The sequence below is a fragment of the Bos taurus genome, chromosome 24 (assembly GCF_002263795.3).
Source record: "Bos taurus isolate L1 Dominette 01449 registration number 42190680 breed Hereford chromosome 24, ARS-UCD2.0, whole genome shotgun sequence".
In the NCBI taxonomy this organism is placed as follows: Eukaryota; Metazoa; Chordata; class Mammalia; order Artiodactyla; family Bovidae; genus Bos; species Bos taurus.
This window is the reverse complement of record NC_037351.1, coordinates 33,166,478-33,743,193: the sequence shown is the minus strand read 5'-3', so window position 1 is coordinate 33,743,193 and position 576,716 is coordinate 33,166,478. Positions and strand designations below refer to the sequence as shown.

Below are 576,716 nucleotides of genomic sequence, written 5' to 3'. Positions count from 1 at the left end.
GCTGAGACCTTACTGGATCAAAGCCCACTGTTAACACATCTGAGATTCTGCTCTTGTGAGTGACTTTGCCTGAGGACTATTACATTAGACTAAAAAGGAAGAAAAGGTTCTGGTGACTTGCATCTGGCTTTCCACCCGACCTTGTTAACCTGGCTTTTTGATCTGCTCTGAAAAGAGGGGATTGGAGGGGAAAGCCAGAAGAAAATTGAGAGACAGCCCCCGGACTAGGGTAGAGCTATGCCTGGCAGAGAGAAATGGTAAAGGCAACAGCGGAGCACAGTCCAGCTGAGCATAGGAAGTGCCCAAGTCAACTGCCTAGAGCAATGGTACTCGGGCTTTTCTGCACCAGAATTGGGTTTCACAGGAGACAATTTTTCCACGGACCAGGACAGGGGTTTGGGGATAATTCAAGCTCATTACATCTATTATGCACTTTATTTCTATTTTGCGGCAGTCTTGGGATATTCCGCCTGGACTTTAGGGTTAGGGTTCATGATCCTATGAGAATCTGCTGCTGCTGCTGCTGAGTCACTTCAGTTGTGTCCGAGTCTGTGCGACCCCATAGACGGCAGCCCACCAGGATGCCCCATCCCTGGGATTCTCCAGGCAAGAACACTGGAGTGGGTCTAATGCTGCCATTAATCTGACAGGAAGCTGAGCTCAGGTGGGAATGCAAGTGATGGGGAGTGGCTGTAAATACAGATGAAGCTTCACTCACTGGTCTGCCACTCACCTCCCGCTGTGCAGCCCAGTTCCTAGTACTGGTCCTTGACCCAGAGATTGGGGACCCCTGACCTAGAGACCCCCCAGAGGGTGTCATATCCAAAGGCACTGATGCAATCTAGCAAAATACAAGACAGCCCAGGAAACTGCCAGGAATGCCTATGGAAGCCTTGCTGGGCCTAACAGGAGTCAAGTGTAAAATATTTTGAGCAGCAGAATCCAAGTGTTAATGCTATATACCTCATTTGTACTCATAGGCTATGGAACCTGAGGACATTCAGGTTGTGTCCTCAGCAATGTCATGGATAAGCAGCTGCAAGTCAGTCAGCCAACTCTGAAAGCGTTTTTCTGCTCTGGACTGGAAGAAAAGGAATAAGAACTTTGGAGGCATGCATGTGAGTGTGTGTTGAAGGGAGGATGATGAGCTAAGAATACAGAAAAGAAAATGAAAAGAGGAAAGATTTATTTGCTAACCAAGAGGGCATTCACAAATATTTCTCCCACATCTCATCCAGAAAGATTTCAAGGCCAGGAAAATAAAAGCACCTGTCAGATATCAACTGATTAAAGTCCCAGGGAAAACCAGCAAATGTCTTCATTTTCTTATTCAAGGACTCTTTTATAATCAAACATAAGAGGAGAAAGTTTTGAGTAGGTGCCTGAGTTATAAGACATATGAAATGTTTGACATGTGGCTTAGTTCTACAAAGAGAAACTTCCAAATAATTTATAATGTAATTTTTTTTTCAGATTTCCCCTTTGGAGAAGTCTAGAAATCTTATAAACAACTATAAGGACTACATTTTTTTACATGTTAAGAAGAAAAGGTTTCCCCATACACTAATTAATACAATTATGTATCTGTGACTTCAGACTTAAAAAGGCAATGACTTAAATCAACTATTTTTGGATCTTCCAGTCTCATTCCCTGTGAATAATACTTTCGTTGAACCAACACAACTCTCTGAGCTGAAAACAAGTCTTCCGGCTTAGACATGCAGTCCAGCAGTTAACTTCCTTCTGGTTCTTTCTCTCAGAGGGCAAGTCCTAACGTATCCTTTAAAGATGGTATCTCACCAGTACCCTAGAACTTTCCCCTGATGAATCACCTTTCGTTAGATTAAAGGAGCTGTGTGTGGACAGTTTCTCACAAAGAAATGGAAAAAAAAAAAAAGTGAAAGTTTTAGCTACAAAGTCCCTTAAAAGAATGATTTGATGGTCTTTGGAAGGGACCACCATTTTCCATGTTCCCTTCTCATTTAATATATCAAGACTGGAAGCCAACCATGTTAAAAAATAATGTTTCCATCTATCTCAAAATTATGTAGTTCACCAGTTGGTACCAAATGACAAAAAGAAAATAACATGCCTTCAGGGAAAAATATGGGGAAACCATACTTCTGAATATGAATTTCCATCTTTACCCCTCCATCTGTGCGAACAGATTACCTTAACCCAAGGCTGGAAATGGTTTGGTTATCAGTGTGAACAGCTACCTTGAGCTCCTAAAGTGATGGTTGAAATTATGCTTAGAGTTGAATCTTCAAAAGTTGTCAGATAGTGAATGGTTCATATTATGCTCTTCTCATTTATGTGTATATACATATAAATGAGCATATATATATATATATATATATATATATATATGCTGTGTGCTCAAATGCTCAGTTGTGTCTGACTCTTTTGACCCTATGGACTGTAGCCTGCCAGGCTCCTCTGTCCATGGGATTCTCCTGACAAGAATATTGAAATGGGTTGTCATTTCATCCTCCAGGGGATCTTCCTGACCTAGGAATCAAACTTACATCTGTTATATCTCCTGCATTGGCAGATTCTTTACCACTAGCACTGTTATATATATATATATATATATATATATATATATATATATAATCTTTGTAATTCTCTCATGTAAAGTAAGCAGCAAGGTATTATTTTATTTCCGTAAATTCATTAAAATGGCAAAATTAAAGATTAAAAAATACAGATAAAGTCATTGAAATATTTGGTAACACTCTGAACTACCTGAGGCACATTGGCATTTAAGTTTAGATTTCTTCTTACTATACCTGTTGAAGTTAGTCCTCTGCAAGGAAAAAAAAGTATTTATTGTTCTTTGCTAAAGCTATATTCATTTTTGTGTGGGTTTTAATGAGAACTGGGGAAATTCTACTTGACTGAATCATAAATAAAGCTAACAAAGTAGTCATAAGTTTCAAAAGTTAATGTAAAAATTCTGCAAAAAACATTTTGCTTAATACAAGTTTTTTAAAAGCATGTAATACTAACCCTTGCAAAATATATGTTGAATTGAAATAACAATCTGTACAAGATGATGGGATGGAAGTGATTTTTCTTTCCATGATTTCTGTTGGATCATCAACTGATATTTTACAAGCAAAACAAAGGCACACTCATGAATAGGTCCATCCTCTCGGGAGACTGGGATTGACACATCTGCACTATTGATGCTCTGTATAGAATAGATGGCTGATGAGAACTGCAGCCGTGAAATTAAAAAACACTTGCTCCTTGGAAGAAAAGCTAAGACCAACCTAGACAGCATATTAAAAAGCAGAGATATTACTTTGTCAACAAAGGTCCATCTAGTCAAAGCTATGGTTTTCCCAGTAGTCATGTATGGGTGTGAGAGTTGGACTATAAAGAAAGCTGAGTGCTGAAGAATCGATGCTTTTGAACTGTGGTGTTGGAGAAGACTCTTGAGAGTCTCTTGGACTGCAAGGAGATCAAACCAGTCAATTCTAAAGGAGATCAGTCCTGAATGTTCATTGGAAGGACTGATGCTGAAGTTGAAACTCCAATACTGTGGCCACCTGATGAGAAGAACTGACTCATTTGTAAAGACCCTGATGCTGGGAAAGATTGAAGGCGGGAGGAGAAGGGGACGAGAGAGGATGAGATGGTTGGATGGCATCACCAACTCAATGGACATGAGTTTGAGCAAGCTCCGGGGGCTGGTGATGGACAAGGAAGCCTGGTGTGCTGCAGACCATGGGGTTACAAAGAGTTGGACACGAATGAGCGACCGGACTGAATTGAACTGAATGAGAACCTACTGTGTAACACAGGAAACTCTACTCAAAGCTCTGTGGTGACTTCAGTGGGAAGGAAGTCCCAAAAGGAGGGGATATATGTATACGTATGGCTGATTCATTTTGCTGTACTGTAGAAACAAACACAATATTGCAAAGCAACTATACTCCAATGAAAATTAATTTTTTTAGAAAATGGAATAGGGCCATCCTCTTGGGCTCTTGGGACTCAGTTGAGCATCTGCTGTCGGTCACGTGGAGGTCAGTAGCCTCAATAGCTGCCACCTGCTCCCTGTGCTTGACTCCCCTAAGGACACGTCACCTCTTGAATTGGCAACAATTCTGCTCGCGGGTAAAATACTACCAGGCCTCCCATTCTAACGAAGTACCAGCACTCTTCCAGTCCTCTGTTAGTCCTTCGAGGACCACTCCCTCCATCTAAGTCTAGTCCCTCCACTTGCTTTGCCCCCATCTCATGCTCCTCTGCCTGCCTTCCTGAGAATCCCATGTCATCTGTCACTCCCTCACTCTGGGGTTTAAACTTCCCTGTCTTCACCAGTATCTTCTTTTTTAATTAACATTTAAATCGTACTTGAGTCTCTTCCACCTTACAAAATCCCTCTCTTCAACTGCTACACTCTCTTCTACTTCTTTCCAAAGCTGTGGAATAAATAAATGAATGAATCTCCAACCCCGTCACTCCCCAAACCTGCAACTCATCATGTACGTAAATGGCACTCCCATTTACCCAGCTGCACAGTGTACCCAGAATCCCAGGGCTGGCTTGGACTTCACACAATTATTCTCACCTCACATTAAAGCATCACTCAGCCTTCCAGTTATCCCCTGAAAATCATCTTCCTCTCCTACCTCCTGTCACACAATTATTTCCTACTCATCCTTCAGGTTCCAGCCTAAACATCATTTTTACAGGCTATGTCTATTATGTTTCCTTTTAAATTTCCAGCTAGGCCTAATATGTGTCTGGCCCATACTAAGGGTTCATCAGACTTATTTGTTGAATCAATAAATGGCATTTCTCAGAAATGCCACATTAGGTTCCCCTGCTGCCTGTCGTTATGGCACCCCATAAATTCCACATAGCACTCATCTCACTTTTTGATAATTACTTCTTTTAATGTCCTTCTTCACCACTAGATTATAAGCTTCCTGAAAACAGAGACCTGCATAAAGGTGGGAATAAGCAAAGGAAGGTCCTAAAACACAGAGACGACCAGCCTGACTATGGGAGTAGTCGTGCTGGTAAAACAGCAAGTCGGTTGAATGAGTTGGGGGCAGGAACTTAAATACAGATGGATGGATCCAGAGAAGGGGACTTCGACTTCATTCCACTTTTAAATACCAAAGGGAAAGAGAGAATATAATAAAATAAGCTGGGTATATTTGGTCTCATACTTCTATATAGAACATTACCACACCAGTTAATTTCTAGTTGGGCTTGGTTATTAAATCACTAAAATTCAGCAAACACATTACTGACTTTTTAACTTACCAATTTCAAACACTTCTAGTTTCAAGCTTGTATATTCTCATAGATGCCAGATTTCAGTCTAATAGCTCTAATAATCACTTGATTCATTTACACATGGCTTAGTTACTAATTCAGAAAAATATCTACCTAATCTATATAGACAGATAGTCTATATATGCCTAGACAGAAAAACATCTATTTTATAAAAGAAGAAACTGATATAGCAAAATTTTTTACCTCATGATCATATAATTCATGAATGGTGGAGCCAGGATTTGAGGTCTATGTGACTTCAAAATCCATAAAAGATATAAATTCAGAGTGAAAAATATTTGTATGAAGAATTGTGATACAAATGAACACAAATTAAGATTATTTTAGCCCAATAATAAGTACTTATAGTAGCTCATGGCAACAATGGAAATGTCTACCACGATGATCTATCAAATACTCTTTGACCCTTTGCTATACATAAATGACAGCCATTATCTTCAGCTTAAACTCATATCCTCCTTTCATCAACAATAACCCCCACCCAAGCCCAGCCAGCTTTATTATACTCTGAATATTTATCTCTCTAGCTTGAAGATAAACTTAAAAATAAGATTGTGCCTTCATGTTTTTACTGTGACCCACAGCAGTCTTTGGTTGTTGAATGAAGAAATAATGACTCAGGATGGTGGCTCAGAGGGTAAAGCATCTGACTGCAATGCGGGAGACCTGGGTTCGATCCCAGAGTCAGGAAGACCCCCTGGAGAAGGAAATGGCAACCCACTCCAGTACTCTTGCCTGGAAAATCCCATGGACAGAGATGCCTGGTGGGCTACAGTCCATGGGATCACAAAGAGTTGGACACGACTGAGCAACTTCACTTTCTTTTCTTTCTTTCAGGATGAAGAGAAAACAGAAACAATCTCTATCTTTAAAACAGCAATTGTACATCTAGGTAATTAACACTGCAGGAAGACTCGAAGAAGGTACACGATGACAACCTACATAGCAAGATGTAGGAGAAAGAACTATTAATATTAACAAGCTAAATATTTATCCATCAATAATTGATTGGCTACATAAACTACAATGGACTATATGGCTTTGAGAAAAGAATGATGTACTCACATAGGAAAACATTACAAAATGTTGAATGAAAAAAAGTTGTAATAGAAAAAAAAAAATTAAAGAAACAAGCTCTTCTACCCACTTCCATTTCCAGCACTGGCAATCAATAACCAATCATAGCCTTGGATATTCCTGAATTCCAGAAATATATCATCAAAGCAGTATACATACACATTGAGAACCCTGATTCTGCATAGTATTATAATTTTGGTGAATATTAAGTACAAATGTATCGATCAGTTCGATTCAACTCTCAAGTAGATCATAGTAATTAACTATGATGCATAATCACATAAAACTGAGATTATCAACAGCTAGGACCTATCCCAATAAACGAAGAATATCAGATTTCTGCTGTTGCTGCTAAGTCGCTTCAGTCATGTCCGATTCTGTGCGACCCCATCAACTATATCCAACCAGGCTGCTCTGTCCCTGGGATTCTCCAGGCAAGAACACTGGAGTGGGTTGCCATTTCCTTCTTCAATGCATGAAAGGGAAAAGTGAAAGTGAAGTGGCTCAGTAGTGTCCGACTCTTCACGACCCCATGGGCTGTAGCCTACCAGGCTCCTCCATCCATGGGATTTCCCAGGCAAGAGTACTGGAGTGGGGTGCCATTGCCTTCTCCATTGGATTTCTAGGACTACTCAAGGTCCTGATGCTACATCACTGTGGAGACATGACAGTACTATTATCAAATATGATACAAATGCTCAAGTCTGATAAGATATTTGACTTTCTAAGGTGAAAGCTTTGATGGACTCAAAGCAATAAATGGGAGTTTTGATGTTCTAACAAACTGAAATTAAAACAGCAGCCACCATATAAAGAAGATAGAAACTGAAGAATATTAGTAATTATCTTGTACCTACTATTCTCTCAGCCTCCTGCCCTCCCCTTCACTGGACAACTCCTTCTCTATCTAGACTCAGCATAAACAGCCCTTTCTCCTCCCTCTCTGAGTTTCTCCTGAATTAGTCCCCCTGGTTATATGCTCCCTCGACTTTCCCATCATAAGATTCATCATGCTTTGTTGTAATTACATTTTTAAAATCTGACTTTGCTGCTAGCTTAGGACCCTTGAGGACAGGGTTCACGCCTGTCTTGTTTACCACTCTGTACCGAACACCCAGCACAGTGCCTGACCCATGGGAGGCGTGTGATACATGTCTGTTAAATAAAAATGAAGCTGATTTCATTACTACGAATCATCGCATGATCCGTAGTTTGGATCTTAGTGAAACCTGTTAGATTTACTTCCTATTACTTGCAGGAAATTCATGTCTATGGGCAAGGAATCACATACAAAGATTTTTCAGAACAGCAATATCATAGGCAAAAATAAGAAAATAGATAATTAAATTATTATAGGTATACTCATACTAGAGATATTTCAGAGTCTCCATAAGATTATATTTCTGAAGTGTTTCTGAATGACATGGGGAAATCCTCATGATGTTAAATAATAATAAAACTGATATTTATCTAGTGTTATAAGCCAGCCATTCTAATAATTTTATATACATTAACTAATTTAATCCTCACAATAAAACTACAAGACCCCAAGTGATTTATATATTCATGAAAGTTTGAGAAGTCCTGACCATTCTCCTCATTGAAGAAAAAATGAGGATTAGAAGAGTTAACATCCTTTTCACAAGATCACACTGCTGGGAGGGTGGGAGGGTCGGGGAGGAGGGACAAGAACAGAGGAGTTGGATTCAAACCCAAGACGCTTGAAACTCAGACCAGTGTTCTTTCTGTTATAATGACTGTAAAGCTTTGAACTTGATGGATCTTTCTTTTTCCTCCCTTCTCCCACCTCCAAATGGTTTTCACCCCACGGAGTACCTAAAGCTTGATAATGCAGAAACGTTGTGTCATTCCCTAAGGAAATTTAAAGTTGGCAGAGGGAGGCTTAGAAATTAAGTGCCTGAAAGCCAGTAACTGGCCCCAGAGATCTCCAAGGACTGCTGTCCAGTCCAAGATTCCATGACATTTGCACCACAGCCTTGAATGGAAACCAGAATGCTGGGATCCGACGCAGTGAGAATTTATTTCGTAGTTATCAAAGCAAACCAAAGGTTATCAGCGGGTTGGACATTTAAAGATTAAGTACAGCTGATCGCACTCAGCTCTTATGCAGGTAGCTTAACTTCAGTGGGTCTGGTCTCTCTCTGAAGGGAAAATGGAGGTGTTTATGAGCCTGTATCATAATGGGTTCCAGGTGACCCAGGCTAGGCGGCTGAGTCAGGCCCTCTCTTCTTTGATTTACATGGCAGGATCCAGGCCATCCCTAAATTGAAAAGATAGAGTAATGAGCAAATGCAGAAAAAGAAAAGAGGGGGAAAAAAAAAGAGCTGAGGGAAAACGTGGAGTGCTTTTCCAAGTCCAAAGTGAGCTATGGCTGCCCTCTCTGCCTCAGAAGGTATGATCATAAATTACTAGCTAATGTTTAGCACTGGGCTCTTGCTCGTGATATATTACAGAAGACAAGATGCCTCCAAGCAGAAAACACTGTAATTGGGGAGCAATAACATCTGTGTCAGTCATGGGACTGCAGTTAAAGTGAACTGAGAAGTTACAGGCTGGGCTGCACACGCAAAGTAATAATATGCACATTTTTTAGCTAAAAAGATATGTCATCAAGATATGGGCCTCTTTAAATTCCTTGGTGTCATGAGAGCCTGAAGAGTATCAGGAAGACCCTCAAGTTTCTGTTTTAACATTAGCACTATGTTAGCCAACACCTCCAGGGAATTACAGTTTAGAAGGCAAAGGAGCCGAGGAAGTCAGAGTCTGGGCTCCGTTTTCTGGGGAGTGGATTTGAGATGCTTTGCTGCCTTGAGCAGCTCGCCTAATCTCTCTGAGCTGCCTAATATGGCAAGGTCAAAGGATGGAGGTGGGTCTCAAGCTCAGATCTTCTGGCTATAAATTCTGTCATCTTCCCAGTGCATCTCTGTTTGTTATGACATTGATGTCCTCGCATATCAGTTACACATGACATCCACACCACAGCCTTGAATAGAAATCAGAATGCCAGGATCCCACACAGTAAGAATTTTTTTCGTAGTAATCAAATTTATTACATATTATGAAATTACAGTTATCACATTAATTACAGAAATCTGGGGGTCCTACTGAGACTCTTCAGGCTCTCAAGACACCAAGGAATTTAAAGAGGCCCATCTCTTGACCAGGGCTTTCCTGGTGGCTTAGCTGGTAAAGAATCCACCTGCAATGCCAGAGACCTGGGTTCGATCCCTAGATTGGGAAGATCACCTGGAGAAGGGAAAGGCTACCCACTCCAGTATTCTGGCCTGGAGAATTCCACGAACTGTATAGTCCATGGGGTAGCAAAGAGTCGGCCACAACCGAGCAACTTTCACTTTTCATCTCTTGATGACATATCTCTGTAGCTAAAAAATGTGCATATTATTACTTTGTGTGTGCACCCCAGCCCAGTAATTGCACATTGTAATTAAACAATTACGATACCATGAGTAGATGCTTATTTATTCTGGGACCAAAATGTGTGGTTTTATTCCTGGATAGATCAAATAAAAGAGAATTGCTTCCTGTAACCTTCCATTTAAAAATTTTTCCAGTTCCATGATAATTGCTAAAAAGTCAAACCATCCAGAAGGGTTCGGAAAGAGATGGCCAGTTGGGAATAGTCTAGAGAAATCTAAATTGTGTTAAAATTTTTGCCTAGTTGGCCAGACTCTGAGGTCCCCTTAACTCTGATAATGGATGATCCAGGGGCTCACTACTGAGCCCAGTCCCCCTATGACTTCAAAACCCTCTTTCTTCATAAGGTGGCCAGGACTGTCCCAGTTTGACACTTAAATTCCCATATCCTGAGACTGAGTCCCAGGCAAAGGAGAACCACTCTACTTCTGACCACCTTGCTCTGTCTCTCTGGCCCTTGTCCAAACCAGCACAGTGTTCATAACTGCATCTCTCCACCCACAGGAAAGACAATCCACACTGTGAAAAGTCCTTGTCACCTACAGTGAGTCTTGAGTCAACCCCTAGAAGCTTTCATCTCACTTTCATTCCCACCTGAATGCTCAGGTACCTGACAAACACCTGGGTTTGTTTCTCTCTCTGGCCCTCTTAGAGAAATGCCTCAGGTGGACCATCTGCTGGGATTCACCACCAGACATTGCTTTTCAGGTCTACCAGCTCTGCTGTCCTAATCAGGGCCAGTTTTGTTACTGAACAAAAGGGGAAAGTGTCAGTCGCTCAATCGTGTCTGACTCTTTGTGACCCCATGGACTGTAGCCCACCAGGCTCCTCTGTCTATGGATTCTCCAGGCAAGAATACTGGAGCGGGTTGTCATGCCCTCCTTCAAGGGATCTTGCTGACCCAGGGATTGAATCTAGGTCTCCTGCGTTGCAGGCAGAGTCTTTACTGTCTGCGCCACCAGGGAAGCCCATTTATCAAGGTGGGGTGCTGCTGAGTTACGTTTACCTTTGCTGCTGCCTGAAAAGCAAAAGTGTTAGTTGCTCAGTCGTGTCCGCCTCTTTGTGACTCCATGGTCTGTAGCCCACCAGGCCCCTCTGACCATGGCATTCTCCAGGCAAAAATACCAGAATGGGTAGCCATTCCCGTCTCCAGAGGATCTTGTCAACCTGGGGCTTGAACCCAGGTCTCCTGCACTGCAGGCAGATTCTTTACCCTTTGAGCCACCAGAGAAGCCCATTACTGCTGCCTAGTCCCAGCCAATGTATGGCATGATCCAGCATCAAAGCTACAATGTGGATTTCTCACCACCAGATGAGTATATCAGCTTGGTGTCTACACCAGAATTCTTTAAAATCTGGTTGAGGTAGACATGAGCTTTTCAAAGGCTCCATTACACTATGTTTTAAAACTTATTTGTTTTATTATTTGCTGACAAGTGTTGCCTTTGTCCGTATTGAATATCTGCCTCATGTGATATCTAAAAATTCCTTTACTTTTTAACAACAAATAATTTTTATTATGAAAAAAACTTTTAGTATAAATTGACTTATTTCAAGAGCCAAGAGATTATAAAGTACGGTAGATTGGAAAGTCCAATTTTTGTTTCTCATTGGACTGAAGTTTGGTGGTTTAAACTATTCTAAGGTTATGTTTTACACTTTTTATCTAAGGTAATGCTGTAAATGGGTGGATTGATATAGAATGGATGGATCTATACTTAGCACAGAACTCTAAACACTATGTTCAAAATAGGGTTTGTTTTTTTTTTTTCTTTCACTCCCCAAAGTTAGGAACAGTCCTGACAATTCTTAATGTGTTTTTTGTTTTAAAACAAAATTAATTAATTAATTAATTAATTAACTTATATCTTTTCCTATACAAAAAGGACCTGAAGCAGCCTTTTGGAAAGATGGACAACGTCCTCAGGCTCTTTCTTGGAGCATCTAACAATGCTAGCCTTGTAGAGAAGTTGAAGAGAAATATGTTAAGCTGTCCCCAATCAAGAAAGTGTTTAAAATGCTCTGAGGGACTTCCCTGGTGGTCCTGTGGCTAAGACTCCCACTCCCAACACTGGAGGCCTGGGTTTGATCACTGATCACAAAACTAGACCTCACGTACCACAACTAACACCTGGGCAGCCAAATAAATAAATAATTTGTTTTAATAAAATGTTTTGAAATTCTGATACCTACAAGCATAGCCTGCCAAAAGCACTGGAATAAATTTCCAACAATGGCAGAAGCTTTTGGTTCTCTGCTCTAAATGTATTCTCCCCTTCTCCCTTTCTAACAGAATGTCAGCTTTCTTCTAGGCAGTCTTTCATTTTCTCTTGCTATTCAGTTCAGTTCAGTCACTCAATCGTCCGACTCTTTGCAACCCCGTGAATTGCAGCACGCCAGGCCTCCCTGTCCATCACCAACTCCTGGAGTCCACCCAAATTCATGTCCATTGAATCAGTGATGCCATCCAGCCATCTCATCCTCTGTCGTCCCCTTCTCCTCCTGCCCCCAATCCCTCCCAGCATCAGGGTCTTTTCCAATGAGTCAGCTCTTCGCATGAGGTGGCCAAAGTGTTGGAGTTTCAGCCTCAGCATCTCTTGCTGTTTAGGGGTGACCAATGAGATGAAAGAGGAAGTTTATATAAGGAACTTATTCAGCTGAGAGAAACAACCCTGGACCCCTCCCTCCTTTCTCCACACAACAAGGATGAAAGAGAGGAAATGTGAACCAGTGCAGAAGACCAGAAAGAAACCACAGTAACCCCGGACCACCTCTCTCAGAACTTTTCCTAAATGATACAAATAGAGCTTTATCTTGTTTAAGCCATTATTTGGAATTGGTGACAAGTAGCCAAACTCAGTCCTAACTGGGAAGCTATTTCCACCTTCTTTTTCCCCTCCACCCTCTTTTATGCTGCTTTTTGTCTCCCCAGTGCCCATCATTTTAGGTTAATTTTATTCATCTACAAGGATAAGTGAATGGGTAGAGTAAATCCCACACGATTATTTGTACCATTCCTACATCTCACAAAACAGGTTTAACTAAGGAGGAAAATACAGAAATTTGACTCAAAGTCCTTCAGGAAAAAAAAAAATGTCTGAGGGACTCCCTAAAGACCACGGAGCAACAAAGACTTCCTTCTAAGGACCACTGTGAACATGTATTTGGAGAGGTTTATTTCAGGGAAGGTGTGAAATCATGCAGAGATAGGAAACACCAATGAAATTCTAAAGAGAAGGGAATATGCTAGAAAATGTTGAACACTGTTCCAGCTCTGCTTCTATGGCACTGCACATTGCATTCATCATTATTAATATGTGTGTGGGTGCACTCTGTCACATCCGACTCTTTGCTACTCCACGGACTGTAGCCTGCCCAGCTCCTCTGTCCATGGAATTTTCTAGTCAAGACTATTGGAGTGGGTTGCCATTTCCTTCTCCAGGAGATCTTCCCGACCCAGGGATCGAACCCACAGCTCTTGCATCTCCTGCATTGGCAGGTGGATTCTTTACCACTAGCACCGCCTGGGAAGCCCATAATTGTTAATAGTAATTATAGCTAATACTAATTAAACACTTAGAATGACACTAAGCATTTTATTCATGTCCATATATATTAATACCCATGCTGACCCCATGAGGCTGATATTATTAGTAACTTTATTTTCCGTATAAAGAAACCAAGGCTCGGAAAGGAAAAGGAAAATCTTTCAAATCAAAAAGCACGTGAGACGTGCAACAGGAGTTGGAATCCAGGCCTTTCTGGCTCCCAAGCCCAGATTCCACGCTCTTAATCATAATACTGTCCTGTTTCCACTTTATCTGATGATTTGACAAAGATACTTCATTCGGTTCTTTCACGCATGCATACACACAGACAAGCATACACACACCAAATATATATGCATATACATATATCTAACTCCTGAAGTAGGAAAAGAGAGTATCTAACTTCACAGACAAAAAAGATTGAACACATGTTAACTGAATTGGAGCCCCACTTCCCAACATCCTGCACTTAAGCTCTGCAGATGAAAGGATTCTCTGCCTGGATTCAGCTCCCTTATGAAAACTGCTAAAAGCACAATACAAAACACCAGGTTTTTATCAGGCTCGTTGTTACTCTGAGCTCTGCTTTCTGATGTCCAGAAAGCAGGGCATCCTAGGAGAGTGTTAGAAATGATGGGGGGTGAGGGAGAAGAATTCAAGTTTAACCTCGAGCGACCTGAGCATTGCATGTTTAACTTCTCCACCAATTTGCTCTTACCATGAGAACCTTTCTGTTTTTAAGTCTCTTAAAACCACAGATGGATCTGGCAAACCTACCCACACAGGTTCACCTTGCGTCGTCACTTAGCTGTAGCATCTCCTGAGAACATCCACAAAATTTGGATGGCACTTAGCCTCTGTGGACCCGTGGACACGAGCTGCAACGATATAACATGGTGAAGAGCTCCCTCTGAAGATTGCTGAATCACAGGAAAAGCACAATCCAAGCAGGAAAAACATGCCTTGCACTTTTCCACAGAATTCACCTATTGCGACTGGGGGTGGTTAGGTTTCTATGAATAGGGCACCCAAGGAGAATAGCTAATAACAGACTGATCCAGAATTGAGAAAGAATAGCATGGCATCTTGCCCCAGTCATGAATAGATGACATAACAAAGAGGGAGGAAAAAGAAACAAGGAACTCAGGAGTAATGGGGAGACCGGGGCACACCAGCCAGGCGTCTGGTGAGCACAGAGTGTGGGAACTTTTCCTTGCCTCTGAGACACATATTGTTGTCCAACAATGGCACTGTGGCTGACGTTGCAAAGCCTCCATTTCAGAGGAGAAACCAGCAGAGGTGTTCTGCTCCTCCTCTCCCCTTTGGGAAATCCTGGGAATTGCCAGCCAGCTTGCCGTATTGTTAAAGATGTGAAATAACAACATCCAGCAGACTCTGTGTTTATAACGGGCAGAGAATGGGATCAGTAGAGTTCTCAGGGCCTCGTGACAACGTCATGCAGTAAAACTTGCTCTGAACTAGGACACTAGAGGAACGCAAATGGAGCCCCAGCTCAGATACCAACTTCACAAGAGACTTTGGCGAATAACCCCACCTCTCTGACCCAAATGTCCTCACCTGCAAGGCAAGAAGGTTATATTGCCAGATTAATGCATCTTGTCATTCAACAATATTTGTTGAGCTAGAGATGCCTAAGAACTATGAAGGAAAAAAAATCATCATAAAAGGAAAGAGAGCAGTAAAGAAGTTGGCACACTAAAATAAGGTCATCATAAGGCTGCTCTGAGAGGAGAGATTGAGCAGAAAATAGTAAAATGAGAAGGAGTCAGGTGAAGATCCGGGGGAAAAAGGTCCCTGGCAGAAGGAACAGCTGTGTGTAGCCATAAAATAGGACATGCTTTGCATAGATGAGGCACATCAAGGTGACCAAGAGGATGGAGTAGAGAGAAAAAGAGAAAAGGCAGTTGCAGAGGACTTGGGAGATAAGTAGGAGCCAGATGGCATAAGTTTTAGAATCTGATTTTAAGTTTAATGTGTGATACAAAATCCCTGTGTGTGTGCAAAGTCGCTTCAGTTGTGTCTGACTCTTTGCGACCCTATGGACCATAGCCCAACAGGCTCCTCTGTCCATGGGATTCTCCAGGCAAGAATATTGGAGTGGGTGGCCATTTCCTCCTCCAGGGGATCTTCCTGACCCAAGAATCAAACCCACGTCTCTCACGTCTCCTGCACTGGTTTCAGTTTCAGTTCAGTCGCTCAGTCGTGTTTGACTCTTTGCGACCCCATGGACTGCAGCACTCCAGGCCTCCCTGTCCATCACCAACTCCCAGAGTTTACTCAAACTCATGTCCATTGGATCGGTGATACCATCCAACCATCTCATCCTCTCTTGTCCCCTTCTCCTCTTGCCTTCAATCTTTCCCAGCATCAGGGTCTTTTCCAATGAATCAGTTCTTCTCATCAGGTGGCCAAAGTATTGGAGTTTCAGTTTCAGTATTAGTCCTTCCAAATGAATATTCAGGACTGATTTCCTTTAGGATGGACTGGTTAGATCTCCTTGCTGTCCAAGGGACTCTCAAGAGTCTTCTCCAACACCTAGCTCAAAAGCATAAATTCTTTGGTGCTCAGCTTTCTTTATAGTCCAACTTTCACATCCATACATGACTACTGGAAAAACCATAGCTTTGACTAGACAGACCTTTGTTGGCAAAGTAATGCCTCTGCTTTTTAATATGCTGTCTAGGTTGGTCATAGTTTTTCTTCCAACGAGCAAGCGTCTTTTAATTTCATGGCTGCAGTCACCATCTGCAGTGATTTTGGAGCCCCCCAAAAAAGTCTGTCACTGTGTCAACTATTTCCCCATCTATTTCCCATGAAGTGATGGGACCAGATGCCATGATCTTAGTTTTCTGAATGTTGAGTTTTAAGTCAACTTTTTCACTCTCTTCTTTCACTTTCATCGAGAGATTCTTTAGTTCTTCTTTGCTTTCTACCATAATGGTGGTGTCATCTGCATATCTGAGGTTATTGATATTTCTTCCCTGCATTGGTAGGTGGGTTCTTTACCACTAGAGCCACCTGGAAAGCCAAAATCCCTGGAGGGTATTTACTGAGCAGAGAGGTATCCTGAACTTTGCTAAAAGATCACTCTGGCTGATGAAAGTAGGTCAATCACTTATTCATTCAATAATAATTTACTGAGCATCAATATCCACCAGGCTTTGTTGCAAGTGCAGGGGGTACATCAATGAATTTCTTCTGATAGAGATTACATTCCAAGAGAAGACCACTTGGAAAATGATACTGTGGTCTACTGAAAATCGCAGTGACTTGGAAAAAGGCAGTAGTAATGGGAGAAGTAAAGACTAGTCAGGGACTTCTCTGGCAGTCCAGTGGTTAAGACTCTGAGCTTCTACTGAAGGGGGTGCAGGTTTGATTCCTGGTCAGGGAACTAAGATCCCACATATCTCATGGCCAAAAAACAAACAAACAAACAAAAAGGGCTAATCGGATTCCATATTTGTTTTGAAGGCAGGGTCAAAATGATTTGTTGATAAATGGATGTGTAGTCTAAGAAAATAATTAATAGACAGATAATTACCCCTCTGTCTGCCTCTCTTTCCCATTTTTTGTTGTTTTTAATCCAAGCTGACTCCTGATGCCTCCTTCTCATCATTCTAATTTCTGCTCAGATTTCACCTCTTTGGAGAGGCCTTCTGGGACAACTTTAGCTTAAAATGTGAAGTTAACTCCTTGCTCTCTTCCCTTTTACAATTGCTATGCAATTTACTTAAATGAGGAAGGTTTGGGAGGAGTGTAGTTTTATTTGGAGTCCTGATTTGGAGGTGTTAAGATGCCTATTTAATACCCAGGGGAAGGTACATGTTGAGCTGGTTAGACATATAGCTTGGAGGTCAGGGGAAAGGTTGGGAGTGAACATATGAATTTGTGATAACAAAGAAAGACAAGCATATGCTTAAGAGGACACAGTACTTTCTAGAGTATCCCAAAACTAAGATATCAAGAAGCGGAAGAGTAGCTAGTGAGACTGACAAAGAAGGTGAGCATGATGTCCCAGAAACCAGGTGAAGAAAGCGTTCCAGAAAGAGGAAAATATCAGCTGTCTCAGTTGCTTGGGAGTTGAGTAAATATTAGAAAAGAATGTATTGAATTTGACAACATGGAGGCCCCTGTTGATGTCGATTGGTTTCAGTTGATTTATAGGGGATCCTGATCGAAATAGGTTAAAGAGAAAATGGGAGCTAAGGGACTAGAGATAGCTAGGTGGCATAGTGGTAAAGAATCTGCCTGCTAATGCAGAAGACCCAGATTTGATCCCTGGGTCAGGAAGATCCCCAGGAGAAGAAAATGGCAACACACTCCAGTATTCTTGCCTGGGAAATCCCATAGACAGAGGAGGCTGGCAGGCTACAGTCCATGTGGTCACAAAGAGTCAGACACGCCTGAGCACCCATGCACGCACCTGTAAATTTACAGAACTGGATCATAAAGGGGAGTAGAAAAATGGGCAGCAACTAATAAGAGGGAAGTGCATATGTTAGTTTTTATAGTGGAAGCTGAAATTTGAAAAACCAACTGTAAAAAAGATTTTTTGACACAGTCATGAAAATTTGAATGTAGATTGATATAAAATGATACTAAGGAATTGTTATTAATTTTACTAAATGTGATAATGGAATTGAGATTGTGTTTTTTTAATTTCATGTGAAGGATGTATTAATAAAATAATATCTGGGATTTGCTATAAAATATGTAAGCAAGAAAAAGAAAGTCTGAGGAAGATAGATAAAACTAGACTAGCAAAATAAAATTGCTGGATTTGGATGATGGGTATATGGAGTTCATTATACTCTTCTCTGTGGACTTCCCCAGTGGCTCAGCAGTAAAAAATGCACCGGCAGTGTAGGAGACACCGGTTCAATCTTTGAGTTGGGAAGATCCCCTGGAGAAGGTAATGGCAACTCACTCCAGTATTCTCGCCTGGAGAATCCCATGGGCAGAGGAGTCTGGCAGGCTACAGTCCATGGATCACAAAGGTCAGACACAAGTGAAGCAGCTGAGCACACACGCATAATACTCTTCTGTCTACTTTGTGGATGGGTCAAAAGATTTTAAAGTGGAGAAAGATATGAGAACTATATTATGGCAGTCTGCTACTGCCAGAATGGTCCAGGCACCTGCTAGGGTGGTGTCAGAGGCGACTGAGTGGGAAGCCAGGACTTCCAACACCACCAGGGGACTCTCCTTCATGTGTCAGTGGAGAGCATGCATATAGCAGTAACTAGACGCCCTCTCCTTTCCAGCCAGTGTGATGTCAGCAAGATCTTGGGAAGCCCAAGCCCATCTACCTCCAGCTATAACAGAGTGCCACCACATTCTCAAGTGTCAGCAGAGGCTGAGTGGGGAATTGGGCTTCCACCCAACTGGACAGAATCAAGGTACAAGGCCCTTCCCTTCCTATTATGGAGTCAGAAGAGTCTTGCTCAAACAGAAGATTTAAATAAGACCCACAGTCTCATAACATAGTATCCAAAGTGTCCCAGACACAAATGAAAGTACTTCATCATACCAAGAATCAGGGAAATCTCAGGTTGAATGAGAAAAGACAACCAATGGAGTTCAACACCAAGATGACAGAGATGTTGGAATTCTGACAAGAATTTTAAAGCATCCATTATAAAAATGCTTCAGTAAGCAATTATGAGCACAGCTAAAACAAATGAAAAAAATTTAAAGTCTCAAATAGTATATACACACACAGCAGGTTGGAAAAGGAGCTTGCAGAAAATTATTATCTTCCACATTGTTCATACTGAAAAACTGAGTCTTCCAGAGTCAGCAGACTTGAATAAGTTTTTGGTCCACAGCTGGCCCAGTGCATCACCATCCCTGGAGTCCCAGCTGTTTAACACGTCACCTATTTCCCAAAACTCAAGCCACATTTCAGTAACTTCATTGCTGAAATTGCATCACTGAATGTTTTCCCAGCCTACTCCCTGGACAGAGGGTTTAAGATTTCAGAGTGTCACTTCACTAAGAATGTTGTATCCAAAGTAATACTAGGTCCCCAAAATTAAAATCTCAGAGATTTCAAGATTTCTTCTGAAGTTTCATCCTGTTTCCTGGAGTTTTAACTTAAAAACATGTATTAACACATTCCGGAAAGGTCAGTTAGAACACACTCCACGGAGACCATCAGAAACGAATTGTGCTGTTCATGCTCTAATCATCTCAGAAAACGTTTGTATGCTTGCTATCAGCACGACATCCATGAGAAAGGGGGTAGAGAAAAAAGGAATAGAAAGAGCATAACATACAAATCCTCAAAACTTGGTGTTTGTGTTGTTTGGTCTACTTTCTAGCCATGGCTCACAGTTCACAGTGGATATGACATCTTACATTCAAGGTACAAAGAAGCTTATGTCTAAAATAAAGGGACACCAAAGCCTTGACTGTGTGAATCACAACAAACTGTGGGAAATTCTTAAAGACAAGGGAATACCAGACCACCTGACCTGCCTCCTGAGATGTCTGTATGCAGGTCAAGAAGCAACAGTTAGAACTGGACATGGAACAACAGACTGGTTCCAAATTGGGAAAGGAGTACTTCAAGGCTGTATATTGTCACCCTACCTATTTAACTGATATACAGAGTACATCATGAGAAATACTGGGCTGGAGGAAGCACAAGCTGGAATCAAGATTGCTGGGAGAAATATCAATAAACTCAGATACACAAATGACACCACCCTTATGGCAGAAAGTGAAGAGGAGCTAAAAAGCCTCTTGATGAAAGTGAAAGAGGAGAGTGAAAAAGTTGGCTTAAAGCTCAACATTCAGAAAACGAAGATCATGGCATCTGGTCCCATCACTTCATGGTAAATAGATAGGGAAACAATGGAAACAGTGAGAGACTTTATTCTCTTGGGCTCCAAAATCACTACAGATGGTTACTGCAACCAAAAAACTAAAAGACACTTACTCCTTGGAAGAAAAGCTATGACTAACCTAGACAGCATATTAAAAAGCAGAGACATTACTTTGCCAACAAAGGTGCATCTGTCAAAGCTATGGTTTTTCCAGTAGTCATGTATGGATGTGAGAGTTGGACTATAAAGAAAGCTGAGCAGTGAAGAATTGATGCTTTTGAACTGTGGTGTTGGAGAAGACTTGAGAGTCCCTTGGACAGCAAGAAGATCCACCAGTCTATCCTAAAGGAGATCAGCCCTGAATATTCATTGGAAGGACTGATGTCAAAGCTGAAACTCCAATACTTTGGCCACCTGATGAGAAGAACTGCCGCATTTGAAAAGACCCTGATGCTGGGAAAGACTGAAGGTGGGAGGAGAAGGGGATGACAGAGGAAGAGATGATGGGATGGCATCACCAACTAGATGGACTTGAGTTTGAGTAAGCTCTAGGAGTTGGTGATGGACAGGGAAGCCTGGCATTTTGCAGTTCATGGGGTTGCAAAGAGTCAGACACGACTGAGCAACTGAACTGAACTGAACTGAAAATAAAGGGAAAAGGAATTAATATGTATTGAATACTTAGATACTTACTATATGCCAGACTCTATACCATACACCTTACATGTTATCTTTTTATTCCTCAAAATAAAGCCATGAGGTAATATTATTATCACCATGTTAAAAATGAGAAGACTGAAATTCAAATAATCAAATAGCTTAATACTTCACACTGCAAAGTTATCGGAGAAGGCAACGGCACCCCACTGCAGTACTCTTGCCTGGAAAATCCCATGGACGGAGGAGCCTGGTAGGCTTCAGTCCATGGGGTCGCTAGGAGTCGGACACGACTGAGCGACGTCACTTTCCCTTTTCACTTTCATGCATTGAAGAAAGAAATGGCAACCCACTCCAGTGTTCTTGCCTGGAGAATCCCAGAGACAGGGGAGTCCGGTGGGCTGCCATCTCTGGGGTCGCACTGAGTCAGACACGACTGAAGAAACTTAGCAGCAGTAGCAGCAGCAGCAGCAAAGTTATGGAACTGGATTTTGAATGCAGAACTGATGAACCCCTAAGCCACTATGCCTTTACTATATCATGTAGTTTACAAATAGGTATTAGGTTCACAGAAGGACATTCCAACCTTGGGCAACTCCAGGCCTCTCTTCCTCTCTTCCACTTAAGGAAGATTTTTGTTTGGTTTTTTCCTTAAGTATCCATTCAAACCCCAATTTTAATGATTCTATCTGTAGAGAAAATGAGTTTGACTGAATATTCAGTAGGTAGACTATTCTAGGGTGTGTGCGCATGTGTGTGTCCTAAATCACGTCAGTTGTCTCCAGCTCTTTGTGACCTTATGGACCACAACCTTCCAGGCTTCTCTGCCCATGGAATTTTCCAGGTGAGAATACTGGAATCAGGGTGCCATTTCCTACTTCAGGGGATCTTCCCAACCCAGAGATAGAACCTGCGTCTCTTGAGTCTCCTGCATTGGCAGCTGGATTCTTTACCACTTGGGAAGCCCTGAATCTTAATCATAACAAAAGTTCCACTCCTGAATCTTGACAATTCAGTTCCACTATGAGTTCAATGGTCTTATATGGAACAGCCAACATATGGTTATGGCACTGCCTAAGCCACCATGCGTAACATCATTCCTATGGTAGAATGCACTCAAAGGTCTAAACAACCAACCTGCATATCTATAAATGAAGAAGAGGGTGGTCAGGGAGAAGGCTGTCGGTATGGGACTGAGTGTTAAATGAGTCATCTGGGCAAGTGGACTGGTCGGTGACAGCTTCAGAAAAGACTGGATTTTACCTGGGCTCTGGAAGACAGGATTCCCATTGGCAGATGTTGGATAGTTTTTGCAGGTAGGGGTGATTATAAGCAAGGCTTCAAATTTGAGAAAGGGAAAAATCACCTAGGGGCCCATGGAAAGAGTAGATTTTTCTCCTTGGAGCTGAGGGTCTACTTTGGGGAACAGTGGTTTGGTGCCTGTATCAGTGAGGCTTCCATCAGCTGACAGAAACCACACCAGTTATTTCAACAGAGAGAATTTAATACAAAGAACTGTTAACTAAGTACAAAGTTGTTAACTAAGGAACTAAGAGAACTCTAGGGTACCACTGAGGTAGTAACTGTGGGAAACAGCCTAGGCATGGGGGACAAACAGAAGAGAGACAATTAAAATGTAGAAACTTAGAAGAAGGGACCCACATGCCAGGACCCCAGTCTGAAGGGGCTCAAGGAGGCTGATTCTCCAAGTGTGAGGAAAATGCCAAACTGGATTCGGTTGCTTCGATAAGGCACTGTGGCAGCAGAAGTGAAAAATAAGGCTGAAACTACACTCATAGGCGCCATGCACAGACAGGAAGCAAGAAAGGCAGCAGCAAGTCCCTTCTCCCCTCCAGCACTCCAGTCTCCCTCTAGTGCCCCCTACTGGCAGGGCCAACAGGAACCCAACTGGCTAAGCAGAAATGTCGCCCTCAGAGTCTCCCAGCCTCAAAGAGCTGAGTGCAGCAGGGGCACGAGCCGAGAGACAACTTCTTAAAAATCTCCAGGGCTGACCAACAGTGACTTAAAGGTGAGGCTTGGAAATTTTAACTGTCTCCTGTAATAAAAGGGGGTTTCCCAGGTGGCAGTGGTGGTAAAGAATCTGCCTGCCAACGCAAGAGACGCAGGTTCAAACCCTAGGTTGGGTAGATTCCCTGAAAGAGGGCATGCCAATCCATTCCAGTATTCTTGCCTGAAGAATCCCATGGACATAGGAGCCTGGCAAGCTACGGTCTATAGGGTCGCAAAGAGTCAGACATGACTGAAGCAACTTAGCACAGCACAAATGGTATAAATAACCAGTAAAAGTTGTCTTTAGGAAAGAAAAATGCAGGGTTAAGGAATCGAAGTAAGAGAAAGACTTTGCACTGAATATATTTTCTACTTATCTTTTAACTATTCATATATTGCCTAAGTAAATTAATAAGAATTAAAAGGAATTTTTTAAGGAATTAGACTTCCATCAAGAAAATGTTGCCATTTTAATACTAGAATGTACCAAGAGAAATAAGTACCCTGATTCAATTCAATTTTCTTCCATTATACTATGGCCCTGCAGATGCATGCCTCAGGAGAGGGCTGGCTGGCTAACAGTGTATAATTTGTCTGCAGTTGTTTATAGATAAGGCAATACTCAAAAGACCAGATCACTGATGTTGAATTTTTAGGCACCAAAGTGAGTTTGGGGGAGTTATTTGGTGGAGAGGAACCTGTCTATGTCAGGAAAGGAAAACTCTATTCTGCAGCTCTCCCAAACTATTGTAAGAGCTTTAAATTTAACTTAGATTTAAACCATTGCAAAAGCCTTAAATTTAAGCTGAATCTGGTCTCTTCCACCAGGTGGATCTAACCACAGTTAAACTGCCATTGCTCTCAACCTTCCTGAGTACTCAGTTGTAAACACTAGGGGCTTAGCCTCAGCTCCTGCACCTCCTGCATAAAATACTTATCAACACTTCTGGATGTCTCTCCCCAGCTCTATTCCCATCGTCATCACTGAATTATTCCAAGAAATGAAGTGAAAGTCACTCAGTCATGTCCGACTCTTTGCAACCCCATGGACTATACAGCCCATGGAATTCTCCAGGCCAGAATACTGGAGTGGGTAGCCATTCCCTTCTCCACAGGATCTTCCCAACCCAGGGATTGAACCCAGGTCTCCCGCATTGCAGGAGGATTCTTTACCAGCTGAACCACGAGAGAAACCCCAATTATTCTATGGGGGACAGACAAATACCACCCAATCGGTGGTGTAGATGAATAGGACAGGTCAGAAAGATTGCTCACAGGTGATCCCTCCAAAGGTGAGGATTAGACTCAGCTACCTGCCATGAGTTGAACATTCTAATGCTTACCAGCCTGCTGAGAGGGCACATTGAAGACATTGTCAATCTGTGTCCCCTGCTGATGTAGGTCCCACTTGGGGACACTAATAACTATAAACAATACTCTTTCCAGAGCCTCCTGTGTATCCCCAGGACTGTGCCCATGATGACACTAGACATTCATCTGTATGCTCCCCAAGACCACAGCAACATCACCCTAGGCTTGGTCATATGCACCTTCAAGGGTTTGAGGAACAACCAGTAGAACCACCAGATCACGTAGTCTTTAGACATCTGTGAGATTTCTCTGAAACACAGTCACCCTCAGTTACTTGGGGAAAGTCTTCTGAAGGACAACTGACTCATTGTTTATTCTGCGGGTGTTTATCCCTCCATATGGAGTCATTCAATTAGAAAAGTTCTTAAGAAATTTGTTCCTGACTTTAGCTGAAGAGATCTGTGACACCAGGCGTTCAAGTCAGCCTCGTCTCACTGGCCACAGGCCAAGGCAGAGCCGGGGCAATCCGAGTACACCCAGGCTGCTCCTGGATTAACACCTTGGGCCAAGTAGAAAGGTCAGCACAGAGACTTCAGGAGAACACTGCCTGCCTTTCTGAAGTAGACCCTGATGGTTTGTAGAACTTGATCAGTTAAGTCCAGGGCCCTGGGGAGCAGTCTGTTACTGTAGGTTGGCTCCATCCAGCTGCTTGATAGTTAGAAGTCTTAATTAAATGCTGTATGAAATTATTAAGGGCTTCTCAAGTGGCTCAGTGGGTAAAGAATCTGCCTGCAATGCAGAAGACCCGGGTTTGATACCTGGTTCAGAAAGATCCCCTGGAGAAGGAAGTTGCAACCCATTCCAGTATCCTTGCCTGGAGAATCCCACAGACAGGGGAGCCTGGCAGGCTACAGTCCATAGGGTTGCAAAGCATTGGACAAAACTGAGTAACTGAGCACGCATGCACAAAATTATTAAGTGGAATCGGTTTCAGCCTTTGTTGGTCCTATTTATCAAGCCTCAGCCCTGACAATTACCTATTTCCTCCTACACTGTGGCCTCCCTTATGTCACTGAGGGGTAAGACATCAAGGGACTTGATTAATGCCACACACACCTAAGCTATAAAATCAGGGACATTAACACGCCTGGGAGCAAAACTTGACCAATGGGGGATGAGAGCTGGCAGAGAAATTCTTCTCAAATCCTCCTTAAGAAAACTTTAGGACATCTATTCATTATAATATTTATCTATAAAAAAGTAATTAAACTTTACTCATGTTGCCTGTTCAGATTAGCACTGGCTCCCACATATGGCGTGACTGGTCACATGTCACATACATACACCACAGGAGACATCCCAGGGGATGAATGGGAACTTCACAAAGGAAGGAAGCTTTCAGGGGTCTCTCACTTGTTTGTCTTCCCTATGTGGCCACGTCAGCTTTGGGCAGGTCAGATTTGGGCTGTGATTCATGGGGTCGCAAAGAGTAGGACACGACTGAGCGACTGAACTGAACTGAACTGAAGTGGAATAGCATAATGAAAATAGGCTTTGGCTAGAACCAGGTTCAAATCCCAGCTCTTCCACTTACCAGCTGTGTGACTTCAGACAAGAGGGTTAACCTGTGAAGTTCACTGTCCTCACTTACAAAAGGGGGACAATCTTGCCTACCTCAGTGTTGCTTTGAGGGGATAAATAAAATAATGATGTAAAACATTTGGTACAGTGCTTCTCTCCACATGGGTCTTCAGTCACAATGGCTGTGAGTAAAGAAAACAGCAACATTTGAGCTATTTGAGGACCCAGACATGGGCAGTGTTAGATTACATAAAAAATGACTCGTGTTCATCGCTGGGCCCTGATGGAGAACGTATGCATAAAAGAGCACAGAGGGGATCAAATGCGGACTGTTGTAGGTTGGCTATGGTTGTTTTTGTTTTTTTTTAAATGTTTGCTCTGTTTTCAGTTTTTCCCATGGAGAATTCCCTGTGTTAGTCACTTGTGTTTGCCTGTCGCACACACAAAACTGTCACAGATGAAATGGCATCTCCTTTAGCTGGGAAGAGAACCTCACCAAATGCCAAGGCTTCCTGGGGAAGCTGTAATCTCATTGCCCACAGACTGACCAGGAGAGGTAGCAAAGAGTCACTAAGGGTGTCCTAACCTATGTGGGCAGAGGTCTTGTGATGTCACTTTACTTACGCTAAGTCAGTTTTACACCAGTCGCAGGCTGTAAGGAAAAAAAAAGACTTTTCCAAGGCAACACTACCCAGTCATGGGACTAATTTCAAAGGTCTAAAAAAGTTTTTAAAATCTTTCTTGGAATACTAACAGACTCCTACACATTCACCCTTGAGGCCTTTAAAAACTACCAATGAAATGATTTTTCACTGATGAGTGCATTCCAAAGGATGGACTGAGACCTGTTTTGTTTCTCCTTTTTGAAATGATTTTTAAATACATAAACACATCAGTGACCTATGCAAAATGAATTGGTGTCTGGATCTTTCTTGGAAGAGCCTTGGGTTGAAAATCCAAAGCACGTGTGCTCTGAGGCAAAGATCTCAGAGTATTTATACATATGTCCTTGGCTACATTTAGCAGAGGGCAATGACATGGGAAGGGAGAAGGGGTCCCTGTTCCAGGCTTCCTGAGACACCATCTCAAACCAGCCCCACAGTCATGTTCTTGATTCTGAATAAAGGGGACCTCCTCAGGGTTCAAGGAAGAAGCCCTCTCTGTCTGAATCACATGGTGACGAGAGGTGGTGGAAGAGACTACAGAAACAAGCTCTACTGACAACTAGCCCAACAGAGAATTCTCATCCTCAGCAATGGCATCGAGTGGCGTCTAGCCTGGGTCTGATTACATCCAGAAACTGGATGCTCATTGCCACTTAGGATGGACCATTTCCGTATTTAAACAGTGACATGTTCCTGGAACCACTTTTGAAACTTGAGCCAAAGCCAGGCACTGAGCTATAACCCCAGCTTTCTAGGAAGCAAAGTTTTCCTCTACCATGAGGGTGCGGAGAAACACACTATGAAATCAGAGTGACCAGTAATTCTGGTTTGCCTGGGACTGTCCTAGTTGTAGCACTGAAAATCCTATATCCTAGGAAACTCTGGGTGAAATATGACATAGGGCTATAAACCTCAGGCTTTCTAGTCATAAGGGACTTGAGTTAGTCCCAGCTTCACTGTTTAACATGTTGCAGAGCTTTAGGCAAATGAGTTCTTCATTCTAAGCCTTAGTTTCATCACCTATAAAATGGGGATAATAATATCACCTCACAGAGTCTAAGAATTAAACAAGAACTATATAAGAAGTAATATATCAGAAAAGCTTAGTAGAGTGCCTTGCACATGGTGAGGGTTTATAAATGATAGCAAGTGTGGCTACAGTGAGTGTACTTTGACATATGTTGACCAAAATTTTCCTTCCTTCCAATTTCCAATCATATTTCTTTCATCTTGTAAAACATTGCAGAGCAAGTCTATTCCTCGTCCAAATGAAAGCCCTTCAGATATCTGACGGCTGCAGCCTGCTCCATGCCACTCACTCTCTACCCCCAACCCTGTACCATTCCAGTCTCTTCTTTTCCAGACTAAACATCCCCTTCGCCTTTGCCGTTGCTCATGTGACATGATTTCCAGGGCTTTGGCCCTCTTGTTAACCTTCTTCTAGATCTATCTCTTTTAGAGCTCAGGCCAAGAACTGAGCACAGTTCCTTGATGTTGTCCGCCCAGCGTGAGGACGCTTGGACGATCACCTCGTTTCTTCTGGATGCTCTGTTTCCATCACATGGCCTCAGATCACATTAGCTTTTTGGCAGCCTTAACCCAGTTGGCTTATGTTAATCTGACAGTCAGCTAACACCCTTGGGCCTTTCTCTTGTAAGCTCTTAAGTGAGGTCTCCCTTGTTCTGGTTTCAGCTGATTCTTTAAGCACAAAAGCAAGAGGCTAAATTTGTCCCTATTAATTTTATCATGTTGATTTCAGCCTGTCCTTCCCAATTATTAAAATGTTTATGGCTCCTTTGTCTGTCAGCCAACAAACTAGCTGTTTTTGTCAGTTTTGTGTCATCTTTAAATTTGGTAAGAATGCTTCAAATCATTTATTAAAAATGCTGAATTTGAGGCCAAGGACAGAATCATTCAGAAGTTCTGTAAAGGTTAAGTCTGGTTAATATTAAAATTTCTACCATTTGTACAGTAATTGCTATGAGTCAGGTACTGAGTTAGGTGATTATAAACATGATCTCATTTCACAACACACAATTCTTCAAGGTAAATATGAGTGTCCTCTTCTTACAAATGAGAAAACTGAGTCTCAGAAATGTCAAATGCCTTAGTCAGTCAAATAGCTAGTAACTGTTGACACTGCATTCTGCAACTATATTTGTCCAATAACAAAGTTGAAATTCTTTCTATAATGTCATGCTGCCTATGGAATGGAGTTGTTAAGACTATTTAAAAAGTCTTTAAACCAAAGCCCTATTTGCAACCCCCAGGTTAGGTAAAGCCCCATCACCATCCCACCTGCTTCACACTTCCCTGTAGTCTTCATCTCAGTGACCCAGCCACAGCCACGACTTACGCTGTAAACCCCTTCTCCTCACACTACTCTGCTTTTACTAGGTCCCTGTCTTTCCTCACTCCATCCTCACCTTTGCTTCCTTCTTCCCATCCTGCCTTTTAGTATTCCAGTTAGTTTTCAAGAAACCCTAATACATTTTTACTCTTTTTACATGTTTACATTACTTTTTACATTTTTACTGTTTTCCTAGTACATTCCCCCTTAGCAACACCTGATATTAAATGAAAACCTAAGGGCAAGGCTTCCCCCATCGATGTCTCTCTTAGAGATCTACTCATTAAATCAATGGTTCACTTAACAAGAACTTACTGAGAACATGCCCTGTGCTGAGACAGGGCGGGAAAGTGGAAACAGCGGGAAAAAAAGTGGTCCCTGTCCTTCTTGAGCTTATAATCTAGGGGAGGAATAGATATTAAACAACTACACAAGTAAGTAAGTACTTATTTACAAATATGTCTTGCAAAGCAGAGGTTCAGTGTTTTATGAGAATATACAGTACCACCACATTTTCTAGTCAGGGCGATAAGAAAGGCCCCCTCTTTTTCACCCCTGGCTGTGCTACGCAGCTTGTGGGATCTTAATTCCCTGACCAAGGGCTGAACCCAGGCCCCTGACATTGAAATCACAGAGTCCTAACCTCTGGACTGCCAGGGAATTCCTGAAAGTTCTCCTCTTTTAAAAGAAATATTTATTTTATTTGTTGAACATCTATTATGTCTCAGATAGTAGTAGCATGTATTATATATGGCATAATCTATAGGTAAACAGTGTTTAGAAGAGACAGTGGAAGAAAAGTAACCTTTATAATACAGTTTGATACCTGATGTGTAGAAGATAAGCATGAGGGCATTTGAATAAGTGCTAGGAATTGGAGAGAAGTTCTCAGCCTCATTTTGATGCATAAAAATTACTAAGCCAGAAAAAGGGACATTCCAGTCAATGGGAAGATTGTAGGCAAAGCTTTGGAAGCAGTTATATCCTAACACATTTGGAGATCTGCAAGGAGTTCACCGTTGTTAAAGCAGAGAATATGTTTCAGGGTAAGGATGATTTTGACCCATCTCACAGGCAATCCAAGCCTTATAATTAAAAAGCATAGGCCGAGGCTCCGCGCTCCGCGGATCTGGAGCTCCGCCGGCGTGGAAGCTCACTCCGGCGGAGCTCTTTAAGTTAAAAAAAAAAAAAAAAAGCATCTTCAAGGATAGACAGTGCTTCACAAATATAATGTTCAGTTACAGATAAATTATAATTATAATATTTGTGCCAGAAAAAGCTCTTTGTGACTATCTGAAAGAGATAGATGGTGCACACACACAAATGTCTGTGTGTGTGTGTGTGTGTGTGTGTATACATGCAGAGGTAGATTGTAAGTTAAAACACACTAGATTCCAAAATTATTTTATAAGCCACACACAACAATTTGACTAGGAATTTGTTTGCTGTCCAGGTTATAATATCATAAAATATGGCCAAAAATGTAGCTATGACACTGCATAAACAAAAGGAAAATAAAGTACAATGATCCCATTACTGATCACCCATACTGGCATGCATCTCATTAATTAGACTAAGTTAAAGTGTGTTTAAATATTCAACTGATGAAAGGAGTTGTTTTTTTTTTTTTTTAAAGTTGGACTGTCGGGCAGCAATTTGTCCTGCATGTGTTGCCTACAGTCATTAATCAGAAAGGAACTATTACTTCCCTATGGAATTCAGCTTCAGTTATTTTCCTCGTGAACTTATCTGGGAATCTCTGACATGGAGAGTCATGCTACACCCATTTTTAATTGGAAGATTCAGCTCATCCTTCAAATGTATCTCCTGAAGCTGAAATCTTTCTCTTTATTAGTCAGAAAGTACCAACTGAAGTTGAGTTTTCTCCCATCTTTCACATACATCTTTCTGTCACTGTTAAGGACTATGGAAATTAATTTTAGGGGAGGGTTGAAAGCCTGCATGTGGGGCTGTTTAAACAAAACCACATCTTTAGCCACAAATTAACTGAACCAGATGATCTAGAAACTCAACTTTGAAAAGCTTACTCTGCACTAAGGTTTTTGTTTGGTTTTGATTTTATTTCTTAGATAAAATAACAATTGAGGTTTGGAGAAAGTGACCAGAGCCTCAAAGAAAATCTTGGGCTATCTTTTTAAAAGTTTTATATGCCAACAAATTATTTTACTTCTGAAAGACTGCCTTTAATTTCTGATTTCTTTTTTAAATTAAGAAGCCATATCATAAGGAGTATAGGTTACTGAGACATCGATCTTTTCCCCACACCAGATTCACTATGTAATACTACTCTATTGTTTAGATCCATAACTCATTATTAGCAGAGTAAATAGAAAACTTATTTCATTACTGGACTGCAGTTTTAATTTTCACTTGCTCTCTGTCCTTAGCTCTGCTCTGCTAATACCAATGAATAAGGTGCAAATATGGAAGTGATGCTCAACAAATATGCAGATGATAAAAATCCAGAAAGGACAGCAAATATCACTGATAAAAGAATCAAGGCTCAGAAAGAGCATGAGAGACTTAAACAATGGCCCAAATATAACAAATAGAATGAATGAGTAGAAAATCCTACACTTGGGTTCAAAAATCAACTGTGCAAGTGGCTACAAGTCTCTGTGTGGAAGAGATTTGGGAATTTTTTAATAATAAAATCAATATGTGTTGACAGTATGATATGATTCCAAAAGAAATCTAATGGTTCTTTATGGTGCACTCATAAATACAGAATATCAAGAATGAGAAAGTAGATAGCTCAGTACTGAATTCAAGTCTGAGCACTTATTAGAGTATGTTTGGGATATGCTTGGTTTAAAAACAAAAACAAAAAAAGCCTGAATTCACATTCCAAGAGAATGTTTTCAGGGACTAGGTTATTTAACCTAAAGATAGGACTTGGGGAACCAGTAGCAGGTATCATCAAATAGTTAAAAAGGGATTCTATGTGTTGGTGTATGGCAGAAACCAACACAATACTGTAAAGCAATTATCCTTCAATTAAAATAAATAATTTTTAAAAAATGATTCAACTTGTTGTGCATAGACCCATAGAGGAAGAACTAAGATTAATGAGCCTACATTTTAGGAAAACAGATTTCAGTGCAAAGGCAAGGCCTTTTTTGTAGTCAGACCAATAGTAAGGCAAGGATGGAATGGGTTGCCTCTGAGTCCCCTGCTCTTCAGTGGTGGTGCTCAAGTTCAGGCTGGACAACCCCAGCTAGGAATATCAGCAAACATCACAGTGAGGACTCCAGCATTACGTGGATTATTGGACTGGACAGTCTATGATCCAGCCTTTTTGGACAAACTCAGCTATCACAAAGGGACTCTGGGCCCCTGCAAGGCACAAGATTTCTTTCAGCTGTCATAAAATATAGCCTTGAGTGTGGTAAAGCTGACAGAAAGCTAATATTTTAGTTGTTCTGCATGGGATCTTAGCCAAAAGGTCAAGAAGCAATATATTTTAGTAATGTGCAATGGCCTGAGAAAGGGACCATGATTTTATTATGTGGCCCTTCTTCCAACTGGGTGAGATCATACTCATGTTTCCAAGAACATTGCTCAGACCTTGTGGGGACTTCAGGGTAAAGTAATGCCATACTTGAGCCTTTCAGAAAAATGATGGGCTGACAATGAAAACAACTCAGGAGCCCTGAACACAAATCTAAGGACCTTTGAGTCAGAGCAGAGAATACGAAGACCCACAAAGACAGAAGTCTCAGAGACTAAATGGGGAATTTATCTACAAAGTTTTCAGACAAGGTATCTTTAATACTTGGATTTCCATCGGATGCAGTCAATAAAAGCAGCAAACCCACCATGATGTCCTGGTTGACTTTATATAGTATATCCTCTAATGAGAGCTTGGGTCTGGGGTGTGCTGTAAAACCTAGAATCCTCATTTCCTTAGTTTTGCTGGAGATATTTTTCTTATTATGTGAAAATTCTTCACCACCACCCACCTTCTCTCTCTTAGAAAATCCCGGCCCCAGCTACTTGACACTGTGTTCACTCTCAGAACTGCAGAACCAATAGTCAGAAGCATGAAAACTTTATCTCCCTCAAACCACAAGAGGAACAACTAGAAGAAAAGGAGAAGCAAATGGACTCTATACTTTAAAAACCCTAAGCTCTTCTACCAGAAGGTGAGAAGGAAGGGGTTGCTATCTAGCCTAGTTAAGTGAGAGCTTTCTTATAGTCAGCTGTACCCAAGAAAACAGACTCACAGAAACAAAGGGTAGCCTTGTGATAGCCAGGGACCAGAGGAAGGGAGAATGGGGAGTTACTGTATGAAAATTTCTGTCTTGCAATGTCAAAAGTTCTAGAGAGTTGCTCTACAACATTGGGACTATCATAAACAATACAGTGAGTGAGTGAGTGAAAGTTGCTTAGTCGTGTCCAACTCTTTGTGACCTCATGGACAGTAGCCCACCAGGCTCCTCTTTCCATGGGATTCTCCAGGCAAGAATACTGGAGTGGGTTGCCATTCCCTTCTCCAGGAGATCTTCTTGACCCAGGAATCAAACCTGGGTCTCCTGCATTATAGGAAGATTCTTTACTGTCTGAGCCACTGGAGAAGCCCAAACAATACTATACTGTACACTTAACAATTTTGTTAAGAGGGTGGATATCATATTATATGCTTTTTGTCACAATAAGAAAAGATCTTTTAATGTCCAAAAGATAAGTTCAGCCAGGTTGCAGATTATAAGATCAATGCAAAAATTCTTTTTTTGTGTATTTCTTTATAAACCAAAATTAAAAATAGGATGCCATTTTAAATTGTACCAAAGAAAATGAAACAAAACATGTACAGGATCTGTATGCTTTAATTATGTATATAATGAAAGACATCAAAGAAGATCAGTATAATTGGAGAGTTCATAGGTTGGAAAATTCAAAATAATAAGAGTGTCAGTTCTCCCCAAATTGATGTATAAGTTCAGCACAAGTCATATCAAAATCTCAGCAGAGTCTCTTGTAGAGACAGACAAGCTTATTCTAAAATTTATATGGATCTACATTAGCAAAGGACCTAGATTAGCCAAACACCAGGATAAAATCATCAAACATTGTGTAAGTTGCTACTTGCATCTTTTTCACTTTTATAATCACTTTTGTGTGACTACTTTACCTGCATATGAAAGGTCAGGGAACTGATAAAACAAGATGCACTCACAAACCAACCATTGAGCCCAAAAGATGTTATGACCTCGTACTACGTTTTCTTTCCTTACTCTTTAGTGTAAGCTCAAGAATAAGTCTAATTATGAAAAATTCACAACTCTTCACATATTCCAGAGGTCCTCATCTTCCTCTGACTCTACTGAGGATCAAAAATAGAGTAGGTGTTTCCTTGTTCCCTCATAACCTTTGAAAATTTTTCCAGTCATCCAATCCAGTCAACTAACATTTTTATTGCTTTGAAATAAAAGGATTATTTGTGCATAAAAATCAATCTGTAGCTATGAGACTTGTGGATACACAGTATTTGTCTCTTTTCCCAACTACAGTCTTGATTTAGAATTTTTTGTGTCTCTTGGGATTTTTGTTGTTGTTGTTTTGTTGTTTTGTTTTTTGTTTTTTTGTGTTTTTTTTGTGCTTACTACATGACTTGCGGGATCTTAGTTCCCCAACCAAGGATTGAACCTGGGACCACATTAGTGAAAGTGTCCAAGTCTTAACCACTGGACCACGAGGGATGGTCCCAGTTTTGGATTTTTTCACCAAATAGGGGTTAAAAGCATGGAGGCTGAACACACACAGTCTGGATTTGAATTCTCTTTATCCTGGTAACTGCATACCTACCTCTCTTGTGCCTCTGTTTTCTTATCTATAAGATGAAAATTAAATAACAACCTCAAAGGGTTGTTGAGGATTAAACAAATCAATATTTTCAAAGCACTTAGAGTAGTGCCTGGCATATGATAAGTGCTATAAAACTGCTACTAATAGTTTTTACCCAGTCTGTCCCAATTGGTTTTCTCTTTATATTTCTCCTTATCCCTTATAAGTACCTCATTCCCACTCTCAAGCTTAACTTGGAAAGGATGAGATTTTTCTTCATTACATCAAGACAAAGTGTTATTGTTGGATCCCTCTTTAGGTGGAGACCGCATGATTGCTTTAAACCTTGTACTATTGTAACTTTCTGAAATGTGAAGCTGACTGGTGTGATGACTGCGGTCAGAGATAAACAGCACCAGGATTTGAGCCTGACATACCTGCTGGGGAACTAATGAGAGCTGCAAAACCCAGAGCTCACCACGTCCAAGTAGCGAAACCCATTCCCCTCCTTCCCCCCAAAGGAGCCCAGGGATTTCTCCCACTAAGACGCATGCTCCTCAACAAAAGGAGCCACCGTGGTGAGAAGCCCATGTGCCACAACTAGAGTGTAACCCCCTCTTGCCACGAGTAGAGAAAGCCCATGTGCAACAAGAAGACACAGAGCAGCCAAAAATAAAGAAATAATTATTTTTAATGGCACCAGATTCAGGAGGTTTGCAAGTTATTGCTAAATCCAAAGAACAATCATTCCCATGTTATTTTACTTCAGAGAATGGTGGGGGGAGAGGCTACAGAGGTCTTCCTAATTCATTTTATAATTCTATCATAATACTGATGCCAAAACTTGATAAAGCTATTCCAATAAGGAAAACTAGCATGCTTATAATTAACAAAAATTAAAATCTGAAACCAGATATCAACAAGTCAAATCCAGTAATATGTTGAAATAGTTATAAGTGAAGCTTATTCCAGCTAAGTGAAGCTTATTCCAGAGACTCAAGATGTCCCAATTTAAGAAACATATTAGTAAAATAATTATATTTAAAAATTAAAGGAGAAAATACATGGTTACAGAAGTACAAACCAGAAAAATTTTTGAGATATTGGAACAGATATTTCTGATCTTAAAAAACTCTATAAAATAAGAATACTTTCTAAACGTGAAAAAATAAATTAAATAAATCAATAAATATTGGGGGGAAAAGCAAAAATAATTATTTGCAGAGGATTTGGCACATGCCTGGAAAATACAGAAGACTATTGACCCTAATTAGAGAATTTAGTAAATTGGCTAGATAAAAGATATAAATGGTGAAGAACAAAGAAGCCTGGTGTGCTGCAGTCCATAGGCTTGCAAACAGAGGGGCATGACTGAGTGAATGAACAACAGCAACAAGATACAAATATATAAATTTATTAAATTATTTCTATATTAACACTTAAAAAAGAAAATGGTGTATGGGGGTGCTTAATAAGAAACTATGCAAAACAGTGACAAAACCTAGAAATACGTTTAAGAATAAAGGTATAGACCTACTGAAAATACAGAATAAATGAAGAAACACATTATAATTCTAGGACGTGAAGATGGAAAGAATTAACAGCATTAAAAAGTCTTGTCCTCAAGTTAATGCACAAATTTACTGTAATATCAATTATAATCATACAGAATATGATTTTGTTTTTGGTATGAGGGTAGGGTAAGGTTGGAACTACATAAAATAATTCCCAAATTCACCAGGAAAAATAAATGTCTAACAATTTTGTAAGAAAATTCTGAAAAAGAATAGTGACTATAGGACAAACCTGCCAGTTGTTACCCACGGTAAAGTTTGTGTAAACAAACAATTATGGTACAGGAATAGTACAGGAGAGTAGATCAGTGGACCAGACTATAGAACAAATCGAAGTATATTCAGATATCTGCATTTAATTAAAAAACAGCAATTCAGTTTAGTGGGTAAAGAAGTATTCTTTGAAAAAATATTGATGTTGGGACAAGCCAGTATCCATGCAGAAGAAAATGTTGAATCCTAAAATAAATTTCAGGCAAAAGGAAGTAAATGAGGAAAAACAATATAAGTATATTTTAAATGGTGAAACTTTTCTGTAACCCTGAGATGTAGATCTTACTAAACAAGAAACTCAGAAGCCATAAAGAGAAAAAAGCACAGTAAAACCAACCAAATAAAAATCTGAAGTTTCTCTATAAAAAACAAGCCCATAAACAATATAAAAACACAATATAAAGGAGACAAATGGTTAAATTTTCTAATATACCCAGTCCATTTCTGGGGTATGAGATGAATGGAAAGGAAAGCAATTAACCTCTATTTTATATTCTTTTAAGTGTTGGAAATTATGGGTAACTTTAACTTTTTGAGGTTGCTCAGTAGTTTTCAAATAAAACTAAGAATAATTGCATTGGAAGCAGAAGCCAGATTATGATAGATTAAGGAAGCGAAGGGAATTGATAAAATAGAAGAAACTGATGACAGGAAAGCATTAGATAGGGAAAATGAGGGAAGGTATTTTTTAGATTGTCGATATTTTTGCAACTAGGGGAGAAAGAGCTAGTAGAAGAGGGATACGAAAGACAGAAAAGAGGTAGAGAATGAGACCCAGGATAGAGGAGGATTACGTTAAGATAAAGGAGAGACCGCTTCCTATGAGGTGGGATAGGATCTCTCATAGACAAGGTTTAAGGAAGACAGTAATAGAACAGAGATAATGCCTTTCTGCTTATGGTCTCCACTTTCTCTTTGAAGAGGGAAAGACTATGAATATACTGCTGGCTGAGAATGAGACAAATGAAAAGGGATAGAATTTCTAAATAAAATACTACATTTTAAAATAGCTGCTGTTGAAAAGAAAACAAGCTGATCAAGGACAAGAAAGGATTCTGAGCTTTGTGGAAGCTGGAGTCCATATTAATACCAACCTGGTGGGTCATATAGTTTTTTCCCAGCTGTATTCCTACAACAGAGAGCAGAACACAACACTGGAAGAAGGATTCACCTAGAGTGAAAGAGTGACTGAGTAGATGGGATGAGCATGCAAAAGGGTGGAAGGAATTGAGGACATTACAACGGTGATCAGTGAAATCCAAGCCTGGTGGGGAGTGAAATGAAGATAGGGGATAGGGGATAAACCAAGACAGTAGCTTCCAAACTTTATTGTGGACAGGGATTGTCTTCAGAGGAGCCCAAGCATGTACTCTGAAAAATGCTAGTCTAGAAGAATAGAGGTATGTAGAAGAAGAGACTTGAAATCCTAAGGGTCAAAAATACAGAAGAGGGGGTAAGAATGTTCTGAAAGAAGTTTGGATGTGGCTTTGACCTTGGTGCATTTTCAGCAGAGGAAGGGAGTGTGAGTTTTCTGCAAATGCTGCTACCACACATTAGATATTCTTCTCTGCTTTGACTTCTCCATTACAGAAGATAAAGATGCTATTTTTCCCTCCTTGTATTTAGTTAAGGGTTAACTGTCCTACTGAGAAGCTCTAGTTTTTGTTTAAAAAAAAAAAAAACAGAACAAAAAAAATTGCTTACTCCACTTGAGCTTGAGACCTGGTGAGATAATATACCCAGGAGACTTCCCAACCTAACAGTTTTCATCATTGAGAGGCAGGTGAAATACTGTCTGTTGTGGCTTTGCTTCTTTGAAATATGGTTAACAAATTGGAGCCTTGTTGTTTAGTCACTCAGTCTTGTCCAATTATTTTGTGACTCCTTGGACTGTAGCCTGCAAAGCTCCTTTGTTCATGGGATCTTCTGGGAAAGAATACTGGAGGGGGTTTCCAGCTCCTTCTCCAGGGGATCTTCCCAACCCAGGGATCAAACCCAGATCTCCCAATTTGCAGGCAGATTCTTTACCACTGAGCCACCAGGGAAGCCAAATTGGGACCTATAATTTAACGTGTCAATGTAACTGGGCTAAAGGATACCAGATATTAATAGCTAGTAAAATGTTATTTCTGGGTATGTCTGAGAGTGTCTCTGAAAGAAATTAGCATTTGGGTGGGTGTACTGAGTAAAGAAAACATCCTCACCATTTCAGGTGGGCATCGTCTAAGCCACTGAGAGCCTGAATAGAAGAAAAGGAGAAGGCAAGGCAGATTTGTTCTCTGTTTGGGCTGGAGCATCCATCTCCTGCTCTCAGACATCAGTGCTCCAGGTTCTTAGGCCTTTGGACTCAAATTGAGTTAAACCAACTTTCTTGGTTCTTCACCTTACAGATAGCAGATCGTGAGAATTCTCAGCCTCCATACCTTGTAAGCCAATTCCTGTAATAAATCTTCTGTTATACAATCATTCCTTAGTATCTACAGGGGACTGATTCCAGAATGCACCTTGAATACCAAAATCCAAGGACGATCAAGTCCCATAGTTGGCCTTATGTATCTAAAGTTCCAAATCCACAGAATCAACCAGCCATACACCATGTAGTATGTGCGTGTGTGCGTGCTAAGTCACTTCAGTCATGTCCAACTCTTCATGACCCGATGGACTGGAGCCTGTCAGACTCCTCCAGAAGATTGGAGTGGGTTGCCATTTCCTTCTCCAGGGGATCTTCCCAACCCAGGGATCAAACCCATGTCTGCCTGCATTTCCTGCATTGCAGATGGATTCTTTTCCACTGAGCCACCTGGGAAGCCTCACCATGTAGAATGTATTTACGAAAAAAAATTTGCATACAAGTGGACTTGCACAGTTCAAACTCAAGTTGTTCAGGGGTCAACAATATATACTATTGGTTCTGTTTATCTGGAAAACCCTAATACATTAAGTAATAACTCTAATACTAAACTAAGTGTGGTAAGGAACATAAAGAAACAAATGTCATGATACAGTCTTCATGGTACTCAGAGTCAAGTTGCTCCAGCTTGGGAAATAGTCAGTGAAAGCTGCTGAACAGCATTTAATGAATCTTGTTCATTTAGTCGTGTCATTTATTCATTCACTGTAAAACACTTCCTGAATTCCAAATAATAGTGATTATGCTAGTGTCCATTCTTCAGAACCTTACTAATTATACAGAAGCCACCTAATCCACTCTTTATATCTAGATTGGCAGTTTCTTTTTTTCTCTATTTTTTTTTAACATTTCCATTTCCACAGGTTTAAAGGTAGTTGTAGAATATGGCTTTCCATTTTAGAAAATACAGTGCCAGCATTATTTCCTCAGGCCAGCAATTCATGGACTTTAAGATATTTGCCATTGATGGTGGGGGGCGGGTTGTTGTTTTTAATTTATTTGGCTGCACCTAGTCTTAGTTTCAATGGCACCCCACTCCAGTCCTCTTGCCTAGAAAATCCCGTGGACGGAGAAGCCTGGTAGGCTGCAGTCCATGGGGTCGTGAAGAGTCGGACACAACTGAGCGACTTCCCTTTCACTTTTCACTTTCATGCATTGGAGAAGGAAATGGCAACCCACTCCAGTGTTCTTGCCTGGAGAATCCCAGGGATGGGGGAGCCTAGTGGGCTGCCGTCTGTGGGGTCGCACAGAGTCGGACACGACTAAAGCGACTTAGCAGCATCAGCAGCAGTCTTAGTTTCAGCATGCAGGATCTTTGATCTTCATTGAGGCATGTGAATTCTTAGTTGTAGCATGTGGGATCTAGTTCCCCAACCAGGGATTAAACCTGGGCCCTGTGCAATGGAAGCACAAAGTCTTAGCCACTGGACATCCAGAGAACTTTCTCAGATATTAATTTAGTGTGACCATTATATTTGCTTTTATAATGAGAAGTCAGTGTCATTTGGGCACTGGCTCAGGGTTCCATGATGAGAGCATGGACCCTATTCCTGAATCCACTGACAAACTTGAACCATAATTAGTAAGCAGTGTTTGAGCCAGGAGACAAGATGGCGCCAAAGTCACACCATCACCATTCAAAGAACTTGCCAAACCCACTTCAACTTTTTTATTGTTGTTAGCACAAAAGATTATGATTAAATAAAGAGCCAGAATATACTGCACCTAACTGCCCTCCAAACTACAGACAATGTTGTAGTTTGGCAACCCAAAAGCAATAAAGTTGAATCAAGTAACAAGGGGAAATCTTATCTTATTCATGTTAAACCTGCTCTAATGCCTCCGTTATGTGACTCACCACACAGAGAATCACTCTATTTGTCTTCCAGTGGAATTTAGGGACTCTAAAATTTTTATTTTATACATTAACCTTTAAGAACAGAGCTGGTTTTAGAAAAGGCAGAGGAACCAGAGACCAAATTGCCAACATCCGCTGGATCATGGAAAAAGCAAGAGAGTTCCAGAAAAACATCTATTTCTGCTTTATTGACTATGCCAAAGCCTTTGACTGTGTGGATCACAATAAACTGTGGAAAATTCTGAAAGAGATGGGAATACCAGACCACCTGAACTGCCTCTTGAGAAATCTGTATGCAGGTCAGGAAGCAACAGTTAGAACTGGACATGTAACACAGACTGGTTCCAAATAGGAAAGGGAGTATGTCAAGGCTGTATATTGTCCCCCTGCTTATTTAACTTCTATGCAGAGTACATCATGAGAAACTCTGGGCTGGAAGAAGCACAAGCTGGAATCAAGATTGCTGAGAGAAATATCAATAACCTCAGATATGCAGATGACACCACCTTATGGCAGAAAGTGAAGAGGAACTCAAAAGGCTCTTGATGAAGGTGAAAGAGGAGAGTGAAAAAGTTAGCTTAAAGCTCAACATTCAGAAAACGAAGATCATGGCATCCGGTCCCATCACTTCATGGGAAATAGATGGGGAAACAGTGGAAACAGTGTCAGACTTTATTTTGGGGGGCTCCAAAATCACTGCAGATGGTGACTGCAGCCATGAAATTAAAAGACACTTACTCCTTGGAAGGAAAGTTATGACCAACCTAGATAGCATATTGAAAAGCAGAGATATTACTTTGCCAACAAAGGTCCATCTAGTCAAGGCTATGGTTTTTCCAGTGGTCATGTATGGATGTGAGAGTTGGACTGTGAAGAAAGCTGAGCACCGAAGAATTGGTGCTTTTGAACTGTGGTGTTGGAGAAGACTCTTGAGAGTCCCTTGGACTGCAAGGAGATCCAACCAGTCCATTCTGAAGGAGATCAGCCCTGGGATTTCTTTGGAAGGAATGATGCTAAAGCTGAAACTCCAGTACTTTGGCCACCTCATGTGAAGAGTTGACTCATTGGAAAAGACTCTGATGCTGGGAGGGATTGGGGGCAGGAGGAGAAGGGGATGACAGAGGATGAGATGGCTGGATGGCATCACTGACTCGATGGACGTGAGTCTGAGTGAACTCCGGGAGTTGGTGATGGACAGGGAGGCCTGGCGTGCTGCGATTCATGGGGTCACAAATAGTCAGACACGACTGAGCGACTGAACTAAACTGAACTGAACTGAAGAACAGAACTTCACTTAATGAAGCTAGCACAATTTCCAGACCCTCATGTATTTTTGTTTTTGTTGTACAACATAGTGATTCAATATTTTTATACATTATAAAATGATCACATTCATAAATCTAGTTACCATTTGTCATCATGCAAAATTAGAGAAGCCCAAATAAACAGTGGAGACAAAACTAAGGATGAAAGAGAAATCTGAAAGGTCTTCTGGCACCTACAGCTACAGCAAACATTAAACACTACCTAACTTACATCATTGGCTCCTCTGGTTCTCAGATCATTCAGTCTGAACTGGACTACAGTTTTCCAGGCCTCCAGCTTGCAAATGGTTGACCTCTCCATAATTGCACGAGTTAATGCCTCATAAAAAATCTTCTTGTATGTCTATCTGCCTATCTGCATGTGTGCGCAGTCACTTCAGTCATGTCTGACTCTTTGCGACCCCATGGACTATAGCACACCAGACTTCTCTGTCCATGGGATTCTCCAGGCAAGAATAATGAAGTGGGTTGCCATGCCCTCTTCCAGGGGATCTTCCTGATCGAGGGATAGAATCAATGTCTTTTAAGTCTCTGCATTGGCAGGCAGTTTCTTTACCACTAGCGCCACCTGGGAAGCCCATCTACCTATCCATCTATCTTCTACTAGTTCTGTTTCACTGGAGAACCCAGACTAATACAGATCTTCTTATACTTTCAAGCAATGGTCATATTAAGAACAATCTATAGTACAGTATAAACCAGAATGTGCTAGAGTCTCTATATTAGTAGGAGGAAACTAAAATTTTCCCATAGCCTAAGTGAATTGCAAGAACCTTTGAAAGGTCTTCCCTGGTAGCTAAGCTGGTGAATAATCCGCCTGCAATGAAGGAGACCCTGATTCCATTTCTGGGTTGGGAAGATCCACTGGAGAAGGAGTAGGCTACCCACTCCAGTATTCTTGGGCTTCCCTGATGGCTCAGCTGGTAAATAAGCTGCCTACAATGCAGGAGACCTGGGTTCAATCCCTGGACTGGGAAGATCCCTGGGAGAAGGGAATGGCTTACCCACTCCTGTATTCTGGCCTGGAGAATTCCATGGACTATATAATCCATGGGATCACAAAGAGTTGGACACAACTGAGTGATTTTCACTTTCACTTTTTGAAAGGTCTTCTAGTCTAATTCTTGCTTTCACTACCTCTTTTTTTTTTTTAACTTTACATAATTGTATTAGTTTTGCCAAATATCAAAATGAATCCGCCACAGGTATACATGTGTTCCCCATCCTGAACCCTCCTCCCTCCTCCCTCCCCATATCATCCCTCTGGGTCGTCCCAGTGCACTAGCCCCAAGCATCCAGTATCGTGCATCGAACCTGGACTGGCATCTCATTTCATACATGATATTTTACATGTTTCAATGCCATTCTCCCAAATCTTCCCACCCTCTCCCTCTCCCATAGAGTCCATAAGACTGTTCTATACATCAGTGTCTCTTTTGCTGTCTTGTACACAGGGTTATGCATCTAAATATTCATCACTGTTGAATAAAAGGTAAAAACATCAGCCCTCCCCCACAACTTGCTAAGCAGAAATTGAAATTATACCATTCCAAGGCATTATAATTGGAGAAATGACAGCCCAGCTGCCTAAGATAAAGAATTATCATACTTTTGGAAATGAAAAGATAAAAATATTCTCTCTTTTCTTGAAGTATCTCCTCCCTCTAGTCTGCTTGGAGGTGATCGCCTCCAAAGGCTAAAGCATAGGGAGGAGAAGCAAATTAAACTATTGGAATAAAAGCTTTTCCTTCTAAGGAGAGTTGGCCTAATAAAATTATTCTCTCTAAAATGCAAATCAAGAGCAAAATGAGGTATCACCTCACACATTTCACTCAGGATCCACTAAGGAAAACAGAAACCATTCCAGGTTTTTCAATAAAGAAAATTTAAAATAAGGAATTGGTTGCCTAGGTGGCGGAAGCATTGATTAAAACTAGGAGGGGTGGTGAAGCAACCCAGAGATTCCCCAGACCAGGAAACCACTACCACACCAAGCAGATAGAGGAGATGTCAATAGAACCCAGAAACCTCAGAAAAGAGGTAGCCCCTGCTGGAAACTGGAAAAACACTCTCAGAAACAGAGAAAGAGAGAGAGATCCAGTTCTCCTTTCCTCCCTCCAGTCCCTCCTTCCAGAGCCTCCCATAGGACAGACTTAGTTGAAGAAGGTTAGTAAGCGAGCTAGAGAAACTGAGATTGCAAAAGGGTGAGGAATGAGCCTGAGAACGAAGGAAGATATAGCAATGATCCTTGTTGCTGCTGCTAAGTCACTTCAGTCGTGTCCAACTCTGTGTGACACCATAGACGGCAGCCCACCAGGCTCCCCCATCCCTGGGATTCTCCAGGCAAGAACACTGGAGTGGGTTGCCATTTCCTTCTCCAATGCATGAAAGTGAAAAGTGAAGTCACTCAGTCATGTCCGACCCTCAGAGACCCCATGGACTGCAGCCTACCAGGCTCCTCCGTCCATGGGATTTTCCAAGCAAGAGTACTGGAGTGGGGTGCCATTACCTTCTCGGAATGATCCTTGTAGATGAGTCTAATATGCATAATATGCATTTCGTTGTCATACCAAAGCAAGCTTCCGGAAGCCCTACTTTTGCAAGAGAAATCCATAGTCACATGTACCTCTTGGAGCCCAAACTGTTCCTAACCAAATTTGATTGTGCCTCTTCTAGTATCCCACCAGCTTGTATGTACTCAACTTGCACTGTTGACAAATCTTGACACGCATTCATTAGTGATTTTTAGGATGCAAATATTTTGTCTTCATGTATAGTATAAGCCTCTCTCACACCATATATTATTTCATTACAAGATACATCCAAACCCTATACCCTCACTCTGCCCTAGGTCTCTTGGATTTCCATGCAGTCTAAACAACCTAGGTATTTAAAAATAATTTGAGCATACATTTCAAGAGACAAGCTTAAGGCAATTATTCATGAAAAAAAATTATCCATGGCCACGTAAGTTTGGGGAAACTATATACTGTGTTTCATCTTAGAAATTTACAATGAAGTTCAGTTAAAGACTCAGAGAAATTCTCCAGAGTTTCCGAAGTTAATCAAGTTAACACACACAGAACACATTTGTGCTTATAAGGCCTATTAATACCCCATGAATATACTGATAAACACTGTTTCAGATCATGTGGTGGTCACAATGTCAGTCTGAGCATCAGTAGCATTTATTGTTCAGGGCATTGTGTAAGGTACTGCTGCAGACATTGGGTTGTAAGATACAATCTATTCCCACAGATTATTATAATAAAGTTGAGCCAGAACATATAAATAAAGAGATAAATAATAATTTAAGGCACCATGGTATAAGTACCAAAAGGGCAAACCAGCAGTGCAGCTAGAGCACATAGGAGGCTGAATTGTTGTAAGCTAAGTGTTCAGGGAAGGATCTAGAAGAATATGAGACTTGATCCTTGAGAGAAGATACATATACAGAGAGAGGCAAAAATGCAGATGGCATATTTTGGAAAAATAAGACCACTTAAGAGTTCGTACAAGTAGATGGAATCAGTGTAACATACCGTGCTTCAATTTCTATAATAAGGATCTAGATCTTTATTATTCAGGCCAAAAGAGTTGTTGGAATTCTTTGAGTGAAGAGAGCATTTCAGAAAAGTGTGTTTATAGAAAGTTGTGCTCCCCTCAGCAATTAGAACAGAGGAGGCTTTCTTCTTGACCTCTGAGCTTAGGTTCCCCAAAACAGCAGAGCCCAAGACAAGGCCTGGCATACAGGTATTTTTTAGGGGGATGTGATCCTGAGGACCCAGAGCTGGACACTGGAAAGAGTAGAGGAGGGAAGAGGGGAAGTCAATGCCATCAAGCCCCTCACCATCGTGGGCAACTGAGGCTTGATCTGCGAAGACGCTCTAAAAGAACCATGAAGAATGCATCTCAGAATTGTTCACCCAAAAGATTAAAGAGATGGGAATCTATCAGTTCCCATCACCCTTCAAGGGTTGGCCTCACATTGAAAGGTTTATATATGCTTCAGAATGCCCAAATGGGTTTCTGCAAGCATCCTACTTAGTGTAGGTGGAGAAGCCCTGGGCAGAACGTGAGAAATACACAGTGAGGTTAAGGTACAGTGTGGTCCAGTAATACATGCAACTGGTGACCCAGCTACTGCTGAAGTTAAGAAGAGGGGTTCAAGAGGCTGTCTGTGTAAGTGATATCTGGTAAAACCTCCAAAGGAAGGTCAATCCAGTCCAAAACCTTATTTCCACATTACTACCTGATTCCTTTTTCTTCAGTCTTTTTGTACCACGGTCCTTGCACATGTAATCAGCTCCAGGGTTTTTAGCATTGTTCTTTTTTCCTCCTTTCATTTCTCCTATCATTCCAAAAAGAAAAAAGGGGAAAAAAGGAAACAAAAATAGGCAAATATTTCGCTTCAACTTATTTACATAAAAAAAAGTTTTCAGATTTGTTTAATAAGGTACATTTGATGGCCAAAGACTACAGAAGTTCCCAGGCAAGATGTGCATGCTCTGTACATAAAAACTAACTGCCAGGGCTTCCTTGGTAAACCACCTGCCAATGCAGGAGACAGGCATTCGATCCCTGATCCAAGAAGATCCCACATGCTGAAGGGCGGCTACTGAGCCCATATGCCACAACTACTGAGTCTGTGTTCTAGAGCCAGGAGCCACAACTACTCAGCCCATGTGCTGCAACTACTGAAGTCCGCATGCCCTAAAGCCTGTGCTCCACAAGATAAGCCATCACAATGAGAAGACCATGCACCACCGCAACTAGAGAAAAGCCTGTGCAGCAAGGAAGACCCAGCAGAGCCAAAAATAAGTAAATAAATAAAGTTATTTTAAAACACTAACTTCCAAAATAAATCTTTCGATAAACTTTACACTGCTAAGACAGTTCGGCACTTCCAGTCAGAACAAACCAAAGCAGTGAAGTCACTGCCTTGCCCATCACTCCAGGACAAGTCTGCCTCAGCAGAAGCCATACTAGAAGATGTGGTTCTTCAAAACTGCCAAAACCAGCAATATTCATCATCCATTCATTCAACAAATATTTGTTAAAGACCTACTATGATCCAGGTATTGTTCTAAGCTCTGGGAATAAAGTTTAATGAAACAGACTAAGTCTCTGTTCTTATAAAACTTACAATCTGATTGCAAGGGAAATACACAAACAAATATTTAATGAGTTGAGTGATAACATAAAGGATGGGGGAGGGCTTCCCTGGCGGTCCAGTGGTTAACAATCCACCTGCCAATGCAGGGGACATGGTTCGATCCCTTATTTGGGAAGATCTCACATGTCACAGAGCAACCAAGCCCGTGCCCCACAAGCCAAGCCACCGCAGTGAGGAACTCACACACTACAAAGAAGAGTAGCCCCCACTTTCTGCAACTAGAGAAAGTCCTCGAGCAGTAACAAAGACCCTGTGCAGCCAAAAATAAATAAATTAAAGAAAAAAGAAAGAAACTAAGGAGGGAAAACCAGTATAAGAGAATAAAGGATTGCCAGATGAGGAATGAAAGGATGGGTATTATCCTTTTATATTTGTGTGTGTTTAATCATTCAGTCGGGTCCGACTCTTTGCGACCCCATGGACTACAGCCTGCCAGGCTTCTGTGTCCATGGGGATTCTCCAGGCAAGGATACTGGAGTGGGTTGCCATGCCCTCTCCCAGGGGATCTTCCTAACCCAAGTACCAAACCCAGGTCTCCCGCATTGTAGGCAGATTCTTTACTGACTGAGCCACCAAGGAAGCCCATCCTTTTATATACACAGGTTATAAAATGTTATATTTGTGCAGAGGCATGGAGGAAATGAGGGTATAAGCCATGTGGTTATGTGGGGAAGAAGCTACCAGACCCAGGTAAAATACATGCCAAGACCCTGAGGCAAAGTATGCTTGGCCTGCCCAGGGAAGAGCGAGGAGGCCAGTGCAGCCTGAGTAGAGGAAACAGGGGAGAATGCCTATGAGATATGACATATGGGGCCCTGGATATCATTATAAAACGAGTTTTAACACTGATTGAAACAGGAAGTCACAGAAGGATTTTGAGTAGAGGAGGTGCATACCAACTTATGATTTTAAAGGATCATTCTGGTTACAGTGGAGAATAGATGTAGAGCATTGGGGGGACCAGTTAGGGAGGGAGGCTAGAGATGATGTTGGCCCAGAAGAAGATGACAGCAGTGGGGCTCCCGAGAAATGGTCGGATTAGAATTATGATTCGAACATAGTTACGGGACTGGCTGATGGATTGGATGTGCTGTATAAGAGAAAGTGAGGAGTCAAAAATGACTCCAAGGTTTTTGACCCGAAAAACTAGAAGAATGAAGCTGTCATTTGACAAAACAAGGAAGATTGCAGGCTTGGGGTTGGAGAAAATTAAAAGCTCACTTTAAGGCATGCACACATGATATCTGTTGAACAAGTGGGGATGTCAAATAGGTAGCTGAACATAGGTAGTCCTCTCCCTGCATGATTCTGAAACTTTGCACAAATTTCAGTTACCACAGTTCCATTAAATAACAGCAGTCCTCCAATAGTGCAGTGCAAATTCCAATTTGTTGTTGTCGTTTAATCCCTAAGTCGTGTCCGACACTTTTGCGACCCCATGGACTGAAGCCCGACAGGGCTCCTCTCTCCATGGATTTCCCAGGCAAGAACACCAGAGTGGGTTGCCATTTCCTCCTCCAGGGGACCTTTCCGACCCAGAGATCGAACCCATGTCTCCTGCTTGACAGGTGGATTCTTTACCGCTGAGCTACCTGGGAAGCCCTCAAATTCCAGTTGCCAACAGTGTATTAACTACGTGTAACTGCAGAAAGTATAACGGCCCTGCTTCCTTGGCCCACAAATCACCACACGTGTAACAGATGTGCGTTGTGATCAGCGACCAATTGTATCGCTTCTTTCAGAGTCTGTGCTTGGTCACTGCACATCGGTTATTCAGTTCCCACACAGACTGCAAAGTGTGTTGTGCCTCCTTATCTCCCAGTGATAAACCCATATGACATTCCACCAAATGGGTTCTCAACAGAGGAAATTGGTCAACAAAGATGAGAAAAAAGTGGCAACTCTGAAAGTAAAAGGTGAAGCAAGCATGAACAAAGTTATAGAAGAAATCCTAATAGCTGACCTGACAGCATCCCGCTACCATCCAGAGACTCTCCAGCTGCAGCCACAGGTGCCTAGTGAAGGCAAGTTTGCAGACACAAAGGAGGAAAGCAGTGGTAATGAAAAAGATGAAGGTGTGCCAGAGAAGGTGATCCTGGCAAAAACCTTCGCATCAGAGAAACCCTTGGAGATTTTTCACAGCATTGAAAGAACAGAAGCTAAAATGTTGGAAATTGATCCATACTTAGAGAGGACTGTGATAATTTGCCAGGGCATAGGAAAGATGCTAGCTGTGTATCACATTAGACAAGAAGAAGGCAAGCACGGTTCAAACTACTCTTAGTAAGTATTTTACAAAGAAATAAAACATTAATTCTCAATGTTTCTAATATTTTAAATTAGTGTTGTTGTTCACTCAGTCCTGTCTGACCCTTTGTGACCCCATGGACTGCAGCATGCCAGGCTTTCCTATCCTTCACCATCTCCGGGAGCTTGCTCAAACTCATGTCCATTGAGTTGATGATGTCATCCAACCATCTTGTCCTGTCGCCCTTCTCCTCCTGCCTTCAATCTTTCTTGGCATCAGGGTCTTTTCTAATGAGTCAGCTCTTCACATTAGGTGGCCAAAGTTTTTGAACTTCAGCCTCAGCATCAGTCCTTCCAATGAATATTCAGAATTGATTTCCTTTAGGATCGACTGGTTTGATCTCCTTGCTGTCCAAGGGACTCTCAAGAGTCTTCTCCAACACCACAGTTCGGGAGGGAGGGGACGTGGGTGTACCTTTGGCTGATTCTTGTTGATGTATGACAGAAAACCACAAAATTCTGTAAAGCAATTATCCTTCAATTTAAAAAATGAAGTGGCAAAAAAGCATCAATATTTTAAATTAGTGTACTAAACTAAATACTCATTTTTATTTTTAAAATTTATTTGTAATTGGATAGTTGTTTTAAAATGTTGTGTTGGTTTCTGCTGTACAAAGTGAATCAGCCGTAAGTATATATATATATGCCCTCCTTCTTGAGCCTGCCTCCCACCTCCCCCTTCACCCCCTCCAGGTCATCACAGAACATTGGGTTGGGCTCTCTGTGTCATATAGCAGCTTTTCACTAGCTGTTTTACATATGGTAATGTATATGTAAAAACTAGTTTACAGATGCAAGTTTTTATTTTTTCGTTTTCCCATTTGTTTATAACTGACGGTGAGAGCTTTTACTTTTTGACAACATTTTAAAGGTCCCAGAGAAAAAAAAATAATTTTTCTCATTGATTCTTAAGAAACCTTTGCAAAGTCTCAATCTGCACTGTCATTTATATAGTCCCACAGTGTGCAAAGTAAGGACTGCCTGTGTGTGTGTTTGGAGTTCAGAAGAAGAGGCCCAGGCTGGAGACATAAATTTGTGAATTATTACTGGATAGTTGATATTCCAGGATGAGATCACCTTGAGTGTGAGTATAGATAAAGAAAAGGTCTAAGGACTAGACCCAGGGGAACTCCAATGATTAGAGTTTAGGGAAAGGAGGAAGAATCTACAAAGAAAGCCAACAGGGAGTGCTGATATACTACAATGAGAACCGAGAAAGAGGTGTCCCAAAGCCAACACAGGGTTTCGAGGAAAGAGGAATCAACTGTGCTGCTGGCAAGACAAGTGAGACAATACCGAGGAAATGATCACGGCATTTGGTTGCCAATATGAAGATGACTGATGCCTTGACAAGAGCTGTTTTCAGTAAAGTGATGGGATACAAATCTGATTAGAGTGAGTTCAAGAGACAATGGGAGGAGAGGAAATGGAATGGTGACCACAGACATCTCCTCTGAGGACACTGTCTGTGGAGGGAGCTGGCATAGGCTGTGAGTCCAGAGAACTGCCTTCTTAAAGCATTCACTATCACAGAACATTTGTATGCTGATTAACATAGTTAACTAGAGAACTGTTAGCAGGAGAGGTTGATGCCAAGAGAAGGAACAACTATTAAAACAATGCCCTTGAAAGAGGGTAATATCTTATACTCAAATAGAGGACCTCGCCTTACACAGGGACGGGGCCTAGCAAGAGGGCCAGCCTCTGGACTTCAGGACTCAGTTGCCTCACCTATAAACTGAGAATGGACTAGACCAGAGGTTCTCAAACTGCAGTCTCCAGAATAGCCATATCAATATCACCTGACAATTTTATTTAAAATGCAGGTTCCCAAGCCTATCAAAGACCTACTGAATCAGAAATGCCATTTTGGAGTTAGGCCTAGCAATCTGTGCTCTAACAAGCCCTCTTGGGGGTTCTTATGCACCCTGAGGCTTAAAACCGCTGTACTCGATTTTTAAACAACCTTCTGGCTCTGTCTTCTGTCAATCTTATACTTCAATAACCTGTTCTAAAATAGGAATATACTTCAATTACCTTCCAAAATCTATTAATTAAGTTTTCATAATACTGAAGACTGTTTTCAAGTAGAAGTTCAAGAACCCAAGCTGTTTTCTAATTTTTGTCAGCCCCCAAGAGCCAATCAAGCAATAATAACATTTATGCATCTTAAAATCATGGTTATTCCAATTTCCAACCCAACTTTTTCATGGTGGAGTATTCAACTTCACATTGAGGATATCAGTACAGATATCCTCAATATCAGTAAAGTATACTTTTTAATGAAAAATCACTGGGAATTAAAAGCTATTGCTCTCGAGTCATTTGGCGTTGTTCTATATTGCGTGAAACACATTATTCCCTAGGAGCTGAGCAGACAAGGAAAGACAGGTGACATTAATCCCGTCCCACACTGTTGTTCTTTGTGAGCTTGGGTCTCTCCAGTCACACACTTGGAGGAAATTCCATACAAACAGAGGAAGCCAGACTCTTTCTGGGAGAACTGAGTAGCTGACTTACTGCATTAGACATTGATGCCTGCTAAAGATAAAACCTGGGAAAAGACCTCAGGTCCTATTCTCCATTGTTGCTGCCTGGGCCAGTGTGTATGTCTCAACCACACACATTTCCCTGGGTGGTGGGGGGCAGCCATCAGCCTGCAGCTGTGACAGGATTGCTGATGTTTACAGTAGGCAAGTTAACACTGCTTTCTGCCAATCCATGTGGTTTCTTATTTTAAAGATGAGAACAATTCCTTCTCTCCCCCACTCCATTGTTATTTGGTTTACTAGGCTTGCAGAAGAAGGAAGCAGTAAATTACCAAAGCAAAGAAGTGTAAATCTCACCAGGGTGTGCTCCTCAGATTTGGATAAACCTTGGCATATGGATCTGATGTGGGGATGCAGAAGACGGGTCCTCTCTGCTTTGTGGTAAATCGGTTTGGGAAAGTGAAATGAAAGCCACTAGATACTGTGTCCGTGTCGGCACTTTTCTATTTCTGAATCAAACCAGCTATCCTAATGCCTAGTTTGATGGCTCCAGAAAGCCAGCTGGTTAAGGAGCAGTGGGGACTCTGCTGGCCAAGAACTCTCAGTGCCAGCAAGCCCTCTCGGGAAGGTTTCCCAAATCCTTTCCTTATTTAATTCCGTTAATTGATATCACATTCTCCCATCAGTGTTTGTTAGTAACGATGCACTGGGGAGTGGAGGGAGAGGAGAACTACAATTTCCTCAATCACAAAAGAAAAAGAAAAGAAGATTTGCGTGAAAGCACAAACTATTTTCAAACCACATCTATAGGAAGCCAGTATTAAGACGAGGCCAGCAGGTTTATAAATGACTCACCTATCATCTGAATAAGTCATCTACTTCCTCTATTCAGCTCTCCTTTCCTGAATAGTGTCAGTGCCTGCCTGGCTTAGCCCCCGCCCCCTACTTCAGTGGGCCTCAGTCCTGGCTGATCCACTGGAGTCCCCTGAAAGTGAAGGTGTTACTCACTCAGTCACGTCTGACTCTTTGCGGTCCCGTGGGCTGTAGCTCTCCAGGCTCCTTTGTCCGTGGAGTTCTTCAGGCAAGAATACTGGAGTGGGCTGTCATGCCCTCCTCCAGGGGATCTTCCCAACTCAGGGATCAAACCCAGGTCTCCCATATTGCAGGTGGATTCTTTACTGTCTGAGACACCAGGCAAGCCCATTTAAAAGCATAATAAACACTGATAAGTTCAGGGTTGGAAAGTACTTAAAAGATGACTATCTTACCATTAATCTGAATCATTACAAACCGCCAAATCAAGCAGCCATCCAGTTTAGAAATGAATACTCCTTAGTGACAGGTAACTCATTACCTTCCTAGGCAGTCCATTTCTTTCATCTTTGGTCAGCTCTAACCACCTCCCCAAAAAATTCATACATTGAAAAACTATTTCCCTGTATTTCTTTTATTTAGAAAGTTTTTTGTTTGGGGAAACTTTTGTAGAATGAAGAGATTATGGGACAGTTTACAGCAAGGATGCAATGTCTCTGCATGTTTAACTTATTGCAAATACTAAAAATATTCAGTAGATGGCAGGGAGTCTGCTGGCACTGTTATACACCCTAGAACAGGAAATGCATTCCCTGCCTCAACATACCTGTAGCCTAACGACATACAAAATAAATCAGGAGTTAAACACTGTGTGATAAAATAGAGTAATACAGGACCACAGGAACTTATCAGAGGGTACTTAATCCAGTCTGGAGGATGGGAATCCCTAAGAAGTGACATCAAAGCTGAGGCTGAAACATGTGTGCATGTGTGCTAAGCCCCTTCAGTCACGTCCAACTCTGTGTGATCCCATGGACTACATTCTGCTTGGTTTTTCTGTCCATGGGATTCTCCAGGCAAGAATACTGGAGTGGGTTGCCATGCCCTTCTCCAGGGGATCTTCCTGGTCCAGGGATCGAACCTAGGTCTCCTGCATTACAGGCAGATTTTTTTACTATCTGAGCCACTAAGTGAAAATGAAAGTCGCTCAGTCATGTCCGACTCTGTGCGACCCCATGGACTATACAGTCCATGGAATTCTCCAGGCCAGAATACAGAAGAGGGTAGCCTTTTCCTTCTCCAGGGGATCTTCCCAACCCAGGAATTGAACCCTGGTCTCCTGCATTGCAGGAGGATTCTTTATCAGCTGAGCCACAAGGGAAGCTGTAAATCAGTGTTGCCATTTTTTTGTATAGTAGAAAATTGTTTTTATCTTTTCCCCAATAGTATACTGAATCTCACTTAACCAGAGATAACTTTCTTTTTAGCTCCAGTTTCAAAGCTGAAAATAGGCCAGTGCAAAAATGCAATCTCATATCTGACTTAACAGTTCCTTAGTGTGTTAGGACTGAGAGGAGGAGGAAGGAAAAGGGCAAGCATCTCTTTATCTAACTGAACACAGTAATGGTTTTCTCAGTGTGTCTCTGGTGAACATGGACTTCTCTTGAGGCGGGCTCTCTCATGCACACATGTATGAGTTCCTCAGAGGGCCCTACAAGTCCTCTCCACCACGCAGTTCTCAGACACGCCCATCCATCCGCCGTCACCCAGTGGTACCTCCCACAACCAATGCCCCTTGCCCAAAGGCAGTCCTCTTGGCTAGGGTGTTGGCAAGATGTCTTAACTACTTTTCATTGTGCCCACTCTAGTTTAAGGGACACAAAGTCAATATACAAAAAGCACTCGTGTTTCTAAGTACTAGGAATAAACAATTAAAAGCCAAAATTTAACAATATCACTTAGAATATCCCCCCAAAGAATTGAATACTGAGTTGTAAATCTAACAAGAATGTGCAGGTTCTGCATCCTGAAAACTACAAAATGGTAATGAAATAAGACCTAAATAAATGGAGACACACACCATGTTCACAAATCAGAAGCCTCAATGTACGTAAAATTCTCCCCAAACTGATCTGCAGATTTAACACAATTATAATCAAAATCCCAGCAGAATTTTTTGTAGATAAATAGAAGCTGGATCCATAATTTATAGGAAGAGGTAAAGGAACTATAAAAGCCAAAATAATTTTGAAAAAACAAGAGCAAAGTTGAAGAACTCACACCACTGATTGTAAAATTATGATAAACATGGTAATCAAGACAATATGTTAATGAAGAAAGGTTGCAGCCATAAATCAATGGAGCAAAATAAAGAAGCATGCAAATATAATCAACTGATATTTTTTTAAAGACACAAAGAAGATCAACAGAAAAAGAATAGCTTTTCCTTGGAATCTTGAACACCTTTATGCAAAAAATTAACCCCTGCCTAAACCCTACACTTCATACAACAATTAAATCAAAAGAGATTAAATAAATAGATATAAAACAGAAAACTATAAAATTAAACATTGGAGAAAGTCTTGATAACCTTAGGTGACGTAAAGAGTTCTAAAGCATGACACTGAACACATTATTCATTTATAAAAATTAATAAATTGAACTTTACCAAAATTAAAATCTTTTCCTCTAAAGCTCCTCAAGAAATAAAACATAGAATTATCATATAACCCAACAATTTCACTCTGAAATATATAGCCAAAAGAATTAAAAACAAGCAAATACTTGTACACGAAATACTTGTACAAGAAATACTTGTACATGCATATTCATTGCAGCATTATTCAAAACAGCCAAAAGGTAAAAACAGCCCAAGTGACCATCAAATGAATAGATAAACAAAATGTGGTATATACATCCAATGGAATATTATTCAGCCTTAAAAAATGAAATTCTGATGCATGCTACAACATGGATGAACCTCGAAAACATTATATTTCATGAAATAAGCCAGTCACAAATATTACATGATTCTGCTTATATGAGGTACCTAAAATAGACAACTTCATAGAGACAGAAAGTAGAATAAAAGTTATCAGAGGTTGGGAGTGGGAGGGAATGGGGAACTAGTTTGACAGGTACAGAATTTCTGGTTGGGGAGATGAAAAAGTTTTGGAAATAGGTAGTGGTGATGGTTGCACAACATTGTGACTGTAACAAGTCATGCACTTAATAATGGTTAAAATGACAAATTATACATATACACATATATGAATTTACCTCCACAATTTTTAAAAAGATTCAGGGGGAAAAGCCTTTCTTTTGTGAAAAAACAATTAGGGAAATGAAAAGACCAGCTATAGACTGGAGGAAATACTTGCAAAACACACATCCATGGAAGGACTGGTATCTAAAACACATTAAGAACTCTAAAAATTAAACAGTAAGAAAAAAAACAATTTTTAAAAAGTGGGCAAAAGAGTTCAATAGGTACTTCAGCAAAGAGGATATGAAATGACAAATAAGCACATGAAAAGATTTTCAATATCATTAACCATTCAGTTCAGTTCAGTTCAGCTCAGCTGCTCAGTCGTGTCCGACTCTTTGCGACCCCATGAATCGCAGCACGCCAGGCCTCCCTGTCCATCACCAACTCCTGGAGTTCACTCAGACTCACGTCCATCGAGTCAGTGATGCCATCCAGCCATCTCATCCTCTATTGTCCCCTTCTCCTCCTGCCCCCAATCCCTCCCAGCATCAGTCTTTTCCAATGAGTCAACTCTTCACATGAGGTGGCCAAAGTACTGGAGTTTCAGCTTTAGCATCATTCCTTCCAAAGAAATCCCAGGGCTGATCTCCTTCAGAATGGACTGTGGACTGGTTGGATCTCCTTGCAGTCCAAGGGACTCTCAAGAGTCTTCTCCAACACCACAGTTCAAAAGCATCAATTCTTCGGCCTTCTTCACAGTCCAACTCTCACATCCATACATGACTACTGGAAAAACCATAGCCTTGACTAGACGGATCTTTGTTGGCAAAGTAATGTCTCTGCTTTTGAATATGCTATCTAGGTTGGTCATAACTTTCCTTCCAAAGAGTAAGCATCTTTTAATTTCATGGGTGCAATCACCATATGCAGTGATTTTGGAGCCCCCCAAAATAAAGTCTGACACTCTTTCCACTGTTTCCCCAGCTATTTCCCATGAAGTGATAGGACCAGATGCCATGATCTTCGTTTTCTGAATGTTGAGCTTTAAGCCAACTTTTTCACTCTCCTCTTTCACTTTCATCAAGAGGCTTTTCAGCTCCTCTTCACTTTCTGCCATAAGGGTGGTGTCATCTGCATATCTGAGGTTATTGATATTTCTCCTGGCAATCTTGATTCCAGCTTGTGCTTCATCCAGCCCAGCATTTCTCACAATGTACTCTGCATAGAAGTTAAATAAACAGGGTGACAATATACAGCCTTGATGTACTCTTTTTCCTATTTGGAACCAGTCTGTTGTTCCATGTCCAGTTCTAACTGTTGCTTCCTGACCTGCATATAGGTTTCTCAAGAGGCAGATCAGGTGGTCTGGTATTCCCATCTCTTTCAGAATTTTCCACAGTTTATTGTAATCCACACAGTCAAAGGCTTTGGTGTAGTCAATAAAGCAGATATAGATGTTTTTCTGGAACTCTCTTGCTTTTTCCATGATCCAGCGGATGTTGGCAATTTGATCTCTGGTTCCTCTGCCTTTTCTAAAACCAGCTTGAACATCTGGAAGTTCACAGTTCACGTATTGCTGAAGCTTGGCTTGGAGAATTTTGAGCATTACTTTCCTAGCGTGTGAGATGAGTGCAATTGTGCGGTAGTTTGAGCATTCTTTGGCATTGCCTTTCTTTGGGGTTGGAATGCAAATTAAAACCATAATAAGATACCACTGCACACTTACTAGGATTACTACAATAAAAAAAATCATGACAACATCAAGTACTGGGTGGAAAAACTAGCACTCTCATATGTTACTGGTGGGAATTCAAAATTCTAACAGCCACTCCAGAAAACAGTTTGGCAGTTCCCTGTCAAATTAAACATATAGGTATCATATGACCCATCAACACCACTCATAAAAATTATAAATAAAAATTACAGTCACCCTACTTCCATGCAATGGAGAAGGAAATGGCAACCCACTCCAGTGTTCTTGCCTGGAGAATCCCAGGGATGGAAGAGCCTGGTGGGCTGCCGTCTATGGGGTCACACAGAGTTGGACACGACTGAAGCAACTTAGCAGTAGCAGCAAAACCTGTAAACAAATGTTTGCATGTGTGCATGCTAAGTCACTTCGGTCATGACAGACTATATGCGACCCTATGGACTGTAGCTTGCCAGGCTCCTCTGTCCATGGGATTTCCTAGGCAAGAATACTGGAGTGGATTGCCATTTCCTCCTTCAGGGGATCTTCCGGATCCAGAGACTGAACCTGTGTCTCCTGCACTGACGGGCAGATTCTTTACTGCCAAGCCATTGGGGAAACACTGGAATGGGAATAGAGATGGGTACACTGTTTACTTCTTTCATCTACCGGTGGGGGTGGGGCCGGGGGACCTTTCTTTAGGTGTTTAGTTACAGGAGCAATTAATTGAGACTTTCATAGTGAGTGTAAATTATTTGAACTAAAACAGAAGATTATAGAGGTGAGTATATAAACAAATAAATTTAATTATTACAGAAAATAGTAATGCACAGTAATGGTATCTTAAAATAGCTTTACTATGTACCACACACAGTCTTTGTTTCTGAAACCCATACCTTAATCTGGTAGAGACTCTCATTGTCCACCAGAGGGAGACTCATGACTATGCTTTCCCCTTGGGGCTGCTTCAGGGTTAGTGAGTACTTCGGTCAAAATCTCCACTGCATGTTGGTATAGAGTTAGGCAGTCTGAGATGGAGAAGAGATTTATGGTTCTGGGATAAGATTAAAGGGTTCTGGGCTCCTTAAGTGTCCTGCTTTTCCTCTGGGCCTTAGATTTCTCCTCCTGATCCTCTTGAGGTCTAAAAGCTGAGCTGTTTGTCTTCCTTGGAAAGTAAAGCCTTTCAGATTCCTGGCACTGACCAAGCTGAACGAACTGCATGGTAATACTGCCCACTAATTCACTCCGCAAACAGGAAGTCTTTACCAGGACACAGGTATTATTTCATGCTTTAAAAGGGGGTCTCTAATAACAGGAAATATCTAAGTGAAAGTGTTAGTAGCTCAGTCATGCCCAACTCTATGCGGCCCCCTGGATTGTAGCCCACCAGGCCCCTCTGTCCATGGGGATTCTCCAGGCAAGAATACTGGAGTGGGCTGTCATGCCTTCCTCCAGGGGAATTTCCTTACCCAGGAATCAAACGGGGGTCTCCTGCATTGCAAACACATTCTTTATCAGCTGAGCTGCCAAGGAAACCCTGTCATTAGAAGCACAAAAAGGCTGTTCTAATTCACAACTCTGGATAGAATATGTTGTTTAACATATAATCAGATTCTAGGAAGTGTGTATACATCACCTTTTATCTGCAAAGGGAGATTCAAAACTAGAAAAGACTTCTTAACAAACAGATATTAAGGAATGTACCAGTACAACTCTAAGGTGCTGGTAGGATTTTTTGCTTCATCATTCTTTTAAAATAAATCAGACCCTGTCCGACTTTTGCCACCCCATGGACTCTAGCCTGCCAGACTCCTCTCTCCACGGGATTCTCCAGGCAAGAATACTGGAGTGGGTTGCCATTCCCTTCTCCAGGGGATCTTCCCTAACCAGGGATCGAACCTGGGTCTCCTCCATTGCAGGCGGATTCATTACCATCTGAGCCACCATATGTGGTTGCATCATAGCTTTCCGTTCATGATTACCTAATTTCCCACATTAAACCCCCAAACCAGATCTTGAAAATGAAAAAACTTGAACTTCAGCTCACCCCCATGAGGGAACAAACACTTTTGCATGACTTGGCTATAAACTTGGATTTTTTAATGACTTTAAATCCCATCTTATTTGAATACCCAGGAATTTGGGGTCTTGGGGGTGGGGATGAAAGTCAGGTCATAACAGAGGAATATTTTTCACTTACTACTAGTTAAAGCAGACTGGTATGGGGAAGCAGAGACTGGGGTTAGGAGTGCAGGCACTGGGTTCTGAAGTGGGAAAGAAGCCAGGTTCTTAGCATTCTTCTCCTCGGGCTCTAATTAGCTGAGGGAAGCAGTGAAAGATGACAAACAGGATGGGATTGCTTTAGTGAGATCCTCTTCAGCCATGGTTTATGATGCAAAGTGCTGCGCATGCAAACACGGGGCTGGCTGGAACAGCCAGGGACTGCCACAGACCTCTGCACTGGTACCTGCAGAGCTCCGTCAACAGAGGCCCTGTGAGGTCAGCCAGCAGTCCTATATGAGTGGGAATTCATCTTTGGTTGCAGAGGACATAAAATGACCTGTTCCAGTAAAACCGAAACTTAGGGAGGGAAAACAAACCAACAGGAAATGTAAACTTAGCTCCGTCTGTTTCCGTCCTAGAGGAGCAAAGGAGATCAGAGTGACTGCAGAGACTCTGACGCCTCACCCCCTTTTATTCTGTCCGTGAGCAGACGCAGAATTGCAAGATCTTTGAGAGCCGAAGGCTAATCACAGAAAGGGATTGTTTTCCATCTCTTGGGAACAAAATCTCTATAAGAAATCTGATGACATGTTCCTGGACTGACCGTAAAAAACATTTTCCCAAATAACATCAGTAAACTCTGGATTCTTTCTCTGGGACTAGTCCCAAATTCACTGGGGAAATCACCGTGCTAAATCAGTTCGGTTTTGGGGTATGATACAATTTGCAAGGCTGTGTCATACAACCACATAGTTAGCATGGATGAAAATACTATTAATTAGAGATAAGCATTTGTCCAAGAACTTGCTGAAATCAGATCTTGCAGGGATTTAACTTGGTACTTTGCCAATTAGATTTTTTTTTAAATAGATTTAATTGTGAAAGGGAGGCCCTGTCTTACAGGGGGAGGTTCTTGCGACTTTTTCTTTCTAAGAAAAAATTTGATCATTTTATCACACTTATCTTCCTCTCTTCATTAAAAAATCCAATCTTGTAGGAAATAATAATCAATGAGATTAAATTTTTAGTATCATCTTTTAAAAAGACTTCCTAAAAGTTTCTGTTTAAAAGTAGTTTAGACTTGATCCCTAAAATAATTATATTTAGGTCCTAAAACTAAAATGTTTCATATACAGAATTCTTTTAGAAACTGTTTGACAAAATAATAAAAATATAAAGCTCTCTGTGCATTTCTTTATAAAAAGTGGAAATTAAACATGATAAAATGATCTAGTTCCTTTGATATTAACTTTTTAATGACTTTTTAAATGACAAATGGATTTATTTCAGAGCATATTTGTGCTTCCTAATGGCAAAGTTGTGAGATAAAGTCCCACAAGAATGAATTCTGGAAAACTCAATAACTATACTTTTAATTTATAAGTGCTACCTATACAGTTGTATGTTACAGCTTTAAAATCATATTACACTTTATTGAAATGAATCAGATTTAATACAGTCATTTCCCCAATGTGCCCTGGACAAAACTCAGAGAAACATGTGACCAACCAAAGGAACACAATTAGTAATTCAAGCTCGATCCAGGCCAGGAACACATGACTCATCATTCAGTGCTCTTTCACAGTCATCATGATGATCCCTCCCCCACACCCCCTCAGTCTTGTCCACTGCCAGCCCAGCGTGTGTTCACACCCACCTCTCAGTGCTGAGACTACACCTCCCCGGGCTGGCCTCTGTAATGCAGCTGCCCACACCCCACCTGGCTTCCCTCAGCTCACCCTTCTCTGATTATTTTTCCCCTGAAAGTGAAATTTGCTCAGTCGTGTCCAGCTCTTTTTGACTCCATAGACTGTAGTCCATGGAATTCTCCAGGCCAGAATACTGGAGTGGGTAACCGTTCCCTTCTCCAGGGGATCTTCCCAGCCCAGGGATGGAACCCTGGTCTCCCACATTGCAGGCAGATTCTTTACCAGCTGACCTTGCCCTCTGCTAATAAGGCCATGCCAACATGCGTCTGACCTTTTTCTCCATCAAAAGGCACATCTCCTTCCCTCAACCCCAGAGCTAGATACTCTACCTACCAACAAAACAGTTAACTTGCCTAATAAATGTGTCTGTCTCTATCCTGAGGATGTGAGAGTTGGATGTGAGTAGGCATATGAGAGTTGAACCATAAAGACAGCTGAGTGCTAAAGAATTGATAATTTTGAACTGTGGTGCTGGAGAAGACTCTTGAGAGTCCCTTGGACTGCAAGGAGATCAAACCAGTCAATCCTAAAGGAAATCAACCCTGAAAATATTCATTTGAAAGATAGATATTGAAGCTGAAGCTCAAATAATTTGACTATTTCATAAAAAGAGCCAACTCATTGGAAAAGACCTTGATGCTAGGAAAGATTGAAGGCAGGAGGAGAAGGGGACAAAAGAGGTTGAAATGGTTGGATGGCATCATCGACTCAATGGGCATGAGTTTGAGCAAACTCCGGGAGATGGTGAAGGACAGAGGAGGCTGGTGTGCTGCAGTCCACGGGGTACCAAAGAGCTGGACATGATTGAGTGACTGAACAGCAACAATATCCTGAGGGAAGAAGACAGAGTAGCTGTCTCCCCTCCTCAGGGGACAACTGTCCTGTTTCCAGAGACAGAAAGGAGATTACGATGACATTGAGGCACTTCAAGGTGACTTGAATCTCCCTTAAGTCTATGCCCATGGCCAGTTATGACCACTAACCATAGATCATGCAGTCCCAGCATCCACCTCCCTCCCTACCCAGGATGACCTCAACCTTTGAGAATATGTGTTTCAGAACAGAAGGATTCTGGGATTTCCCTGGCAATCCAGTAGTTACAATTCTGCAGTGCAGGGGATGTGGGTGTGAAACCTAGTCAGAGAACTAAGATCCCACATGCCTCCAGGTGCGGCCAAAAAGAGAAGGGTTAAAAAAAAAAAAGATTCTGGCCTTTGGTTGGACTGAGATGAATGTAAAAATAGGGTTGGCAGTTTACAGACAAAATGAAAAATAAGAATACTTTCTATATAGCGAGTACCTGCTATGGGCCAGACACTATTATTGCTTAATTAATTAGCTAATTAATTATGCATGCATGCTCAGTCGTGTCCAACTCTTTGCGACTCCATGGACTGTAGCTCACCAGGCTCTTCTGTCCATGGGATTTCCTAGGCAAGAACACTGGAGTGGATTGCCATGACTTCCTCCAGGGGATCTTCCTGTCCCAGGGATTAAACCCAGATTAAACTCTGCATTGCAGGGAGATTCTTTCCACTCTGAGCTACCAAGGAAGCCCTCCCCCATCCTAATTCCTTACTGAAGTTCTTATTCTTTCTTTTTAAAAAATCAATGTTAAAAATCCTTCATGTGGCACCAAGACTCCTTTGTTATTTGACCTTCAGCCTCATGAGCCTCATTTCGTTCTGATCCCTTATGGAAACCCAGTAACCTGATCTTATTGACCCATTCTGAAATAGCAAGCTCCCTCTTAACTTCAGATCTCAAAATGTACCTAGCATGTAGTCAGTTACTCTTGAATATATTTTGAATTAACTGGCTTCACAGGTGGTTCAGCAGTAAAGAATCCGCCTGCCAATCCTGGAGACACAGGAGATGCAGGTTCGATCCCTGGGTCAGGAAGATCCCTTGGAGAAGGAAATGGCACCCTCTCTAGTATTCTTGCCTGGAGAATCCCAGGGATGGTGGAGCCTGGTGGGCTGCCGTCCATGGGGTTGCTAAGAGTTGGATATGACTGAAGCGACTTAGCAGCAGCAGCAGCAGCCAGTATTCTTGCCTGGAGAATCCCATGGACAGAGGATCTTGGCAGGCTACCATCCATGGGATCGAAAAGAGTTGAACACTATTGAGTGACTAACACTTCCACTTTCAAGGTATCAAGGCTGAAGATATAGATTTATTGTTCTCATAATCCTCACCAGTTCAGTTCAGTTCAGTCTCTCAGTGTGTCCGACTCCTTGCGACCCCATGAATCGCAGCACGCCAGGAATCCCTGTCCATCACCAACTCCCGGAGTTCACTCAGACTCACGTCCATCGAGTCAGTGATGCCATCCAGCCATCTCATCCTCTATTGTCCCCTTCTCCTCCTGCCCCCAATCCCTCCCAGCATCAGAGTCTTTTCCAATGAGTCAACTCTTCACATGAGGTGGCCAAAGTACTGGAGTTTCAGCTTTAGCATCATTCCTTCCAAAGAAATCCCAGGGCTGATCTCCTTCAGAATGGACTGGTTGGATCTCTTTGCAGTCCAAGGGACTCTCAAGAGTCTTCTCCAACACCACAGTTCAAAAGCATCAATTCTTCGGCCTTCTTCACAGTCCAACTCTCACATCCATACATGACTACTGGAAAAACCATAGCCTTGACTAGATGGACCTTTGTTGGCAAAGTAATGTCTCTGCTTTTGAATATGCTATCTAGGTTGGTCATAACTTTCCTTCCAAGGAGTAAGTGTCTTTTAATTTCATGGGTGCAATCACCATCTGCAGTGCTTTGGAGCCCAGAAAAATAAAGTCTGACACTGTTTCCACTGTTTCCCCATTTATTTCCCATGAAGTGGTGGGACCGGATGCCATGATCTTCGTTTTCTGAATGTTGAGCTTTAAGCCAACTTTTTCACTCTCCTCTTTCACTTTCATCAAGAGGCTTTTGAGTTCCTCTTCACTTTCTGCCATAAGGGTGGTGTCATCTGCATATATGAGGTTACTGATATTTCTCCCGGCAATCTTGATTCCAGCTTGTGTTTCTTCCAGCCCAGTGTTTCTCATGACATACTCTGCATAGAAGTTAAATAAACAGGGTGACAATATACAGCCTTGACGTACTCCTTTTCCTATTTGAAAGCAGTCTGTTGTTCCATGTCCAGTTCTAACTGTTGCTTCCTGACTTGCATACAGATTTCTCAAGAGGCAGATCAGGTGGTCTGGGATTCCCATCTCTTTCAGAATTTTCCACAGTTTATTGTGATCCACACAGTCAAAGGCTTTGGCATAGTCAATAAACCAGAAATAGATGTTTTTCTGGAACTCTCTTGCTTTTTCCATGATCCAGCGGATGTTGGCAATTTGATCTCTGGTTCCTCTTCCTTTTCTAAAACCGGCTTGAACATCAGGAAGTTCACGGTTCATGTATTGCTGAAGCCTGGCTTGGAGAATTTTGAGCATTACTTTACTAGTGTGTGAGATGAGTGTAATTGTGCGGTAGTTTGAGCATTCTTTGGCATTGCCTTTCTTTGGGATTGGAATGAAAACGGACCTTTTCCAGTCCTATGGCCACTGCTGAGTTTTCCAAATTTGCTGGCATATTGAGTGCAGCACTTTCACAGCATCATCTTTCAGGATTTGGAATAGCTCAACTGGAATTTCATCACCTCCACTAGCTTTGTTCATAGTGATACTTTCTAAGGCCCACTTGACTTCACATTCCAGGATGTCTGGCTTTAGGTCAGTGATTACACCATCGTGATTATCTGGGTCGTGAAGATCTTCTTTGTACAGTTCTTCTGTGTATTCTTGCCATCTCTTCTTAATATCTTCTGCTTCTGTTAGGTCCATACCATTTCTGTCCTTTATTGAGCCCATCTTTTCATGAAATGTTCCCTTGGTATCTCTAATCTTCTTGAAAAGATCTCTAGTCTTTCCCATTCTGTTGTTTTTCCTCTGTTTCTTTGCATTGATCACTGAAGAAGGCTTTCATATCTCTTCTTGCTATTCTTTGGAACTCTGCATTCAGATGCTTATATCTTTCCTTTTCTCCTCTGCTTTTCGCTTCTCTTCTTTTCATAGCTATTTGTAAGGCCTCCCCAGACAGCCATTTTGCTTTTTTGCATTTCTTTTCCATGGGGATGGTCTTGATCCCTGTCTCCTGTACAATGTCAGAAACCTCATTCCATAGTTCATCAGGCACTCTATCTATCAGATCTAGGCCCTTAAATCTATTTCTCACTTCCACTGTATAATCATAAGGGATTTGATTTAGGTCATACCTGAATGGTCTAGTGGTTTTCCCCACTTTATTCAATTTAAGTCTGAATTTGGTAATATGGAGTTCATGATCTGAGCCACAGTCAGCTCCTGGTCTTGTTTTTGTTGACTGTATAGAGCTTCTCCATCTTTGGCTGCAAAGAACATAATCAATCAATCAGTGTTGACCATCTGGTGATGTCCATGTGTAGAGTCTTCTCTTGTGTTGTTGGAAGAGGGTGTTTGCTATGACCAGTGCATTTTCTTGGCAAAATTTTATTAGTCTTTGCCCTGCTTCATTCCGTATTCCAAGGCCAAATTTGCCTGTTACTCCAAGTGTTTCTTGACTTCCTACTTTTGCATTCCAGTCCCCTATAATGAAAAGGACATCTTTTTGGGGTGTTAGTTCTAAAAGGTCTTGTAAGTCTTCATAGAACCATTCAACTTCAGCTTCTTCAGCGTTATTGGTTGGAGCATAGACTTGGATTACTGTGATACTGAATGGTTTGCTTTGGAAATGAACAGAGATCATTCTGTTGTTTTTGAGATTGCATCCAAGTACTGCATTACGGACTCTTTTGTTGACCATGATGGCTACTCCTTTTCTTCTGAGGGATTCCTGTCCGCAGTAGTAGATATAATGGTCATCTGAGTTAAATTCACCCATTCCAGTCCATTTGAGTTCACTGATTCCTAGAATGTCGACATTCAGTCTTGCCATCTCTTGTTTGACCACTTCCAATTTGCCTTGATTCATGGACGTGACCTTCCAGGTTCCTATGCAATATTGCTCTTTACAGCATCGGACCTTGCTTCTATCACCAGTCACATCCACAGCTGGGTAATGTTTTTGCTTTGGCTCCATCCCTTCATTCTTTCTGGAGTTATTTCTCCACTGATCGCCAGTAGCATATTGGGCACCTACTGACCTGGGGAATTCTTCTTTCAGTATCCTATCATTTTGCCTTTTCATACTGTTCATGGGGTTCTCAAGGCAAGAATACTGAAGTGGTTTGCCATTCCCTTCTCCAGTGGACCACATCTGACAGAATCCTCACCAAGGATTCTATAAAAGTCAGCATTATCATTCGTACTTGACATTAGAAGCCCATAGTGCACATCTATTGATTTTATCTGCCAGAACCCTTTCCCGCTTCATCTAGTAACCGCCTCCTCCTTCTTTTAGGAAACTGTCCTCCCCACCCCAGGCATGTGATTCAAGTGGAGGCAATATAGAGTCCTATGCTCTCCAAGGCCAGTGACCCAGGCTGGGTCATATTTCTGGCCACTGCCTTAGGGTGACATGACCAGAAGAAGAGAACTTCTACCTCATTTTCTCTTATTAAGTCAGTACATTATTACTGGCATATAGCACAGAGGGACAGAACTACAGTGGGAGGGAAACAAACAGGGGCCACGAGAAGAAGAGAGAGGAGCCTCACCCAGAATAAGAATTTGGTTCCTGTTGTGCTCTACTATACCTCTGCCTTTCCAATTATTTGTTGTTCAGTCATTTCTGACTCTTTGAGACCCCATGGACTGCATGCAGCACGCCAGGCTTCCCTGTTCTTCACTATCTCCCTGAGTTCACTCAAATTCATGTCCATTGAGTCAGTGATGCCATCCAACCATTTCATCCTCTGTCACCCCCTTCTCCTCTGCCCTCAGTCTTTCCCAGCATCAAGGTCTTTTCCAATGAGCTGTCTCTTCACATCAAGTGGCCAAAGTATTGGAGTTGCAGTTTCAGAATCTGTCCTACCAATGAATATTCAGGATTGATTTGTTTAGGATTGACTGGTTTGATTTCCTTGCTGTCCAAGAGACTCTGAAGACTACTTCTAACTATTTCAGTGGTGAAACCCTCCCAGAATCCAAGCTAGTTCTGACTCATATGAAAGCTGAGACTGAGAGAGCTAAAAAACTTGACCAAGGCAGGTGGTAGGCAGAACTCAGAACCAGATCAGGATCTTCTGGCCACTGTACCAGGCTGTAGAGTACAGGCTTCTAAGGTGAGGCCCACTTTCTGGCTAGAGATGAATGTCAGACTTGGTGGTTACATGAATAAAAAATTTTAAATGAGTCAAGAACCAGGTTCAGAATCAGAGAAGCTCAATTACTGCAAAGTTAGGGAAGTCAATTAATCTTTTTGAGCTCCATTATAAAAGGAAGTATATAACAGGACCTCCATTATAAAGGGAAAATTGCACTGCTCAATTCATAGGTGTTTGATTAAGGGGCCTAATACAAGTGAAAGCATTTCGAAAACAAAGAATCTATGCCCAGGTAAGGATTGCCATTCTCTACCAGCAATAGAAATGTATATTAAATCCATTCTCCCTCTGTTGCTTAAACTCACAATCATGGGAGTGGGAAACTGAAATGCAGAATGTTATCTCATCCACGTTAATTTCCATCTGAATAAACAGTCACTTCTGTGTTATTGTTGTTACCTAACATTTATGGAAACCCAGACAGGACCTGGGAGCCCTGGAAAATACAAAATCTAGAGAAGTCTCTGAGAAAGTCAGGAAGCCCAGAGCAAAATTTGGCGTGGTACTTGGGGACAAGAAACCAAGGCGTGGTCTCCAAGTCCCCTGCAGAATTAACATGGCAGTTTGTCCACAGCCTAAGCCTGTGCTGCATTGCCTTGTCCATTCCACTCTCTCTCGTGGGGCACTTTGAGGACTGGGAAGATAATTCAATGCGCATGTCTTGGGGACAGAGCATGCTGTTCTGTAATTAGGCTTGATTCTGTTCATTGCAACACCACTTCATTTTGAAAACAGAACCCTGTCTTTTCCTTTGGGGTATATTTTATGACATCATAAGGATGTCATTGTTTTTCTTTGCTGCACAGGTGTACCATGCTGAGATAATAGGAGATTCTTTGTCCTGGAAATGTACATATACATTGCATTTCGTCAAAATCGAATTACATCCAAAATGTAACAAGATCCCTGTAGACTTCATATGGGAGGTGTCGTTGTGTATAGGAGAGAAGGGTAGGAGTCAGAAAATCAAGAGTCAAGCATTAGTCCAACCATTTCCTACTTGTGTGATTCTCAGCATCCATTTAACATCTTTGCCCGATAGGTTTTACATCTGTAAAATGAAAATAAAATGAGTATTTTACCTACACTATGGATTTTCATGAATGCCCTGTGAAATGTTGTTTTTTTTTTTTTTTAATTTTATTTATTTATTTATTTTTACCACAGAAATAGGCGCTCCGGGCCGGTAGGGTCTGAGGAGGAATAACTGCCCCCCACTTCTCGGGTAGCGCCCACCATGAGCTCGAACTGAGGAAAGAATGAGGAACTTTGTCCTACCTCAGGCCACACCGCGTTTTTCCCTCTTATAGCTCACAAGGTGAAACCTGTGAAATGTTTTTTGAGTAGGATAATGAAGGATTGAACGCGTGTCCTCTGGGATTTCAATCCCTATTCATAAAGATCCAATTTCAAGAATTGGAAACTATGAGGAAAGTAAGGCAATGGATGTGAAAATGAAACCATCTCAAGATGCAGGCATATTGCAGCACAAAGCCAGCACTCAGTAACTACTTCCTGATTAAACAAAAAGAAAATATAACTGCTTCAGATGCCGTTTCCTATCCTGTGCACTGGAAATCACAAGCGGTCCTACACCCAGATGGCACTTACCTATTTTTACAACAAAGGCCATCTGCAACCTATTAAAAAGTAACTCATTCTTATTATGAGAGGCCACAGTCGCAAAAATCCTTGGCATATCTTAAGTCATTCATTCACTACCTGAGGAGTGTCTTATTATATTTATATATACATACACACACACACACATATACATAAACTGTTTTAAGACAGTTCTCAGAATTTGATTCTCAAGATATCAGCATCAGAACCTACCTTAAGGCTACATTTTGAAAATGAACAATCCTGAATCCCAGTCCAGATCCAGTGAATTAGAAACTAGATAATTTGCATTTTAACAAATATACACCCCCCCACACACACACAAACAACGAATTCTACACTGAATTCTAAAGTTTGGGAGTTTAGATTCTAAATTCTAAAGTTTGCGGGTTTTCAAGTTTCTATAAAAAAGAAAAACTTTATCTTTAGAAAAATCTGGCTCAGTAGAAATGCCTTTGGACTTGGCATTGACTTTGACTTTGTGTCTCTATGCATGTGTGATTCACTGTGAAAGTGTCAGTCGCTCATTCGTGTCCGACTCTGTGATCCCATGGACTGTAGCCCGCCAGGCTCCTCTGTCCATGGAATTCTCCAGACAAGAATACTGAAGAGGGTTGCCATTTCCTACTCCAGTGTGATTCACTAGGTGGTGCTAATGATCTGATCCGAGCTGGGACACATTTTCCAGTAGGAAAAAGGCTAACTAACCTCTGACTTTGCATAGCTGTTTTTATACATGTAAATTCAAAGAAGTAAGTCTCAATTATTAAAAACTGTACTTCTTGAAAATATAAAGGGAAACAATGCTTTAGGTTAAGAGTGATCATGGGCTTTTTCCTTTCCAAAATTACTTATGATTACCTACTTTGCCAAAGACAGAATTCAGCTATAATTCTGCAGAAACTGTCATATAACTTTTATCTTCAAGAAAAGCTGAGCTTGAGTGAAATCTTCTAAACTGGAAAGTCACCAGTCCTGGAGGAGTCACAATATGGAGAAACACTTTGTACAGCAAAGTAGAATTTACATTCCAGATCCAGGCATGTTCAGGCAAGAATTTAAGACTACAGCCAGCTGTAGGGGGAAAAACTTCCTCTGATGGTTCAAATCAACAAACGACTAAATCACCAAACTAAAAGGCTCCTTTACCACTCCATCTAATATGGAAACTTTAAGAAAGAGCAAAGTCTGGTCAGAGTTGATTGTTCAAAGACTAGCAGCTCACCAACTAGCATATAATCCAGTGCCAATGTGAAACATAAAGGAACATTTGTGTGAATCATACTTCCTCCAAATTGGATTAAAGGAGAAAATGGTTCTAATTTGTAAATGTTAAAAGCATTTCTCACCCTTAAATAATTTGCTGATTTGCACAACTAAACACACACGTCAGGTTTCACAGTCGTTGTCCTCCGTGGATGCCGGCACCAGGTCAGGCAGCATCCTTGCAATACCACACTGAGGTGCCCCTGCAAATGAGGTCAAATAATCGCTGTTCCAATTCTGAGCCCCACCTCTGCCTGGTGGAATTTCCACACCAGGTCTTTAGATCTCTATTATATAACTCATAAACTCTCTTCATGAATGGCTATACCCGGAACTTTGGCGCCTGGAGGAAAAAAAAAATTTATATAAACTGGATTAAATTTAAGTACAGTAAGTCCCCTACATATGAATGAGTTCCGTTCCAAGTGCGTGTTCATAAGTCCAATTTGTTCTTAAGGTCAACAAAGCTAACCTAACTATCCAACTAACACTATCAGCTATTTGGCACTGTAATGTCCTAGATTTATAATACTTTTCACACCAACAGTACATAAAAAGCAAAACACAAAAAATAAAAGACATTTTTAATCTTATAGTCAAGGAGATCCAACCAGTCCATCCTAAAGGAGACCAGTCCTGGGTGTTCATTGGAAGGACTGATGCTGAGGCTGAAACTCCAATACTTTGGCCACCTCATGAGAAGAATTGACTCATTGGAAAAGATGCTGGGAGGGACTGGGGGCAGGAGGAGAAGGGGATGACAGAGGATGAGATGGCTGGATGGCATCACCGACTCGATGGACATGAGTTTGAGTGAACTCCGGGAGTTGGTGATAGACAGGGAGGCCTGTTGTGCTGCGGTTCACGGGGTCGCAAAGAGTCGGACACGACTGAGCGACTGAACTGAACTGAACAGTACCTCAAAAGTATGGTACAACAGCTGGTGCTTCTTAACAGTGCCAGCTACATCACCATTGCTTTTACACTTGCTTCAGTGCATCCTGGGCTTGAAATAAAGATACTGGACTATTGTTCTGTATACAGTCCTGTACAGTGAAGTACACAAAAGCACAGCCACTTGTAGAGGATGCATGCATGTAACGATGTACACCCGACACGTGAACTGACTTACGTGATTGGACATTGAATTCACATTCGCACCTTTGAAAGTTTACAACTTGAAGGTTTGAATGCAGGGAGCTTACTGTAAAGATACCCACTTCACCTCATAACCAGCAAAGTTCTCATTATTATAAATAAAAGGAGAAATTAAATAAATATAAGCAGAAAATAAATACACAGTTATATAATTTATTGGGAATGTATTATATCTTGAGTGGGTTGTGGATTCACTGTCTGCTATACTATTAAAAGTAACATTAAAATAAATTAAAGAGCCATTTATGAAACAATGACAATAGTATTTTATAAATCAAAGACTATGATCAATTCAATTCTATTCAAACAAATAAAGTCAAAGGCAACATAACTTACTGCACATCCATGTGACTGTGTCTTGCCCTTTGCCCTGCCCAATCTTCTGCTAGGTCTCAAATGATAACCTGGACAAAAATATTTCAGAATCAGGATAAGTGGTTCTTTTACCTTGGTGGGAACATGAGTGGGGAAGAGTCATGCAATGATTTTTACAGTGCTTTGGGTCAGAGAAAGGGGACAGGAGCCTCCTTCCTGAGGAATGAAGAGTGTCTAGTTCAGAAAAAAACAAGATTGTCCTGGGAGAACACAGAAGCCTATTAAGCTTCTAAGGAAGATCAAGGAGTCCCAGCATGGGGTCAGGACAGAAAAGGACAGACACAGGACACCCTCCCTGCCAGAGACCCTCAACAATCAGATCCAAGGGTTGCAATGGAAAAATCTAGGACTAAGTTACAGAGAGATCCAGCTCAGAATATGAAGAATATTTGTGGTTTTTCTCAAAGTTCACAAGCAAACACTGTCTATAAGAATCCTTGATGTTAAAGGTCTTCCTAAAACTAAAGAGCACGTCTTAGTTCTTTCAGTAAGTACAGAATTCTAAGGACAAGTGAAAGCCTTTGATTCATTATCTGAGGCATGCATCTATTTATCTGTTCTTGGGACTCATTAGGCATCAGGGTCACAGTAAGTAAAAGGGAATGGAAGCATAAAAGTTAAACAGCAACAGACAGAATGAGTTCTGAAGGTGACTTTCATATCCCTGGTAATGTTACTGAAAGGAATTTGTGGGTCCCACTGCTTGCTGCTCAAAAACTAATCAACAGGCCAGATTGGGAAAGTTTGCTTTATCTCAGATGCCGGCAACTGGGGAGTGGGGAGGGTGGCAGACATCTGTTCAAAGGCCGACTCTTCACCCGCCCCCCACCCTGTCAAGCAGGGGGTAAGAGCTTTTATAGACAGAGTTGTGGGGGAGGGGATGGTGGGACTTACATGCAGAAACAGCACAGTCATCTTTAACAGTCATCTTCGAATTGGTCATTAGTGGTCTGACCAGCATCATCTTGGTTGTTTTAGGTACAGTTTATCTTCAGTTCCAGGGTCCATTTGTTCTCATTTCTTTGCGGTCAATTCTCAGAACTGTGGCAGCTCAAGTCCTGGGTACAGTCTGGTCATCATGCAGTTAACTTCTCCACCTTGTGTTTTGGTATCTATTAGACAGCTCACAGGATATGGCTCGGAATATTATCTATAGCCCTTGAGAAAGAACTAAAGGTCCTTGATTATGCTTAATGACTATATTATTATTATTTAGTCTCCTTTGACTCTTTTCCTTTGTTTCAGCATGTCTTACTTCTCTGATTAAATTTATTCTTTGACTCAAGTTTTCCACGGGCAAAAGGCAGGCAGAGGACATGGTGAGGTGGGGGAGTGGTGGGGGGAGGGCAAGGACAATATGGTCCTGCTCCATGTCAGTAAGAGCCTTCTCTACTGACATTTTCCTCACCCTCCTTAAATATTTAAGATCATGTGTATCAAAAAGTTTACTCAATTGGATATTCTCATTAAGGTGGGCTCTAGTTCATTTACATTTCCTATACTGTACTGGTCCTAAATGTGAAAGCCTGAAAATACCCATCTTCATTATACTGTGTCCTGGGTCAGCCTAACTGATATCCTCCCCAAGACTCTAGAATGCTACAGATGCTGATGATGCCTCAGAGTCTAAAACAAAGGCATTAGCTTCTGAAAGTGTGTAACAAATGCTGGTAGGGACTTTCCACGCTGTCAACAAAATTCATCATGGAACTTCTTAGCCCAGTCAGTTATCAGGTTAAACATAATTCTGTGATGACTTGTTAAAGGAAAACAAATAAGCTGGAGGCTATTCAAAGGTAGGAACTCTGTTTTCAACTTCTTTGTAATGCCTTACAGTAACCTAACACAATGTGGAGCTGATGATGGTTGTTCCTTGATTAACAATTGGCTTTTGTTGATTTATCCCTCTTATGTACTTTTCAAACAAAGAGTAGGACAGAGTAACAGGAGCTACACGAGCAACAGGATACTCTTCACACACTTTTTTGAACCATCAGATTTACTCAAAGATCTAGAGGCATAAGATATGGCATTTGTATATTTTAAAAAAGTGAAAAAATTGGCATGAATTTTTAAGATAAAATATGGAAATTAAAGACAACACACATTTGCAGCTGGACGTTTGAAGACATACTCTCAGACTCCAAGAGATGCATGTTCACTCTTGCTCTTTGGTTGAAAAGAAGGGGCAACACACTGCTTGATGTATGGTTAGCTACACACACACACACACACACACACACACACACAGACTTTGCTTTTCTGTCCCCCTCCCCAAAAAACTATAGATTTAACCCAGAAATTCTATTTTTAGGAACTTATCTTAATAAATAATGAAATAAATGTGCAAATATGTGTGAGTGCTGCTGTTCACCTAGAATTGCTTTTATAAAAATGAGTCTATCCATCTATCATCTAGATATCTCTACATGCTTAAATGCACATAGGTTAACTAGATAGATAAATGATAGGTAAAGAAGCAGATCAATTAAAGTTCATTAAAACAGAATCACAGTATATATGTTACATTTTCATAAAGAATTAAATATAACCTCCACTGGTTTTAAAAGAAAAAAAAGAAATGGAAGTACACTAAAATAATTGATAAACTTTAGCTAAATGTTTTTACCACAAAATCTATTGTTTCCTAAAATATCTCTAAGATTATAAAAAATTATAAAATACAAGCAGTTTGTCATTACATGATTACACTTTACATCAAATACAGTATAAATTGACTCCTTTCTAAGCAAGAATAGAAAATTAGTAAGTTTCACTTCTTCCCACATCCTCATGACAGTTAGTTATTATTTTCATATTTTCAGAGTTTATAGTGTTTACATTAGCTTCTACAGCTACAATTCCTCTACTTGTTAAACCTTAGATTGATACCTAAATATATCTGACAATCACTGCCTGTTCTTTTATCTTTCCCATTCCTGAGTTCTATATTTTTAATTTATTCTTTGATTATCAAAATTTCATCAGTCTTTTGTTTTTTCAAAGAGGCTTCATGTGTTCTGTTTTTACTGAATTCTTGAATGTTTAGGAATAACTTTTCATTACCTTTGTACATGAATGGCAATTTGAATTCTTGAATATTTAAGAATAACTTCCCATTACTTTTGGACATGAATGGCAATTTGGCTGGGTATTACCTTCTTGGATTGTGTTCTCTTCCTGTCATTGCCTTCTGACGTTGAATCTTACTATATGAAATATACATATTCTGTATATACTCTATGCGAGCTTCCCCGATGGCTCACAGAGAAAGAATCTTCCCTCAATGCAGGACACGCAGATGTGGGTTCAACCCCTGGGTCGGAAAGATCCCCTAGAGGAGGAAATGGCAACCCACTCCTGTATTTCTGCTTGGAGAATCCCATGGATGGAGAAGACTGGTGGGCTACAATCCATAGGGCTGCAAAGAGTCAGACATGACTGAGCAACTGAGCATGCATAAACTGTATGTGTATATTACATATTTTTATATTATATTATGGATACATAATATTGAAATAATATTCTCTGAGCTATTCATTGGCTTGTCTGCTTTAAGGGCTCTGATTATCTTTCTGCTATACCAGTTTTGTCTCCTCTATATTATCTTCTAATTATTTTAATATATTTTTTGCTTTGATTCTGTTAAGCCTTTCCTTCACATCAGTAACTCAGTTTTAAGCCATGTGAGACCTGTCCATTACTCTTACCAGATAAATCAATTCCCTATTGTGTATGTCCTCTGTTTTTTTAGCTCTCTGACTTCCCTTTTCATTTTATTCTGCAGTTTGAAAGTTTATTATATGTATGTCATGTTCTTATTAAATCCTTCTATTTACAAAACACTCATGGAAAACTTTTTTTCTGTTCCTTTTAATTATATATTTTCTGCAGTAGGTTCTTCCTCAGTCTTGTTATCCTATATATCTTACTTATAATTTATTGATTTACTGGCTATGTTATGCTTACATAGCTGCCACTTTGTCTCTTTTCATGTTAATTAACATCAGAACATCTGTTTATATCTTCTGTTTGTATTAATGCAGATGAATTCTCTTTACATCTCATCAAGAACTTGCTTCATTGGTTTTTAAGATGCCCATTCTGTATTTTAGCATCTCTAAAACTTGAGGACATCCTACAATTGGCAGCATTTTTTTTTTCATTATTTTGTTTTCCCCTTCTAGGCTACAATGTAAGAATATCTATTACAAAACTCTACTTTCCTCAAACTTTCAACTTCAAAACCACCTTTCATGGTCAGTATATGACCATTTACCCTACTTCAGAAAGATAGTAACCTATCCTGCTCAAACTCTTCCAGAAAATTGCAGAGGAAGGTAAACTTCCAAACTCATTCTGTGAGGCCACCATCACCCTAATACCAAAACCTGACAAAGATCCCACAAAAAAAGAAAACTACAGGCCAATATCACTGATGAACATAGATGCAAAAATCCTTAACAAAATTCTAGCAATCAGAATCCAACAACACATTAAAAAGATCATACACCAGGACCAAGTGGGCTTTATCCCAGGGATGCAAGGATTCTTCAATATCCACAAATCAATCAATGTAATACACCACATTAACAAATTGAAAAATAAAAACCATATGATTATCTCAATAGATGCAGAGAAAGCCTTTGACAAAATTCAACATCCATTTATGATAAAAACCCTCCAGAAAGCAGGAATAGAAGGAACATACCTCAACATAATAAAAGCTATATATGACAAACCCACAGCAAACATTATCCTCAATGGTGAAAAATTGAAAGCATTTCCTCTAAAGTCAGGAACAAGACAAGGGTGCCCACTTTCACCATTACTATTTAACATAGTTTTGGAAGTTTTGGCCACAGCAATCAGAGCAGAAAAAGAAATAAAAGGAATCCAAATTGGAAAAGAAGAAGTAAAACTCTCACTATTTGCAGATGACATGATCCTCTACATAGAAAACCCTAAAGACTCCACCAGAAAATTACTAGAACTAATCAATGATTATAGTAAAGTTGCAGGATATAAAATCAACACACAGAAATCCCTTGCATGCCTATACACTAATAATGAGAAAACAGAAAGAGAAATTAAGGAAACAATTCCATTCACCATTGCAACGGAAAGAATAAAATACTTAGGAATATATCTACCTAAAGAAACTAAAGACCTATATATAGAAAACTATAAAACACTGGTGAAAGAAATCAAAGAGGACACTAATAGATGGAGAAATATACCATGTTCATGGATTGGAAGAATCAATATAGTGAAAATGAGTATACTACCCAAAGCAATTTATAGATTCAATGCAATCCCTATCAAGCTACCAACGGTATTCTTCACAGAGCTAGAACAAATAATTTCACAATTTGTATGGAAATACAAAAAACCTCGAATAGCCAAAGCTATCTTGAGAAAGAAGAATGGAACTGGAGGAATCAACCTACCTGACTTCAGGCTCTACTACAAAGCCACAGTCATCAAGACAGTATGGTACTGGCACAAAGACAGAAATATAGATCAATGGAACAAAATAGAAAGCCCAGAGATAAATCCACGCACATATGGACACCTTATCTTTGACAAAGGAGGCAAGAATATACAATGGATTAAAGACAATCTCTTTAACAAGTGGTGCTGGGAAATCTGGTCAACCACTTGTAAAAGAATGAAACTAGAACACTTTCTAACACCATACACAAAAATAAACTCAAAATGGATTAAAGATCTCAACGTAAGACCAGAAACTATAAAACTCCTAGAGGAGAACATAGGCAAAACACTCTCCGACATACATCACAGCAGGATCCTCTATGACCCACCTCCAAGAATATTGGAAATAAAAGCAAAAATAAACAAATGGGACCTAATTAAACTTAAAAGCTTCTGCACAACAAAGGAAACTATAAGCAAGGTGAAAAGGCAGCCTTCAGAATGGGAGAAAATAATAGCAAATGAAGCAACGGACAAACAACTAATCTCAAAAATATACAAGCAACTCCTACAGCTCAACTCCAGAAAAATAAATGACCCAATCAAAAAATGGGCCAAAGAACTAAATAGACATTTCTCCAAAGAAGACATACAGATGACTAACAAACACATGAAAAGATGCTCAACATCACTCATTATCAGAGAAACACAAATCAAAACCACTATGAGGTACCATTTCACACCAGTCAGAATGGCTGCGATCCAAAAGTCTACAAGCAATAAATGCTGGAGAGGGTGTGGAGAAAAGGGAACTCTTTTACACTGCTGGTGGGAATGCAAACTAGTACAGCCACTCTGGAGAACAGTGTGGAGATTCCTTAAAAAACTGGAAATAAAACTACCTTATGATCCAGCAATCCCACTGCTGGGCATACACACTGAGGAAACCAGAGGGGAAAGAGACACGTGTACCCCAATGTTCATCGCAGCACTGTTTATAATAGCCAGGACATGGAAGCAACCTAGATGTCCATCAGCAGATGAATGGATAAGAAAGCTGTGGTACATATACACAATGGAGTATTATTCAGCCATTAAAAAGAATACATTTGAATCAGTTTTAATGAGGTGGATGAAACTGGAGCCTATTATACAGAGTGAAGTAAGCCAGAAAGAAAAACACCAATACAGTATACTAACGCATATATATGGAATTTAGAAAGATGGTAACAATAACCCTGTGTACGAGACAGCAAAAGAGACACTGATGTATGGAACAGTCTTATGGACTCTGTGGGAGAGGGAGAGGGTGGGAAGATTTGGGAGAATGGCATTGAAGCATGTATAATATCATGTATGAAACAAGCCGCCAGTCCAGGTTCGATGCACGATACTGGATGCTTGGGGCTGATGCACTGGGACGACCCAGAGGGATGGTATGGGGAGGGAGGAGGGAGGAGGGTTCAGGATGGGGAACACATGTATACCTGTGGCGGATTCATTTCGATATTTGGCAAAACTAACACAATATTGTAAAGTTTAAAAATAAAATAAAATAAAAAAAGAAAGATACTAAAACCCATCAGATGGAAAATCCCTCACCTTTCCAGCACAAAACTCAAAACTGTGGAATTCTTCCCTCTGGCTCTTCCTGTCTAAGGCTATCCCTCCCTCTGTGTTCTGAATTCCACTTCCTCCAGCCTTCTGGGGAATCTCAACATTTCACCCATCTCCTGACACTCATGGTTCTTCAAACTTTTCTTCTACTAATTCCTTCCCATCAAGACTAGATCATCCTTTAAAAATAAATAAATAACCCTCTTCACTGTCACATTCTTTTTTCTCCTTCAAAGCCAAATTACTTTTATCTAGACCCACAATCTCCATTTGCTCAACTCTGACTCACGCCTTAGCCATTTAATTTGTGACTCTATTGTTCCAGTAAAAACTGCTCTCAGCAGGTAACCAAGGTCTTCCTTGTTGCTAAACATCCTGAACTTCAGTCTGACTTGTACTCACAGCAGCATCTGTGGTAGCTGATCACTCCTTCATCTCAACACTCTTCCCTTAGCTTCCATTATGACACATCCTTCCAGTTTTCCTTTTCCCTCTGATTACTTCTCAATACTGTTTGCAGGATCTACTTCCTCTGCCTGTCCCTAAAGTTTTCTGTTCTACAAGGATAGTGCTCAGAAATTTTTTTCACTCTACATCCTCTCAAGTATATGAACCCAGGCACTTCAAGGTTCCTATGGCATCTATAAGTTTCTAAATTAGTAGCCCTACTAACAAATGTCTTTCCTGTATATCTAATTATTTGTTGACTATCTCAATATGTAATTTCCACAACCAACTCAAACTCATCAGGTTCAAAAGTGAACTCATAGTTTTCATTCCAAACCTGCTCCTCCTCTTCAGTTCTCGGATTCTCTTAAATGTCACCAACAAGTTGTTCAAGTCAGATTCTTGGGAATTATCTTTAACTCTGTGTTTTCCTTCTCTCACAGCTAATTAACCAGGCCACCTGACTTTACCTCTTAACAAAGTTCTCTAAGCTAATTCTCTTATCACTACTTACATTGCCTATTTCAAGTTACTATTTTCTATTTCCACTGTTTCTACAATAGTCTCCAACTTTCTTTCCAAAGTAGTTTTACTAAAACTCTGATCACACTACATTCTGTTCCCTATAAAATCTTTCAATAACTGGTCATTGCCACTGGGATAAGCTCCAAACATCTGAACCCAGCATAAATGATCCTTCATGATTATGGTCTCTCCATACTTCTCCAAACTCATATTGTGCTCCTTACACTGTATGCTCAGTCATGTTGAACGATTTACAGTTTACTCAAAATTGGTTCCCTTTCAGCTTTGTATGTTAGTCCATCTACTTCCATCACTCTTGTCCCTCCCCCTGGTCTGGCTAAATCCTAATTACCTTTCCATTCTCAAGTCCCTTCTTCAAATGAAACTTGCTTGCATTTCCAGGTTCAAGTTAGATATCCCCTTCCTAAATCTCTCATAGCATTCTGAACTTCCCTTAACACGTTTACTATCATTTTATGAAAGCTGGTCTGTGAGTACCATGACAGCAAGTATTAAACTAGGTTAAAAGGTAGGTCTTGGTCCTAAATTTTCCTTATGTCATCTCATTATTAACATGGTTGATCTCTTCTCATACAGGTAGCCTGTGTATACTATAAAATAAACTGGAACACTGAGAAAAAAAAAAAAACTAGTAAAATCAGATAATAACCAATCTGGATCATTTATGTTCTAAATGTTGGTTTCCATTCACCAATGTTTTTTCCAGCTGAAATCTTCAGACATAATCCTCCACATAAGTAAGGATTCACAATAAATGGATATAATACCAACACCACTAGTTGGTTTGAATGATTCAATGAAGTAGAACTCAGTCATTTAGGGTGGTTTAATGGAATAACTGATTAAACTGATCACTTTTCAGGGGGTGTGTGTTAACATGAACGCAGCACTGTTATCACATAAGGTCAAGTGCAGAAAGAATTCATTACTTGTAAGGAATGAGCAATTTTCACCCACGAGGATAGATGATTATAAAAACTTTTCCCCTTATAGTCTACCACCAGGCAATTTGAGTCATGGTGCTAAATTAATATACATATTAGTATACAATATTCAATCCAGAATGGTATTCTGTGAAGCAGGACTCTTATCTGTCTTGCTCATTGTTGTTTGTCTAGTGCCTACACTGTAAGAATTCAGAAAATATTTGTTGAATGAGTTAATGAAGAGATTGTCATCAGCTATATATCTAACTAGACAAAGCATTTTGTCTATAAAAGGATCTGAGCAGTCACATTTGATGTCACAAGCTCTCCCATTATAAAGACTCCTGGGTAATTTTAGAACTGAAAAAGTACTGCTGGCCTCAGTACTGATTCGGGTTCAAGACAGCAGGTTCCAAACTTTAGCATGCCTTAGAATCACCTGGAAGACTGATTAAAACACAAATTTCTGGCCCCCAGCCCTTGAGTTTTTGTTTAGTAGGTCTTGGTAAGGCCTGAGTATCTGTATTTCTAACAAGTTTCCAGATGAGGCTGATGCTGGTGGTACAGAGACCACATTTTGAAAATCACAAATTCAGCAAATCAGTTTATTTGGCCTTTTGTTTTGCTGACTGATATATTTTCTACAAAAATCATGTTTATACGGAGAAGGAAATGGCACCCCACTCCAGTACTCTTGCCTGGAAAATCCCATGGACAGAGGAACTTGGTAGGCTGCAGTCCATGGGGTCTCGAAGAGTCGGACCCGACTGAGCAACTTCACTTTCACTTTTCACTTTCATGCATTGAGAAGGAAATGGCAACCCACTCCAGCGTTCTTGCCTGGAGAATCCCAGGGACTGGGGAGCCTGGTGGGCTGCCGTCTATGGGGTCGCACAGCGTCAGACATGACTGAAGCGATTTAGCAGCAGCAGCAGCATGTTTATAAACAATGGATTTCTTGTGCATGTAAAACAAGCTTACCAATTCTCTGCAATTCTCATAGTCTCTATTATTCTGTATGGTATGCAATAGTAAATCTGTTGAGCTCAATTTGTATCTGTCAGTTCAGTGCCAAGAAGAAATTCAGCAAGCATGTCATTCTTTTTGATACTACAGGACTATCCAAACATTCCCACTTTTAATTTGCTTTGCTGGGCATTATTTCTTAGATTGGTTTAATTGCCTTCTGCATAAAAAGACACCATCTAGATAACTTTTGTCAGTAAAAGCGTTAACAAACTATAGTTACTTTTCATCAAACTGAGGTATGGCAGGTGCTTTAATAGCAGATACCTCCAAATGGTAACAAGTCATAAGGACAAAATTTTGGCACAGTGGTAAAATCTACATTTACGGTAATACTGTTAAAGTTTCAAGCTTCATCTTTGAAGCCTTGCCAGAGAGACATATTTCTTTGTTAAGGATTTTTCAGGTGTCTCATAAAGGCTAAATATTACTCATCTTTTAGCAAAATCATAACCTCTTGCAGGTTTTGGAAATGTGAATCCATTCATACTTTTTTAACAAAAGAAGTGTTAAATAGAGGGTAGGATCCTTAGCTGCTCTAGTGGAAAGTTTAACAAGTAATTAAAGAACAAAAACCTAGTAGGTTTGCTAGCCCACGCCTTGCCCTGAAAGGTATCACATTTTTAGCAGCTTTATATATCTCAGTAGATGAATAAAATCGAGAATTGAACATTTAATCTGGTTATTCAATAGAACCTCTAAAATTGCTCACGTTGGAGATGGGAGGAGAGATGGAGAGAATGCTTGAAGGACAGAAATTACTTGCTTTTCTCCTCAAAATATTACCTGTAAGGGCCACAGCTCTGCCTCAGCCATGCCAGCACCTTCTCAGGAGGGTCCTCCCCTCCCACCTGGGGCGAAGGCTCAGCAAGAAAAGATTTACTTCAAAGGCGGCCAAGGCTGAGTATCTACAGACTGGTTTGAGTTGCACATGCAGCAAGGAAGCAGGTTTGGGGCAAGTGCAAGCACCTGAGGATAGCACAGGAAGGCTTTTTGACAGCCTCTAGTTGGGGATTTTCTCAAAAAGATTCGCAAGATGCCAAGTTAATCTTGAGGTTTCTTGCCTCACCTCCTTTTATGTCCCTCCCTGAGCATTCTTGTATAAACTTGTCCTCAGGATGTCTTTCTGACTCCTATAAACTCCCACCTCTGGGCAGACTTGGCACCTCTGCCTTACCCTTAGGCCACTGAATTACTTGCCCATTTCCACATTTCTGTGCTTTAAAACCTTTCTTCCAGGCAGGAATGGAAGATACATTCTCCTTTCTGAGTCAGGCAGAGAAAGCGGTCATTTCCAGGCCACGTATCCTTTCACTCAGGCGACTGCCTCGTTGTCCCAGAGGACTCTCCTCCCCTCTGGAAATGAGAAAATGAACTACCTTGATAATTAATTACCTAGGAAGGACTAAGTGAAGGACTTAAACTTTTGAAGAGCCAGCTCCCAGATCATTTTGATTCAGAGCAAAACCCCAAACTGAATCCGGAGGGAAAAGTGGCTAGCACCCCATGCTGCAGGTTGCAGCTCTCCAGGTGTTCCTGCGTTCATGCTCAATAGCTAAGTTGTGCCCAACTCTTTGCAATCCCATGGACTGTAGTCCACCAGGCTCCTCTGTCCATGGGATTTCCCAGGCAAGAATACTGGAGTGGGTTGCCATTTCCTCCTCCAGGGGGTCTTCCTAATCCAGGGATCGAACCTGCATCTCCTGTGTCTCCCGCATTGGCAGGCAGATTTTTTTTTTTTTTTTTTAACCTCTGAGCCACCTGGGAAGACCCTTCAGGTGCTACTGGCAACCAAAACACCTCAGTTTGCTTGGGAGTCTGTAACAAAATACCATAGACTTGGTGGTTTCAACAATATAAATTTATTTCTCTTTCTCTCTCTCTCTTTTTTCTTTTGTAAAATGAATAGGCTGAGAATTTTCCAAACCTTGAAGTTCTAGTTCTGGAATTGTTTAACAATCTCTTTTTTCATTCATCTCTCTCTTCTGGCCTTTTGCTCTAAGCAGTTAGGAGGATCCAAGCCACTCTTTCCACAATTAGAAATTTCCCCAGCTAAATATTCAGTGTCATTGCTTGCAAGTTCTGCCTTCCACAAAACACTAGACTATGAACATAATTCAGCCAAGTTATTTTCATTTTATAACATAGACTGCCTTTTCAGTAACATGTTACTCAGTTCCATCTGACATCTCATAAGAATGGCCTTTGATTCCTTATTTCTACCAACTGGGAGTTCATGATTAGTTACATATTCTCTAAGAAGATGGAAACGTTCTCTCTAGCTCTCCTTTCTTTATGAGCTCTCACCAGAATTTCCCTTCCAGTTGAGATTCCTCCATGCACCTCACAACTCCTCCAGTCTCCATATCTTACCCATTTCCAAAGCCACTTCCACAGGGTTAGTTTTTTGTTGCAGCAGCACCACCTCTTACCTTCTGCCCCACCTCACCCCCCAGGCAAAGTCCCATTAACTAGATGAGGATTTCACACTTCTCTTTGTTCCTCTTTCCACAGCCCACAAATGAAAAGGCTTCTCATTTACCACAGGAAATCGCACTCACAGGAAATTGCACTTGTTCTTCTTTTATCCAACCTAAAATATGATTTCGCCTTTATCTTAATTCTTTTAGGTTGAATTTTTGCTCATGTTGGCCTTATAGTCCCCCCCACCCACTCCCCGCCTTTTTCCCCCCTCTTAATTAATTCTTCATCTCTTTTTCTGGGTCCTTTTTCTTGCTTGCCTGTTAAATATCTGTATTCCTCAGGTGTCTTTTCTTGGATCTTATGTCTTTTCACTCTAGAGATTAGTGGTTCTTCCTTTGGGGGAGTTAAAAAAAAAAAAAGTAAAAGTTACTGGGTCATGTCTAACTCTTTATAGCCCACCAGCTTGCTCAGTTCCTGGAATTCTCCAAGCAAGAATACTGGAGTAGGAAGCCATTCCCTTCTCCACGGAATCTTTCCAACCCAAGGATCGAAACTCATGTCTCCCCATTGCAGACAGATTCTTTACCATCTGAGCTACCAGGGAAGAGCTTTGGGGAGTTAAGAATAAGGAGGGGAAAAAAAAAAAGGTATGGGAAGCTCTTCAGACATGTATTTATTAAATATTTTTAAAAGCTTATTTGATGCAAAGAGCTGACTCATTGGAAAAGACACTGATGCTGAGAAAGATTGAGAGCAGGAGGAGAAGGGGGTGACAGAGGATAAGATGGTTAGATGGCATCATCGACTCAATGGACATGAGTTGGCACAAACTCCAGGAGATGGTGAAGGACAGGGAAGCCTGGCATGCTGCAGTCCATGGGGTTCCAAAGAATCGGACATGACTGAGTAACTGCACAACAAAAGCTTATTATATGTCAGCCATTGTCCTAGTTGTTGAGGATGTAATAGAGAAAAAAACACACAAGCTTCCTGTTCTCATGGGGAAGACAGACAATAAGTAAATAAGTTTAAATATGTATATGATTTCAATTAGTGATAATTGCCATGAAGAAAAACAAAGCAAAGTAGGGAGAGTCATGGAGAAAAAAGACCTCTCTGAAACAGATAATTGACCACATGTTATTTAAAGCCATGACTGTGGATGAGATCACCTAGGGAGAACAGCAAATAGAGAGGAGAAAGCTAAGGACTCAGCTCTGGGGTATTTCACCTTTTCAATGTCAATAAGAATTAGAAAGACTCTGTGAAGCAGACTGAGAAGGATGCAGTTGCTAACAAAAGAAAAGAAAAGAAAATATGAGGCTCTGGAACCCAAAAACAATAACAACAAAATGTTCCAAGAAAGAGGGAGTAATCAACTGTGTCACATTATGCTGAGATGATGAGTAAGATGAAGATTAAAAATTGTTTATTGAGTTTGGCAAGAAAGAAATCTTTGCCAATCTGAAGATCGGATTAAGTGGAATTGGAGGACAAGATCCTGACTGGAGTATGCTCCAGATAGAATGGGAGGTGACAGAGTGATTGTAAATGACTCTTCCGAAGAGAATCGAAATTTAAAAAGAACAGAGAAATAGAAGGAGGGAGTTATGGGATGGGAATGTAGGGTCACAAGAGACTTTTTTCAAATGGGACGTATTACAGCAATTGGGATGGCTATGATGTGCAACAAGGAGGAAATTGATGATGCATAAGCAGAGTCCTTGAATACAAGAGAGGGGACAAGACCCAGTGCACAACTCTGGTTTGATGAGGACTGGAGCAGTTTACCTATTGCAACAGGAATAACAGCAGCGTGTGTGTACAGATGCAGAGTAACCGGTCGATTGGATGGTGAGAAGGTAGTTCTCTTATGATTGCTTTTGTTCTCAATTAATTAGATGCAAAGTCAATAGCTGAGTGTGAGGAGAGAAGAAGGGTTGTTAGAGGTTTGAGAAATAAGATTGCTGCTCTGCCATGGAAAGACCACTTAAAATAGGGAATCATTTAACATGGGACCGATCAGCACAGCTGGATGTTTTCCTTCAGCTACATTTAGCTAAACTTTTGATTAGGAGGGCTTCACTGGTGACTCAGATGATAAAGAATCTGCTCACAATGCAGAAGACCTGGGTTCAATCCCTGGGTTGGAAAGATCCCCTGGAGAAAGGAATGAATACTCCAGTATTCTTGCCTGGAGAATTCCATGGACTGTAGCCCACCAGGCTCCTCTACATGCAGGCTACAGTCCATGTACAGGTCGGCTATAGTCCATGGGTTGCGAAGAGTTAGACATGACTAAGCGACTAACACTTTTCAGATTAAGAACCTCTGCTCTACACCCTCTCTCTGAGTGACTTCATCCAAATTCATGACTTGGCTAACAATTATGTCTTGTGATTCCCAAATCTGTATCTTCAAGCTAACCCTGTTTTTGGAACTCCAAACTCAACGTCTACTAGAGTTTTCAACTTAAAATCTCCCATGTACCTCTTAAACTCAGCATATCCAAAACGAAAATAGCATGTTTAAAACCACCCCTATGGTCCTTGACGCTGCTAACAACCTACCAACCCTCCATCTAATGCCTAAAGTAAGAAGCAAAAGTCTTCTTTGCACACTCCAGTCAAAGAATCTTGTAGCTCCTACCTTCTTCACATCTTCCCTCTAATTTCACTGCCCTTTGCCTAAGTTCAGGCCTTTGTCACTGTTCACCTAAGTTCCCGCAACAGTCTCCTGTCTTTGATGTCAGTCTATCCCGACTTAACCCACCTTCTGCACAGCTTCCAGTCTTCTCTTTGGTAAATGCAAATCTCATTACCTTGCTCCCGTACTTAAAATATTTCAAAAGTTCTCTTTAGCTCAAAAAGTAAAATTCACTTCAAAGTCTGATGCTGGCTATCCTTTAGCCTAATAGCCTACCAATCCAGCCACTCCAAATTACTTGCTGTTTGCATATTGCATCGTATGTACACCAGAGGGCTTCCCTGGTGGCTCAGATGGTAAAGAATCTGCCTGCAATTCAGGAGACCCAAGTTCAATCACTGGGTTGGGAAGATCCCCTAGAGAAGGAAATGGCAACCCACTATAGTATTCTTGCCTAGAGAAATCCATGGATAGTGGACTCTGGCTGCATATAGTCTATAGGGTCACAAAGAGTCGGACATGACTGAGTGAACAGAAATAGAATAGAAATAGAATATAGAACATACTTTCTTTTGAAAAACCTTTTCTTCACCTGCAGTTGCTTCTAGCTTCCAGACCTTCCTCTGAACACCATCTTGACATTTACTGCAGGTAAACTTCATATGTACTCCCGAAGCACAGTGAGTGTACTATACTTATACTCACTTATCATACTGACCTCACTTACCACTACATCCCCTCCAGCTACTTCCTCATTTTTCTGCTTTCCTTTGAAGCAAACCCCATCAAAAAGTATCATGAATATTTCACTGCCGCCCCTTCCTCTCCTCCCTTTATCTCTGGCACACATTTAAGTTGGTCTTTTCATTTTGACTTTTCTAGCAAAACAACTCCTTACAAAGTCATAAATGTCTTTGACATGGCTATAAACAATGGTCAATCCTTAGTCCTCATCTTACTGACCCATCACAGTTGCAGCATCTGATACAATTAATTATGCCTTCCTTCTTGAAAGACCTTCTTCTCTTGGCCTCCAGGCAGCATTTTCTTTTGCTTCTGCTGTCTCACTGGCAGCTATTACCCCTTCCTCGTTGCCACTTGTCCTGATCATCTTAATCTCTAGAACTTGGATGTTCTTTTCTATCTATTTCCTTTCTAGGTGATATCATCACTTTTATAGCTTTAAACACCCTCTCTAAGGATTACAGTGCTCAAATGTGTATCCTAACCTACACCTCTACCCTGCACTCTAGAATACCCAACTTCACACATGCATTTGAATGTCTAATAGGCAGCTTCCCAAACTCCTTCAGCAACCCTTCCCTTTTTAGTAAATAGCAATTTCATTCTTCCAGTTGCTCAAGCCGAAAACCTTGGAGTCATCCTTGACTTCTCTCTTTCTCCCATACCTCACATTTACACCACCAGTAAATCTTGTACGGTCTGCCTTCAAAATATACTCACAATCCAACCACATCTACTCACCAGCCTGGTCAGCCCATTCTCTCTCACCTGGTTATGTAACAGCCTCCCACCTAGCCTCCCACCTTCCAACCTTCTCTCCATTCACACAAGAGCCAGAGTGGTTCTTCAAAAACAAGTTGTATCATGTCTCTTCTCTGCTCAGAATCCCCAAATTATTGTCATATCAGAGGCAGTTTAATGGTTTACAAGACCCTACATAATTTAGCCCCCCTACTAACTCCCTAAACTCATCTCCAGCAACCCTCCCCAACTCTCTGTTGAAACTCCATTGATCCTGTCTCAGGCCCTGTGCACCTGATGCTTCCTCTGCCTGCTATGTTCTTCCTTGAGGATAGCCACAGGCACACCCTCTCACTTCCTTCACATCTCTGCCATCCTCTCAGAGGGCTTGTAGGACTCATTTTCAATTACACTTACCACTGTCTCTTACATTATTTGTTCATTGGTTTATCTCTGTCTTACTCCACTATTGTTGTTGTTGTTCAGTCACTAAGTTGTGTCTGACTCTTTGCCGCCCCGACACTGCAGTGCAATGAAACAGACATGTGCACCCATAAGTGTGTGTGCACTTGTGTGTGCATTTACACGGTTGTTGTTTTTTAGTCACTAAGTTGTGTCCAACTCTTTGTGACTCCATGGACTGCAGCACGCCAGACCTCACTGTTCTCCACTATCTGCTAGAGCTTGCTCAAACTCATGTCCATCGAGTCAGTGATGCCATCCAACCATCTCATCCTCTGGCACCCTCTTCTCCTTTTACCTCTGGTCTTTCCCAGCATCAGGGTCTTTTCCAGTGAGTTGACTCTTTTCATCAGGTGGCCAAATATTGGAGCTTCAGCTTCAATCTCAATACTTTGGCCACCTGATGAAAAGAGCTGACTCATTGGAAAAAACCCTGATGCTGGGAAAGATTGAAAGCAATGTGCCTCTATCAGGACCTTATTTTATTCACTGCTGTATCCCCTGCACTAGTATAGTGCCAAGCACTTAGCAGATGTTCCATAATAAATCAAATGGAATTAAATACTAGTTTACTTATGCACCTCCTCCCAACTAAAACATACTCTTTTAAAAGAAGGACGATGGGACTTCCCCGGCAGTCCAGTGATTGAGACCTCACCTTCCAGTGCCGAGGGTGCAGGTTTGATCCCTGGTCGGGAGCTAAGATCCTACATGGCCAAAACACCTCATTTTTAGCCTCGTGGCCAAAAAACCAAAACATAAAACTGAAGCAGTATTTCAACAATTTCAATAAAATCTTTAAATGGCCACATCAAAAATAATTAAAAGAAGGACAATATCATATTGAACTTTAAATCCCCTTTGCCTAGCACAGTTCAGTTCAGTCGTTCAGTTGTGTCTGACTCTCTGCGACCCCATGGATTGTAGCACTCCAGACCTCCCTGTCCATCATCAATTCCTGCAGCTTACTCAAACTTATGTCCATTGAGTTGGTGATGCCATCCAACCATCTCATCCTCTGTCATCCCCTTCACCTCCTGCCCTCAATCTTTCCCAGCATCAGGGTCTTTTCCAATGAGTCAGCTCTTCACATCAGGTGGCCAAAGTATTGGCGTTTCAGCTTCAACATCAATCCTTCCAATGAACACTCAGGACTGATCTCCTTTAGGATGGACTGTTTGGATCTCCTTGCAGTCCAAGGGACTCTCAAGAGTTTTCTCCAACACCACAGTTCAAAAGCATCAATTCCTCGGTGCTCAGTTTTCTTCACAGTCCAACTCTCACATCCATACATGACCACTGGAAAAACCATAGCCTTGACTAGATGGTCCTTTGTAGGCAAAGTAATGTCTCTGTTTTTTTTAATATGCTGTCTAGGAGTAAGTGTCTTTTAATTTCATGGCTGCAGGAGTAAGCATCTTTTAATTCCATGGTTGCAGTCACCATCTGCAGTGATTTTGGAGCCCCCAAAAATAAAGTTAGCCACTGTTTCCCCATCTATTTCCCATGAAGTGATGGGACTGGATGCCATAATCTTAGTTTTCTGAATGTTGAGCTTTAAGCCAACTTCTTCACTCTCCTCTTTCACTTTCATCAAGAGGCCCTTTAATTTTTCTTCACTTTCTGCCATAAGTGTGGTGTCATCTGCATATCTGAGGTTATTGATATTTCTCCCAGCAATCTTGATTCCAGATGTGCTTCTTCCAGTCCAGCGCTTCTCATGATGTACTCTGTATATAAGTTTAAAAAGCAGGGTGACAATTTACAGCCTTCACGTACTCCTTTTCTTATTTGGAACCAGTCTGTTTTCCATGTCCAGTTCTAACTGTTGCTTCCTGACCTGCATACAAATTTCTCAAGAAGCAGGTCAGGTGGTCTGGTATTTCCATCTCTTTCAGAATTTGCCACAGTTTATTGTGATCCACACAGTCAAAGGCTTTGGCATAGTCAATAAGGCAGAAATAGATGTTTTCCTGGAACTCTCTTGCTTTTTCCATGATCCAGCGGATGTTGGCAATTTGATCTCTGGTTCCTCTGCCTTTTCTAAATTCAGCTTGAACATCAGGAAGTTCACGGTTCATGTATTGCTGAAGCCTGGCTTGGAGAATTTTGAGCATTACTTTACTAGCATGTGAGATGAGTGCAACTGTGTGGCAGTTTGACCATTCTTTGGCATTACCTTTCTTTAGGATTGGAATGAAAACTGACCTTTTCCAGTCCTGTGGCCACTGCTGAGTTTTCCAAATTTGCTGGCATATTGAGTGCAGCACTTTCACAGCATCATCTTTTAAGATTTGAAATAGCTCAACTGGAATTCCATCACCTCCACTAGCTTTGTTTTGTAGTGATACTTCCTAAGGCCCACTTGACTTCACATTCCAGAATGTCTGGCTCTAGGTGAGTGATCACACCATCATGATTATCTGGGTCATGAAGATCTTTTTGCACAGTTCTTCTGTGTATTCTTGCACCTCTTCTTACTATCTTCTGCTTCAGTTAGGTCCATAAGATTTCTGTCTTTTATTGAGCGCATCTTTGCATGAAATGTTCCCTTGGTGTCTCTCATTTTCTTGAAGAGATCTCCAGTCTTTCCCATTCTATTGTTTTCCTCTATTTCTTTGGACTGATCACTGAGGAAGGCTTTCTTATCTCTCCTTGCTATTCTTTGGAACTCTGCATTCAAATGGGTATATCTTTCCTTTTCTCCTTTGTTTTTCTATTCTCTTCTTTTCACAGCTATTTGTAAGGCCTCCCCAGACAGCCATTTTGCCTTTTTGCATTTCTTTTTCTTGGGGATGATCTTGATCCCTGTCTCCTGTACAATGTCATGGACCTCTGTCCATAGTTCATCAGGCACTCTGTCTATCAGATCTAATCCCTTGAAGCTATTTCTCACTTCCACTGTATAATCGTAAGGGATTTGATTTAGGTCATACCTGAATGGTCTAGTGGTTTTCCTTACTTTCTTCAATTTAAATCTAAATTTGACAATAAAGAGTTCATGATCTGAGCCACAGTTAGCTCCTGGTCTTTTTTTTTTTTTTTTGCTGACTGTATAGAGCTTCTCCATCTTTGGCTGCAAAGAATATAATCAATCTGATTTCAGTGTTGGCCATCTGGTGATGTCCATGTGTAGAGTCCTCTCTTGTGTTGTTGGAAGAGGGTGTTTGCTATGACCAGTGCATTCTTTTGGCAAAACTCTATTTGTCTTTGCCCTGCTTCATTCCGTTTTCCAAGGCCAAATTTGCCTGTTACTCTAGGTGTTTCTTGACTTCCTACTTTTGCATTCCAGTCCCCTATAATGAAAAGGACATCTTTTTGGGGTGTTAGTTCTTAAAGGTCTTGTAGGTCTTCATGGAACCGTTCAACTTCAACTTCTTCAGCATTACTGGTTGGGGCATAGACTTGGATTACCATGATATTGAATGGTTTGCCTTGGAAATGAACAGAGGTCATTCTGTGGTTTTTGAGATTGCATCCAAGTACTGCATTTCGGACACAACGCCTAGCATTGCCTAGCACAATGCCTGCTGTTGCTAAGTCGTTTCAGTCGTATCTGACTCTGTGCGACCCCATAGACGGCAACCCACCAGGCTCCCCCATCCCTGGGATTCTGCAGCAAGAACACTGGAGTGGGTTGCCATTTCCTTCTCCAGTGCATGAAAGTGGAGAGTGAAAAGTGAAAGTGAAGTAGCTCAGTCATGTCTGACTCTTTGAGACCCCATGGACTGCAGCCTACCAGGCTCCTCTGTCCATGGGATTTTCCAGGCTAGAGTACTGGAGTGGGGTGCCATTGCCTTCTCTGAGCACAATGCCTAGTTAAGTTCAATCTTCATGAAAAAATAAGTTAGTCAGTATACAACTCCATTGCAAGCATGAGGATGTCTAACAGCCCTAGGTAAAGATGCTTAGCAAAAAGGTTGACCCTGTCACCTAAGGGTGAAAACATATTCCAAAGAGAGTCTGGGCTCCCGAGGTGGCAGGAGGGTCAAGCTAATAAATGGAGCTCTGCATTTCTTTGGCCATAGTGATGGTCTCAGACATGAAACTCCATCAGAACCAAGACTTCTAGGACAAAGACAAGTGCTCTGTCTACAAAACACAAGCTCAGAGATTGTCAGGTCTGAAGTGTCTGCCACCAGTTGCTGCCACATGAAAATTTAAATTAAAGACAACACCATAGAAGGTAGAACTGAGAAATACAAAAACCAAATCCTGAAGGCATTTCTTGAGCTCTAAATGCATATTGCCTAAATATCTACTCCCTAGACTTTTAAATTCTGTGAGTCAACACATTGTTTTGCTTAAATTGGTTTGAATTAGGTTTTCTGTCACTTGCTACAGAAAAAAAAAAAAAAAAACTTGATTAATTTATAATCTTTAAAAATTAGATTCTCATGCCCTGATACAGAATCTTTATTTTAATAAGGTCCCCAGATGTACCCAACAGATACAGAGTTGCAAGCAGCAAAACCCAGTCTAGAAGATCCAAAGCAAAAAGAATCTCTTAAAGACATTAAATATCTTACAAAATAAGTAGGAGGGCTGGAAAGCCAGGCTTGGGGCTATGTAGTGAGGAATGAGTTCCAAAATTATGCTGGCGAACTCAACCAGGAAAGTAGTCAGCGATGCTGCCAAAGAACACTAAACACTACGTTTGCACAACTGCCCCAGGAACTCAGTCTTAGGGCAACCATAGTCACCTCTAGCACTGCAGCCACTATTATCCTATATATTCAGTCTGATTGCAACTACTACTGCAAACCAATTTACTGCCACTGCTGAGCCAGAAGCTTGGTTTGGTACTACTGCTAATGCTACTAGAAAGCCAGAAATATTTTTCTATAATCTGCTCTCCTTTACATCACAGGATCCTCCACATTGCACTGGAATTTTCAAACCCTAGAAAAGAAAACAGCTCTTGCCTCATAATAATATTCATACATCAGAGAAGACTCCAGTCTTGCATTCCACCCAACTCTGGCCTGAGACTAGATCAACCAAAAGAAATCTGTTACTTTCTTGCCAGTGAACAATACATGAAGAGGCCCATTCTTTGCTTGGGGGTCCAGAGTTTAATTTATGCCCCTGGCATTGTTTCCCTGTTTCTCATACCAAAAGATATTATAAATATTTGTCCTCATACCAAGGATACTATTTTGATCAAACTGTTAGAACAATCCAGGCTTACAAGTAATTTTATTATTTTTTTCACCAAATTCTTCAGTGAATTTATAGGCCATATAACCTACTCATTGAAAGCCTTACATGTCAAGGATTAGAACCACCAGGAAAAAAAATTATTTTAGACACAGGTTCCAGGAATTTGACATAATATTTGTCACACCTGCCAAAAAGCTAGTAAATAGAATTTTCTGTAATCTTAAAATAGAATTAAACATTAAAAATCTTTCGCTATAACTCATGCTGTCTTTTGCATGAGTATGGGAGATTTTCCTCTCTCCACATGGACGTTTGTCCTCAGCGATTCTATTCAAATTGTTCCAGCCAAACCATTGGCCCCATCTCTAATGATCCTTTCCTTTGCTCTGCTATCTGACTATGCTCCTTCATGGTCTCTGACCATGGAAATCTGGGAAAATGAGTTTGACCTCTTCATTAAACTCAGTATGAAGTGTGGCTGGCAAACTCTCTGCTTATTTCAGCAAGCAACCTTTTACCCGCTATAAGTTTTAACCCAGCAACATGATGAAAATTCTCAGGTGTTGGGTCTGATTCCAAATGAGAACTTTTCTAGTCCTCTTGCCGCAGCAAAATCTGATATTTTGGTACCTGAACAGCTGACAAAGTTCCAAAAGAGGAATCATTACCCAGACGTCCCTTCAGGCATGCAGCCCCACGTTGGAATAAATGACCTGCAGGCACTTCCTTAATCACTGATAACACCTTTGACTACGGCTTCTGACTGCACCCTATTACTAGTTTGTGATACTGCCATAATACCATTGGTGGAAGCTGTTGCAATCCACGTTTCCCCTTTGACAGTGTATTTCAGTGGATCCCACACACAGCTAAGGCCCTGAGTCACTATCTGTCTGTTTTTCCATTGCATGACCTCAGGGAAAGGCTTTGTGCATGTTTGATGATGGAGATTTCACCTGCACGTTGGTTGGATCCCTTTGGAACACTGCTGGGAGGTATCCCCCTGAGCACTGAGCTTGTGCCAGCCTTTGTTGTTTTTTTTTCTCATTTTTGCTCCCTGACTCGGGCCTTCCCCCAACAGTCTGTTTGGTTCTGTTTAGGTTATATTACCTCATGCACAATTAGATTTGTACAGTTCTTTGCTGGTAGCAAAAAACAAAATATAGGTCTCTTATATCCAAAGACCTGAATTTCCTTGAAAATCTACAGAAGGCTCTGGGTCATAAGCCTTCAATCTATTCTACAATGACACATTTCATGTCCTGCTTTAATCAAACTGCAGGATACATAAGATTTATCAAATAGTAGAAACAGGACTTCCCTGGTAATGCAGTAGTTAAGAATCTGCCTGCCAGTGCAGGGGAGGGCCGATCGGATCCCTAGTCTGGAAAGATTCCACAGACAGAGCTTGCACACCCTTACAACATGTGCTCTGAAACAAGAGAGGCCACCATAGTGAGAAACCTGTGCACAGCAACGAGGACCCAGCACAGCCAAAAATAAATAATAAATGTTAAAAAAAAATACTGAGAAGTAGAGTGGAAAATTATGAACTTTGGAGCTAGTCTAACTTCAGTACTTTCACACTAGTTTTGTGGCCATGGGCAAATTACTTAAATCCAGCTTCCTTGTGTATGTAATGAGGCTAATAATACTGCACCTATCTCATAATCTACTGTGAGAATTAAATGACTTCCTGTGGTTAGCAGACATTTGGTCCTGTCCAAAACACCCATAAGACATTTGGTCCGTACCAAAAGGTCCCTGGTATTTAGTCCTATCAAAACCATTTGGCATGGATCAAATATGGTCGTGTATATTTTGGATAGAATCAAATTTCAAGGACTTCTTAGCATTCACCAAAAGCCATATGGATGTTTTAGACGGGACCAAATGTCCTGCAAGACTTTCTAGAAGTATAAACATTATAAGAGCTCAAGAAAGTTTCATTCCCAGCCCCTATCTGACATAAGGGGATATGCCCATGACTCAGTGTTTCCTCAGTTACTAAAACTGAGTATCTTCTAATGAACAGCTTTCCTTCTTCTGGACTAAAATGGTTTTATAAGGAAAATTCTATTCCAAGTGCTGATATTTAGGAGGTAATGATTTGCTTTGCTTTATGAGGCCTCCTTTAGGAGAAGGGAATATTCTTTAAACACAGTTGCTTTGATATTTACCGGGTGTGGAGGGAGAGGAGGAAAGAGGAAAAGGAAAATGATAAATGGGTTCATTTAGAGTGATGGAGATCAAAGTAACTCTTAACTCTTTGACTATAAATATAATGTAGCTCTTAAATCAAAGCTCCTCACCCCAAAGCATCTCAGCTCTTTTACTGTCTTAACTCCTGACAGTTGGACCTCTTTTTATATCTACTATCCCCGCTAGGATGTCCCCCTTGTAACAAAAGTGTTATCATGGCTGTTACCATTCCAAAAGCATTAAGCCTCCACAGGGAATTTGCTTTTTATGTTATTGTGATTTCAGGGGCTGAGTTAAGCTGCACTTCTTTGTAGAGGGGTGGGAATAGAAGAAAGAAATTGTAGAAGAGAGATCCTCATGAGACAAAGCTCTCTGAGAGCCAAAACTCTCTTAGAAAGCTAAGATGGTAAATTTTTTTCTTCTTTTTTTAAATTTCTATTTACTTTTGGCTATGTTTGATCTTCATTGCTGCATACAGGCCTTCTTTAGTTGCAGTGAGCAGGGGTTCCTCTTCATTGTGGTGCATGGGTTTCTCATTGTGGCCACTTGTTGCAGAACATGGGCTCTAGGCACACAGGCTTCAGTAGTTGTGGCTCCTGGGCTCTAGAGTATGAGTTCAGTAGTAGTGGCATATGGGCTTAGCTGCTCTGCAACTTGTGGGATCCTCTTAGACCAGGGATTGAACCTGTATCCCCTGCACTGGCAGGCAGATTTTTAAACATTGGTTCACCTGCAAAGTCCCCAAGGTGATAATTCTTAAAGACAGTCTTTATAACCTCTTTTGACTTGGTTTCTCCAATATTCTTCCTTGCTTGAAAGTGAAGTCGCTCAGTCATGTCCAACTCTGCAACCCCATGGACTCAAGCCTATCAGGCTCCTCCGTCCATGGGATTTTCCAGGCAAGAGTGCTGGAGTGGATTGCCATTTCCTTCTCCAGGGGATCTTCCCAACCCAGGAATCAAACCTGGGTCTCCCTCATTGCAGGCAGAAGCTTTACCGTCTGAGCCACCAGGGAAGTCCATTCTTCTTTGCTTACACCATTTAAATTGAGTTATCAAGGAAAAGGAGTATGGCTCTCAACATTGCTCATTATTGAAGTGAAGTGAAGTGAAGTCACTCAGTTGTGTCTGACTCTTTGCAATCCCATGGACTGTACCATACTACGTTCCTCTGTCCATGGGATTTTCCAAGAGTACTGGAGTGGGTTGTCATTTCCTTCTCCAGAGGATCTTCCTGACCCAGCGATAAAACCCAGGTCTCCTGCACTGTAGGCAGATGCTTTACCATCTGAGCCACCAGGGAAGTCTTCATTATTAGAGAAACGCAAGTCAAAACTACAATGAGGTGTCACCTCACACCAGTCAGAATGGTCATCATCCAAAATCTGCAAACATTAAATGCTGGAGAGGGTGTGGAGGAAAGGAAAGCATCTTGCACTGTTGGTGGGAATATAAATTGATACAGCCACTATGGAGAACAGTACAGAGATTCCTTTAAAAGGAGGAATAAAAGTACCATATGACCCAACAATCCCACTACTGGGCATATGCCCTGAGAAAACCATAATTGAAAAGACACATGTGCCCCAGTGTTCATTGCAGCACTATTTACAAGCTAGGACATGGATGCAACCTAGATGTCCATTGACAGATTAATGGATAAAAAAGTTGTGGTACGTATATATAATAGAATATTACTCACTGATAAAAAAGAATGCATTAGAGTAAGTTCTAGTGAGGTTCAGTTCAGTTCAGTTGCTCAGTCATGTCTGACTCTTTGCGACCCCATGGACTGCAGCATTCCAGACCACCCTGTCCATCACCAACTCCCAGAGTTTACTCAAACTCATGTTCATTGAGTCAGTGATGCCATCCAACCATCTCATCCTCTGTCATCCCCTTCTCCTCCCATCTTCAATCTTTCCCAGCATCAAGATCTTTTCAAATAAGTCAGTTATTCGCATCAGGTGGCCAGAGTATTGGAGGTTCAGCTTCAACAACAGTCCTCCCAATGAATATTCAGGACTGATTTCCTTTAGGATAGACTGGTTGGATCTCTTTGCAGTGTAAGAGACTCTCAAGAGTCTTCTCCAACACCACAATTCAAAGCATCAATTCTTTGTGCTCAGCTTTCTTTATGGTCCAGCTTTCACATTCATACATGACTACTGGAAAAACCATAGCCTTAACTAGACAGACCTTTATTGATAAAGTAATGTCTCTACTTTTTAATATGCTGTCTAGATTGGTCAAAACTTTTCTTCCAAGGAGCAAACGTCTTTTCATTTCATGGCTGCAGTCACCATCTGCAGTGATATTGGAGCCAAAAAAAATAAAGTCTCTCACTGTTTCCATTGTTTCCCCATCTACTTGCCATGAAGTGATGGGACCAGATGTCATGATCTTAGTTTTCTGAATGTTGAACTTTAAGCCAACTTTTTCACTCTCCTCTTTTACTTTCATCAAGAGGCTCTTTAGTTCTTCTTCACTTTCTGCCATAAGGGTGGTGGGTGGTGTCATCTGCATATATGAAGTTATTGATATTTCTCCTGGCAATCTTGATTCCAGCTTGTGCTTCATCCAACCCAGCGTTTCTCATGATGTACTCTGCATATAAGTTAAATAAGCAGGGTGACAATTTACAGCCTTGACCTTCTCTTTTTCCTATTTGGGACCAGTCTGTTGTTCCATGTCCAGTTCTAACTGTTGCTTCCTGACCTGCATATACATTTCTCAAGAGGCAGGTCAGGTGGTCTGGTATTTCCATCTCTTTCAGAATTTGCCACAGTTTATTGTGATCCACACAGTCAAAGGCTTTGGCATAGTCAATAAAGCAGAAATAGATGTTTTCCTGGAACTCTCTTGCTTTTTCCATGATCCAGCGGATGTTGGCAATTTGATCTCTGGTTCCTCTGCCTTTTCTAAATTCAGCTTGAACATCAGGAAGTTCATGGTTCATGTATTGCTGAAGCCTGGCTTGGAGAATTTTGAGCATTACTTTACTAGCATGTGAGATGAGTGCAATTGTGCGGTAGTTTGAGCATTCTTTGGCATTGCCTTTCTTTGGGATTGGAATGAAAACTGACTTTTCCAGTCCTGTGGCCACTGCTGAGTTTTCCAAATTTGCTGGCATATTGAGTGCAGCACTTTCACAGCATCATCTTTTAAGATTTGAAATAGCTCCACTGGAATTCCATCACCTCCATTGGCTTTCTTTGTAGTGATACTTCGTAAGGTCCACTTGACTTCGCATTCCAGAATGTCTGGCTCTAGGTGAGTGATCATACCATCATGATTATCTGGGTCATGAAGATCTTTTTTGGACAGTTCTGTGTGTTCTTGCCACGTCTTAATATCTTCTGCTTCACTTAGGTCCATACCATTTCTGTCTTTTATTGAGCCCATCTTTGCAAGAAATATTCCCTTGGTGTCTCTCATTTTCTTGAAGAGATCTCCAGTCTTTCCCATTCTATTGTTTTCCTCTAATTCTTTGCACTGATCAGTGAGGAAGCCTTTCTTATCTCGATCCTTGTTATTCTTTGGAACTCTGCATTCAAATGGGTATATCTTTCCTTTTCTCCTTTGCTTTTCTCTTCTCTTCTTTTCACAGCTATTTGTAAGGCCTCTTCTGACAGCCGTTTTGCTTTTTTGCATTTCTTTTTCTTGGGGATGATCTTGATCCCTGTCTCCTATACAATGTCACAAACCTCTGCCCATAGTTCTTTAAGCACTCTGTCTATCAGATCTAATCCCTTGAAGCTATTTCTCACTTCCACTGTATAATCATAAGGGATTTGATTTAGGTCTAATCTGAATGGTCTAGTGGTTTTCCTTACTTTCTTCAATTTAAGTCTAAATTTGGCAGTAATGTGTTAATGATCTGAGCCACAGTCAGCTCCTGGTCTTGTTTTTGCTGACTGTATTGAGCTTTTCCATCTTTGGCTACAAGGAAATCAATCTGATTTTGGTGTTGGCCATCTGGTGATGTCCATGTGTAGAGTCTTCTCTTGTGTTGTTGGAAGAGGGTGTTTGCTATGATCAGTGTGTCCTCTTGGCAGAACTCTATTAAGCCTTTGCCCTGATGGTCATGATGGTCTTGATCCCTGTCTCCTCTACATGGGTTCTCTAATGAGGTGGTTGAACCAGGAATCTATTATACAGAGTGAAGTAAGTCAGAAAGAGAAAGATATTATATATTAACACATATATATGGAATCTGGAAGAATGGTAGTTTTGACCCTATTTGCAGGGCAGCAGTGGAGACACAGACATGGAGAACAAACTTGTGGACACTCTGGAGGAAAGAGAGGGTGGACGGATTGAGAGAGGAGCATGGAAACATGTACATCACCATATGTAACATAGATAGCCAGTGGAGATTTGCTGTATGATGCAGGGAGCTCAAATGTTGTGCTCTGTGACAACCTAGAGGGGTGGGATGGAGATTCAGGAGGGAGGGGACACCTATGGCTGATTCATGTTGACATATGGTAGAAACCAACACAGTATTATAAAGCAATTATCCTCCAAATAAAAATAATTCTTCTAAAAAGGCATATGAAAGAAAGTAAAAATGTTTTTTGATGCACTGTCAGATCACAGAAAGGGCAGGTAAGTCTTAGTTATATCACACAATAAAGAAGTAAGCTTCAAAAATCACGTATAGTCAGACTTCCTGATGGTCCAGTGGTTAAGAATCCACCTGCCAATACAGGGGACATGAGTTCAATTCCTGGTCCGGGAAGATTCTTCATGCCATGGAACAACTAAGCCTGTGTGCAACCAGAGAAGCCACTGCAATGGAAGTCCAAGCCCTGCAACTAGAGAATAGCCTCCGCTCACCACAACTAGAGAAAGCCTGTGTGCAACAAAAATTAATAACTATTTTTAAATGTATGTTAAAAGATCACATTTAGTCTATCACCCTATCTGTTACAGTTTAAAAATTCAAAACTTAATAGGGCTTATCAGCTTACTTCCATATCCCAACTGCTGACTCTAGCACAAAGTTTCTGTTTTGATCCTAAGATTGCACAGCTGTTTATTCATTAAGATTCATGAAATTTCTACAGCCCTGAACAGGGGTTACTGAAGTTGTAATCTCTCCTTTCTCTGCCTTATCTCCGTTATAAATCCAAGGTGTCTTTGGACATAGATAGGAACCAAGTTATCTGACATAGCTTGGCTCTACAGACATTTGGAGGATTTCTCCTGATGATACAACAAAAACAAAGAAGTCTCAAGAGTACAATGGACGTTTGCAAAGGTATACTTCAACTCTCTTCTTTTTTTCTACCCAAGATTTATCACTATTCCCAAAATACCAAAGGAGAGACAAAACAGAGATACCCACAGAAGGAATGAGCTTGGAGAAATATTCATAACATAGTGATTTGTCGAGATAATAGGGAAGCACATAGTCCAGCACTATTAAAGGCTTTACCTAAGAAGAGGCAGGCTGAAGATAGCCAACATAAGTCGAAGAAATGCTTTGGATTGCCAAGTAACAACATCTTTCTTAGCAATCTCACTGATTATTATCGAACTTTTTTGTGTGGTGTCAGACTGTAATAATGCCACTGAAGAGGAAAAAGAGAGAAAAAAAACATAGGCAATAGAAAGAAAGGGCAAATAGCTACTTAGATGTTAAAATCACTCGTACGATGCAAGAATCACGAAGCACTCTACCTGAAGCAGTTGCACGGTACCACAGACTAGGGAGCAGGGTTTTGATTCAGTAGGTCCAAAATTCCTCAGTGATATTAGTAGTGTGACTATCGAGATGAGCTGAAACACTGTTATACCATGGCACATGTATCTGCAAAAAGGCATTCACACATATCAGGTCCAAAAAGTTGCTGTGGAGCCAGAGAAGATGGAAATTCAGGGTCTGAATTAGCTAATCTAGGCTAGGTTTGTTATTCCACTGAAACATGATGTCAGCTATTTAGATACATTTATTAAGTTTGCCTTCTCCTTTAAAATTAAAAATGGAAAGTGGTCGTCTAAATGATTTAAAATGACTATCTCAGAAGTCCCTACTTAACCTATTTTTTTCTCAGCTGGTTTCAACTATAACACACAGTATGTCTAACCCAATGAAGACGAGAAATCATTTGTAGCTGGGTTATGATGTGCCACACTCCTCACAGACTTCCTGTTGTCGGAGCATAAGGAAATCAACCCTGATTATTCACGGGAAGGACTGATGCTGACGCTGAAGCTCCAGTACTTTTGCACCTGATGTGAAGAGCCAACTCACTGGAAAAGACCTTCATTGGAAAGACTGAGGGCAGGAGAAGAAGGGGGAGGATGAGATGGTTGGATGGCGTTGACTCAGTGGACATGAGTTTGAGCAAACTCTAGTCGATAGTGAAGGACAGGGAAGTCTAGTGTGCTGCAGTCCATAGGGTCATAGAGTCGGACATGACTTTGTGACTGAACTACAACAACAAACTGACAGCCCCTTCTGTTTTTCTGGATAGACCACTGCATTCACCCTGAGGTCACACTTCCCATGGACAACTCCCGGTCAGTAACAACAGCAGAGGTACTCAGCCAGGCCGGATTCCACACTATGCAAGACTCTCAGTGACAGATTTCAGGTCTCCCCACCAACCTGGCCAAGCCGCTCTAGGCACTGCACTGCAGTCTAAGACATCTTCCACCCAATCTTCTGTCCTCTCTTCCCTTCTACACTGACAGTCTGAAGCCTCTTTCTGTCTCCCACTGCTCCTCCCCCAAAATCTCTTTCATATCGAATCCCATCTCGGTATTTGCCTTGGGTGGATTCAAACTAACACAGGTGTTTCAGAGAGTTGTCTAAGAAAACAGCCGGAAGATGGGAATTTGGAACAGGCTCACTCCCCAAAACAGTAGATTAGGAGTGTGTGATAAGGTACAGACAGTCTCTGACACAAGGTGGGGACCCAGTTGCTAAAGATTTCTCCCATGATGACCTGGGGAAATGCCCCAGTGGAAGACAAAGGTTGGTTGATACAGGTCCAATCATTCAGGCTTTTGAAAGACAACCAAGCATCTACAAAGACAACAGAGTTGACTGGTAATTGCTCAATTGTATTGATGCCCTGCAGAGGGGTATTGAGAAATGAGGGCTATTGACAAGCAGTTTAAAAGGCCTTCTTGGTTGCTTTTATAAGGAGGCTCTTGTCTCTTACAGCAGAAAAGAAGAAAGCCATAGACTGCAGATCTGATAGTTAAAGTTGCAGAGCTCTGGTGATGTTTGAATATCATCCAAGACAGTTCTGTTATCCTTAAAGTAAGGTGCTCGTTGGGGAAAACTGGGACCCAAAAAAACTGGGTGGGAACACTTGGGCTTCCCTGGTGGCTCAGTTGGTAAAGAATCCATCTGCAATGCAGGAGACTCACGTTTGATTCCTGGATCAGGAAGATCCCCTGGAGAAATAAATGGCAACTCACTTCAGTGTTCCTACTTGGAAAATCCTATAGACAGAGGAGCCTGGAAGGTTACAGTCCATGGGGTCACAAGAGTCAGACATGACTTGGCGACTAAACCACCCACCACCACACTTGGATGGATGCTCTGAAGGTGTTGACTATGTAGATCCTGCTAAACCGTCAGAGCTTACAGAGATGACCGACCCATGCCTCATCAGAGGAGGAACTTCCAATTGTGTTGAAAAATGCTACAGAAGCCTGTCCTGACAAGGAAACAAATGGTCCCCCTCAGGATTCATCCTCTCCTCCACTCTTGGCAACCCAGCTAAGGACCTACCTGGCCTGATAAAAGAGGTTTTATCTTATTCTACACCAAAGAGGGTGCAAGAATTAGCTAGCACATACAAGCAGCTGCCAAGGGAGTGACCGTGCAACTGGATTTTAAGAGTCCTTGATGAAAAGGCTGGAGTATAAGACTAGATTGGATAAGAAAGAATCCATGGACTTGAAGGCACTTTTTCTTGGACATAAGATTTAAAACCTGGCAAGGATTCCAAAGTAGAGGAAAAACACATAGCTAGGATGGCTTGGAGAAGTTTGATGGCAGCAATGGCCAACATTCAGCAAAGCGGAAATGTCTGAGTTGCTCTGACAGATGCTAGAGGGAAAAGTTAAGAGGCTAAGGGAAGTGTACTTGACCGAGATGAGGGTGAGGCAAGAGAGGTCTACAGGGGCAAAATTTAAGGAGTCACTCACTCTTAGGGTATTGCAGGAGCAGGGTCCCTTGTCTCACCCTTGCCCTGATCCTGAGAGTGGGCCTGCTAGATACACATATGAAGTAAGGCCAGAAGGCCTCCCAGAGGGCTCGTTCCACAGGAGGACCCAGAAGACATATCTTTCCTGCAACCATTAGGAATTCGCTGAGAGGGAAACAGAATCACTAAGAAATTTGGAGGTGGCTTCTCTGTAGACCATGGGGAATGGTAGGAGAGACCGGCACAGAGCTGAGTTCACTAATGTTCATGAGATGGTAACAGTCCCCAAAATACAGAGGCCAAGCGACAGTATCAAACTGCCAGAAGTTAGGAAGCTGCAATTACCATAATGACCTGCAAGACGAGAGCAGCCAAGAGGTCTGACCCCCAGGGAGTTGTAGATTTTGAATATCATCAAACTACTTGAGCACAGTTGCCCTAGGAACAAAATAGAAGGGCAGCCAGCAAGTGTACGACTCAACATCTTAAAAGGAAAAAGGCAAGAACAGGAAAGCAAGAAGCCAGCAGCAACACCTATAAAAAGTCATAGTCCTTTGCTCAGGTCACAGATCTGAGCAAATTTTCAGATCTAGAACTCCTTGACTAAACACTATACAAAGTATATACTGTATTGATTCCTATGAGACCCACTGGAGTAACCCCTACATTGAGCCCTTGGCCTATGGGGTAAGAGCTCTCGTCGTGGGGAAAGGCAAGGGGAAATCTCCAAAACTGTCCTTTCTCACAGCCAAGATGGTGAGACACCAACAACACTGAAGCCTGGAGATGATTTCAGAGGTGAGTTTTGCCATTAATGACCCAAAAGAGACAAAGAACATTGGAACATACATGTGCTTAGTCACTCAGTCGTGTCCGACTCTTTGCGACCCCATGGACTGTAACTTGCCACGCTCCTCTGTCCATGGGATTTTCTAGGCAGAAATACTGGAGTGGGTTGCCATTTACTTCTCCAGGGGATCTTCCTCACCCAGGGATCGAACCCAAGTCTTCTGTGTCTCCTGCATTGGCAGGCAGAGTCTTTACCCACTGAGTCATTGGGGAAGCCCAGCAAAGAACATAGCTCTCATCATATCTTGATATAATTCACAAGTCTAGCCCTTGCAAAAGCCATCTTGGAGAATGACTATACGCCAGACTCAGTCAAAGAGTATCCTTGATCATGGCTATTGTGCCAGATATGGTACCACTAACCCTCTTCTAATTTTCCCCTGAGAAAGAGGTGCCCAAGGGAAGCTGCCCCTCAGACTAATGTGAAGTAGATCTTTGTGGCATTAGGGTTAGACTGTGGCAGTCATGAAAATACTCTCTCAGGACTCTTGCTGTGGGAGCATAATTGACTAACGGCTTAAGATCCTGTCCCTCTGAACCCATCAGTACATTTGCCCCAAGGCCATACTCCCCATGGCCTAATCTCAGCCAGCGCTGGAATACAGCAGAAGTACTGAGACAGGCTTATTCTAGAAATGCGACTGCAATTCCAGGATTCCCCATCGAACTGGCCAAATATTTCTTGGCCAGACTGCACTGCAGTCTCAGATGCCTCATTCGTCCTTTCCTCTCTTCTTCATGATCTGAAGACCTTCCCTCACTTTCTTGTTTTCACACTAAACCTATTTCTCTTGTGTGTATGTGTGTTATTTGCTCAGTTGTGTCTGACTCTGTGACCCTCTGCACCATAGCCTACCAGGCTCCTCTGTCCATGGCAAGAATACTGAGTGGTTTGGCATTCCCTTCTCTAGGGGAATCTTTCCGACTCAGGGATTGAACCCAGGTCTCCTGCATTGCAGGCGGATTCTTTACCATCTGAGCCACCAGGGAAGCCCCTAATCTATTTCTTAGTGGACCCGAACTAGCACACCCTGAAAGTCTGAGCAAAAGGATCTGCATTTCCACTGGTAATGTTTTAAAAGACACAGAATCACAAGGTGATCAGAGACTTATTTCTTTATTTTTACCAACCTGCTAGAAACTGAAGATGATTAAGAAAACAAAGCTGGAACAAAAATGGCTTTGTATCTTAAAATTTGCATACAACATAGCCAGAGCACAAAGAGGAAGACGCAGCCTCAGTGCCAAGGTAAATATGCGCTGTACTGTCAGTGCCAGTCACACAAATGGGATCTGCCCGGAGCTGGTCCTACTTGTGTTCCTAACTTGTCTGAAAATGTTGAGAGATTGTCATTCCTGGATCAGCACTTTTAGTTTGGATCTTGGTGCCAAAAGTACCTTTAATTTTGTGGTTTCCATTCATCTGTTATTGGCGTGGCTCTTGATGCATGCAACCTCACCCAGAAAATAATAAATGGGTTCCTACTTCTGGTGGAGTAAACTTAGATTAGAAGCCATAGTTTGGTGGACTCTGCTCAGATGAGCCAGGTTCTGCCAGGTTTGTGGTTGATTTAATCTAAAATAAAGTGCAATGGTCCATCCACTTTCCAGATAAGTCCAGGATTTTAAGAACAGTCCAAAGTTAATTTGGATCCATGAAAGGTGTGGTTTTTCTGGGAGTCATCCAAAACTAGGGGATCCTAGAGTTATTCTTATTCTTGGTGATTAATGGACAAGTCATTCAGAGTCTCTCTGTCTACATTTCCTAATGGATATAATAACCCTCCCTTTGAGAAGGTTGTGATGTCTTACATATTTGTATGGAAGGCCTTGAAATCTTCAATTGGTATAAGGGGAAAAAATATGCAAAGCTGTATATTGTCACCTTGCTTATTTAACTTATATGCAGAATACATCTTGCAAAATGCTGAGTTGGAGAAATCACAAGCTAGAATCAAGATTGCCAGGAGAAATATCAACAACCTCAGATATGTGGATGATACCACTCTAACAGCAGAAAATGAGAGTAACTAAAGAGTCTTTTGATGAGGGTGAAAGACGAGAGTGAAAAAGCTGACTTGAAACTCAACATTGAAGAAACTACGATTCTGGCATCCAGCCCCACCACTTCATGGCAAGTAGAAGGGGGGAAAGTGGAAGCAGTGACAGATTTTATACTCTTGGACTCCGAAGTCACTGTGGATGGTGACTGCAGCCACGAAATTGAAAGATACTTGCTCATCGGATGGAAAACTATGACTAACTTAGACAGTATATTAAAAAGCAGAGACACTACTTTGCCGACAAAGCTCTGTGCAGTCAAAGCTATGGTTTTTCCAGTAGTTATGTATGGATGTGAGAGCTGGACGATAAAAAAGGCCGAGCACCAAAGAATTGATGCTTTTGTCTTGTGGTGCTGAAGAAGACTCTTGAGAGTCCCTTGGACTGCAAAGAGCTCAGACAAGTCAATTCTAAAGGAAATCAATCCTGAATATTCACTGGAAGGACTGATGCTGAAGCTGAAGCTCCAGTACTCTGGCCACCTGATGCAAAGAGCCAACTCACTGGGGAAAAACCCTGATGCTGGGAAAGATTGAAGGCAGGAGAAGGGAGCGGCAGAGGATGAGACGGTTAGATAGCATCACCACCTAAATGGACATGGGTTGAGCAAACTCTGGGAGACAGTGAAGGACAGAGGAGCCTGGTGTGCTACAGTCCATGGGGTTACAAAGAGTCAGACATGACTCAGCATCTGAGCAAAAACAACAACAACAAAAAAGTTCTCATACGCATAATTTTTAATTTAAAGACAAAGAATTTGATCAAACTTTGAGGTTTAGTTCATTAGGCTTTCTCAACTTAATTGATCTTGTCTATGCTGAAGTCTCTATAATGAACACTTTATTGGCACATTTTATTTTATTTTTCAAGGGTGTGGACTGCACCTAGCACGTCTTTGGCAGCTGTACCGAGCACCATGATGGATGTTTAATAAATGCACATCAACTTGTAGGAGACAATGTGGCAAAGAAGGACCGACTAAGAATTCCAAGACCAGGGTTGAAGTTTCAGCTCTACTACTAATGCACTGTAGAATCTTCCACAAATCACTTGACTTTAATTTTCTCTTCTGAAAATGAGAACATTGGTGTTAATCATCTCTAAAGTAACTTTCAGGATTTTTGAAAATAACCTATTACAATTGGTAAAGTTGTTACACCTTTATATTATCTAATGAAGAGCCACTTTTTAAAAAAGAAGAAATATGGAGACATTTATAAGTAAATACTCTCATATTTTATCTTTCTAAAAATTTGTACTGCTTTTTAGAAGACAATGTAGTATAATTCAAAGAGTACTAGACCTGTGTTCTAAAACTGGATTTGCTACTAAATGTGTTGGGGAGTTTTGGTAGCTCATTTACATTTATAGGATTCAGTTTATTATATGTAAAATTAGGGTATTCAATTAGATTAATTCTAAAGACTCTATCTATTAAGGTCTCTCCCAGTCCTAACAATCTATAATTCTTCTGGGTGACATTTTAAAATGCCTTTTTTCTTTTATGATTACAATAGTAGTTTTAAAATATTGATTTTAAAATATTCAAAGGTTACAAAAATACATTAAGTAAAAAGTTGAGTCCATTGTAATGATGTTACTTAGAGATTAAGTGTTAAAAGCTTGGTGTATAATCTCTCAAATTTTTCACTGATATATTTACATTGATGTATTATTATATAACCTATTATTTTACAAAATGACAGCATGTCATACATACTTTTGTGATACTTGCTTTTTTTTTTTTACTTAATAATATATAATAAACATCTTTCAACCAGACATGCAGCTCTATCTCATTCTTTTTCATGATTCTTTTCCACTGAATGAATGTATCCAAGTTATTCTCCTATCTCCTATTGATGAACATTTAACTTGTTTTAAGATTTTTGTAATGGGCATCTCAGATCATCTATAGACATCTGTTTTCATCTATCTTTGTACAACTTTGGAATTATTTACAAAAACGTGGAATTTCAGGGCAAAATGGTACAATTTTATACAAAGAGCCAAATTGCTCTCCAAGCCAAGTGTGAACAATTTACATCCCCATAGACAATGTAAGAGATAAGAACACTAGGTGGTGCTAAGCATGCTAATTCCAGCTGCTGCTGCTGCTACTAAGTCGCTTCAGTCGTGTCCGACTCTGTGTGACACCACAGACGGCAGCCCACCAGGCTCCTCTGTCCCTGGGATTTTCCAGGCAAGAATACTGGAGTGGGTTGCCATTTCCTTCTCCCCTCAAGAGGTTACAGCTGCTGCTGCTAAGTCGCTTCAGTCGTGTCCGACTCTGTGCGACCCCATAGACGGCAGCCCACCAGGCTACTGCAAGAACACTGGAGTGGGTTGCCATTTCCTAATTCCAGCTACCACGTATTAATAGTAAGAACTGGGGAGGCTTATTATCTAGTTTGGGCTTTTGCCTCAAAATACTGTAAATCTAGGCTAGTGCTGACACAAAGTATATACCCTTAATTCAAGTCTCATTGATCCACCATCAGGTATATCACATGTGGTTCCACAAAGCAGAACTAGGGCCAATGTATGGAAATCATAGATAGAAAAGTTCTGATACAAAAAAAAAGAAAGAAAAAGCTTCCTAGCATCAGAATTTTCCCATAAAAAGATGCTCTGTTTCTTAACTCGTGAGTACCCAGTCACTATAGTATAACTGGTCATCAACTGAAGGCTAGATGACCTTTTATGAAATAAGTTATTAGCTCTGGCAACTTCTAGAGTTTCCTTCAGATTCTAAGACTCAAGGACACACAGATTTTGAAGAATAAGAATTGGGGTTCAGTCCTCCCACACATATTTGCCTTCCTGGACTCTGTTTCATGTCTGAATAACAATTTTTATATTTTCTCTAATCTCTATATTTGAATATTTCATTAGGTTAACTTCTGTAAGTTTAGATAACTATGTCTTTCAGAGATCAGGTTAAATATCTTCATTTCCATTCAATTATACAACAGATATGTATATTGAGCCTGGCAGAGTACTAGCTGGGGATCTGACAGCTAACAAAACAGACAATTCCTGCTATCATAGAATTTAAAGATTGTGCAAATACAGATACATAAACATAAGGCTATATTTGCAAATACAGATATATTTTACTATATTATAAAACTTTTATTTGAACTGTCTATGAAATTAACTGGATAGCTATCCAGTAAATCTAAATATGTTCATTAAGAAAATCAGAAACACGTAACCAATATTTTTAAACCATTTCTCACTGATTTTTTTTTTCCAGCAGACATAAAGCAAAACAGAAAGCAGAGATAATTACCTGAACATTTGAGGTAAAGGTAAGAGCCGAAATAATTATCTAATCTAAAAGTAAAGCGAACACAACACATTTACTTTAGTTGTCTAGGAAACCGCATCCACATTCCCTTTTCACCTACAGATCTTCACAGGCCCAAATGCTAAGATTAGAAATCTCTGAATACTCGAAGCACATCAACAGCCTCTCTGGCCCCAAGCCCAGCGTCACATTTCCTCTAACAGAAAGGCTACAGAAACAACAGAAAAGGAGAGAGCAGTTCAGAGAATGGCTTGGGTTGAACTGTATGTGTTTATGAAGGAAAGTGCCAACGAAATCACCTATGTCGAGGGAAAAAAAAAAACACCATAAAGAAATTTCCCAAAGACATCTCTGAGCCAAACCTCACTCTTAGGTAAAAATATCATTATCTCAGGGCACATTCCTCTCCTCTCATGCATGCATGAGCACAATGCTTCCTGTTGAAAGCTCACTCTGAAAATAAAATGCAGTCCCATGGTAAGCCTAGCTTCCCATGAAGGCAGGACAGAGTCAACAAAATAATCCTCACTTTCTTTCAAAGGGCCAAAATTTCTCAAAGGATTTCTATTCCCTGAACAGTCTAGATCTTACCTAAAATAAAGAAATATAACTTACAGCCCCACCAGTTAAACTTGGTCAAAAGTTTTTAAGTCTCATTTTTAAAACACTCAGCAAGGAAATTTGTATAGCTCGGTAGTTAAAAAAAAAAAATCAGTCAATTATTTCTTAATAAGATTTCCAACCTGACATTCAGGGCAAGCCATTACCTTTTACCATATAATCCCAATGTGTTTTTGATCATGTGTAACTAACTTGGGGCAAAGATAATTTCTCTTCTACAGCTTGGAGGTTAACCCACTTGATGTTTCATTTTCACTTAATACCCTCACTTCTTATCACCCTCAAAGAAAGTTCTGTCCACTGACACCAAATGTACACTGACTTTTTAGGTTACAACAATTGAAATTGTCCATTTTGGACCTACTAAAATAGCAATTTCACGTGGTTCAACTCAAGTATTAGTTCATTTTTCCAGACCCCCATTTCTTCATCTACAACCTAAGGTTGTTTGACAAATTGAGCTCAAAGATCCTAGGTCTAATAATCTATGATTCTAAGAGCTACAGGATCAAGTTCACACACATATACACAGGGGAACATATGCATAGGTGTCATTTGCTACAGTAATTTTGCTACAGAAAGAAGAAAATAATTCATTAACAAGTATTTATTGAACACCTAGTTTGGGCAAAGCTCTAATATAGGCACTATTATAATATGCTTCCCTGGTGGTGCTATTGGTAAACAACCCACCTGCCAATGCAGAAGACCTGGGTTCGATCCCTGGGTTGGGAAAATCCCCTGGAGAATGGAATGGCAGCCCACTCCAGTATTCTTGCCTAGAAAATCCCATGGACAGAGGAGCCTGGCAGTCTCCAGTCCATAGGGTCGAAAAGAGTTGGACATGACTGAAGTGACTTGGCATGCATGATATGCAAATGATAGAGTTTATTGGGCTATTTATGAGAAGAAAACTCTAAAATATTTTGAGGGCTTGAATTCCTTGAGCTTTAAACCAAATTTAACTTTGTGTATGTCAAACACTTGGTCATGCTTATCAATTATAAGTAGAATACTTAACAATCACAGTCATAATTTCCTTCCAATGCCCTCTGGAGGCTCTGGACTGAGTCTGTGAATGAGAAGGAACAAGCTGAGCCACAAGAGTTTCATAACTTTTTTCAGGCACTCACTTCATTATAACAGATGATTTATGAAATTATAAATGTACCAGATTCTCCAGGGTAGGTGCCCACTCCTATGAATAAGCGATAAACCACTAAAGTGCATTAACTCTCTTAGGCAATCAATCCTTCATCCTGCAAATGCTGCCCGAGTGTTTATTATGTCAGGCCCTGGGCTTGGCTTTGAGATACGGAAATGAACAGTCCCTCTCTTCAAGGAGTTCACATTCTATTGGGTAAAACAGACCAGTAAACAAATATGGGGTTGGTCAGAAAGTTCATTCAAGTTTTTGCATAAGATCATATGGAAAACCCAAACAAACTTTTGTCCAACCCAAATACTTCCACTAACTTTTGAAAAATACTTGTGCAAAGTACTATAATGATATATAACATGGCAGGAGAGGGGCATTGGTGCACTTAATTCATGAAGAAGGCAACATCTGAATTGGAATTTGAAGATATAAATTCCATACAGTATGGATGTGGGGAGTGGGGTAGGGAATGGATACTAGAGGCTAATAGAACAAGATGTGCAAAATATGAAGACCTGGAAGAATGTTCTTTATTCAGAGAAAGGTGGAAACACCTATGGGGTACAGAGTGTGAGCAAAGATGTTAAAGGAAGTCAGATGGGCAAGGTAGACAGGGACTAGCTTTTGAAGTCGTAAGGCCAGCTTAAGAATATGAACTGTTCTGTATGTAGTAGAAAACCACTGAGGAGCCTTTAAGTGGGAGAGTAGCATAATCAAATTAGAAAAATTTGAGAGATTCTTGAATGGCAGTGTGGATGATAGTTTGAATGGAGTAAGTTGGAGTCATCAAGATCAGCTAAAAGGCCATTTGAACAGTAAGGGAAAGAGAAAAAGGACTAAATTTAATAGAGTCAAATACTCTCTGAACTACCACTGACAGCACCCAGAAACATAAAATCAATCATTCCTGCATTTCATCTATTCATAAATTGATCAATCTAAAATGTCAAAACATCTGGCTTAACTGCTTTGTTTTTTCAACAAATGGGCCAGCTGCGCCCATGCGCCACAGCTACTGAGACTGCACAGACTAGAGCCCACATGCCACGGCTACTGAGCCCATGCGCTGCATCTGCTAAACCTGTGAACCTGGAGCCTGTGCTCCACCACAGAGAGTAGGCCCCGATCACCTGCTGCGGCTACAGAAAGCCCACACGCAGCAACCCCATGCAATCAGAAATCAATAAATAATTTTTAAAAACCAATGTTTTTTTTTTTTAAAATAGATCTACCATATGATCCAGCAGTCTCACTTCTGGATACTTATTCCACACAAACTAGAATCCAAATCTCAGAAAGTTATTAGTCCTCCCATGTTTCCTGCAGCATTTTTCGTAGTTGTCAAGTAGTGGAAACAACCCAAATATGCATCAACACACGAACAGTAAAGAAAACATGGTTATACAGACAATGGAACACTAGTCAATCTTCAAAAAGAAGGAGATTTTGCAATGCGTAACATGAGTGAACCCTGAGGACATTGTGCTAAGTGAAGTAAGCCAGGCAGAGAAATACAAATGCTGCTGCAGTCCATGGGGTCGCTGGGTGTCGGACACGACTGAGCGACTTCCCTTTCACTTTTCACTTTCATGCATTGGAGAAGGAAATGGCAACCCACTCCAGTGTTCTTGCCTGGAGAATCCCAGGGACGGGGGAGCCTGGTGGGCTGCAGTCTATGGGGTCACACAGAGTCGGACACGACTGAAGCGACTTAGCAGCAGCAGCAGCAGGATTCCACTTATTTGAACGTATAGAAATTCACAAATTCATAGAGTCAAAGAATGGAATGCCAGTTTCCAGGGGCTGACTTCAGGAAGTAATGAGGAGTTATTCAGCAGACATAAAGATGTCTGTTAAGCAAGACAAAATCTAACGGTTTGCAGTACACCACTGTACCCATGAGGTCCCCCCGGAGGCGCTAGTGGTAAAGAACCCGTCTACCAATACAGGAGACCTAAGAGACACAAGTACCATCCCTGGGTCGGGAAGATCCCCTGGAGGAGGAAATGGCAACCCATTCCAGTGTTCTTGCCTAGAGAATCCCATGGACAGAGGAGCCTGGTGGGCTACAGTCCATGGGGTCACAAAGAGTCAGACACAACTGAAGTGACTTAGCACGCACACACAGTACTTGTAGTCAATAATCATGTATTATACACTAAAACTTTCTGAACAGGGTAGATCTCATGTTAAGTGTTTTTACCACAACAAAATTTTTAAAAAATTTTAACAAGCGTATATTCTGACTTCTTTCAGCACATGTGAAAAAAGCTGAGTTTGAGATTTTCTTGGTGTTCAGTTCTGGTCTATCCAATTACTAATAATTGACTTGGACTGTGTTCTGTCTCAGAGTTCTGTTCTTAAAGTCTTTCAAAGGATTAAAACTGCAGTACTGCTTCCAGTAAACTCATAATTGTTTTCTCCATTTGCCTACCTATAAATAATCTAGTTTAATCACATGTGAAGTTTGTTGCCACTGACCCACTAGAGGTACTATTTTGCTTTCAGACATCAGAAGCATTCTTACTAATAATTTTTTTTTAATTTTCTTTTGCCAATGTTGTCTGCACTACCTCCTGCTGTTTTCTATTTTACCAGGCTGAAAGACTACAATACATGCATGCTGAGCTGCTTCAGCTGTGTCTGACTCTTTGCAACCCTATGGACTATCGCCCACCAGGCTCCTCTGCCCATGGGATTCTCCAGACAAGAATACTGAAGTGGATTGACACGCCCTCCCCAGGGGATCTTCCCAACCCAGGGATCGAACCCACATCTCTTATGTTTCCTGCACTGGCAGGCGGGTTCTTTACCACTAGTGTCACCTGGGAACTCTGAAACACTACAGCACATTCATTCAATTATATAAAGACAAAATTAGTATTTGGGAGAATAAAATAATAGAGTATTTTTTTGCTTGACTTGACAGCAACTTGAATCCCTCCCTGCATGGCTGGACCGTGTAAGTGTGCCATTTAAAGCACTAGCAACAATATAAAAAGTCCAAAATTACTACAGACCACCCAATTAAATGGCCAGAGACACAAAGAGCTATATTTTAAAGAATTTTGTGCCACCACCTAATATTTTTAATCATTCCGTGATGCTGAATCATTTAAAGATATTTCTCTTTTTATGTGCCTAGTTTTTTGATGCAACTTAATGCTCATTAAGGGCTTCTCTGGTGGCTCAGATAGTAAATCTACCTGCAATGCAGGAGACCCAGGTTCAATCCTTGGGTCAGGAAGATCCCTGGAGAAGGGAATGGCTACCCACAGAGAATACCATGAACAGAGGAGCCTGGCAGGGCTACAGTTCATGGGGTCACAAAGAGTTGGACAAGACTGAGTGACTTTCACACATGCATACAATGCTTATTAAATTTTAATACCTCTATAGTCTTTCAAAAAGAAATGATAATTCCATGGAAGAAGCATAGGCAGGAGCTACTTTTCCTGAAACACACATGTCTTATATATAGAGTGCTAACTATCTGAGAGCAGAAACCACATCTTTGTTGATATATGCTATAGGGATAGGCATAATGCCTGGCAGATAGAGTTGCCAAGGATAGAAAGGAATATGGGTTATAAGCCTGGTCATTAAAGACACATGAAGATAGACCATGCAGAGAGAGCTGGTAGAAGTAGATTTCGTATCTCTCAAGGGACAACGCAATTGGCTGGAAGTGAGGAGAAGTTGAATGTTTACCTACTGTCTTCAGAATACATGGTAAGGGGACTGCCCTAGTGGTCCAGTGACTAAGTTTCTTCACTCCCAATGTACGGGACACGAGTTCAACCTCTGGCCAGAGAACTAGACCTCACAGGCCACAACTAAAGAACCCACATACTGCAATGAAGATCTAAGATCCTACATGCCACAGTTAAGACCCAGTACAGCCAAATAAATTTTTGAAAAGAAAGAATATACAGTAGCAAAAGAGTGACTGCAAATGAATATAACCAGATTTCCAGGTAACAAAGAGAACAAAATTTATGATTCCATCTTAGCATATTAACCTGATGATGATAGTTTAATAAAAACCTCTGTTTCTATAATTTTAGAAATTAGAAATGCAGCACATTTTTACTTAGTATGGCATTCCTTATTCAATTAAACTTTGATGGATAGCACAAATTTTAAAAAGAATCTGTACAAACTTTTCCCAAAGCTCCTTCTCACTCCACATGTGAAAAATAAATATACTTTGAAATGGAGACACTAAATACATGCTGCTTTTTCCAGTAGATATTTACAGAACTATAATCTTTTTAAAATGCTGAAAGGGGGAAGATAGACTTCCACCAGTCACTCAAATTGAAAGTAGGAAAGTGATCACAGCAAAAATGAACATGGAAAGCCCACAAATAGCTATGAAGGTTGAGATCACAATTACCAATTTAGAGTTTTTAGAATGACCTAGACACCTGATACACAGGTAGGAGGTAAGAGTTAAAGGGGCCATCTGTTTATAAGCAGAGTGATTCTCAAGAAAAAGAAAAATACACAGATTTCTCTTTGTGGAGCTAGTGAAGACATCTGCTCCTCTACCAGCTCTACTTATTAGAGTCCAGTCATTTTATTTTTAGGATTTCCCCAGAACCTAGAATGGCGTTCTACCTTATAAATCCTCAATATAATGAATCAAGTTCATTACTGTATAATCATATTATGTATATCTGTTGACTGATTCATTTTAAAGTATTCCAGTGGATTTTCTCTGAATTGCAGAAAGAATAGAATATAAAGTTTATAATTTACTGCCAGTTCTAAATACACCATGTCATTAATCTAAATATACTGTGTGCATTAATCACCAACACCTTTGAATATAATGGGCACTCAACAAACATCTGAAGGATAAAGGTATAAAAGAATAAGATTAGCTGAACTGTAACCCCTGATGAAGGAGAGGAATTGGCCCATTCTTTCTTGTGGATCCCTGAACCAAACTTTCAGAGCCAGCACGCCCACAGTGAAGGAACACCATCTGAACGAAGCCTCACAATTGCTCTCTTATTACCACTGGGCTTCTGGCACCCAGCACGTCTTAGAGTTCTAGTGTTAAGGAATGCATTCTGAGCCTCTGCCCGCACAGGCATGTCACAGTGATGCTTCTAAACCAAACCGGAGCTCAGATTTGTTTCAAGTCTTCACTTGCTTTTGATGGAAGGTGTGCTGGCAGTTGTTGTCATCATTAGCCTTGTGGCAATACTTTTTCCCTTAAGTGTCTCATGTCTCATATGAAAGCTTAAAGCTTGTTAAACAGGGAGGGACTTTGGAATATGTGCCAATGTCAAACAGTAAAGTTTTTATTTTCTTCTGTTTTAACAACTTTAAAGGTCTGAATTTCCAAACCCCATTCCCTAACACCACTCAGGATTTTAAGTTAGATGATGGAGCGAGAACAGGAAGGTCCCAATTCCTTTTCCTCCTTTTATGATCTTTATCTTAGAACTAGTAAATGAAAGATTTAGAGCCTGCTAGGCACTTGGGCGTGGAATTCGCCTGTAATCTTGGTGTTTATGGGATAAGTGAGCTGTCCACCCACGGTTCTGTTACCTAGAGAGTCAAGATATCTGAATTTATATGAACGACCCAATACTTCAATAGCAATAACATTTCCATGGGGCTTCTCTGGTGGCTCAGATGAAAAAGAATCTGCCTGCAAAGCAGGAGACCCAGGTTCAAACCCTGGGGTTTCCCAAGTGGTGCTAATGGTAAGGAATCTGCCTGTCAGTGCTAGAAGACACATGAGATGCCGGTTTGATCTCTGAGTTGGGAAGATCCCCAGGAAAAGGAAACGGCAAACTCCAATATTCTTGCCTGGAGAATTCCATGGACAGAGGAGCCTGGTGGGCTCTACTAGAGTGTATATTCCTTGAAGGCAAGAACTATTATCTACTTCACCTTTGAATCTCCAACAATATCTAGAACAATGCCTCGCACATACAAACTTCCTTTAATAAAAGTTTACTGAGCAAATGAAAGGCTTCATGGTTCTGGAATGGCTATGTTTCTCTCCCTGGAAGTCTTCAATTTTTTTATTATTAGATGATAAATTTAACTTCTAAAACCATTACAGTCCTTCATCCTTTCAGACACACATACTTGTTTACCGAGTTTACCAGCATCTTTTCTTCTAATCCCAAAAGGTACAAGTCTCTGAGGCCAAAAGCAGTAGCTACTTAATAGGTGAACTTCAATACCAAGCAACAAGTTGGGACAGGTAATTACGGATACAGGATCCATTTGCAATTGCAGGGGAAATTTCGGGAAGTAGAATGTATTTATCAGAGTTGGAATTTGGCCAGGATTCTAAGGAAAACACCAATTACTCTTTGATAATATAAAGTGGCATATAAACACTATTTAACTGAATTTCTGTCTAAGGTAAGAATTTCAGAGACCCACAGAAGGGACACATCATCCCCGAATTCTTCCATTGAGAAAAGTTCTTTGTACTTTAATAGTAACCTCTTGAATCTAACAAAGAAAATTTGTCAGGTTAGTAGCGAAATTGAGTCTTAGTTAAAGGAGTTGAAGGATATAAGAGGTCTTTCCAGCTGTTTAATCTATCATGCACATTAAATTCATTTAAATTAGCTCCTTTCTGCAACGTCTCCATAGCCTCAGATATTTCAAAATAGAAAGACCCTAAGAGAGCTGATTTTTTCAGAATGGAAACTTTCCCAGACAACAAGTCACTAGGATTGTTAGGTGTGATCTTGCTTGGTGTAAAAGTGAGGGAATATATTAAGTACAAGGCTTGCCTGACTATAGTCAGAATATCTTTACAAAGGACTTTTATTCCACCCTGAGAAGAAGAATATTTCAGATTTAGGAAGGTTTTTAGGAGGACACAATAATACCACAATAGAGTCCCTTAGACTGCAAGGAGATCCAACCAGTCCATTCTGAAGGAGATCAGCCCTGGGATTTCTTTGGAAGGAATGATGCTAAAGCTGAAACTCCAGTACTTTGGCCACCTCATGCGAAGAGTTGACTCATTGGAAAAGACTCTGATGCTGGGAGGGATTGGGGGCAGGAGGAGAAGGGGACGACAGAGGATGAGATGGCTGGATGGCATCACTGACTCGACGGACGTGAGTCTGGGTGAACTCCGGGAGTTGGTGATGGACAGGGAGGCCTGGCATGCTGCGATTCATGGGGTCGCAAAGAGTTGGACATGACTGAGCGACTGATCTGATCTGATCTGATCTGATATCTGAGTTAGATAGGAAAGTAGACAGTGTATCCATTAATCAGTTCTATCTGTTTTTGCTTCATGTGTTTCTAAGTCTGTTGTTAGGCATATGAACATTTAGAATTGTTATGTTCCCTTGATAATTTCCCCTCTTACCTTTTTAAATGACCCTCTTTATCCCTGGTAATTTTCTTTTCTCTGAGATCTACTTTTTGGGATACTATTATAGCTACTATATGTCACTTTTAAGTAGTGTTATTAAAGTATAGTATAGCTTTTTCATTCTCTTATTTTTAACCTTTTTTATGTCTTTATATCTAAAGTAGACTTCTTATGGACCATTCACATTTAATATCACTACTAAATTGATTGCATTTAACTTTACTGTCTTGTTTTATTTTTACTTGGCCTACCTGCTCTTTGTACTCTTACTCATCTTTTTCTGCCTTTTATAATTTTGGGGATGAGTTTTATGATTACATTTTATCTCCTTGATGTCGCATTAGATATAATTCTTTGTTCGTGTTTGTGTGTGTGTGTGTGTGTGTGTGTGTGTGTAGATGGTTATTTTAGGATTTACTTATCACAGTCTATTGTTGTTGTTGTTTAATCACCAAGTCATGAACGACTCTGCAACCCCATGGACTGCAGCATGCCAGATTTCCCTGCCCTTGACTATCTTCCGGAGTTTGCTCAAATTCATGTCCATTGAGTTGGTGAAGCTATCCAACCATCTCATCCTCTACTGCCCCATTCTCCTTTTGCCTTCAATCTTTCCCAGCATCAGAATCTTTTCCAATGAGTTGGTTCTTCGCATTAGGTAGCCAAAGTATTGGAACTTCAGCTTCAGCATCAGTCCTTTCAATGGGTATACAGGGTTGATTTCCTTTAGGAAAAGTCTACCATCAAGTAATATTATATCACTTCATATTAGTATGCAACTAATACAACAATATACTTCTATTTCTCTCCTCCTGGTTTTTGTGCTTTGTTTTCATACATTTTATTTCTGCATATGTTATATGTTATATATATATGTTATGCCCACAATATGTTCTTATTATGTCTGCTTTAAATAACATTAAATTTAATGACATATTTGGACTGCAAGGAGATTAAACCAGTCAATGCTAAAGGAAATCAGTCCTGAATATTCATTGGTAGGACTGATGCTGAAGCTAAAGCTCCAATACTTTGGCCACCTGATGCAAAGAACTGACTCATTAGAAAAGACCCTGATGCTGGGAAAGATTGAAGGCAGGAGGAGAAGGGGACGGCAGAGGATGAGATGGTTGGATGGCATCACCGACTTGATGGACATAAGTTTGAGCAAGCTCTAGGAGTTGGTGATGAACTTGTTAGCCTGGTGTGCTGAAGTCCGTGGGGTCGAAAAGAGTCAGACACAACTGAGCGACTGAACTGAACTGAACTGATGTCCGCTTTAAACAGTTATTTCTTAAAGAGATTTTCTAATAATAAAAAAATGTCTTCTATGTTTACTCAAATATCTACCATTTCCAGTGTTCCTCATTCCTTTGTGTAAATTCAGATTTCCAGTCAATATCATTTTCTCTTTAACATTTCCTAAAATATAGGTCTGTTAGTGATTAATTATTTCAACTTTTATTTACCTGAAATATATTTTGCTTTCATTTCGGGAAAATATTTTCACTTGATATAGAATTATAAGTTGATAGTTTCTTTTTTTCTGCTGCTCCACTATGTTCTGGCTTGCATTGTTCCAATTAGAAATCTTTTTTTTTTTCCAATTAGAAATCTTATGTCATTGTCATAAGGACATAAAATGTCACTGACATTCGTTATGTCAATTGTGTTTGCTTAGTTGCTCAGTTGTGTCTGAGTCTTTGCAACCCCATGGACTGTAGCCCATCAGGCTCCTCTGTCTGTGGAATTCTCCAGGCAAGCATAGTGGAGCGGGTTGACATTCCCTTCTCCAGGGGATCTTCCTGACCCAGGGATCCAATCTGAGTCTTTATGTCAATAAAGAATTCCTTTTTTCTTCTGGACATATGTGTCTTTTTCTTACTGGATGACTTTAGGATTTTTATCACTGGTTTAATATTTTCTTGTGCTTATAATCTGTTGATCTTCTTGAATCTCTACGTTTATTATTCTCAGTTATTATTTTTTTATTCCTTCCTCTCATTCCTCTTCTTTAGAGATTCCAAGCACATAATATATTAAACTGCTTAAATTTTCCCTGTTTGCTGAATCACTGCTGATTTTTTTTCAGGCTTTTTTTCTACCTGTGTGTATGTTTCCTAAGACTACATTCCCGCAAACTGGGACTTAAAACAACAAAAATCTGTTCTCTTATAGTTCAGGAGGCCAGAAGTCCAAAATCAAGATGTTGGCATAGTTTATTTCCTCTGGGGAGTCTGATGGAGAAACAGTCCTTTGCTTCTCTCCTCCCTCCTGGTAATTTCAGCAAATTTTGGCATCTCTTAGCTCATAGATAGATGCATCACTGTGATCTCCGCCTCGATCTTGATGTGGTCTTCTTGCCTTCTCAGGGCTTTCTTCATTTGTTTCCTTCTCTCAGTGATCACTATGCTTCACTACCTGATGTTCATTGTCTGAAAACTATATTCTCAGAGATTTTATTGTTTCTTAGTTGTTTCATCCAGGAGAGTGACTAGAAAGAGAGTGTGTTCTGTTCTTCATCTTGAGCAGAGGAAGGTGTCTTCTGCTAATCTTAGAAAGAGTTGGCCTCTGTATCCTTGGATTCATCATCTGAGGATATGGAGAACCAACTGTACTGGCCATTTTATATAAGGGGCTTGAGATCCATGGATTTGGCTAGAACCAATCTCCCTCAGATACCGAGGGAGAACTATAGTATATAACTGATGTAAATAAATACTCTCTCCATGAAATCTGGTATTTCTCCTGAAAATTACACATATGTCTCACAAATTCAGTATCTCTTATATAATTAGATTGCTAAAGAAAAAGTCAGCACTGTTTATAATGATAAATAATTTGGATGATTATAGACTTATTCCTCTTCTGGACAATCTAACTGCAAATCATTGAGTTGTTAGAATGCACACCAACAATTTTATTCTAGGGACTTTACTGTATGGAATCAAATATACATAACTTCTCAATCCCTTTAAAAAAGAGGGGTGGGGGGAGCAGAAGTTGGGTCCAAACAGTTATGTGTATTTTATCTTTAAACTCTCCATTTTGCAAAATTTTCATTGGTGGTTTGTTTAGTTTCTCAAAGGCCCATGTGTCAGGACAACATGAAATTTGATACTAATAAATTCTGTGAGGTAGATATGAATTTCTGCTAAGGCACACTGGTAGCTGCCAACAGCAAGACCTTTTAAAGTCTAGTAAATGACAGAAAATCTTCTCTTAGGGCATGCCCTAAGCCCATCTCATCACAGTCTCTGTACTCTCCAAAGCCCCACCCCCCTAAAGTATCCACTGAAGTGATTTATAAGAAAGGATTGGTATCATTTACTCTGATTTTCTTTTTCCTTCACAACATTTGTTGTGTGGTTTACCCAATGAGAAAACTAGATGCTAAGTTTGAATACTACAGATTTCCTATTGGGGCATTCAGTCAAGGAATTCAAGGAGCAAGATTCTAGGTGTAAGAAAGCTCTGAAAGATGAATAATTCAGCATTTAATTCTAAATGATGTAACCAGGCACCAGCAGGAGAGTCCTTACAACTCTACCCACACATGGTAAGCCTCCAGAGTATCTGTCCCTGCAAGCCCGAACATGCCTTCAGCTTCCAGCTGCTTCAGGTAGTGAGACTGCTTGACTTGCCATGTCAGGGTTCTGTGTATTTGAATGGACACGGAGAAGGCAATGGCAACCCACTCCAGTACTCTTGCCTGGAAAATCCCATGGATGGAGGAGCCTGGTAGGCTTCAGTCCATGGGGTCGCTGAGTTGGATAAGACTGAGCAACTTCACTTTCACTTTTCACTTTCATGCATTGGAGAAGGCAACCCACTCCAGTGTTCTTGCCTGGAGAATCCCAGGGACAGGGGAGCCTGGTAGGCTGCTGTCTATAGGGTCGCACAGAGTCAGACACAACTGACGTGACTTAGCAGAAGCAGTAGCAGAAGCAGAACCATATATTATGCCCTGTCCACTAGGACTGGTCAGAGTAAAGACAGCGACAGAGCTTGTGGTGCAAACCATCACTGAATACCCTGCTTCTTCACCATGTTGGGAAAAGACTGTCAACTGGCACACGCAGCCTTTGCTAAGATTTGTGCAGTGAATGCTGAAAATGGAAATAGTGATATTCTGAGTCACCCTTATGTCAGGTACTAGACATTTAATCCTTCAGGAAATAAATTTTTCACTAGAAATTACGTCTAATTCCAAAGCCAAGGCTCAACCCTGTAGAAAAGTTTTCCCTCAAACCCAAGATATTTATACTTCCAGCAACACTTCCAGGTTATTCAGGGAAGACAGTCTCTGACTTTTGTTATTATTTACATATTTGGGCTTCCCTGGTAGCTCAGTGGTAAAGAAACCACCTGCAGTGCAGGAGGTACAGGAGACCTGAGTTCAATCCCTGGGTCAGGAAGATCCCCTGGAGGTGGGCATGGCAACCCGCTTCCAGTATTCTTGCCTGGGGAATCCCATGGACAGCGAGCCTGGCGGGCTATAGTCCGTAGGGTCACAAAGAACTGGACACAACTGAAGCAACTTAGCATGCATGCATGAGATGATATTTACCTGCTGATGTGCTACAAAGGACATCTCCTGTTTATTTTGTTCTCAAAGAAAAACATTTTTCACCTTAGGTCTCTATTTTGAGTCAGTCTTTAGAGTTTAGTTGCCTGATAAAATTAGAAAAGCAATTCCTATTAGCACCTGAAGTTAGCCTCTCAACGTTTCCAATACAATTTTGAAGGTTTTGCATACTGGATCTCATTTGTTTCCTTATCTATTACATTTGATTAGAAATGGTGATACAGGTGATACTATATTTCAGTCTTTGAGAGGGACATATTTGTTTAATACCGTAAGACCTGGGGCTTAGCGCCTTTCATCTAGAAAACAATATGAATAAAGCAATTATTAATAGCTATAATAACACTGACAGTCAGATCCCATTTTTGATAGTGTTCATATTTACTTTGTCGTTTTGAACAAATATGAATATGCTGGGCAAGTGCCAGCTTTATAATTTATCAAATCTATTGCAAAATGAAAATGTGGATCCATTGTTCAAAAATTCTTTAAATTTCACAACAGAGCATTAAGCCAAGCACAAGACCTTTTGAGGGCTTCCCAGGTGGCTCAGTGGTAAAGAATCCACCTGCCAATGCAGGAGACAGCTTTGATCCCTAGGTCAGGAAGATCCTCTGGAGAAGGAAATGGCAACCCACTCCAGTATTCTTGCCTGGGAAATCCCACAGACAGAGGAACTTGGGAGGCTACAGTCCCCAGGGTCTCAAGAGTCAGACACAACTTAGCAACTGAACAATGACCCCAAAGACCTTTTGAGTGCAGGACCCTCTGTGACTGCACACTTCACACACACACTGAGCCAAAATCACTGCGAAGACCCCCTCACATTCTTTTGCTAAATTTTTCATCAATTCAGGTGATTGCATGAATCATTTTATGATGTTTTAATAGCAATGCAAAGTTCACAGTCATTCTATTAAGGAAGAGGCAAAATAGATGTTTGTGATAAGGAAATTAAAACATTTCTACATATTTTACAAATTAGATAATAATCATTATTTGATCATTGAGTTTAATGGTATTTTGGATCAGACTATTCAAAATGGGTTTTAATGTTTAATCCATGGTCCCCAACTGTTAAACTGTTTTATGAGTCTCAGAATTCCTCCATCTGAAATCAGTTAATCAACACTGAAACCAGCTTAAATAATGGGAAGCAAAGGAGCTGAGGTGGAACAGGTGAGAGAAGGCAATGAACTGAGGACATTAGCATTTTGATTTCTTATGACTGCAGACAGCAAAGACACTGTAACACCTCTTGTCTCAGTTTGGATGGCTACAGCAAAATACCATGGGCTGGGTAGCTTATCAAAACCAAAAATTTATTTCTCACAGTTCTGGAAGCTGAAAGTCCAAAATCAAGGTGCCGGCAGATTGGGTGTCCAGTGAGGAGGGACTGGTTCACAGAGGGCTGTCTTCTCACTGTGTCCTCACAATGGCAGAAAGAACCAGAGGGCTCCTGGGGTCACATTTATGACAGCACTAATTCCATTCTGGGGACTTCACCATCATGACCTAATCACCCCCCAAAGGGCCCACCTCCAGTACTGAAACTGCTGTTCCTCAGGCCACACTTAGAAAACCATTGATTTCATCTAAACAAGTCAACCTCTTTGGACAGAAAGCAGCATAGAGAAGGGTGGAGAGTGCAGTTGGACAATATCCAGTACAGGAACAATGGAAGCAGGTTTGAAGACAACAGACTTGTTTGCTGTCAAGAAAACAACTGCCTCTGATGGTAGTTGTCCTGTTTGCTATCTCGTTTGTTTGTTTTGTTTTGCATGAACGCTAAAAGGTTTATTTTGTTGCCTTGGTGCAAGCAAACAGAAGCTTGAAATGTTTTCAGTATACCTCCCAAACAGCCCCTTTAAAGTCTTCAAACTTCAGACAATGACTAGTCTAGACTACCTCTCGTCAATCATAATTGGTGCCTGCAAAGAGGGTGTTGATGGGCAGAGCAGTAAAGATCCTTGTTTTTTAGTTCGTACCTGTGTTCAAGAGCCTAGGGTGCTCTCTGGAAAGGAAAATCTAGAAATTGACAGCTTCGATGCTAAATCTGTGACACATGCTTACAAATTTCCTGACTATAAGAGATCATTATTAGGTTTTTGGTGAGTCAATCAAGACATGTAACAAAATATGGGCTGAAGTGCATGATCAGTTGTATATCAGTTGTAACTCAGGCTTGGCCATTACAGGTCTTTACTGTGTTTTCATTAAGAGTCAACAAAGAGATTGTGCTAAAGACAATGGGACAGAAACCTGAAAAAACTAAATAAAGACTATGGACTCCTTCCTATCAAAGCAGAAATAGGATATAAAACTCAAATCTTACCCTGTAATAAGTAAACAAAGAAGAGTATGTCAGAGCAATGAATGACCTACTTGGAAATACTTTAATGGTTTAATCTGTTTGATAGTAGAAAGCTTGCATCTATTTCCAACAGAGATCTCAAAACACCTATTTCATATGAAAAATGAAAAGCTCTCAAAAACATGACAAGTCATTTATCCCCTCGGAGGCTTAACATTAGTTTTAGTTATCTACTCAATATGCACAGCATTTCTTTGTTTATTTTGTGTGGGATTCTAAAAATCTGGAAGATGTGCACAGTTTTCTTTCAACTTGATCTGGGGAGAAGCTGATGAGATGTCAGAGACAGATTAGGTTTAGCTCAGTTATTTAGGTCAAAACCCTAGTTGCTGGACCACATCCCCTTTGGGGGATCCTGGAGTCTTTTAGCAGGGAGCTCCATAGGGCATCCTATACCGTGGCCCTCTGCTACGGTGCACACACTTGAATTTTAGGAGAATAGATAGTTTTTGTAGCTTTTTTTTTTTTTTTTTTGGCAAGTAGCTGTTAAAGAAGATGGCTACCAGTACCCTGAAAAAGGGAATCTAACGCTGAAACTGTAAAATGATTTACTCCAAGATAAAGAACAGCACTTCTCACCCTTCCTCCCCGCAAAAATCCTACATGTGCTACACTGCTGGGGAGAAAGGATGTAGTAACTATTAACCCGCATATTCTCTTTTTGTTTACTTATTTTATAGGCAAATTTCTAAGGTTACAACCACCTTAGCACTTTAATTTCAAATACCAGTTTAAGAATCAAACCAAAGAGTTATTCCAATCAGAAAGTTATCAAGTTCTATCAGTTTTTTTTTTTTTTTTTTTGGCTTGTTTGTTTTTTTACTGTTCACCGAGTTCATCTATGAAATTAGGCTTCCTTAACATTGTGTTCTCTAAAAGTTGGATAATAATCAAAATGATGCTCTGTTAAATGGAAAAAGAACATGTGCTGTGCTAAGTCGCTTCAATCGTGTCTGACTCTGCTCTCCAGGCTACTCCGTCCATGGGATTCTCCAGCCAAGAATACTAGAGTGGGTTGCCATTTCCACCTCCAGGGGATCTTACCAACTCAGAGATCCAACCTGCATCTCTTATGTCTCCTGCATTGGCAGGTGGGATGGATGCACCCATACCCTCTAAAGAACACACGGAGTTGTATTATTTGGCCAAGTAACAGACATTAAGTTGATCCAAAGATGAGCAATTGTAAGCGATTCTATCCACAATGTTAGTTACCTCTTTCTCTGAAAACAGCTGCTTTGCTCTCATTGCACAGAAGCAGCACAGCCCGAACCACTGTCTTGGCCACTGTGAACCCGAGACATACTGGGGCCTCCACAGTGGGGTGGAATCTCAGACAGAATTGAGGCAAAGTGGGTGCTGTGAATCTGGTCGACAGTCTCAATACCAGTGCCTGGGATCAGGGGGCTAACTCTGGGCTGTTGTCTTCTTCTAAGAGGGTTGAATAAGTAGATGTGGCACAAAATGAGAGTTTCCAAACATCTGGAGAAAAATGGTCATCGGTTGGTCGAATAGCAGTATCATTTTTAGAAACAAATAAAGTTAATTCTACTTGCCATAAAAATGTCAAACAGTAATGAAGGGTATAAAGTGAAAAGTAAAAGTACCCTTATCCTTTATACTAGATAATTTTATGTAGCAACTGGCTTGGGTCACAGGGTGCCCTGATATTTGCTTAAACACTATGGGTGGGATTTCCCTAGTGGTCCAGTGGCTAAGACTCCATGCTCCTAATGCAGGGGGCCTAAGTTCAATCCCTGGTCAGGGAACTAGATCCCATATGCAAGCAACTAAGAGTTCCCATGCCACAGCTAAGATCCTGCATGCTGCAGTGAAGATTCAAGATTCTGTGTGCCACAATCAAGATCCAGCACAGCCAAATAAATAAATAAAAATAAACATTAAAAAAAAACTATAGGTGTATCTGTGAAGGTGTTGCCAGATGAGACTGGCATTTTAATTAGAAGACTGAGTGAAGCAAAATGCCCTCCCTAATATGGGTGGGTATCATTCAATCAGTTGAGAGCCTGACTAATACAGAAATGTGGAAAAAGGGAGAAATTCCCCTTTCTGCCTGAGAACTTCAGCTGGGATATTAGTCTTCTCCCGCCCTTAGACTGGGATTTACACCAATGGTGCCCCTGGTGCACAGGTCTTCAAACTCAGATGAAAAACTTCACTGACTTTCCAGGACCAATTTGCAGATAGCAGATTTGGGGACTTCTATCCCTGGTTGGGCTTCCCCGATGGCTCATCCAGTACAGAATTCACCTGCAGTGCAGGAGACACAGGAGATGTGGGTTCAATCCCTGGGTCAGGAAGATCCCCTGGAGGAGGAAATGGCAACCCACTCCAGTATTCTTGCCTGGAAAATCCCATGGACAGAGGAGACTGGTGGGCTACAGTCTAATGGGTCACAAAGAGTTGGATGCAACTGAGCGTGAGGATGGCTAAAAAAAAACAGCCTCCATAGTCACCCAGGTAAATTCCTTATACCAAACATATATATTTATTCTCCTATTGGTTCTGTTTGGATAACCCTGATTAATATACCTGCTTCAGTGCCTAATCACATTTCCCAGAATGTTTTTCTTTTGTAGCCTTCCAGGCATTTTTCTACAAAAATTCAAAAATATAAATATAAATATTCTTTGTATATAAATGAAACCAAACTCTATACATTGATTTGCAAATTGTTTTTTCATTTAATGTATCTTAGAGATTTTGTGTAGTAGTACATATAGATCTAGCCTCTGGGTCTACATAAATGGCCTAGTCCTTTCAGTGAAAAGCTAGCCTTCTATCCCACCACCCTTGCTTGGAGATAAGGCATGCCCTCCCAACCTCTTCTCTCAAGATCAAACTCCTCTTTTCCTCATAACCATCACCAATAACTAAGGTCAAGCCTCAGTATAACCCAGAAAAGGAAGTGCCAGGCCTGCAAAAGAGGTGAGGCACTATAAGCTGAAGGAGCCAGAAGACCTAGCCAACACGTATCAGTAGGAGCTAGGAAATCATGTGTAGGATTGAATTCTGAAGGAATGGATCAGTGGAAACGGACTGCCCCATGTCCATTTGTCCTAGGAGCACTCTCCCAGGACTTAGCAACTTGGCAAAAACTCAGGAGACAATGCTACTATGCTGACAGGATAACTCTTAGAGGCAGAAAAATCAATGGCCTACATTAAAGTGGAAATGTCAGAACTTGGAGTATGTTGTAAGAGGTGCCTGAAATACTCAAAGGCCAGAATGAATATATCATGCAAAACCAGAAACTCAGAGCTAAATATGTTCCATGTGAGAGCCCAGAGGGGAACTTCTTTTCCAAAGTTGATGGATGAACTACCAGATGACTATCCTCTACAGGCTAAAGCTGAGAGTAGGAGAGACAGTGTTACAGAACTAGTCCTAATGATGGCAACAGGGATGCTCAGTTCAGCTCAGTTCAGTCACTCAGTCATGTCCAACTTTGTGACCCCATGGACTGCAGGATACCAGGCTTCTCTATCCATCACCAACTCCCAGAGCTTGCTCAGTCTCATGTCCATCGAGTCAGTGATGCCATCCAACCATCTCATCCTCTGTCATCCCCTTCTCCTGCCTTCAATCTTTCCCAGCATTAGAGCCTTTCCAGTGAGTCAGTTCTTCATATCAGGTGGCCAAAGTACTGGAGCTTCAGCTTCAGCATCAGTCCTACCAATGAACATTCAGGACTTATTCCCTTTACAATTGACTGGTTTGATCTTGTGGTCCAAGGGACTCTCAAGAGTCTTCTCCAACACCACAGTTCAAAGGCATCGCTTCTTCAGCACTCAGCTCTCTTTATGGTCCAACTCATATACATACATGACTACTGGAAAAACCATAGCTTTGACTAGACAGACCTTTGTCAGCAAAGTAATGTCTCTGCTTTTTAATACGCTGTTTAGGTTGGTCATAGCTTTTCTTCCAAGGAGCAAGCATCTTTTAATTTCATGGCTGCAGTCACCATCTCAGTGATTTCGGAGCCCCCCAAAATAAAGTCTGTCACTGTTTCCCCATCTATTTACCATGAAGTGATGGGACTGGATGCCATGATCTTAGTTTTTTGAATATTGAGTTTTAAGCCAGGCCCCCAAATTACAGAGGCCAACTGATGAAGCTAAGCTAGTAGAAGCAAGATGGACACAGTTATCATAAGGAACAGCAAGTTCATTGTGGAAGTTGGCAGGTGGGGGGAGGTCTGAACCACAGAAATATATAATTTTTTAATAGGGCACAGTACACGTGGGGCTAGATAAATGGGCAGGCAAAAAAAGTATTGTTTAATCTCAATGATGAAAAGAAATCAAAGATGGATGAAACAAGAGACTGAGAGTAACTACACCATTAAAAAGATACAACCCCTTGGTTGGTTCTAATATCTGAGCCGGTTCTCAGAACCAGAACTCTCTGATAAAAGGAGAAGCTAGGGTCCTGAGGATCCTAAAGCACCACAGCAAGTATACACAGGATACTTGTATACAAGTATACACATGATTCTCTTGTTCTTTCCCAAAGACTAGAAACAACGTATTGCTTCTCTTATAGCTCAGTCAGTAAAGAATCCACGTGCAATGCAGGAGACCCTGCTTCAACTCCTGGGTTGGGAAGATCCGCTGGAGAAGGGATAGGTAACCCACTCCAGTATTCTTGGGTTTCCCTTGTGGCTCAGCTGGTAAAGAATCCGCCTGCAATTCGAGATACCTGGGTTCGATCCCTGGATTGGGAAGATCCCCTGGAGAAGGGAAAGGCTACCCACTCAAGTATTCTGGCCTGGAGAATTTCATGGACTGTATAGTCTATGGGTCATAAAGAGTTGGACACAACTGAGCAAATTTCACTTTCACTTTCAGAAGCAAAATAAATATTACTCAATATGGAACTAGCTGTGAAAAAGAATGAGGCATCTCTCTTTATATTTTTTTGTAGAGATCTCCAGAAAATATCAGTAAATTAAAAACAAGGTGCAAATCATTGTATATAGTATGTTAATTTTTGTGTAAAAGGAAAGAATACTAAAATATACACACACTTGCTTTCATTTTCAACATGAATTAATGAAACCCTAAACTAAGGAGGAAAGTGTTATACTGCTCAGTCATGTCCTGACTCTTCCTGACTCAGGAATCAAACCCGGGTCTCCCAAAATTGCAGGTAGATTCTTTATCATCTGAGGTGGCTCAGGCTGTAAAGAATAGGAGACCTGAGTTCAATCACTGGGTAGGGAAGATCCCCTGGAGGGAATGGTTACCCACTCCAGCATTTTTGCCTGGAGAATCCCATGGACAGAGGAGCCTGGTGGGCTACAGTCCATGGGGTCACAAAGAGTAGGACACGACTGAGTGACTAACACAAACCATGAACAAACATAAAAGATATTCTGGGAATGGACAGGTTTTTTTGGGTTTTTTTGCAACACAAGTCAAGCTTTATTGAAAGCTGCAGTATTAAAACAAATTCCTATTATAATAAACATACTTTAAAATTTCTTAAATCTGAGCTCATCCACTCCTCAGATTGCACAAAAAATTAAAATAGCATGAATTTGTGCATATTGAAATTGGCTCAGGATACATGTCCATTCTTTTCTAATGAAAAGGCGTGGGAACAGAATTTCTCTGTACTTTATTTCACAGCATCAAAAGGAAAAGGAGTCACTCTGAAGAGTTTTCACTGGACAAAGGACATTTTGAGCATGAAAAAATAATATTGTCTCCAACCAGTTAAAGTCCAACAAATATATATAAATCCATCATTTCATAATTAAACTAATTTTAAAAACAAAATTTGTTACCATTAGAGGTTTGCTAAGGCACACAAACGTATTATTTGAAAAAAAAAATCATGAATAAAAGGAAAGAACCAAGCACTTACCCTGCTTCCATACATAAATTCTATTTTAGAGAACCAAAAAATTGATAAGGGAAAGCTTTTCTTTATAGAATTCCAGCTAATCCATCACCATTTTGGAACCCTAGTGAAATAATGGATGTAAGCAACAACCAACAATGGGTGCTAACCTAAACCCTAGGTTAAAAGCTAATAGAAGTTTTCTAGTGGGTGGATCAGGCAAGCAGCACTAACAATAGGACTATTGTTAGTCATCTCCTGATGTGACTTAATAGGAAGCTAAAGACACCATCCAAGAAACATCCTCAGTTCAGTTCAGTTTAGTTGCTCAGTCGTGTCCAACTCTTTGTGACCCCATGAATCGCAGCATGCCAGGCCTCCCTGTCCACCACCATCTCCCAGAGTTTACACAAACTCATGTCCACTGAGTCGGTGATGCCATCCAGCCATTTCATCCTCTGTCGTCCCCTTCTCCTCCTGCCCTCAATCCCTCCCAGCATCAGGGTCTTTTCCAATGAGTCAACTCTTCGCATGAGGTGGCCAAAGTACTGGAGTTTCAGCCTCAGCATCAGTCCTTCCAATGAACACCCAGGACTGATCTCCTTTAGGATGGACTGGTTGGATCTCCTTGCAGTCCAAGGAACTCTCAAGAGTCTTCTCCAACGCCACAGTTCAAACCATCAATTCTTCGGCACTCAGCTTTCTTCACAGTCCAACTCTCACATCCATACATGACCACTGGAAAAACCATAGCCTTGACTAGATGGACCTTTGTTGGCAAAGTAATGTCTCTGCTTTCCAATATGCTATCTAGGTTGGTCATAACTTTCCTTCCAAGGAGTAAGCGTCTTTTAATTTCATGGCTGCAATCACCATCTGCAGTGATTTTGGAGCCCAAAAAAATAAAGTCTGACACTGTTTCCACTGTTTCTCTATCTATTTCCCACGAAGTGATGGGACCTGATGCCATGATCTTCGTTTTCTGAATGTTGAGCTTTAAGCCAACTTTTTCAGTCTCTTCTTTCACCTTCATCAAAGGCTTTTGAGTTCCTCTTCCCTTTCTGCCATAAGGGTGGTGTCATCTGCATATCTGAGGTTATTGATATTTCTCCCGGCAATCTTGATTCCAGCTTGTGCTTCTTCCAGCCCAGCGTTTGTCATGATGTACTCTGCATAGAAATTAAATAAGCAGGGTGACAATATACAGCCTTGACATACTCCTTTTCCTATTTGGAACCAGTCTGTTGTTCCATGTCCAGTTCTAACTGTTACTTCCTGACCTGCATATAGATTTCTCAGAAGGCAGGTCAGGTGGTCTGGTATTCCCATCTCTTTCAGAATTTTCCACAGTTTATTGTGATCCACACAGTCAAAGGCTTTGGGATAGTCAATAAAGCAGAAATAGATGTTTTTCTGGAACTCTCTTGCTTTTTTGATGATCCAGTGGATGTTGGCAATTAAACCTGATTGTAAACAAGTCTCTATAACTTAATACCAGTGTTCAGGAAGTGCAGGATATAGAAGAACAAGTTAAATGACACCAGGAGGTAAAAATGTGCTGAATGCAGAAGATTCCATGGAGGAATGAACCGGTTTGTCCAACTAATCAGAAAAGACAAAGAAGTAGGACGATTACAGATTAAAAGAAACTTGGGAAATATAACCACCTGACACAATACATAGACTTTGGATCCTGTTTTCCTATTGCTGCTGTAACAAATTAACTGAAATTTAGTGGTTTTAAAACAACACAAACTGATTAGATTGGGCTTCCCAGGTGACTCAGTGGTAAAGAATCTGCCTGCCAATGCAGGAGATGCAGTTTCAATCCCTGGGTCAGGAAGATCCCCTGGAGAAGGAAATGGCAACTCACTCAAGTATTCTTGCTTGGGAAATCCCATGGACAGAGGAGTCTAGCAGGCTACAGTCCATAGTGTCACAAAAGAGTTGGACCTGACTTAGCGACTGAACAATAACAACAACCAATTATCTTATAAATTTATTATCTTCTGAAGGTCAGAAGGCCAAACATGGGCCTCTCATGGTAAAAAATCAAAGTGTTGGGACTGTGTTCCTTCTGGAGACTTTAGTGGAGAACCAGTCCCTTGCCTTTTCTAGCTTCTGAGGGCTGTCTACATTCTCTGCCCACTGGTACCCTTCCAGCAATGACATCACCCCAACATTTACTTCTGCCATCATCTCCTTCCGTGACTCCGACCTCTTACCTCTCTCAATAAGGACCCTGTGATTACACTGAGCACCCAGATAATCCAGGATAATGTTCTCATCTCAAGATCCTTAAGTTAATCATATCTGCAAAGCCCCTAGTGCCATGTAACACAGGCTCCGGGGTTTAGGATGTGGACATTTGATGGGGTGGGCGGGGGGGTGGGTGATAAAAGGGCACTGTTCTGTCTACCACAGATTCTGATTCAAACAAAGAAACTGTTTAAAAAGGCACTTTTCACAGAATTGGAAAATATGACCATAGGTTGAATACCATATATAGGAACTGTTAATTTTTAGGTATGATCATGGCATTTTGGTTATGTTTTTAGTGTAAGCAATCTGTTGGAGATGCTTACTGAATTATTTATAAATGAGATAACATGATATCTGATATTTGCAATAAAATGCATTCTAAAAGAATAAGAAATAAATGAAAACAGCAAAATGCAAAAAATTGTTAGAGTTGAACTTTAATGACATAGGATTCAGAATATTTTTCTCTCTACTATTGTATATATTTGAAAATGTCCACAATTTAAAAGGTTTTTCTTTTAATCAAAGATAATTTAATGCAGTCTAAAAGAAAAGGAATAGACAGAAAAAGGGAGAATTAAATGCTCCAATGAAGAGTTTTTGTCTATATATCTTTGCATACCAGTGTGAATATATGGCAGGATAAATTCTTAGGCACAGAACCGCATTTAAGATGCTGATAGTAACCTCTTTACATGTATACTGAAGTTGAACAATTAAGCCAACAGAATGTGGATGAGCCAGGTTTCTCACTGTCAGAGATGAAAGAGGCAGATAAACAAGAAGGGAAGGATGGAATGAACCCTGTGGTGCTGGATCAGAGTCTGAGACATCAGTAGGAACTCATGTTTCAATTAATTTATGTACAGAGAGATAGATACAGACCAATTATAAGTGTATGTGCATACATGGGTTAGTATGCATACGTATTAATATATTACCCAGCTCAGTCTACTAAGAGGTCCGGGAAACAATCACACCTCCGCAGCAAAGAGCAAATGCAGAACCCACTTCTTGGTTTCCAAATACCATTTTCCAATAAAAGGAACTAGGGATCCTTGGGGAAATGGTTAATTCTAGAGTGGGGGCAGGAAAAGAAAATAAAAGAGAAATCTGGAGTACCTTGTAATAACAGAAAGTAAGGAAGCTGACAAAAAACAAGACTGGGGCATGTCAAAGCAACACAGGAGCCAACCTGAAAGAGGTCCCATTGGCCAAAGCTGGAACTATTTGAGCACCAAAATAAATAACCCAGTGTTGGATTGTAATCCCAAACTATAAAATAAATATACATTAGTCACTACTAACATACATAAATGGTTAAATAAACACAGTGAATGGAGACACAAGACAAATTGTACTTATTGTGCATAAATTTTTCCTCAATGAAGTTGAAAAGGAAAACGTAATTGCTAAGTCAATTTACCAGTAGTGTTTACAGCTTAAGTAAAACTCTTTAGACAGTTTGTATAAATTATATATTCAAATATTAACCCCAGGGTATTGGAAAAATAGAGTTTTTACCTTTTTCTGTCTCAAGGAGTTCAGAGTGCTATTCTCCACATATCTAGTGTGTGGACCTTTACTTAGCAGACATTAAATAGGAGTTTTGAAATCAGCCGGCTCAAGCAGAAATCAGGAACTTTGCTCAAGCACAACTATAAAAAGAGAAACTGTCTTGCGTGTAGGTTCCATTCTATAGTCCATGTCAGCACTGTGGCCATGTTACAGAGGACTGCTAGTAGTAACATGAATACCAAACTCTGGTCTAAAAGCTACAGGATTATCAATCCTAAAATATCAAGTAAAAGTGATTTTGAAATTGTTAATTCCTCCAAAAACAGCTTTTTCACACAACTGAAGATATGTGCACTTATTTTTTAAAATGAAGTTGCAACATTATAGAGCAAGTCTACAGACACAACAGAATAATGTGTTTCACAATTAAGCTCAGATCAGTTACATTTGGTAAATTGAACAAAGAGGCAATAACACACATCCCCCAGTGTGTTACAGTCCTCTTTTTAACCAACAAAGAATTGAGCACTTTGTATTAAGCAAAACACTGGAATTCGAGTAAAGAGGCTAGCTGATTATTCACTATTTTTATATAGAGTTTCTAACATTTACAATGGAAGATGAAATTTTTATACCTTTAGACATGAAAGGAATAGGAATAATGAAATCATAAAATATGCCCTGTATTTACTGAAGTACACCTTGGTAAATGACAGAAAAGGGGGATTATGCAAAAAAAAAAAAATCTAGAGATATGAGTGACAGTAAGAAACGGCTTGAAACTTCAAATTACACACTAGAAAATAGAAACTTTGATTAGTAATATCAATTGCTGTCTTTTGCATTGAAGAGATGAAGTCTTTAAGTAGTCCCGTCCTCCTTTTTGCCTTCTCAGCTATAGCTTGCTCAGTGATCTGATATGCACCCATCCTCATTCTCCAAGGAATAACATGAAAGTGATTGTTTGAAAATAAAATGAGGGTTTGAAACCTTATACTTCAGAAGACAGAATCAGTTACCTGACATTTAATCCCAGTCCTCACTGTGTTAAGAATGTCAGTGTTTCACATGCCCTGCTCAGGAAAAAGAGTTGTTTCAGTACACGCTTCTGTGGTTTCATTCAGTTTGGTTACACCTCAGGGAGTTTAATTTCATGCAAAGCTTTCAGATAGTGCTTTCCAGTGATAGGAGCAAACACAGTATTATTAGGCAGCAGTTGGAAGTTTAGAAAAAAGCGAAAGCAACCCAGACTGCTAATGCTTGATGAGAACTTTGGCCTTGTCCTGGAATTAGCCTTCAAGAACTGAGAAAGACGCGGAGCGTCGGCAATTTCAGAGATAATAAAAAATGTAAACATAATGGAAAGAAAGACAACCTGGTTGTATGTGGGGCTTATCTTACGGCCATAACGAGAAATGGCAGTGAGAAGTGGATGTCAGAGACTTAACTTCACTGATTTCACGAGAGGCTTAAGAATCAGCCTGACTGGAAAAAGAGCCGTAAAACACCTGCGCTACTAGTCCACACACGAACAATGCGTTTATTTTCAAACAAAGAGCAGATAATGCTCAAGCTTTCGAAGGGGAGATCCATTCTTCAGAGAAAGTGTGGACACCTGAAAGGAACACAAGGAGCATTGTGTTTAGGAATGAAACATGTGATCTAGGGAAATGCCAGTTTATCCAAGCTTTGGCTGGGTTACTGCTTTGTTAAGAGAAGGGACATATTTTTGAAACAACGGTGATTAACTGAGGTTTAATGTGCCTTCTTGTAATTACCTATAATTTTCAAAGATTACATTGCAGCTTGTAAGCCTGGTTAAAGAACAAATCAGGTGATGTTTTCTTAAAAATACTTCATATGTGTTTATTGTCTAGAATTTATCCCCAAATACAGAGGAACTCTTATGTTTTGCCATTACTAATTTTATTAATACAGTAATTTTGTTGATTCAATCTGGTTTCTCTCTCTGCCTTTGGTTTCTTAATATGGTCATATTGCCATCAGTTATTCCATATTTCTCCAAGTTTATTAATCATGCTACTGTTGCTGCTGCTAAGTCATTTCAGTTGTGTCCGACTCTGTGCGACCCCATAGATGGCAGCCCACCAGGCTCCCCTGTCCCTGGGATTCTCCAGGCAAGAACACTGGAGTGGGTTACCATTTCCTTCTCCAATTACTAAAAAAATCATTCTGCATGATTGTGATTTCAAGTAAGATAAGCTTTCACAATGTATCTTGAGTGGGTCTTTTTTAAATTTATTATTATTTTTTCCTGGCTGTGCTGGGTCTTCGTTGCTGCTTGTAGACTTTCATTGCGGTGAGTGGCAGCTTCTCATTGTGGTGGCTTTCCTTGTTGCAAAGCACAGGCTACAGGGCATGTGGGCCTCAGTAGCTGTGGCACACAGCTCAGTAGTTGTAGTGCACAGAGTTTAATTGCCCCGAAGCATAAGGAATCTTCCCAGACCAGGGATCGAACCTGTGTCCCCTACAATGGCAGGCAGATTCTTAACCAATGGGTGACCGGGGAAGTCCTAGTGGGTCTTCTTGCTCCATGTTCTCCTTAATTCAAAGGATAATACCTGAGTGAATTTTTCTTCTACATTCTAGAGCTCATAGACACAAGAACCCTCTGAGTCACAACTTAACTCAAAGACTGAACATAGACTGCTAGCACTGCTTTTTAGATCTCACGCTATTTCTGAACAAGGGAGTGCTCTTTTGGCTCTAGTCTTCTGCAGCTGTGAGACTTCATGCAAGTGTGATACTTCACCTCTCCTCCCCTCCTTTCTCCAGCTGTAAAAATGGAGGGCCAACTATCATACAGGAGTATTCTTAGTATTATATTTTTACAGTTAGCACTTATAAAAATTTCCCAATACATTTCACTCTTTTCTTCTGCATTCAGTTGTCTTCTGACTGAAGTACATCGCTCAGTGTTCTGTCACCGATGCATATCCCATGGGACTGAAAGATCTCTGCTTTAACCTAGTCCTATTCTTGTTCCAAACCACCTGATATTTGTCAAAGATGTGTTTCAATTACAACTCTAAAGGAAACACAGTCAACTGCCCTGAACCAGTTCTAGCCTAACTTGCAAGAGCAGCCCCAGTGCAAAGGAATCCTAAAAATGTCCAAGAGTTGCCTTTGCTTCACTACCCTGCTAATATCTCTGCCCAAGGCCTTGTATCTTGATAGGCATGATATCTTCCTTGCACATTAGTGCCATATGCAAGGGAGCCTGAGGGACTGCACGTGGCCCAGCTATTTCTGGAAATCTCTACTCTCTCCCTCAATTTCTTATGACACATCTGCCTTTTACCCCATAAAATTCCCCACTTTTCTCCCTTCTGGGAGAAAGGGTCTTTAGAGCATTAGCTCTCCCTTCTCCATTCCTTGATCAATGAATAAAGCTTCTGCTCTGCTTTGCCAAACCTGGTCTTGTTCAATTGGCTCAACTGGCACCAGGCAAGAGAAGGACCAGTTGGGGTCCACCTGGTCTGAGACAGTTGATAACACTTTCAAAAATGATCTGTAACTATATATGATGATGGATGTTAACCAGACATATGGCAATCATTTTGCGATATATATAAATATCAAATCACTATATTGTATACCTGAAGGTCATATAATGTTATATCTCAATTATACTCCAACTGGAAAAAAAAAAGCAGTACATGGTTCACAAAAGATGCTCAATAAACTATCTGCTGAATGAAAAAACTTAAATCTAATCAACAAACCTCTGCCAAGTTCTCATCAAGTATAGAATTGCTAATACTATGAGAAAAAGAACATACAAGACTAACTTGCAGAGTTAACCTCACTCACTGAATAATACTTGCAGAGGACTGTCTACAAAGAAATGTGATGGATGTCTAAGTTTCAACTTGATGTCAAAAAATTTTTTAATAAAAACGAGAGAGATCTCTAATCAACAACCTGTTTACAACTTACTGAACTAGAAAAAGAACAAACTAAATCCAAAGCTAGAAGAATGAACAAAATAATAAAGATTAGAGCAAATATAAATAAAATAGAGACTAGAAGCACAATACAGAAAATCAATGAAACCTGAAGTTGGTTCTTCAGAACAATCAACATGACTGACAATCTTTTAGCTAGATAGACTAAAATTCAATTAATAAAATGAGAAATGAAAATGAGGATATTATTACCAATTCCACAGAAACAAAAAAGATTATAAGACAGTACTGTGAACAAGTTTATAGCAGTATTATTCATGCTGAGACTCAGAAGCAATCCAAATGTCCATTGACAGACGAAGAGATAAGCAAAAGTGGATAAGTGTACAATGGAATGTTATTCAACCTAAAAGAGGAAGGAAATTCTGCAATATGCAGAACATGGATGAACTTTGGAGGCATTACACCAACAAGCATTTGAAAAGATGCTCAACAGCGTTAGCCATCAGGCAAATGGAAATCAAAACCACAATGAGATATCACTCCACATCCACTAGCATGACTTGAAAAGTCAAATAATTACTACAAGTGTTGGTGCGAATGTGGAGAAATCTGAACCCTCCTGTGCTACTGGTGGGAATATGAAATAATGTACCTGCCTTGGAAAACATACTTCCTCAAAAGGGTAAACATAGAGTTAGCATATGACCTAGTAATTCCACTCCTAGGTTTCTACCCAATAGAAATGAAAATATATATTCACCCAAAAACTTGTCCACAAATGTTTTAGCAATATATTCTTAATAGCCAAAAGGTAGAAACAATTCAAATGTCCATCAGCAAACAAACGAGAACACAAAATGGGGTATATTTATATACTGGAATATTATTTGGCAATATAGAGGAATGAAGTTCTGATAAACACTGCACCATGGTCGGACCTTAAAAAAAGAAACAAAAAACCTTTTTGTGTTTCAATTTGTGAAATGTCCAGAATAGGCAAATCCATAGAGACAGAAAGTAACTTAATGGTCTAGGCTTTAGGGGGGTGGGGTGCTGGGGGTGATAGTTAAAGGACACAGGACTTCTTTTTGAGGTTTCAAAAATGATTGTGGTGATTAATGCACATAGTTTTGGTGTCATATCTAAAATCCATTGAGAGACTTCCCTGGTGCACAATGGATAAGAATCTGCCTGGCAATGTCGGGGACACAGGTTTGATTCCTGGTCCTGGAAGATTCCACATGCCTCGGAGCAACTAAGCCCGGGGCCGCAACTACTGAAGCCCACGCACCTAGAGCCTATTTTCTGTGACCAGAGAAGCCGTCCCAGTGAGAAGCCTGTGCACCACTTTGAAGAGTAGCCCACTCTAGCTGCAACTAGGAAAAGCCTGTGCAAAGCAGCAAAGGCCCAGCGCAGTCAAATATAAATAAATAAAAAAATTAAAATCCACTGAATTGTACACTTTAAATGAGTGAGTTGCATTTTGTGAATTATTTCTCAATAAAGCTATTGGTTTTTAATGGATTAAATAAAAAGTTCACAAAATGAGCATAACAGCACACTGGATAGGACAACTGAAAGAGTCAGTGAACATAAAGACAAATCAGCAGCAATTATACACCGAGAAGGACAAATATAAAAATGATGTGAATACACAAAGTGGTTGAAAGTGAAAGAAGAGAAAATATATGTTATGCAAATAGGAAATGTAAGAAAGCTGGTATGGCTATATTAATGTTAGACAAATTAAGATTCAAAGAATATTACAAGGGATAAAGTGGGAAATTTCCTGATGATAAAAGGACAGTTCAGGGGGACTTCCCTGGCTGTCCAGTGGTTAGGACTCTGCTCTCACTGCTAAGGGCCCAGGTTCAACCACGGGTCAAGGAACTAAGATCTCACAAGTCATGTGCTGCAGCCAAAATAAAAGGACAGTTCATTAGGAAGACCTATCAATCTAAAAAAGTACATACCTACTGAGAGCTTCAAAATTCATTAAACAAAAATTAACAGAAATTTTAAAAAAATCTGTTAAAGAAATAGACAAATCCACAAACAGTATTAGACATTTTTAATAACAGTCTCTCAGTAACTGATTAGCCAAGTAAACAAAAAACTCAAAAGGAAGTAACTGGTAAATCATATTAACCTAATCAATGTTGATAAAACACTCTAGTCAATAACTACAGAATGCATATTTTACTCAAGTGTACATGGAAAGTACACTAAGGTAAGATATGTAGTAGGCTATAAATAAATCCTCAACATTTTCCAAAAGTTTAAAATCTTACACAATTAAATTAGAAATTAACTATAATAAGATATCTAGGAGACCCACAAACATTTTTAAATTAAATAACACAATTTTATGTAATACTAAAGTCAAAGAAAAAACTCACAGGGTAAATTTAAAACATTTTTGGTGTGCTCTGTGACACCCTTCTGCTGCCTTTTCCAGGGGCAAGGAAACAGTGGAGACAGGCTGACGAGGGTCTAATCTAAATTATCTTCTGCATTCTTTTACCCTTTCTTTTTAAATAATCACAGATTCACAAAAAAGTTGCAAAGGTAGTACTGCTGCTGCTGCTGCTGCTAAGTCGCTTCAGTCGTGTCCAACTCTGTGCAATCCCCATAGACGGCAGCCCACCAGGCTCCCCTGTCCCTGGGATTCTCCAGGCAAGAACACTGGAGTGGGTTGCCATTTCCTTCTCCAATGCTTGAAAGTGAAAAGTGAAGATGCTCAGTCGTGTCCGACTCTTAGCAATCCCGTGGACTGCAGCCTACCAGGCTCCTCCGTCCATGAGATTTTCCAGGCAAGAGTACTGGAGTGGGATGCCATTGTCTTCTCCTCCCTGAACCCTGGCAATCACTAATTTGTTATCTCTATCTCACAATTTTGTCATTTCCAGAATTTTATATAGCTGAAATTCTATAGTATGTGGCCTTTTAAGACTGATGCTTTTTCACTCAGCATAATGCACTTGAAATCCATCCAAGCTATTGTATGTGTCAATAACTCATTCTTTTTTATTGCTAGCTAGTATTCCCTGGTATGGATACACCACCATTCGCTTAACTCATCACCTATTGTAGGACATTTTGATTGTTTGGAGCTCTTACAAATAGAGAGCACTGTGAACATTTATGTAAAGTTTTTTGTGTGAAGATAAGTTTTCATTTCTCTGGGATAAATGCCAGGAGTGTGACTGCTGGGTTACATGTTAAATATATGTTTAGCTGGGTAAACACAAGGTGGATATTGAGCCGGGCAGGATTTGGATAGGCAAGTAGCAAGGAAAAGCATTTTGAGCATATAGTGTTCTATGTACTCTATTATTAACAAACTTTAAGGAGAAAAAGGAAAAAAAAGAAATTTTAAGGAACGCAGCTTCTTACTTAGTCAAAAATGTATAACCAAAATAAAAGATAAGGAGATATGAAGGACAGGCCACACAAATTTCACATAGAAAACCCCCTGAAAAGGTCCTTTATTAATCTATTTCTCCCAAAACTCACTCCCTCTAATAATTGCCATATCTTTTCAAGCTCTACTCCTTCTCTTCTTCTCTACAGCCCTTACACATCAATCTGTCTCTCTTCTCCTTTATAAAAAGGAGAGTGTTACTTCCCTAACTCCTCCCAAACTCTTCTAACATCAGTTCACAAAAAGCAAAAGGATTATATCATAACTTTCACCCTTGAATGTTAGGAGAGGAAACAAGTTCTGTATGATATGCGAGGTAACCTGAGGGAGGAACAGAAGTTTTACACACAGAAACAGATTTTTTTTTTTTTTTTTACTAGATTTCAGTATGCTGCTGCTGCTGCTAAGTCACTTCAGTCGCCATAGACAGCAGCCCACCAGGCTCCTCTGTCCCTGGGATTCTCCAGGCAAGAGTACTGGAGTGTGGGTTGCCATTGCCTTCTCCAAAGCATGAAAGTGAAAAGTGAAAGTGAAGTCGCTCACTTGTGTCTGACTCTTTGAGACCCCATGGACTGTAGCCTACCAGGCTCCTCCATCCATGGGATGTTCCAGGCAAGAGTACTGGAGTGGGTTGCCATTGCCTTCATATTTCCGTCTATACATGCCTAATTGAGTGCATTTATGGATTACTAAACATAACCCTCAAATGATGGCTTTTAAAGGCAAAGGAAAGGCAAAATGAAGTAACACTAACAAAGCAAACATAAAACCAAACAAGGAAGCAGATAAGTCTCTTCTTCATCAGCCTCAGTTCAGTTCAGTTCAGTCGCTCAGTCGTGTCCGACTCTCTGTGACGCCATGAATCGCAGCACACCAGGCCTCCCTGTCCATTACCAACTCCCAGAGTTCACCCAGACTCATGTCCATCGAGTCAGTGATGCCATCCAGCTATCTCATCCTCTGTTGTCCCCTTCTCCTCCCGCCCCCAATCCCTCCCAGCATCAGAGTCTTTTCCAATGAGTCAACTCTTCGCACGAGGTGGCCAAAGTACTGGAGTTTCAGCTTTAGCATCATTCCTTCCAAAGAAATCCCAGGGCTGATCTCCTTCAGAATGGACTGGTTGGATTTCCTTGCAGTCCAAGGGACTCTCAAGAGTCTTCTCCAACACCACAGTTTAAAAGCATCAATTCTTTGGCGCTCAGCCTTCTTCACAGTCCAACTCTCACATCCATCCATGACCACTGGAAAAACCATAGCCTTGACTAGACGAACCTTTGTTGGCAAAGTAATGTCTCTGCTTTTGAATATGCTATCTAGGTTGGTCATAACTTTGCTTCTAAGGAGTAAGCGTCTTTTAATTTCATGGCTGCAGTCACCATCTGCAGTGGTTTTGGAGCCCCCCAAAATAAAGTCTGACACTGTTTCCACTGTTTCCCCATCTATTTCCCGTGAAGTGATGGGACCGGATGCCATGATCTTCGTCTTCTGAATGTTGAGCTTTAAGCCAACTTTTTCACTCTCCTCTTTCACTTTCATCAAGAGGCTTTTGAGTTCCTCTTCACTTTCTGCCATAAGGGTGGTGTCATCTGCATATCTGAGGTTATTGATATTTCTCCCAGCAATCTTGATTCCAGCTTGTGCTTCTTCCAGTCCAGCATTTCTCATGATGTACTCTGCATAGAAGTTAAATAAACAGGGTGACAATATTCAGCCTTGACGAACTCCTTTTCCTATTTGGAACCAGTCTGTTGTTCCCTGTCCAGTTCTAACTGTTGCTTCCTGACCTGCATACAAATTTCTCAAGAGGCAGATCAGGTGGTCTGGGATTCCCAACTCTTTCAGAATTTTCCACAGTTTATTGTGATCCACATAGTCAAAGGCTTTGGGATAGTCAATAAAGCAGAAATAGATGTTTTTCTGGAACTCTCTTGCTTTTTCCATGATCCAGCGGATGTTGGCAATTTGATCTCTGGTTCCTCTGCCTTTTCTAAAACCAGCTTGAACATCAGGAAGTTCACGGTTCACATATTGCTGAAGCCTGGTTTGGAGAATTTTGAGCATTACTTTACTAGTGTGTGAGATGAGTGCAATTGTGCGGTAGTTTGAGCATTCTTTGGCATTGCCTTTCTTTGGGATTGGAATGAAAACTGACCTTTTCCAGTCCTACCTTCATTTAAAAACAGAAACAATATAATCAAATCTGGCAAGAAGCCAGCCAAAATAATTTTTAAATTACTTTTTAAATTATTTAAATAATTCCAATTATCATTAACAATGAATTTTATTATGCACTGAGATTTTACTAGTAATACAGCTACATGTATATAGTTTATGAATAAATAAAGACTCTGATGGTGGAAAAAATTGAAGGCAAGAGGAGAAGGGGGCAACAGAGGATGAGATGGTTGGATGGCATCACCAACTCGATGGCCATGAACTTGAGCAGACTCTGGGAGATGGTAAAGGACAGGGAAGTCTGGCATGCTGCAATCCATGCAGTCACAAAGAGTCAGGCACAACTCAGTGGCTGAACAGCAACAACAAAGATCAACAATCAGAAAGGTTTAGAGACCACTGTGCTAGCACCATTCTCTCCAGCTCTCTTACCCTACCCTACTCCCACATTTGATTCATTAGAAGCCTTCAAAGATCCTTTGTTGTTGTTCAGTTGCTCAGTCACGTCCGACTCTTTGTGACTGCAGCACACCCTGTGCTTCACCACCTCCCAGAGCTTGCTCAAACTCATGTCCATTGAGTCGGTGATGCCATCCAACCATCTCATCCTTTGTCGTCCCCCTGCCTTCAGTCTTTCCCAGAATCAGGGTCCTCTCCAATGAGTCAGCTCTTCACCTCAGGTGGCAGAAGTATTGGAGCTTCAGTCTCAGAAAGATCCATTGATTTCCTAAGTTTCTCTATTCCCTCTTCCCACAAGGTGCCTGGAGGAAGTCTGGTGTTGGGTACCAACTGAACAGTCTGACACCTGTTTGTCTTTGCCTCAATTCTAGATAGGTTGCCTGAGTTTCCTTCTCACATTCTAGCTCAACTTCCAAAGCCGGGACCAGAGCCAATCTTTTAAGTTTATATGGTTCATTATTTTGATACCCACCTGGCCATCTTCTCCCTGGTACCTAGGAAAGAGCCTGGCAGCCTGTGCAGCTGGGACAGATCTCAGAACAGGGCAAAGAAGGACAACACCTATAGTTCTAATGAGTCATTTACAATAATTTGCTCTTGGGATAAAGTTCTTAAAATCTAAAGATAAGAATAAACTTTACAGGTGCTTTTAAAAATAATCATGTAGCCTTAATGGGAAAACTAAGAACCAACTGTCAAGTACCAAACGCCTTCCTATATAAAGATACATTTACACTGATACTTTCAGAGTCTCCAACTCTGTTGGTCTGTGTTCCTTCAAGATGGGGACTGTGCTTCATGCATCTTTGTTTCCCCAGGCTTAGCATTGAAAATAATAATTAGTATTATTTGTAACTCTTGCTACTACTTTTAAAACATTGACCTCATGCCAGACTCTTGCTAAACACATTGCAAATATCCCATTTAAGCCTTTTAATAATCTTATTATCCCTCTTCATGGGTGATGTAACTAATCTCAGAAGCCCAATAATTTACCTAAGAATTCAACAACTAACACAGGGTTCAACAGGGATTTGAACCCAAGCCTTTCTCATTTTGAAGCCCAGATTCCTAACAACTGCACAAGACCAAGGAGGAAGGACCTGAAGTGGTAGGAAGAGAGAAGTTTGCCACTGCCTTCTAAGCCAGAAATAAAAGCATGGTGCTGCTTAGAAAATGTTACCTCCAGCCATGTTTCCAAACTAATTATAACTTCTCTGGCAGTAAAGACACTTGGTCAATACACTCTCAGACGTTGGAAATCTCTTTCTAATATGTGTCACAGCAAAAAATACACAGGCATAAAGTAAAAAAATATATATGATATATGAACTTTTATAAAGGTGGCTGAGGTTACCTTTCCTTGGTGAGTCTAGTAATTACTGCTGGCACGTAAAGTGAAGCTATTTGCAAATTCATATCTCTTAATTTGGCACAAGGTAGCAATTTAAAGGAAAAAACTATGGGTGGAAAAAAAAAATCACTGCTTACAGCAGCATTTAGAACCACAGTGATGCAATTTTCATTGCATGTCTCCTCAAGTTGGAGAATTCATTAGCACCTATGTAGTACTTAGGTAATTTTGTACAAACCAAGTTGCAATATTTAGCCATAAGTTCATTTTGCTTTGTAGTTTCATGACTTCACATTAGAAGTTTAAGTACACCAATTACATCAACATTAAATACAGATATAAAATACCCAGTTCACATTCTTTCTCTTTTAAGTCTTGATCAATCATAAAATGTTCTCACTAATAAATTCTCAAGGGTTTGTTCTATTATTTAAGTTAGTTTTAGTCATAAAAATTGGAACATATACAACATTGCCCTTTTCAATTCTAAGTACATTTTAATTTACACTATTTATGCTGGTTTTTAATGGTTTTGTTGTTGTTCAGTCTCTAAATCATGTCTGACTCTTTGCAACCCTGTGGACAGAAGCACACCAGGTTCCTCTCTCCTCCACTGTCTCCTGGAATTTGCTCAAATTCACGTCCATTAAGTCCATGATGCTATCTAACCACTTTATCCTCTGCCACCTCCTTCTCCTTTTGCCTTCAGTCTTTGCCACAAACCACAGTCATTCAGGTAGGCAAAGTTTTCACATCTCTTATATCTTGTGTTTTTTAAATTTTTAAGACTTTATTGAATGTGTTACAATATTGCTTCTGTTCTGTGTTTTGGTTTTTTGGCTGCAAGGCATGTGAAATCTTAGCTTCCCAACCAGAGATAGAACCCACACCCCCTGCATTGGAAGGCAGATTTTGGACCACCAGGGAAGTCCCCCTTGCCTTCAATCTTCCCCAGCATCATAGTCTTTTCCAATGAGTCAGCTCTTCACATCAGGTGGCTAAAGTATTGGAGCTTCAGCTTCAGTGTCAGTCCTTCCAATGAATATCCAGGGTTGATTTCTTTTAGGATTGACTTGTTTAATGGTAGATAATGTTTAAGGAGACTGTCTGCTGCTGCTGCTGCTGCTAAGTCGCTTCAGTCATGTCCGACTCTGTGCGACCCCATAGACAGCAGCCCACCAGGCTTCCCCGTCCCTGGGATTCTCCAGGCAAGAACACTGGAGTGGGTTGCCATTTCCTTCTCCAACGCATGAAAGTGAAAAGTGAAAGTGAAGTCGCTCAGTTGTGTCCGACTCTTAGCGACTCCATGGACTGAAGCCTACCAGGCTCCTCTGGCTCCTAACTATTCTCACTTTGCTGGTCTCATTGGTCTCTGGTCAACCACAATGGGCCCCATCAGCCTGATTTGTACTAAATAATCTCATGCTGGTCAATGCTGACTGATCATGGATGGATATGTTCATAATCTCAATTCTGTCAATCTGATCCTAAGGATTTAGAATTGGAACCCAATTCCAATCAGATAAAGCTGTTGCTTAAACTGACTTCCTATAGGCAGGACTTTTCCCCCCCAATAAACACTAAGAAGCAAAAGTAACAAAGGTAGAAATTATACTATTTTAGAGACAAATACCAGTGCTATGAGCTGATTTGAGTCCCCTACCCCACGAGCTCAAACTCGTGTGTTGAAATCATAATTCTCTGTACCTCAGAATGTAACTGTATTTGGAGACAGATCTTTAAAAAAGCAGTTAAGTTAAAATGAAGTCATTAGGGTGGGCCCTAATCCAATATGATGGGTGTCCTCATAAAACCACGAAATATGGAAAGAGATACGTACAAAAGGAAGGTGTGGGGAGAAGATATCCATCTACTAGCAAAGGAGAGAGTCCTGGAACAGATTCTTCCCTCATGGCCCTCAGAAGAAACCAAGCCTGCCTACAGACTGAGAATAGAAATGTCTGTTTTTTAACTCACCTAGTCTGTGCTATCTATTACGGCAGCCCTTGTTGTTCAGTCGCTAAGCTGTATCCAACTCTTTGTGACCCCATGGACTGTAGCCCACCAGGCTCCCCTGTCCTTCACTGTCTCCTGGAGCTTGCTCAGATTCATGCCTGTTGAGTCGGTGATGTTCTCTCACCATCTCATCCTAGCAAACTAATAAAACCATAAAGGAATGTGTCTTTGTTTGAGTTGCTTAGGACAGAGCATAAAACCCCGGAACTTCCCTGGTGGTCCATTGGTTAAGAATCCACCTTGCAGTGTAGGGGATCCCTAGTTGGGGCACTAAGATGCTATGTGCCCCAGAGCAACTAAGCCCACACACCACAACTACTGAACCCACACGCCACAACTAGACAGTCCACAACCAAAGATCCTGCAAGATGGAATGTGTCGGCTGCAACTGGGACCCGACACAGCCAAACAAATAAATGTTTTTTAAGAACCCTGAGGGAGTAAGTATCAGAAGAGACAGAAACAAAGGAAATAGTAAAGCTACTAGGCCTGACATAAGAAAAAATTACTCCCTCCTGAAAAGAGACGGAGAAAGAATTCAGCAGGGGAAGTTTGAAGTGGAAGGACTATGGTGAGTGAAGGGCCAAAGGAAATTTCTGCAGGAGTGGTTCAAGGTAGGTATTCTGAGCAAACAGTACTGATGATATTGCTGTGATGTAAACCGCCCCCCAGTCTTCAACAGAGTCTATGACATGTGGAAACAGGGGCTGAGAGCCAGGGGTGACCAGGAGAGCATCAGTCTGACATTCCCCAGCCCCTTATCTCACTGCCCCTCACTCAGAAATCGGTAGAAGTCACATGGAGGCCTCCAGAGTCTCCACTGGTGCGGAATGTGGTTCATGCCAACAGTATCTAAATCTCAGATCCTGGGATACTCTAGCTGACATTTGGATCTGCGAAGAAAGAAAAATGAAGCAGATAAGTGAAGAAATGAAAGATCATGTGCTCCAAAAAGGGAGAAAATGAGAGTCATGAGGCTTTCTATTTCCTGGTTCAAATTCCTCATTTGACCAGACTGACTCCCTGCTTTTGAAATACCTACGTTTCTTTATTCTTCTTAGGATACCTTTATAACCTCAAAATAAATCTCTGCTTTTCTTTTTTTTTTTTTGGCTTAAAGTATCTCTAGTTAGTTTCACTTATAACAAAAGAATTTTAACTAAGATCTGTAAAATCTTAGGGCCATGAAAAATAAACAGCAAAACCAGGTAGGTAATCATGGGAGGTTTAAATCATGCCTGCTGCTATTCCAGGGAGAATATTTGATATTACAGCAATACAATGAGTAATGGTGCTGTCTAATTTTTCCAAACTAGTGTCCCACAGACTACTTCACACAGTGGTGGGTAGGAGGTTAACAAGTATGACGGTATGCTATAAAAAAAAGTATTCTGAGGTCAAATATGTTTGGGAAATACTAACACAGAATAAATAGCATGTAAGCAGTAGAAGAGACTTTTTTTTTTGAAGGGGGTGAATATAAAACCTTTCCTTCCTACTAATTGAGTGGCAGAAAAAAAGAAGGTATGTTATTGAAAGGAACTTTAAAAGTAATTATCTCCTTAAAAATAACAAATATAAATAAAAGTAGCTAAATAATAGAAAAATCAATTTGAGGACCAAAATCTAGTTCACCTCTAAGGCAGTAAAGTGTAATGATTAAACACATGCGTTCTGGCGATAAGCTGCCAAATTTCTCTATTTCCTCACTCTAAGTAACATGCTTTCGTGCTAAGTCGGTTCAGTTGTGTCCGACTCTTTGTGACCCTGTGGACTGTAGCCTGCCAGGTTCCTCTGTCCATGGGATTTCCCGGGGAAGAATACTGGAGTTGGTTGCCATTCCCTTCTCCTGGGGATCTTCCCAATCCAGGGATCAAACCCGGGTCTCCTGCATTGCAGGCAGATTCTTTACGATCTGAGCCACCAGTGAGGCACTCCAAATAATGACTAATTTAAAATGTTTTACGTTAATTACTGAGTTACTATATAAAAATTGCTTAGAAATGGCAAACATGCTAAAATATTAGTTGTGATTATGAAAAATTTATCATCCCAATACAACATCAAGGGAGTTGGAAGACTGACACTGTTGTCGTTGTTGCCCAGTTGCTAAGTTGTGGTTGACTCTGCGACCCAGTGGATCGCAGCAGGCCACGCTCCTCTGTCCATGGGATTCTAAAGGCAACAATACTGGGGTGGGTTGCCATTTCCTTCTCCAGGGAATGTGGGATCTTCCCGGACCAGGGATCAAACCTGTGTACCCTGAATTGCAAGGTGGATTCTTAACCACTGGACCATCAGGGAAGTCCCATTGTAGTTTCTTAATGATTCTTAGGATTTGTTAATGTTTCCTTTTTCACTTCTGATTTTGAGTGGTCTCTTCTTTTCTTAGTCTAGCTAAGGGTCAGTCAATTTTTTTTTAATCTTAAGAAAAAATAGCTCTTAGTTTCATTGATATTTTATATTGCCCTTTTAGTTTCTATTTGCTTTATTCCTGCTTTGATATTTATTATTTTTTTCCTTTTGTTAACTTTGGGCTTTTTATAGTTCCTTAATATGTAAAGTTAGGTTGTTTTATTTGAGCTTTTTCTTTTTCCTTAATATAAGTGTTTGTCCCTATAAACTTCCCCCGTAGAACTCCTTTTGCTATGTCCTGTAAATTTTGGTGTTCTGTGTTTCCATTTTCATTTGCTTTATGATTTTATAAGTTCCCTTTTGAGTTATTCTTTGAGCTGGAGTGATTGTGGGACTCATTTGTTTACTCTCTAGAGATAGCTGTTCTCTGTTGACTGATGTACAATGTCTTGAAAACCATTGTTTTATACATTTTACTTCTTTTTTTTTTTAGATGGTAAGGGTAAATCTGATTCCTATAACTCCATCTTTGTTGGAAGGAGAAATCTTAATCCTTCACTTTTAATGTTATAGCACCTACAACCTTCTTCAAAGGCATATTCTCAGGTTACTAGAACCACTTCTAGTGGAGAAATGAAAGTGCCTGGAAGTCTACAAATTTCTGGAGCACCCAGGACCCAGTGACTGGTTCAGGGGTATGAAAACCTGTTCCTTTGCCTCTAGATAGGATAAACTCTTTCTTTACAATTTATGCTACAGAATTCCCTGGGCCCAGGCTGATGCTGAAATCATACGCTTGCTTTTCTTATTCTCCTTTCTGGTCCTGCCTTCCTGTCTCCCTAACTAGCTTCATATCAGAGCACATTTCTAATAAATCACTTGTACTTGAGTACATGCTTAAGTGTCAACGTTTGGAGAAAACATCCTAAAATTAAATTGCATTTTTAAATTGCTCTTCTGTAAAATGTCTCCTTGATCGGTCTATCTTGCTTTTGCTCTCACACTTTTTGGATTGTTCCCTTGCCCCAAAGAACTTTAGAATAAAAGTGTTGAGTTGAATAGATACCTAGAATATATCCAATCGAACTCGCTTTTTTAATAAACAAAGCAATTGAGGCTCAGGATGTGAAATAAATAACTAACCCATGTTTCCATACTCTAAGGACAATTGAGGCAAGTTTCAAAATCGGGTTTCCTGATTTGGCCTTATACAAGTAAAACATGCTCTTAATTTCACTGTGATCAGGTTTTACTAGCTGTTGGATAGTATGTTGCAAACCTTTACTTATGAACATTGGCAGATATGAATGTTTGTGCAAACTTTTTCTGCAGGTGCAGGTTTGTACTTGTACCAGTTGGTCTGCTTTCCTCATTTTACGATCTGTGGATATTAACCCTTCGTAAAATGTAAAGTGACTACTTGCATTTAAAGAAACCTTTTACATTTAAATCTATAACCGAACACTAATCCTCAGATCTCTTTCTCTTCTCTTCTCCCTCCCTCTCTCTCTCTCTCTCCCTCTGGCCCCCTTCCCTTTTCTTCCCTCAATCATAGACAATGTGAATTTGAAGTAAAAGTCATGGAATCTTCACACTTCAAACTTACTAGTGTGCTGTGGTCTTAGAACTGGTAGTTGGCCATGTTGAACTTTAAGCAAAGAGAAGAAATGGAGCTACTTCCAGATTCCATATTTTCACTTTTTCCAATTTATTCTTATTTTGTGACACATCTTTCAGTACCTTCTTAATTTTACTTTCTGGTAGATTTCCTTAACTGTATCTTCCAACTCGTGTGGACTTAATTTCTGCCATCATATTTTTACTTTCCAATATCTCTTTTTTAGCAGTCTATTATTTTTTTTAATTTGATCATAATTGCTTTACAATGTTGTGTTAGTTTCTGTTGTACAACAATGTGAACCAGCTGTATGTTTATATACCCCCTCCTTTGTGAGCCTCCCTCCCACCCCCATCAACTGACTCCTCTAGGTCATCCAATATCTCTTTTTTATCCTCCAGAAGTTCTACTTTTAGATAAGATTCTCTTCTTATTTCATGTAATCAATATCTCCTCTTATTTCCTTGAAGAAATTAATATAGTAGATATTTAAAATTATTACTATTCTATTCCCTACATTGACTATTTTCTGTAAGTTCTTTTTATCTACAGGTTTCTTTTTGTCTCCTTCCTGTTAGATACTCTCTATATCTTAGAATGAGGCACAAAAATGCTGATTTGCAAATTTGTGTGCCAAGGCGGGACTTATTTATATTAGGGTGGTGTTGACTGGTAGGCTTAACATTAGAGTTTCTCACCTTTGGCACCACTGACATTTTGGATCAGATAATCACATGAGGAGGTAGTGAGGGAGGTGGAGGATATGCTGTCCTGTGCACTGTAAGATGTTTAGTAGCATCCCTGACCCCCATCTGATAGATGCCAGTACCATACACCTCCCCTACTTCCCCTGTTGTTGACAATAACAAATTTTTCCAGATATTGCCAAATGGCACTTGGGGGCAAGATCATCCCGGGTTAATAACCCCTGCCTTAGGGTGATGAATTCTTAGGCAAGAATACACAGAAGAACTGTAGAAAAAAGATCTTCACAACCCAGATAATCACGATGGTGTGATCACTGACCTAGAGCCAGACATCCTGGAATGTGAAGTCAAGTGGGCCTTAGAAAGCATCACTATGAACAAAGCTAGTGGAAGTGATAGAATTCCAGTTCAGCTACTCCAAATCCTGAAAGATGATGCTGTGAAAGCGCTGCACTCAATATGCCAGCAAATTTGGAAAACTCAGCAGTGGCCACAGGACTGGAAAAGGTCAGTTTTCATCCCAATCCCAAAGAAAGGCAATGCCAAAGAATGCTCAAACTACAGCACAATTGCACTCATCTCACACACTAGTAAAGTAATGCTCAAAATTCTCCAAGCCAGGCTTCAGCAATATGTGAACCATGAACTTCCAGATGTTCAAGCTGGTTTTAGAAAAGGAAGAGGAACCAGAGATCAAATTGCCAACATCCGCTGGATCATGGAAAAAGCAAGAGAGTTCTAGAAAAACATCTATTTCTGCTTTATTGACTATCCCAAAGCCTTTGACTGTATGGATCACAATAAACTGTGGAAAATTCTGAAAGAGATGGGATCCCAGACCACCTGATCTGCCTCTTGAGAAATCTGTATCCAGGTCAGGAAGCAACAGTTAGAATTGGACAGGGAACAACAGACTGGTTCCAAATAGGAAAAGGAGTTCGTCAAGGCTGTATACTGTCACCCTGTTTATTTAACTTCTATGCAGAGTACATCATGAGAAATGCTGGGCTGGAAGAAACACAAGCTGGAATCAAGATTGCCAGGAGAAATATCAGTAACCTCATATATGCAGATGACACCACCCTTATGGCAGAAAGTGAAGAGGAACTCAAAAGCCTCTTGATGAAAGTGAAAGTGGAGAGTGAAAAAGTTGGCTTAAAGCTCAACATTCAGAAGACGAAGATCATGGCATCCGGTCCCATCACTTCACGGGAAATAGATGGGGAAACAGTGGAAACAGTGTCAGACTTTATTTTTCTGGACTCCAAAATCACTGCAGATGGTGACTGCAGCCATGAAATTAAAAGACGCTTACTCCTTGGAAGGAAAGTTATGACCAACCTAGATAGCATATTGAAAAGCAGAGACATTACTTTGCCAACAAAGGTTCATCTAGTCAAAGCTATGGTTTTTCCTGTGGTCATGTATGGATGTGAGAGTTGGACTGTGAAGAAGGCTGAGGGCCGAAGAATTGATGCTTTTGAACTGTGGTGTTGGAGAAGACTCTTGAGAGTCCCTTGGACTGCAAGGAGATCCAACCAGTCCATTCTGAAGGAGATCAGCCCTGGGATTTCTTTGGAAGGAATGATGCTAAAGCTGAAACTCCAGTACTTTGGCCACCTCATGTGAAGAGTTGACTCATTGGAAAAGACTCTGATGCTGGGAGGGATTGGGGGCAAGAGGAGAAGGGGACGACAGAGGATGAGATGGCTGGATGGCATCACTGATTCGATGGACGTGAGTCTGAGTGAACTCCGGGAGTTGTTGATGGACAGGGAGGCCTGGCGTGCTGCGATTCATGGGGTCGCAAAGAGTCGGACACGACTGAGCGACTGATCTGATCTGATCTGATCTAGGGTAATGAGAGTTTTGATTTTTGGAGGGAAATTCTCCTGTTTTCTGCTTTTGGAGTGAGGAACATGAACCTGGTCATCAGCATTGAGAAGCCAAGCAGAGGAATGGATCTGGGCATCTCACCACTCAATAGAGAAACTTTGACCTAATCTCTAAAGGAGGCAGAAAAATGGTCTCTCAAAGATGTCCACATCCTCATCTTGGAACCTGTGAATATGTTCTATCACACAGTAGAGGAGAATTAAGATTGCAGATGAAATTAAGATTGATAATCAGTTTACCTTAAAATGGGGAGAATACACCAGAATATACGATTGGATTTAAATATGAAAGAGGAAGGCAGCAGAACAAATGTCAGAATGATGCAATGTAAGAAAGACTGGACTGGCCATTGCTAACTTTGAAGATAGAAAAAGGCCATGAACCAAAAGCACAGGCAGCCTTTAGAAGTTGGAGAAGACAAGAAAACAGATTCTCCCCTGGAGCCTCCAGAAGAGAACTCAACCTCGCTGACTCACTATACCTTAGAATGTCAACCCTGCTGACTTCAACCCAGTGAGACCCATTGTGGACTTCCAACCCCCAGCATTGTAAGATAATAAATTTGGGTCCGTTTAAACCACTAAATTTCTGGCAATTTGTTACAGCAGCCATAGGAAACAGATACAATTTCATTACCATTCACCCTCAGCTCTGTCTGCTATTCTTAAGTCCAAAACCAACCTGAGACAATCTCTTCCAGCATGATTCAACAAATGCCACCTATTGTTCATCAAGATTGAAGAGGGGCAGTCTCCAGGCTTCTGGACTGGGAAGGGATCTAGGGAGCAAACTGTTCTTTAAGTATATTTTCAACTAATCCTCCATTTTGAGTGTGCCCCCCCCCCACCCACCTATACCCCAAACTGTTTAGAAGTACCTGTACCTCCAATTCCTGAAGGTTTCCAAGATTTTGCAGAGGAGATGGACTTGCTTTTATTACTGCAAGTAGACTTCCTCTTTCTCTATCCTGTTATATCAATGACCACTCATCTTCATTCCTTCTTTCAAAATTTATGGACACTTCTTGCCTGTTACTTCTCTCATTCTTCTTGAGCCTTAAGAGTTTATGCTGCTTTTCTATGTGTGGTGTTTTTTTTCTACTGCACTGGGTCTGTCTTTGTTGGGATATTTGCACAGGCTTTCTCTAGTTGAGGCAAGCAGGGGCTACTCTTCATTGCAGCGTGCGGGCTTCTCGTTGCGGTGGCTTCTCTTGTGGAGCACAGGTTCTAGGCGCGAGGGCTTCAGTAGTTGCAGTATGAGGGCTCAGTAGTTGCGGTGCATAGGCTTAGTTTCTCTGTGGCATGTGGAATCTTCCCAGACCAGGGCTCAAACCTGTATCCCCTGCATTGGCTGGAAGATACTTATCCACTGCACCACCAGGGAAGTCTGAGTTCATGCTGTTTTGATTCTTTACTATCGTTTTATCAAATTTTATGAAATAATGGAAATAAACATCCATGTTCAACTACCATGTTTAACTGGTCTTATTTTTAGCTGACTTTTATTGGACCCTCACTGTATACTAAGCAAAGAGTCAGATGTGACTGAGCACGCACAAGTGCACTCACACACTGTATACTAAATTTTTGGATAAAGCCTCACATGAATTATATTATTTGAACTTAACAGTAACCCTAAGGGCTAGTTACTGACACTTTCATTCACATATTATAAATAAAAGGGTTTCCTGGTTTAGGTGACAAAGCTAATATGGAAAAGAATTGGGATGGAATCCAAGTCTTTTTGACTTACAAGCCTATTTTCCTAACCAATTATGCAATCTTGCTAATTTTCACAAGTTACACTCTAGAGCAGGGGTCAGATCCAGCCTGCTTTGTTTATAAAATTTTATTGGAACACAGCCATCCTCATTCATTGACTACCCTTTATATCTGCTTTTGAGCTACGATGTTAGATTTGAATAGCTAAAACAGACACAATCTGTCCCACAAACCCCAAAATATCTCATCTCTAATCCTTTATGGAAAAATTTGCTGACCCCTGCAACAGAAAATAACCTTATTACTAAGTTTTGAGGTCATGGTGTACTCAGGTATCTACAACTTTTGTTGCTATATCAAAGGCATTCTTTTTATTGTTCCTTCAACCTTTGGTTATCCTGCAGATAGCAATCTTTGGTCATGATTAAAAAGGAAAGTCTCTAAACCAATCTCCTTTGTGAAGTCTTTCCCATACTCAGTCACACTGGCTCCCTTTTCTTTGTTCCTATCTTAATTATTCTAATTATTCTACTTAATGCAGTTTGATTCACATAACACTAATTGTGATTCCCCCTAGGATCTAGCAATGTTGCCCCTGAGTACATATTTACTGAACAAGCATTTATTAAACACTTTCTAAGCATCTGTGCTAGACACCAGAAATATAAAGATGAGTATGGCAACTTGTTATTAATATCTAATCTATTTAATTAGGTACAACAATATAAAGAAGCTGAGCAATGGAGGCTGAGCCTATGTGCCTACAACAACTGCAGCAGGATCACTATAACTACTTTGGTAAATCTCTACTTATCAGAATCCCTGGAAGTGTAAGTAAGTATTAGTTGCTCAGTCGTGTCCTGTTCTTTGCAGCCCCATGGGCTGTAGCCTGCCAGGATCCTTTGTCCATGGGATTCTCCAGGCAAGAATACTAGAGTAGGTTGCCATTCCCTTCTCCAGGGGATCTTCCCAACCTAGGAATCAAACCCAGGTCTCCTGCATCACAAGCAGATTCTTTACTGTCTGCGCCACCAGAGAAGACGTAAGTAAGTAAGTGGTGGTACGGTCCAGTATAAACTTCAGATTATACTTTAGCAGGAATGTTGTAGAATCACTCCATCAGTAGATAGGAAAAACTATTTCTAAATGTGCAAGTATTATGAAAGAGTAAGAACAAATCTCACATGATCTCCCTTAATACAAACCAATTTCTATCAAAAGGTGATCTCGTGTACAAATGAACTTAATTACAAAATAGAAACAGACTCAGAACAAACTTAGAGTTACTAGGGTGGAAGAGTGAAGGGATGGGATAGCTAGGGAGTTTGGGATGGACATGTACCCACTGCTGTATTTAAAATGGATAACTAACAAAGACCTACTGTATAGCGCAGGGAATTCTGCTCAACATTCTGTGGCAGCTTGGATGGGAGGGGAGTTTGGAGGAGAATGGATACATGTATATGTATGGCTGAGTCACACTTCTGTCCACCTGAAACTATCACATTGTTTATTGGTTATGTTGTTATTGTTTAGTCACTAAGTTGTGTCTGATTCTTTGTGACCCCATGGACTGTAGCCCACCAGGCTCCTCTGTCCGTGAAATTTTCCTGGCAAGAATGTTAGAGTTGATTGCCATTTCCTTTTCTAGGGGCTCTTCCTGACCCAGGGATTGAACCCGCATCTCCTGCACTGCAAGCAGATTTACCACTGAGCCACTGGGGAAGCCCATGAAAAGTTAAAAATAACATGTGATCTTGTGATCTTGGAAGTGAGTGTTGCTCACTTCCTCCATCCAAAAGACTAACAGACAAGCTTCACTAGGAACCTGGACATTTTCCCCATCTCTTACCAAATTTGTCCTTTTTCGCCGTTGTAACCCTGTACCTGGCACAGTCTGGCACATAGTAGTTATCAAGAATTTGCATTCAACTGTTGACTATCCAAAGTAAAACCTCTCTAAGTTGTCCTAGTATGTAGAATAGGAGTTTTTCCAATTTTAGACTGGAATGGTATGAGGATCTTTGAGTACAAGGAAGATAAAACCCCAAGCAAATGTTTGGTCCACCCATATCTTGTTTTCCTCCCTCTAGAAATGCTTCCTTCAAACTCTCAGGGCCACTGCCCTCCTGGGGAATATAAACACCCCCTCAAGGCTGAGCTAGACCAAGTGGACTAGGTGGAAAGGTCAGGCATTATGGATTCTTCTTCATTGTAATCTCTTTCTAGAGGCTTTAGTCCGAAGAGCCTTGAAGTGAATTTTTAAAAAGGATTACCTACCTCTGAGGATGAGATATACTCAAGTTATCTACAATGAGAGGTTTGTAACAATGGACTGTTGCTGTACCTGACACAGATCTTCCCCTCCCACTGGAACTCTGAATTATTTTGCTGCAGGCTACAACATTCTGAGCAGTATGTTGGGAGTTGACGGGAGGTGGGGATAACTCACCTGTACGAGCTTAGCAGAGCTGAGCCGCTGCAGCTTGTTGGGCTAGCCTTTGATGCAGACTGGTTGGACGGGTTCTGGATCTACAGAAGAACCGGTCTGACTGGCCTGTTGTGCCAACATATTCTGGTTTGATTCCATGTTCCACAGACGGCAGAAACCTGCCCAGCCAGTTAAATGAAAGGCATATTAGGTTATCCATTGCACACCTTATATAGCTTAGATGCGGCAGAACTCTTCCACACAGCAGTGGTGTCTAGCAAACTCTAGCATGGTCCAGAGAGGTGTCTCCCACTGATTACTGTGGAAGTTCATAGCTTCAGGGAAAGTCCGCAGTGAAACACCTTCTGCTTTTGACCAAGAGCAGAAGCTTTCTAAATAAATTGAAGGGTAAGTTAATATATTTTTTTTTCTTTCTCAATTTTCTATGCACTTTTAGAAGGTTAAGAAATTAAGTTTAAGATGATATCTTTTTAACATGGTAATACCTGCATTGTATCTTTTATATAAATTTGCTTAAATATTGTTTTATAGTACTTGCATACATATATTTTCATTGATTTGTTTGAATAAAGATTACTTGCCATATAATATACTTTTCTATACTTTTTTGGTAAGTCATGCATGGCTATGGTCATTAAGAAAGCTCGGTTGAATAATTTTGCTAAATATATTTTGCCTATTAATGTAATGATTCATCTTAAGCCATCTACTCCTTTGATAATATACTATTATGTTTTACAGGCTGTTGCTATATGGTAACATTTTATATGGCAAATCTAATTGTGGATAAAATAATAACTGCCTTTTTAAGGCATTAAAAAAAAACAAAACAGTGCTATTCTTCTTGGTGATCCTCAGCACATTAAAAGAACAATTCACAGCAAGTGAGGAGTGCGAAAAACAAAGATTGTGGAATCTGGTAACTGATTAACTATTGGAGCTCAAAAGCACTTGCTGAGCTGAATAGAAAGGAATGAAGACAGGTTTTGTCATGCCTATTAGGTCTGAAAACCTTTTTAGGTTAAAGAATATTTGGATCTTCTTTTAGTATATATTTTAAAATAATTCTTTTACCTCTCTTTTTCACTGATCCAATTAATTTATTTTAGTAATTTGTGTCATTTAAAATGAAAGTTACCAATCCCTTTAGATTTATGTTGGCATACCAACCTACTCTTTAGTTATTAGTATTAGATTGAACTGAATGCACACATCTTCTGGGCAATTTAATATAACAGCTGATATATGAACTTTATCGTGGAATTAAAAATTACTTTAAAAAATAGATTTATACTACTTTCCTCTCAAAGACTATCTGCAGATCATCATATGACTCACCTTCAACTGAGCAAGACTGATGCATTCTTTTCATTGTCCCTTTAGAGTCTTCACTTTGTCATTATTTTCAAATTCAAAGGCTATAAGAGTTTCTTCAGGATGATACTAAAGAATTTTTTTTTTAAGTGTTTAAATGTTCAGATGAGATTCAGTTTTTGCAGGGAAACCTTTTAGATGCTTGCCTACTCCAAGGCAATTCTGCATAAAGCTTCTGATATTCAGCTGAATTTATAAAAAGCTATGTAATGTTGAATCTGCAAAAGGAATGTGCTGATTCAGCAAAGCAAAAAATTAATGTTATTCAGCATAAACTGTAGTATGACAATTTTTGAAGACTATGGATCAAAAATTTCAGTTGATTGAATTTTTCTCTTTTAAATTAGTTTTCAGGCTAAATATAGATATATGTCAATAGTGTATACTTACACTGTTTCTGGTAAATATATTATACCTAGTAACTTAAAATTTTTAAATCTCACTATATTTATAATACAGAGCTTATTCTTTAAAGATAAACTTAATTTGGGATTCCAGCTTATTTACTAGGCATTTTTTATGTTTATGGTTTTGAGGAAAGCTATTTAGGAAGTAGATATATATTTCATATAAAATTTGTGGGTAAAATTTCAAATCTAATGCTACATGTTGGAGAGGGATCTGCAGTTTTCACTTAATGGAATTTTTAGTTTCAAATATATGATTTCCTATTAAATATGACTTTTATATATTTTCCATAAATTGATTACTTTAAAATATTGATACATTGTGATATTTTGATTAAAATTAAGAATATACAGATTTATCAATCAAATTAGGAATCTGTGTATGCATATATATTTTATATAGCCCTACATTATCTGAGGGCCTAGGTCAAAAACTGTTCTAGTCATTTAATAACCTTTTTACTCTCTAAGTCTAGCTGGGGATGCATTCTTTTATCTTTATTGCTGGCCATACAGTTTCACACAATGACTCTTGTTGTCAACCATGCTAGCTTTCTTAACACCTATAACCTCCTTCTTTCCTGAATGTATTCATGGGTTTCCTATCAAAAGCCCTTAGAATCATGACATTTCTGAGCTAGAAGGACTCTTTAAGAATGACTGATGAATTCACTTTTTAGTTGAATGAAAAGCCCCAAAATGTAGCTGAATAACATAGTCTAAGGGTAGAGGTGGTACTAGACCATCCCAGCTTCCTGATACCAGCTCAGACTAATATTTTTTCACCACTCTACATTGATTCTTCTGAATACTACATAAAATCTACTCTGTGTTCTAAAAGATTCGTAAAAAGGTAAAAGTGTATAAGTTATGTTAAGGAGTTTCTGCTGAACCAAGAAACTCTTTGCTTTTGTATTTTAATCTATTTAATTATTGCCCCTGAACTTTTTTTGGTATAGTGGCCAAATTTATGGGATTGCCATTGGTAAGGAAGATGACTGCCTCTTCAAACCCTAATCTCATAAGGCCATCACAAAATGTTGTATCAAACTGATGAGTATCTCACATTACTCCATCTTTATCCAGATTATTTGTGGATACTGCTGTCATTTTTAACTTATTATTACTTTATACTGTCTCAACTGTTTATTTTCTTAGTATGTGTATAAGTATATATGTATTTTTTTATTGTTTTAGTCACTCTTACATGGATACAGTTTAGGATTTGCCTAAGAAGGTTGTACTTCTAAAATATGGTTAAAACTGACAAAAACATTTCAAAAAGTAGATGAAGCCCAGGATTACAGGACTCAAAACCCATCTTAGAGATGATAGAACCTGTTATATAAAGGGTGATATCTTAATACAGCGCTTTGTACACAAGCGCTCAAAAATGCTCTAAGTGTTTTTAACTTGAGGAATTCCAAGGTAATAGGACCACAGAAAGCTCGAGAAAAAAAGGCTGAAATTTATCAATTCTGATTCTTCAAGCTAAAAGTTAATTCTTCTAAGCTCTTTATCTTTTCACAGGTAAAATCTTACCAGGGGGATGTTTCTAAATTTGGTAAATTTAGTTCAGTCCAAGTGGACTCTGGAAAAAAATTTGTTTCTTATCTTTATACTCAAGAGAAAAGGTAGTATATTGAAAAACATATGGGTTTTTGGCCCAAACTGAGATGGATTTGAATATTCACTCTACTACAAACTAGTTTACCCTTGGGAATTATTTAATGCTGAGTTCTCTTTTCTCCATCTGTAAATGAAGAAAATGGAAATCATTCTCTAAGAGTAGTTGGAAGACTCAAATGAGATATTGTATGTAAATACCTAGGAGAGTTTCTAGAACATAGTAGGTATAGCAGTCAATATTCTTCCCACTTTTTAAATAGAATATATAATAAATTTCAACAAATAGCTTAAGTAAGAGAAGTCAAAGCTTTAACTTAGAATATACATTTTTGTCAGAGATAAAATTTAATCAGCAATCTTGGAAAATATTAAGATTTAATATTTTAATCTTGTTAAATCTAAAAAATTAAAAACCCATATAATTGAACCCAATTAAAGAATCATTTCAAAGACACCTTTGTTAAATGTATTTTGAGAGCAATATACCAATGTGATTAAAGGCTTGGATAATTTTAAAAAATTCAGTCATCCTTACCAAGCTCCTCTGTCCATGGGATTTGCCAGGCAAGAGTACTGGAGTGGGTTGCCATTGCCTTCTCCGTCTACCAAAGGAAGGATGTGACAAAGATAGTGCAAATTATGCCTTACTAGTACCTAGTATCTGTTCTTCAAAGGCATTTTACATCTATTTATATATATCATTTAACACGACATCAGATTAGTTGGCCAAGGATTTCTATGTGTTCTAAGGATTGTGCTTTCTATTACTGATTGAATTATTTCTTCAGGGCTATAGAGTATGTTTTTTCCTCCAAAAGATTCTCTGATGAATTAATTTACTGTAATGTATATTGCATTCCCTTGATAGTAGATAATGATAGGAAGAGTGTGTCCAAAACTGGATGTAAGAAGTAAGATACAATAGGATTCAACAGGTTCTAAAAATAATATTAAATTAGCCACAGATTGATAAACTGATTAGGAAATGGAGCCAATGAACAAAGTTCACTAATGAGATATCTCATCTCATCAGTCAGAAAGGAGTTCAGAATAGTATGATAAAACATTTTAAAAGCTTATCTAATGGAAGTTGGGTCAACTGACACATCTTCCAATGTGTGAAGAAGGAACAGGAAAGAGATTATGACTTGATATTAAAATCAACAAATAGATCCACTGTATAACACAAACTGATCTTACTGGGCCTTTGCAATCAACTTTAACTTCCTGAAAGATGTTTAACTGCTATACAAATAAGCTTTATGGGAACAATATAATTCAAATTTATATCCATGGTAAATGCATTAAACTGAAAAGCTCATGTGTATACCTAAAAACAAAAAAACCACTTCACCAATTTAGCCCACTAACTATACATTCTTACTAAAACTATTACATCCATAAGCAATTTAACCTTATATGACTATTCATTAAATTAGCATTTAATTTCCATTTAGTTTTCATACATTCAAAGTGGATATTACTCTAAACAATTGAAAAGCACACATGTAATTTTTAAATGTTTCTCTATAAATAGTTAATTGGAATAATACAGGACTAACAACCAAACTTGCTATGCATCAAAAACTAACTGGGAATTAGAGAATGGTATAGCTCATTATGTTAAAGACATATGGTTTTAAAAATAATCAGAAAACTATTAACTTAGAAATTATGTATTATTGACAAAGTGGAAATACAACTTACATGGAAAATTTTTTTTCAAAGTTCTGTCTCCTAAGTCTATTCCCTTGAAGGTTCTGCATCTGTCTCTACAATGATTTAAATTAGGAATGAGAAACACTTCCAATGTGAAAATAGTTTAAACTGAATGAATTTCTTGAAATGAATAAATGAATCTTGAAACATTAAGAAATAAGGTTTTGATAACTTTAATAACGTTAAGAAATAATGATTGATAACTTTCTGTAGCTTGCAGTATAATATACATGGACATAGAGCAATATTACAGAGTTCTGTGATGAGGAAAAAATTTACATTTAACATATATAGATTTTCCTCAACTTATGATGATTCGTCAACTTAAGTCTCCATGAATCCACTGTAAACTGAAAATATCACAAGTCAAAAATGCGTTTAGGGACTTCCCTGGTAGTCCAGTGGTTGAGACTCTGCTTCCACTACACAAGTTCAATTCCTGGTTGGGGAACAAAGATCCCTTATGCTACGTGGTGTGGCCAGAAGATAATTTAAAAAAAAAATTTTTTTTAATGCATTTAATACACCTAACCTACTACACATCATTGCTTAGCCTAGGCTACCTTGAATATGCTCAAAATACTTAAAATAGCCTACAGGTGTGCAAAATCATCTAACACAAAGCCTATTTTATAATAGTGTTGAATATCTTAAATAATTTATTGAATACTGTACTGAAAGAGAAAAACAGAATGTTGGTCTGGGTATGGAATGGTTTAAGTCCACCAACTGTTTACCCTCATGATTACATGGTTGAATAGGAGCTGCGGCTCAAGGCAGCTGCCCAGCATCATAAAGACAACATCATGCTGCATATTGCTAACTCGGGAAAAGATCAAAATTCAGAACTAAAATTATGGCTTATACTGAATGCATATGGTTTTCACAACATTGTAAAGTCAAAAAATCATTAAGGTCAAATCATCTTAAGTCAAGGACCATCCATACAGGTCTACATTTGGAGGTCTTCTAACTGAAAGTAGCTGAAATGCACTCTGAGATAAAAGGATTATTTGCATTTTTGAAAATATTAATATTATGATCAATTTTCAATCATATATTATAATAAGTGTGCACGTGTGCTCAGTCCTCAACTGTGTCCAACTCTTTGAGACCCCACAGACTGTAGCCCATCAGGCTCCTCTGTTCATGGGATTTCCCAGGCAAGAGTAACCGAGTGGGTTCCCATTTCTTTCTTCAGAGGATCTTCCCCACCTAAGGATCGAACTTCCATCTCTTATATCTCCTGCAATGGCCGGTGGATTCTTTACCACTGCACCACCGGGAAGCCCCCCAAATAAGTACTGAATGGTAAATACACATCTACATAGAAGTTCAGTGAGCCCTTATCTTCTGCTCTAGTCACTGTCCAAGAACTCGTTTGACGAAAGTTAAAAGAGATAAATGTTGCTCAGGAACAAGTATGTCTTTTAACTATAATATAGAACCAACCACTGGAACTGACTATTGGCCAGGAACCTGAACCCTGGACCTGGAAACTGGCAATAGGCCATTCAGCATGAAAAGCTGTTCAGTCCATTTCAGCACAACAATACCAACCTCTTTTCCCACAGTTTTACTTGTTAAGATGAATGACATGTCATTCTAGTTCCACCAGTAGGTGTAAATTAAACACATTAGTATAAATTAAATTCTCAGCAGTTCCTTTGGTACCACAACAAACCACATGTTAATACTAAATGTTAAAACCAGAAGTCAGATGAGGGCTGTCAGGTTTGACCTGACAGGAAACTGCTGGCACTGCCATGACTGGAGCGACCTGGGCCCAAGAGCAGTCCAGATCCATTACAGAATAAATACGGTAAAACTATTTTTTCGTTAGTTTAACAATATATGTTTAACTAATACACTCTACAACTAAAATGGATTGTTTGAGAAATGAGTATAGCAATTTCAAATGGAAAGTGAGGAACTTTAGCCTATTTTTGTCTGATGTATTTGATCCATTCCCACAAAACCTGAGCTGCATGGAAACCTGATCTTTTGTGAGAAAGGTATTTTCTAATAAACTACATTTCATTTCCTGAATTTGGCTGCCAGTTTTTAAAGAGCCAAACAGTCACAGAATGAACAATTAGTATGTACTCTATAAATACTTTTATGTCCAGCATTGATCTGAAGACTGTTGTTTAAGTCTACATTGGTAAAACTGTAAACCTTGCATCCTCAAATAACACTTACTACTATAGTAAAACACAGAATTTTGAATACTACAAGTTTGTCTTGGACTATTTTCAATAGGGTCTGGTTACAAGAACTAATTCATTATAACATTTAATGTGATCCTGGAGCATGGCTCTGAAAAATATGTTAGATGAAGGCTCTAATCAAGTTCATTAAAAATAGAAAACTGAATAGCTAGTTATATGCTCTAATTGAGTAAATACCATATTTGTCTGCATAATGATAGAAACTTAGCTTAGAGAAAATGAGGAAGAAATAGGTACAATTGAAAAAGAAATCTGATTAAAATCATATCCTCTTTTCATTTAATTTGAACTATGTCAGAATAGAATAATTATCTGAATTTTTTAAAAACAACTCTTTCTTAGAAAGTGGTTAAATTAGCTAGTGAACTGAAAAAGGGAAACTAGACTGAAGAAGGCATTGAAACAAGAAAAAGTGGGAACATAAACTGCTGAACAAAGTCCAAAAATAGCAGATACTATTTTCAAAAGGAGTTATCAAATGTACTCAGATCTTCACTAAATTAGCTCAGATCACAATCAACTTGATCCCAATGTTCCCTTTCCCAAGAAGCTGAATGGATCATAAATCTCTGTTAAATAAATGATTCCTTACAACAATCAATTTCTGAAATAAATGAATAAATTAGTTTCCCCTTTCCTTACAATTCTGCAGTTGGGCAGTTGTTAAAAACCCCCTAGAGAAGAGAATGGCTATTCACTTCAGTATTCTTGCCTGGAGGATTTCATGGACAGAGGAGTCTGGTGGGCTACAGTCCATGTGGTCTCAAAGAGTCGGTCACGATCGAGTGACTAACACTTTAACACTTAGAATATAACAGAAATAATAATATAATAACTACCTGACTATTTAACTACCTGACTTATTTAAACTTAATCATTTGAATCAAGTAAGATATGTAATACCACTTAATAAATTATTATTTAATCCCTTCTATAGTTATAAATCTCTCACAATTTGCATACCAATTCAACAATTTCACTACAATTACATAACATTAGCAATTGGAAACATCTTTTTGATTAGCTACAGCTCTTAAATTTATCTATTATTAACAGTTTCTTCTAGTATCTAAATACATACATATAACCAGTCAGGCTTCCCTGATGGCTCAGTCAGTAAAGAGTCTGCCTGCAATGTGGCAGACCTGGGTTTGATCCCTGGATTGGGAAAATCCCTTGGAGAAGGGCATGGCAACCCACTCCAGTATTCTTGCCTGGAGAATCCCCATGGACAGAGGAGCCTGGCAGGCTATAGTCCATGGGGTCTTCAAGAGCTGGACAAGACTGAAGCACAGCACAACACGTATAACCATTCAGTCCTTAACAATCCTGTGAAATATCCAAGGTATATATTATGATCGTCATATCACTGATAAACAACTGAGGCACAGATAGGTTAAATTACTTGCTTTAAAGAGGATTATAGTTAAAAATTATAATTCATTCAAAAAACTAGGTGGAGCTGCTGCTGATTTCCCACTATCAACCTATACAAATACATTGCACGTGTGCATGCTAAGTTGCTTCAGTTGTGTCCGACTCTTTGTGACCCTGTGGACTTAGCCCACCAGGCTCCTCTGTCACGGGGATTCTCCAGGCAAGAATACTGGAATGGGTTGCCATGCCTTCCTCCAGAGTATCTTCCCAACCTGTGTCCCTCATATATCTGGCATTGGCAGGCAAATTCTTTACCACTTGCGTCACCTGGGAAGCCCACATTAATACATTATGGTACACTTACAGTTTCCACAACTCAGCGATTTTCCATAGCAGAACATTTGCACATGCCTTCTGCCTAGAAAGCCTTCTACCACTCTGTTCCTGATAGGCAAGCTGCTTCAAACTTCTGTGATGTGTTCTCTAAGACGTTTCACAAATAATGTCTCATTTTTACAACAACCCTTTTGGACACAGTAAGAATGAGTATTCTCATTTTCCAGTTGAGGAAGTAAGACTTGACTAGGAATTATACAAATAACCTGAGGCAGGGCCAGAGCATAAATCCTGGTCACCTCTCAGCTCAGGACTCACACAGTAACACAGGCTGGGAATATGGCCATATGCTATCAATGACTGTAGAACAAGGCTACAGCTTTTTGGAGCACTTCCTACTCTGGTCCCTTCTGAGGTTACAACATAATTCAAGGCCCTTCAATCTATTTAGTTTTCAAATAGATTGAAAAATCTTACTACATGAAAAATCTAGCTAGGAAAGCTAGAATAAACACTTTAACTAATTCCATTAGAAATCAATTTATATTCCTCTTTCAAATGTCCATGTCTACTGTAAGCCAAGTGAAAGAACACATGTGCCAAGAAATAAAATTGTTTTTGCAAAACAGTCTTTAAAAACTGAGATAAAAGTGCTTCACTCCTACCCTGACCAAGAGAACCCTGTTTATTTTCCTTTTTCTCAATGAGACTTAAATTGCTATCAAATTTAAAAGTCCTTTTAGTAAACTCATATAATGTAAATCTTTCTGAAGTAAATAGAAAAATGCACTGGAACTGTAAATTAGCATTTAGGTAATAATAATTTCTGAATAATTTTTCAGAAACTTTATTTGGTTATTTTCTCAAAACTATTTTCTAAATTAAAAACAGAAAAGCACAGAGTAAGTTTCATATAGAGTCTATTATTCAAAAATAGCAGAGTGTACTGAAAAGATCATAGATACAGGACTCATGTCCAGAAAACTTGGTTTGGAATCTTGGGTAAACTTATCTACCAGTTTGTACATATAGTACTAGTCACGCCACCTAATTTATCAACTTCTCTGAAAAGATGAAAACTGCACCTGTTCTACCTTTATGACATAATTATTTTTAGGTTCAAAAGAGAAGATAAGTAGGAACAGTACTTTGTATTTTTATCATCATAAACTTTTCTTAAATCCATTTTCTAACAGAATTAAATAAACCACTTCTCAACTAATGGGAATTTCAAAGTACTATCAATAAATCAAAAAGTGTAATTCTTTTATGGCTTATATTATCTATATCACAATATTCTTTAAAACAAGTTTAGATAGATCTGTATATAGTTGAGAAGGAAATATTCCTGCCAACAAAGGGTCATTTGAATCTTCCCTTTTTTATTATGCTATATTTCAAATTCCCTAAACCTTCTGACCATTTGACTTATCACTCAAACCAGGATATTTTTTATAGTAAATGGGAGCCCTGTTAATAGCTAAGCCAGAAGAATAGACATTAACCAGAACTGTTGATGGTAAGCCAGGCATACGAGCATTGTATATAAGAAGTGTACTAGATTTGGGAAGAGGAATTCTATCTATTCTAAATAGCCTGCAAAAACAAATTGTCCTAAAGGGTGAGAAGTGAATTAAAACATAATTTAATTTCACTTTTCATTTATAATAGTTCAGATTATAACTTATAAAATTTAAAAGTATTGGCTAAAACTGAAGGTCTCTAAGAGCTGAATTTTGAACATAAAACATTTTTGGAATGGTAACAATCAAAGCTTCCTTAACCTATGACTAACACATGGATTAGGAAAAGGAAAAAGACATTATTTTTTTAAAAGTCTATTTTTCTCAAACATAGTTAGAATAGGGAAAATATGTGGGGGGGAGTCAGCCAGTGTGTTTGAAGACATATCTGTAATTTGTGAGGCACGAACACATTAAAGGTCAAAACTATTTGCCATCAGTGAATAAATTCACCAGTTTACTGATGGAAAAACCATTATTTAAGATGTGAATCATTGTATTTTTAGTGGACAAAGCAATGACTATTAAATGTGCTTGCTCTTGTGAACCTATCAAGGAATGCTTTAATTAATAGACTCCAAGTGTCAGTGATTTGTTCCTACAGTTCATATTATTTTCTACTTACATTACTGTAAATAAATATTGTTCCCACAGCTGCCATCATGGTAGCATTACACACACACACACACACACACACACATATATATATACACATTATATACATATATATATATTTGTATTTTTATCATCATAAACTTTTCATAAATATATGTATATATATATGTGTGTATAAATTATACATAAATATGTGTGTGTATATATATATCCATACACAGGACAATGTTGTATAGAACAACATCTGCTGAATTAAAATACTAGTTTTTCAAGATTCCGAAAATACAATTCATTTGTATTTTGATCTCTATAGATCACCCTACAGTCTTAGTGATCACTCAAATTCTTTTATCATCTCTGTAGCAGTTGAGCTCTGAGGTTCTTACAAATGTCAGTGTTAAAAAAAGGGTCTAAGGCCTATCCAACAAAATTTCTGGGCTTTATAAATCCATATGCAGAGATATAAAATATTGCCCAAGCAGCCACTATATAGAAACAGATGATCTGGAAGAAAAAGACGCCCCTTTCCTTTGACAATAAATCACTTTGCAGTACCAGATCATAAACATTCTTGATCAGCCCACCATCATTTAAACCTATGCCAATAGGCAAGCACATGGTGTACTGTATAAGACTATCAAGTATAAAGAGATAGTTCTGAAATTGGGAAAATTATGTATCTAATAAAACTTTGCCCATTGCTGATGTGAAATGAAGTAGCTAAGTACTTAAAAACACAAACAACTTTAATAGCTTATCATGGGAAATGAAGATGCTCTATGTAGCCATAGTGATAATCAAAATAAATAAAGCTTCTTTACCAAAATAAAGTTGGAAGTTGGCTAGACTAATGAAGCTAATTTTTCTAATTAGAAAGCAATGTATAATCTTTAATGTCTGTTATAAGCACTTTAATGACCACCTAAGACTATCAAAATAAAAACTATGATACTGACATCCTCCATGAATGTTAAATATATCTTTAAAACAATTACAAAACTGTTCAACCTAACTGGAATCTTGGCACCATCCACTCAAATCATTAAACATTTTGGCACTTGGGGCAAGATCACTAATTGATGTATACCCCTACCCCCAAACAACAGTTAATAATTACTGTAAACAACTTTTTAAAAATTAAATCAAGTGTTCATTTAGGTTGACATAAATTTTGACAGTTAACATAATTTTCTATTATGTTAATACTTCTCTCCCCTCTTATCTCTCTTATTATACTTAACCTCATTATTTTTATCTCTGTCTTATTATCTCCTTTGTTTTGCTCTTAAAATAGTTCTGACTCTAGGGATACAGCTCACCCCTAGTATTGTGTGTTCATGTTAGAAGTGCTGGACTTTATTTTAAACAATCATAATGAGTTTAATCACTAAATTTTTTGCCTGGGGATACAGGCCTCAGTGCTGGGAGGGGAGGAGAAGATGAAGTATAGAGAGGGAGAAGAGATGGGAAATGGCCAGCACAAATAGCAGAAATAGACTGTGAATCAGCTCCATCCTGATTCATCAGGTAAACCATAGGACCTCATTTATTCATTATATATGATAGTCTTGGGCTATCCAATATGGTAGCCACTAGCCACATGTGGCTTTGAGCACTTGGAATGTGGCTAACCCAAATTAAATGTCCTATAACAGTAAAAGACACATCAGGTTTTGAAGACTCAAATTAATGAAGAAAATTAATGTAAAAGGTCTCATTCATAATTTGTACATGGATTACATGCTGAAATAATATTTTAGACAAACTAGGTTAAACAAAATATATTAAGTTAATCTCACCTGCTGTATTTTACCTTTTTAAATGTGGCTACTAGAAAATTTTAAATCATATATGTGGCTTTATTAGATAGTACTGTGCTAAGACTGGAGAAGGGATAGGCTACCCACTCCAGTATTCATGGGCTTCTCTGGTGGCTCACTGTGTAAAGAATCCAACTGCAAATCCAACTGCTCACTGTGTAAAGAATCCAACTGCAATGTGGAAGACATGGATTTGATCCTTGGGTTGGGAAGTCTCCCTGGAAGAGGTCATGGCAACCAACTCCTGTATTCTTGCCTGGAGAATCCCCGTGGACAGAGGAGCCTGGCGGGCTATATAAAGAGTCACAAAGAGTCGGACACAACTGAGCAACTAAGCACACACACACACACACACACACACACACAAGACTTTCTGGTAAGAACTAGGAATACTGAGAAGAATAAAGAAAGCACAGTCTCTGCTATCAAAGAACCCCTTGCAGTCTACTTGGGTAAAAGCTGTAAAAATAATTACAATATAACGGCATTAAATGCAGTGATAAAATACATACAAAGAGGAGTATGGGAGAATGAGGAGGGCTATTAAAGGAAGAGGGTAGGAAGGAGCAGTGATGAGAGACCTTAAGGTGGTCTCCTGGAGCTGCACTGCCTGAGCTAAGTCTTAAAGGCTACGTAGAGATATAAAGTATCTGGGTGGAAGTCATTTCAAGAGAAGAGGGTTATATGAGCCAAGACAAAGAAATAGCAAGGAGCTGGAAGGAGGAATATAAGCAGTCTCCCTAGTTGGAAGGCATCACCGACTCAATGGACGTGAATTTGAGCAAACACCGGGAGATAGTGAAGGACAAGGAAGCCTGGCGAGCTGCAGTCCATGGGGTCATACAAAGTCAGACACAACTTAGCCACTGAACAACAACAACAACAACCTGTTTTAGAGGGAAAGGATGATGTGGTGGTTAGAGGCGCAAGGTTAAGAGGGACTTCTTTGACATTTTTTTAAATTGTCAATTTTTTAATATATTTATTATTTATTTATTTGGTTATGTTGGGTCTTAGTTGCGGCACTTAAGATCTTCAATTCTTGTTGAAGCATGTGGGATCTATTTCCCTGACCAGGGTTTGAACCCAGGCCCCCTGCACTACAAGCATGGAGTCTTAGCCACTGGACCACCAGGGAAGTCCCTGGGATTGATTTTAATCTTTAGGTAATAGGGAGTTTCTGAAGGGTTTTAAGCAAGGGAGTGCCAAGATCAGAAACAATAGTTGGGTTCTCTGGCAGCTGTGTGGAAACTACATTTAGGAGCAAGACTGGAAGCATGGTCTAGGTAAGAAATATCAGAGCCCAAGCTAGGGCTATAAGAGTGAGGAGGAAAGGAAAGCACTAGTTCAGGACTCTATTTAGAAGATAACATCAGTAGAATACAGTAATCGACCTGTCCTGATTCCATAGAAAGGGAGTTGCTATTATTCTAAAGTGATGGAAAGACCTTGGAATGTCTTAAGCAGGGGAGTGTCAGTTCTGACTTAGGTTTTAAAGAATCATTCTGACTGCTATTGCTGAATACACTGTAAAGGGAAAACAGTGTAAGTAGAAAGATAGTTGTTTTTTTTAAAGGAAGGCTATTGCTGCACAAATGGCTCAGTCGTTAAGAATCCACTTGCAATACAGGTAGGTTCAATCCCTGGGTCAGGAAGATCCCCTGGAGAAGGGCATGGCAACCCACTCCAGTATTCTTGCCTGAGATATCCCATGGACAGAGGTACCTGGCAGGTTATAGTCCTTGGGGTTGCAGAGTCAGACATGAGTTAGCAACTGAGTATGTACTGCTTCAGAAAATGCTTGAGATGATGGTGGAGAGGCCCAGATTGGATACAGACAAGGTGATGAGAAGCAATTGGATTAGGGTTGCAATTTCACTGCAAAATGGTATTGCCTAATTCAGAGTTGAGAAAGGAAAAAGAAAGTTCAGGAAGATCACACTTATAGAGACTAACTGTCTTGTTTAACCAGGAGGTGAAGGTGTTAGCTGAGAATGAGTACTCTGTAGAGGCTTGAGGAAAACAGTGAAGGTTTGGAAGATGGCAAAGGAAACAGAAGGAACTGAATAAAGGCTACATGAGAGATTAACTGGTGCCCTATATGAGGTCTGAAACCATGTAATTTTAGTGATGTCAGTCTAATCTGTTATGTGATTTTTCCTTCACAACCCTCAACCACCCAGCTATAGGAGTTAAGCAGATTGTAGAATGAATCAACAAAGAGTTTCAGTTGTAAAACGGCTTGAGTTAGATGACTCCAGGGCTTCCCTGATGGCTCAGTGGTAAAGAATCCACCTGTAATGCAGGAAATACAGGTTGCATCCCTGGAAGATCCCCTGGAGGAGGAAATGGCAACCTGCTCCAGTATTCTTGCCTGAGAAATCCCATGGACAGAGGAGCCTGGCAGGCTACAGTCCTTCAGGTTGCAGAGTCAGACATGACTTAGCAACTGAGCATGCATGCAGATGACTTCAAAATCTACAGTTTCAAAAGTGTACACGTCTAAGAATCCTAGAGTTTTTAGTGCATGATTTTTCTTATTTCGATTAAATGTACATATATGATTTAACCACGTTCAGTTCAGTTCAGTCGCTCAGTCGTGTCCGACTCTTTGCGACCCCTTTACACACTTTAAAAATCAAGCATCCTAAGGGCCTCTAATAGATTATACATATGCTAAGTCACTTCAGTCGTGTCCGACTCTGTGTGACCCCATAGACGGCAGCCCACCAGGTTCCCCTGTCCCTGGAATTCTCCAGGCAAGAACACTGGAGTGGGTTGCCATTTCCTTCTCCAATGCATGAAAGTGAAAAGTGAAAGTGAAGTCGCTCAGTCGTATCCGACTCTTAGCGACCCATGGACTGCAGCCCACCAGGGTCCTCCATCCATGGGATTTTCCAGGCAAGAGTAGGACGTTAAACTCCCAGACCTCAAGAGGGCAGTGCTGGGCGTGAGGTCGCTAGAATCCTAATTTCTGTTGCTCTGGGTAGAAGCAGTCTGATCGGTTTTACAACAGGTAATACAAGTGTTCATTTCCCAGGTACCCAATAAGCTTGGAAAACATTGTTCTAAGCCATAAAGTTTGTGAAACGCAAATACTACAAAGAGTTCAAGTATGTGCTTCCCTGTTAAAGAAGTTTTCTCAGAGATCTTCAGGATTTAGTAATTTATTCCACCATGCGGGTCTTAAAGCTCCTTATTGGAGGCAAAGATCTAGAGTATGCCCACTGTTTCCACCGGTAAAGTGATTATCCTAAAATTCCATAATGAGAATCTAAGGATTTTGAATGGATTCAAAGATACTCTCTGCTTAAATAAAAAGAGGAATCCCTCAACGGATGCCCAATTCATCCATATTTACACGGAGGTTGCCTCTCTGGCAGGTACTGAGTTAGTTTCTGGTGATTAAAAAAAAAGTGAACAGGATGTGGTTTTGATCTTAGGAAGCTTAAGAGTCTGGTGGAGAGACAGAATTAAATAATGAAAACTGTAATAAGTGTCAGTAGTACAGGGTGCTGTAAGAGGATCTAATCAAAAAGATTAAAACAAGATAAAATTTGGAAATGAATGAGAATTGCTTTAACAGGGTAATGAATGTTCAGCAGCCCCAACAGCATTTGCTAGCATGGTACAGAAACGTCCTGTTATGCTCACTTGCAAGGAGTAAACTGCGATATTCATCCCTTATGACTGGGAAAGAATGGGAAAATTACCTTTACATTTTATACCTATGATTTCCTAAATACAACTTTTTTTTTTTTTAACAACTTAACTTTTTTAAGTTTATTATGTTATCCTCTGTGTTCCTCCCAGGTCTTTTAAGTATTGAAGTATTTAACTAGTTTAAAAGATATTGTGATTCTTGTCTATTCTGCTTATTTTCTTCATCTTTATTTTTAGAATTTCTGATACTAAAAACGCTTCTTTTGGAAACCAAAATAAATAGGAAAACATACTAACAATTTCAATGTTTACAAACAAGCACCGACAGAAAACGTCGACTTAAAAAGATTATCTAACAGCATGTTCATGTTGTTCCAATAAACAATGAGGAACTTCCGATTCCGTCTCATTCCAGGTTCGTCAGAAACCGTTTTGAACCTGAGCATAATATACACAGCGTTTATTTTGCTACACGGCCTCGCCACCCAGTCCTGTCACGTCGCATCACTAGACTGTAGGTAAGAGCTACGTGGCGGAGAGCGACGTTAGACTGATACGTGTCCCTTAACGCAATTATCTTTAACTTTCCATTTGGTACAGACCACTCAAACATGCTTTCCCAGAAACGGACTTAATTCCGACATATCTGAATCTGCCTCAGGAGAACTCGAAGCTCCGCAGTCAGAACAGCGTGAGCTGTCTCCGGGGAATCTCAAAACCGCTGTGGCGGCCACCAGCTCTCGGAGCCCCTTCCGACCGCTCGGAGGCGGCACCCCACCTCGCCAGTCACCGCCCACCGTGGTGGAACTGCTCGCCGACCTGCTCCCAACCTGGGAGCTACGCCTAACACCGCCAAGAGAGGAGGAGGAAGGGGCGTGACGTCGCGGGAACTCCCACGCGACGTTGCGTGACGTCACGCGAGGCCCGGGCGGGGCGAGCGGGGTTGGCAGCCCTCGGGCCCTCCCCCAGCCCGGGAAAGCGCGGGCTGCCCCGAGGGGGCGGCTTGGCCGCCGCCAGTTTGGTAGGTTAGTCAGGGAACGAGGAGAAAAGCAAACGGCCGTCTCAGACTTTCCAGTCTCAGAGCGTGTCTGCTTCCCAGCTGGGGGCTTCGGAGAATCTCGAGACCGTCTTGTAAGCTGTGAGTAGAAGGAATCCCTTTCCCCCGACCCAGAGCGCTGGGTCCTAGCGACTACTTCCGGTCCGCAGTTGCGGTCTGACCGAAGGCGTTTGGCCCCGGGGTGAGGATGGTTGTTTGGTCATCGGTCTGAGTCGAGGAGCGGGCTGGGGCAGGCCTAAACTCAGGGGAGGTGGACCTGAGCGCTGACGGGATACCGCTCGGTGCAGTTCTGGGTCTCCTCACCAGCTGAGAGCTTGGCTGCCGGCGCCGAGCCCGCCCGCGCATGCGTGGACCTGCGCCCGGGGTGGCCTCGCGCGGTCTCGGCGCCAGTCCTGTGGATCGCTTAAGTGAGGGCGGCCCACCAGCCCTTCGAGCCGCGGGAGAAGCGGCTGATGGCAAAGGGTGCTGGGATGGGAGACTCTGGATCTCTGCTCTGCCCGCGAGAGGACGACTCAGAGTCCCTGTTCAATGTGTTCAGAACCCTTGTGTGACCCGAGGTGCCGCTCTTAGGTCACCTGTGTAAGCATATGCGTGGTGTGACAGGAAAGAAATCTCTTGAGCACGTTCAGTGTTGTGATTTATGATTTACACTGCAGCAGGATGCATAGAAATGTGTTAAATGATTGCCGACCATTCAGCCCAGAATGCAACTTGAGAGGAAAGATGCACATTTCTGAGAAATTGAAGGGCAACGTCGTGCCAATAAATAACGGTTCAATATCAAAAGAGATGCCAGCAATAAGTGCTACGCTTGCAAACTAGAGTGGAGAGGGTTTTGTGATCCAGACTTTGCAAGTTTAGTATTGATACATTGTTATGTGCGGGGCAAAAAAAAAAAAACCAACCTTTTTACTATCTCTGAAGATAGATATATTTATTAAAGGAAGTTTTATTTTACACTATTGGCTTTAAACCATTTAATACTAAAACATACAATTTTAAACTGTTCATTAAAGTAACAGATATTGATTTGAACTTTTTGATTAATATAGGTAATTAACTTACTTTTTTTTTTTGGCTTCTTAAAAGTATTTTGGAGTTCACTGACATCACAAGTTGAGTTCCAGCCTTGATGTAGCCTCGTAGTGTGACCTTGGGCAAGTCATTTAATCTCTTAAGCCTGTTTTCTTCAGCTCTAAAATGAAATTAGTAATAGTGGCTGTTTCATGCAGTTGCTCTGACGATTAAATTAAAAGAGAATAGAAAATGGCACACTCCATGGTATATGCTGCTGCTGCTGCTGCTAAGTCGCTTCAGTCGTGTCCGACTCTGTGCGACCCCATAGACGGCAGCCCACCAGGCTCCCCCGTCCCCGGGATTCTCCAGGCAAGAACACTGGAGTGGGTTGCCATTTCCTTCTCCAATGGTATATAGTGAACACTTAATAAATGGTGGCTTATATTGATGATAGAAGAGACCCATTGCTTTATCTTTTAGAACAGGCCTCTTTGAAGATAAAGCTGTATTAATTCAATGGACCCACTTTTAAAAACTTTATTGTATAAATAATATAGTAATGCATTACTATATTATATACTTAATATGATGTATATTATGTAAATATACATAATATTATTATCATATACTTAATATGATGTATATTATGTAAATAATAATACACACTAGAAAAACACTAGAATTATGAAACCTTCATATACCTATCTGGTTGCCCAGCTTCAATAATTGTGATAGTTCAGCCCTTCTTGATTTATCTGTCCACCCAACATTTACTTATTTTCGCTGGAGTATTTTAATGCAAGTCCCAGTGAATCTTCAGTTTACCTATAGAGACTACATTATTTATCACTTTAATAGATAAAGAAAGGGCTTTCTTTTTATCATATACAAGAAAATTAAAAAATTCTTAACATTATCTAAAATCTAGTACTTGTTCAGTTTTCACTATTTTTAAAAAGTGTAGTCACGATTTTGGAAAGCCTTAATGTATTTTTATTTCTTTAGTGCTTTATAGTTTACCAAGTGACTCTGCACATATATTGCTCCCTTTGGAAATGGCCATTGCTTATCTTAGCCTCTTCATCAGAGACCTCAAGAAATAGCAAGAGACACTTAAATCTATTTGGGCACTTGTTAGCAATGGTAAGGCATTGGCTAAGGAGCGAGATGTGAGGTTTAGTAGACTTGTTAATCATTTAATTTTTTTTTAGTAGTAACTAGTTAATGGTTTCAGTTTAAGAACACATATTAAAATATTTATTAATTCACTTGAACTTCCTAATAATAGCCTTTTGCTTCCTTCAGGGGTTACACAAGTAATGATCATTCACCTTTACTCTGAGAGGCACAAAATAACTTTTCCCTAGTTGCTTTATTATTGTTTCTGTCTCCATAGATCTTTGCTGTGTTTCTTGCTCACGGATTTCTCTTATGAAAAAGCTGTTCAGATACTTGTGTTATGTCAATCATCTTTCTTGCTCTTTTACAGTGTGCGTGTATGTCTAGATGTGAATGCCTAAGTCAAGAATACTTCAGAATGCTTTCCAGTTTTTGGTTCAAAATGTTGTATTCCATATCAGCTCAGAAGTTTAAAAAGCAATAAATTCTTTAAGAATGGTGAATTGGTTCTGACCATGAATGATTATAAACCTCTCTATGTAAGAGTCCTTTCAATATAAAACAATGTAGGTAATCACTTCCTTTTTGACAGAATAAGAAAAAATTCACCTGAAAAAAATTTGCGTGATTTAAGGCCAGATAACTGAAATTGGGACTTTTCTTTCCATAATCATCTTTTTTTCCTAACTTCTGCACCTCAAATTCTAAAGTGATTGATCATAGGTTAAGAAGGAAAACTTGAGTATAGCTGGCTGGGCTTGAAGTCATCCTGGTTTCAAATTACATAAAGATAAATGTAGAATTCATTTACTTTGTAATCTGTTGTTTCAGGTATTTCAACTGGCCAAAGGCAACTTCAGACGTATATAATGTAACAGAAAAGTTCAGGAAACATTAACCAATAGAAGCGTGGAACGTATTAAGCAAGATGAACCTCTCAGGAAGCAGTTGTGGAAGCCCTAGTTCTGCAGATGTATCTAATGATTTCAAGGATCTTTGGACAAAATTGAAGGAGTATCATGATAAGGAAGTACAAGGTAATTTTTTTCTTAAATACGTATAGCATTATTCTGCTGAGACATAGTAGTAATAACTAGTCTGTGCGACAGTTCAAAGATCTCCTTCTTAAGGGACCTTTACTGTTCTAATTTTGGGGGATTCGTATTTATGGTTGAGTTGTTGCTTTTTGACTACAGACAACTACCATAGGATGTAGCTCTTGCACAACTTGTAGTTACTTGTGTTAATGTGTATGGTGTGGTGGAAGGGGCATAGAAATGGTTGATTGAAGATCTGGATTTGAATTCTGATTTCACTTATCTACATGCTCTGTGATCTCAGCCAAGTTATATAACCGCTACAGTTAATTTTCTTCTGTGAATTTATTTACAGGATTTTTTTATACACTTCTTAAGTTCAACAAACCTTGAGAATTTGTTTCTCAGTGCTTGGGTTTGCCACCAAGCCCTGTGATCCAAAAATAAATAGCAGTTTGCCTTCAGAGAGTCTGCATTTTGGTAGAGATAAAGTCATGTTAACAGATAATTACAGTGTAATAAGAACTAAAATATTTATATGAAATGTAGTGAGCATACAGACGATTGAGCTGTTGTGGTTGGATAAGTATATAAATATTACATGTGATTGTGAAAATGTACTATGAAAGCTGATCTCAAGTTGGATATTAAACCTTAGTATACCTATCTAATTCTCTGACTTTAATGTAATACATTTGTCCCATGTGTGGAAATGCTTTGTTTTACATGTATTTCTTGATTATGTGTTGCCACCATAGGTTTGCTAATACAGTGCTTTGTAAGTCACATAGCTTTTTCTTTTTTTAATTGAAGTATATTTAATTTACAATTGTGTTGGTTTTAAGTGTACAGCATAGTGATTCAGTTATACGTAAATATGTATTCTAGGTTTATAGTTTATTATAAAATGTTAGTCACCTGTGCTACACAGTAGGTCCTTGTTGTTTACCTGTTTATAGTATATAATGTGTATATGTTAATCCCGAACTGTTAATTTATCTCACCCCATCCATCCCCTTTGGTAACCATAAGGTTGGTATTTGTGTCTTTGACTCTATTTCTGTTTTGTATTTGTATCATTTTTTTAGATTCCACGTATAAGTGATATATTTGTCTTTCTCTGATTTATTTCACTTAATATGGTACTCTCTAGGTCCATCCACGTTGCTGCATGGCACTGTTTCATTCCTTTTTTATTACTGAGTAATATTCCATTGTATATCTGTACCACATCTTCTTTAACCATTCATCTGTCAGTGAACACTAGATGCTTCCGTATCTTGAGTATTGTAAATAGTGCTGCTGTGAACATTGGGATGTATGTATCTTTTCAAATTAGTTTTCTCCTGATGTGTGCCCAGGAGTTGGATTGCAGGATCATATGGTAACTCTTTTTTTAGCTTTTTAAGAAAACTCCATATTCTTTTTATTTCCCCAATGATTAGTAATGTTGTTTTTTCATGCTTATTGGCTATATTATCTTTTCCTGTTTATTGGCTATTTGTGTACATTTGAAGAAATGTCTGTTCAAATTCTTTGCCTATTTTTAATCAGATTGGTTTTTGTGGCAGTTGAGTTGTAGAAGTTCTTTGTATATTTTGGATATTAATCTCTTATCCGATACATGCTTGCAAGTATTTCCTGCCATTCTGTGAGTTGCTTCTTCACTCTGTCAATTGTGTCCTTTGATGCATAGAAGTTTTAAATTTTGGTAGAGTCTAAATTATCTACTTTTTTCATTTGTTGCCTATACTTCTCTTTTGTTCCAAGAAATCATTGCCAAATTCATTGCCATTAAGCTTTTCCCTTGTGTTTTCTTTTAAGAGTTTTACAGTTTTAGCTTTTATGTCTAGGTCCGTGATCCATTTGAGTTAAAGTTTGTATTTAGTGTAATGTAAGAGTCTAACTTCCTTCTTTTGCTTGTGAATATTTCACTTGCCCAGCACCATGTGTTGAAAAGACTGTCCTTTCCTCTTTGAATGGTCTTGGAACCCTTCTCAAAAACCATTTCATCATATCTGCAAGAGTTTATTTCTGGGCTCTATTCTAATTGGTCTATATGTCTGTCCTTATGCCAGTACCACATTGTTCTGATTATTGTAGCTTTTTATTTTGTTTTGAAGTCAAGAAATATGTGGTGTCCAGTGTTGTTCTTTTTCAAGATTGTTGTGGTTATTTGGAGTCCCTTGAGATTTCATACGAATTTTAGGACAGATTTTTCTAGTTCTGCAAAAAATATCATTGGGATTTCAATACAGATTACATTGTATCTATAGATCACATTGAGTAGTGTTGACATCTAAACAGTGTTGTCTTCTGTTCCATGAACATAAGATGTCTTAACTTTTAAAAATTTCTTCCAGCAATGTTTTGTAGTTTTCATCATACAAGTCTCATCTCCTTAGTTAAGCCTATTCCTTAATTTTGTATTGGATGCTTTTGGATGCTACCATAAATGGAATTTTCTTGATTCCCTTTTCAGATTGCTCATTGTTAATATAAAGAAACACCACTGATTTTTGTGTGTTGACTTTGTATCATACAACTTTACTGAAACTATTTCTTAATTGTAGTTTTTAAATTCGTGGCTGAGATAAACATTAAAAACTCTTTAATTTTATTATGAAAGGTTGGAGTTTCAATACATCTCCCAGTTCACTTGCATACTTTACTGCTCTGTTATGCTCATTCTTTGATAAATTATTCTGATCTGTTTCCTTTAAAGCTCTCTTTCAGCATATTAGGATTACCGATGTAGTCTAGGTACATTAGTGTTCATTTAGAAATCTGGGTATCAGTGGAGTTATTCTTGTTTTACTGTGTTTTTTAATTATTATTAAACTTTTTTTCTAAAATTGTCAAAGTACAAAATAAACAGTAAAAATTTATCCCTCTCCTCCCCACACACTAAAGGTAACCACTTTTTATTACCTTTTGTGTTGTTTTCTATTTTTTTTTATTTGAATTTTAAGACTAATTTTAGGAAATATTACTCACTTACAGAAGTAAAGAAAATTGTATAAAGAACTCCTACTTACCCATCACTCAGCTTCAGCCAACATGGCCAGTCTTTACCCATATTCCATTTGCATCTTTATCCCTCTTCCACTCAATTATTTTGAAGTTTCTGACATAATTTCATATATAAACATTTTAGTATATTCCAGGAGTCTTTTTTAACCAGAAAATGCCATTATCACATTAAATAAATTCTTTAATGTCATCTCATACCTATTAGGTGGTCATGTTCAACTTTACTCAGGTACCTAAAATGTCTGTTTATAGTTAGTTTGTTCTAATCTGTATCTAAAACATGTCTCCATGTTGTATTTTATTAACATATCTACTGAAAAGTGTAGTTTTAATTTATATTTCCCTTATGAGTGAAATTAAGCATCTTTGCTTATGTTTGAGGGTGGTTTGCATTTCTTTTTAAGAACTGTTTATATACCTGATTATTGGCTTGTTGGCCTCTTGCCTATCAATTGATAGGAGCTGTTTATATCTGAGGCATGGTATTGACTTCAAATATTTAAAAATTTAGAAATTCAAATTTGTTGTTAATGATAAAGATATGATTTTAAAGTGATTATGCTTGTGGTCATATGTCCAGGGACAAATATGAGTATTTTACATTAATTCTACTCTTCACTTGACTACACTATTTCCCCCCAGAAAATATAGTGTGAAACATTGAGGAAGGATTCTGAATTTTAGTACTGACTTGCTGTTCATTCAGTGAGTAGTTACTGAATTATATACTGGGAATCATAGCAGTTGCTGACAATATAGCCATGAAGAAGATACAGTGGGTTTGGAGAGCATTGTATTCATCTCTCCTTAGGAAAATACTAATACAGTATAATTATATAACAAAGTGATAACAAAAATAAGCCAAATATAAGACAGTCTGTCTTGGTTACAGATAATAACAATATAATCAGCTGCATGAGCTTTTAAATCTACAAAGGAATAATAACATCTCCCAACTTCTGTTGAAGACCAGCCTTATCTTCCTCTTGGTTTATTATACTGTGACCCCACCATGCAAGTTTACCTGTAGGAACAACTTGAAGTTTAAGCTATTATGGGAGCAATACACTATATAAAAGCTTATTCTTTGTGACCTGGAGGTAAAACAAACATAGTATCTCCAAATGATTTAAATAGGACCAGATGTACTTGAGTTTTTATTAAACATTTGATAGAGAATTAGCATTATGCCATCTTCAAGCATAAGGCTAAATTCTTTATCCTTCAAATAATTACTTTCTGTTGTATAACTGCTTTTTAAGATCATTAAAATTTTATCGTACAGAGTCCAGATCTTACTCATCTTTCTACTTGCATTTCCATAGGTAAAAGTGCTTGGCACGTGGTAAGAAATTAGTAACTGGTATCTGAATGAATTGCATAGTTTATATCTGCATCAGTGGAGCATTTTCTTGAACATAAGTTTTCAAAATCCCATAAGAGAATTCCTTGGCAGTCCAGTGGTTGGGACTCAGAGCTTTCACTGCCGTGGCCTGGGTTTAGTCCCTGGTCAGGGAACTAAGATTCCACAAGCCTGTGGCATGGCCAAAAAAAATTTCCATAAGATATGAAAATATCAAAATTTTTTGTCTCTGAAACCCTAAATACTACTCATTTACTTTAAATTTTTTATTTTTTGGTGATACTGTAAAAGCATCATTTTATAAGAATGACAGTTGTCTATTCTTTTCTAGTTTTAAGAGAAATGCATGTAGCTTATTGTATTGTTGTCATCCATGTACATACTGTTTTATGTGTGACTTATTTTTGTTGTTATTATTAACCAAACTGCTTGTTTTTCATGTGGCACATAATCATCATCATTTTAGAATTTTTATGCATACCCATTTAAAACTGGGACAGTTTTATTTTTTAGGCTCATAACAGGGATAAAATATTTGTTAGATTTCTTCATGTTTCTTGGTGTTTCAGATTCTTCAGGAAACTCTATTAATATCTGTGCTTTATGAATTTGATATACATGATATATCAAACATATCTAACATTGGATATATGTTTGAGTTGAGAGAAGATAAATTCTGGCATATTTTAATATATTGATTAGGCAACTTTTACCAATTTCGAGATTACTTACGGATTCTTAAAGATTTTAAATGATCGAGCACTATTTTTAAAAAATTAGTATTTGGGCTTCCCTGGTGGCTCAGATGGCAAAGAATACACCTGCAATGTGGGAGACCTGGGTTCGATCCCTGGGTTGGGAAGATCCCCTGGAAAAGGGCATGGCAACCCATTCCAGTATTCTTGTCTGGAGAATCCCATGGACAGAGGACCCTGGCAGGCTGCTGTCCATGGGGTCACAAAGAGTCAGACATGACTGAGTGACTAAGCACACATATGTTATTTAAAAATATTTTGGTGGGGCCTGGCAAATTTGCTGAAAGGAAGACTCTTGACAGTCCCTTGTCAATGTGTTCCACATCATTCTGTGTAAAATCAGTTCCTGTGACTCTTACTATAAGATCAAAGACATGCCTGAAGGATACTTTATTTTTTTGTTTGAAAGTAGAGGATCCATTTGGAGAAACCCAGTGTAAGAGGCCACTTGAAAGACATCAAACATGGACTTGTCCAGACTTCGCAGGTTTTAAAGTATATACAGGAATCAAAATTGACTCATTACTTCTAAAACTTCATGTCCAGGTTAAAAAAAATGGAAAAGTTATTAATGTAATACTTGAGTTACATAATTTTTGTTAGATATGCATACAAACTTAAATACATTTGAATTCATTTGAATGCAGGGGTTTTGGGGTTTTTTTTCATGTTTTAAAATCCCTGTCAGTATCTGGTTTATTATTTTAAAAGCACAAGTTATAAGATGAAATTTAGAATATTTTTCAGAGTGCTACCATTTTAATAAATAGTTTTTTGTCCATGCTACATTCTGTCATCAACATCTCATAATATTTTCTGTATCTGGTAAATATGGTAATCAGTTTCATAGAAAGTGAGGCAGATTTGTGAGGACAGAATTGGACCCCTTTGAAGAAACGGAAAGTGCGGAGGCTCTAATATGACAGGATAAATATGTCTTGATTCACTTTTGGATTGCTCCATTTATTTTCCCATGTTTCATCAAAAATTCCAAAAAGATAAAATTCATGTTAAGACTATACAAATTAGCAATGAAAGGAATGACAAGTGATTTTGGTCCATAACATCAGTGTCCTGTTCATTATTATGACAAGCTAGTCATCAGGAAAGTACAAATCAAAAGGGCAATGAGACATCACCACATACATGTCAGAATGACTTATAAAGAACACAAATAACAAATGTTGGTGAGGACGTAGAGAAAAGGGAGCTGTCATACACTGTTCGTGGGAATATAAATCAGTGCAGCTACTGTGGAAAACAGTATGAAGGTGTCTCAAAAATCTGAAAGTAGAACTACCCTATGACCCAGCCATTTCACTCCTGGGTATATATTTGAAAATAAAAACACTAATTTGAAATGGTAAATGCACACCAGTGTTCATAGCAGTGTTATTTACCATCGCCAAGATACGGAAACAATGTAAGTATCCATCAGCAGATGAATGGATAAAGATGTGTGTAAATACACACACACACACACTGAAATATTGCTCAGCCATGAAAAGAATGAAACGTTGCCATTTGCAGTAACATGGATGTGCTTAGAGGGTATTATGCCAAGTGAGAGAAGTCAGACAGAGGAAGGCAAATACTATATGGTATCACTTCTATGTGGAATCTAAAAAATTAAACAAATGAGTGAATATGACAAAAAGAAGATGCAGATCCACAGATAAAAAGAACAAATCAGTGGTTACCAGTGGGGAGAGGTAAGTGGGGGTCAATATAAGATAAGGGATTAAGAGGTATAAACTATTAGGTGTAAAATAAGCTACAAGTATGTATTGTACAACACGTGAAATACAGCCAATATTTTATAGTAACTATAAATGGAGTATAATCTTTAAAAATTGGGAATCACTAATTATACACCTGTAACAACAACAAAGAACATAATATTGTACATCAACTATAATTCAGTTTAAAAAAGAATACTGTCATTAACTGTCACATGTATTATTTTCCATTTGTATTAACATAAATTCAATAAAATCTGCAAAAAATTAATTTACCCATTTTGATATAATTAAATCTTAAAAGTAAACTAAACACACACTAAAAGTAGCTGCATTTTATAAAGACAAATGTCTTTACTTTGGAGTTGAAATTGATTAGGCAGTTACCGAAATAGTAATGTTTTTGGTAGAAGTTTAATTATTTAAGCCATATGTAAAGCCACTATTTGTCAAGAAAAATATTATTAGACTTACAATTTATCATTCAAAACCGTAAATAATTTTTTTTACAGTGACAGTATATACATAAATGGTTTGTTCTCAGCAAACAAAAATTAGTATAAACATAGCAATGATTTTGTTTATGACAAGTTGAATTCTTGCCTTATTTCCGAATTCTTAAATTTGTTTCTTCTGGTATGTGAGTACACATGTGGGCCCTTAATTGTTTCATTTTGTCCAAAATTCATATATGCGTGGGTGTTGGGTGTACAGTGCTTTTGGTCTTTTGAGCACTGTTTTCTCATTAGGTGTCTCAAGTTTCCAGTGTTAACAATCCCAAATACTTTTTTGAACAGACTGCCTGTTCATACAGGAGCTGCCTTGTCGTATAGCCTCATTCCTTCCGATGGGTGTGGAGCAGGATTAAAGCACACTTTATAGGGGTTCTAATTGTGGATGCCTAATTGACTTGATGAATAGCAAATGCTAAAATTTAAACACACATACATACACATACAAACATAAACCTGCTTCAGGGCTGGTCTGCATGACAGAACAAATGCCTCGCAGGTGTTGAACGCTTATAAGATAAAAGAGTAGTCTTTCCATGTTTCCCAAGAATTTTCTTTTGAAGTTTTTAAGGATTTTCTATCTCATTGTTCCTTTTCATAAAATGGTTCATAGCAATAATCCATTTCATCTTGGGTGCTACTTTTCACTTTTAAAGGCAGACCTGAGTTTTAGAAGTCAGCCAAAATTAAATTTTCACACACTTTGGGGAGGGTAGAAGAAAGTAGAAAACTGCTGACTCTAGTCTTTGGCCTAGTCGGGTCACAAGTTCTTTTCTTAATTCTTCAAAAATGAGTTAATGCTTTACTAAGTACTTTAAAGGTCTTCTGAGTAGTCATCATCACCTGAAAAAGAAGAAATCTTCCCCAGCTAGGGAACTAACTTGACAGATGGAAAAGACTTTTTGAAAATCAAAAGATCATACCAGTTTTTATTTTTAACATTAAAAATTTTTTCCTTTTATTATAATGCTTTACATTTTCACAGTGTTCCAACCCTCTCAATACTTTTCCGTAAATTTTCTTTATTTTGAACTTACTGTAGACTCACACTGTATGTATCCCCTTTACCTAGTTTACCCCAGTGGTAATAACATCTTGTATGGCTTCCTGTGTGGCTCAGTGGTAAAGAATCCACCTGCAGTGCAGGAGACGCAAGAGACGTGGTTCCATCCCTGGGTCAGGAAGATCCCCTGGAGTAGGAAATGGCAACCCGCTCCAGTCTCTTGCCTGGAAAGTCCCATGGACAGAGGAGCCTGGCAGGCTACAGTCCATGAGATGGCAAAGAGTCAGACACGACTGAGCACAGCACAGTAGCATAGGGAGTAGTTTTATATTTTGTTATCTGACTCAAAATTAAAAATACATATAACACGTGTAATACATATCTTGAACTAGATACAGTAGTGCCTTTTGTTAAGTACCTTGTCAGCAGTTGTGTTCCTAGTCCAGGACTTCCTGACCCAATCTGTTTTAATCCCAGAAGATTTGAGTCTATATAAGCAGTATTGCTGTTAGCAAAATACATAGGCTATGCCAGAACATAAACCTTCATTCATAATGAACATCTAATTATATGCTTGCTCATGCTATTAGGAAGTAACTTTAGGTGGAGAAAATTTCATTCTATTTGGCTGTCATACAATAGACTCGGAGCAACAATGTTGCAGATATTTTGTGACTTCAGGGTGCGAATAAGGGAAGTATATTCTTCAAACTAATGGGACTTGGCTCATTGTTCAGAGGCCAGACTCAAGTGATTTAATAGTGTTATTAGAGTCATAAAGAAACTTAGATTAACTGCTTTAGAAATGATAAAATGTATAAATAAAATACTGTGGGTTTTTTTTTTTCTTTTTCAGGTTTACAAGTGAAAGTAACCAAACTGAAAAAGGAACGAATTTTGTAAGTATCAGTATATATAATACTGGTGTCTTATTTATAAGGTAACTGATATTGATGTCCTATTTGACCTACTTAGTGTGAACCTTGTATGCTGCTGCTGCTGCTGCTAAGTCGCTTCAGTTGTGTCCGACTCTGTGCGACCCCATAGACGGCAGCCCACCAGGCTCCCCCGTCCCTGGGATTCTCCAGGCAAGAACACTGGAGTGGGTTGCCATTTCCTTCTCCAATGCATGAAAGTGAAAAGTGAAAGTGAAGTCGCTCAGTCGTGTCCGACTCTTCGCGACCCCATGGATTGCAGCCTACCAGGCTCCTCCGTCCATGGGATTTTCCAGGCAAGAGTACTGGAGTGGGTTGCCACTGCCTTCTCCCAAAATTCTAAAGGAAAAGTAATAATAATTTATCAATAATTATAAGTAATAAGAGTATAGCCTTAGGTATTATTTTAATATATTTATATTTTAATATAATTTTAATATATAATCTTTTTCCTTATACTTATTAAGATGGAAACTGATCTATATATCATTTTGATCTGTTAATGGCATTTTTTTCCTCACCTATGAATTTAAGATACTACAAAATGGGGAGCAGAATAATTGTGGGATTTCTAACTCATAAGAAATGGAAACTAAATGGATATTCTGAGACCCCTTTTAACTAGTTTGAAATTCCCAGCAGTTCCCCTGAATTGTTTTGATTATTAACCCCAGAATCAGATCTGATTTTCTAAGTCAGGAGCAGATTTTACTCCTGGTTTTTTAGAACGTCTACATTCAGAAATCTGAAACAGATGGCGTAGTGGAATATTATTATTCATGACAAAATTTAACATCATTGTGACTAATAATATTGTACTTGCTTTATAATATATATACCAGTAGGTCTCATTTCTTTCATATTCCTGAATCTTCCAAGGCCTTAACCAGAAGCTGGAGTTACCAACCGCTCATCAAAACATGCCTCACTATTTTTTCTATTATAATCTGAAATTGGAAATTGTGAAGTTTTCCATTACAACTAGAAAGTGATGTTTGGAAGATGACTTAGATACAGAAATATGAAATCATAAATTTTTAAAAGTTTTTTTTAAGAATAATTTTATGATTCTTCTTGATTAATGGCACTTTTAAATACTTTGCATGTTGAAAGTCAACATGTTCCTACCTTAAAGATGTCATTTTAAACATTTAAATTTCAGGATGTGTATCTTATTAGTTAGGATATATTTTTTATACAAGAGGTATTTCTCCACATGTCTAACCAAACAACCACATAAGAAACCTTAAATTTGTAAATGACTGTTGAATATTACTTTCTTAAAAGTCACCTATAACATTTCTAAATCTATGCTTTACTTCACTATATGGTTCAGTCATTTGATCTTCTTAGCAGCCTTTTAATATATAGTGTGATTACTCTGTGCCTTGCCTACCTTAGGTAACTTGGGGTTACACATTTTGGAAGCATGGGTAAGTAAGTAAATCCTTCTGAGTTATCAGAGAAGTAAAAGGATGCTTCATTTTTCAGAAGGCTAGGTCATTTCTTTGTGGGACCAGGAACTTGGATTTGCCTGTGTTACCATAACCCCCCTTTCTAAGTATATTTTACAGTAGACCTCCATGGTACAGTAACAAGATCTCTGGTCTCCATATTGTTAGAACAGCTTTATTTGTAAAATATCTCAGTCCGTAGAAATTCCCACCTAGAAGAAGCAGTTAGCAAAGAAATCAATAACTATAGTATATTTATCTATCATGTAATTGCTTTAGGCCTGTGTTCTGATGTTGTCTCTGTACATAGCTAATGCTTCTCTTTTACACAAATTCATTTACAAAATGATACATGTAGAAATGTTGACTGTTGAATTTTTGTTGAAGGCTTCCAAAATAGGATCATTGAAAACCTAGTGCTGCTTCTGAATTAAATATATTTTCAAGAAGTATTGGAAGTTTTTTGATTACTAGTTTCAGCTATCTGTTACTTCCAAAATTTAGTATCTATACATATGCTACCAGAACAATATTTGTTGTATAGCAGGAGACCACTCTCAGATGTATTGGTTTGTCATTCAATATCAAATGTTCAACCAATATTTAAGACATACCCTCATTGGTATCTGACATTTTGACTTAGTTGTTCAGCTCATCTGTTTTTTGCTCATACTACATTCATTAGCAATTTTGATACCATCATATGGACATCTCCTTTTTCGTCACCTTTATTTGATTTGATATTTTTGACCCTTGAGAGATCTTGGGGAAGGTGTTTGAACCACTCCATTATCTTGTATTTTCAGCTTCCACATCACACAGAGAATCCCAATTCAGTTTCTAATGGGTTTTCATAAAATAAATGCATATTTTATATATGTGGTTTTTTATTTTCTGAAATGTAATGACAGAGGGGTAAAATATGGCACAGCCTTGGGAAATAACTAGATAGTCTACTAGAAGAAAATTTTAGATGTCTTTGTTTTTTCTTGACCATAATCAAAATGGTAAATACTTAAATAGAGTTTACTATTTGCCAGCACTGTTCTACATGCTTTATATTCATTAGTACTTACTTCGTCCTTGCAAATGCCTTATGAGGTAGATACTAATGTATCCACATTTTTTGGGGTACAGAGAGTTTAGGTTACTTGCACCAGGTCACACAGTTGGTACCTGGCAGCTGAGATTCAAACGTAGGAGGCATCAGAATAGGATTGGTTTGCATCTACTTCACAGTAGACCCTGGCTTAAAAGTGATACCAGGTAAAAGTTTAAGCAACACAAAACTTTGTAAAAACACAAAGTATCGATCCCTCATAGTTGGAATAGAAACAATGTGAGTAGAGTTACCTGCTATTTATATTGGCAAATGTATATGAAATAATAAAAATAACCAATAAGTGTACAGTTTAATAGCAGTTTTGACTATGTTGAGTCAGTGGTGGCATCAGAATTCACTCTGTGTTCTAGCATTGTGTAATGAATATCTGGTGCTTAGGAAGATACTTCTATAGAACATAAAAATACTGCAGAGCAAATTCTAGTATAATTTGATCTCTGATTAACCAAATATTCAAATCTCACCTTTTGTGTTTTGATACAACAGATTCATAATATGTAAGTGGTGAGATCATGCTTTGGAGTTCTTAATGACAGAATAGTCTTGTTAAGAGTGTTTTTCCCTTAAAAAGGAAAAAAACAACTTACTGCTTGACTTTCAGAGATGCACAAAGACTAGAAGAATTCTTCACCAAAAATCAACAGCTGAGAGAGCAACAGAAAGTCCTTCATGAAACCATTAAAGTGTTAGAAGATCGGTGAGTCTGGTTCTTTGGGTCCTCTTGAGTAAGAGGTGATTTCCCTCTTAATAGAGAATATACATTGGTGTTCATTTGTAATCAGTTCTGAGGCTTAATTAAAGTGATCTTTTTTCCAACTTTAGGTCAACTTTGGATAAATAGCTTATGAAATTAAGGATATTCTCTTACAGGTTTGTTTTTTCATTAATTACAGCAACCACATCTGTTTATCCTTTAAATGATGTTTCTTTATCTGGTGTTTGATGTAGGACAAGCTCAAGGGTAGCAGTGTTCTAATGCATTTGATGCTTTAATTCCATTTTTACTTCTGAATAAGTGGCAACTGCTTCACAGTTCATTCCTATCTAACTCCTGTCCTGCCATTCGCTTTTCTTCCTTGCATATTTCTCCACTTTCAGGCGTTCTAGGGATTCTTTTTACTGAGAATTCCCAAGATAATGCTATTCACCTCCACCTATCAACTTTCTTTTTTCCCACTTCTATGAAGTTAACACTACATTAGAAAAGACTTTGAGATTTTGCTGTTTTCCCTTGTCTGAACTGTAAGTGCTATTTAGGACCTTGAACTATGTACAAAAAACCATGTCTCTTCTTGCTTTATTTATAGTTAATGTTTTTCCTTTATTATCATTTCTGTGTATGTTACAAGAGGGCTGGTGGTTTGATTTTGCTGCTGTGCCTTTACTGGAGGAATAATCTAATATTTCGTATGCATGCAAACTGAAGTTGAGTACTCTGTCATCCACGACTACTATTTCTGTGGATGTACACTTACTGGAATAAGCAGCCTGTTCTGGAATATATAAAACTCCATATGCTTTAGAATCAGAGATATGAATTTGAATTCTAATTTCACACTGTAGCCTTAATTAAATTTAACAATAAATAGTTGAGCCCTGTACCACATTCTAGGTTTTGCTCTAGGGACTTGGAATAATACCATCCCTCTAGGTATACCAGATCAGATCAGATCAGTCGCTCAGTCGTGTCCGACTCTTTGCGACCCCATGAATCGCAGCACGCCAGGCCTCCCTGTCCATCACCAACTCCCAGAGTTCACTCAGATTCACGTCCATCAAGTCAGTGATGCCATCCAACTATCTCATCCTCTTTCCCCTTCTCCTCCTGCCCCCAGTCCCGCCCAGCATCAGAGTCTTTTCCAGTGAGTCAACTCTTCGCATGAAGTAGTCAAAGTACTGGAGTTTCAGCTTTAGTATCATTCCTTCCAAAGAAATCCCAGGGCTGATCTCCTTCAGGATGGACTGGTTGGATCTCCTTGCAGTCCAAGGGACTCTCAAGAGTCTTCTCCAACACCACAGTTCAAAAGCATCAATTCTTCGGCCCTCAGCCTTCTTCACAGTCCAACTCTCACATCCATACATGACCACAGGAAAAACCATAGCCTTGACTAGACGAACTTTTGTTGGCAAAGTAATGTCTCTGCTTTTCAATATGCTATCTAGGTTGGTCATAACTTTCCTTCCAAGGAGTAAGCGTCTTTTAATTTCATGGCTGCAGTCACCATCTGTAGTGATTTTGGAGCCCAGAAAAATAAAGTCTGACACTGTTTCCACTGTTTCCCCATCTATTTCCCATGAAGTGGTGGGACTGGATGCCATGATCTTTGTTTTCTGAATGTTGAGCTTTAAGCCAACTTTTTCCCTCTCCACTTTCACCTTCATCAAGAGGCATTTTAATTCCTCTTCACTTTCTGCCATAGGGTGGTGTCATCTGCATACCTGAGGTTATTGATATTTCTCCCAGCAGTCTTGAGTCCAGCTTGTGTTTCTTCCAGTCCAGCGTTTCTCATGATGTACTCTGCATATAAGTTAAATAAGCAGAGTGACAACATACAGCCTTGACGAACTCCTTTTCCTATTTGGAACCAGTCTGTTGTTCCATGTCCAGTTCTAACTGTTGCTTCCTGACCTGCATACAAATTTCTCAAGAGGCAGATCAGGTGGTCTAGGATTCCCACCTCTTTCAGAATTTTCCACAGTTTGTTGTGATCCACACAGTCAAAGGCTTTGGCATAGTCAGTAAAGCAGAAATAGATGTTTTTCTGGAACTCTCTTGCTTTTTCCATGATCCAGTGGATGTAGGCAATTTGATCTCTGGTTCCTCTGCCTTTTTTAAAACCAGCTTGAACATCTGGAAGTTCATGGTTCACGTATTGCTGAAGCCTGGCTTGGAGAATTTTGAGCATTACTTTCCTAGCGTGTGAGATGAGTGCAATTGTGCAGTAGTTTGAGCACTCTTTGGCATTGCCTTTCTTTGGGATTGGAATGAAAACTGATCTCTTCCAGTCTTGTGGCCACTGCTGAGTTTTCCAAATTTGCTGGCATATTGAGTGCAGCACTTTCACAGCATCATCTTTCAGGATTTGAAATAGCTCAACTGGAATTCCATCACCTCCACTAGCTTTGTTCGTAGTGATGCTTTCTAAGGCCCACTTGACTTCACATTCCAGAATGTCTGGCTCTAGGTCAGTGATCACACCATCGTGATTATCTGGGTCGTGAAGATCTTTTTTGTACAGTTCTTCTGTGTATTCTTGCCATCTCTTCTTAATGTCTTCTGCTTCTGTTAGGTCCATACCATTTCTGTCCTTTATCGAGCTCATCTTTGCATGAAATGTTCCTTTGGTATCTCTGATTTTCTTGAAGAGATCCCTAGTCTTTCCCATTCTGTTGTTTTCCTCTATTTCTTTGCATTGATCACTGAAGAAGGCTTTCTCATCTCTTCTTGCTATTCTTTGGAACTCTGAATTCAGATGTTTGTATCTTTCCTTTTCTCCTTTGCTTTTCACTTTCTTCTTTTCACAGCTATTTGTAAGGCCTCCCCAGACAGCCATTTTGCTTTTTTGCATTTCTTTTCTATAGGAATGGTCTTGATCCCTGTCTCCTGTACAGTGTCACAAACCTCATTCCATAGTTCATCAGGCACTCTATCTATCAGATCTAGGCCCTTAAATCTATTTCTCACTTCCACTGTATAATCATAAGGAATTTGATTTAGGTCATATCTGAATGGTCTAGTGGTTATCCCTACTTTCTTCAATTTAAATCTGAATTTGGCAATAAGGAGTTCATGGTCTGAGCCACAGTCAGCTCCTGGTCTTGTTTTTGCTGACTGTATAGAACTTCTCCATCTTTGGCTGCAAAGAATATAATCAATCTGATTTTGGTGTTGACCATCTGGTGATGTCCATGTGTAGAGTCTTCTCTTGTGTTGTTGGAAGAGGGTGTTTGTTATGACCAGTGCATTTTCTTGGCAAAACTCTATTAGTCTTTGCCCTGCTTCATTCTGTATTCCAAGGCCAAATTTGCCTGTTCCAGGTGTTTCTTGACTTCCTACTTTTGCATTCCAGTCCCCTATAATGAAAAGGACATCTTTTTTGGGTGTTAGTTCTAAAAGGTCTTGTAGGTCTTCATATACCTGTTCAACTTCAGCTTTTCAGCGTTACTGGTTGGAGCATAGACTTGGATTACTGTGATATTGAATGGTTTGCCTTGGAAACGAACAGAGATAATTCTGTCGTTTTTGAGATTGCATCCAAGTACTGCAATTCAGACTCTTTTGTTGACCATGATGGCCAGTCCATTTCTTCTGAGGGATTCCTGCCCGCAGTAGTAGATACAATGGTCATCTGAGTTAAATTCACCCATTCCAGTCCATTTCAGTTCGCTGATTCCTAGAATGTCGACATTCACTCTTGCCGTCTCTTGTTTGACCACTTCCAATTTGCCTTGATTCATGGACATGACATTCCAGGTTCCTATGCAATATTGCTCTTTACAGCATCAGACCTTGCTTCTATCACCAGTCACATCCACAGCTGGGTATTGTTTTTGCTTTGGCTCCATGCCTTCGTTCTTTCTGGAGTTTTTCTCCACTGATCTCCAGTAGCATATTGGACCTGTCAAATATCCATATATCTAACCCTTTTGAAAAAAAAGCGAAAAAGGAAGGTCTTAGGCTGCATTGTATTTTAGGAAAGGTTTGACAAGGCCAGTGGGTGGTTCTGCTCTGCTCATTCATTGGCTGGCTTCTGACTGAGATGCTTGGTGTGCTCACCCGTCTGAACAGGTGAAGGATTTCAGAGCACAACAGTTGGAGCCAGTGATTTTACTTCCTATAATAGGAGATATGTTTTCGTGGTTGCCACACTCAAAGACTGATTGTATTTATTTCCAGCACTCTTTCTGTTTAGTTGATCATTCACAAATTGCTTAGGACTCAAGATTAATACACTGAAGAAAAAACCACAAGACAAAGTTTTCATTATGTTTTGCATGAATTGGCTTAATACAGTTGGCTCTCCATTTCATCCCCAAGCTATAGTCGTCTTTCATTTTAGGTTTTGAAGATATTCCTTTGTAACATATTCAGAACATTTCTTCACTTTGTGGTTTAAAGTTTTCGCTTCTCTGTTATTCTTTGCATCTTGTGCTTCTTTTCTTAAGTGAGTTGTTCTTCTCTGGGCTCATTCTGAGAAGAAATGACAGTGGATGAGTGCCCCTTTCCCAGAGAAGTATTTTCTACATTACTCTCCTTTATTTGTTGAATACATTTAATTGTTAAAATTACCATTTTTATTCTGCAGTTTTTAAAAATGATTCTTTTCTGTTTATGGGCTATGGTAACTGATTTCATTTGGGTGTTACACTTCTCCAGTGTTTCTTATTCCTAAATGTTCTTGTTGCCTTTCATTCTGATCACCGTTACATTTTTAGGCAGGTGAACCTATAGTTCACTACATGGTGTTAATTTGGGGGTGGGACAAGGAGGGTAGCTCATGCCTTTATTCACATGCTTTTTCTCTTCTTTCTTCAACTCTAAAATTTCCTTCTGGGATTATTTTAAGGTTTGTCCCTCATTTTATGAAGCTTCATTTAATGAAACTGAGAATGATGTAGATCTGACCATTATTTTTTTAATGTAGGATCTGATAGGTTTGAGGGCTCACGTTATACCCAGGTATCCAGCACTTGATCTTCACCTTCACCCTGTGAGGTAGATGATAAATCAGTTTTACAAATGAGGAAACAATACTGAAGAAGAGTTAAACTTTCCCAAGATCACGTAGCTAATGAGTAATTAGGTTAAATTTGATCCCCAAACTTCCCGATTTCTACTGTTTGATATGTGTTGTCTTAATTTTATCAATGTTGTATAAATAAATTACAACTTAACTGATTATCTCAGAGTATTTATGTTTGATATCAAGTTACTAAAACAAGTACTCTGAAATATTAAGTCTTCAACATTGCCTGTTATCATAGTCTTGTTTTGTTGGAAGGTTGGTTTGTTATTGGTTATTTTCCTTTTAAATTGCTACTAACTAAATGCTACTTTTAAATGTCAAAGTAGGTACCATTTAGTAAAGTTCTACTTACTTAAAATTTTACTTTAATTTTATGTCATATGTAAGAATGAATGATAGTCTAGAGCAAGTTTTTCTGAGACCTTTAAAAAATAACATGTATTTCATTAAAATTTCTTAATGGTAATTCTGCAACTTGCTGTTTACTTTTCATAAGATGAAGTGATTCTTCTTAGCCTAATATTGTGAAAACAGCAAGAGATGTTTAGATGAAAGGAATTAATACAATAAAGATAAATTAGATAATAAAATGTTCTAATTTAATGTGGCTTGCTTGTTTGTGTTTTACTACTACTGTTATTATATTATATTTATAGACTTTCCTTCAAGGAAGCAAAGTATTTCCCTTAATCTAACGAACAGTCACTGTGCTAAAGAAGTAGATAGAAGATATTTTTTTAAAAATCTGAACTAAGCAGTTAAACCATGGTTGTCTGATAGATTTTAATATCTTTAAAAGCTCTTTTGGCAGTCATAGGAAACGCATGTTTCAACTGTTGTTAAAAGGGAAAATCGGTACTCATAATCAGAGGATTTGTGGTTCTCTAGTTTTCAAATACTGAACCAAATGTCTTCTTTTGTCTTGCTAAGTCTTCTTACTCATAGAATTGAATTTAAATGTATTCCTTAGGAGACCTTCCCTGACTTCCTAGACTAGGTTTAGTTCTGCTATGTGCTTTCACGGCAGCCCACTCCAGGACTCTTGCCTGGAAAATCCCATGGACAGAGGAGCCTGGTAGGCTGCAGTACGTGGGGTCGCACAGAGCTGGACACGACTGAAGCGACTTAGCAGCAGTAGCAGTAGCAGTGCTTTCATAGTATCCTGTATTTCCACTTTAATGTGAATCCTATGTATGCGTGTGTGTGCTCAGTCGTGTCCAATTCAGTGTGACACCATGAGCTGTAGCCCACCAGGCTCCTGTGGTTTTCTAGGCAAGAATACTGGAGTATGTGGCCATTTCCTGCGCCAGGGGGTCATCCTGACCTAGGAATCGAACCCACATCTCTTGCATCTCTTGCATTGACAGGTGGATTCTTTACCTCTGTGCCACCTAGTCATGCTTTATTTTAAATACTTATTATTGTCTGTCTGTTTCTAGTGGACTGTAAGCCCTTCTTTAAAAGAAGTGACACTATCTTGGTTACTGTTGTATTTTAGCACGGACAGTACTCATTATAGGTGTTTAGTGAAACCCTTTTGAATGAAATGAATAAATCTGAGGAAGTCTTTTTAGGGTATAGCAAACAATTGAACATACTTGTTTATGTGGTAAGTTTTACTGCAAAGTGAACGCTTTTATTTCTTCATCTCTATGAACAAGCTGGAATATAACTCAGAATGCCTAATGCTTTTCAGCCGTTAAAAGTAGGAATTACTCTTCTTTCCCTTTTCACCTGCTTATAGCTACTGAAATTGCATTCTCCTGTGAAATTGAGGCTGTTTTTTCTTTCTCTGAAGCAGCAGTAAAAGGTAGGCAAAAGGAAAGAAGTGGAATCCTACTGATGGAAATAGGAACTATCCTATTTTCTCACATCCATTTAAATTTAAGCTAGGATCAGTGAACGATCAGGAGTTGACTCTTTACAGATACTTTAATATTAAAAGTGGCAGTACACTGGAGAAAACTAGAAGTAATAAACAAGCTGGGGAATATTGCTTCATTTTATAACTGCCTTTACCAGTGACATTTTTAAGCTTGGAAACTAAGGGTTTCAAGAGGTTGTGTTCCATGATATATCAGAGTTGAATTCTTGGAAATAATAAGGAAAATGGTAGGGTAATGTTTAAAAAATACTTTGTTAGAATTGATTAATGCCACTTAGCTCCTTCAGTGTTTTTCAGTGACCTTTCAATGCCAGTGCTCTTTTTGGCCTCTAGATTTAATAGTTCTAGAGTTTAATAGAGTGAATAAATTATTTACCTGTAATCAGAACTATTTGAATGTTATTGCATGAAGCCCAAGCTATTAATTTGAATAGATGTTGAAAGAGAAATATGAAATGTGAAGTATTTTTTTTAGTTTCTTTTTGTCTACCAGCTCATTGCTTTCAATTTGTTTGTTTGCTTTCTTTCCCATTTTCCGTCTTCATTGTCTTGTGTCTTTAAAAATATATATGTTTGTGTGTGTGTGTGTGTGTGTGTGTGTCTGTGTGTGTAGTGGGATTTGGGGAAAGAGCCATAATAGATGCAGATGTTCACTTTGTCATCTTTTCGTAGATCTTAATTGTCCTAATTCCTGTTTATAGAATCTACTCCAATTAAACTATGACGCTCAGTTCTTTATTTTTTTTTTAAGTTTCCCTTCTTTTTTTTTTTTTTAATTTTATTTTATTTTTAAACTTTACAATATTGTATTAGATTTGCCAAATATCGAAATGAATCCACCACAGGTATACCTGTGTTCCCCATCCTGAACCCTCCTCCCTCCTCCCTCCCCATAGCCTCCCTCTGGGTCGTCCCAGTGCACCAGCCCCAAGCATCCAGTATCATGCATCGAACCTGGACTGGTGACTCGTTTCATACATGATATTATACATGTTTCATTGCCATTCTCCCAAATCTCCCCACCCTCTCCCTCTCCCACAGAGTCCATAAGACTGATCTATACATCAGTGTCTCTTTTGCTGTCTCGTACACAGGGTTATTGTTACCATCTTTCTAAATTCCATATATATGCATTAGTATACTGTATTGGTGTTTTTCTTTCTGGCTTACTTCACTCTGTGTAATAGGTTCCAGTTTCATCCATCTCATTAGAACTGATTCAAATGTATTCTTTTTAATGGCTGAGTAATACTCCATTGTGTATATGTACCACAGGTTTCTTATCCATTCATCTGCTGATGGGCATCTAGGTTGCTTCCATGTCCTGGCTATTATAAACAGTGCTGCGATGAACATTGGGGTACATGTGTCTCTTTCCCTTCTGGTTTTGACACTCAGTTCTTTATCCTTTGTTCTAGACATTTTAGTCCTATTAATGCAACCTATGATCTCTAATCTTTATTTTTTATATCCATATCAATACTTGTTGATATGAGTTTTACTTTTACATAAAAATCTCTAGGTTCTTTTTGTTTCAGTTGTCTAGTTTTCATGTTTTTATCTCCTTGTTTTAAAATTCATGGCATGTCCTACAATGCTATTACTTCCATAGACATTTATGTATATTTAGTATCTTATTAAGTTATTGAGTTAAAATTATTATGTAGAAAAAAAAATGAAAAAAAAATTATGTAGAATTTATATTTGCTAAATTCCTAAAGTGGAATGTGTGTCTTTTTTTTCAACCGTATTTTTTCCTGGTTATATAAATAATAAAATTAGAGAAATTTTGAAAAATAAGCAAAATACTAAGAAGAAAATCTTCTATATTTTTGGTACTTACAAGATAACTATTAGTAACATTTTGGAAAATACCTTTCTTTTCATCACCCACCCCTTTCATGTATGTATTCCCTCTTCCCTTCAGCCCTCAAAATAATTACTAAAATCTATTTCGTAATCTAACATTGGAGTCTTTCATTATTTATTTAATTGGAGGCTAATTACTTTACAATATTGTATTGGTTTTGCCATACATTGACATGAATCCGCCCCGGGGTACATGTGTTCCCTATCCTGAATCCCCCTCCCACCTCCCTCCCCACCGCATCCCTCTGGGTCATCCAAGTGCACCAGCCCCGAGCATCCCCTGTATCATGCATCGAACCTGGACTGGTGATTTGCTTCACATATGATAATATACATGTTTCAATGCCATTCTCCCAAATCATCCCACCCTCGTCCTCTCCACAGAGTCCAAAAGACTGTTCTATACATCTGTGTCTCTTCTGCTGTCTCGCATACAGGGTTATCGTTACCATCTTTCTAAATTCCATATATATGTGTTAGTATAGTGTATTGGTGTTTTTCTTTCTGGCTTACTTCACTCTGTATAATAGGCTCCAGTTTCATCCACCTCATTAGAACTTATTCAGATGTATTCTTTTTAATGGCTGAGTAATACTCCATTGTGTATATGTACCACAGGTTTCTTATCCATTCGTCTGCTAATGGAAATCTAGGTTGTTTCCTGGAATCTTTTTAAAACTGAAAGAACATAACTTTTTTTTAAACTTTGTATTCTTTGACCTTTAGTATTCATTCAACTAAAAAAGTTGTTGAACACTCATTATATGTGATATGCTGTGCTAGGCAAAGCAGATGCAAGTTTGCATCCAGTCCATTGGTACTGGACTGCGTGCAATTTTTGGGTCTAATAAATTAAAAAACAAGGAATAAATAAGTTCCCCTCGAATAGAGTTTAAAATTAGCAGATTTTTATAGAATTGCACTCAGAATTGCAGCCTGTAGAAAATGATATAGCATGATTTCAGCCTATATGGGAATATGTGAAAGGCATTATAACTAATTAATTTTCTCTGTATTTTCCAAGTCAATTCTTTAATTATTCCTAAAGTATAAAAATCCTGAAATTAATATATGGAACAGTATCTTTTAGTAGTTGAAGAATGTTTTTTATTTCAGTTTAATTGAGGCATAATTGATAAATAAATTGTTTTTAAATGTTTATCATGGTGATTTGATAAATGTATATATTGTGAAAGGATCCCTGCTGCTGCTGCTGCTAAGTCGCTTCAGTCATGTCTGACTCTGTGCGACCCCATAGACGGCAGCCCACCAGGCTCCGCCATCCCTGGGATTCTCCAGGCAAGAACACTGGAGTGGGTTGCCATTTCCTTCTCCAGTGCGTGAAAGTGAAGTCGCTCAGTTGTGTCTGACTCCCAGCGACCCCATGGACCGCAGCCTACCAGGCTCCTCCGTCCATGGGATTTTCCAGGCAAGAGTACTGGAGTAGGGTGCCATTGCCTTCAGTAAATTAATACATCCATCACCTCACATATTTTTTATGTTTATTTTTTGATAAGAACATTTTAGTTCTATTGTAAAAATACTTTGTTTTTGTTTCATAGATTAAGAGCAGGATTATGTGATCGCTGTGCAGTAACTGAAGAACATATGCGGAAGAAGCAACAAGAGTTTGAAAATATTCGGCAGCAGAATCTTAAACTTATCACAGAGCTTAGTGAGTTTCCTTTCTTCACTTGCTAAGTATTTAAAACATAGTATGCTACTGTTAAACACCTATTATTAAATTGGTTACAACCGGATGGGTTGTTTACATGTTTTCTTCATTTAGACACAAGGTCAGATGTCATTTTTTTCCCTTTTTGTAGATTTAATCTCATGCTTATTTTAGTAAGAAATAGGGTATAGATTGTTTGTTGTTTTGTGATCCCATGGGCTGTAGCTCCACTGGACAGACTCCTCTGTCCATGGAATTTTTGAGGGTGTAGAAAGGTTGTACAAATACTGTCCATGTTGGCCTTAAAGTCTTACCAGCTGTAAGACAAGAAGCACATTTTCTTTGTATATATCCATATTTGCTTCTTTGGTTTTATTTCATGTAATTTGATTATTTATATTTAGTAAGTATAGACACAAAGCAGACAATGTAGAATTCTACAAAGATGTATACTTTCCTGATTTTCACTATTTTTTTACACACTGTTACAAGTATATCATTTTCGTATTAGTCTACTTACCCATTTCATGTAGGATTTCCTTACATTTATCTTCCTTTCCAAATTAATTCCATATATTGACTTTATTTTTTTTCTATTAATTATAGTGCTGTCCTCTGGTTACTCAAGCAGAATATATGAATATATGCTCATTATTATAAAATGAGATAGAAAAAACACAGTTTTGTTTTGCTCCCAGAGATAACTACTATTAAGAACATAATAAATATCTTTCCAGGTCCAAGTTTATCTATCTTTTGTTTACCTCTGTCCCTCACTTTATCCCCTCCTCTCTCTTCTTTTTTAAATTTTAATAGGATCATCTCCAAAATATTCTTCTTGTTCTGACATATGTTGTTTTGGACTGTAAGAAATCTTTATATAGTTCAGTTCAGTCACTCAGTCGTGTCCGACTCTGCAACCCCATGAACTGCAGCATGCCAGGCTTCCCTGTCCATCACCAGCTCCCGGAGTTTACCTAAACATGTCCATTGAGTCAGTGATGCCATCCAACCATTTCATCCTCTGTCATCCCCTTCTCCTCCTGCCCTCAGTCTTTCCCAGCATCAGGGTCTTTTCAAATGAGTCAGCTCTTCACATCAGGTAGCCAAACTATTGGAGTTTCCGCTTCAACATCATTCCTTCCAATGAACACCCAGGACTGATCTCCTTTAGGATGGACTGGTTGGATCTCCTTGCAGTCCAAGGCACTCTCAAGAGTCTTCTCCAGCATCACAGTTCAAAAGCGTCAATTCTTCGGCACTCAGCTTTCTTTATAGTCCAACTCTCCCATCCATGCATGACTACTGGAAAAACCATAGCCTTGACTAGACGGACCTTTGTTAGCAAAGTAATGTCTCTGCTTTTTAATATGCTATCTAGGTTGGTCATAACTGTCTTTCCACGGAGTAAGCATCTTTTAATTTCATGGCTGCAATCACCATCTGCAGTGATTTTGGAGCTCAAAAAAATAAAGTCAGCCACTGTTTCCCCATCTATTTCCCATAAAGTGATGGGACCATATGCCATGATCTTAGTTTTCTGAATGTTGAACTTTAAGCCAACTTTTTCACTCTACTCTTTCACTTTCATCAAGAGCCTCTTTAGTTCTTCTTCACTTTCTGCCATAAGGGTGGTGTCATCTGCACATCTGAGATTATTGATATTTCTCCCGGCAATCTTGATTCCAGCTTGTGCTTCCTCCAGCCCAGCGTTTCTCATGATGTACTCTGCATATAAGTTAAATAAGCAGGGTGACAATATACAGCCTTGATGTACTCCTTTTCCTATTTGGAACCAGTCTATTGTTCCATGTCCAGTTCGAACTGTTGCTTCCTGACCTGTATACAGGTTTCTCAAGAGCCAGGTTTAGACCCATAGATTTTGTGGTGTGTATGAATACTTGTATGCATGCATTTATTTAGGAATATAAGGTTATCAGTGAGTAGAAAAGTATTACATTTTCATTTATGACATTGAATTCTTGAAGAAGTAGGACTGTTTTCTAAAATTATGCCACCCTCTGAATAATCCTCATCATTTTCTTTACCTTGTTTATTTCCTATAAAATAGAAATTGGATCTGAAAGTTTGATAGGTCCAGATTAAACCTTTTTGACAACCGTACTTCATGGGTAAAATTGTCTACTTTATATTGCATCCTATCAGGATATAGGTATTGTCAGGTTCTTCCACTCTTTGGGGGTTGATTGTTAGATTTCTCCATTATACAGTTGAATCTTCCCCTGGTACCAAGTAGTCTGAGTTGAAAGGATGGATGTGTGATATTTTGAAATCTTGCAAAAATACAGTTCTCCCTCAATCTTTAATAATTTTAGTATCCATTGGTGATTCTGGCCTGAATCAATTATTTAATTACAGATTACAAAATGATAATTTTCCATTTCTGTTATTCTTCTTACATTCATCAGCTGACATTTTTCTGTAAACAAGAATTTCTCCCTCATCAGTTAGGGCTACTGGTTACCGTAGGATGTAGTTCCTACTAGAAAGGTATGATACATCTTAATATTTTCCCTTTAATTTCCAGTTTTCAGAATTCGATCTTATATATTAGTTACCTACAATGGTGACAAATGAGGTGTTGTGTGTTGCATATGTTATGTTTTGTTTTGCTTTGGAGGTGAGTGGGGCTTTCTCTGTTTTGAGCATAATAGACACTTGGAATTTTATGTATTTAGTGTGTCAGTTATGTTAATTATTATATCGATACTGATTACCTCAGTCTTGTCTGCCTGCTCTCTTTTGGTAATCGCTTCTATCATGTTAGTTCGAGGCCCTCCGTCTTTTAATTATTATGTAAAGTAATGCTGTTATCTGAAATACTTGGGAATCTATATATGAGTCATTTTCTACTGACTCTAGTGGTCATTGAATTAGGATCACTCTGGCTCCATTCCAGAAGTTCAGGCTTGAACTGGAAATTTCAAGTTCAGTTCCTCCATCAATGCTGATACCAACAACTGCTTGCTGACTCTGCTTGGATTTCACTCACAGTTTGTTTTTGTTGTTGATTGTGGCAGTGCTGTGGGAGTCTCTTGGATGTCTCTTTCTGTGTCTGGCTCAGGTGTCCTCTCGGATCCTTTCCTGATTTTCTTAACAGGACAAAGTAAACCTTTTTTTCCTTGGAATTTCATTTAGTATTTTATCTGTGCTTCTCTTAACACCTTTGTTACTTTCAGCAGTTTAAAAAAAAAGTTTATATAATATCTTGTGTCTTATTAGACTATACTTTCCTTTAGGTCACTGTCATAGCTTAAGGTTTTTGTAGAGTTTTTTCCCCGATCCTCCAAAGGAGGCAGTTTAGTAGCCCTCACATATTGTATATAGTCAACAAATTTTTATTTACTCAATGTAAGAAAATATGTTGAGATTTTTAAACCACTAAATTATTAACAGATTTTTGGAGTGTGATTAACTTTCTTTATTAGAGGTTAATTGTACTTATTCTGACTTGATCTCTTTGATATATTCCTCCAAGTAAAACACATGCTTAACCAGTGACATAATATCAAGGATTAATAAAAATTTTGTTCTGGCAGCCATAGAAATTATAGCTCCAAACTGAGTTTTTGCTTTATAAATAAGGATGGATAGGAAAATTTAGTCAAGGTAGAGTCAAACAAGGAGATGCTACTTCAGTGGTATATTAAGTTATTGATACCATAATTATTCATGCAACATACAGTATGACTAAGGAAGAAAATCTACTTAAGTGTGCTTCTGTTATAAAAAATTATACTGATATTCACTGTTATATTTTATGATTAGATTTATTTTGAGATAAATGACTCACTAAAATGGTATTTTAAATTAGTAGGACTGAGTAACCGGGTGGAATGCTTTCTTGTCCTCAGTATGAATAATTAAACTCTACTGCCCAGGACATGAGGTCCTCTTTCTTTTTTGCCCACAAGCATTACATAAAATTATCAGTTAATCATTTATGTGCAACTGGCACAGTGTGAGGTGTAGTAATCACTACCTAGTAACAAATTAGTTTTGAATAGTAGCATTAACCCTAACATACGACATAGAATTTGAAATCCTAATTTCTCCATGACTGTTGAAATTATTGAAAGAGCCTGACATGCATCCTAATATAGCTATAATTTATGCTTTCTTTTCACATTATATTTAAGTGAATGAAAAGAACACTCTACAGGAAGAAAATAAAAAGCTTTCTGAACAGCTGCAGCAGAAAATTGAGTAAGTATTTTTTCTTAACTGTGGCAGAAAATTGAGTATTTTCCCCTACCTTCTCTTTCTTCATTTTACTTAGCTATGCAAACTGTAAAGGTATAGTAAGAATCAAAGATTTCTTTTTTAAAAATTATAAAGTATTCTGCAGTTGAAAATACAAGGAAAATCACTGTATTTTTGTTTCAGAAGTATATATGAAGACTTTGTATGCATCTCTTATCTTATACTCTTAGAAGAGTATAAAGTATATACTTTAAAGAGTATATACTATAAAGAGTATAAAGTATGAGTATACTCACAAGAGTATACATGTGAATGTATAAATTATCAAAACATTTTAATTTAAAGCATTTTCATTTTTATAACTATTATAAATAAATTATTCAAATAAATTATTTGAAATACTTCTATTTTAAATAAATACTTGAGTTTTGTTACCACCTTTCCAGCTCTGTCCTAGAAACTTAGTAAAAGTAATATGAATGATTATTTCCTCTTACATGTTTCTCAGGCCTGGAGAACTTCCTCCTTTCCCTCTCCCCCTCTCCCCCAGTTTTTGTTAATAAAAATAATAACTTTTATCCTGTATACCAGTTACTCTTCTTTGTATTCTGCGTTTATTATTTCTAATCCTCACTGTGATTCTTCAAGGTAGTTTTATTGTCTCTACTTTATGGACAAGGAATCCACGTCTTACAGAAGTCAAATAACTTGCCATGGCCTCACAACTAGTAGATAACGAGACATCACTCAGAACCCCATCTTCTGACTTAGAAGACTCTGTTCTCTCCATTATTTGACAGTGTCTCAAAAAAAGAATCTGTTTTTCTGGGTCTAGTCTGATACAGAGCAAGAGATATGGCCAGTTCTTAGTTCCCATTTATGTCAAGTTTATGTAATATCTTTTTAAGAGTTACAATTCAGGATAGTCTTAATGGTTTCCAAGGTTTTTAAAGACTGTTGAATTTAAGTGGACATCTGCAAAAACTTTGCTAAACTATGTAGACATAACATGATTTTGCCTTAGTTATTGTCTTACGTATAAACACATCTCACAAGTGGAATTAGCATCTTTAATCATATCAGTGCCTTTTTTAAGTAGTTGGTGTCCAAAAAGATTTTGATATTTTTGCCATGTTAGCAGTCCACTGAATATTGGTAGCCAAGGAGAATTTTGAGGGGGGATAACAAATGAGGAAAGAAGGATTTGGGGCCAGACTGAGGTTATTAAACAAGTGTGTATGAAGATCAGCACTTACTGATTTTACTTGTGCTGAATATTGAAATGAGGCTAGAACACAAATTCACAATCATTTCTATATGATTCCAAAGCCTCAAATGGTTTTTTTGAAATGTTACAACATACCCTCACCTCAACTGACAAGATACTTTTTATTATTGTTGTTCAGTTGCTAAGACACATCTGACTCCTTGTGACCCATGAAATGTAGCCCACCAGGCTTCTCTATCCTTGGGATTTAGCAGGGAAGAATACTGGAGTGGGTTGCCATTTCCTTCTCCAGGGGATCTTCCTGACCCAGGGATCAAACCCACATCTCCTGCATTGGCAGGCAGATTCTTTACCACTGAGCCGCCAGGGAAAGCCCAGTTTTTATTACAGTCTTCCTTGTTTGTCCCACTTCCTGTGAGCATTCCTGTGCTTTACTGTGATTGTATCAGTGTGCTTGACTGCAGGGTGATACCTCAGGCTCCACTGAAAGTGTTTTGTAACAAACTATATATTCTCTGTATTACCCTTCATTTAAAAAAAAAACTTGAGTTCCGAATTGCATCTGGTTCAAAGATTTCAGATGAGTGGTGGTTGACCTACATTAATTTATGTTCTGTGATGTAAAGGTCACCCCAATCATATCAATGAGTTTAGGGCATGTATCTTTTATTTAGTACATGCCTCCCTCAGGACCGTATAGGGGATAATCTGTTGTGTCTTTAAGTTCTCTCCTGAAATTTAAGACAGTTATTCACATAAACCAGCTTATTCTCCTCAAACATACTCTCTTTTGCTTTCAATTGGAAAAAAAGCAAGTATTATCTTGTCTGAAGTTTCTCTGAACTTTAAAAAAAAGTATTATTTTATTTATGTTTTTTCTTGCTAAATGCGGTAATTCTGATTCACCTAATCTGGGTTAGATGTTACAGATACCTTTTAAGGTAGGACAGTTGTTCAGTGACAGTATAGTGAATTATTCAGAAAGAGGTTTGCTGTTAGGAAATTTAAAATATATATTCAACTGTACCAGTCACAGAAAGAAAATAATTAAGTTTTGAGGACATGACTCACTTTGTTTTGGGAAATAAATGTCCTGGGTGAGTGAAAGTCAAAGGAGTCTTTTTTTTTTTAAACCCTCACCCTTGGCATTGAAAGTGCAGAGTCCTGATCACTGGGCCAGGGAAATTCCCTCAGTGTTCTCTTTTAAACTGAATCCCTTGTATAACTTAAAGCGCCATTATTTAAATACCTTTTGTATAGGTTCGCTGTCTCCCAAGTGTATTTAATTTTAGTGAGATGATACTGTTAGTAAGTTCTAAGTCTGGGTAGAGATCACTTTACGGAGTGATACTTGCTGATTCTGATTTTAACTTCTGGGACCATCTGGAACAAGTTTACCCCTCCTTCTACTTGATGGCCCTTTGTGTGCTTTAAAGATAGGTATGGGGCCTTCCTGAGTCTTCATCATAAGTAGGTAAATATGCAGAGTAAATATTTTCTGTTCATTAACTATTCCTCATGAGACATTACTTGAAGACTCTTCAAATTATTTCTCTTTTAATGTTTCAGTTTGTCAATATTTTAATTAAGTCAATCCTCTAGGTATAGTCTGACCAGTAGAGTAGTACTGCCCACTCCATTTTTCTGTATCTTTTTACTTACATTGTGTGTGCTGCATGCTCAGTTGTTCAGTCATGTCCAACTCTTTGCAATCCCATGGACTGTAGCCTACCAGGCTCCTCTGCCCATGGGATTCTCCAGGCAAGAATACTGGAGTGGGTTGCTATTTCCTCCTCCAGGGGATCTCCCTGATGTGGAGCTCAAACACACATCTCCTACATTTCCTGCATTGAAAGGCAGATGCTTCACCATTGACCCACCTGGGAAGCCCTAATATTAATGTGGTCAAGATAGGTATATTTTGACCTTACTGGGTTTACTGCTAACTAGAACCTTCAAGTCAAAGTCTTCCCCTATCCTCTACTTGTAGACTTTTTGTGGTGGTATAAAAGTACAGGACTTTAGAGTCATGACTTTGTAGTAGTTGTTTGTGAAAACCTTACATCAAAGGAGTCTTCATTGTAAAATAAGTGCAGTATTGATTAAATACTATTTTCTGGGCATTGCATTACGTTTTTACATATATCATTTCTTTCAACCTTTCCAGAAAAATGAAGTAGGAAAGTACAGTACTGTATCTGCTTTAATAGATGAGGTAACTGAGACTCAGAAAGGTTAACTTACACAACATGACTAGTAAGTGTGGCTCAGATGGTAAAGAATTCTACAGTGCAGGAGACCTGTGTTCAATCCCTAATTAACCAAAAGGTGTGGCATAAACTTTTAACTTTTCTCAGAAAATCAGAATGAGATGAAATGCTTTAAAGAAGAAATTTAATGACGATACGGAAAGCTGTATTTTTCCTTTTTCTTTTATGACAAAGGACAAAGGAGGACAAAGCCAGCACTTGTTTACTTAGTTTAGACACCTCTAGTTAGAGCTGGTTTTTTTGGGGGGGTTCCCTTTTGTGATCCCAGCTACTTCTAGATTGACTGCCAGGAAATCAGTTTCTTCTCGTGACTCATTCATGTTTCAGGTTGAATTTTTATGACTAATAGACAGGTAGCCTGTGACGTGATTAGTTAAAGCAAGGTCAGATAGATTTCACACTCCATTAATTTGTAAGACTTTCTCATATGACTTTAGCTTGCTTTGTTTTTTCCAGAATAAAATGGTAATTGTAGGTAGATATTAGCTATAAAGATTTTCCTTGGAATGGAGCATAGGATTATAGACCACAATAATACTGATATTATCTAGAAAATTAAGATATAAATCTGTTAGGAAAAATTAATCTCAATTAAAAAGACTTGGTCATAGTTTATAAAAATCTCATTCTTTGGAAATACATAGTCATACAAATTGATAGGACTATATTAGAAAAAACTGGTTTTGTCATGTAAAACTTAAATGTCTGACAGACTGATAAAAATTATTGGCAAATAAGGTCAAAATGGTTTGACATGGGAAAGTCAGTTGAGTTAAAATGAATTTATTTTACTCAATACCCACAATTCAGTCATAACCCAATCTTTGTGTACCTTCAGTCTTGAATTGAATTGGGCAAGAACATATGCCTGGATCAGCATGAATTTATTTTTCTAGTGGAATCAGGAATCTTCCATATTCATTCATTCAACAAATACTTATTGAGCATGTACCAGGTACCCACTGTTGCATATACTCGTGATGTATCAGTGAGCCAAAAAGAGCCTTAGCCTTTTGGAGCTCACAATTCTGGCCAATGAGCAGTAGACAAATCAATTATGTACTAAGTTAGAAAGCAGTAAGTGCTATGGTTAAAGTAACAGTGGAATAATAATAAGGAATGGGAGTACTAGGGTGTGGGAAGGGGCTTGCAGTTTTAAATAGCATGTTTAAGGCAGGCAATGATGAGAAGGTAAAACTCCAGCAAACACTTGGAAAAGATGAGATAATTAGCCTTGTAATATCTGGGTGTGAGCATTCCAAGCAGATGGGACAGCTGGAGCAAAGAACATAAAGTAGGAATGTGCCTGGTGTGGAGCCTTGGGGAAGCGAGGGTGGCTGGAGTAGAATATAATTTGAAAGGGATCAGATAGGTAATAAGGGGAGGGAGATAAATCAATCATTGTAAAGACTTTGGCTTGTGTTTTCAGTTGAGTGGGAAGACATGGCAGGTTTTAATCAGAAGAGTGACATAGTATGACTTGTTTTAATGGAACTGTTTGAGTCCTACTTGTAGTCAGTCATTAGTCCCATGGTCTATACCAAGGATAACAGTATTGTCTTTGGGAGTCTGGCTGCCAGGGTTTAGATCTTGTTTCTGTTACTTACTTTTATTTTAGTAAGTCACTTAATCTCTATATCTTCATTTTTCCTTTTGTAAAGTGAGAGTAATACCTTATGCTTAAATTGATACATGTAGCACTTTGAAGAGTGCCTGCCATTGCAAGCCTGCAACTAACATCGGTGCTATCAGTGTTGGTATTACTTCAGTTCAGTTCAGTCACTCAGTCGTGTCCGGCTCTTTGCGACCCCATGGACCGCAGCACGCCAGGCCTCCCTGTCCATGATCAAATCCCGGAGCTTATTCAGACTTACGTCCATTGAGTCGGTGATGCCATCCCACCATCTCATCCTCTGTCATCCTGTTCTCCCGCCTTCAATCTTTCCAGGCATCAGAGTCTTTTCAAATGAGTCACTTCTTCTCATCAGATGGCCAAAATATTGGAGTTGGAGCTTTCAGTGAATATTCAGTACTGTTTCCCTTTAGGATGGACTGGTTGGATCTCCTTTCAGTCCAAGGGACTCTGAAGAGTCTTCTCCAACACCACAGTTCAAAAGCATCAGTTCTTTGGTGCTCAGCTTGTTTTGTAGTCCAATTCTCACATCCATACATGACTGGAAAAATCACAGCTTTAACTAGATGGACCTTTGTTGGCAAAGTAATGTCTCTGCTCTTTAATATGCTGTCTAGGTTGGTCATAACTTTTCTTCCAAGGAGCAAATGTCTTTTAATTTCATGGCTGCAGTCATCATCTGCAGTGATTTTGGAGTCCAAAAAAAAAAAGTCTGTCACTATTTCCATTGTTTCCCCATCTATTTCCCATGAAGTGATGGGACCGGATGCCATGATCTTAGTTGTTTGAATGTTGAGTTGCCAACTTTTTCACTCTCCTCTTTCACTTTCGTCAAGAGGCTCTTTAGTTCTCCTTTGCTTTCTGCCATAGTGTGGTGTCATCTGCATATCTGAGGTTATTGATATTTCTCCTGGCAATCTTGATTCCAGCTTGTGCTTCATCCAGCCCAACATTTCTCATGATGTACTCTGCATATTCATTAAATAAGCAGAGTGACAGTATACAGCCTTGTATTATTTAAGACGCTTAATCTGTCATTTGCCAATCTTATTGATGTATGCAGGTCAGGAAGCAACAGTTAGAACTGGACATGGAACAACAACTGGTTCCAAATAGGAAAAGGAGTATGTCAAGGCTGTATGTTGTCACCCTGCTTATTTAACTTATATGCAGAGTACATCATGAGAAACACTGGGCTGGAAGAAGCACAAGCTAGAATCAAGATTGCCAGGAGAAAAATCAATAACCTCAGGTATGCAGATGACACCACCCTTATGGCAGAAAGTGAAGAAGACCTAAAGAGCCTCTTGATGAAAGTGAAAGAAGAGAATGAAAAAGTTGGCTTAAAGTTCAACATTCAGAAAACTAAGATTATGGCATCTGGTCCTATCACTTCATGAGAAATAGATGGGGAAACAGTGGCTGACTTTATTTTTTTGAGCTCCAAAATCACTGCAGATGGTGACTGCAGCTATGAAATTAAAAAGCGTTTACTCCTTAGAAAGAAAGTTAATGACCTAGACAACCTAGACAGCATATTAAAAAGCAGAGACATTACTTTGCCAACAAAGGTCCATCTAGTCAAAGCTATGGTTTTTCTAGTAGTCATGTACGGATGTGAGAGTTGGACTATAAAGAAAGCTGAGTGCCAAAGAATTAATGCTTTTGAACTGTGGTGTTGGAGAAGACTCTTGAGAGTGTCTTGGACTGCAAGGAGATCCAACCAGTCCATCCTAAAGGAGATCAGTCCTAGGTGTTCATTGGAAGGACTGATGTTGAAGCTGAAAGTCCGATACTTTGGCCACCTGATGTGAAGAGCTGACTCATTCGAAAAGACCCTGATGCTGGGAAAGATTGAGAGCAGGCAGAGAAGGGGAGGACAGAGGATGAGATGATTGGGTGGCATCACCGACTCAATGGATGTGAGTTAGGGTAGACTCCAGGAGTTAGTGATGGACAGGGAGGCCTGGCGTGCTGCAGTCCATGGGGTCGCAAAGAGTCGGAGATGACTGAGCGACTAAACTGAACTGAAATGAAAACTTACTGATTCTCTTGTCAGTGTTTAACACTGGTCCCTTCCTTTCCATACCTATTTTCAGAATTCCAGCTCAAACCTGCAGATGCTCCTGCCTAGACTATTACAGCCACTGCCCCCTTTCTTTCTGTCCCAGCCAATCTTGCACAGTCCTGCTGCTAGACTGTCACATTACTGCCATCTCTAAAACCTTAATTCCTTTCCTCTTGCTTTTTAAATGATGTGCATACTTAACTCGAGGCTCTCCTTCATGTAGTTCCAGCATGTCCCTCTCTAACACAAGTACACGGTACTACTGCCTGCCTTTCTCAAACTTGCAGGATCCTCTATGGATTTTCTCTGCCGTTTAAAATTCTTTTAATTTTCGCCTGAAGTACCACCAACTACACTTTCTACTTCACCTCTCACAATAATATTTTCCACCTGGTATTCTAGTCATTTGAGTATATCTCTGATCCTTGTATTTAGGAATGTTAGATGCAAGGAATTATTTCTCTTCCAACTTCATACCTGTGTTTGGCTGCTGTTGTTTATTCACTCAGTCTTCATGTCCTACTCTTTTGCAGTCCCATGGACTGCAGCCCACCAGGCTCCTCTGTCCGTGGGAGTTTCCAGGCAAGGATACTGGAGTGGGGTGCCATTTCCTCCTTCAGAGGATCTTCCTGAGAGTGTTCTGCTATAGCTCATACTATGTGGTAGATGTTTTAATAAATATTTATTGAACTGATTTTCTTTTAATTATCCTTATTTTCCACTAGGAATGATCAACCACATAAAGCAACTGATCTTGAATCTGAGGAAGATGTTATTCCAGATTCACCAATAACAACCTTTTCATTTTCTGGCACTAATCGGCTACGAAGAAAGGAGAACCTCCGCGTCCGATATATAGAGCAAACACATGCTAAACTGGAGCACTCTGGCTGCGCACATGGTGAGGATTAGAGTTGTAGCTTAGTTACCCAGTTCTGTTAAAAAAAAAAAAAAAAAAGTTTTCATCTATTGTTAGGAAGATAGTCACTGTTCAGGGTAACGTACATTACAACTATAACCTTAACTTCCGTCAGTGAAGTGACTGGGGAGGTATCTTCTGCCTGTGTTATGTATAGACATGATTTGCTCATCTGAATATATAAACACTCAGCATTTTACAAATGTAGGGAATAGTTTTTTCCTTTTTGTTTAAAAAATATCCCTATGTGTATATCTGAGTGGGATACAATGAAAGAGGAAGGTAGGCTAACATTGAGTTCCACCTCCTGTATGGTGGTTATTATGCTGAGTGATTTGAATACATTATTACTGTATTTTAACTCTCACAACAGGATTGTGGGGTAGCTTCTAGCATCTTCGTTTTATAGATGAGGAAAGATTTGTTCCTAAAAGGACTTAAATAGACTGTCAAGTGGATGCGTCAAAATTCAAATATAGATCTTCCTGCCTCTAAATTTTTGTACTTTGGAAGTATTATCCATAGCTACTCCCATCAAAGCTTTAACTACCTATTTTTAATTTTTCTAATGTGTAGTACTTGGTGGTAAATCAGGAAATGGTTTTATAATGTTTCTAGTTTGTGGCTTATCAGTGGCATATTTCTTAATTCTAGGCGCCATTTCTGGTAAATGCTTTGAAACTACATTTTCATGTAGTCCTGAAATTTATCCTGTGGTGTGTCACAGTGCTCATTCCTTTTAATATTTATTCTAATATTATTTCTAATTATTTCTAATATTTCTTCTAATTTAATATTTATTTAATATTTAAGTAAATCAGTAATTAGAACTTCCATCTTTAACCTAAACTCTTTGTAACAAGGAAAGCATTTAAGAAGAAGGAGTATATCTAGTCTTAGAGATATTTTTATAATGCAGATAAATTGTTGACAGTAGCTCTGCCTTTAAAAGAAAATAGTAGTCTTAATTTTTGATATTGGAAAATTGACACAGTTTTTCCCCATTTTATATGAGCTTGCATCACCATCTAGTGGAAAACAAAAGCATTGTTAAAAATCTTACACGTAATTAGGAGCTAAAGTAAAATGTAACATTTTGGATCTAGAATGAACATTTGTGGGCCTTTTAGTCTGGTATCATATAGGACATGAATAACCACAGATAAGCATCAGCATAGTTTAGATCATGTTTAAATCTATCTGAAAGAATATCCAGAAAAACAAATCACAGCAATTTTCTTTTTCAGGAAAGTCATCTTGTACAAATGCTCTTGGTTTATCTCTTTGTTATATGAGAATAACTTGTAACTGTTTAAAACCATGTCAGTTTTAATCTTGTTCTGATCATTTTTACTTGGACTATGAAATTTTGGTTTTAAAATATCACTTTTGAGCCATGCAAATTATTTTAAAACTAATTTAATGACTAGTTACTCCTTTTCTTTGTCTAATACCCATGCTTGTTTATTTTAAAATGTGTGTTTGTGTGTTAACCACTCAGTCATGTCCGACTCTTTATGGCTCCATGGACTATAGCCCACCAGGCTCCTCTGGCCATGGAATTCTCTGGGCAAGAATATTGGAGTAGGTTGCCATTTAGTGCTTTTTAAGGATAAGTTCTAGTTATAATTAGTAAAAATCTATTCCCCTTTACTTTGTCCTTCTTTTGGTTTTCTTTGAATTAAATCCTTAAATAGTGGAATGATTTCTGATAAAGCATGTTTCAGATTTCCTTCCAGAAAATGAAAACTCTGAAATAAAGACGAAAAGCGATATGATGCAGTATTCATTGCAAATGAACCCACTGATTTCCACAAGGAAAGGTCACCTTAAAATATTACAACACTAGAAGGCTTAGGTCAGAAGAAGTTTATCTGTTCCAGTCCTCTTCTCCCCCACTGTCTTAACTTCCACTTTTTTTCTTAGTGAAACTAAAGGAATAACCTCTTTATTAGACTGTTAAAGTTATGTCAATAAAATAAACTTCCAGTGCATTTAAAGATAGATTTGTATTGGCATGTTAATTTTATCATGATTGTTTGTTTATTTATAATCTCTCCTGTTTTTTTCCCTTAGAATTGAGAACAGTACCAAAGTCTTCAGCTCATCCACAACATAAACCTAAGGAAAGTGAAATTCTAGTGGCTGACACTTGTGATCAGAGTCAAGCTCCAGTGGCTAGTAAGCAAGATATAAAGATTATAATTTATAAGGTTATAAATTGGTGGGCAAGAGTGGCCAACCATGTAAATTTAGACAATATTTTAAAATATTTTCCATATAATTTTGTTTGTATTACTTGTTTAGTAGTCTTTTTCACATTGGAAAGTAATGTATCCTGTTATTAGTTCATATTAATATCCGTGGGCTTCCCTGGTGGCTTAGATGGTAAAGAATCTGCTGGCAGTGCAGGAGACCCAGATTCGATCCCTGGGTCAGGAAGATCTCCTGGAGAAGGGAATGGCTACCCACTCCAGTATTCTTGCCTGGAAAATTCAATGGACTGAGAAGCCTTATCCATTTTAATACAAATTGTTAGTAATTTTAAGTAAATAAGGCTTTACTATGGTTTACTCATTCATTCAACAAGTATTTGAGTACCTACTGTATACCGGGCACTAAACAAAATGTTTAACCTCATAGAGCTTACAATCTCATTGGGGGAGAATGAAAGTAAATATATGTTAGAGGAAACAGGACTCTAAAGAAAAATAAAGCAGGGTAAGAAGAGATTTTAGAAAGTTTCACCTTAAAAAAAGTAACATTTGAGCAGAGACTGAGGGAAGAAGGTGAGTCATGTGGATTTCAGGGCAAAGGGCATCCCAGGTAGAGACATCAGTGAGCACAGAGGCCTTGATGTGAGGGTGCTCTTTGGTTTGTTTGAAGAACATTAAGGAGCTCTTTGTGGGCAGGGCAGAGTGAGTGAACGGGAGATTGTTTTGGGCAACTCAAGAGGAAAGAGACTGGTAGCTGGAGGTTTGCAGGATGGAGCTGAGGGTTGCAGGATGGAGCTGAGGGTTGGTTAGAAATCAGGAGTTTGTTTTTGAAAATATATTGTTTCAGATACTGAGTAGACATTCAGGTAAATATTTTGATGGGTAGGTGAATGTGAATATAGATGAGTCTAGGATAGAGGTTGTTAGCATGTAGGGGAGATCTGAAGCCATGAGACTGGGTGAGATTGCCAAGCAAGTGAATGATGATGGGAGAAGTAGTTCCAATACTTAGACACAAGGCTTTCCATCATGGAAAGGAGTGGTTCTCAACTGTATTGTATTGTCACTCCCAGTCTAAAAGCCGTTTTAGACTTTTTTTCCCCCTCCAATTACTTCCTCCATGGAATTTTAATATAGCTCAAGAAATCCATTTAATTATATATTTTTAATGATAATTTTTTCAGTGGCAATAAGCCTGCAACATACTGCAATTTATAGTATTTCTGGCTTTATAAAACAAAATTTTTAAAATTGTTCAATGCCATTTTGTAAAGTGGTCCTTTGAGCTTTTTATTTGCTTTTTTGTACGTTTTCATATGGCTAGTTTCTACAATTGTATAATTGTGTTTTTTTTCTTAAACTTAGAACCACATGGAAAAAGCAGTTATACTCCTGATAATTTAGCTACAGTAGTTGCTGAAACACTTGGACTTTGTGTTCAAGAAGAATCTGTAAGTAATTGTTTAGTTTGGTAATACATATGAATTAGTGTCCTTTGAAGTCAGTTTTTAGAGAATTAAGCAAGAGAAAAAATTTTTTATCCAAAGATTATTAGATAAATAGAACAAAATTGATGTCACTAGAAAAGGCCCATTTATATTATTCAATCCAGGCAGTTGCAGAAAACTCTACAAGTCTTTAGAATTCTTGGGATATAGGTTATGGGTTGAGTCAGAATTTATAGAGAACTCTGCTCAGTGTTATATGGCAACCTGGATGGGAGGGGAGTTTGGGGGAGAATGGATACATGTGTATATATATGGCTAAGTCCCTTTGCTGTCCACCTGAAACTATCATAACATTGTTAATTGTCTATACTCCAATAAAAAGTTAAATAATGAAAAAAAACTTAGCTTAGAGGATTTAGCTAAACCTCTTCCCTGTCCTCTGTCCTCCCTACCCTGTTCCAACTTAAAGAGAAGATTTAAACCTTTAGATTGAGTTCAGAATTTATTGGGTCTTTTTGACATCCTTTAAACTGGGCTTTGATTTGGAAAACAGACTAAATTCTTAGGTCTACTACAAATGTTTTAATTCATCTTTGTCCTTACAAATGCCAGTCCAGTTAGACCACATCCTTAGGGATTGAGTCAGAAATTAACCCCATGATTTTCTTTTCATTATTTAGTGCTTCCTTATATCAGATACATTCACTATTTTTCTTAACCAATCTCTAAAAAATAGAAGCCTTGAATTCATCAATCTTAAGGAAGCTTCATTTTGATACAGCTTTGAAACATATCCCTTTGCTTTAGTCAGTAAAGGTATATAGGCTCTTAATAAAGTTTTCTTGCTGTTGAATTTCCAAAATTGAATTGACTTTTGACTACATTTGAATTTTTTTTTGTGGGGGCAGGGTGGGATGGGGTTCTTTCTAGTTTTAAAATTGACTTCAAGCGATGGTGGTTAGTTTTTACCTTTTGAACTCTAAACATGTTTTAACTTTTTAAAATCCCCTCCTACCAGTAAACTTGGCATGTCAGTAGTTTAGATACCAAATCTATTGAGGGAACTGATCTCTAAAGATTTGCTGCTCAGTGTGATCCACAGGCCAACAGCATCTTCATCCCTGGAAATTTGTGAGAGAGAGAAAATCTTAAACCCAGCCCAGACCTACTGAAAGAGAACTTATGTTTTCATAGGACCCTCAGTTGATCTGTGTGTATGCAAAAGTTTGGGAAGCACTGCTCTTTAAATATCCTTTTAAATTTGTCTCCTATAAGTATAAATAATCATCTCTGTTCCGTTCCTTTCATCTAACTAATCTGGTTTTTTAGAATTAGCAATTATCAGTCTGCTTTCTGTCCTTAAGAATTTACATATTCTGGATAACTTACTTAAACGGAATTATATGTGTCTTTTGGGTCTGGCGTCTTTCACTTAGCCTATTTTCCAGTTCATCTGCATCACAATATGTATCAGTATTTCATTCCTTTTTAAGAATAATCGTCCATTGTATTTATGTACTTTATATTTTATTACTGAAGGAATCTCGAGGCCCTCAGAGCCCTCTTGGTGATGAGCTCTACCATTGTCTGGAAGGAGATCACAAAAAACAAGCTTTTGAGGAATGTAGAAGAAATAGTGAAGATAATTTAAGGTAATTTGGGGCACTTTGGTAAAAACTTATAAACTGTTAATGAAATTCCATTGCAGCGAGTTCCACAGATTTAAACTATTTCTCTCCCTCAGCTTGTCATTCTGGTTGTATTTTTATTTAAAAAAAATATTTCCTCCAGTTTATGACCTGTTGAGGGCTTTTTGCGTTACTATAGAGATCGGGATGTTACTATTAGGTTCTTTCTGTACTTCTGTCAAGCAGTGCTTCAGAGGTCCCAGCCTCATCTCTTTTTAGGATCCAGTCATCCCTCCTGGATTTGTATTTTCTAAAACTGAATGTTGTATGAAATCCATCATTAGCTCTGATGAGCATTCAAGATTGGGATACACTGTTGCTTTTACTGATTTTAGAACATCCATTAACTAACAATACTATATTTATGTAGCATTTTGCTTCTTTTTTAAATACATACATCACATTTAATTGTCATTATACTAAGTCATTAAAGTAGGTTTTATTACCCCCATATTTTACAGTCAACATAAATGCAGCCGCACAGAAGTTAAATGTCTTTAAGGCCACACAACTATTAATTGGGCTTCCCGGGTGGTGCTAATGGTAAAGAACCTGCCTGCTATTGCAGGAGATGTAAGAGATGTGGGTTCAATCCCTAGGTTGGGAAGATTTTCCCTGGAGAAGGGCATGGCAACCCACTCCAGTATTCAGTATTCTTGTCTGGAGAATGCCATGGACAGAGGAACCTGGTGGGCTACAGTCCGTAGGGTCACAAAGAGCCAGACATGACTGAAGCGACTTAGCCTGCACGCACAACTATTAAGTAAGAAAGTTGGGGCTCTTAGCCATTCCACTTCTTCAGACTTAACCCTAATGATCTTTCTACTACCCCAGATGTCTCCTCTGCTACAGGCAGGCTGGGTCATGAGTTATGTTCTGTAGTATAAGAATTTTGTTTCTTTGAGTTAACTCTTGATAAGATTTCATAACAACAAAAGAATTTGAGATTTGTTCAAATATTTTCTTATATAGTGAATTTATTTAAGTTACTTAGGAAAAATATTTATGGATAGGAATATCATGGTTACTGAGATAGGTTTGCTGTATCATTTCCCTCTGCTTTCTGTCAGCCAAATAAAGAGAAGCCAGCAACTGTATTGTATCTTAAATTTTGGTCAATGATCTGCTTCTAATATGTGGATAAAACCTTACTGTTAATAATTCTGTATTAGCAAAAGTTTTCTCATTATGCTTATCTTTTAATTTTTACCCTGTTTCTTTAATAGAAAAAAAGTTTTACCACTCTTTATTTTTTTAGGTTTTCAGATTCAAAGACTCCTTTTCAAGAAGAATTGACTACTCGGGTATCATCTCCTGTATTTGGAGCTCCCTCTAACGTGAAAAGTAGTTTAGGTTTGAATACAAGTTTGTCCCCTTCTCTTTTAGAGACTGGGAAAAAAACCCATCTGAAAACAGTGCCCCTCAGCAATACTTCTGCTCCTGGACCAGAGAAACCTAGATCAAAATCTGAAGATGGAACCCTCATCACACATCATCATCTTGGGACTGAAGTGAACAAGATCCCTAGTCAGTCATCTTCTAATAAGCAGATGCTTATAAATAAAAATACAAGTGAACCCATAAGTGAGCAGGGTAATATTGGTCACAGTAAAGATACTGATAGAGATAAACATGTGGTACCCCTGAAGTCACTGGGAGGCAGGACCAAAAGGAAGAAAATTGAGGAAGAAAGTGAAGATGAAGTAATCTGTCCCCAAGCCTCCTTTGATAAAGAAAATGCTTTTCCTTTTCCACTGGATAGTCATTCTTCCATGAATGGAGACTATGTGATGGATAAACCTCTGGATCTGTCTGATCGCTTTTCAGCTATCCAACGTCAAGAGAAAAGCCAAGGATGTGAGAACTCTAAAATCAGATTTAGGCAAGTGACTCTCTATGAGGCTCTGAAGCCCATTCCAAGGGACTCTTCCTCAAGCCGCAAGGCCTTGAGCGGAAGCTGTGGGCTAACCAAAGACTCCCCAGAAGAGCCCTGTTTACAGGAGTCCCTTTTCCAGTCCTTGAGTAAATCTCCAGATAATAAAACACTGTTACAAATAAAGGAAGAAAACCCAGTATTTAAAATCCCTCTTCGTCCACGTGAAAGTTTTGAGACAGAGAATCTTTTTGATGACACAAAGGTATGTGTTCAATATTCAAAGATTTTGATTAAAATGGTAGTTTGTGATTTTTCCTAGATGCTAATAATTTTTTCTGTTTTAGGGTGCTGGTTCTCATGAGCCTATAAAGATAAAAACCAGATCAGTCCGTGGAGCATGTGAAGTTGCATCAGTTCTTCAGTTAAATCCATGTAGAATCGCTAAAACAAAATCTCTACAAAACAACCAAGGTGTGTAAACTATAAATAGCATTTCCACTCTCTTTTTAATGAATTTATATTGAGTATTGTAATTTATTATCTACATTCTTTGGATAGATTTCATTGTTTCTGGAAAAAATAGTTTATCTCTGTGTGTTTCTGTGTTTATAGCACAGTTCTTACTGGTTTCACCTTAAAATTCTCCTGCTCTTCTACTTTTTGAAAAAATAAATTGATTTTAATAAATTGATTAAATAAATTGATTAAATCTTTAATAACCTACTTTTATAGGTGATTTTATAGATTTAATTCTTTTATGTAGTTGTTTCTTGTTTTCTTTACAAAAAGAAAGCTTTAAAAATTTAAACTATACAGATTTTTAAAATATAAAAAGTAGAAATTTATCATCCAAACCTTGTTCCTCACCATATAGATAGCCAGTCCTTTTTTTGTATTTACATATATATATATATCTCTTAACTAGTTGTATATACAAATTTACACGGGTTTTTAAACTTGTTGTTTGAAAACATTGTTTGCCCTTTCATAATTTTGCTGTGTTTTGAAGTCTTTTTGGTTTTTTTAGCTCCCAAATATTTCTGTACTTCATATGCAGTATTTATTCCGTATTGGAAACATTCCTTCATCTGCGTTTATTTTCCTTTTTTCCTGAAGCTCATTCTTTAGTAATTCTTACAGTGAGGGTTTCAGTCTCTATATGAAACATTTATCCCTGATTTTTTTTTTAATCTTTTTGTTTTTATTTTTATTTTTTCCGTGATTGCTTTAGGGATTGTGGTATACTTACTTAACCTTTCACAATCTACTTTTGAGTTTATACTGTACCACTTTATGCTCTATAACTGTACCTTATGTAGTTGTCATGTATATTAATGTACATTGAAACCTCCTCCAGTGTTACAGTTTTAACTTAAATTTTTTTTATTGAAATAAAAATCAGTCATTAAAGTGTACAATTCGGTGGTTTTATGTAGTCACAATTGTGTCACCATCACTGTACTCTTAGGTTTAGAACATTTTCATCACCATACAAAGAACAGTACCTGCTTGCTAGCAGTCACCCTCCATTTCTCTCTCGTCTTCCTCAGTCCTAAGCAGCCACTTAATCTACTTTCTGTCACTATAGATTTGCATATTCTGAAATATTCATATAAATGGAATTGTACAATATATGATATTTCATGACTTCTTTCACTATTTCAGTTTTTTCACTGTTACAAGTAATGCTGGTTTGAACATTGATATATAATTTTGTGTGGATGCAAGTTTCATTTTTCTTGAGTTATAGCCAGAAGTAGAATTGGTGGGCCACATGCTAACTCTGGGGTTTCCCTGGTGGGTTAGACGGTAAAGAATCTGCCTACAATGCAGGAGACCTGAGTTAGGAAGATCCCCTGGAGGAGGGCATGGCAACCCACTCCAGTATTTTTGCCTGGAGAATCCCCATGGACAGAGGAGCCTGGTGGACTACAGTTCACAGGGTTGCAAAGAGTCAGACAGGACTGAGCGACTAAGCACAGCACATGCATGCTAATTTCTTTTTCCAAAGGAGGTACATCAGTTTATTTCCCACCAGCAGCATGTGAGAGTTCCCGTTTCTCCATATTCTCACCAACACTTGTTTTCATTGTCCGTCTTTTTGATTCTTGGCATCCTGTGGGTGTGAAGTTATTAATATGTCTCAACTGTGCTTTTGGTTTGCCTTTTCTTTGATGGCTAATGATGTTGAGCTTCTTTTCATGTGCTTACTGGCCATTTTCATTTTCTTTAAAGGATTGTCTATTCAGATCCTTTGCTTATTCTCAGTCGGAGTAATTGTCTTATTATTGAGTTGTGAGAGTTCTTTATGTATCCTCAGTGCAAGTCCTTTATTAGACACATGATTTGGAAATATTTTTCTCATTCTGTGAGTCCTATAATGTTTTAAAGTGATGAGAATTTTAAAAATCTGTTTTTAATTGTGTTTTTTTCTCCTTATCTAAGATGTATCCTTTGAAAATATCCAGTGGAGTATAGATCCAGGAGCAGACCTTTCTCAGTATAAAATGGGTGTCACTGTAGATGATACAAAGGTGAGTTAGAAAGTAGAACCAGAGCCCGTGTGGTTATTCCCGTGTGTTGTTAGTCACCCTGCCCCCCGATTCATTCTGTGACCTTGAGACAGTCACACACCTCCTATAATCTTCATATATTTATTCAGAAACGTACAAAATAATAACATTTATTTTCCAATTTATGGTATTTTTGAATGGGTAATAATACTTTCTGACTTTTTAGAGACGTTTGCTGAAAAATATAGTTTTAAAATAATGTCAAATGCTAATTACATATTAAATAACTTTATTTTTTATCAAAGTAATCTATTGTATGCATTGATTAACTTAACATACCTTCAAGAAGTAAATTTCATTTTTCCTAGTTGGCTGTTTCTTTAAATGCTGTGTATTTTCTTTTGAGTTAAAATTCATAGCAGAAATTATTTTTTGGCTTGTATTTAGGTTCTACATAGTTTGAGAAGTTCTCTTGCACATGGTAGCATATTAATAAAATATTTAACAGTTGCTAGAGTAAGAGAAAAGGAAAGATATAAGCATCTGAATGCAGAGTTCCAAAGAGTAGCAAGAAGAGATAAGAAAGCCTTCTTCAGTGATCAATGCAAAGAAATAGAGGAAAACAACAGAATGGGAAAGACTAGAGATCTCTTCAAGAAAATTAGAGATACCAAGGGAACATTTCATGCAAAGATGGGCTCGATAAAGGACAGAAATGGTAGGGACCTAACAGAAGCAGAAGATATTAAGAAGAGATGGCAAGAATACACAGAAGAACTGTACAAAAAAGATCTTTACGACCAGATAATCACGATGGTGTGATCACTGACCTAGAGCCAGACATCCTGGAATGTGAAGTCAAGTGGGCCTTAGAAAGCATCACTATGAACAAAGCTAGTGGAGGTGATGGAATTCCAGGTGAGCTATTCCAAATCCTGAAAGATGATGCTGTGAAAGTGCTGCACTCAATATGCCAGCAAATTTGGAAAACTCAGCAGTGGCCACAGGACTGGAAAAGGTCAGTGTTCATTCCAATCCCAAAGAAAGGCAATGCCAAAGAATGCTCAAACTATACACAATTGCACTCATCTCACACGCTAGTAAAGTAATGCTCAAAATTCTCCAAGCCAGGCTTCAGCAATATGTGAACCGTGAACTTCCTGATGTTCAAGCTGGTTTTAGAAAAGGCAGAGGAACCAGAGATCAAATTGCCAACATCCGCTGGATCATGGAAAAAGCAAGAGAGTTCCAGAAAAACATCTATTTCTGCTTTATTGACTATGCCAAAGCCTTTGACTGTGTGGATCACAATAAACTGGAAAATTCTGAAAGAGATGGGAATACCAGACCACCTGATCTGCCTCTTGTGGAAACAGTGTCAGACTTTATTTTTTTGGACTCAAAATCACTGCAGATGGTGACTGTAGCCATGAAATTAAAAGACGCTTACTCCTTGGAAGGAAAGTTATGACCAACCTAGATAGCATATTGAAAAGCAGAGACGTTACTTTGCCAACAAAGGTCCGTCTAGTCAAGGCTATGGTTTTTTCTGTGGTCATGTATGGATGTGAGAGTTGGACTGTGAAGAAAGCTGAGTGCTGAAGAATTGATGCTTTTGAACTGTGGTGTTGGAGAAGACTCTTGAGAGTCCCTTGGACTGCAAGGAGATCCAACCAGTCCATTCTGAAGGAGATCAGCCCTGGGATTTCTTTGGAAGGAATGATGCTAAAGCTGAAACTCTAGTACTTTGGCCACCTCATGCAAAGAGTTGACTCATTGGAAAAGACTCTGATGCTGGGAGGGATTGAGGGCAAGAGGAGAAGGGGACAACAGAGGATGAGATAGCTGGATGGCATCACTGACTCGATGGACGTGAGTCTGAGTGAACTCCGGGACTTGGTGATGGACAGGGAGGCCTGGTGTGCTGCGATTCATGGGGTCGCAAAGAGCTGGACACGACTGAGCGACTGAACTGAACTGAGACTAATCCATAGCCATCAAGAAGTCAAATTTGACTTACGAACTTTTCAGTGAACATTGATGTTCATTTCTGGGAAGCAGATTAGGGAAGAAAGGAAGCTTCAGGGATTTTGGTAATATACAGTTCTCTCTTCCTTGGCAGCAGTCCTTTTCCTGGACTTGAGAGATGATGCTTGTATATCAAAGATAATACATTAGGTTTAAATGCCTGTAAAATGTAATATATCTATATTCCTTTGAGTAAAAGTAAATATTACTTAATGCTACTAAAGTGTAAGTGTGACACTTAAAAAATGGTTAAAATGGTAACATTTATGTTACGTATATTTTTACCATCCCCCCCAAAATAACTATAAGGTCATAAAGGGATAACAGTTAAAATTTTGAATTTTTAAACATTTATTCAGGATGGCAGTCAGTCAAGATTAGCAGGAGAGACAGTGGACATGGACTGTACGTTGGTTAGTGAAACCATGCTCTTAAAACTGAAGAAGCAAGAGCAGAAGGGAGAAGAGAGTCCAAGTAAGATTTGTGTTTGTTTTTGTTTTTTAATTTTAATACAAAGTGGAAGGAAGTTTATAGTCATACCATTGCACTGAAGAGCATAAATGACCTTTTCACCATAAACCAGTTTTTCCCCTGTTCTACTAATAGTAGACTTCTCTTTAGTAAAGCTTAGTTTCCATATTTCAGCAAAAAAAAAAAACTTTAGTAAAAATAATTTTTATTTTCAAAAGAATTCAAGTTGTGTCCAGGGGTCAGCAAACTTCAACCAGCTGCCAGTTTTGTCAGTAAACTTTTGCTGGAACCCAGCCTCACTCACTTGTTTAATTTATTGCCTACGGCTGCTTGTGTGACAAGGCAGCAGAATTGAGTAGTTTCTGCAGAGACCTTATGGCCCCACAGGCCTAAAATATTTACTGTCTGACCCTTTAAGAAAAAGTTTCCTGATCCCTCGTTAAGATAATTTTTTCATAAAAGTTGTAAAGGGAATCTTGAGAGTCCTGTTTTAGAAATATTATTTTCCAAAGCAATTTGATAAGGAGAAAAAGGGGGGATTCTGCTGAGAAGTATTAGTTGTTCAGTTGCTAAGTTTTGTCCAACTCTTTTGAAAAGTATTAGTACAGATTTGCAAATAAGCAGTAAACTCAGACTAATAGTGTATATGATGAGTGATTCTGCCATTTTCTTTTTCTGTAGAAAAGATTTGGCTAAACTAGGGGTCTACAGCCCTTTGTAGTAAGAAACTGATAATTCTTTATGTAAAGCCTTGATTTTCTGAAAGCGGTGGGAGCGTGGAAGGATTGGGTTGGCACCACCTTAGCAATGTTTCTGACTACAGAGGCATGTGACACGAGACAACTAGACTGAATAGTTGTCACTCATCGCCCTCACGTGATGAACAGTTAGGACCTGCCACATCGGGATGCAAGGCTAAAAGCAGAGGCATTTCCCAATGGTCCTCTGTTAGAAACTGAGGACACTCAGACTGTGTGTGCATTTCCTGTATTCTGCTGCGAATTCTCCAGTCTGCCTGCTCGGGGTCCCAGGTCTTGTTCTTGCTTCTTATAAAATGCCTTATTTCTCACTGCAGTAAATGCAGTAAACGAGAGAAAATTTTAACAGCCTTTTCCTTAATTCTTTGTTCTTTAGTAACGAATAATTATCTATACAATCAAATAGCTGGCTGCCTACAGTGAAAAGGACAATAGTTATTAAAAGGAGAACCTTAACAGTGATTTAGTCCTTTTATAGTGAATGACACATAACTTTTTTCTTAAGAAGATGACTTTGCTTTTAAGATTATTTTGTTCCTGGTACCAGTTCCTGATGTTTTCCTATTTTGTAGAAAAGGGCAAAACTAAAGTATGGCAGCTTTGGCTTCGAATTTATCTAGCTAATCTAAGAAGATGATAGCTTCCCAAATACATTTGAAACAAGTAACTTATGAAGGTGAAATTAGAACTTAAACTAATGAGTGGAGATAATTTTGGCTAAATTAGGCATAATGAATACTGTTGCTGCACAGTAGGTCACTCCAGTAAATCAGAGGATTAGAACAATAACAATTTTTTTTATCTTTCATAGTTTCTGTGCCTGAGGAATTCAGGAAGGGCTGGGCTGGGTGGTTCTATCTCAGGGTCTCATACAGATGGTGGCTGGAGCTGGAACAGCAGAGAACTAGACAGATGGGAGACTCTTGACTGCTCTCTCATCATTCAGTCTCAGGGTTTTGCCATATAGTCTTTACATGTGGGCTAGTTTGAGCTTCCTTACCTCACAGAGACTAGGTTCCCAGAGTAAGCATCCCCAAAGAGCAGTGTAGAAATGCACAGCATTTTGATGATCTGGACTCAGTAGTTGCTCAGTAGGAGTGCCACTGTCACATTTATAAGAACAGCAAGGTGGGATAGGAGATATTGTTGAGCCCGTACTTAGGAAAAAACAGTCTGCACATTTTACCCATAAGGTAGATTTTTTTCATACTTAGAATTGATGAAATATAAACTTAAAGATGAAACATACCATTAAATGATACTGCTAATATTCAATTCAAAAAAAAATTTTTATATCTGTGTTCAACTTATTAGATGCTATGATAGATATATATCCTTATATATCAAAAAAGAATGTAGTCCGTCCTCAAGCATTTTACAGTCAGAAGTCAGCAACAAAAAGAAATCAATAAATCATTAACGTACTATGATTTATTGACAGCATATACAGAATGCTTTGGGAATGCCTAGTGCACAGGAATTATTTTTACTAAATTTGATCCTCAGAATGAAAAATGAACAAATGTTTCATCATTCAGTAATTATGGAGACACAATTCTATATCAGGAACTGGAGCAAATAGTAAACAGAAGTACCTGCCTCTTATGGAATTTACATTGTAATAGGGGAGAAACAAGTATTGTGTGCTAGATGATGGTACGTGCTGGAGAAAGATAAAACAGGGTGAGGTGCCAGAGCGTCTGCACTGGGGGAGGTGGCTGGTAGTGATTATATAGAGTGATCTTGGCAGGTTCCAGTTTTGTCACATTTGTTAGCCAACTGAATTTCTCTATTTTTGGTAAACTGGTGTTTTAAAAAATGTGATTATACAGTGGAAATGTATTAGGTGGGCCCAAAAGTTCGTTCGGGTTTTTCCATACCATCTTACAGAAAAACCCAAACAAATTTTTTGGCCCACCTAACGGTTAGTACTCTGAAGATGAAATTAGCATTTGCATATCAAATATGGAATTGAATTCATTATTTCTATAACACTGAACTACCAAGTGTTCATAATAATGCAAGAAGATACTTTTCTGATACATTAGAAAAATAAAGAACTAAACAAAACTTTATAGAGGTTTTTATGTCAGTTATTTATACACAGTTTATTTAAACTTCATATTTATCACCGTTTATTATGCTGTATTTTCTCTTCCTCACAATTCCTTTGGTAGTTCCTTTTGGTTTACTATGAATTATACATGAGCTGATAGAAAAATATGTTTTAACATTTATAATGACAGTAACAAAAAAACCAGCATTCTCGTCACATAAATAAAGGACAGTTGAAGGCATAACATTAAAAACCTTTGGAAATGTACAGTAATTACCCAGACTTGGGGTTTATTCTTGCCTGATACACATCTAAATTATTTTGCGGCAGTTCTTACAAGTTTCTGTGTATTAGTCTACCTAGAAAGCAAAACGCTTACTTGTGGCCTAAGCCAATGCTCTTTCGCACAGATGGAGAAAGAAAGATGAATGATAGCTTGGAAGATATGTTTGATCGGACGACACATGAAGAATATGAGTCCTGTTTGGCGGAGAGCTTCCCCCAGGTAGCAGATGAAGAGAAGGAATTGTCAACTACTACAAAAAAACCAAACAGTAAGGCAGTTTTCTTTCAAATTGTGTTTTTTTCCCATTACACTGAATTTAGTAAAGTAAGTTGTCAATCTTATTAACAGAGGCCTAATGAGGTATCTTAACAATTAAAACAATGTTTATTGAATAAATCTTTTTTCAGTTTTTTTTAAAGATAATTTCAGATTAATAGAAGAGTTACCAAAAATAGTTCAGAGGGTTATGCTTCAATGAAAAGAAGATACTTGAATGGCCAGTAAGCACATGAAAAGCTGGTGAACACTCTTGAACATCAGGGATGGTGACAATACTTCACATCCACAGAAGTGGTTGGATAACATGTGTCTCTAGCAAGGGTGAAGAGCAGCTGGAACTCTCGCATTGCTGATGGAGTAGAAAATTGGTTATACTTTGGAAACCAGTTCAGCAGGGGGCTTTTTAAACAGCTTTATTGAGGTCAGTCAGTTTTTTGTAAAGTTAAGCATATACCTGTGTTGTGACCTAGCAATTCCACTGCTCAGTATATACCCACAAAAAATGAAAACATGTTCATACTACTTCACAACAAAAACTACTAGACTCAGCAATGTGGATTAGTCTCCAAAATTTGTTGGGCTAGACAAATGCAAAAGATGGAGAAGAATATATGGTATATCATCTCGTTGATATGAAGTTCTAAAACAGACATAACTAAGCTACAGTGATAGAAATTAAATGAGTGACTGTAGGGGAGGGAAGAGACAGAAGAGAGTGTTCTTGTGCATGAGAGACAACAGAATAGGAAACTTGCGTGGACATGTTCACTATCTTGATTTGGGTAGCAGTTACACTGGAATATACACTAGTCAAAATTCATCTCAGTGCACTTAAAATAAGTATATGTAACTTATGCCTCAGTAAAGTAGATGGTTTTAAAGTCTTCAGTGGTTTCCCAGTGCACTTAAAATTCAAACTCCTTCTTTTGGCTCCCAAGGCCCATCATAGTCTGGTACCTGCCCACCCAACATCTAACCCTGCCCCCGTCTTTCCCAACAGTTCCCTTTTTTGGCAGATTAATCACACTGTCCTCCTTTTACATCATATACCAAACTTTTTGCCATTGAGGACCTTTACGTAGAACATTCACCATTCGTATTCTTGTCATGACTGACTTCTCTTTAATCATCAGTTATTACCTGAGATATTCAGGTAGGCTTAGCTGTCTGCTTGCTTAATGTTTGTTTCCCTCAGTTCAGTTCAGTCGCTCAGTTGTATCTGACTCTTTGCGACCCCATGAATCGCAGCACGCCAGGCCTCCCTGTCCATCACCAACTCCTGGAGTTCACTCAGACTCACGTCCATCGAGTCAGTGATGCCATCCAGCCATCTCATCCTCTGTTGTCCCCTTCTCCTCCTGCCCCCAATCCCTCCCAGCATCAGAGTCTTTTCCAATGAGTCAACTCTTTGCGTGAGGTGGCCAAAGTACTGGAGTTTCAGCTTTAGCATCATTCCTTCCAAAGAAATCCCAGGGCTGATCTCCTTCAAAATGGCCTGGTTGGATCTCCTTGCAGTCCAAGGGACTCTCAAGAGTCTTCTCCAACACCACAGTTCAAAAGCATCAATTCTTCAGCGCTCAGCTTTCTTCACAGTCCAACTCTCAATCCATACATGACCACTGGAAAAACCATAGCCTTGATTAGACGAACCTTTGTTGGCAAAGTAATGTCTCTGCTTTTCAATATGCTATCTAGGTTGGTCATAACTTTTCTTCTGAGGAGTAAGCGTCTTTTAATTTCATGGCTGCAGTCACCATCTGCAGTGATTTTGGAGTCCAAAAAAAGAAAGTTTGACATTGTTTCCACTGTTTCCCCATCGATTTCCCATGAAGTGATGGGACCAGATGCCATGATCTTCGTTTTCTGAATGTTGAGCTTTAGGCCAACTTTTTCACTCTCCACTTTCACTTTCATCAAGAGGCTTTTGAGTTCCTCTTCACTTTCTGCCATAAGGGTGGTGTCATCTCCATATCTGAGGTTATTGATATTTCTCCTGGCAATCTTGATTCCAGCTTGTGCTTCTTCCAGCCCAGTGTTTCTCATGATGTACTCTGCATATAAGTTAAATAAGCAGGGTGACAATATACAGCCTTGACACACTCATTTTCCTATTTGGAACCAGTCTGTTGTTCCCTGTCCAGTTCTAACTATTGCTTCCTGATCTGCATATAGGTTTCTCAAGAGGCAGGTCAGGTGGTCTGGTATTCCCATCTCTTTCAGAATTTTCCACAGTTTATTGTGATCCACACAGTCAAAGGCTTTGGCATAGTCAATAAAGCAGAAATAGATGTTTTTCTGGAACTCTCATGCTTTTTCCATGATCCAGCGGATGTTGGCAATTTGATCTCTGGTTCCTCTGCCTTTTCTAAAACCAGCTTGAACATCTGGAAGTTCACGGTTCACGTATTGCTGAAGCTTGGCTTGGAGAATTTTGAGCATTACTTTGCTAGTGTGTGAGATGAGTGCAATTGTGCGGTAGTTTAAGCATTCTTTGGCATTGCCTTTCTTTGGGATTGGAATGAACACTGACCTTTTCCAGTCTTGTGGCCACTGCTGAGTTTTCCAAATTTGCTGGCATATTGAGTGCAGCACTTTCACAGCATCATCTTTCAGGATTTGAAATAGCTCACCTGGAATTCCATCACCTCCACTAGCTTTGTTCGTAGTGATGCTTTCTAAGGCCCACTTGACTTCACATTCCAGGATGTCTGGCTCTAGGTGAGTGATCACACCGTCGTGATTATCTTGGTCGTGAAGATCTTTTCTGTGCAGTTCTTCTGTGTATTCCTGCCACCTGTTTCCCTCATGCAGTGTAAATTCCATGAGGACGGCAGACCTGGCCTCCCTGTTCTACATTGGCACAATGCTCAGTAAATTTTCATAATTTGAACAGATGATAGCAATTAGCTATTTGAGTCTAGACAACTTGAAATTCAGGTCCCTGGGCTTTCATTCTTATTCTGTCACCAGTTTTCTAATAAAATTTTAAAATCATTTTATTTCCTATTTATCAACTACCTTAAAGTCACATTATAAAAATAAACAGTACTAATAAGTGTACAGATTAAAACCTATCTTGTTATTGTCATTTGGAGCCAAATGATAATAGGCATCTGAGTAGTTCTTTTAAAGTCTAAAATACTTTTATGGTTATGATTTTCATCCCTTCAGTAATTCTGAGGTGAGATAATCAGCACTCTCCTTATCAGGCAGATGAAAAAGAAAGGAAAGAATTCATTACAGAGAATTTAAACTAATTGCCTAGGGCCTAGAGTCTGAAATCCAATAAAAACAGATGTTTTGGCATATGTCTTTTCTCCCCCCCGCAAAAAAACCAAATTACTTTTCAGTAAGTTCTACATTAAGTTTGTGGTATGCTTGTTTTGTTTACAGCTCCTGGTGATAAACAAGATAAAGTCAAACAGAAAGCATTTGTGGAGCCATATTTTAAAGGTGGTGAAAGGTATGTCGGCCTTGGTTAATACCAGCAATATGATTGGAAGTACAACAGAACTATCTTTGTCAGAACATCTCTGAACTGTGAAAATTGCTACTTTGGTTAAAATAGAATGCATATTATTTACCTTCCGACCATAACAAAAATGGAACTCAGGTATAAAAAATGACAAATTTTTAAAATAAGGAAGTCTTTTTTTACCATTACATTCTTTTTTGAATGGTGGTGACAGTTATTTTTTCTGCTCTATTATAACATACTTTATTCTTACCCTATTTTATTGTGAACTTTATTTGAACTTCAGGAATTTGTTGAATACTGTAACTTGGGCTTCCTTGGTGGTGACTCAGCTAGTAAAGAATCCTCCTGCAATGTGGGAAACGATTCCTGGGTTCGATTCCTGGTTGGGAAGATCCCCTGGAGAAGGGAATGTCTACCTACTCCAGAATTCTGGCCTGGAGAATTCCATGGACTGTATAGTCCATGGGGTCGCAAAGAGTCGGACACGACTAAGTGATTTTCACTCACTAACTGGGTGGCAGACCTTAGGTTTGTGCTTCAGAGTTATTTTAGGAGAATTTTTAAATCTTAAAAAAAATTTAAACAGAAACAGATGAGATTCTGAGCAAAGGACATGACTAAATTCTGTATAAACTTAAGAGTCCATAAACTTTTTGAAAGAAAATACAGTTGTAGCAATATTGTTTTATCACTTCTTTCTCAGTCTTCCTTTTTAAGTTCACTGTTGATCCATAATTGAGAGTTGTTGGATTTAAGCATAGTAAGGACCTAGAATCTTACACGTTTTGAAATAGAGCACTTAAAGCTTTCCTTTGAAGAACAGCACTGCCAACTATCAAAATACCTTAAAAGAGTAGATGTGATACCCACAAGTCATTTTAAAATATCTGTTTTTTTGATTCAGACTGATTAAATTCACTGGGGTTATTTCTATTATAAACAAATTATGATGTTACATAAGTCTTCGCTTACTTATAAGTTTGGAGTTTTCTATATTGGGCTTCTTAAAGCAGGATACAAGTATATTAATAAAGATTCCTGATTGCTTTTTCTGACCAAAGTACCGCATACCCATTAATCCATAATACCTCAGTAGCTTTGACCCTTCCTAGGTTTCCAGTGGTTCACGGTAGGATCTGATCCATTTAAAGTGAAAGTGTTAGTCACTCAGTCCAACTCTCTGCAACTCCATGGACTGTAGCCCACGAGGCTCCTCTGTCCATGGAATTCTCCATGGCAATAATACTGGAGTGGGTAGCCATTCCCTTCTCTGGGGCATCTTTCAGACCCAGGGATCAAACCCAGGTCCCCTGCACTGCAGGCAGATTTTACCATCTGAGCCACCCAAGCACAAATGATAGTTGTGCCTAACGTTTTGAAGAATTTAAGGTGGACAGAAGCAACAAAAGAAAGTGTTAGAGAAAATAGCAAATTACATGCAGACAAATGAATCTGTTCTTTGGGGAGAAGCAGGTTAGCCCTGATACCTGGTTTCATAGTACTAGAAACTGAGTTACCAGAGGCAGTGGTCTCTCTCAGTTATGTTACTGAATACCAGTTACCGAGTTTAATAATACAGCATTCCTTTTTAATTAGGTTGTTTTATATTTTACCACACAACCTAATAACTAATTTCAGCCAGCCAGAGGCAAAAATAGGAAGTAATAGTTATCTTTTTCAGTTAGAAAAAAGCATCTGTAAAAATACCTGATATGTAGTAGGCACTTAATATTTTAGTGAAGAGAGAATGAAGAAACGCTTTTGTCTCTCACATACTGAGGAAGCATTTCAAATAAAATGAATGAATGGGGATTATTTTTCCTTTGGATGCTCATGTTTGCTAATTTAAAATGTAAGCCAAAGGTCTCTATAGTAACAGATAAATTTATTTTTTCCCCAGAGAGACTGAATTACAAAATTTTCCTCATATTGAGGTGGTTCGGAAAAAAGAAGAGAGAAGAAAATTGCTTGGACACACATGTAAGGAGTGTGAAATTGTAAGTACAAATGTAAACTCTGTCATATGGGGTTTCTTTGAAGTTATGACTTCATATGCATGATTTTAAAATCATAGATATAAACCATATTTGTATCTAGAAACAAGCTTGAGCCAAGAATAACAGAGTAAGTACATAGAGTATACAGACTGGCTGGGACCTGAGAGAGAAATGGAGAGAAAAGCCTCCATTTCTCTTAGAGTCTCTGTAAGCGAATGAGGGGCCTCAGTACTGGTTCTTACTTCCAGCTTAAGACATTTACGCTGTTTGTTTTTTCTCTACTTGTTTGTATTTCTTTTAATTTTTTCCCCTCATGTTATATTATAGTGGAGACTTTAATACATATACTATTGGGGAAATTTTCGATATTTCAGTCAGAAACTTTGCTGTAATATTTTTTACTTAAACACCAGCACTCTCAGGAAATGAGGTATACTCATAATTGTTTTTCTAAATAACCAGTACAACCATAAGCTCTTTTTTTTCTTCCCTAAACATTTTCCTTTCTAAAAATACAATGAACAGATTCCACTCCATCCTTAGAACCCACCTGCATTTCCCTTGTTTACTTTGGGTGTCTTGGACTAGATGTGTATCTTGAAGTAGATTGTACTAATTGTCCTGTTACTGAAAAGTCCTAGGCAGGTTCTGTGTTTTTCCGAAACTTGCAGTTTTTGTTTCTTCTTTTTGTTTCTTCCCTTGCTGTCCTTTAGCTGTTGGATACTTGTTTCCAGCAATGTATTTATTTCCCCCTTAAATTTTATTTTTAAAAACTATAGCTAGAAAATCTCATGCACAGAGGAGCCTGGTGGGCTGCAGTCCGTAGGGTCACACAGAGTCGCGCGTGACTGAAGTGACTTTGTCTGCGTGCACACACACACACACACACACACAAGCACATTAAAGTTATGTGTGAATAGGTTACAGTGCAGGTAAGCATTTGGTGAGACAAATGCTCTCATAAACTCAAGTGAGAGTGTAAATTGAGATCACTAATTTGGAAAGCAGTTTAGAGATAACAAACAAATGTATCGTATCATGAGTTTTCATAATACAAATTGAATATATCATGATTTCTTACTAAGGAATGTGATCTATACTAACTGAACCTCCAGTTTTTATAACTAGAACTAAAATTACCAATTAGAAAAGATTCTTTCACTGGAAACTCTTACTTTCCTTCTCAGAAATCATTTTTTTTTTTTTTTGTGCTGTTATCCAGTGTCTGAAAACATTGTTTCATGCGTTTTATTCTTTTTTTTTTTTAGTTTTTTAATATAGAGGGTAAATCTGTTCCCTGTTATTCCTTCATGACCAGGAGTCAAAGTGCCAGCCACATGTATCTAAATACTGTCTGTCTGCTTACAGTTCTGAAATATTTCCTATTTCATATTCCATGTGAAATATTCAGTGAACATGCAATACACATGTGGCTGTGTAATAGTCACCTCAAATTTCACATCGTAAAGTGAGCATACACTTTCTACCTCCAGTTCTCAGACCTTACCTCTGAGCCTTCTATATGTCCATTCTCCTAGTTGTTTAAACCAGAGATCTTTTAGGTATCTTCTTTCATCTGTCATATCTCAGTAATGGATCTATCAGCAAATCCTATTGATTGTCTGTTCAACACAGCAATAAATGGTCTCTTCTTCCAAATGATCTTCTTAGAATAAAAGTTAAATCATGTCAGTCTTCTGCCCAGAATCCTTAAATGTCATCTCCTCTAAGAAATGAAATCAAAGCCCTTATCAAGGACAACAAGCTCACACCCCATGTCCTCTCTGACTTCATCTTCTGGTGCTCTCCCACCTGCTCGCTGTGTTACAGCCACCCTCGCCTACTGTTGTTTCGTCTGTGTGAAAGAGAAATATGTTAAAAACCCTCACTTAAAAAAAAATTCTGATCCTAGTCTGCCACTTGCAATAGGTGATATCTTTGATAAAATATCACTTGGATTTTCAGTTCCTCAAGTGTAAAACAGAATTAGCTGGATTGTGTGATCCAGTCATCTGTGTTTTATCAAACTTTACACCATTGCTTTGTTTTCTTTGGATCTAGAGCTTGAAGACCTGTATAGTTTTCACATAGAAGTTTTATCTTTCTTTGCACGAAGTTTAGGTTCTTTTTGGTCACAGTTGCAAAAAATAATATGCCTTTGATCCTAATTGATAGATGTAGTTTAAAAGAGCAAAGTCATGAAGCCTACAACCTTCAAAGCTTAACTTTTATTTTAAAAAATAGTGAAAGGAAAATCACTTCAAAACATACGCTATATCCAAATAACAGTTGAGAAATGTGCTGTTCAGAGCACAGGCCTTGGCTTTTTTGTTACTGGTCTGAGAAAAATTAATAGTTTGTATGTATGTAATAGTTTGTATGTAGCTATACCACTGAGCACACTGACTGTAAAGTTCAGCTGGCTTTTTTTTTTTAGTTGTAATACTATTGATGAAGAATACAGTATGTTGCCTTACACTGTGATACAAGCCCTCTTCTTTGTGGAGCAGACATTTCACAGACCACTAATTATTATCAGTAATTTATAGGTAGTAATTTACTGGTAAGTGGTATAACTTACTAATATTATCCATAGAAATTCATTTTCCTTAGCATGCTGAATACTTTAGTAGTTTTTTTAGCTTCTGGTTTTTAATCAGTAAGCATAACACTCCATTTATTATTCCTCAGTGGAAAACCTAACCAGTTTTATTACCAGTATTATGCAGATTTTCCAGCAGAAGAAAGAGAAAAGAAGTTGGCTTCCTGCTCAAGACACCGATTTCGCTACATTCCACCCAACACACCAGAGAATTTCTGGGAAGTTGGTTTTCCTTCTACTCAGACTTGTATGGAAAGAGGTGAGAGTATAGCTTATGACATTTTGGAACTTTTTAAAAAAATACTGTGTATAATATATATACCCAAGTCTAAACATTGAACTTTTTCTTCATGGTTCTCTACCTTCTGCTATAAGTTGAGAGCCAGTTTTGTGGCACAAATACAGTTTCCTAAAGATAAAAGGCTTACGTTTAACTCTTCAAATAACTTCATTGGAATCATTGTTTACAAGCATGTTAATGAACTGTGTATGTGTTACCCTGCTTTTTTTAATCATTCAAATTTAAGAAAGTAATTTCTCTTCTGTCTAGTCATCGAAATGACTTTTAATAAAGTAACTTTACAAAAGTTGCCAAAGTTACATTGTTGAAAAGCATCTTTTTTTTTTTAAGAGGCTGCTGTGAATTTGGATGTTAAAACTTCACTTATCAAGAATGCTAGTTATTTATAAACCATATTTGAGTAAAAAAGACTTTTGTTTGGGAAACTGTTAACATGCAACTCACTCCTTCAAATACAGCACTTACATTTAATAGAATCAAAGAACATATGCAGCTTTAAAGCTCCAGGTTTCTTAGCCGTAAGAAGCTTTTCCAAAAGATGCAAAGTCTATTACAGCTGTTACCATACTTGCACTTTCCCTTTTAGCAGGTCCTCTTCGACGTGATGTCTCTGCTTGCTCATCAGATAGAATTAGTCTGGATAGAGCCTGTGTTTGAGAACCTATCAGGGTATGGCAGACACAGTCCTCCCTGAAAACTACATCATGGAGGAGACACCCTTAGGAGAAACAAATAGTCTGAAGAGTATAGGGACCATGTCATCGCATCTAATAGCTACTGGAAAAAAGTCTTCTTGAAAAGCACCTAAATTTATCCTAATATTTAACACTTGTCCCCATTTGCACCCAATGGGAGGTAGAATAGGAAAGTGCCGAACAGCCCCAGTTCTGGAGTCAGATGTTGGCAGAGTCCCCACTCACTTGCTTCCCAGCTCTAGGAACTTGAGCGAGTTATCGGACTTCCCTGGGTCTCCATAAGCTCAGCTGTAAAATACGCGTAGTGGAAGCTACTGCAGAGGACTATGAGTTATCCCAGACAATGTTGTATACAGCACACTTGATAAATGTCTGCTGTTATTTTTAGTACAAATGAGAAAGCTGATGCTAAGTCATTCATCATCACAAGCGGCTAATAGAAAAATCATGTGAACTTAAAAGGCATGACATGAGACAGATGTTGACTGGATATATGCTAAAATATGTATGTTGCAAATATAGTCTAAATTTGTGATTTATTTTTAAGGTTACATTAAAGAAGACCTTGATCCTTGTCCTCGTCCAAAAAGACGGCAGCCTTACAATGCAATGTTTTCTCCAAAAGGCAAAGAGCAGAAGACATAAATGTTGAAGCAAAAACAGAAGAGAGGACAATTTTCTTTTTAGTTATTTATAGTTAAAGTTGGTGTTAAACATTGATTTTTTTTTGATCTCCTGTAAACTGGTTTATAAATCATTTTTCTATTGAAAGTGTTTTTAAATGGCATTTACTCATCACACAGACAACTATTTAAAAATGTGGATAAGTTTATGTTGTATTTTCTTGCTTTTGCACCTTGAAAACAACAAGGGGCTTTTATTTTGCACTCTAAATTAAGAGTTGTTCATTACTTTATTTGGTAACATGTAATTACAATTTTGAAAATACATTTGTTGTAGTCTGATTTGTTTCCTCTCTTCTTTTTACTCCATCTTCCCTTGCTCTTCACATTCAGCAGTGACTTCATGTTAACATTACAGATTTTTATTCTCCTATGTAGATCATTTTAATCCCCAACTTTCAAGTCTTTTTTAAAATGCTAAATTTTAATATTCCTTTAACTTTTCAACTTGAAGTACTGTTCTGTTGGAGAAGGAAATGGCAACTCACTCCAGTATTCTTGCCTGGAGAACCCCCTGGACAGAAGAGCCTGGTGGGCTGCAGTCTATAGGGTTGCAAAGAGTCAGACACAACTAAAGACGTTTAGCATGCATGCACACACTGTTCTGTAGTGAAGTCCTTTCAAAGTGACCACAGATAACTTTCTTTCCTTTGCCATGTATTATAGATTAACATCCTCTGATCATAATACTCCAGCCTCATCTTCCTCATTGATCAGGGTTTTCATGTAAATTAAATGACATCAGTTTTATGTTTTCACAGGGTTAGAAATCACTGATATATAGTATCTACTTATATGCTAGACCCTCTTTGTACATTGTTTGGCTCTGAATGTGATCTTAGTTCTTTTTATAAACAGCTCTATCATAGCTTCTATTCAGCACTTCTCTTCCCTTCCCTTCCCAGATTGTTTATCCTGTGTTTGATTTTTGTTCTCTGCTGGCAGTCAACTAATCTCTCCCAATAATAGCCACTCACTGGTCACCTACTATATGCCAGGAACGGTGCTGTACTCTTCACATAGTTTTTTTCTTTTAATCTTCAAATAATCTTGTGAATTTATGAATCAATACTAAGCTGTAAAAAAAAAAAATCAACCCCCAAATCAGATTAAATAACAAATGACTAGTTTTTTTTTTCTCATGTTGAAAAGTGTGGAGATCAGTGGTCCAAAGCTGGTCTGTGCCCTCGTGGTGGACCCAGGTTTCTTCTGGCTTTCTGCTGTTTCATACTTTATATGTGGCCTCCATCCTTTTATTAGTTATGCCACCTCTAGCATCATGTCCATGTTCTAGGCAGGTACAACAGAAAAGAAAAAAAGCACACATCATTTGTTTTTGTCCCTCTTTAAAAAGTTTTCCAGAAGGCCCTTTCCAGTGACTCGGCTACCTCTAATAACAGGTGAAGTTCAAGCTCAGGGTTGCCTGATTGAAGAATCAGCTTGTTTAGCACTTCTGACAGGCGGGAGTCAGAAACACCTGAGTGGGAACAGGGCACCACAGGATGAGCAGTTACAGCTGTGTGCGTCTAGTGATTTGGTTTTTTAAAAGGTAACATGAGCAGAGACAATAGGAGATTGTCTACCTGATAGTGGCTTGATAGCATTCCAACCCCTTAAGTAGCATTTTTCATTTCTCCTCACTCTGTGAGATTGGGAAAGCTGAGGTCTCTTTCCACCGTTGATCAGCTCTACCTTGAAATGAAGTAACAGACACTTTTTAAAAACACTTGTCACATACATTTAAATGGAGAAGTGCAGTTTGGTATTTAATATGTATGAAAAGACTGTCTTCATTTGTAAAGCATCATAGATGTTAAACAGTATTTTCATACAGACATGTATCAATCACTGTATGTAGTTACATAGTTTCAAGTTGCCCAGTGAGCTTTTCAAAGTTGAAGACCTGTGATTTAAACCTTTGAAAACATGCAAAACCTCTGTTGGCACTTAAAATTAGATTAACACCTTTCCTGCCTTTGACAGGCATTCTGATTAAACCGTCTGAAACCTAAGGTTGTCAGAGGTAGCAGTCTAAATGAGTTAATCATGGTACCCAGATACATACAGAAGATAATAACATGCTACCTAGAGAAAAGAACGAGTGAAGCAGAAGAATATTCCTAACACCTTTCATGTACTGAAAAATTTCCCCAAATCCAACTGGAAAGGCAGCTATTAGTAGGCTTAACATATTCGTAACTCAATTTAAATTGCATCTAGTTTATGTATTTAAAAAATCGGAGAACATTCTTAGGCCCTCTAAAACAACTCTGAAAGACTGCAAAGATTTTTCCCTAGGTCGTCTTTAATTCATAATGTAATTGCCAAAAAGAAATAGTGTTGCAAAAAGCTATTACATAACACTGGTAGGTTTATGTAGCATCACCGACCCAGTGGACATGAATTTGAGCAAACTCTGGGAGATGGTGGAGGACAGAGGAGGCTGGCAGTTCATGGGTTTGCAAAGAGACACAGTTTAGTGACCGAACAACACGTTTCTTAAGCATTCATCAAAGCACTTTTATCTTTACCAGGTAAAATACATACAAGTATTGCTACTGCTGCTGCTGCTAAGTCGCTTCAGTCGTGTCCGACTCTGTGCGACCCCATAGGCGGCAGCCCACCAGGCTCCCCTGTCCCTGGGATTCTCCAGGCAAGAATACTGGAGTGGGTTGCCATTTCCTTCTCCAGTGCATGAAGGTGAAAAGTGAAAGTGAAGTAGCTCAGTCCTGTCCAACTCTGAGCGACCCCATGGACTGCAGCCTACTGGGCTCCTCCGTCCACAGGATTTTCCAGGCAAGAGTACTGGAGTGGGGTGCCATTGCCTTCTCCGACATACAAGTATTAGAATCAGGCAAATCTTGACAATTTTTTTTTCCAATGGGGCAAGTTTTAAAGAACACACCTGAGAATCAGTTACTCCTGACACCCTAACAAGCATGAGTTTAATTCTGAAAAATGCCACTTCAGAAGAGGCATTTAACTCAAGTTTTACCATTCAGGTGTGTATTCTCAGCAACCCTAGCAGTTTAAAACATCTCAAAATCTTTCTCTTTGCTGAGTTGATGTTGTTAGAATGGTTCCTTAGAAAACTGAAGTGTCCTTGCACTTGGATTCTTCACTATGCACTTAAGGAATTAGTGAAGAAGTTGTCTGCTGTCAAACCAGCAGAGGCCACAAGAGAGCTATTTTTGGAAAATAATGGGACCTACGGGCTGAACACTCATAGAAGAAAATCTATAGGCTAAATAGGATATATAAATTAGAAACCTTTGGTACAGTAATGTGAGCTCACTTAGCAAAAAGCTTTCAGCATAGTTGCTGTTGATTAAACCAATGACAGGCAAATAATTCATGGTCCTGACAAAAAAATAACAAACATGTACTTACTAAGATCATGGCATCTGGTCCCCTCACTTCATGGCAAATAGATGGGAAAACAGTGGAAACAGTGAAAGACTTTATTTTGGGGGGCTCCAAAATCACTGCAGATGGTGACTGCAGCCATGAAATTAAAAGATGCTTGCTCCTTGGAAGAAAAGCTATGACCAACCTAGACAATGTATTAAAAAGCAGAGACATTACTTTACCAACAAAGGTCCATTTAGTCAAAGCTTTGTTTTTGCCAGTAGTCATGTATGGATGTGAGAGTTGGACTATAAAGCAAGCTGAGCTCTGGAGAATTGATGCTTTTGAACTGTGGTGTTGGAAAAGACTCTTGAGAGTCACTTGGATTGCCAGAAGATCCAACCAGTCCATCCTAAAGGAAATCAGTCCTGAATATTCATTGGAAGGACTGATGCTGAAGCTGAAACTCCAGTACTTTGGCCACCTGATGCGAAGAACTGACACTGGAAAAGACCCTGATGCTGGGAAAGATTGAAGGCAGGAGAAAGGGACGTCAGAGGATGAGATGGTTGGATGGTATCACCAACTCAAGGAACATGAGTTTGAGTAAACTCTGGGAGTTGGTGATGGACAGGGAGGCCTGGCGTGCTGCAGTCCATGGGGTCACAAAGAGTCAGACGCGACTGAACTGAACTGAACTTACACACTGTGCATTTATATACAAGAGATACGTGACCTCAGTTATTATCCAGTAGAAGACCAGACATCAACATACAAAGATGCCCAAGAGGTCAAAGAAGCTTGGACTGAGTGCCAAAGAAATATTAAAGATAATTAGAACTTGAACCATGCCTTCGGATGAGTTAACCTCGAGAAGAAGAGACAACACAATCTAAGTTGGGAAATGAACCCAAATGTGGAAATGCTAAAATACTAAGGAGCTCTGGACATAATTTGGTTCTGGCCCCTCACTTTGTAATGAGGAAAGAAAAGCCCAAAGAGTGACTTGCAAGGTCCTAACAGCCTGGAACAAGACTAGTCTGGGGCCTCGGTCTGGTGCTCTTTCACCTTGAAGCATACTGCCCACAGATAAATTAGAGCTTGAGATGAGGGCCATGTGGCATTATTCATGAGACAGGCAATAAACATGTTTTAAAGGCAAGTCTTATATATAGAGTTTGGACTTGAGTCCATAGTCCTGTGGTTTTCAAACTGTTAATAGCAGATCCCATTATTCACATTAAATCAGTTTACATAGAATATCAGTAATCAGTATTTTAAATGCACATATTTATGTTAAGCATTCCAATCTGTCCTCTTATAAATCCAATCGGTGTGTGTGTGCGCATGCGTCCATCATGTCTGACTGTTTACAACCCGATGGACTGTAGCCCACCAGGCTCTTCTGTCCATGGGATTCTCCAGGCAAGAATACTGGAGTGGTTGCCACTTCCTACTCCAGGGGATCTTCCCAACCCAGGGATCGAGCCTGCGTCTCTTGCATCTCCTTGCATTGACAGGCAGATTCCTTACCATTGAGCCACCTGGGAAGCCCCAATCACTGAGGTTAGATAAACACAAAATTCTGAGATGAATTATGGACGGCTGGTTACATCAGCCTCAGCATCCATGAAATCCTAGTCAAATGCTCCTTGTGCCCCAATTCAATTAAATCAGAGTATCTGGGGTATGGTCTAGGCATGAGTTTTCTGGGTCTTTTTTTAAACCTCCTTAGGTGATTCTAGTGTGCAGCCACATCTGAGAACCACTACCCTAAGTCACTGTTGCAGCCTAGTTACACTGTATTTGAACTTTAGTGTACATCAGAATCACATGGAAGATTTATTAAATCAGATTTCTCAACCCCAAAGTGAGAAGGTGCCCCAAATTTACATTTTCATACTGTTCCTGGATGATACTAATGCTGCTAGTATAATAACCACAGGTACCTAATTATGAAAGTCACCCAGATACTTAATAGAGATTCTTGGGCTCGTCTCGTGAGAATTTTGATTCAGGTGTAGCTTGAGCATTTTTTTTAATTCTCAGATTATTATGAGTCAAATCTAAGAAATACTGCTTAAGACAACAGCAAAAACTAAATAGCAACATGCTGAGCTTTCAAGCATTCTCTGACAAAAAGATTGAGTTGGGTAGTAATGTGTTCATTTAGATACAGTCATCGGGCCGCCATATACATAAGCTGAGTTTGGTGAGGGACAAGGAGTGATCACGCGCATTACTGCTACTGGTGTCCGGGTGGAAGGACTGAAACAAGCTCTAATACTTTGGCCACCTGATGCACAGAACTGACTCTAGAAAAGACCCTGATGCTGGGAAAGATTGAAGGCAGGAGAAGGGGACGACAGAGGATGAGATGGGTGGATGGCATCACCAACTCAATGGACATGAGTTTGCGCAAGCTCCAGGAGATGGTGAAGGACAGGGAAGACTGGCGTGCTGCAGTCCATGGGGTCACAAAGAGTCAGACATGACTGGCCAACTGAACAACAACAAATTTAGTAATCTGCCAAGGAATCGGGCTTCCCAGGTGGCACTAGTGGTAAAGAACCCGCCTGCCAATTCAGGAGACATAAGAGATGTGGATTCGATCCCTGGGTTGGGAAGATCCCCTGGAGAAGGCAATGGTAACCCAGTCCAGTATTCTTGCCTGGAGAATCCCATGGACAGGAGCCTGGTGGGCTGCGGTCCACAGGGTCACAAAGAGTCGGACACAACTGAAGAGACTTAGCATGCACACCAAGGATGAAGAATATCTGGGCCAAGAACATGGCAGTAAGAATGGGGAAGAAATTTAAGCCACCACTTACTGATTATTACCAGAACTTGGCAGTTGAGGGAAGATATGAAGATGAAGATGACAGTTGCTCAGTGAGCTGATAACTAACTAAGTGGTAACAAGGGACATAACAGAATCAGTTGGATGGGGTCTACTGGAAATGGGAAGAGACCCTAGCTTTACGTCATTTATATTGTGAAACACTTCAGTCGCTCAGTCGTGTCTGACTCTTTGTGACCCCATGAACCGCAGCACGCCAGGCCTCCCTGTCCATCACCAACTCCCAGACTCCACCCAAACCCATGTCCATCGAGTCAGTGATGCCATCCAACCATCTCATCCTCTGTTGTCCCCTTCTCCTCCTGCCCTCAATCTTTCCCAGCATCAGTCAGCTGTTCGCATGAGGTGGCCAAAGTACTGGAGTTTCAGCTTCAGCATCAGTCCTTCCAATGAACATCCAGGACTGATCTTCTTTAGGATGGACTGGTTGGATCTCCTTGCAGTCCAATCTCAAGAGTCTTCTCCAACACCACGGTTCAAAAGTATCGATTCTTCGGTGCTCAGCTTTCTTTATAGTCCAACTCTGACATCCATGCATGACTACTGGAAAAACCATAGCCTTGACTAGACAGACCTTTGTGGACAAAGTAATGTCTCTGCTTTTTAATATGCTGTCTAGGTTGGTCATAACTTTCCTTCTAAGGAGTAAGCGTCTTTTAATTTCATGGCTGCAATCACTGTCTGCAGTGATTTTGGAGCCCCAAAAAATAAAGTCAGCTACTGTTTCCACTGTTTTCCCATCTATTTGCCATGAAGTGATGGGACCAGATGCCATGATCTTTGTTTTCTGAAGGTTGAGCTTTAAGCCAACTTTTTCACTCTCCTCCTTCACTTTCATCAAGAGGCTCTTTAGTTCTTCTTCACTTTCTGCCATAAGGGTGGTGTCATCTGCATATCTGATGTTATTGATATTTCTCCTGTCAATCTTGATTCCAGCTTGTGCTTCCTCCAGCCCAGCGTTTCTCATGATGTACTCTGCATATAAGTTAAATAAGCAGGGTGACAATATACAGCCTTGATGTACTCCTTTTCCTATTTGGAACCAGTCTGTTGTTCCATGTCCAGTTCTAACTGTTGCTTCCTGAACTGCATACAGGTTTCTTAAGATGCAGGTGAGGTGGTCTGGTATTCCCATCTCTTTCAGAATTTTCCACAGTTTATTGTGATCCCCACAGTCAAAGGCTTTGGCATAGTCAATAAAGAGCTTTTTCCATGATCCAGCAGATGTTGGCAATTTGATCTCTGGTTCCTCTGCCTTTTCTAAAATCAGCTTGAACATCTGGAAGTTCACGGTTCACATATTGCTGAAGCCTGGCTTGGAGAATTTTGAGCATTACTTTACTAGCGTGTGAGATGAGTGCCATCGTGAGGTAGTTTGAACATTCTTTGGCCTTGCCTTTCTTTGGGATTGGAATGAAAACTGATCTTTTCCTGTCCTATGGCCATGGCTGAGTTTTCCAAATTTGCTGGCATATTGAGTGCAGCACTTTCACAGCATCGTCTTTCAGGATTTCAAATAGCTCAACTGGAATTCCATCACCTCCACTAGCTTTGTTCGTAGTGATGCTTTCTAAGGCCCACTTGACTTCACATACCAGGATGTCTGGCTCTAAGTGAGTGATCACACCATCGTGATTATCTGGGTCATGAAGATCTTTTTTGTAGAGTTCTTCTGTGTATTCTTGCCACCTCTTCTTAATATCTTCTGCTTCTGTTAGGTCCCTACCATTTCTGTCCTTTATTGAGCCCATCTTTGCATGAAGTGTTCCCTTGGTATCTCTAATTTTCTTGAAGAGCTCTCTAGTCTTTCCCATTCTATTGTTTTCCTCTATTTCTTTGCATTGATCGCTGCCCTTAGTCCTCACAGTTCATCCACCCTTAGTCCGAAGGCTAGAGAGGTGGTATAACAACCAGCCACAGGCTAATATTGTACAGTGGCGCCTTTCTCCCAAAGTGGACCTAGGTTATTTTAGCAGTCTTACGTGGGGCCGAGGAGAAGACAGGTGAAACCTGTAAGTCCCTTTCTAATCCTCTTCCTCTGGGGCAACAAACACAAAGCACTGGGACTTACCTGCCAATCCCAAGGCCACTTTATAACATGTTCCCCTGGGGGGTAGGCCTACAGCGAGGACAAGGGTAAGATATGGTCCTGACCAACAGTTGGCAACAGTCCTTCAGTGGTCAACGGGTGATCTCGGCTTGTGTTGACAGGTTGCTTCTGGGTTAACGCAGTGGAGGCTGTTGCTCCTGGACTCTTGCTGCTGGGACACGTCTCATGTTGAGAGCCGGGCTCCTGTCTCATCAGTAAGTACTCAGTAAGCAGCCCATCCACTGCCTAGAAGCAGGGGGATAATATCAGCCTATTCCTGAACTTCATGGTCGGTAAAGTGGGCTCCTTGGTCCCTGTCTATGTCCGCAGTGGTGGTGGTGGGTGGAGGGGGGTCCCATATGTCGTGCACAGCTGTTCTAGACCCCACATGGTGGGTTTTCGTGTTGCTCGACAGCTCAAGCAGGTCTTTTGTAACGTCTTTCACCTGTTGTGACACACTGTAGGCAACACATGGCCATTGTCCCATCGCACTCTTGCTGCTCTGCCCCATTTCACAGGAGGGACCAGAAGCCCGAGAGTGCACATTCATTGTTTTGCCACTGCCTCAGGCCCCCACCAGACCCTTCTGGCCACACCCACAAGCCTGGTCCTGGGTTAATATCCCTAAAGCCAGTGTCTAATTGTTTAGAATGGTGGGTCTAATGGAGTATGCTTGTCTCACCTGACCAAGGAACACCCAATTATTTGATAGACAGTCCAGATCCTTGCATTTGGTCTGTATTCGCCAGCCATCCCCCTGCAGTCAGATGAGCCACAAGCCATGGTGCTGCTACTTTTAAACTTCAAAGAGACTCTGAGGTTAACAGGATATCATGAGTATAATGGAAGAGCTTTCTTTTCCATCATCGTGGTCAGCTGCCACAGGGCCCCACATGCTAGTAGACGGCCACCTCAGGATTTTCCCAGCAATGTTCCATTCCCCATCCTTATTTCCCACCATCTCAGGGTTTACACAAGTTTCCTCAGCCTCCCATTTGCTCACCAATTGTTGGGCTGCACCCCCAAAGGTCTGAAAGCCTTATGGTTGTCCAGACTTGAAGCTAGAGAAAAAGCCCAGAGACAATGACTTATCAGACAGGGGGATCTTACACGTCCAAAACAAAGGGTCCTGGAGTGACTCTCCACCCTCTCCGGGCAGGCGGGCCATGGTAGCAACCTTTGCCACCTGGGGGAGGAGGCTACCATTTATTTATAGGGGGGATTGACCTCAGATTGGCTCATCAGTTACCAGGGCAAACTACCAGGGCAGGTCTCTCCCAGCCCCTCAGGTTAACTACCATCACAAGGGTAGATATTTCCCTTTCAAAAACTAGCAGGTGGAGTTGTTCTGGCCTAAAGACCAGAATGATCACTAGCCTGGGCAGAGGGCAATCCCATTCATGTGAGCAGGATGCTAGTCCATACAAAGAACAAGACAACAGCCATCTTGAGTGGCCTGACCATACAGACAATACGATCTACTTCAGTAAGATAGCTGAGAGGAAAAAAGTGGACTCAAAATAAGGGTGAAAGGGGTTTCCAGTAATCCAGGCAATGGTTTAACAAACCTCAGTCAATAATTCTTGGAAAAAGAGAGAAAGACAAGCTAGGGAAATCCTCTACATTTAAATGAGAGAAGGGAATTCAGGTTTCCAAGTGGGACAGATTGGAAAAAATACCATCTCTAAGTGCCCTAGAGCAGCTGAAGAGACAATGGCTGAAGATACTAAGGTTTTAGAGAGATGAGATGCCAACAGGGGAGCTGCATTCTGCTATCTGTGTTTCCCTGGGGAGGAGGCTGAGGCCTCCAGACCTCGCCAACCAGAGGGTCTCTTCCATGAAGAGGGGAGAGCCCAACAGGACCACCGGGGGTCTCCCAAGGCTGCAGTGACAGAACTGGAGACCGAGGAGCCTCCTTCAGCTTTCCCCTCAAGGTGTCAGTCACATGTTGAAGTTACACTAGAAGGAAGCTAAAAGCTGCGCTAAAAATCTTAAGATAATGGCTAAAATGGTAGCTTTTATGTATCACAATAAGAAAAAAAATTTTTTTAAGTTTTCAACAGACTATCTTTGATGCTAATTTGTGGTTATGGTTGTTTTAATTGCAAAGTCGTATCCAGCTCTTTGTGACCCCATGGACTATAGCCCACCAGGCTCTTCTGTCCATGGGACTTCCCAAGCAAGAATACTGGAGCAAGTCACCATTTCCTTCTCTGAGGGATCTTCCTGATCCAGGGATCAAACCTGTGGCTCCTTCACAGGCAGGCAGCTTCTTGACCACTGAGCCACAAGATGCTAAAGAGAACAACAATGTTCAAGACTTCCCATGGCTCTTAGTTGAAACATTATCTAACTTACCAGATTAACTACCATACTCTTAGTTGGAAAGCCTGGTGGGCTATGACATAGGAACAGGGGCTGCGAGGGAAGGCCTTGCTGAGAAGATCAGAAAGAAGAGAGGTGAACGCGGGAATCTCTGGGAGAAGATCTCAAACAGAATAGCGACACGAAGCCCAGGCGGTAGGGGCATGTTGTTGGCGTGTTCAGCTCTTACCTGGAGCAGAGCAAACCAGGGAATCTGGGGGGGAGATGTGGTCAGAAAGAAAGGCAAGGACAAGATGATGTGGTGCCTTGTGCCCAGAAAGGGCTTGGTTTTAGTCTAAGTGATAAATGGAATCATAAGGAAAGAGGATGTCATTTGACCTGGCCTATTTTAAAAGGATTATTCAAGCTGATATGAGAAAGGGCTGAGATAACGGGGCGGTGGGGAACAGTGGGAGCAGAGAGTCACAGATTACTGTAGCTATCCTGAACAAGATGGTGGTTTAAGAGTTGGTTATTTGAAGGCTGAGCATCAGTAGGATTTACTGGTGGTTTAGTCACTAAATCACATCTGGCTCTTAGAGACCCCATGGACTGTAGCCCGCCAGGCTCCTAAGTCCATGGGATATCCCAGGCAAGGGTACTGGAGTGGGTTCCAATCTCCTTCTCCAGGGGTCTTCCTGACCCAGGGAAAAAAACCCAGATCTCCTGTATTGCAGGTGGATTCTTTACCAACTAAGCTACCAGGGAAGCCCTGAATGATTTCAAAAGGTGGCGAGCTGCGGTTCATGGGGTTGCAAAGAGTCGGACACGACTGAGCGACTGAACTGAACTGAAGGTAAATGAAGAGTTAGTTGTTGTTTAGTCGCTAAGCCATGTCCAACTCTATGCAGTCCCAAAGACTGCCACACGCCAGGCTCCATTATCCGGAGTTAGGGGTCACTCCAGAGTTTTTGGCTCCAATGTAGCTGCTGAGTGTGAGACAGGCTGATGACCAGGGTTCCACATTGGGGCATCAGTGGTGCATGGCACTTCTGCACAGAGCCACACTCAGAGGAGGCGGGGGCTTCACTCAATCCCCGTTCTAAGGTAGCTTTGGGTGTGGCTTCATTAAGCTTACAAAAGGAGCCCCCAGAGAGCATGCAGCAGGAAAGACACTCAGGGTTCAACACAGTGCCTTAAATGTGGGAGGATTCAATATGTTTGTTGAATGAATAAATGATGAGCAAGACTGAGAACCAGAAAAACTGTAAAATGAGAAGAGTGGACAATATGACCTTGGCAGTCCCACCTAGCTTCATCGGCTTCTCACAGTAAAACGATTGACACTTTTCAGGAGGGCAGACTGAAGAGGCGTTAAAAGAATGGCCTTCAGAGCCAGACAAACCAGGGCAGGAGTTACAGCTCTGTCACTTAGAGTATGACATGACAAGTGCATGCAAATTCTCCAAGTTTTCTGCACCTTCAAGGTACAAGGTTATTGCAGGAATTGAATAAGATGCTACTGGAACTTACTACAGGGCCTGGTACATTAGTAACTCTTTAAATACTGAGAGCTGTTATCATTCTTGTCAGTATTGCACAGGTGGTGGTGATGAATCAGAAAGCCTCTTGGAGAAGTCAGAATTTGAGCTGAGCCTTAACAACTAGGTAGAATTTAGAGGGGGCTTCCCAGGTGGCGCTAGTGGTAAAAAACCTGCCTACCAAGGCGAGAGATGCAGGCGACGAGGGTTCAATCCCTGGGTTGGGAAGATTCCCTAGAGAAGGGCATGGCAACCCACTCCAGTGTTCCTGCCTGGAAAAATCCCATGAACAGAGGAGCCTGGCCAGCTATAGTTCATGGGGTCACAAAGAGTGGACACAACTCAGCGAGTGAGCACGTGTGCGCGCACACACACACACACGCATGCACACACACACACACACACACACACACACACAGGATTTACAGAGAACCAGGGGAGCAAGGTGGGAGAGAGGGGTCATGCAGGGGAAGGTTCATGGAGGCAGGAGAACAGGAGGGGTATTTCAGGCAGTGGTGGGGGCTCCAAGGAAAAGAGAATTACCAGGTAGGAGAGACCAAGGAAGTCGCAGCCCATAGGCCACATACGGGTGCTTACGCTGCAATCTCTAAGGAAAATTGCACAAAGGAGACTCTGTGACCCCAGTACTCTCTAAGCCACTGGGCCCTCCCCACTTCCTAAATGCTCCAACTCTGGAGGATGGATACAGAGCACATGTCACTTCTAAGCCATAGAGTCATTTCCAATGCTGACATTTTTGAAAAATTAATTTCGTTCTATAAACCTTATTCCACAGATATGAACTGACCATTACTCATTAGCTCATATTAAAGTCAGCAGAGACCAAAGGCAAAAGTGGAATGTCTTCCCAGGCCCAGACGACAAAGACCGAAGTAGCACTTTTAGAAGAAATACACAAAGGGATTTTCCAAAACGTGTACAACCTTGTTTTATAATTCAGGGCTTGAAAGAGAAGCCAGGTGGCCTATCTGCAGAAGCAGCACTCAGGAGGCTGATAACTCAGCTCATGGGTGTGCATTTCAGGTACAAAGTGTCTGCTGGGGTGCCCAGGAAAGTAAGGTGGGGGACACGGGTAGCCAGGTTAACCTGACACAGCTGCTGAATTATCCAGATGCTCCCTGGCACAACCCTTGCCCCCTCTTTCAACATAGAAAACAGGCAAAAACCTTTTTATCAGGAAAACTATAGTGGGAGGCATGTCAAGGAGACTTCCCCCCAAAATACTAAAACATGACCTACGTAAGTAACGTCCAAACACCTCCAAGGGCTTCCCTGGTGGCTCAGATGGTAAAGAATCCACCTGCAATGCAGGAGACGTGGGTTCGATCCCCAGGTTGGGAAGATCCTCTGGAGAAGGGAATGGCCACCCACACCAGTATTCTTGCCTGCAGAATCCCATGGACAGAGGTGCCTCGGTGGGCTATAACCCATGGAGTTGCAAAGAGTTGAACACAACTGAGCAACTAGCAAAAAAAAGAAACACCTTCAAGGGAAAACAGTGTGGAAATGTTAGAAATACGATCACCTGGGAAATCAGCACTGTAAGTGAAGACGCACATCGTGGATCCATGCGTCCTTTGACCATGTAAATACTGCATGTTTTTCATTCATTAGCGGCTGAAATAAAAACCTATGGCCTTTCGTCCACAAGGAGATAACCCACTGCTACGTGGATTTTTTTCTTCCTCCTCCAATCATTTAATCAGTCAATTCCTCTGACTTGCTCTCAGCTGTCAGACCCTTGATGTCACTTCAGGGCTCCAGAATCACCCCCATATGCCTGTGATCCTAGTAAACTGCTCCTCGTCACAGAATTATTTCTTTTTGGTCGATTTCCTACAGAACTCCAGGAGGCTCCTGTTCAGATGTGAGCGTGCCTGCCTCCCACACTGAACACTCTACTGGTCATTCTCACCTGGACAGCAATTCATTTCTCAGGTAACTAGCTGCCACATTGAAAAAGGAGAAAAGTGTCTTGGGGCAGGGTTTTCTGGACAGTGACAGCTGAAGAGAAGAAATCGAGGTCCGGTGTACTCTGTGGAGCAGTGAGATCAGGGAGTTACCCAGAAAATGCAGTGGAGTGGAATCCGGCCCGAGAGCGGCAACTCTTGAGCCCGCATTCCTAGAGCGCGTGCTCCACACCAAGAGAAGCCACTGAAGTGAGAAGCCCTCACACCACCGCGAGAGAGCAGGCCCTGCTTGTCACAGCTACAGACAGACTGCACGCAGCTAGACCCAGCACAGCCAACAATAAACAAACAACAAATTAATTTTTTAAAGAGTCCTTACTGAAGCAGTAAAATATCTATATTAATTGTATTAAATTTTATCATCTTTGTAATATTCTGTATACAGATGGTTGTCCTGAGGTAAAGCACTTGTACAACTGAATTGCAAGCCCAACTGTCACACTTAAGATTTATGCTCTTTTAGTGAAAATTGTAATGATGTAAGTGTGGCTTCACAGGCAGTTGTGAGAAAGAATACACAGAGATCTCATGAACACTTAACTCAGGATCCCATGATGCTACCATCTTGCAAAACTATAGCCCAGTATCACAGCCAGGATACTGCCTTCAATACTAGTCTCCCACCTCCCCGGTTTCATCTGTATACCTGTGTGTGTGTGCAAGTGTGTGTGTGTGTGTGTGTATTTAGTTCTACAGTTTTATCATGTGCTCAGGTATCCACCACAGTCATCTGACAACTGTTTTCCATTTCTAAGCTTCTCTCATTTCAAAGATGTTACGTAAAGTGGAATATATAGCATTTGACACTTTGGGATTGGCTTTTTTCACTCAGCATAATTCATCTAAATTGTTGCACGCATCAGTACTTCATTCCTTCTTATTGCTGACTGCTGTTCCCCAGTGTGGATGTACCGCAGTTTGTTTATCCTGTTGAAGGACATCTGGGCTGTTTCCACTTAGGGGCTATTACAAATAAATCTGCCATGAACATTCACGCACTGATTTTTGTGTGAACACAAACTTTCATTTCTCTGGGAAAATGCCCAAGAGTGTCATTACTGGATCGTATGATAATAGCATGATTTGTTTTGTAAGAAACTGCCAAGCTGTTTTCCAGAATGGTTGTAGCTTTTACATTCTCATCAGCAATGTATGAGTGATCAACTTCTCTTCATCCTTGTCAACAACACCAAACACCAAATTGTTGTCACTATTTCAGGCACTCCAGCGGATATATAGTGATAGCTCATTGTGGTTTTAATTTGCATTTCCTTGAAGGCTAATGATGCTGAACATCTTTTCATGTGCTTATTTGCCATCTGTATATCATCTGTATTCAGAACAGCTTTTGCCCATTTTCCGATTGGACTTTTTTTTTTAACTGTTGAAAATGATTTTTATTGAAGTGGAAATTTGCTTACTTTTCTCAACAGGAAGTCCATCTTGTAAAATTCATTTAACTGGAAGTTAGCTTTACCCTAGAGCAGTTTCAGAGGTGGTGCTGAGGGTTGTTTATGCCCGCTTGGTAAGTACTAGGGTTTTTTTTTAATCTTTTGTTTTCGGCTGTGCTGTATAGCCGCACAAGGGCTTTCTCTGGTTGTGGTCCCTGGGCTTCCCCTCGCGGTGGCTTCTCTTGCTGTAGAGCGTGAGCTCTAGGTTCACGGGTTCAGCAGTTGCATCCCCGGGGTCCAGGACTTGGGCTCCATGGCTGCGGCGCAGGGGCTTAGTTGCTCTGTGGCACGTGGGGTCTTCCCAGAGCAGGGATTGGACCCGTGTCCCCTGTGGTGGCAGGCAGATTCTTTACCACTGGACCATCCGCGAAGTAAACAATAAAGCATGTCGACGCCTTAGATGCTTAGGTTTTCCCACCTTCTAGAGATAAAGATTCACACATACACACACACCCTTCCCACGACTCTGCTGATTTATACCCATTTCTCTGAGCAAAAGGGTGCCAAGCCCAGGTGAAGACAGAGACTGAAGTGGCTTGTTTCCACCCAGAGCACCTGCCCAGTCTGTTCCACAGCAGTGGGCTTGAGGATCACCTGGGCACAGCTGAGCAGGTTCCTCCTGGGTGATCACTAGCTCACTCTGTAGAAACTGGGCCCAGAACAGACTCAGTTTCCAGAGTCACATGGCCAGGGGGTGTGGACAAGAGTTAAGGAATGGACGGCAGATGCCTGTAAACTCAGGGTTTGGAGGCTAGGAATTGGAGAGCAGTCGGTGAGGAGGAAGGTGACTGGTGTGTATTATCCGACCTTAGTCAGCAATCCCAATCCTTCAGTTCTCTGCCACTACCTACCTTATCAAGGCTCTTAACATATCAGCACCAGCCAGCACTCCACAACATAGAAAGCTTTTCTAAGCCTGACAAAAGACCTTAAAAATGTATCTGGAAGTGCCCTTCATTGCAAGCTTTGATTCCACTGTCCGTCCATCCTTTGATGTCACATAAAAAGATTCGTCACGCTGACCTTGTCCTGCTGAACACGATTCTACCACTTGCTCAGAGGAACTGAAGATGTCTGCTTTCTCCTTCAGAAAAAAAGAGGACAAAACTTTTCCCATTTGCACTCTCTTTTCAGTTCCTCTTAGGAGATATGCGGACAGGGAAACACCCTGATTGGTTGTGCTATTTTTAAAAGAATTTCTAATAGCAAATAATTTGTTCCATCTGGGAAAAGGCTGATGGCACGTTCAACAACCAAGCATGAATCAGGATGGGTCATTTCCAGCATTAAAAAAAAAAAAAGTTTATTTAGATCCACATTGCACTGGTCATTCAGTGTCACTGGCATTTCCTGACCCTAAAGAGGGGCCAAGCCCTTGGCTGCTCTTCTCATCCCTTGGGGCTTCCCTGGTGGCTCAGTTGATAAAGAATCTGCCTGCAATGCAGGAGACCCCGGTTTGATTCCTAGGTCAGGAAGAGCCCTTGGAGAAGGGATAGGCTACTCACTCTAGTATTCTGGCCTAGAGAATTCCATGAAGTATATAGTCCATGGGGTTGCAGAGTCAGACATGACTGAGCGGCTTTTAACCCTCAACCCTTGAGGCCATTTGCCTATCATAATAACAAAGACACTTCGTTCACCACCCCTCCACTCCTCCGTGGTTTCTGCCAGCAGTTTCAGGGTGGCCGTGGTGGGGGCCATGGTGGTTCACACTGTGGGGCTAGTGAACTTAACCCAGCCATCAGCAAAGGCATGAGGTGGTGTCACACACCAGTGGCCAGGCTTTTGGCCTCTCTGGGTGCTGTTCCCAAAGCACACAGCCTCTCATTGGAGAAGGGGGAGCAGAAACAGCCAGCAAGAATATAGGGAGAACAGAGATAAAATGGGTCCTGGGGCCTCATTCTGACCCATCCAGCTCTCATCTGCCCTCCAGGGCCTCCAGAATTAAAGGCATTCATAAAAAGGAAGGGAAGAGCAGTCACTTGTACACTCACGTTTATAGCAGCATATTCACAGCAGCCAAAAGGTGGAAACAACCCAACTGTCCCTAAATGAATGAATGGATAAACAAAATCTGTGGTATAACTGTCGGTGGGAATGTGAATTGGTGCAGCCACTATGCAGAACAGTATGTGTGCATGCATGCATGCTAAGTCACTTCAGCTGTGTCCGAATCCATGCAACCCTACTGTACCTCACCAAGCTCCTCTGTCCATGAGATTCGCCAAGCAAGAATACTGGAATGGGTTGCCGTGCCCTCCTCCAGGAGATCTTTGCAACACAGGGATCGAACCTGCATCTCTTATGTCTCCTGCATTGGGAAGTGGGTTCATTACCACTATCGCCACCTGGGAAGCCCAGAGAATAGTGTGGAATTCCCTTAAAAATCATGATCCAGCAATCCTTTTCCTGGGTATATATCCAGAAAAGATGAAACTCTAATTTGAAAAGATACATACACCCCAGTGTTCATAGCAGCACTATTTATAATAGCCAAGACATGCAAACAGTGCCCTTCAACAGAAGACTGAAGATGTGGTATAGATAGAAAATGGAATATTACTCAGCCATGAAAAGAATGAACTATTATCATTTGCAGCAACATGGAAGGACCTAGAGAATATTATACTTAAGTGAAGTAAGTTACAGAAAGACAAATATTATATGACATCACTTACCTGTGGAATTTAAAAATAATACAAATGAATCTATATTCAAAACAGAAATAGTCACAAATTTATGGTTACCAAAGGGGAATGTGGAGGAAGGAAAGGGTGTAACTCAGTGGTAGAGAGCATGGTTAGCACCCAGAGGGCCTGGGTTCAACTGCCAGCACCTCCAGGTTTGATTGATAAAAATAATAACTTTGGGACTTTCCCGGTGGTCCAGTAGTTAAGACTCTGTGCTTCTACTGAAGGGGTCACAGGTTCAATCCCTGATCAAAGGACTAAGATCCTGCATGCCACACGGCACAACCAAGGGGAAAAAAGAAAGGAAAGTGGAAAGCGGGGTGGGCAGGTGAAATAGGGAGTGTGGAATTAACATACAACTTCTATCAGTTCAGTTCAGTTACTCAGTCGTGTCCAACTCTTTGCGACTCTATGGACTGCAGCACGCCAGGCTTTCCTGTCCATCACCAACTCCTGGAGCTTGCTCAAACTCATGTCCATTGAGTCAGTGACGCCATCCAACCATCTCATCCTCTGTCATCCCCTTCTCCTCCCGCCTTCAATCTTTCCCAGCATCAGGGTCTTTTCCAATGAGTCAGTTCTTTGCATCAGGTGGACAAAGCATTGGAGTTTCAGCTTCAGCATCAATCCTTCCAATGAATATTCAGGATTGATTTCCTTTAGGATGGACTGGTTGGATCTCCTTGCAGTCCAAGGGACTCTTAAGAGTCTTCTCCAATACCACAGTTCAAAAGCATCAATTCTTTGGTGCTCAGCTTTCTTTATGGTCCAAATCTCACATCCATACATGACTACTGGAAAAACCATAGCTTTGACCAGATGGACCTTTGTTGGCAAAGTAATATCTCTGCTTTTTAATATGCTGTCTAGGTTGGTCATAGCTCTTCTTCTAAGGAGCAAGCATCTTTTAATTTCATGGCTGTAGTCACCATCTGCAGTGATTTGGGAGCCCAAGAAAATAAAGTCTCTCACTGTTTCCATTATTTCCCCATCTATTTGCCATGAAGTGATGGGACCAGATGCCACGATCTTAATTTTCTGAATGTTGAGTTTTATGCCAACTTTTTCACTCTCCTCTTTCACTTTCATCAAGAGGTTCTTTAGTTCTTCGCTTTCTGCCATAAGTGTGGTGTCATCTGAGTATCTGAGATTATTGATATTTCTCCCAGCAATCTTAATTCCAGCTTGTGCTCCTTCCAGTCCAGCATTTCCCATGATGTACTCTGCATAGAAGTTAAATAAGCAAGGTGACAATATATAGCCTTGACGCACTCCTTTCCCTATTTGGAACCAGTCTGTTGTTCCATGTCCAGTTCTAACTGTTGCCTCTTGACCTGCATACAGATTTCTCAGGAGGCAGGTGGTCTGGTATTCCCATCTCTAGAAGAATTTTCCACAGTTTGCTATGATCTACATAGTCAAAGGCTTTGGCTTAGTCAATAAAGCAGAAATAGATGTTTTTCTGAAACTCTCTTGCTTTTTTGATGATCCAACGGATATTGGCAATTTGATCTCTAGTTCCTCTGCCTTTTTTAAATCCATCTGGAAGTTCACGGTTCACGTACTGTTGAAGCCTGGCTTGGAGAATTTTGAGCATTACTTTGCTAGCATGTGAGATGAGTGCAGTTGTGCAGTAGTTTGAGCATTTTTGGCATTGCCTTTCTTTGGGATTGGAATGAACACTGACCTTTTCCAGTCCTGTGGCCACTGCTGAGTTTTTCAAATTTGCTGGCATATTGAGTGCAGCACTTTCACAGCGTCATCTTTCAGGATTTGAAATAACTCAACTGGAATTCCATCACCTCCACTAGCTTTGCTCATAGTGATGCTTCCTAAGACCCACTTGACTTCACATTCCAGGATGTCTGGCTCTAGTCCACTGATTACACCATCGTGGTTATCTGGGTCCTGAAGATCTTTTTTGTACAGTTCTTCTATGTATTCTTGCCACCTCTTCTTAATATCTCTGCTTCTGTTGGGTCCATACCATTTCTGTCCTTTATCAAGCCCATCTTTGCATGAAATGTTCCATTGGTATCTCTAATTTTCCTGAAGAGATATCTGGTCTTTACCATTCTATTGTTTTCCTCTATTTGTGCTGATCTCTGAGGAAGGCTTTTTTATTATCTCTCTTTGCTATTCTTTGGAACTCTTCATTCAAATAGGATATCTTTCCTTTTCTCCTTTGCCTTTAGCTAAAGGCAAAGGACAACTACCATACATAGAATATATAAGCAATAAGGATTTACTGTATAGCATGGGTAATTATATTCAATATCTTATAAAAATCTATAATGGAAAATAATCTGAAAAATATAAATATATAACTGAATCACCTTGCTGTACACCTGAACACAATATTGTAAATCAGGTATGCTAAGTTGCTTCAGTCATGTCTGGCCCTTTGCAACCCTATAGACTGCATCCCACCAGGGTCCTCTGTCCTTGGGATTCTCCAAGCAAGAATACTGGAGTGGGTTGCCATGCCCTCCTCCAGTGGATCTTCCCAACCTAGGGATCTATAAATCAACTGTACTTCAATTTTTAGAATGCAGTGCGTACATACCATAGAATATTATTCAATCATATAAAAGAAAGGAATTCTGGTATATGTTATAACGTGAATGAATCTTGAAGACATCATGCTAAATGAAATAAGCCAGATACAAAAAGAACAAATATTGTATGATTCCACTTATGTAAGGTACTGAGAGTAATTAAATTTGCAGAAACAAAAAGTTGACTAGGCGTTATCAGGAGCTGGGAAAGTGGAGAATATGCAGTTGTTTAATGAGTAGAGAGTTTCATTTTGGTATGATGAAATGGTCTGAAGATGATAGTGATGGTTGTGCAATAATAATGTGAATGTACTTAATGCCACTGAACTACACACTTAAAACGGTCAGAATGGTGGACCTTAATAGGGATATGCTAAGTGAAATGTCAAAAACAAATACCATGTGATTTCACTTACAAGTGGAATCTAATAAACAAAACAAATGAAAAAGCAAAACAAAATCAAACTGATAGATACAGAGAACAGACTGGTGGTTGTCAGAGGGAAAAGCGGGTTAGGGGTTAGGCAAAATGGATCAAGGAAGTCAAGAGATACAGACTTCCAGTTATATAATAAATAAGTCAAAGGGATGTAATGCATAGCATGGGAATCACTGTCAATAATATTGTTGTGCAAATCTGAAAGTTGCTAAGAAAGTAAATCTCAAAGAAAGTCTTTTTTTCTTGTAATTTTTCTGACCACAAGAAAAAAAAATTGTAACTTTGTCTGATGACAGATGGTAATTAGACTTACTGTGAACATTCTGCAATGTATACAAATGTTGAATTGTTGTACACCTGAAACTAACAATTAAAAAGAAAAATCCAACTTTAGAAACTTGTTATTTAACTTAAAACATGAAAATAAGAAATAACAGTATTCCTCGTTATAGATACCTACACATACCAATTCCCATAAGATAAATATATCAGAGAAAAGAAAAAAATGGGGATTTCTCTGATGGTCCACTGGCTAAGACTCCGTGCTCCCAATGCAGGGGACAGGGTCTGATCCCTGGTCAGGGAACTAGATCCTACATGCCATGATCAAGAGTTTTCATGCCACAAGTAAAGATCTCCACATGCTGCAACTAGCCAAATAAATAAACAGATATTTTTTAAGAAAGAAAATAGACTTTCTTCATTTAAAAGAAAAAGAAAAACATGGTTAAAATGTTAAATTTTATGTTATGTATCTTTGGCCATGATTTTTTAAAAAGGACATTAAATATATTTAAGCTTTTCACTGCCTCCAGGTCCTTTTCTAAAGGAAGGCTTCTGGGTGTCATGGTTGCTAAGTGAAGCAATGATTAGTGACTTAATTACCCAGTGACGCGCTGGTAAATGTTTAACAATGGGCTCTCCAACACGAACAAAAAATACTCACGTGCAAATATTGGTACACAAGTTTAGTATAAATTTTACTGATGTAAAGGATAAGGAGTCACCCAATTTATTACTGCTACTAACAATAAAACATACAACATTCTAAGTTCCACATAGCAATTGATTTTCATGGAATTTCACTGACTTGCAGAACTCCTGGGTCTGCAGCCAACAATGGTGACAATCGATAAACAAGTATAGTTCTGTCGAAAATGTTGACTGATATTTCATGTATTTTAATAAGACACAAGTGAAATGATGTCATGATGTAAGCAATTTTTCGGATGAATCAGATGAAGGTTTTTGAGTACTGGAAAAATATTTCCTCAATTTTTTTGTGTTATTCAGAATGTAACGGCCACACGCACACCATGTTTTTAAGCTGAATCTATATTATTATTGTCTCCACCATACTACTGCATCTAGGCAATCAATAAAACAGTATTTTTAAGCCTCATTGTATAGCCTTTCCTGATTGGCATAGTGTGAATACTTCCACTGTGGCAGATTTCAATCTACCAATGTGAAGTCACTTGAAGGCAGAGTCACGGAGGGGTCACAGAGTCCAACATGACTGAGTGACTAACACTTTCACTTCACTTTCATGCAGTGACAACCACTGCATAGAATGTTCACACAATAGACATACAGTGATAGATGTATAGACAGTAAATATGCTAAAATTATTAGAACATGATGAGTTTTTAGTATTATGTATTTTAAATATAATGTATTGAGTTGTGCGTGTGCGTGCATGCTAAGTTGCTTAAGTTGTGTCCAACTCTTTTTAACCCCATAGGCGGTAGCCTGCCAGGCTCCTCTGTCCATGGGATTCTCCAGGCAAGAACACTGGAGAGGGTTGCCATGCCTTCCTCCAGGAGGATCCCAGGGACGGCTGCCCTTTAAATGGGGTTTCATTATTGTGAGAAGATAGCACAGAAAGAACCAGAGGAAAAAGTTAGTGAGCCTGAGGGAAGGTCCTTGACCCCACTGGCCATGCCCTCCACGTCTCTGAGCTGATCTCGCCCATCCTGGCATCCAAACAGAAGTCTCTGTGAACTGCTCGGCCACAGCGGACTCGAGGGAAGCTTGGGGGATGAGGTGCAGGGAGACCAGCTCGCCCAGCTCTCCCACTGCTGTCGGACCTGCCCTGCTGTCACTTTTCACACAAGCACTCTGCATAGCTGCCACCTTCTCGCAGAGTTGCAGATGGAAAGAGAGATGCAATACCTCGGCCTCCTAGCTCCAGGCCTGTCTGAACATTTTTCTGCAGCCCACCCCCTCCCCTGGATTCAGCCCAGGAAAAGTCTACCCAGAAGTTCATCCACGCTTTCTCTTCCTACTTCTCCTCCTTCAAAAACCTCGACGACAGACCCTCCAGGGGAAAAAAAAAAAATGTGCAGGTTTGTGGTATTTGCCAACTTCTGTGCTAAAGACACTTCTGCCACAGCTGATTTCAAGCTCCTGGACATGAAGTTGAGAAGAGAGGTCTACAGTCAGCTCTCAGGAACAGGTGCAGGCACACCCCTGAATGTTGAGGCCACTGGTTATTGATGGTCAAAGCCGAACTTCCAGAATTTAAAATCCTTCTCTGTCTTAAAAATTCAGCTCTTGACAACAGAAGCCTTTGCTTTCAAGACTTCTGTCCTTGCAGTGCATCTATTTTACCTATTTTAGAATTCAGAGCTAAGACTTTGTCTGTCAACTCTCTCCTGATACTACATTTAAGCTCCTACTCCATGTCCCCAGTGGTAAGAGAAGGTCAGTGGGTACAAGAAAACATGGAGAAAAACAGACCTTGGGACTTCCCTGATGGTCCTATGGCTAAGACTCTGCACTCCCAATGAAGAGGGTTCATCCTTTATCCAGCCTGGGTTCCATCCCTGGTCAGGGAACAAGATCCCACGTGCTGCAACTAAGGGTTTGCATGCCACAGCTAAGATCTGGTGCAGCCAAATAAATAAATAAATACTAAAAAAACCAAATTACTATCTCAAAACATTATCCACTTACAACTTTTTTTTAGGATTTAAAATAGCAACAACACTGCCAGTAGAGGCCACACTAACAAATCTCTAGCGAACTTGGGATGAAATTAAAGGAGAGGCCAGGTACTAGGAATCCTCCATGAATGAAGGAGGGAAAGATGGAGGGAGAGGGTGAGGGAGAAAAGAGAGAGAATGGATACAGAAGAAGGGAGGGGAAGTAGAGGGAAAGAAGAAAATTGCTATGTGCTAAGAGTTACCAAAAATGTGATATATTTTGTTCACATTTAACAAATTAATGGTTTCAGCACAGGCACTTGCTAGGTACAACTGTATGCCTAACCTCATTTGCAGCTGTCATAAGACTAGACTGGAGTTCATGAAGAAGGCGAGGCGCAGGTCACCGAGGGGCCCTCCCTAACCTCCCCCCACCCCCAGGGCCCACGGCCACTGCAGGAACGGGAGCTGAGCTGCCGCCATCAAGTCAAAGCTCAGTTTTTGTTCCCAGTGCCTTCCCTCTTTCCTGTTCCTCTTGAGACTGGAGGGTCAAGTTCCATACCCCACCTCCAGCTTCCAGCCTGGTAGGAGACCCCAGCGGTGAGAGAGTCGGGCTGTGGATACTCTGGTCCTTTGACACCTGGCCCTGAGATGTCTAAGACCCCATCTGGAGAATGAAAAGTAAGAGAATCTTAAATATCAGGACTATCTTCTGATCACTTGCAAACTGGCTTCTTTCCTGCCCCTCTCACTCTGACACACAGAGGGCTGTCTGGGGTACCTCGAAGTGCCTTTGACTTTAAACAGTGAGAAATAATTAAAAGCGAGAAGTGACAAAGACATCAGGTTCCAATTAGCCTAACTGCCAATTCCTTCTGGAACCTGGGGAAAGCATGGGAGCAAGCCCAGGGGCGTCTCTGTCTACTAGGTGTGTGACTTCTCAAAAGTTGCTTGGCCTTTCTTAGCTGTGGTTCCCCCATAGGTAAGTGGAAATGATGCTTACACTATGAGGTCAACATAAGGAGTAAGTGGGGCTTCAACAGTGGTGGTAAAGAATCCACCGGCCAAAACAGGAGACTCGTGTTCCTTCCCTGGGTTGGGAAGATCCCCTGGAGAAGGAAATAGTAACCCACTCCAGTACTCTTGCCTGGAGAATCCTAAGGACAGAGGAGCCTGGAGGGCCACTGTCCATGGGATCGTCACAAAGAGTGGGACAGGACTTAGTGACTAAACAACAACAAAGGAGTAAGTGACAGTTTACATGAAAGAGTGATTTGCAAATCAATGGGTTTTGTTTGGGTTTTTTCTTTTTTATTGTTTCCCCTTTCCAGTGCCTCCTATTCTAGTCCCCTCTCTACATACAGTCACTGTTACCAATATAATGTATACGCCTCCAGGCTTCTCTTTAAGGAGTCGCCCCTAGGAAAGATATCTCTGTGTGTTAACAGAAGTGACCCATCCATTGTTTCATTGAACAATGTAGCTTAGATGACTTTCTATGTCAGTACAATTAGGTCTACCTCATTTTAGAATGTAGCAGCACGGTCTTCTATAAAAGCGGTGTGTTTTTATGACTATTTCTTGTTGTTTTGAATTTTTCCACTGTTATAAATAACACTGCAGTGAAGAAAATACTTGTACTTGCTTCCTTCAGCACATGGTTTAAGTTTCTCCCTGGGGTAGCGATTAATAGTAGAACTTCAGGGTAGTGGGTTATACAAAGTGATCTCTTTTTTGAAGACTAAATATCATTTATTGCTGTTCAATTTCAGAGTGACTTCTTAAGTGGCTGTACTCACACCCACATTCCCTCCAGCTGAGCATGAGTATACTCAATGAATTTGAATTTCCTCCGTTAAAGTGAGGCTGAGCACCAGTGTATATAAATCTTGATCATTTTTATTATTCTGTGAATTACTGGTTTATACCCTTGGCCCATTTTTTCAATTAGATCCTATTTTTCTTTAGATGATGTGTTGATTCTAATCCTTAGTTTTGTGTGGTTGTTGTTGCTTGTCAAAACTAGAGCTCTATACAGACCAATGTTACCCTTATTCAATGCTAATTTCCTTAAAGACAAGAGGTATTTTATCTTTTAACCACAGCACCCGCAGAGAGCCTCCCCCAGAACCACTCTCCATGACTGCTGGTGGACTGAAGTGTCTCTAGAGGTTGGATGCCCATGCCTCCTGAGGACTGTAACTTTTTTCTTTTTCTTTTTTGTATTGATGCATTTATTTACGTACCTGGTCTTAGCTGTGGCACACGGAACTTTGATCTTTGTTGGGGCATGTGGGATCTAGTATCCTGACCAGAGATCAAAAGATCAAACTTGGGCCATCTGGATTCAGAACTCAGTCTTAGCCACTAGACCACCAGGGAATTCCCTGGAACTTTTTAAAAATGACCTATTTTATCACATCATGACTGACTGCTCATTAGAAGGATGGGGCTATGTATGAATTCTAGAACTGGGAAAGCAAGCCAAAGGTAACCACTGGCCCGTCAGTGTCTATCCTGTGCTGTAGATACTATTTGACAGATCACAGGATAAAAGGAAAGTCAATGTTTATAGGACACTTACCATACGTGCTGGGCTTCCCTGGTGGCTCAGACAGTAAAGAATCCACCTGTCATGCGAGAGACCCATGTTCGATCCCTGGGTCAGGAAGACCCCCTGGAGAGGGAATGGCAACCCACTGCAGATTTTTGCCTGGGAAATCCCATAGACAGAGGAACCTGGCAGAATACAGGCCATGGAGTCGCAAAGAGTCGAACACACCTGAGCAACTAACACTTTCTTTCACTTACTGTATGTGTCAGGTCAGAGATAAGTGAGTTTTATACCCACATTCTCATTTAATCCTCACAAGCACATGATGAGGTAGGTTTATCCATCAACCTTCTGTGAGTTTGATTAGTGGGATCGGTCTCCCAAAGCCTGATTTGCCCTTAGGGATCTGATGATGCTGAGCATCTGAACTTGCAAAGCTAAGAGTGGGAAACGTGGTGACTCTGCCAACATACAGTCACCCTGAGGGTGCCAGACTGAAACAGATGGCTGGACTCTCTCTAAAATTTCTTGATTACCAAAGAGATCATCTGTTCCAGCCCTTGGTTGACCCAGGGAACTAATCAAAGTCGTGCTTTCCTTGCAAGATGCGAGGCTCCAAATACGCAAAACCCAAACTGCAGGAAAGAAGTGATAGGTGGAGTTCAAAGGCCAGGCCCTGCAGAAACTCAAACTGTTTCAATCAAAAGTTTTACTTTCAAGCTTGCCTTTCATAAATAGAAACAAAGATGCCTTCCACTAGATACAGTCGACAGGTCTCAAACGTGGGGTGGGGAATGCATTGGCAAGGATCCTAACTTCCCAGGAAAGAAGAGAAACCCCCATTCCCCACCCCACCCCCCATACTATACTCCTACTACAAAATGTAAATCTCCAAAAGAGAATTACAGTCATTCTGACATGATACAGCTTTCAGCCTCATTGCAGACTGAGCTGATGAGTCCTGAGCTGATGGCCTGTGGCATGTGGCTCACCCGTCCGCTGCCCTCACATAATCTAAACCAGCAGGCACAGGAGGGGCTGGTGTGCTGTTACTGCACTAAGATGAAAGTGGCTGGTGAAGTGAGTCTGGCTTGGTAATTAGACACTTTATTGTAGCTCTCAACAGTAAAGTGAGGCCCAACAACTTTCTTTGACATTAAAGTATTCCTTCTTTCTACCAGACATCGATACTGGTCTAAGAGGTCTATGCTTATAGCAATGAAAGCATAACATATGGAGACTGAAGATAAAACTCATCAACAGTACATACTAATGATTTGAAGGACAATGCAACCATCTCCAAATATATTCTTAGGCATGGATTAATGGAGACCCCATTGCATCGACATGGATGTATTTTTAAACTGTTAAATGTATCTATATTTATTATAGTTCATTTATACATATTTAACATATATATTTCCTAAAGGCTCTTTTCCCTTCTAATCCATATCTTCTTGAAATTCATGATGATACAGTATCCTGGTGTCCTCATTCACTCAGCCCTCTCCTTTATCCTCAATCAGATAAGATTGTAAACAATGAGCCTGGTGTTTGTGGGTTTTCAGCTTAAGGATGTGGGGAGGTGTACAAAAGGCCATCTATTTGTAAGACTGTGCCTGCACACACAGGGGCAGAATCCTTCCAACAACCATTCCAACTGTCTCTTTCAATCAAGCCAAGCGTGGTGATCTGTCCGCGCCCCAGTGTGATCGGAACATCTAATCCTTCCAAATCTCCATGGCCGTGTAGACAGAAAACATCGATCAATCTGAGCAAAAGCTACAGCCAGAACAATTCGTGGGATGTCCCTATTGCAATTATTTTAAGAAGTAGTTTCAGAAGGATGGCAATGACAAACTGAATGAAAGTCTGCAGACCAATGAAAATAATTTATAGGAAGAAAATGGTTTTTAATTTTACTTTTTTTTTTTTTGATTGCTAAAGTTTGCTTTCCTGATAGCTTGGATAGGCTTCCCTGGTGGCTCAGATGGTAAAGACTCTGCCTGCAACACAGGAGACCCAGGTTCAATCCCTGGGTCCGGAAGCTCCCCTGGAGAAGGAAAGGGCAACTCACTCTAGTATTCTTGCCTGGAGAATCCCATGGACAGAAGAGCCTGGCAGGCTACAGTCCATGGGGTCACAAAGAGTTAGACACAACTGAGCAACTAACACATACATACAAACAAAGTTATACTGCTCATTGCAGAAAACCCAGCAAAGCACAAAGGAAAAAGAAAAGACTCACAAATAACCTCCTCCTAGCTGGCTGTGAAGAGCTTTTCCACGTAAAGTTAAATAAATCTGGAGCCAAATGAATCTTCTAGGATCAAGAAATATCCGTAAGTGTTCTGGTGTCTGCCCTTCACTTCAAGGATTCCTCATCCACAGTCCCAGAGCCCTTGTTGATCCTTCCTGTGTCAGCCTTAGTCTTGGGCAGAGCTGGGAGCCCCTATACAGTGAATGTCCAGGGTCCCCAAGGAAGCTTGTGTCCAGACATACCTATTTCAATCCACTCCCTACAACCAAAACTCAGGAAATAGCACTTGTCATTTCACAGTGAAATTTGGTTAAGGACAAATGCCCATTGCCTTAAATTCGTTCACACTAAAATGTAAATGAGGTCTGTTTGATGTTTCTGCAAGGGGAAAGTGGGGGAAAGCCCATAACTCCAGGCATCTGAGTTAGGAAGCAGGATGCCATGAAAGACGGTCCTCATTCAGGAACAAGCCATTCCAATATCAGACAGCCCTGCTTGTTGGTGACTTGAAAAGCCTGCCTAGATCCTGTTGTAACCTGAAGCGTGGCTGTTCTGTGAACCAGCCACCTAAGGGGCTTGTTCTCTGTGAATTGGCGCTCTGCTACCTGCATCACGTGGGAAAGCTGGCCTGGCACTCACAAGTCAAATCACAGACATCATTTCTTTTCCACCTTCTTCTCTTTTGGAAAAAAAGGCTTCTTTGTATGTTTCCTAGCTGTTCAAGTGAATTCAAACAGGAGGGAGCCCTATCAGGCCAAGCTGTCCAGTTTCACGTGAGAATTTCTCATCTTTCCATGGACTTCTCAGCTTGTTTTTGTGCTTGAATTAGACATGGCTTAGGGGTCACTGAACCCCAAATGGATTAAGTCCCTTAAATTATCTTTGAGAAAGGGTCATCTTGTGTATTTATTAAATAAAATTATCTAGTGTCTTCTTTCAGATTCTTTTACAATGAACAAACTCCCTTGTTTCTTAGGAATTCTTTGAAGTTCCAAAAGCATCTGGCATATTTTACATGAGACTTTTCTAGGTTCTTCTTCCTTAGAAACAGGAAGTTGACAAAAAGCCCCAAACATTTATTTTAGTTCTCCAGAATGGGAAGGGAGATGGCTAATAGGTTCTAAAAATAGTAAAAGCCCTTCCACATGAATGTGGTCTTTACCCAAAGAGTCACTGGATTTAACTTGTCTGAAACTTGTCCAAAACCCACCTGGAGACCTCTTTGCATTCAATATCCTTAGCCCTGAAAATAGTACACCTGGAAAATGTCTTTATTTCTGTTCCTTGATAGGATAAATAATTATAACAACAAACATGCTTGACAATAAAAACTCTCTCATTGAACCATCCTATTCTCTCTCTTGTAACAGGAATTGGCATATTATTGTCCATGGGCCATATGCACCTTGTTGCCTGGTTTTTTTTTTTTTTTTTTTTAATAATTTGTTCAGGTGAAATTCACGTAACAGAAAATTAACTGTTTTAAAGGGAGCAATGCAGAGGTAGTTAGAACATGCACAGTGTTGTGCAACACCACCTCTTTCTAGTTCCAAAACATTTCCATCGTTCCAGAGTAAAACCCTATACCTATTAAGCAATGTCTCCCCTGCCCCCCCTTCCCCAGCCCTTGGCAACCACCGATCTCTGTTCTGTCTCTATTTATTTACAAGTAATAAATAAATATTATTATTTACTTATAAATAATAAGAGTAAATAAACTTGGAGGTTTCATATAAATGAAGTCACACACATTTAGCATCATGCCTTGGAAGTTCATCCACATTGTGGCACGCATCAGTACTTCATTCCTTTTTATGGCGGGATGATATTCTCTTTTATGATATACTCTTGTATGTGTATACAATGATTTGTTTATCCACGGATGGACATTTGGCTACCTTCCGCCACTTAGCTATTGTAAATAGTGCTGCTACAAATCTGTGTGTATATGTACCTGTCTGCTGCTGCTGCTGCTAAGTCGCTTCAGTCGTGTCCGACTCTGTGTGACCCCATAGACGGCAGCCCACCAGGCTCCTCTGTACCTGAGCTTCTCCAGGCAAGAACACTGGAGTGGGTTGCCATTTCCTTCTCCAATGCATGCATGCATACTAAGTCGCTTCAGTCATGTCAGACTCTCTATGCGACCCTATGGACAACAGCCCACCAGGCTCCGCTGTCCACAGGATTCTTAGGCAAGAATACTGGAGTGGGTTGCCATTTCCTTCTCCAATATATACCTGTCTAGGTCCTTGTTTTCAATTACTTGGGGCATCTACCTAGGAATAGAATTGCAGGGTCATATGGTCATTCTATGTCTAACTTTCAGAGGAACTATCGAGCTGTTTTCCACAGCAGCTACACAATTTTACTATTTTACTTCATTTACACTATTTTATGTACACTTACAGAGTTAAATGCCTGGCGCATACTCATTGGGTGAATTCACCACAGAACACAGATGAGACCCAGGTGTCCTGACTCTGGTCCAGGGAAAGGACAAACCGGGATAGCATCTGCTCAGGAGAGAAAAGCAGATGCTTTGACTCATTCACACGGTTGTAACTTGTCCAGGGGAAATGGCTGGGTGGGGGTGGGGTGGGCGGAATCCCACTGGTTGGACCACAATCCACATCACCTGCCGTGGTCTGGAAAGCCCCACCTGTCCACAGGTAACAGTAACACACACCTGGGCACACCACCTCTGTGGGTCTCTAAGCCAGCTTGAGCATAGTCGCACCATGACCCAAGCATGTTCCTGGCTACTCGTCATCTGGCTGAAGCCCATAGTGAACAAACTACAAACACTCAGGAGAAGGCTCAGGAGGCTCGTGTCCCTGCCTCCTCACAAGGGAGGAATCGGCCAAGCATGGAAGATGCCTCAGCTTGGCTGGGTCTCAGCCAGGGAATCCACGTCTGTCACCAGCAGGTTCAACCTGAGCATCCTCTGAAGTCCCGCCAGTGCCCTTCAGAGTTGGGGTGGGGTGGCTAATACCTGATACGGGGCCACTATTACTATCATGGAACATTCTCAACCTCTTGTCCTGAAATCGTCCAGAATCACCAGGCAAAGCCTCTAGGGGTGGAAGGGTTGTGGCGGGAATGAGACGGAATCTAGGTGATGAGGTCTAACTCTTCCTTTGTGGTTCGTCTCGTTCCACTGGCTCACAGAATGCCCCGTGCATCCAGCCCTTCAGACCAGAGTTCCCCTGCAAACGTCTATCCCCACACTGCAGCATCTGAACTGACTGCCTGAGGGAACCTCTTCCAAACCACTCCACCCTCTACTCTCCTTAGTTGCCCGGGCTCTGGCCCTGGGGACTGTCCAGGCCCCAGAGCCCTGCTCAGTCCTTGCCCACAACCCCACCTCCTCCCCAGGCCCCCTGTGCCATGTGTACCCCAGACTCTCACCATATCCTGGAAGCTCTGGGTCTTTTGTGACTCTGGCCCTTGTATCTGTGGTGGTCTTTATTTTGGGCTTCCCTATGGCTCAGTGGCAAGGAATCTACCTGCCAATGCAGAAGACCCAGGTTCGATCCATGGGTCAGGAAGATCCCCTGGAGAAGGGAATGACAATTCCCACTCCAGTATTCTGACCTGGAGAATCCCATGGACAGAGGAGGCTGGCGGGCTAAGTCCTTGGGGTCACATAGATTTGGACATGACTGAGTGACTGAACAGCTGTCTAGTTTGCCCTTTCTCACACCCCTCCCTGGCTCAAAACGCGCTCTCTCCATGGACTTGCCCCCCACCCCCAGTCTCCCTGCAGCCGAGTCACCCCTCTACCTTCCACCAGTGTCAGCATTCGGCACTCCTCACAAACCTGCAGTGCAGCTGCGTCCCCAGCTACAGGGAAACTCCCGAGTAGGCATCCTGTACTGCTTGCTTCACTCACCTCTGTATCCCTAACAGTGCATAGAGTGATTGGCAAGAGAAAGGCCTTTAATGTGAACATGTAGATCAGCTTGGTCTTTGGCCTTAGGCAGGCATGATGGCTGTCAGAGGTTAAGGGAGCAAAGGGAGAGAAACAAACATGTTGAAAACTTGCCCTGTGCCAGTTGAGGGTCAGCCACATATCTGCCAGTTTTACCCGTGAAACCACCTCATATCGAGCCCACCTGGGCCTGGCATTGGTCATGGAAGCTTGGATGATGGTAGCAGCTGGAAGGGGAGAGAGGGCAGCAACCGTGACAGAGGGGCAGCCAGGCAGCACTTGGTAGAGTGATTGCACTCCAGGCCCTGTCTGCTGTGCAGCAATCACTAACTAGGAGTCCTGGCCCCCTCTGGCAGCGTGAGGAGCACTCTAGTGCCTCCCTCCTGGCTGACTCCTTGTGAGAGGCATCATGGTGTAATGGAAAGGGTGGAAGATTCAGAGCCACAGGTACCTGGGCTCAAATCCCAGCTCAACTGCTGCTGGCTGTGTGATTTCAAACAAATAACTTAACCTCTCTGATCTTCAGATTCCTCCTCCAAAAAATAGAAATTAAAAAAAAAAATTGATCACAGGATTATTCATTCCTAGAACAAATATTGTTTTGAGTCTTCATCTGTATCATATCTGATTTAGTTAGTGGGAATATGTAGCTTCCAGTATAAGACAGGCACATGCAGTGGTATGGAACGGCATGACCTGAAATAATACCAGGCTCCTCTGTCCATGGAGTTCTCCAGGCAAGACTACCAGAGCGGATTGCTATTCCCTTCTCCAGGGAATCTTCCCAACCCAGGATCAAACCTGGGTCTCCTGCATTGCAAGCAAGATTCTTTACCATCTGAGCCACCAGCAACTTAAATATTCGTTTCTTTCCCTTCTGCTATTTATTCCCTAGTCAAAAGCACAGAATCCTTAGAGAAACTCCCTCCATTCTTTCACTCCTCCAGCGCACTTATTTTATCCTCCAAGTAAAGACCATCTCATATAATAGTAATATCTAACACTTTATGGGTGCTTACTGTAAGCTAGGTATTATTGGAAGTATTAATATTTATGCATATATATTTATTAACTTAATGCCCACAACACAGGTTGGCTTTCCAAGTAAGAAAAAAAGGCACAGAGACGCTAAGGAATTTGTCAATGTCACACAGCCAGTGAATGAGGGAGCTGGGCTTTGAACCCGAGCACCCCAGTTCAAGCCCACAGCCTGAGCCCTCACATTAGAAAGTATACATTTTAGCCCCTCCAAATGATACCACGTCTTTAGGGCTGTGTCTCTTCTGCCTCCCTTTTTTCTTTTCTCTTTTCCTCTCTTCTCTTCCTCTCAGCTGAAGAAACCAAAGGTCACTTTGGACAGGGTTAGGGAACACACTCAAAGTTACACAACTCCTGTGGCATTTATCCTGGTTCCAGCTCTCATGCCCTTCTTATGACATCATGCAACACCAGACGATCAGTATGAAGGCAAATGGCTGAAATTAATTACCGTTTTGAGTAAACAACATACACGACTTTATCCTCCCAGTTATAGCAAGCATTTGAAGGTCTCAGATCTGATGGTAAATATTTTATATAAATATATATATATACATATATTCCCATTAGACACCACTATGGTTTTCACTTAACACTGATCTGAAATGTTCTGTTTCTGCTAGTGTTGTTTGAGTTTCTGCCCCCATAAATATTTGCACTGTTGTCTTCATTTTAATTAGTTTCTGGTGTTTTCCTTGGACTGGTTTTATGATGGGATGGGAGTGGAGTATTTACAGTCTGACCTGCCATCTGTGAAGCTTTGCACCCTCAAAGCACGTCGTCACAGCTCAGAGATGCCATCCATGTACAGTCAAAACAAGTCCAGGCGTGTTCGTGGGTAAGGCAGTGCTGTGTCTCAGCTGCCAAGTGACTCCGAAGCACCCAGAGGCCACCACCACGTGGGGGACGCTACAAACAAGCCTCCACCAAATCTTCCAGAACTGTGCCCTTGAACTGACACAAGGTTACAATCCAGAACCTAACGCTAGGGAGAATTTGTTCTCGTGTCAAGAGGGCACTGAACCCAGAGGAGATAAGAGTGAAGAGATGCCGTTGAGAAGTTGGGACATAAGTCTACAGAGGCCGGTGGACCATCAGGGAAGTCCCCTTCCATTGCCTTTTTAAACTCAGGAGAAGAGAGACTGCTTTGCAAGCATAACAAACACACATCAAGGTCGTGTTAGAGACTTTTCCTCTGCACTGGTCCTGCATGTTCCAGACGCATGGAGGAGGGTGAGGCAGGTGAAATGGACAGCCTGGGAAGAGCTGACTCCTCCAAGTGCACGAGGAGAACCAGGCTCAGTCACTGAGCTGCTGCCCTACATATGGGCAGCAGGATGCCAAGGCAATGACAGAGACTGCTATGGGCTGAACTGTGTCCCCCACAACTGTGCTGAAGTCCTAACACCAAGTGTGACAACATTTGGAAATAGGGCCTTTAGGAGGTAACTGAGGTTAAATGAGGGCATAGGGTGGGGCCCTAATCCCATAGGATTGGTTGCTTTGTAAAAAGAAGAGATAGATCTCTCTCTCTCTCTCTCTCTCTCTCTCTCTCTCTCCTCTCTCTCTCTCTCTCTCCCCCCTCCACCCCACTTCTCTCTCAGAGGAAAGGAAACATGAAGACAAAGTGGCCATCTCCAAACCAAGAAGAGAGGTCTCACCAGAAACCAAACCCTGCAGGAACCTTGATCTTTGACTTTGTAGCCTCCAGAACCATGAGAAAATAAAGTTCTTTTGTTTAAGCCACTCAGTCTGTGATATTTTGTTAGGCAGTCCTAGAAGACTAAGACAGACAATATTTTTGTTTTACAATTGAAAAGAAAATCAAGTTTTCTTTGAGATAGATTAAGCTCTGAAACTTTTAACTATATACCCAATGAAAATGAAAATTTTAAAAATCCAATGGAAAAGTCTTATTGGGTACCATTTTGTCCAAAGATGACAGCCTGGAACATGCATGCATGATCAGTTGACCTGGAGAAAAAGTATAATTTCACAGTAAATTCTATCCAACAAATCTTATCAGAATCCATCTGCTCTTTTAAAGAGTTCACAAAATCATTGGATGTCAGGGTTGCAAAAATCTTAAGTATTGCTTGTCTGTGTGTGTGTGAGTCACTCAGTAGTGTTCGACTCTTTGTGATCTCAAGGACTATAGCCCTGCCAGGCTCCTCTGGCCATGGAATTCTCCAGACAAGACTACTGGAGTGGGTAGCCATTCCTTTTTCCAGGGGGTCTTCTTGATGCAGAAATCGAACCCAGGTCTCCTGCGTTGGCAGGAGGCTTCTTTACCGTCTGAGCCACCAGGGAAGCTTCAGTTTCCATTCCTATGGTGGAGAGGCTAAAAACTCACATGCTGGATTTTGATCACCTAAGACCATCTAAGAAACTGAAAACATCTCCAAATCCCAGTTTCCTCAGCTATAAAGTGGAAATGATAATAACAACAGCACGTTGACCTCAGGCTTACCGTGGAGGTGAAATCCTCTACCCCAGCGTAGTGCCTGGCACCTGGTACGTGCCCAGTGCACGCTAACTTCTATCTTAGAAAAGTCAGACGCAAGACACAAAACACTGCAATCAAGTTAAAGCCAGACCCCCCATTTTGGAGTCACCCCTGGTTCTATAGCCACCAAGTAGCCAGCTATTGATTTGTAAAGCCAATTACATACTGATCAGTTAGAGTGCGGGGGAGGAAAAGGTATTAAAGAATGACAGTAAAATCCATTTAAAGAAATCCAGTTCAGTAAATCCTTTCACTCAAGATCAAGACAAGTGGAGTCATTGTGTTCACAGCACAGAAAGGTATTATTATTGCTGCAAATGTACTTACCACCCCTTCAAACATCTTGCTCCTATGGTGTTGGAGGGGGATGTCCACAGAGAGGCACGGGGCAGTGTGTGCACGCTCACTCAGTCGTGTCCGACTCTTTTGTGACCCCTGCAGACTGTAGCCCACCAGCCACCTCTGTCCATGGGATTTTCCAGGCAAGAATACTGGAGTAGGTTGCCATTTCCTATTCCAGGGGATCTTTCTGACTTAAGGATCAAACTCACGTTTCCTGTATCTCCTGCATTGGCAGGTGGATTCTTTACCACTGAGCCACCTGGGAAGTCTCTTGGTGGCAGGGGGCGGAGGAGGGGGCAGGAGGCAGCCCCCTCCCCAAACTGGAGTATGGCTGACCCTGGGGGATGCAGGGGGACACCCAAGGCCACAGGAAACAAATTCGGCCCAGCTTCCTGGAGTCCCAATTGAATGACGTAGAATGCAAACATTTGCATGATTTTTTTAAAGGCAAAATATGGTACTTCAAAGAACTTTCTGGCATGCCGTATTCCAGCCATGCCTCCAGTTGGGCAGGGGCTGTGAACTCTGCTCTGCCAGAGGGCTCCGGGCTAAAAGAAAAGCCCACACCAGAACCAGCCCCCACCCCTCACCCCCATCTCAACAGTCTCCCAGCTGCTTCCTCTCCTCCAGCAGAGTCATCTTTACAAGCCCAGTGGGCATGGCCCATCTTCCCAGAGGAAACACGTTCTCAACAACCCGCTCTGGCCTGTGGAGTGAAGTTGTTTCTTTAACTTGGCACAAGACCCCCTCACAGCTGACTCCCAACAGCCTTGTAAGCCTTTAATATTGACTGCTCCCTACCCACCATGCTCCCTCCACACCTGCGACTCCAGTTCTTCATCCTGCCTTCCCGATGCCACCCCTCCCCTGCCCATTTCCTCTCGATTGCCCTTCCCAGGCTGCGCCCCCACCCTGGCTCAGCTCTGAGATCTCAAACAAAGTCCCCTCCTGTGTGATGCTTTTTCTGCTCCCCGCTACCCCTCTCCACGGTGCTCAGAATGCAGAGCAAGGTTTACGTGCCAAATACTGTCAGTCTTTAACCACCAGTGTTAACTGCCTCCTAAATTACTATTTAACTGGCTGCCTGTCCTGCTGATGACAGTTTTGTCCTCTTTCGCTTTTCTAATCTGCAGAGGAACGTTCCTCACGAAGTTGGACTGCTCTTTTGAAATGAAATCTCAGCAGATTTATTTCCAAACCAAATTAAAACAGGAAGTGAGAATCCAAAGCGTGCTCTACTGTGACAAAAGTCACATTACGAAACCAAAGTGTCCTCAATCTCCCGTCTCCCCAGGGGCAAAATAACAGTCCAGGGCTCTCAGCTGAGATGCCCGTGAAATTCACATCAAGAGGTTCTTGTGGGGCAAAAATATCGCAGGGTTTTGAATGCCAAAGAAAAGTCCCTTTAGACCCTTAGTCAGATCGTGGGAATAGAGGGGCTGCAGAGAGCCAGGCTGGGGGCCAGCTGGAGCTTAGAAGACACGAAAGTGCTTCTTTCATTAAAAAAAAAAAAAAGAAAAAAATCCTTTAGTGGAGGAAATCCTGTGTCCCCAAGCAAGTTCTGACTTCACTAAAACAGCTGAGCTAAGCTCTGCCAGGGCACACTCAATTGACAATGAATTCTGTTCGTCTCTTAAATAAACAACAAACCAAACTCTATTCGCGTTCACCCCAATTTCTTGGTAGAAACCAAAACCTCCCTCCTGACATCACTGGTTCTCAAAGCTGCTCTGTTTGATCTTGCTCATTTATTTTGGTGGCTCTCGTGTATGTTTTTTTTCCCACAGCTAGCAGTGAACGATGATCAATAAATTAATGAGGAGAGAAAAAGAAATCGACAGACTGTCCTGGGAACCCGGGACTGTGCCAAAGCCCACAGAGAAATCGGTGAGACCAAGTCCTTTTCTCCTGTTCTTATAAATATGCAAATACTTTATCCTGTCCCGAAGTCTACAGCAGCTCATTCATTTTTGTTGTTGTTTGCACTTTGTCATTCATCCATTCGTCGAACACTTACTGAGCAGTTACTGTATTGAAAGTCACCCATTAGCACAACTTTAGTGGTTCTTGAACTTCCCTGCCTTAGTCACCCTTGCTAAAATACAGATTGCTGGCCTGGGCCCTTGAGTTTCTAATTGTGTAGCAATGAGGTTGTTGTTGTTTAGTTGCGAAGTTGAATCTGACTCTTTGCGACCCCGTGGACTGCAGCACCCTAGGCTTCCCTGTCCTCCACTACCTGCCTTGCTTAAACTCATGTCCATTGAGTCAATGATGCTATCTAACCATCTCATCCTCTACCGCACGCTTCTCCTCCTGCCCTCAGTCTTTCCCAGCATCAGGGTCTTTTCCAATAAGCTGGCTTTTCTCATCAGGTAGCCAAAGTATTGGAGCTTCAGCTTCAGCATCAGTCCTTCCAATGAATATTCAGGGTTGATTTCCTTTAGGATTGACTGGTTTGATCTCCGTGCTGTTCAAGGGACTCTCAAGAATCTTCTCCAGGATCATAGTTTGAAAGCATCTTTGATGCTCAGCCTTCTTTATGGTCAAACTCTCACATCTGTACATGACTACTGGAAAAAACCATAGCTTTGTTGCATTTCTTGAAAATTTCTGTGTGGTACAGCTGTTGCTCATCCCAGGAGCATACTCTGAAAAGCACTGTGTGAATATATCCACCACCAAATCCTCAGAATACCCAGAACATAGAAGACGTTCAATAAATATTCTTTAAGCTGAACTGAAACCACTTTGAGAAAATCTTGGACTCTGAGATAACAGTTGGGTTTGTACAAATACTTACCCATTTTCCCAGCTGAGACAGAGATACAAGAGAACAACTTTGTATAGCAGAGCAATTTTGTTTATAGATCAGGTGTTGGGTTGAGGACAGACTGTACTGCAGCTGACTTGTTGGTGAGCTGACCTAGGCGTGGACACCTTGAGGATTATTAAGTAAAACAGGAAAATCATTTTATCATCTTTACCACGAGCCCCCACAATCACCTCCTTCTTTTCCTCATCCCTCTTCCTCCTCTTTCCTGTTTCTGGGCCCTTCCCCTCTTCTCCTCCATCTCTACAAGGCTATCAGTTAATATTTGTACACATACTTTGAGTTCTTGGAAGAGAGAAACTGTATTAGTGCCAAGTGAAATAAATAATTTCTCTCTGTTCTGTAAGAAGGTAGACAGCACAACATTGTCATCCAAAAAAAAAAAAATTATCTTCTTTGTAACATCCTGTTTATCATACTTTAGAGTAAACAAAACATCTTATTTTTTTATAAAATGAACCTCAAACTTCATAATCCAAGGTGATTGGCAACATGGGTTCACCAGTTGGCTTTTTTTTTTTTTTCCGTACCATTAGACAGGCAGGATCTTAGTTTCTGGATCCTATAATAGAAGCACAGATTCTTAACCACTGGACCACCAGGGAAGTCCCCAGCTCGCTATTTTAAATAATACTTTTTAAAACTTTATAATGTGGCTTGTTTTCTGGAAATGGCACTATATGAAATGACCTCTTATGTTCTTGGGTCCTCTCACTATTCCCATTTTCTTGCTCTTCATCAAGTAGCAGTCCTGGAGAAATATAAATTATATGGGTTTATAATTCAGCTTCTGTCTCCTCTTGGTTATCTTGCAAAGTGAGAAAAGTAACTTCATAATTCTTATAGCTTAAAAAACATGGATCAGCCATTCTGATCATGGCATTTGTGTCTCTCCATGTGATTCTTGGGCTTCCCTCGTGGCTCAGAGGTTAAAGCGTCTGCCTGCAATGCGGGAGACCTGGGTTCGAACCCTGGGTTGAGAAGATCCCCTGGAGAAGGAAATGGCAACCCACTCCAGTATTCTTGCCTGGAGAATCCCATGGACAGAGGAGCCTGGTGGGCTACAGTCCACAGGGTTGCAAAGAGTCGGACACAACTGAGCTACTTCACTTCATGTGATTCTTATCCCTTCTATTTTATCAATTTCATGGTTGTTTTGTTAGGCGTATCAGTCAAGATTGTAAACTACAAGCAGGGACTTCCCTGGTGGTCCAGTGGGTAAGACTCCGTGCTCCCAACGCAGGGGAACCCAGGTTCAATATCTGGACGAGGAACTAGATGTCACGTGCCACAACAAAGAGTCCGAATGATCAAGACCCGCTATGATACAATGAAGATTCCTAGTGCCACAACTAAGAACCGGCACAGCCAAAAAAAGAAGTAAAAATAAATATTATAAACAAATAAATCGCAAGCAACAGAAACTGACTTTTGCCGGTCCCGTTCTTGGAAGACTTGAAACACTGGGTTCAGTACCACCCAGCTAAGAGCTATAAATCTAGCCACAGAAGAAGCCACGTGAGGAGGCTACCCCATCACTGTAAAGTTAGGGGTGTGTATGCTTGTGTGTGTTGCCCACCATGTCTGAGTCTTTGCAACCCCATGGACTGTAGCCTACCAGGCTCCTCCATAGGAGGACAATCCCATCCCTCCTCAATGGGGTTCTCCAGGCAAGAATACTGGAGTGGGTAGCCATTCCCTTCTCCAGGGCATCTTCCCGATCCAGAGGTCAAACCCAGGTCTCCTGCACTGGCAGGAAGATTCTTTACCATCTGAGCCGCCAGTGCTGCTGCCCAAAGCCTGAGCAACTCAAGGAGACTGCTGCCACTCCCTGCAGAGCCACAGCGCTGCTCCAAGAGTTCAGCCCTGCAGAAAACCAATGACTGGGCTTGAAGGCATGTGCAGCCTTAATTTTACAAGCAAGTTGCTTTAGTGATAGTATCAATTTATGCTCTGACCAGTAGTTTGTTCCTGTAGCTTCATGTAGTCCTCAACATTTGTCATTGTCAGCTGCTTTATTTTTTCCTACAATCTAACAAATGTAAAATGTTATCTCACTATGATTTTAATTTGTATTTCTCTGATTTAATTTGTATTTTTAAATTTGTGAAGTTGAGCATCTTTGCATACATTTCTTTGTCATTCTGAGTTTCCCTTTTTAGAATTGCCGGTTCATATAATTTACCCTTTTTCTACTAGCTGTTTTATGTTTTTTAAGTGATTTGTAGGAATTCTTTACATATTTTGAATACTAATCCTTTGTGAATTATAGTCATTACAATTTAGTTTCTCCCAGTATGTGGCTTTCACTTTTTATAATGTCTTTTGATGGGCAAAATATTTATTTAATGTCAAAAGATGATTGCATGTTCTTAATGGAAAACCATGCATTGTTTAGAGCACATCCTTCTGGGTTAATTGTTTTGAGCTATTTTACAACTTTTAAGTTGCAGATACTGACAGCAATGCAAAATAATTATTATTTCTTGACATGAAAATAAATTATGTCTGATGATGGTTCAGGTGCCTCTTTCTGCCCAAACCTTTTAATCTCCCTCCCCCAACCTGCCTGCAGGAAAAGCCAGCTTCAAATCCATCTGTAAATTTATTTCAATGTTCCTTTATTCCATATAAACTTGTGGTTCTCTGCTTTCTCCTTTTAACAGTCATAATGCCTGTCTGGTTCCTTCATTAATAATGAAGTAAATAAAATCTTTAATATGCATTAATTTTATATCTGTATGAATCATGATTTTACCTTTCTGAAAATTTCCTTTAACAAATATATCAATCTTTTCCTTTACAATCTGTGTTTCTGAGTCGTAAGAAATTATTCTGACCCCCAAGATTATAAAGGTGACTTATACCTATTCTTCTAGGCCTACTGAAGTTTTACTTTAATATTTAAACTGTCTGCAACAGATTTTTGCTTAGATGGTTTAAGATGGTGATGTCATTTAATTTTTTTCCTTGTGGAGACCCAGTTTTCCCAGCACCATTTATTAAACTGTCCACTTTCCCACTGCTACTGCTACTGCTAAGTCACGTGTCCGACTCTGTGCGACCCCATAGACGGCAGCCCACCAGGCTGCCCCGTCCCTGGGATTCTCCAGGCAAGAACACTGGAGTGGGTTGCCATTTCCTTCTCCAATGCATGAAAGTGAAAAGTGAAAGTGAAGTCGCTCAGTCGTGTTGGACCCTCAGCGACCTCATGGACTGCAGCCTTCCAGGCTTCTCCATCCATGGGATTCTCCAGGCAAGAATACTGGAGTGGGTTACCATTTCCTTCTCCAGGGGATCGATCTTCCCGACCCAGGGATCAAACCCGGGCCTCCAGCATTGGAGGCAGACGCTTTAACCTCTGAGCCACCAGGGAAGATATCCATTTGTTTAGATTTCTTCAAATATTTTTTCATAATATTTTATGATTTTGCTGACACAAATCTTGCATATCATATGTTAATCTAATTCTAGGTACTTTTGTGGGGTTTTTTGCTGTTGTAAATGGTATTTTTCAGATGCTTATTACTAATGTATTTGCAATTGATTTTTAATTTTATTTTATTTTTTAACTTTACAATATTGTATTGGTTTTGCCATATACCAAAATGAATCCGCCACAGGTATACATGTGTTCCCCATCCTGAACCCTCCTCCCTCCTCCCTCCCCATACCCTCCCTCTGGGTCATCCCAGTGCACCAGCCCCAAGCATCCAGTATCGTGCATCGAACCTGGACTGGCGACTAGTTTCATATATGATATTATACATGTTTCAATGCCATTCTCCCAAATCATCCCACCCTCTCCCTCTCTCACTGAGTCCAGAAGACTGTTCTATACATCAATGTCACTTTTGCTGTCTCGTATACAGGGTTATTGTTAGCATCTTTCTAAATTCCATATATATGCATTAGTATACTGTATTGATGTTTTTCTTTCTGGCTTCACTCTGTATAATAGGCTCCAATTTCATCCACCTCATTAGAACTGCTTCAAATGTATTTCTTTTTAATGGCTGAGTAATACTCCATTGTGTATATGTACCACAGCTTTCTTATCCATTCATCTGCTGATGGACATCTAGGTTGCTTCCATGTCCTGGCTATTTTAAACAGTGCTGTGATGAACATTGGGGTACACGTGTCTCTTTCCCTTCTGGTTTCCTCAGTGTGTATGCCCAGCAGTGGGATTGCTGGATCATAAGGCAGTTCTATTTCCAGTTTTTTAAGGAATCTCCACACTGTTCTCCATAGTGGCTGTACTAGTTTGCATTCCCACCAACAGTGTAAGAGGGTTCCCTTTTCTCCACACCCTCTCCAGCATTTATTGCTTGTAGACTTTTGGATCGAAGCCATTCTGACTGGCGTGAAATGGTACCTCATAGTGGTTTTGATTTGCATTTCTCTGATAAGGAGTGATGTTGAGCATCTTTTCATGTGTTTGTTAGCCATCTGTATGTCTTCCTTATCTTTGACAAAGGAGGCAAGAATATACAATGGATTAAAGACAATCTCTTTAACAAGTGGTGCTGGGAAAACTGGTCAACCACTTGTAAAAGAATGAAACTAGAACACTTTCTAACACCATACACAAAAATAAACTCAAAATGGATTAAAGATCTAAACGTAAGACCAGAAACTATAAAACTCCTAGAGGAGAACATAGGCAAAACGCTCTCCGACATACATCACAGCAGGATCCTCTATGACCCACCTCCCAGAATATTGGAAATAAAAGCAAAAATAAACAAATGGGACCTAACTAAACTTAAAAGCTTCTGCACATCAAAGAAATTATAAGCAAGGTGAAAAGGCAGCCTTCAGAATGGGAGAAAATAATAGCAAATGAAGCAACTGACAAACAACTAATCTCAAAAATATACAAGCAACTCCTACGGCTCAGTTCCAGAAAAATAAATGACCCAATCAAAAAATAGGCCAAAGAACTAAATAGACATTTCTCCAAAGAAGACATACAGATGCAATTGATTTTTGATATATTCATGTCATATCCAGTTACTCACATATGTTCTTAAAGTTAGAATTTTAATGTGTGGTCCTTCAGTCAATTCTTAGTCCTTCTTGGACCTAAGGGACTCATTTTTGTTTTTAAACTTTCTTGTGGAAGATATTTCAACTCAGTACTGTGCAGAGTATCAGACACAAAGCAGACACATTCATAAACATTTGTTAGATAAGTACTGGTCAAAAGAAGGCATCCTTATTTGAAGAACTGTGCATTTCTCTTATGATCTACAAATTTCATATTCAGCTGTGTAATCCTAAGAACACGACATATACATCCCCTCCCTTCCAATTTCATACAGGTAAAATCTATTTAAAATAAATGCCAAGAACAGCCCTAAAAGGAGGGAGGGAGGAATGGAATGTCACAAACTGATACCCAGCAGGAGTTGAGGAGAGGGCACTGTTGCTGGGCAACCGACTTCATTCCCAGCAGATGCCAACCCAGTTCTGCAAGGGTCTCCTTTCCCTCCCTCCTCTCTATCATCTGTTCCTCTTCTCACTTGACAGAGTCAAGAAAAAAGATTACCCAGAAGAGTGGGAGTAAGGATAGACAGGTTTACTGAGAAAACCTCACCTGTGGAACAAAGATATGATCTGGTTTCTAAAACACACATTGCAGATTGAGATTTATTTTTCCCTCTTGGAGAAGCCACACTGGCATTCACTGGGGTTGTGATATGTTTGTTCTGCAATTACAGACTTGAGATCTGAAAGGATCCCCAGAGAACACTGACCATATTTTTTGAAATAAATTATCCCCGGATGAGAAACTTGTAACAGAATTCAGAATCAGATAGGGTAGGAATAGTGGGTTCTGCTTTGATATTTGAAATGATTGTAGGATATCCACATATTTATATCTGAGAAGTGTGGGACTGGAGGCAGCAGAACTGCCTGAAGCAACAATCTACCTTTATGGGCCGTCAGTGGGATGGAAGTGGAGGTTGACGCCCAGATGGAAGATGAACCACACTCCCCCCACCCCGAGGGTCTGTAGTTTGAGAAGAGACCAGACATGGAGGTCTGGGGAACATCACCTCTTAGAGGAAGGGGAAGCCATGGGAAGAGATGCCGGCCAAGGATGCCAACAAGGAGCAGCTGCAGAAGTAGGAGGTGAAGGAAGGAGACAAGGAGAGGAAATGGGAAACAAGTGAATGATGAAAAGGGGTCAAGGAAGACCAGCAGGGAGTGGGCTTTGCACAAGTTGGCCACAGGTGGCCATGGGGGTCACTGTTTGTGCTTGCGCCCTTGTGCTTGGAGCAATGAGGCCCCGGTCTGGCTGGTTTGGTCAAGTTACTTAACTCGTATGGGTCTCTGATGGCTCATCCATAAATGGGGCATGATGACAAAAACTTCCTTCAGGACTGTTCTATGGATCACTAAAAAGATTCTCAGTGTCTTAATGATGTTTCTGTCTTCCACTGACCCAAACCTCATCCTCAGAGCTCATGTGACAATCTGCTACCTCTCATGTCCTCTGAGCCTCTCTCTCCAAATTCCTTTACGTTTAGATTTACTGTGAAAACCTTATTCTGATGCAAGCATAACAGGAGGGCACTGCACTGATCCCCCATCTTGAATACCCCAACTCTCCTGCAAAAGCACAATCCCACCCACCCCAAACCTCAGTCATCCCTCTGACCTGACTTGTATTTTCTGGAAGTCAAGGAAACAAAAGAGGTCAAAGTCTCCTTTGAGATAAACATGAGTGCTTCTAAGTGCAGATATTAAATGACCCTTTGGTTTTCTCCACCAAAAGGATGCATGGTTGCTAGGAAATCAACAGCAGGTGTGGTTAACACCATACTTCACATGAAAACACTCCCAACCTAAAGCCCTATAATTATATTCAGAATTTTTACCTGTTGTTTCATTGTTGTTTAGTTGCCAAGTTGTGTCCCACTCTTTGTGAACCAATGGACTGTAACCTGCCAGGCTTCTCTGTCCATGGGACTTCCCAGGGAGAAAACTGGAGCGGGTTGCCATTTCCTTCTCCAGGGGATCTTCTCAACCCAGGGATCAAACTCACGTCTCCTGCATTGCAGGCGTATTCTTTGCCACTGAGCCAACAGGGAAGCCATTGCTGTTTCACTATCATCTCTCAAAAATTTAGTTTAACAAATATTTATTGAACTTTTACATGCAAATGTAACAGAGGAGAACAAACCTGAGTCCCTACTGGATAGACTCCTTTAGCTCTAACCCTTGTGCTTTGGGGCCTGTGCTGAGTCATTCTGACTCTGTACCTTTTGTAAAGAATGCTGCCTGTTAAGCCTGAAATATACAGGAAGCCCATTCTCAAGTCTCTGACCTTGGTGTAACACTTTTGCATTCATTTAGAGATAAATAATTGCAGAAAAGACAATAACACTTTTCTTGTTGGAGTTATATAGGAACATTGTGACCAGGCCTATATGTAGAAATGCCAGAGCAAAGGACAGAGCCACCAAGAAGTTCGCAACAGCCAGTCACACCCACTCCCCTTTTAGTATAGAAGATGCCTGAATGGCAACCCAGGTAAGATGGTTCTTTGGACACTAGCTCATCTTCTCAGGCTGCTGGTGTTCCAAATAAAGTCACTCTTCCTTGCCCCGACAGTTCAGCTCTTGATTTACTGGCCAGTCATACAGTGAGAAGGGCTTCCTTCCGGGTGGTGCAGTGGTAAAGAATCTGCCTGCCAATGCAGGAGACTCAGGAAATGCAGGCTTGTTTCCTGGACTGGGAAGATCCCCTGGAGTAGGAAATGGCAACCCACTCCAGTATTCTTGCCTGGAAAATCCCATAGACAGAGGAGCCTGGTGGGCTACAATATAGGCCATGGGGTCACAAAAGAGTCGGACACCACTGAGCGACTGAACGAACACCATGCATTGAGAAGTAGGAGCTTGGACTCCTTAACACAAGGAACTCGCAAAGCACAAATCTGGTCAGGTCATTCCTCAGCTGAAAAGCCTTCGGTGCCCTCCCAGCCACAAAAGGAAGTCCAGATTGCTTAATCTGATCTACAAAGTCAGCCTTGTCCGATAACACTCCCCACTATAGCCTCACCTCACTGCTCGCTCTCTCCACTCTGTCTCTTGGGCCTTCCTGAAGTCCCTGTCTGCTTCCGCCTGCACCGTAATTTCCCATTCTTCAAAATCTCGCGAGACTTCCAGGGTGGTCCAGTGCTCAAGACTCTGAGCTTGCAATGTAGAGTGTGGGTTTGATTCCAGCTTGGGGCATTGGGATCCCACATTCTTTGCAGTGCAGCCAACAAACAAACAAAACACTTGCTTAAAAGATACTATTAAGTCCAAATAGAAAGAATTGCTTGCTCTTATTCATTGATGATTTCAGATGTGCCTAACTTCATGCAGCAAAGATTTTGTCTCTATATACTGAGCACATCGTTTGCCTTCTTCCTTTAGGAGGCACGCTTTGTAATTGTTCCATGCCTGCCTCTATCAGAAGGATTTCCCATTGGTGACACAACTGTAGCAACTGGTAATTCTTTGATTTCACTAATTATGGTCCTGACTTAATAAATATAGAGCTGCGAATTTTAAAATTTAAAAAGGGCCTAGTAATTATCCCAGAGTGGTTTTTAAAAAATTACATACGCTCCATTACCCAATCATGCTTAGCACAGCCATGGGAGATGGCCTCCTATATTCAGACTTTTTTCAAGTTTTATTAAACTTAGGTCTTTCCAGAGGGCTTCTACTAAATAGAATAAGCATTGTTTGAAGCTCCATGGAATCAAAAAGTTTATTCCTAAGGAAATAAATAGCTTCTCACATGATCCATAAACAGATCGCCAGCTATTGGCCATCAGCCCTGAATTATGGAGATAGCCAACTTTTGTTTTTCTTTTGACACGTGCTTAAAATTCTCTCTAAATCTGTGCATAAACAAGCCCCAGTTTATGCTGTCCCTGCATTTTCTCTGCTGCTGTTGCAACAAAATATCTAAGATGCTGTGGATCTTTGAAAAATCTCCACTTTGCTTCCCTTAATATGTTCCCTGAAGTTGGGGTACATTTCTCAGCAGGATCCTAAATTATAACCAGTTGTATTGCCAGAGTCTAGTGAGAAAAGCAGAAACCAATATGAGTATTTTGGAGGGAATTTAATATTGAGAATTTAATATATAAGTGATGAAAGAGTGGAGAAGCCAAACAGATTAGCAACAGCTGGAAGCTACAAAGGCTGGGAGCGCAAAAGGAGTAGAGGGTGTTGATGGAGCCCAGAATTCGGAATCACCTGGCAGAAGCCAGTACAATGAGTCCCCTAAATACGAATGAGTTCCATCCCGAAAGCACATTTGTAAGTCCAATTTGTTTATAAGTCCAAAAAAGTTAACCTAGGTACCCAACTAACACAGTTGGCTATGTTGTATGCCGGTATAGGTTTTGTAATACTTTTCATACAAATAATACATAACAAACACAAAAAATAAACACTTTTAATCTTACAGTACAGCACCTTGAAAAGTACATGGCTCAGATGGTAAAGAATCTGCCCGCAGTGCAGGAGACACAGGTTCAATCCCTGGGTCAGGAAGATCACCAGAGAAAGGAATGGTGACTCACCCCAATATTCGTGCCCGGAGAACCACATGGACAGAGGAGCCTGGCAGGCTACAGTCCATGGGGTCACAAAGAGTCAGACTGAGCGACTAACACTTTCATTTTCACACAATATAACAGCTGGCATACAGGAGCTAGCATGGAGTGAACAGGCAAGAAGAGTTACTGACTAGAGGAGGGAGAGGAAGTGGGAGATGGTAGAGCTGATGGATTGTCAGCAATAGGAGACGGAGGGCGAGCTGCAGTTTCATTCATGCTTGATACTGATGGCACAGGTCTTGAGAAAATGATCCGCTGATATCTAGGGAGTAGCTCTTTTTTTCTCATCATACATGACATGGTAGCACTGGATTGCATTCTGAACACCTGTGTACTGTTCTATGTTGAGGTCCGATGCCTCAAAAATTATCCTCAAATAAAATCTCCTTGCCATTTCCTGTGTCAAGAATCTCTTTGGTTCTTCAGTTACTTCTTCTTCCTCTTGTCTCTCTTTGTCCTTCCTCTGAACATGTTCACATCATTGAAAGTTTGCAACTTGAAGGTTCATATGTAGGGGACTTACAAAGAGGAGAAAAAGCTACAACCAAAGACACTGCTCACGGTACAGAGAGAGAGACAGAGAGAGAGAAAAGTACCACAACTTCTAACCTTCTGCCGCAATCTTCCAGGAGCTTCTATTGGCCAAATGGAAGCTACATCAAGCCAGAGGCCAAGAAACTGAAGTGTGTTCCCTGAAATAGCAGGTAGGAACAGGAAAGAGACAGGGAATGGGTCTGACCACAAACAGGAAAGCAATCTGTGCATTTGAGCCCTGGAGGTGAAGCTCTGTCACACCAAGTGTTGCTTACTTCTAGCCCAGGCTTGCTCACAGACCTCAGAATTCCACAGGCAGCAAGCCCTAGCCACCCAGGTACTGACAAAACATCCCGCTCTTCTCCAGGTGCAGCTGGCCAACTTTTGGCAAATACCGATCTAAGCTTTGTTTTGTTTTTCTCATTTTTAAAAAATTGAAGTATAGTTGATTTACAATGTTGTATTAGTATCTGCTGTACAGCAAAGCCAATCAGTTACATATATACATGTACCCACTCTTTCTTAGATTCTTTTCCCATATAGGCCATCGCTGTTCATTGTTCAATCTCTAAGCCCTGGACAATGATTTGCAACCCCATGGACTGCAGCACACCAAGCTTCCCTGCTTCTGCTTCAGCATCAATCCTTCCAATCAACATTCAAAGTTGATTTATTTTACCACTGACTGGTTTGAACTTCCTGCTGTCCAAAGGACTCTCAAGAGTCTCCTCCAACACCGCAGTTCAAAAGCATCAATTCTTCAGCACTTAGCCCAGCTGGTAAAGAATCTGCCTGCAGTGTGGGAGACCAGGGTTCAATCCCTGTTGGGGAGATCCCATGGAGAAGGGAAAGGCTACCCACTCCAGTACTCTGGCCTGGAGAATTCCATAGACTGTATAGGGGTCGCAAAGAGTTGGATATGACTGAGTGACTTCCACTTCACTAGCCTTCTTTATGGTCCAGCTCTCACATCCACACATGCCTACTGGAAAATCCAGAGCTTTGACTCTACGGACCTTTGTCAGCAAAGTGATATCTCTACTTCTTAATATGCTGTCTAGGTTTGTCATAGTTTTTCTTCCAAGGAGCAAGACCTATAATATACACCATTACAGAGTCTCAAGTAGAGTTCCTCAAGCAGGTCCTTATTAGTTATCTATTTTATATATAGTAGTGTGTATATATCAATCTCAGTCTCCCAATTTTTCCCTCCCTCCCTCACCCCACTGGTAATCACGCTTGTTTCCTGTGTCTGTGATTCTATTTTCGTTTTGTAGAAAAGTTCATTTGTACCTTTTTTTGTTTTTAGATTCCACATACAAGTGGTATCAGATGATATTTCTTCTTCTATCTGACTTACTTCACTCAGTATGACAATCTCTAGCTCCATCCATGTTGCTGCAAATGGCATTATCTCTAATTAAGTTTAAAAATACTTTTCTAAGTTAGAAATCAATACCTCTGGAAAACTGCATGCTGATCCAGTGGTTAGGACTCTGTGTTTCCAGTGAAGGAGGCACGGGTTTGATCTCTGGTCAGGAATATCTCACCAAAAAAAAAAAAAGTTGCAAAAATTAGAAATCACTTAAGTTCAGTCACTCAGTCATGTCCAACTCTTTGTGACTGCATGGACTGCAGCACATCAGGCCTCCCTGTCTATCACCAACACCTGGAGTTTACTCAAACTCATGTCCATTGAGTCAGTGATGCCATCCAAACATCTCATCCCCTGTTGTCCCCTTCTCCTCCTGCCTTCAGTCTTTCCCAGAATTAGAGGCTTTTCAAATGAGTCAGCTCTTTGCATCAGGTGGCCAAAGTGTTGGAGTTTCAGCTTCAGCATCAGTCCTTCCACGAATATTCAGGACTGATTTCCTTTAGGATGGACTGGTTGGATCTCCTTGCAGTCCAAGGGACTCTCAAGAGTCTTCTCCCACACCATAGTTCAAAAGCATCAATTCTTTGGCACTCAGCCTTCTTTATAGTCCAACTATCACATCCATACATGACTGTTGGAAAAACCATAGCCTTGACTAGACAGACCTTTGTTGGCAAAGTAATGTCTCTGCTTTTTAATATGCTATCTAGGTTGGTCATAACTTTTCTTCCAAGAAGCAAGCATCTTTTAATTTTGTGGCTGCAGTCACCACCTGCAGTGATTTTGGAGCCCCCAAAATAAAAAGTCTGACACTGTTTCCCCATCTATTTGCCATGAAGTGAAGGGACCAGATGCCATGATCTTAGCTTTTTGAATGTTGAGTTTCAAGCCAACTTTTTCACTGTCCTCTTTCACTTTCATCAAGAGGCTCTTTAGTTCCTCTTCACTTTCTGCCATAAGAGTGGTGTCATCTGCATATCTGAGGTTATTGATATTTCTCCCAGCAATCTTGATTCCAGCTTGTGCTTCTTCCAGTCCAGCGCTTCTCATGATGTACTCTGCATATAAGTTAAATAAGCAGGGTGACAATATACAGCCTTGACGTACTTTTTTCCTTTTGGAACCAGTTTATTGTTCCATGTCCAGTTCTAACTGTTACCTCTTGACCTGCATACAGATTTCTCAGGAGGCAGGTCAGGTGGTCTGGTATTCCCATATCTTTCAGAATTTTCCACAGTTTATTGTGATCCGCACAGTCAAAGGCTTTGGTGTAGTCAATAAAGCAGAAGTAGATGTTTTTCTGGAACTCTCTTGCTTTTTTGATGATCCAATGGATGTTGGCAATTTGATCTCTGGTTCCTCTGTCTTTTCTAAATCCAGCTTGACCATCTGGAAGTTCATGATTCACATATTGCTGAAGCCTGGCTTGGAGAATTTTGAGCATTACTTTGCTAGCGTGTGAGATGAGTGCAACTGTGCAGTAGTTTGAGCGTTCTTTGGCACTGCCTTTCTTTGGGATTGGAATGAAAACTGATCTTTTCCTGTTCTGTGGCCACTGCTGAGTTTTCCAAATTTGCTGGCATATTGAGTGCAGCACTTTCACAGCATCATCTTTTAGGATTTGAAATAACTCAACTGGAATTCCATCACCTTTACTATCTTTGTTCATAGTGATGCTTCCTAACGCCCACTTGACTTCACATTCCAGGATGTCTGGCTCAAGGTGAGTGATCACACAATTGTGATTATCTGCGTCTTGAAGATCTTTTTTGTATAGTTCTTCCATGTATTCTTGCCACCTCTTCTTAATATCTTCTACTTCTGTTAGGTCCATACCATTTCTGTCCTTTATTGTGCCCATCTTTGCATGAAATGTTCCCTTGGTATCACTAATTTTCTTGAAGAGATCTTTAATCTTTCCTATTCTATTGCTTTCCTCTTATTTCTTTGCATTAATCTCTGAGGAAGGCTTTCTTATCTCTCTTTGCTATTCTTTGGAACTCTACATTCAGAAGGGTATATCTTTCCTTTTCTCCTCTGCCTTTCACTTCTCTTCTTTTCATAGCTGTTTGTAAGGCCTCCTCAGACAACCATTTTGCCTTTTTGCATTTCATTTTCTTGGGGATGGTCTTGATCGCTGCCTCTTGTACAATATCACAAACCTCCATCCATAGTTCTTCAGGCACTCTATCAGATCTAATCCCTTGAATCTATTTGTCACTTATACTGTATAATCGTAAGGGATTTGATTTAGGTCATACTTGAATGGTCTAGTAGTTTTCCCTACTTTCTTCAATTTAAGTCTGAATTTGGCAATAAGGAATTCATGATCTGAGCCACGGTCAGCTTCCAGTCTTGTTTTTGCTGACTATACAGAGCTTCTCCATCTTTGGCTGCAAAGAATATAATCAATCTGATTTCAGTATTGAGCATCTGGTGATGTCCATGTGTAGAGTCTTCTCTTGTGTTGTTGGAAGAGAGTGCTTGCTATGATCAGTGTGTTCTCTTGGCAAAACTCTGTTAGCCTTTGCCCTGCTTCATTCTGTACTCCAAGGCCAAATTTGCCCATTACTTCAGATGTTTCTTGACTTCCTACTTTTGCATTCCAGTCCCCTATGATGAAAAGGACATCTTCTTTGGGTGTTAGTTCTAGAAGGTCTTGTAGGTCTTCATAGAACTGTTCAACTTCAGCTTCTTCAGCATTATTGGACAGGGCATAGACTTGGATTATTGTGATATTGAGTGGTTTGCCTTGGAAACGAACAGAGACCATTCTGTCGTTTTTGAGATTGCATCCAAGTACTGCGTTTCAGACTCTTGTTGACTATGATGGTTACTCCATTTCTTCTAAAGGATTCTTGCCCACAATAGTAGATATAATGATCATTGAGTTAAAGTCACCCATTCCAGTCCATTTTTCAGAAACCAATACCTCTGCTTATATTCATGTCTCATGTTTATATTTCAATTGTTTTCAAGAGTTTATCTCCAATTAATAAATGTCTTTCTTTTCAACACTTGATATTCAAGTATCTGCTCATAAAAATGCATCTTAGTCCTACTCTTGCTGCATTTATTCCCTAGAGCTTTTCCTTGGTTTTGTTCTATGTTTAGCAGAACTTTCAAGTAGCATGTTGAGAGCTTTAGGCAAATTTAAATAATCTCCTTTAAATTAAAAGGAAACTCAGTGCACTGCAGGATTCCTTTGCTAGGCTGAGCCCCAGTCATCTGAAAGTCATTTGCCCAAAACATTTAGCAGGTACCCTGGGAAATTCTGTGCATTCTGAGAGGCTCAGAACCATGTAATATAACAGGAATCTGCTAGAAAGCACCCAGAATAAGGGAAAGCAACATAGACAAATCAGACTTCTATTCATAACTAAGTAAGACTAGTAAAACCACATTAACTTGGAAGCTATAACCTTCTGAAGCTCTCATCTACATTTAAATCACAATATATGGCCTCTTTACTATTTTACATCCATCTCCTTATTATAAAAATAATAAATGTTTTGTTATAGAGTATTTGGAAAATAAGGAAAAGTATCATATTAAAGCTTTTGAAAAACTCATATCTCCAACATCTAAAGATAACCTCTCTTAACATTTTAATCCCTATCTTGTGCCTGTGTGTGTGTGTGTGTGTGTGTGTGTGTAAAGCAGCCTTGGAGATGTACCACACATACAGTTGTATATCCTGATTTTTGTCATTTACTATCTTATTTTGAGGATTTCTCCACACTATAATTTTTCCCATCTAAAAGGATATTTTTAATTGGCTCATAATAGTCTATTGTATGGTTGCACTATAATTTATTAAATTATTTACCTTTTGTTAAACATTTATGAACCACATTGCTACTTATGCCTTGACAAACCAATATGAAGAGACTGCGTTTTCCATCTATAAAAAGGAAGTCACATCATCTTGAAAGAAGCTGGCATTTCCTCTTCTCTGCCTCTAATTATTTCTTAGCTGTCTTTGGTTTTACACTAGCTCTTTAAGGCTTCTCCTTTTGTTGTACTGAAAAGCAGGAGTGAGAAAATAGGTCCCTACATAGAGGAACTTGACCAAAGATGTGGATAATTATTAAATTATTTTATGAATGTATTTTATGAAATGTTTTTATGGAATTATTACTTACTAAATGGATGATTATTAAAGTGATGCTTTGGAAGAAAACAAGCTTTGTTCTTGCTCTTTATAAACTGCAGGTCACTGCTGACATATTTTAGAACATTTGTTTATGTATTAAGAGTATATATAATCTATACATTCATGTGTATATATATATATATATATGTGAGTGTGTGTCTGTCTGTCTGTCTCTGTGTGTGTATACATATATATTTATACACACACATATGTTTAGATGCTTAGAAACCCCTGGAAAGTGAGTGATGAATTATGAATGCTAGAGAAGGCTAGGTTTAAGGGCCTGATTTATTTGGGAGTACCCATTGGGTTTTCTTGTTCCTTTTGTAATTTTTTTTAAGACATTAATGATTTGGAGTGAAATCGGTCCAGAGAAGTCTTTACAGCATTAGAAACTATCTTATTAAGCATATTTATATTTTTGCTATATTATATTATAACATACATATTGATATATAAGTAGAAAAGCAATAATTATGACAAAAGCATTATAAAATTGTTGTGAGGATTAGAGATGCTGCATAAAGAATTCAGCTCAATGACTGGCTAACTGAAAATACCCCAAAGGTGTCATACACTGTTAATATCAACATCCTTAACTTTCTTTGAATAGGGCTTTGTAATTTACAAAGGGCTCCCCTGGTCGCTCAGACCGTAAAGAATCTGCCTATAATGCAGGAGACCTGGGTTTGATCCCTGCGTCAGAAAGATCCCCTGGAAAAGGAAATGGCTACCCACGCCAATATTTTTGCCTGGAGAATTCCATGGGCTGTAGCCCTAAAGTGAGCTACAGTCCATGGGGTTGCAAAGAGTTGGACAGGACTGAAAGCCTAACAGTTTCACTTTTACAGCTTACAAAGAACTTTCACATACATTTGCTCTTTTAGCTGCCGCAACATCTCAGAGAGGTAGGCAAGGATAAGAATCTTTTTACTTTTTGGCGGGAGGGCCCCTGCACCACATGGCATGTGGGGCCCTATTTCCCCGACCAGGGATTGAACCCGTGCCCCTGCATTGGAAGCACAGAGTCTGTGCTTCCTGTGGAAGCACATCTTCCTGTGGAAGAGCATCTCTTTTTGTCTCAAAGCCCTTCCACTCTGCAGCTCAAGGTGGCGACCTACCCGTTTGCTGCCAACCAGGTAAATGGCCACACTAGACTGAATTTATTATAAACTATAACTTTGGCAAAAGCAGATAGAATGAGTGGACAACTTTGGCAAATCACTCTATTCTAGCAGAAACATAGAATTCTAGATTCTGTGCTAATGAACTGCTTGCTTGATTTTAGTTTAAGTTCCTTAAATCACCCTCTGTATTTGACTAAAGTCAATAATAATGATAATAAAAATACCACTGTGCTCTCAAATCTGGGGCTAAATGTTATAAGTACAAAAGAAGATAAATCCGTCAAAATTACGTCTTTTTAGGAGTGGAACTTGAAAAAGTATTCTGACAAGACTCTTCTAAACAACACTGCACTTACTAACTGAATATAACAATCTAAGCATTCCTTTGGAGTGTCTGACATGAGCATTTAACATCCTCTTCCTTTCGCTGGATTTGACTGCAGTGTAGGTGTACAGGAGACCTTCAAGCTGTTTGTAACACAGATCTATCCTCTTCTTAAATGCGCATCTAGAGGCAAGAAGTTGGATGGGGAGTTACATTTGGAGAAAAATATCCAAGGGGATAGCCATCATTCAGTGAGAGGCTGGCAGAAAAGTTGCATTCCAGGTCAAGGTCATTTCTCCCCGAATAAACTGAAGAGCCCAGCGGGCTCAGAGTCAATGGTTTGGCACTTAGGAGTGCTCTGGGTCAAGCTTAGTGCTTACATGGCTCATCAATTTGTTTTCAAAGAGCTGCCCCAAAGTCAGCAGGGTTAATCAATTCTAACCACTGGGCAATGAAATAGTCAGCAAACTCATCCCACGAGGCTGTGAAGGAAGAAGGCAGGACAGACCATTTGATTGTCTTAAATCACTTAAGAACCATTCATGACAAAACCAATCAATCTGATCTCCGTTGCCTATTAGCACTCAACCATTAATTGACTCAACATGTGTTCTCCTCATTTTCAAAATATTCTTAGAGTCACAACTGACAAGCAGGTTCTTTGACTTCATTAAGCACTGGAATGGAATTGTAACTCGAGTACATCAGCAGAAGGACATATCTTTTTCCAAATTATCAGGAGAGACAAAAAAATAAAACAGGAAGGCTGGTTAAAGTACACACTCAGATTCCCAGCCTGGTGGGAAATTTTTCAGGGAATACAAAGGGAGGTAGAAATAAAAATGATATTTGGATAGTGTTAAACTATGTTAGAGAAGATGTGGAGGTCAGCTGCTACTACAAGTCACCAAACCAGCACAGAAAAAACACAGAGGAGCGATAAGATCTGCATGAACCAAACAGCTGCTTCAAGTCTCCCTTCACTAAAAAACAGAGCATCTGATAAATTCTTGACTTGTCTTGGCATTTTCGCCTCAGAATATAGAGGAAGCAAGGAAGTTAGCTGAGTCAGAAGGAATGTGCCTGGGTGTGGAGGGGTGGAGTCCTGGAGTTAACCAAGTGTTTCACCTTAACCCTTGCTGTCTTCAAAAATCAAAACAGACGTCTGAAAGCTTATCTAAATGCTGTGTACAATGAATGATGTCTGTAATTTGCTTCAAAATTATCTAATGGCAGCAGGAAGTGGGTGGAGAGTGGTAGGTGGGGGTGGAGAAAAAAACAGGATCATCTATGAGCTGATCATTGTTGAAACTAGATGATAGATCCATGGGGGTTCATTTTGTTACTTTCTCCATTTGAGTATGTTTGACTATTCCCATAATAATAAGTAAAACAAAATAATACATGACTCATTCCAAAGCAAAAATAAAACCTCTGAAAGGAAGAATAACTTAAAGGTATGACAAGCTTTCAAAAAAGAAACAGTCTATTGGCAGAGGCACAAACAATCCCATTTAGAGAGAAAGTGAGTGTTGTTAGAGTGTGGGGTGAGGAGGCAGCATCAAAAATCATGTGACTCAACAAGGAACCATTGGGAGATTGGTGGGGACATTTTTGCTTGTTGAAATATCTGGGGGCAATGCTGGTCCTCACTGTTAGAAGGCCAGGGATGCTAAAAATCCTTTAGCCCAAGGGCCATATAATTGTCCTCCCAGTGACAGCTGCACCCCCACTGAACTGTTGAAACCAAAGTGCCAAAGTGGACACCAAGGAACTCTTCTATTAACCTGACCTGAAAAGCACATGGCCCATGGATGGGAAGGATAAATAGTAAAGAATAAATAATAAAGACTCACATGAGATTGTGAGAAAAGGTTCAAGAAAGCCAAAAATTGAATGATTAGACACTTGCCAAGTTCAAAAGTCAGCATTATATTGAGGTGCAATAACAATCTAACTTTTGCAGATCACAGAAAGAAGGTAGAATCTCCTTTAACCTAGAAAAGGTAACACAAGTGTGGTTAAAAGAAGCTGGAGAGCAAAATGGTAAGAGGGTAAATCATGAGAAAACACCACCAGAAAATTATACCCAGACCCCAGAGAGGCTGTGCCAGGACTACTCAGCCAGGAAAACGCAACCCTTGCCTCAGACTCTGGGAGCCATCTTATCTCCTTTCAGAAAAATGCAATAAACCACAGGCCAATGGCACCATCAGAGGCTTCCCAGGTGGCTCAGTGGTAAAGAATCTGCCTGCCAATGCAGGATACGCAGGGTCAAGAGGATTCCCCTGGAGGAGGAAATGGCACGTCACTCCAGTATTCTTGCCTGGAAAATCTCATGGATGGAGGGACCTGGTGGGTTAAAGTGCATAGGGTCGCAAAAAGTCAGACACAACTGAGCGACTGAGCATGCATAGCTCTGTCAGTGGGTGAGCAAGCCTGACTTCAAGTCTGTGTCCGGTCTCTCACACTGTGGATCAGGTCCTAACTTCAAGGAACTTCTAGTCTGGTTTGGGGAAACAAGACACATTGAAACAACAATTCTGAAGGTCAGAAGAACACCATCAGGTTAAGTTCTAGTGAGTTGCATAGATGGTTAATAGCAAAAGCCAAGGAGAGAAAGAGTTGTGGCTTGAGTCAGCAAAAGGTGAACCAAAAGGTGATGTAACCCTGATCTTAAGAGAGAGGCAGGGTTTAAGTAACCATTAAAAGGAGAAAACATTTTGTGGAAAATACAGAATTAGGGAGTAGGGGGACTTCCCTGGTGGTCCAGTGGCTAAGAATCCCTGCTCCCAATACAGACAGGGGGCCCAGGTTTGAATCCTGTTAGGAAACTAGATCCTGCATGCCAAAATGCAGATCAAAGATCTCATGTGCCACAAGTAAGACCTGGGGCAGCAAATATATATATATATATATATATATATATGTATATATATATAAATAGCTTCTCTCATAGCTCAGACAGCAACTTGCTCCTTGGAAAAAAAGCTATGACAAACCTAGACAGTGTATTAAAAAGCAGAGACATCACATTGCCAACCAAGGTTCATATAGTCCAAAGTATGGTTTTTCCAACAGTCATGTACCAATGTGAGTTGGTCCATAAAGAAGTCTGAGCACTGAAGAACTGATGCTTTCAATTCTTTCTGGAGAAGACTCATGAGAGTCCCTTGGACAGCAAGGAGATCAAACCAGTCAATCCTAAATGAAATCAACCTTGAATATTCACTGGAAGGACTGGTACTGAAGCTGAAGCTCCAATACTTTGGCCACTTGATGAAAAGAGCCGACTCATTGGAAAAGACCCTGATGTTGGGAAACATTAAGGACAAGAGGAGAAAGGGGCAACAAAGGATGAGATGGTTGGATGGACTGACTCAATGAACAAACATTTGAGCAAACTCCAGAAGATGGTGAAGGACAGGGAAGCCTGGTGTACTGCAGTCAGTGGCGTCGCAAAGAGTTGGATACAACTTAACAACAGAATGACAACTATATGTGTATATATATATATATATACATTTGCTGCTGCTAAGTCACTTCAGTCGTGTCCGACTCTGTGGGACCCCATAGACGGCAGCCCACCAGGCTCCCCCGTCCCTGGGATTCTCCAGGCAAGAACACTGGAGTGGGTTGCCATTTCCTTCTCCAACACATGAAAGTGAAAAGTGAAAGTGAAGTCGCTCAGTCGTGTCTGACTCCTAGCGACCCCATGGACTGCAGCCCACCAGGCTCCCTTGTCCCTGGGATTCTCCAGGCAGGAACACTGGAGTGGGGTGCCATTTCCTTCTCCAATGCATGAAAGTGAAAAGTGAAAGTGAAGTCGCTCAGTCGCTTCTGACTCTTAGTGACCCCATGGACTATATATATATATATATATATACACACACACATATAATTGGGTGGGGGTAAAAAAGAAAACAAAAAAAGCCCTCATCCTTTGACCATGTCTTGACTTAGGCCTTAGACACCCTACCAGCTTTCCTAGCAGGTATGTGCTTAGAGTCTGGCCTTCTTGCCTTGCTCAGCCCCTGGGTATTTCTGGGCTCTGGACTTCTACAGTATACCTGCCTCTCATTACTGCTCAGGCTCTTGGGTCTTCTTGTCCTCTGGCCACAAATCTCTCAGAATCTCTTCTGGCCAATTGCCTCAGTGCCTTGGCCTGATACAAGTGTCACTGGTCACCCTTGGACAAACTGCTCAGACACATTCCCAAGAAAGGGAAGGAGTGCAGCATTTTATCTGGACAGGGAACTGAGATCATAGTCTGTGAGTGCTTTCCTTTTTAAAAATGTTCCATTTATGTATTTACTCATTTTGCTGGCCTAGGTCTTCGCTGCAGCGTGCGTGATTTAGTTGCAGTACACGAACTCTTAGTTGTGGCATGTGGGATCTAGTTCCCTGAGGGATTGAACCAGGAGCCCTGCACTGGGAGCACGGAGTCTTAGTCACTGGCTCACCAGGGGAGTCCCTGGGTGCTTTCATGTAATCAAATCCAAGGGAAAATTTATCCAAAAATGTTCTCTATTTCTCTCCAGGCCTTGATACAGATCTTTGTATCTAGTCATTTTTTATTTTCTAAAAGTTGGCACCAAACCTGATAGAGAAATTCACTTAAATGCATCACGCACAGTAGATTGGAATGTTTTGGAAAAATATTTGCTAAAGTGGTGGTAACTGAACCAATGGCAATGTGGCATCTGGAATCAGCTTATAAAGCATTGATCATGAGTTTTCCAGATCAGGTAGGAAGATCCTGAGCTCACCTCCTCCCACGGATACACTAGACCTACAAGTGCTCACCTCTTCCCACGGACACACCAGACTTACAAATGCATGGAGAACAACTAGCCCTGAGACCCACCTAAAGACCAGCAGAAACGACTTGCTACAACTAAGGATAGGAAGAAAAGGCCATGGTGAGACAGGCTGGAGGGGCAGAGATGAAGTCTAGTCGGAAGTCACACCTCCCTGTGCAGCACCCAAAAAGGCTATCAGAGCTGATGAAGCCCCCTGCAGAAAGGACTACACAGAGAAGATGAATCCTCCGAAACTCTTCTGCTTCCCCACCACCACCCCCTACCCTGCCGCCAACACCTGGCTTTGAAAACCAGAGGATCTATGTGCAAGGGAGCTGGAGGCCTGTGGGAAACTGAGACTCTGATCATTTTTCAGTTGTTTGTTTTTGGTCATGACCCATGGCATGTGGGATCTTAGTTTCCCGACCAGGAATCAAATCCAGGAACCCGGCATTGAAAGCTCAGAGTCGTAACCACTGAGCCACCAGGCAAGTCCCCTGAGACTCTGATCTTGAAGGGCTTGGGCACAGACTTACTTGCTGTGAGTCCCAGGGCAGAGGCAGCAGCTTGGAAAGTTCCTGGGTCATATGAGAAGGTGACTCATTGACTAATTTAGGGCATGTGCTGGAGGGGAAGGGATTGGGTGGGACTTTCTCTAAGACCAGAGTGCTGGCAGGTGCCATTTAAAAAATTCTCTTTCCACCTAGCTGGCCTGGTGCTGGATGGTGCCATGACTGTCATGATTCATCAGACTAGCTAACACCATGCATCTGCCCTGGTGTTCCTCTGACAAGTTACCCTGCCCAACCAGTCTACCCCAGCCAAAGTGGCTCCCTCCCTGCCCCACCCAAGAGGTCGCCCTGGCCAGCAGCAGTGCCTACTCCATGGAGTGGCTTCAGCTTCTGGGGGCAGTCCTGCACACCAGAGTTCCTGCAACAGTCACAGCCAGGCCTTGCAACACTGGGGGCCAGGACTGCACATCTGCACAACGGCAGCAGTTGTGACAGGACCACTCAGCCAGATGGCTAAGAACCAACCCCGCCCACCAGTGCACCTGCAGCAATCATGACCCACACACAGCCACTGGAGATCTGGCTCTGATGACCAGGGAGTATGATGACCCAAGACCCCACAAGACATCTTCTGCATAAGACCACTCTTTCAAGACCTGAAGATGTAGCTGATATACCTAATACATGGAAACAAACTCAAAGACTTAGGTAAAATGAGGAGATAAAGGAACACCTTCCAAATGAAAGAAAGGCAAAAAATCTCAGAAAAATAACTAAATGAAACAGATAGGCAATTTCCCCAGATAAAAAGTTCAAAGAAACAGTCACAAAAATGCTCACTGGGAGAAAAATGGATGAACTCGGTGAGAACTTCAACAAAGAGATAGAAAACAGGAAGAAGAACCAGTCAGAACTGAAGAATACAATAACTGACTAGAGAGAATCAATAGCAGATTAGAGGATGCAGAACACATCAGTGACCTGGAAAACATGGAAGTGGAAATCAGCAAAAAGAAAGAATTTTTAAAAGTCAACATAGTTTAAGGGGCCTCTGGGAGTGCATCCACTGTACTAACATTCATATTACCAGGTCCCAGAAGGAGGAGAGAAAGGGACAGAAAACCTATTTGAAGAAATAATGGCTAAAAGCTTCCCTAACCTGGTGGGCTGCCGTCTACGGGGTTGCACAGAGTCGGACACGATTGAAGGGACTTAGCAGCAGCAGCAGCAGCAGCAGCAACCTAGTAAAGGAAACAGACATCTACATTCAGGAATCACAGAAAGTCCCAAGCAAGAGGAACTCAAAAAGATCAACACCAAGATAAATCGTAATTATTATTAAATATGTTTAAGTAATTAATATTAAATAATTATAATTAAATTGTCAAACGTTAAAGAGACAGTCTTAAAAGCAGCAAGAGAAAAATAACTAGCTACATTCAAGGGAACCCCCCCAATGAGCTATCAGCTGATTTTTCAGCAGAAACTTTACAGGTCAGAAATGATGGCCATCATTTATTAAAAGTCCTGAAAGGAAACTACTCACAGCCAAGAAAACTCTACCTGACAAGGTCATAATTCAGAATTGAAGGAGAGATAGTTCCCCAGACAAGCAAAAGCCAAAGGAATTCATCACCACTAAACTGGCCTTACAAGAAAAGTTACAGGAACTTTAAACAGAAAAGAAAAGGCCATAACTCAAAACAAGAAAATTCTGAGAGAAAAAAATCTCACTGGTAAAGGCAAACACATAGTAGAGGTGGTATGAATGTTAAAAGACAAAAGTAGTAAAACTCTCTACATTTAAAATAATCGGGACCTTCCCTGGTAGTCCAGTGGCTAAGACCCCATGCCTCCAATGCAGGGGGCCTGGGTTCCATCCCTGGGCAGAGACCTAGAGCTCATATGTGGCAACTAAACCTTCTGTATGCTGCAGCTAAGACCTCATACAGCCAAATAAATACAAACAAATATTAAAAATGTTCAAATTAAAATGAGGAGTTAAGTGATACACCAAATTAAAAACTGTAAAATATGATGCCAAAAACAAATGTGGGAGGGGGTGTAAAAATGTAGTGCCTTTAGAAAGTGCTCAAAACTAAGTGACCATCAACTTGAAGCAGACTGCTATACATTAACACATAGGCTGTTTTATATGAACCTCATGGTAATTGCAAACCAAAAATCTATAACAGACACACACAAAAAATAAAGAGACAGGAATACAAACGTAACAGTAAAGAAAGTCATCAAATCACAAGGGAAGAGGACAGGAGAAGAAATAAGCAACAGAGAGGAACTACAAAAACTATCAGAAAACAATTAAAGTGGCAATGCATAACATCCCTAATAATAATTACTTTGTAAATGGACTAAAGCCTTCCAACCAAAAGACACAGGGTGGCTGAATGAATAAACACTAATTTGCACACCTACACCTACATCGATTAACAATAGACAGGATACAGACACAACTTAAGAGTCCATCGACAGACAACTAGATAAGGAAGATGTGATTTATAAGTCACATGGACATAATGCACAGCATAAAGAATGTAGTCAATAATATTGTGATAACCTTCTCTGCTGACAGACCATTACTATACTTATTGTGATGATCAAGTCACACTGTACATAAATGGTGAAACACTAAGATGTACATCTGAAACTAATATAATAATTAGTTTCAGAATATAATATAATATTGCACAGCACCTATACTTCACTTAAAAAAAGAAGCTTACAGTCCAGACAAAAAGTCAATCCACGTACATGGAGAAAATACTATGCATGTTTTTAAGTGGGAGTTGGGGGACTTTAGTCATGGAAAGTGCTGTTTATATACAGTATTTTAGAGATTAAATAAATGTTCAATTTATCTTTTTTTTTTTTAAAGCATTGCTACATCAGCTCCACCAAGAGTTAATAAATCTAAATGGGTCATGACACAAATTGTAACCAAAAAGGCCCTGTTCTGTGATTCACGTATATATTGGGGCTGTAATACTCATGATAGCCTGAAACAAATTACTGTGTTTCTTCTAAACATGATTTTTTATTTATTTTTCTTTTTTGACCTTGCCACGCAGCCTACGGGATCTTAGTTCCCCCACCAATGATCAAACCTGCGCCCTCTGCAATGGAAGCGCAGATTCTTCACTGGACAGTCAGGAGGTCCCTAAACGAGATTTTAAAAAACTACATATCATACACCTTTTTTGCCATAAGTTACTGCCATTCACAGTTCTGCAATTTAAAGAATAGTTTTTTCCTCTAAAAATCAGAACTGTACTTCCTAGTAAGACACCCAAGCAGACATAAATTATGACAGGGTTGGCCACCTAATAAAAATGCATTAAAATATAGTGCCCGTGGAGGCGGATGAGGTGAGGCCAAGCTGAACACTGTGCTTTTGCTTTGTTTACTGGCGCTGCCAACATGATGTTTGGGTTTGTGGGTTGGTATTTATCTGAAATCATGTTGATACAGGCATGAATGTTCTGAGTTTTTGAAGGATAAGGATGTGTGTGTGTGTGTGTGTGTGTGTGTGGATGAGCTGTTATTGTGCCTGCTGGAGCACATTTCTCTTTTTTTTAAAGTAATTTTATTTATTTGTTTATTTTTAGCTGTGCTGGGTCTTTGTTGCTGCACTGGCTTTTCTCTAGTTGCGGTGAGTGGGTGAGTTGCAGTGCATAGGCTTCTCACTGCAGTGGCTTCTCTTGTTGAGGAGCACAGGCTCCAGGCCGCCTAGGCTTCAGAAGTTGTAGCACATGGGCTCAGGAGTTGCCGCTCCTGGGCTCTGGAGCACAGGCTCAATAGCTGGGGCACACAGATTTAGTTGCTCTGCAGTATGTGAAATCTTCCCAGATCTGGGATCGAACCTGTGTCTCCTGCATTGGCAGGAGGATTCTTTACTACTGAGCCATCAGGGAAGCCCTGGAGCACATTTCTCTTAATGAAGAGACTTGGAAAAGCTATAAACATTGCACAACATAGATTCTTGATAACAACAGCATGTTTTCCTTGAGAAAAACAACTGGCAACTCAAAGCAGTTGATGCTCTTTGTGTACTACCATTGAGAGAAAAAAAGAAAAACCACTCTGGGAGGGGGAAACTAGACAGTTTCTATGAAGACAGTTTTGTAGGCAGTTTCTGGGAAGATCACATCTTGGACACATCACTTTAATGTGCTGATGAGTTTTTAGAAAGACCATCCTCAGCTTTTTCAAGTTTATTCTGTTCCATATTTTAGTAGATTCTGAATTGCTAATACTGACTCAAATTGATGAAGGGATTTTTCCTGAACACGAAACTAGAAAGAATACTTTTCCGTAGAGTCCCAACAGGACATGAGGTAATGATTCTAGCCTAGCATTTTCTACATCAAAGTTTCTTCAAGTAGTCACTCAAAAGTCTGTTGATTGATCATTAGGCAAAAAACAGATCAAAGACAAGTATTAAAATGAGTTATGAAGTTCAGGCTCATTCAAACCCCAGGCACATGGAGTTTTGCTCATTGAGAAAGCAAGTGTGCTTCTGTCTAAAATCTTGTCTGGTTTCTTAAACATTCTTCACCTAGGATTAGAGAGTATGTTATGAACTCATCTTTGCATAGTGAACATACTTAGATTCTAAGAAACATAAATTACACATAGAATGTTATTTTTATGTGGCATAAAGGTATGTGAGGAACTTTGAATGTTAGGTACATAGTATGGATTTGTGACAGCAGCCTCTGCTGGACCTGCCTTTTCTGCACAGGATGAAGAAAACAGATGAACAAACCACAGCAGTGCGTAGCCTCCCTTGGCCCTGCTGGGAAAACATTTCTCACGCCTGTGGTCTACAGCCCAGCTATTTGTCCAGCAGCATCAACGTAGCCAGCAGGTCACTTCTGGACCCCAGGCTGCAGAGTGTCTCCCACTGTTGATCAAGCCAGGACAACACAGCCAGCATGACCCCCACAACATGGTGTAGGGGTTAACCGTTATTTTATCTTTAAAAAAATAAAACCACCCCCCTTAAACCTCAAACAAACTTAATAGTCTTATCAAACTGGCTGTTTAAAACCATCTTCCTTTATCTGCTTGTCCAAGAGTGAAAGAACAGAAAGAGCCAAAAGGCTAATAATTGTCCCCACCTGCTTTATTCAAAACCTCAGTGCTTATTGCTTCAAGGTTCCAGAATTTTCAGTTCTCAAAAAAGGACTCCTGTTAAACTTTTTTAAAAAATTGTTGCTGGAATACAGTTGATTTACAATGCTGTGTTAGTTTCAGGTGGATAGCAGAGTGAATCTGTTATACCTATAGTCACTCTTTTTAAGATTCTTTCCCCATAGGCCATTACAGAGTACTGAGTAGAGATCCCTGGGCTACACACTAGGTCCTTATTAGTTATCTATTTTATATACAGTACTATGTATATGTCAGTCCCAATCTCCCAATTTATTCCTCCCCCTCTTACCCCTGTTAACCTTAAGTTTATTTTTTACATCTGTAACTCTATTTCTGTTTTTTAGATAAGGTCATTTGTAGCCTGTTTTTTAGATTCCACATGTAAGCAATATCATATGATATTTGTCAAAAAAAGAGAGAACACTTGTAATGAGGTGTACAGTTTCCATTCATACCACATCTGACACTAAATGAGGTTTTTTCCACTTAACTCTGCACCAACCAATCTTCCAGCTCTTCTCGCACCAACCGGGTGTCCTACAATTCCATTCCATTCAGTTCTGACACTAACCACACTGAATTAGTGCAGACCCCACAGGTTTATAGGGCTTCCCAGGCGGTTCTACTGGTGAGGAACCCGCCTGCCAGGTAAGAGACATAAGAGACCTGGGTTCAACCCCTGGGTCAGGAAGATCCCCTGGAGGAGTGTGTGGCAACCCATGCAAGTATTCTTGCCTGAAGAATCCCATGGACAGAGGAGCCTGGTGTGCTACAGTCCATGGGATCGCAAAGAGTCGGACATGACTGAAGCAACTTACACACACACACACACACACATACACTCACACACTCACACAGGAACAAAACCCATAATTCCCTTCTTCTTGCTTCAATACTTCTAATCTCACTTAGAAAGCTGGCTGGCAGATGAAAGTTGGCCCTGAGAAATGGTTTCTAGAAACCTCCTTCAGCTTCCCTTCCCTCCTGGCTCTTGTGAGTCAGTTGTCTCTTGATCGGTCATCATGTTAAAAAATGGGTACTAAAAATGGTTAGGATGCCCAGGCTTATTCAAACCCCAAGTACAGGGAGTTTTGCTCATTTAAAGCCACCTTTCATCTACAGATCAAGACTGCTTTTTTCACTGACACTGGTCTTCCCATTGGTCACCAACTCCCAAGCTGTTCAACTAGAAAACTCCCATGGCCCTTCAGCCCCAGGAAAGTGGCGTTTAGACTCTCGTGGGCCCAGCAAAGTCAGGAGACCTACCTAAGAGGGACAGAAGGAGAGAAGATGCCCCCTCCCTCAAATTATTTCTACAGAAACTTTGAAGTCTCCTCACTTCCTGCTCTTCCCAGCCCCACTCCCAACATTCACCAAAATTACTCGCAGATTCTCACCTGAAAGTGGTCATTTCTGAATTTTAGGCAACAGTAACCTCTAGACAATCTGGTCATATATTCACACATACACTTTGGGATTTGTTTTTCTCAGAGCCTTTGAAATACTTCCTGCTACAGGAGGGGTTGCCTCTAGGTTCTTAAGACAATGTGAGTTTTAAGTTTAGGTTATTGGTCCCCGTCCAAAGTGTCAGAGAGAACTGGGAAGATCCAGAAGCAAAAGACCCCAGAACGTGGGACTTCTCTGGTAGTCCAGTGGTTAAGACTCCGAGATTCCACTTCAGGGGGCACAGGTTCAATCCCTGGTTGGTGAACAAAGATCCCGCATGCTACACAGTGCTGCCAAAAATTAACAAAAATGTAAAACTTAAAGACCCCAGAAGAGATGTGGGCTTTGAACCTCAGCAGGGCTGAAAACATTCCAAGGGCAGATGTCACAGTCCTCCTCTAAAGATCTCCCAAAAAAGCACCATGAGAAATAAAGTGACCATGGAGACAAGGCTGAGCCCTCACACAACTCTAGGGGGCACCATTCATGGGAAAACAGTGTGAGTGTCCCCCTGGAGCTAGACAGATACAGACTCTGAGAACAAAAGAAAAAATGCTTTTTTCCACAGTGTCTGCGTTGCCTGAGACAAACACCACAGGGAGCTTCCTGGGAGAGAGCTGTTTCCTGTCCAGAGCGCAGAAGCCGCCTGGCAAAGCTGAGAGGATGTGGCTGTCGATAAATATGACTTAGTTCTGTCCCTCACCACCCCCACCCCCTAGAGCCCTCCCTGAAGGCCTCCCCTTGTACCTTGGAAACAATCCAAGCATTGGAATGAGGTTTTTTTTCTTTTTTTAATTTGCACCGGGTCATAGTTTTTCTACGAGAAGAGAAGCTAAAGGCAAAGGAGAAAAGGAAAGACATACCCATTTGAATGCAGAGTTCCAAAGAATAGCAAGGAGAGATAAGAAAGCCTTCCTCAGCGATCAATGCAAAGAAATAGAGGAAAACAATAGAATGGGAAAGACTGGAGATCTCTTCAAGAAAATGACAGATACCAAGGGAACATTTCATGCAAAGACGGGCACAATAAAGAACAGAAATGGTGTGGACCTAACAGAAGCAGAAGATATTAAGAAGAGGTGGCAAGAATACACAGAAGAATTATACATAAAAGATCCTCATGACTCGGATAATCACGATGGTGTGATCACTCACCTAGAGCCAGACATCCTGGAATGCGAAGTCAAGTGGGTCTTAGGAAGCATCACTGAAAACAAAGATAGTAGAGGTGGTGGAATTCCAGTTGAGCTACTTCAAGTCCTAAAAAATGATGCTATGAAAGTGCTGCACTCAATGTGCCAGCAAATTTGGAAAACTCAGCAGTGGCCACAGAACAGGAAAAGATCAGTTTTCATTCCAGTCCCAAAGAAGGGCAATGCCAAAGAATGTTCAAACTACTGCAAAACTGCACTCATTTCACACGCTAGTAAAGTAATGCTCAAAATTCTCCAAGCCAGGCTTCAAAAGTACGTGAACCTTGAACTTCCAGATGTTCAAGTTGGATTTAGAAAAGGCAGAGGAACCAGAGATTAAATTGCCAACATCCACTGGATCATCAAAAAAGCAAGACAGTTCCAGAAAAACATTTACTTCTGCTTTATTGACTATGCCAAAGCCTTTGACTATGTAGATCACAGCAAACTGTGGAAAATTCTGAAAGAGATGGGAATACCAGACCACCTGACCTGCCTCCTGAGAAATCTGTATCCAGGTCAAGAAGCAACAGTTAGAACTGGACATGGAACAACAATCTGGTTCCAAATTGGGAAAGGAGTACATCAAGGTGGTATATTGCCACCCTGCTTATTTAAATTCTATACAGAGTACATCATGCGAAATGCTGGGCTGGATGAAGCACAAGCTGGAATCAAGATTGCCAGGAGAAATATCAATAACCTCATATGCAGATGATGCCACGCTTATGGCAGAAAGTGAAGAGGAACTAAAGAGCCTCTTGATGAAAGTGAAAGAGGAGAGTGAAAAAGCTGGCTTAAAACTCAACATTCAAAAACTAAGATCATGGCATCCGGTCCCATCAGTTCATGGCAAATAAATGGGGAAACAATGGAAACAGTGATAGACTTTATGTTCTTGCACTCCAAAATCGCTGCAGATGGTGACTGCAGCCACGAAATTAAAAGACATTTGCTCCTTGGAAGAAAAGCTATGACCAAACTAGACAACATATTAAAAAGCAGAGACATTACTTTGCCAACAAAGGTCTGTCTAGTCAAAGCTATGGTTTTTCCAGTAGGCATACATGGATGTGAGAGTTGGACTATAAAGAAGGCTGAGCCCTGAAGAATTGATGCTTTTGAACTGTGGTGTTGGAGAAGATTCTTGAGAGTCCCTTGGACTGCAAGGAGATCAAACCATTTGATCCTAAAGGAAATCAGTCCTGAAAATTCACTGGAAGGACTGATGCTGAAGCTAAAGCTCCAATACTTAGGCCACCTTATGCAAAGAACTGACTCATTGGAAAAGACCCTGATGCTGGGAAAGACTGAAGGCAGGAGGAGAAGGGGGTGACAGAGGATGAGATGGTTGGATGGCATCACTGACTCTATGGACATGAGTTTGAGCAAGTTCCAAGAGTTGGTGATAGATAGGGAAGACTGGTGTGCTGCAGTCCATGGGGTCACAAAGAGTTGGCTATGACTGAGTGACTGAACGGAACTGATAGTTTTTCTTTTCTCGCACTGCGTCTTAGTTATGGCAAGCAGGATCATTTGTTGTGACATGTGAACTCTTAGTTGCCACATGTGGGATCTAGTTCCCGGACTAGGGATTGAATTCAGGCCCCTGCATTGGGAACAAAGAGTCTCAGCCACCGGACCGCGAGGCAGTCCTTGGAATGAGGAATTTTGAAGACTGGTTCTGCTGCTTGTGAGCTGTGTGAATTTGGCTAAGTTATCTTCCCTCTCTATCTCCAGGTTTCTCATCTGTCGGGTGAGTTAACCATATCTAATACTTGGAGTTACCACACCCAGTAAGAGAATTTTCTCTTTCCTGGTAGATACTGGGCTTTGTGGGTGGTGTTAGGCTAAAGGAGGAAATTGAGAAAGGCCAAGGTAGTCTGATTTGATTTATAGGGGAAGAGCAGAGAGAAGGAAAAATCCACTGGAAAAGGATGAGAAAAAGGAGAGAGAAGAAAAGAGCCAAGGTAGGCCAGTTTGGGAGGAACTTGGGGAGAGTGTGGAGGAAAGCAGGAGAGAGATTCCTGCCTCATATATGTGAAGTATATTTAGAGAGAGATAGCTGGGGGACTTTGTGTGACCATTAAATCGTCCTTTAGCATTTTTAGAGCTGAGTTGAATAAGCAAATAGTTTTATCACAGAGGTTGTTGAAAACCATTTCCTTCTGCTCACCCAAGAATGAAATAAGAATGGAAACACTCAGAAGCCTATTAAAATGAATGTCCCCTCCCTGGCTCCATCCTCACCCCCAACTATAAACTCCAGCAGGTCAAAGGCTGTAACACACCACATCATGACAGCTTGTGGGTGTGGTTGCTGGCACAGGGAAGACACCAGTCTGATTTGTCACTGAATTTATTGTCTTTCGTGGTGTTTCCAATTTTCAAGCCCAAAGAAAATTGAGAGAAAGCCTCCTTTGATTTTCATTGTCATGAGCCTTGGGTCCCCTGAGGTGTGATGTGGAGCTGACCACTCTCCGGAAACTTCGAAGAAGAGCCATAAACCTTCTAGAAACATCTGTACAGAGTCATTTAAAGCTTCCTGAATCCAAAAGAAATCTCATAAAATGTCAGCAAAGCCACTCGTGCATTTTAAGACATTTCCTGAACTTTTACAGTGTGCTCAGTTGCTCGGTTGTGTCCGACTCTTTGTGGCCCCATGGACTGCTCCTCTGTTCATGGAATTTTGCAGACAAGAATACTGGAGCGGGTTGCCATTTCCTCCTCCAGGGGATCTTCCCAATCCAGGGATCTTTTATACTAGCAATAATAAAATGGAGAAAAGATCCCTTGGAGCAAAGGAAATGCTTTTGTTTGTATCTATACGCAGGTGGTATTCTGCATTGTGAATTGATCACATTTGATGTGAGCATCTAAACACACATATTTTAAAAACATTTTCCTTCTTTCTGTCCTATTATAGTCACTTGTTTCAGTGGTCCCCAAAGCGGAAAGGGATGGTCTTATACAGGAAGGTTTTATATACAGGGATTTACATTTGGAAATATAGTCAGAGGAATTCATGAAGGCTGAACCACTGGTGATGTTGTTTTTAGTTTTACAGACTATTCCCATCAGACTTTTTTGTATCATTTTTTTGTATCCTTGTAAAACTAAGGGCCAGATAAAGGAGAAAACCAGTCAACTTTGCTTCCCTGTGACTGTCTCACTTCTCACACCCATCTCATTTGCTGCAGAATGTTGGAATTCACTGCAGCTCCACCCTCAAGTGCAGTACACACAACTAATTGTATCGATTCTTTATTTCTATCAGGAGCCAAAAAAAAAAAAGCAAATCACTTGCCCATGAAATTGAAAAGCTCCTGATGGGGTTGCAGATGCATTGAGACTAATGAAGCCCTCCATTCACAGATCTTTTCACATGACGGAGACAGACAGAGAAGAAACCTGACTTACATCTGTCAGCTCTACAGAATGCAAAGCACGTATTCCCACAGTCCTAAAGGTTTGCTACAGGTTGAGCTTCGAGCACAAAACATTCACCCAAATTCCTCCCACACCCACTCTATTCTCAGGACAGAATGGGCTCTTATAAATGTGTGCCCGTGGCGCCTTGAGAGATTTTCAAAGGAAGCAATCAGAACTGGCATTTCCACCTTCCCTGCAGGGGCAACCTTCTATACAGCTTAAAAGAAATAATGGTATTTTTTTTTTCTGAATATAAAAGAGCATTAGTGTAGAAAACTTAGAAACACAAAAAAGGTAAGAAAAAATAAAATCACAGAATTCTGAAAATTTTGGTGTAAATCTTTCTAGGCTTCTTCTATGCATCTTTTTGATGATGGAAATATATATATGATGAAAAAAACATGACTCTACATTTGCTTGATACATTGAATCTTTAACTGTATAACATGAATATGTTCCCACTTCACTAAATATTATTTCAGATCAGCACTTGAAATGATTATATAATGTTATATTACAGAGTGGTGTTATGATTTAACCAATTAAATCCCAATGGCTGGACATTAATCCCAATTTTCTGCTATTAAGATCAGTACTTCATGAAGTATCTTGTGTACAGATCTTGGCAAACTTCAGCAACAAATTCTTAGGCATAAATTTGGGGATGTTGAAATGCTGGACATTCAAATGCATGACCATTTGAAAGGTTTTTGACATGCAACTTTAAACATCAATTTTCAGCCTTCCTAATCTTGCCAAACATTACAGATTATCTTAAGGAAAATACTTTGCCAATTTGATAAAAGAAACATGTTATTTTAGTGTGGTTTTACTATGAATTTCTATGGGCTAATGAGATTGAAGGTTTTTCCCCTTTTGTTCACAATTTACATTTTTTGTTTATTTTGAGTGTTTATATTGTTTCCCTAACTGAAAACTATTCATCTTTTTCTTATTGACATAGAATATCTCTTGAAATATTAAAAATATTTTATATCTCTGCTAATACATTGACAAGTTTTTCCTGGCTTTCCATTTGCCTTAAAAACATATTTATGATTTTTTTTTAAATGTGCAGAATGTTTCATTTTTATGCAGTACAAACAGTCTTCTCCTTTATATTTTATGACTTTGGTTATATAGGCTTAGAAAAGCTTTCTCTACATCCCACAAACTTTTGTCAACAAATCATAATCACATACTGCCTTGGGATAGCTCTTTCATTGTTGGGCAAGGCATAAACAGTAACTGAAGGCCAAGACCAGCTCTTATGCTTGCTTCCCCCTTACATGTCCTGCAGTTAGTAGATCATGATCCAGTCACTAAGCACATGTATTAATTGAGCAGCTACTACATTCCAGGGTTATTAAATATAGGTAAAACACACACTGGATACAATTGCTTCTTCATGAATTCCACCAGCACACACAGCGTAATGAACACACATGAATGGTGCAAAGACCAGGGCAGAAAAGCAACAGTGATGAATCAAAGAAAAAGTCCTGTTCCTTGAGAAATTTATAGTCACTGGACTCCACGTATATATAGAGAGAGCTGGGCAACTCCATATATTCTCAAGAATATATATAAATATACTTGAGGGATTAAAGAGAAGTAAGATGTAAAAAGTTCCGGTGGTTAGGACACCATGCTTACACTGCAAGGGGCACAGGTTCAATCTCTGGTCAGAGAACTAGATCCCACATGCTGCAACTAAGACCCAGTGCAGCCAAATAAATACGTATTTTTTTAAAAAAAGAAATGACCCCAAAACATAGCTTAAAAAAATCTATTTCATCTACCCATCAATTTTGAGGTTAGAAATTCAGAGTCAGCATATAGCAGGAAAGTGTAGTTCCTACTTTACAATTTTGGGGTCTGAGCTTGGAAGACTCAAGCGTTGGGAGCAACATGATGGCTGGGGCTGGAACCACCTGGAAATGTCCTCATTTATAAATCTGACCGTTGACTCTGGCTAATCACTGGGACCTCAGCAGAGGCTGTCAACTGGAACACTTAATGTGGCTTCTCCATGTGGCTTGAGCTCCTTATATCATGGCAGTCTTGGGGTAGTTGGACTACTTACATGGCAGCTCAGGGCTTCAAAAGGTGAGACTATCAGTAAACAAGATATTTCCTAACTTAGCCTCAGAAATCATTCCCACTGCATTCTGTGGGCTACCGAAGAGTTAGAGCCTGCCAGGATTCAAGGTGGGATGAGAGGGTGGTTGATATAGATCCCTTCTCTCCATGGAAAGAGTGTGACGACCACATTGTAGATGAGCATAGAGGATGGAGACATCACTGTTGGGGCCAACTCTGGAAAACACAATCTTCCTACAGACAGTATTAATTTAGGGCCTTGTCACTGGATGAGGTCACTTAGGAATTGAGTATAGGCAGAGAAAAGAGGTCCTGGATTGAGCCCTAGGTATCAACATTTAGAAACTGGGAGGAGGAGCCAGTGGGCAGAGGTGAGCCTGGAGCGAATGCCATATCCTGCAGCAGCTGCCACTTTCTGCTGAGACTCCTTAGGGACCAGGGTCACAGCATGTTCTTGCGTCAGCATCAATTGCAAGCTGGGGCCAGGACCAGCCCTCCCCAAATGGACACTGCCTGGGAGCTCTGCTGAGCCCAACTCCTCAGCCCCACCAAGGTGCTCAGAGGGTCCCTACCTGTGAGCATTGACTCAGTACTCCAAGGCAAGTTAGAGAGGTTAGTGGAACTTAGAGCTCCCCTGTAAGGAGGGGAACCCCCAGTCCAAACAAACCCACCCTTTTAGAAAACCTACTTTTGCCTCTTCTTCAAGAGCTAGAATATCCTCCAATTTATTCAAATCCAAAGAAAATTTACTGTCCATACAGTAGCATCTGGATTGAGATTTAACTTGACTTCAATTTTCTCTAAGAACAGTGGGCGGAGATTGACATCTTGGAGAATTACCAAAACTAAGAGTCCACCTCCAGGAAACTAAACTGCCAGGAGTCCCCTAAGTGGCAGGCCCCAGGAGATAATACAAAAGAATGAAGTTCCTCTTCACACGGACCCTGCTATAGCACTTAAAAGAAACAGAGCATGTGTTGGCCATGGAGATTCTGTTACTATATAAATGTCTTGCTGAAATGGGTCTGACCTCTACAGAGATTTATAAAAAACAAGGCACGTGCTGTTCTTTAAACATTATTTTTGCTCATGCAAATGATGCCCTGTTAAACCCAGTAATGCTTAAGTACTAAGTTAAAAAACAACTACAGAGCACTTTGGACCACTCCAGGGTCCCCCTCACCGTTTTGAGGTTTTATGTAATTCGTATATTGTACACAAGAAGACTTGACCTGGAGCAGGCAGCAAGAAATGTGTAATTAGAAACACTTCCCAAGGAAATTACGGTGACAAGTGAAGGCTTGAGGATTTCCGCGGAAGCCTGGAGCTACAGATATTCATTATAGGTACTTGGGAGGCTTCGCTGCCCTGCTGAGAACTGTGTCTAATTGCTGTGTGGCTGGGTTCAGGCGTGGAGGACAGCCCAGAGCCAGGAATGGTGTCTATGGCAACAAAAATGCTCCATTTTTAAACTTTTCATTTCACAAAAAGAAATGGCTTAGGGTTTTTTGTTTTTTGTTTTTTTTCCTCTTTCTTCCTACTAATCTTAGAGTTTGTACCAGCACAGATTACCCTCCAGGTCTAACATTTTTCCTGGTAGCTAATGACTAGCTGGGTTAAGTGCCTTTTGCTTTTACCTCTGGTGTTATCAGCTCCAGCCGATCATTAATTACTGCACCAGGAAGCATTTTTTCCAATCAAATTATTGTTTAACCAAAACAAAAGAAAATGAACACTTGCTGCTGTCAACAACAATTATCAACTCTCCTTGAGAGTCTAAATGGGAATAGTGAAGGTTTTACACTTAAGGAGATGTGTCCTTCTGGGAGGGGGGTTGGATAAGAAGGGCTTTCTCTAGATACAGCGAAGTTACCTAAAACACTTCTGAGGATGGTTCACTGTGGGTGAGAAGGATGCCGATCCCCAGGCAGGAAGACCCAGGAAGCTTCTACTCACACTTCCCTGGGTCTCCAGTCTCCAGTCATTTTTCTTTGTTAATGTCCATCTAACCCTGCGGTTGGGCTGGACACCCCCAAAGGCTTCTATGGGAGTGTCTGAGGGGAAAAGATTGCTTTCAGGAGCAGTAAGTGAAACATGCATGCATAATAACAACCATGTTTCCTGAGTGTAGACAGCCTGCCCCGTGGCTTACACACACACGATCCTGGGTGAATCTGGTAATGCACTCCCACCCCAAGAAGAGTACATTGCTATCCCTGTTTCACAGGTATGGAGGCTAAGACCCAGAGAGGTTAACCTGGCCAAGATCCACAACAACCTGGTCAATGGCAGAGTCCATACTTGCTTCCCAGTTTTTCCATCAGTGCCTTCATTCTTTGGTTTTAAATTTTTATTTGTGCTAAAATACACTTGACATGAAATCTACCATCTTAACCATTCTTAAGTGGCATTAAGTACAGTAGAGTGCAGTACAACGGCATTAAGTACCTTTCACGGTGTTGTGCAGTCATGGCCACCGTCCATCTCTAGCACTCTCTTTATCTTGCAAAACTGAAACTCTGTCCCCATTCAACAATAACTCCCCATTCCCTTCTCCCAGCCTCTGGCAACCACCATTCCACTTCCTGTCTCTGAATTTGACTGCTCTAGAGACCGGAATCTAACAGTATCTGTCTTTTGTGACTGGCTTGTTTCACTTAGCATGATGTCTTCAAGTTTCATTCACACGCTGTAGCATGTGCCAGAATCTCCTTCCTTCCTAAGACTGACTAATATTCCACTGTATGTATGGGCCACATTTGGGGCCCCATTCATCCATGGAAGGACACTCGGTTTGCCTCCACCTTTTGGCTATGGTGAACAGACTGCTGTGTTTAACTCCTCACCCTTAAGATATATTGAGACTTGGAGAGTGAGTTTTACAGGAAGGTGAGCAGCCATGGACTGCTTGACATGCCCCAACCTGGGCAGATCAGCCAAGTACCACATGGCCCATTGGCCCTTGGAGAAGGTGCCACCTCACTGATAGGGGTGGAGGGGGCGGGGGACAGTGATGCCAGAGGCCGAAACCTCCTGCAGTTCAGCCATTAATTGGAGAGCCACAGTGCCACGCTGGCACCCCTGATGAGGAACTTAGGTATTCAGTGCCTATGTGTTTCCTGAGCCTTCGTTTCTGGGAAAATCAAGGTTCTTCAGTTTCAAACTGCTCAGTTCAGACTCGATTGCAAGATTCCTCAGCTGGACTATGCCTGCCTTGGGACTCCATTGCTCATCCACCAAACCTTGCCCTCCACTTGGTGGTTCTGAGGGTGGCTGCAAATGAGCAGTGTTCTCCCTGGAGGTCACCATCCTAAGGGGTTTAGAAATGGGAGGGGCATTTCTAGTTGTCATAATGATCTGAATGGGGAACACTACTGACATTTAACATGTGGGGCCAGGGACGAAAGGCACCTGCCATGTGTAAGGCAGTCGCCCAGGACAAAGACTTGTCCTGCATCCTGAATCTCTTCCTAACCTGTCATTAAAACATATATTGTAAGTACGCAAAAAAACCTCATTATAATCATCTGGGCCTAAAACCTAACTATGTTTTACAAAGGAACAGAAAGTAATTTTGCATGGTTTTTATATACACTAGATTTTCCAGGAATGCAGCTATTGAGTAGATTGAGGGAGACTAATTTTTTTTTGTGTTAGAACTTTACCTACAGTTACTCACCATTTTGGAAAATTATGGCAATGTCACTCCTAGTATTTGAGTTGCAAAAAAGTGTATACAAAAAAAAAAAAAAAAGTGTATACAACTTTATCAGTTTCATTTGAATTGCCACCTTCAAAAGTCTACTTTGGGACTTCTCTGGTGGTCTAGTGGCTCAGACTTTGCACTCCCAGTGCCGGGGGCCTGGGTCAGGGAACTAGATCCCACATGCCTCAATCAAAGAGTCTGCATGCCACAACTAAGACCTGGCATAGCTAAATAAATAAATGGATAAATAATAAAAGCACACAAACAAGTTATTATTTAAAAAAAAAAGAAAAGTCCACTTTAGGGGCCACCCCCACCCCATAGGGAGAGAAGGAAATGGCAACCCACTCCAGTACTCTGGCCTGGAGAATCCCTAGGACAGAGGAGCCTTGTGTGCTGCCATCTATGGGGTCGCACAGAGTCGGACACAACTGAAGCAACTTAGCAGCAGCAGCAGCCACCCCACAGGAGGGGTGTCTACCACTCTCCCCAGTTTGTGTTAAGTCTTCTGGTGTAGTCCTGCCCTAGCATTTATATAATGAAATATGCGTTCTATTTTTATACATTTCTATTCTTTGATTTCTTCTTCTTTTATACCCAGGGCATTATACTATTTTTATTTTAGACATTACCTGTTTTGGTCTTTTAGATCACAAATCCTGGCAAAACTCTTGGGGCTTAATGTGTTTCAGAACTCAGAATTTTCCAAATTTTAGAAAAGCAGCATGGTCACCTAGGATATGTTATAGAACCCCTCAGCAGTGTCTAGCATAGCATCCTGTAATCAATCACGCGTATTGCCACAGCAGAACGTATATACAGATACATGGAGTGAGATCAATTAAGTCTACGAGTAGCTTCAGATCAGCTCAGGGTGGGTTTTGTTGACAAAATTTTAAAAACCAGTTTAGGATTTCGAAAGCAGTTACGGATCGTGGCCCTCCATTATCTGTGGTTCTCAGAGATAATATTCATAATGAAGGGGGGCGGTTTACCAAGGAGGAACTGGATCTGATAGGCTGCGAGCTCGGCTCCGCCCACATCTCACAGTTAGCCTTTGAGGTAGGGATGGGTTCCAAGTGAGGCCCTCCCTTCCTGAAGCCTCCTCTCTGTTCAAGTGAATGCGACCTGGTTGTTCTCTTTCCTGTATGTCAGTTTTGGACCTTTTTGAGCTCATTTTGTCAGACAGCTGCCAACATACGCAATGCCCTCAGAGGTAACTGACCACATGATGGCTGCTCCAAACACGACAGGGGGCTTCCTTGGTGGCTCAGCGCTAAAGAATCTGTCTGCCAGTGCAGGAAACTCGGGTTTGATCCTTGGGTTGGGAAGATCTCCTGGAGAAGGAAATGTCACCCCACTGCAGAGTTCTTGCTTTGGGAAATCCCACGAACAGAGGACGTTGGTGAGCTATAATCTATGGGGTGGCCAAGAGTCGGACAGCGCTGAGCGACTGAGCCCGCTAAGCAGGACAGATAGGTGTTCCATGAGCTCCTCTCCCTCCACTCTTCTGTCCAAAGGTAACTTGTTCTCTCTGCCTAAAATCCCGTTTTATCCCCCTTGTCCGCCGGCTGTTTTGTTTTTAAATTTCTGGTCTACCTTAGTTCCCGGCCAGGGATAGAACTCATGCCCCTTGCATTACAAGCACAAGCCTTAAGCCCTGGACCGCCAGGGAAGTCTGGGGGATTCCTCCTTAAAGCCCCAGGCTAAATGTCATCTATTTATGGGACTTCCCCAAAGCTTTCCAACAGCATTTGACACCACCCTTAGGCAAGATCCCCCGGTAACTCTTGGTACTTTCATTCGCTCCGGAAATGCGAATGCTTTTTTTTTTTTTTTTGAGTGTTTACTGTGTGCAGGGGACTGTGCTAGGCTGAAGAATGCGGACCCTACATGACCTTGAATTTCCTGGTCTCCCAAGGCGCTGCTCCCAGCACCAGCCGTTCATCAGCCTGTTGTCCTTGCCAGGGGAGCGGAGGTTCCCTCCAGCTCCTCTCCCAGAGCATTTCCTTTCCCACAGACAGGAACTCACATTTGTAGGACAGCTTCGTGATGTGCCAAACACCCTGCAAAGTTCTGTTCTCTTCCGAAAGGGGCCACTGCCGTTGTGCCCAGCAGACCAAGTCCTGGGATAAGCGTGCTGCGTCTTCTCCTGAATTTTAATTTCAGAGATTTGGGAGAGGGAGTTCATTAGCATAACCTAAGCCAGTTAAAACCTTTTCACATTAAATCAATTGTGGATATACTTTGGGGCAGAATGCTCAATTAACCCACATTGTTCTTACTTTACTATTTGAAGAGATAATACATGTCCGTGAAGCAAAATTCAAAAGGTATCAAAGAGTTGAGAATGAAAAGTTACCCCTCTGTTCTCCAACCACCTGGCTTCATTCCCAGGAAGCAACCACCTTTCCCATATTCTTGGGAATTCTCCAAGAAATCATCTCTACACAGTACAAGTAAGTATGTATGTGGGTTGTTATTTGTTATTTAGTATAAGGAGCATAAAATACGCATTGCCCCTGCAGCTTTCTTTTTTTTCCGATGACACTACATCTTGGAGACTTTTTCATAAATATTCATAAAGAGTTATTTCATTCTTTCAACAGCTGCACAATTTTTCATTATGTGGATGTGCCAAAATTTGTTAACCAGCCCTGTGATGGTTTTTTCCAATAGTTTCCTATTACAAGGAACATTCCAACAAATATAATCCTGAATATTCTTCTGTACATGTTTTAGTATATCTGTAGGGCAGATTCCTGGAAGTAGGTCACAGGGCAGAGTGCATGGTCCACGTGCTCTCTCAAGAGTGCTCCCAGTCTACACTTCATCAGAGTATCTGTTTCCGATCCCTTAACCAAGTCACAACAATGTGCTTTCAACCTTTCTGACCTTGGCCAATCTGATTGGTGAAACTTGTATCCTGTTAGAGTTTTCTTTTTTTTTTTTTTTTTTAATTATGCAGAAGGAGGAGTATCCTTTTATTTTCTGAATGTGCAAGACCCACTTGTATTTCTTATTCTGAGAGCTATCTCTTCATATCATTTGCCCATGTTTCTCTTGGATTGTTGGCTTTTCTTTAATTGACATTTAAGATTTCTTTAAATATTAAAGAAAGGTGCCTTTTGCAAAGTGAATTTGCAAATATTTTCCTCCAGTATGGTTGTCTTTTGATTAGTCCGGTTCCCTTGCCCCGCCCCCCACCTCATTTGTTTTATACATATGTATATAGTAGCTAAATTTTCCTTTGCTTTTTTTAAAGCAATATTTAGTATCGTTTTGGATGCAGTGTGCCAGTTGCGGAATCTTAGTTTCCAGGCCAGGGACTGATCCCAGGCCACCAAAAGGAGAGCACCAAGTCCTAACCACTGGACCATCAGGGAATTCCCTACCCATTTTGTTTTTATTATTTTAAAAATCTTTTTAAAATAATATTTGCCAAGCCATATGGCAAACTATAATAGTTCCTCTACCAGGGATTGAACCTGTACCCCCTGCATTGGCAGCACAGAGTCTAAATCACTGGACCACCAAGGAAGTCCCAATTTACCTTTGCTTTCATTGCTCTTGGGTTTTATGTCGTATTTACAAAGGCTTCTCCCCTATCTGAGCTGATTTTTAAAATATTCTCTCATTAAATCTTTCCACAAAAAATGTATTAAGTTCTGACTCTGTCCCAAGCACTGCTTCAGGGGCTGGAGTTTCAGTGTTGAACAAGGCAAACATGAGTACAGGTTCTGAGCTCTTTTGCTAAGGTCTTTGGCACTTTTCCTAACTACTTACATGATTTCATTTTTTTGCATTTAAATCTTTTTTCCATTGGGAATTTAACATGGTATAAACTGTGAGGGATCTACTTTTTTTTTTTCCCAACTGGCAACCCAGTAATCTTGGCATCACTGACTAATTTATCTTATCTTTACTAATTTGAGATGTCAGTTATCATATGCTAAATTCCCCTAGCTCACACATTTTTATGCTAAAAAGACGTCAAATAAATGTTCTGCTTTGAGCTTCACCAACAGACCCCTCAAGCTGTCAGTTTTCTCTTTTCTAACTTTTTTATTTATTTTATTTTTTGACATCATGGTGCAGCATGTGTGATCTTAGTACCCCCACCAGGGATTGAACCTGCGTCCTTAAAGGGGAAGCACCAAGTCCTAACCACTGAACCACCAGGGAAGTCCTAGTCTTTTTTTTGCCTGTAGAAGCACTTGGTGGGAAGAGTGAGTACCAGCAACATCTTTTCATCCTCTCTGAAAGTGAAAGTGTTAGTCCCTAAGTTGTGTCCGACTCTTTGCATCCCCATGAATTGTAGTCCACCAGGCTCCTCTGTCCATGGGATATCCCAGGCAAGAATACTGGAGTGAGTAGCCATTCCCTCCTTCTCCAGGGGATCTTCCTGACCCAGGGATCGAACCCGGGTCTCTTGCATTGTGTGTGTGTGTGTGTGTGTGTGTGTGTGTGTGTGTGTGTGTTGGGTGGGGCGGGGCGGGGGGGCGCGGATTCTTTACTATCCAAGCCATCAGGGAAGCCTTTTTATCTTCTTTACTCTTTTTATTTATTTATTTATTTTTTTGCTTTGCTGGGTCTTCCTTGCTGCCCAGGGCTTTCTCTAGTTGTGGTGAGTGGGGACTGCTCTTCTTTGTGGTGCGAGGGCTTCTCATTACGGTGACTTCTCTTGTTGCAAAAAACAGGCTCTAGGTGCACAGGCTCAGTAGTTGTGGGGCATGGGCTTAGTTGCTCCACAGCATGTGGAATCTTCCTGGACTGGGGATCAAACCCATGTCCCCAGCATTGGCAGGCGGATTCTAAACAACTAGACCATCAGGGAAGTCCCATCCTCTTTACTCTTTACAGTAGTAAGCTCCAAGATAAGAGTGTGTATCTCCATTTCCCAAGCAAGAAAATTTGACCTAGAGAAGTTAGAAAAGTGTCCCAGTAGGCTAGACTTTACTGTTTTACCTGCCCCGCACATCTTTCTTCTGGGAATGCCCCTCCCCCTGTGACCATCCATCTGCCTCTGGGAGTGAATGCCTGTTAGCCAAGATGAGAAGTCCAGGGCCTGCTCCACACAAGCTCTGCCAATCAGTCCTCCTTTGTAAATTTGAGAAGGAAACCAGAGGGTCCAGACTCTGTAGGTTATAAAGGTGAGACTCTGTCCAGGGCCCTGTTTCTTGCCCAGTGGACTAAAAGAACAGAATCTGCAGAGAGAGTGTGTGAACCAGGAGCTAGAAAAGGTCAAGGGGGCAAGAAAAGGCAGGCTCCTAAGTGTTCAGATCCACATACTCTCTGTACCCGGGACCCACCTGTATTCCTATTTCTGTGTTCCTTGAGACCTTCATATATCCTTATTTTTTTTAAGACTTTTTTTTATATGAACCATTTTCAAAGTCTTCACTGAATGTTTTACAATATTGTTTCTGTTTTTATGGCCTGTTTATGTGGGAGCTTAGCTCCCCACCAAGGCCTGAACCCACACCCCTTTCCAACTCTCCCTGAGTTGCAAGGTGAAGGCTTAACCACTGGACTGCGAGGGAAGTCCGGAAACCTTCCTATACCTTTAGATATTATAAATATAATAAATTCTCCTTAAGCCACTTTGACTTGGGTTTTGGTCACCTGTGATCAAAGGGATCCTTGAATGTGGCTGAAATGAGCCCAGTTCTAGAATGGCTTGTTTCTAACACCTTCTCTTGGGTACATCACAAAAGGGGGCCGGGATCCTGTTTTGACTCTGAACTGTCTCAAAGGGCAAATGAGTGAGTGATTATGGCCAGTGTAGGGGCTCCAGAGACCTGTGTCCTCTGCCATTCCCCTTGCGAGCCTATCTGTAATCAGATTAGGGGGTTGTGACAATGCAAACACAGAGTCTTCTTCTTATTCCATCTAATTAAGTTACGATTTAGTAAAATGAGACCTTCCTACCTTTCCCTGGGCCCCTGTATGAGAGTGTAGACCAGGAACTCCTGCCAGAATGCAGCCAGCTTCTTCCCCTCTCATCTGGGCTCCCCTTCCCAGGGTATTGTTGCCTGTTTCAGGAATTACAGCTGCCCCCCAGGTTGGAAATCTGGAAGCCAGTTTCTCCTCAATGCCTCATGCCCTTGACCCTTCTTTTCCATTCTCACTGCCAATTCCAAGTGCTACTGCCTCGAGCCCAAATTGTTGTAACAGAGTCCTAACATTATTGTCCTTGTGCTTTTGCGTGGCCTGAAATGCCCCATCTCATATGTACACTACAATCCAAGTTCAAATACCACCTTCCCCGTGGGGCCTCTCTGACCACTAGGATTCAGACACTCCCTGTGACATGGACATGCACCCTAAGACGTTAAGGAAAAAATTATCCAGGGACCAGCTTAATTATCCAGTTAAGCACGACCCCAGAGGCTTAACTTGTCTGAGCCTCTTTTTCTGTGTATATTCGATAGAATCAACAGCAGGACTTTGATGAGAATTCAGTCAAACTGTTAAGTAGAAATGACCGTCTCGAGGCTTGCACCTAAAAGGGAACCCATCCTCGTTCCCTTTGCTCTCTCTCACCAGTTTTTTCACCAGACTTCTAACTCTTCAAAACCTGGAACCTTGCATTACTAGGCCTGGCAGGGAGCATGGCATAAAGCAGGAGCTCAAAGCACGCTGAGTGAATAAATACGTAAATGGAAGATTGAAGGAAAAAACCCTCTCCACTCTTGACTCTCTGTTCAACCCCATGTGCACACTTGCCAAATTAATAGTCCTTCTTCTAGTCCTTCAGTTTGGCTCTCAACACACTTATCACTTCTTATTCAAAAAAATCACCTATGGGTCTCCAGTACCCATAGGTTCAAATTTCTTCCTTTAGATTACGGATCCCTCATGATCTGGCCCTAAATACTGTTATTTGGTGTTATTTCCCATTATTCACTGCTGTAGGTTTTTTTGTTGTTGTTGTTCATGAGGCATGTGGGATCTTAGTTGCCTGACAGGGTCTGAACCTGCCCCCACTGCATTGGAATCACGGTATCTTTACCATTGGATCACCAGAGAAGTCCTTGCTACAGTCCTTTCAATGTCGCTGTTCTGGGAGGTCTGTTCATTGCCAGCCAGTTCCAAAAAGTCCTTTCCTTTCTTATCCCTGGCTCAGCACCTTCATTCATACTTGGTTTCCTTCCTAAAAGAATTTCCTTCTCTCTGGCTAACCACCTCCTACCCATCTGTAGCAAAGAAAGCTAGTTGCTTCCTAATATCCCTAAAGAAATTGAAAAAAGTTCCCCAATACTTCCACCAGTTAACATTTGACCATATTTTCTTTCAAGCTTTATTTCCAGGCATTTAAAAAATATTTTTAAAAGTATTCATTGGAAAGCAGCTTCTATAATGACCACACGCATATTTCTATTTATATAAGCAAAAAGAAGCAAATAAAAATCACCATAATCCTACCAGTCTTAGCCAATTATTTAACCTTTTGGTCACATGTACCCTTTAGGCCCATATTAATATTTAAAACGATTCTATTTTTTCACAAAATTGAGATATTGTGATCTGTTTAGTTTCTATTCTATTCTGTTTGTGTTAGCATTGTTTCAAAAAAACATTTTTCATGTCATTAAGAAAGCTTGGTAAAGATAATTTAAAAAAAAATTAGAAGCACAATATCCCATTGTTTGAGAAAACTATTTTTTACTTAGTTTTTCCATTGCTCCACATTTAGGGTTTCCTTTTTCCAAGTTTTCTTTAAACAATGCTGTGATGAATATTTTTGTGCATACATGTTTGACCTTGTTTCTCAATAGCTCCTGAGAATTATTATAGTAACTACATGTCTTGAGTGGTTACCTTTTCCATGCATTAACTGCACCATTACTGCTCTGAATCCTAGTAACAATGCTATCAACGTACAAAGTAGATATTACCATTCCCATTTCACAGGTGTCAGAACTGAAGCACAAACCATAGCATACTCAATGTTCTCAAAACTGTGATAGTGGGCCCCAAATTTAACCCGGGCAGTGCGACTCCCAAGCCCAAGCTCTCAAGCATGATTTTAAGGCTCATGATACCTTTACCAAATGACTTTCCAGAAAGGTTGTTCCAATAAGAATGTCCATCACTCATTCCTTCTTCTTTCAAATGCTTGGTGGGCATTTGCATTTCAGTTGCTCTGAGCTGTCCCTTCATGTAGTTTGCCCACCTATCAGTGAAGGTTACTGTGGGCCACTAATTAGCCCAGCTGATCTTCCCAGCAGCAAAGAGGTGATGTTTCCCTCAGAATCTGGCCACATTCATCCCACTCTGATGTGAGAGTGACCTGAGCAAACACAAACGCTATAAAATAATGCTTTTATACTGGGAGACACAGAGCCTTCTAGTCCTGTTGTTCTGTGCACAATCTAGGGGAGCCTTCATCTAGAAGCTGGCACCATATGTAATTTGCATGTTCAGGAGTTATAATTACATGAGAAGTGCTTTCTTTGTACATGTGTGCATGCTCAGTTGCTTCAGTCATGTCCAACTCTGCGACCCCGTGGACTGCAGCCCATCAGTCTCCTCTGTCCACGGGATTCTCCAGGCAAGAATACTGCAATGGTTGCCATAGCCATCCTCCAGGGGATCTTCCCCACCAAGGGATCGTCTCCTGCATCTCCTGCATTGCAGGTGGATTCCTTACCGGTGAGCCCCTGGGGAAGCCCCTTCTTTGTACATGACATGCTTATTCATGCATAATCAGTATAATTTTAAAAAAACAGGTTAATTTCAAACAAAATAAAATCAAGAGTTTGTTATAATTCAAGTATTAAAGTAATACAAAGAATTCATTGATTTTTAAATGCCAATATCATAAACATTCTGCAATTGTAGGTAGCATGATGGGCATAAACAATCTCCTTTTGGAAGACTGAGGACACCTCAGCGAAGCATCTGAAATGTATTTTCTTAACATAGTCATCTCAAAGCAAATTTTCAGACTTTTTGGTCTGCTGCATTTTTTTTTAAAGGGTCAGTGATTACTTGTATTAATAGGCTCTTCTTTTTCTTTTTTAATTGACTCCCATATATGTCAATCAAAACAGTTTGTGCACGCAATTACAGTTTTCAGAATGGGTGCTTGGAAGGGGCAACATGAAAGTTAAAAAAAAACAAAAAACAAAAAAAAAACCTTGGTAAACCAGAAAGATTTAGACTTCAAGTTCTAGTTTTTTGTGGTTGCAGTCCACGAGGAATTTGCAGAATTTTCTCTTCCTGAACTGACCTTCTCCTTCCTTCCTCCATTTCCCAGGTCAGCTTAAATCCTGGCTCTTGCCTGAGGCCTCCCCTCAAATAAAAACCACTTCTTCACACTATGATAACATGTATAGACAGTCCAGCCAGATTGCTCAATTGATCACTTAATCAGAGTCCATCTTACTTCAATGTGTCCTGAGCTTTTGGTTTTCATTACTTCCGGTGTCAAGGGCACAAGGGTTAAAAGCTATACTTCTTTTTATCCCTTTTGTAGCAGGATGGTGCTGTGCACATGAAAGTCGCTTAATAATACTTAATCCATGCATAAACAGGTGAAAAATAAGTGAATTTGGAAAAATTCAGGGAGCAAGTAGATGAGTATGGTATAAATAACAGACATTTAAAAAAGTACTTTAAAGTTTATAAAACACTTCTCAAGCCATCTCATTTGTACCTCAAAATAACCCAGAGGAAACTGGCTTGGAGAAGTTAAGAGACTTGCTCTTGACACCCGGATCCCTTCCTCCAAAGCTTGTTTTAGTGCTATTATAGTTGACCTTCAGTAAGTATATGAAATTAAATGTGCAGACAGCACGCCCCTATAAAATGTGGTCACCAGCAGAGGGCGCAAGAATATGCATGGGTCTTGGAATAAAATTTGCATCCTGGCCCAGGCTCTTTAAGAGCTACTGACCTTGGGCTAATCGTTTAATTTTTTTGAGTCTCATTTGTAAACTATTGATGATAACTCCCCTCCCCTCGTTGCAGTGTGGTCATAAACATAAGAATTAGAAATATTCTGTGGCTGCTGCTAAGTCACTTCAGTCGTCCGACTCTGTGCGACCCCATAGACGGCAGCCCATCAGGCTTCCCCGTCCCTGGGATTCTCACAGGCAAGAACACTGGAATGGGTTGCCATCTCCTTCTCCAGTGCATGAAAGTGAAAAGTGAAAGTGAAGTTGCTCAGTCATGTCCGACTCTTCGCGACCCCATGGACTGCAGCCTACCAGGCTCCTCCATCCATGGGATTTTCCCAGGCAAGAGTAGTGGAGTAGGGTGCCATCGCCTGCTGCTGCTGCTGCTAAGTCGCTTCAGTTGTGTCCGACTCTGTGCGACCCCATAGAAGGCAGCCCATCAGGCTCCCCCGTCCCTGGGATTCTCCAGGCAAGAACACTGGAGTGGGTTGCCATTTCCTTCTCCAATGCATGAAAGTGAAGAGTGAAAGTGAAGTCGCCTAGCACATAGTAAAGTAAGTGTTAGTTGCTCAGTCATGTCCGACTCCTTGTGACCCCATGGACTGTAGCCCACCAGGTTTCTCTCTCAGTGGGATTCTTCAGGCAAAAACACTGGAGTGGGTAACCATTCCATTCTCCAGGGGTCCTCCTGACCCAGGGATCAAACCCTGGTCTCTCACATTGCAGGCAGATTCTTAACCATCTGAGCCACCAGGGAAGCCCAGCACATAGTAGGTGAACAATAAATTGTTTCTCTCCTGATTGCCATAAGATCACAGAACCAGTTAATTCTTGTTTGATGCTTACTAAATATTTGATATTAGTTTGCATATTTAACCCTTAAAATAGCCTGAATGGGCAAATAAATGCATATTAATGAAAAAATTTAATATCCAATGCTGGCAAGAGTGAGGAAGCAGATTGTAGCAACTTTTCTGGATAGAAAGCCTTAAAAACATGATCGGGGCCAGATTATCTTGCCCCAGCATCTATTTAACCTAGGAAAATAATACTGGATAAGTAGCAAGCTTTAGAAAAATAGAGGATTTCATCATCTCTCTTTATAACAGCAAAAGGGAAACATCCTAAATGTTCAATGTAGGGCATAGGCTTAATAATTCTAGTTTCTCCATCAAATTGAACACTGTGCAGTCATTAAAATGATGCTATATAAAAATAAATAAATACAATGATCCTATAGAAAAATATTCTTAAAAGGAGCATAATTGAAACACAGCAAGTAAAGATCACAAGAGACAAACAGCCTGCTTTAACCTGTTTAATAAATACAGGACAGAAATCAAAATTGTAATAGTTATTTCCGTACAAGATGAGATTGTTAATGGAGTTTTTTCCCCCTACTTCTCTTTACTTATTCTGTAAATGTTCTGCAATTAATATATATCACTTTTGTGATTTAAAGTCTTTCTTTTACATGTGCAGTGGAGGTGGTTTTTTTAAACACTGCCTGCCAGCACAACCAGAACAGTGGTCAAGTAAATTAAGTTAGTTGTAATAGAGTAACTTGGGAGTTTCAAGAAGTTAAACAGAGTAATTAAAATCGTAATGAAATTACACAGAGCTGGTCACTTAGTTGCAATAAGGCTGCTCTAGACGTTTGGTTCCACTTTTTCAAAAGGCCTAAAAATGGCATAAAATAAAAAATGAACAATTGTTCATGTAAAGGGCCATGTGCCAAGTTTGGCCTAAGCCACTGTAACCTGAACTCACCCATATCTCCTCCTCCAGGCTGGCGGCATGTCTCTGGAAGGGTGTATTTGCCCTGCATTACTCAATTTACTTTCCTGAACTTGAAATGGAGTGGAATTTCAATGTAGAGTTACCCATTAGCTCCAAGGCTAAATTTAAACCTTTAATTAAATTAATCACTTGATCTTAAACACATTGCTTCTCCCTTAGGAAAGAGTAGAGAGGTTTCTTAGATGTCAGAGAACTCAAGTCAGTGTGACAACTGTTACTACTGCCTTTGATAAATCACCCAAACCACAGAGGGAAATCTGCAGGCATTTTCAGATGGTCCACGGTAAAGCCCCCTCTACTCCAGAACAGAAGGTTGTTGGCGGTGGGGCTGGGGTACAGCATACTGCGACCCCTTCCAGATCCGTCGTTGCAGCTCTGGAAGGGTCATTGCATCCTTGGACAGGTACTTAATAGAAGACACTGGTAGGGTTTGGGGTTCTTGTGCACCCCGGGGTGTGTATTTATAACAGGAGCTGCGTCCTCAGCCTGCAAATGAATGAGACACAAACTCAACGGTCAGCGACCGCTTGCTGGTGGGACTGTCCACATAAAGGGGTGTGGCCCTACTCGTGTAACTATTAATAAGGACTTATTTCTCGGGGCCCAACAAGGGCAGAGCAGGATCCAGTTAACAAGTTCGCGGGCCAAATCGCTTCAATTCCAGTGACTCGTCCCGCAGACCCATAACCTTCCCAGGACCACATCCTCACGCGTGACTCGGAGCTCTGCTCACGCTCCGCAATTCCCAGTCCAAGCGCGACGGGGAAGCGTGCTCGCCTCCCGCACCTGGGCGCGCGCCCCGGCAGGGAGCCACCAACTCTCCCCGCAGTCAGCTCGGACTACCTGGACCGCCAGGCCGATCCCCGCCCCGCCACCCGCTCGGTTTTCCCTTCCTCCTCCTCTTCCTCCTCCTCCTGCCCCCCGCCTCCAGCTGCCTGCCTGCGCGGCTGCCGCCTGCGGCTTTGTTTTCCTCCCAGGTTTCACCCCCCACACGTGATACTGTGTTTTTTTTTTTTTTGCACAGAGCGTTTCGCAGAGCGAGCGCGGGGCGCGCGCACCTATAAATACCGACCCGGGGGCCGGAGAGCAGCAGATCGCGGGGTCCCGGAGGGCCCAGCACCGATCCCGCAGGCGGGGCGGGCGGGCAGACGGCCAGCGAGCCAGCCAGCAGCCGCGCGCGTGGGCCAGGGCGGCGGCGCCCCCCGCCCGAGCACCGAGGGGCGAGCATGGCCCGCCCGCTGGGGGGCCGGGCCGCCGCGCACGCCGCCCGCGCCCCGCGCCCTGCCCAGCCCGGGTCACCGGCGCTCGCGCCCGCCGCTTAGCACTCGGGCGCCACTCGCTTCTCCGGGGGCATCGCGGAAATCTCGCCGCAGACGGACACAATGGCGGCGACTGCCGCCACCACGGCCGCCACCGCCGGCACGGCCGTCCGCAGCAGCAGCACCAGCAGCGCCGGCACCGACGCCGCGGGCATCGGCAGATTGCAGCCGCCGCCGCAGCCCCGGCCCGCGGCCGCAGCGCCGGCCCAGCCGCCGCCCGAGCCCCCCAGGAAGCCGCGCATGGACCCGCGGCGGCGCCAAGCTGCCCTCTCCTTCCTCACCAACATCTCGTTGGACGGACGGCCGCCGCTGCAGGACGAGGAGTGGGCCGGCGGCGAGGACAGCAGCGCGGCCAAGCCCGGCAGCGGCTGCGGCTCGAGGACTCGGCTCAGCCTGCCAGCAGCCGCCGAGCGGGGAGGCTGCGGCGCGCTCTCCGCGGCGGGCGCGGCGGCGGCGGCGTTGGCGGCTGGATCCGGCCCCTGCCTCCCGCCGCCCTCGCCGCTTGTCCCCGGCGGCCACGCGACCGTGCTCGGCCCCGGGGCGGCCCGGGGGTTCGCAAGCTCCCTGGGCGCCGGCCGGGCGTCGGGGGAGCTGTGGCAGCAGCTCCGGCCCGCGCCTTTCGCCACTGGCGTTCAGCCGCAGCCGCCAGACGGGCCCGGGGACGCCGGGCCGGAGGAGCTGGAGGAGGACGATGCCTTTACCGGAGTGCACGTGCCGGCGGCCGCCTTCCTGAGCTCCGGGACCCCCGGGGGCGGGAGCGGCAGTCGGGGCCGCCTCAACTCGTTCACTCAGGGAATCCTGCCCATCGCCTTCTCCAGGCAGACCTCGCAGAACTACTGTTCGCTGGAGCAGGCGGGCCCGGGGAGCGGCTCCAGCGCCTTCGAGCAGCTGCAGAGGTCCCGGTGAGTAGCCAGGACGCGGCGCGCGCCTCTCCTAACCCCGCCCGGCCGGCGCTCTGCTGCGGGACACCCGGCGCTCCCACTTCCCGCGCCCTGCCGGATCCCTGGGCTTCTGGCGCGAATTCCAAACCGCGAGGGCACGCGGAAGAAGGAAGGTCTCTGGGGAGTGTGTGTGTGTGTTTTCACACGTGTGTGCACGAGCCCAGCACTCACCGAGAAGCACCGTGCTTATGCAAATGGGGTTGGAGGTACAGGTTGCGGGAGCCCACCAAAAAAAGTGGCATCAAAACCTCTCATTGCAAGGAAAAGAGCATGAGCTTTCAGAAACCCGGGCCGGACCGGAGAAGCACTCTTCTCGCTCCCGGCAAGACTAGGCGGGACGCAGAGTCCAGCAGTGGGTCCGGCAGCCGGCCGAGCGGCGCGTGTGAGTCTTAACTTGCCGCAGACACGCCGCCGCGAATGCCTTCTAAGTTCTGCTTGCGCTCCAAGTATTCCAGTGTCCCAGGAGCACTTGGCATTTTCCTTTTGCTTTCCTAAGAAAAGGAAAGCCCTTCTTATGTGCCCTTGAAGGCCTTGAGGGTGGGGGACAGAGAGGAAATAGGGCTTGAGGATTCTTTTTTGCATCCCAACGTGAATTCGGTGAAATGAGTGAAAAGTTTTTCACCTTTCAAAAGGTTGTGTTTGGTAGCTTAAGTCATCTCCAGGTCTCAACCATCTTAGCAAAACCGTGAAATGCTGGACACTTGCCCATTCAGGAAATGGCTAGAGCTTGTTCCAGGCACCCTGGGCAGTTCTGTCTGCATCAGGCAGGTGGGATAGGGGGAGAACAGGACTGAGCAACCGGGAGGAAGTGCAGGCCTGGTTCCTGGGAGGGAACGTCCAGGCTAGTTAGTTAGGAAGGCCTCCTATGGCTCAGTTATGTCAGCTTCCTGAGGCCTCAGTTTCCCTTTCTGGGATGGGAACTTGCCAGCCTGTTGCAGGCCTGGAGATGAGAAAGGAGAACCTTTTCTGTTACAGCCTCTCTCCTGTGATGCTCTGAACACTTAGGCTTTTTCTGGTCTATTAAGAAGGTGGTCTGTTGGAAAACTTAACTTCCTCTCCCAATGGACAGATGGTGATGAATGGACCAGGCTCCTTCAGAATTTTGTCCGGAGTCTCTTTCCTCCTAAGGGTTGAAATCAGGACCCTGTTTGGTGTGCAGCATCCTAGTTGAGTCCGCATGTCTGTGGACAGGGGTGTGGACCTGTCAGACAGCCTTGTGATTTCCCTGGGTGATTAGCGATGCTGGGCACAGGTGACCATCTGGGCCTGAGTTTCTTGTCAGGGCTCACATCTCCCCCATAGCATAGCAGGCCAGTGGGCGGGAGGGGAGGAGGATCCCTTCCTTTCTGGGTGAGTGGCTCAGACTCAGCAGTTTCCCAGCGGCTTGACATCACACACTGGCTCCTAATGACTCTGTAGTTTGAGCCTGAGCCCAGCTTGTCCAGTGGGTCAGGGCAAGAGTGGTAATAAACATAGGTGTTATTCTAAGCCATGTGCCAGACTGGCCTGTGTCTCATGCTTGACAGATGTGTTCCCCTGCTCGCAACAGCTGGAGATCAAATGACCTCACACTTCGTCTCTAAGAATCACCTTTAGACGATCTTGTGTGTTAATATTTCTGATCCCCCAAATAGCCAGATTTAACCGCTGATCCTATAAAGATGAACCCCGTGGGTGTTTTATTGATCCCCTCCCCCAACACACACATTAAGATGAGTGAGTCAGTGTGATGCTTCCTTACTTGACGGTCGCATTCATCTTATAACTTTGGAATTATCCATATCTGGCAACTTGACAGGCTTTTTAAAAAATTACAGCTGTCAACAGAAACCGTGTCAAATTTAATGTGCAGAGAGGAAATAAATTGGTGAGACTGAGATTGAAGAAAGGCCTTGAAGTGCGAGCATGGCCATTTCTCATGGCCAGAAACTTGGAATCTCCTAGGGCATTTTGTTTCCTACACTGCACTGCTTACAGGAGTTTTGTCAGAAGTGTGTTGTTTTTCTGATCACTAGAGAGAACTTTCACATGCTTAGATGAGTTGTGATGTGGCATATAGACTCATTTGAATCAGGCCCAGGGCCAACTTAAAGAACTCAGGGTAGTTTAAAGAATGTCATTTACTTTCCTGGTGTGCCTCGCTTTAAGAAATACTGCTTGCCTGGGTGGTTCCATATACTATTTCATGGATGTTCTCCTGGGGTGTCATTTTTAAATCATATATTTTCCTTGGATTTGTTTCTTTCAATTTAAAGAATTCCAAACAACCTTGCTGCTCAAAAGTGAGTTCTTGGACCTTCACAAACCCTCAGGTCCTATTCTGGATTACTTGAGTACAAATTTGCATTTTAACAAGATTCCCCAGATGATTCATATACAAGGGAAAGTTTGGAAAAACTGCCATAGTTCATCTGAAATCTGCCTCTTTTTTCCCCATGAACTTGGAATTTCACACATTCAGTTTGTTATGGGTATATAAAAATCAGAATCTCCTGATCCGAAATCTTATTTATTTTGTTACTTTCATCTGGACACTTGCAAGACTGATCACATTTATGACTTGTACTTCCAAATCTTGAAATATGGCAGGAACATGTGTGTGCCCAGACCTTGGCACAGATGTGTTGACGGATTGAGGACACCATCTCTGTGCTGGAGAGTTGATGTTTATCACAGTGAATTCTCACAGCCTCCCTACGTGTAGATTCTTTCTCAGACCCAGTGTTTGCCAAGATAGGACTCCATATCTTTGAGATCCAAACCTGACATTCTTCTTTCTTTCTTCTTGTTTTTTTTTTTTTTTTTTAAATATATATTTATTTATTTGCCTGCACTGGGTCCCAGCTATGGCATGCAGGACCCTCGATCTTTGTTGCGGCATGCAGAATCCTTTTAATTCCGGCATGTGGAATCTGTAGTTATGGCATGTGAACTCAGCTGTGGCAGGTGGGATCTAGTTCCCTGACCAGCGATCAAACCAGGCCCACTGCTTTGGGAGCTCAGTCTCAGCCACTGGGCCACCAGGGAAGTCCGGAACTTGATGCCTTTCCTCTGCCCCTGCATGGATCACCGTGCCGGGCATGCATGGGCCCAAGGAGAATTTGGGAGCTCTGGACCCTACTAGATGTTTGTCCAGGACACGTAGCAGGCCAGTGGTGCTTGTGAGGTTCTGTACACCCTCTCTGAGTCATCCTCCCCACATTTAGCTTTGCTCTGAGGGGTCCCTGGCTTTGCTGCTACTTTCCAGTCTCTACTGACGTGCATAGAGAACCCAGGACCACAGGCCTCATGGATGGGGCTCCAGGGATGGGAAGCCAGTGCACTGGGGTTTATGCTGAGTTTGCTCTGTGGCTAGGTGTCAGAAGCGAGAAGCCAGAAAGATGCCTTCTAGCTTGACACCCTGTTGTGTTCTCTGCCTAAGGAAGGCGTTAATAGGTGAAAGGGAGTGTGTTTCAAGGCTTTCTTTCACTTGAAAAGTTTCCCCTTAGGTAGCAGCTGGCAGCAGTCCTGGGTTCCTCCACTTCCTGGTGCTGCTGAAGTGCGGAATGGGGCCTAGGTGAACACGTGTGTACCATGGGGCCCGATGAAGGGGTGTGTGGGGACCAGGGTATTCATTTCAAACAAGGTGAGGGTTTTGCTTCTTAGAACATCTCTGCTAACGGTGTGCCTTGTGGAGACTCCGGTCTTAAATGGAAAGAGCCCGTGGTGCAGAAGAGCCCCAAGCCTTGGATTCTAATCCCCCCACTTTGTCACCTCTCTGCATTGTGACTTTGTGACACTGTGTTTTAGCTGTAAGCAACCTGACCTATCTGGATTTTAGCAATAAGCGAACCCAAGTTACTGTTGAGCCATCTTTCCAGCAATGTGCATTGTGGACGCCAAGGGTACAGCCCTGGGCTGGTCTAGGCCTTGGTCAGGATGCTCCCCTGTGCCTCCTCCCAGGGCCTGAGACAAGAGCCCAAGGCTCACCCGCCGCCCTCTTCCTTACACTCACCAGGTTGTCAGGTGTGGGTGAACTCGGAAGGGGAAGTGGATTGGAAGCCTGCCCACTGCTGACAAGTGCCCAGGGAGGCAGCACGTTCAAGCGTGATCCTTTGTCCTCTGGGGAGGGTGGGGAAGCCATAGCCTGGCTCTGCATTGTGTCCGCATAGCCACCCCGGGGAGCCCCACCTGCCTGGATTTTTTTCCCCTGGGAAGGAGAGTTGTTAGGTAGGGAGAGGGCAAGGGACAGGCGGCCTTTGAACGCGCTGGGAAGGAGCAGTAGGTGAGGCTGGATGAGGTGACAGCATGTCAATCAGGAATGCCAAGCTGGTACCCTGCCCCCCTGGGCTCAGAGCCAGTCCCTGCCCTGGCTGGCAACCAAGGGCAGGTGGCTTCCCTGCCCCACCTCAGTTTTCTTCTGGGACGAAAGCGCTGGGACAGTGGAGTGGTGTACTTTTCCAGGCTAGTGCCCTGTGACCTGCCTCGGAGGCCGGGCATAATGCCTGGGAACAAGTGGATAACTGAACCTCAGCGTCAGACGGGGAGGTGGAGCTAAGTTTATCCCGGGTGGCTCCCATAGGCAGGACGTGCGCTCATGGATGAAGGAATGGGTTTCCCAGGCTGGCAGGGAGGGTCAGCTGTGCTCCTCTGGCTGCGGAGGTGTCACAGCTGGCCTGCCTGCTCCATCCAGGCTGGAAGCCACAGCCACTGAGGCAGTCCAGCCCTGTCTCTACGAGCCCCGTCACAGAAGTGATCCGTGGTCCCCTCCTCTGGGGAGGATGGACCGAAAGGCCATCAGGTTTACACAGTGCTTTAGTAGATGTTGATTTCAGGTCCCGACAATGTGGAGAAGCAGGAATCCAGGGTCACAGAGTGGGCAGAGGATGACCCTAGGAGCTGTGTTTTATGTCATGGAGGAAATTCTAGTTTGGGGACCTAAAGCCTTGTATGATTTATTCAACAAACATGAATGTGATGAATATCAAGACGTACCAGTTATGGGAGGTACAGGCTTGAACGTAATCCTTGTCTGTTGGGAGGCACACATCAACAGGATGGTTTTTCTGGTGATGGGAGCTTGATTAGAGCTGAGCCTGTTTTCTGAGCCCTACCAGGGCAGAGACACTTCATGTGCCCACTGTGGGACCTGGCTCAGTGCTTTGATGCAGTATTTGTATTTAACTACCACATCCCAGGTGTGGTTCTAAGGGAACAACGCATCAGCTGGTTCACACTTATAACAGCCCTTACACAGCATCACCCTTATTCTGAAGCACAGAGAAGTTAAGTTACTGGCCCAGGGTCACTCTGCCTGCCCCTGGGCAGTCTGGCTCCAGGATATGTGTCCAAACGCGCTTGTCTCTGCTCTGCTGTGGTTTGAGTCAGGCTCCTAAATACTTGTTTGACTGGCTTGAGCTGGTCGGGGGCGAACGTGGCCTCCGTGACCTCTAAGAGCAGTGCTGGCCCTGCAGTTTCCTTATTTAGGCGTCTCTTCTCTGTCGGTGTCTACAGGGATCCAGTCCTGCCCAGTGCCTGCCTGCTCCCTGCCACGCCCGCGTTTCTCTGCCACACCCAAATTCCCGTCACCTTTGTTACCTGTTTAGTCCACCTGGGCTCTGTGCCCTCAGGGAGACAGGAGAATTAGGAGCCTGGCGCCCCCAGGAATTGGGTGTATGGCGGTAGTTCTTCCTTAGTGCTGAGGGTCTCATCCGTGAAATGGGAATGATAATAATACTACCTCCCTCCTGGATGCGTTTCCTTTTTTTGGACCTTTGGTGTCTTTTCAGCATCACCCCTTTTCCCCAGCCCAGGGGTCAGCACATTCAGGCCCAGGAGCTGTTTATAAATAAGATTTTCTGGGAAACAGCCCCTCCTGTTCATCTCTGTACTGTCTTGGGCAGTCCTTGTGCTACAAGCAGAGTAGAGTAGCTGTGGCAGAGACCACATGGCCCGCAGAGCCTAAACTGTTTGTTCTCTGACTCTTATAGAAATGGCCGAGACCTATGCCTCTGCCCAGGGCTCTGTCCCCAGAGATGTGGGCTGGTCCCCTATCCTTGTCTCCTGGAAGCTCCTGGCTTCTGTTTGGACCCGCCATCCCTTCTTTCCAGCTGGCCGAGGGACCTTTCTGAGGCCCACGTCGGATCCCGGCAGTCCTAAACTCCTTTTCTTCCATGTGTGGCCAGCATGCTCTCTGCTCCCCTGCACGCCTGTCTTCTGCGCTGGCTTCACAAAGGGCACCTGGGTTCTGGCACTCACCGGCCTCTCCATGGGATGCTTCCCCACCAGACGCCCCTTCTTCCGTTGCAGACCCATCGCCCTGCAGAGGCCCCAGGTTTGGCGCTGAGCACGCCCTCCTAGGGATGACTTTCTTCCTTCTCTGTGGGTCTGAGTGCACCTGTCCCTGACTCCTTGGTGGTTGGGGACTTGCTGGTGACAGGCCTGGGAGTGTCCCCCCTCCAACTTTCTAGGTCTTTTATTTTTAACCAGAATCACTCTCAACATTTTATTTGGTAAATTAGCCACTCTACCACCTCCTCCCTCAGTCCTGCAGCAACGAACCTCCCTCCTTGAATGTCTCTCCTCTCCCCCTGTATCATTCACTCATCCACCAACCCCACCCCACCCACGCTGGCTTCTCCCCACTCTGCAGGGAGGGGAAGCAGCACCTTCCTGTGTGCTATGGGCTTCATATGTATTCGCTGTTTAGTCCCTAAGTTATGTCCGACTCTTTGAGACCCCATGAATTGTAGCCCACCAGGCTCCTCTGTCCATGGGATTTCCCAGGCAAGAATACTGGAGTGGGTTGCCATTTCTTCCTTCAGGGGATCTTCCCAATCCAGGGATTGTACCCGAGTCCCCCGTATTGGCAGGTGGGTTCTTTACCACTGAGCCACCAGGGAAGCCCCTCATATCCATCTTTTGTTTTATTTGTATGGCAATTCTAAGACATAGGGCTTATACATATATTAGAGCTGTGGACAATGAGGTTTGGAGGGCTTAAGGAAGCTTGCCAGAGGCCTCACAGCTGGAATCTAGAGTTAGAATTTGAGGCCTGGTCTCTCTGGCTTCTGATCTGGGTTTCTGCCAGAGGTGAGAGTATGCTGGACTGACTCTGTAGGGACGGGACGACCAAGGAATCTCAGCTGATGGGTAACTGAAATCAGCCATAGTGGGAGCGTTTACACCACAGGAATCAGCCAGTGGTTATTACAAGCCAGGGTTTTGCTTTTTCCCTTTCAGAGAGCTGGTTTGTCAGCACGTGTGCCAGGGCCTCAACGGTACATCTCTTGGTTCCATTCTCCCCTGGGGGGCTGTGCAAAATGTGGTCATCAGAGGAAGAGGGAAAAACCAAACATTTTTATCAGAATCTGTTACTTGACATGATTCTGTGAATTTCTCAAAGGGTGACCACCATCACCACCCAGTTTACACCTCAAAAAACATCTAACAACCCCCCACCTCAAGCTTCAACCTGCGTGCAATTTAAAAACTAAACTTTGAGACACTAAGTCTCAAACAGATTGCTTAGTATTATCTGTAGGAATCATAAAATCATTACCTGTTACTCTCCTTTACAAACTGTGATGCATTTTTATTTTTGTTTGGTTTTTAAAAGTCTCTGAGATAATACAATCAATCAGGGTTTCCTGTTTTTTTTTTCCCCCCTTTTTGTTTGTGTTAGTATTTTGGATAATTGCACACTAGTTTATGTTTAATGGGATTATTATTAATGTGGTTTGGAGTTTATTGCTGAACATTTGGTCACAAAGACAAAAGCTTATAAAACAGAGCTTGGGAATACTAGACATTTAAGACTTGGAATATTGTAATAATGTGTGTGTTCATGAAAGGATACAATCTTATCCCCAATTTAAAGGGTAGGAGAGTACTTAAATCTAAGTTTAACCCATGACAAATAGACGGCAAGCCATTCAGGAAAAGACTAACAAAATATTGGAGAATGCCAAAGATTTGTGTGTCTAGCACACTGATTTTTATTTTAAAGCATTTTATTCATTGACCCAATGATTTATAGAGCAAAGTGTCTACTTTGATCATCTTAGGAAGGGGATGGGGGGTTGTGAGAGACGGGAAAACAGCCAAAGTCTATAATGTTTTGCTTAAGGACTAAAATTGGCATGTTGGCATGGGGGGTGTGGATGGGCAAAAAGGTGAAAGAATTAAGAGGTGCACGTTTCCATGTTTTTAAATGCCAAACCACTAGGTCATACCCCTGAAACTAGTAGTGTATGTCAACTATATTTCAATCAAAAATAATTTTAAAAATTGGGATGTTAGGGGATAAATGGTTGATCTGACGTGGAAAAGTGGTTCTTGATGAAGTTTTTTATGTTTTATTGAATCAAATAAAGTTTGCTATTAAAGAGGGAGTTATGAGGAAAGAAGATGAGATTACAAATTACAAAGGTGATTGTGTAAGTCCTTGAGGATTCAGTTTATCCACCACAAGACAAACTTCTGATTACTAAATTCTACTTACTTGTTTGGGGCTTTACCATTTACAAAGTGCTTTCGTATATACTAAATAGTTTTCAGAAAGGCAATGTGGTAGCTGTTTTATAGACTAGAAAGTTGAGACCACAAAGAACGAAGTGGTCATGTCCATGGTCACGTACCCCACACATGGCAGAGCTGGAATTTTGAAACCTGGGTTTTCTGGTTCCAAGCCGAGAGTTTTAAAAATAAACCACAAACTCTAATGTAGTTGTTTCACTTAAGAAAAACAAAGAACTCTATTAAATGCTGTAGAATTTTATTCTCCTTCCTGCCCTCAACTTCCACTTGTATATTAGTTAACCTCCAGAGAACAAAAATGCTAGGGCCTCATATTTCAGACCTATGGGCTGGAGTCAACCAAAGTCAGGATGTTCAAGTACAAAGAAATATTGTGCTGTATTTTTGGCCAGCAACACTTTCTCATCAAGCAAGGATTCTGACTTTCATATGATAACCTCGAGGGACAGGCCAACAGAGAATGCTGGTTTGGGGCCCGAGTTGTGGAAAATTTTCCCAATAACAACAGCTTTCTCCAAACAGTAGTTTGGTGTCGGTTCCTCCTTTCCCACACCCCTGCTGCTCTGCCTCCTTCCCAGAAAATTGAGTGCATAGATTCAGGAGTAGATGCACCAACCTTGGAGTCAGACAACTCTGCCACATAGCAACACCTTTTGAGGAAACTCTTCCAACCCCTCTGAGCGTCAGCATCCTCACCTGTAGGATGGGGCTAATAATCCCTACCTGGGGACTTCCAGTGGGTGAAACTCCCCTCTTCCAATGCCGGGCACCCGGGGTTCGATCCCTGGTCAGGGAACTAGATCCCACATGCCACATCTACGAGTTCACATGCTGCAACTAAGACCCAGTGCAGTCAAATAAAGAAATAAATTTTTAACAACTTCCCGCCCATTTGGGGGTGTTGTGAGCATGAACGTGAGAAGCACCTAGCAGAGGTTTGGCCCTTGGTGGTTGGCCGGTAAGACCGTGGCTGTTTTGTGCACAGTTGCCCTGCTCTGCCCTTCACCATCAGTCAAAAAGCAGTTGAGAAACCCAACAGGGTCTGCTTAGATCATCCGGAGTGGAGCTTTTTGCTTCCAGATGATTTACCGCATCGGTTCACTTTCATAAATAGTAGTAAAATAAGACCAGAGCAGCTGAGGACACCACCACCCCCTCCCTTAGCGTTTTTGTCCTTTTGTACGCTGGAAAATAACAGTCTTGAGGACAGGGCAGCAAGGAGGTGAATCACATGTTCGGTGTCATCTGCTTAAAGCAGCACAGCAGTGCGGTCAAGAGCAATAACCAGTCTGGTCCACACCCAGGCATGCAAGACACTGCCTTGCCCATTGGGACTGCAGGAGGGGAGAGCTACCTGCCAAGACAATTCTGGAAGATGTGTCTCTGCTCCCTCCCCTTGCAGAAGCCGTGGCCCTCCTGCTGTGGTCTGCCTGCTGCCTGCTCAGCCGCCTTCTCTAGGCAGGACACCCGTGGAGTGTGAGGGCTCTTGGGACACCCTCAAGGTCCCTGTGGCCATGGCCATGGAGTCGGTTGAATGCTACTTCGGTGATGGACTTGGCATCCCCTCCCTGCTCGCAGGTCTCTCTGCACCTGGCGCTTGCCTTTGACCCCTCTGGGAAGACAGAGGTGGGGCTTGTCCGGGTCCCCGGTGTGACCCATGTGGCGTGGGGTCAGCAGCAACCCACTCCCCTCCACGTGCCAGGTTGTTCACACGCCTGTGTGTGAACCATCAGGTCGCTTGGTGGTTCAGGGATCAGTGGACCAGCACCTACCTTCCAGAAGAGAGGAGAACTACAGGCCGAGGCAGCGGGGCTCCCTGGTCCCCCTCTGGAGCGGGCGGTTGTCCTGGAGGTGGCCTCGGAGCTGAGCCTGCAGGGACTGGCGGCCCAGTGCTCAGAGGGAGGCCTGTGAGCGAGGACAGGTGTGCACAGAGCAGGGCTTATGAAAACGAGGCGGGTTGGCTGGAGGAAGGAGAGCAGTGCCTTTTGTTTTTAACCCTTTTAGCATCTTAGTCGTCACTTCAGAAAGAGGAACTTGTGCCCATGAAAAATTTTCTGTTCTGGGAGTTCATCTATTTTAATACAGAGAGAATTTTAGAAAGAATTTCAGGAGGTTCATGGACACTTGGAAACTTCTCCTGGAGGAAGGGAGACCAGCAAAGAAGCTGGTGTTAGGAGCCCCAGAGAGAAGTGGAGACCGGAGGCCTCTGCCGTCACTAACCCCCAGCACCAACTTGTCACTGTGGTGCTCGGCGACCACGTGGATTTGGGGCGCTGCCTGTGCTCCCTGAAGTCCTTCGGGTCACCCATCTCTGCAGCTCTTGTGGGTATGGGGTTCCCACCTGGAACCTCAGAAACATTCTGACCTTATTTGGAAATATAGGTGCACCTCAGAGATACTGCAGGTTCAATCCAAGACTAGGGTGGAGACAGTGAGGGGATCACTGACTCAAAAACAAGATAGAATGACAGGCTCCAATTCTGGTAAAGAATCTGCCTGCCAACGCAGGAGACATAAGGGACATGAGTTCCTTCCCTGGGTTGGGAAGATCTCCCGGAGGAGGGCATGGCAACCCACTCCAATATTCTTGCCTGGAGAATCCGTGGACAGAGGAGCCTGAGGGGCTACAATCTATGGGGTTGCAAAGAGTCAGACACAACTGAGCATGCACACACATGTGTGACTTGAGTGGTCATTTCCAGCTTGTGTCCAGTTAGACACTTAAATAATCACCCACAGGTGTAGGGCTGCGACTCTCTTGCGTGGACAGAGGGGAGGGCCTTCGTCCCATTGGGGCCTGTGATGAGCGCCATGGTGGGTTTGACCTGCTTGTGGTGGGGAGGGCTGGCTTCTGGAGGTGTCTAAAGGGTGAACACGGGCTGGGAGGAGTGTGTAGACCACAGGACCAGTCTGGGAAGGGTCTCTGGTGGGAAGAAGCAGGAAGATGTGAAGGAAGCAGATGAAGGGCAGGCGGTGTGTTTGGACCACAGGGAGGATTTTGATGTTCATCAGCAGAGCAATGTGATATCACTAGCCAGGTGGAACCAGAGTAAGACCTGTGTTTTGAAATGATTGGGCCGGCGGCAGCATGGAAGGACAGTTAGATGAGAGAAGCCACAGATGGGAGGAAACCACAGTTTGTAGCTACTGTCCTGGCAGAGGATGGTGGCGACTGGGCTGGAGTGGCAGTGATGGGGGTGGGGAGAAGGGGTGGATCCCACAGGGATTTAAGGTGCAGCGGAATGAACTTGGAGATGGACTGGCTGTGGAGGGCGGGGTACAGAGGCATCAAGGGACCCCCCCCACACACACACACACGGGTTCCAGTGTGTGGACTGATGGGATAGCAGAGCCATCTCAGTGACAGGATGGATGTGAGCACAATCCAGTGCTATGCGTTTAATAAATACTCTCTAGAAGAAAAAATTGCAGACCTGAAGATGACCCTGTTTCTTTCTTTCTTTAATATTTATTTATTTGGCTGTGCCGGCTCTTAGCTGCAGCATGCAAGATCTTTACTTGCGGCATGCAAACTCTTTGTTGTGGCATGTGGGATCTAGTTCCCTGACCAGGGATCAAACCCAGGCCCCCTCCATTGGGAGCTCAGAGTCTTAGTCACTGGATCACCAAGAAAGTTCTGACCCTGTTTCTTCTCATTGTCTTGTTTCTCATAACACTGTGCCTTTACTCTCCAGATAGCTCGAGATGAAGTATGTAGGGTCATAAATAATGTATTGGTTGAGGATGTATACATTTTCAGCTTCAAGAGAAACCAAGTTTTATGCTCATTGGTCTTTGGTCTAAAAATTCTAATGTTGCCTTTTAAGGTAAATGCTGAGCATGTCAATTTTAAAAAAAAGTCAGATTTTGTGCATTTCAGTTAAGACATATAATTTCTTTTTATTAAAGAAAAAAGTACCCTTGAGCGAGATCATGAGACTTTTTTTCAAACAATTCCTGGGTTCAGCTTGTGCATGTTTACAGCTAATTACCAGGTGTTGAAGTCTGAGTGATCTCGAGCGTGGAGGATAAAGATATGTTCTCAGGAGAAGGAAAACATGCCTTTGCAAAGCTGCATAATAGTCTGCTGCAGTAACTAAACAAGCACCCAGTGTTGAGTGATTTTGTACTTACTCTGTTATTCAAAGTAAGGCCAGGATGCGGTCTTTTTTTTTTTTTTTAAGTTATTTATTTATTTGGCTGTGCCGGATCTTAGTTGTGGCATGTGGGATCTAGTTCTCTGACCAGAGATCAAACCTGGGTCTGCTGCATTGAGACCACGGAGTCATAGCCACTGGACCACCAGGAAAGTCCGAGGACACAGTCTTAAGATTCCAGCAGCAATCTCATCTTTTTCTTGTTTTACGGGTGGTTTTTCATAATCATGGTTTGCTTATTGCACACTAACGTTATGAGCTGCAGAGCCATGTGGAAATAGCTACACATCTCAGATCTGCCATCTCCCGGGTGTGCCCATAGGCAGATTCCAGAATCTCTGTAAGAGTTGGACATGTTAATAATCACATACCCCATTCCAGTATTCTTGCCTGGGAAGTCCCGTGGACAGAGGAGCCTGGCGGACTACAGTTCATGAGGTCACAGAGTCAGCTACAACTCAGTGACTAAACAACAGCAGATTCATGGCATAACAGCCAGGATTAAATCTGATTTCTCTGAAGTACTTTGCACAATGCTAGGTACATATATTGTTGTTGTTCAGTCTCTTAGTCATCTCTGACTCTTTGCGGCCCCATGGACTACAGCACGCCAGGCTTCCCTGTCCTTCACCATCTCCCAGAGTTTGCTCAAACTCATGTCCATTGAGTTGGTCATGCCATCCAACCATCTCATCCTTTGTTATCCCCTTCTCTTCCTGCCTTCAATCTTTCCCAGCATCAGTCTTTTCCAATGAGTCAGCTCTTTGCATCAGGTGACCAAAGTATTGGAGCTTCAGCTTCAGCATCAGTCCTTCCAGTGAATATTCAGGGTTGATTTCCTTTAGGGTTGACTGGTTTGATCTCCTTGCTGTCCAAGGGACTCTCAGGAGTCTTCTCCAGAACCACTGTTCGAAAGCATCAATTTTTCGGCACTCAGCCTTGTTTGTGGTTCAGTTCCCACATCCGTACATGACTACTGGAAAACCATAGTTCTCAGTAAGTATCCAATGTAACTATTATATCCCAACTCCTCTGCTGACGCTCTTTCATAGAGGCTGACATTACTATGTAAATAAGGGAATTGAACTCCGTGCAGCTTACTTTTCTCTCTAATGCACAATGGAGTTTGCAGAGCTGGGATCCTGTCTAATCCTGAACCATATTCCTGCCACTGAGCTTGATTGCCTTTGTCATGTGTTAAAAGTTCATCCAAACAAGTTTTGTGACCTTCCTGAGCAAAACAGGTTTTGCTTTAGGGTCCGGATGGTTTTCTGGACACTTGAACTGTCCAAGAATATGTGCAGGTCTTTGTCAGGTACATATCCAGCCCATGTTTGACTATGTGTCTGTGGGGAGCTGCCCTGGGTAGCTCAACCAGATTTTTTATCTGACCCTGTTTGTTCTAAACACAGATTGGAGGAGATGCTAAGGGAATATTTCAATCCAGTCACTCATCTAGATACACCCTCCCTCTAAGCTGTATTTCACAGAGCTAGAATGAATTTAGCCAGTAGATCTTTATTAAGAGGTGCAACATTTGTTATCTGTAACTTTAGTTCTCCAGAGCCAGAAAAAAAAAAAAAAGAAGTCAAGACTGAAATATAAGGAAATCGATAAGATACATGCTGGCTGGTGAAATACGGAATTTTTAAAATCTTTATTTATTTTTTTAATTAAATTATTTTAACTGCAGGAAAATTGCTTTACAATGTTGTGTTGGTTTCAGCCATACTACAATGAGAAACAGCCATATATTATATTTAATGCATATATATGAAATCTGAAAAAATGATATTAATGAACCTATTTGCAGGGAAGGAATGGAGACACAGATGTAGAGAAGGGACTTGCGGAATTTTTTTTTTAAGTGTATTTACATAGGAGTTAGGCTTTGATTTTATATTGTCGCAAATTGATACCAGATGCCTGCCTTCCAGACAGACTCCCAAGCTGATCTCAGAGTGTCAGTTGGAAAACAAATCACTTTGCCATTTGGAATGCCAATTGATATTTTAGAAGTTTCCTTTTGTTTTCAAAGGGAAAATAATGCATATTCCAGACCCGGCAAACAGAACTTTTATAAATGGCAATTAACAGAGGATGCCCAAGGGAGGAAGTCTCCAGTTTCTTATTATAACGCTGGCAGACGTAATCGAAGTGACATTTTATTAGTATTGGCATCTCCTGCTTGCCCTGGGAGCTAGTTCAGCCTTGTGTAGCCATGGCCAGAGCCAGGAGCTTCATTCCCATACTACTTCAACCTCAGGTCGGAGGAAGAACACAAGAGCACTGTGTCCAGAGCAGCTGGCATCGTGTCGTCTCCTCAGGACCCCAGGCTCACAGGATGACTCGTTCATTCCCTCCACCCCTCCCCCCAGTGGCTTAAAAAAGTGGCTTTTTGTTTTGAGTCTTACTTGGGTCTCAACAGTGATCCCTTCTCCTCCAGGCAGTTTTTCTCCCTGGCGCTGGCGTGGGAATGACTCATAGAGTCTTGAGTAGCCTGACACCTCTGCTGCATTCCTTGAGTACTTTCTTAAAGGTGCCTCTGTGTAAGGATGTTTGCTGACTTTCCCATTCGAGGTATTGGAGAATCTCCCAGATGACCAGGAAGCCCAAGTCTGATTCTGGGTCCTCAACCTGGATGCCGGCAGACTTGGGTGAGAATCCTTCTCGGCCTGGAAGAGAGGACTGTCAGAGCCCGGTGGCTTGGGGGTTCGCAGGAGTGGAGTGGAGGGGGATTGCCTAGAGCAGAGGGGCTCCACGCCCCCCAGGCCTTGGAGTTTCCTACAGCAGCCGGACTCTAGACTTTCAGATGGACAAGAAGGGACCTTGAAGAGGCCCAGAGTGGTAAGGTTACTGTGGAATGAAAGGATGAGAGCCCTTGACCCTGCTCGCTGAGGCTAATATTGGCCAGAGGCTCCTGGTTTGTGGATGGGTACTCAGGGGAGGGGCTGAGACTGAGCTCCAAGTACATAAGTCTTAACTCTTTAGAACTCAACTTTGTCCTCCTGTGTCAGCTGCCTCTACTCCAAGGGAGTAAATTTGTATTATTTATATTATTAATATAATTTGTATTATTAACATAAAACTTTGAACTGATATGGTGGTACAAAATTATGTTCTGTCAAGTGGCCCTGAACCCCGAATCAGCTGCAAACACTGACCACTGGACCATTGTTCCCAGGGAAATACAGGGTGTGGGGGGGCGCCTGCCAGCCTCTTGTCATATTTTCATCATCCAGTCAATACATAACCTGGTTTTACGTGTGTCTCTGCTTGAAGGTGCCTTGGGTGTGCATTGGATTGCGTGCTCAGTCTGTCCAACTCTTTGTAGCCCACCAGGCACCTCTATCCGTGGAATTTTTCAGCCAAGAATACTGGAGTGGGTTGCCATTTTCTTCTCCAGGGCATCTTCCTGACCCAGGGATCAAGCCCAAGTCTCTTGTGTCTCCTGCCTTAGCAGATGGATTCTTTTATCACCGCACCACCCGGGAAGCCCTGGGAAAGGAAGATACTGTAGTTAATACATAGTGTTAATTCGTTAGCATTGAACTCACAGCCAGCAGTACCTCATTCCTGGACAAAACTCACTCACAAATTTGTCCCGTTGGCCACTTGGCCTGGACGCTGTTTTAAATGGTGAAATCACCGACAGCAAGTGCAAAAGTACAGTAAGTGAGGCGCTCAAGAGTACCTTGAGTTACTCGTGGCAGTCTGAGAGCTGAAAACAGGAAGGCCAGCCCTCCTTTTCACCTCAGCTGTTCAGAATTTTCCCTGCTTTGCACGTGCACATGTCCATGAATGATTGTGAAAGTCCTGTGAGTATTGATTTGGGGTTGCAAATAAATATTAACAGGTATGCAAATAAATGTTAGCAAGGAGATGAATGCACAGCTGCAAAATCTGTGAATAATGAGATTCGCCTGAACTTAATTCAGGTTTAAGACTTCCCTGGTGGCTCGGACGGTTAAGCGTGTGGCTACAATGCGGGAGACCCGGGTTCGATCCCTGGGTCTGGAAGATCCCCTGGAGAAGGAAATGGCAATCCACTCCAGTACTATTGCCTGGAAAATCCTATGGACAGGTATAAGTAGATGCTGTGTGCTGGGGGCTTCCCACAGCTGGTCTGTCTTGGGAGGCTTGGAGTTTTTCTGTTTGCTGTTTTAGAGATGCCTGCCCCATCCATCTCATATTTATTCCCATTAATACCATTGAGTGGGAAAGGACTGAAATTACTGTGTTCCCTTTATTGATGAGGAAACCAAGAACCACAGAGCAGACAGGACTCGGGTGTCCCCCAGAAGTGAAGCCTGACTTTCTGGCCATTTTCTTCCCACTCTGCAGGGCAGGCACAGTACAAGAGTACTTTTTTTTTTCCCTCTTAAAGTTTTTATTATGGAAAATTCTAAAACACATAAAAGTAAAAAGATAAGAGATTAGCACCCATGTTTGTTGTTGTTTAGGCGCTCAGTTGTGTCTGACTCTGCGACCCCATGAACCGTAGTCCGCCAGGCTCGTCTATCCCTGGGATTTTCCAGGCAAGAATACTGGAGTGGCTTGCCATTTCCTTCATCAGGGCAAGAGTGCTTTAAACAACGGAATTGAAATGCTGACATCATAGTTTAATACTGTTGAAAAAGTTATCTTCCTAATGATTTTTCTGTGATTTAAATACATAATGGCAGTATAGCATTGTGGCTAAGAACATAAATTCTGGAGCAAAACCAAAAATAAATTCTGGTTTTGCTCCTCCCTACCTGCGTGACTTTGGGCAATTTCTTAAATAAAGTAAAACCTTTTCTGGCTTTTGGTTTCCTCTTTTGTAAAACGAATATAGTATGAACACCCAGTGTGTGTGGTTAATGTGAGAATTCTGTGAATTCATTCACAGTCAGTGCTTAGAACTACGCCTGCCTTAGACCCTCTGTGCATTAGCCGTGATGATTATCGAGCTGACAGGTGCTCAGGAAATGAGTGTCCGGTCATCAACGATGGCTCTTAAATTAGGCAAATGGTAAAGTCTGCTTGTAATTGCACGGCCCAGAGCCAAGAGGAGATTTTGCAATTTTCCAGTCCTTTTGATCCATTTGGGTTATGTAGTTCGGACCTGGAAAATCTGTTTTAGAGCTTTATTTATCCAGTTTGACTGTCAGCAGTCAGCAGATTAAACAGACTTTTGTCAAGTCCCCACCATTTTTGATGAGTGGACAGCTAATCAGATGAGCAAATATTAGCAGGCACCTGCTAGGTTCCAGGCACCCTGCTGGCTTTGATAGTCCCGGTCTGTGAACATTCAAGTGGCAGAGGACAAGAATACGAGATGTCACATGGGGAGAGCATAATTAAGGCATGTAAACAGCAAATTTCCATGTCACCCCCAAACCTCCATCTTTACAGCTACTCAAATATATTTAAAACCACCAGAGTTTTCTTTCCCTTCCATCTGCAACTCAGCATCTGGTACCGATGTTAGTCAAAAGCAATCCTGTGTCCCACAGGGAGGGGGAGACCAGATCTTATGGGGCCCCCCAACCTGGAGTCATCTCAGGACCCATCACACATGTACCTTTCTAAGCAGACCCCGGGGCAGACCCTGCCTGTTTCCTTGGTAATGCATTTCATGTCACCAGCAGAAAATAAAAACAAAGGATGCCGCTTCATTTCCACATCTGTGGAATCATGATATGGTAGTGATTTGGAAAATCAATTTTTTTCCCTCTCTAGAATCTCAGCTCTTGGGCAGTCAAGTTACTTCCTGCATTTCTTCCCTCCCTCCACAGACCTGGGCTTCACAGCTGAGTGGTACAAAATTAATCTTTTGGAGGGGGGGCTGCGGCACAAGGACAGACAGCAGCTGACTGTGAGAGCAATGAGAGAAACCTATTTGCTTTCTCGAAGCAGAGTTTGGAAGTGTTCAGTCTTAGGGGGTTGGGGTGGGGCTTTCTGTTATTTGCCTATAAAAAATTGCTGCCCTAAATTCATATTTCTATTTGCATGGAATATTAAACTTGGCCCAATAGGAAAAGGAGTACGTCAAGGCTGTATATTGTCACCCTGCTTATTTAACTTATATGCGGAGTACATCATGAGAAACGCTGGGCTGGAAGAAGCACAAGCTGGAATCAAGATTGCTGGGAGAAATATCAATAACCTCAGATATGCAGATGACACCACCCTTACGGCAGAAAGTGAAGAGGAACTCAAAAGCCTCTTGATGAAAGTGAAAGTGGAGAGTGAAAAAGTTGGCTTAAAGCTCAACATTCAGAAAACGAGGATCATGGCATCTGGTCCTATCTCTTCATGGGAAATAGATGGGGAAACAGTGGAAACAGTGTCAGACTTTATTTTTTTGGGCTCCAAAATCACTGCAGATGGTGACTGCAGCCATGAAATTAAAAGACGCTTACTCCTTGGAAGGAAAATTATGACCAACCTAGATAGCATATTAAAAAGCAGAGACATTACTTTGCCAACAAAGGTCCGTCTAGTCAAGGCTATGGTTTTTCCTGTGGTCATGTATGGATGTGAAAGTTGGACTGTGAAGAAAGCTGAGCGCCGAAGAATTGATGCTTTTGAACTGTGGTGTTAGAGAAGACTCTTGAGAGTCCCTTGGACTGCAAGGAGATCCAACCAGTCCATTCTGAAGGAGATCAGTCTTGGGTGTTCTTTGGAAAGAATGATGCTGAAGCTGAAACTCCAGTACTTTGGCCACCTCATGCGAAGAGTTGACTCATTGGAAAAGACTCTGATGCTGGGAGGGATTGGGGGCAGGAGGAGAAGGGGACAACAGAAGATGAGATGGCTGGATGGCATCACTGACTCAATGGACGTGAGTCTGAGTGAACTCCGGGAGTTTGTGATGGACAGGGAGGCCTGGCATGCTGCAATTCATGGGGTCGCAAAGAGTAGGACACGACTGAGCGACTGAACTGAACTGAACTGAACTGAATCTGCTTGCCTTCATAACATGAGCTTGCCAGCCTTCTCTTGTTAGAAAACTCCTATTTTCAGGTTCCTCAAAAAACTAAAAATAGAGTGGCCATGTAATCCAGCAATCCCACTCCTGGGCATATACCCAGACAAAACTGGGACTCAAAAAGATACATGCACCCTTCTGTTCATAGCAGTGCTATTTACAATAGCCAAGATAAAGAAACAACCTCAATGTCCACTGACAGATGATGGATAAAGAAGGTGTGATACACACACACACACACACACACACACACACACACACACACAGAGGAATACTACAGCCGTTAAAAATAATGAAATAATGCTATTTGCAGCTACATAGATGGACCTAGAGATTATCATACTCAACAAAGGATGTCAGAAAGAGAAAGACAAATATCATATGGTATGACTTACACGTGCAATCTAAAATATGACCTCAATGAATGCATATACGAAACTAACCAACTCATAGACATAGAGAACAGGCTTGTGGTTGCCCAGGGAGGGGAAAGGATTGGAAGTTTGGGATTAGCAGATGCAAACTAGTAATATATAGGATGGATAAACAACAGGGTCCTTTTTTATAGCACAGGGAACTCGCTACATTCAGTATCCCGTGATAAACCACGGTGGAAAAGAATATGAAAAAGAAAATGTAAAAACTGACTCACTTTGCTGTACAGCAAAAATTAACAACACTGTAAATCAACTATACTTCAGTAAAAGTTTTTTAAAAAGAAAGAAAACTCCTGTTTCCTTAAGGGGAAAGGACACCTTGCCTATAAGCAAGTATTTCAAGTAGAGCTTTTCCCCTCGATGGTTTTTTTCTACTGTGTACACTTTTATCAGTGAACAGTGATTCTTTCTTCCATGTCAATGTTTATTCAGCCCAAGGCGTCAGTGCGAGATATGCTGCTAAATAGATTCCAGTCAGATGATCCTGGCTGTGTGAGCTTATAAAAGACATCTGTTGAAGTTTAAAAATAAATAATTAAAACACATGCACAGACAAAAAGTTGGTTGCTCCTAGCGAGATTAAAATTAGTCTGCTGTTCCAAAGACTATATTTTTCTCAAGAGAGTTTATGATTTTTTTCCTATTTTTATCTCATCCTAAAAATCTAGGTAGAGAATATGATTGAAGGTTTGACTGTTTTTTAAAAAACTCATTGTCAAAGTACACCATCAAGATAGCCTCACCGGGAGCTAGGTTTCTTTCTTGTCTCCGGAGAATTAATCAAGTAATACTTGTCTGTGGCTACTCTTCTCTTTTTTGTTCAGTCGCCAAGTCGTGTCCAACCCTTTGTAACCCCATGAACTGCAGCACGCCAGGCTCCCCTGTCTTTCATTATCTCCCAGAGTTTGCTCAAATTCATGTCCATTGAGTCAATATGATGCTGTCCAACCATCTCATCCTCTGTCATCTGCTTCTCCTCCAGCCCTCAATCTTTCCCACCATCAGAGTCTTTCCAATGAGTATGCTCTTTGCATCAGGTGGCCAAAGTATTGGAACTTCAGCTTCAGCATCAGTCCTTCCAATGAACACTCAGGACTGATCTCCTTTAGGATGGACTGGTTAGATCTTCTTGCAGTCCAAGGGACTCTAAAGTGTCTTCTTCAGTACCAAGTTCAAAAGCATCAATTCTTCAGCACTCAGTTTTCTTTATGGTCCAACTCTCACATCCATACATGACTACTGGAAAAACCATAGGTTTGACCAGGCAGACCTTTGTCAGCAAAGTTCTGTTATGATTTTTAATATGCTGTCTAGGTTGGTCATAGATTTTTTTCCAAGGAGCAAGCGTCTTTTAATTTCACGGCTGCAGTGACTATCTGCAGTGATTTTGGAGGCTAAAAAAATAAAGTCTGTCACTGTTTCCATTGTTTCCCCATCTATGTGCCATGAAGTGATGGAACCAGATGCCATGATCTTAGTTTTTTGAACGTTGAATTTTAAGCCAGCTTTTCGACGCTTCTCTTTCACTTTCATCAAGAGGCTTTTGAGTTCCTCTTCACTTTCTGCCATAAGGGTGGTGTCATCTGCATCTCTGAGGTGATTGATATTTCTCCCGGCAATCTTGATTCCAGCTTGTGCTTCATCCAGCCCAGCATTTCACATGATGTACTCTGCATATAAGTTAAATAAGCAGGGTGACAATATACAGCCTTGATGTACTCCTTTCCCAATTTGGAACCAGTCCATTGTTCCATGTCTGGTTCTAACTGTTGGTTCTTGACCTGCATACAGATTTCTCAGGAAGCAGGTCAGGTGGTCTGGTATTCCCATCTCTTTAAGAGTTGTCTGCAGTTTGTTGTGATCCACACAAAAGCCTTGGCATAGTCAATAAAGCAGAAGTAGATGTTTTTCTGGAACTCTCTTGCTTTTTCTATGATTCAAATTTTACATAGGACTTTCCAGGAGGCGCTAGTGGTAAAGAACCCACCTGCCAATGCAGGAAACATGAGATTCAGGTTCAATCCCTGGATCAGGAAGGTCCCCTGGAGGAGGGCACGGAGGGCACGGCAACCTATTGCACTATTCTTGCCTGGAGAATCCCCATGGACAGAGAACCCTGGTAGACTACAGTCTGTGGGGTCACAAAGAGTTGGACATGACTGAAGTGACTTAGCACGCACGCACACATTTTTAAATGTACAGTTTAAAATTACTCTTAGCCATTTTTAAATGTACAGTTCAGTAGTGTTCAACATTCACAGTGTTTTGCAGTTGATCTCCAGAACATTCTTCATTGTGCAAAACTGTAAGTCTGTACCCATTAAACAATAAGTTCCTATGCCTCCCTCTCCCAGCTCCTGGACACCAGCATTCTACTTCATGTCTTTATGAACTTGATTGCTCTAGGAGCCGTCAAGGGCTAGAATCCAGCCGATTCTAGGGCTGGAATGTGTCGTGTTTTGTGCTTTTATAACTGGCTTATTTCCCTTAGCAGTTAAGGTTCATCCATGTGGTACCATGTGTCAGAAGTTCCTTCCTTTTTAAGGCCAGATAATATTCTGTTGTGTATATATCACACTTTGTTTACCCGTTCATCCGTTGATGGACACTTGGGTTGTTTACACCTTTTGGCTGTTGTCACTCATACTGCTGTGAACCTGGGTGGACACACAACTAAGGATTTTGCTGTTTTTTCTCAAACTGTCTAGAAGCAAGCTCTCACTTAGAGGTGATTTACAGAAGGAAAAGGAAGGTTGGTTTGAATGCAGTGATTCCTCATCAGACTTGGTGCCTGAAAGTTCACAATTCAGGGGAAATGAGTGATTTCCTGTCTGCTGGAAAGAAGCAATTCTAGGGATTTTTTTGATATGTGTGTGTGAGCCACTGGCCAAGAAATCACTTAATCCAAAGGGTTGTCTTATCAACCTTTAATTTCTTGCCTTTCCACCTATTTTCTTCAATAATGGCACCAGTTGACTCTTCCCTATCACCCAGAATACACTCACAGGGCGTGCACGCACACACACACACACACACACACACACACACACACACACATAATATATATTTATGTCTCTGTGTAATTATACATCTTTTAAAAAACTATATTTTTTTTCCTGATAACAGAAAGGAATACCTGTGTGAAACATTTAGAAAAAAGCCAGAAATTCAAATTACCCGTAAGTCTATTATTACCCAGAAATGACCAGTTACTGTTTTTGGTGTAGGGCATGGGGCTTCCCAGGTGGCTCAAGTGGTAAAGAATCCACCTATAATGCAGGAGACACAAGAGACATAGGTTTGATCCCTGAATCAGAAAGATCCCTTGGTGGAGGAACTGGCAACCCACTCCAGTATTCTTGCCTAGAAAAATCCCATGGACAGAGGAGCCTGGCGTGCTACAAGTCCATGGGGTTGCAGAGAGTCGGACGTGACTGAGCATGCTCGAATGCACAGAGCTGGGTGCTTTACAGTCTATCAATTGGTTATGGTGTGCGTATATATTCTCTCTCTTTTAATAGAGACCAAACTGTACATACGATTTTGCAAGTTTCCTTTCTTCACTAAGTATCACATTATGAATACCTCCTCTTGTTATGAGGTCTCATCCTGCACGTGTCTGTTGGTGGCTGTGTTTGTGGGCGCTTATGGAATTCTTTCTGTGTTGTCAGAAGTCAGGGCATCCTCCAGGTTCTGTGTCGGGCACAATTTCTCTGCTGACAGTCTTAACGGAGGAGGAAGGGCGGCAGTTCCCTCGTTGTAAAGTAGAAAAAGCAAGGAGTAGGAGTTATTTCTGAATGACTGAACCAGGGCGCGGGAAGCTGGGACTAGAAAGCCGATCCCTTGCTCTCTGCCTGGTGCCTGATTCACTCCATAAAACTGACCTCAAGATCACTATCAGCGGAAATTATTTTCCCTGTTCTCCTGGGAGTGTGCTTTCATATTTTCATGTTTGCTTAATGGTAATTTCAATTCTGCGTCTATTTTTTTTTCCACTTAAAAAAACAAAAACTTTCCAGGCTTCTTTGGGAGACTTCCTGGATTTTTCCCCTCATGTGTCAGGAAACAGAGCCTCAGAACAGACAGAGCCTGGGACCCTACCACCACCACCCCCACCGAGAATCTTCCAGCTCCGGATGGTCCAGCTGCAGACTAATTTTTTCAAAAAGTTATTTGGAAATTCAGGGTCCATGTTACTTGCCAGATGCCCCTTTTTTGCAGTTGTGTTGGCTCATTCAAAATACACTTGAAAAGGCTAGCAAGGTGCCATCCTTAGGAAACACGTATTGGGTTGATTCTGTCCATGATAATTTATGTGGTGTTTATTTGGGGTTGTTTGGGGATTTTTGAGGAGCCAGTTATTTCACCTTGTTCCATCATTCAGCATTGCCTGGAGAATTCCGTGGACAGAGGAGCCTGGCGCACTACAGTCCATGGGATTGCAAAGAGTCAGTCACGACTGAGCGACTAACATTTCAACGGATATTAATTGTGGACCTAATGTGCATTAGTGTTCGTTGCTCAGTCGTGTCAGACTCTTTGCCACTGCGTGGACTATAGCCACCAGGCTCCTCTGTCCACGGAATTCTTCAGGCAAGAATACTGGAGTGGGTTGCCATTCCCTTCTTCAGGAGACCTTCCCGACCCAGGGATCAAACCTGGATCACTCGCATTGCAGGCAGATTCTTTACTGTGTGAGCCACCACCTTTGGTAATATGCATTAGTCCTGGACTTCGGAAGCCCTGAGTCACCTAAGAGAGCCAGATGGGAAATCCACCAGGACGGTGCAGGGCTGCCGTGACAGAGCCGTGTCCAGGAATGTCACGGGAGCCAGGAGGGGGCTCTGCCTGCAGAGGGGGCGAGGGGGAAGGAGGGAGGATGGAGATGCTCCACACCAGGGCTCCAGCTGCCCACACGTGCCCTGGGGGGCTCAGTGGGCGGCTTACCTTTCTTGGACAGAAGGGTATGTTTGGGGCAGGGAAGGAGATGGGCACGTAGGGGCTTGTGGCTTTTCGTTCATTCCCACACTTAAAAGCACCAGGCCGGCTCCCATGAATACCGGAACTTCACTGGCAGCTCGCTGGGAGACACCTGTGTCTGTGTGGGCAACCCCCTGGGGACTGCCTCCCTTCCTTTCACCCCTCCGGGCCACCCAGGGGCAACCCTGGGGCATCTGATAGGAGTGATGCCAGTTTGCCCTTTCAGAGTTCAAACAACAAAAAAGCCAGGCACGGAACTTGAACAGGTATTTGCCCACCCATGTTCATAGCAGCGTTATTCACGATACCCAGAAGTCTCGGAAGCAATTCAGGTATCCGTTAATGGATGTGAGTTTGTGTGCTCAGTGGCTCAGTTGTGTCTGACTCTTTGCACCGCTATGGACTATAGACCTCCAGTCTCCTCTGTCCACGGGATACTCCAGGCAAGAATACTGGAGTGGGTAGCCATTGCTTCCTCCAGGGGATCTTCCTGATGCAGGAATCGAACCCTTGTCTCCTGCCTTGCCAGTGGATTTTTTACATGTGCAATCGGGGAAGCCCTATAATGGATGAAAACTCAACAAAATGTGATCTATATTATTCAGCTTTCAAAGGGAGGAGATTCTGGCACATGCGACTTGGATGGATTATGCCAAGTGAAATAGGGCAAATACTGTATGATTCCACTTAGATGAAGGACCTGGAATAGTCAAATCCACAGAGACAGAAAGGAGAATGGTGGTTTCTGGGGTGGGGTTGTGGGGAGGGGAGAGTAATGGTTTTACAACAATGTGAATGTGTTTAATGCCATTAAACTGTATGCTTGCTGCTGCTAAGTCGCTTCAGTCATGTCCGACTCTGTGCGACCCCATAGATGGCAGCCCACCAGGCTCCGCCGTCCCTGGGATTCTCCAGGCAAGAACACTGGAGTGGGTTGCCGTTTCCTTCTCCAATGCATGAAAGTAAAAAGTGAAAGTGAAGTCACTCAGTCCTGTCCGACTCTGAGCGACCCCATGGACTGCAGCCTACCAGGCTCCTCCGTCCATGGGATTTTCCAGGCAGAAGTACTGGAGTGGGTTGCCATTAAAAATAGTTAAAATGCTAAATTTTAGATTGTGTATATACGACTGCATGGACTATACCCACCAGGCTCCTCTGTCCATGGGATTCTCTAGGCAAGAATACTGGAGTAGGTTGCCATTCTCTTCTCCAGGGGATCTTCCTGATCCAGGGATCGAACTCAGGTCTCCTGCATTGCTTCTTTACCATCTGAGCCACCAGGGAAGTCCTGTATATTACCACAATAAAAAAAACTTTTTTAGTGGGGAAAAACCAGGACACAGAGCAAAGCTGAGCCCCAGGGTGGGACTGACAGTTGAGCCTGGAAGAAGAGCCCCCCGCCTCTACACTTGAGAGGCCCCCACCATGATGAGGTCCTCAGTGCAGGAGACAAGTGCTCAGACCTGCACTGGGGGCTCCCCTCCCAGGTGCCCACAGTACAGGATCTCCATTAGACTCCAGCCTCTGAAGTCTAATGATTGATCTATTGATGTGTTGATCTAATGATTCAACACATTAAGCCTGGCCTGTGAGGGACTTTTCTGATGATCCAGTGATTAGGACCCCACGCTTCCACTACAGGGAACCCAGTGTCCATGCCTTGTCAGAAACTAAGATCCCACAACCCAGGCGACCAAAAAAAAAAAAAAATAAGCCTGATCTGTGAGGAAAACTCAGTTATTCCTAATGCGAATCGAGCCTTGGAGCTCTAAGAGTGAAGCTCTTCTATGCCCAATCAAGGTTCAAAAGTGAATTCTTTTTTTTGAAACCACCATTCCTACCTAGTTTGGGAAAGCTGTCTTATTTCTTTGACAACATAGCTTTCATTTGAAATAAACTTTGAAGTAAAAGAGCTTTCTTTCAAACCTAGCAAAAACTGTTAGAACTTCACTTCTTTTGAAACAAGCATCTGGAGAATGCATCAGAATTTGAAAGGACCATGGGGGCAGATGTCCTAATGTTCAGATAAGTACATGAGGGGGTTTAAAGCCGTGTGTGACCTGCAGAGGCTCTCCCAGACTCCTTTGAAACCTGGGGGTTTCCCCAGATTGAAGCCAGCCCCGTGGGATCATGGGAGACCTCAGAGCGGTGGCTCCTTGCAGGGCTTGGCGATGACAGTGATAAGCCGTCAGCCCCGTGGGAGGGGGGACCACTGAGCAGCCCTCCATCCCTCCTGACTCCCCTCTGGAATACAGCCCACTCCTTCCTCCATCAGGCTATGAGCTGCTCCTTCTGGAAGAGATCCAGAGTTCCTTATCTGTCAATACCACCTCCCAGCTCTGGGACCGTGGGCAAGTTACATACCATGTAGGAACCTCAGTTTCTCCATCTGTGAAATGGGAGTCAGAACAGTACCTACCTTATAGAGAAAGTGAGAATTAAATGCAGAGATGTCTTTAAGGGCTTCCCTGGTTGCTCAGATGGTAAAGAATCCACCTGCAATGAGGGAGACCCTGGTTCAATACCTGAGTCGGGAAGATCCCCTGGAGAAAGGAGTGGCTACCCATTCCAGTATTTTTGCCTGGAGAATCCCATGGACAGAGGATGTTTATAAGCCCTTGGAGCGCTTAGGATGTGATATTCCTGTAACAAGGGCCTGCCAGCCTTTTGGTCTGGTCTGACGTCCTTGCTGAGAGCCTGGTTGCTGTTGGAGGGTCTGTCCCAGCCATACAGGAGGAATGCTTTCTTCACACCTTCTCTCTGGCCTCTGGCAGGGTGGGTGGTGGGGGTGTTTCTGGTTTCCAGGACCACATACCCCAAGCTTCTCGGGCTGCCTGTGGCTGGGCCGTGGGTCCCTTTATGCCTCGTGCTTTTTATTAGTCTAAACTCAGAAGCTGGACTGCTGCTGGGTTTATGAACCTGGGAAATTGGGCTCCTGATGATTATGAGGTATTAAACCTTGGCGCCAATTTAATAGGCACAGTCCAGCCTCAGGGTGAGCTTCGCATGTCCTGACGCCTGACAAGCTTCCGTTTTAAAGGACTCAGGTTGAAATCCAAACATAAAATCTCCCAGACTGAGTCGGGGGCAGTTTCAGGGGATGATTTGCATTGCAGAGAAACAGTTAAGATCGCCTTCTTAACCTTCGTATGTGCTGGCTGCAGAGAAGGGCAGAGTTGCTATTCCCTCTGGAGATGACCGGGTGGTGTGGTACATCCTTGGGAGCTCCTCCTGGGGCTTTGCTAACATGTGACTCTTGGAGCCGGACCGTGTGTGGTCTCCTCACCTGGATGAGTGATCTGCAGGGTCTGTCCAAGCACTGACACCCAGGAAGCCTTCCCAGGTCTCCTCCCTGGCCCTGCCCTGGGGTTCCCCCTTCCCCTTGCCCTCACAACACATCCTCTCCTTTTTATAATCTCTCTCTCTTTTTTTTTTTTTCTTTTTGTTCGGCCACATCTCATGTCATGTGAAATTTCCCCAACCAGGGATGGAGCCTGAGCCCCTTGCAATGGAATCTCAGAATTGTAACCACTGGGCCACCAGGGACGTCCCTAAGCATTCTTCAGCTGTCTCCCCATCAGTTTGTCCTTGGAGGTGGGGACTGTGCTCCGTTCATTCTTGATCCCCCAGTTCCTTGTCGTGGGTACTTAGTAAATGCTGGATGGACGTTTGAATGTGTGAATGAATAGTTTATAATTTATAATAGTTTATAATTTAGGTGAGCTTTGTCCCAGAGATGGAGGAGTAGGTTCATGTGTGTGGAAACTCCCCATAGTATATATGCACGCTTCTTGTCTGCTCTGAGTGTCTTGATTCATACCTTCTTTTCTTTTTTTTTTTGGCTGTTGCAACATGCAGGATCTTTAGTTGCGGCATGTGGGATCTAGGTCCTTGATGTCGACTAAAAAAGATGCACCATGTAAGAGTTGGGAGTTAAGTTTTAGCTGGGGCCAAATGAGGACTGCAGCCCAGGAGGCAGCACCTCAGATAGCTCTGAGAGACTGCTCTGAAGAGGCACTGGGGGAAGGTCAATATATAAGATTTTGGTGAAGGAGGAGTTCAGTGCAATTAAGTACTCATTTTATGAAAGGTTTTCTGCTTGTCATGAGGAGCTGACATCATCATGAATGGATTTAATGCTTTTCTAGGTAAGAGGAGATGCAAGGATTGGGATTATGAAATCAATTGCTGAAGATATCTAGCTATCTAAAGACCTGTCCCACCAGATTGCCTGGAGCACAGAGTGCCTTACTCCACCCTGAACTCCCGCAGTGGGTGTTGAAGGTCAACAGCTGGAGCAACATAGGGTTCAATCTGCAGAGGCAGATGGCAAATGCCCTGGTTGTTCAGTCACTGGCAATGCTTTTGGCAAGTACCAGTTTGTAGTTGACATTGATCAGAGATCAAACCCAGACCCCTTCATTGGGAGTGTGGAGTCTTAGCCACTGGACCACCAGGGAAGTCCTGAGCATCCCTTTCTTGGTAACGTTTTACAAAATCCTTCTGTTTTGCTACTCTCCTTTTGCTAGATCAGAGTGTTATTATTTCTTCTGCGATCTTTAGAGTCTACCCAGCTTTCACGCTCTACCCTCATCTCTGCTTTGACCGTCATCCCTCAGCTTTTTCCAAGATTCCTGCCACCTAGTAAAACCCTAGCCACCTGGGCTCCATGCCTCCCTCATCAGGCAGAGCCAAAGGCTCTGCAGAGAGTCCCCCTCTACACGCATCCTCAGTGGAACTCTGGTTCCCCACAAGCCCGTCAGCCTTGCCTCCCTGCCAAGTGGGCATGGCTCAGAGCTCACCTGCATTTCATGCTCTGGCTTGTGAGTACTTGATCAAATTCTCCAAGCTTCAGAGCTGTGTTTGCCCTGTCTCCATAATAGTCACCCAGAACAGGAACCAGGTCTCACATTTCTTTGCTTTTCTCTGTATCTCCACCACCAAGGACTGAATATTTGTGTGTATGTACTGATGACATTGATAATGGTAACAATGATATCTTGCTGCAAGTTACATAATAGGGACAGAACTGGATCTGGGACTCTGCCCTGTCACCCCTGCTGGCATCATTCTTTACCTGATAACAGTGGGTTCTGATCTTTTCTTGGGATCTCATAGATTCTCTTTTAGAAGAGAGAGAGTGTAGACACACATATATGCATGCGTGCCTTACATCTGATTTTAAAGGTGTGCAGGCAGACCCCCTAAGAGATCCCAGAGATCCGGTATAAGGATCCTGCCCTCAACAACACCAGCGAACATCCTTAGGAAGATAAAATGGCAACCGGTTACATTTATTTTAGCCCATTGCTTTTGGAAACATTAGTTGAAAATAATATATCCCTCACCTTGGAGGTTGTTAAGAATATATTATTTGTGATATATCACACACATGGACACAATGGACTACTACTCAGCCGTAAAGAAGAGTGAGATTTTGCCATTTGCAGCAACGTGGATGGACATGGAGGGTGTTATGCTTAGTGAAGTAAGTCAGAGAAAGACAGATACTATATGTGATCACTTATATGCACATCTAAAAAAATAAACAAATGGGTTATACCAAAACAGACTCACAGGTATAGAGAGCAAACAAGTGGTTACCAGTGGGGAGAGGGAAGAGAGGAGAGGCATGATAAGGGTAGGAGAATTAAAGGACACAAACTACTGTGGATAAAATGAGTAAGTTACAAGGATATATTGTGCGTCACAGGGAATATGAGCTTCCCTGGTGGCTCAGATGGTAAAGCGTCTGCCTGCAATGCAGGAGACCCGGGTTCAATCCCTGGGTATTCTTGCCTGGAGAATCCCACAGATGGAGGATCATGGTAGGCTACAGTCCATGGGGTCGCAAAAAGTCGGACACGACTGAGCGAGCTTCACTTTTCACAGGGAATATAGCCAATATTTTAATAATAACTTTAAATGGAGTATAACCCATAAAAGTGTTAAATTACTATGTTGTACACCTAAAACTAATATAATAACTCAACCGTGTGTGTGTGTGTGTACACGTGCTCAGTCCTGTCGGACTCTGTGACCCCATGGACTGTAGCACACCAGGCCCTTCTGTCCATGGAATTTCCCAGGCAAGAATACTGAAGTGCGTTGCCATTTCCTACTCCAGGGGATCTTCCTGACCCAGGGATTGAGCCTGCATCTCTTGCTTCTCCTACACTGGCAGGTGGGTTCTTCACCACTGTGCCACCTGGGAAGCCCGCAATACAAATGTTTAATAAAAATAGGTTATTTCCCATAATAACCATGGAGTCTCACACCGAAGTGCTGGCATAAAGAGCTGCTCAGACCTCTGGGTTGGACTTTTGCCAGAGCATCCAATAAGCAGTTGGATCCACAGGACATTTAAGTGAATGTCCATGTGGTTTTCGGCATAGCTCTCTGACTGCACATTCACTTTGGAAACCTTTCCTGAACAGCCTGGTAATTAGAACTGCAGTTGCTAATTAGCTAGACAGTGAGACCGATGTGCTAATAATGTATTTTCAAAGGGTTCCGAATAAGCTGTTAAAAAATTAAACTACTTCCCCAGACGCTGACAGAAGCACCTCGGAGGGTGTTTTGTCTTTCTTCTTGCTTCTTGAAAGTTGCCCCCAGGCTCTGTCCTTTCTAGAAAACAGTATGAGCCAACTCTTTGGAAAAGACCCTGTGCTGGGAAAGATTAAAGGCAAAAGAAGGGGGCGGCAGAGGAGGAGATGATTGGATGGCATCACTGACTCGATGGACATGAATTTGAGCAAACTTTAAGAGACAGTGAAGGACCAGGAGCCCAGAGGATCCTAGTCCACAGGGTCACAAAGAGTCGAACACAACTTAGTGACCGAACAACAAACCACAAGTCTTGGGTTTTAGTACATTCACAGGCTTGTGCAACCATGCTCTAATTTAGAGCATTTTCATCACCCTAAAAAGAAGGTCTGTGGCCATCAACAGTCATTTCCCATTCCTTCTGCTTCCCACACCCAGCCCTAGACAACCTCTAATCCACTTTCTGCTTCTATGGAGTTTGTTTAATTGGACTCATACACCATGTGGTCTTGTGCAGCGGTCTCCTTTCACTTTGCATAGTGTTTTCAAGGTCCATTTGTTTTGTATCCTCTATCAGTACTTCGGAGAAGGCAACGGCACCCCACTCCAGTACTCTTGCCTGGAAAATCCCATGGACGGAGGAGCCTGGTGGGCTGCAGTCCATGGGGTCGCGAAGAGTCGGACACAACTGAGCGACTTCACTTTCACTTTTCACTTTCATGCATTGGAGAAGGAAATGGGAACCCACTCCAGTGTTCTTGCCTGGAGAATCCCAGGGTTGGGGGAGCCTGGTGGGCTTCCGTTTATGGGGTTGCACAGAATCGGACACGACTGAAGCAACTTAAGCTTAGCATCAGTACTTCATTCCTTTCTATGGCTGAAGAATATTGCATTTTATTCATCCATTCGTCAGTCGGATGGAATTTAGGTTGTTTTCACCTCTTGGCTGTTATAAATATTGCTGCTGTGAACATTCACATACAACTTTTTGTGTGAATATAACTTTCATGTCTCTTGAATTATGTCTAGGAATGGAATCGCCACTTATATGGGGTAATTTTGTGTTTAACATTTTGAGGTATAATGTTATACACTTATAATGTATACATATATATATAAAGTGTTTTTAAAAACTGCTGAAAAATACAAAATCAATAGCTTTCTATAGCAAATCCTATCATGCTGGTGACCGCCTGTACATTAATTTTGCTTTAATTATGCTGCCAGAGTAAGTTGATTTTATGCAACTAAGTTTAACTGGCCACGTCTATTTAATTGAAGTGAGTCTTGAGATGTTTGAAAATGGTTACCATAGGTACCTACTTATGTGTATCAACTGGGATTATCTCCATACTCTACAACCAAGATTAAAAAGACAAACTAGACACTGACATGACCTCAGGTTAGAAATATCATCTGTAACTACTCGTTTGAGATTTGCTTGTGCATCAAAATAGTTTCACTGCTCTAATCGTGATGGAGTTATACATTTGAATGTCAAAAAATTACTTGTAAAACTTATCGTTACTCTAATCTGTTTTATATCTTGGGACTTGATTTAACATTTAGTTTGAAAAAAAAATTCTGCTACTTGGAAGAAGTTTGACCACTGACGATCTCTGCAGTCCCAGCTTTCATTTGGACCTCATTTGTGATATGGTTTGGATCTCCTGGTTTTTTGAGAGGACTCAGAAGAGTCCCCCTGAGCAGTGTTCATCTGACTCCTTGGAGCGTTAAGATCCATCCTTGCTTCTTGTGAGCCTGATGTAGCTGCAGACAGCTGTTATGACAAGGCTTTGTGCTGTCATTAAGGAGGTTTCAAAGAACAGAAGACAGGATCTTCCCTCGTGGTCCAGTGGTCCTTCCAATGCAGAGAACACAGGTTCAATCCTTACTTGGGGAACTAAGATTCCACGTGCTACAGAACAACTAAGCCCACAGGCTGCAATTAGGTAAAGTTTGCACACTGCAATGAACAGCCCATATGCCACAGCAAAGACCCAGCGCAGCCAGAAAAATAGAAAATAGAGAAGGGAAGACATAATTATCTTTTCCAGGTATTTGCAGTCAGATTGGAGAGACGGGGACTTCCCTGATAGCTCAGCAGGTAAAGAATCCACCTGCAATGGAGGAGACACAGGAAACGCAGGTTTGATCCCTATGTTGGGAAGATCCCCTGGAGAAGGAAATGGCAACCCACTCCAGTATTCTTGCCTGGAAAATCCCAAGGACAGAGGAGCCTGGAGGGCTACAGTCCATGGTGTCACAAAGAATCAAACACGACTGAGCAACTAAGCTTGCATGCGTCATGGAGATACAGGGCATAATAAGAATAAAATCAATCATTCTACAAGTATCTAGATATCAATATTTCCATGTAGTATGGTTGTAAGAACTCAGAAATGTTGTAAGAGCTCAGAAAATGTCAGAGACAGCTTGGCAGAGCAGGTAACACTGCACTGTGCCTTAGGAGGATGGTAGGATTTGGATGAAGAGCAGGTGAAACAGATTCTGAGTTTTCTTTTGAATTACGATTTGGTCACCATGGCACATTCCTTACCCCATAAGCCTCTTATGAGCCTAGCGATCCCGTTGTGAAAGTCCCCATCAGCTTTCAATAAAGAGACTAAACTTCGGCAGCCCAGGAAAAACAAGGGATTTTTTTAAAAGGCTCCAGAGACAAATGAGATCATTTGAGTCCCTCAGTGGGCAAAAGGAGGCTGATGCTTGAAGCTGGAAAGACAAGGGCTCATCTGTCTTCGTTTCTGTACGCTGTGACTGAGTGCAGGCCGTGGTTAATCGGGAAAACCAGAAAATAAAGATTGATGAAACCCCATCCATCCTGAATTTGCTATAAATAATTGCCTGCTGTTTCCGAGCTGTCAGAATCCATTTCTACTGAAGGCCCTTTGGAGCAGAGAAAGGTCAAGCTGGAAACCAAAGGAGAAACTCAGGGGAACGATTATGCTGGAAAGGCCTCGAAAGGTTCTGTGAAATACCAGCATGGAAGTCACCTGCCCTGCCTGTCTCTGCTGGTTCTAATTAAATCAGCTTCCACTGACATCTCAGCTCTTCAAACGGAGAGTCAGGGAGCAGACTTCACCTCCCGGGGTAGAGCTCAACTTCCTCCTGTCCGTCGCCAGTCTTTGCGCTACAGACCCCACAGCGCTGGGCATAGAGGGCCCCCATTCTGGCTTCTAATGGCTTAGAAGGTTTTCTTATTTATTTGTTGTTTTGGCTGCACAGCATGCAGGATCCTAGTTCCCTAACCAGGGACAGAACCTCTGCCTCCTGTGTTATAAGTTCAGAGTCGTAACCACTGGACCGTCAGGGAAGTCCCAGAAGGTTTTTAGCATGTAAAGGCATCCTTGCAAAGCAACAGTTAAGTCCTCCTGAGGATTGGGAAAGAAAGGTGAGGTCGCTGATGCTGGAGCTATTGTCAGGGTGAGCTGTTTAAGAGAAGACCCCGTGCTGAGTACTACCAAAAAGAGGATCCAGGATGACACACTTCCTGAAGAGGCCGGAGGGGAGTCCATCTGACACCACTCAGGTGCCTGCGGGCCTTCAGAAGGTTCAGAACAGGTTACAATCAGCCTCAGTCTAAGGGACCACCTCCAACCTACTGCCTCCACATCACTCCCCCACACCTGTCCTGCAGGTGTTCCTGCCCCTTCTTTGTTGCTCTGCTCTAGAAGGATCAGATCAGTTGCTCAGTCGTGTCCAACTCTTTGCGACCCCATGAATCACAGCACGCCAGGCCTCCCTGTCCATCACCAACTCCTGGAGTTCACTCAGACTCATGTCCATCGAGTCAGTGATGCCATCCAGCCATCTCATCCTCTGTTGTCCCCTTCTCCTCCTGCCCCCAATCCCTCCCAGCATCAGAGTCTTTTCCAATGAGTCAACTCTTCGCATAAGGTGGCCAAAGTACTGGAGTTTCAGCTTTAGCATCAGTCCTTCCAAAGAAATCCCAGGGCTGATCTCTTTCAGAATGGACTGGTTAGATCTCCTTGCAGTCCAAGGGACTCTCAAGAGTCTTCTCCAACACCACAGTTCAAAAGCATCAATTCTTCGGCGCTCAGGCTTCTTCACAGTTCAACTCTAACATCAATACATGACCACAGGAAAAACCATAGCCTTGACTAGACGAACCTTTGTTGGCAAAGTAATGTCTCTGCTTTTCAATATGCTATCTAGGTTGGTCATAACCTTCCTTCCAAGGAGTAAGCATCTTTTAATTTCATGGCTGCAGTCACCATCTGTAATGATTTTGGAGCCCAGAAAAATAAAGTCTGACACTGTTTCCACTGTTTCCCCATCTATTTCCCATGAAGTGGTGGGACCGGATGCCATGATCTTCGTTTTCTGAATGTTGAGCTTTAAGCCAACTTTTTCACTCTCCTCTTTCACTTTCATCAAAAGGCTTTTTAATTCCTCTTCACTTTCTGCCATAAGGGTGGTGTCATCTGCATATCTGAGATTATTGATATTTCTCCCGGCAATCTTGATTCCAGCTTGTGCTTCTTCTAGTCCAGCGTTTCTCATGATGTACTCTGCTTATAAGTTAAATAAACAGGGTGACAATATACAGCCTTGACATACTCCGTTTCCTATTTGGAACCAGTCTGTTGTTCCATGTCCAGTTCTAACTGTTGCTTCCTGACCTGCATACAAATTTCTCAAGAGGCAGGTCAGGTGTTCTGGTATTCCCATCTCTTTCAGAATTTTCCACAGTTTATTGTGATCCACACAGTCAAAGGCTTTGGCATAGTCAATAAAGCAGAAATAGATGTTTTTCTGGAACTCTCTTGCTTTTTCCATGATCCAGCGGATGTTGGCAATTTGATCTCTGGTTCCTCTGCCTTTTCTAAAACCAGCTTGAACATCAGGAAGTTCCCGGCTCTAGAAGGAAACACCATATAAATGTTTGATGATTGAAGGCAAAAGGAGAAGAGGGCAACAAAGCATGAGATGGTTGGATGGCTTCACCGACTCAATGGACAAGAGTTTGAGCAAGCTCCAGGAGATAGCAAAGGACAGGGAAGCCTGGCGTGCTGCAGTCCATGCAGTCTCAAAGAGTCGGATGTGACTTAGCAACTGAACAACAACAACCGTGTAAATGCACACACAAGTGCACTCATGCTTCGGGGTGCACATGTCTGTTTCACCGCACTGCGGTGCAGCTCCCAGCCCACCCATCTGCATGTTCACTTGACTTTCGGGGTCTCACCAGCTCCTCCTGGAACCGCCATCTGATTGGGACCTGTCTGGCTCCTGATTTCTGTTGGGCTTCTTCCCTGACGTTGCTTCAAGGAATGCCTCTGTGTCTTGCAAAACCTGGTCTTCTGTCCTATCCAGCTCCCGTGAGGCGTGTGTGTCCATCCTTCCTGAGTTTACCCTCGAACCTCCTGTGCTAGACCGGCTGCTCCTTCTCCAGCAGGTCCTCTCCCAGTTAAATCTTGGCTCTTGTCTGAGCTCACTAGCACCCTCCCCTGCCTCCCACACGCTCCGCATCTGGCTCAGGGCACCCTTTTCACAGAAATACCTGGATTTGATTCTTTAGATTCTGGTTCCTACTCAGAACAAACGTGAGTTGGCCCCAGACTTCTTGAACTGGTTCTTTTCGATCGACAGGCCTCTTTCCTTTCTAGTATGAAGCTGATCTTTTTATTTTGAGTGGTCTTTTTATTGCTCATGTCTCCTTCCCATCCTCACCCTGTCCTGGCTTGGCTCCCTGTTCACCCGCCGTGGGTATCTGGCATCTTCTTTTGAAGGACACTGTTGTTTATCTCATCAGTCACACAAAGCCCAAAACTTTTCTGGGTCCTGATTTTAAAACAAAAACACCTGCTCTTGGTTCCTGTTCTGTACATTTGGCCAACTTGCTCCCTCCAGCTGCAGTGCCAGGCCCTTCCCTCCAGGATGGGGTACAGGGGGAATTAGAATGTGGCACTGTCAGCTCGTGGCCCTGGCTGAGCCCCCCGCCCCAATTCGCTGGGACCCCAGGAATGCCCCCAGGAGACCTGCTTTCAGGATGGCCCCTTGTGCTGTGTCTGCTCTGTCCTCTGACCTCTAGTCAGAGGTCTTAGTCCCTTTTTAAGAGGAGTTTGAACTTGTTCCCAGGGAGAATCATTGTGGATCTTCAAATTAGGGAATGACATGATGGAAAGGGGATTTTGTAAGATCAGCAGGGCCCAGTGGGTAGCGTGGACTTGGAATCTGAGGTGTAAATCACCTGGCCAGTTATTAAACCCTGCCCACAAGTCTGTCTGTGCATAGCCCTCCATGCCAAGATGACCTCACACCTTGGTTTTCCAGGTTTTGGTGAGTCTGATGAGAACCTTGAAACAAAAGTAGACTCGGACAAGCTGAGTGCCTCCGAATTCCCTGTAAACACTTGGAGTTGCTTTGTAGACAGGAGTATAAAAATGTGGCAACAAGAACTGAATACATTTACAGATGACTTAAATGTATCCTGAGAGCGTGTGTGTGCGCTCAGTTGCTCAGTCCCGTCCGACCCTTTGCGACCCTACGGACTGTAGCCCACCAGGCTCCTCTGTCCATGGGATTCTCCAGGCAAGAATACTGGAGTGGGTTGCCATTTCCTACTCCAGGAGATCTTTCCCACCCAGGGACTGAACCTGTGTCTGCTGCAGCTCCTTCTTTGGCGGACGGATTCTTTACCGCTGAGCCACCTGGGAAGTCTGTCTTGCTAGTAGCCCCACAGTATTATTAGACCATTTGCTTTCTTCCCCCTTTGTGTTAATTTCTTTTACAATTAGAATCATTTTACTTGTTTCTTGTCTGTCTTCCTTATCGTAAATGTAAACTCCATGAGGGAGGAGACAGTATTTATATACTGCTGTCTCTCAGTATTCAGCTTGCTGCTTGCTATTTGATATTCCATTAATAAATAAATGTTTGCAAAAACAGGAAATGGCTGAATTTTTTAAACATAGAAACAGATCTTAATTGAACAAGCTGATTGGCATCTCAGTGTATTGATTTCAATGTGATTCTTTGCCCAGCTCATCAGCTAGAGACTCTTAAAATGTAGTCAGATTCGAAATCAGTTTCCTAGCCTTTTTTTTTTTTTTTTTTGGTCTGTTTCTGGATCCACACAGCTCTTCTTTTATTAAAGATTATCTATTTCCTTCCTTTGCAAGGAAACCTGCCATGATCCTCTGGAGGTGTCAACTGTGTCCATCAGTATTCTGAGGGTGGATCTGGCTGTACATGCATTATGCTGCCGCAGGGGAGAGGGTTTTTTCCCCTGCTCAAGCAAACCAGTCATGCGCTCTTTGCCTAATACTCCTGCAGGGCCTGACTGGTCCAGGCCGGGGGTTCTGCAGCCACCCCAGCCTAGTGACCTGGCCCAGCCAGACTGTGATGTCTGGCTGAGAGTCCCCAGCTCTCCTCTGGAGTTTCTTCCACAGTCTGACAAGCAGCCGTTGCCACATGGGCAAGCTAGGGCCTCACTCAGTTCCACCAGCACCTTTGCTGTGAGACAGATTGCTTTAGATCCGTGGAAAGCAGAACTGAACATGCGTCTAACGAACACGTCTTCTGGCTGAAGCCAGGGCCGTTTTGCTGTAAGACTCTGTAACTTCTGTTGAGAGGTGGCAGCTGACTTCTCTTCCTTCATCTGTGAACACATATGTACTGGTGCAAAACAGTTTGCTTCTTCAAGGAGCACAATCTGACAATTTCTGCTACAGAAGCATCTGGGATCTTGGCTGTAAAATTTGCCAAATCACGACCAAAATCATCCCAATTTAGATGCTGAGTGTGGAGCTCGAGCTTCTGGTGCTATGACCCCAACAATCAGAAGCCGTGTGAGAGAATGAAGGAAAGAGCAGTGGAACATTAGCACTTGACCTTGAGAGCCTGGTATTTGAAAGCCAGCATTTTCATAAAAGCTGTATCAGTGAAAGTATGATTCTTGGATTCATAGGGGTTCTTCTCTTTATGGCTTAATGAAGTAATAAGCCCTCTCTTGTAGGTGAGATATGTTGACCAAGGGATGGAATCTTAGGACATTTTGCAAAGGGATTCTCTACCTGCTAAAAAGTCTATCTCTGGGACTTGTCTTGTGGTCCAGTGGTTAAGAATCCTCCTTCTAATGCAGAGGACTTAGATTCGATCCCTGATCAGGGAACTGAGATCCCACGTGCCTCGGGACAACTGATCTCACATGTTGCAATTACTGAGCCCGTGTGCCACAACTAGAGAGAAGCCCGAGCACCAAAGCTAGAGAAGCCCATGTGCTGCAGCTAAGATCCGATGCAGCCAGATAAATAAAAAGTATATGTCTGAAAGGGCTTCCCAGGTGGCTCTAGTGGTAAAGAACCCACTTGCCAATGCAGGTAGACGTAAGAGATATGGGTTCGATTCATGGGTCGGGAAGATCCCCTGGAGGAGAGCATGGCAACACACTCCAGTATTCTTGCCTGGAGAATCCCATGGACAGAGGAGGCTGTGTGTGTGTGTATATATATATATATATATGTACACATTTATGTTTACAAGCATGTGTGAAACTAGGAGCAAGTCTGAAAGGACACACACCAGACTCTTAGAGGGTGCTCTCTGGGCCCTGGGGTTTGCAGGTCATTTCTTCAATTTCTATTTCACACATCTTCGAATTTTTTTTAACAATGAAAACCTATTACTCTTATAGTCAAAAAGCAAGTGGGAAATGAATGTTTAATAAACTCAGAAGAAATCCATTTTAAACAGATCAGGCCTTCTACCTGCACACTGCTGGGCTGTGCTGGGAGCACTGACCCTTCTCCCCATCCCTCCTGCCCGCCCCCCCACCTCCTGCAGGGGTAGGGTCTACTGCTTCTCACTGTCGTGAGGCTATGGGATGCTTTCTGAGGATGATTTCTGGGCTCTGGTGATCAGACTGGGATCTGGTGGATTGAACAGAGAAATCCCAGTAATAACTGTGTATAGGGAAGCCTTGAGTGGAAGGCCACGAAAACGCTGCCTGGGAAGATTCCCCAGACACCCACCTGCTGATGGCGAACTCTATGAGTTTATTCAGCTGGCCTTGATCGAGTCCCTGCTGTTGGCTAAGTACACACCACCCCTGAGCCTGCACAGGTGAGGGGAGCGAGTGCTTTGCTGAGCAGCTCAGTGGCAGGAGGGGCCATTTTTTTTTTTTTTATAGTTAAGTTTATTTATTTTTAACTGAAGGATGAATGCTTTACAATATTGTGTTGGTTTCCGCCATACATCAACATGAATCAGCCATAGGTATACATATGTCCCCTCCCTCCTGAACCTCCCTCCCACCTCCCACCTCCTCCCACCCCTCTACGTTGTCACAGAGCCCCAGTTTGAGTTCCCTGAGTCATATAGCAAATTCCTATTGGCTATCTATTTTACATATGGTAATGTATATGTTTCTGTGTTATTATCTCTGTACTTGTTTTGGTTTTTTAATTTTTATTTTTTGGTCACACTGTCATGTTTGCAGGATCACGATTCCCCAACCAGCGATCAAACCCAGGCACCCCTGCAGTGGGACCATGGAGTCCTAACCACTGGACCACTGGGGAAATCCCCTGGAGTCATCACTTTTTTTCCAACAGGAAGGAGGTGGTCAGTGTGAGAAGGACACAAGTAACAAAGCAAATAAATTACAAGTGTATAGGTGTCTGGTGACTAGAGGAAAAAGTTCTGTGGTTGGAGGTTTTGTTTGGGCTTTTTTGATCATGATAACTGTCTAGATGGATTTGAAGTAATTATGACCTCAGCTGGCACATCCCCTGTATAGCTGAGCAATCCATGGGGCCCTCACGCCCCGTCCAGTGGCCTGTCTTACAGCCGGGAAGGGGGTTCCTTACATGGGGAGAAGCAGAGCCACACAGGATAGCAATTTGTTGGCCCAGGTGGTCAGGGTTTCTTCTTACTCTCAAAGCTTGAGTTTTTCTCCCAGAGATGGTGCGCGTTCCCTGGGTGTAGCCAGGGTGGAGAGCATTGATCCAACCCGACTTACTTGTCGGACCAGGGATCACCTTCCTTATCTCCTCTTGGTCCTACATCAGGGGCCAGAGCTGTCCCCGCTTGTGCCCACTACCTGACACTGGATTTGGGGCCAAGCTGCTGCCCTGGGTCACCCCATAAGGGAATTACCCTGAGCAGAGGGACCCAGGATGACCCTGCCCTGGCCTCACTGGTCAGCAGGGACATCAGTGAGTCCAGTGTCCACTATGATGAGGCTCCACTGCCAGGACTCCCACTGTGACCAGCCCTGGGTCCTAGGTGACTTGCACCACCGTCAACCATTAGCCCAAATGAGAAGTGAATTAGTCGGTCCACGTAGGTATATCTAGATAGACAAACACATCAGGTATTGGCATTTTCTTGCCCCAGCAGAGTCCAGCCTTCAAAGGATAATACTCTAAAATGAGCCTGGGGGCTTTAGGGAGGCTGACTCACCTATGAGTGTTGAATGTGAACCACATCGGCCTCAAAAGTGTTGGTGGCCAGTGTGGAAGGACCCAGATAATAGTTGTCAGATAACAGAGGGGACCCTGAATTCTGAGGACTCAGCCATCCATGTAGTGATGTCGACGCAGAATGCTTGGGCTGTTATTGAATGTCTGCTTGGTTAATAAGGGGGCATGCTGTTTTGGTCCAAGGCTGAGTATTCCTCATCAGTCATTAAAATATGCAAAGACCTCTGCTTGTTAACCGTGCCCAATGGTTAGGAGTCTGCACAGTCATGGACTTGGTTTATGAGGCAGACGGCAGTGTGAAAAGTGTCTGGTGAAGGCTGGCCACCTATTCTTAGCCTTCCCTTTCATTTGGGGCTTTCTGAGAATAGAAGGCAAGGGAAGATGTTCTTACACAGCCTGGAAGGATGTAGCTGGGTGGTAGGGGGCAGAGATGAGCGATCACCACAGGGCAGGCCCTTTGTGGCAGGAAGGGCAGGGATCACATCTTTGTTTTCCTGCTGCCATGTGACAATTTCTTTTTTTTTTTTTTAACTTTTTATTTTATATTGGAGTATAGCTGATTAACACTATGATATGCTGGTGGGACAGCATATCCACCAGCCATACATATATATGTGTGTGTGGGTCTCAGCCATACATATACACGTATCCATTCTCCCCCAAACTCCCTCCCATCCAGGCTTCCACGTAACACTGAGCCGAGTTCCCTGTGCTATTTCGTGGATCCTTGTTGGTTATCCATTTTAAATATAGCAGTGTGTACATGCATATGATGGTTTCTTTATAAGGATCCATGGTAGTTCTTTCCAAGCTCTGTATGTGCATCTTAAAGAGTATATAGCTTGGTTCTGTTCATGAAGACGGGAGGCACGTTTGCTGAATTTAAAGGAACAGTTGGGCATTTGAGTTTTGGATTTTTTTCCGTTTAAGGAATCCAGACCTTAAGAGTGCCTCTGTGTGTGTGAGAGAGAGAAAGAGAGAATTTATAGCTGTTCAACTCATGAAGAGAATATCTGATTTAATAGCTTTTAGAAAACAAATCCTTATAAATACATAGAAAGATGTATCCTAATTTGATTATTTTTCAAAGAGCATGCTGGGAGTGGCTTTTAGATTAGGAAATTGTCAGATTGTGTGTTTGTGGGACTGGACCTAGTTTTCCAAGGTGAACCTCCAGGTCTGAGTGCTGGACAGGAGCCTGTGAGCCTCAGGGTACCCTATAGGGCTTGATGTGTCCTCTGTGGGTTCACTTGGCATTCGCAACTGGAGGACTGGCCTCACCATTTTTGAGGTGGGAGGAGGGGCAGCCCCAAATGCCAGAGGAGCTCGAGGGATTGTTAATGGAATTCCCTGCTGATGGTCCCACGGATTCCTCCTTGAATATGAGCCCTTGAAGACAGGAGTCAAGCCGGGGTCAGCTTTGCGGTCCCAACAGGCCAGGCTCGCTGTTGGTGTGGTTGGGCGGGTGGGCAGAATGCACTTGCCGGGCCTTTGCTGCAACCTTGGTTGTATCTTTGCTGCCCAGGGCTGACCACAGGGCTTCCTGGTTGACCCCTGTCAGGATGATTGAAGGAAGGGAGAGCTTGAAGCTGTACGGTCATTGTAGTCACCCCGGTTGCAGGTCGAGCCAAGTGTGTTTACCTGTCACCTGATGATGCTATTCTAGAAAGGAAGGCTTGGAGTTTGATGGAATTTGTTGGGATTTTCAGGGTCCGAAACCCATACGCTTATTTCTGCCTGTGAATAGGTTGTCTAATGACAATCTAGAGGTGCATACCTAAAATAATATTTCACTTTTGACTTAACAACTCAGAACATTATCCAGAAGTAGACAGAGTAAATTATCATTTTAATCACATGCCCATTGGAGGAGATGTTGGTATTAGGTGAGAAGCAGCACACACAATTTATATATGTTACCGGTGCAGCAGCACATGTGACACCAAGTTAGTTCTGCTTACAAGGAGGGGCAGGAGTGGAGGGAGCACGTGTCACAGGTTGACTCAGGCACAGGGTGTTTGGAGTGACAGTCTAGACGCTGGCTGGGGTTGGAGGAGCTGCCAGAGCTAAGAGAGCCAAGATGACCCCATTAACTGAGTGGGGAGGGTTATGGGTCACGGTACAGCCCCGGTTGCAGGAACTGGAGTGATAATGAAAATCCAGGAGCTCCTAGTCATAAACTGTTCTGTACCATGGACTTTATGTCTCTCTCTTAGTTTTTCTCATCTCCCCATTTCATAGATGAGGAGACTGAGGCTCAAGGATTAAGAAGTTTTCTAAGGTTCCAAAGCTTCCAGACTCCAGGATTGAAATCTCAGTCTGTCTGCCCCAGCACACATGCTCCTTGTAGCATCACACCATCCCTTGGGTGGGGAGCATGGCGATGCCTATCTCTGAGAGCTCTGGTGGATGGGAGTGGGACTAACTAGGCCCCCATCCCAGCCTGCAGCTACATTCCAGCCAGACCTGGCACCCGGAGGAACTGACCTCAGTAGATGAAGTGGCCCCTTCCTTCAACCACAGGGTCACAGGGGTCCTGGTGAGCCAAGTCCCCGGACTCATGGGGCTGCATAGAGAGCTCTTGCTTGCTCAAGAATTGGGTTCCTTTCAAATCCCCACCTATAAAATCAGTTCCCTACCCCTCGGTTAAGACCAGTGTCTCCCCAAGGCCATTGCCTCCAGTCTGGCTAACTGTTGGAAATCTGGCAACATTAGAGAAATGGAAATTCAGTGTAAGTTAACTGCAGAATAAAACTGCATATCTTATAAAAGGTCAGCATGTCATGAAGACACTGAAGGTGATGTCGGAGTGCTTCCAGTTCTCACACGTGGATGGACAAGGGTCACTGGAGAGAAAAGCAGGGAGAACATGCTGAGTGTTTTAGAAAGGACTTGATGTCAAAATATGAAGACGGGACTTGCCTGGTGGTCCAGTGGCTAAGACGCCACATTCCCAATGCAGGGGGCCCGGGTTCAATCCCTTAGTCAGGGAACTAGATCCTGAATGCCACCTTAAAGATCAGAGATCCCATATGCTGCAACTAAGACTCGACATAGCCAAATAAATAAATATTTTTTAAAAAGATGAAGACAGGCTCTGAGAAAATCGATGAAGCCCTCAAATGGTTTGCAAAAATGACCTTTCTTATTAAAAATAAAATGTGAAACAAAAAGGTAGCCACATGGTTGGTCAGAAACAATACACACAGAACAAAGCAAAAAAATTTCATTTTTTTAATGACAAATTAGACCTTGGTTATAATTGCATGTTCTTAACCTAAATGTTGTCAAGTGAATATAAAATAGACATCCTAATTTTAGTCCTTTCCAAGGTAAAGATTGAATCAGATTTTTTTCTGATCACCACCACCCCCCACCATCAGCCAAATCACCTATTGTATTATGAAGTGATGGTCTTTATTCAAATGGATTTATTGTGACATTGCCAACCATCACCCAACCCGGTCCCTGTATCAGATATTCTGAGTTATCTAGGACCCATTCTTATTTCAGTTGGACAAAGGAAGATCAAGGAGGTTTGGGCAGGTGGTTTTCAATTCTTTAGCATCTGGAAAGCATTTGTGTTTTGCCTAGTTATGTCCTGATATATATTCTTAATGGTCACTGAGAAATTCTCCTGGGGAAATGATGTCATCTGTGTTTCTAGTTGCTTTTGAAATCACGGCCAACCAGAGACGGTAAGTTTTGATCTTTTGGCTGTGCCACAAAGCATGTGGGACCTTAGCTTTCCAAACGGGGATGGAACCTGAGTCCCCTGCATTGGCAGCATGGAGTCTTACCTACTCGACCACCAGGGAAGTCCCTGAGACCATAAGTTTTATTTATTGCCTCCTACTGATTTTGATATTTTATTTAGTATGGTTTTAAAATTTAATATTTATCAGCTAAAGCTGGTTCCGACCACTGATATTTCAATATTTAACAGTATTTTAATACTAAAAACATATCTAATGCTCTAGGAAAAGGGCACACAGTACCAATGGGCTTCCCAGGTGGCTCAGTGGTAAAGAATCTGCCTGCCAATGCAGGAGATGCGAGTTTGGTCCCTGGGTCAGGAAGATCCACTGGAGGAGGAAATGGCAATCCATTCCAGTATTCTTGCCTAGAAAATCCCATGGACTGAAGAGCCTGGAGGGCTACAGTCCATGGGGTCTCAAAAGAGTGGGGCACGACTTAGTGACTGAGCACACTCGTGCACACACAGTGCCAAACTTATATGCAGTAAGAGGCACCTTGTCTGGTTTTGTTACTTGGCAGCATACAATGTCTCCATCACGTCTCGTTTCTTCCCAGGGAGAATGTCAGGATTCAGCAAGGCAAGATGGGCTTGGCATTGAGGGTACAGTCTGAGAGTATGACAGCCTTTTAAAGACACCTTTCGTCTGATTTTTTTTTTTACGGACTTTATTTTAGAACAGTTTTAGCTTTACGGAAATTCCTGATCCATTTCATGACGCAGTTTTAACACCTAGATTTTTTTCCCTCTCTCTGCAGACGTCGCCTCATCTCCCAGCGATCATCCTTGGAGACCCTGGAAGACATTGAGGAGAATGCCCCTCTACGGAGGTCAGTTTTCTGGTTGCATTTATGTGTATGTGAATGGCCTGCAATACGAGAAGGAGGCCAAAGTTTGCTTTTCTTTTCCAGGTCTTTATTTACAGAATTAAATTCTAAAAATGACAATCTGATCCCCAGACTCAGTTTGGAAACCCCAACCCTTTGGAATATTAGAAGGAGAATGCTGTGAAATCCCAACCATGTACCAGGATAGCCCGGTGTGCGTGTGAATTCGGGTGCTATGACCCTTTCTTTTTGAAAATTGTTGCTTGATGGAGAAGAATGTGACCCTGCTCTGGCTTTTGCAGAGGGGACACAGGCATTGCAGTCTCTGACTTGGTTAACGGGGGCCCTAAGTTCCTCCACGGTCAGGTGCTGGGGACAAGGGTAATACACCTATGAGTGCTCCCTCAGGGCTGAAAGTGTTCCGTTTCTCCCTCTGGATTAGAAAAGTGCTTTCAAGGCAACTTTTTTTGGGGGGATGGAGGGGGCGGTGGGCGACAGCAGTTGCGGAGCTGTGCCTGGCTTCTGACTGGCAGCTCTCCTTCCTGTCATCGTGCTCGGTTCCTCTAGCCCTCCTGGAGTGCAGGGGGCCCACACCACATCCCCCTCAGTCCTCACTGAAGCTCCTACTGGGCTGGCCGGTGGAGGAGAGGCTGAGGGAAGACGGGGTCAGCACAGGGGGCTGGGGCAGCGGGGTAGGCAGGTAGGATGGTGTGCTGCGGGTTTACGGGGGATGCTGGCAGGCTGAGATGGAGGGAGAGTCTCCCCCTGGAGCCGGCCCCTTCCCTGCACAGAGCCTCACTCCCAGGCCACAGGTCATGTCCATGGACCACCTGGTTATAAAGCGTGGAGCGCAGACAGGCCTGGGATCTGCTCCGACGCGTCCGTGACTGTGAGTCTCATCACCGACATCATTCTAAACAGAAGGTCAGGGCCAGACAGTCTGATTTCCACTTTTGATGGCTTTTTGAAAACATCCAAGGGACTTCCCTCATGGTTCTGTGGCCAAGACTCCATGCTCCCAATGCAGGGGGGCCCAGATTTGATACACAACTAAGCCCTGGCACGGCCAAATAGTAAATAAAATAAATATTGAAAAAAAGAAAATGTTCGTAGCAAGGGACCACGTTAGGCTGATGGCGTGTGGCTGTGATCCACGTGGCCCGGGGCAAGTGTTCTCCTGTCAGTCTCTGTTAAGTGGCCCAAGTTAATTAGTGAATGCGGGGGAGAAACGTCCTCAAGTGGCACCGAGTGGCTTCGGCATTTGAGCACAATTGATGCCCATCAGTGAACAGAACTGCAAAGGCCCTGGAGTTTGGAGAGGCTGCAGGGAGCACGGTCATTCGAGCAAGGTGGTAATGTCACCCCCTTAGGGATTCCTGTGGTAAAGAGGGGGCATAGGAGGAGCCCGGTGCCGTGTTCCTGGTCAGGTGCCCCATCACCCCCTGCACCCTCTCTCAGCATCGCCCAGGCTGGTCCTTTGTCCTCTGGCTCTCAGGCCTATGATGCCACAAACGGTCAGAGTGAAAATGGAATGGCTGATTTGCCTTAACTGTAAATTCATCCAGCTTCTACGTACAGAGTGCTGTTCTTAATTTCCAACAAATCTTGTGTAAATACAAAGTTTAAAAAATAAGTCAGAATCAAGGGAGTTGGGCAGTTTAAGAAGTCTAGATTTTCCCTAGTGGACTTTCTTTAATTAAAAAATTTCTGATGTTTACCATAGAAACAGACATAGAAATCAAACTCATGGTTATTGGAAGAGGTTGTCCTGTTCATGTCCAACTCTTTTGACTATAGCTGCCAGTCTCCTCTGTCCATGGGATTTCCCAGGCAAGAATACTGGAGTGGGTTACCATTTCCAACTCCAGGGGATCTTCCTGACCCAAGGATTGAACCCATTGGCAGGCAGATTCTTTACCACCGAGCCAGCAAGGAAGCCCCAAAGTGGGAGGGGAGGGATAAATTAGGATTTGGGATTAGCAGATACAAACAACTATGTATAAAATCAACAAGATCATACTGTAGAGCACAGGGAACTGTCGTCAGTGTTCTGTAATAAGCCATAATGGAAAAGAATAAATACACACACACAGAGATACATGTGTGAATCACTTCGCCATATACCAGAAACCAACACAAAGTTGTAAATCAGCTATACTTCGATAAAAAATTCTGATATGTACTTAGAAACTTGTTCCTAAGACATAAAAGTCGCAGAAGGGGCAACAGTTTGGGAGTCAGGGGATTTGAATTTTTGGCCCCATTTTTATACTAACTGCTTACATGGCTTTGGAAACTCATTTACTTATGCTGAGGCCTCCGTTTTCCCACCTGTAAAATGGAAGGGACAAATTGACTGATCTCTAAGGTCCTTTCCATTCTGTGAAATGAATGTACCAGTAATGACGCCAAAGTGTTTTGGGAACTGCGGGGGCGGAAGGCTATTCGCCCAACTTGCTTTCAAAGTCAGCACTCAGAACAAACTGCTTCAAGGCATCTATTAAAAACCTTTTGCATAATTAGGTGTATCCTGTAATCAGTGCTAACAAGAAAGAGCTAATCTTTCATTAAATTAGTTTCTAATTTAATTCTATCCTAATTTAATTTTGCGTCACTTATAATGTATGGTTTTAAATGGATATTTACACATTAATGCAGGCAGCTTTGAAATTAGTTTCTTCCTTGCTTAACTTGCTTTAACCTGAGTGCTCAGTCTTCCGGTTTCCTTGGCAATTGTTGCCAATGCCACAGTTCTCTTAAAGTGTTTCTTAGGTCCGGGGTGGTGATAGCTGAACGCTTTAAAACACACACACACACAACACAACATACAGCTTGCAATTCCAAGGGCTAGATCATCAGCATTGTTGTTGTTGTGTAGTCACTCAGTCGTGTCCAGCTCTTTTGTGATCCCATGGGCTACAGTGGGTCAGGCTCCTTCAATGTGTCCACGGAATTTCCCAGGCAAGAATACTGGAGCAGGTTGCCATTTTCTTCTCCAGGGGGATTTTCCTGACCCAGGGATCTAACCCACATCTCCTGCATTGGCAGGCAGATTCTTTATCACTGAGCCACCAGGGAAGTCCCTTTGCAGTTAGAATTGTATGCTAATATAGAAATAAGCACCTCTTCAGTTATCTTTTGGGCCTTTCCCAGATGGAGCTAATGGTAAAGAACCCACCTGCCAATACAGAGACCTAAGAGACACAGTTTCGATCCCTGTGTTGGGAAGATCCCCTGGAGTAGGAAATGGCAACCCACTCCAGTATTCTTGCCTGGAGAATCACATGGACAGAGGAGCCTAGCGGGCTACAGTCCATAGGGTCACAAAGAGTTGGACACAACTGAAGCAACTTGGTGCTCAATTATCTTTTTAAAAGTTTCACTTTTCTCTTGCACATCAGAAGTTAGTTTCTTGTATCCACCTTGAACTCCAAGACTTGAGCATTAACCGTGAGAGCCTTTAGATGGGGGTTTTCCACATTGTCTGGTGGTTACCTGGTCTCCCAGAAATAAGAACCTAGGCTGTCTGTTAGGTGTCCAGAAAAACCTCTGTTTGGCTAACCGCAGGTGTGGCAGCCATCACCACCGGCCCTGGTCTCCAGCCTGTCTGGGTTGAGGGGTGCTGTCTGCTGTACCATTCAGTAATTACCAGTGCCAACACACGCCAGTGCCCTTTTGCCAACTTCTGGTTCCAGCTGAAGACTGAAAGATTTTGTGTCTAAATCCGAGGGTAACAGCACCTCTTTCTGCAGGCATGGAGACTGGGAGCAGCTCAAGGTCATAGGAGGGTGTCATCACAGTTCAGCTTTTAGCCCACTGCCCTCATCTAGACTCGGGAGCCTGGAAACTCTGCATCTGGGTAGGGGCAGTGGAGGAAGGGGCGAGGGCACAGGGTAAGTGTGTAAGGATGCTCCTGAATGCCTGTCCAGAAACCAGTGGAAGCACACATTTATGCCTTCAAGGATCCTCCTCTCTCCAGTGACTACATATTTCTAGAACTTTCTGCCGTGTGTGAGAGAGACAGTGGGGGACCTTGAGTGGCCTGCAGACTCTAACAGTCATTCTGGGGGTAGAACTGAGACCCTTCAAGGTGCTAGGTCTGCTCCCAAGTGCGGCCTTGAGAAGGCAGAGTGAGGCTGTAGCTCTTTGGACCCCAGGAAGGCTGGATCTGTGTTTGGAAGCTCAGAGTGGGGAGTGGGACCAGTGAGTGTCTTTCCTGATTCAAACCCTTCCTGAGGTCCACAGGAAGCATCTATAGAATGCCCTCAGGTGGGGCACTGCCTGTCTTTAAAAGAATCTATTTAAAAACCAAGAAATCAGGACCCTTAATAAAGGCTGCGGGTTTTTTTTTTTTTTTTTTTTTAATATTTTTTTGGCCACATTGCACAGCAAGTAGGATCTTAGTTCCCCAACTGGGGATCAGATCCCCCACACCCCATGCATTGGAAGCTCAGAGCCTTAATCACTAGACCATCAGGGAAGTCCCAGGACTACAGTTTTAAGAATATAGGAAGCAAATAGTAACAAAATATGCACCCTTTGTAGTTAAAAGTTTTAATAATAATCACAACACTTGAAATGTGTATATGAATATTTACGTGTGTGTACATATGGGCCTTCCCTGGTAGCTCAGACAGTAAAGAATCCACCTGCAATGCAGGAGACCTGGGTTCGATCCCTGGGTCAGGAAGATCCCCTGGAGAAGGGAATGGTTACCCACTCCAGTATTCTTGCCTGGAGAAACAGAGGAGCCTGACAGGCTACAGCCCATGGGGTCCCAAAGAGTGGGTTTCCCTGATTGCTCAGAGGGTAAGGAGTTCACCTTCAATGCCAGAGATCCAGGTTCGAGCCCTGGGTTGGGAAGATCCTCTAGAGAAGGGAATGGCTACCCACTCCAGCATTCTTGCCTGGAGAATTCCATGGACAGAGGAGCCTGGTGGGCTACAGTTCATGGGGGGTTCCAAAGAGTCAGACACAGCTGAGCGACTAACACACACACATATGTATGGACATGAACATGTGTATTTGAACGTATCACTTGACAGCGTATGAAGCTCTTATAGAAATCCTCAAGTGTAATTGTCACAAGAGCTCCAGGGGATATTACGAGTGATAGGTCACTAGGGTTGGTAGTGAGCTGGAGTGGATGCTGGCAGGGCCACTCGGGCTGTGGCCATGAGCTGTGGACACTTCACTCTGGTGAAGTGGACATGACTGGCAGGGGATCTTCCTGCCTCTAGACCCAATGCCCAGGGAACCCTCTTTTCCTGATGAAAGTCACCAGGTACAGCTACCATGTCATTGCTTTGACCACTCATTCACTTCACTGTATTTTTTTTTCAAGATAAATTCTATTTTAAGGTGCTGTTTCTATGGGAAAAAAATAATTTTCAGTGCTCCCTAGGAAGCAGCTTCTAGGAAGACTGGCCCTTCCTGGAGGGCAGGAAAGGGGGTTTCAGGGGAATGTACACCCTGAAGTCTAGACCGGGGCTGTCCCCTAATTTCCCTTCAGGCCCCTGCGTAAGTGCGTGCTATGTCGCTTCTGTCGTATCCGACTCTTTGCAACCCCCTGGGCTGTAGCCCACCAGGCTCCATACCAGGGTAGCCATTCCCTTCTCCAGGGGATCTTCCCAACCCAGGGATTGAACCCATGTCTCTTAATGTCTCCTATATTGACAGGTGGATTCTTTACCATTAGTACCACTTGAGAAGCCCCTTTCAGGCCTCTGGGGGAGAGTAAAGATCAGAGCTGAGGGGCAGGTGTGTGACTCTGAACATTCCTTAATCCTTTGCCCCCCAAAGGGCCCCCACACCCCACTGCCCTCAGGTTTACCTCCTCCTTGGGTCGCCTTGCTGTTTTCTTACCTGAAGCCTCCAAGTTCAGAACTGACTGAACTCAGGTGACAGCCCAGCTCAGACCCTCAGTGTGGCTTTGGGAACCTGGGCACCACTTCTTGGGACCCACATCTGATGTGATCCCAGAAACCAGCCCTGGGGGTCTATGGTCAGAAAGGTTTAAGTAAACAAAAAATTTTGGCAGCAAAAACCCAACTAGAGAGGACGTTGCTCCCTTTCTCAAGATAAGACCAAACTTCAGATTCTCATTTGTTGGGATTTTGCTTTTTATCTTAGCTGTTGTTGCAGTTATGTGTCTTAGAATTTTGCCAGGTAACTTTGAAAAAATATACACAAATAAAACCTTTCTGCTCTGTTATTCCTGCAGTGCATGCACATGTCATATATTCTAGGGAAAATTAATTAGAATCCAAGTCAATTTGTTGAACAAATATTTATTTAAAATTTATCTAAAAAAAACAAAAACAAACAGCCACTAGCCAGGTCTCTGCTTCTCATTCAAAGTAAAGCTGTGACTTCCAAACATAGCCAAGGTGAGTGTGGAGGCAATAGTCCAGGGGACTCAAGCCAGAGTCCTGCTATAGAAGAAAAATGATTCAGGGTTGTTTTTAAACTGAATTTGCCAGTGTTTTTCCCTGCCTCTGAATTCGTTGAATTTCCAGTTTTCCGTTCCTGATACCTGTGTCGATGTGGAAGGATTCTTTTTTAAGATGACGGGAACACATAAGGTCTTTGGAATCCATGTAGGTTATGTTATTGGAATTAAGGGCAATAGCTTTCATTAGCTGGCTCTTCAGAGCCATATAAATTATTATCAAGGAAGTATTCTCAAGGAAGTTGTCTGTCTGTTGGATTGTTTTTTTTTTTTTAAGCTTCCTCGCTTCTAGCCACAAGGTCCTCGTTATCCTTGGGGTGACTCAAACCGTTCGTCTGGTCTTTCCTTCCTGTCTTTGTGTGGAGATGTCTCAGCTATCTGAGACCGACTGACTGTGTTTTTGAAATGGCTTTGTTTTTCAGATGTCGAACTCTCTCAGGTTCGCCCAGACCAAAGAACTTTAAGAAGATTCATTTTATCAAGAATATGCGGCAGCACGATACCAGGAATGGCAGGTACTGTGCTGACAGGAGCTTTGGGAGGGGGCTGGTCCTGCAGGGGAGGGAAGCGGGGACCCTTTGCATGGCCATACCTCACGGAGTGAAGCCCACTAATGAACATGATCTCACGTAACCTTCCCAAACAGACCACTCTTTCCACCCCTCTCCCACCAGAATCATGCCAAGAAGTCGGTAGAAAATGGTAACCCAAGGCTTGGGTTTTTTAGACCAAAACTGAATTTTCAATAGTACTGAAATATATTTGTATTAGGAAACTTTGAACAGAAAAACAGTTGAGTTTTTTTGGCGAGGGTTTGTCGTCGTTTCTTTTTCTGCTTTGTTGGGTTTTGTTTTCTGTTTTCACCAGGGCTCTGTGCTCTGGTCAGTAAATATCCTGCTAGATCTTGGGCCTAAAGCCGGGTTTGGCTCTCTCTCTCTGATGATGTTCATTAAGAGAGGAGGATCCTGATTTTGCCAGCAGATTCGTCCCGGGCGCCAGTTCAGACTCCTGGGCCAGCTGACGTCTGTGAGCATGTGTTTCTCCAGCAAAGAGTTGCTCTTCAGGAAAGCGCTGTAACATGAAAATTATGGTTAACATGTATATGTTGCTGTTGTTAAGTCGCTCGGTCGTGTCCGACTCTTTGCGACCCCATGGACTGTAGCACGCTGGGTTTCCCTGTCCTTTAACATTTCCCGGAGGTCCTCAAACTCACATGCATTGCGTCAGTGATGCCATCCAACTATCTTATCCTCTGTCATCCCCTTCTACTCCTGCCTTCAATCTTTCCCAGCATCAGGGCCTTTTCTAATGAGTCAGCTCTTTGCATCAGGTGGCCAGAGTATTGGAGCTTCAATTTCAGCATCAGCACTTCCAATGAATATTCAGGGTTGTTTTCCTTTAGGATTGACTGGTTTGATCTCCTTGCAATCGAAAGAACTTGCAATACGATCTTGGTATTAAAACTGTCCTGGTGACAAGTGGACATGAATCTTTGTTGCCAGCGTAGATTATGATTGAATGGTGAAGCCCATTAATGGTAGCCTCACGGTAGTGCTGAGAATAGGGCGCTAAGACCTCTTAGGATCCCTGAAGCTCTGTTGCCTGGGGGTGGCTCCTCCTCTCTGATCTGTGACCTAGATCGTAGCTAGAGACACGTCCCAGAGTGGACTTCCTAACACAAGACAATTTCGTTTAATCTCCTCCTGATTTTCAGAAGCTCATATGGGCCCCACTAATTTTTTCTAATCTATATCAAATGAAAATTGCTAAAAACTTAGACTCATGGCATGATTAAGGCCCAGCATCACTATAATTTAGTGTAAAATACACTGTACAACCTGAATAACTAACAATTACAGTGTGTAAAGACTTCTTTTCCTGAAGTTTTTAAACCTCTCTTGAATAGAGAACATAATTTTATAGCTAGTCAACAATTTCAGAATGGCACGATTGAATTCTCCCGTCAGATAATTTTTACGAATCAGTATGCATTCCTATTTTAAGTACAAAGCTTTTAGTTAAAATGAACCCAAGAGTCATCTGTGAAATAAAATACACTCTGGGTTTCTTTCTCTCACCCTGATTTCACTGTCACAATTACTGTGCCTTATGCATTTAACCACCATGTTTTTCTTTTCTGTAGTGTCTTTTACTTACTGAATCTGAACCTTACTTGTACCATTTTTAGTATAAATTACTCATCATTTATTTATGTTGGTGTTTTTGTTCATAATCTCTTGAACCATAAACAAACATATAAAACCACGAGTTCCTAAATAAAATCAATGACAAAGCCAAAAAATGGGCCAAATTAATAGTATTCCCCACTTTTCAATGCTGTCGAGGATACAGAGTCAGATAATCACCTGGCATGGTTTGCAGTGAGTGTTGTACTAGTCGCTCAATCATGTCTGACTCTTTGTAGCCCCATGGACTGTAGCCCGCCAGGCTCCTCTGTCCAAGCAAGAATATTGGAGTGGGTAGCCATTCCCTTCTCCAAGAGATCTTCCCAACCCAAGGATCGAACCCGGGTCTGCTGCACTGCAGGCAGATTCTTTACTGTCTGAGCCACCAGGGAAGCAGTGAAGGGATGTAGTTAAAAGATTTGGACTAATGGGATCACCAGTGTCTAGCATATATGGAAGCTGCCTTTCCTGGCACACTTTTGACCCAAAAACAACAGAAATAGCCCAGAAAACATGCAATTGCTGGTAGTCTCGCTGGGGAATTTTCACATGGAACCAGGAAGGACTTCAGATCATCTGAAGATCTAAGAACTGGAATTTCAGGCAGAAAATCGAGCCCTCAGCACTGGCTGTAGGCTGCGATGACAGCCGGTCATACCTGCACAGGTGAGAACTGCTTTTATGTGCCAGCGAGGATGAAAGGGCTGGAGATGCACCCCTTCCTCCCTTCCAGCTGATTCAGTAGCAGGGATAGACCGTTCTTAGATGAAAGGAAGAACTCAGGAGCACACCAGGAAGAGCCTAGAATTTCCGAGGTGACAGAAGGAAATTGTGGTCAAGAGCTGATAAGTGGGAAGAGAAGATCCAGCTTTTTGAGAAGGGCAAGGAGAGGCCCCCACTGCAGCCAGGCAGCAGGCAGAGCACCTCCAGTCCTGCTGGAGGTGGCCAGGGGCAGGGCTGAGCTCAGGGCAGCGGTGCTGGGTACCAGGGGGCCTGGGTGTGCTCTAAGGAGGGAGGGACTGGGAAGATGGCTGGGGTGGCGGGGTGGGGGGGCGCGGGTGGTGGGCCTCTGATACCCGCCCTCAGGCGTGCAGGGCACACACACAGCACCACACCTACTGCTTCTCGCAGCCCAATGTTGGAGCCTCTCGACTCAGGTTCCTGCCACGTTGGGAGGAAAGAGGCTTTGCCGAGATGGAAAGAGGCTTTGCCGAGATGGAAAGAGGCTTTGCCGAGACGGAAAGAGGCTTTGCCGAGACGCCTGGAGAACTCAAAGGGGGACTTCCCTGAGGGTCCAGTGATTAAGGCTCCACGCTTCCAATGCAAAAGACGAGGGTTCGGTCCCTGGCTGGGGAACTAAGATCCCACGTGCTGCACAGCCCGTGCATGCTCAGTTGTGCCCAGCACTGCAGCCCCATGAGCTGTAGCCCACCAGGCTCCTCTGGCCATGGGCCTTTCCTGGCAAGAATTCTGGAGTGGGTTGGCATGTCCTTCTCCAGAAATGATGTGAAGTCTTTAAAACAACTGTTCACACATGTGTGAGCAAACTATATGTCATGGTAGAAAGGAGTCCAGGGCCCCGTGTCCTGGCATCTGGAGGGGACCCTTGAACATTCTGAGGATGGTCAGTGGGGACTGGGAGCTGCCGCTTGGTTAGTAGAGAAGAGCCAGTCAGCATCCACTCTCATCTGCATGAGGATGTTAACTGGAAGTGAAGACAGATCTCGGCCCTCAGGGAGGAGACACCCTTGAAAATGACAAACATTATGAGGCCAAAGCGGGTGCCAACAGGGAGCTGACTGCTGGCCAGGTAGAGCTGGGTCATCAGAATGGAAGGTGAGCATGAAGACTGAAGACCAGCCACTGGCCAAAGACATGTTCATGTCCAGTGACCCTCATGGTCCTGTTAGGACAGGACCTCTCCTCTGGGCACTTCCAGCCTCAGGACTCAAAATGTTTGAGAGCAATGGGAGACAAGAGCCATGGCTTCAAGTGGGCATCACCCTCCCCCAAACATTATTTCACACCCTTTTGAAGTCATGTGGTTTTCGAATGTCTGCCTTGAACACAGTCGATGGCTGCCACGTGCACTGGAAGTGCTCCCTTCCTGGGTTTGCCGTGGGAATCATTGCCTTCTGCAGACAAAGAAATACTTTCTGCAGTGCGTGGACTGGTCTGTCTTGTCCGTTGACAGAAATTTTCAAAGAGACTTAAAAAGATTTGAAATAGTGGACAGAGATGTGTGCCAGAGGGTTCTCTCTCTAAAGTGCAAACTCAGTAGGAAAAACAAAAATATGAAAGATTCCAACACCTTTCATCTGCTTTGTAAAGTAAGATGTTAAAAAAAAAAAAATGCAGTAACTGAAGTCAAGTTGTCACTTCTCATTTTATACTGAAAATTGTGGAGGGAACTAGGCAAATGGGTAATAACTAAATTAAAACCTTGTTTGTCATCTCATCAGTTCCGATCTGTCAGCTTCGTTTAGTTTGAAAGATGTGTTGGAGGAAGTAGCACATTTCAAAAAACAAAACAGCTAGTCACCAGCTCTGAACAGGCCTTCTAGAAAGCAGAAATATGTCATCATCGCCTTTTCTCCCTGAAACAAAGCCTTCTGATTCGATAGATGCATGGCATCTTCTGTGAGACTCCGTGAAATGTCTGCTTCTTCCCCAGCATGCTTTTCTCCTCCCAAAACTTTTGTTTTTTATTAAAAGACTAGACCCTTCCATCCCCCGGCAGCAGTAGGCTGGAAGAGAAGCATCTTTATCAGTGTCATCATCTGTGTTTATAACCAGTTGTCAGCAAAACCTCTGACCTAAAGGACATCGAGTGGATAGACTTGAAGGAAGTGGAAGCAAGGGTTAGTCGCTCAGTCGTGTCTGACTCTTTGCAACCCCATGGACTGTAGCCCGCCAGGCTCCTCTGTCCATGGGATTCTCCAGGCAAGAATACTGGAGTGGGTTGCCATGCCCTCCTCCAGGAGATCTTCCTGACCCAGGGGTCGAACCCAGGTCTCCTGCATTGCAGGCGGATTCTTTCCTGTCTGAGCCACCAGGAAGCCCTGAGGAAGGCTTTAGTAACCTCCAGACCTCTCTGAGACTTCCTGGGCCCAGCCTCTTCTGCCACCAAACTGTCTCCCAGAGATGCTCTCAAACTGATCCATTGATTTTCTTCTGCTTCTTCCCTGGTTCTCTGAGCCACTGGAGGAAGGAGGAGCCAGACCATAGCCACCAGGGACAAACTGGTGCTGGCACTGGCTCAGCACTGCATGCAGGGTTTATAACAGTCTTATTATCCGTATTTCTTGTTTGTTTGTTTCTTTAATTAAGGGTTTTGTTTTGTTTTTTGGCCATGCCTTGAAGCATGTGGGCTCTTAGTTCCCTGACCAGGGATTGAACCTGTGCCCCCTGTATTGGAAGCTCAAGAGTCTTAACCAGTGGACCGCCAGGGAAGTCCCTGTCCATACCTCTTTAAGAAGCACAGCAGGTATGCTGGCTTTTTCTGTGACTTTTCCCGAGACTTTTGAGAAAATGATTTTCAAACATAAGCAACCATGGTTCTCCTGAGCAGATGTATTAATACCTTGCTGTAAAGTGCTCAGCCTGAGAATGCTTGTTGCTTCTTTCTAACCAGTTTGATTTACAGGAAATAAAGTGAGTCACAGAAAAAAACAGTGTAAGGGATTGGAGAGGGCTCCTTCTCTTGGTAATTCTGTCTCAGCACTGCTTGATGAGGGCCTGGGAGCCTGGGAGAGACCAGACCTTGGTCTCCACCAGTGGTACCTGGCCGTGTGAGAGGGAAACCAATCATTAGGGCTGGTGGGAGGCCCAAACCATGCCCAGGACGTGGATGCCAGTGCTGTCCTGGAAGAGCAAGGACGAGAGGGCCCCAGAGGGGACTTCTGTGACACCGCACTCAGCTAGTCTTCCTCCTGTCATTCTCTTGGGCTGGATGATGTCCCTCCCAAATTCTTATGCTGAGTCCCAGCCCTCTGTACCTCAGAATTTGACCTTATTTGGAAATAGAGTTGTGGCAGATGTAATGAGTTAAGAGGAGATTGTGCTGGGGGAAGGTGGGCTCCTCATCTCATGACTGGTGTCCTTATAAAAGGGGGAACCTTGGGGACAGATGTGCACACACAGCCTTGTGCAGGCTCCTGTCCTGCTGCCCTAAGACAAGGAGCTCCCAGAAGCTGGAACAGATCCTGCCCTCAGGGGAGCCTTGGTCTCCATGGCCATGAGATGATTGATTTCTGTTGTGGAAGCCACAGCCAAGGAGCAGGGCACACGGGCTCCTTGTTACAGCAGCCCCAGCGAACTCACACGCTCCCTTAGGCTCTCTCGCTGCAGTCTCATGGGCTTTGTCACTTCCTGTCTCCCATCCCCTCTCCTCACTGCATACCCAGCCCTGGGGGTGCTCACCCAGCCACTGCTCAGTCACCATCTCCATCTTAACTGCCCCAGGCCCCCCGAGCCCCAGGTCCAGCTCTGCTAAATTATTCACAGTAACTGCTTGGTTAAGGGGAAGAGGTCAGTAAACAGTGGGCAAAAATACTCACAAAATGACATAAGTAGTTTTCACTTTTGGCCACACCAGTATGTGAGATCTTAGTTCCCTGATCACGGATCAAACCTACATCCCCTACCTTGGAAGCTCAGAGCCTTAACCACTGGACCACCAGGGAAGTCCTAACTTACGTAGTTTAAATACCTCGGATTTCATTTCAGGCACGTGGCGATCAGCCATTCCTCAGATGTGTGATGCCAGGTCTTTCTGTGCAGTGAGGCTCCTGAGCAGAGTGAGTTGTGACGTTGACCTCACGCTATCACTGTTCACACAGTGTTCTAGAGAGCGCCCTACCAGCCTGAGCTTTGGGCGTGCCGTGGTTGTTGGTTAAAGTGATTTACAGAGGGGAGTGGAGACCATGGTGCGTCAAGCATGGGACGTCAGTGAAGGGAGTTTCACTGCGCACTTTGTTCCTCCACTGGGCCTTCTGCTCCTCCTCTCAGCCTTGTGTGTGCTGGGTCAATCAGTAGTGTCTGACTCTGCAACACCATGGACTGTAGCCCACCAGGCTCCTCTGTCATGGGATTTCTTAGGCAAGAACACAAATGGGTTGCCATTTCCTCCCCCAGGGGATCTTCCCAACCAGGGTTCGAACCCGAATTTCTTGCATCTCCTACATTGGTGGGCGGATTCTTTACCACAGGCATTACCCAAGAAGTGCAATCCAGTATGACCTTATACCAAATGATCACGTCTGCAGAGACCCTTTTTCCAAGTAAAGCCATGTCCGCAGGGATTAAGACCTGAATATGTCTTTTGGGGGAATTCGGTTCAACCCACAACACCAGCATTTTTAAGTGTGTTCTCTCTTGCTTCCTTGGCTGTAGAGAAGGAAGTACAGAATTTGAGAATGTGCTTCTACACGGTGCCCAGTGCCCACCATGGACCCCTGGGCGGTGGGCACCCTGGGCTGTGTTCATATATCACTGTGTTCACCCTCCGCTGCTGCAAATGTGATTTTCTTTGCTTTAGACTTTCAAAGTTGGTTGCCTGTTTTTAATGTCCTTAAGTGAATACCATTGCTATCATGGAATATTCCACGTGGAAGAGATCAAAACTTCTTACAGCCAACAGAGACTCCCCAGGGGGCTGGAAATAGAACAAGAAGCCAGTATTTGGCGTATGAGAGAACACTTAAGGATCTTGGATGGTGTTAGACGTTGCGTGGTCAGATATTTTGAAAGCAGACACAGTGAAAGTGGTCTGCAGTCCTGGATCAGCTGTGGTGACCCTCATGCATCTCCACACTGTTTCTGAGGGCTCCAGCATCTCACAGGCAAAGCGTGCCTTTGGAGGCTTTGTGGTCTGAAGCTGTAAATTCCCTCATACCAGAAACACTTTCCTAAGCCCGGAAATGGAGCTACATAAAGAAGATCAGACGGTGTTCCAGCAGATGAGCACACTCAATGTTTCCTAAGGGCTCAGAAAACATGGTATGTCCAGAGGGAACTCTGCCCACGTGAGCAGCAGCCCTGGGGAACTTTCCCGCTTGCTATTTTTTTCCCCTCCAGCAGATGTTTGTATGGAAATGTGATCTTTAATTCCTTAAAGACCCATCTCCCCGGAGTTAATCCCTCTTTTGAAGTCCTAATCTTTTGTGTAATGCTTTTTGGTCATCTTGACTCCAAGTGTTATATGTTACAGATGGAAAATTCTGTGGGCTTCTTGCATGACATTTGGGCCCAGAGGAAGATAACTGTAGTGCTGGAGGGGAAAACATGGTGAATTTCCAAAGCCCATTGGAAATGGAGTTTGGCTGTCTTAACATCATTCCAGACAACTAGCATGTGATTTAATTCTTTCACAAATGCACTCAAAGGAGGCAAACAAATCTGACTTTCTTTGTGAGCATCTCAGTTATGATGGACATTGCCCTGATGCTTGTAAAGAGCAAAGCTGCAAATTCACGTGAGCCCTCCAGGTTCTTGACACAGCAGTTGGTCACGTGGGATCCATCTTGAGACTCATGCCATTTGAAGTCACTAGAGCAAGAAACTGTCAAGAGCTGGCCACTAGTTGATACTTGTGTGCTCTGGCGAAGACCTCAAGTCCCCCCTTGACTCCAAAGATGTTTCGGGAAACACGTAGGATGTGTTCTTGGGAGCTCTGCCGGCTCCTTTCAGCTCTCCAGAGCGTGAAGAGTTGCAGATCTGTTGCAGGGTGCCGTGCAGATCTCTCCTCTGGATTCCTCCTCTGGTCCCTGCCAAGAGTGGGCATCTAGGGGTAGTTGGACCCAAGAATGGAAAGAAGGTGCCCCAAGATGTTGTCTTCTTTCTTTCCTTCCTTCCTGCCCTCTCCTCCAGCTGCTCAAAAATGGCCAACCAGAGGAGGACCAACCCTCCTGTAATTGATGTGAAGCAATCACCTTGTAGGAGCTAGACTTGACCGGGGCATTAGAATAACAGTTTTTTTTCTGAGTGGGACCCATGCTGCCAGCCTCTCCTGCATCTCGAAGTGAGGATCACACGGCAGTAGCATGCAATTGAATTAATGTACCGTTTAGTAATGGGCACATCCCGGTTGAAACTTTGGAAAGAAGGTTTACATTTATAGTCTCTGATTTTCTTGTTCAGCCTTCCCTGGTTGTTGAGACAGTAAAGAATCTGCAGGAGACTGGATTTGATTCTTGGTTTGAGAAGATCCCCTGGAGGAGGGCATGGCAACCCACTCCAGTATTCTTGCCTAGAGAATCCCATGGACAGAGGAGCCTGGCGGGCTGCAATCCATGGGGTCGCAAAGAGTCAGGCATGACTGAGTGACTAAGCACATCTTCTTGTTCTATTAAAAGTGTCCAAAAATTCTAGAAAAATGGTACTGTTGGACTTATTTGCAGGGCAGGAATAGAGCTGCAGACATAGAGAACAGACCTATGGACACTGCGGGGTAAGGAGAGGATGGGATGAATTGAGAGAGTAGCTACCATGTGTAAAATAACGAGCTAGTGGGAAGCTGCTATATGGTACAGGGAGCTCAGCCTGGTGCTTTGTGATGACCTAGAGGGTTGGGATGCGGTGGGAGGTGGGAGGGAGGTTCAAGGGGGAGGGGACATGTGTATCAGTTCAGTTTAGTCGCTCAGTTGTGTTTGACTCTTTGCAAACCCATGGACTGCAGCCCACCAGGCTTCCCTGTCCATCACCATCTCCCGGAGCTTACTCATGTCCATCCAGTCGGTGATGCCATCCAACCATCTCATCATTCCCTGTTGTCCGCTTCTCCTCCCGCCTTCAATCTTTCTCAGCATCAGGGTCTTTTCAAATGAATCAGTTCTTTGCATCAGGTGGACACATCAGGACATGTGGCTGATTCATGCTGATGTTTGGCAGAAACCAACACAACATGGTAAAGCAGTTATCCTCTAGTTAAAAATGAATTTTCAAAAATGTCTGGTTTCTGTGTGTGGGTAGGAAGGCCACATGAGCAGTGAGTAATGAAGGAAGCTCAGGACCACTAACTAAGCCTGTTGAGTTTGTGCAGCACATGCTTTCCTCTGTATGTGGAAGGATCACGAGGGACTCGGACTTGCCTCCTGCCTGGGTGGGCGCCCCGCTGGCGGGGGCGCTGTGTGTTGGGAATCTCTATCCTTCCATCTAGAAAGGGGCCCAGGCTGAGCAGAGTGGGAGCAGGAGCCACCTGGGTCTCCTGCACCTCCTGTGCGATTGTGATCAGGGCTGTTGTGATCGGTCACCCTCTGGCCCCACCCCACACTCCTCCTGATGACCTGAGGGCCAGTCTGGAAAGCTGCCCTAGAAAAACTTTGACAAAAGCATCCATGGGTGCCTAGTCAAACCTGAAGGAGCAGATTTTTCTACTAAGTCATAGAGAAGAGCAAGGCATTGAGGCCCAGGATGTTAAAGTGCATGGTTCAAATCCCCAGTCACACCAGCTAGTACATCAGTTCTGTTACTGACTCATTCATGCCTCATCAGTTAAAGCATTTACAATCTGATACCTAATTGACTTCCCTCGTAGCTCAGTCGGTAGAGAATCTGCCTGCAATGCAGGAGACCCGGGTTTGAGTGTTGGGTCGGGAAGATCCCCTGGAGAAGGAAATGGCTACCCACTCCAGTGTTATCATCTGGAGAATCCCATGGACAGAGGAGCCTGGTGAGCTACAGTCCATGGGGTCGCAAAGAGTCAGACATGACTGAGTGACTTAGCATGAAGGCACCTAATTGACACTTAATAGGTGTGCATTTGGTCTACCTGAATAAGCTTTCTTGGCTCTGTTCTCGGAGCTGAGGCTAGGGTTTGAGTCTGTGATATCTGATGAGAAACATCTCCCTGGAGACAGGAGAGACGGACCTTGTGTCCCCGTTCACCTCTGTGAGGCTGCGTGTGTCGGCCTTCAGCTGTCCTTTCTCAACCTTTCGCCTTTAGCAGGCCTGTGTATTTTAGGGTCTGAATCCACAGACTGTTGAGAAAACTTACCTCAACCCAAGAGGGCAGCTCCTGGTGAAAATAGTGAGTATTTATTGAGCCCGTGTTATTTGTCTGGCCCTGTTCTGTAGACTTTGCAATATGGGAACTCATTTACTCTTTACAACATTCCAATGAGATGGCTACTGATTTTTGTGCCATGGTTTTGGCTGAGGAAACTGGAGAATGAGTGAGCTGCCTGAGGTCACAGAAAGGTGCCAGAGCTGGTATTGGAGGCTGAGGTTGGAGCTTTGGTCCTGCCTTCCCAGTGACGGGTACTCAGGGCTGCTCTGAAGCACCGCCTTGCCCAGGCTGTTTCTGGAGCAGCTGTCAGGTATGGAGAAGATGCGGGCAGCAAGTGTTTAGCAGCACTTTGTGATCAGGATTTCCTGGAAGTAAAAACAGAGTGGAGGCCGCACCATAGAGGGAAAGAGTAACTCAGTGAAAGGGGAGGAAATTCTTCCTGGGGAGGTTACTTGTGAACTGGGTTCTGAAGACTAAATAGGAGTTCACCCAGCATACTTAGTAAGACACAACAGTCAGAAGAAATAGCATGCAAAGGATGGAGATATGAAACAGCAGGGATTTTTTTTAAAGATGAAGGTGGGACTTCCCTGACAGTCCAGTACTTTCACTGCAGAGGGCACAGGTTCAATCCCTGGTCGGGGAACTAAGATCCCACCCGCATGCATGCTGCTTGACCAAAAAAATAGTCCCCAACAGGGACCTTATGAAAAAAAAAGTGAGTGTACTGCAAGCACTTCTATCATGGACGAGTGATAAAGCGCAGGGGAAAATACTGTGTGTGTTGAGACCAGAGAGGCAGAAAGAGCCAGAAAACAAAGGGCCTGGGAACCTACCATGCCAGGAAAAGTATCAAAGTGTTAGTCGCTCAGTCATGTCTGACTCTTTGCAACCCTGTGGGCTGTAACCCACCAAGCTCCTCTGTCCGTGGGATTCTCCAGACAAGAATACTAGAGTGCGTTGCCATTCCGTTCTCCAGAGGATCTTCTTGACCCAGGGATCGAACCTGGGTCTCCTGCTTTGCAGGCAGGTTCTTTACTGTCGAAGCCACCAGGGAAGCCCCATGCCAGGGAACCTGACTTAATTCTGGGCATGTAGGCAATTGAATATCATAGTTTTAAACCAAGGTCAAAATACCCAAACATACTGCTTTATTCCCTGATAATAATTATTGAAGGAAAAGATAATCAAACTCAGTAAGCTCCATATCTGATGTGTTACCATCATGCTGAAGAATGTTGGCTTTTAATCTCCCCCACTGTTTCTTCATCTTTTCATCAGCAATCCTCTTTGGCAAAAGTTATTCTCAGATGCCAAGATAAGCACTGGGGAGGTTTTTTGGGTTTTTTTTTTTAATGTTTTTTTAAGTGCCTTTGATTGCATAAGAGCGTCATGTAGAACTGTTTCCAGTAGTATCTTTTTAGCAGGAATGGAGGCTAAGACTGATTATGTAATTGTTCCCTCAATTTATTCTCAGAAGCTAACATGCCACCAGCATATGAAAAGCCCTGATGCTCACAATGGCATCTGAGTATCTTTCCTGCTCACGGTTTCTGGCACCGTTGCTTTTGCATCGCTCACTGAAAAGTAGAAATTGATGGTTTAAATGTGGCAGGACTGTTCACCACCCATAGGGCACCCTGGACTCAGAGCTCCATCTGCCCCGTGCTTCCCATAGCCAGCCCCTCCCACCAGAAAATGGATTCATGCTCATGTGTTCCTTAGAGACCCTCTCGGGGTCTCACTGTGTTAACACTGAAATGAGGAGTGGCAGCGAACTTCTGCTGCCCTGAGGTTCCGTTTTTGCAAGCAGAACAGAGTACCATCTGTCGGAGGAGGTGGCGGGAGGGTACAGATACTGCTGTGAATTCCATGAATGCTGAATTGCTATAGAATTTTTTTTTTAACTTATGACGCTTTGCATTTAGTTTGTTTATTTGTGTTTGTGTTTTTTATTTTTATTTTTTAGAATAGTCCTTATCAGTGGCAGAAGATCCTTCTGTAGTATATTTTCAGTGCTGCCGTATCGGGACAGTACCCAAGTTGGGTATGTATATGCATGCTTGCTTTGTAGCCCTCTGGGCGAAAACTTCTGACACCCTGTGTGTGATGTGGCCATGCTTTACATTTCGAAGAGCTTGCCTCGCCAATTCAGTATTTGTAAATTTGAAAGGAAAAAAAAGTTTCACTTTCTTTTCAGCCAAGAAGCTTGCTTGTTGTTGCTATTTGTGTGTGTGTGTGTGTGTGTGTGTGTGTGTCTTAGCACGTTGCCTGCTGTTTCTAAACCTCTTGCAATACTTTAAGGCAAGAGCAATCTGGGGCCCACCCATCCTGCAGGGCCTCATCAACTTTTGGAGAAAGGTAGGTCAAGAAAGGAATCAGACGAATGGGTGGCATTCCTGCATCCTCGCCCTTGAACCGGGGGCCGGACAGTGACCAGTGAGCTGCAGCAAATATTAAAGCAAAGCAGTATCGGAACAGACCTGTGTGATTCAGATGGAGGAATGCACGAGTCTCTCAATCAACAAGCCCCTCCTTTGCTCTAAAAAGAACTAGGTGATGCTCTGACGTGGCAAAGCCCCGCCTCCTCATTCTGCATCCCAGAACTCTGTGTTGTTTCTCCACTCCAACCCCCACCCTGAGTCTGACTCCTTCGCCCCCTCACCTGTTCACTGCATCCACTATTTGTCATCAGGGAGCTGTTGGTATTATTTAGGGCAGGACAGGTCCCTGTGGAGGATGACAGGAGCACTGTGAGATGGCAGGTCTGGTTTCTGCAGACCAAATCTGGTGTTGCCCTTTGGTCACTGTAACAGTGACACCCGACTATTGCCCCTTCCGAGGGCATTATGCCCCTGACCATTCACTCCTCTCCCACCCACTTCCATGGGCTCTGCCTGGTCATTCCCCATTCACCGTGACCTTCCCTTCCCCGCCCCTCCCACAGACCTGTCAGACTTCCAGCCTGTTAAACTCACTCTGATCTTTATTCTTACTCTACACCAAAATCCCCATCATGCATCTTATTCATGGAATACTGACTATTATTAGTGCTAAGTTGCTTTCAGTTATGTCCAACTCTTTGTGACCCTATGGATTGTAGCCCACCAGGTTCCTCTGTCCTTGGAATTCTCCAGGCAAGAATACTGGAATGGGTTTGCTGTGCCCTCCTCCAGAGAAGATAGAACCTGCATCTCTTATGTCTCCTGCATTGGCAGGCGGGTTCTTTACCACTAGTGCCACCTTAAGAACAATAATAATCTTACTGTTTGTTGTAGTTTCTGTTCAGTCGCTCAGTCACGTCCGACTCTTTGTGACGCCATGGACTGCAGCATGCCAGGATTCCGTCTTTCACCATCTCCCAGAATTTGCTCAGACTCATGTCCATTGAGTCGATGATGCCATCCAACAATCTCATCCTCTGTTGTCCCCATTCTCCTCCTGCCCTCAGTCATTCCCAGTATCAGGATCTTTTCCAATGAGTTAGCTCCTCGAAGCAGGTGACCAAAGTATTAGAGCTTGAGCATCAGTCCTGCCAGGGAATATTCAGGACTGATTTCCTTTATAATTGACTGGTTTGATCTCCTTGCTGTCCAAGGGACTCTCAAGAGTCTTCTCCAACACCACAGTTCAAAAGCATCAATTCTTCCTGGACACAAGGGCATTGAGATTTCTCCTCAGGTATCCCCCAGCTAATTCATTAAAGGTCATCTGGTGTGGACAGTGCACCAGCTAACACCAGCTCATGTGAGCTCAGTGACAGGGACTGCTCTTCAGCTCCCAAGATAGACTTTTAGAGCTAGAAGGAACTCGGAGACTGTCTAGTCCTGTGGTTTGCAGGCTTTTTCTTTTTTAGCTGAAGAAGCCATTCTTCCAATGCAAGTTTACACAAAGTACCAATAAATAAAATCCCTAACTGCAGAGTTATTCCAGCAAAGTGGGAGTGAGGATGAGACGCCCACTCATGTCCACTCTGTCCCTCATGGTCCCATTAGGGAAACCATAGTCTTTATCCATCCCTCAAGCCAGGGAGTCATCAGGTACATGGGAGAGAGCTGGCTCAGGCTGGATCCTCAGTCCCAGCAAATTAACCAGCCTTTCTGGGCCCAGGCTTACTTGTCTGTAAAATCAGCTATAATGTCAACCTCAGAGTTTTGAGAACATTAGTGGAAGATTAACATATGAACACTCTGAGTACCATGCCAGGCTACAGTAGATACTCATTAAATGTTAACTTTGGGAACGTGTTTGGTCACAGAGCTACCTCATCACTCTTTCTAGATCTGCCCCTATACGGCAGTTCCCAGTCCTCTTCATGGTGAGTTAGCCGGTGCCTACAAACACAAACCCAAGGGATTCATCTGCTCTTGGAGTTGGTCTTTGTTTTCCTCAGTGATACATCATTATTTTTAAAAATTAGGACTTCCCTGGTGGTCCAGTGGTTTTAGGAATTCACCTTCCAGTGCAGGAGATGCAGGTTCAATCTCTGGTCAGGGAAGATCCCACGTGCCTCAGGGTCACTAAGCCCCAGTGCAGCCAAATTAGTAAAGAATCTGCCAATAATGCAGCAGATCCAGGTTTGATCCTTGGATCAGGAAGGTCCCCTGGAGAAGGGAATGGCGACCCACTCCAGTATTCTTGCCTGGAGAATCCCATGGACAGAGGAGCCTGGCGGGCTACAGTTCATGGGGTCGCAAAGAGTCAGACAGAACTGAGCAAATAACACACTTCAAAAAGAAAAAAAAAAATCTGGAAAGTACATAAAAACAAAAGGAAGATGAAAGTTACTGAGCCTCACCTCAAAGCTGTCATGAATATTTTGGTCTGTTTCCTTCCAGTCTTTTTTTTTTTCCCTCCATTGGAACATGTGCTTGTATGGAATATGACAAGATGATTGTTCTGTTTTGATCTTTCTTGCTGGTGGTAAGAGGCTCTGCCAGATCCCACCTTTCAAAACAAGCTATTGGAAGCTGGTTGCTGAGAAGAGGAACAGATGTTGCCTGTCTTTTTCACTATAACTGAAACATCAAACCTTCCCATAGCTGTAAACACTCTTCTCAGATTAAGCTTGTAAATTATGCCATTTTCTGGGAAGAGTCCCAGCCTTAAACCAGCTCCTCTTCTCTCAACCAGTTGCCAAGGCCCAACTGAGTCTTGTTGCTTTTTATCCACATTACTCATTACCTTCTCTTTCTAGCATGGATTTGTGGTTTGGCTTGGCGACCCTCCACTTATAAAATGAATCGTAAGCAAGATGCCCATCTTTCCTGAGTAGGCAGATCCTACTTGATAAACAGCTTATCCACCGTTCTAAAACCATTGCCCCTCCTCTTGCTTCTCAGCTCACACCCCATCCTCTGGGCTGGTGTGCCATCACCATGGGAGCTGGAGTGGAAAATCTGGGAGCTCTAAAGGAATCTATGAGTTCAGAATTAGAGAGAGAGGAAATTGTGAAACGGAGAAACAGCTTGGGAGAAAGGCTCCTGCAGTCCTGAGAAGAAAAAGCAAATTCAGAGGGGGAGGTGGAAATAATGCAAACTCGACCGCTTTTAAAATATGGAGGGTCAGCCCCAAACCAGGAAACCACAAGAGAAACCCAGCTTCATCTTATGTCTTCACCGTCTTTCACCCTCTGAGCTGTTGCTCCTGCAACCGTAGCTCTTGCTGGTACTGTTGGGCTAGTTGAGTCACGCTGCAGGCCAAAAGGGCCCTGTAAGGGCTAATTGCCATTTATAACATTGCATCAGTAGAGAATGCATTCTGAGTCCAGAGGGCCAACTCGAAAGCTTTTGGATAACAGCCTGCTGGTGAGTGAGAGATGCAGGCGTTGTACTGGGGACCAGTCCGGGGATTGCCCCTGTGCATAAGGGGAGTGATGTGGGTGCCCACATACTCTTACTTCCTGAAACATGTGGACATCCGTAGGTATTCCTGTATGTATGATATGTGTGTCTGTGTGTGCTCCGTTGTGTCTGAGTCTTTATGACCCCATGGACTATAGCCTGCCAGTCTCCTCTGTCCATGGGGTTTCCCAAGCAAGAATATTGGAGTGGGTTGCTATTTCCTTCACCATGGAATCTTCCTGATCCGGGGAGTGAACGGGTGTCTCCTTCATTGGCAGGCAGATTCTTTACCACTGAGCCACCTGGGAAGCTATTATATGTATGGATCCAACGAAAACGAAGTAGGAATGAATCCAATTAACTTGTGATTCAGAGCTATGTAAGAAGATGACCAAACTAGTGATTCCAGCAGAAACCAGTTTCTGAGACGTGTGTGGGTACAGACTCATCCAGATAGCCATACTTGATTGAATGATAGTCACTGGGTTAATTTTATGATAAATGTATCAGAGGGACATCCCTGGTGGTCCAATGGTTAAGACTTTGCCTCCCAATTCAGGTTCCATCCCTGGTCGGGAACTAAGATCCCACATGCCTCTTAGCCAGAAAACCAGAACAAGGAAGCAATATTGTAACAAATTCAATAAAGACTTTTTAAAAAATAACGAGTGTATCAGAGACCATATGATGAAGAAAATGGCTTCCCAGTGGAGCACAAGGTACCTCTGGGGGGCGTGATATAAAATAGCAGCTTCCACATGGTGTGTGTGTGCTTAGCTTTTTGGCACTGGGGCATTTCAGATGAGGTCATCCTCTTGGGTCCATTTCCTGAATTGATCATTTTGTGACACACAGAACAGCTTCTTCTATTCTTAGGGGCTCCAAGCCTAAGTGCTGCCTGCCTTGCTCCCGGCCCATCCCCCCTTCCTCCCCACCCATTTTCGCCAAAAACATCTCTTTTCGTTGTGGAAAATTGCACATTCACAAATTGTGTTTCTTTCCTCACACCAAGCATATTTCCACACAGAGACAGATTCAGGAATGATCTCATGGGTGAATCATGCTATTACCCCGCTGTTTATAGGCACTGCCTTTAGACAAAGATTTTGGTGTAAGCTGTGTTAAGGTCCCTTCATTGTCTGCCCGTTACCCAAGTGGGGAGGAGGGGTGGTTTATCAATGAAGTGCTGAGTGTGGAAGAGGCTGGACTTCTGGACTAAAAGCTGCTTTGATTTCACTTTTTCCCGTCAGTCCTGGGCATTGTTCCATCAACTAAACCGTGATTTTGTATCGCTCTGTTCTGATAGAAGGGAGCAGGCCCAGTCCAAGATGGCGGCTGTACCATATCTGACGAGGTGGCAAATAGGATCTCTCAGACGATGATACATACTGTGTGGTTGAGTTCCAGTGGATGTATGAGCTCTTAATTAAAATGAGCCCACAAGTGGTATTTTCCTTCCTAATCCAGTTTTACAAGCTTTGCTTTCTGCACCACAAAGCTCTCTTGTTTTTGCAGGATCTGGAAATCCTGTTAATATTTAATTGGCTTTTAAATTATTTACACATCAGTGTTCAACCTATTGTGATCCTTTAAAGAGCAAGTGCCCAGTGGAGCTCCAGGCTGGCATTCCAAGGTCTTGAGTTTAGAGCACCATGAGCAGAATGACTAGGGATAAAAGGCCATCCCCACTCTGGAAGCAGAAAGCCATGGAAAACAGTTAATTGACCACAGACACAGTTTTTTCCTCTATTTCCCAGGTATTAAGTAGTTAAATCCTTTTTTATTTTAAAAGTAAGAGGAATATTGGTTCATATGCTCCCTAAGGGAAGGGTCTTCACTTGAATTTCTTGTTATCTAGTAGGGAATCTTGTTTGATCAGTTTCATGAAAGATCATTTTGCCTGTTACATAAGGTAAAATCAGGAGTTGGCCATTGTGTGGTTAATAGCAACCTGGGTAACCCCCTTTGGGCATCAGAATATCTAGATTGGCCATCTGCTCTGGCCGGTTGACTTCACAACTGTGCAATCATGTACATTCACTTTATGCCGTGGGACCCAAAACTAAGACTGAGGGCCAGGGGCTTTCCAAGCGTGGAGCTTTCGGGAGAGCTACACTGAATGACTTCCAGTGCTATCCAGTGAAGGAGGGGTTTATACCCCCCAAAAGAACCAGCCTGTGTTTCTGCTCCTTGTTTAAGGGTCCACCTGCTGATTGGATGCGTCCCCAGATGCATTTTCATCTTCTGTTTTAGCCTCCCCACTTCCCCATTCCCCCTCCTTGAACCGACAGCATCCACTCCCCATCCCCCATTGGCCACACGTTGTATAAAAAAATCTGTGCTGAGTTTTCAAAGCATGTTTCATGCCTACAGCTTCTGCAAAAGTTAACAGACTTGAATAGAATGAGAAATAAGCTCTTGTAGCAAAATAAGTCTGAGCTGTAGAATCCCCCAGGCCTGTGGAGGAGAAGGAATCAGACCTTTGCGTTGTCCGCGGTTTCTTAACTATGGGTTTCTGTCTGCAGATCTGCCCGAATGAGGTTTTCTTCTGTAATCTGATTGGCCCTGTTTGTCTCTGAGTGCATGCAACAGCATTTCAACCTTAATGCATACAATTTTGGACAATATCCACATCTGGTATTCTTGAGTCTGCCTCATTCCGTTTTCAGAAGCAGGTAGAACATAAATAAATTGACATTTGAACTCTCGAGATACCTGGGGGAAAAAATAATCTCCTAGGCTTTTCAGAGAAATAGAAATGTCCAACTTCAGTTTGCTTTTAATTACTTTCCGCTGCAGTTTGGTTATCCAGCTCAGTCTCTTGGTACTGGAGGGTTAATGCTGGCATTTGAGCTAAAAAGATATTTCTATTTTCATATGGCATTTTGATGAGAATTCAGAAGGATGATCTTAGAAAGAAAACATCAAGATTTTATCACTGCTCCTCTGGGACTTCTGCTTAATTCTTTTCCACTGCTGTTTCTAGAGGACTCTCTTTGGGTAAACCAGCAACATCATTCAGAACTCCTTTCTGAGGTCAGCTTCAACCCTTGAATCCCAAAACAGTGGGGCATCAAGGGCCATGGGTCTCTTGCTTGCTTAACACTCACATGTGAGCCCCGAGCAGTTGCTGCGTCTATAAATTAGGAGCCATGATATGAAGTTGCTGTTTATGTGAGTTAGACAGACAACAGCAATTTCATGTGGTTCTTATCCATGGGGGACTGGTTCCAGGATCCCTGGTGGATATTGAAATCCACAGAAGCTTAAGTCCCTTAAATAAAATGGCATAGTATTTTTGTATAACCTACACACATCCTCCTGTGTACTTTGAATCATTTCTGTGAATGTGCGTGCTAAGTCGCTGTAGTCATGTCCGACTCTTCGCAACACTATGGGCTGTAACCCACCAGGTTCTTCTGTCCATAGGGTTCTCCAGGCAAAAATACTGGAATAGGTTTCCATGCCCTTCACTAGGGGATCTTCCTGACCCAGGGATCGAACCCTTGTCTCCAGCATCTCCAGTACTGGCAGGTGGGTTCTTTACCACTGGCACCACCTAGGAAGCCCCTTGAATCATCTCTAGGTTACTTATAATACCTAGTACAATGTAAATGCTACATAAATAGTTGCCAGCACTCAGCAAATTCAAGTTTTGCTTTTTGGAACTTTTTGGACTTTTTTTCCAAATATTTTTGATCCAAGGTTGGTTGAATCCATGGATGCAGAACCTGGCATATGGAGGGTTAACTGTATATGGTTTCGCCAACTCTTATAAGAGCACTTAGCTAAGGCACCTCGAGAAGTTTGTCAGCCTCTTTATAAAAGATGTGTTGTTTAAGATCCCAAGAGTCTCAATATGAACAAATTCAAAAGCTGTTGAAGAGATGACATTATTGACTAAGATGAGATATGTTTGATTTTCCGTGCACACCTGGCTGTGTAAATGGATGTGTATATGTGGGCTCTTTTAATTCAGTCCTACCAAAATGGCAGTCCTGAAGTTAGTGACAACCTCTTCCTGAAAATGAGGCAGAAAAAAATGAACAAGTGTGCCCTCGGCCGCCACCACGAAGCAGTCAGTTTTTCTAGAGCAGTTGTGATATTTATAACCACGTCAGTGAAGTTTCTGAAATGTGAATATAGCCAATATTGGTGCAGCAGCTTCAGTCTGCAAGAAATATCTTTTTAGTTAATAGACATAATATAAACTCCCTTCTACAAAACTGACAGGAAATTCAGACTTTATCACTGGGCACCACCCTTCTCCTCTCCAGGATGCATGAAGGACCTGGAATGCTGTGGACTTGGGGAGCACCATTGCTCATTGTCCTTTGTATGTGCTGGCATCACCAAAACCCTCACTGCCATGCTCCTCTGTCCGCACAGCCCCTCAGGGCAAAAGGATGTGCCACTCTGTGCCTCGTATAGGATGTGAATTTTTATCTCAGCCGGGAGCTCTGTTCCTGGGATGCTGATGGGGTGCGGGGCATGGGTCCCCTGTGACCATGGGCATCCCAGTCCTCATTTCCTCCCCGCTGAGGGTAGACCTGCTGCACTGGCTCCATCCGCAGGGTCCTGCCTCTGCCCCATTCACTCCGGGGCTCCTAACATGGACTCTTCTCTGAGCTGGGGCCTGGGTCAGAGACATCCCCGGAGACAATGGGCAGAAAGTGGCCAGGCCACCTCTGGAAGGCCGACTTACTAATCCCGTACAGTAGCCACACGTGGCTATTTAAATTTTAACCAAAAGTAAGAATTCAGTTCTTCGGTCGACTGGTCACACTGCAAGCGCTCCATCGCCCCATGTGGCTCGTGCCTGCCCTGCGGGACGGCTCAGATGGAGGCGGGACGGCTCAGATGGAGGACCATCCGTCGCTGAGGGAGATCCTGCCGGACTGTAATGAGCAGTGTGTGTTTTCTCAGTAGCTGTCGAGGGTGGACACAGTCTTCTCCTGTCTCACTTTCATTCTCAGCGTGCCGTAGTTATTTAGAAAGTAGAATGATACAGATGAAGTGCCAGGGGTGGAAAGTGGTGGCTGTGGTATGCAGGGGGCACAGCAATTCTCCGGAGACGGGTTCCTGCGGTCAGGGGTGGTGGAGTTTTGCCCATAGAGCTCTCCCTTCCATGTGGTCCAAAGTGTCCATGAGGCACTTGGATAGGCTAAGAACCCCTGTTCCTTTGAATTTTTTAATAATTTTATTCATTTATTTATGGTTGTGCTGGGTCTTTGTTGGTGCTCACTGGCTGTCTCTAGTTGCGGCGAGTGGGGGCCACTCTTCGTTGTAATGCACGGGCTTCTCATTGCGGTGGCTTCTCCTTGTTGCGGAGCGCAGGCTCTAGGGCATATGGGCTTCAGTAGTTGCAGCACGTGGGCTCAATAGTTGTGGCTCATGGGCTCCAGAGCACAGACTCTGAAGTTGTGGCGCACAGCTCAGTTGCCCCACAGCATATGAAATCTTCCCGGACCAGCGGTCGAACCTGTGTCCCCTGCATTGGCAAGTGAATTCTTATCCATTCTACCACCAGGGAAGTCCTCTCTTGTTCCTTTTAAACCGGGCTTGGGGTTTATCTCATGGAGAAGAGTCTTGCATTTCATGTGCACTTAAAGTATAATTTTTGTTATGGCTCCATTTCTCACAAGAGAGAAGTCAAGAAGGGGAGTGTGTGGGAACATGGAGGGACTTTCCTGGCGGTTCAGCGGTTAAGACTTTGCCTTCCAATGCAGGGGACGTGGGTTTGATCCCTGGTCGGGGAGCTAGGATCCCACATACCACTAGGTGCTGCCAACATTTTTTTTAAAAAGAAGAAGGGGAGTGTGGAGTAAAGGTGGCTGGGTTGGTTCTGCGAACTGAAATCTGTGCTTCCAGCATCAAGGGGCCAGTTGGCAGGCAAAGGCAGGGCTGCCCCGGGGAAGCACTGAGCCTGGGAGCAAATTGAGACAGATGGAAAGGGGCACAATGGAAAAACACCCACCATCGGTGCCATCTTTATGAACCGACAAGGAGTCAGTTGACCTCTGCTCAGCAAACACTTCTCTAAGCATCTTTGCACATCAGACCCTAGGTAGACAGGATACAGACATGGATTGGGACTCTGTTGCTGCCTACAGCCAGGTCTCCATGTAGGAGCACTCTTTTTTTTTTTTTTTTTTAACTTAAGACTCTTAAGTCTTTAAGATTTATTTTTAATTGAAGGATGATTGCTTTACAGTATTGTGTTGGTTTCTGCCAAACATCAATATGAATCAGCCGTAGATATGCATATGTCCCCTCCCTCTTGACTCTCCCTCCCATCTCCCTCCCCAACTCAACCCTCTAGGTTGTTACAGAACCCTGGTTTGAGTTCCCTGAGTCATACAGCAAATTCTCATTGGCTGCCTATTTTACATATGGTAATGTATGTTTCCTTGTTACTCTCTCCATCATCCCACCCTCTCCTTTCTCCCCACCCCCACCCCCACCCCTGTGTCCATACGTCTATTCTGTATGTCTGTGTCCTGGAGCACTCTTAATAGGGACCTATTTGAATACGCCTTGTTTCTTTTAATCTTCTCATCCCATAAAGATATTTCCTGCTCTTGTATTAGTTTCAGTCCTAAGTAACATTCTCCATCCGGGTGAAGTGGAAACCAGGAGACAGTTGTCTAGGAGCTGGGAATTTGAGGCACGTGCTTGCTGGGTTAGACTTTGGGAAAGCAGTAAGTCTGCAGAAGCGTGTTGTGGGTCCTTTAACAAGATACAGGTTCTGCTGCTTTGTGCCAGCTCACCTCCTGGTCTTCCACCACTGAGCCACTCCATCCTTTCCCACCACAGCTATTTTTGCCTCTTGTTCTGGTGCTTGCACTGAAGGCATTTCCCTTTTTAGGGCCTTTATGAAGTCATCATCTTCATCCTTAATTGCTTGAGGAAATCTTCTGAGAGTTGCCCCCGGTGGCTCACGTAGGAGGCGAGGCAACTGTACACATGGTCTCCGGGGAACCTGAGGTTCTCGTGGTCTTGCTGAGCCCCGCTCTGCTCCAGCCCACCTGGTCCTTCCAGCTTTGGATCTGAGGTCAATAACTGTGAAGCAGGGCTCTCTGTTGGCGTCGCATGTTCATAAGGTGATGTGACTTAAATCAGCCTGGCCCTCAGAGCCCTCAGGGAGTGTGGTCCCCAGCAGAGGAGGCACCCAAGGTGGACTCAGACACCTCCCCAGAGCACTTCTATGACTCAGAGTATTTGAGGGGCTTTCAATGGGCTTCCCTGGTGGTTCAGACAGTAAAGAATCTGCCTGCAATGCAGGAGACCTGAGTTCCATCCCCGGATTGAGAAGATCCCCTGGAGAAGGGAACGGCTGGCTACCCATTTCAGTATTCTTGCCTGGAGAATTCCATGGACAGAGGAGCCTGGCAGGCTACAGTCCATGGGGTCGCAAAGATTCAGACACGACTAACACTCATTCTCAGTAGCAAGCTAATTGCAATTACTTTGTATGCGATTTATCTGGTGTCTCAGATGGTAAAGAGTCTGCCTGCAATGCAGGAGACCCAGGAAGATCCCCTGGAGAAGGAAATGGCAACCCACTCCAGTATTCCTGCCTGGGAAATCCCATGGACAGAGGAACCTGGTGGGCCAAAGTCCATGGGGTTGCAAACACAACTGAGCAACCAACACTTTCACTTTCAATGGGGTAATATGCACCTTCTAAGTGTTTACAATTCTCCTGTTCTGTACTGTCCTGAAGGGGTGAGTTTGATGTTTGGAAGTACTTGAAGTCATTTACAGTCAAACCTGGTCAATGGGGAGAGAGGTTAGGACACTGATTGAAGTGGTAAGTGTTCAAGATTAAAATTATATACATATAAAAGAATCAGAAAAAGAGTGGATATTTGTATATGTATAACTGATTCGCGTTGCTGTACAGCTGAAACTAATACATTGTAAATCAACTATACTCCAATAAAAATTTTTTTTAAAGAAAAAATTTATATATATATATGGTGGCTCAGATGGTGAAGAATCCGCCTGCAATGCAGGACACCAAGGTTCGATCCCTAGATCGGGAAGATCCCTTGGAGAAGGAAATGGCAACCCACTCCAGTATGCTTGCCTAGAGAATTCCATGGGCAGAGGAGCCTGACGGGCTATACAGTCCATGGGGTCACAGAGTCAGATATCACTGAGCAACTAACACTAACATATATACATATATATATATACACTAATATATATATATGCATGCACACATATATACACATGTACTATATATATAAGTATAAAGTTTGAAGACTGGGATGGGTTGGTTGTTTTTTTCTATCTGCATGATGTTAGTGTTGATTCCAAAAGGGGCTGCAGAGACCTTTTGATCTGGGCAGAACCATGGCCTCCCAAGGAGACTACCGTAGAAAGTGCAGTACTTCCTAGATACAGGTCTTGGGTGTTTCTTTTGAAAACGGTCATCAATCAGATAGGATTAAGGGTGCCAGTCTATGCCTGGAACGCCCATAGACAAGGAAGATTGCTCAATAAAGTGAAAAGATCCTTTTTTTTCCCTCCTAGAAGGTGGGAGGGATGGCCTCTTGTCTTTCTTCCCCACCACACATGGGCTCTCGTTCTCTCTTCCTGTGATTCCGTCACCTTTGGCCTGGAGAGTCTGGCCTTTACATGGTGTTTATTCTTGCTTAGGTTGTAGGAGACGTCTCAGAGTGTAGCGGTTCCCTCCGGGCCACAAGGCCTGAATGCTGCCGGCCTGGGCGGCTTTGACTAACAAGGCTGCGTGTGGAGCCCAGCTGGAAGAGGGAGCTTCCAAACTCAGTTCCAATCCGAATCACCTGGGAGTATTTAAAACTCAAGCCCACCAGGTTACGCCCCATTCAACTGAATCAGAATGAATGTCTGGGGACGGGGGCCAGACACCATACAGGCACACCTTGTTTTATTGTGCTTCACAGACACTGCTTTTTTTTTTCCTTTTACAGATTAAAGGTTTGTGGCAGTCTGCATTGTCAGATGAGGGTTAGCATTTGTTAGCAGTATTTTTTTAATTAAGGCTTGTACATTTTTTTTTTAGACATAATGCTATTGCAAACTTCATAGACTAAAGTGCAAACATAACTTTTATATGCACTGGGAGACTGAACAATTTGTGTGACTCGCTTTGTTGCAATATTTGTGTTGTTGGGGTCATCTGGAACTGAACCTGCAGAATCTCTGAGATGTGCCTGTAGTTTGTCAAAGATCCCAGGCAATTCTAATACACAGTGAAAGTCTGAGAGCTCCTGTAAGGAGAGGGATTGGCCTTGAAAATGTGAACAGTTACCAGCAAGCTGAGCCGCAGCCAGACCCAGGGAAGAACGCGGCACGAAATGCTGCACTGGACAAAAAACCAGTGTCTACAGCCCACTGTCAGCGGGGACCTTGGCGAGCCGGTTACTTGCACTGGGCCTCGTTTTTCTCATCTGTAAAATGGGATAATAATAGAATGCATGTGCAATAGGGTGAGCTTAAAGAATGAAAAGGAGGATGTGTGAAAGTAAGTTAGGAAGTGCTTGTCGCTCAGTCGTGTCTGACTCTTTGCAATCCCAAGGACTGTAGGCTGCCAGGCTCCTCTGTCCTTGGGATTCTCCAGGCAAGAATGCTGGAGTGGACTGCCATTCCCTTCTCCAGAGGATCTTCCTGACCCAGGAATCGAATCTGGGTCTCTTGCTTTGCAGGCAGATTCTTTACCGTTTGAGCGACACAGAAGACCTTGCTGGTAGTACTGGACGTTATTCTTTTATAGAGATGGTCATTGTCTGAGTGGCCCGGTAAGGTACCTGGGGTGGCTGTTGTGGCATTAGTCCCTTTATTACTAGTAATAAAGCTGAGAACTGTTTAGGGTAAGAATTTCTTCCTCCTGTCTAATAAGGGGTGGCAGGGAGAGGTGACCTCCCCTGGCTTCCTGTTAGCTGGCCATTTAAGAGCTGACGGCCTTGCTGAGCAGGAAGGGACTTTGGTAATCCACTGGCTACTGAGCCTGACTCTCATCTTCAGGCTTTCTGTTCAGTTGAATTTCATTATGTCAAAGTGGGTGGAACTATCAAGAAGTCCCGAAAGAGGGACAAAGAGAGAATCCTGTCAGGCACGGCGGGACCTCCTCCATCACTATTGTGAGAGTGACTCTGGTGTTCCGACAGTAAACATCTCCGTGGCTCCTTCGGGTGCACACAGAAGCATCTTTATCCTTGGCTTGTCCCTGCAGGGATTTGAAGCTGGATGGAGGGAGACAATCAGCAGGAGCCGTGAGCCTGAAAGAGATCATCGGCCTGGAAGGCGTGGAGCTGGGTGCCGACGGGAAGGTAAGGCCGCCTGGCTCCCAGACCTCCGGCTTGTGCGACAGACACCAGAGGGGCCAGGAAGCACAGCCTGTGATGGACCACGAACCACCCTTGGGCTGGAAAACCTGACGTGGGGCACAACCTGGGTGCATGAGTGACGCCAGTCCAGAAGGAAGGGTTAGTCGCTCAGTTGTGTCCTACTCTTTGCAACCCCATGGACTGTAGCCCACCAGTCTCCTCTGTTCATGCGATTCTCCAGGCCAGAATACTGAAGTGGATTGCCATGCTCTTCTCCAGGGTATCTTCCTGACTCAGGGATCGAACCCAGGTCTCCCGCATTGCAGGCAGATTCTTTACCGTCTGAGCCACCAGGGAAGCCCCCTATCCAGGTGTGCAGATGGGTTAAATAGCAGCCCAACTGTTTCTCCATGAATGCCCATCCTGACTAGTCCAGTCACCCACTCTTATCCTCGGGGGATATGTTCCAGGAACCCGCAGTGGATGCCTGAAACCTTGGGTAGGGCAGAACCCTACCTGTGCTATGTTTTGCCTTATACATACATACCAGTAATAAAGTTTACTTTTTAAATTAGGCACAGTAAGAGACTATCCGAATTGTACTTTGTCACTGCTTTGTGCTTTGGGGCCATTTGTAAGTAAAATAATGCTTGAGCACGAGCCCTGTGATACCACGATAATTGATCTGATAACCGAGGTGGCTGCTCCATGACTAAAAAAGACGTGGGATGGTTCATGTCCTGGGCTGGACGGTGCTAGATTTCATCATACTGCTCTGACTGACTCACAGTTTAAAGCTGAGGAATTACTTCTAGAATTTTCCATGTAGTTTTTTTGGGCCATGAGTAACAAACCATGAGTGAGGGGAAACTGCTTTATCTTGCATACACACACGCACGTGTGCCTGGATGGGGTGGCGGATGGTTTGAAAAAGTATTAACTGTGGTGAGTAGCAGTCCCACTACTAAACAGTGTTTAGGGGCTTTCCAGGCTTCCTCAGGGACTGAGTGGTAAAGAGTCCGCCTGTAATGAAGGAAACGTGAGTTTGATCCCTGGGTCGGGAAGATCCCCTGGAGGAGGGCATAGGCAACCCACTCCAGTCTTCTTGCCTGGAGAATCCCATGGACAGAGGAGCCTGGCGGGCTACAGTCTATTGGGTCGCAAAGAGTCAGACACGACTGAAACGACTTAACACACACACGCGCGTCGCACCCGACTGGCGTCATGAACCACGTCTCTGCCAAGCAGGTGAAAAGAAAATCACGTGTTCAGCTTCATTCCTGAAGACTGAGTGTTCACAGGGAAAGGAAGGAGGATGAGCACCATAGATACAGCATCTGCCAGGGGAACGGGGGAGGCCAGAGCCTTTACCAGAGACTCTTGGGGCCTGGTCTTCTGGAATTCTACCCGTGGTAGATTAGACAAAGCATTGCGGCATATGCCTTCTGAGTTAGAAAACCTCCCAGCAGCTTCGGAGATGGTCCCTTGCTATCAGACACACGACTGTCTCTGCCCCATAACATGAATATTCACGCTGACTGGGATAAATTAAAACTAGGATGGCCTCAAGTCAGTCTAGTTTAGGTTTTGGCACAAACATTGTGCAAAAACAAATTTCATTTTTCAGATCTTGGATTTTAGAATTGCCCAGCTATGAGACTGTGGACCTAAAACTTGGCATGGTAACGCAGCTTGGTCAGAATGCAAACCTCACATTCAGTTCAGTTCAGTCAGTCGTGTCTGACTCTTTGTGACCCCATGGACTGCCACACACCAGGCTTCTCTGTCCATCACCAACTTCTGGAGCTTGCTGAAACTCATGTCCATCAAGTCAGTGATTGCCATCCATCCAACCATCTTACCCTCTGTCGTCCCCTTCGTTGCCGAGGGTTAATCACTGACCTGTTTTTGTCTTCATCTTTTAGACTGTTTCTTACACCCAGTTTCTGTTGCCCACGAATGCCTTTGGAACACGGAGAAACACCTTAGACTCGACGTCCTCCTTCTCCCAGCTCCGTACCCTGAGCCACCGCAGCCTCTCTATCGGCCGGGCGAGCAGCACCCAGGGGAGCCTTGACACGGGTAAGCTGGGGTCTGGCCGCAGGAGGTGCCTCAGTGGACAGCATGGATTGGGTTTCCTGTGTGCATTGGTGGATGGGCAGGCTCATGACCAGGCCACAGGGCAGGTTCTCTAATAAGAGGCCTCAGTCGCCAGCCCCTAAGCTTCCACGAGGAGACATGCCCAGACCACCTTGCAGAGAGGCCTGGCTCCCTGGCTTCTTTCTGCCTCTCAGCTCCTCATCTCTCCGCTTACCTGCTTCTTACCTACATTCTCCTAGTGCTCGAGTTGGCCCTTTCAGGCCTTTCCTGGTGGCCCAGTGGCTAAGACTCTGCTCTCCCAATGCAGGGGACCCAGGTTTGATCCTTGGTCAGGGAACTAGATCCCACATGCTGCAACTTAAAGATCCTGTAAGTCACAACTAAGACCTGGTGTGGCCAAATAAGTGTGGGGTTTTTTTGGCCTTTTTCAAATAATTGGACCATAAATGAACAGTCAGGTGTGAAAACCCCCTTAGTGACTCTCACAGCAGGTGAGCTTACTCAGCCGCTGACAGAAGACCTCAGCTTCTCCTTTGTGGGAATTGACACGGAGAAAAATGCTTTATGAGGCAGGATTCTTTCCACTCTCAGAGAAATTCCAGGTGGACGTGAAGTTCCTCAGGCCCGTCCAGGTGCTGTTCGGCCTCCTCCAGTCACTGACTGCCGTTTGCACTGGTATCTGCTCTGGTTTGTGTGCATTCAGACCCCCAGAGCCTGCCCAGAATTATTCACACCGAGTGTGCTTCTCACATGCGAAACTTGAGGCTCATTCGATCTGTAGGTTTAAAAATGAGCCTTTGCTGTGCCTTGTCTTACAATCTGTGAGTGTTCACAGCAACATTCATGCTTATGAGGTTTTGTGCTCTGCCAGGTCAGGGAGATTAATATATAATTTTTTTTAATGGAAAAAATGCCAGAATGTGAAGTGTTTGATGAACTCCTTTGCCCAGGGCAGGGAGGGGTGGTGGGCACACGGGTGGGACACACTTCATTGGCATATGGAGACATCTACTGATGGTCAGAGCGAGCGATGTGACTGGGCTCAGAAACCTGAAACCAACCTTTCTACCGTCGAACTTTGTACCAGGCATTCACCCGGCCACTTCTGCTTCGGGGGGTCAGGTTCCTAATTGTCATTTTGCGTTGACCCTCAGGTAGTGACCTGGGAGACTTTATGGACTATGACCCGAATCTCCTGGATGACCCGCAGTGGCCTTGCGGCAAGCACAAGCGAGTTCTCATCTTCCCTTCCTACATGGTGAGTGGTGGTGGAGGGATGGTCAGGGAGCTGGCCCCCTCAGCCTCCTGGGGAACTCGGAGGTGGCATGCTGTTCCTGTGGATGGTGGTTCTTCCTGGGGTTGGGGCTTTCAAACACCGCTCCACGTGGTTCTTCTCGGCGACCCTTCTGCCCCCGCTTGCCCGGGTGGGTCACCCAGGGAAGGACCAGCACGTGCATCATATCCAGGATTCTTCCAGCCACCAGGCCCAGGTCCAGCACTTCAGCAGGTGTGAGACGGCTGAGTGGCCCGTGTGTGTGAACGCTGCCAGCTCAGGGTGGAACTGCACCTCTGAGGTTGTACATCCATGGACCCAGTGGGTAGGGGACGACCAGCCCCGCCCATCACCGGCAGCGCTGAGTTCAAGTTCAGCTCGCTGGGGTTCCTTGGTGACCGTAGGCCGCTGTCCGCGCTCTGAGCAAATGTTTGGCACCAGGCTCCGGATGACAGAGTCATCTCCTGGGAAAGTGAAAGTAGGACAATGTGGGTGTTAAATGCAAAACCTTTCCTTGCTGTTTTTGTTTCACGGGCTCTTCCTGTTTTTCCCTTTGGGTGATTCGCTTTCTGCTCTTGGCTGACCACCGTTTCCCACCACTGCGGCCGCTGGTCTCCAGACACCTGTGGGGCCTGACAGGGTCCCGTGTGCTTTCAGTGGGCAGACTTGCCCTGACTGAGAGGTGGGCAGAGCCCAGGGTATTGCAGGAGGAGGGGAGCCGGGCTTTGTGGGAACCTTCACCCCTACCAGGCCTGCCATGTGCACCTCCGGGTAAAGAGCACAGACCCAGGATACCCCCACCACCCCCTGCCAGGCTCAGATGGGTGGGTACAGCTAAAAACATCGAGCTCTGGTTCCCTTCTCCCCCCGCAGCCCGGCCTGTTGTCAGGAGCCCTGGCCCCAGGAGTGGGCAGAGGATCCTTTCTCTGTTCTAGGCTGTTATGTCTGCAGAGGCCAGAGTCAGACCCCAGCCCATGCACTCACTGTTAAGCTTATTAGCAGCGGAAACCCCCACCCCCAACCCCCACCCCCCAGCCTGTCCATCTGGCCAGCATCTGGCAAGTAGCTGACGTCAGAAAAGCACCAGGCAGAACTCAAGCCCACACTGATACTTTCAACATAGATCCTCTTGTATTAATAATTTGGCAAATAGCTCAGAGATCATTCTAAAATGCTACACTGAGCCAGGATGAATTGCCAAAGGCATCTTGTTTAAAATTGCCCCGGCTACTCTCTCCCATCCTTACTCTCCAACTCTTAACACAAAAGGCAAAACCAGGGCCATGTATGATTATTTTTTTCCTATGACCTATTGGCTCAGACGGTAAAGAAATTGCATGCGAGAGACCCGGGTTCCATGAGTTGGGAAGATCCCTGGAGAAAGAAATGGCAACCCATTCCAGTATTCTGGCTTGGAGAATTCCATGGACTGTATAGTCCATGGGGTCACAAACAGTAGGACACGAATGAGTGACTTTCACTCCTTTTAAAGGAGTCTGGGCTTCCCTGGTGGCTCAGATGGGAAAGAATCTGCCTGCAGTGCAGGATACCCAGGTTTAATTCCTGGGTCAGGAAGATCCCCTGGAGAAGGAAATAGCAGCCCACTCCAGTATTCTTGCCTGGAGATTCCCATGGACAAAGGAGCCTAGTGGGCTACAGTCCATGGGGTCCCAAAGAGTTGGTCACGACTGAGCGAATTTTACTTTTATAGGTCTGGTGTCTGGCCAGTGTGGTTCTGATTTTTTGTTTTTCCTTAAATGATTTAATTGTGAGGTTCTGGGCTGCAGTCTATGCCGGCACACCTGTGCACACAGATCATTTCCCCTCTCCTGGACGGTGTGGTAGACGGCCTGCCAGGTCAGCATATATTAATATGTCCTACCCTCATTTTATGATCCCACGTGGGTCATTTTTCAGTTCACCACATTGAGTCTGTAGCCTGTGCTTCCTGTCACTGTCCATTTTTTTAGGGAATGAAATTGCTCGTGAGCTGCACTTGCCTGGCCAGCTTCATAAGACCTATATGTCTTTCTGATCTGGCCACAGATATTGATAACATCTTTAATAAAATATGGCACATCTACTTTGCAACCCTGACGTGCATGTGGAGGGTTATAAAGAACCTCAGCCTGGCTCAGCCTAGTCTCCTACTAGAGACTTCCTCTCTAGTAGACATGGATTCTAGGTCTGCTAGACCCAGAATTTTTGCATTGAACTTGCAGGAGGAGTGGGGTGGGGGGCGGGGGGTGGGTTTGGGTTTGCTCGCTTTATTTTGTGTGTTGGGTAACAGGTATAGAATGTGTCCATTCGACCAGTACTGTGAGGCCCTACTGTGTCCCAGGCCAGGTGCTACCTTCTACAGCAGAGGAAAAACCAGCCACCGCCTCCATTGTCCTCGACCTTAGAGTGAGTGGAGAAGTCAGACAAGTCACTGTAGTGAGGAGGGCAAGGAGAGAATCATCCTAGAAAAGTGGTGGGAAGTGACTTACAGGACGGGTCAGGACTTGGAAGTAGGCTTCCAGGAAGGCTGCCCTGAGGAAGTGGATCAAAAGTGAACGCTGAGGTGAGAGAAGGCGCCGGCCTGCTGGGGCTCAGGAGGGAGGCCCCACACGCCACAGCCTGAGGTGTGCGAGAGGTTGACCTTGTGTCAAATGGGTATTTTGAGCAGTAACAGTTGCCACCCTTAGCACACACGTGCACACCCACAGGCACACACACGGGAAAGTCCATAAACTGATGATCCTGACAAGTTTAATCCATTAACTTAACCCCTTGCACAGAGAGCTGCACTTGTTAATAGGCGCCAAGCTGGATCCACTAAGGTGGATGGTGGTGCTAGAGGTAAAGAACCCACCTGCCAATGCAGGAGACGTGAGAGATGCAAATTCGATCTCTGAGTCTGGAAGATCCCTGGAGGAGGAGATGGCAACCCACTCCAGTATTCTTGCCCGGAGAATCCCATGGAGAGAGGAGCCTGGCAGGCTACAGTCTATGGGGTTGCAAAGAGTCAGACGTGACTGAAGCAACTGAGCACACCTGCACCGAGGTGGACAGGGTTACCTGATCCAGGCTGCTGAGGGCCCCCTTTGAGGGTGTGGGGCACCTGTCTGTAGGTGGGCAGGAAGAACTGACACAGGTGACCCCTCGTGATTGGCAGGGTGCCCCTGCAGGCAGACGTAAGTCCTGTGAGCCCAACCCCTCTGACCCCATCCCTGGCTCCCAGCTGTGGAGTTTGGGCAAGGGACTAGCAAGTCCCTCACAGGCTGACCGTCTGAGCAGCACCACCCACCTCCCTAAATATCAGCCTCCAAGGCCGCTGAGGTCCTGCCACCCTAGGCCTGACCCTGCTAGGCACCCAGCGCAGTTTAAGTTTAGTCAGCCCAGCAGAGGCCCAGGTTTAGGAACCAGGGATTGTTCCGGGTTTTGGGGTGGTCCTGTACGTGTGGAATTTCAGGGTCTGAGGTGTTGGTGTGGCCTCTACAAAATCAAGCTACCTTCACAGTGACGAGCTAGCCCTTTTACCCCATTAAATCATGCAGCAGTCATTGTTTTTCTCTTTTCATATTAAGATGTAATTTTAATCAAATGTATCCATTGAAAGTGTATAGTTCCATGAATTTTCCATCCTCCACTCTGACCACATCTGTCCATTTAGAAAGTTCCCTCGGGATTTCCCTGGTGGTTCAGTGGTTAAGACTCCGTGCTTCCAATGCAGGGGACATGGGTTCAACCCCCAGTCAGGGAACTAAGATCCAGCTATGCAGTGTGGCCAAAAAATGTTTTAAATTTTAATTAATTTTTTTAAAAAAGGAAGTTCTCCCCTTTCCATCCTGTTCTGCATCATGCCTGCTCCCAGCAAAGACAACTGCCATTCTGACTTCTGTCACCAAAGTTGGTTTTGCCTCTACTGGAATTTCATAGGAACGGAATCGTGTCCTGTCAATATGTGCTTTTTAAAAAAATCTGTCTTCATTCACACAACTTAATATCTGTAAGATTCACTCGTGTTGCATGAATCAGCAGTTTGTTTTTCTTAATTGCTGAGTAGGGTTCCATTGTATGGATAGACCATCACTTATTTGTCCATTCTGCTTTTGGTGGACACTTGCATTATTTACATTTAGGGACATTATGAATCTTGCTGCTATGAACATTCCCATACAAGCCTTTCTGTGGACATAGATTTTCATTCCTCTTGGGTAAATACCTGGGGGGTGGGCTTTCTGAGTCATAGTGGAGGTGATGTCTACCAACCAGGGTGTAGTTGAAGGTTCACGTTTGTTCTCCATAGACGATAAAAGGGCCACTCATCACCAGCAACGGGACATCCCCCAAAGTGGGAGGGTTCCAGAGTTGAGCATTCCCTGAGGCTGAGAAAGAAGGCTGTTATTTACAAAGTTTCAGAGGAACCCTTTGAAGCCAGCCTTGCATTCCTAGTTCCAGTTGTGTTTTTAAACTTTGATCCAAGCAAGTCACTCCCAATACTTGCCACTGTGAAAGGGCAAAGAAGTTTGAACCAAAAAAAAAAAAATTCCTGGGGCAGGATGGAAATCAGATTGCAGCTGTGCCTGGGTTTTGGCCTTAAAGTTTCTAGAAGATGATGCCAGAACATGAAAATCTGTTGAAGGAGAATGGATATGTGTACATGGTGGCTGAGTCCATTTGTCCTCACCTGAAACTATCACAATATTTGTATTTGGCTATACGCCAATATAAAATAAAAGCTTGTTTTTAAAAAAAGATAGCACGCAAGCCTGTCGAGTCTGCTGGCTGCAAGCAGGTTCCTGTAGGGCCTGAGCTTCGTGGTGGTTTCTCAATGAGGAGAGGGAGGGCCAGCACCCTCCACCCCGGCTCCCCAAACCGGTGCTTCCTGCCCTGTGCGCCTCCTGGCCTGTAATTTACGTTTCCCTTGACAGTGGTTATTTATCATTAGAACCTGGCAGCCACGTTGGTAGTGGGCTTTTTTTTTTTTTTTTCCTCTTTATGGGTGTGGAGAGCAATTCAGAGGAGAAAGTGAGTGAAAGAGCTGATTGAGATAAAGCCAAAAAAATTAATGTTCTGTGAATGGATTTCTGGATCCTTCTCCTCTCTCAGGAAGGTAGCTCTCACGAACTGTTTTGACATCAGAAAGGATGCCGACTTGCAACCTTTATGATGTCTGTAGATATTTACATCTCAGGGGCTTCCCAGGTGGCACTAGTAGTAAACAATCTGCCTGCCAATGCAGGAGATGCAAGAGATGCGGGTTTGATTCATGAATTGGGAAGATCTCCTGGAGGAGGAAATGGCAACCCACTCCAGTATTTCTGCCTGGAGAATCCCATGGACAGAGGAGCCTGGCAGGCTACAGTCTATGGGGTCGCAGAGTTGGACACAACTGAGTGACTTAGCATATTTGCATTTCAAGAGGACATCCCTTGGCTTGACCTCTGTGGTAAAGTGCCTGTTCTTTGATTTACTTAATATTACATTCTAAAGACTCCCAGAAAAGCCCCTCCTCCCATCTCAGCATCTCCCCAGGTTTATGGGAATATATCTTAGAACTTAATTTTTCAGGACAGTGTGAGATGCTGAGCAGGAGGGAATAGAAAGCAATAAAAGGCAGATTAACCCAGCCTTCCATGAGATTGGATTCTGCTTTCCCTCCTTATTTCTTTTTCATTGAAAGCTCTCTGGGTGATGTGGGCACTTACTTACCTGTCTGCAGGTGGATTTATTGAGAAGCTAAAGCAGTTTTGAGTCCAAGGGCCCCTCCCTTGCAAGGCTCTTTCCAGGCCCCCTGGTTTCAGAGTGCCTGGAGCTTATTTAATTTGGGAGACCCTCTCTAAGGAAAGTGATTCAGCGTCACCAACATACCATTGCTAGGCCTCTCTGGAGATTGAAAGGGGCCCTGGAACTTCCCCGCCAGTCACCTGCATAGACACTGAGCAGTGGGGCTTTGAGGCCTGCTGACTTTTGGTTAAGTGTTAAAATGCCTTATTGTGTCATGGTGGGTTTTGTTTTCCACTTTGGGTTTGGGTTTTTTCTTTTTTTTGGTAAGAGCTTTGTTTGCTTTTTTTGCTCTTGCTTTGCTCAGCTGCTCAATCATGTTCAACTCTTTGTGACCCCCATGGACCGTAGACCACCAGGCTCCTCTGTCCATGAGATTCTCCAGGCAAGAATTTTGGAGCGGATTATCATTTATCCTCCAGGAGATCTTCCCGACCCAGGAATCAAACTCCAGTCTCCTGTGTCTCCTGCATTGGCAGGCGGATTCATTACCACTGAGTCATCTGGGAAGCCCCAGAGCTTTATTAGTTATATAGTAATTCACGTGTTGTACAACTCACTTCTTTAAAGTGTGCAATTCAGTGGTTTTTAGTATATTCACAAAATTGTGCAACCATGTGGCCGTTTGCCTCTGGCCTCTTTCACTTACATTTTCAAGGGTTATCTATGTGGCAGCATGCATCAGTATTGTGGTTTGGGTTTTTTTTAATCTGTTTTTTCTTGTAAAACTAATGTGAAACATTGTTTTAGGTTTCACCCAAGGTGTTGTAGCATCTGCTCCCTTTCTCTGTATTTGTGTCAGATTTTCGATTATCACACTGAGTTTGACCATGACACTGCACACACGGGCATCAGCTCGTGCTCTGACCACCGTCTTAAGAAGCGAGCGTTTAGAAGTACATCCAAATATAAGCTGGCTGGGTGTGACCTTGGGGGCCACATCTCCACAGTGTCAGTGCATGATTCCATCTTCATGAAATATCTACCATAGGCAAGTCTATGGAGACAGAAAGTACATTAGTGGTTGCCTGAGGCTTACAGGGTGGAGGCAGGACTCTAGAAGTTTCTGTGGTACCACGTGAATGCCTGTCACATATCTGAGACTGTGGACATGCTTTGCACACCTGTCCAGCCCACGTGATGGTGTAATTCTGACAAAGGCAGCTTTCCCTGTGTGGCTTTCCTCGAAGCAATGCATTTCATTTCAGTGAGAGAGCCTAAAGAGCTGCTCCCCTTCAGGGGACAGGACAGAGGTTAGATCCAGGATCCTGTGTTTGGAATCGGTGGGTAGAAATAGCAACAAATGCAGCCCCAGGCCGTGTTGCCTGTGCCCTCATTCCTGAAGTTTCTTTGTGACTTGCTTTCCTCTCCCTTCGTGGCACAGTGGTAGAGAACCTGCCTCCCAATGTAGGAGATATGGGTTCGATCCCTGGGTCAGGGAAGATCCACTGGAGGGGGAAATGGTAACCCCCTCTAGTAGTTCTGCCTGGAGAATCCCATGGGCAAAGGAGCCTGATGGGCTACAGTCCACAGAGTCACAGAGAGTCATACGGGACTGAGCACAGAGCACACAGCACAGGGAAAAGGCGTAAACAGAGAGCAGCTGGAATGCCCGGCTGTGTGTGGTTTCAGAGATGTCATGCAGGGCTGGGGCTCTGCTTTCCTTAGCGAGCACGGCATGTCTGCTTTCCGATGCCCAGTTGGCCTTGGAGCCCCGTGGACAGCGGGTGAGTGCTGTGGAGGCCGTGGCTCTAGGTGTCAAAAGAGTTGCACCCATCACTGCCTGTATCCTCCGAGTCACAGGCCCTGGAAAGTGAGATTCAGGGTGAAGGGGTGGCTGCACAGCTCACCCGTGCCTCCTGGGTGACAGGCAGCCCTGCGGCTGGAACCTGGCTCCTTTGGAATGTTCCTGCCCCCGGGGGCTCCTCCCACCCAAAGGCGAGCACTAGCAGCTTCAACTGCAAGCTCACGTCTGTTCAGAGCTGCCCTGAGAATTCCCAGGGAGGTGTGAGGCCCGGAAGTGGAGGCGGAAGGAAGGGGACCCTACCAGGCCCCGGGTGGAAGCACCTTTTCTGTTGTTTCTCTGGGAATCAGAGCAGCAACCTGTTAGCTCCAAGCCCCTCATTCCAGCACTGTTTCTGGGGCAAGTGCCCCCCTTGACACACTGCCTCGCTTTCCCCGCTGCTTGCCCCCTACCCTCACCCCGAGAGACCTTTACCTTGGGACATCGTGGCAGCTGCTGTGGGCCAGAACTGGGCCCACGTTTAGCTCCTCATGGAGGCTCCCTCCCTTCTCTCAGGATGAGTCAAGCCTTTGTTTCTGAATAAAGCAAGGGTGTCTCGGCGTCTCCGGTAGATGTGGTAGATCCTTCCAACTGGATCACTAGGTTGTGGCCTTACCGCCCTTTCCTGTTATCTCAGAAGGGGTGCGGGCATCAGCCCCAGGCTGGCCTCCCTAACTCTGCCATTGTACCCGGCAGGGCAGGCCCAGCAGGGCTCCTTTCTGAATTGCATACCCCTGGACCTTCTGCGTTTTGGATGGTCTCCTCCTCCCAGCTGACCTCCCTTCTTCTTTCTGCATCTGTGCACACACAGCGTCCCTGCAACCAAGCAGCTGTGAGAAAGCACACGGAAGCCATCTCTCACCCCTCCTCTGCAAATTGTGGGCGCCAAGGATGGCGCTGCCTGTCCCTCACATAGCCTGCCTGGCCCAGCTGTTGGCCATTGCTGGGGCCACAAGGACCCCTGCACTTGGCCAGTCCCCTGGCCGGGAATTTGATGGCACTGAACACAGTGGCCACCTGCTCTGTCCCAGGCCAGGAGGGGCCCACAGCCCATTTACTAGCAGTTTGATTCCTAGGAATGCACGTGCAGTGGCAAAACCCAGACTTGGGTCTGGGTGCGAGTCTTCATAAACTATGCAATTAGAGGGAGAGGCGACTTGGAACAAAGCATGGGCCTCCTGGTTAATTCATTCTCTCTTGAGGCTTGGGCTTCGCAGGTGGCACTAGTGGTCAAGAACTCGCCTACCAATGCAGGAAACAAGAGATAAGGGTTCGATCCCTGGATCGGATTGGGAAGATCTCCTGAAGAAGGCAATGGCAATCCAGTCCAGTATTCTTGCCTGGAAAATTCCATGGACAGAGGAGCCTGGCGGGCTACAGTCCATGGGGTCGCAAAGTTGGACATGACTGAGCGTGCACACGCACACACATACCATACACACACGAGCCAGAACAAGTGAGTGGCTGGGGTCGCACTGCAACTCAGCCTTGAGTACTGCCCCCTCGGCTTACGCCCATCACCGGGAAGAGGACAGCTGTCTCTAGGGAGGGGGAGGGAATGTGGGGAGGTCAGCCTCTAGAGGCTGTCGTAGGCTCCCTCAAGACACACGGGACCATAGCTGCTATGTTCCCAGAAAGTGTTCCCTCGAGGGAACCAGGGCTGAGGACAGCGAGGCCTCTTGTCCTCTGAAATCTGACTGCAGGGTCTTCCTGGGCTCTGAGCAAGTCTTCCTGTACTTGGCGCCTGGGCCAGCCTGGAACTGTGGCCCACAGGCATGCTGTGTGGGCAAGGGCCTGGGAGCAGACTGTCACTTTGGGGGCCGCCCACGCAGCCACCACGATTTCGTGCCCCAAGCACCTGATCGCGAGCAGCCTGCACAGCTGGTGCCCCGCAACCATCAACGTAAAGCATGTGACAGAGAAGCCAGAGGAAGAAGCAGGCACAGGGAGCTGAAACCACCTGCACTGGTGCCCAGATGTCGAGTGGCTGGAAACCTCCCCCAGAAGGCATCAGAGAAGGCCACCTCTGCAACTTCGGGTGGCAGAGCCAGGATTCAGAATTCTGCCACCAAGAAAATGAATTTGAGGGCTTGATCATGTGCAGCCCTCACTGGGGGCCAAGGGTCTCATAGCATCAACTCACTGGCCTTCCCTCTGCCCTCCTCTCAAGTGTCCAGTGTGGAAACAAATATACATATCCACTCATCCTGCCACCAGGAAAAATAAGCCCCTAGCTCTGTACCCCTAAGAGCTAGAATGAGGCTGCGTGTAAAAATAAAGGACCTCTCCTGTGAGGTCCAGACTTGGGATGGCCTGAGCCCTCCTGGCCCCACCTTCAAGGCTGCAAGCTGGGCTGGGTTGTTGCTGTTCACTGGGTTGTTTTAAAGCTAGAGCTGGTCAGGAAGTGGCGTGGGAGGTCCCCAGGGCTGCAGTGAAGAGATGACATTAGTGCCTTTAGGGGAAACAGCTCTGCTGTCATCCCATGTCCCCCCAGAGATGTCGTGTTACAATAGGGGTAAATGCCATCAACGAGGACAGTGTCTGCTGGTTCAGTTATGAAGTGCAGCATCCACTCAAGCTAGTTTAAGAAGAAAGGCATTTTTTACAGGGTACTAAATGGCCTGTCGTCACTGGGGAGGCTGATGAAACAGCCTGAATTGGGATTTCAGGAATGATCCCCAAACTGTACTGCAGAACCAGGTCACCAGGGGAATGTGCACCAGCCATCAGCTCCAGATATGACAGTCCTGCCACCTGCATGGTCAGGACGCTGCCACTGCTGCCAGCTCTGGATCCATGCTGCCCTGCTGTGGTCCACACCCACAGAATGGAAACTGGGACTCCAGGGCTTCTGCCACCACTCCTCTTGGCAGCAGAAAGAACAGAAGCCCAGCCTCTGCTTCCACTCTGCTTTCTAACACCAGTGCGTCACCCCAGAGGAACTGGAATTGTGTGTGGAATCCTAGCTGCGAAGGAATTGGGAAGGACAGCGCGGTGTCTGGAAGGGGATTGGCTATCTAAGCTATAGCGTATAGCGAAGGGGGATGACTAGGATTTAGGCAAGTCCACCTGGGGACATAGGGAAGATGATCCTGCAGAAGTAACATTGCAGGTGAGGCAAAGGAGGATCTGATTTGCATAAAAACCACCTGGGCAAGATCACAGTGCTGAGAGCAAGGCCCCGCCCTTAGACACTGACTCAGTGGAACAGGCAGAGAAGGCAATGGCACCCCACTCCAGTACTCTTGCCTGGAAAATCCCATGGATGGAGGAGTCTGGTAGGCTTTAGTCCATGGGGTCGAGAAGAGTCGGACACGACTGAGCAACTTCACTTTGACTTTTCACTTTCATGCATTGGAGAAGGAAATGGCAACCCACTCCAGTGTTCTTACCTGGAGAGTCCCAGGGACGGCAGAGCCTGGTGGGCTGCGGTCTATGGGGTTGCACAGAGTCGGACACGACTGAAGTGACTTAGCAGCAGTGGAACAGGAGCACAGCCCAGTTGGCTGCCATCTCCCTGTTGTCTTCTTGATAAAATTCTCCACTGTGCTTTAGATACATTGGGTTCTCTTTGTTTGGTCTTTGAGAGAAATCTGTGAAGCAGATTCTTATCTTCTGCAGCAAAGAGGAGGGTGAGGCTCAGGGAGGTTAAGCCACTTTTTGCAAGTTGCCTGACTCGCTGGACATGGAGCCTCCAGCCTCTGCCCCCCAACCCTTTCCACCTTCAGCCGCCTGGAGCTGCTCCTGGCTGCTACTAACCACTACCCTTTCAGTCTGATTCAGAACAGGAAAGCAGTGCGCCCTTCCTCAGTGGGGACAAGCTTGGTCACCTCTCTGACCCTCTGTTTCCTCCTCCATAAGGTTAGGGTGGCTGGAAGGCACTTGAAAACTTTTCTTTCGGCAGTGGGAGGCTTCTTTCAAGAGAAGTGTTGTGCTGAGACTTCCCTGGCAGTTCAAGTGATTAAAACTCCATGCTTCCACTGCAGGGGACCCAATTTCCATCCCTGATCAGGGAACTAGTATCCCATACACCAAAAAAAGGTGGAAAGAAGCATTGCATGTATCTACACGTAAGACAGATGGGTGAGATCCAGTCATCCCCCATCCCACCTCCAGCTCCTGGAATATCCTCACTGGGGACTCACCCGGCTTTGGCACCCAACGAAAGATGGAGTGTCTTTGCTTGAACCTGCTCACATCATCACAAACCTCGTGACTGTCTGCCAGGCACTGGCTCCGGCGGCCAGGGTTTCTAAATGTCGCCGGGTCCTGCTGATGACTGGGCTTTTGTTTCCATCCACCTGCAGCCGTCCTGCCTCAACGGGCTCCTGCATCCGGTGGAGCCCTCGAGATGGCTCTGGCCTGGGTTCCCTGTTGCTGGTGGTGGGGGTGTTAGAAGTTGGCTGTGACTTGCACGTGATTATGACCCATGACCCGTATTTTAAGGAGTGACTCACATGGCCCGATCTGTTTCAGACCACAGTGATTGACTATGTGAAGCCCTCCGATCTCAAGAAGGACATGAACGAGACCTTCAAGGAGAAGTTCCCTCACATTAAGTTAACACTCAGCAAAATTCGGAGGTAGGTGGGGATGGAAAATCCCACGGACAGAGAGCCTGGCCAGCTGCAGTCCAGAGGGTCGTAAAGAGTCGGACACAGCCAAGCACACACGCACACTGGGGCTGGGCCCCCACCTGAACTTCCCCCCAGGCCCTTCCCCCAGCACGTCCTCAGCTCACTCTTTGTATGCCGGCTCTTCTGTTGTTCTGGGGAAGTGAAACAGGTCATGTTCAGCTCTAATTAAAGAGGCTCGTCCGATGCTGGCTGACCAGCGCCCGGAAGTGTGAGAGCCAAGGGAGGCTGGACACGAGCTGACAAGGATCAGGGTGTGGGGGAGGAGGTTGCTCATGAAGGAATCATTTCATACTCTCTGTGGCTCACAGTTCAGTAAGATTTATGTTATGGGAAAGTCAGAATAGGAAACGTTCGGTCCCCTGCTTCCTTAAATGCAGGCAAAACAGAAAAGAGCTGGCATTATAGGGTTTGAGATAACTCTACCCACAGTCGTCCGTCCAGAGGTGACAGCCAAGCCCTATCTGTAAGCCATCAGCAAAACAGCCAAAGCAAAATCAGGCCCCAGTTTCCCCTGCAGAGGATTGGATCGGCCTTGCGGTGACCCACATCTGCCGGTCTTGCTGGGCTGGAGAGAAGCTGACCTGTGTTGTGGTGACTGTGTGCCAAGATTTGAGAGTGTGTGTGTGTGTGTGTGTGTGTGTGGTAGGTAATGGAGGCTAAACTATACACAAATACAGTGTTGGAACATGTGCCAACCTACATGTGAGTACGTATCCCAATACTGATTTGATTCTGGCATGTTCCGAGTCAAGAAGTAAGAAAAATTAACTATTCATACTTGGTCGGCTGGCCAGGCAATTCTCATAGGAATGTTGGTTGCTGCACCCTTTTTTAAAAATGTTATTTATTTTTAATTTTGGCTACCTGATGAGAAGAGCTGACTCATTGGAAAAGACCCTGATGCTGGGAAAGAAGGGAGCAACAGAGGATGAGATGGTTAGATGGCATCACCAACTCAATGGACATGAGTTTGAGCAAGTTCCGGGAGATGGTGAAGGACAGGGAAGCCCGGCATGCTACAATCTATGGGGTCACAAAGAGCTGGACATGACCAAGCAACCGAACAAGAACAAATTAGAGGATAATTGCTTTACAATCTTGTGTTGGTTTCTGCCATACATCAGTATGAATCAGTCATAGGTATACATATGTCCCCTCCCTCGGGGGCCTCCCTCCCCTGGTTGCTGCACTCTTAGTCGAAGGCCTCTTCTGCCATAGTTAGTGGCCATAAGTGATCTTCAGCAGAGCTGATACCAAGTACCTAATTTATCTCAGTGACTATCTCTCTGGAATGACCTTTGTTTCCTCCTGTCACTGTGAACGGCTCTATTCCATTTCCAGACCCTCAGCTGTCCACTTGAGTTCACCATGGTCCTGAACCGACATGGTCTAATACAGGCTAACCAACAGAGAAGGGTTCAAAGTCCCAGTGACTTAAGTCTGTTGTTGTTGTTCAGCCACTAAGTCCGGTCCGACTCCTTGCAACCCCATGGACTGCAGCACATCAGGCTTCCCTGGTCCTTCACTATCTCGGAGTTTGCTCAAACTCATGTTAATTGAGTCAATGATGCCATCCAATCATCCCATTCTCTGTCACCCCCTTCTCCTCTTGCCATTAATCTTTTCCAGCATCAGGGTCTTTTCCAAGGAGTTGGCTCTTTGCATCAAGTGGCCAAAGTATTGGAGCTTCAGCTTCAGCATCAGTCCTTCCAATGAATATTCAGGGTTGATTTCCTTTAGGATTGACTGGTTTGATCTCTTAAGTGTGTTGCCCACATATAACATAAATCTTGCTTATAGAGATCAACTCCCATTCCACATCACCCTTTTGAGATTGAGAAAGAGAAGATGCTTTTAAGACAGGATAGTCTTTTTCTTTGCAGTCCTCTGAAACTCCATATTCTAACAAGACTCTTCCCTCTTTCCCGCTTTTCTGTAGCCTGAAACGAGAGATGCGGAAGCTCGCTCAGGAGGACTGTGGCCTCGAGGAGCCCACGGTGGCTATGGCCTTTGTCTACTTTGAGAAGCTCGCCCTCAAGGGAAAACTGAACAAACAGAACCGGAAGCTTTGTGCCGGTGCCTGCGTGCTCTTAGCGGCCAAAATCGGAAGCGACCTCAAAAAGCATGAAGTCAAGCATTTAATTGACGTAAGTGGCCTGAGTCCTGATTGGCTGGAGTGGGAGCACATGCTCCAGGCCAGCACTGGTCTCTCAGAAAGCCTGACTGGTGACCCTGCCTGGGAGAATTCTGATCTTTAGTACCAGCTGAGGGACCAGGACCATGAGATTGGCCCTTCTGCAGCAAATGTCAGACCCCACATCTTGGGCTGTCTTAGAACAGAGAGATGGGAGATCCCTAGTATTGGGTCTGGCCATAAAAATCCATATTCAGGCACTGAGAGGGGTGAGCTTCTTCTAAAAGCCACAGAAGCCACTGTGATGGCCAGGGGTCTTGTGGGCATTGTGACCAACAGTGTCCATCAGTCACATTGGCTCAACACACCTTGGCCTCCTGTGACCTCGGCCACCTCCTTTTTGGGGAAGGGCATGGGCTTGATTAAGTGGTAATATCTTTCTTTTATTTTTTAAAATTTTTTTATCTGGGTATAGTTGATCTTCAATGTGTTAGTTTCAGGTGTACAGCGAAGTGAATCAGTTATTCACAGTCTGTGCGTGTGTGCACGCTAAGTCACTTTAGTCGTGTCTGACTCTGCAGCCCTGTGGACTGTAGCCCACCAGGCTCCTCTGTCCATGGGATTTTCCAGGCAAGAGTACTGGAGTGGGTTTCCTTTTTGTCCTTTGGGGATCTTCCCGACCCAGGGATCGAACCTGCATCATTTATGTCTTCTGCATTGGCAGGCAGGTTCTTTACCACTAGCACCACCTAAGAAGCCCCCACATATACATAGTATCCACTCTTTTTCCATATAGGCCATTACAGAAGTATTGAGCAGAGTTCCCTGTGCTATACAGCAGGTCCTTGTAATTTATCTGTGTTATATGAAGTAGTGTGTATATGTCAATCAAAATCTCCCACTGCCTTACTCCCTTCCTTTCTCCCCCGGTAATTATAGGTTTGTTTTCACTCTTTCTGTTTTGTACGTAATGTACATTTTGTACAAATGAACCTTAGCATTTTTTTTAGATTCCACGTACAAGCAATATCATGTTACTTGTCTTTCTCTGGCCAACTTCACTCAGTAAGACAATCTCTAGGTCCACCCATTTTGCTGCAAATAGCATTATTTCCTTCTTTTTATGGCTGGGTAATATTCCATTGTATGTGTGTACCACGTCTTCTTTATCCATTCCTCTGCTGATGGACGCTTAGGTTGCTTCCATGTCTTAGCTATTGTAAATAGCACTGCAATGAACACTGGTATGCATGTATCTTTTTGAATTATGATTTCCTCTGGGTATATGCCCGGGAATGGGATTGCTGGGTCTAATGGTAGCTCTGTTTTTAGTTTTTTAAAGAACCTCCGTTCTGTTCACCATAGTGGTTGTACCAGTTTACATTCCCACCAACAATGTAGGAGTGTTCCGTTTTCTCCACACTCTCTCCAGCATTTATTGTTTGTAGACTTTTCGATGTCCTTGCTTTTAAAGTAGAATGTCATCAAAGCAAGGAAACACTGACCTTCTTGGACAGTTATATGCATGCCTGTTTTAAAATTCAGTGTATTCAGGGACTTCTCTGGTGGCCCAGTGGCTAAGACTCCATGCTCCCACAGCAAGGGGCCGTGGTTCGATCCCTGGCCAGGGAACTAGATCCCACATGCTGCAACTACGACCTGGTGAAGCCAGATAAATAAATAAATAATTTGAAAAACCACTGACACCGTAAGATTATTGAGGGATTAAATGAAGTCATGGGATGTATGTCAGGCTCCCGGCAGCCTGTGGATCCTCAGGAGGTATGAGTCCTTCTGCCCTAGGACTGCGAGCAGGAAACACAGCTGACACCTCCCTTTCTTCCTCCACAGTCTTGCCCATAACGGGGTTCTCTGTAAATGCTGGCTGATGGATATAGAGACTACACATGGAGAAAACCTAGGATTTTTATTTCAAGGCTAAAAGCCTTTTGGTTTTCTTACATTTTCTTGCAGAAACTGGAAGAGAAGTTCCGGCTGAATCGACGAGAACTGATTGCCTTTGAGTTCCCAGTGCTGGTGGCCTTGGAGTTTGCCCTTCACCTCCCAGAGCACGAAGTTATGCCCCACTACAGACGCCTGGTCCAGAGCTCCTAGCACAGGCCTCCTGGGAGGGCCGGGGACCATTTCTTCTGAGCCCGGAGTGGTAGCGCCATACTACTGGAAATGCAAAACTAGAGCTCAACATAGCAAACTTTTTTTCCTCTCAACATTTGTTTCTGTACAGAAGCCGTACCAGGAACTTTTCAGGGAGTCTTTCATCTGGCCAGACGAGATGGGCAGTGAGCGGATTACTGCTCAACCAGGAAGGGGAGACCCGTCCAGAAGATGGCTGCCCCCTAGCACGAGTACAAGTCCCTTGCTGGCCCCTCTGGGACTTCCTCGCAGCCACACCCAGACCTTGCAGGCGTGGTCCAGGGCCTTCTCTCTGGACCCGTTCCAAGTCGGAGTGCGAAGTTCTAGAGCAGATCCGGGAAGAGAATTTGTGGAAGTAGGGGGAAAGCTTCTAGAAGATTCCCTCACTGTATCAAAAGAGCGTGCCAACCTATTTTTGTAGCCGCTGTTGGAAGTGCACTTTCCCTCGGAGGAGTGTATGGAGAAGTGTGAGAGTCTGTGTGTTTGAGAGATGCCGAATCAGCCTCCACCTGCAAAGCCAGCCCCACCCGCGGACCCCAGCCTGGAGGCATACTGACCTTCAATAGTTATTTCTAGATAAATCTCTGGATAACCATCACTCTCTCCAAACCACATGGATATCCTAATCACAGAGTTTCTGTTCCTGCTCCCATCACCACTAGCGGGACAGAGGTGACAAGCTGTCACCGTCAGATGGGCCACGTGGAGAGGTGTGGCGCGGCACTCTGCACCTTTCCACTGTCACACCTCGTGTGTGCATTGAACCTTCGCACTTTTCTCCTGTGGACACGCTGGGGTTGGGCTCCGTGGGGTGTATTCCTGTGCTCTATGTTAGAGTGCATCGCAGGCACATTTCTTGTGCTATCTATCTATATCTATATATATATGTATATATATAAAGTGTTTTATAAAATCCAGAATAGGGGTAAGATGCATGATTGGTGTTTCGAGACTTTTTGACCGCTGAGACAAACTGCGTCTTGAGCTGAGGTTAAGTCAATCAAAGAGGCAGCAACTCTTAGCGTCACCATGTCCCCGGGGCTGTTAGTGCAGAGGTTTCATTGCAACTTGTACCGATTAACTGGGGCGACCTGTACGGAGGCCCCTCAACATGTCATCACCTCGTAGCTGCCAGAGAGAGGTGCCTGCTGGGATTCACCTGACACAAGGAAGCCTGTGGCCCTGCAAAAAGAGAATTAAAATATTTTATGATTTCTCTACCCATGTATGTGTAGACATGTAAGTCTCAGCAGTCACCCCTCACCCTGCCTTGCAGATGCCACCAGCTCCACGTCAATCCCACATACAGATTCAGAGCATCTCATCCCAGAGAAGGGATGATGGGGGAACAGAGTGTACCCAGCTTTACTTAGCAGGGTTTGAAAGAATCTGACAGTCACAGGTTGGAGGAATTCAAAGAGTGGTGAGGGAGAGAGCACACAGGACATGCAACCAAGTTTAGTCCTAAATATTTTGCAAACAGATTTCCTTAACTGCGTTCAGTTGTGAGATGATTTTGTCAAGAGGTATGATGAACGTGACCTCTTTGGCCTGATTCGTCAATTACTAGTTGAAAGTGTTAGTCACTCAGTCATGTCTGACTCTACGACCTCATGGATTGCAGCCCACCAGGTTCCTCTGTCCTTGGAGTTCTCCAGCCAAGAATACTAGAGTGGGTAACCATTCTCTTCTCCAGGGGATCTTCCTGACCTAGGGATTGAAGCCAGGTCTCCTGCATTGCAGGTGGATTCTTTACCATCTGAGCCACCAGGGAAGTTCTTCAGGTGCAAGGCCTTACATAGAAGCCAGGTCACTTGCATTAGAAATTGCCTCCAGGTGGCTGCCTGCCGTCCCTCCACCTTGAGTCTCCTGCCAAGCTTGGGGGGACATCCAATGGGTGACACAGGCCACCAGCTCAGATGTGTGTTGGGCTACACCCTGCAGCCTCCCCCTGTCTTAAAGTCAGGCTAACATTCTTCGGTTTGGGGCAGTTTGGATTTGGGTATTTAGAAGGTAGACTTACAAAGTTGTGGGTCTATTTTTTTTAAGACTTAATTTAAAAGTTTATTTTGACCTGTGGGTCTGTTAAGTGAGGCGTTTATTGGTTTTAATTTAGTTGGGCGGGAGGCTTAGAACAAAAGATGTTGTCCAGAGGTCTCTCTATTTCCTGTCCATTTGATGAGCTTTCTGAAGGGAAGGGAGAACCAGGTGGAGACTAGGGGACCAGGGTCACTGCTGGAGCCTCCCTGTGACTTGGCGCCTTCCAGTCACTTCCCATCCTCGCTCGGCCTTTGGTCCAGAGTTGTGGAGGCAGCCTGAGCCTGTGTGGAGAGAAGGCAGACTATTCTAGAAGATCCTGAGGCTCTGCCCCCTTCTACCCTCCACCACAGGAGCAAGTTCAGGCCCCTTGCAGGCCCTGCTCCCTGAAGGGCTCCCTGAAGCCCCTGCTGTTCTCCCAAAGGCCACGTGTGTGGGGAAGCCCACCACAGCCATGTGCCCGTCGGACAGCAGGAAGCCGCTCCACCTGACTTAGCTTTCCCAGCCTGGCCTCGTGGACCAGGGGTGCCTCTCTTCTGATGGCCCGACTGTGAAGTCTTGTTAGAGCCCGAAGCCAGTAAAGCAGCCAGCCTGTCCCGAAGCCATGGGCCCCGCTGTGTGCCCTGCCAGGAAGGGTCAGTCTCCCGCCCCCTAAAAGCCTTGGAACCTCAGCCCAGTGACACTTAGTAGGGTCCCTCCTTTCCCTTCTACCCACACCCTCCCCCTGCTCAGTCAAACCTACCCTCAAGCAAGCAACCCACACACAACACAAAGCTGTTTATTTTCCTTGGCTGTTTTTCCTGATCAGAAACTCCTCTGTTCTTTCTGTGGTCCACCCAGCAGGCCCATTTGGGGCCACCCCTTACCCTACACAAACTGCTCCATAGCACAACCCTGCCTTGCTGATGCAGGCACAGGGGTGGCAGAAGGTGCCAGTCCCCTGCGTATCCCAGCAGCACATAGGTCTGGTTACCGCCCTCACCGCTGAACTGTCTCTCCCAGACATTTCCGGTGCAGTACTGAATGGCCAGCCCTCACCCCCCCACACCCTGGCTGCCTCTATAACTCATTCTCCCTGAAGCCTTCTCGGCTCCCTTGCAGTCTGCACGTGAGGAGGCGGGGTGGGCTGGGACTGAGCAGGTTTGAGCCAAGTAGTTCTGTTACCCATTAATTGAAGTATCTGTCCAGCAATAGAAGGAGTTCTTGAAAGAGAGAGGTTTCTGGGGGTCTCCCCTCCTCCAGAGACAGCCTGAGTTCATCTGGGGGCTGTCAGGACAGTTGCTGGCCAGGTCCCAGCTGAGGGCCCGACAGGGGAGGAAACATCCACACGATAAATCTGGGTCACATATTGTCAACGCGAGTGTAAACGTGGCTTCCAGGACGGCAAGTGCAAGGCAACAGATGAGCCAAAAAGCTCTAAGAGAAGAAAATAATCATTGAAGGGCATGGTCCTCTTACTGCCCAAGCAGGGAGTGCTAGCTCTGACAACCCACACTGCATCAAGACTTCTAGATAGATATTCTAGAAAGTCTGCAAAAACAGGGCTGACTGAACCCTGAAGACACACCTGGCGAGGATGGTGCTATGTATCATCTCCTCCTTCCATCTTGCTGCTCAAAGTGTGGTCTGAGGATCAGGGCGTCAGCATCCCCTGGGGCCTTGTGACACATGCAGAATCTGCATCTCAACAAGGTTCCACGGACATTTGCATGCATGAAAATCTGAGAGGTACAATTCCTCCATATAAGCATGTGAGTGAAAGTCACTGAGTCGTGTCCAACTCTTTGTGGCCCCATGCACTGTAGCTTACCAGGCTCCTCTGTCCATGGACTTCTCCAGGTAAGGATACTGAAGTGGGGAGCCATTCCCATCTCCAGGGGATCTTCCCGACCCAGGGATTGAACCTGGGTCTCCTCCAGTAACATGACCAGGGCCCCGCAAAATTAAAGGGGATTTCCTCAGTGGTCCAATGGTTAAGATGACTTTCCAATGCAGGGAGTACGGGTTCCATCCCCAGTTGGGGAGCTAAGATCCCACGTGCCTTGTGGCCGGTAAGCCAAAACCAAAACCGTAAACAAACTGTAACAAATTCAATAAAGACTTTAAAAATGGCCCACATAAAAAACAAGAAAAGAAAAGAAAAGATCACGGTGAGGGTAACGTGGCCAGGGTGGGTGTCCGCCAGCGTTCAATCTGTCAGCTTCTCATTGTGCACATGTGTGTGGCTTTTCCACAGGCGGTACAATTAACACAAATTCTCTTTGCCCCTCTGCTCCGCATGTTCCTGGCTGCTGTCCCTCCGGTCAGTGTGTGGCTAGGAAATGCACATTTGTTTTGCTCTGAGGCGAAGCCAAGTTCACCTCGGGCAGGCCATCAGCTGGCAGCGAGACCCACTTCACAAGGTAGAGCCAAGGAATGGCTTAGGGGTTACGAGCTGTTGGAGACAATTTGTGCCTCGGCCCCCAGGCGTCATGTACAGCACTTGGGCCCGCATCAGAGGTGCAGAGAGGCCCTTTCACAGTCATTAACTGTTACTCTAGACCACAGGGATCATGAGGGCAGGAATGGTATCAGCTGCCATACCCCTACGCACCCAGCACAGCATCTAGCACATGCAATTGGCCACGTAAATATTGCTTGCATCAAATAAAGCATCACGAAAGAGTCACCCCCCTGGGCAGGCTGTTCTCAGCATGTGATGATGCTTGACACATGCTTGCTCAGTTGTGTCCAACTCATTGCGACCCCATGAACTATAGCCCCCCAAGCTCCTCTGTCCATGGAATTCTCCAGGCCAGAATACTGGAGTGGGTAGCTGTTCCCTTCTCCAGGGGATCTTCCCAACCCAGGGATTGAACCTGGGTGTCCTGCATTGCAGGCAGATTCTTTACTGTCCGAACCACCAGAGAAGCCCATTAGAAGGAGGCAGGAGCAGTTTTCTAGGGGAGACAGCTGGCAAGAGATTTTTTTGGGAAGAGCAACAGCCAGAAACAGGAGGGCCCAGATCAGAAATGATGACTTGCAGCAGCAGCAGCCAGTTGAAAGTCGAGAGGGGGCAACCCTGGGAAAGGAAAGCAGAGAAGCAAAGGAGAAGACTCTGGGGCCAGCAGACCAGGGGACCTCCAGCCAGCCACTGAAGGGTGCTGGCCTGCTGCTGCTGCTGCTGCTAAGTCGCTTCAGAAGTGTCCGACTCTGTGTGACCCCATAGATGGCAGCCCACCAGGCTCCCCAGTCCCTGGGATTCTCTAGGCAAGAACACTGGAGTGGGTTGCCATTGCCTTCTCCAATGCATGAAAGTGAAAAGTGAAAGTGAGGTCACTCCATCGTGTCCAACTCTTCACGACCCCATGGACTGCAGCCTACCAGGCTTTCTCCGCCCATGGGATTTTCCAGGCAAGAATACTGGAGTGGGTTGCCATTGCCTTCTCTGCTGGCCTGCTAGGGGCCTTAATACCTCCCATCAGAGGGGTTCTGGAGGCTCAAATGAGATGCTACAAGAAATACCTGTAGGTGCTCCATAAATGGCCATCATCAATTTTATAACTGAACTTAACTGAGTTAGCAAAAAATTAAAAAGTCCTGCTCTATAGGGGAAGCTATTGGAGCACAGATATGATGTCTAGGACCAGAGAAGGAAGGTACACTGACTCATTTGGGTTCCCAGGGTAGGTGACCCAGCGTCTCCATGTAGGGCACAGCTGTGTGGCTGCACCCTGCCCAGGTGCCCAGTTGAGGAGGTGCTGGGAGGCTGCAATTCAGCCGTAGCTTCACTCACCAAATTGTGTCCAAGGCACAAGTGTGGAGGAAGGGACACCTCTCTGACTGTTGTGCTCAGGCAGCTGGGTAAAGGCAGGTCTGCACCTGACCCTTCAGAGGAGCTGGGTGACGGGAGGGCAGCGGGCAGACGGTAGAGGTGGAGGGATCATCAGAGGCCCTGTGAGTCCAATGAGATGAGTCCTATCCCATGGGGCAGCTGGCTGCTAGAGCCCTGGGGTGCAGCTGGGTTACATGGTCCCTCAGAGGATCGGGAGGCCATGCTATCTATGGTCAGGGGGGTAGAGCGTGAACAAGCTCCCTAGAAATCCAAGGGAAATGGAACAGCTCTGAGCAAGGCGAGGAGGGGTGGGCTGGGGCTGCAGAGCAGAGACACAGCAAGGAGCCACCTGCCTCAGCCACCAGCTGGGGGAGAAGAGGGTGGTGGTGGAGGCCAGAGCAAGGTGGATACGAAGGAGTGCGGCAGGGTGCAGGGACCAGCTCTTGAAGCATCTTTACCTGGTGGAGGCCGGGCAGGAGGTCACCTCTTGGAAGGTGGTCAGTCACCTCTTGGAAGGAGTTTGGAGAAGCCCAGTGACACAGGGAGTCCTGTTTCACCTTGACTTTCAGACGCTCTCCCAGCACCTCCTCCTTCCCACAAAAGGTCACTTTCCTGAAGGCTAAAGAGGGAAAGATAAAGACCTGAAGCCAGCACTTTACCCCCCGAGACTGAGGTGGGGGCACGGTTATTGTCAAGGAAGGGCCTTCTGCTCACTGAACCCCTTAAGCAAAGCCTACCCTTGGCCACTGGGTCAATTTCACCCAGAGTTCCAGGCTCCACTCACCAGCTTGGCCTGAGTCAGACCAGCCAGGCCCTGGGCTGCAGAGCTTGGAGTAAGAGGCAAGGGCTGAGACCGACTGCTTTTGCCCACGACGGACCCTAGGCATGAGTTCAGATCTCAGGAGACTCGGAGACATGACAAGAAAGTGTCTTTCTGCAACAATGCACTGTGTGCTGGTTCCATTTCCTGCTCCCAGCCTGTCTGTTTCGTTTCAGCCGGAAGTGTCCTCCTGATTCCCATAGCATTTCACTCACTGACTCTCCCCGACTCACTCCCAGGGAGTCGCTCCTTTCTTGTCCCCACTGCTGGGCAAACACTGGTGCTGACTGCCCTCTGGGACTCAGGATCTGGGAGAGGCGGCAGATGGGTGCTAGGTGCCTTGCTGCTTCTTTAAACCCAAGTTATCCCCAAGCGCTGACCTCTGGTACTGGACAGGGAGATAATGAGGCCTCTGTGGCATCCAGGCTTGGCTCAGTGAGTCCTGCTTCCCAAGGCAGGTGCAGGAATGAGTAGGAGGGGAGGAAGGGGCATCAGCAGGCAGAGAAGAGCTTTTTTGTTTATTTCTTGTTTTGGGGGGGTTTTTTGAGAAGTAGAGTCATGAACAGGAGGAAGGAGCTAGGGCAGAAGTTTGAGGCTGAGAACCAAACCTTCTACCCGCACTCAGCCTGGACAGAGGGAAGTGAAACTACACCTTACTGCCTGAAGTCACAAGTCACAAGGCAGGGCCCTTCCACTGTCTGTATTGGCGTTTCTTTACTCTTAGGGGACTCCCAAGCAAAGTGTTTCCTACGGAAACCTCCCCCGCAAGACAGCTGTTCTGTGAAAAGCATCACCTGTTTGTCCCTAAAGATTTTTCAGTCCCTTCACCTTGCCATCCCCGCCCAGCCTGGACTGTGGGACTCTGATCCAACATTGTTGTTCAGTCGCTCAGTCTTGTCCGGCTCTTTGAACTGATCCATGATTACCTGATTCTACTCCCCACCTGAGATACCCTCATCAAACCAAACTTGCAATTCTTGGCAAGCTCTGACCTTGTCTTCCTGGTTTTGAATTCCGGATACTGCTGTTCTCTCCTCCCGGCCAGGGCAGCAGCTGGCGCCCTCGGCTTTGTCTCATTAGTGGATGTTTTGGTGATACCTGGGGAGCTTGCTGGTGACTGGGTTAAAGAACGAAGTCCAATTCAGCATTTTTTTTGTTCTCCTTTTTTGTTGTTGTTGTGTTGAAAGACTTGAGGGTGTTTAAAGCCAGTTGTCAGGGAAAGTTTAAATAACCAAGAGAGGGCAGCTCGGCTTCCTGAGGAGGCAGGTGGGGCTGGAATCAAAATGAGCAGCAGGAAGGGACTTCTCCACAGGGAAAAGCAGGGCTGAGGCGAGCTCAGGGGAGCAGGTTTGTCCGGAAGAGACTGGGAAGGTGACAGTTCTCATCTGAGAGCTTCCATTTTCCCTTTACGTAAGAGGTGGGTGTTGGGTTACGTCTCTCAGTCGTGTCCGACTCTTTGTGACCCCATGGGCTGTAGCCCGCCAGGCTCCTCTGTCTGTGGGATTCTCCAGGCAAGAATACTGGATACTGGAGTGGGTGGCCATTTCATTCTTCAGGATATCTTCCCAACCCAGGGATTGAACCCGGGTCTCCTGCATTGCAGGCAGATTCTTTACCATCTGAGCCACCAGGGAAGCCCAAGAGAGTGAAAGTGTTTGCACAAGTTGGGAACATGAACCAGCCTGAGCAACCATGGTTTTCGGTGGTGCAGAGAGCCATCGGAGATTGGCGCTTGTGAACGTGTAGAGAATGGAATCCACTCTGTTCTATGACTTCCTAAAGAAATGAATGAAGGTTTCTAGGTAACCTTCCACACTCACTGGGATATGTGAGTGCAAAGAGATTTTAAAGTCACTTTACCTCATGGTCACACTTCATTTACTTGGATACCCCAAGTCCCCTGCCACAGAAAGCCAACCACTAGGGAAAGTCCCAGGTGATGATAAGATTCAACAGTAACATTTATGGCTTATGATGTGCTGGGTGCCATCTAAGCCCCATACATCCACAGATGGTCTATATGTGGTACGTGTACATAAACATACATACATGTGCAGTGAATGTGTGTTTACACATACTTATACACACACACACATAACTTTTTCCCACTTAAGTATTTCCACAAATCTATGAGGAGACTAGTTTACCCCTCCCGTTTTAAAGAACTGGGGCTCCATGGGGCTCCTCCACTCCTGCCCGGAACCCCCTGTCCAACAGAGGCAGCCGTGACCCCCCTAACCAAGAAAAGGCAGGTAGAGAATTCTCAACATTGAAGAATCAGCTTCACAATGAAAGTGAAGAAAGAAAATAAATTCCACGTCTGAGGACAAAGTGGATTTACTATCTGGTCTCCCACTGGGGGCAAAGTTGATTTGATGGAAGACCACCGAAGAGTCCCCGGGGTGGGGTTGGGAGGGGGGACACGCAACAACAAGCTGCCAGCCCTTCCCCCCACACCCCCTCAGGGAAGCACAGGCCCTCAAGCCTCCCCACCTCAAGGGCCACCGCAGCCCCTGTCCACAGGCCCCCGGGACTGTCCCCAGTGTGCTGAAGGGCCAGAGCAGCGCTGTACCCTCTAGGAAGTTGGGGAAAACTCCCTCTCTCCTTCTCAGTGTTACCTTTGATCCCACTGTTCATGGCCCCCAGGGTCTTCTAGAACACATTTTTGATTAATAGCTGGAGTAAACCTCTCACCTCAGGCTTTAAAAACATAAGTCCCCAAGGCAGGTGTGCATGAGTGTCTGTGAGTGAGCAAGTGTGTATGTTTGCGTGTCTGTGAGGGAGGAGCAGCAGAAGGTGGAAACTTAGCAATATTCTGCGTCTTCCCCAGCATCTCCTTGGCCTCACCAACCTTGGACAGACAAGGTGTCTACAGGCCTCAGGTTCCATCGGGTTGTTCCAGTCCCACAGGGCTGGCCTGATTCCAACTCACCTCAAGTCAGGGCTTCGGCTACTGAAGCTCAACTTACTCGTTGAGTTTTTGACCTCACACTGGGCAGGCCCCTTGGAGCTGCTCAAAGAATGTGGACCCTACTCTCTGGGGATTGCTGAGACAAACCTGAGGCCCATGGTGCCATCCATGCTCTCCATCCACCTGCAGTGGGAGCAGCCAGGGCTGCAGAGGGCATGGGTGAGAACAGCTGGACTCAAAGGCAGAGAAGAAAATGCAGGGTGGGGTGTCCTCCCAGCCCTGCTCAGAGTGACCAGGAAGAGTGACTTGTTTGTTTTGTTTGGGGATTTGATGGGAACAGGGACACCTCAAGGCCAAAGTCATGCAACCCAACTCTTGCAGGCCAAAGGAAGGGGGACGGGTATTAAAGAAAGTGCAAGAACTTGCCTGGTGGTCCAGTGCTAAGACTCCGCAATCGCAAGCTAGGCTCTCATGTCAGGATACCCGGTCAGGGAACTAGATCCCACATGCTGTAACATGTGGCTGATTCATGTTGAGGTATGGCAGAAACCAGCAAATTATTGTAAATCAATTAATCTTTCTATTAAAAATTTTTAAAAAGAATAAAGTGCTGGAGAGACACAAAAGGACAAATATATGACTCCACTCACATGACATACCTAGACTAGGCAAATCCATAGACACAGAAGGTTGAACAGAGGTTCCAAAGGGGGTTGCTGGGAGCTAGGAGATAGGGAAGGAATAGAGGGAATGGAGAGTTATTATATAATGGGTACTGAATTTCTACTTGAGATAATAAAAAAAAAATTCTGGAAATGGACATCAGTGATGATTGTACAATCCCGTTCAGTTCAGTTCAGTTGCTCAGTCATGTCCGACTCTCTGCAACCGCATGGACTACAGTACACCAGGCTTCCCTGTCCATCACCAACTCTGGAGCTTGCTCAAACTCATGTCCATTGAATCGGTGATACCATCCAACCATCTCATCCTCTGTCACCCCCTTCTCCTCCTGCCTTCAATCTTTTCCAGCATCAGGATCTTTTCCAATGAGTCAGCTCTTCACATCAGATAGCCAAAGTATTAAAGCTTCAGCTTCTCCATCAGGCCTTTCAATGAATATTTAGGATTGATTTCCTTTAGGATTGACTGGTTGGATCTCCTTGAAGCCCAAGGGACTCTCAAGAGTCTTCTCCAACACCACAGTTCAAAAGCATCAATTCTTTGGCACTCAGCTTTCTTTATGGTCCAATTCTCACATCCATACATAACTACTGGAAAAACCATAGCTTTGACTAGATGGGCTTTTGTTGGCAAAGTAATGTCTCTGCTTTTTAATATGCTGTCTAGTTTGGTCATAGCTTTTCTTCCAAGGAGCAAGAGTCCTTTAATTTCATGGCTGCAGTCACCATCTGTAGTGATTTTGGAGCCCAAGAAAATAAAGTCTGTTGCTGCTTCCACTGTTTCCCCATCTATTTGCCATGAAATGATGGGACCGGATACCATGATCTTTGTTTTTTGAACACTGTGAATGCACCTAAGTGTACACTTACAAATGGTTTAAAATGATAGATTTTATCTTATGTATCTTTTACCACAATTGGCCAAAATAAAAAAAAGGGCTGAGGAGGTGAGAGAAGCTGTGTGGAGAACAGTAGGTCCAGGCGGGGGGAGGGGCAGACTGGGAGGAGAACATTCAACGGGTGACACCAGCCTGAGGCTCTGCTGCTGATAATGCAGACTTCTTCGCCTGCTATCGACAACTCAGTCCTAATGCCTTCACTTGAAGGGATTTGGAATATAGGACTTGATCGCTTCCCAGCTGACACATCCCAGGAGGGCAGCCCCAGCGCTAGCCGGTCCCTCCCTGCCCAAGGCACCTCTCTCCCTCCCTTCTGTGTTGTTGCCCGATGGCTGCAATACCCACGCAGTCAGCTGCAGCTCTATTCCCTCCTTTCCGGGAACAGCGGCCAAAAACACACATTTGCCCCCTCACTAATGCCCCGGGAGCCATAACACCCTGCAGGATCCATGGTGCTCAGGGCAGAGGCTCTTTTTAAAGGTCCTTCTGCTCTGCTTTTCTTCTCTGTGAAAGTGTTAGTTGCTCAGTCATGTCAGACTCTTTGCAACCCCATGGACTGTAGCCTGCCAGGCTCCTCTTCTGTCCATGGAATTCTTCAAGTAAGAATACTGGAATGGATTGCCATTTCCTTCTCCAGGGGATTTTCCTGATCCCAGGGTTCAAACCTGAGTTTCCTGCATTGCAGGCAGATTCTTTACCATCTGAGCCATATTGCTGCAAATCAATTCACTGTAAATCATTGTGGAGTGAACTACGGGACATTTACTCTTTCTCAAGAGCCTCGGGGTCCATCTGATCTTGACCTGGCTTGTTAACGTGACTGCAGTTATCTGAGGGTAGGTGGTCTAGAATGGCCTCAGCTGGGAGGACTGACTTCTGTTCCACATGGTCTCTCATTCTCCAACAGGTCATCCAGACTAATTCTCACAATGGAAGTGGTCAATGAAAATATGCATCAGAGAGAGTTAAACAGGCAAGAAAAACTTAATTTAAGACTATTGCAATAGGGGTCAAGACAGCTTGAGATAACAGGAGGTAAAGACTGAATGCAACTTGGAATACAACGGAAGCAGCTGGGGATTTACAGCCAATGGGCAGGGCAAGGGAGTCAGTGGATGGAAAAATACCAAGAGGAAACTCGATCAGGTACCAAGTGGAGGGAGGGGGCATTCTTGCTAAACTGGCTTGGCAGGATTAAGTCCAAGAATGCAAGTGGAAGTGTCCAAGACTTCTAATAAGGCATTAATTCAAAATGGGCAGGGTTACTTCCACTGCATTTATCATCCAGAGCAAGTCACAAGGCTGACTCAGATCTGAGCAGTGGGGAATTGGCCCCATCACATTGCAAATGGCCTGGGCTCTTGGAAAAGTGGGACACTGGGGCCATCTTTTCTCCTTTCATAACGGAAGACTCTCTTGATCCCTGTCGTCTGTCACCTGTGGGCGTGAATCTGTTTTGCAGGAACTGAACCCTCAAATGGCCATGTTGGTTCTCTCCTTCTTTCCAGGCGAGAGCACTTTACTAAGGAACATGTGATAAGTAGTCAACACACACAAGTATAATGACGAGTTTGACTCCATTGTACCTTCAAGACCTCCGGAGAGAGGAGGACAGTTTTGGGAGCTGAAAGCTTTTTAAAGTGGAAGCACCAGCTGGACAGTGGTGACCACTCCTCCTCTCCCCTGTCCAGCTTCACCACAAATGGGAGACCCTGGCCCTTTATTCCCCGGAGGACAGCCAATAGCAGGCTGTGATGGGAAACAGACTTTACTGAAGGCTTGAGAATCATAAAGGGCTTTGGCTAAAAAATGAACTTTAGATGTGGCCACTGGGCTCTGCAAGAGTGTGGACCACCTCTCTCCTGCTCCCTCTCTGGAGCTCCCTGGCCTACCTGCAGATGTCTGGGCAGCCTTCTTCCCACCCCCGGCTTTTCTTCATGTTCAGGACACCTGCCCCGCCAGCTCCTCCAGGCAGATGCATAGCTACCAGGGAGGGCAGCTTTGATAGAAGGACATGAACTACTCACAAACCGGATTCTAACACAAAAGGCCACCTACTGCGTAACCCCTGTACATACAGAATCTCCAGAAGAGGTAGATCTGCAGAACTACAAAGAGGATTACCTGGGTCAGCAGGAGTGGGGGAGGGAGGAAGGAGTGATTATGGGTACAAGGTTTCTTTTGGGGCTGATGGAAATGTTCTAAAATCAGATAGTGGTGAGACTTCCCTGGTGGTCCAGTGGCTAAGACACTATGCTCCCAGTGCAGGGGGCTCAGGTAAAATCCCTAGTCAGGGAGCTAGATCCCACATGCTGCAACTAAGACCCACTGCAGCCAAGGAAATAAACCAACTGCTGGTTTTGTTTGTGCTCTCACTCAGTCTTGTCTGTTTGTGGCCCCATGGACTGCAGCCCGCCAAGCTCCTCTGTCCATGGGAGTTTTCCTAGGCAAGAACACTGGAGTGGGTTGCCATTTCCTCCTCCAGGGGATCCAGGAGATTCCTGACCCAGGGATCAAACAAATAAATATTTAAAAAAATAAAATTAGACAGTGGTGATGGTTGCACAATTCTGTACATATACTAAAACCACTGAACTATACACTTTAAAAGAATACATTTTAGGGCATGTCAATTATATCTCAATAAAGCTGTTTTTTTTTTTTTAATTAAATAAATAGAATTTTAAAAATTTTTACATTTTTAAAAATTTAAATTAAAAAAAAAATCTCAGTCTTAGGGTCTTCTTGTAGACTCGGGGCATCCCTAAGAACAGGGAGTGTGTGTCTGCTGTAGTTTATAGTCACACAGAAGGTCACCAGAGCACTTCCCACCAGGACAAGGGAGCTCCTACCTCCAGGACAACTTACAGCTGCCCCCATGGGAGGCTGAGCATCCACGGCCTCACTGTGTGAAGAGCTAGGCCTCACCTGCAGTAACAGAGATGGCAGGTCAGCTCTGCTGGAAGACGCGGAGCATTCTGGAGACACCTGGAGATAGCAGAGACTAGCGGCCAGTGGGTATTCGATGGTATGTGATGAAGAGAAGAGGCGATCAATAAAGAATGATGAACAGTACTTGCCGGGGTGGTGAGAGAACATGGACAGAACCTAGGGGTCTGTCCCCAACTGAGACAGCCCTTTTCAATAATTGGCCATGCAGATCCATGGACCCAGGCAACGGTGCCTGGATTGAATCCCCGTGTCTCCAAGGTCTCCACTGCTCTCCCAGGGGCTCCCTCAGAGTGACGGGTATGAAGACAAAATTGGGCACAGTGGCCTTGCATTGGGGCGCAGTGGCCCCTGCCCACAGCCTCTTCACACAGTCATCAAAATAAATGACTCAAATGCTCCTTTTGGCTCAGGTGGTTGTTTAAACAGGATTCCACCCTCCGCAGCCAAGGGAAGGGGAGCTGCGGGGTGGAGCAGGGCGCCGTTCCTTCAGACCCCAGCCCAGTGTGTCCTGGATGGAACTGGATGAAGGCCTGTATGCCGATGTTTGCTTTGCCAAGGGCAATCCGCTGCTGGTCAGGCCACTGAAAAAACCAGCTCACGGCAGGAGCAAAGGATCCCTCATTTCACCAGGAGCACAGGATGGCCGAGTCTCTGAAAGTCTCCAGAACACAGGGAGCCTCATGCAAGCTCCACTATTTGCTCAGCCTTCCCAGTGGTTCACTGCCCGGGTCAGAGGACCTGGGAGCTGCGGGAAAGACTGCCTGTGTGGGGCCAGGGCAGCTGACGCCCCCGGGGGACAGCACTCCCCTCGGCCCTGCAGAAGGGCTGCCAGTGAGGGGGCTTGGCTCCTCTGGTTTGTTCAGACCCCAGTGGTGTGGAGTGGGGCTGAGGTGGGCAGAACCCACAGATGACCCGTAACATGGGAGGGGCCAGGGCAAAAGGGTCGTGAAAGCCGCCTTGGAATCTCAGCTCAGGAGCGGTGAGCAGGCTGAGTTTTCCTGCCCTGTCAGGCTCTCAGAGGTGTCATCTTTAAGTCCGGAGGTATGAAGAGCAGGCGATATAATGTGGGGGAGCAACTGCACCCCCACTGGAGAATCACGGAGCTCACAAATGTGACTTCCCAGCCAGGCCTTCAAAACAGCCCAGTCTTAGCCCAACCCACAGCCTGCCCTCTTGAGTCTTGATGTGCCAGCGGTCACTCCCTGATTGTGGCCAGACTTCCCAAGTCCATCTCTGCTCCCTCCAGCCCCTTGTCACCCGCACGGGGAGGACAGACACCGTGGATGCTGAAAGGCAGGGCTTCGAGGTCGCACAGGCCCCTCCAATCCCCGCGCCCCCATCCCCCACAGGGAGGCGACTTACCTTCTCCTCTGAGAAACGAGGCCAATGGCAGCTCCTCCACCGGCAGCTCCTTTGAGGGTTAGGTGAGAGGCCGCCGGAGTGAAGGCCTTTGGGCGACACTCTGCGAGGCCCACAGTGAGTCTCGATGCTGGGCCTCACAGCTGGACATCTCCTCCAAGCATCTCCTCAGGCTCCTACGAGGTGCGTCATGTCCTTGAAATTGACCACAAGATCCATCTTCAGGTCTGCACATCTCTCCCACACCAGCTGAGAGCAACTCTGAGGCAGGGCCGAGCCTTCCATGGCACCATTGTCTGCACAAGGCCCATCTGGTACTGTGATCCAGCCTCCACTCAGACCAGTGGGGGACATTCCACTATGGGGACAATCAACTATACCCCATGTCCCCCAAAGAGGTTCTCACTCCTTTGTTCTTAACTGGAGTCCAACAGAGGCTGAACAGATGGACTTCTTGGAGAATAAATCCCCTGACTACATGCTTAATTGTGTGCATGTGTCAGTATATATGTGTGTGCATATATATGTGTGTGCGTGTCTGTGTGTGCATGCAGGTATGAGACTGCACATTTTGGAAGAGATATCCCTTACTTTTCATCAGATTTTCAGAAGACTGTGTTTCCCATCTGGGCAATATTTCTTCAAAGCATTTAAGTCTCTCTGAAAATTCACTATTTACTTGTTTCTTGTCTCTACCACTAGAAAGTAAGCTTCAAGGCACTCGTCTTATTCACAGTCGTATCCACAAGCCCCAGAACAGAGTCTGGCACATAGTGGGTTCTTGGTATCTTTTGAATGAATGAATGTGAGGTTCTTTGACCCAAAGGCATAGATCCTGCTCTGTAATGGGTATCTGGGCAAGCCCCAGACAGTCAGTGGGGCCCCCTCCTCAGGGCAGCTCCAGGGTGGAGGGCACCTGGAGCAGACACTGGTTATTCTGCAGCAAGAGTCCATTCAGGGGAGGGATTGAGAGTGCTCAGATAAGATCCACCTAAGAGAAGGCGAATACAAGGCTCTCTACTGTGTGATGCATATTTGTGTGCATGCTAAGTCGCTTCAGTCATGTCTGACTCTGCGATCCCATGAATGTAGCCCGCCAAGCTCCTCTGTCCATGAGATTCTCCAGGCAAGAATGCTGGAGTGGGTTGCCATGCCCTTCTCCAGGGGATCTTCCCGACCCAGGGATCAAACCCCGTCTCATGTCTCCTGCATTGGCAGGCCGGCTCTTTACCACTAGGGCCACCTGGGAAGCCCCTGTTGTGTGATGTTTCCCCAAAACATAGTGGCTTGAAACAATGCTGCTGTATCTCATGATTTTGTGGTCAGGCATCATGCAGGCTCTGATGTTTCTGCACCACATGGCACTGACTGAGGCCACCTGTTGGCATTCGGCAGCTGGTAGACTGGCTGGGTCCACAGGGTCCAGGGCAGCTTCCCTTATACGTCTGGGCGCCATTAGAAGGCTGGGTGCAGCAGGACCGTCTGTGGGGCTCCTGTCCCTGGTCTCTCCAGCACAGCCGCCTCAGGGGAGTCAGACCTCTACACAGCAGCTCAGGATTCCCAGAGGCTGTTCAAGAAGATGGAGGCTGCTTTCAACTCCACCTTGGAAGGCTGGCAGCTTCTATCACCTCCTACTGGCCGCCAGTATGTCAGAGCCAGCCCAGACTCAAGAGAAAGACAGGAACTGCAAGGTGTGGAAACACCATCACAGTGCTCAGCAACCACAGCTGACCGGTGGTCACCCTACGGGCCAGGGCAGGTCTACAGGAGGAGCTGGGTGGAACTCGCCCGGCAGAGATAAGTGGCCTGGACGCTGGTAGAAGTCTGGGCCTGTGTTTTGGCTTTATTATTATTATTACTGGTGTATTTGGATTTCTTTCTTTCTCTTTCTTTCTTTCTTTTTGACTGTAGGGCATGAGGGATCTTAGTTCCCCAACAAGGGATCAAACCTGTGCCCCCTGCAGTGGCAGCACAGAGTCTTAACCACTGGACCACCAGGGAAGTCCCTAGGCCTGTGTTTAAAATGTAAGAACTCACTCCCCCAGGATAACAATATTTTTTTTGTACTCTACTCTCCTGTCAACATTGAAGAGAAAGGCAAATTATCAAGAAAATAAGTAGTTTATTTTTCTTTACATCCATAGCAGATTTGTAATAATACACCACCAGACAGAACCATGCCTCTCTTGACAGAAATCATATTCATTATTTGGAAAAATTAAAAAAAAACAAAACTAAAAACACCATGGCTTTGACTTGCAGCCACCAAGGACATGCCCCAGATAGGTCTTGACCAAATGGATCATTTCGGGTAAAAGGGAGTGCTGGGGTTATATGTGGATTCCCTGCCTGGGGGCCCAAGGAACCAGAGAGCCACAAAGATTAAGAGCTAAGGAGACAGAAGTCCCTTGATTTACAGAGCTCTAGGTTCATCCTCCTAAAGGAAACCAGTCCTGAATACTCATTGGAAGGACTGATGCTGAAGCTGAAGCTCTAATACTTTGGACACCTGATGGAAAGAGCCGATTCATTAGAAAAGACCCTGATCCTGGGAAAGATTGAAGGCAGGAGAAGAAGGGGACAACAGAGGATGAGATGGTTGGGTGGCATCACCGACTCAATGGACATGAGTCTGAGCAAGCTCTGGGAGATGGTGAAGGACAGGGAAGCCTGGTGTGCTGCAATCCATGGGTCTCAAAGAGTCGGACACAACTTAGCGACTGAATAACAACAGGCTCATCCTCAGATCAGAGCTGAGCATGTGAACTTGGGCATAAAAGATGGTGATTGAAGAAAAAAGCCCATGAAGAAATGGAAGCTAAAGGAAACAGAACAATATATTGAGGTAACCCCTACCCTCTGCCTCTTGCTGGTGTCAAACTAAGAAAAGACTTGAGATTTTAAAAACAATGGAATTCTCGAACGTAGTTTTTAAAAAAATCACACACACAAAAATCCTTGCTAGAGATTCTTTCAAAAGAAAAAAAACTTGCTGCTTTTGCAACTTGCTAACTTTTGTTATTGAAGTCAGTTCTGCTAGAACAGGGGAGGGGGCTTGTTAACTGTGCACAGCTCTTTCCAGCCTCAGGAATCTTATTTGCTCAAATGACACTTGGAAGGACAGACATAAGATGACATTTGGACAGATGTCACTTTCCGCAAACAGGGAACCAGCCTCGATAGTACAGAGAGGGTTTTACGGGAGTAATAGAACAAGGAAAATTGTAAACCCAGATTTTCTATTTGATCCCGAGCAGCAAGTCTGACATCACAGGTTAGGAACAAAAAGCAAAGTGCAACTATATATGTATAAAGGTCACTCTGAACATCTTTACCTTAAATGACAAGCAGAGACCAGGAAAAGACAAGGAAATGAATTTAAGGTACTCAAGGTCTGCATATACTAATCCATTCCTATTTGTTTCATCTTCTGCTTCTTTTTGAAACAGCTTGGAGAAAACGTGTGAGAAGAATGTCCTAACTCAGCTGACCTTAGTCTTCACAAGGCCAAGAATGGACAAGGCTTGTTTCCCAGATGATGGAGATGGTCCTTCGTTACTGACATGCGTGTCCAATCCTGCAATGCCTGGATCCTGCCCGGACAGGACTCTCCGGATTTGACTACCTTTGACATCTCAAAATGACCAAAACTGACACCTAGCAGAGTATACTGTATTCAAAAAACCTCTTATGAGCAGGGATATTTACAGTTAGACATTATTTTCTTAAACCACCATCAAAGTTCAGAATCAAATGACCATTCCATGCAAATTCATTTCTCCAGACTCCCATAAAGGCAAGGTTTAGAGTTTTACATTTTTAATCTGGCCTGAAAAATATATTTCAGGTTCCAATGATTTGAAAACTCTTCTGATCTATCAGGGAATTACATGGGTTATGAATAAAAATATGTGTGTTTGCATACTTACGTTTATTTCATCCGTCAGTGCTTATTCATCAGTGGTAATCATTACCCTTGGGTAATTGATTTAACCTGATGGTGGGCCCAAAAGGGTGTTCAACACAACACACAACCACAGAAAGTCTTCAGTGCTGGAGAGAAACAGTGTCCTTGCTGGCGTCTTACTTGGCCCAGGACTCCCGTTTGCCCCCCAACTCGGCCCCCAGAGGAAGCCCCCTCATGGAAGTCTGTGTGTGCCCCTAAGTGAGTGAGTGTGGGTTCGAGGCAAGCCAACCTGACAGCAAGGAAAGGACATCCTCAGAGAAGACTTCCAGGTTGTGAAATCACAAAACAAAACCAAAAACACGATACAATACCTCCACCACCCGGCAGTGAAAGCTTGCTTGCTGAAGGGTGTTTAATAAGGAGCACGCGCAGCAATCCAGGAAGGCGGAGCCATCCCCATGCAGGTGAAACCCTGCATCTCTCTCTGCATGCCTGGGCGCGGGGCACAGTCAGCTGGACCTGGGGAGCCTCTAGACACAGTCCACTCCCTGAAGCATCCTAGAGACCCCAGAAAGAGAGTTCTCCTTGCCGCAGCGAGCAGTGACGCCTCTCCATCCTTGCTTTCTTCTATCACCTGGAGAACGCGGTGTTCTCCACTACAGCCTGGGAGTCCACTTTTCCCGGGTTTAGGAGCCCTTCCGCTCTGAGAAAACCAGCAAGGCCTCTCCAAATCCGCCGAGCAGGAGGCTGCGAGAAACAGCAAGAGGTCAGTCAGCTTTGCCCTCTCTGGAGCCTAGAGGCTGTGGACATGTGGAGTTGCCTGGTGTCCACCTACCACAGGACAAGTGATGCTCCCTCATCATGCAGCTGAGCATCCTGTCCTCTGCCCACACTGCCTGACTTCAAGTCAGGTCCCGGACTGCCCAGTCGTCCAGGGTAAACCTCAGCTGTCCCTCAGGGGGAAAGGTGACGTGTCCCAACCATCCTGACCAGGTGATGCTGACTGCACTTCCTTACTGCTCTCTGGCTCAAACATAGGAGGAGGGCTTCCCAGTGGTGCATTTTGCTACAGTGATGGATAAGAAACCATGCATGTATCCATAAGCCTATGATTACTGACAGTCTCTGAGTCCTTTTATTTCATTTAGACTAAGAACATTTAAAGACAAAATACAAATGGGGACTCATGAATTTCCCAGCAGAGCAGAAAGATCTATGGTCAGTGAAAATGAAAATGAAAAATAGCAGAACGGAAGACTGTGAGAAAGAGGTGGATTTTACATGCCTAAAATGTAACACATTTGAGGGTTTGCACATTTTCTATTTTAAACTTCTCACTAGACACTCTAGTGTCTGTCTGAAGCCCCCATCATTCTTCCCCCAAAGCACCTCTGAGGCCTGGGCTGGGCCATGAGTAAAGGCTTGTGATGGGGGTCCCTGAGGATAAACTGCTCTTGTTCAGAGGTGCCAACAGCCCTTCTGATGCCACCTCCTTCTTCCTTTTTTCTTTCTCCATTTAACCCCCAGCATCGCATGCTTCCTATATACCCACTCCTCATACATACCCACACACAACACACTCATACTTGGGTAGTGGTACCTCCATGGTCCTAATATATGTCTAAGGCATCAAATGTATGAGATACACTTAGGCCGTGTATATTCTGTTCTCAGTGAAAAAAGTCACCTATGGGGGTGACTATGACCTAAAGATAACATCTACCATGAACCACTTCCAAGTGAACTAAGTGGGAACAGGAAAACAATAAGCTGAGTTCAAAGTGTGCTCAGGTGTTTCTTGGTTTTTTGGGGTTTTTTTTTTTTTTTGACTGTACCACGTGGCATGTGGGATCTTAGTTCCCCAATCAGAAGTATTACAAATAATGACAATAAGTCAATGAATTCTAACACACGCTGAATTCATAATAATGTAGCTGAAGTTTGTTACAAACCAAACAGATTTCAGAGGACTTTCCTAGATCTATACTCATCATTTATAAAATTGCTTCTGGGAGAAACTGGGGACCAAGTTCCAAAAGACTGTATTTTTAAATACGACCCCATTGGACTTGTCCCCGCTGTAGTTTGGGGACAGACCTAGATGCTGGTGGGTTCTATCACCTCTTCTTTTTGGATGAAGGACCCAGGGAGGGGAAGCCATTTGTTCTGTACAACGTGTGTGCTGTCGTGTCTGAACTCTTTGCAACCTCATGGACTGTAGCCCACCAGGCTCCTCTGTCCATGGAATTTTCCAGGCAAGAATACTGAAAATGAAATGAAATGGCAAAATTGCCATTTCCTCTGCCAGGGAAGATCTTCCTAATTCAGGGATCGAACTTGTGCCTCTTGCGTCTCCTGCATTGGCAGGCAGATTCTTTACCACTGAGCCACCTGGGAAGCCCATTCTGCACACAGGCTCACCTCTAAAGACCCAGTTTTGCCTTCTAAGCCGATCTGCTGTTTCCTTCTGCATTCCTTTAAGAACACACACACCGTCTTCTCAAATCCCTGGATGAGCACAGAGTCACCGTGACCTAACGCGAGATCAGTACAGAACTCCGACTTGGGAAGAGTTTTATTTCTGCAAATGTAACAGGGGGTCAATCATTTCCACTAATCTTCCTTAATCACCGGGGAGAACAGGGTTTCGGCTGGCTCTTTGCCACCCTCCCTCCCCCAGCCTTAGAACAATGCTGCAGTGTAATAACCTTGCATTGCATCGCCTTGGTTTAGCGATTTAATAAAACACCGAGTGGCTTCAGAGAATGCTGACATGAAAACAAACCAGGTTCCATTTACCCTGAAGAGCACCAGGGAGGTGAGCTTTGATGCTGTTTTCTAAACAGCGGGAGACGCTGACACGGGGTGCAGGAATCTTAATAGCATTACAGCTGTTTAAGTCAGAGCTTTACTGAACTGTTTGCAAATCTTGTAATCCCCATCATTCCCGAAATGAACAAACTTCATGTAACGAAGGCATAAACATTCAGACTGCAGAGCCAGCCAGAAATAGTCATCACTCAGTTCTCTTCCAGGGGGTTATTTATTTTCAGCGTCTCTCCACTCTTTCTCTTCTCTCTTATCAGGAGCCAAAGGCCCCATCTCGAACTTACATTTATTATTGTGGTGATTCAATGAATTCCTATGGAACTTTCCAGACTGAGGACAGAGACTGTATCCTTTTCTCAGCTGCAGGCCTAGCACTTAACACAACACCCAATAAATATTTGCTCAATGAGTGATGGAATTCTTATACCTGCTCCCCACTTTCCCATCTGGATTCCAAACTATTTTTTTCTCTCTTTTCCTCACCAAAATAAATGCACCACTCCCCTGGGGACTTGCTTTGTGACGATTCACAATCTGATTAATTACTCTGTGTGGAAAGGTAATGAGTGTAGTTATTCAGAAGGCCTTTCTCAGCATTTTAAAGAAGAGGTTTCAGATTCTTAATTCTGCTGAAAAACTGCAAACACCATGATCCTAGCTGCACTTTGGGGTATGCTGGAGGAAGTTCTTTCTTCACTCCGAAATTCACTCTTCCTCCAAATAGACTTAGGCAGTCCCTGAGCATTCCCCTAAAACTAAAGGCAAAGACATCTTTACTCAGAGACGATATAAGACCATTCTCTAAGGGTGAGGTTGAGACTAGGATCAAGTTGAAGTGACCACCATGTTTGTAACCCAGGGTCAATGGCAAGCCCAGTGAATGATCAGCACAAATGAGAAGCTGATCACCAAATCCTACAAACAAAGAGGCTGTGTTTTGGTGATTCCTTTCTCTCCTTGTACTTAAACTATTTCACCAGGAAAAGCGACTCTCCTCATCTAAAGAGCATTCAAAGAGGAAGTACCGACAACTATTAATAATTCTACTTGACAGAAACACCACTCACAGTTCAGAATTTTTTTTTTTTTTTGAATGTGTTGAATTCCCTTTGCCAAAATTTTGGAATACTGGGAATTCATATTGATACATAACCTAGAATGTTGTTAATTTCAAAACAAATAACTAAATATGAATCTGGATATTTAAATTACCAAGCTTGCAATAGATACTAAAATGCTGGGCTTTTATCGTTAAAAAGAAGATAAGATAGCTGGACAAGAGCAGTGGCTTTTAATTAAAGGCTTTAAAAGCTGACCGACGTTGGGGGTATGGGTTTATCATTTTTCTTGAGTACAGGACCCACTGATTGAGCTAACAGTGCCAGACAGAGAGATGGAAAGGTGAATGAAACAACCCTTTCAGGGAGGATCCTCAGCCAGCAGGTAGGCAGGAAGTGCACATCTGTCACTTCCTGTGGTACCTGCTGATGGAGGTACACAGTGGGGGTGGCAGGGGCTGCCAAGGGTCTGAGCCTGGAGCTGATCCAAATCTCTAGTGAGGAGATAAGTTCTTTAAGATCTTGCTGAAATTTCAAATGGCGTTTTTGTCCATGAACCACCACAAACCTTTAGATCCGTGATTCCCAACTGTGGTGATTCTGCCAACAAGAAGAGCTTTGGCAAAGCCTGGACATGTTTTTTGGTTGTTGGAATTGAGGGAGTGTTACTGGCACCTGGTGAGGTGGGGCTTAGGCTTGCTGCTAAAAATTCTATGTGGTACAGGACAGCCCCTCACAACAAAGAGGTCAACAGCACCGAGGGTGAAAAACCTTCAGATAACAAGCTATTTTGTGCATCTAAGCTGCTGCCCATCCAAGGAGATGGACAATAACATGTACCCTGGTCTCCTAGACGGTGACCTCACTGGGGTCTTGAACTGTGTCTACAGAACCCAGTAAGCACTTCTGGTAGAATGAAAGAACATACAAGCAATGGAGATGAGGGTGTCAGTGGATACAGGGTCCTCTGCCCCAGCCGGACTGCAGGGGGGTGGCTGTACAGCTTCTACTCACCTCCACCCACTCCAGCAACTGCTGCCATGTGGGTGTGCAGGCCCAACTTAACAGCTGCTCCATATTTTTGAAAGAATCTGGAGATCTGGACTTTTACAGGGAAACCACCTGATTTCTAAATGTTGAATAATTTGAAATTTGAAAATCAAAGGGGGAAAAAGAAAAAGAAACGATAACTATGCAGACAAACACAGTCGGTCCAAACCAAACAGCCTTTTGTGACTTCTGATCAGTCTAGGCTCCCACGGGGCAGAGATGGGCCGTGGATTCCTGCCCAGGATCCGATTAGCTGGTCACCCAGTCACAGCTTGAACACACCCAGTCTACGGACAATGCAGACCAGCCCTGTGCAAAAGACAGGAAATCTGAAACACAGTCTGACACTCCTCTTCTGGTGGTTCACTTTGTGGTCGGAAAATTCTTTGAGGCTGAAAACACACCATCCTTAAACTCAAGAGTTCTCAAGAATCAGGAAATTCCAAAGTCAAGGTTCCTTTTGCAATGATCACACATGCTGTTTCCTTGACTTGGGTACACACAGCCCTTCTTTCCATCGTGTTCAGGGCATACCATGAAGTCCACAGGATGTGGGACAGCCTGTAGGCACAGCTCCCACAGACGGCTGTGGGAACCTTCAGACTAAGCACGTCCTCCCCACTGCAGAGCATCTCACACTTATTTCTTACACTCAGTTCAATACCTAGGTTTTGTTTTTTTTTAGTTCATTCTGAAATTATGTACAAAATATAGTCAATGAGAATTATTTGAAAAAAAAAAAAAATGCCATCAAGAATTGAGATAGTCACTATAAAGGTTGCTGTTGTTGTTCAGTCACTCAGTCGTATTTGACTCTTTGTGACCCCATGGACTGCTGCACACCAAGCTTCCCTGTCCTTCACTATCTCCCAGAGTTTGCTCAAATTCATGTCCATTGAATCGGTGATGCCATCCAACTATCTCATTCCTCTATTGCCCTCTTCTCCTCCTCCCCTCAGTCTTTCCCAGGGTCTTTTCCAGTGAGTCAGCTCTTCGCATCAGGTGGCCAAAGTATTAGAGTTTCAGTTTCAGCATCATCGGTCCTTCCAAGGAATATTCAGGGTTGACTTCCTTTAGGATTGACTGGTTTGATGTTCTTGCTGTCCTAGGGACTCTCAAGAGTCTTCACCAGCACCACAGTTCAAAAGCATGAATTCCTCGGCGCTCAGCCTTCTTTATGGTCCAACTCTCACATCCATACATGACCACCGGAAAAACCATAGCTTGGATGATATGGACCTTTGTTAGCAAAGTGATGTCTCTTCTTTTTAATACACTGTCTAGGTCAGTCATAGCTTTTCTTCCAAGGAGCAAGTGTCTTTTGATCTCATGGCTGCTGTCACCAGGCACAGTGATTTTGGAGCCCAAGATAATAAAGTCTGTCATTCTATTTTTTCCCCATATTTGCCATAAAGTGACGGGACCAGATGCCATGATATTAGATGAAGGTTAAGGTACAGAAACTGCGGGAACAGCCTCAAGGATGCACCGGGATACCTTGGCCATTGGGTTTCTGGACGTCAACCTGCCCACCATCTGGGTTCTGCCTTCCCAGGAGGACAGGTGAGGGGGAGGAGGAGGGACTGTAGGGTCAGCTCCCACCCCCTGCCCCAGCTCTAGTTCCAAATTGCTAAGTCTCACCATAGGCACCTTCTGCCCCTCCATTCTTCCCTGTCTTCCCAGGCCCAGAGGGACCAAGTCCTGTTCCACCCACAGCCTGGCTAAGCCTCTCCCTTCTGCATCAGGTCCAGTTTCAAGCCCCTCCCTATCACCCTGGCCCTCTCTCTCTGTTCTTCACACCCACTGTGCATACAAATACTTACTATCCAAGACCTCCCTGGTGGTCCATTGGCTTAAAAACAAAAAACAAAACCACCACTAACAACAAAAACTCCACAATCCCAATGCAGGGAGCACAGGTCTGATCCCTGGTTGGGAAAGATCGCACATGCTGTATGGTAGTGGCACGGCCAAAAAAATATATGTATTTACAAAAAACAGTTACTATCCTACCTCAGAAATTATCTTTATGACTTCTTCTCCTGAAAACTCCTCAAGGGCTGGATGATGTCTTATGCTCCTTAACGACTTCCACATGCTTTGCATACACCAGTCACTCAATACATATTTTTTTGTTAATTCACAGAAACATAACTTATAGTATTAAAAGTCTAAGGCAGTGAGATCCTTTTCCTAAAAATGTTCCACTGGACATTCCTAGTTCACCGTGTCAGTCTCTGAACAAGAAATAGGGCCGATATGTCTTGGGTAACGCTCCTTCCGTATTGCTGCCGAATCATCCAGATACTCCTTATAAATGATCAGACTGGTGGGAAGAGAAACATTAGAGGTTGCCTCAGATGGTAAAGAATCCACCTACAATGCAAGAGACCTGGGTTCGATCCCTGGATTGGGAAGATCCCTGGAGGAGGAAATGGCTATTCACTCCAGTATTCTTGCCTGGTGACTCCTGTGGACAAAGAAGCCTGATGGGCTACAGTCCATGGGGTCGCAAAGAGTCAGACGTGACTGAGCAAATAATACTTCCTTTCCTTTCTTCCAATCACCTGCTGCTGCTGCTGCTAAGTCACTTCAGTCGTGTCCGACTCTGTGTGACCCCATAGACGGCAGCCCACCAGGCTCCCCCGTCCCTGGGATTCTCCAGGCAAGAACACTGGAGTGGGTTGCCATTTCCTTCTCCAATGCGTGAAAGTGAAAAGTGAAAGTGATGTCACTCAGTCGTGTCCGACTCTGGCGACCCCATGGACTGCTCTAAAATCCTGGGGGAAAAAACAGTTAAATGTCTGAACCTCAGCTTCTCCATCTTTAAAACAGGACTAGGGAACTTACTTGGCAGTCCAGTGCTTAAGACTCCTTGCTTCAAATGCAGGGGGTGCAGATTCGATCCCTGGTCAGGGAACAGAAATCCCACATGCCATGCACAGCCAAAAAAATTTTTTTAATTAAAATGGGGGCTAACTTGGAGGGTTGCTGTGCAAGTTAATGAGATATATAATATTAATATGAAAATGTCTGAAATATAGTAGTTGCTCAATAAATGGTTGCTGCTGCTGCTAAGTTGCTTCAGTCGTGTCCGACTCTGTGCGACTCCATAGACAGCAGCCCACCAGGCTCCCCCGTCCCCGGGATTCTCCAGGCAAGAACACTGGAGTGGGTTGCCATTTCCTTTTCCACTGCATGAAAGTGAAAAGTGAAAGTGAAGTCGCTCAGTCGTGTCCGACTCTCCGTGACCCCATGGACTGCAGCCCACCAGGCTCCTCTGTCCATGGGATTTTCCAGGCAAGAGTACTGGAGTGGGGTGCCATTGCCTTCTCCGCAATAAATGGTTAGTTATTACTAAAAAGGAGAGAAGAGATTAGGAGGTGGTGGAAGAGGATGGCATAGAAGTATTTCTTAACTTTTCTTTTCTTTCCATTTTTCTTCTTAGGGCAGGAAGTGCCCCATTAGGGGCTTCTGAGAGAAGCTGAAAACCACTTTCACAGAATGCCATGAGCAAAAAGATTCATTTCTGTCAGTGTGGATGGTTTAGATACAGACCTGCCCCTGGAGAAGGGAAGGGGATGGCAACCCACTCCAGTATTCTTGCCTGGAGAATCCCATGGACAGAGGAGCCTGGTGGGCTATAGTCCTTGGGGTCTCAAAGAGTCAGACATGACTGAGCAACTAACACCAGGCAGGAAGATAAGTAACTACTGACATCCCAGGGGCAGCGACTTTTCACTTTTATCCAAGAGTTGGCCCTGACACATACTGGGTCCCAGGAAATACCTGTTTATTGAACAAACCCCTTCCAGCCCAAAGACACAGGAGATGCAAAGTTGCCTCTTGGACTTCCTCATCATGGTATTCCCAGAGCCTGGTCCTGCCCCTCACATTCATCCTGCAGGAACCTCATACTGATGTTTAAACTTGATACCATTTGTGTGTGTGTGTGTGAGTTGGGGCAGGGGGACTATGACAGCACAAGATGGGGGATTATTTACAAGTTGTCCTGGGGGACAGGAGGCTGTCCTGGGGGACAGGAGGCTGCCCTGGACACACGGGGCCTAGTGCTGGCCCCATCAACCTGCACTGTGGCCTTGGAGCAAATGCAAAAACTGGGGGAGGTGGTGGAGGAAGCCAACCCTTAGGATTACTCTCATACCAAGCGAGAAAGGCACTTCCCTGGTAGCTCAGTGGTAAAGAATCCACCTGCCAATGCAGAAGACATAGGTTCGATCCCTGGGTCAGAAAGATCCCCTGGAGAAGGAAATGGAAACCCATTCCAGTATTCCTGCCTGGAGAATTCCAGGGACAGCGGAGCCTGGGAGGCTATAGTCCATGGGGTTGCAAAGGGGTCAGACACGACTTAGCAATTAAACAACAAGCATGAGAAAAAAATACGGATTTTCTAGGACTATGCCTTATTTCAGCAAAACTAAATAAAATGCTTTTCTTTCCATTATGTTGGTAAAGAAATGTAAAAACCTCCAAAACTTGTCTGCAAGTCAGTTCTGGAGTGCCATTCCTGGTGCTGGGAGTGGGGGCGGGTATTGCCAAACAATATATTCAAACTGGAATGAAAATAAGCATTATATAACTTCAAGTGGACCTAGGCTTGTTTTTCTTTTTAAAACAGAGGTTAAGAGACAGTAAGCAGTGAGAACCAACACGAATTATTCTCCTTAAGGTGCTGCATTAGTGAGTTAGGCCACATAGCAGGTAGCCGTGGTCACAGGAAAGGAAAGCTGTGGGTCACCAGGCCAGCAGCTGGCAAGCTGGGTGAAGACTTGGGGAGGACTGACCCATGTCCGGGTCATTGAGAGGCTCGGCAGGCTCGGCTCGACAGGCACCACTCAGCGTGGTTACTTCATAGACAGTGGAGCCCACCTCCCTCCGCACAGACTCCCCTGGCGAAACAGTGCATTGTCCTCACCATCAGCCCAAACGCGTGTGACTTCTGGCAAGTGGAGACCATGGAAACAGAGGATCTATACTTTTTGCTGAATGCATTTCTGTATTGTCGCAAATGTCTCCTACTGAATCTTTACTCATTAGGAACTGATCTTCTCCTCAGCTGATGGATTCTGATTCTGAGAATTGACTTGCGTTTGGAAACTGGCCAAGGATTGTCACTTTAAATTAGGTAAATGATCTCTGCCTTCTGCTTATCCATTTTTGATATATTTCTATTATAACTTGTTAAGCAACAGTCTTGATGACTCTCCGTCCTTTTCCTAAGTCAACCCTACACTGACTGCCTTCCAATTTTGCTGCCTATTATAGTAGTTTTGACTACCTTGCTTATGGTGCAAATAGCATACGTTACTATATAGATTTAAAATATATAAGTATAGGACTTCCCTGGTTGGTCTGGAGGTAAGAAACTGCCTTCCAATACAGGAGGCGTGCATTTGATCCCTGGTCCCGGAACTAAGACCCCACATGCCACGGGGCAACTAAGCCTGCATGCAGCAACCAAGACCTAGCATAGCCAAAAATTATAAAATAAAATACCTAAGTATAAACGTGCGTGCCAAGTCGCTTCAGTCGTGTCCGACTCTTTGCAACCCTATGGAAGATAGCCCGCCAGGCTCCTCTGTCCGTGGGATTCTCCAGGCAAGAATACTGGAGTGGGTTGCCATGCTCTCCTCCAGGGGATCTTCCTGATCCAGAGATCAAACCCATGTCTCTAATGTCTCCTGCATTTGGCAGGCAGATTCTTTACCACTAGTGCCACCTGGGAAGCCCTACCGAAGTACATACCCCCCAAAATAGCATGCCCACTGATTGAGGGGAGCAACAGCAGTCCTAACAGTTTAAACTCACCATCATTCCCCACCTCACCTTCACCCTCCTTGAAGATGACAACCATGACCCTTGGTGATCATCACGTCAGCTGGTCTGAATATTAGTAAGCTGGAGGAGATCAAAGTCTTAATGCGGTCAGTCACCGATCAGTATTCTGTGTACAGGGTTCAGGTGCAGAACCCTACCACCTTACCTTCCACACAGCAGACCAGGGAGCGTGATTTTAAAGTAGGAGCTTGTGGCTGCGCTGCTCAAAAATCCTTGGATCACTCCTCCCCACCTCCACTCATGGTGAAGCCAAGCCCTTATAATGGCCTTTAAGAACCCACATGGTCAACCACCTACTACCTCTCCAGCCTCATCTCCTACCGCTCTCGCCCAGCAAGCTGCTCCGGTCACATTGCTCCTTGAGCAAACCAAGCACTCTCCCACCTCAGGGCCTTTGCAATTTCTGTTACCCCCACAGTGTCCTCAGGGCTCACTCCCCCACTTCTTCAGGTCTGTGCTCAAATATGTCTTTAAGCAAATGGGTGAGTGCATTCTAAACGAGGATGGTTTGGAGCTTGTCTAAGAGAAAAATGAATTGAAGGATCAAAGGAAGAAACACAAACATAGTTATAGTCACAGTTAAAGTTATAGTTACATATTTATAGTTACACTTATAGTTATATATACACACATAATTGGTGGTTCACCCACAGTGGTTAGTCTTGTGTGGATGAGTGGCTCAAAGGTGTCCTGGTGAGGCTCTGCTTCCTGAATGCTGGCTGTACCAGATATAATATATTCAGTTTGTGAAAATATTCATGATATAAGCACTCTTCTGAATGTATGTTTATTTATATGTCCATAGGACATACTTTCATGCATTGGAGAAGGAAATGGCAACCCACTCCAGTGTTCTTGCCTGGAGAATCTCAGGGACAGGGGAGCCTGGTGGGCTGCCGTCTATGGAGTCACACAGAATCGGACACGACTGAAGTGACTTAGCAGCAGCAGCAGGACATACACCCCAAACACACACACTAACACTGGAGAGCAAATATTAGTATCCCAAGGAAATCCAAAGAACTTATCTTCCTCTCCTCTCTCTGCTAAAAGACTTACCATCCCATGGTTTCCCTGGTCAGAATTGTATCAAACAGCAACATCGATAAGCCAGACGTGATCACCTGCAGAAACAATTTCAGCAAAAGGTCATCAGAGCAGCAGGACCTTGGGGACCTTCTCCAAAGCCATTAGTTGGTGGCAGTTCAGATCCCAGACATCAGCTATGTCTTCCCACTCTGTCTTTCCCACCTCCACACACTTCCTAGTCCTTGGTGTTTCACGGAAAATGCTAAGTCCTTGTCTATTTTGAGATGAGAATCTTCAAAGAAGCATTTAATCTCCAAATTTTTCAAAAGAGGAGGCACACAGCTAAGATCGCACTCTTCTCTCTCCAGGGCAATGGCAGAGCAAGAATACCTGTTTCCATTTTGTCTCAGCTACACAACAAGAACCCCCAAGGTCAGAGTATCCATTCACCCATTCCCAGATCCTCCAGCTAAAAACCGAGCTGCCAACCCACCTTCGCCAACAGCACTGTCTCTCGCCCTGTCCTAATGTCCCTGTCTTTCTGGCCCAATGCACACATTCTGAGAAACCAGGTTCTTCCTAAGAGAGGGAGCAATGAAATCATTAATTATTTGCAAACATCTAGGAGCCAGTAAATGGGCTTCCCTGGCAGTTCAGCTGTAAAGAACACACCTGCAATGCAGGAGGCAAAAGAGATGAGGGTTTGATCCCTGGGTCGAGAAGATCCCCTGAAGGAGGGCATGGCAACCCACTCCAGTATTCTTGTTGGGAGATCCCATGGACAGAGGAGCCTGATGGGCTATGATCGATGGGGTCACACACAGTCAGACATGACTGAAGCAGTGACTGAGAAGAACACAGGAGGCAAAGGAGAGAAAAGAGTTACTCCACATTTCTCAGAGCTAGAAATTTTAAAAAAACCTCTTAGAAGTGGCAGTAACAGGACTCAGACTCCCAAGATGCCTCTAAAAAGTCGACACAAAAAGTTTTGAGAACCAAAGACCAACTCTGAAATGCCAGCTCAGGTAAGATTTTTTTTTTCCTCCCAGGATTCTGCACTCTGGAATGCAAAGCAGCTTCTGTGAGGAAAGTTACCCTAAGAACTTGCTTCTCTGCACTGAGAAGAAGTAAAAAGCAGGCTGTATCAGGACAGGTCACTCAGGCTGTGTGTCCTCAGAGATATCAACTACCATCTCGCTCAAAGGAACGTCATGTCCTGTCTTGGAGGCCTCGTCAGGTCTCAAGATGGGAACAAGGCAGCAGGCAGATGGTCAGAAGAAGTGAGTATGGAGTATGGTGGTCCAGTGTTTAAGAATCCATCTTCCAATTCAGGGGACATGTGTTTGATGCCTGGTCAGGGAACCAAGCTCCCATGTGTTGTGGGGCAACTAAGCCCGTGCAACCACACGAATGCGCCTGTGCACCATGACTAGAGAACGACCACGCTGCAAAGAAGACCCAGTGCAGCCAAACATGCTTTTAGACAATTTAAAAAGAAGAAGGAGGCAGTATGTTTGATGAGTCTCATCTTCACTCATTTACCGTCTCAAAAAGAAGTCTGGAAATATAAACCTGGAACTCTCAGTATAGAAACCTTGTGAGATCTTAGAACCTTTGTAATAGTTCACTCATTTAAGGTCACTTTCTATTTGCTTCCCTGTATCGATTTGCAGCTAAAAACCTTGACAACAAAAAAGAACCTGTGGTGTCTTCAGGAACAAAACAGAAGTGACAACCAAGTCAGAGAGACAGCTGCAAAGCAGAACGCAAAGGACGAGAGGAAATACTTCTCAAAGTGAAAACGGAGTGCTGGCTTTTATCTTAAAGAGCTTTTATCTCAAAGAGTGGCTCTTCTTCCCCCACCCTCCCCTCTTCTTGTTTGACATTTTATTTAGGACTTTTGCATCTATGGTCATAAATGAAGTGGGCCTAAAATGTATTATCTTGCAATGCGACTGTCTAGTTTTGGAAACAAGGTTATACAAACCACATAAGTTAATACATCAGCCTTCCTGCTTCTTTTTCGGTGAAGGATAAAGACGGTCTTTACTGGGGTCTCCACTCTGACCTGACCGCCCCTGGACCTGGAGGTTCTAGTTGAAAGTGAAAAGTGAAAGTGTTAGTCACTCAGTCGCGTGCGACTCTTTGTGACCCCATGGATGTAGCCCATTAGGCTCCTCTGTCTGTGGGATTTCCCAGGAATAATACTGGAGCGGGTTGCCATTTCCTTCTCCAGGGGATCTTCCCGACCCAGGGATCAAACCCAGGTCTCCTGCATTGCAGCCAGATTCTTTACATCTGAATCACCAGGGACGCCCTAATTGGGGTGGCCTTTAATGCCCACTGTCCTAATCAAATCCTCTCTTTCTCCTGGATTCAAGTTTGTTATTTTCATTTTTTCCAAAAATATTTTCATCTAGGTTTTCCATTCATTAACATTCAGCGATTTATAGAAATATTATTCTATCTCATTTGTGCCCATTTTTATCATCTTCCCTTTTATTCTAACTTTATCATTTTCTCATACTTTTTTCTCTTTCCTTCTTTAGTCTCAACCAAAGTTAATCTTAATCTCATTAATCCCTCTTTACTTTTGCAACTTCCTGCACATTTCCTGGGAGAGTGCCAGCAGAGATTTATTTCTTGGGATTGCTGAAAAAGCCTCTGTTGTACTGTGGGAAGTTAGCTATGGCAGCTTGGCGTTAATGGAACAACTCATGAAATTTCTGAAGCCTTTCTTAACTCTTCACCATTATCTTCATCTCCTTTACCCTTTTTTCCAGCTCTTGTCTTTTTCTGCCAACTTTATTGAGGAATAAAGTTGGCAAATGTAACTGTATACGTTTCACTTGCACACCACGACTGGATGTACATACACATACATGGCCTGCTCTGACTGGCTTCTCGAATGGCTTTTTAAAAAAATATTTTTATTTATTTGATGGTGCCAGGTCCTAGTTGTGGCATGTCAGATCTAGTTCCCTGATCAGGGATGGAACCGGGGCCCCCTGCCTTGGGAGCTTGGAGCCTTAGCCAATGGACCACCAGGGAAGTCCTTCTGGTGGCTTTTTCCATATGACTTTCAGTCTCCTCTGTGACACTGTCACACCCCACGTGCCCTGCAACAGTCCAGCCGAGGACTTACGTCTCGGGCCCTCTGCTGGTTTCTTTCAGCTCAGAAGGAATCTCGTCTGCCGTGAAATAGACAGCTGGCCTGCTTGTTCCTATTAACTGTACCTTTTGCCAAGAAAAACACCTCTGAAAAGTTTCAAACCAGCCCTGACTTGAAAATAAGGTTGGTGTAGTAGCCAGACTGGTGCCTTTCCATCTGCTGCTTCCTGGAAACGTTTGCATGGTCTCCTGCCTTTCTCCTGGGCCCCTCTTTCAAACATCTCTATATTTTCCCCTCTCGTGGAGCAAATTTTCTGCTGGCTGAGACACTCAGTGAAATCTCACAAAGAGATCTGTCTTATTTCTGTAGGGAATTTATAGTGACCTTGTTTGTCCTATAGCACTCCTCGGGAGTTAGATGGGACACTTTTTAATCTATTTCCAGAAGGACCCTTAGTTCCTTAGGCTTCTCTGCTTTCTGGGTTTGGGTTTTTTTTTTTTGTTTTTTTTAATGTGAACCATTTTTTAAAAGTCTTTATTGAATCTGTGGGCTTCCCAGGTGGCGCTAGTGATAAAGAACCCACCTGTCAATGCAAGAGATGTAAGAGACATGGGTTCGATCCCTGGGTCAAGCCACTCCAGTATTCTTGCCAGGAGAATCCCATGGACAAGGGAGCCTGGCGGGCTACTGTCCATGGGGCTGCAAAGAGTTGGACACGACTGAAGTGACAATGTGCTTACATGCATTGAATCTGTGACAATATCGCTTCTGTTTTTTATGTTTTATTTTGTTGGCCACAAGGCACGTGGGATCTCAGCTCCTCAACCAGGGACTGAACCCCTACCCCCTGCATTGAAAGGTGAGGTCTTAACCATTGGACGGCTAGGGAGATCCCTTCTCTGCTTTCTTTACTTCCATAACCAGCCCCAACCATCAGCTCTCTTTTTAAAAGCATTTCTCATTCCCCCCGCCTCCTGACCCATCCCATATGTGTGTGTGTGTGTGTGTGTGTGTGTATCACACACACAGTCACCAAAGTTCGACCACTTCACAAAACTGTCTAAGGGATGAATAGCAGCCGGTCACACTTCACTGAGGGGCAGACACTGGGCAGGGGCCAGCCCAACCTACCCACACACCGACCTCACCCTGTATGAACTTCAAATTCATGCCTCAGCAAATCGACAGCTTTCCATATGCCATGGGCCTTCAGGGCTGCTCAAAAACACTGGAAAGTGTGAATGATAAATCTGCTTGTGCCAAGAGTCCACTTCACTTCTAATTCCACTGAGGAACAAATAGAAGCCAGGAATAGCTGACTATGCAGGTCTGGGTACTGAATGTCCCAAGCACAGACACCTGAGGGCAGAACTTGAGAGGTGCAATCGATTCCCTAAGCTCAGAGGTGGGGAAACTGACCCAGAGATAGTGTGTGACTTGACTTCAGGGCCTGGCGACTTCATGTCAGGGAGCCGTGGAGCCCAGGCTCCGACTCCCAGGTCAGCTTCCTCTCACAGCCAGAGAGGCCCCAAGGGAGCTCCATATAGCCTTTTTGAAAATAAGAATCCACTAAAAGCCAGGACTCAAATATCTGCACACCCATGTTTGCAGCAGCGTTATTCATAAAAGCTAAAATCTGGAAGCAACCCAAGTGTCCATCAAGGGATGAATGAGTAAGCTAAACCTGGTATATACGTACAATGGAATGTTTTTCAGCCTTAAAGAGAAAGGAAATTTTGATATATGCTACAACATCGGTGAACCTGGAAGACATTAAGCTCAGCGAAATCAACCAGACACAGATAAGCACTGTATGATTCCACCTATATGAGGTACTTAGAACAGCTAAACTCACAGAGGTAGAAAGCAGAATGAATTTTACCAGAGTCTGAGAAGGATAGGAGTGGGAAGTTAGCATTTAATGGGTACAGAGTTTCAATTTAGGTTGATGAAAAAATTCTGGAGATGGATGTCAGTAAAAGCATAAACTTTTTTTTTTTTTTTTTAACCTTTAAAATGGCTAAAATCTGCTCATGAGAAAGACTCCAAGTTACTCTTGGGACTTGCCATTCAAGAGATGGGAGTAGCAGCCATTACTGCCAATTATTGTTCTTGCCTTCGAACAGCATTTTAAAAAATACAAATGTTTCCCCAAAGAAGAAAGAGTCCTGTGGTCTCAGGAATGTCTCCCTTGCGCACATGCAGACCTGAATGACAAACACCAGGACCTGCCACAGCCTGGGCTGCCAACAACAGCAGAACTTAATACATTGTGTCAACGGCGGGGCTTTGAACTTCCTGGCTTTGTCAATGCATGTCACAACCTCCGTGTTCTTTAAACAGATTTTGGTATTTAAAGCAGATCAGGTTTGTTTTTTAAACATTCATTTCGATCCCGAGACAAATTTCCTGTTTGTTTAAAGGAAAATAAAGAGGAGCAGTTGTTAGTGGGAACCTGCCAGAGTCAAGGATTTGGAAAAGAATCAGAAATTTAGCTTTATTGTTTATTATTGTCTTGATGCCGTTGTTGTCTGTTGAAATATATATGACTTAAGGAAAACGTGACCACGTCAGCACGTGTATGAGGCCCTTCACCATAACTGCCCCAGTTTCAGCCAGGCACCTCCCACGTAAACAGGTTATAGTTTTTCAAACACTGCTGCATCCCATCTCTTGCCTTTGCCCAGCAAGTTCTCTCCGCTTAGAACAGTTTCATAGGCTTCCTCAAACAATTCCTACTCACCTTCTGAAAATACATTTCTAGAAATCTTTTCCTGACCCTGACTGCCATTCACAGATTCGAGTGGATCAGAAGCTTCTAGGGGCTTCCATAACCCCTTATCATTGCACATGCCAAATTCTACTGAAATGGTAGTCTCCCCAACCAGGGCCCAGCAACAGAGACTTGCTTATGGTAAGTGCCTGAAACGTTTTATGCAAATACACTCAATCATCAGAGCCGCTAATATAACCCCAAAAGTCACGATGTTGTTGATTTTCAAATCAATTTTCATATATTAGGGACCATTGGAACCCAGACCTGAGAACCATGAAGACAAACCCTTGGTCCCTCATCTGTGCTTCTTTGACCAATTATCTCCATTGAGAAGATCTGAGATCTTGGCTCTCTGGTTCCAAGTTTAAAAATGCCAGAGAAGATTCTGATTGGTCCCTGAACCACCTGACTATGGCCTGGGAAACAGAGTAAGGTAAGAACACGGAAGCTCACCCTTGAACTTCACTGTGGGTATGGAGGAAGGAACATTTCTCTGGTGGAAGGTAGGGAAAGTGGTGGGCAGAAAGAAGAACAGCTGTTTTCTACACCCTTACCATCAACACCATCTGGGAGCCTGGAGGAAAGGCCGGATCTCGGGCCCCACCCCAGACTGCCTGAGCACCCTCTAGAAGGGAACAGCCCTTCCTTCCCTGGTGAGACGCATGCATACTAAAATGTGAGGAATTCTGCTCCATACGGTTCAGCTCTAACACTGTGCAGATGGTGCTGTCCCATCTCCAGAGACGGGCAGACTCCAGCTTTCTCACACGCTGTAGCCACATGTGTCAGACCGTCCTGGAATCCATCTGTGTCACAGATTCATGTATGAATGTTACCAGCCACGCCCGTCTTTTAGGTTCAAGAGTAAATCTAACAAAAATGTATAATCTGAGAGCAGGCTCTCCTTTTCACCTAGGACCAAAGAAACTATTCCAAATCCATTAGACAGAAACTACAGCTAAAGCTGACAACTCTGATCGCTGTTTTTAAAATACTGAATTAATTTAATATCAATCCTGTGATTTATTCCAGGATCAGTGTAATTATTGACAGACAAATCATGTTAAACTCCAGGCACAGCTATTAACAGTGTCTAGTATCACCTCATTAAAACACACAATTCATCATTATTTTTCCAGGTATCGAAAAACAACACTGGGGATTTCCCTGGTGGTCCAGTGGCTAAGACTCTGAGCTCCCAATGCAGGGGGCCTAGGTTCGATCCCTTGTCAGGGAATTAGATCCCACATACTGCAACTAAAAGCCAGAGAAGCCAAATAAATAAAAATAAACAAATATAAAGTAAGAATAAAGGAATACCATGTTCAGATTATCTAATTTCTCCCTTAAATTTCAACACTTTAAAGATGTCATTCCATGTCTGTTGGTATTCATAATTTCAGCTGAAAAGTCACTTACTTTTTAAATTGAAGGTGTTTTTTTCCTCTGGTTGATTTTAAGATTTTCTCTATCTTTGGTTTTCAACAGTTTAACTAGGATATGCCTAAAGATACTTACTTTTCTTTTTTCCTAAGTATTTATTTATATATGTGGTTGTGCTGGGTCTTAGTAGCTGCATGTGTGATCTAGTTCCCTGACCAGGGATCAAACCCAGTCCCACTGCATTGGGAATGTGGAGTTTTAGCCACTGGACCGCCAGGAAGTCCTGATACTTACTTTTCTTTGTATTTTTTGTTTAGGGTTTGGTGAGATTCTTGAAACTGTGGGTTGATGTCTTTCAGCAGTGTTAGAAAATTCACAGCCATTATTCCTTCATACATTGCTTCCCTCCTCACCTTCTAGAACTCCAATTACCTATATATTAGACTTTGAGAAGTGAAGCGGTTTATGGGGTTCTCAAGGCCAGATAATCACAATGGTGTGACCACTCACCTAGAGCCAGACATCCTGGAATGTGAAGTCAAGTGGGCCTTAGGAAGCATCACTATGAACAAAGCTAGTGGAGGTGATGGAATTCCAGTTGAGCTATTTCAAATCCTGGAAGATGATGCTGTGAAAGTGCTGCACTCAATATGCCAGCAAATTTGGAAAACTCAGCAGTGGCCACAGGATTGGAAAAGGTCAGTTTTCATTCCAATCCCAAAGAAAGGCAATGCCAAAGAATGCTCAAACTACTGCACAATTGCACTCATCTCACACACTAGTAAAGTAATGCTCAAAATTCTCCAAGCCAGGCTTCAGCAATACATGAACCATAAACTTCCAGATGTTCAAGCTGGTTTTAGAAAAGGCAGAGGAACCAGAGATCAAATTGCCAACATCTATCTGCTGGGTCATCAAAAAAGCTAAAACTCCAGTACTTTGGCCACCTGATGCGAAGAGCTGACTCATTTGAAAAGACCCTGGTGCTGGGAAAGATTGAGGGCAGGAGGAGAAGGGGACGACAGAGGATGAGATGGTTGGATGGCATCACCGACTCAATAGACATGGGTTTGGGTGGACTCCGGGAGTTGGTGATGGACAGGGAGGCCTGGCGTGCTGCAGTTCATGGGGTCGCAAAGAGTCAGACACGACTGAGCGACTGAACTGAAGACTTTGAGAATTTCCTCCATGTCTCTTATGCTTTTTTTTGTACTTCCGAATTTTTTCTCTCTGTACTTCACTAATTCTGTAACACTAAGTCCAATCTGTTCTTAAGTCCATCCATTAAGTTATTAATTTGACATATAATTTTTCAGTTCAGTAATAACTTTGATTTTTTTTACAGATTCCAATTTTGCAAAGAAATTCATTTAATTTGTATTTTCCTATTTTCTTTAGCATATTCTTCATAGTCACTTTAAGTTATCACTAGCTCTAAAATCCAGATCCTTTGTGTTTACATTCTCAGTATTTTTTTCCACTTATCAGTCAGTGTTCCTGCCTCTTCACATGTCTACAACTTTGATTTTTTATTTATTTATTTTTTGACCATACCAAGCGGCATCCAGAACTTCTCTGACTGGGGATCAAACCTGTGCCCTTGCAGTGGAAGCACGGTGTCTTAACCACTGGATCATCAGAGAAGTCCTCTACAACTTTATATGTCGAACACTGTGTATAAAGGAACTATAATCAAGGATGAGTGAATCAGATGGGTCGTAGCTCTAGTAAGGCTTAATTCACCTCTTCTTTACCTAGGCCTTCAGGTGTGGCCCTCCAAGACTTACGCTTAAAAGCTTGGTCTGTCGTCTCATTCCTCTAAGTTCTGCCTTTCAAAAATTTTGACCTTAGCTTTTTAGCTTCTCGTCCCATGTAGATTCAAAATCTGGCAACAGTCTTTAGGTGAAGACTCATCATATATTTGCTTCAGCCTCCTCTTTCTAGCAAGATTTTGTCTTAGAGAAGGAACTTATGGTTGCCAGGGATGAGGGGAAGGAACAGTTAGGGAGTTTGGGATGGACATGTACACACTGCTATATTTAAAATGAATAACCATCAGGGACCTACTGGATAGCACAGGGAACTCTGCCCAATGTTATGTGACAGCCTGGGTGGGAGGAGAGTTTGGGGGAGAATGGATACATGTAGGTGTATGGCTGAGTCCCTTTGCTGTCCACCTGAAACTACCACAATATTGTTAATTGGCTATACACCAATATAAAATAAAAAGCTAAGAAAGTTCGAATGCTGCTGCTGCAAAAAAAGAAAAAAACAGAATTTATTTCCTAGTAACCCCAATATTATGAGCTTTTGCTTTGCCTCCCTGGGTGAGCCTGCATCCCCCAGAACTGCTTCAGAGCTCAGCAAATGACTCGTGGGAATACTGGACTTGCCTTTGGGGCTCCTCTCCTTTCCAACCCACCAAGCCAGTTCCACACAAGTGTCAAAAGATCTGCTAGTTTCTCCTTCCCACAAAATATTTCCTCTTCTTGGACCAAGTCAGATCCTTAGGCCACACCCAGAATCAACAATTATCCTTCACCCTCCAACCCCACTCTGGGAAAAACAATAACCTGTGTTACTTAGAATACCTAGGCAGGGGTCTTCCTTCTCTGGAAATATATCTAATTTGGTTCTCATTGCCTTCATAGATCTCTGATTTCTTTAAAAATATGATATTTTGCAATTGATTTGTTTTTCTCCCAGTTGTTTCAGTTGAATGTTGGCCTGTCACAATGCACAACATTCTACTCTGAAGCAGAGGATTTCCCTTTGTTACACAGATGAGAAAACTAAGACACAGAGATGGTAAGGCACTGCTTTACCTTGTTTGGCTGACCACAATTTCCCTAGAGCCACCTAGGATGTCATGGTGGGGTAGGGCGGAGGTGGGCGGGGGTTAAGAAATAATTTTGTTAATTCATTTATTTATGGCTATGCTGGAGTCTTCATTCTTCATTGCTGCTCGGCCTTTTCTCTAGTTGCTCAGGAGCTACTCTTTAGTTGAAGTATGCGGGCTTCTCACTGCAGTGGCTTCTCTTGTTGCGGAGCACAGGCTCCAGGGCATGTGGGCTTCAACAGTCACAAGTGGGCTCAGTAATTGCAGCTTCCTGGGCTCTAGAGCACAGTTTCAATAGTTGAGGTGCGTGGACTTGGTTGCTCCTTGGCATATGGGGTCTTCCCTGATCAGGCATCAAACCCCTGTCTCCTGCACTGGCAGACGGATTCTTTAGCAAGGTGGGGTTTTATTTGATTTGTTCTGAACACCTTCCTGATTAGTAATAATCATATTAATGCATCATTACGATTTTAATTGGCTTTGTCTTTTTATTATAGTCCAGGATCTTGTATGTAACGGCCAGCAGCACCAGGACTTCCTCAAAGACCCAGTCTCCTTCTCTTCAGACACAGAGTTAGAGATGATGAAATTGACAATGATTAATCAGACAAACTGGAGGTGAGAGGAACACACAGTTTTCTTTCCTCATGATTCTCTCTGCCTGGGGGGCAGGAAAATCTTCTGCCTTTCATCCTTTCAATCTCTTCCAAGATCACTCTAGTGGGAAAAATTATTCATCTGATTGTACACTTGATGAGGCTTATTACGCTAGTTAGTGGGACTCCAGCGCTTTAAAGGCACGAATCCAACCTCCACATGGTTTATTTCTTCTCTGGAATCCATGCAATGAAATTCTCTTTACCCTCTGTCTCCACCTGTTGGGTTGGGAGTGGAGGGTGGAGGGGAAGGCATGCCTCCTACAAGGAACAGAAAGCCTTATGTCTCTAAACCAAGGCTGAGTTTTTAATTCCACTTTGTTTCCCACTTGCCTACTCTTCCTTGTCAGATTCTCTACCATCTGAGCCACCAGGGAAGCCCATTCTATTCAGTAAATGTTCTCTTTCTTTTTTATTGATATAATTTATTTATTTATTTTTGGCTGTGTAGGGTCTTCGTTGCTGGGCACAGGCTTTCTATAGTTTCAGAGAGCAGACGCTACGTTCCGGTTGCGGTACGCAGGCTTCCCGTTGCAGCAGCTTCTCTTGTTGCAGATACAGGCTTTAGGTGCGCAGGCTTCAGTAGTGGCAGCATGCGGGCTTTGTCGTTTCAGCTCCCTGGCTCTAGAGCACAGGCTCAGTAGTTGCAGCGTGTGGGCTTCGATGCTCCGAGGCATGCGGGAGCTTCCTGGATCAGGGATCGAACCCGTGTCTCCTGCCTTGGCAGGCGGATTCTTTACCACTGAGCCACCAGGGAAGTCTCATATATTCTCTTAGTCCACATCCAAAGAAGGGAGGACAAATGGACAGAAGAATTCAAATACCAAAACTCTGAAATCTTTAACACATACTGTGTGCTGAAAAGACCTGTGACTTTTCATACCATTTGGCACTGGTCCTTTGGTTTCACTTTTAGAAATCTACGGACCTTTGGACCTTTTATCTGGGACCCGCAATCTTCCTGGATCAGCAGTGCCAGAAGGTATCGGCTCTCCCTGAGAGCTGGGTGTCAGACTTTTCTCTTGAGTCCTCAAACATTTCTCAAGAGGCCATATTAATATCATGTCTGCTGAAGCGGTGTTCCTTGGCACCTTTGGGGTGGTGCCTTTCATCTATCTCTGTGGGCGTTCCACCTCTGCTCATCCTAAAATACCTGATTTTGTTGGTTGTTTTGTTTTCTATAACATACTGCTGCTGCTGCTGCGTCGCTTCAGTTGTGTCCGACTCTGTGCGACCCCATAGACAGCAGCCCACCAGGCTTCCCCATCTATACATACTATAATTCTTTAAATAAAGGGGCTATTGGGATTTCCCTGGTGATCCAGTGGTTCAGATTTCACCTTCCAGTACATGGGGTGCGAGTTCAATCCCTGGTCAGGAAGCTAAGATCCCATATCACTCAGGGCCAAAAACCAAAACATTAAACAGAAGCAGTACTGTAACAAATTCAATAAACACTTGAAAAATGGTCCACATCAAAAAAAAAAAAATCTAAAAAATAAATAAAGGGGCTGCTGCTGCTGCTGCTGCGTCTCTTCAGTCGTGTCCGACTCTGTGTGACCCCATAGATGGCAGCCCACCAGGCTCCTCCGTCCCTGGGATTCTCCAGGCAAGAACACTGGAGTGGGTTGCCATTTCCTTCTCCAATGCATGGAAGTGAAAAGTGAAAGTGAAGTTGCTCAGTCGTGTCCGACTTAGCGACCCCATGGACCAATTTGCCAAGTATTGCTTCTTTTTTTTACTCCCCCCAAGTACTGTTTCTTTGCAAGAAGTATAAAGGGCGAAATGATATATTCAGAACATCCGATAGTTGAAGACAAAAGAAGAACTTGAGACTACTCTAATTTTCCTTCAAATTCAATTCAGTGACAGCCTGGTATAGACATGATAGATTCTTCCTTCTAGTACTTTTTCTCAACTTTCTCAGTCTCATTCTGTTCAGTGTGTTAGTCAGTCCATCATCCAGGACTCTTTGCAAGTCCATGGACTACAGCCCACCAGGCTCCTCTGTTAATGGAATTCTCCAGGCAAGAATACCAGAGTGGGTTGCCATTCCCTTCTCCAGGGGATCTTCCTGACCCAAGGATTGAACCCAGGTCTCCTGCATTGCAAGCAGATTCTCTACCATCTGAGCCACCAGGGAAGCCCATTCTATTCGGTAAATGTACTCATCTACTGACAGATTTACTTTTGTAAAGATGGATTTCTGCTCAAGTCATTTTCCAAACTTCTGTCCTATTGATCAAAATGTTGTTCAGTCTCCCAGCTAAGCAGTTACTCTGTGCTTCTGTAAAGAAAAGGACCCAAGTGTTTTTATTTTCTAAGTTATTTTGATTCACTCAAAGAATGGATCTCATCACTGCCATCAAATTTCAGGAATGAAATGAATTTAAGCTCAAATAAGCTTTAAATAAAACACCATAATTATACTTATTCCAAGGCCATGAGGATTTTTTTTCAATCTCCATTTAATTTAACAATAACTTCACAGTATTGTTATACTTAATACTTGGGCTTCCCTTGTGACTCAGCTGGTAAAGAACCTGCCTGCAATGTGGGAGACCTGGGTTCGATCCCTGGGTTGGGAAGATCCCCTGGAAAAGGGAAAGGCTACTCGCTCCAGTATTCTGGCCTGGAGAATTCCATGGACTGCATAGTCCATGGGTTCGCAAAGAGTTGGACATGACTGAGTGACTTTCACTTTTATATTGTTGTACTTGGAAATAATGGAAGTGAAAGAATAGATTTGCCAAAAGATATACAGCAAGACCCGCTTGAAGGGAATTCCCTGGCAGTCTAGTGGTTAAGACTCCGTCGTTCTACTGCAAGGGGCATGGGTTCAATCCCTGGTTGGGGAACTAAGCTCTTGCGTGCCAGGCAGTGCAGCCAAAAAAATAAAATAAAATAAAAAGAGAGAGAGAAAGGAAAAAAAGAGAAAAAATCTGCTTGCAATGTTTCAAGATAGGAAATGTGGTACTCATTTGGTAAAAAAAACCTTTTTGCTACTTTTAACCTGGCTGTTTTCTTAATCCCAACAATTCCTGAAGGAGGATCAGTTGGGAGAAGGGAGTCCATGATGTCAAGGGCGGTATGCCAGATCCAGGTCTGATTACACCCAGTTTCACATGACCAGAGTGAGAATGCCTTAGAAACAGACAAAGCTTGCACAAGACTCACTCCACCAGCTCAGTTCCACCTGAGGGATTTCTTTAAACCATGAAGACTTTCTAGCTCTTGCCACCCAAGTCTTGGCACTCACTGCAAAATGTCAGTGGGTCACCCGTGCAGTCTTTGCCTATGAATTAAACTATGTGCCTGTCCTCCACCCTAAATTCATGTTGAAACCCTACCTTCCAGTGTTATGGTATTTGGAGATGGGACCCTTGGAAGGTAATTAGGGTTAGAGGAGCTCACGAGGGTGGGGTCCTCATGATGGGCTTAGTGACCTCATAAGAAAAGATCAGAGAGCTCATGCCCTCTCTCTGCCATGTGAAGATGGAGACAGAAGACCAATTGCAACCTGAGGAGAGAGCTCCCACCAGAGACCAACCCTGCTGGCTCCTTGATCTTGGATTTCTCAGCCTCTCAAACTGTGAGAAATAAATATCTGTTGTTCAAGCCTCCCAATCTATGACATTTTATTATGGCAGCCAGAGCTAAGACATTATTCCTTGCTCTTTTGGAGAGTTTAAAAGAGAAAAGCTGAAAAAACAACAAACTGCTTCAGAAGAAGCTTTCACTGAACTAGAAAGGAAAGAGGAAAAGGGCTTTGAATTATTGCTGGAATGAAGCTAAGGTCAAATCCCCTTTACTAGGAACTAAAGAGATAAAAAGGAAAGGTAAGAAACTGCCCCTGGCACCCCTATTCTAGCTTAGCCACTTCTGGAGGTTAATAAGAAAATGCTTTCTATATCCAATGTAAGTACGAAGACGTGGGTATGGGATTCCCAGGTGGTGCAGTGGTAAAGAATCTGCCTGCCCATGCAGAAGGCAGGGGTTCGATCCCTGGGTCAGGAAGATCCCCTGAAGGAGGAAATGGTAACCCACTCCAGTGTTCTTGCCTCAGAAATTCCACTGAGAGAGGAGCCTGGCGGACTACAGTTGCAAAGAGTTGGATACAACTGAGTGATTGAGCACACACTCATGCCAAGACATGGGTGTACCCAATTATGGGAACAAGTCCCACATTGAGATTATTCCTGAGCTGATGCTGAACGACAGTTAAGAATTACCAGGTGAGGAAAGGGGGAAAGGGCTTTCTACACAGAAGGAACAGTATGGACAAGCTCACAAACTCTAAGCCACTGGGCATTAGTACTAATGGAAATGGAAAGTGTGAGGTGGGTAGAGGCCACCATTAAAGCCAAAGAAAACCTGAAGAGAGAGAAAAAAACCAATGGCTGGAAACCCCTTTTTCCTTGCAAGGTATTGAAAACACAAATCCCATGGGAATTCTATTCACTTAAAGACCATGGGCAGGAACCTCCCTAGCAGTTCAGTGGTTAAGACTCTGCACCCCCAATGCAGGGGGTGAGGGTTTGATCCTTAGTCAGGGAACTAGGTTCCCACAAGCTACATGGTGTGGCCAAAAACACACAAAAAATCCCCAAAACCATGGGCAGCCAGGGCCAGGACAATGGGACATGTAGTTTCATCAGATGTCCAGACTTGGACTTCAGAAGAGCTCACCCTAATCTGTTCTTGTGCCATGTCTATGAGACAGCCTCGGGACTCTCAGAGTCCCTTGTTGCACCACAAACTCACTGACTAACCTCAGGCCGGCCATTCCTCCCTTTGGATTTCAGTTTCCCCATCCCTAAGACAAAGGAATCACCTATAAAGCATTTCTCAGGGATTGCATTTTACTCTTTCACTTACAATGTTTTTTGAAAGGGACAGAGGGAATTTGATTTACTCCTTGACTTGTTCCAGTGAGAATTTTCAAGCAGCTTAAAAGACAGTGTTACAGACTTGAGATGTCTGTAGGAAGTAGATAAGAGAGATGAAGGGAGCAGGAAAACAAAGATAGGGAGGTGGAGAGGAGGCTATTACAGCAAATCCACGCCAGATACGTCTACCTTCGCGGTGGGGAGGAGGCTGCAGACAGCAGAGGAGGCGGCAGCTCAGGAGTTTTACTGCAGCCGAAGCCAAAAAGGTCCATGACCAGACACACAACGTGTGTCCCCAAGAGGCAGGCAGACCGACTGCATGAGAGAAGCCACTTAATGTTAGTCAGCTTTTTTTTTTTTTTGGTAATTGGAGTATAGTTACTTTACAACGCTGTGTTAGTTTCTGCTGTACAATAAAGCGAATCAGCTACATGCATACATATATCCCCTCCCTTTTGGACCTCACTCCCCACCCTCCACCTGACCTGTCTAAGTCACTGCAGGGCACCGAGCTGAGCTCTCTGCCCTCAGGTTCCCACTAGCCATCTATTTGACACATGGCAATGCACACAAGTCAACTCCAATCTCCCAGGCCGTCTCTCCACCCCGTGTCCACACATCCATTCCCTATGTCAGCATCTCTATTCCTGCCTGGCAAATGGGTTCATCTGTACCATTTTCCTAGATTTCACACATATGCATTAATAGATGATATTTGTTATTCTCTTTCTGACCTACTTTACTGCGTATGACACTCTATGGGTCCATCTATGTCTCTACAAATGACCCAGTTTTGTTCTTTTTTTAAGGCTGAGTAATATCCCTAACCAGTCGATCGTAAAGGAAATCAACCCTGAATATTCACTGGAAGGACAGATGCTGAAGCTGAAGCTCCAATACTTTGGCCACCTGATGGGAAGAACTGACTCACTGGAAGACCCTGATACTGGGAAAGACTGAAGGCAGGAGGAGAAGGGGACAACAGAGGATGAGATGGCTGGATGACATCACCGACTGGATGGACATGGGTTCGGGTGGACTCCAGGAGTTGGTGATGGACAGGGAGGCCTGGCGTGCTGCGGTTCATGGGGTCACAAAGAGCTGGACATGACTTGGTGACTGAATATATGTATCTTTCCCCCTCTCCCCCAAATCAGAGATCAGTTAACTTAGAAAACTTGGGAAGCTGGCTAGAGTGAGGCAGTCCCCATGTGATTCACAAGGAGTAGCCCCTGAACAATTTAGAAAGCTAAGAACAGAGCAGTCTGCGCTGTGGTCCTGCCTGGGTTCCATCAAATAAACCAGGAAGCCTGAGTGCAGGTAGCGATCGTGGACCCACCCTCCTCCAGGTGCAGCCAGGAGCCTATCGAAGGCACCCCTCTGTCAAGAGAGAGGGTTCAACAGAGGCTACTTCTTACTGAAGAAACACTGAAGCCTGTGGAGCAGAGGCAGAACAATAAATACTTCTGCAATGCTACCAGGAAGGCTGAGCTCACTTTCTTTGCCTTGGCACTGAGCTGAATATTGATTAGAAGTCCTCTCCAACAGTGATATTCAAGAGAACTGGTGAGCAGGGCCCAGATCAGCAAGGCACCAGCCTGTGGGCTCTTCTCTTTCTTCAGTAAGTGAAACCCATGGTCATCTGCAGTATAAAGACAGGGTCAAGGTCAGAGCCGGGAGGGTCTGCTGGCCCCAACACCTGGGCTTCCCAGGGACCAGCTGGAGAGGCGGTTCAGCTGTGTTTTCTGAGGACCGCACCCTTGCAGCACCCGCATTAGACTTGTAAAAATCGAATTATAACATAAATACAGTAAAGTGCACGACAAGCTTAAATTTTAAGTGTGGGGCTTGTTGAATGTTTACATCTTTAAACACCCATGTAACCACCACCAGATAGAAAAGAAACCCTTTCAGCATCTCACAAGGTTCTTTCCCAATCAGTACATCCAAATCACTTTTGTGGCTATAGGCTCTTTTATTGCAGTGTACTGGTCCATTGTATGGCGAGACCAAAATTTATTTCTTGACTGATGTATGGACTACTTCCTCCAGATTGAGGCTGTTATGAGTAAAACTACTGTGGATATTCCTATTATGGATTTTTTTTTAAAAATAAGTCTTCCTGACATAGAATGTACATGTTATAAAATTCACCCTGTTAAAAGCGTACCATTCAACAGTTGTTTAGTATGGGAAATTCCGTGGAGGCCCAAGGGTTAGGACTCACTGCTTTCACGGCCGTGGCATGCGTTCAGACCCTGACTGGGGAACTAAGGTTCCACAAGCTGTATGGTGTGGCAAAAAAAAAAAAAAGTTTTTTACTCTATTCAGAATTGTGGGACCACCACCTCTAACTCCCTACCACCGAACGTGCCTTGCTGCGGGTATATGTCTTCATTTCTCGTGGGTAGAAACCAAGAGTGAGGCTGCCTAGTCATAACAAATCTTGTTGAGCTTCAGTGTTTTCTAAACCAGGCATTATTTCAAATCCTCACCCACACTTGGTATTGTCAGTCTCTTTAATTTTAGCCATTCTGGTGGGTGTGTGGCTCTACATCAGATTTAAAACCACTTCTGTCTCAAACCCCCACTCTCTGACAACCAAACTAGCACAGACTGAAAGCTGCATTTCCCTGCTGAAGGCTCATCCGTCAACCTTTAGGACTGCTGCTTCCTCTTTTGCTCTCTTTTTTAGAACAGACATGTGTGACTTCCAAATGTTAGATCAAATGATAAATCAGGTTCCTTGAGTTACTTGAAAGAAGAACTTTAAAACCTATGATGCCACTTGAATCTGGACATTTTAATTTCCTCTTGACACTAGATTGTCAAACTGGAACAAAGCAGTAGTGAAGGTTTTCTAATGATACAAGTCAGCAGCTCTCAAATTGTAGCCAAATCCAGAATACAAAGAGTACTTCAAACATTTCTCCATCTGCAAGGGAAAAGCTTATTCTTTACAATTAATATGAGCAAACTTTAACTGCTCAACATACATTATTTCCAGCAAAGGTCCGCGTAGTCAGAGCTATGGTTTTTCCAGTAGTCGTGTACGGATATGAGAGTTGTACCAAAAAGAAGGCTGAGTGCCGAAGAATTGATGCTTTCAAATTGTGGTGCTAGAGAAGACTCTTGAGAGTCCCTTGGACAGCAAGGAGATCAAACCAGTCAATCATAAAGGAAATCAACCCTGAATATTCATTGGAAGGACTGATGCTGAAGCTGAAGCTCTAACACTTTGGCCACCTAATGCGAAGAGCCGACTCATTGGAAAAGACCCTGATGCTGGCGAAGATTGAGGGCAGGAGGAGAAGGGGATGACAGAGGATGAGATGGTTGGATGGCATCACCGACTCTATGGACATGAGTTTGTGCAAACTTTGGGAGATAGTGAAGGACAAGGAAGCCGGGCATGCTGCAGTCCACGGGGTCACAAAGAGTCAGACAGGACTAAGCGGCTGAGCAACAACAACAGTACATTATTTCATGTAATCCCTGTAATATTTCTGTGAAAGTTATACAATTATTCCCATTTTACAGATGAGAAAACTGATATATCCAGAGGCTAAGGAATCTTTTCAAAGTTACATTGTTGGAGAGTGGGATTTTTTTCCAATCCTCTCTGTCTCCAAAATTCAGGGCTCTTTGTCACTTCCCTCTGCTGTCTCATCTTCTCAGCCTGGACTGTGACAGGTCACTCTATGAATCTCTGTTGAATATATCAACTTCCCACAGAGCAACTTGAAAAATTCTTTTTCAGGGAAAAGAAAACCCTCATAGGAGGTGTGAGTATTGAAATGGAGTCATGATTATATAATTCTTAGAGTGAACAGTCAACTGTCTAAGCATAACTTGAAAATAAGATTAAGCGTGACCAGCTTCACAAAAGATGTGTTAGGACTTGACTGGATCTGAGTGGTTCACATGGTGAAGCTCAACTCAGATGTCAGAGCAGGGATACACCAGTAGAAGAAGCACCATTTCTTCCCTGGGCTCAGAACTGGGCTGGTTTTTCCCTTCAAGTGAGAGTCAGAGACATGCTCACCACCTCAAGGCTTGCATTCCTATCTCAACCCTACTGTAAACAGTGTTGTTACTCCTGTTCCAAACTGCCAAATGTATGCTCCCCCCTGACTACGCCAGAGCTGTTTACTTCTGTGCACCCTGAAAATGTTAGGATTTGGTGGGAGGGAGGTTCAAGAGAGACAGAATACATATATACATGGAGCTGATTTGTTTTGTTGTATAGCAGAAATGACCACAACATTGTAAAGCAATTATACTTCAATAAAAAATAATAAATGAAAAAACTCTGTAAGGGCCTATGGGGAAAAAAATCTAAGAAAGAGTGGATACATATGTTAATATAGGCACAACTGACTCACTTTGTTGTAGAGCAGAAGCTAACACAACACTGTAAGTCAACCATGTCCACAGGTGTATGCTAAGTCCTGTCCGACTCTTCTGACCCCATGGACTGCAGCCCGCCAGGCTCCTCTGTCCATGGGATTCTCCAGGCAAGAATACTGGAGTGGGTTGCCATGCCCTCCTCCAGGGGATCTTCCTGACCCAGGGATCAAACCTATTTCTCTTGCATCTCCTGCACTGGCAGACACATTCTTTACCACCAGTGCCACTTGGGAAGCCCCAGATCAACCATACTCTAATAAAAAAAAATTTTTTTTAAGATAAACAATACAGGATTGTTAGGATTTGGGGGCTCAACACTTTGAGAGGGAACGTTTTGGCAATTATTCCATTTCCCTTTTCGTTGGAATACACTTGATATGTTCTGTCCTTCACAGATAGCTAGAACACTCAAGACATTAGAAAAGAAGTTCATTTCAAATAACTGAAGGAGGGGTGTCTCCCTGTATCCCCTGCAACACCCCCAGAAGTCACATGACAAGAAGACAGATGTGGAAATGTAGCCAGAGACAGCCTGTTCCTCTCATAATCAACTACCCCAAACCCCCAGGTGTGCACAGAAACAATCAAATACAATTACACATGTGTTCTAACACGTGGTCAAATGTGGTCTAGCTTACATAATATATGCTTCCCAGATGGTGCCAGTGATAAAGAACCCGACTGCTAATGCAGGAGATGCAGGTTCAATCCCTGGGTCAGGAAGATCCCTTCGAGGAGAGCATGGCAACCCACTCCAACATTCTTGTCTGGAGAATCCCATGGACAGAGGAGCCTGCAGGCTACAGCCCACAGGGTTGCAAAGAATTGGACACAAATGAAGCGACTTAGTACATCTTACATAATATCAGGCAATTAACTGTTGACTGTAAAAAACCTTTTCTGCCACATGTTTGACTAACAGATTGGCTGTTTTGGTGTCACATAACAGCTTGTGTTCAATACTGAACTGCCTGGCCTTACAGACTGACGCAGCCTACTTAAGAGAAAAACAAAAACAGCATCAGAAATCTTAACCTAAAGAACCACTGGGTCACTTTAAAGTGCTGATGGAGAGTCGGGGTGAGGGGGCGGGGTGGGGTGCGGAGCAAGTTTGGACTACTTTTTGTAAGGGAGGGCATTTTCAACAGAAAAAAAATGAGCAAATGACTATCTGTGCAATGTTAGTTGCTCAGTCATGTTAGTTGCTCTTTGAGACCCCATGGACTCATGCTTCTCTGTCCATGAAGTTCCCCAGGAAAGAATACTGGAGTGGGTTGCCTTTCCCTTCTCCAGGGGATCTTCCCTGACCTGGGGATCGAATCTGGGTCTCCCGCATTGCAGGCAGATTCTTTATCATCTGAGCCACTGGAACTTTAAGCAAATTCCACTTTGGGGGATAAAACAGGAGAACAAGTATGGGGCAAGATCCAGTGGGGTACTTGGGGCCCCCGGGGGGCCAGGTCACCAAGATGTCTCTAAGGCATTGTGGGAAAGAGAAGTTATTTGCCCAAAATGGCACCAAGTAGATGTCTACTAAGTTTTTCAAATCCACATGTTATTCTTTTCTATTATCATGTGTCAAAACTTAGCTTTCCCAGGACTCCCCTAGTGGTCCACTGGTTAAGACTCCAAGCGCCCAATGCAGCAGGCCTGGGTTCCATCCCTGGTTGCAAGTAAGACCTGGCACAGCCAAATATTTTAAAAAGCAAAACAACAACAAAAAACTTAGCTTTCCCATAATGAAAGTTTGCTCCTTCTGATTTCCCAAAAACTGCTTTATTTTATTAGCTCTGACTGCCAGCTCATTCTCCAATGACACAGGCCTGAAGCTTGCCCTCTGGTTTGGGCACATACAGATGGTGAAGTGCACCCTGCTAATTCCCTTGTGTCCAGCCACACCCTGCGGAACTTGGATCTAATGACTGGGACAAAAGATCTTCATAAGGAAAAATGAACTCAAACAGGATGAATGGCACAGCTAAAGACAGAGGCACATACATTATAAGAGCATAACTGGGGGCAGTGGAAGGGACTCTACAAGATATGTGCAGAATTGTACCTTTATTTCTGATCTGAGTGCACAAGTCTGCAAAGATGCATAGAATAAGCATTCACTCAGCCATCATTTACTGCATCCACAATGAACCATGGAAACATCAATTTATTCCCACAGTGGAGGCCTTGTAAACTTTCCCAATTAACTGCTCTTTGTATTGCCAAAAACTTTAGGTATTATAAATTATCTTGGATACTGACAGAATTCCTATAAACCTTGCAGTCAGAACACGGGCAGAAATTCCGGGTATTTCCTTTAAAGCAAATTCATTCAGGTCAAAAGTTGAGAAGTCCAGAATCGTTATCACATTTTTGCAGCAGAGAACACTGTGATGATCAATGGCACTAAAAATAGCCCAGAAAAAAATCAGGAGTTCATAATCGGAAACAAGAAAAAAAAACAACCTTATCCAAAATAGCAAAATGTCCATTAACATCACTCACTTCCCTAGGAATTATTTTGACAAAAGGAAATGGAATTTAATTTTCCCCCCTCAGTCCAAAACTGTATTTCCCCTCTCACGTGTCCTCTGGGAAAACCTTGCTTATAAACGAATAATTCCCAGATAACCAGCTTCTTGCTGACTGTTTCCATATAGTTCAACAAACACAGAGCAGCTTCTGAACTTGCTATTTCATGCTCCCGTCGCCTCAGCGGTGATGTCATGGAAAGACATAGACATGTTATTATTGCCCAGTTAGAGACTGTAAAGGAAATTATGCTGCTGCCTCTAAGTTTCCATTTTCCATGAAAAATTTTTTCTCATTGCCCTAGCCACTTAGACTGTGAAAAAGAAAAATGATTTAATTAGGAAACAGTCATGATTAGATTTCGTAAGCGTACTCTTTCAACATAAAAGTTACAGCTAAAACGAAAAATTAAAAAAAAAAAAAAAGCTACAGCTACATTGGGTTGAATAATGTCTTTTCATCAGACTATTCCAGAACACATCAAGGTGCTGAATAACAGCTTGAGGAAGAAAATAAAGAAATATGAACTGCTACCCAGAAAGTAATCTGTTCAAATGAGATTTTCAATGTGACAGGAAGAACAAGTGAGGAGTCTACAGAAGCTGAGAAAATAGGAAGAAATGCAAATACCAAAGTGAGGGGAAGGGCTTCCTAGGTGGCCCAGTGGTTAAAGAATCTGCCTGCCAATTCAGGAGACACAGGAGACTCAAGTTCGATCCCTGGGTCATGAAGATCCCTTGTAGTAGGAAATGGCAACCCACTCCAGTATTCTTGCCTGGAGAATCCCATGGACAGAGGAGCCTGGTGGGCTAGAGTCCACATCACAAAGAGTCAGACATGACTGAGCACACAACACCAGTAATAAACTGAGGGGAGTAACCTTCTCTTTGGGGATTACCTTTTCCCACCTAGGAAGCAAGGAAAGACAGCAACAGGCTCTCCACACCAACAGATGGTGATGAAGATGATGGGGATGATGATGATAAAGAAAAAGACGTAACTGTGTTTGTTTCAGCAGCACATATACTAAACCAGAATGACACGGAGAAGGATGACGTGCAAATTCACAAAGCAAATCTATATTTTTTGTAACTACGGGAGGTAAGGCTTCCCTCATAGCTCAGTTGGTAAAGAATCTGCCTGCAATGCAGGAGACCTGGGTTCGATTCCTGGGTCGGGCAGATCCCCTGGAGAAGGAAATGGCAATCCACTCCAGTATTCTTGCCTGGAAAATCAAATGGACAGAGGAGCCTGGTAGACTACAGTCCATGGGGTTGCAAGAGTCGGACACGACTTAGCGACTAAACCATGGGAGGTAAGGGATGTTAACTAAATATATTGTGGTGATCATTTGTATATACAAATATCAGATCACTATGTTCCACATCTTAAACTAATACAGTGCCACGTGACAGTTACATTTGTATGAAACTGGGGGAAAAAAAAAGTTTAAGAGTTGTACAGAGTAGGAAGTAGAAGACAGAGAAGAACTAACACTCTGTTCAGTGTAGACTAGAACCAGAGACAGCAAAGTGTGATGGGGATCACAACTGTACTTCCAGGATCTTTCTGCAATCTGTGTGTGTGTGTGTGTGTGTGTGTGTGCAAACAAGCATGTATGCACCAGAAACTGAATCTACATCTATTTCAGAACCTGAAGGATTTGTTTACTTGTCACTTTCTCGGAAGTTCAAGGTATGACTTCATGTTAAGCTCTGAAACTTTCCCGCAAATACATCAGAAAAAAAAAATTTGATGGAAAAAAATTATGTTATTTACAAGTTATGAAATCTGTGTGATTCCATTATAAAAGACACTAGGCTGCTTCTTCTTTTTCTTTTTTGCAGTTCCACCAGAAACAGCAAGCATTTCCCCCATGGTCTTGGGAGACATCTGAAAATTCCAAACACCAAACCATCACAGCATCTGTTGAGGACATTTTCACAAGTTCATCCTATACTTAAAACAAGTTGAAACTCACTTAGCCAAGCTTCCTTCTCAGTTCAATATCTCGGCAATAGGTCAAGAGAAATGTCAACATGTCACTGGGAAAAAGGAAGATGCCAGGTCATGCTCCCGAGACCTGGCCAAACAACCTGAGCAAGAGGAGGTCAAAACTCAGAGCAATTCCTATCTGCTCAAGGGTTCTTCCTAAGGATAAATCAAAACAAGGCTGCTACTTCCCAGCACAGCCTTCTCAACTCTTTTAAGAGAAACTCCTAAACAGAAAACAGTTCTGGACTGCGGTCCTTTTACTACACAAGGATGTGTTGTTATGGAGACAGCTCTGCAGGCTCCCTTGGCAACCCCAGTGTATAATTAAGTCTGGTGGTCACGGAACAGCCAGAGGTGGTCTCCATGGAGACCAACAAACACACATTTTCACAGGCACAGCAACTGCTCTGAATCAATGACTCTTTATATAGGCAGAAAAACATTGTGAATGGTACATCAATTGCATCTTTTGTTAGGCAGTGTCTCATGAAATATGCTGTGCGAGAGTCTATTCTCCTGAGCTTTGATCTCTGAGCAGAGTCTGGAGCAGGCAGTTCCCAACTCAATTCACAGTCTAGAACCAGCAAATACAAATGGAAAATGCAGACTCAGGAAATCACTGGTTAATCTGGTAGAAGAATTAAACCAGGGGTCGACAGGGCCAAGGAGGGCCTGTCAGCTGCCCGATACTCACTATTCCAGGGCTGTCTAAATATTACTCAACCCTCTCTGAACATAGACATTATTATTATATTTGTTTACAGATGAGAAAACAAAGCACACACCTAGAAAGTGTGGCCGAGCTGGGACTCAGAGCTAGTTCATAAATTCAATCTTGTTCAGGGTTTGAGTGATTCTACACCATGCTCTGTGTTTGCATAGCACTCCATGGTTTATCCTTACATGCATTATCTCACAGGGGCTTCTCAGGTGGTGCTAGTGGTAAATAACCTGCCTTCCAATGCAGGAGATGCTGGAGACACAGGTTTGATCCCAGGGTTGGGAAGATCCCCTGGAGGAGAGCATGGTAACCCACTCCAGTATTCTTGCCTGGAGAATCCCATGGACAGAGGAGCCTGGTGGGCTATAGTCCATGGGGTCACAAACAGTTGGACATGACTGAGCATGCATGCAACAACAGCAAAAAACAATAACAAAGACTCTAAATAAGAACACAGAGGAACATTCTGGTATAATCTTTATACATATCTTATGGCATTTATACATAATATATGTATGGCCTTTATACATAATCTTCCCCAGGAGAAGATGGAACTTGATAATAGAGACGAAAGAAAGTCTGATGGCTAAGTGGTTTCCTACTTTATTCTGATAAGTTCTATGAAAGACTTTTAAAATCTGGCACATGTTTTACTAAGTAGGCACTGACATTCAATGATATTGTTCCCAGCAGATCTTCATAACAGATAATCCTACAATTGGATGTAGATGCCATCAGCATTTAGTCCCAAGTATGAGACATTCCCTGTCCAAATCATGTTTTTTAATTTTCCTTTTATCTTCTGGCCCAGATCCCTTGCTTTATGGACAAAAAAACTGAGGACTAAAGGGGTTCAATGCATCGTGATCAAAGTCAGTCTTTCCTCTCCTGAATTCCCGCGAATCCCAGTTCCTCTGCCATGTAACTCACAGAAGAGCCTGGCTACCTTCCCATGAGTGCACGTGTGCTCAGCCATGTCTGACTCTTTGCAACCCCATGACTGTAGCCCACCAGGTTCCTCTGGCTTGATTTGTCATTTCCTCCTACAGGGATCTTCCCAACCCAGGGATGGATCCTGCATCGACACCATCTCTGGCACTGGCAGGCAGATTCTTTACCACTGAGCTACCTGGGAAGCCCTCTACCTTCAAGTAAAGCCCAGGAAAAGGGTTTTACATTTCAACCCCCGCCACACACACACACTCCTTCTACTTCCCTTTGAAACTTATTTTCCAAATTTTCTCCTCATTCTCTAGCATCATGAAATCTCTGTATCAGGGTGTCTCCTTTTCTACTTTCAAGCTCGCCCAAGTCCCTCTTTTCCTAGAAAAGAAGTTATCTTCATTAGCTCTGCCCACCACCAGTCACAATCTTCTCTCCACATCTTAGGTATTGTTGAGTGTTTATGATCCCCCCCTGCCACACTCCCACTTCTGCCCTTTTCCTTAAACTGTTTCCGCAAAGCTTAGCAAAGTGCGTGCTGTAGACTCTTCTTACTGTGGTCACTTTGACCTTTGGGTGGCATTCTGCTTTACTCCTTACAATTCTCCTTTAGACTTCCCTGCTCTGAACTTCTCTGATCCCCTCTACCTTCCAGCTATGACTTTTCTTTCCTGCTCATTATTGGCCCCTAGTATCTAAGTTTCTCCCAGGCTAAGTCCTAGGACTCTGCTCTACTCTCCCCAAATCCTTTCACTCTCTTAGTGAGCTCCTTGATGGATAGGTTTTCTTGATTTCAACTGCATCTTTCTACAGGCGAAGCTCAAATGGACAAATCCCTGAACACTCATCTACATTTGACCCCATGTTTCCAACACAAAAAAGCTCCATGCAGATGTTTTATCACTATACACATCTGTCTAAAATGTATATCGCCAGCTTTCTCCTAAAGGATGTTCTTTCATAACCACCCCCATTTCTGTGCGTTAAGGCCACAGATCTCATTTGTCTCTAGCAAAAACTTTGGACTCACTTTGTCACCTTCCGTATTCATCACTGGGCTTCCCCAGTGGCTCAATGGCAAAGAATCCACCAGTCAGTGCAGGAGATGCAGATTCTATCCCTGGGTTGGGAAGATCCCCTGGAGAAGGAAACGGCATCCCACTCCAGTATTCTCATCTGGGAAGTCCCATGGACATAGGAGCCTGGTGGACTACAGTCAATGGGATCACAAAGAGTTGGACATGACTTAACCACTAAACAATAACAAACAACAATATTCATCATTCCTTTGTCCAAACTATCCCCCAAATCTGTCCTAAAATGATCTGAGTCTTTGTTAGCTAATTTTATCACATCACATAACAGTTATAAGACAAATTGTATAATTAAAATTTATTTTCCTTCTAATTATAAGTCAGGCTTCCCTGGTGGCTGAGTGGTAAAGAATCTGCCTGACAATGCAGGAGATGCAGGACACTCAGGTTCCATCCCTGGATCAGGATCAAATTGTAAGTCAAGTTTGACCTTTCACCTTTCTTCCTGCCATCTCTACCTTGATTCACCTCTCTTCTAAATGCTTGGAAGTCATTTCCAATCTGTCTTAAGCACTGTCACCTTATTAATCTGCTTAAAACTTTACCCTCAGGGGACCTCCCTGGTGGCCTAGTGGTTAGGATTCCAGGCTTTCACTGTCATGACTCCGGCTCAATCCCTGGTCAGGAAACTGAGATCCCACAAGCCATAAAGTGCAGCAAAAAAGAAAAAATTACCCTTGGTCAGTCTCATTCAAAAGTTCACAATGCTCTCTATGGCTTGGCTTTTAGGGACTCCATTTTCTCCTACTCCGCTGAAGTTCCTCCCAATGTAGTTAAATATATTTCTTCCCATACATGCACACCAATGTTCAGTTCAGTTCAGTTGCTCAGCATGTCCGACTCTGTGATCCCATGAACAGCAGCACGCCAGGCCTCCCTGTCCATCACCAACTGCCGGAGTTCACCCAAACCCATGTCCATTGATCAGTGGTGCCATCCAACCATCTCATTCTCTGTTGTCCCCTTCTCCTCCTGCCCTCAACCTTTCCCAGCATCAGGGTCTTCTCAAATGAGTCATGGCAGCAGTATTTACAATAACCAAGACATGGAAGCAACCTAAATGTCCATAGACAGAGGATGGATAAAGAAGATGAGATACATATAAACAACAGAATATTACTCAGCCATAAAAAAGGGAAATAATGTCATTTGCAGCAACATGGGCAGACCTAGAGACTGTCATACTAAGTGATATAAGTCAGATGGAGAAAGACAAATATTATATGGTATCACCTGTATGTGTAATCTAAAAAATAATACAGATGAATCTATATACAAAACAGGCTTACAGGCATAGAAAACATGATTACTGAGGGGGGAAAGGGGAGGGAAGGATAAATTGGAAGATTGGAATTGACACGTACACACTGCTATATACAAAATAGATAACTAGTAAGAACCTACTACATAGCATGCATTGAGAACTCTACTCAGTACTCTGTAATGACATATATGGGAAAATAATCTAACAGTGAGTGGATATATGTATAACTAACTCACTTTGCTGTACAGCAAAAACTAACACAATATTGTAAATCAACCATGCATGTGCCTACTAAGTTGCGTCAGCCTTGTCTGACTCTTTGCAACCCCATGAACTGTAGCCTGCCAGGCCCCTCTGTCCATGGGATTCTCCAGGCAAGAATACTGGAGTGAGCTGCTATGTCCTCCTCCGGGGGATCTTCCCGACCCAGGGATCAAACTTGTGTCTATTGGAAGGATTCTTTACCATCTGAGCCACCAGGGAAGCCTAAAATAGGCAGAAGCCCTCGGAAATTGTTACCCAAACAAGTGAAGGATCAGATGCAGGGTCAATAACTAGAGACGAGTCCCCGAAGACCAACCTGCAGCACATGGGCTCTGAGAACACTGGACACAAGAGCTCCTGAGATGGGTTCTCCACCCTCTCCCTCCCTCTTACCTTAGCAAAGAAAATCCAGGCTGCGCACTGCCCTGGAGCCATAAAGCTTTTTAGCTTCATGGTGCTGAACATGAGAAAGAATCCTAAAAATCCGCTGCAAGGAGAAAATAGACTTTTTTAAGTGAGATGTCTTCCTGTGAAAGTGAAAGTGAAGTCGCTCAGTAATGTCCAACTCTTTGTGACCCCATGGACTGTAGCCTACCAAGCTCCCTGTCCGTGGGATTTTCCAGGCAATAGTACTGGAGTGGATCGCCATTTCCTTCTCCAGGGGATCTTCCTGACCCAAGGATCAAATCCGGGTCTCCTGCATTGTAGACAGACGCTTTACCATCTGAGCCACCAGGGAAGTCCTGTAGCCAGTAGCTATTTTCTGTGACATTTTTTATTTACCTTACAAACATTAGTCAATTTTTAGTTATGACAACACCTCTATCTCATCTCTGTTTTTCAGTGATCTCTGGATAAAAACATCAAAAGTTAAAAAAAAACCATTAACTCTACCATGCCAAGGAGCTATGATGAGATCATTTCCCTGGAGGTGGGGAGGGGGTATAGAAATCTGGGAGATCTCTGGGTAAATCATAAAAGAAAAAAAAATCTGGAGGACAGTATCTCCTGCTCCCTCTTATAATACTTCTAGAGTTTGGTGTTTGCCAAGGCAGAGCTTCAGCTTTTTTTTTTTTCAAGCAAAACAAACTGTTAGGAAAAGACTTCCAAGGAAATGTTCATCATATGAAGTCAGAGGGTGTGGACTGGCCCCTGGGTTCAAGGTAAGAACTGAGGGAACTCTGCTCAATGGTAAGTGGCAGCCTAGATGGGAGGGGTGTTTGGGGGAGAATGGATAAAAGTATGGCTGAGTCCCTTTGCTGTCCATCTGAAACAATTACAGTATTGTTAGTCAGCTATACTCCAATGTAAAATAAGACGTTTAAACAAAAAAGAATCTAAAGGGGTTATTGTTGTTCAGTTGCTAAGTCGGACTGCAGCACCCCAGGCCACCCAAATCTCTTGGAGTTTGCTCACACTCATGTCCATTGAGTCAGTGACGCCATCCAACCATCTCATCCTCTGTCGTCCCCTTCTCCTCCCACCTTCAATCTTTCCCAGCATCAGGGTCTTTTCCAATGAGTCGGCTCTTCGCATCAGGTGGCCAAAGTATTACAGCTTCCCCTTCAGCACTGGTCCTTCCAAATGAATATACAGGGTTGATTTCCTTTAGGATCGACTGGTTTGATCTCCCTGCTGTTCAAGGGGAAGGCTGCATAATAGAAGTCCCCCAAAACAAGGGGATCTACACAGAACAGACGCATTGGGAATAAAGCCTGAAAGAGCCCTCACTTCCCAAGGGGACCTGAGACTGGCCTTCCAGGGGTTTGACCTCTATGTACCTCCTCCTTTGTCCTTTCAGGGGTGTGGGGTGCCATCCTGCCATCTGACCTCTATTATGGGCGCTGGGGTGTGGCTCCCACCCAGCTCATGAGCCCTGAGAGGGAGGGGTCCCATCTTGGGCGTCTCTGTATTTCCTGAACAGACTCAAACAAGGTGCCTTGGTCTCAGCAGGCATTACGTAAGTGTCTTGACAGGTGTACTTAGAAGCGGGTTGAACTGATTAAACACACCTAAGGCCAGATTTCACAGAAATGCGCGCCTTCACTTCATTAGATTTGATGAGCTCACATTCTTGGGGCAGAACCAGAGATGGGGATTAGGTTTCCTCTGTGTACAATCCAGCCCATTTGGCCTAACAGCCTGCAAAGTTTGCACAGGTCTGTCTCTGCAGGCGCGGGAGCCGGGAGCCCAGCCCGCTCTGGATTAAGGCATTGAGTCACCCCACAGGAGCCCCTGTGGGGAAGCAGGAGGCTGGGAATCCAGTGACCTGCAATTCTGTTCCTGGGTGTGCTCACCGACCCTTGTAACCTTGACCAAATCCCCATTTTCTTCCCCTTTTTTTCTTGCCCCAGGTTCGGTGCTATGTTCTCAAAGCAGGAATAAGGATAGTCATTTCATCCCACCTGAAGGGAATCAGATCTTCAAAAGAGAAAGGCTCCCCAGCCCCGAGTCTCATTTTACTAACAAGCAAACTAAGGCAGAGACACAATTAAGGTCCAGGTTTCCTGGCTCTTCCAAAGCTCTCCGTGGCCCTTCAGACCTGTGGAAATGTGCTCTCAGCTGGAGAGACAGAGTGAGGTGCTCCGGGTCCCTGTGACTGTGAGGCTGGCAGGGGTCAGTGAGGTGGCTGGCCCTCCAGGGTTCCTCTTGGTGGCATCTATGCCCCGCAGCCCCAACATCACAGGTGCCTGGCTCTCCCCGCCATACCTCAGTCCACCTGGGGCTCCTCCTGTCCTCTCCCGAGGGCATGGTTCCATGTCGACCCTTCCTCTCAGCACAGACTCTGCGAGGACTCAGCTACTCCTGGTCTGTGACCAACATGCTCCTGAAAGTACCCATGAGTCCTTCCCATCACCTGACTTCCATGTCGGTTAATAATTTCTAAATGATTCATGGGTCCTGCCCTCATCCAGCTCTTCTACTTCCAGCTTGCCTACCCCTCGATGTGGAGGCAGGTCTTAAAAAGCACTGGGCGGACCCCAGGAGTGAGGGAGCCTGGGGCTCCCTGTTAATGGGGCCTCTGACCCCTCAGGCCTCCATGACCCCTCCTGAGCTCCCCCAGGACCTCTGAAGGTGACCGCTTGTAGTCTGAGATACAGTTATAGAGGAGCCATGAGGTGATGTGGAGAAAATTGAGACGTTCTTTTTTTTTAATTTTACTTTTTTTTTTTTTTATTTTTTGGCTGTGCTGGGTCTTTGCTGTTGCACACAGGCTTTCTCTAGTTGCAGCGAGTGGCGGCAGTCGGGGGGCTACTCTCTACTTGCAGAGCATGGGCTATAGGGCATATAGGCTTAGTTGCCTCATGGCACGTGGAATCTTCCCAGACCAGGGATTTGAACCTGTGTCCCCTGCATTGGCAGGTGGATTCTTAATCACTGGACCAACAGGGAAGTCCCGACACATTCTTAAAAGAGGGTAAGCTCTGTGTGTGCTGAAGTGAGATGTAGAATGTAATGGAGAGTTAAACTAACTCAAATAAAGATTTCCAAATCTTTTAAATGAAAAAACCTGATTTTTCATGTTGGGTTATGAGACAGATTAAAAGGGACAGAAATGGAGGCAGAAGATCACCCCACAAAGCCATCACCCATGGGCTGTGAACTCTGTTGCTCTGATCAAATTAACCAAACCTGATGCCCTCCCTCCACACCCTGGTCACCCAATACAGCCAAATAACCAGGCTCAAAGGGAAGCAAGCCCACGGACACTCACACCACAGATCCAAGCTAACAGGCAAGTGACAAGGCCTGACCAAAGAGACAGGAGCTGAGAAGATGAATTCTGTCAGTGCTTTCCTGAAACGTCTCTGAGGATGATTTTTTTTTTTAAATCATTCTAAGGCTCAAATGCAGAAGAGTGTTACCACTTAGTCATGTCTGACTCTTTTGCAACCCCATGGACTGTAGCCCACCAGGCACCTCTGTCCATGGGATTCTCCAGTCAAGAATACTGGAGTGGGTAGCCATTCCCTTTTCCAGGGGATCTTCCCCACCCAGGGATTGAACCTGGGTCTCCTGAAACTCCTGCATTGCAGGTAGATTCTTTACCATCTGAGCCACCAGGGAAGTCCCAAATGCAGGAGCATACTCTATAGTATTGAGTTTGTGTGTGTGCTAACACACCCCCATCAGAAACAGCACCTAGCCTGCATATCAGCTTTTTGACTCTGTGAAGAATCACTGCTTCACGAGGCACAATCTCTTTTGTGTGGGAACAAGTCTGGCTTTCATGCAGCAATTGCTCTTGGTCTGTTGATATTCTATTTACAGATAATAATACTGCCCACCATTGCTGGGCTGGGCAAGATGCTTAGAACTTTATGTACCTTATTTAATACACACAATCATCCTGTATTGGTATGATCTTTTCATTTCACAGATGAGAAGACTAAACTAAGGTTTGAGAGAACTAGGATAACTCGCCCAAAGACACAAAGGAGCAAACAGCTAGGCTGGAATTCAACCCAAGTGCAGTTTTTCAAATATATCAGAATCCATGTTTTTGAGACTTCCCTGGTGGTCCAGGGCCTGACTCTGCACTCCCAATGCAGGCAGCCTGGCTTTGATCCCTGGTCAGGGAACTAGATCCCACATGCTGCAACTAAGACCTGGTGCTGCCAAATAAATACATAAGAATGTTTTAAAAAATAATGATAAAAAAAAAATAAAGAATCCATCCTTCGGGATTATCCACAGAAGCCTTTCCATTTCTCAGCACAAGAAAGTCAAGTGAAGTGGGGCTCCTGCAGGAAAGAGGGTGGGTAGGATGGGATGAACTTCTGTTTATCAGTGATGCTCAGACATTCAGTCATGTCCAACTCCTTGCAACCCCATGGCCTGCAGCCGGCCCCGTTCTTCGGTCCATGGGATTCTCTAGGCCAGAATACTGGAGTGGGTTGCCATGCCCTCCTCCAGGGGATCTTCTCGATCCAGGGATGAACCCATGTCTCCTGCATTTCCTGCACTGGCAGGTGAATTCTTTATCAGTAGCACCATAAATGCATCCATCTAATTGGTCCACATCTCTGATCCTTCCCAAAGCCAAATATCAGGGATCACCTTGTGCTCTAGACAGCTCCTAGCTGTTGGTGTCAAAATCTGTCTCTCAGAGTCTTAGGGTTCAGTCAAGGTTTTTTGGAGTTCGCCCCTTGGAAACAAGAGAGAAGTCAAGGCAGAAGCTGACAGGGTGTGAATCTGCACCCGAATCTTGCCTTGAACTGAATCAGTTTCATCATTTTTACATACTGAAGTTCTGTTTAAGAACTGCTTGTGGGAGAGAAAAAAAGTGGGAGAGTTCTCTCACTCCTGCAATTCTGAAAACCGCTACTCTGGCCAAGAAAATTATTCAGGACAGGGGACCTCGCAGGTCCCAGGCCAGCTCTGAGCATCCAAGAATGTCCTTTAACAACCCTCTGATGGCCGAGGGGGGAACCTTCCTCATTGGCACTGGGCACCATTTTCTTTTGCTGCACATTCAGACAATGGGCAGTGAGCCTGGGCTTCACAAAGACACAGGTGGTAGTACAGAAACATACAAATCCACAGTGTGAGGGGCTTTACGAGCTGGGATTACCTGGCACAGCAGCTGCCGTGGAATCTGTAGAAATACAGGAACGGAAAGTCCAGGACGCTGAAGAGATCACCTGGTGGAAACAGCAAGAGCTGACACACATAGTCCGAAAGCCCCCTGTCCCCTGCCCTCAGCTGCCCAGAAATGCACTGTATCAGTGAATTCACTCTAGCACTCGAGGGTCTCTGTCATCAGCACTGTCTTAATATATTAATAATAGTATGATATGCTGTGCTAAGTCGCTTTAGTAGTATCTGACTCTTTGCGACCCCATGGACTGTAGCCCACCAGGCTCCTCTGTCCATGGGATTCAGTCAAGAATACTGGAGTGGGTTGCCATGCCCTCCCCCAAGGGATCCTCCCAACCCAGGCATCGAACCTGCGTCTCTTGTTGTCTCCTGCACTGGCAGGCAGGTTCTTTACCACTAGAGCTACCTGGGAAGACTAAGTATGATGACAGTTATGACCCATTTAGTGAGAGCCTGCCCTGAGCAGGACTCTGCGCTAAAAGCTTTCCGTACATTGTTTTTTTCAATCCTTGTAACAATCTGTGAGGCTTTCTTATCCCCATTTCAACTGGAGCTCAGAGAAGTGAAGTGTCTGAGATTGCACAACTTTTGAACTCTGGAGCCAGAACATGGACCCTGGTCACTCCAAACCCTAAGATCTTTGCTCTTCACCAGGCAGCCACCTCTGCTTCAGCCAGACTATAGGACAAAAAGAATCTTTTTTTTTTTTTAAGATTTTTCTATTATTTTTTTTCTTATATCTAAAAAAGGATCATGAGTGTATGCCTCTGACATCTTTTCTCATTTTTGTGTTTTAATTACCAAAGAGAGCAGGGGCCAACGGCCATGCATACTCATTTTAGTTTAAGGTCCAAAGGGTACATTTATTTCTAGTGAAGTAAGTTCATTCTTTTAGTTCCACTTGGTGCAAGAGGAAAATCACACATATTGGCTGCTTCCCTCTCTGGAATTTGAACTTCGTCACAAACAAGAAGTCAGGAGATTAAAAAAGCAGAAAGCCTTCCAAAAATGTCCAGAGAAAAGGAATTAAGCATTTCCACGGCAGATAGCCTAATCCTTCCAAATCTCGGATTTCTGAGATTCTGGAGGCGCCAGGTCTTCAAGACCCCCAGGCTTGAGTCTGTCTCTCAGTTCTGGATGGTCTGGAGCCAGAAAGGCTAGTTTTCCTGAGTATTCACAGCATGGCAGTGGCAGTGGAACATTCTTCATCACTTTTTCTTTTTTTAATTTTTTAATTAGAGGATAATTGCTTTACAATTGCTGTATTGGTTTCTGCCATACACTAACATGAATCAGCCATAGGAATACACATGTCCCCTCCCTCCTGAACCACCTCCTATCTCCCACCCCATCCCACCTCTCTGGGTTGCCACAGAGCACCAGATTTGAGTTCCCAGTGAATTTCCACTGGCTGGTACTAATGAACCTATTTGCAGGACAGCAACGGAGAGGCAGACACATAGAACAGACTTGTGGACAACGGGCGGGCGAAAGAGAGGGTGGGATGAATCGCGAGAGTAGCACTGAGACATGTACATTACCGTATGTAAAATCAGATCACTAAGCTTATTAACCAAGAGTTTCAGAACAAGAGACACAGTGCGTGCTACACTTCCTCAGCCTTAGATGATCTCAAATGGTCCCTTCGCTGTTCATTTGAAACTATCACAAGATTGTTGATTGGCTATACCCCAATACAAAATGGTTTTGGTGTTAAAAAAAAAAATTACATTTTTAAAAAATGATCTCAAATGATTCCACCATCAATTGGGAAAGAAAGGTGTGAATTCCATTTCTCTGGAGGGTTGCTTTTTTTCTACCGTAACTATCATGATTTTGTTTGGTTTGGTTGGTGCATATGTACCTGTGTTTAAAGTGAGAGGGTCTCCAAGGATCTGGTTTTCTTACGGCCCAGCAAAAGGCTAAGAATTTTGTTTCTCTTTATATTTGGCCCCACTGAACACCTCTGTCATCTACTCGAGACTTATTTGGGTGGAGGCACTTTGTAACCAACATCAGGCCCAGACGTGTAAAGCGCATGAAGAACTCCACTGCTTCTGAAGGCCCTTTCCTTCCAGAAGAGACAGCCAGGGTAGACTTGAGCATCCGGATCCTAGCGGGCGGCCCCAACCCCCTGCCAGGAGGGTGGAAGGATGTTCTCCGAGGCTTTGTTCTGTCTCTTTAGCGGCTGTTGGTTCTTGGCTTTTTCCCAACCTCCCTTTCAGAGTGAGGGAGACTGCAGTGCAGTCAGTGTGATCAGGAGGACTAGGCAGAAAGGAATACATTAAACGCAAACCTCATATTTCCCTGGGTGCTACCGCCTCACTCAGGGGAGGTGAACTGGGCTCCTGGTGCCCAGAACAGGGAGGTGGGGCAAGAGGAGATCTTGACAGCCCAGCCCAAGCTGTGGAGGGGTCTGCAGGGCAGTGGAGTGGTCATGAGTAGATAGGAAGGGAGGAAGATAAAGCAAAAAAAATCACCATCCTAAGGAATTGACAAGTTACATAATAATCCTCACCCAAATCCTAAAAAATTGACCATATAAATTATTGAGAGCAAAAGAGAGCATAGCTGGCTCTTCTCGTTGAGCCATTTCTAAAACCTCCACACATTTGTCATGTAGTTGATCCCATGACGGTTTCTTCTGGAACCATCCTGTTCTTGACGATTCTATGATTCTACGATTCTATGATTATTCATCACTTGTATCCACTGTGTTAGGGCCATCTCTGACAAATAACAAGTGCTAGTCAACCAAGAGTATCCGGGAGACCTCAACACCTCCTGCTTTCCCTACAGAGAATGTTCCAAACACTTTCCACTTGGCTCTGCTGGTCTTCAATCTCAAGTTTTGTGTTAGTCGCTCAGTTATGTCCAACTCTTTGTGATCCCATGGACTGTAGCCCACCAGGCTCCTCTATCCACGGGATTCTTCAAAAAAGAATACTGGAGTGGGTTGCCATTTCCTTCTCCAGGGATCTCCCCGATCCAGGGATGAAATCTGGGCATCCTGCACTGCAGGCAGATTCTTTATGGTCTGAGCCACCAGGGAAGCCCAATCAATCTCAAATCGACCCCTAATGCTTCCCCTCTGACTTTAGCTGGCCTCTTTTTTCACTTTAACAGAGAGGGTGCACACCAGCTTCTCAACTGTGTTACAAAGTTAGCCCTGAAGATCTTGCCGTATGTGGCTGGCTGGACCCAACCACATAAGAACTAAACCCAGGAGCCTAAAAAAGGTGTGCTGCTGCTGCTAAGTCACTTCAGTCGTGTCTGACTCTGTGTGACCCCAGAGATGGCAGCCCACCAGGCTTCCCTGTCCCTGGGATTCTCCAGGCAAGAACACTGGAGTGGGTTGCCATTTCCTTCTCCAATGCATGAAAGTGAAAAGTGAAAGTGAAGTCTCTCAGTCGTGTCCAACTCCTAGCGACCCCATGGACTGCAGCCTACCAGGCTCCTCCGTCCATGGGATTTTCCAGCCAAGAGTACTGCAGTGGGGTGCCATTGCCTTCTCCAAAAAAGCTGTAAGGATGCTCAAAAGACAACACTCCTTCACCGCTAGTGTAGAACACCCACTTTAAGCACAAAGTAAGTGGTCCAAGCGTTGTAAACTTGTCTTGTGGCATCAACACACAGCTTACACACCAAGGTCTGAGTTAAGCCTTCATCCTCATACTCCACGGTTAAAATTCTGCTGACTCTCTGAGGGAGTGAATCCCATCTCTCTGAAGATAATGGAGCATGAAATTGCTATAGTGAAAAGTGTGGCAATGATCTTATTACATCCAAGAACAACTGATATTTGAATAGCAGGAAAATTTCCTCTCACCACATTTTAGTCCTCAGAATCAGTGGGAAAGCAGAAGGTCAGTTCCAAGACGTAGTGAGTACTGTTGGCTTTATCTCAGTACTAGCAATAGACACCAGGTGACAAGGTCATTTCCAGTCAGATTCCTGCAAGTCCTCCTGCCCTTCTGTTTCTATGAAATGTTCTCTCTTGAAAATGCCACCGCAGAGGGACCTCACACAAAGAGGAAATGCAAACTTTCAAACAGAGGAAGGATTTCTTTTCCCTACTCTTATCTAAAATAGTCCCAGGGGAAGCAAGGTTCCAAGATTCTTGGAGCTTCTGCATGAACTGTGACTTTGAAAGGTTAGGAGACGTAGACCCCACTCACCAAGAAGCAAACCAAATGCCTGAAGGGGGAGAAGCATCAGGGTCTGCATCCAGGACACGGAGAACTGTCTACCTGGTCCCTACCTACCGCCCTGTCCCAGTGTGTCCCAAAGGTGTGTGTCAAAGCCGCACCATCTGCATCACAGGAAAGCTTATCCTTCCAGCTACTCAGGACTGAGTGAGGAGGGCAGCTCAGTCAAAAGCACTACTGAGAGGCCATCACCCACCTGGCAGAGCAGCTAACATAAGACAGACAACACCAAAGGCTGGTGAAGACACGGAGTAACCGGAAGTCTCATGCATTATTGTGCATGCTGCCATGCTAAGACACTTCAGTCATGTCTGACTCTTTGCAACCCTATGGATTGTAGCCTGCTAGGCTCCTCTGTCCTGGGGATTCTCTAAGCGAGAATACTGGAGAGGGTTTCCATGCCCTCCTCCAGGGGATCTTCCCACCCCAGGGATCGAACTTGCATCCTTTATGTCTCCTGCATTGGCAGGCGGGTTCTTTACCACTGGCTGCTGGGTGGGAGGTAAAATGGTACAAATGCTTTAGAAAATTGGCACTTTATTTCAAGGGTAAACATATGACTACTCTACAGAAATTCTACTCCTAGGTATTTATCCAAGAGGGCTGAAAATGTAAGTCTACAAAAAGTCTTTTATGAGAATGTTGATGGCAACTTTATTCATACTAATCTGGAACAATTCATGTGCACATCATCAGGTGAATGGATAAACAAAAGGTTCATATACTGGCACACTCGTCAACAATAAAGGGAACAGACTAGTGAGACATACAACAACCTGGATGAACCTCAACACTGCTGAACACAAGAGCCAGACACAAAAGAATCCTTCCTATGTGTTTCGATTTGTATGAGACTCTAAAATAGACAGAACTTATGTATGGTAACAGAAACCAGATCAATAGGGGCTTCTGGTGGTTGGTAAGAACGGAGTGACTAGGAAAGGACATGAGGAGACTTTCTGGAGTGACAGATGTTTTTTATGTCTTGATAGAGGTGTGAGTTACATGGGTGTGTACCTTTGTCAAAATTGATCAAGCTGTACATTTACGAATATGCATTTCCTTTGCGTAAATCATATTTCAATTTTAAAATGTTTTGAAAGTACTACCAAATAATGAAGACACAAGTGAAAAAAAGAAGAGGTAAGACAAAACCAAAAAGGATAAAGCCCTGTTTTAAAATGTCAGAAATTAACAGAAGGTATTCCCTGGCAGTCCAATGGTTAGGACTCAGCTTCCACTGCAAGGAGCACAGGTTCAATCCCTGGTTAGATTGATCCCAGGGATCAATCTAAGATCCCACAAGTGGTACAAAATGGCCAAAAGAAAAAAAGAAGGAAATTAACAGAGCTTTAAAAAAAAAAAAGAAAAAGACTGCACCCGTGGGTCCTGACTCTTACTGTGTCTTAATTGGTGCAGATATAAGGAGTCTTGAAAGCATTCTGGCTGACCCACACCCACTCTATGAGGTGGACATTTCACTTGGAAAGTGTAATAAGCAAGCAGGAAAGAATGAAGTGTCCCTCTGTCGTAAAAATGGGCTAGACTACCCATAGGGCTGGGTCCTATGAGAAAGCTAACACACTGGCAGGAATCGGAGCTGCTCAATCAGGGCAGTCCTCGGACACTTCTGGAGGAGAGGGAGTTTCTTCCCGTTTCACTTGCTTACATTTTGTAATTAACCTTATGGTCCTATGAGAACACATCACCAAGACCCATCAGAGGGTTTAGGTCAAGTGACCAGGCTTTATAAAACTGGGAAAAACTGATCTCCAAGGGATCTCCTAGATTCTGAGCTTCTATAATCTCGCACACCAAATTCCTACCTTAATATCTACCTGCCTTAATTATCTACTCTAACAAACCTGTGTGCTTTTTGAAGCAGTTGGCTGCTGTTTGAGCTGCACAAAGCTGTGCATTACACAACTTCGTTCCAAACAACTGCACTGTTCATATAGACCACAGTTTTATTTGTTACCATTTCACATAAAAGTAGGAGGAAATGGCAATCCACTCCAGTATTCCTGCCTAAAGAATCTCATGGACAGAGGAGCCTGGTGGGGGATACAGTCCATGGGTCGCAAAGCGCTGGACACCACTGAGAGACTGAGCGCACGCCCACATGCACATGGACAGTGAATTCCATGATGGAACATTAAGAGCAGTTTCAAGTATGTGGGCCATTCCTGACACCCTGGAAGGCAGCCACTTTCTCTTACAAAATTTCCCTCGGAGATTTAAGCAGGATCAGAGCACTGGGTCAGTGGGCAATGTAAGACAAACAAATAAACGAAATCTTACCTGTGGGGTGAGCTGCTAAAGCCAGGAGCACCACACTGAAAAAGAAACAGCAGACTAGTGAAGAAAGCTTCGCCAGCACTGAGAAAACAACACCCATTCTACTTGGAAATAGTAAGATTTGCCTAAAAGCAAATTATCTGCACTGAATGTTCTCATTCTGACGAAATCTAACTCATCAGGAAGAGTGTGAGAATGTCCTGAAATGTCTCAAGTTTTGGTAAAAGGGCTGGATCTCTTGTGATGATTCTGAGGGTCCACACTCTTCCCTGAGCATCAGCCATACCATGAATGATCACCATAGCCCGCTAATCTACAGAGTGTCCTTGTCAGCGAAACAAAGCAGACTCTAAATTACAAAGAGGCTGCAGCCTAAAAGCTAGCTGTTGAATGTGAGCTAAATTTACTTGTGAGCTAAATCACAAAATTAACTACAGAAGGAGTGGTAGATTTCCAAGAAACTAATCCACAGCATGACCCATGCCATCCACCCTGTGCCTGAAAACTTCCTGGACCAATCTGTAGTTGATGCTATAAGGGACGATGCAGGTCATACCTGTTTGGCTCTCTCCCATCTTCCTCTCTGGAAACCTGTCCCATCTCCCAGTGCCTGTCTACAAGCACCTCTGTGTGGCCCTAAGCCCACCTTCTATACCCTCTTCTGTCAAAACTCATGCTACCAGGCAGCTGGTTTAGTTGGAGGTAGGAATAAAACCTTATATTCAAGTAGAACCAAGAATGTTTGTTTGTTTGTTTGTTTTAATGTTGGATGGCCTCACCCTGCAGACACATCTGAAGAGCCCAGTATCCCGGCTAGAATCTCTAAGGGAATAGTCTGGGCATCCATGGTTTTAATTTGTCATGGCTCCTGGAAGCTATAAAGTACCAGGGCTGAGAACCACTACCTCAGACCGCAGTTGGTGACACTACAGGGAAGTAGAAGAGGCCAGTTTTACAAGGAAACCAGTGTGAGTTCAGCACTGCCCTGCCCTGCTCTTGAGTTACCTCCCAGCACCATTTCTGATTTTCTGACAGCTCCCAAAGGAGCAGCATCACAGAAAGAGGCGAGAAGAGAGGCGGGTCAGGACAAAGGCCATGGAGAATAGCCACATCCTGGCCATTCAGAAGTTGTAGGTTTATAAGATAAGTGTTTACATGCAGCTGTAAAAAACATACACACCACAAACAAGACTGGAGTTTTTCTATCCTTTACACAGGCTGTCTGCTTGCTATCTCTTCTTTCTCCAGAAAGCACATACCCTCTACATACCCCATTATTCTAGCTCACTGGATCCCCTTCCACTTATAACTTCAGCAGCAGAAGTTATTGCTCTTATGGTAGGATGTGAAGGATCCTGTTTCCATCCCAAAATATCTCCCAGGGCCTGACATGGCATCCCAAATGCCATCATCAGGATCACCCCAAACGGTGACTCTAAAAGACAAGACTAGGGGGTAAAAATAAATCATTAAATAAAAGAGTTGGTTCTCTAGTCCACATCTGAAAATTTGTAAATGTAATGTCATGCCTTCCTAATTCCTACACTGTGATGGCCTTGAGATCAAGAACCATATTTTATTTATCTTTGGATCTCAAGTATTTAGCAGGGCCAGATACATAGCAGGTTCTCTCTGTGTTTTCAAACCAGCAGAGAGATCAATCCAGCAGGCAGAGGTCCAGACAGATCTGACTAACTGCAGATCTTTGGGTTTGGATGCTCAGGGCCTGTGGCAAATCGAATCTCAGCCCTGGTTTACCTTCTTCACTTGTACTGAAAAGAAGACTTAGAAACAGAATCAGCAGTCTGAGGCAGGAAGCCTTGAGCATCAGGTTCCCCGGCAGTGAAACCCTCACACAGGGGGAGAGGCAGAAGAACTAGCAGGTGGGGGTGGTCACAGTGGCTTGATTTTCCATCCCCTGAACCCTCTGCTGCTGCTCGACTTGGCTATAAGTTCTGGTCGGGGGGTGGGGGAAGAACGGTTTAAAGTGGTACAATGTCATGGAAACATTTCAAACACCAAGAGTCTTTCTGCATTTTCAGAAACATCTCTTGAAAAGGCAGCTGGTGGGTTTGTAGGTGGAGAATACAGCTCATGTCGAACATTTTAAGCTGAGTAACTTCCTCCAGAAATCCATGAGGCCAAAACTGATAGGGGCTTCCCTCATAGTTCAGTTGGTAAAGAATCTGCCTGCAATGCAGGAGACCCGGGTTCAATTCCTGGGTCGGGAAGATCCTCTGGAGAAGGAAATAGCAACCCACTCCAGCATTCTTGCCTGGAGAATCCCATGGATGGAGGAGCATAGTGGATTACAGTCCACGGGATTGCAAGAATAGGACACAACTTAGCGACTAAACCACCAAATGCTGAAAGGCACCTCTGTGAACTCAGTCCTCTGGACAGAATGCTGTTGCATTAGGCAAACTTGAGCTTCAGACAGCAAACCTCGTTGTTTCTTAGTTAGGTCCCGCAGGGTGCCCTGGGGACTCCCAGGATTCAAGAATGCTCCCAGGCCATTCTATTGAGTGGCTAAGCCTTATTCTATGCCTGTTTTGGGTCAAGGGTACAAAAGAATCCACATATTCAATGCATGCATGTGTGCTAAGTCGCTTTAGTCATGTCCAACTCTTTGTGACCCTATGGACTGTAGCCGCCAGGCTCCTCTGTCCATGGGATTCTGCAGGCAAGAATACTGGAGTGGGTAGCCATGCCCTTCTCCAGGGAATCTTCCCAACCCAGGGATTGAGCCCTGGTCTCCTACAGCTCCTGCAGTGCAGGCAGATTCTTTACCACTGAGCTACCGAGAAAGCCCATATATTCAATATTACACTTGATTTATGACATTTAAATGTAATCTATTCAATACTATTCAATGCCACACTTAAATGTCATAAACCAAGCCTAAAACTTCATCTTACCTTAACAAAAACACCTTCAAAACAACCTGGAACTCCAAATTAAAGCAGAATTCTCAGAGTCCCTGGAGCTTCATGTCAGAAGGTGGCGTTGTGGGGAAGGTCCAGCCTCTGGCTCCCGACCCCCAAAGCACCCTCTTCTCTCCCCAAACCAGGCTCCATCCTGCACCCAAAGGACCTCATACATGTGTGTTGTGTGTGGACATCTCAGCCTGCGAGTCCATCCTCCACCCACAACCTTCCCGCTAAAATCCTTTCCTTGGACATCCACTGGGTCTAGGAATGAGTTAAGAAGATAGACTTTGGAATCCATTTCGTAGGAAATCTCAGGGCCCAGTCTAGAAGAAAAGGTGTGGGTTCTTACCAGCCTTACAGACTCCAAAAGCCCTAGGGAGAGGCGTAGCCCTCTGAAGTTTGAGGCTGGTTGGAAGCCCTGCTTGTCTGGCCTGAGGGCAGGATTACTGTTTCATTTCCTCAACTCTGATCGTCTCACCAATTATTTAGGTTGCCTTCCTGGCAGGCACATTGGCTCAGATCTCCCCAATCAAGATATTATTGAAAATAAAAACCCATTAGCTCTAGAAGAATATAAATTATTTTTTGAAATTTTAAATTATATTTTACCTGAATAGATAGTTTAAGTACTGCTGGTCAATGTCACTAAGGAATAAGAAAAAAAAAGATAAAAGATGAAATAATAGATATGTTTTATATATACAGAATAATAATTTTCCTCTATTAATAAATTATACCTATGTACAAGTTACATTTATAAACTATCAAGAAACAATACAAAGAGTACTTCATTTCCTGGCTCATTTTTGAAAACCATTTCCTAAGTTAGTACCATCACATGCAATTTCACTTTGGTTGATTATTTCCTTTGGGTACATCTGCAGTTTTAAAAGCTGTGTTGGGACTTCTGTGGTGGTCCAGTGGTTGAGACTCCACCCTTCCAATGCAGGGGGCGAGGGTTTGATCCCTTGTTGGGGAACTAAGATCCCACAGGCCACCAGGCTTGGCCAAAAAATAAAAAATAAAAAGAGTGTCAGCTCTCTCAGGCCATTGGACTGACTTCTAAGGCTACCATATTTGACAAGTAAAAATACAGCACATGCAAATAAATCTGAACTTCGGGTAAAGAATAATACTTTAGTAAAAATGTGTTCCAAATATTACATGAAACATACTTCAACTAAAAAAATTATTTGCTGAAATTCAAATTTAACTGGGTATTCTGTATATTATCTTAACAACTCTACCAACTTCTTGCTGCAAAAACACTTTATTCAAAGAAAATATGGTGCCCTAGGACCCATCACACACCCTCAGAGTATATACCACCTCCTCCCAGGAGTCAGTCCCTTCAGATCTTTCTCTGTAGGCCTCAGTTCAGTTCAGTTCAGTTCAGTCACTCAGTCGTGTCCGACTCTTTGCGACCCCATGAATCACAGCACGCCAGGCCTCCCTGTCCATCACCAACTCCCGGAGTTCACTCAGACTCACGTCCATCGAGTTGGTGATGCCATCCAGCCATCTCATCCTCTGTCCTCCCCTTCTCCTCCTGTCCCCAATCCCTCCCAGCATCAGAGTCTTTTCCAATGAGTCAACTCTTCACATGAAGCAGCCAAAGTACTGGAGTTTCAGCTTTAGCATCATTCCTTCCAAAGAAATCCCAGGACTGATCTCCTTCAGAATGGACTGGTTGGATCTCCTTGCAGTCCAAGGGACTCCCAAGAGTCTTCTCTAACACTACAGTTCAAAAGCATCAATTCTTCGGCGCTCAGCTTTCTTCACAGTCCAACTCTCACATCCATATACAACTACTGGAAAAACCATAGCCTTGACTAGATGGACCTTTGTTGGCAAAGTAATGTCTCTGCTTTTCAATATGCTGTCTAGGTTGGTCATAACTTTCCTTCCAAGGAGTAAGTGTCTTTTAATTTCATGGCTGCAATCATCATCTGCAGTGATTTTGGAACCCCCAAAAATAAAGTCTGACACTGTTTCCACTGTTTCCCCATCTATTTCCCATGAAGTGATGGGACTGGATGCCATGATCTTCTTTTTCTGAATGTTGAGCTTTAAGCCAACTTTTTCACTCTCCTCTTTCACTTTCATCAAGAGGCTTTTTAGTTCCTCTTCACTTTCTGCCATAAAGGTGGTGTCATCTGCATAGAGGTTATTGATATTTCTCCCAGCAATCCTGAGTCCAGCTTGTGCTTCTTCCAGCCCAGCGTTTCTCATGATGTACTCTGTATGTAAGTTAAATAAGCAGGGTGACAATATACAGCCTTGACATATTCCTATTCCTATTTGGAACTAGTCTGTTGTTCCATGTCCAGTTCCAACTGTTGCTTCCTGACCTGCATACAGGTTTCTCAAGAGGCAGGTCAGGTGGTCTGGTATTCCCATCTCTTGAAGAATTTTCCATAGTTTGTTGTGATCCACACAGTCAAAGGCTTTGACGTAGTCAACAAAGCAGAAATAGATGTTTTCCTGGAACTCTCTTGCTTTATCAATGATCCAGTGGATGTTGGCAATTTGATCTTTGGTTCCTCTGCCTTTTCTAAAACCAGGTTGAACATCTGGAAGTTCACGGTTCACGTATTGCTGAAGCCCGGCTTGGAGAATTTTGAGCATTACTTTACTAGCGTGTGAGATGAGCGCAATTGTGCAGTAGTTTGAGCATTCTTTGGCATTGCCTTTCTTTGGGATTGGAATGAAAACTGACCTCACCCGGCCCCAAAACCCAGCTGATCACTAGGGGGCTTTGACCTGGCAGCTCCAGTCTGACCGAGGCCTGAATTCTCATCTTTTTCATTTATATTCAGCAATTGTGCCACTGACTGCCTTCAACAAAGGCTTCATTTTACCTCAGAACAGAGCTAGTGATGGGAGGGACTTCTGGGTCTAGTTTGGAAGGGGCTGGAGAAGCAAGAAAAAGACTTGTGCTTCTGAGCTACAAGAAGTGAACTGGGGCCCAAGGAGGCCAGTCACATAATTTTTGACAAAATGTCATCTAAACAGCTGCCCTGAGGGAAGAGGAGAGACTTCCAGGCTCTTCGCATATGGCTGGCGGCTGGCACATTTCAGCTCCTGGTGGACCCAAACTGCTGCCCTCCCCCTATCCTGGACTTTCATTGTCTCTCTGATGGAAGAAGCTCACAACCCCATGGGTCTCCCCCTTTCCTTTAGTGAAACATTAACTTACCAGACTTCAAAAGTTCCCTGGCGTCAGAGTGAGTAAGAATTCTCCTGCCAATGCAGTGGACATGGGTTCAATCCCTGGTCTCAGAAGACTCTACATGCCACGGAGCAACTAAGCCCTTGAGCCACAACTACTGAGCCCGAGTGCTGCAACTACTGAAGCCCGTGTGTTTAGAGCCTGTGGGCCTCAACACAAGGAACCAGGGCAATGAGAAGCCCGTGTGCTGCAACTAGAGAAAGCTGGTGAGTAGTAACCAAGACCCATTGCAAACAAAAAAATTTTAATTAATTAATTATAAAATATATGTGTGTAAGTCACTCAGTCACGTCCGATTCTGCAACCCTATGGACTGTAGCCCACCAGACTGCTCTGTCCATGGGATTCTCCAGGCAAGAATACTAGCCATTCCCTTCTCCAGGGGATCTTCCCAATCCAGGGATCGAACCCTGGTCTCCTGCATTGCAGGCAGATTCTTTACCATTTGAGCCACCAGGGAAGCTCCATAAAATATATACATGTATTTTTTTTAAAGTTTACCTTAACTTGTTGAGTTTCTGGGATTTCTGTAGTATCTTATAAGCCCCTGGAGAGGAAGCAACAGGAGTCACTCGCACAGGGAATTCTTCAGGGGGCATGAATCCTCAGGGAAAAGGGCCTCTCTTCCCTGCAAGGGTTACCCGCAGCCCACAGAGGGTGACCAACAGCACTCTGGAGGACTTCAAGGATGTGCATCTGGTAATCCCCCAGATGATGCAGTTCACAGAGAAAGGGCTGGGCCAGTGAGGCTCATGGTCCACAGAAGGACACAGTTAACGGGAGGCCTGGGTTTCCTCTGATGGTGCCATGAGAAACATCACTGGATTTCTGAACTGTGTGTCACAAAGTCAGGGCACTGTTTTCCCTCTAAGAGAGGAAACATTGGTTTGAAATAAAGTAGATGGTCCTTTTATTTCACCCACTTTTTTTTTAAGTGTACTGCTGAAAGAGAGTTTTTATGGACACAAACTTCTGGATATGGAATTCTCCCCACCATTTTTTAGAGAAGGAGCTAGCACTGCACAAGTGTATCTGAGGAAATGGACCCTAGGCCCTGGTGAGTTAGTAACATTTGTCATGAGAAAGAGGAGACTCTATGGGAACTGGAACCATTTCGGGAAAACTCCAAAATAGGAAAATCAAACCAGAAAAAAAATGCCCATTTAATTTTAACCTTGACATCTTGGATTTAATCTTCCTATTGTCTGGGATCATTAAAAGGGGGTACATGATGAGGTCTAAATAATAAGTCTCAATTGTTTAAGTAAGAATTCTTAAAAAACTTACCTACACAGAGTAAGTGAATTACAGCCCAGAAATATCCATCTGGATCAAACTGTAACACAGGGTTTAAAAAAAAAAAAAAAAAAGGATGTAAGTACAGACAAACAGAATCCAGAGTGGCGATTTTAAATGCCAATGCACAGCACCAAGCACGGTGCCAGACAGGACTCTGGGACCTTGGGCCAGACCCTCCTTACTCCTCACCCAGCTGCCTACGCGACGTCTTCCTAACAGGGCTCTCTGCCTCCAGCATCTCTTTCCCCACCCCCAACACTCCCCAGCACTGCATCTTTAAAAGGCAGATCCAAGGGGCTTCCCTGGTGACTCAGTGTTAAAGAATCTGGCTGCTACTGCAGGAGACACGGGTTCAATACCTGGTCTGGGAAGATCCCACATGCCACAGAGCAACTAAGCCCCTAGGCCACAACTATTGAGCCTGCGCTCTAGAGCTCAAAAGCTGCAACTACTGAGAAGATGTGTCAAAACTCCTGAAACCCCCAAGCACCCTAAGCCGTGCTCAACAACAGGAGAAGCCACCGTAATGAGAAGCCCACGCACCACAAATACAGAGTAGCCCCTGCTCTCCACAACTAGGGAAAGCCCAGGCAGCAACAAAAACCCAGCACAGCCAAACATAAATAAATAAAGGAATCATTGTTGTTTTTTTTTTTTAAAGGCAGATCAGATGGTGTCACCTATTGCTTAAAATCATCCAACAGTCCCCCAGTGGCTTCAGGATGAAATCCAAACACAAGGCACCCAAGAACCCCCATGACAAGCCCCTGTCAACCCAAGCAGTCCCATCCACTGCCCATCCCCTCTCCAGAGAAAGAGAGCTTGGACTTCCCCAGCCAACTTGGCCAAGGGGCACTCCCTCCTCTTCTTCCCTTCCTTACTTTTTCCATTTATCTCACCTGATACATTCCTTTCAGCTTATGATCTGCCTCTGTCTCCACCCTCCATGAGATGGTCAAGTCCAAGAAAGCAGGAATCAGCCCAGGGGCACACACATGGTGGATGTGCCATGAAGCTGAGTCACAGGGCACGCTCAGGACACCTCCACGATTCCGGCCGCCCCTGCCTTCTTCTCCTGGTTCACTCCTCCTCACCCTTCAAGATTTAGGTCCAGAGACTTCCCTGGTGGCCAGTGGTTAAGAATCCACCTCCCCATGCAGGGGGTGTGGGCTCGATCTCTGGTCAGGGAACTAAGATCCCACATGCCATGGGGCCACTAAACCCAAGCACCCCAGCTACTGAGCCCATGTGCTCTACACCCCACGCCACAAGTAGAGCGAGAACTCCACGAGCCACAGCTAGAGAGAAGCCCCCGAGCACTGCCACGAAGAGCAGGCAAATAAATAAAGATTTAGGTCCAGTCAACAGAGCCTGGCTCCAGCATCAGAAAGATCTGGGTTAAATTCTAAAATCTCCACTTACTTGTTAGCTGGTGACCTTTTGGGTCTCACTATTCTTTAACTACAAAATGGAGACAATAATAGCTGCTACCCTTGTGGAATTATTGTTGAGATTAAATAAAATAAGGCACTAAAGCATTGGCCCAGAGCCTGGCACCCAGCAAGCTCAATATAATCGTCAGCTCTTCCTCCTCTGAGCCTCCATGTCTTCCCAGGCGCCTGGCAGGATCCCACCCCGCCCCGGACAGAGCCCTGGCCTCCCCGGGTTATAATTATCTGTTCATTGTCTGCCCCCTCCCCTCTGCTCTGACTAGACTCCGGCTTCTGCCCGGACGACGGCAATTTCTCTTTGTGCCCCCAGAGCCTGGCTTGGTGCCTAACACTTGATGGGGATTTAATCAATGCTGGGGAAGGAAAGAAGGGAAAAAAGACCCAGGAATGAGATGACTCCTGGAGGTGGGGGTGGGTCCTCAGTGCCTAAGAAAGAAAAACTCAGGAAAACAAAGCGAAAATCACTGTGTAAGATAAGGCCCTTGGGATGAGAAAGTGAAAATGTTAGTCGGTCAGTCATGTCCGACTCTTCGAGACCCCATGGACAACAGCTTGTCAAGCTCCTCTGCCCATGGGATTTTTCTAGGCAAGAATACTGGAATGGGCTGCCATTGCCTCCTCCAGGGGATCTTTTCAACAAAAGGATCGAACCTGCGTCTCCCGTGTCTCCTGCATTGGTGGCAGATTCCTTACCTGCTGAGCCATTGGGAAGCCCCCTTGGGATGAGAGGGGAAAATCAATTTTGCCTCGGTGTGTGGGTCATTTGGGCTCGCAGGTCCTCCTAGCTGGTTCAGAGGGTGGACTGCCCCCATCACAGCACCCAGAGGTCTGAGCTCTGTGGGCCACCCTGCCACACACAGAAAGGTGAAGACCTGAGGGGAGGTGCTGGCCTGGCCAGTGGATCCCCTAGGCCCTGCCTGAAGTTTGCTTTTACATGTCTTTGCACAGGCCGGGGTCATACTGCTTCTCAAAGGAAGGACTTGGAAATTCTGCTCATCCAGGCAGGCTTCAGAGATACTTGAAGGCAAAGTGAGTCTACCTGAACTTACCTGCGAGTCGTTAAAGGGCAGGCACCCGGCAGCGGCCAGGAGGAAGAGGGCGCTGTGGAGAGGAGGTGAAAGACACAGTTTTACTGTCCAACATGAAGGGCGTCCCAGAGAGGGTGGAGGTGGAAATACACCCACTGGAGCTCGGGTGAAGCAGAGATCCTGGGAGACCACACCCAGCTGCCCTGCTCATCCTCTGAGCACCACATTATCTGTCTAGTTTTCAGTTGCGTGCTCTGCTGACACCAGACAGCTCCTTCTCTGGGGCTCAGTGAGCCATCTTCCCAGAGAGAAGCATTTGCAGGATATGTATAAAACCACAGCTGGCTCACTCGAGAACAACAGTGTATATATAGGAACTTCCCTGGTGGCCCAGTGGCTAAGAGTCTGTGCTTCCCATGCAGGGAGCATGGGTTGGATGGCTGATTGAGGAACTAAGATCCCACATGCCACATGTCGAGGCAAAAAAAAAAAAGTGTACATAAAAGGAGATTTTTTTAAAACTACCGATCCCGACAAATACACTAGTAGAAAACTGGCCAGTGAAAGTGTTAGTCGCTCAGTGCTGTCCAACTCTTTGCAACTCCATGGACTACAGCTCACCAGGCTCCTCTGTCCGAGGGACTACAGCCCACCAGGCTTCTCTGTCCAAGGGATTCTCCAGGCAAGCACACTGGAGTGCATTGCCATGCCCTCCTCCAGGGGATCTTCCCAACCCAGGGATTGAACCCAGGTCTCCCACATTGCAGGCAGGTTCTTTACCATCTGAACCACCAGGGAAGTGGAAAATGTGGCGAAGCAGACTACAGTTTTGCTGCTTACCAATAAGAAAACACCGTGGAAAGCACATTACAATCTTATCAACTTACTCAAATAATCAAACTTAACATCTCCAGTAGTGGGACAGATCAATATCATGTGCCTCCTGATATGATGCACTGAGAAGGGTACAGTATCACTCATATGGTAGTATGCACGACCTTAAACTGAATCTCAGGGAAATGCTGAGACAAACCCAAATTCAGGGACAGTTCACAAAACAATGGGGTTACATGATTCAAAAATCTGAAGGCGATGAAAGGCAATAAAAAGCCGAGGAACTGTTCCAGATTAAAGGTTATAGTAAAAAAAAAAAAAAAAAGATTAGGAAGAGACATGGCATCTTTGAGGGAGGTGAATACTACAAAAGAAAATGTCAGGATAATTGACCAAATTTGAACACCGACTCAATATTACATAACAGAATTATATGAGACATTAATTTTCTAAATGTAATCATTGCACTGTGGTTATACAAGAGCTTATTATCTTTAGGAGACACACTTTGAAGTATTTAGGGGTAGAGTCATAATCCCTGCAACATATCCTCAAATGGTTCAGAAAAAATAAGAGTAAGAATAATTATATGTATAATTATATAATAATTATATATATTTTGTGTGATACATATATTGTTGTTGAGTCGCTAACTCATGTCCGACTCTTTTGTGACCCCGTGGACTGCAGTCTACCAAGCTCCTCTGGCCATGGAATTCTCCAGGCAAGAATACTGGAGTGGGTAGCCATTTCCTTTTCCAGGGTATTTTCCTGGCCCAGGGATTGAACCTGCATCTCCTGCATTGGCTGAGGCGCTTTACTGCTGAGCCACCATGTGCATAGAGAGAGAGAGAAAGAAAGCAAATACAAAAAATGTTACCAATGAGTGAAACTAAATAAAAGGTATATGGGATTCATTGTAATACTCCTGCAACTTTTCTACCAGTTTAAACTTTTTTCCCAAATAAGGGAATTCCTTGGTGGTCAGTGGTTAGGACTCCAACTACTTTTACTGCCAAGGGCCCAGGTTCAATCCTTGGTCAGGAAACTAAGATCCTGCAAGCTGTTGGCACAGCCAAATAGTAATAATAATTAAAAATTTCAGTAGAAAAAAATCTCTTACACATACCAAAATATTTATGGATGTAACCCTACAGAGCCTGTGATTTGCTGAAATGAGACGCTGGGTGCAGGCTTAAGTTGAAACTGCTGAATCTCAGAGACGAGTCTATAGAAATTCATTTTACTATTTTTTTATTCATATATACATATAATGAGAAATTGCCATCATAAAGGCTTTTTAAAAAAAAATTCTTGCACAAAAAAGTAACATTGCCAATCACAGATATTTTCAAATTTTCTCATTCATTACAAAGTCGATTTGGAGTTATTTTTTGACTTAGAAATAAATGGTTTTTATGTGGTATTTGGGTTTCCTATACCAAAATACAGGAGAAGGCGATGGCACCCCACTCCAGTACTCTTGCCTGGAAAATCCCATGGATGGAGGAGCCTGGTAGGCTGCAGTCCATGGGGTCGCGAAGAGTCAGACACGACTGAGCGACTTCACTTTCACTTTTCACTTTCTTACATTGGAGAAGGAAATGGCAACCCACTCCAGTATTCTTGCCTGGAGAATCCCAGGGACAAGGGAGCCTGGTGGGCTGCCATCTATGGGGTCGCACAGGGTTGGACACGACTGAAGTGACTAGCAGTAGCACCAACAGCAACAGCAGCATACCAAAATACCTTGCTCTCTATCTTGTCCCAGTCATTCTCTCCTCCTAAAGGAAGGCAGCAGAAAACACAAAACCCACATATCACATGCTCTTTCCCCCTCTTTCCATTTATGAGGCAATAGCATATTTAGAATTGGGTCCCTTCTGACCATTACATCAGGTGGCAAACAGCAAAAGGTCAAGGACATGAACAGGGGCAGTGAATACAGCATTTTCACCGTTAGGGGATTTTAGCGTGGGACATCTCACACCCATATATATTCTATGCATACTCAGTCGCTTCAGTCGTGTCCAACTCTTTGCAACCCCATGGGCTGTAACCCACCAGACTACTCTGTCCTTGGGATTCTCCAGGTAAGAATACTGGAATGGGTTGCCATGCCCTCCTCCAGGAGATTTCCCAACCCAGGGATTGAACCCACATCTCCTGTGTCTCCTTGCATTGCAGGCGGATTCTTTACCCACTGCGCCACCTGGCAAGCCATATATTCTGTACACGTATTGAATTCTGTATTACTTACATATATATGTAATACACGACAACAGGCTCTTCATAACTTAAGTACACTGGCAATAGTGATGCTAATCAGTTCTGTCCACACACCGTTCCCCCGAGTCCTCAATGGTGTCGTGACACACACGTGTACCCAACAGACTAGCCTGGCCAGCCCAGCCCGGAACAGGAGGACGGGCACAGGGGAAGCCTCGGAGCTGGGGCCTCAAGGCCTTGGGAAGGGCAGGATGACACGGCAGAGGTTCTCCACTCCAGCCTACCCACTCCTACAGTCTGGTCAACTTTCGAGGCACACAACAAATGACCTCAAGAAGACTCCCTGGCACCCGACTGCAGAGCAACTCAAGGCCAGGGTAAGGCGAGGGGAGGGAGGCTCACAGGGAGGCTTCCTGCGACTGCACGTGAACAGACAGGTTGCAGGTGGGGGGAGAGGCGGACCCTCAACGGCTTCAGTGTCTGCCTGCAGTGAACAGAAGGCTGTGGAGCGACAGTCCCCATTCTTTATGGCACAAGGGACCGGTTTCATGGAAGACAGTTTTTCCATGGACCAGGGTACGGGGATGGTTTCGGGACGATTCTAGCATATTGCAGTTACTGTGCGTTTTATTGCTATTATTATTACATCGGTCCCACCTCAGATCATCAGGCATTAGATCCTGGAGGTTGGGGACCCCTGCTTCCGATGCAAGACACTTCACCATCCACAATGAGTGTTAGAGCTCTCAAACAGACAGGCCCTTGGGACTGAGGGGAGAAGGGGGTCAGCCAGGTGTGGGATAGCCCAGGTTCCCACCAAACTTGGCCTTGAGCAACACCTGATTCCACCAGGCATCCATGAATGGGTTTTAATGCCTCTTTTTAACACCTGCTAATCTCTTAAACAAGAGGATGAGTCCTGACTGTGGGGTTTTTTTTTTCCTTCTTCAAGTAGCAGCTTGTAATAAAGGCAAAAAAAAGGAGATTGGATAAAAGCCCAGAAATAGCTGAAATAAAAAGGCCCAAATCCATGCATCAAAGCATTTCTGCTGATTTTCTATCTACAGGACTGAGGACTGAACTTCGCAGCTACTGCCGAGGAGACAGGAAGTCATCAGAGAATGAGGCACTCAGATCAGAATTTGTACAACAGGGGGCACAGGGATGGGTTGGGGGGGCGGGTCACTGTTCATGTTTCAACTGGAGACACTGAGAAATGGAGGGGTGTGCAGCCTGTCCACGGCCATGGTGCCGTGTGACCCAAGACCACGACTCAGATCCCTGGATGCACAGGTCAGTGCTTTTTCCACCGTGGGAATTCTTAAAAACTCAATAAACTGCAAACCTTATTTTTAAAACTTTAAGTTGTTTCCATTTTTCCACTTTCATTCTTCATCAGTATTGCGCAACTCAGCAAAATTCTGGGCATCGGTGGTTGAAACCTAGCACGGGTTGTTTTCCCCTTAGAAATAAAATATTTCAGAAAAAAAAAAGGAAGTAGATTTTTGAATAAGACATGAAATAGGGATATACGAGTGTTTGTAAGAAATTCCTCTGTTAACTCTCAAGTATGAATCATCAACAGACGGTTTCTGATCAGAGTTTAAAATCAGGTTAAATCTTCTATTTTAGAGGTTTGTGGACCTGGGTTTTTTTTTAAACTTACCTACAAATCTTTGGAGGAGAAGTTTTCTGTATGAAAATAAAAAGACAGCATTAATCTTAAAAAAAATTTTTTTTTGTTCTCCTTAAAAGAAAATATTTAGATCAAGAGGCACATAAATTATGAATAAGTTTATTGGGGTCTTAACAAGTTGCCGCACTTCAGTATTTATTGAGGCTTTTTCTGCTTGGACCAAATGAAGGATGACTCAGAGGTCCAGAGGTGAGTCACTTCTGGATGAGTAGTTTTACCACTCTCACCATTAGAACTCTGTTTACCCACAAAAAAGCACAATGCCGCCGCGCCCAAGCCTTCAAATATCTCACGCGCCATGAAAAGGAGACAGAAATCGATGTATCCTGTGCAGGAAAAGCAATCAGGCTCTGGTTCAACTTCTATTCCACTCTGTCTCTTTAAATTTTCCTTTCATTAATCCAGCTCTGACTCTGAGCAGCGCTATAAATTCTCTGGTATGATGTGTAAATTAGGAAACAGAAAAAAAGGACCAGGGACATTTGATTCCACCCCTAGAGAGAAGGAAAAGAGGGCAGATTGGGGAAATTGGAACTTGGCGTTTAAAGCTCCCTGAAATGAAGAAACAAAGAAATTCTAACACAGACTTCACCTTTATTACTTCCTTTTTTTATTACTTTAAGGGAATTAGGCCTTGGCACTTGGGAAGAAATCTCTAGCAGGGAGAAGCATAGATTTTTCTACATTTGATAAGGAAAATGGCCAGGTAAGAGTTTATTTCTGTACATTTCAAAAGGATTATTTTGCTAGTTGAGGACAAACTACAGTTTTGGGATTTTTTCCTTCCTCCGGCTCAAAGTGTGAAGTATGACCATATTATTCAAAAGTGAAGCACGGCTTCCCTGGTGGCTCAGAGGTAAAGAGTCCATCTGCCAGTGGAGGAGACAGGGGTTCGATCCCTGATCCGGGAAGATCCAACGTACAGGGGAGGAACTAACGATTGAGTCTGTGCTTTAGAGCCCGGGAGCTGCAACTGCTGAAGCCCTCGAGTCCTAGTGTCTGTGCTTCCCAACAGGAGAAGGAACTGCAATGAGAAGTCCATGCACTGGAACTAGAGAGTCGCCCTCGCTCTCCACAGCTAGAGAAAAGGTCAGAGCAAAGCAGACCCAGCACAGGTAAAATTAAATAAATAAGTCATACTGTAACAGTGACACGCTTAAAAGGTACGAACTTCCACTTATTCTGAAATGAGCAAGTGCTGACGATGTAATGTACAGCACACTGCCTATAGTTAACAACAGTCTCTTGCCTATTTTGGAAGTTGTTAAGAGAGTAGATCTGAAAATTCTCATCACAAGGAAAAACAATGTTGTAACTATGCATGGTGACAGATGTTAACTAGAGTTACTGTGGTGATCATTTCAAAATATACACATTGAATCATTATCCTGAACACCTGAAATGAATATAATTTTATCTTTCAAGTATATCTCAATTTTTTTTTTTAAAGAAGGTAAAGCACTGGCAAGAGAATTTTGTGACCTGCTGTGAAGGCTCTCCTAAGTTTTCACGCGTGACTAAATCACCCGGTTGGTACTGGTTTAATGAACGCGAGACGTCTGTGTACAGAGCAGTGGCTCCCGTCTTTAGCTCCTTTGTTCCCTCTCATCTTTGTGGAACCCGCCTCAGCAGTCCAAAAGGCGAAGCGGACCTGGACTCCACTGCCCCCTGGTGGACACTCGAATCCCTTCGGCCCCAGAAGGATGGCACGCAGACGTGACCCGGCTCCCACCTGAATAACTGCGGGCAACTTGGGAAAGCCTGTCACTAACAGATTCTGAGCTAAACATAGCCGACATCTCCAGAGTTTGGAGGAAGAGTAGGAATGAAGATGAGAATGAAAGGGATGCTCAGGACTTCTCTGGCGGTCCAACAGTTAAGACTCCGAGCTTCCAATGCAGGGGCGTGCACCCACGTAAGTGCTCAGTGGCTCAGTCATGTCTTTAAGAGCAGAAACTATGTCTCTTGTTCATGACTGTAGACCCAGGGCCTGGCAGGGCAGCCACACACCCAGGGATGTAGAAATATTCACAGAGTGAATGGGGCGGGGTGTGAGAAGAGGTTTCCTGACAGATCAGAGGAGAGAAACATCAAGATATGGTCTAGGAAAACGGAGAAGTTTAGCTGTGGCTGAAATTTCTAAGGCCAGACAGATGGACGGGGCCCAGGTGGTGAAGGGCTTTGCATGCCTCCAGGTAGGTTCTGGGCAGTCCTGAAGAGCTGTATGTGGGGAACATGATCCGATCTGTGTGTCAGAAAGGTCCCTTGGAGTGTGTGGAGTGGCCTTGGGCACAGGAAGGCCGCCTCTCTTCCCGGCATGCCTATAAAAAGTGTGTTGCCTGAATGACCCACTAGCCTCTCTCGAGTTTAAGAGTTCCAAAATTTTGATGGAAGTCATCTGAAACAGGCAGATATTAGAAAAAAGAGGCACCAACCTAAAAGCACCACTGGGCATCCCTGGTGGCTCAGAAGTGAAAAATCTGCCTGTCAGTGCAGGAGACAGGGATTCAATCCCTGATCCAGGAAGATCACGTGGAACAACTGAGCCCACGCTCCACGACTATTGGTCCTGTGCTCTAGAGCCTGGGAGCCACAACTACTGAAGCCCTAGGGCCTGTGCCCCGCAACAGGAGGAGTCATCACAATGAGAAGCCTGGGCACCGCAACTAGCGAAGAGCCTCACAGAAACAAAGACCCACACAGCCAAAGATCAAATAAAATTATTAAAAAATAAAACTCCCGCTCATAATATTAAAAATCATAGCTCATGAGTACCAAGCACCTACTGTGTGCCAGAAAGTGTTGGGAGCACCAAGCAGTTGCTAGGGTCCTCCTGCAACTCTTGGGTGAGTGACATTTCTCTCCCCTTTGCACAGATGGAGGCCCAGAAGGTGAGGGAAGCTAGCTGTTCAGGTGGTGGAAGGCAGAGCTGGGGTGAGGAAGAAAAGTTTTCCCCAGGGTGGGCTAAAGCTCCCAGCACCCTATGGGAAGCTTGCCATTGATTTCCTCGTGGTGCTGGGATGCGGTGGGGTAATGCCCATTCCCCCACTCCACCCCCCCAGGCCCACAGGCATTTCTACCTCAGCCCCCCAAGCCCTGGTTCATCGCTGGCCTGGAGGTGAGTTCCGTTCAGACCCATAAGCATCCCCATGTATGCTGGGTGACCTGAAGGGATGTCGAAACCGTGGTCCTTGAAATTAATTAATGACCACCATCAGGCAGCCTTGACTGGAAACAGATGGCAGGAAAAAGGCAGGCTCTAACCTGGGCAGTACATAAAAAGCATGTCTTTGAAATTTCAAGCAAGGGAAGTGAAACTAGCCTTTTGCGTAATCATTTACCTCTTTCCGAAAACACTTCTGGTGCCCACAGATGATAACTTCGGCTGCATTATGCAAAGTGAGAAACACAGGAATGGCCTGAAAGAAAACAAAGGAATAAGCATGAAAATATTTCTTTGATCTCATAATTACATAATTCTTGATGTCTGCTTCAAAATAAAAGATCTGTGGGAACTGCTGGCATTCACATAGCTACTCCTCTCCAGCAAAAACTCTTCTGCGTGGATCAGCACTCTTGTTGCTGGCTTGATACTTGGTACGTGTAGAGACTCCCTTCCTATGGGTTTTCTCATCACTTATTAAGCACTTACTGTGTGTCGGGCACCGTGCCAGGTGTAGGGGACACATCCTGTGAACAGCTGCACACGTAACAGATAGGCTGTCTCTCTAGAGGTGAGAGCTCTGACCAGATGCACAGAAAGGCATAACCAACCCAGCGTGGGCAGAGCACGCCTTCTTGAGGAAATGAAGCGCAAAGTCTAAACAGGAACAGAATGATGAACTAGAATGAGCCCAGCAAAAAGAGACAAGGTGGGAGAGGGCTGGAGGCAGAGAAGCACATGAGAGTCCAGAGGATCAAGGCAGCCCACTTTCTCGGGGAACTGGGGGGGAGTTGAGTGGGGTGGAAATAGTGTGGAAGGGGAAAGTGGGGGAGGGGAAGGTGAGGCAATAATCATATCAAGGAGTCAGGATCATCCTGAGGACCAGAGGAGATGCTAAAGGGTTTAAAGCCCAAGTGACATGATTGCATCTGCATGTTTATAGGAACTTGGGCTGCTGGGTGCAGGAGAAGAGACAGAGATGATTACAGAAGTTTAGTGGTGTGGCAGATTGAAAATCGACCCTCAAAACTCTAGCCGCAGGACTTCTATCGTGGTCCAGTGACTAAGACTCTGTGCTCCCAATGCAGGGGACCTGGGTTCAATTCCTGGTCAGAGAACCAGATCCCATATGGCACAACTAAGGATCCTGCATACCGCAACGAAGATTGAGGAGGCTGTGTGCTGCAACTAAGACCCCGCACAGTTGCATACGTACTAAAACGTATCACTTCAGTTCAGTTCAGTTGCTCAGTCGTGTCCGACTCTTTGCGACCCCATAAATCACGGCACACCAGGCCTCCCTGTACATCACCAACTCCCGGAGTTCACTCAAACTCATGTCCTTGAGTCGGTGATGCTATCCAGCCATCTCATCCTCTGTCGTCCCCTTCTCCTCTCCTGCCCCCAATCCCTCCCAGCATCAGGGTCTTTTCCAATGAGTCAACTCTTTGCATGAGGTAGCCAAAGTATTGGAGTTTCAGCTTTAGCATCAGTCCTTCCAATGAACACCTAGGACTGATCTCCTTTAGGATGGACTGATTGGGTCTCCTTGCAGTCCAAGGGACTCCCAAGAGTCTTCAACACCACAGTTCAAAAGCATCAATTCTTCGGCGCTCAGCTTTCTTCACAGTCCAACTCTCACATCCATCCATGACCACTGGAAAAACCACAGCCTTGACTAGACGGACCTTTGTTGGCAAAGTAATATCTCTGCTTTTGAATATGCTATCTAGGTTGTTCATAACTTTCCTTCCATGGAGTAAGCGTCTTTTATTTCATGGCTGCAATCAGCATCTGCAGTGATTCTGGAGCCCAGAAACATAAAGTCACCTACTGTTTCCCCATCTATTTCCCATGAAGTGATGGGACCGGATGCCATGATCTTAGTTTTCTGAATGTTGAGCTTTAAGTCAACTTTTTCACTCTCCTTTTTCACTTTCATCAAGAGGCTTTTTAGTTCCTCTTCACTTTCTGCCATAAGGGTGGTGTCATCTGCATATCTGAGATTATTGATATTTCTCCCGGCAATCTTGATTCCAGCTTGTGCTTCTTCCAGCCCAGCATTTCTCATGATGTACTCAGCATATAAGTTAAATAAGCAGGGTGACAATATACAGCCTTGATGTACTCCTTTTCCTATTCGGAACCAGTCTGTTGTTCCATGTCCAGTTCTAACTGTTGCTTCCTGACCTGCATATAGGTTTCTCAAGAGGCAGGTCAGGTGGTCTGATATTCCCATCTTTCAGAATTTTCCACAGTTTGTTGTGATCCACACAGTCAAAGGCTTTGGCATAGTCAATAAAGAAGAAATAGATGTTTTTCTGGAACTCTCTTGCTTTTCCCATGATCCAGCGGATATTAGCAATTTGATCTCTGGTTCCTCTGCCTTTTCTAAAACCAGCTTGAACATCAGGAAGTTCACGGTTCACATATTGCTGAAGCCTTGCTTGGAGAATTTTGAGCATTACTTTACTAGCATGTGAGATGAGTGCAATTGTGTGGTAGTTTGAGCATTCTTTGGCACTGCCTTTCTTTGGGATTAGAATGAAAACTGACCTTTTCCAATCCTGTGGCCACTGCTGAGTTTTCCAAATTTGCTGGCATATTGAGTGCAGCACTTTCATAGCATCATCTTTCAGGATTTGAAATAGTTTAACTGGAATTCCATCACCTCCACTAGCTTTGTTCGTAGTGATGCTTTCTAAGGCCCACTTGACTTCACATTCCAGGATGTCTGGCTCTAGGAGAGTGATCACATCATCATGATTATCTGGGTCATGAAGCTCTTTTTTGTACAGTTCTTCTGTGTATTCTTGCCACCTCTGCTTAATATCTTCTGCTTCTGTTAGGTCCTTACCATTTCTGTCCTTTATCGAGCCCATCTTTGCATGAAATGTTCCCTTGGTATCTCTAATTTTCTTGAAGAGATCTCTAGTCTTTCCCATTCTGTTGTTTTCCTCTATTTCTTTGCATTGATCACTGAGGAAGGCTTTCTTATCTCTCCTTGCTATTCTTTGGAACTCTGCTTTCAGATGCTTAAATCTTTCCTTTTCTCCTTTGCTTTTCGCTTCTCTTCTTTTCACAGCTATTTGTAAGGCCTCCTCAGACAGCCATTTTGCTCTTTTGCATTTATTTTCCATGGGGATGGTCTTGATCCCTGTCTCCTGTACAATGTCACAAACCTCCATCCATAGTTCATCAGGCACTCTATCAGATCTAGTCCCTTAAATCTATTTCTCACTTCCACTATATAATCATAAGGGATTTGATTTAGGTCATACCTTAATGGTCTAGTGGTTTTCCCCACTTTCTTCAATTTAAGTCTGAATTTGGCAATAAGGAGTTCATGATCTGAGCCACAGTCAGCTCCCGGTCTTGTTTTTGCTGACTGTATAGAGCTTCTCCATCTTTGGCTGCAAAGAATATAATCAATCTGATTTCGGTGTTGACCATCTGGTGATGTCCATGTGTAAAGTCTTCTCTTGTGTTGTTGGAAGAGGGTGTTTGCTATGACAAACACAGGTGTGAGAGGTGTGTTCTCTTGGCAAACTCTATCAGCCTTTGCCTTGCTTCATTCTGTACTCCAAGGCCAAATTTGCTGTTCCCCAGGTGTTTCTTGACTTCCTAATAATAATAAAAAGGACATCTTTTTTGGGTGTTAGTTCTAAAAGGTCTTGTAGGTCTTCAGAGAACCATTCAACTTCAGCTTCTTCAGCATTACAGGCTTGGATTACTGTGATATTGAATGGTTTGCCTTACAAATGAACAGAGATCATTCTGTCATTTTTGAGATTGCATCCAAGTACTGCATTTCAGACTCTTTTGTTGACCATGATGGCTACTCCATTTCTTCTGAGGGATTCCTGCCCACAGTAGTAGATATAATGGTCATCTGAGTTAAATTCACCCACTCCAGTCCATTTTAGTTCACTGATTCCTAGAATGTCGACATTCACTCTTGCCATCTCTCGTTTGACCACTTCCAATTTGCCTTGATTCATGGACCTGACATTCCAGGTTCCTATGCAATATTGCTCTTTACAGCATCGGACCTTGCTTCTATCACCAGTCACATCCACAACCGGGTATTGTGTTTGCTTTGGCTCCATCCCTTCATTCTTTCTGGAGTTATTTCTCCACTGATCTCCAGTAGCATATTGGGCACCTACCGACCCGGGGAGTTCCTCTTTCAGTATCCTATCATTTTGCCTTTTCATACTGTTCATGGGGTTCTCAAGGCAAGAATACTGAAGTGGTTTGCCATTCTCTTCTCTAGTGGACCACATTCTGTACATATAAATACATACAAATACATATAAACACATAAAATAGGTCTTAAAAAAACTATACCGAAGTCCCAAGCCCTAGGATTTGTGAAAGTGACCTCATACAGTAAAACAGGGCCTTTGCAAATGTAATTAAATGGAGAATCTGGAGATGGAGTGAACACCCTGGATGATCTAGGTGGGTCCCAAATACAAACACACGTATCCTCCTAAGAGAGAAGCAGAGATGTGACACACACAGAGAAGAGGCAATGTGGCCCAGAGGCAGAGACAGAGGGATGCAGCCACAAGCCAAGGCATGTCAGCAGCCACCAGAAATCGGAAGAGGCGAGGACCGGATTCTCCCCAAGAACCTCTGGAGGGAGCATAGCCATTTCAGAACCCTGGCCTCCAGAACTGGGAGAGAATAAATTTCTGTTGTTTTAAGTCACCAAGGGAAGTAGTCATTTGTCACTGTAGCTACAGGAAACTAACAGAAGGAATCACCAGACGGTGGCCTGAACCTGGTAGTGGCTGTGGAGATGGAGAAAAGTGGACACAAGAGGGAAACATTTAGGAGACTGGAGTCAATGGTGGAACAACTGGGATCAACACTGTACCCCCTCCCCCAAAAAGGGGGAGAGGGAGAAGATATTTAAAAAATATAACACTTCAGTGGAACAAACCTAGGTGGCATATTAAAAAGCAGAGACATCACTTTCCCAACAGAGTTCCATATAGTCAAAGCTAGGGTTTTTCCAGTAGTCATGGACGTGAGAGTTGGACCATAAAGAAGGCCGAGCACCAAAGAACTGATGCATTCAAATTGTGGTGCTGGAGGAGACTCTTGAGAGTCTCTTGGACAGCAAGGAGATCAAACCAGTTGATCATAAAGGCAATCAGTCCTGAATATTCATTGGAAGGACCGATGCCGAAGCTGAAGCTCCAACACGTTGGCCACCTGATGTGAAGAGCCGACTCACTGGAAAAGACCCTGATGTTGGGAAAGACTGAAGGCAAAGGGAGAAGGGGGCAGCAAAGGATGAGATGGTTAGATAGCCTCACCGACTCAATGGACATGAATTTGAGCAAACTCTGGGAGATGGTGAAGGATGCGGGAACCTGGCATGCTGCAGTCCATGGGGTTGCAAAGAGTTGGACACAACTTAAAGACTGAACAACAAGCAGTGGGCTGTCAAGATACACAGAGTACCCACTGTACACTGACTATTGCTGGGCTGTTTGCTAAGAACAGCAGTCTTTCCTAATTTGACAGATGATCTTGACAAGGCCAGGGGAGGGATTGAAGGGTGAGGGATATTTGCTATTATCTTTGTTGTTGCCAATGGTGATGTTTCCTGGAAAGCAAAAGAAAATCAAGACTATGCATGGGTTTTGGCATCAGCCTGGGTTTCAGGCTCCAGCTCCACCATCTGCTCACGGAGCAGGGCACTTATCCAAACAGTTTGCTCCTCTGTAGTATAAGGATAACAATACCTACAACCCGAAGCTATTGGGAGGAAGGGTGGAAGCCATGCAGGAGCCCCGCATGCAGGCTGTCAACGTTAATGGGCACCAAGCCTACAGTGAGCTGAGTGGACCCTGAGCTGAGAGGACCCTGAGCTGAGAAACTGTTCCCACTTCAAGGCCCCTTAAGTGGGTCTTTAAGCAGATGCTACTGCCCTATCACTTCCATATGGATTTATTCTTTATCTTTGGGGAAGATATTTTTACCTTGTCATTAAGACTTTTATAATTTTATAGCTCTGCCCTATTTTAGTATTTTGTTCTAACTCACACTGTTTCGTTTCATTCTGAGCTCTTGCCTTACATTTTTCTTCCTTTTTTTTAATGTTTTCTACTCTTTTTCATTAAAAGTTCAACTCTTTTTTCCCTTTAAAATCATAATTATTTCCTATGTTTTTCATGTCTTTTGTGCTTCTTTTGATTCCTCTTAAGCTTTTATGTTTTCTATTATGTTTTATGTATTTTAAGATTACTAGAGATTTTCTAAATTGGCCTCATCCATTAGGTTCATGTTGGGAAAACTTGGGCCCTGGCCTTCTAGGTCTGAGCCTAAGAAGACAGAACAGAAAATCTTTAGGTTAATCCTGTGGTACATGACAGTGAAAATTAAGACCTGATCCCTGGGTCAGGAAGATCCCCTGGAATAAGAAATTGGATCCCACTCCAGTATTCTTGCCTGGGAAATCCCATGGACAGAGGAGTCTGGCAGGCTACAGTCCATGGGGTCACAAAGAGTTAGACAAGACTGAGTGAGCACACAACAACAAGACCTGATTTTAAATGTTTTTGCCTCCTTGACTATAAAATCAGAAAGGAGATGAGATTTAGGGTTGACTCAGAGTCGGACACGACCGAGCGACTTTCACTTTCACTAGATTCTAACTCTAGACCTCAAAGAGGTTTTATTTTCTCAACTGTCGAGAGGTTCCTCCATCGCCCTAGCAGAATCTGAGCAGATTCTGTAAAAGGATCTATCTGTACATATAGAACTGATCTTAAAGTTCACTAATAATAGGTACCAACAATGTGTTCAGCACAGTGCTAATTATTTTAATTGCATTCTCTTATTTAAATCATCTCTCAACAACTTTATCCACAAATGCTGTTACCCTAATTTACGGACAAGGAAACTGAAGCTCTGGGTGATGGGGCAGCTTGCTGGTGAGTTCACAGCTGCTTCAGGGTGGGACTCCGGGATTCCAGCCGAGTAATGGCAAAGCCCACACTCCCAGCCTTGATGTTTGTTGTTCTTTAGTCGCTAAGTCATGTCTGACTCTTCTGTGATGCCATGGACGGTAGCCCACCAGGCTCCTCAGTCCATGGGATTTCCCAGGCAAGAATATTGGAGTGAGTGGTCATTTCCTTCTCCAGGGGATCTTCCCAACCCAGGGATAGAATCCATGTCTCCTGCATTGGCAGGCGGGTTCTTTACCACTGAGCCACCAGGGAAGCCCCATCCTCGAAGTTATAGGATCCAGGTTATGGCAAGCTCCCAGTATAAGCATCCTGGATCCACACCTGAACAAAGTCCAATACAACTGTGTATTGTTCCCAACTCTGCCAGTCTGTGTCCTCCAGTGATAAAACTGCTATGATCTAAAACGATGACGTTGACATAAACTCCATGCCACTCTTTAAAGGGACATCATCCATTTCTACTTTAAAATGGTCTAATCTGAATTTCTCAAGCCGTTTTTCTTGACTGAGGAGCTAGCAGACTTTAGAAACAGTAACTCTACCATTGACTTTTATAGAGATCTATCAAGAATAATATTAAGGCAATCTGCAACTTATAATTACTGACTTTCCCTTGGCCTCCACCTCTGTGTACCAAGCCTTCGTCTGAACTATGTGATTAGTTCAAGAGACCCCAGTGACCAATTATTTCAGAAAACCTGCCCTTTACAGGCTGAAGTTCAGCAGACTTACTTTTGTGAAATCAGATAAAAGTTGTGAGAAATGAGGACTTCCCTGGCTGTCTAGGGGTTAAGACTCCTTGCTTCCACTGCAAGGGCCATGGGTTTGATTCCTGGTCGGGCAACTAAGGTCCCACAAGCCACATGGTATGGCCAAAAAAAAAGTTCTGAGAAATGATAATAATAATAACAGTCAAGATACCCTGAATGCTTCCTGTGTGCCAGACTCCGTTCTAAATGTTTTTACATATTGAATCATCATAATAACCCTTTGAGAGAAATACTAATAACATCCCTATTATACAGATGAGGAAATGGAGGGATATACTTTGATTCTCTTTTTTAACCTGCCTCTTAATAATCTGAAACCACTTTTAGACAATCTAGACACTAGCTTGCTGCTAAAGAGAACAGAAAATCAAGTCTGTTCTTCCACACTGTCAAGGCGCTAGGAATGGCCTCAATAACAAAAGGTCCCACCATCTTTCATTAGGAAAAATGGCCTAAGATCAACTACCATGAAACCCAAATCATCATTTTTAACATAAAACGTAATTGACCAAATTCAACTGCACTGCAGTCCAATTCGTTTCATGACTCAGGGGCACAATTTGCAACTAATTTATTCTTGGAGTCCACTCATTTAAAATTCAACATTTTGTCCATGCACGGTTGCAAATTTTTCTCTGGCTGTAAAAAGACATCAGTAACTTTTACTTCAAATTTTTCATTATTCCCATGCTTCCCAGAGTGGAATTTTCAAGCCTTGATTGTTGTTTGTTCAGGTGTTGGGACTGACTTAAAACAGTTTTCTATGGAAAGCCCTGGCCCTGTCCACAGGCACGGCCTTGGGTCCCTCTGCAGGAGTGTGGATGGCTTGCTTAGCCAAGCTGTGGGTTGGCTTCTTAGTTTTGTAGAACATCAATCCTACCTTCAATTTGGGTGTGTGTGACTTCAATCTACAATATATTATAGAATAATTAATTGCCAGGCTCTTGCCAAAGAATATACCTTTGAACATTTGGCTGCCTAGTTTTTTATAAAAATCATGCCTGCAGAAATAAATGTTCCTAAAGGAAAGGAGCCAGATCATTGGAGAGCAGCAGTTTTAACCCCAGAGAACTATTCCTACTGAACCATGCTGTCATTATGCTACCAACAGACTAGGAATCCCAGAAACTAGGTTACCATTGGGTTTATTATAAGGATGCGACTGAAGACCCTACGTGGCTCATCGTACCCTTAATGAGGACTAAGTAACTGAGAGTCCAATGGGTAAAGAATCTGCCTATGATGCAGGAGACACAGGAGATGCAGGTTTGATCCCTGGGTTGGGAAGAGTCTCTGGGGAAGAAATGGCAAGCCACTTCAGTATTCTTGCCTGGGAAATGCCAGGGACAGAGAACCCTGGTGGATTATACAGTCCACTGGGTCACAAAGAGTTGGACACGACAGCACAGAGAACACAGAAGGAATTGAGAGCAAAGAAGGACACTGCATTTCCTCAGCAATAGCTTGCATTTATCTTACAAGCATGGAGAGTCTTGTAACTTCTTTACTTCGCTGCAAAAAGATAAAGAGCTAAAACCAAGGCCCAATTATATTTGTTTCATAAGATATCATAGCATAAATTTCTATGTGCTAAGTCTCTCTCTGGCCTTCTATTTCCCTTGATCTAGATTTCTTTTATTTTTTCCATTTTAAGATTTTACTTTATTTTTTTAAATTGGAGTATAATTGCTTTACAATGTTGTATTAGTTTACAACAACAGGAATCAGCTATATGTATAGATTTCTTTTAAAATCTCTTCATAAGAAATGCTTATCTTACCAACTCTACCCTAATGTAAAATAAAACTTAGGGACTTGCCCCAGTGGTCCAACAGTTAAGAATCTGCCTTGCAATGCAGGGGATGAGGGGTCGATCCCTGGTCGAGGAACTAAGATCCCAAGTGCCATGAAGTAACTAAGCCTGTACGCCACAACTAGAGTCCACCTGCTGCAACTAAGACCCCATGCAGCCAAAAACTAAATTAATTAATTTTTAAATAAACTTAAATTTTAAAAAGAGGCACAAACTACCATATATAAAACATACAAGAAACAAGTATATATTGTACAGGGACTTCCCTGGTGGCTCAGTCGGTAAAGAGTCTACCTGCTATGCAGGAGACGTGGGTTCGATCCCTGGGTCGGGAAGATTCCCCTGGAGAAGGAAATGGCAACCCACTCTAATATTCTTGCCTGGGAAATCCCATGGACAGAGGAGCTTGCTGGGCCACAGTCCATAGGGTCACAAAAGGTCAGACATGACTGAAGCAACCTACCACACACGCACACACAGAAAGCAGAACAACTACACAGCTCCTCTCCCCTTCTCCCCACTCCATCCTGATAGGCTCATCTCCTTGGTTTGTTATGATTTAGGGAGGAAAGAGGGTAAGCATTGTACTGCTTTCTTTTTTAAAAATAATGTTATTTATTTATTTGGCTGTACAGGGTCTTAGCTGTGGCATGCAGACTTCTTAGTTTCAGCACGTGGGATCTAGTTCCCTGACCAGGGATCGAACCCTGTCCCCTGCAAGTCTTAACCACTGGACCACCAGGAAAGTCCGAGGCATTGCAGATGAACCACTATCGTCGGACAGTCTTGAGTCTGCATCTCTGATTTTTGTAACATCTACCAGTTGGTGACCTTCACCAAATCTGCATCTCAGTTTCCTCCTCTGTAAATGGGAGTAATTAAGTCCAACTTCATATGTCATGAAGGTTGGCAACAGGAAGTGCCTGGCTCACATATATAACACTGAATATTCACAATGGTTGTTTCCACGGTGAGTTGTGTGTCTCTCATGGATTCCCCTATAAATTCTTCAAGGTCAGGTAAGTGTGTGTGCTCAGACTCTGCAACCCCTTGGACTATAGCCTGCCAGGCTCCTCTGTCCATGGGATTCTCCAGGCAAGAATACTGGAGTGGGTTGCCATTTCCTCCTCCAGGAGATCTTTCTGACCCAGGGATCAAACCCGCATCTCTTGTATCTTCTGCACTGGCAGGCAGATTCCTTACCACTAGCGCCACCTGGGAGTCCCCTCAAGGTCAGGAACCAGGTCTTATTCCTCATTAAGCCCCCAGTAGTAGACTCCCCAATAAATATTTGCTGAATGGAGAGCCACAAAAATAATCTCCCTGCCTTAATTCTATCATCTGGTTGTGAGTTTGAGGTGGAAAAATCAATAAAGAATGTCCCCATCTTGATTTTGCAGAGTGAAGTCAGCTTCCTCTCAGGAGCTATACATCAGAAAAAAGGCTTCAAAGTCTTGTTGGATAAAGGAGGCCTTTATGGAGCAAAGCAACTCCGTAAGTGTTTTGCATAACAACACGCCCACGGATTTTAACTGAGTGCTTTCTCCCCCAATTCCTCGTGGATCCATGAAACTGACAGCTTGGCACCAGCATGTTGACGCCTGTTTTCCATCTAACACAAGCTGTACAAGTACCTCGTGTTTCATCCACTCTGTTGTAGATTTTTAAGCAACTATGTAAAAACAAAAAACTCAGAAAACAAAGAAAAGACGCTGGGTTATTTCACTAAAAAAGAAAAAAAAATAAGTGTCTCCTTTCTGTCTTCCTCCTCCTCTAACCGAGTGTATTTGGTTTGGGGTTGTTTCTCTTTGCTTGGAGTTTGAAATGCAGCAGCTTCTTTCTGCCCATGAAAAAAATCTGTGTTCTAGGTCAGGGCCATTCAAATGCAGTCCCCTCAGAAGAAAAGGAGCTCCAGGGAATTCCCTGGCAGTCCAGTAGCTAAAGACTCTGCTCTCCCAATGCAGGGGGCACGATCAGGGAACTAGATCCCACATGCTGAAACTAAGATCAAAGATCTCTCACTTTGCAACTAAGACCCAGAGCAGTCAAAAAAAAAAAAAAAGACAACTATAAGGAGCTCACACACAGAATGTAAGTTAGTGCACTACTTCCTTCTTCAAAAAGTATGGCTATGAAAAAAAAAAGTCAGCTCAACTAAACAACGTGTTTAGTGCCAAGCTTGATGTTCACTCTGGCACAGTCTCCTTAGGGCCAGGTAACAAGAGCTCTTGATGAAAGTTAAAGAGGAAAGTGAAAAAGTTGGCTTAAAGCTCAACATTCAGAAAACTAAGATCATGGTGTCTGGTCCCATCACTTCATGGCAAATAGATGTGGAAACCGTGGCAGACTTTATTTTTGGGGGGCTACAAAATCACTGCAGATGGTGACTGTAGCCATGAAATTAAAAGATGCTTACTTCTTGGAAGAAAAGTTATGACCAACCTAGACAGCATATTAAAAAGTAGAGACATTACTTTGCCAACAAAAGTCAAACCATAGTCAAAGCTATGGTTTTTCCTGTGGTCATGTATGGATGTGAGAGTTGGACTATAAAGAAAGCTGAGAGCCAAAGAATTGATGCTTTTGAACTGTGGTGTTGGAGAAAACTCTTGAGAGTCCCTTGTGAAAGGTTGTTGTTGAATCACGCGAATACACCAGGATTCTTGGCCCCCGGAGGAGAAGAATTCAATCCGGGGCCAGAGACGAGGCTTGATCGCTCAGAGCTTTTGTGTAATAAAGTTTTATTAAAGTATAAAGGAGATAGAGAAAGCTTCTGACATAGGCATCAGAAGGGGGCAGAAAGAGTACCCCCCTGCTAGTCTTTAGCTGGATGTTATATAGTCGCTAGCAGTCTGTTAATGAAAGAAAGGAATGTCTTAAAATTCAGAATGGCACCAGGCCCCTCACCCATAAGATGTATTTTGGGATAATCTTGGCACCAAATGGTTTATCCTGGGCCATAAAATGATTAACTTGAATCTTGAAGAAGGGCAGACCACCATACAAATAGTTTCATTTACATAGATTAGGGGAACAATATCCATACTGGTTTGTCAAGTAGGTTCTGGGCCAAGAGGCGGAACCGACTTGGAGACAGAGTTTGGGGTAAAGGCATAGTACATTAGCATAGCTTAAGACGAACATTTTCATAAGAAAAAGGCATTGGTTATCTCTAGGCTCGAGAATAGCTAACTTCAGGCGAAACTGGGTGTCATTATGGCAACACAGTATTTTAAGAGAAACCTCCCTTTAAATTTGTATAGAGAAGGAAAAAATATTGCTAGTTTGTTTCCTCCTGCCGCTTAAGAGAGATAAAAATGTCTGACACTTGCAGGCTATTTCCTCCATTTGGAGACCCTTGGCCTTCCTGCCTGTTACCCTCTCATTTTCATCGACTCCAGTCCCCAGGTCCTGGTCTACAAAGACTGTGAAAAGTTTGTCCTTTCTTCCTCCTTAAGAATTCCAGACCCCTCTCTCCTTGGGGACCCCTAGATTTCCTATCAACCTGCCTAGGAAATGACTCTCTCACTTGGACTGCAAGGAGATTCAACCAGTCCATCCTAGAGGAGATCAGTCCTGAGTGTTCACTGCAAGGACTGATGTTGAAGCTGAAACTCCAATACTTTGGCCACCTGATGCAAAGAACTGACTCATTGGAAAAGACCCTGATGCTGGGAAATACTGAAGGTGGGAGGAGAAGGGGACAACAGAGGATGAGATAGTTGGATGGCATCGCTGACTCGATGGACATGAGTTTGGGTAGACTCCAGGAGTTGGTGATGGACAGGGAGGCCTGGCGTGCTGCAGTCCGTGGGGTTGCAAAGAGTCAGACACAACTGAGCGACTGAACTGAACTGAACTGAACTGAACAAGAGCTCACAGGCCGTTACCACCTGTGGACTATGCACTTCAAGAGGCACTGTTCCAGATTAGAGAGCTCTCCGTGTGCCTGAGACATACAAGACTGACATTTACAATGGACTTCTGAGGGTTTATTGGCTACCTCATCTCCTGATCTCTTTCTTTGATGAAACACTGCAATATTGAGGATGTGCCTCATTCTTATCAGTCTATGGGTGTGGGTGGGGATCCTGTGTGACCAGGGCTGGCCAAATAGTGTTCTCAGTCTTTCCAGTCACAGTGAATGGTTCAGGGAAGACATGAACCAGGGCCGACCAATCAGCATAACTCCATCCTGGTTAGTTTTTAGTTTTTAGACCTGGGATGGGCAGTGTCCCTAACTGATGCAATCAGAATGAATCCCGGAAATTATGCAGAAGCTGCAAGGAAGACAGTCTTGTTCCACTAGACTTGAAGTTGTGAGGATGTGAGCCTGGAATCAACAAGACTCAGGAGGGGAAAGCTGAACTGTGAGATGAAGCAAAGATAGAGCAGAACTGACAGACAGACAGCATCTGGATTCTGAGTAGGTCATTGGAATCTCTCAATCAGTTCAGTTCAGTTCAGTTGCTCAATTGTGCCTGGACTCTTTGTGACCCCATGAACTGCAGCACACCAGGCTTCCCTGTCCATCACCAACTCCCAGAGTCCGCCCAAACCCATGTCCATTGAGTCAGTGATGCCATCCAACCATCTCATCCTCTGTCGTCCCCTTCTTCTCCTGCCTTCAGTCTTTCCCAGCATCAGGGTCTTTTCCAATGAGTCAGCTCTTCGCATCAGGTGGCCAAAGTATTGGAATTTCAGCTTCAACATCAGTCCTTCCAATGAACACCCAGGACTGATCTCCTTTAGGAAGGACTGGTTGGCTCTCCTTGCAGTCCAAGAGACTCTCAAGAGTCTTTTCCAACACCACAGTTCAAATCTCTCAATCAAGCCATGCCTAAAGCAGTTTCTACCTGATGACTTTTCATTAATGTAAACCAGGAGATTTCCCCTTTGCTTAGACCAGTTGGTGAGCTTTCTAACACTTGCAATCATAAGAGTCTCAAGTTTGTGCAAGACTATTATACCCTGGGCTCATTTGAAAATCCACATACACTGACCCTAAAAAGACAAATCAGAAAAGGTGAAAGGTGGGGAGTCAGAAGAGCTTCCCATTAGGTGGAGAAAGCCTTGGTACCTCCCCACACCTAAGTTCCTTCCTCTGTTGGGTGATTAACATCTGCCTCACCTGTCAGGTGACTGGCAGAGCCACATAGAAAGATACAAAGGAAATCACTCCAGAAACATATGAAAAAGCACTGTACAATCAAAAAACTGTTATCATTATTAACACGACAACTTACTTATTCAAACTTCAGAATTCTGGCATCCATAACTATCCAGAGCCTACAAAAAATTTTAAAAGCTTTTGTACAACTATAGATTTTTTTTTTCCCCCAATCAACTCCTATACTCTGTGGTTGGAGAAGCAGCTCCCCCTACAGGCCAGAGGGCATAAAGTGAGGCCACAGACCCGAGGAGCTCGACCCCATCAAAAGGGGCAGCGGTGAGCCAACCTGGCCCCTATTCCAGATCAGCACCCACCAATGCGGTGTGGTGGCTCACTTCTTAGGTCAGTCGGGCTGTTCTCTCTCCCATCTCACACAACATCCCATTTACTCAAGCTTATGAATCATGAAAGAAAAATGATGATTTCATTTAGAAATTACCAGTACTAATTCTCAACCACTATTTTGCAACCTCGGAGTTGTCCTAACAACACTATCATTATCCAGACAGGCAGATTTTGTTTGTTTTTGAGAGCTACCATAACACGTTTTCCTATCTGACTTCTAAGGACCCAGCACAACAATAAACTTTACATTAAAAAACAATATTGTTTTGGAACTTCCCTGGCGGTCTAGTGGTTAAGATTCCATGCTTCCAATACAGGAGGGCGCAGATTCAACTCCTGGGAGAGGACTAAGATCCCACATGCAACACAGCATGGCCAAAAAAAAAAAACCTAAATTATTTGGAGAAGCATCATGGCTTAGGTAGTGATGACCGCTCCCAACAAGTCTGAACCTCTTCAGCCTCTCCCCCAGGAGACCATCGCAGTTGGCCAACCCTCTGATCCTTGGCAGGCTTCCCTGGTAGCTTAGCTGGTAAAGAATCTGCCTACAATGCAGGAGATTCTGGTTCAATTCTTGAGTTGAGAAGATGCCCTGGAGGAGGGATAGGCTACCCACTCCAGTATTCTTGGGCTACCCTGGTGGCTGGTGGTTTAGATGGTAAAGAAAGTGAAAGTCGCTTAGTCACGTCTAACTCTTTGCGACCCCATGGACTATACAGTCCATGGAATTCTGCAGGCCAGAATACTGGAGTAGGCAGCTATTCCCTTCTCCAGGGGATCTTCCCAACCCAGGGATCAAACCCAGGTCTCCTGCATTGCAGACAGATTCTTTACTAGCTGAACCACCAGGGAAGCCCAAGGTTCAATCCCTGGGTTGGGAAGATCCCTTGGAGGAGGGCATTGCAACCCACTCCAGTATTCTTGCCTGGAGAATCCCCATGGACAGAGGAGCCTTGTGGGTTTCGTCCATAGGATCAAAAAGTGTTGGACACAACTGAGCGACTAAGCATACACACTGTTCCTTGGTAACCATGTGTGATTGAAAGGCCATGATCAAAAATGCCAATATGAGGACTTCCCTGGTGGTCCAGTGGCTAAGACTCCACGCTCCCAATGCAGAGGCCCAGGATCAGGGAGCTAGATTCCACATGCCAAACTTAAAGAGTTCGCATGATGGTGATTTAGTTGCTAAGTGGTGTCTGGCTCTTGCAACCCCATGGAGTGTAGCCCAACAGGCTCCTCTGTCCATGGGATTCTCCAGGCAAGAATACTGGAGCAGGTTACCATTTTCTTCTCCAGGGGATCTTCCTGATCCAGGGACTGAACTCGAGTCTCCTGCATTGCAGGCAGATTCTTTACTGAATGAACCACCAGGGAAGCCCTAAGAGTTCGCATACCGCAACTAAAGATCCCAGATGCTGAAACTAAGACCCTGCACAGCCCAATAAATAAATATTTTTTTAAAATAATCATTTTTTAAATGCTGATATGCCAGAGGAGATGCAATCGGACTTAGCGGAGTGTGCTACTCAGGCATTGGAGAAATATAATACAGAGAAGGACATTGCTGCCCAGATCAAGGAGTCTGACAAGAAGTACAACCCCACCCGGCAGAGCATCACGGGGAGGAACTTTGCTGGTTATGTGACACATGAAACCAAACACTTCATTGACTTCTACCTGGACCAAGGGGCCACTTTCTGGTTCAAATCTGGTTTAAAGCATGGACTGGGCCACATACCCAGTGATCCATCCAAAAACAAGGACTGCAGCCTAAATTCCAAATACCAGAGACTGAAATCTTCAGTCTTGCTTAAGGGAACACCTCGATCTCTGAACCTTTATTGTGTTGTTTTGCCCAGAACATTCTCTGTACTAGTTTGTTGCGGTTATACTGCAATTAGCAAAATAGCTTACATCTGTATTTATTTTCTATTCCATACCTCTCTGCCCCATGTTTTTTTCTCCTCAAAATCCATTCCTTTATAGAAATAAATCTGTTGGAGAAGTATGCATTTAAAACAGAAAACTAAATTGTGTGAAAAGTTTGCATTTTTCCAACATTGGAATACAAGCATTTTCTGATAGATAAAAACAGCAATTAGGGGATTAAAAAGGGAAGAGGCCTTAATACCGTTCCTGATTTTTAAGCCACATTTTGACTCCCTGGTCAATAGTGATATTTGTGGGCTCTCTTTTGGTGGCATAATAAATTTCTGGAGTTCCACATACTATATAATGTAACTGGAAGGAATCTGTTCCTCACAGTAGCCTCCTTTGAGGAGCTCAATTCTTGGGGCTGGGTGGGAGGACAGAATGAACACTTGTTTCACTAGGGTCCACGTGTCGTGGGCATCAATTTCATGCCAGGCATGTGCACCCACGAGTAAGCCCAGTGCGCTCAGGCGGCATTACTGATGGGCGGGGTCATGGTCCCTGGAAGTAAGGAGCAGACTGAGCCCACCCTCCCTGCTCCCAAGGACAGCCTGCATCCACACAGAGCAGGCTCCACAAATAGCCCTGCTCTGTCTTTCTGGTCTCCACCTGCATCTCTCTATTTTGTAACACAAGTCTGTCTTCCCTGTTATGTGTGTGTATGTGTGTTAGTCCCTCAGTAGTATCTGACTATGATCCCAAGGACTGTAGCCCGCCAGGCTCCTCTGTCCATGGGATCTCCCAGGCAGGAATACTGGTGTGGGTTGCCATTTCCTTCTCCAGGGGATCTTCCTGACTCTGGGATCGAACCCAGGTCTCCTGCATTGCAGGCAGATTCTTTACCATCTGAGCTATAGGGAAGTCCCTTCCCTGTTACATGGTTCCCTTCAAGTCAGGAAGAGGGGGTAAAAGGCTCCACATTGGCCTCAGCCCCAAGACTAGTTCTCCAATCTAGCTGTACCATCATTAAAGCTGATTCTCTATCCACTATTGATCCGAGGTGCAACCAGTTAAAAGGCAAAGAGGAAGATGAGAAAAGGACTGTCCCCCTCAAAGCCTCTCACACTTACCAGTCTGGATAGCGCTCTGGAACCGGCATAGATGATACCCACAAATAGCACCGAAGCAGGAAGCCATGTCAAAACATCAGATCTGGAAAAGAGGGAAGAGGCCATCATATTTCTGTCCGAAAGCCCTCCCTGGAAGATATGACCCTCCCACACGCCAAATACAGCACCCGTGGTCGTCTAAGCATCCCCAGGCGACTGGTGAAGCCCGACACGGTCTGTATCATCAAGCAGGATGGAGGCTGACCTAAGCATTCTGCCTACAGCCCATCACTCAGCCAATGATGTGGCATTACTGGCCCCACAATCAGCCACAGACAAGCTGGAGATAGAAAAAGGCTTCCTGCAGGTTGGGAGACAGAACAGACCTGATTTTTTTTTAAAGACCAGGGAACATTATTCTTTGAAATTTAAGTAGTCAGATGCTTTGAACCCATACCAAATTCCTTTTAATTTTTTTAAAAAGCTATTTACCTAGCAAAGGGCTTCCCTGATGGCTCAGTAAGTAAAGAATGTGCCTGCGATGCGGGACACATAAGAGATGCAAGTTCAATCCCTGGGTTGGGAAGATCCTCTGGAGGAAGAAAATGGTAATCCACTCCAGTATTCTTGCCTGAAAAATCCCATGGACAGAGAAGCCTGGCAGGCTACAGTCTATGGGGTCACAAAGAGTCAGACACAACTGAGCTACTAAGCACACACACACCTACCAAGGTACCAAACGGCTCCATCGAACCACGAAAGGAGCCACAGTGTTAAAGGGTGGAATTGAAACGAGTGCTTGAACTTGAGCTGGGTGGCCAGGTGCTGAGCCTCAACAGTTAACCTGGGATACCAGTTCAAGAAATCTCTAAGGACTTCTCAAGGGCACATTTCTTCAGTTACATTGTGGCCACACCAAGAACTGTGTTTTCAACTCAGCTGAGGGTCTTGCTCTCCTCAAGAAAAGCAAAATCCTAGGCTTTACATAGAGCACACATCACTGAGAGTGCAACTTGCTTTCCCCATTAGTTACAAATGCATTCAGTTTGCTAATGCAAGTTCCCAGAGTCATTCTAATAATAAATATGAATTAATGAAAGCATTCCTGCAGGATATAACATAATAATCCCAAGTAACTCAATGAACTGCTCTCCTCAGATGGTGCCTGTTCAAGAAATGGTCTTTGTTAATTGGATTAACATGAGCAGGGACTCTATCTATCATCAGATCTGCTTTTTACACAACCTCCCAGAGAATGCAGCATGAAAATGCTTTTAGTCTCAAATAAGGCCTTCAAACCCTACCTTCTGTACACATTCATTCAGCCAAAACTCATAGCAACTGACAAGGTGCTCACAGCAGAGTTAATATTACCAGCATCACTGCTGACATTGTTTGAGCCTTCCTACAAACCAGGCCCTGTGCTAAATACTTTCTATGCTGTTATCATTTTTTAAATCTGCACAACAGGGACTTCCCTGGCGGTCCATCAGTTGGGAGTCTGCCTTTCAGTGCAGGGGACATGGGTTCAAACCCTGGTTGAGGAATTATGATCCTACATGCTGTGCGGTGTGGCCAAAATAAATAAATAAACAAAAACAAAACAGTATTGACTGTTCAGCTTGAAAATACCACCAACATTTTTAGGGAGGTGGTCCTAAGATGGCGGAGGAATAGGACGGGGAGACCACTTTCTCCCCCACAAATTCATCGAAAGAACATTTGAACGCTGAGAAAATTCCACAAAACAACTTCTAAATGCCGGCAGAGGACATCAGGCACCCAGAAAAGCAGCCCATTGTCTTCGAAAGGAGATGTTTTATCAATGGTGCTGTATAGATGGAGATGTCTTGAGGCTACTGTAAAAATAAGACTGAAAACCAGAAGCAGGAGGGTTAAGTCCAAATCCTGAGAACACCAGAGAACTCTTGACTCCAGGGAACATTAATCAACAGGAGCTCATCAAACGCCTCCATACCTACATTGAAACCAAACACCACCCAAGGGCCAACAAGTTCCAGAGCAAGACATAACACGCAAATTCTCCAGCAACACAGGAACATAGCCCTGAGCTTCAATATACAGGCTGACCAAAGTCACTCCAAACCCACTGACATCTCATAACTCATTACTGGACACCTCATTGCACTCCAGAGAGAAGAAATCCAGCTTCACCCACCAGAACACCGACACAAGCTTCCCTAACCAGGAAACCTTGATAAGTCACCCACACAACCCCACCCACAGTGAGGAAACTCCACAATAAAGAGAACTCCACAAACTGCCAGAACACAGAAAGGCCACCCCAAACACAGCAATATAAACAAGATGAAAAGACAGAGGAATACCCAGCAGGTAAAGGAACAGGATAAATGTCCACCAAACCAAACAAAAGAGGAAGAGATAGGGAATCTACCTGATAAAGAATTCCGAATAATGATAGTGAAAATGATCCAAAATGTTGAAAACAAAATGGAATCATAGATAAATAGCCTGGAGACAAGGATTGAGAAGATGCAAGAAAGGTTTAACAAGGACCTAGAAGAAATAAAAAAGAGTCAATATATAATGAATAATGCAATAAATGAGATAAAAAACACTCTGGAGGGAACAAATAGTAGAATAATGGAGGCAGAAGATAGGATTAGTGAGGTAGAAGATAGAATGGTAGAAATAAATGAATCAGAGAGGAAAAAAGAAAAACGAATTAAAAGAAATAAGGACAATCTCAGAGACCTCTGGGACAATGTTAAACGCCCCAACATTCGAATCATAGGAGTCCCAGAAGAAGACAAAAAGAAAGACCATGAGAAAATACTTGAGGAGATAATAGCTGAAAACTTCCCTAAAATGGGGAAGGAAATAATCACCCAAGTCCAAGAAACCCAGAGAGTCCCAAACAGGATAAACCCAAGGCGAAACACCCCAAGACACATATTAATCAAATTAACAAAGATCTAACACAAGGAATAAATATTAAAAGCAGCAAGGGAAAAACAACAAATAACACACAAGGGGATTCCCATAAGGGTAACAGCTGATCTTTCAAAGAAACTCTTCAGGCCAGGAGGGAATGGCAGGACATACTTAAAGTGATGAAAGAAAATAACCTACAGCCCAGATTACTGTACCCAGCAAGGATCTCATTCAAATATTAAGGAGAAATCAAAAGCTTTACAGACAAGCAAAAGCTGAGAGAATTCAGCACCACCAAACCACCTCTCCAGCAAATGCTAAAGGATCTTCTCTAGACAGGAAACACAAAAAGGGTGTATAAACTCGAACCCAAAACAATAAAGTAAATGGCAGCGGGATCATACTTATCAATAATTACCTTAAACGTAAATGGGTTGAATGCCCCAACCAAAAGACAAAGACTGGCTGAATGGATACAAAAACAAGACCCCTACATATGTTGTCTACAAGAGACCCACCTCAAAACAGGGAACACATACAGACTGAAAGTGAAGGGCTGGAAAAAGATATTCCACGCAAATAGAGACCAAAAGCAGGAGTAGCAATACTCATATCAGATAAAATAGACTTTAAAACAAAGGCTGTGAAAAGAGACAAAGAAGGACACTACATAATGATCAAAGGATCAATCCCAGAAGAAGATATAACAATTATAAATATATACGCACCCAACATAGGAGCACCACAATATGTAAGACAAATGCTAACAAGTATGAAAGGGGAAATTAACAATAACACGATAATAGTGGGAGACTTTAATACCCCACTCAAAACTATGGATAGATCAACTAAACAGAAAATTAACAAGGAAACACAAACTTTAAACGATCCAATAGACCAGTTAGACCTAATTGATATCTATAGGACATTTCATCCCAAAACAATGAATTTCACCTTTTTCTCAAGCGCACACGGAACTTTCTCCAGGATAGATCACATCCTGGGCTATAAATCTAGCCTTGGTAAATTCAAAAAAATTGAAATAATTCCAAGCATCTTTTCTGACCACAATGCAGTAAGATTAGATCTCAAGTACAGGAGAAAAACTATTAAAAATTCCAACATATGGAGGCTGAACAACACACTGCTGAATAACCAACAAATCACAGAAGAAATCAAATAAGAAATCAAAATATGCAAAGAAATGGATGAAAATGAAAACACAACAACCCCAAACCTGTGGAACAGTGTAAAAGCAGTGCTAAGGGGAAGGTTCATAGCAATACAGGCATACCTCAAGAAACAAGAAAAAAGTCAAAAGTTATAACCTAACTCTACACCTAAAGCAAACTAGAAAAGGAAGAAATGAAGAACCCCAGGGTTAGTAGAAGGAAAGAAACCTTAAAAATTAGGGCAGAAATAAATGCAAAAGAAACAAAAGAGACCATAGCAAAAATCAACAAAGCCAAAAGCTGGTTCTTTGAGGGGATAAACAAAACTGACAAACCATTAGCCAGAATCATCAAGAAACAAAGGGAGAAAAATCAAATCAATAAAATTAGAAATGAAAATGGAGAGATCACAACAGACAACACAGAAATACAAAGGATCATAAGAGACTACTATCAGCAATTATATGCCAATAAAATGGAAAACTTGGAAGAAATGGAAAAATTCTTAGAAAAGTACAACTTTCCAAAACCGAACCAGGAAGAAATAGAAAATCTTAACAGACCCATCACAAGGACGGAAATTGAAACTGTAATCAGAAATCTTCCAGCAAACAAAAGTCCAAGTCCAGACGGCTTCGCAGCTGAATTCTACCAAAAATTTAGAGAAGAGCTAACACCTATCCTACCCAAACTCTTCCAGAAAATTGCAGAGGAAGGTAAACTTCCAAACTCATTCTATGAGGCCACCATCACCCTAATACCAAAACCTGACAAAGATGCCACAAAAAAAGAAAACTACAGGCCAATATCATTGATGAACATAGATGCAAAAATCCTTAACAAAATTCTAGCAATCAGAATCCAACAACACATTAAAAAGATCATACATCATGACCAAGTGGTCTTTATCCCAGGGATGCAAGGATTCTTCAATATTCACAAATCAATCAATGTAATACACCACGTTAACAAATTGAAAAATAAAAGCCATATGATTATCTCAATACATGCAGAGAAAGCCTTTGACAAAATTCAACATCCATTTATGATAAACACCCTCCAAAAAGCAGGAATAGAAGGAACATACCTCAATATAATAAAAGCTATATATGACAAACCCATAGCAAACATTATCCTCAAGGTGAAAAATTGAAAGCATTTCCCCTAAAGTCAGGAACAAGACAAGGGTGCCCACTTTCACCACTACTATTCAACATAGTTTTGGAAGTTTTGGCCACAGCAATCAGAGCAGAAAAAGAAATAAAAGGAATCCAAATTGGAAAAGAAGAAGTAAAACTCTCAGTTTGTAGATGACATGATCCTCTACATAGAAAACCCTAAAGACTCCACCAGAAAATTACTAGAGCTAATCAATGAATATAGTAAAGTTGCAGGATATAAAATCAACACACAGAAATCCCTTGCATTCCTCTACACTAATAATGAGAAAACAGAAAGAGAAACTAAGGAAACAATTCCATTCACCATTGCAATGAAAAGAATAAAATACTTAGGAATATATCTACCTAAAGAAACAAAAGACCTATATATAGAAAACTATAAAACACTGGTGAAAGAAATCAAAGAGGACACTAATCAGTTCAGTTCAGTCGCTCAGTTGTGTCCGACCGACTCTTTGCGACCCCATGAATTGCAGCACACCAGGCCTCCCTGTCCATCATCAACTCCCGCAGTTCACTCAGACTCACGTCCATCGAGTCGGTGATGCCATCCAGCCATCTCATCCTCTGTCATCCCCTTCTCCTCCTGCCCCCAATCCCTCCCAGCATCAGAGTCTTTTCCAATGAGTCAACTCTTCGCATAAGGTGACCAAAGTACTGGAGTTTCAGCTTTAGCATCATTCCTTCCAAAAACATCCAGGGCTGATCTCCTTCAGAATGGACTGGTTGGATCTCCTTGCAGTCCAAGGGACTCTCAAGAGTCTTCTCCAACACCACAGTCCAAAAGCATCAGTTCTTCGGCACTCAGCTTTCTTCACAGTCCAACTCTCACATCCATACATGACCACTGGAAAAACCACAGCCTTGACTAGACGGACCTTTGTTGGCAAAGTAATGTTTCTGCTTTTCAATATGCTATCTAGGTTGATCATAACTTTTCTTCCAAGGAGTAAGTGTCTTTTAATTTCATGGCCGCAGTCACCATCTGCAGTGATTTTGGACACTAATAGATGGAGAAATATACTGTGTTCATGGATCGGAAGAATCAAGATAGTGAAATGAGTATACTACCCAAAGCAATCTATAGATTCAATGCAATCCCTATCAAGCTACCAACGGTATTTTTCACAGAGCTGGAACAAATAATTTCACAATTTGTATGGAAATACAAAAAACCTCGAATAGTCAAAGCAATCCTGAGAAAGAAGAATGGAACTGGAGGAATCAACCTGCCTGACTTCAGGCTCTACTACAAAGCCACAGTCATCAAGACAGTATGGTACTGGCACAAAGACAGAAATATAGATCAATGGAACAAAATAGAAAGCCTAGAGATAAATCCATGCACCTATGGACACCTTATCTTTGACAAAGGAGGCAAGAATATACAATGGAGAAAAGACAATCTCTTTAACAAGTGATGCTGGGAAAAATGGTCAACCACTTGTAAAAGAATGAAACTAGAACACTTTCTAACACCATACACAAAAAACAAACTCAAAATGGATTAAAGATCTAAATGTAAGACCAGAAACTATAAAACTCCTAGAGGAGAACACAGGCAAAACGCTCTCTGACATAAATCACAGGAGGATCCCCTATGACCCACCTCCCAGAATACTGGAAATAAAAGCAAAAATAAACAAATGGGACCTAATTAAAATTAAAAGCTTCTGCACAACAAAGGAAACTATAAGCAAGGTGAAAAGACAGCCTTCAGAATGGGAGAAAATAATAGCAAATGAAGCTACTGACAAAGAATTAATCTCAAAAATATACAAGCAACTCCTGCAGTTCAATTCCAGAAAAATAAATGACCCAATTAAAAAATGGGCCAAAGAACTAAACAGACATTTCTCAAAGAAGACATACAGATGGCTAACAAACACATGAAAAGATGCTCAACATCACTCATTATCAGAGAAACGCAAATCAAAACCACTATGAGGTACCATTTCACACCAGTCAGAATGGCTGCAATCCAAAAGTCTACAAGCAATAAATGCTGGAGAGGGTGTGGAGAAAAGGGAACCCTCTTACACTGTTGGTGGGAATGCAAACTAGTACAGCCACTATGGAGAACAGTGTGGAGATTCCTTAAAAAACTAGAAATTGAACTGCTATACGACCCAGCAATCCCACTGCTGGGAATATACCCTGAGGAAACCAGAACTGAAAGAAACACGTGTACCCCAATGTTCATCGCAGCACTGTTTATAATAGCCAGGACATGGAAGAAAGCTAGATGTCCATCAGCAGACAAATGGATAAGAAAGCATATACACAATGGAGTATTACTCAGCCATTAAAAAGAATACATTTCAATCGGTTCTAATGAGGTGAATGAAACTGGAGCCTATTATACAGAGTGAAGTAAGCCAGAAAGAAAAACACCAATACAGTATACTAATGCATATATAGAGAATTTAGAAAGATGATAATGTTAACTCTGTATGCAAGACAGCAAAAGAGATGCAGATGTATAGAACAGTCTTTTGGACTCTGTGGGAGAGGGCAAGGGTGGGATAATTTGGGAGAATGGCATTGAAACATGTATAATATCATATGTGAAATGAATCGCCAGTCCAGTTTTGATGTATGATACAGGATGCTTGGGGCTGGTGCACTGGGATGACCCAGAGGGATGGTATGGGGAGGGAGGTGGGAGGGGGATTCAGGATGGGGAACACATGTACACCCGTGGTGGATTCATGTTGATGTATGGCAAAACCAATACAATTAGCCTCCAATTAAAATAAATAAATTTATATTAAAAAAATAAAAAATAAATGAAATGGAAAAAATTAAAAAAAAAAGAAAATACCACCAACATTTTTAAAATGTGTATTTTTTTAAAAAAGAGAAAGTTTAGGCAAAATTAGAAGATATGTACAAATAAACATTTTTTTCTGCATAAAAATTGTTAGCAGATTCTGAAAAGCAACTGGGACCTCTGGAAAGTTAAGGCTGTACTGCAAAGCTTTGAAACACAAAAAATGAGGGAAAATCTCTCAATTGTAGCAAAGTCTTTACAGCCAGAAATTTGTCATCCCAAGTGAAGCCATCTTAGACTTTCAGACTCCAGAAGTGTAAGATAATAAATTTGTGTATCTATCTCTGTGAGTACTTTAAGTATGAAGCATGGCATAAGGTCTAACTAAATTTTCCTCCATATCTTACAACTAGAGTAGAATTTTTTTCTCTCAATAAAACATGTTTCTTTTTGTTGTTAAAAAAAAAAAAAAAAGGGGACTTCCCTGGTGGTCATGTGGTTCAGACTTCACCATCCAATGCAGGGGGTGCCAATTAGACCCCTGGTTGGGGAGCTAAGATCCTACATGCCTTGTTGGCAAAGATCCAAAAAACGTACCACAGAAACAATATTGTAAGAAATTCAATAAAGACTTTAAAAAAAAAAAAAAAAAAAGGACTTCAACCAGAAAAAAATATACACAGGTTGCTTCAGGAATTCTAATTTGGATCTCTGGCTTCCAGAGTTTTCACAACTGTGAGTGGGGTCTCACAATATGGAGGGGTCAGACCTTTCAACAGCTACTGGGGCAGATAAAATTCAGGACAACTGAACCTTCCATGATCTTCCAGGCAGTGTGTACACAAGGTGAAGACGTGAGCTGCAAGGGTGGTGCTTCTTAGCATTTTTGTCGTCTCTTGAAGCAGTTCTTTAAAAGCCTTTCTTCAGGGAGAAAGGAAACTATAATTTTGACACCCTAGTTAGCTCAGCTAAAACTGAGGATTCTTTTCTCAGAAGATACAGCAGTAAGTGATGGAAATCGTATCTAGTTCTGGGCACTGGAGACTATAATCTTATATGGTCACATGGTTGCCCAAATCTTGGAAATTATGATTAACTCTCTTCACTTCCAAGGACTGTTCCAGCAGTCAGCTAACTTTAACCAACAGCTCTAAAAGATGGACAGATTTCACTCACATTTCTGGGTGGGCTGTGCCCTGTCTTCTAGGTCAGGGCATCTAGGACAGGGGCTATCCAGGGGTCATAGAGGTCATCTAGGGGTGGGGGCAGGAAGGATGCACAAATACAGAGCAGGGGGTTGTATGTAATAGAAAGAATATGGTCAGGCAAACCTTCCTACTTAGCAAATCTATATTCCAACTCTGATGCTAGTTGGTTTTTACCCCAACTCTAAAGCTGATTTGCAGTGAAAGCTCACTTTTTTCATTTATAAAACAGGGATAATAATGCTCAGAAGGCTACTGAGATGATTAGCTAAGAGAATGAATAAGCAGCACTCGGGGCAAAGCATGGCATGTTAAAAAACTATTCAATAAATGTTCTGCTTCTGGGTTTTCATACACAACTTCAAGGACAGACACCACTAGGAAAGATTGAGAGATCTGCCTATATAAAATGGCCAAAAATATTATGAAGAAAATGAAAAGATGATTAACAAACCAGGAAAAATATAGGCAACACATAAAACCGGTTGGAGTTTAATATGCTTGATGTAGGATGAGTGTTTATAAATCAATGACAGAAAAACCAACTCCCCTAAAGAAAAAAGAAAAATAGTCAAATGACAAAAATAGGTAATTTTCTCTCTCTTGCTTCTTTGTGTGTCTCTCTCTCATACCCACATACACACAAGAAATACAAATAGCCAATAAACATACAAAAAATTATTCAACATCCATTATACTACAAGAATTTTAAAATAAAACAATGATATACTGGACTTTCTGGTGATACAGTGGGCAGGAATCCGCTTGCCAATGCAGGGGACGTGGGTTTGATCCCTGGTTCTTAGGGAGCAACTAAGCCCGTGTGCCGCAGCGACTGCTGAGACTACATGCGGTAATTAGTGAAGCCCGCCTAGTTAGAGCCTGTGCTCTGCAGCAAGAGAAGCACTACAGTGAGAAGCCCATGCACTGCAACTAGAGTAGCCTCTGCTCTTTGCAACTAGAGAAAGCCCAAGTGTAGCCACAAAGACCCGGCAGAGCTAAAAATAAATAAATAATTAATTTAAAAAACCTAAGCCAATCTTTTGAAAAATAATGATGTACCAAGTTTTGTCCAAGAAACTAGCAGTTTTTAAAAAATGATATGTAATGGGGAGGGAGGTGGGAGGGGGGTTCAGGATGGGGAACACATGCACACCTATGGCGGATTCATGTCAAAGTATGACAAAAACAATACAATATTGTAAAGTAATTAGCCTCCAATTAAAATAAATAAATTTATATTTAAAAAATGATATGTAATATAGGGGGTCATAAAATTAATGCCTTCATATACTGCTGTGAGATATGTGTGAGTGTGTTAGTTGCTCAGTCGTGTCCAACTCTTTGCACTCCCATGGACTGTAACCTGCCAGGCTCCTCTGTCCATGGGATGGATTCTCCAGGCAGTAATACTGGAGTGAGTTGCCATTTTCTTCTCCAGGGGATCTTCCCAACCCAGGGATTGAACCTGGGTCTCCTACATCACAGGTGGATTCTTTACCATCTAAGCCATCAGGGAATCTAAATTGGTATTTTTCTGGAGGCTATGTACTTTATTATTTATTATTGCTGTTGATGAAGTACTTAAAGATATCTATGATGATGTTTCCACTGATAAGTGGAGTAAAACTGCATTGACCTCACTGTTGATCATCAAATATTCTTCAGCCTGTAGCCCTCACCCTCCAGATACCTGCATGGTTCACTCTTTCATGTATTCAGATCTCTACTCAAAAGTCATCTTATCCCTGAATCCTTCTTACGCATGCCATACAAAATAACAACCATCACCCCACCACTGGCCCACACTCAGGCACACACACATGCACACTATCCACTTATCCAGCTCCATTTTCCTCTACACCTATCACATCATCCATTTACATTTCATTTGTTTCTTGTCTGTCTACCTCCATTAGAACATAGCAAGGGTTTTTGTTTGTTCTATTCCTTGTTTATCCCATACATCTAAAACAACATCTAGCTTATACAACAGATGCTCAAGTATTTGCTGAATGAATCGCCATGAATTATTTTTGTAACTTAAAAAAAAAGTTTTCCCTGCTCTTGCTAGTTAGGTACAAAGCAACAAGATACATCAGGAAACTACAGTCATGACCCTAATTCACATTTCTTCCTCTGTTTTTCTCAAGCCCTTCAGAGACTTTGCTCTGAACAGAATTGTTGGTGCTTACAGCTACTCAGTTTCCAAGGACAGGGATGAAAGCGAAAAATTCCTATATCCTGTCATCTGCCTCTCTAAAATGGCCCCAATGGAGGAGCTGTAACAATTTCAAATTCAATAAACATTTACAACAATCATGTTGGAACCTACAACCGTAACAACAAAAAACTGCATTAAAAAGCAAACATGTTTTTCTTCAATAGACAAGAACTTAGAAACTTGGAATAGAGGCAGTTATTTTGTTTTCTATGATAATTTAATCTCTTTTTCTTATTAAAAAATGGTGCCTTCCATGTTAGAAAATTTTGAAAACACAGATTATCAAGAAAAACATTATAATTACAATTATAATTACTACCCAAAGACAACCACTGTTAATACCTTGTTTCATCTCTTTCCAAACAGTACCCATACGCACATATACAAATACTTCAACAAAAATTGGATCCAACTATACAGGTTGTTTTATAACCTGCTTAACACCTTCCCATGTCAAAAAGGTCATCCCCAACTCATTAATAATTATATCCTACGCTGGTGGGCTACAGTCCATAGGGTTGCAAAGAGTCAGACACAGCTGAGGGACTGAGCACACAAGCATATCCCATGCTACAGCTGAACATATAAGTTCAGCCTAGGTTTCTACTATTCTAACGCAGTAATTATCCTTGACTATATTCTCCTCTCATATTCATGATGTTCACAATATTCAGAATGCATTTCCTTAAGTGGAATTGCTGTTCAAAGATACATCTATTAAAGTTTGCAACTGGTTATATAGTTGCCTTCCAAGGACCTATACTGATTTATTCTCTGCTATGAATTGCATGTTAATGTCCTCCCAAAATTCACATGTTGAAATTCTAACCCTTAGTGTGATGGAGGGAGGCAGGGTCCTTGGGAGGTAATCAGATCATCAGGGTGTGGCCCTCAAGATGGAATTAGTGCCCCTGTAAGAAGAGACACGAGAGCATGCCTCCTCTATTCTCTCTGCTTCATCAATCTCTCTCTCTCTGTTTCCTACACACACCACCACCATGTTAAGATACAGCAAGAAAGAGTTCATGCATGCATGTGCGCTCAGTTGTTAAGTTGTGTCTGACTCTTAGTGACCCCATGGACTGGAGCCTGCCAGATTCCTGTCCATGGGATTTCCCAGCCAAGAATATTAGAGTGGATTGCCATTCCTCCTCCAGGGGATCTTCCCAACCCAGGGGTTGAACCCGTGTCTCCTGCACTGGCAGGCAGATTCTTTACCACTGAGCCACCAGGGCAGCCCAATAAGAAAGCAAACATCTATAAACCCAGAAGATGCCTTCCCCAGAACCCAACCACACTGGCACCTTGATCCTGGACATCCCAGCCTCCAGAATTGTGAGAGATAAATGTCTAATGTCTGTTGTTTAAGCCCACGGTCTTTCAGGCCAGCAGCCTGAGCTGATGGAGATGCTCCTTGGCAGCTCCAACACTTCGTGATTCCAAGACACTCAACAGCCTACTAGGAACAAAGAAACACCTCCTCTCCACCTTTAATTCATAAGGTGGCACCATCTGGGCCTCCTATGCTGGTTTACCCTTGCATTGTTCTATCAAAGGAGGCAAGACAGGATTAAATCCTGAGAAGGTCCTGGCAGAATCTGAAGTCTCTGTGGTTTGAGGACCTCTGGGGAGCTGTTGAACCAGGACATGCATGCGTGCATGTGTGTGTGTGTGTGTGTGTGTGTAGGAGGGATCTCATAGCAACTCCTTTTGAGAGAGATTGCAGACTGTACTCTGTTGAAGGACTATTTGCTATGGGGTCTGCTTTAAAAAGAGTGGTGACACACAGTTTTTCCTACATGATTTATTAGCACAAATGTTGCATCTTGTGTGCATCGTGTACTTTTTGCTTTCTGCTTCTGCACTCTACTGTCCCTAAGAACCCTGATGAATAAAGCATTTTGCAAGAAGCTAACAATAGTCTGTTGGCATGAATCTTAAAACTGTTGTTACTGAGATGAAGGCTAATTAAATTAAATCACTTGTTTTTCAAATAGAGCATGCATTATTGAAGGAACATCTGCTCTCTGAAAACACTCAGTTTATCTGTTCATGGGAGCCTGGCAGGATCCTTGAGCTGAATTCTTAAAAACTCTTGTGTTATACTGACACCTAGTGACCCTAAAGCTGTTTCCAAACTTGAAAATAACCCTTGCCCAAGATATCAGGGAGCTTCCCTGGTGGCTCAGAGGTAAAGAATCTGCCTGCCAATGCAGGAAACGCAGGTTTGATCCCTGGATCAGGAAGATCCCCCGGAGTAGGAAATGGCAATGCACTCATCAGTTCAGTCCCTAGGTGGGGAACATCCCCTGGAGTAGGAGATGGCAACCTGCTCCAGTATTCTTGCCTGGAGAATTCCATGGACACAGGAGCCTGATGGGCCCCAGTCCATGGGGTCGCAAAGAGTTGGACATGACTGAGCACTATGGACAGAGGTCCCCAAATATGAAGTGAGGCAGAATAAAAGAGGAACATATCTCATCTCTAATAGATGGGAGAAAGAAAATAAGCACCTTGCTCATGCACAGGGTCCAGGGAACTACAAATCCAAGTTAATGTGCAAGACATAACAGTCTAAGGATGTTTACATTTCATACCATGGATTTAAGAGGCCAGAAAGGGCCGTCTGGACTGGGAGTGACAGCGCCACATGGTGAGTCTATTATGAATGAGTTCAGCAGATTCCTTTGCACTGAGTGGTGTGGGCATGGCCTGCAGTGTCAAAGGTCAGAAAATCCCATCCAGAGAAAGACCAATACCGCATGGTATCACTTATATGGGTCACCTTTTTTTAGAAAGTCAAACTTAATAGCAACTGAGTAGAAAAGTAGTTGTCAGTGGCTAGGGAGTGGGGGGAACAACTCCTGATAAAAGGACACAAACTTTCAGCTACAAGGTGAATAATGTGTATTGATTATTGGTGAACAATGAACAATGTATTCTATGAGGATCTAATATATCATACAGTGACTACAACTGCTCACATTGTACCCTATCACCGAAATTTGCTAATAAACTTAACTGTTCTCACAAAATAAATAAATAAGTGAGGTGATGGATGCCTTTATTAATGCAAGGTGGGAATCTTTCACAATGCGTGTGTATATACATATATAATACATCACCACACTGCATACTTTGTGCGTGTGCATGCTCAGTCGCTCAGTCATGTCCAACTCTTTGCAACCCCATGGACTGTAGGCCACCAGGCTCCTCTGTCCATGGAATTCTCCAAGCAAGAATTCTGGAGCAGGTTGCCATCTCCTACTCCAGTGGATATTGCCCTCCTAGGGATTGAACCCATGTCTCCTGTGTCTCTTGTATTGGCAGGTGAATTCTTAACCCACTGAGTCACCTGAGAAGCCCCACTGCATACTCTGAATAACTTTAAATTGTATTTGTGAAGGGTACTTCAAAAAAAGCTGATACTTCAGGAGGACTTCCCTGGTGGTCCAGTGGTTAAGAATCCATCTGCCAGTGCAGAAGACACGGGTTCAATCCCTGGTCTGGGAAGATTTCACATGCTGTGGGGCAACTAAGCCCACGTGCCACAACTTCTGAAACCAAGGGCCCTAGAGGGCCTTGCTCTGCAGCAAAAGAAGCCAGCACAATGAGAAGCCCATGTGCCACAGCTAGAGAAAGCCCATGTGCAGTAATGAAGACCAAAAGCAGCCCAAAAAAGCTGATACTTAAAAAAATCTTGTCCTTTTACTATCACCAGCCTCCTGGACTCTCCCCAGGTACCACCCCAATCACCAGACCAACACCAGTCAGATTTTATTCCCTGTTTTATTCTTTTGGTGGTTCTTAGCATTTTTCCCGGAGAAGGCAATGGCACCCCACTCCAGTACTCTTGCCTGGAAAATCCCGTGGACGGAGGAGCCTGGTTGGCTGCAGTCCATGGGGTCGCTAAGAGTCGCGACTTCACTTTCACTTTTCACTTTCATGCATTGGAGAAGGAAATGGCAACCCATTCCAGTATTCTTGCCTGGAGAATCCCAGGGACGGGGGAGCCTGTTGGGCTGCCGTCTATGGGGTCGCACAGAGTGGACACGACTGACACGACTTAGCAGCAGCAGCAGCATATTTCCTGTGGAAGTTTTGAAAGCTGGCTTTATTATTTCCCTAAAGTAATTCCAACATATGCATATGTGTAAAGTATTCCTCTGGAGCAAAAACAACAGGGAAGACTATCAAAAACACATGAATCTGAGTGCTAACTTTCCTCTGTGAGCAAAGATCACTTTTTAGAAAACTACGAGTCATTCAACACTATTTGGGAAATTTGGACCACCAGTAGCTTTGACAAAGATGGGCTAGCTCACTGAAAAACCAATAAATAATCAATAATTAAAAAGAAGTACAATCTCAACCCTAGCTGGCTATCTCATTGTTCATATCTTTATGGACAGGGCTAAGTTAATTTGCAGGTTTTATCAAAGATTTTTGTTAAGGTTCTCCAGCAAAGACTCTCAGTGGAAAATTAAGGGGTGGGGGCTTCTTCATCTATTAGAAATCTCTGGTCACAAAGATATTAGGACACAGGTTGTTGTTTTTCTAACGTAGAATTTCTCTTAACTGAAAACCTTGAGAGTCAAACTTTTTTCTCATAGTGGACAAAAAGTGACAAGTAGGCTAAAGGTTACTCTCAAAATATTTTTATTTAAATATACAGCCTGGTAACACAGGAGCCGGGAGATGCCATCTAAAGTCTCCAGTGAGAGACTTCCCTGATGGTCCAGTGGTTAAGAAAGTGCACGTCCATCACAGGGGGCATGGGTTCAATCCCTGGTCAGGGAACTAAGATTCTGGATGCCCCAAGGTACAGCCAAAATAAAGAAATAATTTTTAAATAAAATACCGTCTCCAGTGAATTTACAACTGAGTCTGTCCTCAGCAGCGGTTCTAGAATCTAACAGAAGGACATGGTCTCGCTGTGCTACAATGTTGTCAGCTGAAACCGGTCACAATGTTCATTCAGGATCACATTTTGTAAATACAGAAAGCTCCCGCTCAGGCCTTCCAACATCTGCTAGAAAAATCACTGCAATGTTCTGCAAAGGTTTGACAACAGCAGGAGCCACTGTAGAATGACAAGCTTGTGAATGAAAACCAGTGCTATCTTTCCCAAGATAGAGCCTCCCAGGGTATCATCCGGCACCCGGTGATAACAACTGGGTGCTGGGCAAACATCTGGGAGAAGAACAATTTCATCGGGTCAGGTAGTGGAGTCAGTACATGACATGGCCAGAGGCTGACTCACACAGCAGTCATGGCCTCTCTGCAATGGAAGAAGCGTGGTACTAGGTTCTGTGACTTATTTGAGAGGGAATCTAGCATTCTCCTGTACTCCCGGCTACAACGACAGTTTAAATGAACTCTCAACGGCATAGGCTATTAAAGACCAATTTGCAGAGGGCGGGATGAATTGAGAGAGTAGCACTGAAATATATACACATGGTGCGTGCATGCTAAGTCGCTTTAGTTGTGTCCTACTCTTTGTGACCCTATAGACTAGACTATAGTCCACCAGGCTCCTCTGTCCATGGGATTCTCCAGGCAAGAATACTTGAGTGGGTTGCCATGTCCTACTCCTGGGGATCTTCCTGACCCAGGGATCGAACCCATGTCTTTTATGTCTTCTGCATTGGCAGGCAGGTTCTTTACCACTAGTGCCACCTGGGAAGACCATACACATGGTAAATATATATACTTCAGTTCAGTTCAGTTCAGTTGCTCAGTCGTGTCCAACTCTTTGCAACCCCATGAATTGCAGCACGCCAGGCCTCCCTGTCCATCACCAACTCCTGGAGTTCACTCAGACTCACGTCCATCGAGTCAGTGATGCCATCAAGCCATCTCATCCTCTGTCATCCCCTTCTCCTCCTGCCCCCAATCCCTCTCAGCATCAGAGTCTTTTCCAATGAGTCAACTCTTCACATGAGGTGGCCAAAGTACTGGAGTTTCAGCTTCAGCATCATTCCTTCCAAAGAAATCCCAGGGCTGATCTCCTTCAGAATGGACTAGTTGGATCTCCTTGCAGTCCAAGGGACTCTCAAGAGTCTTCTCCAACACCACAGTTCAAAAGCATCAATTCTTCGGTACTCAGCTTTCTTCACAGTCCAACTTTCACATCCATACATGACCCCTGGGAAAACCATAGCCTTGACTAGACGGACCTTTGTTGGCAAAGTAATGTCTCTGCTTTTCAATATGCTTACCATGCGTAAAATAGATAGATAGTAGGAAGTTGCTACATAACACAGGGAGTTCAGCCCAGTGCTCTATGACAACCTAGAGGGGTAGGAGGGAGATATGGGAGGGAGGCTCAAGAGGGAGAGGATAATATGTATACTTAAGGCTGATTCACATTGTTGTATAGCAGAAACCAACACAACATTGCAAAGCAATTATCTTCCAATTAAAAAAAAAGAAGGACCAATTTGGGGCCCGCTCTCCATGGGTGAGGGGTTTCCCTTGTGGTTCAGCTGGTAAAGAATCTGCCCACAATGTGGGAGACCTGGGTTTGATCCCTGGGTTGGGAAGATCCCTGGAGAAGAGAAAGGCTACCCACTCCAGTATTTGACCTGGAGAATTCCATGGACTGTATAGTTCACGGGGTCACAAAGAGTTGGACACGACTGAGTGACTTTCACTTTCACTCCATGGGTGATGCGGATGTCCATGATGTCACTGGGAACTCCAAACTGTCTTCCTGGGGTTGTTTCCTTTCTGAGTAGAGCCCATCCTCCATTATCTCTGCACAAGTCCACAGTCACACAGCGAACAAGTCCAGTCACACAGCAAAGCTGGACTTTGGTTCTCTACTGACATCATCAGAAAGCCAAGCCTGGTAGGAAACGGCAGCCACGGCAAACACAAACCCAGTTATGCCCAGCCCATGAAGGAGCCCTGGGCCTGGGTCCCTGCCGCTTGCTACCTGGTAACACCCCTCTGCCCAGGGCCCAGGGTGACTGGAAATGCTGAGCTGTGACACCCGTTATCAACCACAAGACCCACTACAAACTAAGACACTAGAATCTTTGCCAAGAAGCTTAACTGGGCTGATATCGTGTGTGGCCGTGAAACCACCAAAGAAGTCCAGGGGATAAAACTGAAAAAAGTCTCTGGGAGCTTTAGCAAGGGAACTAAAAAGAAATATGATGACAGCTCTTCTGAGATGGGTAACATCTAGCAGCATGCGTGTTCAAGGGACAGCAGTGTCTCGTGGGTCTCAAACTTCTCTGTTGAGAACCACTTCTTTCAAGGAAAGCATCTTGAGTATCTTTGATTTCACTAAGTTCTACTAGTCATTTTCCCTATCCCCCCTCCAAAAAAAGGCAAAATATGAAGAAATCCATCAACAGATAAATGGATACACTAAATGCGGTACACAATGTGGTATAAAAACAAAATGTGGTCTATATACACAACGAAAAGCCTTAACAAGGAAGGAAATGTTGACACAATCTTCAACATGGATGAAGCTTGTAGGTATTATGCCAAGTGAAATAAACCAGTCACAAAAGGACAAGTACCATATAACTCTATTTAAAGGAGGTACCCAGAGTAGGTAAATTCATAGAGACAGAAAACAACAGAGCTTTACCAGGGGCTGGGGTGGGTAGAGAGAGAGGGGATCTATCATCTGTTTATTTTTTATTTTGCCAGTCTTCGAGGTATGTGGGATCTTGGTTTCCTTACCAAGGATTGAAGCCATGCCCCCAACAGTGGAACCATGGAGTCTTAATTACCAGATCACGAGGGAAGTCCTGTAGCTATATTTTTTAAGATTTTTTTTTTTAATGCCAGAGCTATCACGTAATGGATACAGAGTTTCTGTTTGGAATGATAAAAAGTTCTGGAAATGGATGGTGGTAATGGTTGTACAATATTGTGAATGTACTTAATGCCACTGAACTGTATACTTTAAAACTATTTTAAAACAGTAAATGTTATGTTATGTATCTTTCACATGCCAAAAAATGTTTAAGTATGAACAATGGCATTGCTTTTAAGCAAATATGAGTAAGGTAATGTTTCCAGTCCTGTGCTCAGTCACATCCGACTCTGCAACCCATGGACTGTAGCCGGCCAGGTTCCTCTGTCCATGGGATTCTCCAGGCAAGAGTACTGGAGTGGGTTGCCATTTCCTTCTCTAAGGGATCTTCCCAATCCAGGGATTGAACCCATGTCTCTTGAGTCTCCTGCACTGGCAGGCTGATTCTTTACTACTGGTATCACCTGGGAATCCCTAGGTAATGTTTAAATGACCATTATGAACAAGTAAATAATTCTCATCAGAAACTACAAGTTAATCATAGTCAGGAATGCTGTAAGAGTGGAAGATCCATGTTGATCAGCCCTGGTAGACCCTAGTCTAAAATCTGACAGCCAATTCTCTTGCTTCTGTGGAGGAATACATTCAACTATTCAGAGTCCAAATGCTTTGTTATTTAACTAAATCATAGAACTATCACATGCTTTGTGAATTCAGGACCCACATTTGTTTAAATGGAGACCCAATTCTCACTGAACTATCCACCATAATAACGGAGTATAAGACATGTGCTCAATATCACCTATGAAATCCCGAAGTCTGTATTTTATCAAGTAGAGAACACTCTACCATGGAAATGCAAGAGTATGACTTAATGAACTATTCCTTCAGATTAGTTAAGCATTTCATGTGGGATATTCTTTCAGAATATGAACTATGATGTAATTGGGTCAGGGAAATTAATCCACACCCAAGTTCCCAGGGCCTCACCCTTGTCAAACCTCTTCAGACCAGTATTTTGCTCTCCAGTTATATGTTTTCAGGAGGAGCCAAAATTATTAATATTTATACTGGTCTCATTCCCAAAGCTTCTCCAGTATGCTAAGCCAAGGGGTGACTTAGCAAGGAAGCAGTTTATCTTCATGGAGAAGTTGGGCAGATAACTCAGACCACAAGGCAAATGACTTGGCCTGATCATTCAACTGGGATATTTACCTAATTTATGTAAATCTTAACTTCATTTTCTTTTCATTTTCTACATCATTTCAGGTGAGGCATGATGTTCTCAAAGAATCACGAGGATTTACCTATGTGAGGATTTATGTATGATTCACATAGCCAATTCAGATGATCATTTTGGCTGAAAAATGTCATGGTCTTTGACATTTCTTTTAAATCTATTTGAAAAGCGGTCTTAATAGAATCATAACAACAATGTGTGACTGAATTGGACCTTGGATCAGAATTTTTGTGGAGAGGGTTATAAAGAATATTATTACGGAAACTGGCAAAATAAATATTGGTCTACAGATGAGATAATACTATTGTATCAGTGTTAATTTCCTCATTTTGATAACTACTGAAGTCATGTAAGAGAAAATCCTTACTCTTAAGAAATACACACTCAGCAATTTAGAATTAAAGAAAATCTGCTATTTACTTTCAAATAATTCAGAAAAAAATGACTGTATATATATATATATGTGTATATATCAAGAGAAAATGATAATAGAAGCAAGGTAAAATAATAATTGGGAAATCTGAATAAAGAGTATGGGACCTTTTTATACCACGTTTAACTGTTTTGTAAGCAGGAAATAGTTTCAAAATAAAAAATGTATCCCCCAAATTTAAAGTTGATTTAATAACTTACTCATAGTAATCCTATAATCTAAAACAAAGTTAAATTAATATGGCATTACAATTTTTATATCTCAATTTATTTTAACATTACATTAGTGGCATTAACCAGGAAAACTCTACTTGAGTTCTACTTGATTATAGAGCCATTGAATCTCAAGATTAGAAGGGAATTAAGAGATCATACAACTCAAATAAACATGAGTATTTCCCAATGTAACACCATGCAATACAAATAACATACAAGGAAGCAGGGTATGAATCATGAATGAAGCACAGAAGAGGCAATTCTACCTTGAACGGCTGTTGATTTCCACCCAGCCCAGTTTCCATGACACATGAAGCAAAAGTCCACCAACCAATGTCTGCCACCTGAAAAGGGAAAGGGCCAAGGTGAATTTAAGAGTGCCACGGTCTCATGGTTCACCCCCACAGATGTGTTGACTGACAACTGTGAGCCTTCTTACAACTCTTTTCTACCACTTTCTCTGAATCATCACCCCAGCTCTAGACCTGTCCTTCTCGACCTCTGCTATTCCCCTGAGTCCAGCTGTACCATTCCCTGCTGACACTGACCATCTCCTCTTCTTATTCTAGACTTTTCCTGAACAGTCTGACCCCCAGCCAGCACGTCTCCATGACCTTGCACTGGTGAGTCCCAAACCCCCCTTCTCACAGGATGCAGCCATCTTGACACCAACCCCAAGCTCCTGATGATAAAACTTAATCTGGAATTTTCCCTTCCCCATCCTGGCCATCCTCCTACTATTCCTAATCATCCAAATTGGAAATCTAGATGTCATCCTAGCCCTCCTCTGCCATCACCTCCCTCATCTACTTACAAAATCCTATTGACTTTATCCCCATAACAGCTCTGAAACCTGAAGCCTTCCCTTCCATCCCTCTACCTAATTCAACCTCCCATCATCCCACATCTAGACCACAGCATCAGTTCCTTAGCGGATCCGCTTTCTCTCCAGGCTTGCCCTGCACTGTCCATTTTCCATGATGCAGCCAAAGGGTTTGTTCTAAAATGCAAACCTAATTGTGCTCCTCACTTGTTTTAAGAACAGTTGATTCCTCCTGATGTCACAGGCAGCAGCTCTCAGCCCCCTTGCTACGCCAACATGCCAGGGGACATGAAGTTCTCAGGAGACACATTTCCTCAAGTGCAAAGTTCAGGCAGGGGACACAGGTGACAAAATAAGCACCCCTCGCCTCCCAGTACAGAAAGTACAGCAAAATGCCAAATGAATGATGGGTATTATAGGGTCTTCCCTGGTGGCTCAGACAGTAAGGAAGCTGCCTGCAATGCTGGAGACCCAAGTTCAATCCCTAGGTCGGGAAGATACCCTGGAGAAGGGAATAGCAATCCACTCCAGTATTCTTGCCTGGAGAATTCCATGGACAGAGGAGGCTGGCTGGCTACAGTCTGTGGGATCGCAGAGTCAGACATGACTGAGTGCCAAATGTGTGACAGGTACTATAGGCACAACTTTATCCCGTTCTGCAGTAACTGCTTTTACTCTATTTTTGGTGAGTCATTCATAAATTTCAAAACCTTATTTTTAGTTATGACTTGAGACATCTCACCTCCAGAGGTGATTACAACACATCCACGCGTTGGGACATGACAGTGGAGAACCCCTGGTCTAAAGGACAAAGTCACTTGCATGGGACACACAAGCCTCCCAGGACCTGCAGCCGCTCCTCCCCAGGGTCAGCTCCTGTTCATCTGCCAGTGGCAGCCACATTCTAGCTACACTGAACTGGCCACAGCCTTGGCAATGTGCCAGGTTGTTTCACACTTCTTAGAGTCTGCACATGTGGTCCTCTTGACCCATAACGTCTTCCCATCTCCTCAGTGCTGGAGGATACCTGCCCATCCTAAAAGATCCAGGTTTTATGTCTCCCTTGTGGAGCCTTCCATGACTCCACCAGGCAGCATGGAAATACATGGGTTTGTGTCCTCCAACAGCTTGGTCTAGAGCAGTGGATCTCGATCGTGTGGATCTCCCCCCCAGGGGACACTTGGCAGTATCTGGAGACATTTTTGGTTGTCACAGCTGGGGGTGGGGGAAGCATTGCTACTGGTATCTGATAAGTAGAAGCCAGGATGCTGCCAAACACCTTGTAACATGTTGGACAGCCTCTCAGAAGAGTTAACCAGGTCAAAACATCAATAGTGCTGAGGCTGAGAAACCCTAGTGCAGTGGGAAGTAAGCGAATGAACCAGTAAATACAATAAGGTGTGATAAAGTCCTAAGGGGAACAGTACCAGGTAGCACAAAACACGCTAGCAGGGAGCAACTGATCTAGTCTAGGGAGCTGGGTAAATTTTCCTAGAGAAAGTATTGGGTTGGCCAAAAACTTCATTCAGGTTTCCCATGCAACAGTACGAAAACCCAAACGGACTTTTTGGCCAACCCAACAAATCTGAGCAGATGCCTGTCCAAAGTAGGAGGCCCAGAATGGACAATGGCTCACAGGTAAGAGAGAGTCGCTCCAGCAAAGCTTCTTGTTATTGAACTGCTCAGTCGTGTCTAACTATTATGCCACCCCATGGACTGTAGCCAGCCAGGCTCCTCTGTCCATGGGATTTCCCAGGCAAGAATACTGGACGGGGTTGCCCTTTCCCTCTCTAGGGGATCTTCTTGACCCAGGGATCAAACCTTCGTACCCGCGTCACCTACTTGGCAGGTGGATTCTTTACCACTGAGCCACGGGGGAAGCCCACAGAGAAGGAGGGTAAAAAGCAATTCAGGTGACAACATCCTTTCCCACCTAAATTCCCTAAGTCCCTCGACCTGGACAGAAGTGAAAGAGCAATCAGGGTCGGAAAAGGAGAAAACAATATCCCAGCTTTATTGACCAAAACATACACAATCATGGATGATATCTTTTAAAGTTTTGCTATGAACTACTAGGGAGAAACTTGACAGTGATTGTAAAGTTCACCCGAAACAACATATTGGTGATAATATGATAAGGAACAAAAAATTAAAAAACATAAAAGAGTAAGTGATGATAAATCTTCTCCCCTTCCCTGTCTGCTCTCTGCACCATGCCCATCTTTCCCTATGGTAACCACTCTTATTAGGGTCTTCACCTTTTTAAGATTTTTTTTTTGATGTGGACTATTTTTAAAGTCTTTATTGAATTTGTTACAATATTGCCTCTGTTTTATGTTTTGGCCGGGAAGCATGTGGGGTCTTAGCTCCATGACCAGGGATCAAACCCGCACCCCCTGCATTGGAAGACACAGTCTTAACCACTGGACTACCGGAAGTCCTCTGATTCTTTTTTTTTTTGGCCACACCAGGCAGCTTTAATATCTTAGTTTTCAGACCAGGGACTGAACACGGGGCCACAGCAGTGAAAGCACTGAATCCTAACCACTGGACCATCAGGGAATTCCCAATCTTTTAAAATGAGGAAAACATACACACATTTCTAGAAGGTGGTAGTGTATTACACCGTTTTGGACTTTCTCTTGTTCCCCGTTAAATGGGGAACAAAATCTTGAAGATCTCTCCTTTTCAATACACAAGAGTTTCCTTGCTTTTTTTAAACGTTTGAATGGTATTCCACAAGGAATACAATATAATTTATTTAATTGATTCTATATAGATGAAAATTAGGCTGATTAAAAATGCTTGTCACCAACAGCTGCAATGTTTCACATGTATATCTCTGCAAATATTTTGTTTAAATAAATGCAAGTAAATCTGTCGGGTAGATTCCCAGAAGTAGAATTGCTGGATTGAAGGATTCAAACCATTGCCATATTGCTATATTCTACCAAAATGCCAATCACTGACAGTGTGCCAATTATTAACATCAACAGTTTTCTACCTATAATCAGTGTATGAGAGCATGAGAGTACCTGCTTTTTTTAATTGTTTGTTTTGTTGTGGACCATTTTTAAAGTCTTTATTAAATCTGTTACAATATTGATCCTGTGTTTTCTTTTGGCTTTTTGTTTTGGCTTTTTGGCCAAGAGGCATGTGGAATGTTATCTCCTCAACCAGGGATCAAACCCACACCTCCTGCATAGGAAGGTGAAGTCTTAACCACTGGACCACCAGGAAAATCCCTAGAGCACCTACCTGCTTTCTACATCCTCGTCAACACTATATTATCAAATCTTAAAATTTTATTTGTCAAATCTTGTTAGTAAAAATATATCTCAACACAGTATAAAATTATATTTTCTCATGAATGAAGAATATCTTTTTATGTGTTCAAAAGCCCTTTGTAGGTAGGACTTTTGTTTTTGAGGTCGCTAAGTCGCTTCAGTCGTGTCCGACTCTGTGCGACCCCATAGACGGCAGCCCACCAGGCTCCCCCGTCCCTGGGATTCTCCAGGCAAGAACACTGGAGTGGGTTGCCATTTCCTTCTCCATGTTTTTGAGGTAGAGATCTAGTTTTACTGCACTGGGATTGTATAATTGCGACTCTTTAGGAAATAATTGATGTTTTATTCATGGTGAATATTCTATGGGCATTTTAAAAGGGGGCATAATCTCTATTTTCAAGATACCGAGTCTGATATTTATTAATTGCACTATTGATGAGATTTTTTTTTCTAGTTTTTTGTTTGTCCAATTGATCTGTCATGGGAAAAAATAGTAGTAAGTTTGTCTCCTATTAGTAGAATGTTTCTATTTATCCCTGATAGTCTTGCCATTTTTATTTGACAAAAGATGATGCTCTGTTGTTTGGTTGACAAATATTCATCCTATTTCATTTGCACTTTGAACTCCATGCTCTAGTGTTACAATGCGTCTTTTCATTTTGAACTGCATTGCTTAGCATTGTAACACATATTTCTTTGTTTACTTAATGCTTTTAGTCCTGAATTCAACCTTGATTGATATTAAGATGTCTATCCCTGCTTCTCTGTATCCATTTGTGATACTTTAAAAAAACAGAAGAGGAGAATGAGGGATGGTGTGCTCTACCACATATTTAAATGCTATAATAAAGAAAACAATTTAGCACTAGCCCCTTTCCATAAAAGTTGACAAATAAGTGCTCAAAAATAGACCCTAGGAAAATGACCTTACATATGAAATTAACAACCTAAAAGCAAAATAAAGGATTATATAACAAAATATAATAAGTGGGGCTAGCATAAATAAAAACCATGAGGAGGAGAATGATTTCTTCACATTGGAACCATACACTAAAATAAACAGATAATAATTAAGAATTGGAAAAAGTTTTAGTGACACATAGGTGACTATCTATATGATATACTGATGAGAAGAATAAGTATATGGTGCATGCTAAATCACTTCAGTCATGACCCCATGGACTGTAGCCCACCAGGCTCCTCTGTCCATGGGATTTCCCAGGCAAGAATACTGGAGTGGGTTGCTATGCTCTCCTCCAGGGGAATCTTCCTGACCCAGGGATCAAACCTGCATCTCTATGTCTCCTGCACTGGCAGGCGGGTTCTTTACCACTAGTGCCACCTGGGAAGCCCCTAAAAGCAATGGTAGCTATCACAAAGGAACAATCAATATAAAAATAAAATATTTTTTTAAAAAGCTGGGGGTGTGGGTGGTTAAGGTAAAAGAGGGAAGTAAATTTTTTTAAAAAGCTGGGGGGCAGGTGGTTAAGCTAAAAGAGGGAAATGTGAACACCAAAGCACTCCATGCTGTTGCTACAGTATCTACTCTATTGACCTGACTCTACACCATTTTCTGTCTTCTTTCTAATAATAGCATCCCTCAGTTTACAAGACCACATTCTGGACTCATCTGTGTTTCTCTCTGCTGCTTCATTCCTATGTTCAAACAATGAATTGTCTATAATGTCACTTAAAAAGTCCAAATAATCAAAATAATTTTAAACAAAATGAAATGGCAAAGAATAAATTAAAAAAAAAAACAAATTTCAATAAATATGACGAAAAAGTTGTTGACATCCTTAAAATAGGAAGAATTCATTATATTAATAAGAAAATACTAAAACCCTAGTAATATTGTTGTGTTTATACCCCCCAAAGGGGGCACAATTTAAATGCCATTAACAGAAGGACTAAATAAATTACAGTATGTCTATCTAATGAAAAATCTATGCAATCATTAAAAATATTTTAATAATGCTAGTTGGACATTTCCTATAAATATATATAAAAGATACTCACCCTTGGAATAATGTAGGGTAGGTAAATTTCAAGACAGACAGGACATACTGAAAAACAAATATCAAATTAATGGACATTTTCAAATTATAGAGAATTGATAGACCATATAATCAAGGAAATCCCTACTAAAGAAACATAAATACACTCAAGTTTCAAAAAGGCCTTTTTTATTCCTCCCCAAAGAAATCACACAGTGGGGAAAAACAATGACCTTCCAGTTTATACTAAAGAGAGGGGCTGAGTGAAGTCAGAAAGAGACACGAGTATCATATGCTATAACTCATATGTGGAATGTATTTTTTTTAATGACAAATGAACTTATAAAACAGAGACAGACTTACAGATACTGAAAAGAGAAACCTGTGGAAGAGGGATAAATCAAGGCTTGGGATTAACATATACATATATACGAAATAGACAACCAGCAAGGACCTACTATAGACCACAGGGAACTCTACTCAGTATTCTATGATAACCTATACGAAAAAAAGAAGCTGAACAAGAATGAGCATATGTATAACTCAATGACTTCACTATACAATTGAACCTAATACAACATTGTAAAACAACTATACTCCAGTAAAATTTTTAATAAGGGGGTGAGGGGAGCTGCTTTCCCCAGGGTCAAACCTGGGGAAAGCCTGACCACCTCTCAGCTGTGGATGGAACAAAGTGGAACACACAACAGCTGGGCCAGATACTGTGGACAGCTGATCCCTCTCAGCACTCCCAGACCTTCAAAGTGCCATGCTGTAACTGTGGCAACTCCAGAGAAAACGACAAACCCCTGGACACAGTCGGTTTTTTCAGCGTATCCACTTTATCTATTGCACAGTTTACCTAAAAATTCACTGCCTTCTGTGTTTGCTATCCTATTCGTTCTTTCCTTTGTTTTCTTCCACTTTTGTTTGGTTTTGCATTCTTGGGATTTTTTTTCTAACTAATTCTGCTCAGGTATCTAACACATTAGGTGTGTTTTTTAAGGTTTTTTTTTTTTTTTTTTAAGCCAATTCAACTAAGATCAACTTGTATTTCTATTATGTCTTTTAACCAAATTTATAGCACATTACGAACAGGAGAACTATATTTTGTCTTTCTGGGTATCTTTCTATTTTTTCTATGATGGAATGCTTTAAGAATTTTTTAAAAGCCTAAAGACCATTAAATGGCTTTAACCAAGTACTCCACTGATTTGTCACATGATCTGAAAAGCGCAGTAGACTGGTGTTATGCAAGTTTACATTTCTATTTTTTTCCCCCATGGATTAATCAACCTGTGATTCCCTTTGTATGAATTCCTAAATATCACAGGTATAGTCAATTATCTGCCTTTGCTCTGGTGTATATATCCTAGAGATGGACCTTCATTCTTCTTTGAAGCCTATTTACTCATGTTAAGGCAATATGTTCCTTTCCACTTTCCTCTGATATTTTATTTGTAACACTGAGACAAGGGAAAGATTATGTTTGCATCTGGACCATGTCTTGCATCATCCTGAACAACCTTCATGAAGACAATAAATGCTCATTCATTGCTATTTACTAGTAGTTCTTTTCCAGAGAAAGACGGTTTTTGGTTTGCTTCCCCCCCCCCCAAGGGGGAGTGGAAAGAGAATAGTAGAGACCCTACAGTGGGGAAAGGTGGTCCTGAGCCCCCTATCATCACTTTGGCTTGGCGTCTACCCCAGAGTCCAGGACAAGGGGTGATATCCCACACTAGCTCACAGGGATCTAACATTTCTCTACATGGTACCAAACCCAAGGCTCCCTCCTAACAAAACAAAAACATAGTACCACTGCTTTTCTGACTTTTCATCAATAGGGTTTTATGACATTAAACAAAATTAAGTTTACGTTTTATTTTTTAATAATTTCATGAAAAACTCTTAAATATTCGAAATGCCTGGGATGGAGCCACAAGAAAAATAGGTTTGACAATCAATGGCGTGAGGCAGAGATGGAGATGGACTGATATCTTCTATTTAAAGGCTTCTGGAAGCTTGGTGGTTCTGGGCAGGGGTATGTTTAGAAGAGAGAGCAAAATGTGCGTGATTTCTTCTCCTACTCTTCTTCCTGGAGGGAACAGGGGCCAACAGCTTTCCCCTTCCCGAAAAAGTAGTCCACATGTCCAAAAATGAGGTTCCTGGGAATTCACCAGTCAAAAATCCAGTGTCCCAGTAGATGTAAAGGACGTATTACAGCACGAGAAACGAGGACAGTACCGTCCAACAAATCTTACTTCTAAAAGAGCATCGTGCAGAGTTGTTTTCTTCTCCATCACCATCAGGAACAAATCAGATAAAAATCGGGAGGTAGTATTTGGTCCACACACGATTTGGGGACTCAGATCCCCCACGGGCAATCATCACCACCCCGCACCCGCCCCTCCTCACCTTGTTCGTGAGGTAAGAAGCCAGGTAGCAGGTACAAAACGTGAGGCCGACCAGACACTTCTTCATGCACATCTGTTAATTTGCGCCCCTTCCCAGGGACCCCCCAGAAGCCCCACTGCCGCCACCAGAACCGGGCCACAGCCCTTGCTGCCAGGACCGCCACGTGGCTGCGAGCTCCGCCAATCGGCGCAGCGACGGCCCCCGGTGCCGGCCTCTTAAAGGGGCAGCGCCTCCTCAAGAACGCCCAGGCTCGCGGTGGGCGGGGCCAGCTCTCCAGGACGTGGGGGGAGAAATAAGGTTCTCTAGGGCTGTGGCCACCTGTAGAGCAAGAGCGAGTAGTCCTTGTAAAAAGGTAGAAAATGGTATCAGAAGGGAGAAAAGCAGCTGACAGAACAATTCACAACAGTCTATTAGCACTGAAAGAAAAATGTTCAGAGCTACCCCACTGAATCCTGAGCAAACTAAATGAAAAGAAATCCACTTAGATATATTTACATATTAAAATTCACATTTTTATTGTATTAAAAATATCAACATATAATTTGCTATCTAACCATTTTAACCATTTTTAAGTGTATAGCAGTGTGAATTACATGCACATTGTTGTGCAACAGATTTCTAGAACTTTTGCATCCTGCTAAACTGAAACTCTACACCCAGAGAACAACTTCCCCCCACCCTTCCCTGATCCCCCTGGGCCCCTGGGAATGCGAACTACCATTCTATTTTCTTTCTACTGCTTGGGATACCTTATCTGAATGCAATCAAGAATATATATTTTATTAAAAATTATTCTCCCTTTATCTTTTATAGTCAGAACATTCAGTTCAGTTCATTCATGTCCAACTCTTTATATCAATTTAAAAAATAATTGTGCAGTAAAGGGGACAAAACAAAATATTTGTTGTTAGAAAATGGCAACCAGCAATTCCCTAGCAGTCCAGTGGTTTGGACTCCAGGCTTTCAATGCCAATGGCCCAGGTTCAGTCCCTGTTGGGGGAACTAAGATCCCATAAGTCACACAGTGCACTCAAAAAAAGAAAGAACGAAGGAAAATGGCAATGGGTTGCATAGGGTTCAAAAATCACTGTGTCCCAGTTAAACCTAACCAACCTATAACACCCCAGTCTAGAAAACTTAGGAAAATTCTGTCATCACTAAATATGTAATAGACTTTCCTACCCTTATACCTAGTTGTATGCTGTTCATTCCAGCTAAACTAGCTTTATAGCTTCTCTCCAAATTGGTTGTCTAATTTGGTAGCACCTCCTCCATGCAGCCTTTCCAGATTTCTCCAACCAGCAAAGAATCCTGAAACATTCACTGTCTATAGCTGTCATGTGGCAATTAATCATGCACTCTTTTGAGACAGAAGTGTTGTATTGTCATTCAACATTGTTATGTGAATACGTTATCTCTCCAACTATATCTCATAGTTTTCTTCTTCTCCCACAGGACTTTAGCAATGTTGTAAGTAGTTATTGAATATTTGTTGATTGGTTGAAACAATTACTTTCAAAATTGACAACTAATTTCAATAATAAAGAGTAAAGAATTTTAATTCTGTTCCCTTTAGAGACTGAAGAATCTGCTGATTCCATGTGCTTGCTGCTGCTGCTGCTAAGTTGCTTCAGTCGTATTCGACTCTGGGCAACCCCATAGACAGCAGCCCACCAGGCTCCCCTGTCCCTGGGATTCTCCAGGCAAGAACACCGGACTGGGTTGCCATTTCCTTCTCCAACGCATGGAGGGGAAAAGTGAAAGTGAAGTCAGTCTGTCTGACTCTTAGCGACCCCATGGACTGCAGCCTACCAGGCTCCTCTGTCCATGGGATTTTCCAGGCAAGAGTGCTGGAGTGGGGTGCCATTGCCTTCTCCATGTGCTTAGGGAGTACAAATTCTAGACTAGCTCATCTCAGCTGAGCACCAGTGAGTTTATCAGCAGAGATGATAGGAGTAAAAACTGAAACTAAATCTTTTAAACGTTGTACTTATTTCATTTCACAGCAAAATGCCCTTTACCCCATTCAAGAACTCACTATTTAATAATATCAGATCAGATTAGATCAGTCGCTCAGTCGTGTCTGACTCTTTGCGACCCCATGAATCGCAGAATGCCAGGCCTCCCTGTCCATCACCAACTCCCGGAGTTCACTCAGACTCATGTCCATCGAGTCAGTGATGCCATCCAGCCATCTCATCCTCTGTCATCCCCTTCTCCTCCTGCCCCCAATCCCTCCCAGCATCATATAGGACTAAACAAACAAACAAACAAAAAACAAGTAACATGCAACAACATGCTGTTGTTGGTAAACCACATTTGTCCTATTAATAATATTTGTAAATGTAAGTTGTAAATATTGTAAATTTCTATCTCCCCTTTTAAGGAGCACATAGTTGATGGCATCAAGTATATACCTTAACTGTTGAGACCCAACCATTAAGATTGTTAACTCACAAACTCTGTTCTAACCTGGAATTCCAACTCAGGATAAAGAAACTTCCCTTGTCCCCACAGCCTGCCCTCTCTCTTCCCTGTCTGAAGTAAAGCCTGAGTGTCCTCTGAGACTAACCATTTCTGTCTGGTGTGCGAGGCAGGGTAGCCAGCTGGCACGCCTTGCTTTGTCCAGCGCATCTACCAAAACGTGACTCCTGCTATAAGGCTGTCCTCTGACATCCCTGCC

At 42.7% G+C, this 576,716-nt stretch overlaps 3 protein-coding genes, 1 long non-coding RNA gene and 2 other non-coding genes across 9 annotated transcripts; 3 read left to right on the top strand and 3 right to left on the bottom strand.

Annotated features, from left to right (window-relative positions):
- Positions 1-161,260: 161,260 nt before the first annotated feature.
- On the top strand, positions 161,261-243,053 carry RBBP8 (RB binding protein 8, endonuclease). 2 transcript variants are annotated; one of them, XM_024984241.2, is made up of 20 exons: positions 161,261-161,441; positions 178,164-178,266; positions 181,773-181,978; positions 191,240-191,282; positions 194,497-194,592; positions 204,959-205,071; positions 209,232-209,298; positions 217,220-217,395; positions 219,490-219,594; positions 220,995-221,080; positions 222,617-222,729; positions 224,024-224,903; positions 224,986-225,112; positions 227,087-227,175; positions 229,542-229,656; positions 232,878-233,021; positions 236,426-236,495; positions 238,411-238,507; positions 241,227-241,368; positions 242,653-243,053. In XM_024984241.2, exons 3-20 carry the CDS (start codon positions 181,870-181,872, stop codon positions 242,748-242,750), a joined length of 2,670 nt encoding a protein of 889 aa, XP_024840009.1. In that variant the 5' UTR covers positions 161,261-161,441; positions 178,164-178,266; positions 181,773-181,869; the 3' UTR covers positions 242,751-243,053. The 2 variants fall into 2 exon arrangements, with proteins under 2 accessions (XP_024840009.1, NP_001422137.1); NM_001435208.1 differs by lacking the exons at positions 161,261-161,441; positions 178,164-178,266 and adding an exon at positions 178,703-178,886.
- MIR2285O-3 (microRNA mir-2285o-3) lies at positions 232,254-232,334 on the bottom strand. The gene has a single exon (NR_107771.1). It is a non-coding gene; the product is annotated as a microRNA mir-2285o-3 (primary transcript).
- Positions 232,256-232,332, top strand: MIR2284Y-4 (microRNA mir-2284y-4). The gene has a single exon (NR_107775.1). It is a non-coding gene; the product is annotated as a microRNA mir-2284y-4 (primary transcript).
- A 91,913-nt stretch (positions 243,054-334,966) lies between the features above and the next one.
- Positions 334,967-437,186, top strand: CABLES1 (Cdk5 and Abl enzyme substrate 1). 2 transcript variants are annotated; one of them, XM_002697726.5, is made up of 10 exons: positions 334,967-335,893; positions 382,530-382,601; positions 389,472-389,564; positions 402,212-402,289; positions 416,308-416,404; positions 418,327-418,483; positions 419,656-419,759; positions 431,803-431,909; positions 433,903-434,110; positions 436,072-437,186. In XM_002697726.5, the coding sequence occupies exons 1-10, from the start codon at positions 335,055-335,057 to the stop codon at positions 436,210-436,212; spliced, it is 1,896 nt and encodes a 631-aa protein (XP_002697772.4). In that variant the 5' UTR covers positions 334,967-335,054; the 3' UTR covers positions 436,213-437,186. The 2 variants fall into 2 exon arrangements, with proteins under 2 accessions (XP_002697772.4, XP_024840199.1); XM_024984431.2 differs by lacking the exon at positions 402,212-402,289.
- On the bottom strand, positions 436,677-441,991 carry LOC132343769 (uncharacterized). The gene is made up of 2 exons (XR_009492714.1): positions 439,453-441,991; positions 436,677-438,572 (listed from the first exon to the last, which is right to left on the bottom strand). It is a non-coding gene; the product is annotated as an uncharacterized lncRNA (long non-coding RNA).
- Positions 441,992-453,828: 11,837 nt separating this feature from the next.
- Positions 453,829-574,184, bottom strand: TMEM241 (transmembrane protein 241). 2 transcript variants are annotated; one of them, XM_024984521.2, is made up of 15 exons: positions 574,034-574,184; positions 571,641-571,687; positions 565,778-565,855; positions 544,394-544,475; positions 526,477-526,554; positions 523,106-523,131; positions 518,398-518,449; positions 515,886-515,934; positions 515,100-515,145; positions 511,976-512,011; positions 508,440-508,474; positions 501,905-501,974; positions 496,723-496,816; positions 467,489-467,553; positions 453,829-456,380 (listed from the first exon to the last, which is right to left on the bottom strand). In XM_024984521.2, exons 1-15 carry the CDS (start codon positions 574,103-574,105, stop codon positions 456,320-456,322), a joined length of 891 nt encoding a protein of 296 aa, XP_024840289.1. In that variant the 5' UTR covers positions 574,106-574,184; the 3' UTR covers positions 453,829-456,319. The 2 variants fall into 2 exon arrangements, 1 of the variants encoding a protein (XP_024840289.1); XR_003032414.2 differs by lacking the exon at positions 496,723-496,816 and having other exon boundaries at positions 456,358-456,380.
- Positions 574,185-576,716: the final 2,532 nt, after the last annotated feature.

Coding starts and splice junctions, on each gene's coding strand:
- CABLES1 (XM_002697726.5), top strand. CDS start 335,055: ATGGCGGCGACTGCCGCCACCACGGCCGCCACCGCCGGCACGGCCGTC. Junction 335,894..382,529: donor GAGCAGCTGCAGAGGTCCCG/GTGAGTAGCCAG, acceptor CTCTCTCTGCAG/ACGTCGCCTCATCTCCCAGC. Junction 389,565..402,211: donor CACGATACCAGGAATGGCAG/GTACTGTGCTGA, acceptor TTTATTTTTTAG/AATAGTCCTTATCAGTGGCA.
- RBBP8 (XM_024984241.2), top strand. CDS start 181,870: ATGAACCTCTCAGGAAGCAGTTGTGGAAGCCCTAGTTCTGCAGATGTA. Junction 191,283..194,496: donor CTGAAAAAGGAACGAATTTT/GTAAGTATCAGT, acceptor CTTGACTTTCAG/AGATGCACAAAGACTAGAAG. Junction 221,081..222,616: donor TTTGTGTTCAAGAAGAATCT/GTAAGTAATTGT, acceptor TTATTACTGAAG/GAATCTCGAGGCCCTCAGAG.
- TMEM241 (XM_024984521.2), bottom strand. CDS start 574,105: ATGTGCATGAAGAAGTGTCTGGTCGGCCTCACGTTTTGTACCTGCTAC. Junction 571,688..574,033: donor CTTCTTACCTCACGAACAAG/GTGAGGAGGGGC, acceptor TTTGTTTTTCAG/TATGTCCTGTCTGTCTTGAA. Junction 523,132..526,476: donor AGAAGTGTTTTCGGAAAGAG/GTAAATGATTAC, acceptor ATTTTCATACAG/AAAACTTCTCCTCCAAAGAT.